Below are 576,716 nucleotides of genomic sequence, written 5' to 3'. Positions count from 1 at the left end.
ACCAGTTTCATTGGTCCAGGACTGAAACATCTCGACAGGATACCTTCCAGGAGTCTGTAGAGGGAGAGCCCTGGCATTGTGGGGCATGTGAATGCAGGAGCCTCGAGCCTCAGGGAGTGCAAAGCACAAGTCAGCCAGCATCCCCGGTGCTCCAGTGTGTAGGAACATGGGAATTAGGAGCAGTGTAGGCAATTCAGTTCTTCAAACCTGCTCCGCCACTCAATCAGATCATGGCTCATTTCTTCCTGGTCTCAAATCCACCACCCTGCCTGTTGCCCCATATCACTTTAACCTGTTTTTTTCATCGGAAATATATCCATCGCCTTCTTGAAACCATTTAATGACTCAAATTCCGCTCGAGGCAGGAGCCAATCGAGGGCTCCCATGGTCCACAGCACCCTTAGTGGCCCCTATCAAGATAACTCTGCAGGTTAATGGTTACCCATTAGACATGGAACTTGTCACGGGAGCTGTGGTTTCAGTTAACGGAAAGCAAACCTCCAACAAGAAAAAGACGGGGGAGGTTGTGCAGCAGTTAGATCAGTGGGACACCAACGCAAGGTTAGTAAGGTACACCAGTGAACCACAATGACCCCATTAGTTAACGGGCAACAGTTGGCTCGACCCCTGTTGATCACAGTAAAGGGAAATGGCCCCAACCTACTAGGCCTTGAGTGGTGAAAGCGCCTTCACCTGGACTGGCAGCAAATATTCCAAATAGGATCCGGGGGCCTATACGAAGTGCCGGAAAATAGTCCAAGGTTTTCTAGCCTGGACTGGAAAAAATAAAGGGGGACATGACGAAACTCCAGGTAGGCCCAGATGCACAACCTAAGTACCTTTTAGAGCCATGGTCCCTTAAGCCAGTCATTTTTTAAATGGGGGTCGCGTCCCGTGGGTGGGTTGCAGGCGGGTGTCGGGAGGTTTGCAGAGCCATCCATCGCAGCGTTCCCGATCACGGGAATTCATGCGCAATGGCCGCAGAAGCCCGCTTTTAAAAATGCCGGCTACACGGGTTTAAAAATGACGTCCGGGACCGGCTTTCAGAAAGCGGACACGCTGTGTATGCGTGCACGCTCATCAGTACGTGTGCCTGGAGGCCAGAGAGAAACACTGCCTCCCCCTGATATCTGTGCGCTGACCCAGGAGATTCTTCTTTCAATTCAATTCAGTCTTCCTGCCTGAAGCGACGGCAGAGAGCAGTCACGTGCCCCGAACGCTGACGTCACATGCTCTGGGCGCGATTGCGATTCCTCCACTTTGTCAGCAGCAAACAAGAAATAGGACGGTAAAGTTTAAAATGGATCATTTTGTAATAAGGAAGAGAGGGCCAGAGACACAAACAGGCCAGGATCTCACAACTAAAACTGATGGAGAGAGTGGCCCAGGAGAATCCACAGCAGGACAAAAGCAGTGGTGGTGTGAACTCCAGGACCCCTGATGAACAACACATGCAGAAATGACACATTGAATGACAAAGCAAGTGAGATCATGAGGACCAAGCAGGCTCACCTGTCACAGGAAAGATAAGCGAAATTGGTGGGTCCCAAAGGTCGGCCGGCATGGGTCCCGAAGGCTGGCCAGTTGGTAAAAATGGGTCCCCGGAAAAAAAAGTTTGAAAAACATTACCTTAAGCCGCGTTAGCGAAAGCTGAGGCTGAACTAAGCCAACTCAAAGGGCTGGGGATCATTAAACCTGTGCGTTTCGCCGACTGGGTGGTGGCGGTGGTCCGGTGCTCATACCAGAAAAGATGGTCAGACTGTGTGGGGTCTCAAGTTGACGGTCAATAGGGCCTCCGACTGGATCAATACCCGATGCCCTGCACCGAGGATCTATACGCAAAGCTGGCCGATGGACACTCATTTATGAAGCTCGATATGAGCCATGCCAACTTGCAGTTAGAATTGGACGCTGTCTCACGTAAATATGTCACCATAAACATCCATAGAGGCCTATAAAAGTACACCAGACAGCCTTTTGGAGTGTCGCCGGCCTGTGCAATTTTCCAGAGAGTAATGGAGAGTAATTCGCCTGTGGATAGAAAAATGGGTGTTCCATGCGAGGGAAGTACCTGGCCACCGAGTGGACAGTGAAGGGTTACACCCAGTCATGGCAAAATTACAGGCTAAATTACATGGAAAAATTCAACAAGCTCCTACGCCCGAAAACACCACAGAGCATCAGTATTTCTTGGGATTGGTGAACTAGACCAGGTCTAGTACCAAATTACCTCCGCTAAACCTCCTCTGAAAAAAGAACCTGGAATGGGGGTGGAAAAAGCAACAGGAAGAAGCATTCACACAAGTGGAAAAACAGTTGACTTCCTCATGATTGTTAACACATTACGATCCCGCCAATCAACGAGCCGTAATGTGTGACGTATCACAAAACAACATTGGCACCGTTTTATCGCACTGCATGGAAGATGAAAGAGAGAGACCAATCGCTTTCACCTCCCAGACACTGATCGTGGCAGAGCACAATTATTTGCAAATTGAGGAAGAGGGTCTGGTCTTCACAGTGAAGAAATTCTATCAGTATGTCTACAATCGACGGTTGATGATCATCAAGGACCACAAGCCACTGCTGGGTTTTTCAAAGAAGACCTAGCGATTCCGCCCATTGCCTCTACCAGGAGACAGTGTTGGGCCCTCCTGCTGGCTGTATATGAGTACTCGCTTGAGCATTATCCAGATACCAGATCGCGAACGTGGATTCATTAAGCTAACTTTGCCGATGCGCCTTCCTTCTGCTCCTGGGACTGACAAGGTAGTGGCCATGCTCAGATTTATGGACTCATGACTGTTACAGTGGCCCAAATCCGAGTGGACACAAACTAACCCAGTCCTTTCGCAGATTCGACACATAGTCGTGTACGGAACAAAGAACAAAGAACAAAGAAAAGTACAGCACAGGAACAGGCCCGTCGGCCCTCCAAGCCCGTGCCGACCATGCTGCCCGTCTAAACTAAAATCTTCTACACTTCCGGGGTCCGTATCCCTCTATTCCCATCCTATTCATGTATTTGTCAAGATGCCCCTTAAACGTCACTATCGTCCCTGCTTCCACCACCTCCTCAGGCAGCGAGTTCCAGGCACCCACTACCCCCTGTGTAAAACACTTGCCTCGCAAATCTCCTCTAAACCTTGCCCCTCGCACCTTAAACCTATGCCCCCTAGTAATTGACCCCTCTACCCTGGGAAAAAGTCACTGACTATCCACTCTGTCTATGCCCCTCATAATTTTGGAGACCTCTATCAGGGCGCCCCTCAAACTTCTTTGTTCCAGTGAGAACAAACCAAGTTATTCAACCTCTCCTCATAGCTAATGCCCTCCAAACCAGGCAACATCCTGGTAAATCTCTTCTGCACCCTCTCTAAAGCCTCCACATCCTTCTGGCAGTGTGGCAACCAGAATTGAACACTATACTCCAAGTGTGGCCTAACTAAAGTTCTATACATCTGCAACATGACTTGCCAATTTTTATACTCAATGCCCCGGCCAATGAAGGCAAGGATGCCGTATGCCTTCTTGACTACCTTCTCCACCTGTGTTGCCCCTTTCGGTGACCTGTGGACCTGTACACCAAGATCTCTCTGACTGTCAATACTCTTGAGGGTTCTACCATTCACTGCATATTCCCTACCTGCATTAGACCTTCCAAAATGCATCACCTCACATTTGTCCGAATTAAACTCCATCTGCCACCTCGCTGTCTATGTCTCTAAACAATCTGAATCCTGCTGTATCCTCTAACAGTCCTCATCGCTATCCGCAATTCCACCAACCTTTGTGTCGTCCGCAAACTTACCAATCAGACCAGTTACATTTTCCTCCAAATCATTTATATATACTATGAACAGCAAAGGTCCCAGTACTGATCCCTGCGGAACACCACTAGTCACAGCCCTTCAATTAGAAAAGCACTCTTCTATTGCTACTCTCTGCCTTCTATGACCTAGACAGTTCTGTATCCATCTTGCCAGCTCACCTCTTGTGGGAGGCTATATTAGGGGTATCGCGGTACCTAGGTGGGATGTACCTTATACTGTAGTATGAGTGGTAGAACCTGCCTGCTGGTTCCGCCCAGCAGGCGGAGCATAAGAGTCTGTGTTTCACCCACAGCAGTCATTCTGTACCGGAGCTGCAGGGGTAACTACTTGTTCATTAAAGCCTTCAATTCGACTACAATCTTGCTTCAGTAGTGATTGATCGTGCATCACCTCTGATCCCGTGTGACTTCACCTTTTGTACCAGTCTGCCATGAGGGACCTTGTCAAAGGCCTTACTGAAGTCCATACAGACAACATCCACTGCCTTACTTGCATCAATCATCTCTGTGACCTCCTCGAAAAACTCTATCAAGTTAGTGAGACACGACCTCCCCTGCACAAAACCATGCTGCCTCTCGTTAATACGACCCCTTGCTTCTAAATGGGAGAAGATCCTGTCTCGAAGAATTCTCTCCAGTAATTTCCCTACCACTGACGTAAGGTTCACCGGCCTGTAGTTCCCTGGATTATCCTTGCTACCGTTCTTAAACAAAGGAACAACATTGGCTATTCTCCAGTCCTCCGGGACATCACCTGAAGACAGTGAGGATCCAAAGATTTCTGTCAAGGCCTCAGCAATTTCGTCTCTTGCCTCCTTCAGTATTCTGGGGTAGATCCCATCAGGCCCTGGTGACTTATCCACCTTAATATTTTTCAAGACGCACAACATCTCGTCTTTTTGGATCTCAATGTGACCCAGGCTATCTACACATCCTTCTCCAGACTCAACATCCACCAATTCCTTCTCTTTGGTGAATACTGATGCAAAGTATTCGTTTAGTTCCTCACCCATTTCATCTGGCTCCACACATAGATTCCCTTGCCTGTCCTTCAGTGGGCCAACCCTTTCCCTGGCTACCCTCTTTCTTTTTATGTACGTGTAAAAAGCCTTGGGATGTTCCTTAACCCTATTTGCCAATGACTTTTTGTGACCCCTTTTTGCTCTCCTGACTCCTTGCTTGTTCCTTCCTACTTTCCTTATATTCCACACAGGTTTCGTCTGTTCCCAGCCTTCTAGCCCTGACAAATGCCTCCTTTTCCTTTTTGACGAGGCCTACAATATCCCTCATTATCCAAAGATTTCAAAATTTGCCATATTTATCCTTCTTCCTCACAGGAACATGCCAGTCCTGAATTCCTTTCAACTGACATTTGAAAGCCTCACACATGTCAAATGTTGATTTACCCTCAAACATCCGCCCCCAATCTATGTTATCAGTTGCCGTCTGATATTGTTATAATTAGCCTTCCCCCAATTTAGCACATTCACCCAAGGACCACTCTTATCCTTGTCCACCAGCACTTTAAAACTTACTGAATTGTGGTCACGGTTCCTGAAATGTTCCCCTACTGAAACTTCTACCACCTGGCCGGGCCCATTCCCCAATACCAGGTCCAGTCCAGCCCCTTCCCTAGTTGGACTACCTACATATTATTTTAAGAAGCCCTCCTGGATGTTCCTTACAAACTCTGCCCCGCCCAAGCCCCTAGCACTAAGTGAGCCCAGTCAATATTGGGGAAGTTAAAGTCTCCCATCACAACAATCCTTTTGCTTTTACTCCTTTCCAAATCTGTCTACCTTGTCATGATATGCAGACATGCAGATAATGATATACAGACAGGCACAGACAGGCAGCTAGTGAACACAGAGAACAGGACATGACCAATGAGCAGGCAGGACACTCAGGCGTGGTATCTCACTTTAAAAGGCATGAGGCACTCACACTCTGCCTCTTTTCACTGATGAACATCTACAGAGTGAGTCAGGTGTATTTACAGTATCACACCTCCAGCACGTGGCTAAGAACTAGTCTGGTTCAGTCAGACAGAATAACCACACTTAGGTTAGCAGAGAGTCGAATTCACAGAGAACTGTGCTAACCGTGCTACTGGTTCAATAAATCAGATTGAACTAACTTCAAAGTCTGGAGTATCTTTTGGTTAAAGCTGCATCCAGTTGCAGCCTGTGTTATCCCAGAGTACATAACACAGCATACCGATCCGCTCGTCTATCTCCTGCTGGCTGTTGGGTGGCCTGTAGTAAGCCCCCAACATTGTGACTGCACCCTTCTTATTCCTGATCTCTACCCATCTAGTCTCGCTGCCCTCTGAGGTGTCCTCCCGCAGTACAGCTGTGATATTCTCCCTAACCAGTAGCGCAACTCCTCCGCCCCTTTTACCTCCCCCTCTATCCCACCTGAAACATCTAAATCCTGGAATGTTTAGCTGCCAATCCTGTCCTTCTTTCAGCCAGACCTCTGTAATGGTAACAACATCATAGTTCCAAGTACTATTTCCAAGCTCTAAGTTCATCTGCCTTACCTATTATACTTTTTGCATTAAAACATATGAACTTCAGGCCACCAGTCCCGCTGTTTTCAGCAACATCTCCCTGTCTGTTCTGCCTCAGAGCCATACTGGCCCTATTTCCTAGTTCTCTCCCAATTTTTTCACCTTCTGACCTATTGCTCCGGTACCCACCCCCCTGCCATACTAGCTTAAACCCTCCCGTGTGACACTAGCAAACCTCGCGACCAGGATATTTATGCCTCTCCAGTTTAGATGCAACCTGTCCTTCTTATACAGGTCACACCTGCCCCGGAAGAGCTCCCAGTGGTCCAGATAACGGAAACCCTCCCTCCTACACCAGCTGTTTAGCCACCTGTTTAGCTGCTCTATCTTCCTATTTCTAGCCTCACTGGCACGTGGCACAGGGAGTAATCCCGAGATTACAATCCTTGAGGTCCTGTCTTTTAACTTTCTTCCTACCTCCCTGAACTCCTGCTGCAGGACCTCATTCCCCTTCCTGCCTATGTCGTTAGTACCAATATGTACAACGACCTCTGCCTGTTTGCCCTCCCCCTTCAGGATGCCCGCTACCCGTTCTGAGACATCCTGGACCTTGGCACCAGGGAGGCAACATAGCATCCTGGAGTCTCTTTCACATCCACAGAAGCGCCTATCTGTGCCCCTGACTATAGAGTCCCCGATGACTATTGCGCTTCTGCGCTTTGACCCTCCCTGCTGAACATCAGAGCCAGCCGTGGTGCCACTGCTCTGGCTGCTGCTGCTTGCCCCTGATAGGCTATTCCCCCAACAGTATCCAAAGGGGTATACCTGTTCGAGAGGGGGACAACCACAGGGGATTCCTGCACTGACTGCCTGCCCCTTTTGGTGATCACCCATTTCTCTGCCTGCACCTTGGGTGTGACCACATTTATATAACTGCTATCTATGACGCTTTCCACCACCTGTACGCTCCTAAGTGCATCCAACTGCTGCTCCAACCGAACCATGCGGTCTGTGAGGAGCTCGAGTTGGGTGCACTTTCTGCAGATGAAGCCATCCGGGATGCTGGAAGCTGCCGGACCTGCCACATCTCACAGTCAGAGCACTGCACCCCTCTCATTGATATTGCGTTAATTAATTATTAAATTAAATTTCAAATATTTTTTTTTAAAGTTACTTTCAACTATATAGAACATAGAACAGTACAGCACAGAACAGGCCCTTCGGCCCTCGATGTTGTGCCGAGCCATGATCACCCTACTCAAACCCACGTATCCACCCTATACCCGTAACCCAACAACCCCCCACCCCTTAACCTTACTTTTTAGGACACTACGGGCAATTTAGCATGGCCAATCCACCTAACCCGCACATCTTTGGACTGTGGGAGGAAACCGGAGCACCCGGTGGAAACCCACGCACACACGGGGAGGACGTGCAGACTCCGCACAGACAGTGACCCAGCCGGGAATCGAACCTGGGACTCTGGAGCTGTGAAGCATTTATGCTAACCACCATGCTACCGTGCTGCCCCTATGTTTCCTAGCACTAGATTTTTACTATAAATGTAAAAGCTAAATACAGTACTCTCCGATCTCTGGCTTATGGCTTAGATACCCCTCTAAATTATGATTAAGTAATTAATTCATTCTGTTTAATTAGTTTAACAGTGTTTAATTTTTAAATTTAGCGCAGGTTCCCTATCAGGTCACAGCTTTCCTGTAACGTCACTTTCCAGTCCCCCCCCCCCCCCCCCCCCCCCCCCCGTCCCCTGATCACTCAGAATAGCAGAATATTTATCACTTACCTGCTCCCAAGCTGCTCCCCGGCTCTCTCTCTCTCGCTCCCGAAAATGTAGGCCGCTGGAACCTGGGGGTAAGATTTTATATCACCTACCTTCCCAGTATGCTCCCTGGCTTTCTCTCTGCTTCGGAATGCACTCTGGATCTCTCCCTGCTGATTACCAATTACAAAGCCAAACGGAGGAAACAGAACAAAAAGGGAAACAGCACCTCCTCCCACTCCACGGCGAATTACCACACTGCCCAAATGACCAAGTTCCAATTCCCATTCTGGCTGTATCTCATTCACTCACTCACTCAGGCTGTGTCTCCTTCACCTGCGCAAAGCATAGATCAGCATTGAAGACTGCCCAACGAGGTACAGGCATTCTCAACAAAAATGTCCCAGTTTAGCGTAAAAGACAGCAACATTTTGTGAGGGACATGTGTCATTGACCTGGGTAAGGGCCAAGACCTGATCTTGAGGGACTTGCATAACTGGCACCCCAGTGTGTCCAAAATGAAAATGCTTGCCTGCAGCTATGTTTTGAGGCTGAGCCTGGATGCAGATGTCGAAAGGGTAGTCCAGCAGTGTGGCGTTTGTGAGGAGCACAGAGATTTCTGCCAACCACTGCCTCTTCACTCGTGGGAATAGCTGGGGCGACCGTGGGCGCGGTTACATGCTGACTTTGCTGGTCCCTTTCAAGGTTTACTCCTGATAGATGCCCACTCTAAGTGGTTGGAAGTCTATAGAATGGCACTGACCACCTCGAAGGCCACCATTGAGAAACTGCGCCTGTTTTTCAGTATGCACGATATCCCAGAGGCTTTGGTGACCGACAATGGAATGACCTTCACCAGTGAGGAATTCACGGGATTCATGAAGGAGAATGGGGTACGGCAGGCTCACGTCATGAAGAAACACATTAATCGCATAAGGTCCAGGAGACCAATCTTACGAAACGTTCCTCAGGAGAGGACAATTACAGTCAAATCAAATTTATTGCCAGTAGAAGTTAGTGCATCACCCAAGCGGTCAAGACTCCGAAATGAGAGATTGTAGATACGGATTACAACATGGAGACCCTGGTGTCGGAAGTCTCCGAAAGGGAGCAAGCAGTGCAGCAGCCTCAGACAGTATCTCCACCAGAGCATTCCAAATGGAAGTGGTGTCCACCGTCCAGATATATGCCACCTAATCCATACCTGTAAGTGCAGGACGCACAGCTACGGGTGAAGAGAGTCCGGCGCCCTCCTACTCTGCCATCATCGGAAGAGTCTTCGGATTTTGGGTTGGGAGGGATGTTATAACCCGCACGAGACAAGCGGGGCTGGAGCAATCAGTCTAAGGGGGTGGGAATCCGAGGACATACGTGATTGAATTCTATATGAAGTCGGTCAGGTGCAGAACCGACAGAGCTGGAATTTGATGTACATTGTAAATATAATTGCTTCACAATAAACATAGTTTTCTTTCACCTACTCGATTTAGACTCATCTGTGGCCTACTAAAATGCTGACAGTCACTTTAACTCCTTCAGCTGTGAGCAGCCTCGAGCTTCACAGCTGAAGGCTATTGCTAATGAGGAATTGGCCTTGTTAGTTGTGAGAGCACTTAACAGCTGCAGGTTGTGTTTGCTGCTTGTTCCTTTGAGTGGCTGCAGATGTCTGGAGGCTGCTGCTGTTTCCTTCCTTTTCTGTAGCTGGACAGAAGGACATTTTTTTCTAAGATCCCTGGGTCCTGGAACACAGGGCTCAGGGGGACATGTGAGTACAGAAAGCAATCCGGTTTGAAGCAAGAAACACTGCAGGATCTTGTGCGTGACATTTTTCCAAATGGGCCACCTGCTAACGCAGTTGAAGAAACGCTTATGCAGATTGCTGATGCTTTTGTTGCTGGTGTGCTGAGTGCTGCATGTAACTGGCACTTCACCGCCAGTTAAACATGCTGGACGTCAAGGATGGTCAACTACACCTTGAGCACCAGTGGAATATGAGGATGCCAGGATTTGGTTCCGGTAAGATTGGGCTGTGTGGGAGAGCCTGCACAGCTGCGGCTCCTGGACGGAGAATGGCACTGATACGTGGAACAAGTCACACATTGATGGGCAGGTCATTTCTACGACAAAGTTCTGGACATGATAACACATTCTCAGGCTTATCCTCTGTTTCTATTGAGGAACCTAAGAGGGGTGATAACGTGTGAAAATTAGCTGATATAGTTTTTTATTAGTACCAGTATGGAATGCCGATGTTTCTTTCAAGTTAAATTCGCGCCACACAAGTGCCAGGCAATGACCATCTCCTACAAGAGGGGATCTAACTATTGCCCCTTGACGTTCACTTGCTTTAGCATCGCTGAATCCCTCACGATAAACATCCTGGGAGTTCCTATTGATCAGAAACTGAACTGGGATAGCCATATTAATACTGTGGCTACAAGGGCAGGTCAAAAGCTAGGAATCCTACAGCGAGTAACTCACCTCCTGACCCTCCCCAAAGCTTGTCCACCATCTACAAGGCACAAGTCAGGAGTGCAATGGAATACCCTCCACGTGCCGGCTGAGTGCAGCTCCAACAACACTCAAGAAGCTCGCCACCAGCCTGCTTGATTGGTCCTCCTTTCACAAACATTCAAACCCTCCACCATCGCCAGTGGCAGCCGTGTGTACCATCTACAAGATGCACTGCAGGAACTCACCAAGGCTCCTTAGACAGCACCTTCCAAAACCACGACCACTACCATCTAGAAGGACCAGAGCAGCAGATACCTGGGAACCCTACCACTTGGGGGTTCCCCTCCAAGTCACTCACCACCGTGACTTGGAAATATATCGCCGTTCCTTTGCTGTCGCTGGGACAAAATCCTGGAACTCCCTCCCTGACAGCACAGCAGGTGTGCCTACACCTCAAGGACTGCAGCGGTTCAAGAAAGCAACTCACCACCACCTTCCGAAGGGAAGGGCAATTAGGGATGGGCATTAGATGCTGGCCAACCAGTAAAGCCCACATCCCATAAATGAATTTTAAAAAAGGATTTGGTCCCAGTGAGATTGGGCTGTGTGGGAGAGCCTGCACAGTTGCGGCTCCTGCATGGAGAATGACACTTATACGTGGAACAAGTCAAACATTGATGGACAGATAATTTCTACCACAAGGTTCTGGACATAATAAAACTTTCTCTGGCTTATTGTCCATTTCTGTTGAGTGTATTTGTTTTTTTTAATGAAAATTAGTTGATATAGCTTTGTATTGGCACCAATATGAAACAGTGATGTTTCCTTGTTGTTTAATAGTTACTGTGATATGTGGAATGTTATGTAGTTGATTTTCAAATCTTCGTTAATGTGGACTGTTTTTGCCAATAAAGTATTCTCAAGTGGCTTTTCATGGACACATGTGCCATGTCTCAGATGATTATTGCATCACATTTCAATCAAACTTTGAAGCCTGAACAGTTTGCCTGAACTTGAGAGAGGCAGCATCCAGCAGTCAAACACTCAAGAGCTAGGCCCCAGTACTGGGGACATCCTCGCGACCGAAAGGTGACTATGTGGATCAGGGGAGGGCACCTGAGCACGGTCTCCCTCATGTTTCCAGCAGGGCTCGGGGGTCTAGAGGATCCTTCTGTGGCCGGGGTGAGTGTGCAGAACAAAGTTCTCCAGCACAACCGGCTCACTGGATTACACTCTGAGAGAAGGTGGGACACGTAAGGGTGGCGGAGGTTTGGAGGATTTGAGGGTCCCCGGGTGGAAGCCCTAACTGATTGTCGGTCTATCTCCTACTATCCTTAAAGATACCCAAACGAATGGTGGTGTCGGTCCTGCTGTGGATGCCCTCACGGTGCTGGTGGCAGCCCAGGCGGCCAGAGAAGGATGCAACATCAGGCTGGAGGAGACACCACGTGTACAAGGGGCTGTCGCACACCCTGAAGAACCGGCCACACATCAGGCCGAGGAGGAACCCAGAGGGGAACACCAGCGATGGACCGAATTGTGAGGTATCGTTGGTCTTTTGGGGAGATAACGTACAGCAGGTGCCACAGGAGGCTCGTTCTCAACAAATAGACAGTGCAGCAGCACCTGTGCCATGTCCTCACGAACTTGGCACCCCGAGGAGGAGGAGGAGGAGGACACCTGCTCCCAGTAACCTTTATGCAACTGGTTAATTTCAGGAATTGAGTCGGGCTTTGTGTGGCATTTCACAAGCTACAGCCCACAAATGCATTGTGAGGTCACGGATGTCCTGTTTTCCCAGGCATCAGACTATATTAACTTTGAGCTGGACTGAACCCACCAAGATGCCCGGGCAGTAGGATTCTCTGCCATTGCTGGGATGCCCCAGCTCCCAGGGGTGATTGATGGCATTAATGTTGCCTTCCACACACTGGGGCATCAGGGAGTGCCCTACATTAACAGGAAGGCGTTGCACTCCCTCAATGTTCAATTTATGTGTGACCAGAACTTCTGGATCATGTACATGTGTGCACGCTTCCCAGGGAGCGAGCATTGTAGCTACATCCTGGGACACCCGGAGATCCTTCAAGCACCACCCCAGGATGAAGGGTTGGCACTTGGGGAATAAGGGGTATCCTCTGAGTTCCTGGCTGATGATGCTGAGGTGGAGACCCAATATAATGAGGTCCATGTTGCCACCCATGCTGTCATTGAGTGGTGCATTGTGATGCACTATCAATTACCACAATGACGAGAGTAGTGGAATAATCGAGGCTTTATTGGGCAAAGATGTTGTGCCTCCTGTAGCTGGAACCAGAATGGCTGCAGCATCAGCGAGCGCACACATTTATACGCCGCCTACTGGGCGGAGCCAGCAGGCAGAGATTTACCCATGTACCTCTACTATATGGGCCTTACCGTAATACATGTAATACTACTAGTAGTGATTACCACACATTGGACTGTTCAAAATGCAGTTCAGAAGCCTGGACCGCTCTGGGGGTGCAGTGCAGTACAGCCCCCAGAAGGTCTCCTGCTTTGTGTGGTCTGCTGTGCCCTCCACAACCTGGCACAGCAGTGGGGCGACATGCTGGAGGTGTGGGATGAGGGCCATGTCTGAGGAGAAGGAACTGGACCAGGAGTGAATGGTGGACGACCCCGGGGAGGAGCTACAGGAGGAGCCGGCGGGGGGAGGACAGGTGGTGGCAAGGGTCTGGCATGCCCAGAGGTCCAGAAAGGCCCGTATCCTGGCCCACTTCTCAAAGGACCAGACTCTGTCTGTCGGTTCACCCCCTCCCCTCATTTCCCTCCTTCCCCCGATTGCCCTCCTTCCTTCCACCCATTGCCCAACACTGCCACCCTCCCACACACACCTGCCCTCCAATTACCCTGTTCCACCCTCCCAGGGCCTGTGTACCATCACCCCAGGGTGTTGCGTTTGTGTCGGCATTAACAGCGGGTAAATGTACAAGGCATCACTCGCTGTGAGGTGAGCTCTGGCATTCCTCAGTTTATGCCAAAGTCTGACTCCTGTCTTTCTGCTGACAACGCGCTCACACCTGTCCTCTGAAAGGGGTCTGCATCACAGGCATTTCATCTAGGGGTTTGGGAGAAGCAGAGGGAAACAGGGGGTGGGAATGCAGGCATGCCCGCTGTGACGATTAATGTGACAGAGGCTTCACATAATGAACATTTGACATTTCCATTCCCCCTGGCGACAGATAGTGAAACCCCCTGCCCCCGTGCCCAATCAGTGATCCACAATTTTCTTGATCATGCGTGGTCTATTGCTATGCCCAGGATGCACATTAGAGGTGGAAGCAGCCTGCTGCTTTCTGCACCATGTGACCTTTTATTCCCTTGGCAGACATTCTCTGGAGGGCCTGGAGCCGGAGGGTCCCGCCGACTTACTGGAGTCACTGGCATTGCCATGCCACCCTGTTCTGCCTGTTGCACTTGAGATGCGCTGGTGTCAGGAGGGGGAATTCCAAAGACATGGAGACTGCCATCATCTCCTTTGTGGCAGGCCCCAGGTTGGCCTCCAGCACTTCCTCCTCCCTGATTGTGCCCACAGGGCCCTAGGGTTCTCCATGGGATGAAGGGGCAGCTGGAGTGAGCGCCAGAAGCCTCTGCATCACCTGGTTCTACCAGTCCTTGTGCCTCCTCGTCATCTGCACCATGGTGTTTGATGCCCTCAGCGATGCTCCTCAGTGACTGAGCCATGCTCTGCAGAGACCCAGCGATGTCCTGCATCTGGGATACACCCCTCAATGACTGGGACATGATGTTGAGGCCCTCAGCCATGGCCGTTACTGAGTCATGCCCATGCCTTGCGTACCACCACTCAAGACGCTGACCTCGTGCTCCAGGCTTTCCACTGCGGTCACCATCCTAGCCGTGTTGGCCTTGGTGCCAAGCATTTTCGGCATCATCTCCTGCACCTGCAGCCTTTGGGACTCTGTCAATCGGCTATGCACTCGCTGGAATGTCGCTGGCATCCCCTCTTGAATCTCACGGCCATGACCAATATCTGCATCAGCTCTGGGATAACCTTGACCAGGGGCTCAGCATCTGACCAGGACTCAGCAGAGTCCTAGGATCCAGCAGACCTCCGACTGCCGACTCCCTTGAATGTTCCTCCCCCATCAGTAACTGTGTGGTGCTCACCAGATTGTACCCCAGAAGCCTGTCCACTAATGTCACCCAACGAGGTGCAAGTCTTGGCACTGGTGGAAGGTGCGGATGACAGCTGCGATGCCTCGCCGGTGGTCTCCTTGTGGCTCTCCTCTGAGGTGTTCTCTTGGGTGGCGTGGGGGAGGGTGAGTCGAGGTGCCTTCGTCCCATCAGATGGAGATCCTGCGAGAGAATGGACATGTGGCCAGTGAGAGGAAGGATCATTTTGTCTGACATGAACAAACTCACTTGAGACAGGTGATCTGGGTGAAGAGGAACTGGATCCTCAGCTGTGGCACATGCCAACCTCGCTGTCGGTGACTGCTCTCTCCCCGGTCAACACCACAATCACCAGGGCCCATTCCTCATCGGGGGTGCGGGCTCAAATCTCTGGTACTCCTTGCCCCACCTTGGCCCTTTCCCGCTTATTATGGGCTATTTCCTGTTACGGGTACAAAGAGAGAGTTTTGTGAGCCGCATGCTTGAAGGATCACAGGGGTCTATAGTAGATGGCATGTGTGGGCACAGCAATTGGACATGAATGGGTTGTGCTGGTGGGTGCCAGGTGGTGCTGCAGAGCAAGTACCGGATCGGATGTGGGGAGGTTGCGGGGTGTCCGCCAATGATTTACTTACCCTTGCAGCTCCATCATTGGACGGTGGTCCTCCTGGTCAGGCTACGAAAACTGACAACCGCTGCTACTGCCTCCCAGTTGGCATCGCTGACCCTGCTGCTAGTTCCCCGACCCCCTCGGGCGACAGGAATGCCCATCATTCATCTACAACGTCAAGAAGCCTGGCCAGGTTGGCATCGCCAAAGCGAGAGGCAGGTCTGTGTGCTGCCATGCTTGTGTGTTGGCTGGGAGTGAGTGATGAGGGAGCGCTTAAAAGCAGCTCCCTCTTGGTAGTGATGAGAAACTGAGGCGCGAGCCTGGTGAATCCGATGGTGAAACAGCCAGTAATAGCGAGTAGCTCACAGCAGTATATTTTCGGCATTAAGTGCCGTTAAATATGGACCGCATCTTGCGTACTCGGCCATCCAGAAACACCCCACCAATCGCACCCAAAATGGCACTTAGAAATTTTCCAGTTAAATCGGGCTCTTTACTACAGTAAGTTATCACTTCACACTGTAGTTGTGAAATAACTCTGAGCAAATCATGTGTTCCCATAGGAATCAATGTTAAAGTCTGAGGTATGTTCCTTCAGACATTTCTTGCCTGGAAAAACTGTACTGTACTCTACATGTGCAGCATGCTGTGCATTCCTAGCTGAAGCAACTTGCAAAATAAAATAATTTACTAAAGATAAAAAAAGGAAGAGAAAGCATTGCAAGGCATTGGGGAAAGAGCAGAGGATTGGGACTAATTGGATAGCTATTTCAAAGAGCTAGCACAGGCTTGGTAGGCTGAACAGCTTCTTTCTGTGCTGTATGTGATTATTCTGTGATTAGAAGCTGAGAACTGTCCTCTTGAGTCTGGACCTGTGACCAATACCCTAATCTCCACAGAAAATCTCTGTCATACTTTCCTCTGTCAGTTCAGGAACCTTGACCACCTACTGATTTCTTCTGCAGCTCTTCACGCCTTTCCTTACAAGTGCACTTTATAAAAAAACACTACTAACCTTTCAAGCATGGAATACTGCATCACATTTTTGCTTCATTTTGTTCTGCACATTGCACTTTGTCACCCCAATGATTTTCTTCCCATGCATTCCTCACCCCTTGAAGAAACCATTTAATGTGTCACAGATAAGGGCAGCACGGTAGCATTGTGGATAGCACAATTGCTTCACAGCTCCAGGGTCTCAGGTTCAATTCCGGCTTGGGTCACTGTCTGTGCGGAGTCTGCACATCCTCCCAGTGTGTGCGTGGGTTTCCTCCGGGTGCTCCGGTTTCCTCCCACATTCCAAAGATGTGCAGGTTAGGTGGATTGGCCATGATAAATTGCCCTTAGTGTCCAAAATTGCCCTTAGTGTTGGGTGGGGTTATGGGGATAGGGTGGAGGTTTTGACCTTGGATAGGGTGCTCTTTCCAAGAGCCGGTGCAAACTCGATGGGCCGAATGGCCTCCTTCTGCACTGTAAATTCTATCTATGATAAGATGGCTACCTCAGTCACTTTCAGATGGGTTTCTTGTACGCTTTGCTTGAATTTCCACAGATTCACATCAATGGGATAATTTCTGTTCATTCAGTGTGCTGAGCAGCGATGGCGACGCAGAATTCCAAAGCCTTTGTGCAACTCCAACTTACTGCATATTGAAGGCACTATATAAATGCAGTTGGTTGTTGTATAAAACTGGGGTAGGCCACATCTCCAGTGTTGCTAGTCATTCCCCACATTAACAATGTGCTCAAACTCTCTGGTGGTACTGTTCCACCCTTTCTTGGTAGAGGGATAGAAGAGCCACAATAATGGCAGGGGTAGGCTGCTAGGTGGTCACGGTAAAATCCTTATTAACAATAAGGATTTTTTATTATACAATTCTTTAACTGCCAGACAAAGCTCCCTGTGATTTTCATTCCTAATTAACCCACCCTTCCACAAGCAGCTATCATTGTTCTCTGAAATGCACTGCTCCATACAGGCTCTTGAACTCATTTGTGTAGTGTGAATATGGCAGAATCCAGTGCTGAACCAAAAATAACTTCAGGAGTAAATAATTCACACTTTGAGCTGCTAATTTGCAAAATAGATTTCCAGTTATCTTTGCAAATGCTCAGTGAATGCAGGTTTGATTGAAGTAAAGACAGACAGTTAAACGGAGAGCAGAGGGACATGGCTTGGTTTCCAAAGAGAAAGGAGAAGCCAAGAAACTGAGTGAGTCATGGGAAAGGAGGATGCTGAATGATCTTTTCTCTTTCTTGATCCTCGGAAGATATTCCCTCCGTGGATTGAGTTGCCATAGTGCACTCTTATCGCAATTCTATTAAAAAAATCTTCCTCCTGATAGCCTTCAGGGAAAATGCTTCTGCATCCAGATAAAATATAATAACAATCACTTATCTTTTCATGCATGTTTACTTTTAATAGTCAGATCTTTCACTTCAACATCCATCTCCTGAGGAATACATGCTAATTTACATTTTATCTTCCGACACATATAATACGCTTTCCAAGCATCAATGGATCATGGTATTGTCCTCAACTCAATATTTCCTTTATGATTAGAATGTGCACTAGTCTGCTACTATGTGTTTTTTATCAAGGTAACTGATTCCAATTGCTTGCCTATTAGTGAGCAGTTAGTTAAGCAGCTGCAGTTCAGTCGTAAAGGATTGAACTTCTCAATGTTTCCTTTTACATTTACAGTCTAATATTTATATAATGCATTAATAATATTGTAAAGACAATTTGCAAAATACTGTTGAGCATCGATTCAGCCAATATTGAAACAATCAACTATGTGTGCATTTTGACAGATTGAAAACATGGAGCCGGACATCAATATTTGTAAAAAAAAAAAATTGCAACATGATTCCAGAAACATATTAAAATGAGGAACATACCCATTTGCTTTGGCTTATTTCAAAACGTAACTTAATCTTCGGAAGTCCCTCGGAGTTGAGGATGACTTACATCCACATTTAAAATTAATTCTCAGGTGACTGAGGAGCCCAAATGCATGACCTGCAGCCTCTGTCACAGGTGGAGCAGACAGACAGTGGTTGGAGGAGTGGGTGGGGGGAGTTCCCGGGTTGCCATGCGCTCTTTCGCTGCCGAAACCCGGCTTCACCTTGCTCTTGGGCGATGAAATTCAAGGTGTTCAAACCCTTTACAGATGCTTCTCCTCCACTTCAGGGAGTCTTGGGCCAGAGATTCCCAGGTGCGGGTGGGGATGTCGCACTCTTTCAAGGAGACTTTCAGGATGTCTTTGCCCTCCTGTGGCATGTTTGCAGTGACAAAGCTGGACATAGAACTCCTGTTTCGGGAGTCTCGTGTCAGGCATGTGAACGATGAGGTCTGCCCAGCAGAGCTGATGGAGTGTGGTTAATGCTTCTTGCTGGGGAAAGCTGACAATGCATAACAATTTGTCATGCAAGGAGTGTTTTAGTTAGCTTGATTGGCATCAAGCAACACGATTCTTCTAAAATGTCCACATTAGCACCAGCAACATTAATATGGTGCATTTACATAGCATCTTTAACAAGCATGTGGAAACACATTGGCAAGTGCACAGGTTTTGTGCGATCCATAAACGAAGCATAAGTATCAACAATTGTCAATGAATAATTCTAACATATTACAGTTTCTAATACATTAATTCTACCATGTTGATATTATATAAATTACCTGAGCCCACATTCATTGAAAGATGCACAGTATGTACCTTATGTATCCATTAATGTTGCTTTGTTCAATTAACTGGTTGCCCGTGAAGCAGGTGTCCTGTGAAGATGCTATGAAATAATTTACCATTGGAAAATCCATACATTGGTAGACTTTAGTATGATCTTGATTGAAAATGGAGCAATCCTTGGAGGTAAGGAATTTGAAGAAACCGTTGGATGTCATCAACTTTCTTTTCCTCTTGGCTGTAAGACAGAATAATGTTTAAAACATTTTGCTTCTCCTTTCCTCCCCTACGGGCATTAGATCATGCCAGGCTACAATTGCACAGATGTCAGATGCCCAATGGCATCTTGCCAAAGTGGCCATTTTTTTCATACTCTAATCTTTACACAACTGTGGGACTTGTCTTGAACAGGCACAAACATTTTCTGGCAAACTCACAAGACAGAAATCAGGAGCCACTCATGCACCTTTCTAGTGCAAGGTACTGAGACCCCAACTTATGGTTTTCCCATCTCCTTTCAGCTGAGACCAACTAGCATGAGAACAGACCAGGGATCAAACACAAAACCTTCCGGAAGAGTGAGTTTATTAACTGAGCCGTTGTTAAAAAAAAGTCCAAGAATATTTTCTTTGAACAAATAGAACCACAAAATATCAGTTACATAATCTGAGAACACAAAATGAAGGTGCATTGAAATAGATGACAGAGTTGTGGAATGGATTTGAAAGTGACACTGTCAGCTCAGTAATTTATCCTGTAGGGAGGTGTTTGAATTGGAATAGCCAAAAATTGAGATACCAAGGTACTGGCAAACCAAATTGCGACAAAATCTACTGAATTCAAAGTCATTAGTGGCATTCAGTCCAGCAGTGTCCCTGATAGCTGAGAGGACAAGTGATAATTTTCTGTCATTATTGTTGATCAAAGTGTTGGAACAGATGAATGAGGAGTTATTTCATTCAGTTCAAACACCGTACGTGACTGACACACAATATATATTTTTTAAGTAGTTTGATTGACAGCTCTGTTGAAGTCTCATCAGGTCTACACCAGGATTCTCTGAACACCCTTTGAGAGAGAACCCTGTCACCAACACTTACATTTATATTTTTCTGCCTGTACTCAGCTTGTACCTACTCCCCCCCCCCCCCCCCCCCCCCCGCCAATCAGGACTGTAAGCCGTGTGGAACGAACTCTGCAGCAACATGTGGCCCCAAAAGATGTGGGGGGTTTTTTGATGTTCAGTTGTATGTTGAGGCTAGTACAGATGTATCTTTACATTTCCCAACACTTTAAGCTTAACAATGCTTGCAATTACCATAAGCATATTTTTAAAAATCTGTTTATGTTCAAAATATTTGCCTTGTGGTTCATAACTTGAACCACGGTCTGATATTGTACCATTTTTCTGCCTATTGAAGTTGAGGAGAGCAGATGATATAATCCATTATTCTTACAGTATAGTCATGAGATCATTGATTTGTTTGCAGAATGGCCAGTGACCCTTGGGTTAGAAAAGTTTTTAAAAATGCAAAAAACCAGCAAGAACAAATCACAGCCCATAGTCCAACCTTGCCTATACAGCAAGTAAAGCCATGTTACAAAAATATGCTCAGCGTCGTCCATCTTCACTTTCTGCATGCCGTTGTCAAAAACATCCAGACAATTAAGGACAGAGAGGAAGAGGATTGATGCTTTGTGTAAGTTTTGAATTAAGGATAGTGGGTTTCAGCTGAGGGGATATAAAGTTGCCAAAACTGACCTCATGGTAACTAGCCCACATCCAGTAACGTAGCACACATGAATGAGCTTTATTGGCATTGTTTAATTGTTAAAATGGGGTGCCGCCCTGAGTCTCGTGACTTCAAGCAAAACTCTGGTGGCATCTCACCCAGAATTAAATGGGACAATTTGGGAGTTCTGAAACCCGCTCCAGTAGACTTCTTTAAAAAGGAATCAGTTTGTCAATGGTGTTTCTCATTTATTTTTGGTTCAAATGAAATTCTATTTTTCTGCACCTTGCTCCGTGCCTTAGTTGATTATCAAATGAAATGAATGAAAATCGCTTATTGTCACGAGTAGGCTTCAATGAAGTTACTGTGAAAAGCCCTAGTCGCCACATTCCGGTGCCTGTCCGGGGAGGCTGGCACGGGGATTATACAGAATACATCAATGTTTGTTGATTAGATTTCATTAATTTTTGATTGCACTGTTCGCAGAAGTAAGAACAGGATTTCCTTTTGGAATTCCCATAAAATTGCTTGATTGAGAAAAATGGAGGCAAGTTCATGAGGGGACACAATTGCAGGGTAATACCCAAGACATTTTATTTGCTCCTCTTGAACATCCCAAGATAGCCATTAATATATCCTTTCACGTAAAAGCAGTCAGATGAGGCAAGTCAGAAAGTTCCCTTTTTAACATCACAAGATAGGTCAGTATAGAGATGGAAAATTTGCTGGTCTATAGATATTGGAAGCAAGCACAGCTTTTTCCATATCAGTGGAGATTATCACAATGTAACATTTTTCTGAGGGACTAAGACCTAACCCTGTATATTTTAATTGGGAAATTTATAGGGAAATGCTCATTATTAACTTTTAAAAAAAAACATTACTGGACAAAGACCTAACATGGATGAATTCATGTCTGTCTGTATCCTCGAACAGGAGGAGCTTACCTGGCAATACCAGAGAAACGCACACATCATCAGACCACTAACATCTACCAGGAATCTGCACGTCTGCTAATACTAATGTCCCGCTACCTTCCTTTCAATTCTAAAGCGTTGAGACATTCCACAATCTCAGGGATGCAGAAAAGGGATACACATCCCTTGTCAGAGCCAAGGTGGAGAGGTAGGAGTTATGTGATATCAACCTCTAGTTTGTGGAATCGGTAATATTGTCTTTTTGTACTGCAACGTTTCAGTCTGCCATTTTACCATCTAGCGAGCAGCATCACTGCCAAGGAGCTCTGGCCCAGTTTGGCCATCTGGCCCCCACCTGCACTGTTTCTACTGGAAAGCCTGTACCGTCACCTACAAAACTGATCACTGCATGTCTATTTCATTGTGTGAAGTCAACACCACCGGAAAAGTGAATTATCCAGCATTGGTTTTCAACTTACCAATCCCCATGAAAGAATACATCATTGCACATGAAACAATATTTTTTTTCTGTGATCTCTGCACTTTAAATCCTTTGTTCTACCCCTCTTTTTCTGTATGAATGCCAAGGAGGCAACATTGCAATCCTCCTCCCGCATTTTGAGTGTGTACAAAAAAATTAACCCTTTGAGTTCATCCTATCTTGGGTTTACTGTGGGTTAATAGAAATTAGATCACACTAAAAGCTGGGAATTACACCACCACTTATAAAACGGGAAGCAAATCAAAATATCACTCTATTTATAGACGGGTGTGGTGTGAGGTGAAATTAATGCACTTTAACATATGCGACCAAACCCTTCACAACTACTGAAGGTGCCCTATGAAAATGGCAAGCAGCAAAAGCACAGCAGGTCCATCAAGCCTGTCCCACGCTAAGCACTTACCAAATGTACCCCCACCCCAGCAGTCTCCGAGGAGCGGCAAAAGAGCGAGGGAAAATTAAACCATAAGATCAATAAGAGAAAATAACCCTGAAAGATTTCTTTCTGACTCCTTCATTTGGTCAAAATCAATCCAGGAGATCTCAGTGAGCTCACATGACAAATGCTTTTGTTTGCCACATTCACTCTTATTTAAATTTCAAATAATCTAAAAGTTATTGTAAGAGCTGGGCTCAACTTGTGACACCCATTCCATCTCATTCATGTCACCTCTTTCAGTTTTCTGAGCATTCTGCCACACTAGAGAATCTACTGACTGGCAAGTGTGCCGCATAATATTAGAATACAAATGCTTTTCTTAAGGGGGACATTCACCACTTAAAATAAACGTGTTAACACATGTTAAAATGGCAGAGGAACGTCAGACAAATGTGTTTAGTGTTCAACTGCAAATAGCAGCAACACTTATTTCTAGGCTGAGATGTGTGGTTATTTATCAATCCTTGACTTCACTTATAATTTCAAATTAAAGTTACATTCATCCTTTTTGAACTGAAGGCACGGCTCGAGAAAACAGTATAGATTTGTCACACAAAATCAAGTATAAACTTGCAAAGAATAAAAACTACTTTCATGTAAAAAGATTAAGTTCCTATGAGAGATTTTATATCGTGCTCCATAATTCCACAAGTGGGATGTGATTTCATCTGCCTGAAAACAAGTGCCGTAATGAGAAATATAAGTATTGAACATATTACCCTTATGTGAAAAAATGGAAAAAATAAGTTTCAAAAAAGATAAAGGAAAGTGCGAGAGAAGGGAGGAATGGGCCTGGCAATGAACAAGTTCCACCAGAAGACCATATACGTCAGAGTGGTGACATACCAGTAGAAAGAGCATGCAGGTGGGTTAAGGGTTGTTGAGAGGAGAGGAAACCTGTTTGGCTTTAGCAATGAGAAGCTAGGAGGCAACGACAGAATCTTAGAAACCCTCCAGTGCAGAAGGAGACCATTCGACCCAATGAGGCCACATCGATCCTTCGAAAGTCCATCCCAACCTAGGCCCAATACCCCACCCTATTCCTGTAACCCCACCCAACCATTGGACACTAAGGGGCACTTTAATCCACATAATCTGTACATTTTTGGATTGTGGGGGAAAACTGGAGCGGAAAGCCACGCAGACATGGGGAGAACGTACAAAATCCGCACAGTCACCCGAGGTCGGTATCAAAGATGGGTCCCTGGCGCTGTGAGGCAGCAATGCTAACCACTGTGCCACCATGCCCCCAATAATTCTGTTAGATGATGGAGGCCTAACTGATCCATCAAGGCCAATGGTTGAATTTATGAAATAAACGCGCGTTTATCGATGCTTACATCTCATCACTGGTTCATAACTGTTAATTATCGTTGAGGCAGTGTGTTCATCTGCGCTGCTCACATGCTGGTCAGTCTTGAGGAAGTATAGGAGATCAGTAGTTGTCATGTTTATGCCATCGGAACTATATTGTTTGAAAAGTTCACGGGGCTCTCTTCGCTTGGTGAAGACCTTATACATGTAAAGGAAGTCTTCCGCCCCGAACATCCGAAGTTTAACTTTGTCAATTACCTGAGGAAAAGGAAATGATACAGTGAGCTCGCCGTGCACATAAAATAGCAGGGAATCAATGAAATTAGATACATTTGAAAAATGATCCATTTCCAATTGATATATTGCTACTTGTGATGCCAAGAGTAACCAATTAACGAACAACTGTTTCAACGGGTAAAAAAAAAGCTGCACTAATAAGTCACTGTTCACTCTCGTACTAACCTCAAGGTGGACCTCTGAACAAACATTAATTGTTGGAATGTCGAGTTTGTGCAATAGTGCCATCGTTCTCATCAGGTCGATTTTTCCATTCTTAAAATCGTATTCAATTGTACGGAGGAGCCATCTACAGCAATTGGTTAAGTATTTTCCGATTATAATTCAACAGAATTTTCGATTCAGGCAAAATCTCAGTAAATTCAGTTTCAAGATTTTGCAATGAGAGGTATCAATCTTAATCCCCCCCCCCCCCCCCCCCCCCCTTGATACGGTTAGCATGCCTCTTTTAAAAAGTTTTTTAAAAAATATGCTGCATTTATATCGGTCTGCTCAGACTTACGAGAGGTTAGTAAATATTGTACTGAGACTTCGGGCCATGTCTCATGACACTCATAAACTTATTTTATGTTATTCTATGTACCGCAGGCACAAATAAACAGTCTAAAATGTATCCGAAATCTCCTTTAAAAATATATATATATCAAGACGACTGGTAAAGGATATTCGTCTTCCTTCTGTACTTCGCTCATTGACGAGGGATATTGAAACACCTGCATTTTTGGCCGAGTAACACTGTACAAGCTTGAGGTTTAGCTGAGTTCTGCGTATCAACAATTGATATGTCATTCCAGATCATTCACTCCAATCGGCAGGTCATGCCAAGCAGCAAACAGTTCACCGTTTACAAGGGGTGCGTGGGAGGAGGGAGGCTTTAAATCTGCTCGGCAGCATGAGCTCACAGACAGTACACTTGTTACATAGTGACCCAGTGACACAATGGAGAGGAGAGCTGGCAGTGAGATCACGGCTGAAGCACTGGATCAGTTTCAGTCATTGACCTGACGCGGGGCACCGGCTGTAACTTTCAAGTGGCATTTAGCCCTATCGGGGAATAGGACAACATTTGTGTTTTACTCCGCGAATTGCAATGCGCTGGAATGCACAGGGAGGCAGATTCATACATAAAGCAGTAGATTGGTTTAGCTCAGTGAGCTAGACAGCTGGTTTATAATACAGAACAACGCCAGCAGTGTGGGTTCAATTTCTGTACCAGCTTACCCAAATAGGTTCCTGAATAGGGTGACGAGGGGCTTTTTACAGTAACTTCATACTTGTGCCAATAAAAGATTATTATTTATTATTAGCGCAGGAGTAGGTCATATGCTCAAAAGGGGAGGGCAATAGCAGGGCAAGTCCCTCTGGTACAAGCATTAGAGGTAAATTGTCTCCTCTTGAGCTATATCCTTCTGCAACATCTGCCAGACCTCAGAATGCCCCAAAGTGTTTCATTGTCAAAAAAATGTATTTTCCGCTCAGCGTACAGTATAATACTATAGAGCAGATTCAAGTTACATTCGACACAGTTGCTGAGATACCTGTGTGTGTGCCTGTGTCGTATGTTGGAATGAAACAATGTAAGCAGTGTATGTCTGTGTGTGCGTAATGAGTAACCACTTCAGAAAGAAGGGATGGGACGCTCTTTTAGAGGAAAAAAGGTGTTTGTACAGCACATTACCACCTGCTTATGATTCAGCAAAACACTTTATATCTCCGATTATTTGATGCAGTGCATTGAGTTATAGTAACTTTCGCAGCACAGAAAGAGGCCCTTCGGCCATCGTGTCTGTGCCATCCAGCGCCTATCCATTCTAATCCCATTTTCCAGCCTTGTATGCTGTGGTGCTTCAAGTGCTCATCTAAATGCTTCTTAAATATGTGTTCCCGCCTCTACACCTTTCCAGGCAGTGATTCCACATTCCCACTTCTATGGATGAAAAAGTGTTTCCTCAAATCCCCTCTAAATCTCCTGTCCCTTACCGTAATTATATGCCCCCTGGTTATTGACCGTCTAAGGGTAAAAGTCTTTTCCTATCTACTCTATCCATGTCCATCTTAATTTTGTACACCTCAAAGAACAAAGAAAAATTACAGCACAGGAACAGGCCCTTCGGCCCTCCAAGCCTGTGCTGATCCAGATCCTCTATCTAAAACTGTCACCTATTTTCTAAGGATCTGTATCCCTCTGCTCCCTGTCCATTCATGTATCTGTCTAGATACATCTTAAATGACGCTATCGTGCCCGCCTCTACCACCTCCGCTGGCAATGCGTTCCAGGCACCAACCACCCTCTGCATAAAGAACTTTCCACACATATCTCCCTTAAACTTTTCCCCTTTCACCTTGAACTCGTGACCCCTAGTAATTGAGTACCCCACTCTGGGAAAAAGCTTCTTGCTATCCACCCTGTCTATGCCTCTCATGATTTTGTAGACCTCAATGAGGTCCCCCCTCAACCTCCGTCTTTCTAATGAAAATAATCCTAATCTACTCTTCATAGCTAGCACCCTCCATACCAGGCAACATCCTGGTGAACCTCCTCTACACCTTCTCCAAAGCATCCACATCCTTTTGGTAATGTGGCAACCAGAACTGTACGCAGTATTCCAAATATGGCCGAACCAAAGTCTTATACAATTGTAACATGCCCTGCCAACTCTTGTACTCAATACCCCTTCCAATTAAGGAAAGCATGCCTTATGGCTTCTTGACCACTCTATCAACCTGTGCAGCCACCTTCAGGGTACAATGGACCTGAACACCCAGATCTCTCTGTACATCAATTTTCCCCAGGGCTTTTTCATTTACCGTATAGTTTGCTCTTGAATTGGATCTTCCAAAATGCATCACTTCGTATTTGCCCGGATTGAACTCCATCTGCCATTTCGCTGCCCAACTCTCCAATCTATCTATATTTTGCTGTATTCTCTGACAGTCCCCTTCACTATCTGCTACTCCACCAATCTTAGTGTCATCTGCAAACTTGCTAATCAGACCACCTATACCTTCCTCCAGATCATTTATGTATATCACAAACAACAGTGGTCTGAGCACAGATCCCTGAGGAACACCACTGGTCACAGTTCTCCATTTTGAGAAACTCCCTTCCACTACTATTCTCTGTCTCCTGTTGCCCAGCCAGTTCTTTGGCCATCTAGCTAGTACACCCTAGACCCCATGAGACTTCACTTTCTCCATCAGCCTATCATGGGGAACCTTATCAAATGCCATACTGAAGTCCATGCATATGACATCTACAGCTCTTCCCTCATCAATCAACTCTGCGACTTCCTCAAAAAATTCTATTAAGTTGACAAGACATGACCTTCCCTGCATAAAACCATGTTGCCTATCACTGATAAGCCCATTTTCTTCCAAATGGGAATAGACCATATCCCTCAGTATCTTCTCCAGCAGCTTCCCTACCACTTACGTCAGGCTCACCGGTCTATAATTATCTAGATCATCCCTGCTACTCTACTTAAACAAGGGGACAACATTAGCAATTCTCCAGTCCTCCAGTACCTCACCCGTGTTCAAGGATGCTGCAAAGATATCTGTTAAGGCCCCAGCTATTTCCTCTCTCACTTCCCTCAGTAAGCTGGGATAGATCACATCCGGACCTGGGGACTTTTCCACCTTAATGCCTTTTAGAATACCCAACACATCCTCCCTCCTTATGCCGACTTGACCTCGAGTAATGAAGCATCTATCCCTAACCTCAACATCCATCATGTCCCTCTCCTCGGTGAATCCGGATGCAAAGAACTCGTTAAGAATCTCACCCATTTTCTCTGACTCCACGCATAACTTTCCTCCTTTGTCCTTGAATGGGCCAACCCTTTCTCTAGTTACCCTCTTGCTCCTTATATATGAATAAAAGGCTTTGGGATTTTTCTTAACCCTGTTTGCTAAAGATATTTCATGACCCCTTGTAGCCCTCTTGATTCCTCATTTCAGATTAGTCCTACATTACCTATATTATTCCAAAGCTTCTTCTGTCTTCAGTCGCCTAGACCTTATGTATGCTTCCTTTTTCCTCTTAGCTAGTCTCACAATTTCACCTGTCATCCATGGTTCCCTAATCTTGCCATTTTTATCCCTTATTTTAACATTGACATGTCTGTCCTGCACTCTAATCAATATCTCTTTAAAAGCCTCCCACATATCAAATGTGGATTTACCTTCAAACAGCTGCTCCCAATCCACACTCCCCAGCTCCTGCTGAATTTTGGTATCGTTGGCCTTCCCCCAATTTAGCACTCTTCCTTTAGGACCACTCTCATCTTTACAACATAGAACATAGAACAGTACAGCACAGAACAGGCCCTTCGGCCCTCAATGTTGTGCCGAACAATGATCACCCTACTTAAACCCACGTAACCCGTATACCCATAACCCAACAATCCCCCCATTAACCTTACACTACGGGCAATTTAGCATGGCCAATCCACCTAACCCGCACATCTTTGGACTGTGGGAGGAAACCGGAGCACCCGGAGGAAACCCACGCACACACGGGGAGGACGTGCAGACTCCACACAGACAGTGACCCAGCCGGGAATCAAACCTGGGACCCTGGAGCTGTGAAGCATTGATGCTAACCACCATGCTACCGTGAGGCCCCTAAACTTTCATTCCCTGACCATGGACTTTGTCCATGAGTATTCTAAAACTTACGGAATTGTGATCACTATTCCTAAAGTAATCCCCGACTGAAACTTCAACCACCTGGCCGGATTCATTCCCCAACACTAGGTCCAGTATGGCCCCTTCCCGACTACTTAAAGACTGCTCTAGAAAACCCTCCTGGATGCTCCTTACTAATTCTTCTCCATCTAGACCTCTGACACTAAGTGTATCCCAATCAATGTTGGGAAAATTAAAATCTCCTATCACCACCACCCTGTTGCTCCTACATCTTTCCACAATCTATTTCCATATTTGTACCTCTATCTCACGCTCGCTGTTGGGAGGTCTGTAGTACAGCCCCAATAATGTTACCGCACCCTTCCTATTTCTGAACTCTGCCCATATCGCCTCACTGCTCGAGTCCTCCATAGTGCCCTCCTTCAGCACAGCTCTGATATCCTCTCTGACCAGTAATGCAACTCCTCCACCCCTTTTACCTCCCTCTCTATCCCGCCTGAAGCATCAATATCCTGGGATATTTAGTTGCCAATCATGCTCTTCCCTCAACCAAATCTCAGCAATAGCAATGACAGCATAGCCCCAGGTACTAATCCAAATCCTAAGTTCATCTGCCTTACCTACTACACTTCTTCCATTAAAACATATGAACCTCAGACCACTAGTCCCTTTGCGTTCATCATCTGCTCCCTGCCTACTCTTCCCCTTAGTCATGTTGACTTCATGATCTAGTTCCTTACAGGCTTTAGTTACTACCTCCTTACTGTCCACTAACCTCCTCATTTGGTTCCCATCCCCCTGCCACATTAGTTTAAATCCTCCCCAACAGCATTAGCAAAAGCACCCCCAAGGACATTGGTTCCAGTCCAGCCCAGGTGTAGACCATCCAATTTGTAGTCGTCCCACCTCCCCCAGAACTGGTCCCAATGTCGCAAAAATCTGAACTCCTCCCTCCTGCACCATCTCTCAAGCCACGCATTCATCCTGCCTATTCTCTCATTTCTACTCTGACTACCACGTGGCACTGGTAGCAATCCTGAGATTACTACCTCTGAGGTCCGACTTTTTAACTTGGCTCCTAACTCCCTAAATTCTGCTTGTAGGACCTCATTCTGTTTTTTACCTATATCATTGGTGCCTATATGCACCACGACAACTGGCTGTTCACCCTCCCCCTTCAGAATGTTCTGCAGCCGATCTGAGACATCCCTGACCCGTGCACCTGGGAGGCAACATACCATTCAGGAGTCTCATTTGCGACCACAGAACCACCTATCTACTCCCCTTACAATTGAATCCTCTGTGACTATAGCCCTTCCACTCTTTTTCCCGCCCTTCTGTACAGCAGAGCCAGCCACGGTGCCATGAACCTGGCTATTGCTGCCGTTCCCTGGTGAGCCATCTCCCCCAACAGCATCCAAAACGGTATATCTATTTTGGAGGGAGATGCCTTCCTGCTTTTTCTCTGCCTTTTGCTCACCCATTCCCTTTCTCCCTCAGCAATCCTAATCTGTGGTGTGACCAATTCGCTAAACGTGCTATCCACAACTTCCTCAGCATCGTGGATGCTCTAAAGTGAGTCCATCCGCAGCTCCAGAGCCGTCATGCAGTCTAACAAAAGCTGCAGCTGGACACACTTCCCGCGCGTGAAGGAGCCAGGGACGTCAGCCACATCCCTGAGCTCCCACATTGAGCAAGAGGAGCATAACACGGGTCTGAGATCTCCTGCCATTTTTAATCTTAAACTTAACTTAGTCCAACTATAATATCAAATAATAGATAAATGAAAAATGGAAAAAAAAATGTTACCAATCACATGATAAAAAAATAGAAATAGTAAAACTTTACCTTAGGAACACACCTCAGGGGAACAAAAAACTACTTACCAGTCACCATCCAATCACTTACCTGCTAGCTGTGACATCACGGTTCAACTTCTTTCTACTTCTACCTGCCCTCGAGTCTCCCTTTTGATCTTTACTCGGCTGGGATCCTTACAGTGATTCTTTTTTTTGGTTAGAGAAGGAAACTGTCACTTGACAACAGCTCCTCCACAAACCACCTTCGGGATACAGTGACCACAATGCACTGATGCAAATTTTCCCCAAACAGTCAATCAGCGGCTCCGCTCTGCTTCCCTCTGCTGGATGCTTGCCTTCACTTGAACATGGAGGGTGTCTTGCTCAGGTACACCTTCTGGATACAGTGGTGCAATGCACTGATGCAAATTTTCCCTGAAACAGCCAATCAGTGGCTCTGGTCTGCTGCCCTCTGCTCAATCAGGTCCACCCTCAGCCTTCCCTGCTCTAGGGAAAACAACCCCAACCAATCCAGTGTCTCTTGATAGCTAAAACACTCCAACCGAGGAAACATCCTGGTGAATATCCTCTGCACCCTCTACAGTTCAATCACACTAGTCCTATAGTGTGACAAACAGACCTGCACACAGTACTCTAGCTGTGGCCTAACCTGCATTTTATACAGCTCCAGCATACTCTCCCTGCTCTTATACTCTATGCCCCAGCTAATAAAGGTAAGCATCTGTTATGGACCAGGGTTTAGAGAACCCCAAAGTATCATAGAGTTCACCTGACCCACAACTTTTAATAGATTGTGGGATGGGGAGCACATGGCTCACTCTACAGGTGTGGTACAGCCGAAATGGAAAAGGTTTTTTTAAGCAAAACAATGTTTATTCTATGAATTCAAGTTAACCTTTTTGAAACAAACAGTAAACATCTTAGCAACCATTAGTTCAAATACAACCCCCAAAGAATACAACACTAAGTGATCAGTAAGCTGTCCTTTTAACATCCAGAAGACTTTAAAATAAAAACTTTAAACAGAAGCACATTAGGTTTACATTCACTACTGAGAACATTTATAATTCTGAATTCACCAAATGATCAAGAGATAGTCTTTTCATGGCAGAGAGATCAACAGTACACCTGCTCTGTCTGGCTTCAGCTCCAACACTGAAAATTAAACTAAAACACACCCTGCAGCAACAGCCTAAAATGAAAGTAAAAAAGCTGACAGGCAGCCCAGCTCCACCCACACTCTGACATCACTGATAAACACCCATTTCTTAAAGGTACATTTCTTAAACACTATTTCTTAAAGGTACTCTCACATGACACATCCCATATGCCTAATCACCTTATCTAACCTGCCCTGCTACCTTCAGGGAGCTATGGACATGCTGTTGTATAGACAAACACCCAGCCAAATTTGTACACTGAAAGATTCCACAAATCCCAAATGAGATGAATGACCAGTTAATCTGGTTTAGTGTTGCAGGTTGAGGGAGATGTGCTGGTCAGGGGAATTCTGTGCGATTCTTCAAATAACACTATTGTAAATTCAGGTCTGCCGAAGATAGACTCTGGGATCAGTGTTTGCAGAAGTGTCCCAAACACTCCACTTTTACAGTGCTCAACGTAGTACTCTGAAATCTACTTGTATAATAGTGATTCCCTGCTCCTCCACAATCCCTGCTGGCAGTGATCTTTAGAAATCACTGAACTGACACAAGCTTCCCTTTTTACTCTGTAATATCGCTGTTAAAAGCTCGAAAAAGTTATTCCTGGTTAAGTGTAACCAGGCTTTTAATGGATTACTAAATCAATTCAACCTCTTTTGCCCTGGAAAACAAATTTTATAGTTCTTTAATGTCAAATTTTTAATGATTGATAAAAAATTTCCATTGTTTATTTAGTTTAATAAAAATTATGCGTGTTTAAAATTCGAATGTGTATGTCCCAATCTTTATTTCACTAACTGTAAAATTCATAGAATGTAATCCATTGCATTTTATTTCCTGGTTTATTTTCTTTGAGAAATTGCCAGTGTGATTGATGACATCTCAGTAACTGGATACCTGGAGATTCCCTAGGCTTGGCATCAGATTCAAATTAACTTCAGGAAAGGTGAAATTCACACCACAGTAATTGCTAGAACCTGATGGGCAGATTTCTTTTAACCCACCATTGCCCACAAAGTCTGGACTTAAACGATTCATTTCTTTATTGCCTCGAGTTGCAACTATTCACTGTTGTCCTGGATGCCCTCCCACCTTTATCCTCCATAAAATGAAGCTTCATTAAAACTCTGCTGCCCATATCCTTTTCTTAAAAAGTATATTTATTGAAGTTTTACATAATAATAAAATAACAAACAACCAACAAAAATGCCAAAGTGCAAAGACAAAAATTACAAGCAAATATAAAACAAAAATACATAATACATAATTAAACATAAACACTATAACTAAAGCCCCTAACAGCTGACGTTGTCTAGATACTTAAAAAAGGAAATAAATGGTTGTGATCTCAGGTGGAACCTCTCCACTGAAACCCTGATAATGAATTTAATTTCCTCTATATGCAGGAATAACGTTAAATCACCCAACAAGGCAGAAGCACTGGCTGGAATGCGAGATCTCCAATATTCACCTCCGGGCTATCAGTGAGGCAAAGGCGACAACGTATGCCTCCGCCCCAGAGTGAAACGCTGGTGAACCTAAAACCCCAAATCTGCTACCAGCGGGCATGGATTTAAATTCACTCGGACGATCTCCGATATAGCGCTAAAAAGGAAGTTCAGAAGCTGGCGAGTTTGGGGCAGGACCAAACATATGCATATGGTTAGCTGGAGCAAGCAAACAGTGATCACATCTATCCTCCACATTTGGAAAGAACCCAATCTTCCTTGTCTGGGTCAAGTGCATCCTCTGTAACACCTTGAACTGAATTAGGCTCAACCAGGCACATGAGGATGTGGAGTTGACTCTGTAAAGGGATTCCCTCCAAGCCTCACTAGTAAATATAGGGCCCAGATCACCCATTTTGTCCCCACCCTGTTTAGTAGGGATCCCACAAGAGAATATAACCATATAGGTCTGAAATAGACCCCTCAGCAAGGAGGCAGGTGGAGTCAAAGGAAGGGAAGGGAAAACCTGACAAGAGAAGTCACAAAACTAAAAAAAATGAAAAAGAGTTGGATTGGTGAAGTTTGTCAACAGGCTCTCTAAAACTGGAAAATTTCCTCTCTCCAAATAGGTCCCCAAAGGCTCTTTCCTTTGCTTTCCAAGATTTAAATTTTGGGTCGAATCCAGAAGGTAAGAAAACAAGATCTTTTTTGAAAATAGGAGCCAGTGAAGACAGGGAAAGGAGCTTAAAGTGCTGCCAAAACCTTTTCCAAATCCTAAGAGAGAAGCCACCACTGGTTTGAGGAAAATCTAGTGTAGTGTTTTTCAGACTTTGTTTCCCAGGACCGACTTTTGCCAACTGGTTGTCCTTCTGGACCCATGCCGACCGACCTTCAGGACCCAAGCCATGTTTGTGAACCCAGTATATCCTAATTCAAGGCAGTGTTTGAGACACAAAAGTTTTATTGCCCCAGGCAAGGGAGGGAAAATAAGTTATCTAGTTTTCACGTTCTTAGTCACTATCCAAAATTCGCTGATGCACTGGATTTATGTCAATATTGAGTGACAATAGGGTCATATATGCTTGTAATATCCTCCCAGCTATGAAGGTTCACTGTCCAGGGTCACACATGAAGGATAGTTACTCATGAGGGATACTGGAGAGCCGCAAACAATTGTGAACCTGCATTCATCTCACATGGAAAAAAAGTGAAGGAAGAAGACTGATATGAGAAGAACAAAGAACAGATATCAGTGGGAGAGAGCCATATGTGGTTCTTGTAAATAAAAAAGCCATAAATCTGAAGATAGTTATATTGAAACCTTGATTTATAATTAGCTTAAATGCGATTCAATTATTTGATGCAAGTTTATTCAACTCCAAAGTACTCTATTAGAAACAAGTTCACCAACATTGACGAATGCTGACAACACTAAAACTGACCCAGACACTGACAAACTAACTGCTCTGGTTGTCATTAATCAGATAAAATGGACATTGGAAAAAGTTTCCTCAAATATTCATTATTTTTTCAGATATTCAATTGTTGCATTGTGATGTGCTCATGTCTCCCCAACCAGAAGACATGCCATTGTAGTCACTTCGTAGAGACTTTTATCTTCAATAATGTAGATCTTGCTGCAATGGCAGCCGATTCCCTCCCACTGAATGTGACTCCAGGCCATCGCTGATGCACTCACCTCTGGCTCCTCAGCAGCAACCACACACACACCCACACACACACAGAATCCCTGTCCAGGTTTGTGCTCACTCACCAAGGGTTCTAATACACACTGACTTGCAGATCTGCTGAGCTTGACGGTGAATTCTCTGATGGTCTCTACGCTGCAGAATGGTCTCCCGGGGGGGGGGGGGGGGGGGGGGGGGGGGGTGGAGTATAGTTCCCTTGATGTCGTCCACCAAACCACTATTCTGCATCGGGCAGAACCCATGGAGTCCATGTCCAGGGGTATGGAAGTGCAAATGAACTGCGTCTGGTGAACTCTTGGGTCACAGCTTAGTCAGGAGAGGTCGAGGAATCCGCCAAATGTTTCACGGCACATGATTTTCGAAGTGGAGCCGCCGTCGGGAACGGGTTAGTGATGGTGGGTTGTGGGGGAACCACGAGGTTTACAGGCAGTCCATCAATACCTGCTCACTCTAGAGGACTGAATTGACATTTTATTTATTTATTTAAATTTAGAGTACCCAATTCATTTCTTCCAATTAAGGGGCAATTTAGCGTAGCCAATCCACCTAGCCTGCACATCTTTGGGTTGCAGGGGCGAAACCCACGCAGACACGGGGAGAATGTGCAAACTCCACACAGACAGTGACCCAGAGCCGGGATCGAATCTGGGACCTCGGCGCCGTTAGGCAACAGGGCTAACCCACTGCGCCACTGTGCTGCCTGAATTGACATTTTAGGCAGGGTTTTCCCTGCAGGCTTCTAAATGCTGATGTTGGGAAATTCTGCACCAGCGGCTGATGGATTCACAACACAATGACCCTTAGCTCTGTGACTCTTCTGACACCTGCTCGCAAGTCTATTTTGAGAAACCGTGATCTGGTGGGTGAAAAGGGCAATGGTGCAGTAATTATGGCCAGGAGAGTAGAGATAGTACAAAACGAGCCTCCATTTGGTTCCAAATAGAACCAGGGTTACGAATTTTAATAAGTCCTCGGAGGCAGAAGTCCCATCATCAGAATTTCTTTTATTTACAAACCCAACAGCTGAACAACCATGACCATTCAGTCTGCTGACTACACCGGGAGTGCAGAGGATCTGACACTCCCTGTTATATACACAGAAACGGGTTCCCTGATTGGGCCACTAATCAGGGAACTTGTATTCTAATTGGCCAATCTCAAAGGCCTGGTTGTGATCATCATACCCCTCATCCCAAAGTCCGAGGACCCCCGTGGTCCTTGTGACTCACAGGTTTCCTTCTTAATTTTTCGTCCGGATCCGGATCCTCCACTTCGGCCTCTGACGTAGAAGCGGTATAATGGCTAGGTACCCATCTTTTCTGACGGGAGCTCCTGAGGGGCGGTTTGCCCCCTTCCTCCAACGGCAGGGGGACAACCGCAGCATCATTCACCGCGTCCATATCAGAGTCTGTTGTCCTCACCAATAGTGCCAGAGGAGCGTGTCTACTCTGTCGGAGGACTCTCTACAGTCCTCAGTATGCTGGTCTGAGTCAGCTCCGCGGGAGGAAACGAATCTGAGGCCCGCACCTGGTCCAGGTGTTTCTTTATTACATGTTTTCCCACACCTATCTCATACGACACATGTCTTGTCCTGACCTTGACCGTTCCTGCTACCCATGTGGGGCCATTCGCACAAGTTCTGACCCATACATTTTCACCCGCATTGAACTGCCTTTCTCGGCGAGTGTTGCTGTCGCCCCTGAATTGGGCCTTTGGTGTCTTTCTACTCTTCCGTCTAAATTTGGGAATAGTCGGCTCAGACTTGTTCGTAAGAGTCTGCCCATGAGTTGCTCCACCAGTGCAATTCCCGTTATGTCATGTGGGTCTGTCGTATAGTCGAAGAGCCAGCGAGACAGTTTAGTGTCTACTGATGCTGCTGACTGTTAGTTCAAACCGACATTTAGGATCTGGATGGCTCTCTCCGCCAACCAATTTGATGTTGGGTGGTATGGTGCCGTTCCTATGTGCCGAATGCTGTTTGACTTCATGAATTTTGTGAACTCCAGGCTGGTGAAAACCGATCCATTGTCTGAAACTAACACCTCCGGAATACCATGGGCGGGGTTCTCTCAGGCCATCGGGGCTGGCGCAGAGATGGGAGCCACCGCGCATGCGTGCAACCACGCCGGTCGCACTGCGCATGCGCAGACCCACGGCGCCTATTTGACGCCGGCATTGGCAGCTGGTGCAGCGTGGGTCACTCCAGTGCTGTGCTGGCCCCATGAAGGGGCCAGAATCGCTGCTCCTGAGGGCCAGTTGACGCTATCGTAAAATACGACGGCGTTTACAACGGCGTCAACACTTCGCCTCAGGATCAGAGAATCCTGCCCCAGATGTTCCAAACGAGGTGCAAAGTTTTTCAATGGTCGCAGTTGTATTTGCTGAGTTAATTTTGTAGACATCCAGCCATTTGGCATGGTGTCTACTCTTACAAAAAACATTTAACCCATAAACGGTCCTGCAAAAGCGACATGAAGTCGCGACCATGGTCTACCCGGCCATTCCCATGGGTGCACCAAACATAGCTCCTGGCCAGCATCTTCATTTTTGAGACTCCAGGGTACCCATGATGTAGTTCAGCCAGTATGTCTCGACAGCCTTGACTTGGAACTATTACACGTGCTCCCCATAGCAGTATCCCACCTTCCACAGTAATCTGGTCCCTTCCGCTCCAGTAGGGGTGGAATTAGATCATAAGACATAGCAGCAGAATTAGGCCACTCGGCCTATCGAGTCCGCTCTGCCATTCAATCATGGCTGATATTTTCTCAACCCCATTCTTCTGCCTTCCCCATAACCCCTGATCCTCTTATTAAAGACACTGAGTGATTTGGCCTCCACAGCCTTCTGCAGCAAAGAGTTCCACAGATTCACCTCCCCCTGGCTGAAGAAATTCCTCCTCATCTCTGTTTTAAAGGATCATCCCTTTAGTCTGAGATGTTGTCCTCTGGTTCTAGTTTTTCCTACATGCAAACATCCTCTCCACATCCACTCTATCCAGGCCTCGCAGTATCCTGTAAATTTCAATAAGATACCCCCTCATTCTTCTAAACTCCAACGAGTACAGACCCTGAGTCCTCACATGTTCCTCATACAACAAGTTCTTCATTCCAGGAATCATTCTTGTGAACCTCCTCTGCACCTTTTCCAAGGCCAGTACATCCTTCCTTAGATACGAGGCCCAAAACTACTTATAGCCTTATACAGCCTCAGAAGTACATCCCTGGTCTTGTATTCTAGCCCTCTCGACATGAATGCTTACATTGCATTTGCCTTCTTAACTGCCGACTGAACCTGCACATTAACCTTCAGAGAATCGTGAACAAGGGCTCCCAAGCCCCTTTGTGCTTCTGATTTCCTAAGCACTTCCCCATTTAGAAAATAGTCTATGCCTAAATTCCTCCTTCCAACGTGCATAACCTCACACTTTTCTACATTGTATTTAATTTGCCACTTCATTTCCCACTCTCCAACCTGTCCAAATCCTTCTGCAGCCCCTTGCTTCCTCAATACTACCTGTCCCTCTGCAGATCTTTGTATCATCTGCAAACTTAGCAACAGTGCCTTCAGTTCCTTCTTCCAGATCATTAATGTGTATTGTGAAAAGTTGTGGTCCCAGCACAGACCCCTGAGGCACACCACTAGTCACCGGCTGCCATCCTGAAAAAGACCCCTTTATCCCCATTCTCTGCCTTCTGCCAGTCAGCCAATCCTCTATCCATGCCAGGATCTTACCCTTAACACCATGGGCTTTTAACTTATTTAACAGTCTCCTATGCGGCACCTTGTCAAAGGCCTTCTGGAAATCTAAATAAATCAAGTCCACTCGTTCTCCTTTGTCTAACTTGCTTGTTACCTCCTCAAAGAACTCTAACAGATTTGTCAGACATGACCTCCCTTTGTAAAAGCCGTGCTGACTCAGTCCTATTTTACCATGCACTTCCAAGTACTTTGCGATCTCATCTTTAATAACAGACTCTAAAAGTCAGACAAAAAAAATAACAGACTCTAAAATCTTACCAATGACCGAAGTCAGGCCAACCGGCCTATAATTTCCCGTCTTCTGCCTCCCTCCCTTCTTAAACAATAGTGTTACATTAGCCACCTTCCAGTCCTCTGGGACCCTTCCTGCCTCCAGTGATTCCTGAAAGATCATCACCAATGCCTCCACAATTTCCTCAGCTATCTCTTTTAGGACCCGGGGGTGTAGTCCATCCAATCCAGGTGATTTATCCACCTTCAGACCTTTCAGTTTCCCCAGAACCTTCTTTTTTGTAATGATCACTGCACTCACCTTTGCCCCCTGATTCTCCTGGAGCTCTGGCATCCCACTGGTGTCTTCCACCGTGAAGACTGATGCAAAGTAACTATTCAGTTCATCTGCCATTTCTTTGTTTCCTATTATCACTTCTCCAGCCACATTTTCCAGTGGTCCAATGTCTACTTATGCCTCTCTCTTACCTTTAATACATTGAAAAAAAACTCTTCCTATCTTCCTTTATATTCCTAGCTAGCTTGCACTCATACTTCACCTTCTACCCCTTATGCTTTTTTAGTTGTCCTCTGCTCACTTTTAAAGGCTTCCCAATCTTCTGGTTTCCCACTAATCCTCGTCACTTTGTGTGCTTTTTCTTTAGCCTTTATGCTGTTCTTGACATCCCTCGTCAGCCATGGATGCCTTGTCCTCCCCTTAGCGTTTTTCCTCCTCCTTGGGATGAATTTCTGATTTGCCTCCGGAATAACCCCCAAAAACCCCTGCCTAGTCTTCCCTGCTAGGCTCCTTTTCCAATCAACTCTGGCCAGCTACCCCCTCATGTCTATGTAGTTACCCTTATTTAATTGTAATACCGTTACATCTGATTGCAGCTTCTCCCTCTCAAACTGCAGGGTAAATTCGATCATATTGTGGTCACTGCTCCCTCAGAGTTCCTTCACCTTAAGTTCCCTAATCAAGTCTGCCTCATTACACATCACCAAATCCAGAATTGCCTGTTCCCTAGTAGGCCCTGACACAAACTACTCCAAAAAAAAAACATCTCTTAGGCATTCCACAAATTCCTTTTCTTCAGATCCACTACCAACCTGATTTCCCCAGTCTACCTGCATATTGAAGTGCCTATTGAATACAGGAGGGAGATAGAGAACTTAGTGGAGTGGTGTAATGACAACAATCTCTCCCTCAATGCCAGCAAAACGAAAGGGCTGGTCATCGACTTCAGGAAGCAAAGTACTGTACACACCCCTGTCAGCATCAACGGGGCCGAGGTGGAGATGGTTAGCAGTTTCAAATTCCTAGGGGTGCACATCACCAAAAACCTGTCCTGGTCCACTCACGTCAACGCTATCACCAAGAAAGCACAACAGCGCCTATACTTCCTCAGGAAACTAAGGAAATTTGGCAAGTCCACATTAACCCTTACCAACTTTTACAGATGCGCTATAGAAAGCATCCTATCTGGCTGCATCACAGCCTGGTATGGCAACTGCTCGGCTCAGGACCGCAAGGAACTTCAGAGGGTCGTGAATACCGCCCAGTCCATCACACAAACTTGCCTCCCATCCATGGACTCCATCTACACCTCCCGCTGCAGGGGGAAAGCGGGCAGCATAATCAAGGATCACTCCCACCCAGCTTACTCACTTTTCCAACTTCTTCCATCGGGCAGGAGATACAGAAGTCTGAGAACATGCACGAACAGACTCAGAAACAGCTTCTTCCCCACTGTCACCAGGCTCCTAAATGACCCTCTTATTTATTGACTGACCTCATTAACACTACACCCTGTATACTTCATCCGATGCCAGTGCTTATGTCGTTACATTGTATATCTTGTGTTGCCCTATTATGTATTTTCTTGTATTTTCTTGAATTGTGTTTAATTCCCTTTTCTTCCCATGTACTGAATGATCTGTTGAGCTGCTTGCAGAAAAATACTTTTCACTGTACCTCGGTACACGTGACAATAAACAAATCCAATCCAATCCAATCCAATCCCATGATTTTTGTAATATTGCCTTTTTTACATGCCTTTTCTATCTCCTGATTTATTTTCTGCCCCACATCCTGACTACTGCTAGGGGGCCTGTACATAACTCACATCAGGGTCTTTTTACCTTTGCGGTTCCTCATCTCTATCCACAGAGATTCTATGCTTTCTGATCTTATATCGCTCCTTGCTATCGATTTAACTTAATTCCTTACTAACAATGCCCCTTTGCCCATCTGCCTGTCCTTTCGATAGGATATATACCCTTGGATATTTAGATCCCAGCCCTGATCCCCTTGCAGCCACGTCTCTGTGATGCCCACAACATTGCACTGACCAATTTATACTTGGGCGGCAAGATTGCAACCGGAGCACTGAAACCTTAGCGAGAAGCTTAACATCCGAGTTTAAGAACGAGACGGGTCGGTATGAACTACTTTCGGTTTGGTCCTTGCCCCTCTTAAGAAGCAAGGAAATAGAGTCTTGAGTGTTTATCAAAGGCAATGACCCTGAGACAGGGAGTCATTAAACATACCCAATAACAAAGTACCAAGTTGTTCCAAGAATGCCTTGTAAAACACGCCTGGAAAGCTAGCCTTGCCAGATTGCATCAGCCCAATACACTTTAAAACCTCATCAGGGCACAATGGGGAATCCAGCTCACTGCTCTTCCCCATCTCAAACATTGGGATGGGCAGACTATCCCAACGGCAGACATGATCGATTTATCTGCAGGGGACTCTGATTTATACAAGTTGGAGCAATAGCATTAAAAGCTACATTGACCTGGAGGAGCAGAAACGAGGTTGCCAAATTGAGTATCCAAGGGATCACATGGGAGGCCACTTGTCATTTGAATTGGTGAGCCAGAAGACTACTGACCTTCTCCCCATATTCATAAAACATGCCACTGGAGCACTGTACAGCCTTCTTAGTGGACAGTGGATCGAACTGGATCTGTAATCTGTAATTCTTTCCTGCTTGCCAACAGCTCTGGAGTAGGATCAGGTGAGTATTGGTGATCCACCTTCGAGGTGGAATCCATTCGTCTTTGCTGCTCCAATTTCATTCCTCAGCATGTACGCTCCAATAAAAATAATCAGAAATGACAATTGCTGAGTACTCAGCCGCCACCACCAAAGCGAGGAGAGCCCTATCCAAAAAAAAAAATCAATAAGGGAATACGCATGATGGATATGTGGAAAAAAGGAAAAGTCCCTGTTTTTCTGGTGCAAAAAGAACCAGGGTCCCAGCTCCCCACTCCATCTGTGCCATAAAGGAGGACAAAACCCTGGCCATCCTGGATGAGACAAGAGATTTAGGTTTGGAAAGATCCAATTTAGGGTCCAAAACACAGTTCAGGCCACCTCCGAAAATCAGCTGGTGCGAGTCAAGGTTGGGGAGAGAAGCTAAGAGAGAGATGATAAAATTTGTTTCATCTCAGATCACTCAACAAAGGAAAACCAACAGAGGCCGTCAACAGACAAACACTAAAACCACCCCACCCCATCCCAAATATGCAATATTGAAAAAGTGACAAACAATACCGGATCCTAAAGATAACAGTTAACAAAACAAAGCTAAACACTAGCTCTAAGCACATTTTTAAAAACTTTTATAATGAGCTGCAGGAAGCCCTCTCACACCATTCCTGTTAACTAACAAATAGCAGAGATCCCTCATATCTAACCAAAGGCATTAAGTGATGGTCCACAGAGCCATAAAACAGATAAAACAGCGGCCAAATTAAGTTTTCAAACAAAGGAGTCTACATCTCCTGCCGCGGCCGGGATTCTCCCCTACCCAGCGGGGCGGGGGGTCCCGGCGTGATGGAGTGGCGTGAACCTTTAGGGGCCAAGCCCTAACATTGAGGGGCTAGGCCCGCGCCAGAGTGGTTGGCGCTCCGCCGGCTGGCGGGAATGGCCTTTGGCGCCACACCAGCTGGGGCCGAAGGGACTTCGCCGGCCGGCGGAAGTCCGCGCATACGCCGGAGCGTCAGCGGCTGCTGACGTCATCCCCGCGCATGCGCAGGGGAGGGGGTCACTTCCGATTCCACCATGGTGAAGACTATGGTGACGGCGGAAAGAAAAGAGTGCCCCCACGGCACAGGCCCGCCCGCCGATCGGTGGGCCCCGATCGCGGGCCTGACCACCGTGGGGCACCCCCTGGGGCCAGATTGCCCTGCGCCCCCCCCCCCCCCCCAGGACCCCGGATACCGCTCGCACCGCCTGGTCCCGCCGGTAAGGTAGGCGGTTTGATCCATGGCTACGGGACCAGCATGACAGCAGCAGGACTTCGGCCCATCGCGGGCCAGAGAATCGCCAGGGGTGGGCCCGCCGACCGGCGCGATTCCTGCCCCCGCCGAATCTCCGGTGCCGGAGACTTCGGGACACAGTGGGGGCGGGATTGACGCCGGCCCTCGACGATTTCCGTCCCTGGTCTTTTTCCCCAAATATCACTCGAAGGCGAGCTGGATAGATCATCCCGAACTTGACTCCATTCTTGTACAAGACTACTTTCACTCCATTAAAAGTGTCTCTTCTTTTAGCTATATCAGCACTCATATCTTTGTACAGTTTAATGTACAGTTTAATGGAGTGGTCTTCCCACTTGAGATCACAATGTCCCCTTGCCCATCTTTAAAACTGTGAAATCGTATGATCACCGCATGAGGCGAATCTCCACATCGAGGCTTTGGTCGAAGTGAGTGATGGGCCCGATCTAATTTTGGGAAGGATGTAAGCCACCCTGATCCACCATCTTGTAGAACATGGCCGAGAAATATTCAGTAGGGGTGTGGCCCTCAGTCCCCTCTGATAACCGCACAATACAAATGTTCTGCTTCCTGCACCTATTCTCCAGGTCATTCAGTTTGTTTTTTAACGATTTGTTAACTTCAATCACCAAATTAAGATCAGCCTCTAGAGAGATGATCCGATCACTGTGATCCGATAATGGTGCCTCGTTGCTCTTAATTGTAGCTCCATGAGCTTCAACAGCCTTGCTTGTGTTATCAAGAGACAAACAAATAGGGGGGGGTCAATTATTTTTTTTAATCCCCCAACAAGTTTTGCTGCTGTGTATCTAGTTTGCTTGCCAAAATGCTGGTGGGAGCCTCAGCCGTCAGTGGAATGCTCGGCAAATTGGTGCATTGGACATGCTGCATTCTCCCTCAGTGTACCCGAGTAGGATCTGGAATGTGGTGACTCGGCGATTTTCACAGTAACTTTATTGCAGTGTTAATGTAAGCCTACTTGTGACACTAATAAAGATTATTGTTATTGATTATTGTTAAGAGAAGAATCCATCCCCGCCATCTTACCTCCAGATGATTCCTGAGAGACTTCAGAATCAGTTGACTGATTGTGGTTCAAATTCTTCTTGGCTTTGTCTCTCCTGGGCATCTCAGAGAAGGGAAACTCTATTCCACTAAATGACCAGAATTCCTGAGAAGTGAAAGGTCCGCAGTCCCAGAAAAAGGGGCAAAATGATCAGCTTTCCAGCCGGATCCACCTCTTTTGGTGGCACATCGCGCCACCGGACGTCCCTGCTGCCCGTATTCTAACTTGTACCAAGTCCTGCTCACACATCACCCTGCTCACTGATCTACATTGGCTTCCGGTCTGACAATGCTTTAGTTTTTAAATTCTTAACTATGCGCTCAAATCCTTCATGGCCTCACCATTTCCCATCTCTGTAATCTCCTCCAGCCCTGCAACACTCCACAATAGCTGTGCAACTCTATTTCTGGTCCATGAGCGTCCCTCATTTTAATCGCTGCACCATTGGTGGTCAGGCTTTCAGCTGCCAAGGCCTAAACTCTCGACGTTTTCACCTCTCTCTTCTTTGAGGATTCCTTCAAATTTATCTTTTTGACAAAAGGTTTGGTCATAGGTCCTAAGACCGCATTTTGTGGCTTAATTCCGTCGACTAACAGTGAGATCTTTACTAAGTTAAAGGCATTACATAAATGTATTTTGTTGCAGTTGGTCAGTGCAGTAGGACAGGCATTCTGAGTGCCAGAGGAGTAGATCTCCACCTCCGCTGCGCTGGAAGACATAAGAGAAAGAGAAAACAACTGGGAGATGAGTTGGACCTACCACACGTCCTCACCTCAGTGTTTCCCAATGCTTGTTCAACAGCATCATCAGCTAAGGTTTGAGGGCAGCCCATCTTCCTGTCCTTCTAAATTGCTGGAGGTAAAGGACCAGAAAACATGAAAGAAATTGAGGGAGTCCGGTTGATGGAGGAGAAATTAACTTGTATCACTCCTTAAATATAAGAAATCCAGCTAATTTCAATCTAAAGAAATACAATTGCACGAGCAATGCTATATGAAGCATGTGGTGACAATTAACACCCTGGGTGAATGCTCGAAGCATATAAAGAGTTTTACAACATTGTGATAAGCATTTCAGATTGTGCACTAATAAGTCCTGTAATTAAAAGGATATGTGTGTTTAACATTTATACATCATTAGGACTATTGAGGGAGTGATTTTGTGTTGGCAAGAATTTTAATGCCTGTTCCAAGAGCTCAGAAATCCAGATGTAGATTTAAAATTGCTGTAAGTATGTTATGCTTGTGATCTATAAGCACCATGTTAACTAGTTATTGGGGGGATTCTACTTATTCTTAGTCAAGCTGCAAATTCCCAAATAGTTATATTCTCACAATAACCTGCAGCCACTAATCTTCACAGCAGGTATTAATATACACTTGCCAAGAACCATGCAGTGATAATACTGCTGAACTGTTTCTTCATTGCCAGGCAGGCCAAAAGCAAGTCTTGCTTTAAATGACAGTAATAGCTTGAACTCTGTGTAGTCCAGTGTAATGTTCCTTTGTATCATAGCATAGATCATTATAATTCACCACATAAAATGACATATCGTCCATAACCCGCTCCATAACATTCCAGTTCCAGGAATACACTAACTCCTCATACATCCAAAGCTCAAAACTTCACTGACTCATTGCATCATCAATGGACAAGGTTTACGGCATTATCGTGCAACTTGGGTGAATTTGCTGTGGTTTATAAGATTGGCTTTCTCAGTCTATGTCTGCCTAACCTCCTTGCTGCTGATTACCAGCTTTTTCTCAGAAAGCAGCGCTTGCTGAACTCCAAGAGGGCAGCACGGTAACACAGTGGGTCGCACTCTTGCTTCACAGCTCCAGGGTCCCAGGTTCGATTCCTGGCTTGGGTCACTGTCTGTGCGGAGTCTGCACGTTCTCCCCGTGTCTGCGTGGGTTTCCTCCGGGTGATTTGGTTTCCTCCTAAGAGTCCCAAAAGGCGTGCTGTTAGGTAATTTGGACATTCTGAATTCTCCCTCTACGTATCCGAACTAGGGGCTTTTCACAGTAACTTCACTGCAGTGTTAATGTAAGCCTACTGTGACAATAAAGATTATTATATTATAAATTCTATTTTATTCCCATATTCTCTCAGGGTATGGTCCTCTGGTTCTCTTGTTTGCTTTTGGATTTAATATTTTTGTTATTTCCTCCCACTTGCACTGCTGCACTAATCTCCCGGGTTTTCGTTTTAGAAACACGAAAGGTATATAATAAGAAAAATCATACAAAGGCCAGCAAACCAACGGACTTCCCCTGTCCTCCACATGACTTCCACATGCCTTCTGCCTAAGGGAGGACTCCACCTGCTGGGGGTGATCACCCACTCTAAATCCCAATTGGTCCCCAAACCAGGTTTTGACTCCTGTCTACTCCTTTGATGGGCCCGTTTCCCACAGTTGCATTTCCTGCTCAGCCGTAGATTTCCTACCTCTCTCCACCACCCGCATGGACAGCAAGTGCCAGCTCATTCCCACTCACTGTGTGAAAAGTTTTTCCTCACACTCCCCATGCATTTCTTGCCCCAAACCTTAAAACTGTGTCACCAGATCCTTATACTAACAGATATTGGAAAGTATTTATCCTTGACTACCATAACTAAGCCTATCATAATCTAATATTCCTCTATCAAACCTTCCCTTGATCTGCTCTTGCAAATCAGAGGCTTTGAGGAGAAAACAGCACAGGTGAAAGATTCCCATGCTGCCCCACAGGTCACAGTGTCTCATCCCTGTGTAGCAAATGTTGGGTTGCTGTGAGCAGAAGATTGTTTTGTCCTCCTATTGTTTTTTATTATAGCCCTAGCCTTGTGGTCATGAAGATAATTTCTCTGTGGAGTTAAGAACATTATTCACTTCATGACAAGACCGAAATAAAGAAGGAGCAGTGCAATAATAGAGAAATATAAAATGGAACATAGGACCAAGAGTCGGCCACTCAGCCCTCAAGCTTGCTCTGCCATTCAACCAAATCAGTGTTTTTCAAACTTTTCTGCCCGGGATCCATTTTTACCAACTGGCCAACCTTCACGACCCACACCAGCCTGCCAAGTTTTGGGACCCACGCCGGCGACCTTCACAACCCACACCAGCCGACCTTCTTGGCCCACGCTGCCCGAACTTCACATCTGACTTTTTGCTTACCTTTAAAGTGACAGTTGAGCATGCTTGGTCCTCATGATCTCACTTGCTTTGTCATTCAGTGTTACATTCCTGCTAAGGGCTTCAGCTGATGATTGAAGTTCTCGCTGCATCCTTTGAAAAAAATCAAGAGGTTTGGCCTCAAACGCGCCATGCCTTAGTCTTCAAATGCTTTTGAAATTTTGAGGATTTAATCTTTCATTTGCCAGTGCTTCCCTGTACATAACACACATTGGCATTGCATCCTGATTTGCATTGGCACAATTAATAAAGCCTTACCTCAAGAAATCATTTTTTTACTGCTTTGTTTCTGATTTCAGAGCCCTCGAGCTCACACCAGCACTGCTTCATCCTGCCCTGGTGTCTCCTGAGAAGCTCTCTCCAGCAGATTCAGTTGTGAGAACGTGGCCAGTTTGTGTCTCTGGCCATCGCTTCCTTATTGCAAACTAATCCCTCTTCAGTTCTTCACACGGTCCTGTTGCTTGCTTGCTGGCAGCTACAAAATGGAGGAATCTCTCCTCCTGGATTTTGCGGCCAAAGCACGGATCATGTGACATCAGTGTAACATGCCAGATGCGTGACCTGCTCTCTCTCACCACTCCTGGTGCAAAGAAATTTGGTCCTGGGACTGCACGCTGACAGCAGTACGGCAGCACAAGTGGATAGCACTGTGGCTTCACAGCGCCAGGATCCCATGTTCTATTCCCTGCTGGGTCACTGTCTGTGCAGAATCTGCACGTTCTCCCCGTGTCTGCGTGGGTTTCCTCCGGGTGCTGCGGTTTCCTCCCACAGTCCAAAGACGTGCAGGTTAGGTGGATTGGCCATGATAAATTGCCCTTAGTGACCAAAAAGGTTAGGAAGGGTTATTGGGTTATGGGGATAGGGTGGAAGTGAGGGCTTAAGTGGGTTGGTGGAGACTCGATGAGCCAAATGGCCTCCTTCTGCACTATATGTTCTATGTCTATGTCTATTAGGAGGATGCGGTTATGGGATAGTGCATTGATGTCAGGAGGTGGCAGGCTGCCCGTTGGGCACCGGGCCTGTGCGCTGCCAGATCTGCCTGAGGGGGCATGCATGCAGATGGCATTATCTTCTTTTTAAACAGCATATCCAGTATCCCATGAGTTTAATTGTGAGGACTGATAATTATAATACACCATTATTGTGACACGATTGCAGAGGTTTTGAGCATTCACGCAGATTTCAAAAGCTGGTGCTTAAATTCCGCTTGTCCTGCCCCAGAAGAGAACCACACGTAATTTATTTTCTGTGATTGCTGGTGGTGCCTTCTTCTTGGATCTCAGTTTGAAGAACAAACAAATTACTGCACTCCCTGTTTATGTACCTATCACATACTTCCTCTTCCCTGTGATGGTGTAGGCATTGACGTATTTGTGGAAGTCAGTGAACTGGTGCTGACTAGCAGCACCATGACCCATCATTGACATCCCTCACACAACTTTCACTTGGCGGCTCTCCATGTCCTTCCCATGCTTCAGGCTCCATCAGTCCCACCTTCCGAAGTATCGCCCCCGCCTCCTCCTATTGGTCAGCGGAACAATGACGCATCGGATGTGACGTTGGGAAAGCTAATCGCCCATTGGATAATCTGGGAACCTATTGGATGGAGGAAGACAAAATGCTGCGGCTGCTGGCTGTCGTGTGCGGCATTCTCAAGTTAAAAGCCAGTCGTGGCCATTGGGCACTCCTCCCGCGATCAGGGGCACCACAATCGATTGCTCCACGACCCTCCCGATACCTGATCGTGACCCCCCACGGGTCGTGACGCTGGGTTTGAAAAACCCTGAACTAGATAATGGCTGAGCTCCACAACTCCATTTACCTGCCACCGCTCATATCCCCTGGTATTCTTACCCGATGTGGAATAAAATAGTAAGTGCCGCTCAGGGGCAGCAAAGGTTTATTTACAAAAGACTTCACAAAAGTTGTATCAGCAAAGTGGAGATATTATGCTCAGTAATTTCAAAGATTTGTGCTTCACAAGGAGACAGTTTGTCAGAAGAGTGTATTTTCAGTCCAGACTCTGGGGATGAAGTGCCTGAATGACAGAGTACTCTGAACAACCTTGTGATCATTTTCCGAGGCATGTGAATAAATTTTGGGTTATTAAGATGGTTAGTGTGATTTGAGGAACTTTGAGAATAAAATGTAAAATTTTATTTGTCTCCTCAAAAGCCAATTCACAGGGGAAATTTCACAAGAAGGAGAGCATTTGTTTGGGTGTGGGTTGGGAGGGGGGGGAATGCTAAAAAGGCCAAAGTGACACTATTTCGGGAAGCCAGTTCCAACTCGCCAACTTCTACATTTAACTGCAGTGCATTAGGCTGTTTCTGCACATCCCCTTGAGAGGCCTGTGAACTTAGGTTAAATACTCACTGAAAGCAATATTTACAATGAATTTGCAGTTCAATGTGTGACCCATTGGTTTACCAAGATTCCGGAACTCACCCGTGAAGCAACACAGGAACAGCAACAGTTCCGGGGTCAATTAATCTCAGGTCAACATACTACCTCCTTTCAGTGCTGACAGCTGTTTTCTTACCTGCTGATGGGAAAGGAATTGCTTACCGTATTTTACCTGAGGGCTGATTTTTCTCTACTTTGGAGGTTTCCTTTACACTTTGGAGGGTTGAGCTATCAATTTAGGATTGGTGTCGCTTATACTGCTTTCGAACGGAGCTTAGATGAGGACCAAGATGAAGAACAACAACACCAGTTTCATGTTTGCAGTCCCTCAGCTGCACAGGAGAGCGGGGGCTAGTAGAGAGCGATGCGATTTGCAAGAAGCCATACCCGCTACAGAGAGTTGGTTGACAGGACTGAGTTTCCTCCACCTGGCCAAACAATAGTGTCGCAGGAGGCTCAAGGTGTCGAGTGAGGTGGTAACAGATTCCTGCAGCCTGCTGGAAGGAGACCTGCAGCCAGTTGAGTTTGGTATCCAACCATTACCAGTGGCTGTCAAAGCCATCACCACTCACCCCTTTTGCCTCTGCCTGAAATGTTTACAGGATTTCTCAGTTGGGCGACACACAGATGACACCTCTCAGAAACACAAGGAATGTTGCCCACAATCAATAGCAAACCATCACCAGATTTGTCATGACAAACCATCCACCCTGAAGAAAATGCTTAGCGACTTCCAGAGCCATTCTGCTATATCACCACAAACCTGGTGTCTCTTTTCAATTTATTCTGTAACTCAAATTTCACCTTCTTACTTTCCAAAGATCCCGGGCAAAGCCGCAATTTATGTTATGGGCTACCGCACAGTCAATTCCAGCCCCACAGACCCCAGCGTCCCAACGCAAGAGAATTAACCAATAATTTTAATAAAACCCCCAAAACCATTGGCAAACCCTCTATACCATTATCCATCAGTCTTAATCTTGAAAATTCCAGTTGACCTAGCATATAGTCTTGTGGGGAAAGAGAATTACAGATTTCTCCTACAAGTTATGTGAAAAAAGCTTCCTGATTTCATGCTTAAATGACAGAGCTCTAACTTTAAAATTATGGCCTCCATGCTGTTAATTCCCTTGCCAGGGGAACTAGATTCTCCAGGCCTGATTTTCATGACCTAGCACAAGGTCAACGTGTGTTAGATGGGCTTTAAAAATGATGAGCAGGCTTTTGGCAATTTTTATTGGCACAGGATAACAGAGAAGTGTGGGGAGGTGAAAGAGTGGGATGGAAACCTGCATGCTGCTGTCCCAATTTTGCGAGCACCTTTGTGGAAGTGGGAATTTCAGATGCTGCAGTTTTGATGGAACAGGGCAGGTTTTGGTAGGGGACGTGAATCACACCAGCACAGAGGTGTTTTGGAAGCAAGAACCAATGAAAGGTAAGTGTAAAATGCACTGCTGACTTCACGTGTCATTATGAAATACTGTAGCGTGAATTGTATCTGTTTTTACAACAGTGAGTGATTATACATCTTTGATTTGAAAGGGAAGTAACTGTGAAATAATATGGTTGCCATGTTGTTACTTCGATGACTGACAAGCTGTCAAGAGAAAGAACAGCATTGTGAAAGTGGAAAAGTCTTCAGATGCATTAGACTGTACATAGAGTACATTATCCACTGGATAAAATGCTGTTCTATTTTATGCAACTGGGGTTAGCCCAGTTTGAAATCCAGATCTGATTGTGTTAGTCCCTCTTATTTTCATGTAAATGATCGGGGATGTTTGACAGGGGTACAAGGGAATAAGGCAGGGTATAAGAGGGTGACACACAGCATGGGGTGAGGGAATCATAGGGGTTGAGAGGGTCATTGCAGATGAGGGCTAAAATGGGGGTAAGGCGTGAGGTGGGGTAAGGGTTACGGTGGCCTCACATTGATCTCCAGAACTCAACGAATGTCTCAACAAATGGTGGCAAACCTTTTAATCTGACCACCTCGGTGACGGCTTGCATCTGTCTTTGTTTCCTGAATCCAGGCCGTCCCCATCTGCCCATGGTGAAAATAACGGTAGCAGGTACTGTTGGGTCGGAGGCAGGAGAGCATTTCAAAAGCTGAAAGCTGGCCCTCTGCATCTAGTCTACTGAATTCCATCAGCATTTTAAAAGCTCACAATTTATAGCTACATTTTGCTTGTTCCATTTGTTATCCTACATCAAAATATTATAAACAATTTCACATGCTTACAACCCGCAAATCGTAACCTTTCTCTGCTCACCAACCTCACTCTTATCTTGTTACTGTATCTAGGATACAACACTCTTGACGAAATATTCTGCTATGATGTTGAAATTAATGGGGAATATTAAACAATGAGGGGGCCAAATCATGGCAAACACCATTCAATACTATACAATCTTGGAAATGTACCCAAAAAAGGTAAATTTCAGGACTGTGATGCTGTTCTGATAGCTGCATTCAGTTTGTTACCTTTGGTACAAAATTTCTTTGAAAGCTTCCCTCAACAGTATAAGTAAAACATCTGACTTTTGACTTGGTCAAGTGGTTCAGTCAATGAAACGCAAGATGCATATTCTTAAAAATAAATTGATTTGGAGTAACAAATTGCAGAAATAATTTGATATTTTCCTGGTCAGTATTATTTTACTATCACAAGAAAACTTTCACGTGATGGCCCCTATATTCTGGGAAGGGGGCCAGGGGGCAACTTCTTGGGTGGAGCTGTTTTGCACCTAGGGAATGTGATAGGAATAGTTTCTTTCTGATCCTGATTAATTTAATGGCGTGTCTGATTAACATTTTTTATCCCTGTTTCCCAACTACGGCCATAAGACAACTGAAGCAATCAGCACGAGGCAGCCATTAGTGAAGGGAAGGGAGGAACAGGTATGAAAAGCCAGTGGGGCGTGGAGATCAGAATCTGGAGAAGGAGTAGGTCAGAGACCGAGGGAGAGATTCTCCATCCAGCGACGCTGGAATTGCGAAGCACAATTGGGCAGAGAATCGCACGTGAGTCAAAAATCGTGGCTGGCATCAGGCGCCTGATGGGATGCCATGCTCCTACGCCTCAACAGTGGCATCTATGCATTCTACTCTGCACTGAGTGCTGAATTTGGGTGCATTTGAGTGCTATAGTGAGAGTTTGGTGACTGAGGGATATTAAGGGTTTATTTTTTATTTTATCTAAAGTCTAGTCTTTCTTTTATTTAGTTAATTAACTTAAAAGTTGCTGTTTGGTTGAGAAGAAGGTGAATTTTCAATCAGCTTTAAACAAATGTTCTACTTGTAACTACTTGCAGCTGGAGCTTGTTAATTAGTGAATTGGATTAGGCCAGTTTTCAGAGGCTAGAGTCACAGTATAAATCTGAACTAGTTACAGTGCAGACTTTATTTGCACTGAGTGCTGAATGTGGGTGCATTTGAGTGCTCTAGTGAGAGTTTGGTGACTGAGGGAGTACTGAATTTGGGTGCATTTCAGTGCTCTAGTGAGAGTTTGGTGACTGAGGGAGTGCTGAATTTGGGTGCATTTGAGTGCTATAGTGAGAGTTTGGTGACTGAGGGAGTTAGGTGAGTAGGGAGTAAGGTGCTCCTTTTCATTTCATTTCCTACATTTCCTCAAAGAGCGTGAAGGGAGCCGGGAGTTTACCAAGAGTACAGCTGACTGGGAGCAGAGTTGGAGGGTGGAGTTCCAGTTGGTCCACAGTGCAGCTGCATTCTGTAAGGTAAGAGGGGATGGAGGCTAGGGCAGTTTCATGCTCCTCCTGTAGGATGTGGGTGATGAGGGATACCACCGGTGTCCCTGCTGACTACACCTGCGGGAAGTGTACCCAGCTCCTCAGAGACCGTGTTAGGGAACTGGAGCTGGAGCAACTTTAGATCATCCAGGAGGCAGAGGGGGTAATAGAGAAAAGTTACAGGGAGGTAGCCACACCCAAGGTACAGGACAAGTGTAGCTGGGTTACAGTCAGGGGAACAAAAACAAACGGGCAGACAGTGCACGGATCGCTCGTGGCCGTTCCCCTTCAAAACAAGTATACTGTTTTGGATGCTATTGGGGGATGACCTACCGGGGGAAGGCCCTAGTGGCCAGGTTTATGGCACTGAGTCTGGCTCTGGGGCTCAGAAAGGAAGGGGGAGAATAGAAAAGCAATAGTGATAGGAGACTCAATGGTTAGCGGAATAGATAGGAGATTCTGTGGTCACGAGGGAACTCCCGGAAGGTATGTTGCCTCCTGGGTGCCAGGGCCAGGGATGTCTCGGATCGTGTCTTCAGGATCCTTAAGGGGAAGGGTGAGCAGCCAGAAGTCATGGAGCACATTGGTACAATGATGTACGTAGGAAAAGGGGTGTGGATGTAATAAACGTGTTTAGGGCGTTATGCTGGAAGTTAAAAGCCTGGACAGACAGTGTTGTTGTCAGTGCCATGTGATAGTGAGGCTAGGAATAGGGAGAGAGTGCAGTTGAACACATGGCTGCAGGAATGGTGTAGGAGGGAGGGCTTCAGGTATTTGGATAATTTGAGTACATTCTGGGGAAGGTGGGACATGTGCAAGCAGGACGGGTTGCATCCGAACCAGAGGGGCACCAATATCCTGGGAGGGAGGTTTTCTAGTACTCTTCGGGAGGATTTAAACTAATTTGGCTGGGGAATGGGAACCGGACTTGTAGTCCAGCAACTAGGATGTCAAATCTTGTAGTGAGATAGTGGGGAAGGTAACAATGACAAAGGAGAGTACTTGCAGGCAAGGAGATGGGTTGAAGTGTGTATACTTTAATGCAAGAAGCATCAAGAATAAGGTGGGTGAACTTAAGGCATGGATCGGTACTTGGGACTATGATGTAGTGGCCATCACGGAAACTTGGATAGAAGAGGGGCAGAAATGGTTGTTGGAGGTTCCTGGTTGTACATGTTTCAATAAGATTTGGGAGGGTGGTAAAAGAGGTGGGGGGGTTGCATTATCAATTAGAGATAGTATAACAGCTGCAGAAAGGCAGTTCGAGAAGGATCTGCCTACTGAGGTAGTATGGGTTGAAGTCAGAAATAGGAAAGGAGCAGTCACCTTGTTGGGAATTTCCTATAGCCCCCCCAATAGCAGCAGAGATGTGGAGGAACAGATGGGAAACAGATTTTGGAAAGGTGCAGAAGTCACAGGGTAGTAGTCTTGGGTGACTTCAACTTCCCAAATATTGAGTGGAAACTCTTTAGATCAAATAGTTTGGATGGGGTGGTGTTTGTGCAGTGTGTCCAGGAAGCTTTTCTATGTAGATTGTATGTAGATTGTCCGACCAGAGGGGAGGCCATATTGGATTTGGTACTTGGTAATGAACCAGGGCAAGTGACAGATTTGTTAGTGGGGGAGCATTTTGGAGATAGTGACCACAATTCTGTGACTTTCACTTTAGTAATGGAGAGGGATAGGTGCGTGCAACAGGGCAAGGTTTACAATTGGGGGAAGGGTAAATATGATGCTATCAGACAAGAACTGAAGTGCATAATTTGGGAACATAGGCTGTCAGGGAAGGACACAATTGAAATGTGGAACTTGTTCAAGGAACAGATACTACGTGTCCTTGATATGTATGTCCCTGCCAGGCAGGGAAGAGATGGTCGAGTGAGGGAACCATGGTTGACAAGGGAGGTTGAATGTCTTGTTAAGAGGAAGAAGGATACTTATGTAAGGCTGAAGAAACAAGGTTCAGACAGGGCTCTTGAGGGATACAAGATAGCCAGGAGGGAACTGAAGAAAGGGATTAGGGGAGCTAAGAGAGGGCATGAAAAATCTTTGGCGGGTAGAATCAAGGAAAACCCCAAGGCCTTTTACACATATGTGAGAAATATGAGAATGACTAGAGCGAGGGTGTGTCCGATCAAGGACAGTCACGGGAGATTGTGTATTGAGTCAGAAGAGATAGGAGAGGTCTTGAACGAGTACTTTTCTTCAGTATTTACGAATGAGAGGGGGCATATTGTTGGAGAGTACAGCATGAAAAAGACTGGTAAGCTTGAGGAGATACTTGTTAGGAAGGAAGATGTGTTGGGGATATGAAAAACTTGAGGATAGACAAGTCCTCCTGGCCTGACGGTATATATATCCAAGGATTCTATGGGAAGCAAGAGTTGAAATTGCAGAGCCATTGGCAATGATCTTTTCGTCCTCACTGTCAACAGGGGTGGTACCAGGGGATTGGAGAGTGGCGAATGTCGTGCCACTGTTCAAAAAAGGGGAATAGGGATAACCCTGGGAATTACAGGCCAGTTAGTCTTACTTCGGTGGTAGGCAAAATAATGGAAAGGGTACTGAGGGATAGGATTTCTGAGCATCTGGAAAGACACTGCTTGATTAGGGATAGTCAGCATGGATTTGTGAGGGCTAGGTCTTGCCTCACAAGTCTTATTGAATTCTTTGAGGAGGTGACCAAGCACGTGGATGAAGGTAAAGCAGTGGATGTGGTGTACATGGATTTTAGTACGGCATTTGATAAGGTTCCCCATGGTAGGCTTATGCAGAAAGTAAGGAGGCATGGGATAGTGGGAAATTTGGCCAGTTGGATAACGAACAGGCTAACCGATAGAAGTCAGAGAGTGGTGGTGGATGGCAAATATTCAGCCTGGAGCCCAGTTATCAGTGGCGTACCGCAGGGATCAGTTCTGGGTCTTCTGCTGTTTGTGATTTTCATTAATGACTTGGATGAGGGAGTTGAAGGGTGGGTCAGTAAATTTGCAGACGATACGAAGATTGGTGTAGTTGTGGATAGTGAGGAGGGCTGTTGTCGGCTGCAAAGAGACAAAGATAGGATGCAGAGCTGGGCTGAGAAGTGGCAGATGGAGCTTAACCCTGAAAAGTGTGAGGTTGTCCATTTTGGAAGGACAGATATGAATAAGGAATACAGGGTTAATGGTAGGGTTCTTGGCAATGTGGAGGAGCAGAGAGTTCTTGGGGTCTATGTTCATAGATCTTTGAAAGTTGCCACTCAAATGGATAGAGCTCTGAAGAAGGCCTATGGTGTGCTAGCGTTCATTAGCAGAGGGATTGAATTTAAGAGACGTGAGGTGGTGATGCAGCTGTACAAAACCTTGGTATGGCCACATTTGGAGTACTGTGTGCAGTTCTGGTTGCCTCATTTTAGGAAGGATGTGGAAGCTTTGAAAAAGGTGCAAAGGAGATTTACCAGGATGTTGCCTGGAATGGAGAGTAGGTCATACGAGGAAAGGTTGAGGGTGCTAGGCCTTTTCTCATTAGAACGGAGAAGGATGAGGGGCGACTTGATAGAGGTTTATAAGATGATCAGGGGAATAGATAGAGTAGACAGTCAGAGACATTTTTCCACGGGTGGAACAAACCATTACAAAGGGACATAAATTTAAGGTGGAAGATATAAGGGGGATGTCAGAGGTAGGTTCTTTACCCAGAGAGTAGTGGGGCCATGGAATCCACTGCCTGTGGAAGTAGTTGAGTTGGAAACATTAGGGACCTTCAAACGGCTATTGGATAGGTACATGGATTACGTTAGAATGATGGGGTGTAGATTAATTTGTTCTTAATCTAGGACAAAAGTTCGGAACAACATCGTGGGCCGAAGGGCCTGTTCTGTGCTGTATTTTTCTATGTTCTATGTACAGTAAACACCATTCGCATATTATTAACAGGCCCTCGGGGCTGGGGAGGTGTCCAGGCATGGACTTGCATTGCTGTGACCGGCAAGGCAGCTATCTTGCCATGGACTCCACTAACCGCAGTGACACCGGCTGCATGGATGCACCCAAACCGCCCCCCCACCCCCAGACCTCTCCCTCCATCCCACCTCCACCCCACAAATGCCCCCCAACCCCTCCATCCACCCCACCAACAACACCCCATCCACCGGACGCCACACACTGGCAGGGCATCATGCAGCCCAGCCAAGAGGAACATCCATGGTAGCCCCTATGGAAGGGGACCACAGTGTACCACTGGCAAGGGGAGCACCAGCCAGCAGTACCCCTGCCAGCAGGGATGGGTGCTGAAGCAAGAAGCCCACTCCCGGTGTTGGGCACCAACGAAACCATGGGAGCAGTGCAGAGGAAAGAGTGCGGGCGGGGGGGGGGGGGGGGGGGGGGGGGGGGGGGGGATGGCTGTGAGTAGGTGTGGGGATGGGAGAAGGGGGGGGGTGAGGAGAGGGACAAGTGGGCGTAGGGGCTGCAATGCAGACCAGGGCCACTGTGTAGCCTGTCGGACCACGTTGGGTATAGGGTTATGCACCATGGTAACATGTCTGCCTTTCCCGCTCTGGGCGGTGCACTGAGGCTGTACGAGTGGATTCTGTCCTGGAGGACCTGGAGCCAGCTGTTGAGGATGCCTACAAACAAATTCAGAGACCCACTACAACAACGGCCATGCCACGACAAGGGGCATGATTGAGGGGTGCATCAGCGTCATGAAAATGCGGTTCAGTTGCCTGGACCACTCTGCGGGGCCGTCCAGTACAGCGCTAGGACAGCCTCCTACATCATGCTACTCTGCTGCATCCTCCACATGAAATGAAATGAAAAATGAAAATCGCTTATTGTCACGAGTAGGCTTCAATTAAGTTACTGTGAAAAGCCCCTAGTCGCCACATTCCGGCGCCTGTCCGGGGAGGCTGGTACGGGAATCAGACCATGGTGCTGGCCTGCTTGGTCTGCTTTAAAGCCAGCGATTTAGCCCAGTGAGCTAAACCAGCCCCTGGCTGGTCATCACGCCGGTAAACATCATCACGCAGCAGAGGGGCGACATGCTGGAGGAGGAGAATGAATGCTCGGCCTCGGCCAACAAGGCGGATGCAGAGGGTGGGAGGAAAGGCAGGATGGGCAATGCCTGGGACCAGGCAGGCACAAGAGGCCGCACAACAAGTACGCCAGGGCCAGCACGCACGTGACACTCGAATCACCTCCAGGTACGCTGACTAAGGAACCTGGTCTGGGTGGCAACACAAACATCCCATCCCACCCCCATAATCACCCTACCCCCAGGCGGCCACCCCCTCCCATCACCTACACCACCACCCCCTCCCCCCCTCCCACTCTCCCACCTGAAACCTGCTCAGTAATTCCTACCTATCTCACTACGGGGTGTGAGCTTGGGTTGGCGGTAACAGCGGATCTGGTCGGGGTGGAGAGGGATGGGGGTGGGGGGGGGGGGGGGAGGTTGAGGTGGTGAGCAGTGGATGAATTGGGGGCCCTGGCCGTGCCAACCTCCAAAGATCTTCCATCTCCCCTGCACCGCCCCCCCAGCTCCCCCTCCGCAGCCAGCCCAGCCCAACCCTCCCACCCTTCTAACAGAGCACCGAGGCAGATTGAAACGTTTGTGCACAGGTGTTTATTGTGAACAGGTAAACATTTTTGTACAAGTCTGTGCCTACCCCGAACGCTATCCTATGTGCTCCACCCGTGCCAACTTTATAAAAAAAAATTTTATTCTCCTCCTTTTTCACATTTTCTCCTAAATTTACACCCAGCAACAACAAACAATAATCAGTAACAAATATATCAATCCCCATATTAATAACAACGATCCCATCCTCCCACCAAACCCCAAACATTAGCCCGCATGTTACATAAACAAATGACAAAAAGGAATCATGAATCACCCATTGTCACCATCAACACACATCGCCCCCCCTCCCCCAACCCTCCCATCCACCCTTCCCCAACTCATGTTCGATGTTATCCAGTTCTTGAAAGTGCATAATGAATAATGCCGATGAATTGTAGATCCCCTCTATCCTTCCCCTCAGTTCAAAGTTAACCTTCTCAAGAGTCAAGAATTCCAACAGGTCCCCCCGCCACGCCAGGGCACAGGGTGGAGTGGCTGCTCTCCATCCCATCAGGATCCGCCTTCGGGCGATCAACGAGGCGAAGGCTACGATATCTGCCTCCACACCCGTTTCCAAACATGGCTGGTCCGACACCTCGCATATGGCCACCCGGGGGCTGTGCCCAGTTTACGTGCACCACTTTAGAACCACTCCTTAAAAGAATCGGCTCATCCTCGCCCTCTTGAGGTATGCCACCTTCAGCTGTATCAGCCCCAACGTCGCGCACAAGGTGGAGGCATTACACCCGTCCCAACTTAACTAGTGTCTAACTTTCTGGCCTTACGGCCCTTATGCTATGCGTAGGTTGATTCCCAGGTGGTACGTCAGGGGTGGAGGTGGCCTGCTGTGATGCCTGCCCTGTGACCTGGGTCCCCTTTGACGGCCATCCTCTGGAGCAAGTGGGCCTGGATGGGCCTTGTAGTCTCGGTTGCCACCTCCCTCTGGAACTGTGCCAGGTCAGTCAGCACCCGGGCAATGAAATGAATGAAAAATGAAAATCGCTTATTGTCACAAGTAGGCTTCAATTAAGTTACTGTGAAAAGCCCCTAGTCACCACATTCCGGCGCCTCCAGTTGCCGAGGGGTATACGGGTGTGTGGGTCAGGGTTAGGCACTGGGACACGGTGCTGTCTACTCACCCTGTCCACTCTGTGGTTGTGCAGCTTCTTCCCGCACGCATATTTATACACAAGCTCCCTGTGGGCAAAGCTAGCCGGCAGGGGCTTACCGGAGGAACTTGTATTACAAGTACAGCCATACATCCCCCTACTGCAAGTGGGGTGGGGTCCACAGCTCTCATGACTTCTGCCATCTGCACCCAGGCCCACAGCACTGGGTGGCAGCCTCCTTTACACTCCGGGCACAGGGTGGCCTGCCTCTCCTCCACAGCATCCAGTGGTGTTTCCAGCTCCGCATTCACAAACTGGGATGCTGCTCTTCATGCTGCCGTCTTGTTTGGCTGGGATGAGTGTGTGTGGGGAGTGGAGTGTTGATAAGCAGCTACAGCTGGTCAGCCTCTTGAGTGGCAATCCCGACCCCGGCGAATCAGAGACTGTTTGTCATTGGAATCGCTCAAGTTTTACGTGGTGCTGATGCTAGCCCATTAATGGATCATGAATGTTTCCAGGTCCAGTTCCACTTTAGTGGCCACTGAAGTCCACTGATTCAGTCCTGGCATCAACATTTAGTCTCTTAGTATATTAATTGCCTATTAAATAATGTTTGATCTACATTGATTCCAGTTTCTTTATTACAGTAAAAATCTTAAAATGCTGAAATACTGCACTTTGGATACTTCTGTCTGTCACTGGGAAAACAAATCTCTTTTTATAAGTTATTGGTTTCTCTGGGGATCATAACTCACAGAGTACAAAAGTTATTTACCAGATGCACATACTGACCTCAATTCTACATTTCAGAATGATTCGATTATTGCACTTGTGATGATAACCACTGTAGGTATGCATACTTGCAGTAGGGGGATGTATGGCTGTACCTGTAATACAGGTTCCTCCGGTAAGCCCCTGCCGGCTAGTTCCGCCCACAGGGAGCTTGTGTATAAATATGCGTGTGAGTCACTCAGACTCTAGTCTTCAGTTGCAGCCGGAGAAATAGCACCACACAGCAATAAAGCCTCGATTGAACTTGTCTCTCATCTTTGACTGTAATTGTTAGCGCCACAATTTATTGCTGTGTGATTTTCCGTACACCATGGACATCAGAATCAAGCCTGACCATCTGCAGCTGGATCCGCAGTCGCCTCACGCCAGGAAAGACTTTGTTCACTGGCTTGCAGTTTTCGAGGCGGACCCTCCCCCGACGGAGGCTCAGAAAAAGCAACTCCTGTACTCGAGACTTAGCTCCAGTGTCTTTCCGCTAATTTGAGATGCGTCTGACTACACCAGAGCTATGGAACGGCTCAAGGAGAACTGTGCACAGTCGACGAACACTCTGTTTGCGAGGCATCAACTCTCTACTCGCGTCCAGCAGCCGGGTGAGTCGATTGAGGACTTCTGGAGGGCCCTTAAACATCTGGTACGAGACTGCGACTGCCGGGCCCTCACAGCCACGGAACACTCTGACTTACTCATGCGCGATGCCTTTGTTACAGGCATTGCATCGGACCCCATCCGGCAACGACTGCTGGAAGGGGCCGCCCTCGACCTCGCGGCCACAAAGACTCTGGCGCTTTCCATGACGGCCGCCTCCCGTAGTGCGCGATCTTACTCCGCTTGCCGCTCGGCCCACCCGTCCTACCCCTCGTGGACCCCGCAAATGGCCCACCCGTCCCACCCCTCGTGGACCCCGCAAACGGGCCCCCAGGCTCACCCGTCCTACCCCTCGTGGACCCCGCAAATGGCCCACCCGTCCCACCCCTCGTGGACCCCGCAAACGGGCCCCCAGGCTCACCCGTCCTACCCCTCGTGGACCCCGCAACCGGCCCCCCCAGCAGCCGCCCCCACGCACTACGCCTGCGCTGCTCGCCGCACCGCGCTCCCTGGGGGTCCCCGCTGTTACTTCTGCGGTCAGCAGAAGCACCTCCGCCAACGCTGTCCGGCCGCACTGCGAGATGCAAAGCTTGTGGCAAGAAAGGCCACTTTGCAGCGGTGTGTCAGTCCCGGATGGTTGCCGCTATCACGTCCCCGTTCCCCTCGCCTCAGCCGATCGCACAATGGGCCCTGCCGTCCGCTTCCCCCGACCCCATCAGTGGGCGCCGCCATCTTTCGCCGCCCCCGTCGCGTGCGCTCCATGGGCGCCGCCAGTTTGTCCCGACCCCACAACATGCGCTCCATGGGCGGCGCCATTTTGTCTGCCGCCATCTTCTCCCACACAGGTACTCCGGACGCCACCATTTTGTCCTCCCCGGGACGGGGCCACGGGACACGGGTCGCTACCGCTCCTCGTCGGACTCATCTGACTCGACTGCTGATCGCCCGCTACTCGCCTCCGTTACACTCGACCAGTCGCGTCCTCGCAACCTGGCCACGTGACCTGCTGCCTCATCGACTCCGGGAGTACCGAGAGCTTCGTCCACCCAGACACGGTAAGGCGTTATTCCCTTGCGGTCCATCCCGCCAATCGGCAGATCCCTCTCACCTCCGGTTCCCACTCTGTCCCGATCCGGGGTTTCTGCCTGGTTAAACTTACTGTACAGGGCGTGGAATTCGACCGTTTCCATCTGTACATTCTCCTCAACCTCTGCGCGTCACTCTTACTAGTCCTGGATTTCCAGTGCAATCTCCAGAGCCTCACCCTCAAATTCGGCGGACCCCTACCTCCCCTCACCGTTTGCGGCCTCACGACCCTCAAGGTCGAGCCTCCCTCCTTCTTTGCCAATCTGACCGCAGATTGCAAGCCCTTCGCCACCAGGAGCAGACACCCAGGACAAGGCCTTTATCAGGTCCGAAGTCCAGCGGCTGCTTCGGGAGGGTATCATCGAGGCCAGCAACAGCCCTTGGAGAGCCCAGGTGGTAGTGGTTAAGACCGGGGAGAAGCACAGGATGGTCGTGGACTACAGCCAGACCATCAACCGGTACACGCAGCTCGACGCGTACCCCCCTCTCCCGCATTTCTGATATGGTCAATCAGATTGCACAGTACCGGGTCTTCTCTACTATTGACCTGAAATCCGCCTGCCACCAGCTCCCCATCTGTAAACCGGACCTACACTGCCTTCGAGGCAGACGGTCGTCTGTACCAATTTCTTAGATCCCCTTCGGCGTCACGAATGGAGTCTCAGTATTTCAACGAGAAATGGACTGAATGGTTGACAGGTACGGACTGTAGGCCACCTTCCCGTACCTCGACAATGTCACCATCTGCGGCCATGACCAGCAGGACCATGACGCCAACCTTTCTAAATTCCTCCACACCGCATCTCTCCTTAATCTCACGTACAACAAGGAGAAGTGCGTGTTCCGCACAGACTGCTTAGCCATCCTCGGCTACGTAGTCCAAAACAGACTACTGGGGCCTGACCCCGACCGCATGCGCCCCCTCATGGAGCTTCCACAACCCCACTGCCACAAGGCCCTCAAACGCTGCCTTGGGTTCTTTTCTTATTACGCCCAGTGCATCCCACAATACGCGGACAAGGCCCGCCCTCTTATCCAGTCCACACATTTTCCCCTCTCGGCCGCGGCACAACAGGCCTTCGCCCGCATTCGATCTGACATAGCCAAAGCCGGGATGCACGCAATCGACGAGAAACTGCCTTTCCAAGTAGAAAGCGACACTTCAGATGTTGCACTTGCCGCCACGCTGAATCAGGCAGGCAGACGCGTGGCATTCTTTTCACGCACCCTCCACGCCTCCGAAATTCGGCATTCCTCTGTTGAAAAGGAGGCCCAGGCAATTATTGAAGCGGTGCGGCACTGGAGGCATTACCTAGCCGGCAGGAGATTCACTCTCCTCACTGACCAACGGTCGGTAGCCTTCATGTTCAACAACACGCAGTGGGGCAAGATCAAGAATGACAAAACCTTGCGGTGGAGAATCGAGCTCTCCACCTTTAATTGCAAGATCTTGTATCGCCCCGGCAAACTCAACGAGCCCCCAGACGCCCTCTCCCGAGGTGCATGTGCCAGCGCACAAGTGAACCAGCTCCATGCCTTGCACGAGAGCCTTTGCCATCCGGGGGCCACTCGCTTGTACCATCTAATCAAAGCCCGCAATCTGCCCTACTCCGTTGAGGAAGTACGGACAGTCACCAGAGACTGCCAGTTCTGTGCCGAGTGCAAGCCGGACTTCTACCGGCCAGATCGCGCGCGCCTGGTGAAAGCGTTTCGCCCCTTTGAACTCCTCAGCGTGGACTTCAAAGGGCCCCTTCCCTCCACCGACCGTAACACCTACATCCTTAGTGTGGTCGATGAATTTTCTAGGTTCCCCTTCGCCATCCCATGCCCGGATATGACGTCTGCCACCGTCATCAAGGCCCTGGATTCCATTTTCGCCCTGTTCAGTTTCCCCGACTACATCCACAGTGACAGGGGATCCTCGTTCATGAGTGATGAGCTGCGTCATTTCCTCCTCAGCAGGGGTATCGCCTCCAGCAGGACGACCAGCTACAACCCCCGGGGAAACGGGCAGGTCGAGAGGGAGAACGGGACGGTATGGAGGGCCGTCCAGCTGGCCCTACGGTCCAGGAACCTCCCAGCCGCTCGCTGGCAGCAGGTCCTCCCTGACGCGCTCCATTCCATTCGGTCACTACTGTGCACCGCAACTAACAGTACACCCCATGAACGTGTTTTTGCCTTCCCTAGGAAGTCTACATCCGATGTGTCGCTCCCGACGTGGCTCACGACTCCGGGCCCAGTCCTTCTCCGTAGGCATGTCCGGCACCACAAGGCGGAACCCCTGGTGGACAAAGTACGCCTTCTCCACGCCAACCCTCAGTATGCCTACGTGGAGTTCCCCGACGGCCGCCACGACACAGTCTCGCTCCGGGACCTGGCTCCCTCAGGTGCCGATCCCATGCCCACGCCCCTTTTTCCCACCGCGCCACCCTCCTTTTCCCCGGAGCCCCCCTATTCGTCCCCACCAGGTCCATCCCTCGTCCCCCTGCCCACACTGGAGGACAAGGAAGATTTTGGCTTGCTCTCGGGGTCATCCCACCAGCAGCCAGCACCAACACCGGCAGCACCTGCACGGACGTCGCCACCACAGCTACGCCGATCAAAGCGGAACATTCGACCGCCGGTTCGGCTCAATCTGTAACCTGCTGACCGGATGGACTCTTGGTTTTCTTTGTTTGGACCCTTTTGTAAATATTTCATCCTTTGTATCATAGTTATACGTCACCCCCGCCGGACTCATTTTTTACAGGGGGTGAATGTGGTGATAACCACTGTAGATATGCATACTTGCAGTCGGGGGATGTACGGCTGTACCTGTAATACAGGTTCCTCCGGTAAGCCCCTGCCGGCTAGCTCTGCTCACAGGGAGCTTGTATATAAATATGCGTGTGAGTCACTCAGACTCTAGTCTTCAGTTGCAGCCGGAGGAATAGCATCACACAGCAATAAAGCCTCGATTGAACTTGTCTCTCGTCTTTGACTGAAATTGTTAGCGCCACAGCACTGCAACGGGAAACCAGTTCCTCACATTCTGTTCACTTACATCAACTGAGGCTGCAACTGACTCAAAATGTTAGTATTTTCACAAAGGACTATGCCATCAGGTAGAAATCCACTTTCAGCATGACTGACCATGTGAGCTGTAGAGTTGCCTGGGAAAGTTGACAATCAAGGCATTTGTAAACTAAACTTGGGTAATTCTTGACGTTAAAAAAATATAATCTGTTTTGAGTAGCACTGCAAGTGGAGATTGTAATGCTGAATGCCAGTACTGCTTATTAAAGAAAATTTACCTATTTTTCAGTATAGAGGCAGCATAGTAAAACCTCCCACATCCGACCTTTTTATTGTTATTTAGATACAAGAATCAGTGGGGGAAAGCTTCTGCACATTAACCCATTCCTCAGGGAAATGTTAAAGAAACCCATTAAAGTGCAAAGCGCACTGCAAGACGCCAAAAGAATACTAATTGGGCCAAACTAACATGTAATATTTAGATAACTTGAAAAAGATGACATGAAAATAAGTTTAATATTAATCTCAAAATCCATTGAAATTATGTTGATGCATGCTATTTAATGTTATCCATGGTTTTGGTCTTATTCTCTGCATGTATCATGTTTTTCTTACAAGCTGGGATGAGGTGAAAAATGCTCTCCTATATGTTATAAGCTTCATAAAACCAATTAACTGCTAACTTACTGCCCAGATCGTGGTTATCTTAAAACAAGGCAGCAACTAGCCTGCAACATAAAGAAGTAAATTGTGTTTACAAATAAACTACTGAAATCAAAATCATTAGCTGGATTCTCTGCCGCATCGGAAACCCAGCTACCAGAGCTGGGTAGCGGAGAATCGAGTGTCGGGCAGAAAATGGGATCAGTGCCCGTTCTGCTCTGGTCCACGGCTGATGTCGCGATCAAGATGCATGCCCCTTGCCAGCGGGAGGATGCAAATGGAACATTTAGACCCATTTGCATCCTATCAATGGGCCGGGAACCATTTCCTCCAGGCCTGCTTGATTCTCTGGTCTCGGGGCCGGGAATCACTTGGACGAGAATTGGTTCACGTCTTGACAAATGTGGCCCTGACGCAATGGGTCTCGTGGTGGGCCAAGTGGGTAACTCTTCAAGGGAAGTGTCCATTGGAGGCCACCCTTCTCCTCTACAATGCGTGAGCATAATTCAGGTGCGATTCAGCTCAGCGGGAGAACTCTGGGCGGGATTCTCCGTTTCTGAGACTAAGTGCCAACGCCGATGTGGAAACAGTGGTGTTTTACGACAGAAAAAATGGCGCAACAGCTGCATCGATTCAGTTACTCTAAATGGGCTGGCACCATCGCCACATGGAACACAATCAATTCCATGCAAAACGGTGCCGGATTCGCCAGGTCCGTGATTGGCACACGAGGCTCACATGGCACAGCTGCACTTAAACGATCCATCCCCCCACACATACCATCCCAGCCAACAAGATGGCTGGAATGAGAGCAGTGCGACTGTTCGGGGACACTGAACATGACACCCTCGTGGAGTAGAGGCAGATGACCCTGTACCCTGTCCCGGAAGGAAGGCCGCCGGGCACCGCCATTCACCATGCCTGGGCACCGGTGGCAGAGGCGGTCAGTGCCGTGGGCAATGTTGCCCGGACTGGCATCCAGTGCAGGAAGAATCTCCACGACCTCCTCAGGACGGCCAGGGTGAGTTGGCAGCACTGTGCCCCTGGCACTTACCCCGCCCTCCCATACACCTGCAGCCTGACCCCTCCCACCCGGGGGATGGCCAAACCCCCACCCTGCCACACATGCCAGCGTCCATGCCAGTTGCCATGGCCGGGTGACCTGGTTAGAGATATTTGGAAGAGTAGGGTACCGTTTTTGAGTGGCAGGGTATCTTTTTGGACATGGTCCCTGGACACCTTTGGAAAAGGTCAAGTGCTCTTTTGGATTGTAAAAAGTAACCAGGAATGTGCATAAAAAAGTGAATAAACTTATAGGAATTGTCAAGCTCATTGGAACTGTCAAATTGAATTGTTAAATCAATTTGTTAAAGGGAACTGTCAAGTAATTTAAGTATCCTGTCCTTTACATATTTGAAAAAATATTGACTACAGTTTAAAATAAACATTGTTTGCTATTTCACTCTGTCTGTTGACAAGCCTGAAGACTAGCACTATATTGGATTAGTGCTGCATGACTGATTTCACAACCTGTCATTATTACAGTTGGGTAATGCCAGTTCACAGTATGATTGACAGCTATTAAAGTCTTTGAAGTCGGTCTATGAATACAAATGCTTTTCTTTTAAGGACTAACGAATTGAAGGTAGTTAAATGTAGTTCATGGGTTTTTATCGGAAAGTATTATTTTAGTTTGTGAAAATAATTTATGATAATTTTTAGCATTAGATACAAAACATACAATAACACAGAGTAACAATTAAACAGTAAGAACCCCCTCTCCCACCTTCTCCTGCAACAGTCTAACTTAGTTACTGGCTCTTTCGGCCCCACGCCCAACAGCTAACAGCGACCAGCTCTTTAAAGCACATTATAAACAATCGCCATCTACATTAAATCCCTTCCATTAACCCGCTCATGGTAAACTTAACCCTCTCGAGATGCAAAAATTCCATCAAGTCACCCAGCCATGCCAAGGCATTGACGGTGTAGTAGAACTCCAGCCCAAGAGGATCGCCTCCTTGGCCCCCATGAGGCAAAGGCCAGGAGGTCTACCCACAGACCCGTCCGGAACTCCTGCAGAACTGAAACTCCAAAGATCGCCACTAATGGGCAACATTCCAGCCTAATGTTTAGCATTGCCAACGTAGTCTGAAAAAAGGACCTCCAAAAGCCCACTAGCTTTGAGCATGCCCGGAACATGTGCACAAGTTGCGCTGGGCTCCCCGAATACCTAACACATCTATCATAATAATATAATAATCTTTATTAGTGTCATAGGCTTACATTAACACTGCAACAAAGTATTGTGAAAAGCCCCAAGTCGCCACACTCCGACGCTGTTTGAGGACCTCAGGGCCATGGCTAGTGGCTTTATTGGTAATGCAAATAACAGTGGGGACATCTGAGATCCCTGCCTGGTGCCTCCGTATAGAGGAAAGGGGTCAAAAGTCACTTTGTTCGTGCAAACACTGGCAAATGGGGCCACATACAACAGCCGCACCGACGCTACAAAGCCCGGACCAAACCCAAATGTTTCTAATACAGCGAATAGATAGTCCCACTCCACCCAGTCGAATGCTTTCACTGCATCAAGCATGATCGCCTGAACCAGACCCTCCCCCAGAGTAAGCTTCACGTTCAGCCATCTCACATTTGCCGTCAACCTCCGCCCCTTGACAAAACACGTTTTGTCTTTCCCACCACCACCGGAAGACGGGATTGAATTCATCAATTTACACCTAAGAATTTACTTAATCTCAGCATGGGTCCTGACATCTGCTCATGGCGATGGGTGCAGCTCATGGGTTGGTGGGAATCAGCACTATGTTGTCACTAAGTTGACATAATGGAGTATGTATATGGGGTCGTAGGGAATGTGTAGAGGGGACAAAGTTAGAATGGAGGGTATAGAGAGAGTTGAGTGCAGGCATGAGGTGGCATGGGTTGGCATTGATGGGGGAAGGGGAGTATATGGGAAGGGTGAAGGAGTGTGAGGGGTGAATGATCTTCTTTTGGTTTCATTCATTTTCAGAGCTGGGATAAAGTGCTAATGCACCAAAGCGGGCTTTTCCACACAGCCAGCCTCTATATCCAGCAGCCCTTGAGATGCCTCCACACTCTTTCTGGGGTTTCCCACCATGACTTACATTTCACTCTGCCCTCGGAAAGAAAAATCAGAGGTTCTGGGGCACTTTTTCCCAGGTCAGGTTGTGGAGCCGGGAATTGTCCTGACTATGCACTCCCAGCTCAGAATCAAGAATTCGAGTCGAATAATGTAAAAGTGGAATTTTCCATTAACTTGCTGATTGTGTAGGGAGTGCTGTCTGGATCAAGAGTGAACCATCTGAGGGCGGTACGGTGGCGCAGTGGTTAGCACTGCTACCTCATGGCGCCGAGGACCCGGGTTCGATCCCAGCCCGGATTGGCCGTGCTAAATTGCCTCTTAATTGGAAAAAAAATGAATCGGGTACTTCAACTTTTAAAAAGAAAAGAAGAGTGAACCGTCTGGGGAAGTGTAGGGTCACTGACAGCAACGTTTGGATTTCAGATTTATTCTGTGTATGTGCAGAGTCCATCAATGGAGTAATGACAGTGAACCCTGACAGTTTCACCACCATTACAGCCACAAAATCCAGGCTGATGTTTTGTGCCATGTGCCTGACTTCACAAAGAAATGCAAATTCATTTCACATGGAACTTTCACAGCAACAGAAAGTGAAAACTTTCATGTTGTCAGTCTGGGCTAGATTTGAGTACAAGTCCCACAGATGAAATACAGTGTCCAAATCTACCACGCTATCCATCCTTCATGGCAGTGATATTTACAGCAAACATGACAGCACAAAACTATTGAAATTTCTGGAATATAACTTTTTTTACTGTCACACCAATGGATGTACCTTAAGAAATGCAATATCTCTATTAAATCCTACGTTCAAATTCTCTCACATTTGGCTTAAGTATTAAAGTGCCATTTTGTTTTCAATGTTTTGTGTTTCAATGCACGGTAGCACAGTGGGTAGCATTGTTTCTTCACAGCTCCAGGGTCCCAGGTTCAATTCCCGGCTTGGGTCACTGTCTGTGTAGAGTATGCATGTTCTCCCTGTGTCTGCGTGGGTTTCCTCCGGCTGCTCCGGTTTCCTCCCACCAGTTCCAAAAGACATGCTGTTAGGTAATTTGGACTTTCTGAATTCTCCATCTGTGTACCCGAACAGGTACTGGAATGTGGCGACTAGGGGCTTTTCACAGTAACTTCATTGCATTATTAATGGAAGCCTACTTGAGACACTAATAAAGATTATTATTATTATGAAAAAAAGATTTACATTCATATAGTGTCTTTCATAACCTCAAAACATCTGCAAGCACTCTGGGGAGGCGGTGGCTCAGTGGTATTGTCACTGGACTAGTAATCCAGTGACAGGGTAATGATCTGGGCATCAGGATTCGAATCCCACCATGGCAGATGGTGGAATTCAAGCTCAATAAAAACATATTATGGAATAATATGAAAACATTCTAATGATAACCATGAACCCATTGTCAATTGCTGGTTTACTCATGTCCCTTTAGGGAAGGAAATCTGTTGTCCTTGCCTAGTCTGGCCTACATGTGACTCCTGTTCCACAGCAATGTGGTTGGCTCTTAAATTTCCTCTGAAATGGCCTTGCCAGCCTCTCAGTTATATTCTACCACTACGAAAACACAAAAAAGGAATGAAACCAGACAGACCACCCAGCATCGACCAAGGCATAGGCAATGGCAACAGTAAACCCAGTCCTGTTAACCCTGCAAAGTCCTCCTTACTAACATCTGGGGCTTCTGACAAAGTTGGGTGAGCTGTCTCACAGACGAATCAAGCAGTCAGACTCACAGAATCATACCTTACAGAAAATGTCTCAGACACCACTATCACCATTCCTGGGTATGTCCTGTCTCATCAGCAGGACAGACCCAGCAAATGTGGCAGCACAGTGGTATACAGTTGGGAGGGAGTTCACTGGGAGTTCTCAACATTGACTCTAAACCCCATGAAGTCTCATGGCTCCAGGTTAAACATGGGATAGGAAACCTCCTGCTGATTATCATGTACTATGCACCATCAGCTGATAAATCAGTACTCCTCCATGTTGAACACCCCTTGGAGGAAGCACTGAAGGTGGCAAGGGCACAGAATATGCTTTGGGTGGAAGACTTCATTGTCCATCACCAAGAGTGTATCAGTAATACTACCACAGACCGAGCTGGCCGGGTCCTAAAGGACATAGCTGCTAGACTGGATTTGCAGCAAGTGGTGAGGGAACAAACAAGAGGGAAAAACATACTTGATCTCATCCTCACCAATCTGCCTGCCACAGTTGCATCTTTCCATGACAGTATCGGCAGAAGTGACCACCGCACAGTCCTTGCGGAGACAAAGTCCCGTTTTCACATTGAGGATACTCTCCATCGTGTTGCGTAGCACTCCTACTGTGTTGAATGGGATAGACTTTGAACAGATCTAGCAACTCAAGGCGGGGCATTCATGAGGTGCTGAGGCCATCACCAGCAACAAAATTGTATTAAGCCACAATCTGCAACCTCATCGCCCAGTATATCCCTCACACTACCATTATCAGCAAGCCAAGGGATCAACTCTGGTTCAATGAAGAGTGCAGAAGAGCATTGCAGGAGCAACACCAGGCATATCTACAAATGAGGTGTCAACCTGGTGAAGCTACAACACAGGACTACTTGTGTGCCAAACAGCAAAAGGAACAAGTAATATACAGAGCTCAGTGACTGCACAATGAATCCAACGGATCTAAGCTCTGCAGTCCTGCAGCATCCAGGCATGAATGGTGGTGGACAATTAAACAACACACTGGAGGAGGAGCTCCACAAATATTCCCATCCTCAATGATGGGGATCTGTGCAAAAGACAAAGCTGCTGTATTCGCAACAATCAAAGCATGTCCACAAGTTAGGAGTGTAATGAAATACTTCCCACTTGCCTGGCTGAGTGCGGCTCCAACAACACTTAAGAAGATCGACACCATCTAGGACAAAGCAGCCACTTGATTGCTCCCTCTTCTACAAACATCCAATCCCTCCACTACCAATGGACATTGGCAGCCGTGTGTACCTTCTACAAGATGCACTGCAGTAACTCACCAAAGTTCCCTGGACAGCACCTTCCAAACCCATGACCACTACCATCTAAAAGGACCAGAGAAGCAGATACCTGGGAACCCACCACCTGGAGGTTCCCCTCCAAGTCCCTCACCACCCTGACTTGGAAATATATCGCCGTTCCTTCACTGTCACTGGGTCAAAATCCTGGAACTCTCTCCTTAACAGCACTGTGGGTTTACCTTTTCTTAATAGTTTTTTTTAATTCTCCTTTTTCACATTTTCATCAAATTTACACCCACCAACAAATAATCAACAATAACAAATACAATGGCAATCCCCTGGTCAACAATCTCCTTATCCCACCCAACCCCAAACAGCCTCCAACATTTAAATACAAAACATAAAAGAAAAAGAATAAGGAATCCACCATGAACCCATACATAATTATCAATAATCTATCCATTCCAAACCCCCCCAACACCTCCCTCCCCAATGTTTGATGTTATCCAATTCCTGAAAATGCATGATGAGCAACGCCCACAAGTTGGAGAACACTTCCATCCTTCCCCACCACCTCCTCCTCCATTCCCCCTGTCAGTACCTCTTCCAATAGTGTGCGGCCAGCACCATCAGAAAGCTCTCTACCTCCTTCCTAGTAAAATCTCGGACTTACATATATCTAAACATCTCCCCCTGGCCTGTAGCCACCGACGTTGGCCATTCCCTAAATACAAAATGGAGGAACGCAAAGCTTGCAGGGTAAAATGGACAATGTTTGCAGCACAAGCAGGCTGCACCAAGCCAATGTGTATTCTGTCTGCTGAGAGAGCAGACAGCACCGAAACGAACATTCCGCATACTAATGAGTCAATCTCCGGGATAGTTAACATAGTAATGGAACGATCCCAGGGACAATGGACACAAATAGAGAAGTGATTGCAACAGCGTATGAGAAACCAGACACCCCGGCACCAGCGGGGTCCGAAAACAAAGCACCTGAAAACCCGCCCAGTAGCCAAGGAACAGCCTCAGTATTGGGGGGATTCAAACATATCGATTGGGAAGAGACCCAATCAATTCCCAGCAGGAAAAGGGTCCGCCCAAAAGGGCGCGAAGCCCCGGGACCTATAAAAGACAGGTCCCACACTTAGTTCATTCTTCTTAACCAGCCCTCCTCTCTGGACCAGCATTTCGACAAGCTTTGCCAAGAAGACCTTGAACGAGAGAGAGAGGAGAGGTTTGGGACAGCAGCCGCCAGCAAGTAAGTCTCACAATGATCGCTACCAGAGATAGACACTCCTGACCCCTTTTAACCCGTACCAACCTGAAGTCTGCAGACCAGAGCAGAGCAAGCGGCCTTGTCCCCTGATCCGGCAGTTCCCTTGAGATAAGTATTGGTTTATTTAGCGGTAGGAATAGTTTAATCCTCTTAGCGTGTGCATGGGTAGTATTATAATTGTATTATAATAAACTCAGTTGTTTGAACTTACTAATTGGTGTATGGTTTTATTGCTTTGAACTTGACCTTGAAGCTTGTGGCGGTATCTTAACGATACCTGGCGACTCCAGAGCTAAGTAACGAAACAGAGCCAAATTGAGTGTTAAGCACACTCACCCAGAACGAGCAACGGCCCCAACCCATATTTCTCCACCAGCTCCTTCAGCATCGCAAAACGCCCCCCTCCCCTCCCCGCCCCCCTGCCAGAAGCAAATCCTTTAATACCCTAACTCCCCTCTCCTCCCACTTCCTAAAACTCCCATCCCACTTCCCTGGCTCAAACCTATAGTTCTTCTGAATTGGCATTTCTCTTGACCCCGCCCACAACCTAAAGTGCTGGCACAACTGCTTCCAGATTTTCAATGTCGCCATGACCACCGGACTCTCCGAATACTTCCCCGGGGCCAATGGGAGCGGTGCTGTTGCCAACACTCTCAACCTGGACTCCCTGCACAGACTCTCCACCATTCTAACCCAGTGGGAGCCCCCCTCTCACCCAGCTCAACTGTGGGTTTACCTAAATCTCAGGGACTGCAGCAGTTCAAAAGGCAGCACACCACCACCTTCTGAAGGGCAACCAGAGATGGGCAATAACTGCTGGTCTAACCAGTGATGCCCACATCCAGTAAATTGATTTTTTAAAAAATGAAGTACTGCTTGAAGTGAAGCTACTGTTGTAAAGCAAGAAATATTGGCATCAATCTGCACGTAGCAAGTTCCCAGAGATGGCAATGTTAATGTAAATACTGTACTGGAGAGAACTCCCCTCCTCTTCTTTGAAATAGTGTCAATGGATCTTTTACATTCACCTTAGAGGACACACTTTGCTTATTTTTCTGTTGAGAATGGAACTGGTGGCTGGAGTATGGACTGACAGGAACGTCTGGTCAGCCTTTATTTATTTGTTGGCAACATTTTTCTTGATTCACAGAGCTGGAAATCCAAACCCATTCTACAACAGGATAGCAGGGTAAAGGTGAAGGGGCAGAGTGAAGCAAAGGATAATCGGCCTTGCCAAAAATGGAGCTCTGACTCCAAACAGATGACACATGTTTGGTTGGTGGGAAGTTTTAAGATGACAATAATTTTCTAAAAAATCTGGTCTGTTGTTAGAAGTTAAGCGGTATTTACATGAAGTAAGTTAACAAATTAAATTAATTTAATAAAATAAAGTAAACTTCTTCCAGCCTCAGACAGGGAAAAGCAAGCTCGACTGGGAGAACAGCTGATTAGTTAGTAAGTTAACTGGTCCAATCGAGTTGTTGCAGTTTCAGTTCCAAGGGTATCGGCATCTGGGTGCAGCTTTACAAACAGACTGTAGACTGCAAAGAGGGTGAGCACATACAAGTTAGGCGAGTGGTGAGGAGGAGTTGTTCTTTTTTTCCTACTTATTTCTTACCTTGGTCCAGCAAAATGAGTTGGTGAATACTGGCAAGCCAATTGGAAATCAAGAAATGCATAACTCTTTATTGTTGGTGGTACTTGCATTTAATAAGCACAGTAAATTGTGATATTTAGAATTGTAGGAAGCTTGCGCAATATGGAGGGGTAGCCCTGTTAATTAACAATGGTGTTAGCACAATCGAGAGGGATGAGCTAAGGTCAGGAAACCATGTGTAGAACTGGTTTGAGTAGAGGTGAGAAATGGTGAAGGAAAGAAGACACTTGTGTGGGTGGTGTCCTGACATTTTTGAGACAGTTTCTTAGAACAGCATGTCTTGGAGTCATACAGGCAGCAGGCTATATTAGACCTGGTATTGTGCAACATGATAGGATTAAATAATAACTTCATAGTGAAGGTACCCCTAGGTAACATAGAACATAGAACAGTACAGCACAGAACAGGCCCTTCGGCCCTCGATGTTGTGCCGAGCAATGATCACCCTACTCAAACCCACGTATCCACCCTATACCCGTAACCCACCAACCCCCCCCCCCCCCCCCCCCCTTAACCTTACTTTTAGGACACTACGGGCAATTTAGCATGGCCAATCCACCTAACCCGCACATCTTTGGACTGTGGGAGGAAACCGGAGCACCCGGAGGAAACCCACGCACACACGGGGAGAACGTGCAGACTCCACACAGACAGTGACCCAGCCGGGAATCGAACTTGGGACCCTGGAGCTGTGAAGCATTTATGCTAACCACCATGCTACCGTGCTGCCCCCAGGGATCATAATATGATTGAATTGTATATTCAGTTTGAGGGAGAGAAGAGTGGCTCTAAGACTAATATTTTAAACCTAATCAAGGCAATTATTAGGTGAGTAAAGCAGAGCGAGATAAAGTGAACTGGAAAATTAGGTTAAAGGATGGGTCAATAGTGATGCAGTGGCAGACATTTAAGGTGATGTTTCAGAATATAAAGAACAGATACATTCCAACGCAAAATTAAAAAAAACAAAGGAAGAATGCACCATCCGTGGTCAACTAAAAAAGTTAAAGATAGTATCAAATGTAAAGAAAAAGCATATAATTGAGCAAAGATGTGTGACAAGTCAGAAGATTGGACAGAATATCAAAAACAATAAAGAATGACTAAAAGATAAATAAGGGGTGAAAAATTGGAGTCCGAGAGAAAGGTAGATAGAAATATAAAGACCAATAGTAAGCATTTCCATAGATATTTTAAAAAGAAAAGTGCTGATAATGTGAGCAACACTTGAAATGAGAAATAACCCTGGGGAATTGATCATGGAAAATATTGAGAGGCAGATGAATTAACAGGTTTTATTTTTTAATCAACCGTCACTTTGGAGGATAAAGGTAACATCCTAGAAATAGCTGTAAATTAGGACATGGAAGGGAGAAAGGAACTCAGGGAAGTGGTACTGAACAAGTTATTGGAACTGTGGGTCCTGATGGACTTCATTCTAGGAAGAAGATGCTAGTGAGATAATTGATGCTCTAATTTTAATTTTCCAGAATTCCCTAGATTTAGGAAGGTTACATTGGATTGAATATAACTCCTTTAATAGAAGGGAGGGAAACAGAGATCACAAAACAACAGGCTAGTTAGTTTAACATTCTGTCATTGGGAAAAGGTGAGAACCTGTTAAAGATGTTACAGCAGGCCACTTAGATAAATTCAAGGTAATCAGGCAGAGTTGGTTTGTTTTGTGTACTGGAAATCATGGTTAACCAATTTATTAGAGTTCTTTGAGGAAGTAACCTGTGCTGTGGATAAAGGGATACTCGCAAGGGTCCTGGCCAAAAGGCTGGAGGGCTGTGTACCGGAGGTGGTCGGCGAGGACCAAACGGGCTTTGTCAAGGGTAGGCAGCTCACAGTGAGCATCAGGCGGCTGCTGAATGTAATAATGACCCCCCTCCCCGGGAAGAGAACACCAGAGGTGATCGTCTCCCTGGACGCAGAAAAGGCCTTCGACAGAGTCGAATGGAACTACCTCCTCGAGGTACTGGAACGATTTGGGCTAGGAGCGGGGTTCACCACCTGGATGAAGCTCCTGTACAACGCTCCCAAAGCGAGCGCTCGAACTGACACCACTAGCTCTGAATACTTCCAGTTACAGAGAGGAAAAAGACAGGGCTGCCCCTGTCCCCACTCTTGTTTTCGTTAGCGATCGAACCCCTGGCGATAGCCCTGCGGAATGCAAAAAGCTGGAAGGGAATCCAGAGAGGAGACAGAGAGCACAGAGTTTCACTCTATGCAGATGACCTGCTCCTCTATGTCGCCAAGCCACAGGAGGGACTGAAGGCAATACTGCAGACCCTGAAAGAGTTTGGAACCTTTTCGGGATTTAAACTTAACCTGGGCATAAGTGAGGCAAACCCAGTGAACCCAAAGGGGGAGGAGCAGAGTTGGAGGGACTCCCGTTTAAAATGGCCCAGAATAGATTCCGTTACCTGGGGATCCAGATAGCTAGAGACTAGACACAGATCCACAAGTGGAACCTGACCAGCCTGGTGGAGAAAGTAAAAAGGGACCTACAAAGGTGGGGCTCACTCCCACTCTCCCTGGCGGGGAGAGTGCAGACGATCAAGATGAATGTACTGCCAAGGTTCCTCTTCCTGTTTAGATCCATGCTGATCTTCATCCTGGATGAAGGATAGGAGCTGGTTTAGCTCACTTGGCTAAATCGCTGGCTTTTAAAGCAGACCAAGCAGGCCAGCAGCACGGTTCGATTCCCGTACCGACAGGCGCCGGAATTGGCGACTAGGGGCTTTTCACAGTAACTTCATTGAAGCCTACTCGTGACAATAAGCGATTTTCATTTCATTTTTCATATCCTCAGGGCCTTTTTCCAGAATATAGACGTTTGTGTGTGGGGCGGGTAAGAATCCGAGAATTCCCAAACCAACACTGCAAAGAAGGAAAATCAAAGGGGGCTTGGCTTTACCAAACCTACAATATTACCACTGGGCAGCAACGGCAGAGTGAGAGGTTGGATACATGAACCCGGCACCAATTGGGTACAAATGGAGGAAGCATCCTGTAAAGGAACGACCCTCCGGGCCCTGGCTACAGCAGTCCCATCCCCCTCAACAAGATACATAACGAGCCCAGTGGTAGTGGCCAGGGTGAGAACGTGGGCCCAGCTGAAATAACACTTCGGGCTAACTAAAATTTCCCCGTGGCCCCCTTCAATTTCAGATTCCCCCAGCCATGCTAGATACCACCTTCGAAGATGGAGGCGGAATGGGGGCATACTGACGGTCGTGGACTTTTACATAGGGCACAGATTGGCGAGACCAGATGAACTGATGAGGAAGTGGAAACTAGCAAAAGGACAGGAAATGAGACACTTCCAAATAAAACACTTCCTCCGCAAAGAGACAGTAGGGTACCCCGGGGCCCCAGAAAACACACTACTAGAGGACCTGATAGGCACAAGCAGCAAGAAGGGGGGGCTATGTGGGGAAACTATACGGACAGTTACTGGACAGAGCTCAAACACCACTGGACGAGACCAGTCAAAAATAGCAGGACGAACTGGGACAGAGGTAGGATGGGGACTCCAGACCAAAGCATTGAGCAGAACTAACTCCACCTCCTCCTGCACAAGGCTCAGCCTAATGCAGCTCAAGGTGGTGCACAGAGTGCCTCTGACCAGAACCCGAATGAGCAGGTTCTTCCCGGAGGTGGAGCGGTGCCAGAGGGGCCCGGCCAACCACACCCACGTGTTCTGTCCCTGTCCCAAACTTGCTGGGTTCTGGACAGCCTTCTCCGAGGCAATGTCCAGGGTTGTGGGTGTGAGGGTGAAGCCATGCCTAATTGTGGCAATCTTGCGTATCAGATCATCCAGAACTACACATGGGGAAGGGGGCTAACGCCATTGCTTTCACTTCCCTCATCGCACGCCGGAGAATCCTGCTCGGTTGGCGATCAGCAGCACCACCCACAGCAGCAGACTGGCTCGCTGACCTCTCGGAATTTCTCCACCTAGAGAAGATTAAGTACGCCATCCGAGGGTCAGAGGAAGGTTTCCTAGATACTTGGGGGCAGTTTGTCAACCTATTCCAAAACCTGTTCCAGGCCAGCAACAAGGAGTAAGTTAAGAATAAAGGAACCAAAGGACTGTGCAACCCGGGGGGGGGGGGGGGGGGGGGGGGGGGGTTTAGATTACAGACTGTATTAGATTACAGTCTCGCCACTCTCTGGGTGAAGAAATTTCTCCGCATCTCAGTGCTAAATGATTTACCTCAGACTGTGATTCCTGGTTGTGGACTTCCCCTGCCATCTGGAACATCCTTCCTGCATACAGTATTGGTTTCCTTATTTAAGGAAGGGTGAAAATGTGTCGGAAGCAGTTTAATGAAGGTTAATTAGACTAATTCCTAGAATGGGCAGGTTGTCTTATGAGGAAAGGTTGACGAACTAAACTTGTATCCGCTGGAGTTTATTAAAATGAAATGAAAATCGCTTATTGTCACAAATAGGCTTCAAATGAGGTTACTGTGAAAAGCCCCTAGTCGCCACATTCCGGCACGTGTTCGGGGAGGCTGGTACGGGAAGAGATTGAAATATCTAAAGATCCTGAAGAGTCTTGACAGACTGAATTTGGAAATAATGTTTCCTCTTGTGTGACAATCTCGCACCATGGGTCATTGTTTAGAAATAGGGTCGCCCATTTAAGGCAGAGATAGAACATACAGTGCTGAAGGAGGCCATTTGGCCCATCGAGTTTGCACCAACCCACTGAAGTCCTCACTTCCACCCTATCCCCCGAACCCAATAACCCCTCCTAACCTTTTTGGACACTAAAGGCAATTTAGCATGGCCATCCACCTAACCTGCATGTCTTTAGACTGCAGGAGGAAACCAGAGCACCCGGAGGAAACCCACGCAGACACGGGAAGAACGTGCAGACTCCGCAAAGACAGTGGCCCAGCGGGGAATCGAACCTGGGACCCTGGTGCAGTGAAGCCACAGTACTAACCACTATGCTATCGTGCTGCCCCTTATGATGAGGTGAATGTATTTCTCTGAGAGGGTTGTGAGTTTTTCTCATGAAGCAATGGAAGCAGAGTCTTTAAATGTTTTTAAGGCTGAGGTAGATAGATTCATGATAAGCAGGGGAGTAAAAAGTTATTGGGAGTAGGCAGGAATTTAGAATTGAAGTTACAATCAGATCAGCCATAATCTTATTGAATGGCAGACAAGGGACAAAGTGACCTACTCCTGTCCCCAATTCATATGTATCAGCCCGGCAGAGGTGATGAGTAAAGGCTTTCTTTTCAATATTTGACTATTAGATTACCCATAGTGTTGCTTAGGACGAGTCGATACTGTACTGTATCATAATGACAGGGACAAAGATATCTTTATGTTATGCCTTTCCCATTCTCAAAATATCCCAAAACAGAGTCAGTTAAATGATTTGCCCCATAGTGGATGTTGCAATATAATGTGATGTTGCAGCCAATCTGAACCCACCAAGGCCTTACAAACAACGAGATAATTAACCTGATAATCTATTTTCAAAGTGTTAGCAGAGGACTAAATATAGACCAAGACACCAGGAGAATTCCTCTGCTGTTCTTCAAATAGTGTCATGATGTTTTTCTGTCCACCTGAGCAGGCAGATGGAAACTCAGTTCAACATCTTATTCAAAAGATGATACCTCCATTTAGCAATACTCCCTCAACACTGCGCTGAAATGTTAACCTGGATTATGTGCTCAAGTATATAATAATGTTGAAATGATTTGGTAAATCTTGCCTGGTTTTGCTCATTGAGTGCATAATTTAGGCTGGTATTCTAGTGAGTTTTATGTGGAAGTTATGGCTGCGGATGCGTTAGTCTGTCTGAATGGTTCAGGTAGAATCATCGATCTGACGACACCACTGGGAGAACATCTGAAGTCCACCATGAATGTCAGATGCAATTCCTACTTTCAGCAATCTTACGAAAACAAGGCTCACTGGTCTCTCAAGCTGTCTGTGGATGTTATTAGTTCAAAAAGGCAGCTGCCTGCTAAACAACCATATCTGGACTTCAAAAAGTTAATTATAGGTGTAGTGTTTTGAGATACCTCAGCACGATACTGTAATGCATTGTATAAGTACAGCTCTTGCTTTTTATATTTGTTTTACTGCTTCTTTTCCACATTGTAGATTTTTGGAACTTCTGTCTTTTGAAGTTTATTTTAATTGCCTGTGTGTGCTTTTGTACACCTTTGGGGTCATGGTATTTGGAACTGTGGAGATAACTTTAATCTAGCCCATCTGGTAGGAAATCGATAGGAAAGGTTCAACCCTCCCTCTGTACTGGCCTGAAATGTCATTCTAGGTTACGTGCTCAAACAAATATTAATATGCTACTGAAAATCTATCATGGCGCTGTTCGCAGACAAACAAATTATAGAAATGAAGAGTAACATTTGGCTGGATGTAAAAACAGATTCAACCTAAATCCATTATTGCTACCTGGTGGGTTAAATTAAACTTAGCTCTTGACTCATTCTTCATTCTGTTTATATCTCATTTGCTCTGCCTCCCCTCCATATGGCTCTTAGATTGTCTCTTTAATGATGTACTATTTTTAAGTCACAAGATATTTAGAGCAGAGAAAGACCATTTCGTCCATCTGAGTTAATCCATCTGGAGATATCCTAATCTCCCCACTGCAGCATTAATTAGTTCCGAAATGAAGAACTTTTTTTTCCCCATCTACTCATGTGTTGATCTCTCTTTGGCAAGTCCTTGCTGATGAGAATAGTAAGATGTTCTTTTTTTAGTTTGAACTCTGGCCACCTATATTATTCTCATAAGTCAATTTACTTTGAAATTTATCTTTTCCATACAGTTCGGCTCACTATATAATGTATCACTGCAAAATCAAGTGCAGATACTTTCTTTCAAGGCTTAAAGGCACACACTTCTACAATATTTTATCAGCCTTATGGCAGCTGTGATTATCTCTCTTGCATCTCAGAGACTGTATTTGTCAGTTGTCTCAACCAGTTACTAATTATTGTTGTTTGGTCTTAAGCTGCCAGAGGTGTGACATCGTGATGTTCGAGATCTTTGAAAGAATTTATGCAGTCGACAGATAAGGAATGAAAATTATATTAATTATATAATGGGGTGGCACGGTGGCGCAATGGTTGGCACTGCTACTTCACGGTGCCGAGGACCCAGGTTCGATCCCAGCCACGGGTCGCTATCCGTGTAGGGTTTGCACATTCTCGCCATGTCTGTGTGGGTCTCACCCCCACAACCCAAAGGGCAGCACGGTAGCATGGTGGTTATTATAAATGCTTCACAGCTCCAGGGTCCCAGGTTCGATTCCCGGCTGGGTCACTGTCTGTGCGGAGTCTGCACGTCCTCCCCGTGTGTGCGTGGGTTTACTCCGGGTGCTCCGGTTTCCTCCCACAGTCCAAAGATGTGCGGGTTAGGTGGATTGGCCAAGCTAAATTGCCCGTAGTGTCCTAAAAAAGTAAGGTTAAAGGGGGGCGTTGTTGGGTTACGGGTACAGGGTGGATACGTGGGTTTGAGTAGGGTGATCATTGCTCGGCACAACATCGAGGGCCGAAGGGCCTGTTCTGTGCTGTACTGTTCTATCTATGTTCTATGTACACGGCAGGTGGATTGACCATGCTAAATTGTCCCTTCATTGGAAAAATTAAAATATATATATAATGGAGTACTAAACATATGGCTACTGACTATTTACTGACTATTGATAGGCAAATTCTGGAGGAGGCCGGGCAAATGAGAAGGGTAAAGTGGTGATGAGAAGGGTTGTGCTTTACAATTTAACACTGTACCATATTTTATTTTATGACCTTCTTTAAATCTTTATCTACTGTAATGTTGAACTTGTAAGTCTTAAAAACTGCTAAAATAATTGGCTTGATATAGTTGTTTTTGTTCATAAGACTAAACCAAATATATTCACAGCCACCTTTGCATTGTGAGAATAGTTGTGGGACTGGATCCTCCGTTTGGGAGACTAAGTCCCCATGCCAGCATGAAAACGGTGGTGTTTACGGCAGGAAAACTGGTGCAAAATGGCCACCGATTCCCTGCTCCGGGGTGGGCTAACAGCCAGGCAGTGTAGAGCTCGCAGCTCTAGCTGCCGATACAGCCCGGAGCATTGCCAGGTCTGTGGTTGTGCACGCACACGGTGGCGACCTGCAGCGGCCACGCCGTGCTTCATGGCAGACGCAACCCGCGGATGTGGACCTCAAAAATAGTCCCACCTTTGGCTGGCTCACGTGCCCAGGACCGCCCCCACTGTGCTACCAGCCCCGATTAAAGCCCCCCTGCCCGTGGATGGGCCCTCCCCTGACTTTGGTGGCGCTGGACTGAGTCCGCAGCCGCCACGCTGCGTTCCCGACGGATGAGACTACATGTGTCCCATGCTATCGGGAACTCGGTCGATCGGGGACGGAGCATCGCGGGGCGGTCCTCAGGCAATGGCCTGAGGCTGTGAACACAGAGTGCGGTGTACTCCTGGAGTACGCTGCTTTTCAGGGGACGGAGCGTCGCGAAAGCTGTGCCGCCCCTGATTCTGTCATCATCGGGGATTCTCCGGCGTCGGGGATCGGAGAATCCAGCCCGTGGTATATGCTGGGGGGGGGGGGGCTTGCACGCATGGGGCACATTTTCGTATTTCTCTCACTCAATGAACTGATGAGAACATTTCGGAGTGATAGAACGCTATTCTCCCAAAACATTTCAAAGTTCATTTGTGTTGGGATTTTCAGGGAATTTCCCACCGGCTCTGCTGACGAGTTCTCCATCGCTATTCGATGCCAGGAGTTTCTCACTGGTTTAGCCCACACTTTTTTGTACTGGGAAGCTGAACTCAGAGATTGGGCTGCCATTTTGAAAGGTGCCCCATCTCTAAGTGCGTTTGTGGGTCCCCCACCCGCCCCACCCATGGGCAATGTCATCTCCCCACAAATGGACACTATCCACACCCCACAATGAGGGGGTCCCTGTGCCCCCCCCCCCCCCAACCCCAGGGCCACACAGCAATCCTCCCTTCCAGGAACCCCACCCTTCAAACCCCCCTGCTTTCATGGGCATGGCACCCCTCAGGCTCTGACCCTTGGCAGTACCACCATGGCACCGAGGCACCCTTGTACTGGCACCCTGGCACCCAGGCAGTGTTCCATCCAGCTTGGATGTGCCACCTAGACAGCTTGGCAGTGTCAGGGTGGCAGTGCCAAGGTGCCAGCTGTGCAGTGCCAAGGTGCCCACGTTCCAGGAGGAGAGCTAGGGGGCCAGTCTGCACTGACCCTGACCACCCAGGGTCCTCCGGTTGGCTGGGAGAGCCCCGGGTGCCTGTCCACCCGATCCACATTCTTATGGACCATCATTGATCGGCGTACGGCTGCAGCCTTGCTGGAAGGCTGCAGAATTGAGGGAGGCCGGTGTACCCGGGTAGGGAGGCCTTAACAAAGTTTATCACCTACATCTGTGAGCGTCGTTTGGTCTCACCCCTTTCGGGCGGAGTTCTGAATTCGACGCCTCATAGGACTTGGGTGAATCCCTATGTCTAGGTGTGTCCCCAAGTTGCACATCAGAGATAGAAGCAGCCAACTGCTTACCTCATCCCATGGTCTTCGATGGCCCAGGCAGGCAATTTCTGGGGGCTCTGGGGCCAGAGGGCCCTGGCTTACTTGTCGGCGGCACATGCACACCGGTGCTGCTCTGTTCCGGGTGCTGTCTGCGAGATGCGGCCTCATCAGAGGGGTAGAACTTGGGGGAGTTGGTGGCCACCGCCGTCACGCCATTGGACAGGTCCAGGTTGGCATTCAGCGCCCCTCCCCCTGGCCAGTGCCCATAGGGCCCTGGGTTCACCTTAGGATGGAGGGGTAGTAGGTTCGACCTTCAGCTGTCCCAGATCATCTAGCTCTGCCAACCCTGGCAGTTCTCCATAGTCTGCTGCATTGTGTCGATGCCCTCGACGATGCTTCTCAGTGATTGAGCCAAACTTTGCAGCACCTTGGCAATGCCCACCTGCAACTAGGACAAGCTTCACAGCACGTAGGCCATTCCCGTCTGAGAGCAGGACATGTCTCGCAGCAGCACATCAAGTTCAGCCGATATTAGGTGACATCCCCCATCGAGTCGGACATTCTGCCTCGACCCTCAGCCACGGCCATCATCAACAGCGTCACACCTTGGACACTTCCACTAATGGTGCCCATGTCATGTACAGGCTGTCCACTCTAGTCGCCACTCTAGCAGTGTTGGCCTCCATGCCATGCATTGCTGGGGACATCTCCTGTGCCTGTAGCCTCTGGGACCCCTCCAATCGGCTATGGATCTGCTGCAGTGTCGCTGACATCTCCCTCGTTGAATGTCCTGGGTGCACCCTATCGTCTCCATCAGCTCCGGGAAAACCTCTTCCACAGGCTCAGTATCAGACTTGGAGCCAGCTGGATCCAGGGATCCAGCAGACCTCTGATTGCTGTCTCGCCTGGGGGTTCCTGCCTCCACCTGATGTACATCAGCAGCGATGTGGTGCTCACCAAATTGTGTCCCAGAAGCCTGACCAACTAACATTTCCCACCGAGGTGTGTGTATCTGCGCTGGTGGAGGGTGGGGATGACAGCTGTGATGCCTCGACCGTGTCTTCCTCGAAGTTCCCCTCCGAGGTATTCTCCTGGGAGGCAAGAGAAGGTGTCACCCAGGATGGTCTGAGTCCGTCGCATGGAGGACCTGCGGGAGAATGGACATGTGGTTAGTGGGAAGGATGGGTCCGTCAGTAAGGCAATGACAACTCACGTTTGACAAGTCCATTGGCTGGGGCCCGATGGTTCCTCACCTCTGCGGTGTCCACCATCCTCCGCATTAGCGACCGCCATGTCCGCAGCCATCCTAGTCAACTCCAGGGCCCATTCCCTGAAGGAGGTGAGGATTCTGATGCCCGGCACCCCACCCCCAGTCTGGGCCCTTTCCCAACAGTTGTGGGAGAACTTCTTCTGAGGAGACATTGTGGCGGCGAGCTGAGTGGGGTTGGTTGTGCAAGTGCGATTTACGTTGGGGAGGAGATGCTGCTGAGCACGGTTCCTGCAAATCAGCTGGCGAGCCTTCATTTGTGGTGTGAAGCCCATGAGGCCTCGTTAAGTGGACCAATTAACATTGAATAGCGTTGCCAGCCTCGTTGTGCTGATTGACGGGAAGCTCGCAGCAGTCCCGCTTAGAAATCTTTCCGGAGAATCGGAGCCAATATCTCATTGAACGATCTTTTTTTTCTCCTATCACCACTGCCACCCACAAATAGATGAGGTAAGGCACAATTTTACAATATCTAGGAACTCTAGTTCCAGGTTTTGTGGATTTTGGGATCTAGTGGTCTTTTTGTAAACATGACAGTTTTGTAAGTTTCTTGGAGATTCATCTCAGTGCAAAACTAGGTCAAAGTTCCAAGTGTGATGAATGTAGAAATTTCAGATATACTGCATTGTAATTATTTGGTGCAGTAAGGGTTAAAGGACTGGGTTAATGTGTATATGAATGTTGCAGTAGCGTTTTTAAAAATCCTGGTTTGAAAGGTTTTAGGAGCCAAAGGTGCAATTAAGGCATCGTAAAAGCTTGGGCGAATGGAGTTTTGTTTGGATTAAAGAGGCTCCCTGTGGAGTTAATTAGATACATTGGACTGGATTTTCTACCTCGAAACACTGGAAACGTGAATTGTGATTGGGTGGAGAATCAGGTGTCTGGCAAAAATTGAGGTTCAGGGCCAGCGCTGATTCAGGTGCCGGTCCCTCCCAGGCAGCGAAAACAAGGTTTGCGCCCCGCACGTGGCGGGGAGGGGGGCATGCAAAATCAGCATTTGCATACATTTAAATGTGATTAGCAGCTTAAACACTTCATGTTCAGCACTGCCATGATTCTCTGTCCCTCTCAGAGGTCCCATGGGCACAAATTACTACAAATAACTACAAATATTTACAAAAAGGCCTGGGCGCCATGGCGGCGGAGCAGGGAGGGGGGGGGGGGAGCACAGGAGGCTAAAAAAACACTGAGAAACTGTTGTAAAAATGCTAGTGGCTCCAGCCCTGTCAGCCAATCCCCAGGAAACCCAACAAAAACTAACAGCTTCTCTGCCAAATGCCTGCCCAATACTACGGCCCTTTGGTGCTGCTCACAGGCTCCTGGCTGCTCACATTGCTGATTGCTGCCTTATGAATGCTTAGAAGGCTCTGACCTTCTGGGAGCCCATCCAGGCCACCCCACTGGACCCCCATTCCCCGGCAATACATTAGGGGGATGGGTATCCCAAGCACAGTCAGGGGCCCACCAGGTGTTGGCGCTTCTCAGGAGCACTGCCCCACTGCAAAGGAAGCTGATCAGCAGAGCTCACCCCATCCACTGTGCTCTTTGGAGTCCTTGCTTGTCTCTGTTCTTCTCAGGGCCGAGGACACACTAGTGAGCCACACCCCTCTAGATCGGCAGCTGTCTCCTCCCGGTGAGGCCGGCAGTGCTGACCACTTCCCAGATGATGTTCAGGAGGGCGTTTTTTTTTCTTCGTTTTTTAAAATAAATTTAGATTACCCAATTATTTTTTCCAATCAAGGGCCAATTTAGCGCGGCCAATCCACCTACTCTGCACATTTTTGGGTGGGGGCGAAACCCACACAGACACGGGGAGAATGTGCAAACTCCACACGGACAGAGCCGGGATCGAACCTGGGACCTCAGCACCGTGAGGCAGCTGTGCTAACCACTAGGCCACCGTGCTGCCCCAGGAAGGCGGTTTTGAGTGTGCGGTCCACCCTGGGGAACTCCTCACTGGCATGGAGCTGTGTGTCCACCTGAGACCCCGGACCTCGGGAGGGGGGGGGGGGGGGGGGGGGGGGGCAGGTCTGCTGTGAACCATTTTGGTGGTTGCAGTGAGAGTGTGGTAATTGGAGCACTTAAAAACAGCTTCAGCTCCTAAGCTCTTCTGACCCTAGCAGTTAGACACCCGCTAGGCCGGGAATTGTTCTGAATTCACACCAGCAGAGAATGCTGGCTCATTTGCATTTTGTGACTCTCTTACCGAATAACGACTTCAATGCGAATGCGATCCACATGCAATTCAGTCTCAGCATCAACACTTAGTTTCCCAAATGGAGATTCCTGCCCATTGTGTTTCAGCTTGGTAAGGTGACATAATTAATGGGAGGAGCTAGAGGACAGGCATTTTGCAGAGAAGCAGTTAGTTTTTGTTCTGAAGATAGAAGTCAAATTATGAAGGCAGTTTCTGAAGACGTCAGCTAGAGATCCTGCGTTGTTCTGATAGGGTCAAGCCTCTTTCTTTAAAGCAGTGCCAAAATACCTCTCTTCCATAGAGTATCCAGCCATCTTTGTAGAGCAAGTATTCCTGAATGCCATCTGCATTTGGAAGTGGATTGAGAGCTGAGATGGTTTTGTTGTTTTAGTGGGAATAAAGATAGCAGTTAAGGGTTATTGTATTGATTAGCATTGTTTAAGGGGTAATTATAAGATATTTTTGTCAATTGGTGTTAAAAGTATTTTAATACTGTGTTCGTAACAAATTTTGTTTTAATATACCATATCCCTATTTTGTGTGAAATCACTCCTGGAGTGAGGTATCCTTTCCTCACAGTCTTACAAAATTAAAATAAACTATTGGGGTTTCTGTCCCGGATCCTATCCACTGTTGGGGTCTGGTCCGGGATCAATAATACTAGTATTAGTATTATTCAGTAATACTAGTTGAAAGTATCAAATACAAAGATGACGATAATGATGATCAACAGTTTGAAGTGCTCTGAAAATGTCATATTGGACTCAAAACGTGAACTCTGTTTCTCTCTTCACAGATGCTTCCAGACCTGCTGATTCTTCCCCACAGCCCAGCACTTTCTGTTGATACTTATCTCCAGCATCTCCACTAGTTTGTTTATATGTTTAATGGTCTATTGGGCATATAGTTGGTATCTGAGTGTCAATTTGATGTAATAATAGCTGTTGCGATTCTCAAAATTTTCTTTTCAGTCTATCATGTCATTTAAGGAACATTTTGAAAATTCAGTGAAGGACTTAAAAGTGTGACTAAAGAACCTATCACCAGCGACACATTTGGCGTTCCCTAGCTGGTGTTTCAATTTGGTGAATTTGGTGCGGGGAAAATTAAAGTGAGTTGAGCATGGAGCCCCATCACAGCAATAAAATAAAGGCACCAAGGAATCTGAGTTTAAGTATTGAACGGGTGAAGCAAAAAGGTACATATCAATATGGGAAATTGTTAAATCTGTAAAAATATTTCTGAATCATTGCAACTTCCACCCAAAATAATTATGTTTCAAGAATGTGGGCAAATATCTGTGAATGATAAGTATCGAGGTTCTGGACCAGATGCAAGGATGCAAGGTAGGGAGGTTACTAAAACACATTGCGATGAATGCTCCTTAGCAAGTCGCAACTTAACCACTATTTGTAACTTTGCAACCACTGCCTTCTGCAATCTGTTGCTTTTTGTCTCCCTCCCCACCAACGCCCACACAGACAACAATGATGATACCATAAGGATCAAGAGTAGGCCATTCAAACCCTTAAGCCTGTTCATGAACCATTCAATTAGATCATGGCTGATCTGTATCTTATCTCCATTTGACCACCTTGGTTCCAAATTGACTTGGCATCAACAGGTGCCAATCTCTGTAGTTAACAGCATTGTGGGCCTGCATGGTAGTGGCTCGTGTTTTCTCCTATTGCATAATTCTGATTGCATCTGACATTTTTCAACCTCTGCCCCCAGCCACCACATCAAAATCCCACAACAGCCAGAGGAGCACCTGACAGCCAACTTCATCCTGAGAGGCTGTCAGGTGAATTGGATATTCTAAGTCCTCTCTCTGTGTCCCCGAACAAGCGCCGGAAGGTGGCGACTAGGGGCTTTTCACAGTAACTTCATTGCAGTGTCAATGTAAGCCTACTTGTAACAATAAAGATTATTATTATCCTGAAAGTTAACAGGTCAGATGGAAATACAGCCATGCTGCTGATGTCACAATTGAGGCAGTGACATCACAAGGTGGGCTACTCCTATCTCTTAGTCTAAAAATTATTTAGAAACCACCAGTTCAAATGAATCATTAACATGGGATTAAATGATTTGTGTCTGGGGCAGCACAGTGGCTAGCACTGCTGCCTCATGGCGCCGAGGTCCCAGGTTCGATCCTGGCTCTGGTCACTGCCTGTGTGGAGTTTGCACATTCTCTCCGTGCCTGCGTGGGTTTCACTCCCACAACCCAAAGATGTGCAGGGTAGGTGGGTTGGCCATGCTAAATGGTCCCTTAATTGGAAAAAATGAATCGGGTACTCTAAATTTATTTTTAAAAAACAACAAAAAAAAAAATCTGCGTCTGAGCTATGACATTTCATAATTCCTGAAAAGCACTAATACAATCCCATTTCAAGGAAAGCACATCAGAAAATTCATGCCGTTGTTTTTTGCTTTTAGTTTATTGTGCCAAGTGTGCAACCTCACCTACTTCCAGAATCTGTCCCTGTGCTGCCCTTTCCTCCTGCCCTGACAGCAGGCCACTCATGTCCAGTGACTCATGCATGTGCAGATGATCCCACTTCTATGCTGACATCTAAAAAGTACATGCAGTGCTGGTTAGTGTGATAGTTTTATGAATTACTTAATTTTTGTGACAGGCTAAACTCTGCTCCTGAAAGTTTGGCTAAACTCTTAAAGAAATAAAATAGATTGATAGAAACCATTTAGTCAAGCTTGGATATTTCTTGAATGAGGGAATGTATTTAACTCTGCAGCAAGCTGGGTGATATTCCCCAATCATAGATGCTCTAAAACTATGGCCTTATCCAGTCCTCTCCCTCTTAACTTGGCAATTGCATTAACTGGCTGTTAATTTCTTCTTGTATCTTCTCTCTTGTGCTTTGAACATGAGGTTAGTTCAAAGCAAAATCTTCCATTTTATGACTTTGTAACGGATGGATCTACCTTATTTGTACAGCCTATCAAGTTTGTTCTCTGCTATATTGTCCCCAGCGAAGTGAGTATTTCTTTGTTTTGTTGCCTCATCAGCATGATTTTAAGCTGATTGCTAAATATTTGCTGCTCATTTGCATGATGCCTGCAACATTTTTTTTACACCAAATATGTGTAGGTTACTAAGATAAAAGCAAGTTACTGCGGATGCTGGAATCTGTAACAAAAACAGAAAATGCTGGAAAATCTCAGCAAGTCTGACGGCATCTGTGGAGAGAAAACACAGCTAACATGTTTAGTCAGGATGGCTCTTCCAGCTGAGATTTCTGTATTTGTAGGTCTTAGTTTGCCAAAGCAGGAGGGCAAGTCATTATTTTGTAGCAGGGTAGAAATTTGGTTGGAGCACCACTTAGGTTGTGCAAATCTTGGAACTAATGCAAATCAAGCCCACAGTAAGCACTACTCATAATGTCGACTGAGTTAATTTACCATGTAGGAGATCAATATTTATTTGCTGCATCTTTCATAACTGATCCCTGAGCACTTTAATCAGTAGTGACATTAGGTTGGCTTTGATTAAATGCACATTACCTCCATCAATTTGACTTGAACAAACAATTAGGCCATGTTTTATGGTATTTTTCTACCTCTGTATGATCTATTTTTCTTCTTCAAAAGTAAGCATTAACGTGAAAGCATTTATAAGACAGTACAAGATTAAAAAATCATGTTTGTAGATGTTATTTTTCACAAGTTGAAAAAGATGGTTATATCTAATGATTATTGCAATGAATTATTGAAATTCAGTGAATGTAACTCCGTGGCAGATTCAATTGACAAGTATTTCAGAGAAACTTAATAATATGTCAACCAAAGGGCAAACGGGCATTTAGTTATTCTAATAGCAAATTTTAGAATTCAAAATATTCTGCAGAAAAGTACTAAATTGACTATACAGTATGCAAATGGTTATGTTAGTTGTTTAGTTGGTTTAAACAGATATTTGTTACTGTTTTCAATCTTGGTGCTGCCCTAAATTATGAGATTTGCAAAGTAATTATCATTACTTTGATTTTCGATAAAAATGCTCAAGCCTGATTCTTGGCATAATTAAGTAGCATGCCGAAGTGATTATAGTAAATTATTTTTCACTGCTCTTTGCAATGTTAGGTGTTCGGCTTTTATTTCTCTTCCATTGCAATGTTTAGAGGTAGCCCATACACAATGGTTAAAATCAAACTACCAAGAATGAATCAGAATAGAATCATAAAATGGTTACAGTGCAGAAAGAGATCACTTGGCCTGTTGTGCCCATGGCAGCACTCTGCAAGAGCAATTTAGCTTGTCCGACTTCCCCGAACTTTCCCTGTAGCCCTGAAAACCTTTTTTGTCCCTTCAAAGGAAGGTTTTATGAGAAAAAAAATCAGAAACAAGTCGGAAACCTATCTAAATGAATGACAACTTGATTGAAAGTAGTCTCTTCAACACACTGAGCATGCCAAGATAATTTAGATGCACAATGACAGAAGGATTGGAGAGGTGACTAAAGATGAGGTCAGAAATACATTTATTCAATAGTAACCATTCAGAATATTTGCTGATATACCATTTTACATTTATAAATGCAAATATATGGCTTCTATTTCTGTGTTTGTGTGCAAGGAATGGTCCTTCAGCATATGTGTAATGTTATTTGTCACACTTGGCTCATCTAAGATCTAACAATGAAATAAATTAACAACATAGTTTAAATGTGACTCTCAGTACTTTTGATGCTTTAGCTCACATTACAGTCTTGTCAGTGCTAGATCTCTGCCATTTATGCTGGAAATACATGAATTGGTCGTTCATTTCATTTGCTATTTGTAAATTGCCTGTTAACATTCTTGTTTTATATTATACCAGGATGTTGCTACTCAGTATATTTTAACTCTGATATTGCATTTCTCAGTGAAAATCCTGCATTGATCTTTACGGCATTTGTTCATTTGCAGAAACCTCTATTTAGTGTTGAGGTAAGCATTCGACCAATATTAATAAAAGACTTTCAATTATATTGAGCTTTGCCAGTTCTTCATAGCATTTCACAAGCAATGAATTATTTTTGATATGCAGCTACTATTGTTAGGTAGGCAAATGCAGCAACCAATTTTATGCAGAGCAAGGCATACCACCCAGCGAGGATGGCAGGTCAAGAGCCTCAAAGGGGATGGGGGGTGGGTGGGGGTTGGTGGGGCGTGGTGGGGGTTGGCGGGGCGTGGGTAGTAGTGGTGGCACCATGAAGTGAGTAAAAAAACCTGCAATGTACCTTTTTTTGGTGACAGTTTCCAGTAATACTATTAAGGACCTCCAAACTTCCCAACCAGCTGCTATCACCAATTATTGGTAGCCCCATGTCACGCACTGCATTCGTTTGGTGGACTACCAAGTGCCTAAATTAAGAAACTGATGGTGGCATGTTGGGAACATGCTGTGGTCAAGCATAGCCTAATTTTTCAAAGGGATCCAAAGGTGTTAAGCCCCTGATTTGCAAATGCAATGGACCTAATGGCAGTTTTAGGCATACATGCTGAACGCCTACTTGAGCAGCCTCAACCAATATATTGGAAATTGCACATCTACTGTAAAATTAGATGACACTGGATGCCATATTCAACCAGAAGGTGCAGTTTTAGCTCTATAAAACGGGGCCAGCATAATCCAATTTCTAGATCCTCAAATGTATTGCCTTTATGGGTGCAATTGAAAGTGGGGTTGGGTAGCCTCAATTAAATTCCTGCAGCACTCACATACCCTCAAATGAGGCTGAATTAGCTATGGACAACAAAATGTGCGGTAGTACATTTATTGGTCAGATGATGTTGTCCTGTTCGTATACATTTGAGAATGGAATTTGCAGGATGGCTTTGTGTGGGCAGATACTCCTTAGAAATAATTTTTGGATTTTCAAAATATGTTCATATGAAGTAATGCAGTGAAATACATGTATTGTTATGTCCTGTGGCGACATCTTTCATTAACAAGATAGTAGAGTGATTTTTGATTACTTGTTCCAATTACATTTATTGAATTCAGTCCTCAATGGTTCGCTGTGATTTTCCCTCTCTGTCCCTCCTGCCCAAATCTATAATAAAACTCAGTTTCTATCTGTCTGCTTTAATTGGTTGGTTTAAGGGTCATATCTGTTGGCGAGTTCATTTGACGGTGGTGCCTGGTGCACGTGGAGGTGCATGGGGTGAGGCGAGGAATGCAGTGCGTGACATGGGGCTACCAATAATTGGTGATAGCAGCTGGTTGGGAAGTTTGGTGGAGAACAAAAGCAGTGAAAGTAAGGGGAGTCCCAACAACCGTTACCCTGGCTGTTAATATTTTTTCTGTGAGGGATGGGGTGGCAAGAGTGAGGTGAGGATGGCACAGAAAGGATGGAAAGGCATTTGGTGGGGATGGCATAGGAGGTAGAATGGGAAGGGTTGATGAGATGATACAATTGGTTAGGTGTGACAAAAAGGCAGGGACTAGATATTAATGATAAAAAGTTTTAGAAAAGTTATCAGTTTAATTAAGAGAACACATCAGCATTGGTTCTACAGAACTCCAATAACAGTCTGTACATTTTTAACATTTCTACACAGCCTAACGCTGATGGACACACTTTGACTCAAGGAAGGAACAGTTCTAATGTTGCTATGAAACTTGAATCCTAAACAAAGACTTTTCTCATGAAATGAGATTGACAGTTATCGGTAGCTTTTTTTTATCATTATGCTGAAATTATAACAGGCAGATTTCAAGGAAATAGACTGTTTATTCCTCACATAATATTGAGCACAAGATGTAACAGTTCTGAAGTACACTTTCATATTCTATGACTATAAACAAGTTACAAGGCCAGACTCTTGCCAAGAATTTTTTTTTTTATTCCTACGTTTTATTTTACACAATAACAGTCAAGCAATGTGCTTTATTTCAAGAAGGATAGAACTGAAAAGGAGAGAAGCTATGTTAAACCTGCATCTGGTTGTCATATTATAAAAAGGATTTAGAGGCACTGGAGAGGGTGCAGAGAAGATTTATAAAGATGATACCAGAAATGAGTGGGGATACATGCCAGGAAAGGATTGGAAGGCTGGATCTCTTTCCTTGAGAAAGGAAAGGTTACCGAATAGAGATCTTTAAAATTATGAAAGGTTTTGATACTAGAGAGAGAATATTTCTTCTTTGGGGAAGAACATAACTAGAAGCCATCAATGCAGGATAGTCACCTAGAAATCTGATAGGAATTCAGAAGATACATCTTCGAAAGAGTAGTAAGAACGTAAAACTTATTACAAGATGCGGTTGATAGGAAAAATATGGCTGCATTTAAGGAGAACTAAAACAAGCATATGAGTGAGGATCCGAGGGTTACGATGATGGTTGGTTTAGATGAGGAAAGGTTTGGAGGGAGCTCAAGTGGAGTATAAAGGATGGCATGGGCAGGTTGGGCTGAATGGACTGTTTGTGCTGGATACTTGTAATCCTATATAGTTATATGTCATGCTCCTGTTGAAGTCTTTGTCAATAATAGAAATTCTGTACTTAAAAAAGTACTGTTTCAATAAAGGGAATGATTTGGCTGAAAATGCTAGTAATACAATTCGATTGCTAGTTTTTCATGGCTGTACTCCTTGCACTCTCAACAATGTATTGGGAGCTCCTAGCTCTGGAATGATGTAGTTACATGGATGTTTCTGCCTAAGTCCACCTCTCTATTTCAGGTATTATACATTTTGCCATGTTGATTAGTGCATTGGATCATGTCACTCTACTGTAAGTGTTTACTTGCTCATTCCCTGGGCTTGTTTATGTATGAAGCATTGGGTACACTGAGGGATGTCTTCAGTCAAATGTGTAATTTAGCAGTACATTATCCTTGGCTGTTTCTTATCAGGATGGGCGCGGAGAATCCCTTTCCTTCTCTCCCTTACCTGGTGTGTCAAAGGTGTTCTGTGACACCTATTAAGAGGCACTGCAACATTTGCCTGCAGGTTTCCCCATATCTGATAGGGTTAGCATCAAACAGCTAGATTTTTCAGCTGATATTGTATCACAGTATCAGCTGAAAGGGTGGGAAAGGGGAAAACTTGTTACAATTATGTAAATTAGTCCGTGTCATTTAATATTCTGAATATTTAAAATTCAAGATCACTAAATCAGAAAAAAAAACAGCAAATGCTTGGAAAATCTCAATTGAAAGGCGTGGCGTGCTTGAGCAGCAGAGTATGATGGACATGTCCACACTGTGTACATTGTAGACAAGCACAAATGTTTACTTTACCAAACATGCTTGTTTTATCCATAAAAACAGAACCAGCCACAATTCCCTCCATTTTACACTGTATCATGCGTCTGTGTAGGCATATATTTACATAATTTTATAATTTACATTGATTATATACATGATGTGAAGGGTTTTGCTTTCAATCTCTTTTGTGTACTTACTTCATTGGTCCCTACAATTTGTTGTAGAAAAAAGCTACTGCAACAGCAACCTATTTGATGGCAACGTGCCTTGGGTGTGTTTAAGCTGCAGATTTTCTTCGTGGCTGCGGAGTTGAAAACGGGCTAGTATCTCCCTAGTTCTGAACAGCTCTGTAGTACACTGGGCTTATGATTTTAGAAACTTGCATTCATCTCATTGCAACTGTGTTCACAATGGACAAAAGCTACCCACTGTGAGAGTGGCACAATCTTTCAAAGTTGGGCAGAGCATTTGGCACTTGCTGGTCATTTTGCTGCAGGGATCCTACTCGTGGGTGCAGTGTAGGTATACACTATCTTTGTGCCCTCCAAAGTGGATAGGAATTACCAATTTGAGAGAGTCCCAAAATATAGTTGAGTTCACAGTGGGATGATTACCAACCTGAAATGCTGGCCTATATTGTGATCCTTCCTAAAGCTGGGTATTAATCAGTTGCCCTTGGGAGTTGCCTTGCCTAATGCTAGATACCCTGTGGGTTGGTGTAATCTGTAAGGACTGTCACCCACCCCTAAAGCTGGGTATCTGTGGGCTGGAGGTACATGTAGGGAGTGCCACTTCCGCAATGGTAGCATCCCTGCTGCTGAAGCTTTAGATTTGAGTTCTACCCCAGGACTTGATGGCCAAGTAAGGTGCATTAATAACGTGGCTGAACAGTTTGATAATCAATCTGCAAATCCTTCCAAACCGCAATGGTAGCATCCCTGCTGCTGAAGCTTTAGATCTGAGTTCTACCCCAGGACTTGATGGCCAAGTAAGGTGCATTAATAACGTGGCTGAACAGTTTGATAATCAATCTGCAAATCCTTCCAAACACAGCGACGGCTAGTGGTAAGAGCAGGGGAGACTCTTGGATAGCCGGGTTTGATGTGGAGTTGGGCCCCTCAAGCAATAAGCCCCTGACGACAGACCGGCAACCTGTCCTGGAATTACTAGTTATGGAAACAGACAAAAGTCTGACTTAGTACACCACTAGGTGTGAGGCAAGAATTGGAAATTGGAGTGCCCTTCCCTAAAGTTGGGTTTTCTGGAATTAGGCAGTGCCCCTCCCTAAAACTGGGTGTCTGTGGGCTGGAGATACCTGTAGGCAGAGCCCCTCCATAAAGCGGAGTGTCTGTGGGCTAGAGTGACTTGTAGGGTTTGGCCCTTCCTAAAGCTGGGTGTCTGTGGGCCGGAGTTACCTGTGGGGTTTGGCCCTCGCTAAAGCTGGGTGTCTGTGGGCCGGAGTTACCTGTGGGGTTTGGCCCTCACTAAAGCTGGGTGTCTGTGGGCCGGAGTTACCTGTGGGGTTTGGCCCTCGCTAAAGCTGGGTGTCTGTGGGCCGGAGTTACCTGTGGGGTTTGGCCCTCGCTAAAGCTGGGTGTCTGTGGGCCAGAGTTACCCATGTGGTTTGGCCCTCGCTAAAGCTGGATGTCCGTGGGCCAGAGTTACTTGTAGGCAGAGCCCCTCCCTAATACTGGGTATTTGTGGGTAGGCAGAGCCCCTCCCTAAAGCTGGGTGTCTATGGGCCGGAGTTACCTGTAGGTAGAGCCCCCCCTCCCCTAAAGTTAGATGTCTGTGGGCTGGGGTTACCTGTTGGCAGAGCCCCCCTAAAGCTGGGAGTCTGTGGGCTGGAGTTACCTGTAAGCAGTGCTCATCCCACAAACTGGGTGTCTCTAGGCTGGAATTACCTGTGGGGAGTGCCCTCCCTAAAGTTGGGTGTCTGTGGGCCTGAGATAACTGTCCAGAATGCTCCTCCCTAAAGCAGAGTGTCTGAGGGCTGGAGTTACTTGTGGGGTTTGGCCCTCCCTAAAGCTGGGTGTCTGTGGGCTGGACTTACCTGTGGGGAGTGCCCCTCCCTAAAGCAGAGTGTCTGCAGATTGGAGTTACCTGTGGGCTGGAGTTACCTGTCGGGAGTGCCCCTCCCTAAAGCAGAGTGTCTGCAGATTGGAGTTACCTGTGGGCTGGAGTTACCTGTCGGGAGTGCCCCCCCCCCCCCCCTTAAAGCGGAGTGTCTGCAAGCTGGAGTTATCTGTGGGGAGTGCCCTTCCCTGAAGCGGAGTATGTGCAGGCTGGAGTTACCTGTGGGCTGGAGTTACCTGTGGGGAGTGCCCCTCCCTAAAGCTGGGTGTCTGCAGGCTGGAGTTATCTGTGGGGAGTGCCCTTCCCTGAAGCGGAGTGTCTGCAGGCTGGAGCTACCTGTGGGCTGGAGTTACCTGTCGGGAGTGCCCCCTCTAAAGCGGAGTGTCTGCAGGCTGGAGTTACCTGTGGGCTGGAGTTACCTGTGGGGAGTGCCCCTCCCTAAAGCTGGGTGTCTGCAGGCTGGAGTTATCTGTGGGGAGTGCCCTTCCCTGAAGCGGAGTGTCTGCAGGCTGGAGCTACCTGTGGGCTGGAGTTACCTGTCGGGAGTGCCCCCTCTAAAGCGGAGTGTCTGCAGGCTGGAGTTACCTGTGGGCTGGAGTTACCTGTGGGGAGTGCCCCTCCCTAAAGCTGGGTGTCTGCAGGCTGGAGTTACCTGTGGGGAGTGCCCTTCCCTAAAACGAAGTGTCTGCAGGCTGGAGTTACCTGTAGAGGGTCCTTCCATAAAACGGAGTGTCTGCAGGCTGGAGTTACCTCTGGAGGGTCCTTCCCTAAAATGGAGTGTCTGCAGGCTGGAGTTACCTGTGGGGTATGCCCTTCCCTGAAGCGGAGTGCCTGTGGGCTGGAATTACCTGTGGGCTGGAGTTACCTGTGGGGATTGGGGATTGCCCCTCCCTAAAGATGGGTGTCTGTGGGCTGGAGTTACCTAGAATGTCCCGGGGTGCTCAGTCTTTCGGTTACCGCGGCAACGCGCTGGGACAATGATTGGTCGGCAGACGCCTGCGCGTGCACGCCCCGAAGCCCCTGCCCCCTCGCGCGCGGCCGTTGCTACCTGTGCGGCGGCGGATTGTGAGGGGAGGCGCGCGCGCGTTGGCGGTTGGCACAAATGCGCGTATCCGCTAGTTCAGGGTGCGCGCCGGGCGGCGTCGGGAGCGCGCGGGAATCTCCTCCCCCGCCCCCCCTGCTTTCAGACATGGCGGATTACAGGTCCGAGGGGCTCCGACTGCCCGGCTCCTGGTCGCACGGGGTCACCCGGGACGGACGGGTCTTTTTCATCGAGTAAGTGCCGGGGAGCAGGAGCTGTGGCGGACACTGAACGCCAGCTGTTTAATTTATAATTTCACCCACCGTGTGTTTTCTGTCCACAGTGAAGAAGCGCAGAGAACAACCTGGCTACATCCAGCGACCGGCGAGGCCGTCATCAGCGGACATCGCAAAACGGCAGGTGGGGATGAGGGCTTCCGAGTGGGGGGTCTGAGGGGAGGGGGGCCTGAGGGGAGGGGGATCGGAGGGGAGGGGGGTCTGAGGGGAGGGGAATCGGAGTGGGGGTCTGAGGGGAGGTGGATCGGAGTGGGGGTCTGAGGGGAGGGGGATCGGAGTGGGGGTCTGAGGGGAGGGGGATCGGAGTGGGGGTCTGAGGGGAGGGGGATCGGAGTGGGGGTCTGAGGGGAGGGGGATCGGAGTGGAGGTCTGAGGGGAGGGGGATCGGAGTGGGGGTCTGAGGGGAGGGGGATCGGAGTGGGGGTCTGAGGGGAGGGGGATCGGAGTGGGGGTCTGAGGGGAGGGGGATCGGAGTGGGGGTCTGAGGGGAGGGGGATCGGAGTGGGGGTCTGAGGGGAGGGGGATCGGAGTGGGGGTCTGAGGGGAGGGGGATCGGAGTGGGGGTCTGAGGGGAGGGGGATCGGAGTGGGGGTCTGAGGGGAGGGGGATCGGAGTGGGGATCTGAGGGGAGGGGGATCAGAGTGGGGAGGGGGGCTTCTGAGGGGAGAGGAACGGAGTGGGGATCTGGGCGGTGGACTTGGGATGAGAGGGTGATCGGAGAGGGAGTGGAGGGGTCTCTGAGAGGTTGGAGGGTTCTGAGGAAGGAGGGGAGGGGAGGGGAGTGCCGAGCCGCGCATTCCCAGCCGGTCCGAGAAGACCCAGGACCCTCCCCTCCCATGAATGGGGGGTTATAGAGCCTCGGGTCACTTATCCCCCCGCCCCCCGTCAGTGCCCGCTGGGATTTATTTGTAAATGTAAATTGGAAGGTATTATTTAGTGGGGAGGATGTTGGTGTCACCATTCGGAGCGGGTTGTATTTCCCCAGAGCCCCAAAATCCGGGCTGTAAAATGTTGATTTCAATCCCGGTGTTTAATCCTGTGGATTGTAGAATTTTCTCCTCTCAAACTCGCCCACACTGATACTCAATCTCACTGCTCCGGGGCTGCAAATTTCAGGTCAATTCGTCGCGGGAACGATCCAAAGGAGAGGGCGGAGAGAGTCAGGGAATGTTCAGGGTCTGATCCTTTTAATCCCGCGCCTGTTTCTCCCCCCCCGATAGATCTCCCAACCGGCTGGGAAGAAGGATACACCTTCGAAGGGGCGAGATACTACATTAAGTGAGTACAGGAAGGAGGGAATAGGTTCATGATATGAACATGATAGGTTCATGAAAATTGGTTCATGATATGTGACTGGCCTCCTGCAATCTCTGATAGTTCAGTCCTGTTGTGCGTGTGAGTTAGACTGTTTTCCAACTGGATACAAGTTTTCCTGTCTGTGTTTGTGTATTTAAAAAAAAAAATGATAAACCCTGGTTGAAGTTGCTCAACGTGGATTGCACGTTTGTGAGAGGTGGGCGTGCCGCAGCAGTGTGATTTCAACATAGCAACGTTTTCATTCAAAACTGACGCTTAAACGTCAGTCGAAATTTAAAAATCCACCAGCTCGTTTACTCTGAAAGATTTCTGTAGTTTACGGTGACGTGTGGGATTCGGTCATTCTAATAACAGTGCACAACGAACCAACTCCTGCTCACCATCACCCCCCTTACTTTTTTTATTTAAATGGAATAAACTAGTTAGAATTTGTGTTCACTGATTTTTTTAAAGCAGGTGACGAATGCTGGTGTCAGCCTTATCAGACATCAACCTGTAATTTAACAAATAAAAACAGTGACTATTAACTCTGTACTTAGAATCAAGTCGTGACAATTTATTTCTCGTCCTTGCATTGTCAAGTAAATTCAAAAAAATGTTTGAGCTTTTTTTTTGATGTTTTAAGATTGAATTTGAGCTTAATAGGAATCTCTTGTTTATTTCTGCTTCACAACCATGGTTGTGGCAGTGGCACATGCGCATTGTGGCACATTGGACTTTCGATAGGTGTGTTTAGTAGGTAATCAAATACTCTGCATTTAAGCTGTTGTAAACTGTGAAATATGCATTGGAAGCATTCTGCTAATAATTCTGCAGCTGGATCTTAATAAAGCTGCTTTCATCATTCGCTTATTATTTATGCAGCAAAATTCCCAGGGGAAAGAAATGCGGCTGTATTGATTTTCCGCCTCTGTGTTTGGTGATGTAGGTTATTCATGTTGAAACCTCAATGAAAGTTTGTACGGTGCACTTAAAATTTTCAGTTGAAAGACCAGTGGGCAATCAAATTATATTCTTAACTATGATTTGCTGTCTGCCTGAGATTATATGGTGTTCATCTTAATGGTTTAAACTCATTTTATTTCTGAATTCTGTCTATCAATTATTCCTATTATTATGCTACATTCCTATGTGACTCGGAAAGTTGGACAATAAATCAAGATATGTGGAAGAAAATAGAGATCTTTGAAATGTGGATGCTGAGAAGCAGTATATAAATTCCACACACAGACAAATGAAGAGGCATTTAAAATTGCAAAAACAAAGAGATCCAGAGAATAAAATGTCAGCATTTCAACCATTTGATCAGAGCTGAAAAGCTACAGAGATCTCTTCTAGAGCAGTGTCTTTCAAATTATTTTTACCAACCAGCTGAACTTTGCGACCCAGGCTGGCCAACCTTTGCAACACACCATTTTCCCTTACCTTTAGTGTGACAGGTGAGCATGATTGGTCTTCACAATCTCACTTGCTTTGTCATTCAATATTACATTTCTGCAAAAGACTTCAGCTAATGATTTAAATTTTCGCTGCATCCTTTGAAAAAAATTAAGAGATTTGTCCATGAACTCGCCATGCTTAGTGTTCAAATGCTTTTGAAGTTTTGAGGGTTTTAAACTTCATTTTGCCAGTATTTCCCTGCTGATTTGCATTGGCACAATTAATTGGAATTGGAATAGTTTACTGTCACATGTACTGATGTACAGTGAAAAGTTTTTTTCTGCATGCTTAAACAGATCATTTAGTACACAAAAAGATAATACGTAATGGGGCAACACAAGGTACACAATGTAAATACGTATACACTGGCATCGGGTGAAGCATGTAGTATTAATCAGATCAGTCCATAAGAGGGTCATTTAGGAGTCTGGTAACAAAGCATTACCTCAAGAAATCAACTTTAACCTGCTTTGTTCCCAAAGCACCAGAGGTCCTGGAGCTGTATACAGAGCTAATACTAGCATTGCTTTATCTTGCCGTGAACTTTCCTGAAAAGCTCTCTCCAGCAAAGTCATAAAATCATAGAATCCCTACAGTTCAGAAGGAGGCCATTTGGCCCATTGAGTCTGCACTGATCCTTTGAAAGAGTACCACCCCCAGCCCACTTCCTATAACCCTTTAACCTAACCTGCAAATAATAATAATAATCACTTATTGTCACAAGTAGGCTTCAAGGACGTTACTGTGAAAAGCCACATTCCGCCGCCTGTTCGGGGAAGCTGGTACGGGCATTGAACCCACACTGCTGCTTTTTTCTGCATTACAAGCCAGCTATTTAGCCCAGTGTGCTAAACCAGCCCCAACATCTATGGACTGTGGGAGGAAACTGGAGCACCCGGAGGAGACCCATGGGGAGAATGTGCAAACTCCATACAGACAGTCACCCAAGGCCAGAATTGAACCTGGGTCCCTGGCGCTGTGAGGCAGCAGTGCGAACCACTGTGCGCCCCCAGATCCTGGCCTGTTTGTGTCTCTGGTCCTCTCTTCCTTTTAACAAAACAATCCACCTTCAGTATTTCACAGTCCTGTTATCTTGCTTGCTCGCAGCTAGACAATGGAGGAATCTTTCCTCCATGATTTTGCGGTAAAAGCACAGATTTGCAGAGTGCATAGCGTCAGTGCTGGGCGTGTAACCTGCTCTCTGCCGCCTCTTCTGGCCGGAAGACTGAATCGTTTAATTTAAAAACCGGTTGCAGCTGGCATTCACCATTTAAAACAGGAGTTCTCAACCTTTTTTAACCCATGGACCCCTTTTCCTCTTAATTTTTTTTTGTGGACCCCCATAGCCATTCCACAGAAAAAAAAGCTTCTTATATGCGTGGTAAACTAATCCTAAAGTCCATCTACCTTACCGTGAGGGTTGGAAACGGATTAGCAGTATTTTCGTACGTTGCTAAACTTATTCTAATATGAAAAGTAATGAAAGAAACTTTTTACTGACTAAATTGAATTAAATTACTCTAAAAGTAACCAATTCATATCAAATATACACAGTTTCTAGTGATTACTGTGTTAAATCATTCATTAAACTTGTCAAGGAGAAACGTGGCATAAGCGTCAGGTCAACCGTGGGTATTTAATAAGCTGCTTCTGTCATTAAAGGTCCTCCGGGCTGTTCCTAGGGGACAATAGCCCGGGCAATCTTCAACAACAACTGTCATTAAAGCACAATAAACCCATTTGTCATCAACCGGTATGGATTTTTTTTCTCAGAATACAGTACCACAAAAATAAACACAGCAAATGCACCTTTTTGGTTCTGAGCCCCTTCAGCCCTCAAGGTAAATTAGATAGATTATAATCTCTCTTTGACCTTTGTCAGTGCGAGAGAGAGAGAGAGAGAGAGAAAGGTGAATATTCATCATGAAAACAAACATTTTTTTCTTCTACTTGATTCTCAGTAATAACAATTGTTCTGAAGTAGAATTGCTCTGTGGACCACTAAAATATCACCGTGGACCCCCAATTCGGTATTTTTTTTGTGTGGACCCCCAGTAATGTTACATGGACCCCCAGGGTCCATGTGGACCCCGGTTGAGAACCACTGATTTAAAAGCTGGTTGTAGCTGGCATCGACATAGACATAGAACATACAGTGCAGAAGGAGGCCATTCTATACTGACCCACTTAAGCCCGGAAACCGGAGCACCCAGAGGAAACCCACGCAGACACTGGGAGGACGTGCAGACTCCGCACAGACAGTGACCCAGCGGGGAATCGAACCTGGGACCCTGGTGCTGTGAAGCCACAGTGCTAACCACTGTGTTACCGTGCTGCCCCACGGTATTATCCATTTAAAAGCTGGTTGCAGCTGGTGTTCTCCATTTAAAAGCTGGTCACGGTCGCTGGTGCTTCTCAGCGATCGGGAATGCCTCACCTGATCACTCTGAGACCCATCTGTGACCCGCAGTTTTCAAAATCCTGTTTGAGGGGACAAAGTGGAGGGCAGCAGGAAGTGGGGTTGACCTAGGCATAGCTGAATGACATACATCACAGAAGGATGTACTTCTGAGGCTGTATAAGGCTCTGGTCAGACTCCACTTGGAGTATTGTAAGCAGTTTTGGACCCCGTATAAAAGGATGGGTGTGCTGGATTTGGAAAGGGTCCAGAGGAAGTGCACAAGAATGATCCCTTGAACAAAGAACTTGTCATATGAGGAGCGGTTGAGGACTTTGGGTCTTGACTCATTGGGAGTTTAGAAGGATGAGGGGAGGATCATAATGAAACTTTCAGGATGTTGAGAGGCCGACATAGAGTGGCTGTGGAGAGGATGTTTCCAGTTGTAGGAAAAACTATAACCCGAGAGCACAGCCTCAGACTGAAGGGACGATCCTTTAAAATTAAGATGAGGAAGAATTTCTTCAGCCAGAGGGTGGTGAATCTGTGGAACTATTTGCCGCACAAGGCTATGGAGGCCCAATCACTGAGTGTCTATAAGACAGAGATAGATAGGTTCTTGATAAATAAGGGGAACAGGGGTTATGGGGAGAAGGCAGGAGAATGGGGATGAGAAACATATCAGCCATGATTGATTGGCAGAGCAGACCTGATGGGCCTAATGGCTTAATTCTGCTCTTACGTCCTATGGTTGCGATAAGGTACAGTGCATGTGTGAGTGTGTGCAAGACTGACTATCACAACAGTAGATCTTCTAGGGCAGTGCATCTCAAACTATCTGATGTGGCATACCGGCAGTTTTTTTTTTCAATGTGCCAGGGACCGGTGAGCGAAACAAGCCAATCCAGGATTACTGTCTCTTTCTTTTCTGGAAACACTCCAAGTACCGGCAGACGATGGTTCGCGTACCGGCACCGGTACGCGTACCACACTTTGAGAAGCACTCTTCTAGGGTATTCCCACCCGAGTTGGCAATATTTAAATATGTCTATTTAGAATACAAAGTTCCGAATTGAAGAACAAATTTAAAGTTTTTGCTGAGGTTGTGAAATGCGCAAAGCTAAGGAAGAAAGTACACACCTTGTACAGTCTGATTTCTTTGGAGTCAGTGGCTGCGTCTCTTTAATTGTGGGACACTGTCATTTCCCTGTTAGTAAAGCAGCACATATTTATGTTAGTGATTTGTAAATAGTAAAACCCATTGATGATAAACAATATTCTGAATAAAGCCATGTTTGAAGGCAAAAATATTTGTGCTTTATGACATTCTCACCTTGTAGACATTCCTGAAGTTTAATTTCCAGTACATTGATATTATTATTATTGTAATATTATTATAATTCTATGCTATATAATTCTTATTATTTTATACTATATAAATAGTGTTTAGGTTGCATATATAGCAAAATGGATTTAGGTGCAAAATTAAAATGCTGCTTTTCCAGTGCTGAAAAATTACAGTTTAATTATGGTATAAATAGTTTACCTATTTCCTAAAAGAGATAGAGTTTCAATTTATGAAATGAATAGAAGGTAACTTTGAGAGGATGAAATGCAAATATATTCATCAGGAAATAGATGATTTGTTAATGCTTTATTTTAACTTGTGGAACTGCTCATCAGGTCAGGATAGCCATTGTAAAGCAAATGCTGCATTTACAGGATGTTCAGAATTGGGGATTCACACTTATTAATATTCTCAGAATGACTGTGTGTCAAAAGGAATACTAACTTAATTTAAGTGGAGTAATAAAGGATGAAATGGATGAGACGAGAGAAATGAAAACCTAAGAAGGCTTAAGCTAAGATTGTAAGCTAGTATTTCATCCTGACTGGGTATTCAGAAGAGGAAGATTGCAGATACGAAAGCAATGGAGAATGCAAGGAATAACATTGCTCTGTGATGAAGCTATGCAGAAGATGTAGGTTGGTCAGGTGGGAGAAATGTGGAAAGATTCTGGTGAACAAATGTATGGGTGGTTGGGACCAAATAAACTGTGTTGAGTAAAGACTTCCAGTAACTACATTAAAAAAACTTGCTGATGTGTCGAATAAACTTAAATGCTTCATTATATAGGATTCAGACCTGTGGAAAAAATTCTAAAAGTCTGAAATAGCAGTGGTCTTGATTGATTAATACATTGTGCATGGATATTCCTTTCAATGGCATTAACATTTCACAGCAGAATTTGGTTACTTTAATTTTTTAAATATTTATGGTTGCAGCATACTGTGTCATCGACTTGATGACATATAGGATTTAAGGTATATTAAAAATAGTAAATACCCATAGTATGAAACAGGCCATCATTTCTTGGTTATTGATTGCCAAATAATGCGTTATCACCTTTGATATCTTATTGAATTGAATTTTTCGCAAAGAATTGCGGTATGACTTCCAAATGGTACTAAATCGTCTTTGATATCTAATTGAATGAATTTTACACAAAGAATTATGGTCCGATTATCAGTGCTCGCTGTTGTGGAGTAAATCAGACATTAACTTCCAGGGTATATATATGTGTAGTTAAATACAGAAATCCAGAAGTTGTAGCCTGAATCACTGCTGCTGCGTAGATATTTCACTAATATACCTAGCATTAAAATCAATGTAAGGACATGGAGTTGTGATACTTGGCCTCATGTTTCCCACTAAACACCAGAAAAAGCTAAGGCTGCTACATTCATGTGTAAGTGTTATCAGTCTCAATTGCTGCCAAACAGCCTCCAGTTAATTTCAAAGTGTGGAATCTTATTCGTTCAAAATTTAATTAGTGTTGGAGATTTAAACATTTTTTTCTATGTCTCTTTTTATCTTTCTTAATTCCATCTTTCCCACTATTTTACACAGGATTTAAACATAAATTATAATTTCTGGTTTGCACCTCCTGGCTTAGACTCGATCTGCAGAATTCTCCAAAGCCCCTTCCTGTATGCTTGATGAGGGGGTGCATATGGCTGGAGGCCCAGAAATCGGTTTCATGTCGCCGTGAATTTACAGCGGGTTCTTCCCCCCCCATGGCGGGCCGCAAAACCTATCAGAGGCCAGATGCAGACGAAGGCCCAATCCTGCCCCCCCCCCCCCCCCCCACCCACCCACACACACACACACACACACACACACACACACACCAGATTCTCCACGATATCGGTGGGAAAACATGCCTGTGTAAAACATGCTTGGGACAACATGGCATGCAGATGGTGGGACTCTGAACAATGTCTGGGGCTGCCTCCGAGGTTTGTGATAGAGGTGGCCCCCATCCTGGAAGGTCGGGGGTGCATCTGCAGGTCGACCTTCCAGTTTAGGTGTTCTGGAGAGAGTTCATCTGCCAGTCTCAAGATGTTCTTGGTGATTCATCTTCATTCTCAGGAGGCCCATCTTCTTTCTTAAATAATGGGTCGTCAGTGACATTGGATGCCAATATGGCACCCGGACGTAGCGGTGGACTATATAGCATCCTGGCCTGCCCCACCACTGCCTATGGTGTAAAACACCTGGATGCATAATTAATGAGGTCAGATTTGGTGTATTTTCTCACTAGCCTCCACAGCCGGAAACACTCCCTATTTCCGTCTCTGCCACGGCACCTAGTCTCAAAATGGGAAAATTCTGCCCTGTGTCTCGTTGAGGATTGTTCTGTGTGATTTAAGAGCATTATGCCGTATTGTCCTGATCATTGATGCCACAGATTCCCTGTAGAGGGCAGCATACTGGACAAGATGCCAGATTAAAGCAAGCCTTTCCTCCAAAGTCTGCAAAAATTGTGGGCAGTTGTCACTGAGGTGAGTGATGAACACTGCTCCTTCACTGTTAAATGCAAAATTGAGGCCATTGTGATGTGGAATTTGAGAAACCGGTTAATTTCTGTTTCACTGGATTCTTAAAATGTATTGTTGAACATTATTTGGAAATGTTAAATTGCGTATAGGCACAGTGGTTAGCACTGCTGCCTCACAGCGCCAGGGACCCAGGTTCGATTCCAACCACAGGAAACTGTCAGTGTGGAGTTTGCATTTTCTCCCCGTGTCTGCGTGGGTTTCATCCGGGTGTCTGGTTTCCTCCCACAGTCCAAAGATGTGCAGGTTAGGTGGATTGGTCATGTTAAATTGCAGGAATGGGATGGGAGATTGGGCCTAGGTAGTGTGGTCGTTCAAAGTGACAGTGCAGACTCAATGGGCCGAATGGCCTCCTTCACTGTAGGGATTCTTATAAAAAGATCAATATCAAATTGCTGTTTTTGGGAGTTTGTTATGCAAGTATTGGCTGCTGCACTTACATTCTAACAGGGACTACACTTCAAAAGTATTTCATTGACCATTGAGAGTTTTGAGGCACACGGTGGTTGTGAAGGTGCCATATAAATGTAAGTCTTTCTTTATGTTTGGTTGTATGAAATAGAATAATTTTGGATTTAAATAAAGAAGTCTTAAAAAAAAAGGTGGGCTAAGCAAATATGACATTTATTAAAAGATGACATATCTATTTGCCAAAATCTGCCTTATGCGAAAGAAGTAGTTTGTCTAAATGATACTAACTGCAGAATTTCACATTAAAATACTGCAAATTATCTCTAAACTTGATCATGAATCTTTTAATGCAAGTATTGTGGTGTAAAGCATGAACTTATATTCACGGTAGCATAGTTCACTGAAGCACTGTTGCTTCAAAGTGCCAGGGTCCCAGATTCGGTTCCCGGCTTGGGTCACTGTTGTGCAGAGTCTACATGTTCTTCCCATGTCTGCATGGATTTCCTGTAAAAAATGTAAAAGAAAAGGATAGTCAATCCATGCACATCGATGTTCCTCAAACAGCTAAATAAATAGCTTTTTTTTGATAACTACATTTGGATTTTCACAGTCACCTGTAAATTGTCTCTCATTTTGAAGCAAGGGCATCACAACATATAATGGCCTAGAATTTGTGGGACGTTCGATTGTGAATGGTCAGCATTTGCTATCATTACTCCTCTAAATTGGGCAGCAACTTCAGGATTTAGACAAACACAGATTAACGTAGAAATCCTGAAGTTGCAGTCTTCCATCCATGATTTGCTGTGTGATGTCCTCCAGCTCCTTTGTGCCAGCAATCAGTGAAATCCATTTTCTGCTTTCATATTGCTGTTACATACCAAAAAAGTAACTAAGTTTTTAATGGTGATTTGAATAATAACTACTGAATAACTGATCTGGCCTTAAAAGTAATTTTATATTTGTGGAATGTTGTTAAATGTCTCCATTATGATTGATTATTACTCCTTGCAAACTACAATTTTAAAATAAAATTTGTTCATGATATTTCAGCCACCTTAACCTCATGCGTGTCCCGATCTTTATTTCACTATGTGACATTTAAAAAGAAGTGATTTGATTATTAGTGCTTTCATTTCCTTTGTTGGCTGCCTGTGAGAATTCCTTAATGTGATGACATCACTGCAGCACAACGCTGAGAATCCCAATTAAACAGGGCTACAATCGCCACAGATATCGCTAGGTCTCTGCAAGGTTTTGTTTTGAAGGTCAATGGCATGTGCTCTTGTTTTGCTGTTGACTACAAAATCCAGGCCATTCATTCCGTGTAGCATCACATATATCAATGAGTTAGTGTTGAGCAGCTTGTGGCTGTACTGGTCATCAGATTAAAATACAGCAATGTAATTCTAGATTTTAGATTACCATAATGAACTGCTCCATATCATGGCTGAGGGTGTTTATCAAACCCCTCAATTAGACAGCCTTGTAATAATTTCCATGTATCTATTCTCCATGTACTAGGAAACAGAATCAACTCTTGGATTTTTGGGCAGTGTCTGTTTCCCGCAAACGTTATTAAATCTGAGTGCCATTTACAGCAAACTACATGTAAAAAAATATTCTGTATCGCGTGCAGTTCAGTGGTATTAAAGCTATTTGATGGATCATAATTGACTTACTCCATAACAGTTCATCCTTGCCACATCGCTGAGCCTGCTGGGCTGTCTGTTTTGCACAAGATCAAATTTGTTACAGCATAATTACTTACTAATGCTTTAGCCTTGGCTTCGTATTCATCTCAGGAGCACAGACATTAAATAGCTGCACATTAACTCTTTGTATCGGTTTAAAAATATGTAATAGACTGCTCATCAGGATTCTATTTAAGCATTCTGCCTGTTGACCAGTCCCCAACGGACTTTTGGGCCCTTTTAAGGACCCAGAGGATGCAGGGGACAGCGATTAAAGAGGTGCAGCAGAAGGCCTCTGATAACGAGGATGAGATCCTGGGCCTGGCGATGAAAGTGGAGGCGCACGAGGCGCTCCATAAAAAGTGGCAGGAGAAATTCGAGGATCTGGAGAACAGGTTGAAGAATTTGTGGATTCTGGGTCTCCCTGAGGGTGTGGAGGGGTCGGATGCTGGGGCGTATGTAGCTACGATGCTGAGTACGCTGATGGGAGCGGGAGCCTTCCCGAGGCCCTTAGAGCTGGATGGGGTGCACAGAGTCCTGGCGAGGAGACTGAGGGCGAATGAGCCGCCGAGAGCTGTGGTGGTGAGGTTTCACTGTTTCACTGACAGGGAGTGCGTCTTGAGATGGGCGAAGAAGGAGCGGAGCAGCAGGTGGGAGAATGCTGAAATTCACATCTACCAGGACTGGAGTGCAGAGCTGGCCATGGCGCTGAGGGAATCCAGAAACTGGAGGGGTTTGGTCCGGGTTGGGAGAAGCACCGTGTCTCATTATATGCGGATAACCTGCTTCTGTATATCGCAGGTCCGATGGAGGGGATGGGGGAGGTTATGCAGAGCCTTAGGGAGTTTGGAGACTTCTCGGGATATAAGCTTAATGTTGGGAAGAGCGAGCTCTTTGCGGTGCATGCGAGGGGCCAGGAAAAGAGGTTGGAGGAGCTGCCGCTCAAGATGGTGGAGAGGAGTTTTCGGTATTTGGCTATTCAGGTGGCCAAGAGTTGGGGGGGTCTTGCATAAGCTCAATCTGGCGCGGTTGGTGGACCAGATGGAGGAGGACTTTAGGAGATGGGACATGTTACCGCTCTCCCTAGCGGGTATGGTGCAGTCTGTCAAGATGACGGTCCTCCCTAGGTTCTTGTTCGTGTTTCAGTGCCTGCCCATCCTCATCCCTAAGGCCTTTTTCAAGCGAGTGAGCAAGAGTATTATGGGATTTGTGTGGGCCAATAAGACCCCGAAGGTTAAGAGACTGTTCTTGGAGCGCAGTCGGCGGGGGTGTGGGTTGGCGCTGCCGAATCTGTGCAGCTACTACTGGGCAGCAAACGTGTCGATGATTCGGAAATGAATGATGGAGGGAGAGGGGGCGGCATGAAAAAGACTAGAGGCGGCGTCTTGTGTAGGTACTAGCCTGGGGGCACTAGTGACGGCACCGTTGCCGCTTCCGCCGACGCGGTATACCACGAGCCCGGTGGTGACGGCGACGCTGGGGATTTGGGGGCAATGGAGGCGGCATAGGGGGGAGACGGGGGCCTCAGTCTGGTCCCTGATACGAAACAACCATAGGTTTGCTCTGGGCAGGATAGATGGTGGGTTCCGAAGCTGGCACCGGGCGGGAATTAGAAGGTTGGGGGATTTATTCATTGACGGGACTTTTGCCAGTTTAAGGGCACTGGAGGAGAAATTTGGGTTACCCCCAGGAAATGCCTTCAGCTACATGCAGGTTCGGGCGTTTGTCAGGAAGCAAGTAGGAGAATTCCCGTTGCTGCCGGCCCGAAGAATACAGGACAGGGTGATCTCGGGCATGTGGGTCGGAGAGGGTAAGATCTCGGCGATATACCAGGAGCTGCAGGAGATGGAGGAAGCCTCGGTGGAGGAGCTGAAGGGAAAGTGGGAAGAGGAGCTGGATGAGGGCCTATGGGCTGACGCCCTGGGCAGGGTCAATTCCTCCTCATCTTGTGCCAGGCTCAGCCTGATCCAGTTTAAAGTGGTACAGAGGGCGCATATGACAGGGGCGAAGATGAGTACGTTTTTTGGGGTGGAGGACAGATGTGTGAGGTGTTCGGGGAGCCCAGCTAATGATGCCCATACGTTCTGGGCGTGTCCAGCACTTGCAGAGTTCTGGAAGGGCTTTGCAAAGGTTATGTCTAAGGTCTTGGATACTCGGGTAAAACCGAGCTGGGGGATCGTGATATTTGGGGTATCGGAAGATCCGGGAGAGCAGGAGTCGAAAGAGGCCGGAGTTCTGGCCTTTCCTTCTTAGTAGCCCGGAGAAGGCTCTTGCTATTGTGGAGGGACGTGAAGCCCCCAAGTGTGGAGGCTTGGGTGAATGACATGGTGGGGTTTCTCAGGTTGGAGAAGATAAAGTTCACCTTGCATGGGTCCTTACAGGGGTTCGTCAGGCGGTGGCAACCGTTCCTTGACTTTCTTGTGGAACGTTAGGTGGAGGTCAACAGCAGCAGCAACAATTTTTTAAAATTTTCTTTGTAAGGGGCGCTTGCCCTATTTTGTTTTGAGTTGGGTGTTGTTAAAATGTTTATTGTTTAGTGGGTTAAGTTCTGTTTGGTTGGCATGTTGCCCTTTTTTCTTTGTATTATTTTCCCTTCTGGAGTGTTTTGTAAAATTATTGAAAAACTTTGAATTTAAAAAAAAAAACTGAATCCACCAACAAATTGTGTAGTATCATCAAATTGTTAATCATTGCTTTAAAACAACAGGTCAAGTTGAATAGAAAGAAACCCAAATTTGTTTGCCGCTGCTAATTGAGTATAAACTGAAACTTTGTGTCTCAAGGAAATAATTGAACATTATGTAGGTGAAATCTAATTGGAGTGTTGATTGAATGGGATCTCGTAACGTCTCGATCTATGGAAGGGACCCAAATATGCATATTCAATTGTGCAGTAAGACAGGCTTGAAAATGCGCTCGCTGAAGTTATCCAAGACGTGGGATCTAACCCCCACACCGGGGAGACGATGAGCGAGCGCTGGTTACCATTGGTTTCCTCTACTGTGGACCAGGCATACTGGCACTTGTGGGGATCTCCCAGATGATTAGGGCTCCTGGGTGGTCAGGCTCTGACAGGGTGGTACCCTGATACCAGCCTGGCACCCTGACAGTGCCACTTGGCAATGGGCAATGCGCCTGGGTGGTATTTTGCTTGTGCTGGGGATCTGGCCTGGGGGGTGCCCTGCTCTTCTGAGGTGGGGTGCGGAGGGCACGTGACCCCCTTTTAGCTGAGTTGGGGGGAAGAGGGGTCCGGATGCTGTGGTGGGGGATCTAGAGATCAGGGCGCCAATTAAAAATGGTTTGGCGATCCCTTTAGTGCAGGAAATGGGACTGTGTGGCCACAGCGGGGCCGTCCTCACTTTGCGCAAGTGAAGGAGACACAGCCGGAGTGAGACACATCCAGAGTGGGAATTTGGTGCAGTGAGGTAATTCGGTGCAGAGTGGGAGAAGGTGCGTTTTCCCTACTGTTTTGTTCTGGTAAGGTGATACGGAACAGGCTAGGTCATAGAAGGCAGAGAATAACAATGGAAGGGTGCTTTTCTAAATGGAGGGCTGTGACTAGTGGTGTTCTGGAGGGATCAGTGCTGGGACCTTTGCTGTTCGTAGTATATATAAATGATTTGGAGGAAAATGTAACTAGTCTGATTAGTAAGTTTGCAGACGACACAAAGGTTGGTGGAATTGCAGATAGCGATGATGACTGCCAGAGGATACAGCAGGATTTAGATCATTTGGAAACTTGGGCGGAGAGATGGCAGATGGAGTTTAATCCGGACAAATGTGAGGTAATGCATTTTGGAAGGTCTAATGCAGGTAGGGAATATACAGTGAATGGTAGAACCCTCAAGAGTATTGACAGTCAGCGAGATCTAGGTGTACAGGTCCACAGGTCACTGAAAGGGGCAACACAGGTGGAGAAGGTCGTCAAGAAGGCATACGGCATGCTTGCCTTCAATGGCCGGGGCATTGAATATAAGAATTGGCAAGTCATGTTGCAGCTGTATAGAACCTTAGTTAGGCCACACTTGGAGTATAGTGTTCAATTCTGGCCGCCATACTACCAGAAGGATATGGAGGCTGTAAGGAGGGCTAACCCCAGGTTAAAGAGATGTGAATTGTCTCAAGCCAGGACAGTTGGTAGGATTTTGCAAGCCCAGGCCAGATGGTGGGGGGTGAATGCAATGCAACATGACTCCAAGGTCATTGTTGGGGCCATACTCATGTGTGCGGAACTTGGCTATCAGTTTCTGCTCGGCGATTCTGCGTTGTCACGCGTCCTGAAGGCCGCCTTGGAGAACGCTTACCCGGAGATCAGAGGCTGAATGCCCTCACTGCTGTGGTGTTCCCCATCGCGCAATGTCCGTTCATCCGTTGTTGCAGGGTCTCGCCAATGTACCACGCTTCAGGACATCCTTCGGGACTGTCCTGGCTTCAGACAATTCACACCTCTGGGATTACCCCTCTCTCTGGCTCTGTAAAGAATTATTTACCTGCAAATACTCGCATTCAAAGTATCGTCTTGCATCTTTGACTTTGTCTATATAAATGTTTCTGGAACCTACCTCTTCATTCACCTGTGGAAGAAGCAGTGCTCCGAAAGCCAGTGATTTGAAACAAACCTGTTGGACTTTAAACTGGTGTTGTTAGACTTCTTAATGTGGTTTAATGGCAAACTGCGGTCAGCTGCTTCAAAAGCCATTCTTTGCACTTGAACACAGAGAAATGAGTGTTAGTCGGCTATTCGTCCGTGAAAGGTGTCATTCTAATACCCCACTCCTGTTTCCACTTAAAGCATTCAGCCTAGCTTTCAGCAGTCACCCTTCCTGATCACTGATTTTTATTTACCCTTTTTTCCTTCCCTCTGTTTTATCAGCACCCTGACCATGGTGGTCATCGGTACATTGGAAATTACGGTGAAAGGAGCAAGAACTGGTCTTGTGGCCAAATGTCTCATGGACAAATTGAGCTCAGGAAGACAACAAGGAGAAATAGAAAAACTAGAGAAAGGTGGAGATTTAAGGCTATTGTAGGGGAGAAGCCTGGGAGGAGACTTGGCTTGCTGTGCAAGCAAGAGGAATCTTAGTGACATAAAAGTTTGAGTTCCTTGTTCTTGATGGCATTGAGGGTGGAGGGCAGGTTGAATGAGATGGTTTGAGTAGAGAAAAGGAGCCAGCATTACCTTTATTCTGCAGGATGATCCTGAAGGTTTGGCAGAGGGGAATGGAGCTCATTAATGCTTGCCGGAGATCTGCACATGAGGCAAAGAGTGGCTAAACCAGTTTTACACCACTTAGACTGAAGTTGCCGCACTAAATTTGAGTGATTGACAGTGGGGCCATACCGGATGATTGACTGGTGTTGGCCAAAGTAAGGGATTTATTGGGGATAAGGGCATCAAAGGTAGACCTGAGGGATAAGTTAAACATATTGTGTGTTGTTCTGGCAAATAGAGGACTGAGTGAAATGGTAAGTGGATGAGATTTAGTGCAGTTGGAAGTGACTTGGTGACTCTTCTCCAAGAATGCACTCTGAGGAAGTAGATAGGAAAATGTGATGGTGAGGAAGTGTTTGGCGATGGTACTCTTTACCATGGAAGTAGAGATGGCATGGAGGTGGTTGTGAATATAGATGTGGAATTTATATGGTGGGAGGGGTTTGAGCAGGTCTTGTGTGCAATTAATTTAGTATAAATAGTGAAAAAGTTACTTAGATGAACATTGAAATAACTGGGGATGACCCTTTGTCAGTGCAGAGACTGAGGGAGAAAATCAGAAGATACCTTGGGTGAAACTCAGTTGGAAGCAGAAGACAATGGTGAATTTAGAATGGTGGTGAATGGAATGACACAGATGAGGTGCTCAAAGAAAGGAATTGCAACCAAGAAGCTGTTTGATTATTTGGGTAAATATTTGACAATAGTCTTAAAAACTGACGTCCTTTTCTCCAACAGCAATATATTTTGATTGAAAATGAAAAATAAGGTGTCATCCTGAGATTAGGAGTGGAAAATCGTGGGTTGGATTCTCCAAAAATGGAAGTATGTCCCCACGCCGGCGTAAAAACGCTAGCGTTTCACTCTTGACTTTCCTTAAAAAAGTCAAGAGCAATTCACTTGCCTTCAGGGGGATAGCTGGGCCCCAGAATGCTTCTCGCAGCTCTGGCTGCGGATAACGGGCACTCGCACTTCTGGTCGGGAGTCCGCGCATGGGCACGGCAGCAGCCTGCAGCGGCCGCGCCGTTAGCCATTGCGGATGCGGACCGCGAACCGACATCGACAATGTCGGGCGATGGCGCGCGCCACGGATCCGAGCTGCCTGATTGTTGCCCTGGCCGCCCATTTGGGACCCCCCCGCCCCGGTGCTCAATCCCCCCCCCCCCACCAGGGTGGCCGCGGACTGAGTCTGCAGTCACCACCCGAGGTTTCCGACCGCAATACGTGGTTAGAATGCAGTTTTGCCGGGAGAATCGCTGGGGGAGGGCTTCTCAGCCGCGCTGCGTAATTCGCACGCGAGCGATTCTCTGGGGAGAATTCTCAGCCCCCGCGCCAAACGTGATTTCAGCGCGGGACTGCAGAGAATCCCGTCCCATATATTTAAGTATTTTGTATTCATTGCCAGTTATATGTAAGGGTGCATGCCTTTGATATGCACAGTTGCATATTATTTACTAGCTTTTGTGATCTTTCGTTCCCAATGGGAATTTTCATGTGACCGGAATGGGCTGTTTCTTTTGCACTAACTGGAAAAAACTGAAATCAACCAGAGTGGCAATTTTCGTAGCAACACATTGGATGGTGTGATAATTAAGGAAACTTATCAACTTGCTAGAAAGGCATGTTGAAGCTCTCAAGTACTGGATATCAAAACAAATTAAGACTTATTGAAATGATGGTCAGTCAAAGTAAATGCATAATATGTGATTTATGCTTTATGAATGGAATGGTTTTGGGCAACGTCTGGAGTATAGTCAATTAATCAGATAAAGTGTGCATCAGGCAACTGACGTATTCAAAATTTGTAATTCATAGCACAGCTGTCTGATGGATTATAATTTCATTGACTATATCTGGTCAAGGTACATCACACAATATTGATAATGGAATTTAAGGATGTCACTGTAGTATTTAATGCTGATCAAAAAGGTGACGAGGCAAAGGTGACCTTGTTTTCAGAGCATTTAATAATAATAATTGCTTATTGTCAAGTGGACTTCAACGAAGTTACTGTGAAAAGTCTGCTCCTGTTTGGGGAGGCTGGTACGGGAATTGAACCTGCACTGCTGGCCTTGTTCTGCATTATAGGCCAGCTGTTTAGCCCACTGTGCTAAACCAGCCCCATGAACATTGTCTAATTTTGAAGCTAGTACAAAAGTGGGCGGAGTTCTTTCTGAAGTGCAAAATCCATGATAAATTGAAAAAACAATCAGTTTGGAAATCCTTCCATCTAAGAAAATGATGTACACTCAACAAAGAAATCCATTGCAGAACTGGGGCCTTCATTTGGCACACCTTTGCTGACGGCTGAAAAGGCCAAGCCTTGAGAGGCAGGTTCTGCCACAAGTGTCACACATGAAACGACAAAGTATTATTGTGGTTTTGGTCATATCCTGGTCGGACAAAATCGCAAATGTGGCAGTCCCCTCAAGGGCAGAGCTCCTGGGTTTGTTAGCTTCCATTAAATAGAGAGGACTTTGTTGGCAATGGCATGTCTCCAGGATGGAAGACAAGTTACTTCAATATCTTTAATCCTACATGTTTAACTGCTGGAATAATGTTTCAGCTGCACCCATCCAGGCAAGTGCAGAATATTCCACCACACTCCTGACCTGTGCTTTGTATACGGTGGCATCACATTGAGAAATGCATTGCAGAATACCCAGATTGTGAGAGAGGAAGATGATTTCTATTAATGAGTTAATGACTTTGAAACGAGAACATTGCAATGTATGTCAAACATTGCAGTTTACATGCAACCACTCTCGGGACACTTGATTTTTCCATTTCAGAAGAGAAGAAAATGTTTCACTTTCTGTATTAACGCCTTTTCACTTTTTTTCGAGTATGTGTATATATATTGAACTTCACCTACACCTTGACAATTCAGGATCTACAAGAAAGGCATAGTTTAATTATGATTTGTTGTCAAAGACTGGCCTGTTGTATCCTGGTCATATTGCATGTTTTGAGATTGCACTGACTGTGTTGATGTTGCATTGAATAGTGAATTTTCCTGGCAACTCTTGATACTTGATATAAGTATCGGTATGGGTAGGAGGAGGATCTCAGTACTTATGTGTTATCCTAAGCACCAAGCATGATTTATACTGTATCCTGCACTGTTACAGTGTTTCCACTGAAAGCGTTTTTTGCCCTGCCAGCTGCTTCTAGTTGGAAGAAAATAGGAAAGTGTACAGAAGGAAAACAGGTTTTCATTTGAAGAAAACTATGTTTTTCTGTAACTTTAAAGCAGAAAGAAAAACCTGAAATATGGCAACTTTGCTAGCATGGGAGAAATGGCAACTGCCTCTAAATGTGCAATACGTTGGTTTCATCTGAGATAGCTTAATTGTGTTTGCTGTCTGAATTTAGTTGTAGAATGTACAGCAGAGGGCCTTGTAGAGATTTCGCTCCCTGATGCAGAAAAGACAATCAACAAAATATATATTCCAAAAATAAATCTTTTGACATGGAGTTTGCTCACATATTCATTATGAACTTTTGACCTATAGTTTGAATCCTCAGTATTCAACCAGGAATTTATCCCTTAGCAAGCTGCTGTTTATCGCTATTAGATGCTTTCAGGCAAGTTTGTATTATTCAGACTTTTCCAATCTAAATTTCCAGTCAAAGGCACAACTTAAATTCTGTAGATGATGATGGCCATTTTTATATCTTTGACCCTTGTATCCATTGCTTACAGATGGTTCAAAATTAGGATCTTCTATCTTAATAGCTTTTCCCCTGGTTCCTTACTGGAAGAGTAAGTTTTTCAAAACATTCTAACACGTTTCTAGATTCCCCATATGAACAGACAAAAGGAAGTGAAGCAAAAGGGCTGATAAAATCTATCCATCAAATACTCCATTCAATAATGATTGAGACACAATTCATATATGGCCAATTCAGGGGGGAAATAATGGGATTTGTCTCCAATTTTCCCTAAGGCAATCGAGCAAAGATATGAGATGACCATGTTCTCTCTCTCTCCTCTGTCTTTACTGCCCTCTCATCCTCTCCAAATCCCTCCTTCGTTGAAAACTCCCCAACCCATATTTACAGCCATCCCCTCAACCTTGCCATCTCAAACGGTCTTGCTGGTTCTATCATTATCAGTTACAGATAATGTAATCTCAGATCACTCCTTTGCATCACACAACTCTCACATCCCCTTTCCATGTTCCAACACTTCCTGCCTTCTGTATTCATCTTTGGGGGGAAAAACTATCCCCAGTTCATTTATAAGTGAATTTTGAAAATTCCAACTATCTAGCCTTCGCCCCTCCATTCATTACACCATTTCTGCAGCTACTGATTTACTCAACTGCACCCTTGCCTCCATCTTTAGTATCTGTCCCAATAAAATCATTACTCTCACTCCCTTGGCTGTTCTTCAGTACACACCTCATCTCTGCTCCCTTAAACGTAAAGGATGCTGACTTGAAAGGAAATGATGGAAAACTGACTTAGACATTGACTGCCAAATCTTGTTGGATCTGTTGGGTTCTGCACTCATCTGCAAGAACAGCTCATTCCACGACAATCCTAAAAATGTAAAGGTAACCTGGCTACTTTGCTCTTGTTGCAAATCACCTAAAACCCTAACCCTTACCTCCAAGTGTGAGGAGTTAATGGACTTCTTTATCACTGAGAGTGAGACATTCTAATCATCTACCCCTGCCATGTGATTTGCCATCTGTATGTGATTTTCATATTTCGCTGTTGAGAGTACTTGTTCAGTTTTGCCGGAAGTGCTGTGGCAGCCGGAGCTACATGAAGCATTCAGGCGCCATGCTGGCCCCCTGTGGGTTGCAGAATTGCTGGGCCAAGAGACCTGTTGATGCTGCCGTGAAACACTCCAGTGTTTACGCCGGCATCAACACTTTGTTGTGATCTTGGACAATGCCGGCCCACAGTTCTCAGAACTAGCTAATTTCATCAAGGATGAGAAATATTTTGGGTTTGTTGCTGGGTTGAGGAAGGTGCAAACCGGTAGAATTCACAATAGCTTGCAAATGTGTGCACTTGGGGACTTGATCACATCTGTTTGTGGTTCCTCCACAAGTCAAGTATAGTCTCTGGTTTTAGTACAGGGCATGACAATTGATGAGGCCGCCTTATCAGAATATATCGAGAGTTCTGGCGAGATGATGGGCAGTTTTTAAAAAATGATGACTCTGCAGCCCCCCCCCCCCAACCCCCACATTTTCTTTCTCTCTTTTTGTTAGATATTTAATAAAGAGTGGAGTATTTTTTGGCTGTTTTCCTTTTGAGCCACAGCCTGTACTGCTGTGCAATATTTGTTTTGAGATTTGCATTCCATTTCTTGATATGTCCTACTATTGACCCTCAGCATGATTTAATATGGGTGTGCCAGGTTTTAGAATATTTGAGGAGCCAAAGGTATTTAACTTTGGAGTTGACCCGATTGTAGAAGGAGGTATGCATCAGCTTTGAGAAGTCATGTTGGGTGCTTTGGTTTAACTCTAAGTAGAGTAACCTCTGTGATAGTTAACCTGATTTAAGTAGAGCACCAGTTTTACATGTTGGTGGTGCAGTGGTACCATTGTTGCCTTGCAATCCAGGGACCTAGTTCAAATCTGGCCTTTGGTGACTCTCGGTGTGGAGTTTGTACATTCTCCACAAGTCTGCGTGGGTTTCCTCTGGGTGCCCAGGTTTTCACCCACAGTCCAAAGATGTACAGGTTAGGTGGATTGACCATGCCAAAATTGTCCTTTTGTGTCTAAAGTTGTCCAGGTTAGATGGGGTTTAGGGGGTAGGGCGGATAGGGCAGGGAGTGGGTAAAGGAAGGGTTCTCCTTCAGAGGGTCGGTGCAGACTTGATAGGCCAAATGGCCTCCTTCTACACTCTAGGGGTTCTAGCCTATGGATGTCTTATCTCCCATTAGCAATTGATTTGAGGTTGGCTCAGCTCATTTCATTCAGGACCCTTACTGCCAGAAAGGATTTGGGGATAAGCTTGAGCCCAAACCTTGAGCCAAAAGGGCAGTGCTGCTGACCCACTACACTACCCAGTCTCCCATATAATAATTCTCAAAGGGATTGTGTATCATGGATATCACTGTTTTCATATAGTTTGCATTGCCTGTAAACTGGGTATACATTTTTATCCAATATTTGTGAGCAAATAAAATCTTTTCAGAATTGTCTTTTCAGTAATTCAACAGTTAAAGTATTTGGAATTTGCCTGGACGTTTGAGTCAGAGTTGTTGAATTAAGAGAAACCCTACAGCCAAAAGTATGTTTTACTGCAGGAGAATTGGGAAAACAAAATTACTGTTTCTTGATCCTAAAGAGGGTTATTTAATGATTGGAAATTGACTTGGTGAATTTTGCATTTTTAAATTAAATATAAATTCATCAACCACGAAATAGGTTGTGTTGGATGAAAGCGTCTTGGATTGAATCTGCTGACTCGTATGCAAATAATGTCCCAGTGAACTTTTGAACTGGAAGGAACCATGGATTTATAATCTGCTGGCAATTTGCACTTTACAGTATTGAAATTAATTTTGAACTGGATGCTCAGAGCATTTTATTTCATTTTGCAGCTGAGTATATTTTGTCTCAGTAGCCAGACCAAGTTACCCGTTTCATTTTCTTCTTTTCCTTAAAACACATACAAGACCATCCAGGGCGAAAGCTATCTTGACATACAGAATGGTGCAAAAATTCAGCCAGCCAGGTACCATAAGACCTGCTGAGAATTCCCAGTCTTAATGTTTCCAGCATCTGCAGTATTTTGACTTGGTAGGCAGTTCATATGTTACTGCTCAAATCGGCAATTATTTAGGCAGGCATTTTTCATTGCCACCATGGTTAAAATTTGAACTATCTACTCTTCAAAAGGAAGCTCCTTTTAGCTCTTAATATTGCTTTAAAGCATTATGTTGATCAGGCTGGAACATCAATGAAAACTATCACAAAAGGAATCTCAGTAACTTTGCTCTCTGCTGTTTATGGAAAATTCTGGGGCATCCCATGGAAGGACAAAACCATGAATGCGGCAGCCCTCTCAAATCAAATCTCCCAAGTATGTTGGTACACGTCAAAAAGAAAGGTGGATTTGCTGGCTTGGGTACATTTGCAAGATACAAGATGGTTGCAGACCTAAGAATTTTCTGTGTGACTGGGTAGCTGAGCCAAACCAGTAGTAAGATGCCCAAAGCTCTGCTCCAAGGATGTTTGCAAGCATGACATGCAGGCAGTTCACTATGTTGTGCCATTCTTATTTAGACTACTTCAGACGGTAGCATCTTGGCACTGTTTAATTTGTCCCGGGAATGCAGTACTTTAATCTGTATTGATGATGCACTTGTTCTTAGCTGGATGGTAATTTCTGGTATTTGGATCTCCTTGCAGACGAGTGGATACAGATTGCTATGATTAGTCAACAATTCCATTATTGTTACATTTTGTGATTACCAGCATGGTACAAAGCAAACTAGATGGACCTCTGTCTTTACTCATCTAGCGATTCCTATGTTCTTGTGTTCCTATGGTTGTATAATCTGTCGTTTAGAAATTATACTGATGACGAGGAAAGCATACTTGAGAATAACAGAAGGATTGACTATTATGCCTGTTTATAGTCTGTTCTGAATTATTCGCTTTGTGGATGTGAATTAGTCTGCTACCTAAACTCTCAGAGCAGCTTGATTATTTTTCTCTCTGTAATGAGTCTAATCTGATTTTGCTTTCTGCTCCTACACTTAAGTTGTGTTGATTGAAAAGTCACAAGCAAATCCTTGAGTAGAAATATTGATTTTTACCCTACTTTTTATATCTTGAACCAATTGAATCAAAAACGAGGTTCTTTTGCTGTGATGCTACGACTTTTGGAGAAAGCATTTCATTTTGCAAAGTAAGATAAGGAGGTATCAAACATTCTTGTAAGGTGGGATTTATTATGCTATCCAGGCATAACAGTTGGAAGGCACAGTATTGTTGGCACTTAAATTTTGATAGACCTGTACTCCAAATCTGCACCTTTACATGATTATATCCTACTCTATATACTTTAAAAGCATAAGAAATAGGAGCAGGAATCAGACATTTGGCCCTAACAATTAGCTTTGTCATTCAATAAGGTCATGCTAGATCTACCACAACTCCACCATCCCCCATTATGCTCATATCACAAAATTATTGGGCGCGATTTAACAAAAAAAAGGTCCCATTTTGGGTGTGTTCAGTGGGGTTGTTCCAGGTGCTTGTAGCACTGGAACGACCCCGCTACCAAATTGGACTGTTTTTTTCCATGCCTCGGCGAGGAACGGCCCGTCGAGGCCTTGCACTGTTGCATTTCCTGCACTGAGGAGCTCCACCCACCAGTGCAGGAAGAGATCTGAATGGCGTCCCAATCAATTGACCCCCCACCGGTTGGGGAGTCCTTGAGTTGCACCTTATATGGACAGAGCCCTGAGCCTGAGCCCCAATGCGGGCAAAATGCTACCTGGGCACCTTGGCACAATCAGCCTTGCACCCTGACAGTGCCACCTGGGCATTCTGGCACTGCCAGGGTGACAGGCTGGCAGTGCCACAGTATCCAGATGGCATCAGCAGTGCCAGGGTACCATCCCGACCACCCAGTAGTCTCCAATCGCCTGGGAGACCCTCCAAGTGCCATTCCGCCTGGTTCCCGTTTGTGGAGCCAAGTGCTGAACAGGCCGATAAGTCCTGGGAGCTGGTTAAGTCTGACTTTGGCATTATTAAGTGAGCAGTTAAGCTCATTTAACTATGCAAGTCTGGATCCTGCCCATTGTGGATGGGATCCAGATTGCTACATCTCGCAAGATCTCGTTAAATCTCACCGTGTGCAATGACTGTTGGAAATTCCGGAAGAGGCCTCTTCCCGATTCCGGCGGGAAGCGGCTGGTTAATTGCGACCTTATCACAGAATTGTTACAATGCAGAAGAAGGTAATTCAGCTCATCGTGTCTGTACTAGCTCTTCGAGTGAGCAATTTGCTTTGTGCCATTCTCCTGCCTTCTTATAAACCTGCACATTCTTCATTTTTAGGTAAAAGTCTATTTCCCTTTTGAATGCTTTGTTTGAACCTACCTTCATTACACTCTCAGGCAGTGCATTCCAACCTTTCACCGCTCGCTGTGAGAAAAAACCTTTTTCCCATTCCTTTTACTTCTTTTGCCAATTATTTTAAATCTGTGCCTCTCAATCTTGATCCCTCCCTGAGTTGGAACATTTTCCCTCTCTACTGCACCCCTCATTATTTTGAATATCACCACATCAAAACTCCTCTTTGCCTTCTTTTTCTCCAAGGAAAACAGTCCCAGTATCTCTAATTTACTTAAATAACTGAAGTTCCTCATCCCTGGAACCATTCACATGAATCTTTCCTGCAATCCCTCGGTTCCAAAATGTTATTGATCTCTGTCTTGAATGAACATCAAGAGCTTTTTCTAATAAATAATTCCTAAGATTCACAATCCTTTGAGTGAAGAAATTTCCCATCTTGAACCTGATTGCTTATTTGGAAACCAGTCCTGGTTCACTGTCCGTGTCGAGTTTGCACATTTTCCCCGTGTCTGTGTGGGACCCACAACCTAAAGATGTGCAGGGTAGGTGGATTGGCCACGCTAAATAATTGGGTACTCTAAATTTTTTTAAAAAGAAGTGATGCTCAGTAAAGTGCTTGATTAATATCATAAAGGTTGACCTAAATAATGTGATGATGAGAAATTGTAGGAATATTTCACACTTAGAAATAAACTGAATTAGAACTGTCTCCAGTGTGGTTTAAGAGTTACTATTTTGCTAATGTTTGGAGAGAGTGTAAAATGAACTTAAGAGCACAAAGGAACAGTCTGGATGAAAGAAGTAACAAGAATATCCTTTGATATCCAAAGATGGATAGTGATATTGGGATGTTGGTAAATAGTACGTCCTGAATGAAAGGCACCATGGTTGGGTCATTCTTCATTCTATGTTCAAACACTAGAAAATTGTGGGAGCAAGTACATGTTGATTTCTTTGAAGTAGATGAGAAAGAGTAATTTAGTAGGTGGATAAATGTTGAGTATACGCCCTATACCACAAGTGCCCAAACTATTACGATTTTGAGAAGTTGATTTGCGATTTAAGAGTTGCAAGGGGTTTCAGTCCACAGTTTGTCAGATGAGTTTGAAATATTTCAGTATGAATGAAATCATATCATCCAGAATCAAAGAAAGAAAACTACAGATTGTGAAGAGGTCTTTGCAGAAGTGTTTGCCTGGTGACAAGCTAGGCAATAATTTCCATGATTCTCTTTGACACAGGCTAGACATTTTTCTGCTCTCAAGAAAATAAGGCCACAGTCCACAACAGGTTGCTTACCTTATGTAAACATAGTCCTAGGCCATGGTATAGTTTTCTAAAGCCTTCGATCAATAGCAAAGTAAGAGAAAAACAAAACAAAGTGAAGAAGAGTCGTGATACTCAAAGCACGAAAGTCAGTGTTCAGTGCTCATCAGTAGGTCATGGTGAAAACCATTGAGTGATGAGGAGAAGTATGTGATTGGAGCTTTTGTTAACAGACTAGGAGCATTCACACATCTAGTTAAGATTAGAGAGTGACTCTGTCAGTGTCACACAGATTATTTGCTTGAAAGAAGAAATCTGAAGGCGAGAATCCACTTGGAGAGGAAGGTTAGCTCGGGGATGGTCAGCCTGGTTTTGTCAAAGGGAGGTCATGCCTAACAAATTTCATAGCATTTTTTGAGGAGGTGACCAGGAGTGTAGATGAGGGTGGTGCAGTTAATGTAGTTTACATGGATTTCAGCAAAGTCTTTGACAAGGCCCCATGTGGGAGACTTATAATGAAAGCAAATGCACATGAAATACAGGGAAATTTGATCAGGTGGATTCAAAATTGGCTTAGTTGTAGGAAATAGAGGGTGATGACAGATGGCTTCTTAAGTGACTGGAAGTCAGTGTACAGTGGCGCACCACAGGGATCTGCGCTGGGTCACCTATTATTTGTTATTTATATAAACAACATAGATGACTATGTTGGGGGAAGGATCAGTACGTTTGCGGATGACACAAAGATTGGCCAGATGGTTAACAGTGAGGTTGAGTCTTGGATTACAGGAAGATATAGACGGGATGGTCAAATGGGCAAATAAGTGGCAGATAGAATTTAGCCCTGAAAAGTGTGAGGTTATACACTTTGGAAGGAGTAATGTGACAAGGATGTATTCAATGAATGGCATGGGAAGTTTTGAGGAGCAAAACATGTTTGTCCATAGATCTCTGAAGTCGGGAGGGCAGGTTAATAGGGTGGTGAAAAGCTTACTTGGGTCACTTGCCTTTATCAATCGAAGCATAGATAATAAAAGAAGGGAGGTCATGCTGGAATTGTATAGAACTTTGGCCTGGCTACAGCTGGAGTACTGTGTGCAGTTATGGTCACCACATAATAGGAAGGATGTAATTGCACTGGAGGGGGTGCAGAGACGATTCACGAGGATATTGCCTGGGATGGAACACAAGTTGTGACGAGAGGTTGGATAGGCTTAGGTTGTTTTCGCTGGAGCAGAATAGACTGAGGGGGTGATGTGTATCGAAGTATACAAGATTATGAGGGACATGGACAGGGTGGATAGGGAGTAGCTCCCCTCGGTTGAGGGATTAGTTACGAGGGGACACAAGTTCAAGGTGAGGGGCATGAAGTTTAGCGAAGTTTTGAGGAAAGATCTTTTTACCCAGAGGGTGGTGACAGTTTGGAATGCATTATCTGGGCGGGTAATAGAAGCGGGTTGCCTCACATCCTTTAAAAGGTACCTGGATGAGCACTTGACACATCATAACAGTCAAGGCTATTGGCCAAGTGCTGGCAAATGGGATTAGGTAGGGATTTCAGCCGTTTGTCATGTCTTTGTGCAGATTCAATGCCGGTGTTTATGTAGTTACAGTGTGTATACCTTGTGTTGCCTATTATACATTTTATTTTTTATTTTATTTTCATGTACTTAATGATCTGTTGAGCTGCTCGCAGAAAAATACTTTTCACTGTACTTCGGTACACGTGACAATAAACCAATCCAATCTAATGGGCCGAAGGGCCTGTTCCGCAGTGCATTTTTTCTGTGACAAAATGAGAGTAGAGGAAACCTTCTAGAATCCAAATTCATCCGACAGAAACTTAAGGTTTTCCAGTATCACAAAACAAAGTGAATCCGGATCTTTGATGATATTTCTGGGAAAGACATTACTGTTAGGAAAAATATTCCTTCTGACATATAAATGACTCTGGAATTATCATCCATATATATGTTTTAACTATGATTACAGTAACAAATTTGCAACCCAATTTCAGGATTTAAAAAAATTCCTTCTTGGCATGTAAGTGGCGCTGGCTAGGGTTTGTTTCCCATCCCTAATTGCTCATGAGAAGGTGGTATAGAGCCACCTTCTTGAACTACTGCAGTCCATGTAGGTACAGCATAATCCTGTTTGTGAAGGAATTCCAGGATGTTGGCTTAGTCGTTTATAGTCTGTGTTACCTCGTTGGCGTTAATCAAGTCCTGCCAAGCCTTGGGCGTTTCACGCATGTGCGGGTTCTGTTTATGAATTGTGGTTCATTGTTATTTATTCCAGGATTTGGTCATGATTAGTTCTTTAATGGTTGAGATAAAACAGCCTTACTGTTCAAAATATATATGTTCTCGTGTAACAATCCTTGCTCCCGCAAGGAAATCTGGCTTTGTTGATATTCTGGTTGATAATTGATCTAACTGAATAACAACAGGAAATAAAATAACTTTGGATAATAAAAAATTGGTCCAGGTTGTAATAAGACCAGATATAAGGGACTGAATTCTCCGCATTCTCCATTGCGCTGGCAGCCTGGGAATTTCCCGATGGCATGGGGTTGCCTACACTGGGAAACCCCATTAGCCAGCTGGAGAATCCCAGGGGCTTCTAGTGCGGCGGGACGGAGAATCCTGCCCAAGGTTTTTTAAATTTCAAGATTGGGGCCACACGATCGCTCCTTTCGTGATCATTGGTGTTTCAATGATACATAGATTGGACCCCCTTCACATAGTACTATCAAAAACACCTACCTACTCACTAATCATAGAATCATAGCATTTACAGTGCAGAAGGAGGCCATTCGGCCCATCGAGTCTGCACTGGTCCTTACAAAGAGCACCCTACTCAAGCCCATGAATGTATCCTATCCCCATAACCCAGTATCCCCACTTAACCTTTTTGGACATAAAGGGCAATTTAGCATGGCCAATCCACCTAACCCGCACATCTTTGGACTGTGGGAGGAAACCAGAGCACCCGGAGGAAACGCACGCAGACACGGGGAGAACGTGTAGACTCCGCACAGACAGTGACCCAATCGAACATGGGACCCTGGAGCTATGAAGCAACTGTGCTCACCACTATGCTACCGTGCTGCTCACAATACTTGCAATACTTTAAAAAAAAAGTTTTATTAAGGCATTTGTAATTTTATAATAATAACAGTAACAACAACAGTAAACAATGCAAATCCAAATATAAACAGATTGCATAAATCATCTCCATCCCTAACAAGTCCCTCCTACCTATACAGAAAATAGCCTAACTTCCCCCCCCCCCCCCCCCGTCTTAAATTTTTTGCCTCTGCTGACTTCTTCCCTGAAGAAGTTAACAAACGGCTGCCATCTCCGGACGAACACTAGCATTGACCCTCTAAGGGCGAACCTGATTTTCTCAAGACTGAGAAACCCAGACGTGTAGCTAACCCAGGTCTCCGATTTTGGGGGTTCGAGTCCGTCCACACGAGCAATATCCGTCTCTGTGCTAGCAGGAAGGCAAAGGCCAAGATGTCAGCCTCTCTCGCCCCTGGACTCCCGGATCTTCCGAGACTCCAAAAATTGCCACCCCTGGACTTGGCACCACCTGTGTTTTTAGTACCGTGGACATGACATCTGCAAAACCCTGCCAGAATCCCCTAAGCTTCGGCCATGTCCAAAACATATGGACATGATTTTCTGCCCCCCCCCCCCCCCCCCCCCCCCCCCCCTCCGCCGACACCTCGCACACCTGTCCTCTACCCCAAAAAATTTGCTCACCTGGGCCACCGTCATGTGTGCCCGGCTAATACAATACCTTTTACAGTGGGTATTGTAAGTCTGTACACAAATGTAGAAACAGACAAAAGTATGCTGGCTTTCCAAATCATTTTCATTAAGTTTCTTCAGGCTGCCATCTGTGTCTGTGTTTTCAGGATTCAGGGACCAGGCTTCCATACATCTGAATTTGAGGGTCCGGATCCAGATTTTGGGTTGTCCAAAATTGTATATCTGGGATTTGGAAGTCTGAGTCTGGTTCATTAGGTACAGATCAGCATCCAGGTTTGGTTGGTTCTGATTTTGGGGTAAGGTTTGAGTTTTGGTGTACCTGGGTCCAGGTTTTGCGGGGTGGAGGTATTGACCAGTATTGCAAGTATTGTGGGCAGCATGGTAGCATAGTGGTTAGCACAGTTGCTTCACAGCTCCAGGGTCCCAGATTCGATTGGGTCACTGTCTGTGTGGAGTCTACACGTTCTCCCCGTGTCTGCGTGGGTTTCCTCCGGGTGCTCTGGTTTCCTCCCACAGTCCAAAGATGTGTGGGTTAGGTGGATTGGCCATGCTGGGTCCTGTTTTGAGCAGCTTGTGTCTGGGCTTCAGAGGTCAGGATTTAGTTGTTTTGAGTCCGGGTTTGATGAATTTGAATCTTTTTGTTGATGGAGAGGGGGGCAGTTCTGTGTTTAGGATATATCAGGTCCATGTTTTAGGTGGTCCATGTCCATGTTTAGGTATTCCAAGACAGGATTTTGTAACTTCATTGCAGTGTTAATGTAAGCCTACTTATGACAATAACGATTATTGCTATTATAGGTCTGGGTTTTCTGTGCTCATATTCTGCATTTTTAGGAGTTTGGTTTTTGTGGTTCCAGGTGTTAGTCAGAGTCCAGGTCAGGACTGAGCTGTGCCCGGGTCCTTGTTTTGTCAGCTTGAAATCTAGATTTTCCGGGGTTTGGCCTGTGTTTTAGTATTGTCTGTGTTTTAGAGACGTCTTGAGTTCGGTTATCCAAAATTGGACTTCAAGAGATGGGCGTCTGGATTTAGAGTGTCCAGCTATGGGTTTTGGGGAACTGCATTTCAAGGTTGAGTTCAGGTATTTCTGGGCAGAAGCCATTTTCTTACCTCCCTTCAAAATGGCCTCCTCCCAAAGTGATTGGTGATGGCAGCAGCAGGATCAGCTAGAATAACTGCCCTTGCTTGTCCAGTCACAGGATCCCTCCCTCTTGCCCTTTATTGTTCCTCCAATTATAAATTCTGTCTTTGGAGGAGCACCTAGGGTAAGAGGGAGGGAAAGAATCTGTGATTGCAGGAACTAGAGCAATGACCATAGGATAGACAGAAACTGTGAATAGCGGAATAGCTGTTCACAGATTCTGTCTCTCCCGCGTACCATCATGTTTTTTTGCCTTTGTCATTAATTTTTGGCTGACTTTTTGAGGGCTTTCGAAGGCAAATCCTCCTGCTGGCCCATGTATTTGAAACCCTGGTCAAATCGGTAAATTTTATGAAATTTCACAATTTTACATTTATTTCAAAAATTTGTTTTATTTTTAATCTTCATTCCATATGTATGTCCAAATTACTTATTATATGATGCATGAAAATATAACATTTAGTGAAGGGCTTTTGTGTTTTTTTTACTTGTTTTCTACCTATGAACATTATTTGCCCGATAAAATCACTGTTGCTGCATGCTTGGAGATTTCCATCACTTGGAAAGGAGAAGTCTATGCCACAGAGATTGCTATCTCTTTATGTGAAGCTTTCTTTGAGTTCAGTGGTGAGTGCAATTGCTTTGTTGCTGACTGCAACACCCCGCCCAGTATTGGGAAGAGGAAAGCCATCCTCACTATTTTCTCTAACCATCCATCCCTCTCCTTAATCACTGTTTGAGGCTGAAGCAGACCATTCACAATCTAACACCCTAGTTACCCCTGAGAGGAGCTTTCAACCAAGTTTCTACTTCATGACTAAGGCCACCTGCTTCCACCTTCATAATATCAGTTGTCTACCATCCTGCCCCAGCTCCTCTTACTGTGTTGTTACCTCAAAAAACAACCGTTCTGTGCACCTTTGGCCAGTCTCCCATCTTCCCTTTCGATAACCTTGAGCACATCCAAGCTCTGTTTCCCATGTCAAACCGCTCACCAAGTCCCATTGACCCATCGCCCCATGTTTGTTGACCGACATTGGCTCCTGGTCTGGTAGTGCCACTACATTTTAAGTTTGTAAATTTGCTTATTTGTATATTGGCCTCTCCTCTCTGTGATCTCCTGAACCCCTAGAACCCTCCAGGTCTCTACATTCAGCTCTGGCCTCTTGAGCATATTTGATTTTAGCCACTCTTCTGGTTACCATGTCTTCAGCTGTCTGGATCTTAGGCTTTTGAATTTTGTCCTGAAGCGCCTCAGTCTCTTTCTCCTTTAACATGCCCCTGTGATTTAACATGATTTCACAAAGTCATCTTTGACCAAGCTTTTGATCACCTGCCCTGTTGATTCCACTTTTGCAGTTGTAATGTTAGCAAAACTGTTACGGTTTATTATTCAGAAACTTACAACAACTGTTGGCATCTGCGCATGTACAGTTCAATATGGAAATCCAGAAGTTGCTGTCAGCGGTTCCACGCTTGGCAGAGTGCGCAGTTGAAGTTACTGCAGATGGAAACATTTAAAAATTGCTGATTTGTCGTGAGGTTCCAATTTTTATGTTATAATGCTCCTTGTAAAAACTGTTGAGAAAGTTATCCTTGCTTGAGTGAGATGTGATGGTTTTTAAACAGCATAATAAATCATAATTGTTGCCGAATAAGTGCTCTGACCTTGAAAAGCTAACATAATGTTTCTAGACTGTCAAATTTTTTCATAATGATAAAATCCACACATTTTAAACATTTTAAAATATTTGTTTGACATTCCAGTGTCCACCATAATCCATGTGTATGTCCCAATCTTTATTTGACTCTCTAAAATTCAGGAATATCAATGCAAGTGTGAAAATAGGTATTCTTCTCAAATTTAATGACATTGCATTACAGTCCCTTAAATGCATGAAATGCTTAAACTATTTTCTGTTGTTGCTTTCCTTGGCTTAATAGCTTATTTACTCACTGATTCATAAAGCCTGAACCCTCTTTCTGTGATATGAATTTGAGATAGCAGTGTCACATGTTGCAATACACATGTCAAATGTGTTTAAAGCAACATGCCTGTGCTAATCCTATTGGCTGAACCAAATATGATGGTTGTACAGAATTCCATTGCAGTCACTTTCCTTGATAGCTTTCTTGATGTAACCAGCATTTTATTCTGCATCTCCTTTTCTAGTTCTTCCATTTGAAATAAGATGTTGACATGTGGTGCCATCTCATGTCTGGATGCCTTAGTTGTGTAATCAGCAAATCTAAATATTAGCTGTTGGCAAACTAACACTTTAGTCAATTAGCACAGGTACAGCACAGTAAGTGAAACATGCTTTACTTGAATGGGTATCCATCAAATTCTCTCCACAGCTGTTTCTGGATCATAGCCATATTTATCTCAAAAACAAGAGCTGCTAATTAATTGGTGCCCGATAGCCTCCACACTGTTTCTTGTCTTTTAACATAATTGGCACAGTAATCTTAAAATACAGATAAGCAAAGGGCCTGAAATATTTATTTGCATCTTTGGCCACTAATTGTTTTATTTAACCTCACTGGCATGCAGTTAGTCCAAAAGCAGAGGAAGTAACCCTAATCTCATTATCTCATGTTAGCCGTGGGAAAATTTAAGCAGTCTTGCATATCGTGGTGTGCCAGTGTCATATCCAAATTGTAGGGACTTATGAAAATGATGGGTCCCAGAAAGTCCAGCTAAACTATCAAACCTATCTCATTGCTGTGGTGCAACCTCCCCTCCCCCAACACCAGGGCCAGTCATAGGGAGAAGCAACAGGGGAAAAAAAAGAGGTAAAACATCTACATGTTTTCACTTTGAACCTCAAAAGCAATCACAAATTCAAGCAAACCCCAGTGACTGGGAAACTCAACATCCAGTACCACACCCACTTTGCTAAATGTGGTTCAGTTGGCAGCATGGTGGCACAGTGCGTTAGCCCTGCAGCCTCATGGCGTCGAGGTCCCAGGTTCGATCCCGGCTCTGGGTCACTGTCCGTGCGGAGTTTGCACATTCTCCCTGTGTTTGCGTGGATTTCACCCCCACAACCCAAAGATGTGCAGGCAAGGTGGATTGGCCATGCTAAATTGCTCCTTAATCGGAAAAAATGAATTGGGTACTCTAAATTTATATTAAAGTGTGGTACAGTTAAATACTCATCCTGTTCCTTTTAAGCATTTCCAAGGAAGCTGCACTCAGTACATCAGCTGGTACTTTGTGCCAAAGGCCAATAACCTTCTCTGAAGGAAAAACACATGGGGCACAATTCACCGTGACCAAGTGTCATTTTGGATGAATTTGATGGGGCGTTTCCCGCCAACTTTCTGGGTGAGATCCAGACCAGTATTCACCCACACTTGGTCATTTTTTGGGGGCTTGGGGAGTTTCTCACCGGTCAATCCCACACTAAGAACTTTTTTCTGCAGTGGGGATCTAAACTCATTGTCCGGACTGACTCCTCCGAGATCACGGCACCACTTTGAAAGGGTGCCCCGATCTCAAGGTGGGTTTGAGGGTTCCGCCCTCCCCTCCCCACCCATGTACAGTGTCCCCCCCCGTGAACCCTTGACCCCTGAGGGACAACTACCCCCGCCCCCATCAACAAAGGTCAGCATGAACACCTACCTCACCACCACCCAGGCAGGAGGGTGACCTTGACCCACACCCATCCATTCTTTTGGGGGCTGCGGGGCCTTCTCCTCCCCCCCCCCCCCCCCCCCCCCCCCCCGCCCCACCAAAGTGAGCATACCCCTGGCCCCCTCTCATGGGCATGGCTCCCTCATGCTCTGCCCGTTGACAGTGCCAACCTGGCACCCAGACACTGCCCTGGCAGTACTGACATGGCACTGCCAGGATGCCAAGCTAGCACTGCCATGGACCTGGGTGCCTAGAGGCACTGCCTTGCTTTAACCCTGACCACTCGGGGGGGTCTCAAATAGCCTCCAAGAGCCCCGGAGAGGCTATCATGCCTGGTCTCCGGTTGTGACCAGCACTGATCGCCGTCCGGGTGTGACCTTGCCAGTGCGGCCGGTGACTCCTGTAAGCTGGGAGAATGCAGCCTCAAATCGGCCGTGCATATTTAGATGAGCCTAATGACTCCAATAATTACCCTGGCTAACGCCTTCAATAGTCGCAGATCATAGTTTTTGGACTGGCGCAAATGCATTTTGGGTTTCTGATGGAAAAATTGTACGCAACCCCCCCACCCCCACAAGATGTCTACTCTATGCTTGTTTAATTTATATGCTTATTCCCTGGTCTCCTCCAAATATACACATCTATATGGTAAACCGCCCCAGTGCTCTTGGCCTATTGTGACAACTAAGTGCCGTTAAACGAGGCATCTATCTTGTGTTTCTCATCCAATACATTTTCAGGGCTTCTTGTGCACCATATTTTCTTACTAAAGGTTTTACAAATACTATATCAGTATCATATAAGCATTGATGGCAAATGTGATCATCCACATCACAGTGAGCATTGGAAAAAGCAACATGCTTTACACCAGCCTCTATGGACACATCAGCAAAGGGGACTGGTTGCTAGTAACGCGGACATTGTCAATTCCTTCACCTTGCTGCTGATCCCACAGGAGTCCGATTTCCTAAGCAACCTATCATGGCTGTTACAACTTGGTGAGGAGGAATAAGCTGGCATGAAAATTTCCAACATGTTAACTTTGATACAAAATGTATTGATAAAAACATAAAACAAAATTTATTCTCAAATCATAATTATAAAAGTCGCCATAGTCCCCGAGGACCAAAGGCTGCTCTCTCTTTTTTGAGAGAGAGCTGACTGGAGGTGATTTAACCTGAAGGTCACCACATCTCAGATGATGGGCAAGGTTTGAGAAGGCAAGGCCTTCATGGATAACCTCAGCCTCCACAAGAATTGAACCTACGCTGTTGGCATCCTCCGCATAATGAACTGGCCGTCCAGCCAATGAAGCTAACCGGCCCCTGAATAAGGAGCTGACCAAGCAATGTTCCTGAGTCCTGAAAAAGATTCCAAGAATCTCAACAGATGGAACAGCAAGTTTTAATTTTAAACTAAAACAGGAAGGCATTTGAACATATTGGCTGATCTTAAGGACTACCAGAGAAAGATTTGCAAATATGTCGCTTTCTTAGAAATAGGTAAATTTATTTGTAGAAAGAAAATAACAACTTGCCTTTCGATAGTGCTTCTCCGAGTACTAAAGGAAGTGGTTTTGAGTACAGGAGTAGGTATGTGTTGTTGCAATACAGGGCCTTGGTGAGGGCACATCTAGAATATCGGGGGCGACGCTCCGATATTGAGGCCGTGTGTTCGCGCAGGCGTTCACGCCGTCGCGTTTCACGACGGTGTGAACAGGGCCCGGGCACGAACTATTCTGGCCCCCACAGGGGGCCAGCATGGCACTGGAGCGGTTCATGCCACTCCAGCCTCCTCGCCGCACGAACCCACGCATGTGCAGTTGGGCCAGCTCAATCCTGCACATGCGCGGGGAACTTCTTGCGTGTGCCAGTCCCAATCCAACATGGGGTCAGTGTTCAGGGGCCGGCTGTGGAGGAAAGTAGGCCCGGAGGGGGGGGGGGAGAGGCTGGCCCGCCGATTGGCGGGCCCCGATCACAGGCCAGACTCCTTCGGAAGCACCCCCGGTGAAGAAGCCCCCCCCCCCCCCCCCCCCCCCCCCCCCCCACTGGCCTTTGCGACGAGTTTGCTGGTCGCCGTTTGCGGCGATTCTCCGTGCGGCCCGGCACGATTCTCGCGGCGCTGTTTTCGGGGGCCGGGAGAATTGCGTGCGGGGTTCGGGGCGGCGTGGCTCGATTCGCATGGCGCCCCAGCGATTCTCCCACCCGGCGTTGGGAGAGGGGGGGGGGGGGGGGGGGGGGGGGGGAGAATGCCGCCCATTGTGTGTAGTTTTGGTCTCCTTTTCTGAGGAATTATGTTCTTGCTCTCGAGGGTATGCAGCGAATGTTTACCAGGCTGCTTCTTGGAGATGGCGGGACTGATGTATGAGGTGAGATTGACGAGGTTAGGATTGTTTTTGCTGGAGTTCAGGTGAATGGGGGGGGGGGGGGGGGGGGGGTCTCAAAGAGACTTATAAAATTCTATCAGGACTGGATAAGATGAATGCAGGGAGGATGTTCCCTATGGTGGTTGTGTCCAGAACCAGGGGTCACAGTCTAAGGATTCGGGGTAGACCATTTAGGACAGAGATTAGGAGAAATTTCTTCACCAAGAGAGTGATGAGTCTGTGGAATTCATTACCGCAGGAAGTAGTTGATGCTAAAACATTGAATATATTCAATAGGTGGCTAGATATGGCACAAGGCGAATGGGAGGAAGGGTTATGGGGAGAAAGCAGGATTAGGCTATTGACGATCAGCCATGATCGTGACGAATGGCGGAGCAGGCTTGAAGGTCCGAATGGCCTCCTCCTCCTCCTATATTCTATGTTTCTATGTTTCATGACTACCAGACATTGCAAAACGCTTTACAGCTAATTAAGTACTTTCTTTGAAGCATAGTCAAAGCAGCAATATAATAATCAGATTATCTGATTGGGGGATAAATATTGGTCAGACACCAAGGATAACCCGCCTGCCCTTGCAGGGTCTCGTGACAAATGAAACCTTGGTTCAGTTTTTTCAGAAAATGAAGCAGAAATATAATTGTAACAGAAGGCTGTGGCTTCGTATTGCCGATTCTGACTGGATATATTCAGGGAGATGTCATCACCTGACCTACGTAAACTGCTGCTCCCCAGATTCCTGCCATTGGTCATCTAATATGTCAATCATCTTAGAGCCCCATCATCCCACAACTTCTCTCTGTTAACCAGGTTTGACTTTTGAAAATCCCGTCTGACATATAACCAGGGTCAGGTTAATGGGCCTCAAATTTAGAATTTATTGTCCTTTGAGAATATTGGAATAACATGAGCCTCCCTCCAGCCCATGTGAGCAAACCGAGACTCTGATGTGTTGGGTAAGCTGGGTCTGCGAGGACTGCGTTTACTGCAGTGGTGAGAGAGACAGGCTTCCAACACTTGAGGAAATGCAACTCGATTTTATTGAACTCTTAACTATCATATATGCTTTAACTGTGGGTTGACACTATGCTGACTTGACTGGAGACCTGAGGCTAACCTGACCAGACAATCTTACTGCCACATGGTGTTTGTTCTAGTTGCTGCTCACGAGCTCTGACTGTCTCAGAGGCTGGATCGCGAGAGAGTGGGAAAACTGTTGCCCTCTGGCTTTATAGTGGTCGTGTCCTGTCTGGTGATTGGCTGCTGTGTTCTGTGTGTTCACTGGTCATCCTGTGTGTCAATCACTGCCTGTCTGTGCACCATGATAAACCTGGATGTATATTATGACAGACTCTAGACCAGCCATTTTCAAACTCAGAGTCACGACCCACGGATGGGTTGCAGGCAGATGCCAGGAGGATCGCAGGGTGTTCCAATCGCAGGAAGAAGTGCCAAATGGCCACGACCGGGTTTCCGAATGCTGGCAGTCCTGCGTATGTGTGCCCCCTCAGCAGTGCGCAGGCCCGGAGCCCTGCGAGACAGACCACATCCTCCTGACGTCAGCGCGCTCACCCAGGATTCTTCTCTCCATAAATGGTGGCAGAGATCAGGTCACATTGATGTCACGATCTCTGGGCGTGAGAGAGATTCCTCCACTTTGCAGCTGCCAGCAGTGCTGAGTGTGAGCTCCAGAGCCTCTAGTGAAGAACTCATTACAAAGAAGCTGAAATCAGGAACAAAGCAGTATAAAGATGATTTCTTGAGGTGTGGGTTTATTAATTGCACCAATGCAAATCAGAATGCAAAGTTCATGTATGTTATATGCATAGAAATATTGGCAAATGAAAGATTAAAACCCTCAAAATTTCAAAGACATTTGAAGGCGAAGCATGGCAAGTTCAAGGACAAACCTGTTGATTTTTTTTCAAAGGAGGCAGTGAGAACTTAAATTAGCTGAAGTCCTGAGCAGAAATGTAACATTGAATGACAAAACAAGTGAGATGGTGAGGACCAAGCAGCCTCATCTGTCACACTAAAGGTAAACAAAAATGATGGATCAGGAAGGTCAGCCGGCGTGGGTTCCGAAGGTCGGCCGAGGTGGGTCCAAAGAATGGCCGGTTGGTAAAAATGGGTCCTGGGCAAAAATGTATGCAATATACTGCTCTAGACTAGTTAGTTAGCAGACATTTTATTTATTGGGTTTGTAACCCATTGACAAAACTTTCTACTCCCACCTCCTGAACATGCTGAACTTGTTTAGCACTTTGATGTTCTTATTGCTTAGCATCCATATGGTCACATGAGTTGTGTGGGGGTAGAGAGAGCTTGTTGAGGGGGATAGTTATTGAAAGATGTTGTATTATGTGATTGTCTAATGCCATTGCAATGTAAAGGTGCTCGGCAGAGTAAGGGTTCGTATTGACTGGAGAATAACACCCGCCCATGTTTGGCTGTAGGTCAGTGTTTTCAAACTTTTTTGCCTGGGCCCCATTTTTACCAACCAGCCAACCTTTACAACCCATGCCGGCTGACTTTCGTGAACTACACCAACCGATCTTCGCGACCCACCATTTTAATGCGACAGATGAGTCTGTTTGGCCCTCAGGAACTCACTTTAATCAGGTTCACTTAGGGAGAGGGCTATGCGCATATCAGGTGCAGAGTTCAGCCGGTTCCTTTGTGCAGCCTTCATCTTTGAGGACGGAAAATCCAACCTCGTAAACGTACGTCGTTGTGAAGGACAAAAGCGACATAATGCTTGTTTTACTCAGCACTAAATACTTCTTGGAGACACTACTGTAGAATGCCGACAGCCTCACTGACTTGTGGTGCTGTCACAGGTGAGGCGCAGAAGTTTAGTTTCTTCATTTGGAGTCAGCTGCAAGTTCATAATTGACTCTTTCAAACTCTCAGGGATTTTTCACCCACCGCTTCTCTCTCAAAATCTGAAACTTCTCTGGAAGGTAGTGACAAAAAGTGTTGATCAACGCACCCAGATGCAACTGAATTAGGCTTGCCAGTCTATTCGCAGTTCCCTTACTAACACTGTTTTCTTTGGTGTGTCGGAGCAGTGTGGGGAACATGTAGTAGTTTTGGCTTTGTATTTGCACTTGCCAAACTTGTAATGACTTTTGTTCACAAACAATCATCATCCTACCCTTGCCGTTTGAGGTTCAGCTCATTTTGAATTGAAAAGATGTCTACAAGTTAAGGCATACTTAGCATCGAAGTTTCACCAGTGAACAAATCAGCCAGAGGGGATGATTTCTCAAGGAGGAGAGCATGGATTTGATACCTCAGTTCGTAAACTCTGATTAGCACCGGACCCCCTTGACAGCCAATGTACTTCTGTGTGGAACAATAAATGTGTGTGCTCGTGGGCAGCACGGTGGCGCAGTGGGTTAGCCCTGTTGCCTCACGGCGCCGAGGTCCCAGGTTCGATCCCGGCTCTGGGTCACTGTCTGTGTGGAATTTGCACATTCTCCCCGTGTCTGCGTGTGTTTCCTCCAGGTGCTCCAGTTTCCTCCCAAAGTCCAAAGATGTGCAGATTAGGTGGATTTGCCATGCTAAAATTGCCCTTCGTGTCCAAAAAAGGTTAGGTGGGGGTTACTGGGTTGCGGGGATAGGGTGGAGGTGTGGGCTTGGGTAGAGTTCTCTTTCCAAGGGCTGGTGCAGACTTGATGGGCCGAATGGCCTCCTTCTGCACTGTAAATTCTATGATCTATGATTCACCTGCAATGAACCCAGTTGAATTTGCAGTTTCCAACCACGTCCTATTCAATGCTACATAAATCTCTGTACCAGTCGTGTTTGTTGGTAATGTCAAGCAGCACGGCAAATTCTCAACAAATTCATTTTGCCATACATACCTAATATAAACTAGCAAGGTTGCACTATCTGAAATGTTTGTACTTTCATCCAGTTGTACTGAGAACTCCTGTGCTGATTTTAAACTAGAAATAAGCAGGGCGTCTAAATTTTCAGCAATAATACAAATTCAGAGAGCCACTGTGTAATTACTTTCACTTTTTCAGCTAACCTCACATCTACAAACTATGTCTATTGCTGCAGGGAGAATTCATCTCTGCTACAGTGTGGGGCATTTTCTCTTTAGCTACACGGTAAGCACCATGTAAGAGGCTAATTGTACTTTATCACTCAATGTAACATTTCTGCTGAGGACTTCAGCTGCCGATTTAAGTTCTCGCTGCATCCTTTGAAAAAAATCAGGAGGTTTGTCTTCAAATGCCTTTAAAGTTTTGAGGGTTTTAAACTTTCATTTGTCAGTACTTCCCTGCATATAGCACACATGGGCTTTGCAGCGTGATTTGCATTGGCTCAATTAATCAATCCATACTTTAAAAATTCATCTTTAATTTGCTTTGTTCCTGATTTCAGCTTCTTCTTAATGGGTTGCTCACCAGAGGCACTGGAGCTCACACCAGTACTGGTTTGTCCTGCCGTAGACTCTCCTGAACACCTCTCTCCAGCAGATTTAGTTGTGAGATCCTGGCCCGTCTGTGACTCTGACCCTCTCTTCCTTGTTACAAAATGATCCATTTTCAATTCTTCAGTGCAGGCAGCTACAAAACGTAGGAATCTCTGCTCCGTGATTTCGCACCTAGAAGACATGATATCTAAGTATGGGGTGCGTGACCTCTCTACTGCGGCTTCTGGTAGGACGTCTCTGTGTTTGTTTAAAAAACTGGTCCTGGGACAGCGCACTGATGTCAAGAGGAGGCTGGCTGCACCACTCTGCTCCCGGCGTGCACACTTTCTGGTCCGGCTGAGGGGGCACGCAGGCGTGGGATGGCCAGCATTCTTAGCAGTCGGTTGGGCTGGCATTTTTAAAGGCCAGTTGCGGCCATTGGACGTTCCTCCCGTCATCGGGAATGCCGCGACTGATTCCTCCGACATCCGCCTGCAACTCATTTGTAGGTCATGACCCTGAGTTCGAAAAACCCTGCTGTAGGTAACAGACTGATAAAACACTTGAGAAAGAGCCTGCATGGAGACAGTAGCACCATGGCACTAGCTGGAACCTGAACATAATTAAAGATTAATAATAAATGGTTCATGTCTAAACATATAGGTCTCAAGATCTCATCATTGAGACACCAAAAGAACCCATAATGCAACAAATGGGTTTGGGGAATCAAATTGTCTAAAGAGATTTGTCGAGTCACCTTGTTGAGGTGAGGGAAGAATGGAATGCACAAAAGATAGAGGAGGAAGCACCTTTGGTTCTGCGAGGTGCAGGAAGAGTGGTTTTATTTTGGCTTTATAAACATCGGTATTAGAAAAGAATAACTTGCAGTTTGCTTTATTGGCATCTATTTTCAGTGATTGGTGAAGGCCGCCTTGTCTGACGTAATGTGACAAGATATATCTGCCTCTGCAGAGTGAGAAGAAAACGTTGCTCTCTATTTGGTCATGCTGTGAATTACAATTTGAAATCTGGATGAAGAAGTCATTTCCTTTTTGTGCCTACTGGGACATGAAATGAAGCAATTTATTTTCTGTTTAGTTAAAAACCTAAATGACTTCCACCTCCTAGACTGAATTTAAATGTAACTTTTACTTAATAATTTTGGTAATTAAACGTTTCAAGTTAGTGGACCTTTTCTAATCACATTCACTGACTGCCATCTGCTTTTAAAATCTGATGTACAGTCATGCACATCTAAATCCAAGATCACAAAAAAAAACAATTTTTAACTTAAGCATTCTTGACTCCAGAAACTAAACCTAGTTTTGGAGATGCCATGTTCTTCCGGACGACCTACGGGAGAGATTTGAGCTGCGGAGAGCTATTGACTTTAGGTACGTGCAGGTGCGGGATTTGGCGCAAAAGGAGTGGCCGACGCTCGCCCAGTTACCAGAGTACACGTTGGTGGAGCAACTGTTGCTCCCTGATGATTTGGGGGAGGGTAGGATTAGGGACATGTATAGGTGGTTGGGGGAGCAGGACAAGACACAGGTGGTGAGGATGAAGCGTAAGTGGGAGGAGGAGTTGGGGAAGGAAATAAGGTGAGGGCTCTGGGTGAACTCAACCTCCTCCTGTGTGAGGATGAGCTTGATTCAGTTCAAGATGATGCACAGGGTGCAGATGACATGGGTGAGGATGAGTGGGTTCTTCCATGGGTGACTGATGGGTGTGACAAGTGTAGGCAGGGCCAGCGAATCATGCTCACATGTCCAGGTGTTGCAAGAAGCTGGAGGGCTTTTGCGAGATGGAGTTTGGGAGGTTATCCATGATATCGGGGGCTGAGGACAGGCCGGACCCAATGGTGGCGGTCTTTGGGGTTTCAGAGGAGCCAGAGCTGCTTGAGGGAGGGGTTTGTTGTAGTGGCCTTCACCTCTCTGATTGCCCGGCGGAGAATCTCATTGAATTGAAGGTTGGATATGCCGCTGAGGGACTTGTACGACTTTCTCTGGCTGGAGAAGATTAGGTTTGAGTTGAGGGGGGTCAGAAGAGGGTTTTGAGGTGCTGTGGGGGCTGTTAATGACTTATTTGAGGAGCTAGCCTTTGTGGGGGGTTTAATAGGGGAAAAACTACAAACTGTTGACTACGTTTTGATGGACAGTGTATTTTGTTGGTGTTATGTATGTTTGGAATAAAGTGGGCTGGATTCTCCGCACTCGGACGCTGAAATCGTGGCTGGCGCGGGGGCAGAAAATCCATTTCCCACACGGAATCGGCACCGGCGCTAGTTCCCCGATTCTACGGGCTCCGAAAAGCTGCATACTCTGGGGGTACGCCATGCAGCCTGGGACCTATCTGGGGCCATTGCCGGAGGCCTGCTCCGCCATTTGCCGCCCCCGACTGGTCGAAGTCCCAACGGTGTGGAACTAATGTGGTCCAGCCAGTCGGGATACTCGAGTGGCGGCTGCGGACTCAGTCTGTGGCTGCCCTGGTTGGGGACAGGCTGATCTGAGGGCAGGGGGTCCTGATAGGTGGCCGGGAATGTTTGTGCAGGAGGACTGGGTTGGCCGCCCTGGTTGGCGACGGGCTGACCAGAGGGCAGGGGGTCCTTATAGGTGGTCGGAGAATATTTGTGCGGGAGGACAGGGTTGGGCGTGCGGCCGATAGGGGGATTTATTTTTCGGGTCCAGCTCCGCAGTCCGAGTCCGCCATGGAGCACGGCGCGGCCAACCTTTGCGTAGATCCAGCAGCTTTTGCTGCAGATACGGGTCCCCGCATTTCCGGATCGGAGGCCATGCGCATACGCGGTCTCCGATCCGGAGGTGCGGGGACCCGTATCTGCAGCAAAAGCTGTTGTATCTACGCCAGGTCCCTGCTAGCCCCCTGCAGGGCTAGAATTTTGTGGTCCTTTCATGCCAGTTTTTTTGCCGATAAACTCCACCGTTTTAACGCTGGCGTGGGGACATAGTCCCAATAATGGAGAACCCAGACCAATATTTTTTTTTTTAAATACCACTTTGTTAGTAAGTATGCACATGTAAAAATATTCTATTTTGAGAGTGAGTGGAGTGATGTCCTATGTGCTGTGAACCCCTAGGCTCGTGGCAGCCCATCAAAAAATATGTTTTGCTGCTTTTCATATTATACACCAGGAGGATAGTCATCAGTCTGACTAGTAGAGCAGTTTGAATTAGATTGCACTTGTTGTTTTCACATGTATTCTGCAGTTAAACCAGCCAGGTTTCTGAAATGTAAATGATGCAGCATTGTAGGGCTTTAGTGCTCAAAAAATTGAGGTAATCAGAAACATTGAATAAAACCACTTTAAAATTAAGAGGAGTGAACTGCAGTTTACATTTTTGAAAGTTCTTGGACTTTCCAAGCTCTTGGAGGTTTGACTTTTAAACTTCCTGCATGGAAAATTGCTTTCCTGCTCGTTTTATCACTGATTTGGTGAATTGCCAAAGCTCATTGTCGATTTCTGCACATATATTTGGCAGTCTGGTTCTGAAAATTAGTGGGCGGGATTCTCTGGTCTGTGAGCCTCGTTTTCCGGCGTGGCATGCCCCCGCCAGTCGTGGGATTCTCTGTTCCTACAGCCAACCGGAGGATCCCGCCGATGGAGAATTCTGCTGAGTGTCTTTCACTTAGTAAATTGTTCCAGTAGGTTCTTGTGGTGTGTGGAGGGAAGCTGTAATGATGAAGACTGCTTTCCTGAAGAGTATCTTTCACCTCATTCATCAATAAAATCTGCTTCTCCAGCTCCAATTGTACCCACTCGTCAGTTCAGGCCTTTGAGAGCACAGGTGGTGGGTTAAAGCAGTGTTTTTCAAACTTTTTTTCTGGGGACCAATTTTTACCAACCGGCCAACCTTCGGGACCCAACCCGTCCGACCTTCGTGACCCACGCCGGCCAACCTTCGAGACCCACCATTTTCTCTTAACTTGTTTGCTGGTGACAAAATGGAGGATTCGCAATCGCACCCAAAGCACGTGATGTTAATATTCGGGGAGGCGTGATCAGCTCTCTGCCTCCCTTCAGGCATGAAGATTACATAGAAGTTTTTTTTAAATCTTCAGCGTCTCCGATTGCGCAAATTCGCCAGCAACAGCAACAGCAGCTGGCTTTTTTTTTCACATGTTCGGGGAGGTGGGGGGGGGTTTATTTGATCAAGTTTAACAGGAAAAAAAATGCAGAAACTGAAAATGTTTTCATCTTCGAGCAATTGGAGGTTCACCACATTTCACCGAAACATTACAATTAAATATGTAAAAAAATAAAAGACACTTAAAAATCAATTAATTGATAAAGCTTCCAAATACGACCTGCAGGTACTTTGTTTTGGAATGTTTAAAATAATCAAGATTAAAAAAGTTGACTTCTCTTGGTTGAAGTTACAGCTGCGGTGAAATCATCGTTGGATCACTCACCATTCGTGGAGTAAGAGACTTCCACTTCATCAGCATCAAAGTTCAGAAAACAAGCAATCGTATCATTCTACCCAAACGTTTTGCAGCCGGCTTTTAAAAATGCCGGCTGCGAACGGCCTTCAAAAAGCCTGCGTCCAGATTTTACAAAATGCGGCTGCACTGCGCATGTGTGTTCGCTCATTGGTGCACCGATGATCGGGCACGCATGCGCAGTGCGGCCGCATTTTAAAAATATGTTCGTGGCCATTCTGAAGGCCGCTTGCAGTCGGCATTATTAAAAGATGGCTGCTGCGGCAGTTGAGTGTGGATTTGCGCGATCGGGAGCGCCGCGACGGACGGCTTCGCGACCCTCCCCACACCGTCCGCGACCCACCGTGGGTCGTGTACCCCGACTTTGACAATGCCTGGGTTAAATAATCACCATTAGCTTATCGTTAGACTAAATAAACTGGAGAAATGATGCAAATTCAAAATTGTGAATACGAGGCAGTATGTGGTCTGCTAATCATGGTTGCATTTGTGTTCTGAGAAAAATAATTCCTGCTATGTCTTGAAATCTCATTAACTTTTCAACATGTCCCTTCAATTTTGATCTGCTTTAAAATTTGAAACAGAAACTTTATTTTTAATAAGCACAGACAAATATATATTTATATAGAAAATGACTTTATTTATTGAGTGGGTGGAATAAGCTGGGTAAATAAAGTCGCTTCCAAGATGGCCAAACATTTGCATAGCTGCACCCTATAATTCCAAAGCCATTGGAACGGAGTCAAGCTCTCCAGCTAGCCCAGCAGAGACACACAACTTTAATTAGTGTGAATGATCCATTTCTTGAACCATTCATAAAATATGCAGATATGACCTACGTATTCCTCTGGGTTTGGAAGAAACCATTAGACTCGGTCACTCTGGACAAGACACCTTGGCTGAGAAAGGAACACCTCCAGCTATAATCTAAACATTTCTAAACAAAGAACCAGGAGCCTACTTTCTTTGTATGGGTGACTGGTCAGTTTGTGAGATATTGTGATGAACCAACTGACGCTTTGATGTTTTAAGAAACTGATTTCCTTCAGCCCAGTCAGAAGTCTGAGTGTAAGATCAGACAGATTCTGAGAGGGCAATCTCTCTCCAGACATCCTGTAATTTTGTTCCTTGCCTATTGTTGGCCAGCCACGTACTGCAAGTGGCGTCTTCAAAAATGAACCCAGCAGCTGCTGACTCGAGGGGAAAAAATATAGAAATCATCCACCAATATCACCTTGACACGATAGCCGGGATTCCCCGTTCTGTAGCCTCTGTAGCTTCTGTCAGTGGAGAATTGGGCCTGGTCTCCGCTGGCGCTGTGAGGGGCCACAGGTGCGAGTCTCACTGCATAACCATGCAATTATACGCATGGTGGAGAGCTCTGCTGGATTCCGTTGAAATCCCGGACTCGGGCTGCCATTTTGAGCGGGCAGCCCGATCTCAAGGTCCAATGGCAGGCCCCTCCTTCCCCACAATGCTGATCATGCCTCCACTCCATGTCATCCTGCCAAAGGACCACAAACTCCTACCCTTGCAGGGGGCTAGCAAGGATCCAGCTAGTAGATCCACCTGCTTTTGCTGCAGATACGGGCCCCCGCACTTACGGGTCGGAGGCTGCGCATGCCGCCCCGTGCTCCATGGTGGACTCCCGATCGGCCGCGTGCCCGACCCTGTCCACCCGCACAAACATTCTCCGACCGCCTATGAGGCCCCCACTGCCCTCCGCAGCCGCCATGCAAGTATCCCGACCAGCTGATCACATTAGTTCCACGTTGTCGGGACTTCGGCCGGTCGAGGGCAGAGAATGGTGGAGCGGACCTATGGCAATGGCCCCAGGTAGGTCCCAGGTGGCGCGGCATACTCCCTGAGTACGCCGCTTTTCAGGGCCCGCAGAATCGGGGAACCGGCGCCGATCCCGATTCCGTGCAGGAAAATGGATTCTCCGTGCTGGCCGCGATTTTGGCGTCAGGGTGCAGAGAATCCAGCCCCAGTTCTTAGAGTGTGGAATTCAAAATGAGACAATTTCAGTAATTAAAAAAAAAATATATTTTATTCCGAACAATCCAAAAAATTCGCAAACATATAAAAAAAAGCACTCAAATATATTAAAAATTATTTGTAACTATTGTAACCCTGGGACACCAGCCCCCTTAATCCCCTCCCTCCCTCAACCCCCCCCTCCTCCAAGCACCCCCCCCCCCCCCCCCCCCCCCCCCCCCCAAAATTGCTGGCAACAAGCAGATCCTTAAAGGCAGCGATGAACAGCCTCCACCTTGAGTAAATCCCTTCTTCCGACCCCCTAAGGTCATATTTGATTTATTCTAGTTGCAGAAATTCTGGAACATCCCCAAACCATGCCGAGGCCCTAGATGGCACCGCTGACCTTCTCTCAAGCAGCCTGCGTCGCCGGGCAATCGGTGAGGTGAAGGCCAAAACATTGGCACTCTTTCCCTCCCGACGTTCGGCAAATTGGACACCCCAAAAATCACCACCAATGGGCTTGTCTCCAACCTCACCTGCACGATCAGCGACCTGGTCTCAAAAACCGACGGCCAGAACTCGACCAATTTTTGGCAGGTCCAGAACATTTGCGAGTGATTTGCCGATCCCCTTAAACAACTCTTGCACCCAACCTCCACCTCGGGAAGAACGTACTCATGTGTGCTCTAGTCATATGCACCCTATGGACAACTTTAAATTGTATCAGGTTCAGCCTGGCACAAGAGGAAGTAGAGTTTACCCTAGATAAAGAAATTCATGTGGATGCTGGAATCGGAAGCAAAAATAGAAAATACTGGGCAAGCTCAGCAGGTCTGACAGCATCTGTGGAAAGAGAAAGGAGCTAATGTTTGAGTCTGGATGACTCTCTTGTCAAGGTAGAGTTTACCCTATACACTATCTCACTCCAGCCCCCCCCCCCCCCCCCACCCAATTCTCCTTCCCACTTCCCCTTTATCTCTTTTAGCGGAGCCTTCCCCATCTCCAGCCTTCCTCATCTCCAGCAACCATCCATTTTTATCCACGATCCTCCCTTTCCCCAGCTCATTACAAGATAACATCCTGTCCATCAATGTGTGACTCGGCAATTGGGGGAACAAAGAGAGCACTTTGCGAGCTAAGTGACAACTTCAGTCATGAACATATCACTCACCAACACCATACACTTACCTCTGATCTGTTTATCATATTATATGTAATTTTTTTATTTGAAGTACTTATTTAATATTACATATTGTTATAAACCACATAGTTAACATTATGCAATACCCACCTATGTGTGCACAAAGTATTATGTTGTTCCAAGGTAAACAAAGATGATTCTTATAGACACTTACCATTGAAGAAGGCTTATAATGGGCCAAATTAGAGAAGGAAAGGAGAGGAATAAAATCCTAAAATTTCATTACTCCGCTTTCGTTTAATTACTATATGAATATTTTTTTTCAACTGTAACTCCTAACTACAGCATTTTCCTTTTGTGTATTAGCACAAGTATTGTACCATATTTTCCAGTTATACATATTTATACATGATGTAACAGATGTTTCACAGTATCTCTGTGAATCATTTCATCTTGCTTTCTTATATTGGTGATGCAAATGTCATACCTTAACTACATAATACAAGAGTTTGCAATTATATTTTACAGAAGTGAATGTCCTTAGATGTATCACAGGAGCACAGTGTAACAACTATGCATCAAGCTGAAGAAAATATTAGATGGGCTGATCAAGGATATGGATTTTGAGGAGAATCTTGAAGGAGGAGACGAAGTTGGGAAGAGTTTTAGGTTGAGAATTCCAGAGATTAAGTCTTGTGTGGCTGAAGGCATGGCGACAAGTGGTGGAGTGAAGGGAGTTGAGGAAAGCAGAGTTATCAGGGTTGTTAAGTGATGACCATGATTTCTTAGATTGCTTGAGACTCCTATAATTGCCAGCTCAGTACCATAAGAGGTGTTCATCATGGTAATAAATATTAAATGCAACTCATTGTACCTATAAAAATCTGAAAACCGCAACTGCCTCTTCCTACTTTATCCATTACTAAATAATATTTGTACTTTGTCTCAAATCTCAGCTTACTTTAATCTCAATTCATTGTTTTATCATTCCTTCTATCTTACTGAAACTCATCTTAAATCTGTTCTCCTGATCCAATTATTGATTCAAAGTAAAATATGTAGAAGTTCTACAGGCAATTTTTCAGTTTTTATCAGGTTTAGAATGAATACCTTTTCTCGTAAGCAAACAATATAGACTATCTTTCTGAAAGCTAGTTAAATTTTATGTGCCCCAGAGACCTCTTATTATGCTTATTGAAAATTATAATCTTGCACGTGCGTTTGCCTATTTTTTCAGAATGAACGTGTATTTATGTAGTACCTTTTATGGTTGGCAGGATAACTTTAATGTCCTTCATAACCAAGGAATTTATTTCTAAAATGTAATCACGTTTGTACAAGTAAACAGAGACCATTTGCTTGCAGCAATGAGGATGAATGCTCAATTAAAAATAGACTGAAGAGTTCTGTAGTAAATTGTTTTTTCCACAAAGATTGCAAGAATAAACAAAATGTTTTTTCTCTCCATTCCGTTCCTCAACACACCACTTACCCCAACCTGGAGTGAAATGTGCATGTCATGCCACTGAGTGAGAGAGAAAAATAAAGATGGACGAATTCTCGCAAGCCCTCACCGACTTATTCAATAGTGGACAGAACATGGCAGGAGGCCTAAGAGTCCATTTCACAGTGGCATGAATTAACAGTGGGATCTTCCGCTGGTGCCCGCCATGGTGGGTCGGAAAACCCGCAAGAGGCTGGCATTAACCTTATTTGCATCCCATTAACGGAATGCAAATTAAGGCCCTATCTCCAATGTCAATTTCTTTGCAGTGCCAGTGGAAAAATATGCTAGCGTAGAACACGTTCGGAACAAAGTGACATGCAAATTACGGGACATGCTTGAACAATGCCTGACGCTGTATCCAGAGTTCACGATGCAGGCTACCCACATCCCTGGACCCCAGAACTTCACAAGCAGTGGGTTGGGTGTGCATCTGCAGATGGCCCTTCCAGATTAGGTGTCCTGGAAGGGATTCATTTTCCAGTCTCAGAATGCTGCCAGACATTGATCTTCATTTTCAGGAGGTCCACCTTCTTTCTTTAATAGTGAGTCAGTGATATGGGGCGTCTTTTTAATATGGCACTTGGACATGACAGCGGACCATACATCATATAGACCAGCCTGCCCACCGAATGTAGTGTGAAAAACCTGGGTGCATAATTAATATGGCCATGGCAGGAAAATTGGGAGTGTTTTCCCATCGGCCGCCATAAGACCATAAGACATAGGAGCAGAAATAGACCACTCGGGCCATCAAGTCTGCACCGCCTTTCAATCATGGCTGATATTTTTCTCATCCCCATTCTCTTGCCTTCTCCCCATAACCCCTGATCCCTTTATTAATCAAGAACCTATCTATCTCTGCCTTGAAGACACTCAGTGATTTGGCCTCCACAGCCTTCTGTGGCAAAGAGTTCCACAGATTCACCACCCTCTGGCTGAAGAAATTCCTCCTCATCTTTGTTTTAAAGAATCGTCCCTTTAGTCTGAGATTGTGTCCTCTGCTCCTAGTTTTTCCCTATAAGTGGAAACATATTCTCCACATCCACTCTATCCAGGCCTCGCAGTATCCTGTAAGTTTTAATAAGATCCCCCCTCATCCTTCTAAACTGCAACGAGTACAGACCCGGAGTACTCAACCGTTCTTCATACGACAAGCTCTTAATTCCAGGGATCATTCTTGTGAACCTCCTCTGGACCATTTCCAAGGCCAACACATTCTTCCTTAGATACGGGGCCCAAAACTGCTCAGAATACTCCAAATGGGGTCTGACCAGAGCCTTAAAAAGCCTCAGAAGTACATCCCTGGTCTTGTATTCTAGCCCTCTCGACGTGAATGCTAACATTGCATTTGCCTTCCTAACTGCCGACTGAACCTGCACTTTAACCTTAAAAGAATCATGAACAAGGACTCCCAAGTCTCTTTGAGACTTCTGATTTCCGAAGCCCCTCCCCATTTAGAAAATGTCTCCATTTCTCCTTCCAAAGTGCATAACCTCAGACTTTTCCACATTGTATTCCATCTGCCACTTCTTTGCCCACTCTCTTGCCTGTCCAAGTCCTTCTGCAGCCCGCCTGCTTCCTCAATACTACCTGTCCCTCTACAGGTCTTTGTATCATCTGCAAACTTAGCAATAGTGCCTTCAGTTCCTACTTCCAGATCATTAATGTATACGTATTGTGAAAGGTTGTGGTTCCAGCACCGACCCCTGAGGCACACCGCTAGTCACCGGCTGTCATCCTGAAAAAGACCCCTTTATCTCCACTCTCTGCCTTCTGCCAGTCAGCCAATCCTCTATCCATGCCATGATCTTACACAACACCATGGGCCCTTAACTTATTTAATAGTCTCCGATGCGGCACCTTGTTAAAGGCTTTCTGGAATCTAAATAAATCAAGTCCACTGGTTCTCCTTTGTTTAACTTCCTTGTTACTTCCTCAAAGAACTCGAACATATCTGTTAGACATGACCTCCCCTTAACGAAGCCACGCTGACTCAGTCCTATTTTATCATGTACTTCGAAGTACTCCACGGTCTCATCTTTAATAATGGACTCTAAAATCTGACCAATGACCGAAGTCAGGCTAACCGGTCTATAATTTCCCGTCTTCTGCCTCCCACCCTTCTTAAATAGCGGTGTGACATTAGCCATTTTCCAGTCCATGGGACTTTTCCTGCCTCCAGTGATTCCTGAAAGATCACCACCAATGCCTCCACAATCTCCTCAGTTATCTCTTTTAGGACCCTGGGGTGTAGTCCATCTGCTTCAGGTGTCTTATCCGCCTTCAGACCTTTCAGTTTCCCCATAACCTTCTCCTTCGTGATGGTCACTACACTCACTCTGCCCCCTGATTCTCCTAGAGCTCTGGCATTCCACTGGTGTCTTCCACCATGAAGACTGATGGAAAGCAACTATTCAGTTCCTCCGCCATTTCTTTGTTTCCTATTATTACTTCTCCATTTTTATGTGTAGTTTTGCCTCTCTCGTACCTTTTATATATTGAAAAAATCTATTCATGTCTTCCTTTATATTACTAGCTAGCTTGCACTCATACTTCACCTTCTCCCCCTTATTGCTTTTTTAGTTGTCCTCTGCTCGCTATTAAAGGCTTCTCAATCCTCTGGTTTCCCACTAATCCTCGCCACTTTGTATACTTTTTCTTTAACCTTTATGCTGTCCTTGACATCCCTCGTCAGCCATGGATGCCTTGTCCTCCCCATGTGCGTCCCCATGCCCAACTTCATGTGCGACCTGTTGCAGCCAGCATTCTATCCTCTCCCCTACCCCTCTACTGCTTCTCCGTCTGTACCTCTTACCCTTGTGCTCCCCATTCCTTTCCTTGTCCCCCTCCTTCCTTGGCTTTTCCCCTATCTCTACACCCCCCCCCCCCCCATACCCTTTGTTTCCCCTGAAATTCTGTTTTTCCCCTCTCCCCTGCCAGGTGCTCCTTCCCTCCCAGGAAGCTCAGCAACGTCTCCTTCCTCACTGAACCTCCGTACACCAGCTTATATGCTTGTGTGGCAGCTCCGCTAACAGCTCGCAGTCAGATTTCCCGATTTAACCCCATCTACCTCCTTTACCCCCCCCCCCCCCCCCCCCCCCTCTGGATCCCTGCATGTGGTTGCCCCTGCCCCTCTCAGCTCCTCATTCTGGCCTTTGCCCTTTATTGTTGCTTATCCAGTTTATTTTTCTGGACAAATGTGTTGGCCTCCTCCGGGACATCAAAGTAAAGTTCTTTGTCCTAGTACATGATGCACAGTTTGGCAGGGTAGAGCATGCCAAATCGCATTTATCTTTAGTAGAGCGTGGATTTGGCCCCATTGAATTCCGCCCGACGATTGGCCAGGTCTGCACCGAATGTCCTGGTACAAGCGGATGGAATATCCTTCCCACTTTGCAAACCCTGTGCTCTTCATACCCCTCAAGGTCCGCTCTTTATCCTGGTACCTGTGGAGCTTCACAATTATCACCTTCGGAGGTTCCGCAGCGCTGGGCCGCTGCTGAAGCAACCTTTGTGTGCGTTCTACCTTCGGGGGCTTGGCAAAGCCCTCCTTGCCAACCGGCTTCCAGAACATCTCTAAGATGTATTCTGTGGGGTTTCTCTGTTCCCTCTGGCAGCCCCACAGTCCTCAGGTTTTGTCGATGTGACCGGTTTTCTTGGTCATCGACCTTGTCCTTTAAACCCTTTTGTGGCTTGTCCAGCCTCGCCACCTCGAGTGTTGCAATCCAGTCTCCTTGGTCCGTGGGGGTTTTTTGGAGGTCCTGTGTTGTCAACATGTTGGCCACAAGCCTCCGTTCTGTTTTGTCCATTGCCTCCCTCATGGGGCTATTGCGACCTCCACTGGCGCCTTGACAGCTGCCAAGAGGTCTTTTTCCAACTCCTCCCGATGTCTCTGGAGTTCGGAGGTGATAAAGCACTTCATTTGTTCTACCAGTGCACCGGTCTGTGCTGGGAAATCTGCAGGATTGACTCTCACCCGTTTGTGCCTCGATGTGTGCTTCCCTGTCCTGAGGCTGAGGACATCTTTTACTCATCTCTGCTGGCGTTTTGGCTGGGTGGCAGGTTCTTTCCCATCCTGGATGACAGTGAGTTCGATGGGGTTGATTTGGGGAATTTTCTTTGGTTTTGATGTCCTTTTATAGGGGTTAAAAAGCCTTAGACAATGAGAGCCACCTTTCGTGTGAGTGTTCAGCTCATGACCTCCACCGGAAGTCCACCAGTGAAAAAAGTCAATCATTGCACATCAACATTCTGCCTTGCATTTTTACTTGGTAAATCTTTGTGTTTCCAAACGTTTTCATAAATTGATATTATAGTATTCATTTATTGCTATATATTTTTTACTTGATGTGCATAGGGGCTAGTTTAGCACAGTGGGCTAAACAGCTGGCTTGTAATGCAGAACAATGCCAGCAGCGCGGGTTCAATTCCCGCACTGGCCTCCCGGATAGGCACTGGAATGTGGCGATGAGGGTTTTTTCACAGTAACTTCATTGAAGCTGCAATTTGACAATAAGCAATTTTTATTATTGTTACAAATTTCTGGGTTATTTTGGTGAAAATAGGTATCAGATCTTGGTTCAGCAACCAATCCTATTTATGACATGTTCTGATGGGAAATTGGTTCCACTTTATGACATTTTGACTTGAGACGTGGTTTTTAGGAACCAATTGTGTCATAAGTTCGACGACTGCCTGTAACTCACTTCATGGTGTTCAAAGGGTGTGAAGATGATTATGTCAAGACAAGTCTTTCACCTTGCCCTCTTGAAATGTTTCTCGTTAATTTAATCCTCTAGAATGGTGATTTTATTTCTCTTTTTAATGTGTTGCTTCTTCATTAATGTCTATATTGATGGATGTTGTGTGACATCAGCAATTAATTTTCAATGGGATTGGAATAGGCAGAAAATTTTGAATGAGCATGTTACTTTTATAATTGTGATGCAATGCCCTACCTAATTTAATTGTGGTTATGGCTGGAAACAACAGTCTAAAGTGGAACGATTTGGAAACTGTGCAAGTCCTTGAAGAGAACTAACTGTGCTTTAATGGAAGTAATATAAAACAACATCAAAATTTGTTGTATGGAAGGAACCCCTCCACATATATTGATGATACTAAGGATGTCAGTCGTAAGATCCTGTAGCTGGCAGTATTGATATGCCAGTAAATCGTTAATGCAAATTAATACCATGCTGATGACTACTTGAGCCCTAGTTTGCAAACCTGTTTGTTCCAGTACCATCTCCATCACTATCCCAAATTAAATCTTTGACCCATAATGTTGGTTTGTACCGTTGTATTTTCACTATTACCGTTTCCTGTGTAAATACCACATGATAAACTTTTTTTAACGTTATAATGACCTTCAATCGTGATGCGATAAATAAACAGGAAATGGTATTTGAGATTTTTAACTTCATTACCAAGCTGTAATCTGGTAGAGTGGATGAGTCGCCTGATTTTTATCCTGCTGAGATCAAATTAGGTAGACAAACCTTTAATGTTATGGAAGAGGTACTTTATTGCAGCAGAACCTTTCGCCTACTGAAGATGCATATACAGTCTGTTCCCAGAACTGGTCAGATGCCTTCAGACAAGTTTCTGCATTACGATTAATTTTTATTTTGCCTGGTTAGCTGTTGATCATCTTTTTAGGCCCATAATTCCCACTTTTGCAAATGCTTTCCTGCCTATGTTCCTTTCAATATTTTCAGTATAAATACAGTGACATTTCTGGCATGGGTGGAATACAAAATAGTCAAGTAAATAGGGAAAAAACAATTCAAGTAAAATGTGAGAGGTGCAAAGAAGAGAAATACAATTGGAAATGCAGGTACAGTGTCTCAAAACTAGAAACCTTTTGGATCAAGGCCATTCCAGATTTCCGATCTTGCCAGATTTTGGGTCAAGTGGTAACAGTTGGGTTAAGCCAGGTGGGAAGGGGTCAAGGGTTCATGGGGGCACGGGAATTGACTGGTGCACACGCGGCTAGCTAGTCCGGTACCAGACCATGCAGTGTCTGGCTGAATTGTCCAGATATGTTTTGTTATAATTTTAATTAATTTAAAATTAATGTCCCGTTTTCGACAACTTGGTATTTGGACAGCTAGACATGAGACACCACTGTATTGCCAAAATTACAATGTAAAGACATGCATTCTGCCTCCCACTCAATTTTCTTTGTTTCCTTATCTATGTTGGTACCTAAACTCAAAGGAGAACATTTTCATTTAAAAACTAAATTAATTTGAATTCCATTAGCAAAGCCTTGGAAATGGAACCAGCTTAAATTGTGGTCTGTGTTGTATCTGTGTTTGTTTACAAAAATAGCAGTGGGCTAACTAACCAAATGGCAAATAATGCAAGTTAATATGTTTGTGGACTGTTTAATTATCTTTTCCATAACGCACTTGTAGTGCAGCTTTTTGCACAAAAAGGAGCAAATTTGTTGTTACAGAATATGTATTGTATAAATAGCAGTTCAAAAAATATCTGAATTCAGAGACAGTCTTAAGATTAACGGACTCCAGACCATCCGACTTTGTATATTGCCTCCCCCATCTCTTTTATATGTAGAACTCGCAAGACTTAAATGTAGTGAGACTAATATGTATATTATCATGAGATAATTGTGTGTTATATTGTTTTTGAAGAAGGACAACAGCTGTACTGAGAAAATCCTCTATCTCCTGCCTGGTATCTGATTATGTCTCTGTGAATTGAAATGTGCTATAAAAAGTCCATCTTGTGTTATATGTCTGCAATGCATTCCAAAACTGTCACGTTGAGGGGCTGGGGAATTGTTTAACCATGTTATAAACTACAAGATGCCTATCGACATGCTCTGGATAGCAGAAAAAAAATGTTCATGTTCTTGTGTCTGTGTTTGCAAGTAGATTTGCTGTGGTGGAGAGGAATAGTAGCCACCTCCCCCACCCCCAGTTGAGCTGTGAGATCATATTGAGAATTGTTTTAATGGCATCCAGAAATATAAATTCAGTAGAAAGATTTGAAGAAATCATATAGAAAAGGTCAGTCAATCAAAAGCAAAATACTGCAGATTATGAGAATTTGAAATGAAAATTATTAAGAACTCCGCTGATGTTACCTGCGAGAGCGTCTCAAAACTCCGAAGGATAACTTGAAACACTGGTTCTTAGTGGTGTACTTTTGTTTGGAATAATCTGAGGAACCAGTCCAGTCATTGTGTAAACAATTAATAAAGAATAATTATTAAAGTATAAAAAAAAGACAAAAGACTAATATCCATGATGACATGCAAGTATATTAATAACTAAACACACCGTTTTATCTGAAGTTGCATCTTGTTCCCAAAATATATCTACATTCCCTGAACGCAGTTGGGACACTACTTTTCCCAAACTGCATCCAATTTTAGTAACTCCATAGGTTAAATCCAATTAAAAGTCATGAACAATACAGCTCAGGAGAACAAGTCTGGGAAAACGTTTCTTCCTGGTTCAACAAAGGCACAAAACTGCATCTTTTAGGGGAGAGTTTCTGAAATCTTCTACGGTTTGTAAGTGTTAACTAGCACAGGCTTCAGTGGCTTGGATCACAGATGAAACTGCCTGACTGGCTGTAGGATGGAAACTAGCCTGCCTCTTCAATCTAGTTTGTCAATCTCTTTGATATTCCCCTCTGTGGATTCTGTATCTGAATGATTTCCCGGGACGCTGCCTGCCGCCTCAACTGGCACGTCAGCGGCCTGCTGGCCAGCTCCCCATACTCATAGACTGCCCCCTCACCCGTCTCAACTGTCACACCGTCTTCTCTGTGGAAACCAGGTCAAGCTGTGCCTGTAGCAGTTTCCTGTTTGTCAAAAGCTCTTGGGTAGGGTCCTCCAAATACTTTCCATCCACCTCCAATATCTCATCCACCAACTGCTGGCGTTCCTCCCTCGCTTCCTCACCCACCTACGCCTTGCATGCAATCGTCTCCCCTCTCACCACCGCCTTCAACGTGGTAGACGCGAAAAAGTAGACGAGGATCAAGCGTTGAATTTGGTTCATATGATTTATTAAAGATTGTAAAACGGCTGGGAGAGCAGGTCTGCCTTAACCTCCACGTAAAAAGTCAGACCGAACTCATCTCGGCTTATGGACGCAAGAACGCAAATTTTATATATATATATATATATATATATATATTTTTTTTTTTTTTTTAAACAATCTTATCACTCTTTGCTCCTCCCTAAATATTCTGTAGCCTAGCCCTTCCCCAAAAAGGAATATTTATTCAAGACCTTCAAGATCTCCATGGTGATGCTATTATCCTTAATATCCGAGGAGCCTCCTGTAATAGGTCATGCTTCTAGATATTTGCTTGTCGGAGACTCCTTCATCCTATAAGGGAAGAATTTATGACTTCCAATTCCTTTCCTCAAATGATGGCTAATGCCGCTTGAATTCTTATGAAACAAAGAGTCAGCCTCTCTCTTACCACCTATCTGGCCATGAGGCCCCAACTAACTTTTACTGTGAACCTAAAAGCGCCCCTGAACCATTTTGCTTTCAATACAAAGGATAATATGGTCACCACTCCTAATTCACAGAATATTTTATAATGCTTGGTGTATTAGATTCTAATATGAATTATAATTAAGGTTATACAAGGTGTGTCCTTACTATAAGTGTGTGTCCATGATTACCATTTATAAAGATTATACAGAGTGAATTCATAACATAAATGTATGGTATTATTCTCTGTATATAATGTGACCTTCTACACCACTCCTTACAAATGTTTTACTTCATACATAATGTTGGATAATAACAATAAGCCAAAAACTTGTGTCATTACAAGTTAACCATACTCTGTTACAAAGTCCAATGCAGAGTTGAAAGTAATTACTTCTTTGTAACACTGACAAGGTAGATCATTATGTTACATCTATGATTCTAGTTCAGGTCTCTGATATCACAGTCCTCTATTAATTGCTGTTTCTGCTGCTAGCAAAAGCAGAACAGTCCAGTTGCCTTGATGGATTAACACTATTGTGATAATTCATTAGTCAGGTCTCAGGCCTTAAATCAATGGGTATCATAAACCGTATTTTGGTTTAATGAAGGACTCAGCTAGGCCATACAGATAACACATATCCTGCAAATGCTAAAAGTTCTGTTATCTCAAGAAGAGGCCCCTGTCCATTGCCTCGGTTATCTCCACTGGCCAACTGGACAGATGTTGCTGAGGCAAAAGTTACTGAAGTTTCTGTCAGAAAGCCAGAAATTATTTCTGAAGGTAAATAGAACAATTACTGTTAATTAGGTTATGTCTGGTTGGGGCAGCACGTTGGTGCAGTGTTGTCTCATGGCACTGAGGACCTGGGTTTGATCCTGCCCCCGGTCACTGTCCATGACACATTTTCCCCGCGTTTGCGTGGGTCTCATCTCCACAACCCAAAGATGTGCAGGGTAGATGGATTGGCCACATGCGCCCCTTAATTGGGAAAAAAAAATAATTGGGTACGCTAAATTTATAATTGAAAAAAAGGCTATGTCTGGTTTGCATGTTTTGTCCAAAATGAAGTTGAGCTGAATTAACAGACAATCTGTTCTGTTCTGGCCAGCACAAAATGGAGGAAAACCCAAATTCAGAATCCTTCAAGGGCTTCCCACGACCCCGAGGGTGAAATCTCCCCATTCCTGAACTCTACATAATCATCCAACACCTTGGTCATCTTTATACAAAACCACTGGCCTGCTAACAGCCCCACATCCAACCTCCTTGCCAGCCATTGGGCCTGACCCCCTCTCCAAAATCGCATCCACCAGGTGCGGAGCATGGTCGGAAATTACAATTGCAGAGTACTCCACTTTTCTTACCTCCCTGACAGCAGAGCCCTCCGTGTTATAAAAAAAAAAGACCTTATGGACCAGTGAGAAGAAGGAAAAGTCCCCCCCCCCCGGTGTAAGAATCGTCATGGGTCTGTTTACCCCCCCCCCCCCCCCCCCGCATGACTGTCATAAACGTTACCAACACCTAAGTCTTTTGTCTTTTGTTTATCAGAACTACCATTACCCCCACGCCCTACTATCAAAGCCCAAATGGAACACCTGACTTACCCACCCTTTATGAAGCCTTACCTGGTCCTTCACTCGCAAGTGGGTCTCCTGCAACAGCACCACATCGACTTTCAAACTCTTCAAGTGCATGTAAATCCTCGCCCGTTTTACTGGGCCCTCTAACTGTCGGACATTCCATGTCACCAACCGGATCAGCGGGCTCTCTTCCTTCTCTCTCTCTCTCTCTCTCTCTCTCTCTCCTCTCTCTCTCTCTCTCTCTCTTTTTCTCTCCCTCCCCCCCAACCCCCCCCCCCCCCCCCCCCCCACTCACACATACACTCTCTCTCAGCCATTATCCTTTTGGAGATGTTCCCAACTCCCACCCTCCAATGTCCATGTCCGGGGCCCATACAAGATGGCACCTTACCCCATCCGATGGGTGACCCAGCCACTCCTCACCCTCCCCCGCCCAGTCAAGCCAGCAAACTAATCCATCCACCTTCCTCTTCCTAGAAACCCCCCTACCACTTCTGTCATGTTCTGTAGGCTGGCCGATATGAATGATGCATTACAGAACATCTCGTTTAAATACTTTTTTTGAAACAACTCCGTGCTAAAGTTAACTGGAATAAATAAAAAAACAAACTACGAACACTAATTATTATAGAGCTACTGCAAAATACATCTAATCACCAGCTCGACTTACTCCCAACTGCCTCGAGGCACAGAGCTGCATGGTAGACTTACCCTGCCACCTGCTGGTCGGAGGTAGTGACAGTATTATATACAGAATTGCTTTATGCACACCATCACAACTTCCTCTTGAAACTACCTCATTCCCCACTCTACCCATCCCCCTACTGTTCACACCTCATAGGCTCACCGAAACCTGCCTGAACAGGTTCAGCAGGCCACAACCCCTCCACCCCACTCTGCTCCCATTCGCTAGCTAGTGTGGGTGCCCTTCCACCAGAACCTCCTTCTCCCACTCAAACAAAGGAATCAAAACCTCTCCGCCCCATCCAACAACCCTGCTGCCTGAAAAAAAAACCCCATCAAAGGACCGGCCCCTGAACTCTTACCCCCTCCCCAGCTACCAGCTACCCTCCAAGAAAATAAGGGCCTTAAAACAGCTAGGCAAACAAAAAGATACAAATTTATCAAAACGTTAATCTCCCACCAGCCCTAACCCACCACCAATACCAATGGCTCTCGTCTGCCATGTTCAACCAGTCCTTCTGCTTGAACCAACGCCTTTCCTCAACCGTCTCAAAATAATGGTCTCTCCCATTGTGCGGATAGACTTTGCCGGATAGACCACCCCGAAGCGCACTCCACTCTTACACAGTGCCTTTGCTAGTCTTGTTACTTGTTTGTTATTTTATTTTCATCTCAAATTCACTGTTAATCTTGTTAACGTCCCACATTCTTGACAGAACAGAAAATGCTGGAAATGTTAAGCAGGTCAGGCAGTACCTGTGGAGCGAGAAATACAAATAAATGTTTTGCGTCATTGATCTGAAAGGTTAACTCTTCCCCTCTCCGGGGGCAGCATGGTGGTACAGTGGTTAGCCTTGCTGCCTACGGCGCTGAGGACCTGGGTTCGAATCCTGGCCCTGGGTCACTGTCCGTGTGGAGTTTGCACATTCTCCCTGTGTCTGTGTGGGTTTCACCCCCACAACGCAAAGATGTGCATGACAGGTGGATTGGTCATGCTAAATTGCCCCTTAATTGGAAAAGATAATTGGGTACTCTAAATTTATTTTTAAAAACTCTTCCCCTCTCCATAGATGCTATTGCCTCGCTGACATTTTCTGCCACTATATTTGATGAAATAAGGTATTCAGTAAATAGTGATTATCTGGTTTAGGTGTAACATCAAGTCAGTAGGCTGTAACCTGTTCCATGTTAACAGATTCTCTGATCCGTTATTCCCCATGGGTGGTCCAGTTCTAATGTTAAGAATTTGGGAAAATAAAGATTAAAAAATGAAGTAAAGTAGGGAGCTGATTAGAGGTGGACACCTAGGAAAATTATGAGATGTTAATTCACTTACCAGTGGAAAATAAGTATTTTACATATGTGATTAGAGAGAACAATGGAGCTATAGAGGTAGTAACTTCAAAGTGGAGAGATAAGGAAATGTACCCACCAAATGCAAACCCCACAGGGTGAAAAACATCAAATGGAAAGAAACAGTATAACTAGAGAGAGAGAGAGACTCAACAGCTAATGTTAAATCTGCATCACGTTGCAGATATAGTCTCCTGAAGGAGGTAGCCATTTTCCGCCTTCACTGAACCTGAAGACTATTTCCCAGTCGTGGCCACCGTAACCTGATTGTGATAATTCTTTGCTGGATTTAGCTCATAAAGTTACTTAAATTTGGATGTTGTTTGGGAAAAGGGGTGTCTCAGAATTCAGGTAAACATAGGTAGTTGGGGACCAAGGGATGGTTTCATGTAAAGTTCTGTGTATCATCATCGTCATCATCAGTATACTTAAGTGTCATTGCGTATTATAGTCTTTATCGTGTGTGTTTTTTCTTTTAAGTTAATAAATATTAATTAACAGTTAAACAACGGCTAGACTGTTCCTCACCGGGTTCTACACCGTTCCTCACATTGTACCGGAGAAACACATCAACCTCTACGAACTGGCGTTCCAAGTTACCCTTCTGGGTTCGGTGATGCTCTTGCATCTAACATCAGTGTGGTTCGTAACACTAAGAATAGGATGTCTGAGATTAAGAATAGGATGCCTACGATTAGAGAGACCTGGGTTTCTATCTTTGCACAATCTTGCCTCTGATCAGAAAGTTCATGGCCCATTTGGGAGATATGGACACAATTCAGTGGAGTACACAAAGAACATTACAGCACAGGAACAGGCCCTCCGGCTCACCATGACTGCTCCGATCCAGATTCCTTATTTAGAGCTAACGATCTGTTGCCCAAATGATCTGTATCCCTCCATTCCCCGCCCGTTCTTGTGTCTATCAAGATACATCTTAAACGCTTTCGTGCCTGTCTCCACCCCTCCACTGGCAACACGTTCCAGGCACCCACCACACTCTGCGTAGAAAAACTTTCCCCACACATCTCCTCTAAACTTGCCCCCTCTCACCTTGAACCTGTGCCCCCTTGTAATTGAGTCTTCCACCCTGGGAACAAAGCATCTGACTATTCACCCTGCCTATACCTTTCGTAATTTTGTAGACCTCAATCGGGTCTCCCCATAGCCTCCGTCTTTCCAACGAAAACGAGTAATGTGGGACTGTTGTGAAGTTTGGAACCGCCATCTTTCAGATGGGATATTAAACTGCGTGTCCTCTTGGATAGATATAAAAGATACCATAACATGATTTGAATAAAAGCAGGGTAATTTTTGGAGTGTCTTAAGTAGCATTTATATTTGACCACCAATAGAACAAATCTAAAAACAGAAAATGCTGAAATGCTCAGCAGGTCAAGTTAAATGACAGATGACTGAATGGAGAGGGTAGGTGCGCTTGGTGGTGGCATCAAATGGGGTGTGGCAGAAATGGCAGAGGATGACCTGTTAAATATCTCATGCACTGCTGCTCTCACTTCTTGTGTTCTTTCTGAACAATGAAAGTCTTCCTCTTGTACTTACCTTCAACCCCTTTACCCTTCATATTTAATGGATCATCTGTGGTTTACTTTCAATTTAGTAGTGTGTTTGCTGTTCATCATGCAGCCACCTTTCCATTGGAGAGACTGTCATAATATCCACTCATGTATATCATGAGATGCAGACAGGCAGTGATTGACACACAGGATAACCAATGAACACACACGACACAGAACAACCAATCACCAGATAGGACACCACCACTATAAAGCCCATGGGGCATTAAGGCTCTCCCTCTCTCATGGCCAGGGAGATAGTCGCAGTGCAAAGGCCAATGAACATCATCACCATGTGATAGAGAGCTAGTCTGGTCAAGCCAGTAGGAGGTTATCAGTTAGGTTAATAGAGTGTCAATCCACAGCAGATTATGTACAGCAATCAACAGGTTCAATAAAAAAGTGTTGGACCATCTCCTGTGTCGGAAGCCTGTTTCTCGTTTTACTGCATCCAGTTGTAGTCGATGTTAGACCAACACAGATAACACATCAGAGACCACCTGCAGATTTGGTGACTGCATTGTGGAACATCTTCACTCAGTCTGCAAGCCTGACCCTAAGCGTCTGGTTGTCTGTCATTTTAATTCCTTACCGTGCTCCAATCTGACGAATTTGCATCAGATAGTGCTCCAGTGGTGCACATTGCTCGATTAGGCACTTTACATCATTCTGGCCTCAACACTCAGCTTTGGGTTTTCTCTTTTTTTTCTTGCTTTCAGAAGGCAACTGTTCATAATTCTGTCATTCAGAAAACTTCTGGACAAATTTTGGACGGGATTCTCCATTGGCCGACGCCGAAATCAGAAATAGCGATTGGAAGAAGAGCTTCCGACGCCAAAATTGCTGCAGGCGCCGGTTTGACACCAAATCGTGATTCTCTGTCACCTCAAACGGCATCAATGTGATGCACGCTGCGCGTACTTTAAACACTGTTTACATATCATTAGTGGGCCCACCCACGATTCTCTGCCTGCGATGGCCCAAGTTCCCGACGACGCGGTCCATGCGTGCTCTCAAAATTCGTGAACTGGCATGGTGGCTGCTGAGAGAGAGAGAGGGAATACGGACAATGTCCAACACCACCATACTTCGCCGACAGTCATGCTGCTGGCTGGGAGGCTTCTGCCAGGGCCGGGGGGAGTTGTGGGGGATTACCAGGAGGTGGGCTGCTGGGTCGGGGTGGATGGGCACGCAACACCATTACCGCAGCCGGCAAGGCAGCCATGCCGCTGACAGCCCGCTTTAAACCTGGTGCCACGGGTCGTATAGGTGACCTCCCCGGGGCACCCCCCTGGCCCCAGCCGATCTATCAGCTGTATGGGCACGCTATGACGCAATCAGTGCCATCTTTTTGGCTTCGATAAGTGTGTGTGGGAGAGTCTGTGGCTGCAACTTGTCAGCCTCCCGAGTGTCAATCACGGTCCCGGCCAATCCCACACTGTTTTTCATGGGAATCGACTGTGTTCCAAAGTGACACCGGTGCAGGCCCCTCAACGGTATCGGAATCAGTTCAGGTGTGGCATCAATTTTCCTGTCGTAAAAGTCCACAGATTCTCCGTTCGCGTCAGCACTTAGTCTCAGAAATGGAGAATTCTGCCCCCTTTCTTTCTTCAATTGTACAATTTCCACTCTTTGACCACTCAACATCAACATTTTTGTCATTTAATCTCTCCTGTCTTCCACCCTATCACAGACTTTCTCTCTTGATCCTTATCACTGACGCTTTAATTTTCTTAAAATTGACTTAATCTCTGACCCTTTTCCAGTTCTGATGAAAGGTCATTAACCTGAAATGTTAACTCTTTCTTTCTACACAGATGCTGCCTGACCTCTGAGAATTTCCAGCATTTTCTGTTCTGGTAGGAAGAATAAGGAGAAACAATATAACATAAATGGTGCAATTGTAAAGAGAATGCAGAGACAGAGAGACCTTGTCGTTTTTATTATACACAAATCGGCACGGTGGCACAGTGGTTAGTACGCCTGCCTCACAGCTTCATGGTCGTGGGTTCAATTCGAGCCTCGGGTGACTGTGTGGAGTTTGCACTTTCTTGTATCTGTGTGGGTTTCCTCCGGGTACTCTAATTTACTACCACAGTCCAAAGATGTGCAGGTTAGGCGGATTGGCCATGCTAAATTGCCCTTAGTGTCCAAAAAAGTTAGGCTGGGTTACGGGGATAGGGTGGAGGTGTGGGGCTTAAATAGGGTGGTCTTTCCAATGGCTGGTGCAGACACGATGGGCCAAATGGCCTCCTTCTGCACTGTAAATTCTATGATTCTATGAAATCATTGAATGTGGTAGGGCAGATTGAGAACGTGATTAAAATGGCACATGGTGTTCTGGGTTTTATAAATAGAGGCATGAGAGAAAAAAAGCAAGGGCGTTATGATGAACCTTTTAAAAATATTTTGGCCTCAAATGGAATATTGTGCCCAATTCTGGCCATTATACTTTACAGAAGATATTTTAAGGTTTTGGAGAGGGCGTAGAAAAGGATGGTTCCAGGAGTGAGGGGTTTCTTTTTCTTTGTATGAATTTTATTATAAACATGTATCAAAACAAGTTACAGTGAACAAGCACCCCGTGAAACATGCTTCCCAATAATCAACTATACAGTCTGTACAGACTTTTCCTCTTTTTCACGCCCCCTCCCCCGCAACGAACAGCCCCTCAAACACGGTCACAAACATCACCCACCTTTCCTCAAACCCCCCGAAGAGCCCCTTACCTCATACTTTATCTTCTCTAATCGCAGGAAATCGTACAGGTCACCCAACCAAGCCGCTACCCCCCCGGTGGCGATGCCGACCGCCACTCCAGCAAAATTCTCCGCGGTGCAATCAGAGAGGTGAAGGCCAAGCCCGAGTCATATGCAGGGAGTGAGGGGTTTCAGTTTTATGGATAGATTGAGAAGCTGGGTTTGTTCTTCTCAAAGAAGGTTGAGAGGTGGTTTGTTCAAAGTGTTCAAAATCATTATGGATCCAAACAGTAGATAGAGAGCAACTGTTCCCAAAGTGGAAGGCTGAGAGCTGGGGAACATTGATTTAAGATGAATAATAATAATAAATAAAATAAATCGCCTTTATTGTCACAAGTAGACTTGCATTAACACTGCAATAAAGTTACTGTGAAAAGCTCCTAGTCACCACATTTCGGCACCTATTCGGGTGTACAGAGGGAGAATTCCGAATTCTCAGCCGGTATGGGAATTGAACCCGCGCTGCTGGCCTTGTTCTGCATCACAAACCAGCTGCCTAGCCCACTGAGCAAAACCAGCCCCTGGAAAGTGAACTAAAGGCAATATGAGCAAAGCTCATTTTAATGGAACAAGTGGTTAGAATCTGGAATGCACTGACAGAGTGCATTCAATTGTGGCTTTCAAAAGGTAATGGACTAAGCCCCGGAGAAAAGGCTTCCGAGGCTACGAGGAATAGACATGCGAGTTGGGACAAGATGAGTCACCCTTGCAGAGTCACAAAGACACAATGGACCAAGTAGCCTTCTGTTTTATAACCGTTCTATGATTCTAAGTACAAGCAAATTACTGTGGATGCTCGAATCTGAAATGAAAGAGTAAATGCTGGAAAATCTCAGCAGGTCTGGCAGCATCTGTCGGGAGCGAAAAGATCTAACGTTTCGAGTCCGATGACTCTTTGTCAAAGCTTTGTCATCAGACTCTAAACGTTAGCTCTTTTCTTTCCCTACCGATGCTGCCAGATGTGCTGAGATTTTCCAGCATTTTCTCCTTCGTCTGTGATTCTAAGTTCTTGATTACATGATGGTGTAAGTACTAGCAATAAATATTGCCATGACTTCAGAGATGCATTTGATATTCTTCAAATTACTAAGCTTGTAATTGTTGAATTTGATCGAAGGGGCAGCACTGCTTGCATTTATCCTGACTCTCATGCGTGCTTAGATTCATAGATTCATAGAATCATAGAATTTACAGTGCAGAAGGAGGCCATTCGGCCATTCGGCCATTGAGTCTGCACCGGCTCTTGGAAAGAGCACCCTACTTAAGCCCACAACTCCACCGTATCCCAGTAACCCCACCTAACCTTTTTGGACACTAAGGGCAATTTATCATGGCCAATCCACCTAACCTGCACATCTTTCGACTGTGGGAGGAAACAGGAGAATCCGGATGAAACCCACGCAGACACGGGGAGAACGTGCAGACTCCGCACAGACAGTGACCCAAGCCGTGGATCGAACCTCGGACCCTGGAGCTGTGAAGCAACTGTGCTAGCCACTGTGCTACCGTGCTGCCCACAGAATGGTGTGATGTCCTACCGACATGTGTGATGAAATGCTGCAATTAAAAAAAAAAGTTGTAATGAACCTTTTCCTTTAAAAGTTTTTAATTTTGTAGGTTGCATCTCTTTCTGCATGTGACATTAATCAAGCGAAATTCTGTGGCCTTTCACTGTAGAACTTTTGAACCAACACAGATGTATGATTGTAGTTTTCCACCCTGATGCTAGAAGACTTGAGCATAGGCCCAACCTAAGTAGCCAGCCCTCATATGACAACCCTTCCATCCCAGCAAGTAGCCTAGTGAGCCTTCTGTGAATTGCCTCTTATGCAAGTGTTTCCCAGCCTAAATAAGGAGACCAAAGCCGCACACAATATCATACCTGTGGTCTCGCCAATGCCCTGCATTGTTGTAGCAAGACTTCCCTACGTTTTACTCCATCCCCCTTGTAATAATGGCCAACATTCCATTTGCTTTCCTGATTACTTGCTGTACCTGCATGCTGACTTCTTGCGATTCATGTACGGCGACACCCAGTGTTCTGTGTCCTGCATTATTCTGTAGTCCCTCTTACAAACCCCACTATTTCTTGATTTATACTCAGTCCTATAATGATACTACTGTTAGGGAGCCTATAAAGTACTCCCACAAATGACTTCCTTCCTTTGCTATTACTTAGTTCCACCCAAACTGAAACTACAGCATGATTTCTTACTCTTTTCTCATCTTTTATCTTTTAAGGAAAAAAAAATCAATTTAAGGGGCAATTTAGTGTAGCCAATCCACCTATTCTGCATAGCTGCCAGGCAGACACAGGGAGAATATGCAAACTCCACACAGACAGTGACCCGAGGCCGGGATCGGACCCAGAACCTCGGCACTGTGAAGCAGCAGTGCTAACCACTGCGTCGCCGTGCTGCCTCGATCCCATCCTTTATTAACAGAGCAACTCCAACTAACTTTCCTTTCTTCCTATCTTTCCAATAAGGAATATTCAGGCCCCACCCATGTGAACCTTGTTGGCATATCTGTCATGGCTATCCTAACATATTCATTTTATTTCAGTTTTTGCTATCAGTTTGTCCATTGTGTTTTTAATACTGCAAGCATTCAAATACAGATCTTTTAATTTTGTCTTTCTATCACTTTTCTCTACTCTGACCATATTTGTCATTGCCTTCTTATGTGTGTATGCTGTGCCTTCCTATTACACTCTGGTTATAATTATCTGTATCGCTAACCTTCCTTATATTGCATTTCCCTTTCTCTTTAACTTTTCAAGTCTCCCCTCATGTGAAACCTTCACTCTTTGGTTTAAGGTCTTTTCTGTAGCTCTAGTTATGGGATTTCCAGTGTGGCTGAGATGAAGGCTCCCTTTTTTTCCTAGAACTAATGCCAATGTCCCATGAGTTGAAGCCCACTTCTCCCCCACAAATCTTTGAGCTATGCAAACAACTCTTTGATATAATTTACCCTATGCCAACTTGCTTGTGGCTCAGGTATAATCCAGAGAGTATTACCTTTTGTGGTTCCACGTTTTAATTTTGTTCCTAGCTGCTCGTAATTCCTTTGCACAACCTCTCTACTTACCTACCAAAGTGGTTGGTACCTGAAAACTGGACTTTTCCCCACTCCAAGTTCTTCTCCAACCTCCACTAGAAGGTTCAGTACGACTACTAAATTTCTTTAACTTCCTCCAGTTTGAAAGGTCCCCTGCACCAGGGTGCTGTAGTCAGTTTCTCACCCTCCCTGTAGTCCCTGCTCTTGTCCACACAAGCTACAGGAACATCCAACCTGTTGGACAAGTGCAGGGGCTGAGGCTCCTTCATTGCTATCTTCTAAACCCCCATTCCTGCCTCGCTTACAAGCCACACTCAATTGTTCCTGACCACAGACCAAAGTTGAAGTAAGGAGCTTAGTGTTGAAGTCACTTTTCCCCCTTCCACATGCATCCAATGTCCAAAGCTCGGACTCCAGTTCATCAACTTTGAACTGAAGTTCCTTGAGTTGCAGACGCTTAATGCAAATGTTGTTGCCATGGATTACACTGGTGCGACAGTGGCAACACATCACCTGCACTGCATTTTCATTCTGTTTATTCAACTAATTAGGCTTCAAGTTTAAAAATATTGCACAAAAAATATTTGTAGTTGTAGTTTGACTTATATTTATGTCTTCCCTGTACCAAATAAACCTATTGCTCTGTTCTCTCACTCGCTGCTGGTCACATTCTGTTTTCTCACTCGCTGCTGCTGGTCTTTTATCTCCCTGCTGTTCTCACTCTGTTCTCACTTTTGCTGCTGCTTCCACTACTGTTTTGCCTCTTTCTTGCAATACGGCTGCCACTCTTGTACCGTTGTGCTGGTCTTGTTCTGTTCCCATTCTGTTTGAATGCATTCGCTTGCTTTCTGCCCTGCGTGAAAGTTAATATGTGAATCCCAGTCACTTAGTTGTAATCTCTCAAAATTATCTGGAGAAAATTTGTTTCACGTGCAATTTGAGTCTTGCCTAGAAGCAAGAAGTTTGCACTGTAAATTTATATAAATTAGTAAGTTACATCATGATAATGTGTGACCAATTGTAAGAAGACACTTACTAGGTGCTATCTTTTTCATATACTAGAGAATTTCCAATGGACATTCAACCAAGAGTTGAAGGATTGTGCTGTTTTATAATTTATGGCTTGCTTTAAAGCATATCATAAGGGTTACAGGTGATTGAATAAGTTAAATGGCTAGATTTATGTGCTGTAAAGCTTTTTCTGCTTACAAATCCATTTATGGTCTTGCTCTAGCTTTGTTACCATTTTTATGCTGGTCAACTGATTCAGAGGTTGGTGCATATCATCTTCTGCATCATTGGTCTCCCAGCCTTCGGCTATCTCTGTCCTATTCTGGAATGCCCTCCCTAAAACTCTCTGTGTCACTGCCTGTCTGCCTTTAGAATTATTTTAAAATTTGTGTCTCTGATTAGACCTCCATTTCACAACCATTTCAAAATGCGTTAGTAGTTATTTTCCTGTACAATGTTGTTAGATACTTTTATGTTTCCTTTTCCTACATTACGACAGTGACTACGCTTCAGAAGTATTTTGTTGCTGTAAGGTACTTTGAAGCATCTGGTGGTCATGAAAAGTGCCAAATAAATGCAAGTCTTTCTTCCTAAGAATATGACAGAACCAAGGGACTAATGGGAATGTGGCCATGATTTTCCAGCCTGCTCACTTAATATCACGAGAAGTGCAAATCACATTTTATGTCAGCGTAAATGTCATGTGCTGAAAACTTCAGAACTACATTTAATCACCGTTGGCAACCCTACTGGAATTTTAAAAAATTTCACTCATGGCATGTGGGTGTCGCTGGTTAGACCAGCATTTATTGCTCATTCTTAGTTGCCCTTCAGAAGGTGGTGGTAAGTTGCCTTCTTGAACCGCTACAGTCCTTGAGGTATACACTCACTATGCTGTTAGAGTGGGAGTTCCAGGATGTAGTCCCAGCAACAGTGAAGGAGCGGTGATAGATTTCCAAGTCAGGGTGGTGAGTGACTTGGGAATGGTGGCATTATCCTTTGAGGAGAGATTGTGAAGACTGGGCCTAGATTCTCTTGAATTTAGAAGAATGAAAGGTGACCTCATTGAAGCATACAAAATTCTTGTAAGAAGGATGTTTTCTCTGACTGGTGATGGGGTGTAGAACCAGGGGACACAGTCTCAGAATAAGGATTGAGCCATTTGGGAATTGGAATTTATAGAAGGTGGTGAGTCTTTGGAATTCTCTATCCCACAGGGAAGGGGAGGCTCAGCCACTGAGTATATTCCAGAAAGATTAGGATTTCTAGATATTAAAGAGAACAAGAGATATGGGGACAGTGTGGGAAAATGGTGTTGAGGTACTAGATTAATCATGATCTAGTTGAATGGTGAAGCAGAATTGAAGGGCTGAATGCCTACTCCGGTGTCCTATGCTCCTATGTCAAGCATGCTACAAAATCTAAGTTATTGTACTTCACTTTTAGATATTAATAACTTAATCTCTTTTGATCAAGAATCTGTTGTGGGGGGGGGGGCGAGGGGTTGATGCTCGTTTTGCTTGCTGTTCCTTTCAAACTGCCCCACTTAGGTTCTTTCACCACCTGTGTATTTTATTTGATCCCAAGGCATTTTAGTTATTGGCTTGCTATGGATTGTATACCATCCCAGACTATGTGACCATGAATTCCAATTGCAGGAATAGCTTTGGGATCCAAAGACAAAGGGCGCGATTCAATGGCCTTGCTGCGCCTGAAACGCAGCTCGCGGCAGCGTAGCAGTTGAAAGCTGGAAGACCCCGCTCCTGGGATCTACTTGGCTCTTAATGCCTCGCGAGATTCAACACAATCTCACGAGATGTTGTGATGTGAATCCGCCCATAATGGCAGGATCACCTTTTAGCAAATGTGCATATTAGAGGGAGGCAGTAAGCCTCATTCTAATGTGCAGATTCCCGAGGTACCTGAGGCTTTGGGATTCAACCCTTTGGGCAGCACGGTAGCACAATGAAAATCGCATATTGTCACAAGTAGGCTTCAAATGAAGTTCTGTGAAAAGTAACTGTGGTTAGCACTGTGGCTTCACAGCACCAGAGTCCCAGGTTTGATTCCCCGCTGGTTCACTGACTGTGCTGAGTCTGCATGTTCTCCCTGTGCCTGCGTGGGTTTCCTCCAGGTGCTCCGGTTTCCTCCCACAGTCCAAAGACGTGCAGGCTAGGTAGATTGGCCATGCTAAATTGCCCTTAGTGTCCAAAAAGGGTAGGAGGGGTTATTGGGTTACAGGGATAAGTTGGAAGTGAGGGCTTAAATGGGTTGATGCAGACTCGATGGGCCGCATGGCCTCCTTCTGCACCGTAGGTTCTATGTTCAGAGACCTCGGGTGAGCACCATTTAGCAATGGTCCCCACACGTGAACCAGACGGAGGGCCTCCAATGGGATCGGAGGCTCCCAACTGCATGCCCTTTGGGTAGGGTGGAGCCCTGGCACTGCTGGTGCCACCTGGGCACCCTGGCAGTGCCAGCCTGGCACCCTATCAGGGCCACCTGGGTGCCATCTTTCACTGCCAAGGTGCCTAGGTGTCATGGCAGCTGGCATGGGCAGCTAGGGTGCCAGGTTGGCACTGCTCAGGTGCCAAGCTGGCATTTTCTGCGTAAGCACAATCGGGCTGAGGTTGCCCAGCATGGGTGTCGGGGAAGGGCGGGACCCTCCATATTATGTTCGGGCTGAAGGCGGGAGGTCGGGGTTCATTTTGGGGGCCTCGAAGTTCGTTCCGATCTCTCTCTACACTGGGGATTCCAGCGAGTAGAGCTGCCCGCTGTACAAAAAGGGGTTATGTGTGACCTCAGCCGCACGTTCCCCGTTCAGGTCCCTTATTCAACACAAGTCACGAGTGCCGGGAAGCAGTGACTAAATGCGCTCGCAAGAAGACTTTGTTCCCTTTTGGGAGAATCGCGTCCAAAAGAAATGATTCTGAATCCTTCTGTGAGGACATGTACATTTGTAACTTCTTGCTAATCGTTCATCTACAATAACAGTATCACCAGATGGTGGCAGCATTTGTTTAGCAATAGATAGTAGTTTAAATTTGAATCATTCTGGTGCTTTTGTGGTGCTAAAAATGGTTCTATTGAATTTTCTAATGTGTGACTCTTCAATTCAGTTGAAATAGCTGCTTCTCTAATTAGGAAAAATTAAGTAATTTTAGTTAAAATGTCTAAAGTGAATTTCTATCAAGGTTATATTAACTGAACAGGTTGCAAGATCAGGGTGCTTATCAGCTGAGGACTGGCAGTTTTGCTTCTCTTCCGTTATGTTTAAAATGCATTAGCCCCAGTATGATGAGTCCCATATGAATTCTAATTTCAGTGATGGCTCACGCTGTTTAGTGCCAGCTAGCACCCAAATTCAGTTTTCAGTTGCACTGCTACCTTGTGCCGAAATTGGTCAGTTAGAGATGTGATTTCGCTTTGACAGATTTGTGTCTCAAATCCTCAGGGTCTTGGATGTAAAAACATGTAACTTAGGGTGTTTAAATCTGTACATTGGAGATTCAGCAGTGCATTGAAATCCATCTTAACTATTTGAGAAAATGATTAATATTAAATTGGCCGAGTATTGAAAGCAAGAGGCATTTTTTTTCAAAAAAGTTGTAGCACATGAAGAAAGATTTTTAATTTAAGCAGTGTACAAAATCACACAGAAAAGCAGATGGTTATCATGTTAGCTGTGGCAGCAGGAACTGCATCTCCCATCAGGGGGAGATTGAACATTTCCTTCCTTAAATTGGTTTGAGAACATTGAGAGAGAACAACTAGAATTAAACTGTCAATTTATCGTATGTTCTCCTTGTAGAAATCCATTATTGACGAGCCATTGCCTCGAGGTGTGGATCAATGTTTTAAAAAAAAATTTGAATCCAAGCAGAAGTTTGATTGGTGGAAAGACAGCTCGACCACATCTGCTCCACCTTTGCCTTTCCCCTTCTGATGGTGCCACTCACCTGGAATCTTCATGACTGCTTGCTACATTACAACTTCATGCCAGTGCAAGTTCACAGAGGCTGTGAACGCTCTAAGCAAAAACAATGCCTCACTACAATAACAACTTTAAAAATTTTTGGAAACTTCATAACAAACCTGAGCTAATGAGTAGATAACCTTTAGTCAGAGGTTAATTAAGATAAGCATGTGATTTCCAAAACAATGTATTTTGTTGCTAAAGCAATTTATTGTTAAAACAATTGTAAATCATGCATAAACCTAAGATGATGTTTAATTCTGAAGTCAATAGTGATGGTGTATATTAAATGATTATTTGCTTTGCCAATATTTGTGCCTGTAGTTTTGTTAGGAAAAAGAACCAATTAAGTTAAATGTAGAATTAAAGCTTGTGGTGATTTTAAGGGAGGCATTTCCCCGAATTCAGCAGGAAATCACTTCCCACATTTTGCTCTGACACTGTACAGATTGTATTGGCACTTCTGGTATAAGAAACAGCAGTGGCAGAAAAATGGGGAAGAAAAACAGATAATCTAACTTGGCTGAAGTTTTGAAAGTGTGTCCTTAAATTCAGGCTTGGGACTAGAAAGTGTAATTGACATTATTAGAACATAGAACATAGAACAGTACAGCACAGAACAGGCCCTTCGGCCCTCAATGTTGTGCCGAGCCATGATCACCCCACTCAAACCCACGTATCCACCCTATACCCGTAACCCAACAACCTCCCCCTTAACCTTACTTTTATTAGGACACTACGGGCAATTTAGCATGGCCAATCCACCTAACCCGCACATCTTTGGACTGTGGGAGGAAACCGGAGCACCCGGAGGAAACCCACGCACACAGGGGGAGGACGTGCAGACTCCACACAGACAGTGACCCAGCCGAGAATCGAACCTGGGACCCTGGAGCTGTGAAGCATTTATGCTAACCACCATGCTACCCTGCTGCCCCCAAGATTGGATAATTAAGGGATTAATTTGGACTGCAGGTTTATTTATGTTATGGTAACTACATTTTCTGTACGTATTAATGTATATTAGACTAACATTTACAACACATTTCCTGTAATTGTAACATTTATGTTCTGTAGCTCTCATTTTTGTCATTGCTCTTTTCATTTCACTGTACTTTTACCCATCTGAATTCTACCTCAAATTATTCTCACCAACAACTTGCACTTGTGCACTTGCAAAAGCATTGGAAAATTGCACTTTATAGAAGGTATTCAGACAGAACTCGATGCCAAACCAAATAATGAGGTATTAGGAGAGATGACAGATACCTTGGTCAAAGAGGTGGCTTCGAAGGAAGAGAATTACAGAATGTGAGGCTTAGATAGATAGCAGAGCCATGACCCTCCGCCAGGTCGGAGAATTGCCCGGGGGGGGGGGGGGGGTGGGGGGGGGGGGGGGGCATGAATCCAGCCCTGCCGCTCTGACACCGGCTGCCAAATTCTCTGGCACCGTTTTTCGGGCGGGGATCATGCCGCGCTGGTCAGGGGCCGTTGGCAGCGGCCCACCCGGCAATTCTCCAGGCCCCGATGGGCCGAACGGCCACGTGTTCCTGGCCGGTCCCACCGGCGTGAAATGGACATGGTCCATCCCAGCGGGACCTGGCTTGTAGACTGTGTAGCGGGGGGAGTTCCCCCCCAGGCACCCCCCCCCTCTTTCCCCTCTCCCCCCCCCCCCCCCCCCCCCCCCCCCCCCACGGTGGCCTGGCTCGCGATCAGGGCCCACCGATTTGCGGGCGGACCTCTGCCGTGGGGGACTCTTTTCCTCCACGCCGACCTCTGTGAGGGTCTGCCATGGCCGGCGCAGAGAAGAAACCCCCTGCGCATGCGTAGGAAACACACCGGCGGTTCTGCGCATGCGCCAGAACACGCTGGCTGTCCTGCACATGCACCAACTTGCGCCGGCACCGACCCCTCCAGCGCCGGCCTAGCCCCTGGAAGTGGGGAGGATTCTGCAACTTCCGGGCGGCCCGAAGCCAGAGTGGTTCATGCCGCTCTTACCGCTACAGGCCGCCCGCCAATTCCGGGAGAATCCCGGCCATGGTCTCCAGTGGTAGCGTGAAAGTGCACAAGAGGCTGGAGTTGGAAAAGCAGAGAATTTAGTAATGGATCCAAGGCTGGAGGAGGTTAGAGTTGGGAAAGAATTAGGGCCAGGAAGGGACTATGGAAATTTTTTTTCACTTATCACTGATTCGTAATTTCTCATGTGACTGTGATTCTCACACTTTGTCAACCACAATTGAACACATTTCTTTCTTTCACAGTAAGTATTTCCTCTGGTTCAGTGCACAAATATTTAGATCAAAATTTATTCTGTGCTTGTTCTTCGTTGCCTGATAATACAAGTCTACTTTCTCTGCCAGATCATCTTTTATTCATGTTCCTATGACCCATAATCAGTTCCTCTTGCTACCAACAAAAAAATAGCCAAAGTAAATTAATGAACCAATAAATGTTAAATTTATAATTACCTGTAACTAAATTTCTACACATTTAAATATATTCTGCTGATCTATTCTGTGGGTAACTTCATGGTGCACACACACGCAACAGTTTTATATCCTGCTATCTTCTGATCTGCACTATAATGGTATTATTATTTCGCTAATGTGGCTTAAACACAGTTTCATTTCCTGCTATCTACAATTCTGAAGTGTTATGACATCCTTCCACAGCTCTGAGAAGGTGAGATAGGGAGACTAGGGAAACATGCAAAATCATGGATCGGGCGAGTGGAAAAATTTTAAGGGACATTTTGTCCAGTGGGCTAAGGAAAGCAGGGGAAAGTGGCAGAAATAGCTGAATAGATGGCCTCAGTTTTTGTCCCAAAAACGATGTGAACACCTTAGGCTTGTTATTGAGGATGGAGGAGGCAGAGGAGATGGATTTAAGATGACTGCTTGTATTGGAGAAGAGATGCAATGGGGGTATCTTTGCATTCTAGGATGATACTTGAACTGTATGAAATCATGGGAGAAGAGAACAGAACCTGGTAGTGATTTGTGGCCCAACTATATTTGATGATGGTTAAGTCAGTTGTCCACTATAGATGTTCAAGTCTGCAACCTTTGGACTTAGAATGGAGATGAGGGCCATACAATGGGAAATGTCAAGAGTAATTGAGAATAATACTTCTAATGGGGATAAGGGAAAAGATTATAATGAACAGATCAGTAAGTGTGTAACATTATAATGAATAGAGGGCCAAAGGCAAGACAGCTGGTAATTTGAATGTGCCATTGTAAGTGATGTAAGAGTTTATTCTTCAGGGGTGGACACCGATGTGAAGTTGGGATGGAAATGGGGAATGTAGGTGGAGATGATGGAAGGAAATGATCAGCAATTGCTTTATCTGTGTTTAAGTTGATTGGAGCAACAAGGCCAAATGAGATTACGGATGAAGGATGGTCATGAATATAGATGGAGAAGTTTTTGTGGAGGAAGCCATTTAGGAAGGTTGAGCGGGCAGTGAATGCAGGCAAGAGAACATGATGAGTTTAGATAGAAGAAATGAGTGGAAAGCAGTGAAGAGAAACATGGCATCGTAATTGGGTTGGCAGTACAGAATGAGAAGCGTGAGGAATGGAACAAGGTGAGATGTTCAAAGGAGAAGTTGCGAGATGGGTAGGGGGCAGCTCAAGGTAGGATTTTGTGATGGAGGCTAAACTGACACTATTGCAATTTGGATAGTACAAATGTAGAGAGAGTTCCCGTACCAGCCTCCCCGGACAGGCGACGGAATGTGGGGACTAGGGGCTTTTCACAGTAACTTCATTGAAGCCTACTCGTGACAATAAGCGATTTTCATTTCATTTAATTAAGAGGGAAGATGTCATCACCCCTCAGGCAGGTCATAATATTGATGCAATCATCTGTAATAGGTTCATGGGTGGCAGGGCCTGTTCACAAGTGAATGTTTGTTCTGGGGGGTGATGCAGCGAGGGATAGTGATAGATGATCCAGTGGCAGAGTTTTCAGCATCAGTGTTATGAGTGGTGAGTGGAAGCGGAAGGAGGTTGGCAAGGTTAGCAACGAGCAGATGTGCTGGGTGGGAAGGTTAATGAGAATGTAGAGTGGAACCATTTGGAGTTGTTGCTTATATGGAGGCAGAGAGCAGTATCTCCGTGCCCTTTTGGAGGATGTCTGGAGAGCCACAGGGTGAATTCAGTCTGGGATGGCAGAGTAGGAAAATTTGAATGCCAAAGGTTGTGGATTTAAAAATACTGTGTGCTTGAAAGGGGAGAAGTAAAGGAAAGTAAGACATCAGGGGAGAGGTGGGACTAATAGGAATAAAGAGAAAATTATTTTTTAAAAGGGAACTAAACATGACGGTATCATCTGAGGCAATAGACGATACAGACAGGAAACCTCGAACTACATCGGCATGGTTTCATGCGTCACGGACAGAATTTGTTTTTTTGACAGCCCATGTTTTGAATGTAAAGAGAGTGTCTTTCTTACTCTGTGGTGTGCCCAATTTAATAATTTCCAGCAGTAGGCTTATGTGTTTTCTTGTAAAAAGGCGACTCGTTATCACAACATGATGGGCGCAATTTTATGGGCGCATTGCGCTTAAGCGAGAGCACGAAGAGGCCGCTAAATAGTGGGAGAGGCTAAAAATGAAAACCGTGCCCGGTGCCGATCAGTTTGCGATCGAACCGGCCCGCTCCCCTTGGCGAAATCTGGTTCTAGCCTTAGTGTGGTGAGAAAGCAAGAATCACCACTTAAGCCCAATCTCCATGCGATTAACGGGAGCTAATGGCCTCCCGTGATCTAACGGCCTCCAGCCAGAGGTCACACGAGCACCGATTAGTATTCCTTTTTTTAAATGTGGAACTGGCACAGGAGCTGCTGCGGGGATCTGGGGAGGTTAGTAGCCATCTCTGCTCACAGGCAAAATGCCTGGGGGCATTGGTGTTGCTGCCCCGTTGCTCGGAGGGGCTGGGGGAGCAACTGGGGGTCCAGTCTCGGTTGGGGCGGGCCTGCACAGGGGCATGGAGCAGGGTAGCTGGCACTCAAGGTCTCGGCTTGGGGGTGGTGGGGGGGGGGGGGGGGGGGGGGGGGTTCTAATCACCCATGGGTCTGTTATGCCAATCCCTGGAACTTGTGTATCGTTCCGGGGGAAGGACTGGCCCCTGTCTGTCTACCCCATCAACTACCCATAACTTCCACTGACCGCAGAGGCCTCTAGACGGCAACTGAAGGCTACAGCTAATTGGGATATGTGAGCACCTCATATTTCTAAAGCTTCCGCCTCGCATCCCAATCAGATGGTGATAGAACATAGAACATTACAGCGCAGTACGGGCCCTTCGGCCCTCGATGTTGCGCCGACCTGTGAAACCATCTGAAGCCTATCTGATCTACACTATTCCATTTTCATCCATTTGTCTATCCAGTGACCACTTAAATGCCCTTAAATTTGGCGAGTCTACTACTGTTGCAGGCAGGGCGTTCCACACCCCTACTACTCGGAGTAAAGAAACTGCCTCTGACATCTGTCCTATATCTACTACCCCTCAATTTAAAGCTATGTCCCCTTGTGTTGGTCATCACCATCCGAGGAAAGAGACTCTCACTGTCCACCCTATCTAACCCTCTGACTATCTTGTATGTCTCTATTAAGTCACCTCTCAGCCTTCTCCTCTCTACCGAAAACAACCTCAAGTCCCTGAGCCTTTCCTCGTAAGACCTTCCCTCCATACCAGGCAACATCCTAGTAAATCTCCTCTGAGCCCTTTCCAAAGCTTCCACATCCTATAATGTGGTGACCAGAACTGCACGCAGTACTCCATAACTGCACCAGAGTTATGTACAGCTGCAGCATGACCTAGTGGCTCTGAAACTCAATCCCCCTACTGATAAAGGCTAGCACACCATATGCCTTCTTAACAGCCCTATTAATCTGGGTGGCAACTTTCAGGGATTTATGAACCTGGATGCCGAGATCACTCTGTTCATCTACACTACCAAGAATCTTGCCATTACCAGTACTCTGCATTCCTGTTACTCCTTCCAAAGTCAACCACCTCACACTTTTCTGCATTAAACTCCATCTGCCACCTCTCAGCCCAGCTCTGCAGCTTATCTATGTCCCTCTGTATCCTATAACATCCTTCAGCACTATCCACAACTCCACCGACTTTCGTGTCATCTGCAAATGTACTAACCCATCCTTCTACACCCTCTTCCAGGTCATTTATAAAAATGACAAACAGTATTGGCCCCAAAACAGATCCTTGTGGTACACTACTAGTAACTGAACTCCAGGATGAACATTTGCCATCAACCACCACCCTCTGTCTTCTTTCAGCTAGCCAATTACTGATCCAAACCGCTAAATCACCTTCAATCCCATACTTCCTTATTTTCTGCAATAGCCTACCGTGTGGAACCTTATCTTAGCCTTACTGAAATCCATATACACCACATCAACTGCTTTACCCTCATCCACCTGTTTGGTCACCTTCTCAAAAAACTCAATAAGCTTTGTGAGGCATGACCTACCCTTCACAAAACCGTGTTGACTATCGCTAATCAACTTGTTCTTTTCAAGGTGATTATAAACCCTATCTCTTATAACCTTTTCCAACATTTTACCCACAACCGAAGTAAGGCTCACAGGTCTATAATTACCAGGGTTGTCTCTACTCCCCTTCTTGAACAAGGGGACAACATTTGCTATCCTCCAGTCTTCCGGCACTATTCCTGTCGACAAAGACGACATAAAGATCAAGGACAAAGGCTCTGCAATCTCCTCCCAAGCTTCCTAGAGAATCCTAGGATATATCCCATCTAGCCCAGGGGACTTATCTATTTTTACACTTTCCAAAATTGCTAACACCTCCTCCTTGTGAACCTCAATTCCATCTAGCCTGGTCGACTGAACCTGAGTACAGTAGTCCCCCTTTATAACGCGGGTGTTGGGGTCCAAGACCCCCACCCACGTTGTAACCGAGCCGCGGATATCCACGATGGGGGTTTTAAATTTATTTAAAAATCTATGCTAGCGCTTCCCATTGAGAGTCTACGGGGGGCGGGGGGAGAGGTCAGACCCCCGTAGACTCACAATGGGAAGCGCTAGCATAGATTTTTAAATAAATTTAAAACCCCCATCGTGGATCCAATTAAAATTTCAGCGGCCGGCTCACTTTGATCCGGAGAAGGAAGCTGCTCTCACTGAAATCAGCCGGCCACTGAAATTGACACTGCCCGCTGCTCTCTCCCTCCAATCCAACTTTTTAATGTTCTGATTGGAGAGAGAGAGCAGCCGGCAGTGTCAATTTCTTTTTTTTTCCTCCGGCTTGCCCCCTCTCCCCCCACATCCTCCAACTAGACCCCCCTCCCCCCACACCCTCCGACTCGCCCCCTCTCCCCCCCCAACACCCTCCGGCTCGCCCCCTCTCCCCCCCCCCCAACACCCTCCGGCTCGCCCCCTCTCCCCCCACACCCTCCGGTTCGCCCCCACATCCTCCAACTAGACCCCTCTCCCCCCCACACCCTCCGGCTCGCCCCCTCTCCCCCAACACCCACTGGGCTCTGTCTCCTCCTCTCCCCCAACACCCACTGGGCTCTGTCTCCTCCTCTCCCCTCCCCCCCCCACCCCACCCACCTCACACCCTGCGGCTCGCCCCCTCCCCCCCCCTCTCCTCCCCCGTCCCCCAACACCCGCAGGGCCCTCCTCTCTCCCCCAACACCCGCAGGGGGGGTCTCCCCCACACCCGCAGGGGGGTCTCCCCCACACCCGCAGGGGGGTCTCCCCCACACCCGCAGGGGGGTCTCCCCCACACCCGCAGGGGGGTCCCCCCCACACCCGCAGGGGGGGTCCCCCCCACACCCGCAGGGTGGGTCCCCCCAACACCCGCCCCCCCTCCTCTCCCCCCCCAACACCCGCCCCCCTCCTCTCCCCCCCCAACACCCGCCCCCCTCCTCCCCCCCCAACACCAACACCCGCCCCCCCCTCTCCCCCCCAACACCAACACCCCCCCCCCCCTCCTCTCCCCCCCAACACCAACACCCCGCCCCCCCTCCTCTCCCCCCCTCCTCTCCCCCCCCCCCTCTCCCCCCCTCTCCCCCCTCTCCCCCCCCTCTCCCCCCCTCTCCCCCCCTCTCCCCCCTCTCTCCCCCCCCCTCTCCCCCCCCTCTCTCTCCCCCCCTCTCTCCCCCTCTCTCCCCCCCTCTCTCCCCCCCTCTCTCCCCCCCTCTCCCCCCCCTCTCTCCCCCCCTCTCTCCCCCCCCCTCTCCCCCCTCTCTCTCCCCCCCTCTCTCCCCCCCTCTCTCCCCCCCCTCTCTCCCCCCTCTCTCCCCCCCCTCCCCCCCCTCTCTCCCCCCCATCACCAACACCCGCCCCCCCCTCCTCTCCCCCCCCAACACCCGCCCCCCCTCCTCTCCCCCCCAACACCCGCCCCCCCTCCTCTCCCCCCCAACACCCCGCCCCCCCTCCTCTCCCCCCCAACACCCGCCCCCCCTCCTCTCCCCCCCAACACCCGCCCCCCCTCCTCTCCCCCCCCCAACCCCCCGCCCCCCCTCCTCTCCCCCCCAACACCCGCCCCCCCTCCTCTCCCCCCCAACACCCGCCCCCCCTCCTCTCCCCCCCCCAACACCCGCCCCCCCTCCTCTCCCCCCCCCAACACCCGCCCCCCCCTCGGCAGTGTCAATTTCAGCGGCCGGCTGATTGTTTCAGTGAGAGAGCAGCTTCCCTCTCTGGATCAAAGTGAGCTGGCCGCTGAAATTGACACTGCCCGCTGCTCTCTCCCTCCAATCCAACTTTTAAGTTTTAATGTTTCTGATTGGAGGGAGAGAGCAGCGGGCAGTGTCAATTTCAGCGGCCGGCTCACTTTGATCCAGAGAGGGAAGCTGCTCTCTCACTGAAACAATCAGCTGGCCGCTGAAATTGACACTGCCGGCTGCTCTCTCCCTCCAATCAGAAACATTAAAACTTAAAAGTTGGATTGGAGGGAGAGAGCAGCGGGCAGTGTCAATTTCAGCGGCCGGCTGATTATTTCAGTGAGAGCAGCTTCCCTCTCCGGAGCCGGCCGCTGAAATTGACACAACTGACAGTTGGGGTCCATCAGCCCCCCCGCGGTATATCGCGAACCGCGGTATTGCGGAGCGCGGTATAACGGGGGACTACTGTATTCTTCTCGACAACATTGTCTTTCTCCAGTGTAAACACTGACGAAAAATTTCCATTTAACGCTTCCCCTATCTCCTCTGATTCCACACACAACTTTCCACTACTATCCTTGATTGGCCCTAATCTTACTCTAGTCATTCTTTTGTTCCTGATATACCTATAGAAAGCCTTAGGGTTTTCTTTGATCCTATCCGCCAACGACTTTTCGTGTCCTCTCCTCGCTCTTCTTAACTCTCCCTTTAGGTCCTTCCTGGCTAACTTGTAACTCTCAAGTGCCCTAACTGAGCCTTCATGTCTCATCATAACATAAGCCTTCTTCTTCCTCTTGACAAGTGCTTCAACTTCCTTAGTAAACCACGGTTCCCTTGCTCGACAACTTCCTCCCTGCCTGACCGGTACATACTTATCAAGGGCACGCAGTAGCTGTTCCTTGAAAAAGCTCCACATTTCGATTGTACCCATCCCCTGCAGTTTCCTTCCCCATCCTATACATCCTAAATCTTGCCGAATAGCATCATAATTGCCTTTCCCCCAGCTATAATTCTTGCCTTGCGGGATATACCCATCCCTGCCCATTGCTAAAGTAAACATAACATGAATTGTGATCACTATCACCAAAGTGCTCACCTACATCTAAATCTAACACCTGGCCGGGTTCATTACCCAGTACCAAATCCAATGTGGCCTCGCCTTGTTGGCCTGTCTACATACTGTGTCAGAAAACCCTCCTGCACACACTGCACAAAAACTGACCCATCTATAGTACTCGAACTATAGTATTTCCAGTCAATATTTGGAAAGTTAAAGTCCCCCATAACAACTACCCTGTTACCCTCGCTCCTGTCGTGAATCATCTTTGTAATCCTTTCCTCTACATCTCTGGAACTATTCGGAGGTCTATAGACAACTCCCAACATGGTGACCTCTCCTCTCCCTGACCTCGGCCCATACTACCTCAGTAGACGAGTCCTCAAACGTCCTTTCTTCCGCCGTAATACTTTCCTTGATTAACAATGCCACACCCCCCCCCCTCTTTTACCATCTTCTCTGTTCTTACAGAAACATCTCAATCCTGGAACGTGCAACAACCATTCCTGTCCCTGCTCTACCCATGTCTCCAAAATCGCCACAACATCGAGATCCCAGGTACCAACCCATGCTGCAAGCTCACCCACCTTATTCCGGATGCTCCTGGCGTTGAAGTAGACACACTTCAAACCAGCGTCTTGCTTGCCAGTGCCCACTTTTGAACTTTTAACCCTATCCCTGATGCCTGGATACTGTGCCTGAACACTGCAGGAAGCAACACCATGGGCATAGTTTCCAACATTTGAACACCCAGGAGCTGGACCCCTGCACCGGGGACATTTGGTTACTAGGGGTGGGATTGTGCGTCGGGGAGTAGACCTGCGCCCAGTCCAGGTAATGTTACACTCGGGTATCTGGGATACAAGATGTGGGGACCAGTGAGCAAGGGCATCCTCTGCAGCTGGGGGTGCGTGGGCAACCATTAACGCTTGGAGGGTTCCGTAGTGGAAGATATCACTGGTTGTCACTGTCATATCCTCTCCCAATTCCTTACAGATATTGAATGGTGTGGATTGAATGGTATAACTTGCCCTAGAGGTGCTGCTGGCAGGCCAGGTGGCCAGACGCCGGAGAAGGTAGAGGCAGCAGCATTGCCAGAGACCCGAGGCGGCGGCCCATGTGTTTTGCCCCCCCCACACCCCGAGTACCCGGCTGCCCACAGGCCAGGGAGGGACCCAGAGGGGGAGGCTGGCGATGGAGCAAAATGTACAGGCGTCACTGGTCTTTCGAACAGATAATGGACATGTTTGCCGCCAGAGGCGCCGCCTCAGCAAGTGCAGTATCTGTATTATGTCCTTGTAGACTTAGAGCCACGTGGAGAAGAAGGATACCCGCTCCTGGTGGCCGTCAATATTATCGCAGCCCTGAACTTCTATGCCTCGGGATCATTCCAGGCTCGATTGGGGACTTGTGTGACATCTCACAAGCTACAGCCCACAAGTGACAACTATATAAACTATGATTTGAACCAAGCTCAACAAGCTGCCCGGGCAGCAGGATTCTCCGCCATCGACGGGATGCCCCAGATCCATGGACCCTGGCATGCATGTTGCTTTGCACTCATCGGGTGGTCTGGGAGTGCCCTACATCAACCGGAAGGGGTTCCACTCCCTGAATGTCCACTCGTGTGACCGGCAGATGAAGATCATGCACGTGTGTGCATGCTTCCCAGGGAGTTTGCATGACAGCTACAGTTGGTCTTTCCTGGCCTCTTCGAGGATCATCCCAGGATGGCAGGTAGGATTTTGGGGGAGAACCTAGCGAATGATATCAGTGCGAAGGCCGGTGACCGATGCGGAGACCTGACACAATGAGGCCACCCGGGCTGTTATTGAGTGGTGCATTGGACTCCTCAACATGCGGTTCCGACGCTTCAACCACTCTGGTGGTTCTGTCCAGTACAACCTCCCAGAGGGTCGGCCACTTTGTCATGGTCTGCTTTGCCCTCCAAAACCTGTCACAGCAGCGGGAGATGCTGGTGGAGGTGGAAGGGGAGAAACATGTGGCCACCTCCGAGGAGGAGGACGAGGAGGGCCAGACCAGGAGGAGCTGGAGGACGAGCCCGGAGAGGACCCACAAGACCAGCTGGAGTATGTAGGGTAGGTGGAAGAGGTGAGGGACCGACAAGCCTGGAGGGCCAGGGAGGCCCTCCTTGCTCCCTTCACATAGGTTGTGACCTCGCCCATTCTTCCCCCTCTCCCCACCCCGCCATTCTCGCCCCAATCTCTCTGCCTCTCCCCAACCCCCTCGGCCCACCATTTCCCATCCTTCCAGGGTCTGTGGCACATCAATCCAGGGTGATGGGACTGTGTCAACACTTTCAGCGGGTCACTGTCAAGGGCAGGGCAGTGATAATAACCAGCAGAAAGATGAGCACCAGTGCTCCTCAATCTATGCCATAGTTTGACCCCCGGTGCGTGCTCACTTACACACCACCTGCACGTGGTGTGCCTGGGTCGGGGGGAGGGGCGTGTGGTTATCCTTGACCTGCCTATCCTTCTGTGCTCTACCTCTGCATCTAGATGTATCCCCTGGATGCACATCAGAGGTGGAGGCAGCCAGCTGCTTCCCACGTCCTGTGGCCTTCACTGCCCCTGGCGGGCATCCTCTGGGGACGGAGAGCCTTGGTGCATTTGCCGGCGTCACGTGTACCGTTGTACTGCACAGTAGTGGGTGTCGCCTTGTCAGAGGGGTGCAACTTGGGGGAGCTGGTGATCGCTGTCACATCCAGTGCCCCCTCCTCTGTGTCAGTGACCATAGGGCCCTGGAGTTCACCTGGGGACAGAGGAGCAGCTGGTTCAAATAACAATAATCTTTATTATTGTCACAAGTAGGCTTACATTGACACTGCAATGAAGTTACTATGAAAATCCCCTAGTCGCCACATTCCGGTGTGTGTTTGGGTACACAGAGGGAGAATTCAGAATGTCCAATTCACACAACAAGCATGTCTTTCGGGACTTGTGGGAGGAAACCGGATCACTCGGAGGAAACCCACGCAGACACGGGGAGAACGTGCAGACTCTGCACTGACAGTGACTCCAAGCGGGAATCGAACCTGGGATCCTGGAGATGTGATGTAACAGTGCTAGCCACTGTGCTGCCCATGAGTCCCAGCTGCCCCAGCAAAATATGGCTCTGTCAGCCATCGCAGCTCCCCAATGTTTGCAGCATGGTGTCAATGTTCTCTGCTGTTCCCATCTGTGACTGGGACACGTCCCGCAGCGCCTCATCAGGGTCCACCTAGTACAGGGTCACGTCCCCCAGCGAGTTGGAAATTCTAGCAAGGCCCTCAGCCATGGCTGTCACCGACTGCGCTACACCTTGGATATCTCCATTCATGCTGCTGGCATTGTGCAGCAGCACTCCATTGCAGTCACCACCCTAGCAGTGTTGGCCTCGGTGCCACGCATTGTTGGTGCCATCTCATGCACCCGTGGCCACTGGGACTCATTGAATCGGCTATGGACCTTATACCCCCTCTGAATCTCACGGCCGCATAGTCTGCATGAGCTTCTGGTGAATCTGGTCCAGAGGCTCATTATCTGATTGGAACCCAGCTGGGTTCTGGGATCCAGCAGACCTCGCCCTAACCCTAACTCTAACCCTAATTTGCTGTCTCACCTGGGCATTCCTCCATCTGATGTGCAGCTGCAGCTGCATGGTGTTCACCACTATGTGCCCCAGAAGCCTGACCACGACTATTGCCCACCAAGGGTATGTCTCTGCACTGGTGGAGGGTGGGAATGACAGCTATGTCGTGTCTATTGTTGGATCCTCACAGCTCTCCTCTGAGGTGTTCTCACAAAGGGGGTTGAGGAGGGGCAGTGGGGGCACCCCGGATGGGCTGGAGCCATCAGCGGGAGAATGGAAATTGAAAATTCACGTTTGACAGGCCATCTGAGTGGCGGAGAGTGGATCCTGACCTCCGCATCGTGCGCTGTTCTGCACATGGGTGACCGATCTGTCCTCTGCCACTACCCCATAACCTCCATGGCCCGTTTCTCATAGGGCTGGAGACTCTGATGCCTGGCACCCTGCCGCCCTTCTGGGCCCTCCCATCGGTTGCGAGCCATCTTCTGTGGGTGCACATAGGGGTCATCATTAGCCGCACGTGTGGTTACTTGTGGGGCAGGGGGGGCTTGGGATGAGGAGGGAATAGGGAGGGGAAGGGTTTGTTGGGGGGTGCAGCGGGGGTCCAGTGCAAACTTGCCCGAGGGCCCGGTGGAAGTCATTGGCCTTCTTGCGGCACTGGGAGGCGGTCCTGTTGGTCACGCTCTCCGAGCTGACAGTCGCTGCCACTTCCTACCAGGCGGCGGTGGTTGCCCTCTGGATGACTCTCCTGGACCTGCGGTTGAACATGGCATCCAATCTGGCCTCTACCTCATTCAACAGTCGTCTCAGGTCAGCATCACCAAAGTGTGGGGCCGGTCTCAGTGGTGGCATGGCTGAAAGTGGAGTGGGGTTGGCTGTGCAGGAGCAGTTTAAGTACTGCTGTCACTTGTTAATGGGGACTGGTGAGTGACTCAGCCAGCGAACCATGATTTGCGCTATGGTTCTTGTGCGGCCTCGTTAAGTGGGTCAATTAACGTTTCATAGCAGTGGCAGTCTCGCTGGGCTGAGCATTGGGGAACTTGTAGCATTTCTCACTTGCAACCACACTTAGAAACCATTAATTCGCGCCCGATGCCTCACGTGTTCGACTTGCACACATTATATCATACACGCGTTGATTAGGGAAACAGGTGAATGTGAAGTAGTACAATTTACGATTGCATCAGTCTCTTTTCTGGCAAGTCTGTAGTTTCTTAGATTAGTTGATGCTTTAATTCAAGTGAAGATCTTGCAAAGCACAGGATTGTCAGTGAGCTGTGGGGCTTCCTGTAGTTGAATTTCCAAGGAGGTTGTTTCTCAAGTGTCTCATCATGTGATCCCCATGAGTTCATTGTCCTGTTCTAAATAAGATGGATCATTATGTCCTTTCTATTTCATTTGTGGTGGCTCTCACGCCTTGAGAATTTGTTGTAGCTCATGTGTTGTATCTGAGTTACCCATTCAATTTGAAATTATCCATTTGAATTAATTTCAGGGAAGGCATCGAGTCCACATCAGTCTGGAAGGATTATTTTGTTTCTACTGCAGGCAGGAGAGTTTTTCAATCCACAAAAGGAGGTGATCTTTGGGTGGCCATCTTTTTGCAGTCTTTTTTGTGTTTGGTTTTAAAAAATAAAAATTAGTTTGAAGTCTAGACTATATTGGAACATGACATGTGCATGATTGAGATAGATATGTCCTAATAGTAAATGGGGAATAGAGAGACGACAAAATGAGGGAGTACAGAGTTAAAGTCCGTGGTTCTGCAGTGGAATGAAGTTAACACAGATAAGGTGGAGTAAACAATCAGCAGTTGTCCAGCTGCAGAGGTTGGGTGAGTCCAGAAGCTATTTGAAGGAGGAAACCAGGAACCAGGCGGGATGCAGGAAAGGTCACTGGCCAGAAATCAGCAGCTGTTCCTATTATTGAGTGAAGCAAATCCAAAAGCTTCAAGGCAACTGAGATCAGCAACCAATATATTTCTCACCTTTTCAAAGGCTTCTCCGACCCAGGGCTGAGTCAGGCTTTTGCTGCTCACTGCCTCCAGATTAGGATATATGTAGTCTACTAATCCAGAATGAGCAGTCAGCATAAGCAAGCAGCCAGTGATGCCAAAGGATAGATTTCTTGGTTATCATTGCTCGTTACTTTTAATGATGCAAGTTGATCAAAGAACCTCAATAACAAAGCACCACTCCAGTTGCCGTTCTCGCAGCTGTCATTGCTGCTCCTGAACCCTGACCAACCGATTCGAATACCAGAGGAGCTGAATTGAGGTCAGTTGTGCAGAAAAACCTCTTTAATAATGTCTAAAAGGAGACTTGAGTGAGCGCTGCCACCATGTGGTTGAAGTTCTGCAATCTCTCGCAGGCAAGTTGCTTATTCTCAATTTAATAAATAGGGGCAAAAGTGCATGTCAGAAGCAATGATTTCTTGAAACATTGGTAATGGTGAGCCACTGATACAAAAGAGAGAAAGGTACAATTTCAGTGATCGTATTTGAGAAATATTTATAAGAAGATTCTCCAAGCAATGAAGCTCTTTATTGGTCCGTGGGAAATAGATGTTCAAATCAGTTTGTCTATAGACATATTTTTGTATTTTAATTAGTCTAAGGGTAAAAAAATTATTTTCTGTTTTACATTGTGTAAAAAGCAAATCTTATTTGACTGCTTTTGTAATAATGTATTTTTTGGGACACGGGAATGTGGTCCCACAGAAATTATCTAGCAATGCACAGTGATTACACTAAACAGCAAAGACTCTGCTCCAGGAATAATGACACAAGATAAAGTCGTATTACAGTTTTATAATTCCATTTGCTGTTGCATTAATTGTTTTTTTAAAGGTTAGTGCATGAAAGCAAGATTTGCAAATGCAAGTGACCATGATGAACTGTGTTAAATACAATTCTTCGCGTACTAGCTTTATATGAAAATATTTAGGATGTCATTTTGTTTAAAGTCTGGTGTGCCATTATCACGGCGACAGCTTTCATTTTGACTACTGTCATTTAATTTGTTTAAAAAGAAGCTTGCCAAATGTTCAAGAGGTAGTTAGTTTTTTAAAACAAATTCCTTTGTACTTCATTTACATTCTCAAACCCTCAAGATGCATTCCATTGGTGTTGTTTGATTATATTGCTAGGTGGTTTTTGAAGCCTCAAAAACAAATGTTAGGTGCACAGGCTTACACGTACACAGATTTAAATTCTCAGATAACTGATTTGCTCAGTCCACTAAATACCTCAATGAGAAAAATTCAGAGATCCACGCCAAAATAAAGTCAGTTCCTGATGAGAAGTGGTTTTTAATTTTAGTTGCTATTAGCGTGAACTGAACTTACCTTGTTTAAATTACCATTTTGTTGTTGATTTTGCTAGCTTACTGGTCTAAGTGTGCTGGAAATGTTTTTATAAATCAAACTCATTTTAACAAACTTATTACATGGGCGGCACGGTAGGGCAGTGGTTAGCACTGCTGTTTCACAGCCTTCGTTGACTGTTGTGTATGGACTCTTCCCATTAATTCCCTTATTTCCCATTTATTTTAGTTTGTCATTATCATTTTTTGATCCATAGATATTTAATGGATATATGTCTTTAAGTTGAGCAGAGGAAGTGAGGAATTCCAAAGTTGTAAAATAGTACACTGTCCTATGAAGATTTAGATTTTGAACAGAGGAACTCCGACTTTCTGGCACAAGGCAGATCTGAGGGATTCAGTTCGATTGGTTGACTGGTGATCAGTGGATTGGCCAAAGACTGTATTCTGCCTGGCACAGACAGTGATTGGCTTCATTCAGGTGGGACATTTTCAGAGAACCCAGGAAACATAGAAAATAGGAACTGGGGAGACCATTCGGCCCTTCGAGCCTGCTCCGCCATTCATTATGATCATGGCTGATCATCCAACTCAAAAGCCTAATTCCACTTTCCCTCCATGTCCTTTGATCACCTTCGTCCTCAGTGCTATCTCTAACTGCTTCTTGAAAACATATTTTGGCCTCAACTACTTCCTGTGGTAACAAATTCCACAGGCTCATCACTCTCTTGGTGAAGAAATTTCTCCTCATTTCTGTCCTGAATGGTCTACCCCATATCCTCAGACTGTGACCCCTGGTTCTGGACACACCCATCATTGGAAACATCCTGTCTAGTCCTGTTAAAATTTTACAGGTGTCAATGAGATCGCCCCTCATTCTTCTAAACTTCAGAGAATACAATCCGAACTGATTTAATCTCTCCTCATACGTCAGTCTCACCATCCCAGGAATCAGTCTGGTAAACTTTTGCTGCACTCCTTGTAGAGCAAGAATATCCTTCCTCAGATAAGGAGAACAAAACTGCACACAATATTCCTTGTGTGGCCTCACCAAGGCCCATATATTTACAGCAAGACATTCCTGCTCCTCTACTCAAACCTTCTCACATTGAAGGCCAGCATACCATTTGTCTTCTTTACCACCTGTTGTACCTGCATGCTTACCTTCAGTGACTGGTGTACAAAGACACCCACGTCTCTTTGCACATTCCCCTCTCCTAATTTATGGCCATTCAGATAATAGTCTGCCTTCTCGCTTTTGCTGCCAAAGTGGATAACCTCACATTTATCCAAATTATACTGCATCTGCCATCCATTTGCCCACTCACTCCACTTGTCCAAATCACCCTGAAAGATCTCTGTATCATCCTCGCAGCTCACCTTCCCACCCAACTTGGTGTCATCTGCAAATCTGACGATATTACATTTTGTTCCCTCATCTAAATAATAATATATATTGTGAATAGCTGGGTCCTAGCACTGATCCCTGCCTGCCAATTTGAAAAAGACCTATTAATATTTACTTTGTATTTCTGTCTGCCAGCCAGTTTTCTATCCAGCTCAATACCCTACCCATAATCCCATGCACTTTAATTTTTACACGCTAATCTCTTATGTGGGACTTTGTCAAAAGCATTCTGAAAGCCCAAATATCACATCCTCAAAGAATTCCAGTAGATATGCCAAGTATGCTTTCCCCATCAGAAATCCATGCTGACTATGTCCGATCCTGTTACTGTTTTCTAAGTGCTCTGCTATAAAATCTTCGATAATGGATTCTAGAATTTTCCCCACTACCGACGTCAGGCTTACTGATCTTTGGTTCCTTGTTTTCCCTCTACCTCCCTTTTTAAATAGTGGAATTATATTAGCTCTCTCCAATCTGCAGAAACTGTTTCAGAGTCTATTGAATCCTGAAAGATGACCACCAATGCATCCATTATTCCTTGATGGTAGCCATGATGTGGCGATGCCAGCGTTGGACTGGGGTGAGCACAGTAAGAAGTCTTACAACACCAGGTTAAAGTCCAACATGCTAGTGTTTGAAACAAACATGTTGGACTTTAACCTGGTGTTGTAAGACTTCTTATTATTTCTAGAGTCACTTCCTTAAGTACTCTGGTATGTAGATAATCAGGTCCTGGGGATATATCAACCTTCAATCCTGTAAATTTGCCCAACATCATTTCTCTACTGATATTGATCTCCTTCAGTTCTCCCCCCCCCCCCCCCCCCCCTCACTAAACCCTGCATGCCCCAACATTTCTGGCATTTGTGTCCTCATTTGTGAAGAGAGAACCAAAGTTTGTATTTAGTTGCTCATTCGTTTATTTGTCCCCTGTTTTACATTCCCCTGTTTCTGACTGAATCGCATCCCTCCTGGACGCTGAGAGAAGAAGCTGTGAGTTGCTCTCTCTCTCTCTCTCTTTCTCCAAGATGATTTTTTCCCTACTGTTTCTGAATCTGCAGAAAAGTCTCGAGATCCTGATGAATCCACAGTAAAAACCATTACAGACCGAAAGCAAGAACCTCCAACTGAAGGCCAAGACTAAAAGATGTACTGGAAGATGTCCACCTGAAACTTTTATCTTTTTAACTTTTGATATTAGCACCCCTCTTTCCCCTCTGTATTTGTTTTGTTTGAGAGTGGGGCGAGTTAAAGCGGGGGTTAGGAATTAGATAATAGTTAACCAGTTGCATTTGCTGCCTATTTAATTGTAGTTATTGTTATTATTAAAATTAATTGTGTTTAAATTTACAGACCTGGTGTTTGTAGTTGTTGAGCTGCGAAAGACCAAAGACTTTGGGTGTTTTCTAAGAATTAATTGTTAATTTCAATTGTGTTATGACTCCGGGTCAAGTGGGGCTGGAATTGACCGTGCACTAGCCCAAGGTGTCGTAATAGTTTGCATGTTCTCCCCGTGTCTGTGTGGGTTTCTTCCTGGTGCTTCGGTTTCCTCCCACAGTCCAAAGATGTGCAGGGTCGGTGGGCTTACGGGGATAGGGCAGGGGAGTGTGCCTAAGTCGGGTGCTCTTTTGGAGGATCGGTGCAGACCCAATGGGCTGAATGGCCTCTTTCTGCACTGTAGGGATTCCATGATTGTGTTGCATAAACTGAGATGGTATATTTAAATTTGTACGGTTTGAAGCTTAAATTGAGACACAGCATGATTTTAAAAATATTTTGAAGTTGTAAGATTGATGAATGATTGCCATAAGAACAAGATGTTTCTTTGAAAGCATATGCATATGTTGACCTTTTCATGAATGGAGTTAGATAGTGAAAGGATGGAATTATGGAAGAGTCAAGGAAGAAGCAATAACATTTTTGAATAAGAAGATTTCAACAATACCTGGGATGGGAAGTGTGTTTTTTGAAAAAAGTATAGAAATTGTAGATAAGATAGAAATGCAACTTGGGCAGCAACACAGAATTGATAACATCGCACTGACCTCTCTTTCAATGCCTCACCAGATATTAAATTCCATTGACGTCAGTATACAACAAATGACCAATGCAATCATGCCCTCTTACCAATAAATATTTATATTCTTTTAAGTCTTCTGATTAAGGTTGCTCCTTTGCATATTTTGGATTGTGTGATCTTTTGATTATTGAACATTGTCTGGGATAATTAGTACTGTTGTATGAACCAAATTATGCTGTCAAGTCGAATGATTTGGCCTCAGTTCAGATAAAAAGAATGACTTATTGAAAGGGATTACTCATTATGAGTTTCACTTCTGCCAATGTGGATGACAAAGTCAAAGTTAGAATCCACGACCATTAACTGACTTTAATCAAGGACTCCACACCAGACCCAGATGTTGGCCGAGTAATTTATTGTGCTATGATTTAGCTTTTGGTGGAATCTGAGCTATATAGAAAACGCTTACCCCTTTTATGAAGAATATTTTACTGTAAATGTAACCCAAATCCTGACTTGACAGCACTGAAAAAAATCATCATCTTCCAACCCACTACATCAAAGCTCTGCAGCAAATCAATAGCCATGGAGGAAATGGGCACTTGTGCTCTCAGCTGGGAGAAAAATCATTCAGCCAAAACTTTCAGCTTAAATAAAGCTCAATCAAACGGTACAATTAGGAACATTTTGATGCACAAAAGAACCCAATGAGATCCATCTGATCTGTTTCACTGTCTAGGCATGTATAATATATATAACCTCTTGAATACCATTATTAAATTTACAATTTAGACTAAATCTAATTAATTTTGAAACGTGGCAAATGTTTTTGATATTTGCCAACGGTGCTGTCCATCTGCAATGTTGGTGATGGTAAAATGGGAATATTTAATTGATTCTTTAATGAAATGTGAATTGTTATCAGTGGAGAAAGAGAAAACACGAACTCAATAATGGATCAGTCAGAATCTGTAAAACAATAGGCAGGTTATGACATTTGATGTGGACCCTCATCAATAATTGAAGTTAAATGCATGGTTAAATTGCAAAGATTGGGATGTCAGACAACTAGCATCAAGTGATGGGAAATGAATTTCTAGGTGTCCACTTCTATACCTGATAAATGCTATGAATTGCGGAGATATAGAATTTACAGTGCAGAAAGAGACCATAAGAGAACCTATCCCATAACCCAGTAACCACACCTAACTTTTTTGGGCACTAAGAGCAATTTAGCGTGGCCAATGCACCTAACCTGCACATCTTTGGACTGCGGGAGGAAACCAGAGCATCGGAGGAAACACACGCAGGCACGGGGAGAAAGTGCAGACTCCACACAGACAGTGACCCAAGCCGGGAATCGAAACTGGGACCCTGGAGCTGTGAAGCAATTGAGCTAACCACTGTGCTACCGTGTCCCCCCATATATACCTGCACATCAGAGTCCAGATCCACGCAATGTAGTTCATTGCTAACTGTTGTCTGAAAAAGCTTGGCAGCAACTCATCTGTATTAACTTGTGACAAGAAATAACAATTGAACGGACCACCTGGCATTGACCTAAGCAAAGGATGGGACAAAACCCAGTTGACTCTGCAAGGTTATCTTCACTAACATCTGGGAAATTGTGCCAAAATCGGGAAGCTGTCCCTGCTGAATGCAGTCATCCTCAAAATTGATTCGAATCTTGAAATCTCATGGCATCAAGACAAAAGTGAGCAGGGAAATGTCCCGCTAAATTACCACCTCCTGTTCTTCACTAATTTATGAATCAGGACTCTTGCATGTTGAACACCACTTGGAATAAGTGCTGAGGGCAGCAAGAGAACAGAATGTTCTCTGGATAAGGGACTTCAATGTTCTTCACCCAAATGATTCAGTAAGACCACCCCTAACCAAGTTGGAGGAGTTCTGAACAACATAGCTGACAGACACGGTGCGGCATGTGGTGAGGTGACCAACAGGAGGGAAAAGATTATTTGACCTAATTCTCACCAATTGATCTATCACAGATGCAGATATCCAAGACAGTATTAGTAGAAGGGACCACCACTGAGTCCTTGTGGAGATAAAGCTCTATGTTCACCATGAAGACACACTCCATCGTGTTGTGTGGCTTTACCCCATGCTAAATGGGATTGATTCAGAATAGATCTGGCAGTGCAAAGCTGGGCATCCATGTGGTGCTTAGCCTATTGCTATCAGGCCAAGCGACCAACCCCGGTTCAACGAGGTGTGCAGAAGAGCACACCCCTCGAGCAACATCGGGTGTGCCTAAAATTGAGGTTATAATCTGGTGAATCTACAGCACAGGGCTAATTGCATATCATTTGCATACCAGAGCAGAGTGACCCCATAACCAATGGAATAGATTAAAGCTCTGTATGTCCTGCCATGTCTAATTGCAAATGGTGTTGAATAATTAACAATTCCTGGGAGGAGGATACTTAGCAAATATTCCTATCCTCAATATTGATGGAGTTCAGCATGTCAGTGATGAATGATTAATACTTAACCCTTAAAATGGGCACAGATGTAGGACTGGATAAGGTTGCAAACATAGGGAGGAACAATAATGAAAAATGAAATGAAAAATGAAAATCGCTTATTGTCACAAGTAGACTTCAACGAAGTTACTGTGAAAAGCCCCTAGTCGCCACATTCCGGCGCCTGTCCGGGGAGGCTGGTACGGGAATCAAACCGTGCTGCTGGCCTGCTTTACAAGCCAGCAATTTAGCCGAGTGAGCTAATCTGAACTGATTTAAATTTTAGAAATGTAATATTGACAGGTAAAGCAGGGAAATCATCAGCATGTTAAAGCAGACTCCATTCCACTGGATAATGCCAATGAGGGGCAGAATAGTAGGACAGAGCCTTGTGCCACATTGAACATTGGAAGGAAACTTAGATGTACCTGTTGCATTGGGATTATGCAGGCTTGGAACAAGGATACCGTGTTACAAAGGTGGACCATGGAAAGTACCAATGGAGGAAGGTGAAATGGTCAACAATACTAAAAACCACAGAGTGATTGCAAGTATATGGTCACACAAATACCATATTTACTTCTTGATGACAAAGAGAGTCTCAGTACTTTATGCAAGGTGCAAACTGGACTGAACATCAGATAGAGAGAGTGTTGTCATGAATTTGGGTGACAACATGTTTCAGAGCTTTACAGTAAAGGGAAAGTAAAGCAATAGTTGAAGAAAATAGTGCATGTGACTCTTCCCCCAAATTTCAAAGCTATTACAATGAAGAGAAGGCAGTTTTTTTTTTCATGGGAGATGTGCTTCGCTGTCAAAGTAAGCATTTATTGTCCACCTCTAATTGTTCTCGAGAAGGTGATAATGAGCTGCCTTCTTTGCTGCAGTCCATGTGGTACACATACACCTATAGTGCTGTTAGGGAGAGAGTTCCAGGATTTTGAACTAGTGACAGTGAATGTGTGACGGATATTTCCAAGTCGGGATGGTGTGACACTTGGAGGAGAACTTGTAGATGGTGGTATTCCTATGCATCTGATGTTCCTCTTCTAGCTGGTAGAACCTGCTGGTTTTGAAGACATTGCTGAAGGAGCCTTGGCAAGTTGTCGTAGTGCATCTTGTAGATGGTACACACTGCTACCAGGGTGTGAAGGTTGGTGGAGGGAGTGCTAATCAGGTTGGTTGCTTTTTCCTGGATAGTATCAAGCTTCTTCAGTGATATTGGAGATGCATTCATTCAGGTAAGTAGAGAGTGTTCCACTGCTTGTGACTTGTGCCTTGAAGATAGCAAAAGGGCTTTGTGTAATCAGGGGATGACTTTATCCGCAACATTTATATGGCTGGTCCAGTTAGGTTTCTGATCCGGTAACTCCCCAGTATGTTGCTTATCATGAAGTGGCAGTGCCATTAAATGTATTGAGGAGATGACAGCTGTGTTCCTGGAACATTACTTGCCATTTATCAGACTGGATGCTGTCTTGGTCTTGGTGTATGCTGTATGAATCAATTGCCTTAGTATCTCAAGAGTTCAGAGAGGAACTGAACAAATGCAATCGTCAGAATATATCCCCACTTCTAATCATATGATGGAGAAAAGGGCATCAAATAAGCACTCAGAGATGTTTGGGCCTGGGGCACTACCCTAAGGAACTCTTGCAGTAATGTCATGGAGTTGAGATGATCGACCTCCAATAACCACAACTATCTGCCCCTGCCCTCAGTATGACTCTAACCAGTGGAGAGATTTCCCCCCCCCCCCCGATTTTCATTGGCGTTAATTTTACCGCCGTTCTTAAATGCCACACAGTGTAAAATGCTGCGATGCCATCAAGGCAGTCACTCTAATCCACTTCCAGTATTCACCTCTTATGTTTATGTTTAGACAAAAGCTGTAATGAGGTCAAGAGCCAAGTGGCCCTGCAGATCCAAACTGAGCACGGTGAGCAGGTGATTGCTGCGTATGTGCTGCTTAATAACACTGTTGATGACACGTTTGCGTCACTTTGTTGATGTTTAAGATTAGACTAGTAGCACAGTAATTGGCTAATTGGATTGTTCTGTTTTCTGTGAACAGGACATACCTAGGCAATTTTCCACTTTGTTGGTTAGATACCAATGCATAGCTGTACCAAACTGCCTTGGCCAGGCACACGGGTATCTCTGGAGCATGTCTCAGCAGTACAGGAGGGAAACTGTTGGAGCCGAGAGCCTTTGCCTTGCCATTTCTTGATGTCACGTGAAGTAAATCAAATTGTCTGAAGACTGACTTCTGTGATACTAGGGACCTCAAGAGGAAGCTAAGATGCATCATCCATTGGACACTCCTGCCTAAGGACGTTACAGTCCTCATTCTTTGTATTCAGCACATCATGAATTAAGATATTTAGTCGACTGGAATACCCATTTAGATTCATTAATTAAATATTGCACATTACACAACTGACTTGAAGACTAATTTTCATTGTGGACTTAACATTACATTTAGTAAATTCCATTGTAGGTTGAGGTATTTGCAGGTCAGAGACTTTTTGCTCTTCGCCTTTCATAGTGGTCTTTGTTTAATCCAATGAGTAAATTTGCAGTCTTTTCAGGTTGAAGAAGTGTATATAATCTTGCATCTTGAGTGGGTGTGTAGAGTCCCTTTCAAAAGTTGGTTTCAGAAAATGTATTTTCCTTCAACTCAGAAGTTAATTAGTCCAGCAGAATTAAAACAAATAAAACTGTGGAATTCCTGCAAGACTGGATTGATGGTTTCATTCATTTATCTCTCTTGCAATTTTGAATTGACAACTTACCTGCTCGATGTCTAGTGATTTTTTTGAGTCAACAGTTAAAAATTGCTATCTTTATGCAATAGTCCTATTAACAACGTGGGACAACTTTGGGAATTATAAAGGAAGGGTTATTAATCCATATTTAAATTACAGACAATTTTCCCTTTCTTATTGGAGCTGGTTCCCTTTTTTGGACATGTCACTATTTTATTGGTGAAGGAGGGTAGGGTTCTTGAAATGTATTCAGCTATTTTTGAGTTCATTTGGTACTTTAATGTATTTGCCATTCTGTATTGTCAAATAGCTGATAGCCAACTCTGCTGCTGTTTTGGATTAGCTATTTTGCAATATCGAAACAACATTAAGCTAATTAGATTTTGTGATTACAACTAAGGTAAAAGCTGTAGTTAGCTTCCGAAGGACCTTTTCTCATCAGGAATAAAGCATGAAAACAATTATACCCTGTAAGTTTCAATGCCATAAATTTTGAAATCCCTATATTTGTAAATTAAATATCTTTTATATTTTAAAAATTATTTAAAAAGTATAAATATGCTAACTTTTTCTACTTTTCTCACTGTTGCTGCCTCTCCTGCTCACCTACACTCCCACTCACTGCACCCCCACCCACCACCAACCCCACCGCAATTGGGAATGAGGCAACCAGAGGGAGTTATGGAGCGAGTGGAGCTGTAAATGGGAGTGTTGGGAAGGGTAGCAGCAAGCAGGAGAGGAGGGGCAGAGAGTTGGTGAGGGTGTGAGTGGGAGGATTGGGGAGTAGGATGGGCTGCGAGTGAGATGGTAAGTGAGCAGGAGAGGTGGCGAGTGAGATGCCGCTTTCAAATTCTGCCAATAGAATCCCAACGCAAAGTGCACTTATCAACCAACCCCATTAACCTGTGATATTAACGTGGAATGTCTTAAAACGGGGGAATTTAAAATGGAGGCTTATTATAGTTAGTGCATTTGAGTGTAACATGAAATGGGCGTGAACATTCTCTGTTTCAGTTCCCCTGCCCCTAAAGCCATCAATCACTTTTCAAAACCATATTCAGCAGCAGTTAAGGGAAGTAGGTATTTAATAAGTGAAAATCTAATTTTTATATGTTTGTTCTAATTGCACGTCTTGAAAAGTGATCAGGCTGGTTCTGCACAAAAAAGATATGTTGGAAACTGGAAGCATTTACTTGTAATCAAAATAATTGCATAGGTAGTGTATGATGTTGGATGCATTTGCAGAAATGCTTCACTGGAGTTTCAATATACTGGTGACTGGAAACTGCTTTAGTATCGTAGGAATCTCCGGTCATAAAACTGCTTTAAACACTTTTTAGAACCCAGAATAAAATTGTTAATGTTCAGAATTAAATCTTTAGTCAAGCACTTAAATTAGTTTCCCCCCTCATTGTTTCAAATTATATGCAAGTGAATCTTTGGAGCATAGCTCACGGAGGATTTTTGCCTTTGCTGTTTCATTCCATGTAGCATACAATATTGTATGAGGGGGTGGATTTATCATTATTGGCTAAGAGGGACTTTTGCTGGTATCTTCAAATTACAATTCTGTGTGTATTTATACATTGTGTTTCACAGAATAATATTGTAAATAACATAAAACAATGCTGGTGCCTTTTAATTTTTGAGAATAAAACAATGTCAGTTTTTTAAAAGTATAAGAAATTGAAATTAATTTAATTCCGAAGTGTAATATAATTGAATCAACATTTTGAATTGTACAGATTTATGATTAAAGAAAAGATTTAAATATATCTAATTGGTATGCATGAGTTCTGTCATTTTATCCATAGAATAATTTGTGTAATGATTTTTACATGCATAAATAGTAAGAAATATTTATACAATAAAATATTTATGGAATTCCTATTTATGTGGAAATGTGTCATGAGGCAGGAAGCTGAAACATCTGGCTGCAATTTTCTGCCTCAAATTTCTGAAACGATGGTATGAAGTTACTTTAAGACTTGAGAGCTACAACAATGTTATTTGTTGTCATTAAATGTTCACAGCACAGAAGGAGGCTCTAGTGTCCTTTCTGGCTCGCTTAAGACTCAGCTAGTCCTGCTCCCCCACCTTTTCCCCATAGCTGTCACCAAATAGATTCTGTTCTTGAGTTCTCTCGGACATCTATGATCTCTAGCAATGAAATATTCTTCTTAATCAATACTTTCTCCCCTATATTTTCTAAACACTGTATCCAGGAATATTTAGCACCAGCCTGCCCTTTTTCCACCGAGATCTGCGTTACCACCAGAGCATTGTATTTCCACATGACTCCCTGTGTCTGCAGCTCACCAACATTATTTACCACACTCCATGAGCGCGATTCTCCAGGAAGATTTCTAAGTGTGGTAGCGTGTGGGAATATCCGTGAGCTTCCCGGAGCTAAGCCCAGCGAGGTCGTCAATGTTATTCAAGGTTAATTGGTCCACTTAACGAGGCCTCACAGGCGTCACGTCGCATATGAAGACTCACCAGCCCCCCGCTAATAAGGTTGAGCAACAACTCTTCCTCCACCTCCCAATCTCTCCTTCATATCCCCTTCCCACCACAGTGAACCACTCATATAGCTAATGACACCCTCTCTGTGTCTCCTTAAGAAAAGCTCTTCCACAACTGTGGGGAGAGGGCCCAGACTGGCGTGCCGAACATAAGAATCTTCACCATTTTCGGGGAGCGAGCCCTGGAGGTGACTGGGGTGACTGAGGACAGAGCGGTCACCAACGTAGAGGCGGCACCAACCAGGGCAGCACCCTCTCCAGCCTCCCAGGAGACCACCTCAGAGGAGAGCTCCGAGGATACCAACATAATAGTCGCGTCACAGCTCTCATCCCCACCCTCCACCAGTGCAGATCCACACCTCGGTGGGAAATGTTAGTGGTCAGGCTTCTGGGGCACAATCTGGTGAGCACCACACCGCTACTGATGTACATCAGGTGGAGGCAGGAATCCCCAGGTGAGACAGCAATCGAAGGGCTACTGGATCCAGGAACCATCTGTGTCCCAGCCTGATGCTGAGCCTGTGGAACAGGGTTACCCGGAGCTGATGGAGACGTTAGGGAGCACCCGGGACATTCAGAGGGAGATGTCAGCAACACTCTAGTGGGCTCATAGCCGCTTGGAGGAATCCCAGAAGCTACGGGCGTAGGAGTTGTCACCGGCAGTGCGTGGCACCGAGGCCGACACTGCAAGGGTGGCGACCGGAGTGGATAGCCTGGTCCACGACTTTGGCACCATTAGTGAAGGTGGCCACGGTGTTGCACAGATGGTAACAGACATGGCTGAGGATCTCGACAGAATGTCCGCCTCGCTGGGGAATGTCACCCAGTACCAGGCTGACCTTAATGAGGTTCTGCGAGGTATGTCCAGCTCTCAGAAGAGCATGTCTCAGTCACTGAGGAGCATCGCCGAGGGCGCCGATACAATGGTGCGGACCATGGGGAACCACCAGGGCTGGCATAGCCAGATGGTGCAGGAGCAGCTGTTACTCAAACCATCTGTCCCTCCGGCCCTATGGTCACCGAGTGGGAGGAGGGGGTGCTGAGTGCCAACCCGGACCCGTCCCCTGGAGTGGCGACGTTGGTCACCAGCTCCCTTGAGTTCTGCTCCACTAATGAGGCTGCGTCATGCAGTCAGCACATGGGACAGGGTGGCATGGCTGTGCATGTGTCGCCGTCAAGTGAGCCGGGGCCCTCTGGCCTCAGAGCCCCCAGAGGACGCGGCCAGTGGCATCGAAGCCTAAGAGACGTGGTAATCAGCTGGCTGCCTTCACCTCCGATGTGCATCCAGGGGACACACTTAGACTTAGTGGTCGAGATAGGAGGGCAAAGCACATTAATGATCACTGAGGGCACCGGTGGAGGGGAAGGGGAGTAGCTAGGGGGTGAGGGGCTGGGGTGAGGGCAGCACCATCGGGTGGGTGGGGAATTGTCAAATACAATAAACACCTTTGTGCACAACCAGTATGATGCCTCTCTCAATTTCTTCGGCATTGCGGGCTGACCTCCGAACCTTGGCCCATCTCTCCAGGCATCTGCCCCTCCCCTGTCAGGCAGTGGACATGTTTCTGGAGCTGTGTTGCATTCCCTGGGTGTTTGGTTGTTGGCTGCTGCATGTGTGGCGTTGCCTCGCGCAGTATTCAAGCAGTGTCCAGGCATCAAGATGTGATTGGGATGCTAGGCAATGACTCCCACATGCTACATGACACGGGAATCCACTTGGGTTGTGTGAAGTGATCACTTAACCAAATGTTATAATAAATTTAGAGTACCCAGTTAACTTTTTTCCAATTAAGGGGCAATTTAGCATGGCCAATCCACCTACCCTGCACATCTTTGGGTTGTGGAGGCAAAACCCACGCAAACATGGGGAGAATGTGCAAACTCCGCACGTCAGTGACCCAGAGCCAGGATCGAACCTAGGACCTCGGTGCCTTGAGACAGCAGTGCTAACCACTGCTTCACCATGCTGCCCGTGATCACATAACCATGATTGCCAATTCCCTATTAGCAGTAGCCTTCAACCGCACGGCCAGAGGCCTCGGCAGTTGGGGGGTTATGGAGGTCATTGGGGCAGACAGGCAGAGCCAAGTGTTGCCCCCGGGATAAACACGATCTAGGGGTTGTCATGGTGGTTGCCCCCCATCCCCCGGTTGTCCCCCAGCGCACCCTCCCCACCTTCAGATGGCGGCCCACCCCTACGGAGGGCCCCCCCCGCCAAAGGTCTCCCCAGCCGATGGTCCTCCTCCACCCCGCTGAGCACTGGGGTGGCAAGCCCAGCAGCCCGGGGCTCTTTGCCTGTGAGCAGAGATGGCTACTCCCCTCCTTAGCACCCCACATAAGCCTTTCCGCTAGGCTCACATTTTTCAAAAGGAGTACTGTCATGGGAGTGTCCCTTTAAGAAATGTTTTTGTCTTATCACTTGGCTTCAGTGATGCCATTGTGTAGGTGGAGCTGGGTTATGGCTCTGGGAGTTGGTTTGACTTGCACTTTGGTTTGGGGCTGTTTTGGTGGCTGTCTGAGTTTTTTTTTGCTTTCATTTTCATATTTGGTTGCTTGCTGTACTCAAAGAGAAGTATTTTGGCCTGTTTGTCTATCTTCATGTTAAAAGCTGTTTCTAGACTGCTGGATAACTTGAAAAGAAATAATTGCTTTCTGGAAGGAATTCAAACCTGCTGTTTTGGAAAGGAAACAAGAACATCCATACCAGGTCTTGTGTGCTGGGTCACACCTTTGAAAATGGGGTACAGGTTTATGTGATCTTGTTTTAAGTTGGAACGGTTAAAGGGGGGAATTTATTAAGGATTATACATAATTACTGTAGCTGTGTGGGGTATTTATGTTTGGAGTTGATAAAAATGCTTACTGTGGGTGTTTATAAAATGTTAACTAAATTTGTAGAATAAAGCTTGTTTTTGATTAAAAGTGCTCAAGGCCTCTGTTGAATAAGTAAGAAGTCTTACAACACCAGGTTAAAGTCCAACAGGTTTTTTTCGAATCACTACCTTTCGGAGCCCTGCTCCTTCCTCAGATGAATGACACCTGCTGAATAACACCTGAAAGGTAGGCCCTTATGCTCATCGTAACCAAAATCGATAAACAGTTGTAGGTCAGGTGAACTCCATGATATACTTTGGAGTTTTCTCAACCCTGGCCCATAACAGTACAAATCGCCGCTTACGTAACCACTTGCTGGGGAGGCCGCTGAATGATGGGAGGCCGTTGGATATGGGGTGGCTCTCATTAATTGTATGGAAATGGGACTTAAGTGGTAATAACTTTTTTTTGTCACGCTACAACGAGATCCTAATTTTGCCTGTGGGAGCGGGCTGGTTGTATCGCAAACTGTTTGCCGCCTGGCGCAGTTCTCATTTTTGGTCTCTCCTGTTATTCACCAGCCTCATTTTGCTTGAGCGAGAGTGTAACAAGGCTAGTGAATCGCGCCCCATGTATTTGCATGATAAGCAGAAAGCAATAGGCTGTCTTAATTATGGTGCGGGTATGTTGTATGCAGCTGCTAAGGTCCAGTTTAACACCAGGGTTTGAATCGTTCGGTTCAACTCAGATAGTTGCTAGGGAGAAGGATTGTGTCAGTGCAGGGGAGAAAAGTTTTGTTGAGGGAATCAAAGAAGACTTTGGCTTTCTTACTATTTCTCACTATTTATTTGGAGGAAATTTCTGTACACATAGTACTAGATGTTGGACAAGTAGTGGAGGGATCAAGTGAGGTGGAGGAGAGATAGAACTCTGTATCATTAGGATACTTTAAGAAAGTTTATTTATTGGTATGAGGGCATAGGTGGCAAGACCAGATTTTATCCATCCCTAATTGCCTTTGAGAAGTTGGTGGTATAGCTGTAGATCAGGTTGGTTTGTGGCTTGGAAGGGAATTTGCAGGTGATTGTTTTCCCATGTGTCTTCCACCTTTGTCCCTCTATAGGTGGTAGAGATCACGGACTTGGAACATGCTGTTGAAATAACCTTGGCAAGTTGCTGCAGTGGATCTTGTAGATGTTCCCACTGTGCGCTGTGGTGGAAGAAGTAAACCAACTCTGCTTTCGGATGATGTGCCAAGTGACAGCATGTAGATGGGAAATAGGAGCGGGGAGTCAATGATAGATTCTTGGGGAACATGAGAGGTAACATGCAGGAACAGGAAGAGACTCCATTAAAGGTAGTTCTCTGATTGTGACTGGATAGGCAAAAACTAAACCGGGCAAATGCAGCCCCTCCCAGCTGGATGACAGAATTTCACAGTCAGCTGTTCCAAAGACACCTGGAAGGAAAAGGACAGCGGATACATGAGGAACACCACCATCTGCAAGTTCCCCTCAAGTCCCACATCATTCTGATTTGGAAATACATCACCATTCTTTTACTGTCACGGAGTCAAAATCCTGGAACTCCCTCCCTAGCGGCACTATAGGTGTATCTACAGTACATGGACTGTAATGGTTTAAGAAGCTGGCTCACCACCACCGTCTCAAGGCCATTGTGGAGTAGCCAATAAATGTTGGCTAAGCGAGGGATGCCCAAACCCCATGAATCTTTTTTTTAAAAAGAAGGACTATATTTCTGATCATGGGATGTGTAGGTTTGCTTCTGGAAGCTGCCTTTTGCAGTGAGAATGAAGATGATGTACTGGGAGCAAGCCTGAATTGTAATATTTGCATTTATTTTATATTAGGCAACCTAAAATAATATTAGAGCATTACAAAATACTTTCATCTACATGATTAGCAGATATACATGCTGTTAACCGAAGTGGGATTGTTTCTCTTCACCATCCCTCAACAGTTTAAATTGCAATTCTGTAGTTGATAAATCAGAATAAATTTGTTGGCTCAGTTTACATAGTCAAGGAAATTACTTTGATGAAGAGAAGGTATCTCAGCCCATTGAACAGATTGAGTTTTAGTAGGCAATTACGACTAAGCTCTCTGGTCAGTAACAAACATTAGACACAGTTCAGCAGGTTGAGTGTTATTCTGACTTGAAATTGGCTTTATCAATAGATCTGCAGAATAGAAAAATATGTGGTACATGCCTTTTCTTGAAAATTGTTTCCAACTACTGTTGTTTTGCATTTGGCTAGAAAATATTGTAATGTGTTATTGATGGAAGACAGAACAGAATGAATGCAACAACGTGATCCCCTCCCAGGCTGTAAGATCAGGAGAATTTTGGTTCATGGTATCACTTTGATTACTGAAGCATTTTATGAAATTAGTCGCTCCACATTCTGGCTCTTTTGCTGCTGGACTGTTCATCACAGAAGATGGCCAGAATTTAGCCATTAATTAATATGAAAATTTGTGTTTTATTTTTTAAAATGATTTGTTAATTTTCAGCAAGATTCATTTCAGTTTCCCCTTGACAATATCGCATAACTATTACCTGCCATTTTAACACTTATTTTGTTCCCTCCCGAACTCCTTTGATCATACTTATTTTTTGGACTTTCAGAATCTAGAGATATGAATTATGGATCTGATGCAGGATAATTGATTCCATAACAAACTGTCTTTTTGCACAGGAATCATAAGTCCAGTAGATAGATGACTTGGAGTAAATTGAAATACGTATCAATGGATTAAAGATTGAGATGACTTGATCTTTTATTAAAATACATGTTGTGGCTTAAATGTAGCAATGTACAACTTGAGTTCTTGTAACCAAATTGTTTATAGTGAAATTTCATTGGTTCCATAAATGAAACTGGTATGTTGATTTCTCTTGAAATGTGTTTTTGAGCAAACCACATGAAGGTATGTTCAGAATATCTAATTACTGAATCAAAAACTCTTCTATACCGATGAAGCAGCAGTTCACCAAATTCAAGATCAATGTTCCCATATTTAATGGTTTATTGCCCATCCTCTTAATGCAGGTGCACATTGATGGATGCTAATGAGGACCTCAGTTCTTTGACCAAATGACTGTTCTTTGTATGAACCTATGTAGTGTTTTCTTGCTATTCAGTCATAGCTATTTTGCAGCTGAGCTGGTTCTGGCCATATAAATGAATCATACACAGCAGAGCCTTCTATACTGTGATCCAAAGTGGGAACGCTGACCAGGTATTTTCCCCTCCACAACCAAGTGAATTATAATGCTCTTTTCCCCTGTCCAGGCAGAGATGAGCTTACCATTCATCCACTTTCAGCACCCGCCCTCCATTCTTCAGCTCTATGGGACCATTCTTGTTTTGTTCCACCCCTGACTATTCAAATGGTGGTAGAACATCTTGAGCAATCTTCCTGTGTCTGCACCATTATCCCTAGATTCCCCAAAAGTCCATAGGGCACATATAATTTTTAATAGGTCCCACAAAATATATCCTTTATACCTAATGGTAATGCTGTGATTGGAAAAACTCTATGGTGACAATTTTACTAAAAATAGTATTTATCGATAATAGATCAATAGAACTATTAATAGTAAGTTAAAATTCAAAGTTATATCAGTCATCTCAGAACATCAGAGTTCAGGAATCTGACAAGGTTATTATGATCATCAGTAGCATCTTTCAATATTAAAAATGAATATTTGCTTTGTTTCGTCTTACAATTATGAAATGATACGCCGCAGAAGTAATGCATTTGTGCCAGAAAACCTAAATCAAATGTTGCTCTTGCCTGACCATGATTTACTTGTGCTAACTGTAGATAGTTGATGCTTATTACTGGCTAATCTTCAACTTAAAACTGATGAAGCTTTGGAGGAATATCTGGAAAGTAGGACAAATCTCAAACGTGCAATAAAGAGGGCTAAAGGGGTCATGAAATATCTTTGGCTAACAGGGTTAAGGAAAATCCCAAAGCCTTTTATTTGTATATCAGGAGCAAGAGGGTACCTAGAGAAAGGATTGGCCCATTCAAAGACAAAAGAGGGAATTTATGCATGGGGTCAGAGGAAATGGGTGAGATTCTTAATGAGTACTTTGCATCGGTATTCACCAAGGAGAGAGACATGACGGATGTTGAGGTTGGGGATGGATGTTTAAATACTCTAGGTCAAGTTGGCATAAGGAAGGGGGAAGTTTTGGGTATTCTAAAAGGCATTAAGGTGGACAAGTCCTCAGGTCCGGATGGGATCTATCCCAGGTTACTGAGGGAAGCGAGGAATGAAACAGCTGGGGCCTTAACAGATATCTTTGCAGCATCCTTGAGACAGGTGAGGTCCCGGAGGACTGAAGAATTGCTAATGTTGTCCCTTTGTTTAAGCGGGGTAGCAGGGATAATCCAGGGAATCATAGGCCTGTGAGCTTGACGTCAGTGGTAGGCAAACTGTTGGAGAAGATACTGAGGGTAGGATCTATTCACATTTGGAAGAAAATAGACTTATCAGTGATAGACAGCATGGGTTTGTGCAGGGAAGGTCATGTCTTACAAACCTAATAGAATTCTTTGAGGAAGTGACAAAGTTAATTGATGAGGGAAGGGCTGTAGATGTCATATACATGGACTTCAGTAAGGCATTTGATAAAGTTTTCCATAGCAGGTTGATAAAAGTGAAGTTGCATGGGGTTCAGGGTGTACTAGCTAGATGGATAAAGAACTGGCTGGGCAACAGGAGACAGAGAGTAGTGGTGGAAGGGCATGTCTCAAAATGGAGAAGGGTGACTAGTGGTGTTCCACAGGGATCTGTGCTCGGACTACTGTTGTTTGTGATATACATAAATGATCTGGACGAAGGTATAGGTGGTCTGATTATCAAGTTTGCAGATATTAAGATTGGTGGAGTTGCTGATAGCGAGGGGGACTGTCAGAGAATACAGGAAAATATAGACAGATTGGAGAGTTGGGCAGAGAAATGGCAGATGGAGTTCAATCCAGGCAAATGCGAAGTGATGCATTTTGGAAGATCCAATTCAAGAGCGGACTATACGGTCAATGGAAGAGTCCTGGGGAAAATTGATGTACAGAGAGATCTGGGAGTTCAGGTCCATTGTACCCTGAAGGTGGCAACGCAGGTCGATAGAGTGGTCAAGAAGGCATACAGCATGCTTGCCTTCATCGGACAGGGCATTGAGTACAAGAGTCGGCGGGTCATGTTACAGTTGTATAGGACTTTGGTTTGGCCACATTTGGAATACTGCGTGCAGTTCTGGTCGCCACATTATCACAAGGATGTGGATACTTTAGAGAGGGTGCAGAGGAGGTTCACCAGAATGTTGCCTGGCATGAAGGGTGCTAGCTATGAAGAAAGGTTGAGTAGATTAGGATTGTTTTCGTTGGAAAGACGGAGGTTGAGGAGGGAACCTGATTGAGGTCGACAAAAGTATGAGAGGTATAGACAGGGTGGATAGCAACAAGCTTTTTCCAAGAGTGGGGGCGTCAATTACAAGGGGTCACGATTTCAAGGTGAAGGGGGGAAAGTTTAAGGGAGATGTGTGTGGAAAGTTTTTTACGCAGAGGGTGGTGGGTGCCTGGAACGCTTTGCTAGTGGACGTGGTAGAGGCAGGCACGATAGCATCATTTAAGATGCATCTAAACAGATGTATGAATGGGTAGGGAACAGAGGGAAGTAGATCCTTGGAAAATAGGCGACAGGTTTAGATAAAGGATCTGGATCGGCGCAGGCTGGGAGGGCCGAAGGGCCTGTTCCTGTGCTGTAATTTTCTTTGTTCTTTGTTCATTCCGCTGCTCAGCAACCAATGAGGCCTGGTTTCTTCTTTTACTAGGTGCCTTGATTGATATGTCCATGAATGCTATTGTTATTTCATCTCCTTGGGCATGCCTGGATAAATATCTCTAGCCTCGCTTCAAAACAGCTTCCACTGCTCTACAATTAGCACATTCTCTATCTCATTAACATCATCATGGGAAACACATTACTGACTGCATTGTGCTTGTGAAGTATATTAGGAACTTCGGAACTGATTTGAAATAACAAGATTAGCCTAATATTTGAAAGATGTTTAGATTGCGCCACGGTGGCACAGCATTACTGCCTCACAGCGTCAGGGACCCAGTTTAAATTACGGCCTAGGGTGGCTGTCCATGTGGAATTTGCACTTTTTCCCCGTGTCTGCGTGGTTTCCTCCGGGTGCTCCGGTTTCCTCCCACAGTCCAAAGATGTGCATGTTAGGTGGATTGGTCATGCTAAATTGCCACTTAGTGTCCAAAAGGTTAGGTGGAGTTACTTGGTTACGGGGATAAAATGGGGGCCTGACCCATGGCAGTGTCCCCCTTCAGAGGGTTGGTGCAGACCCAATGGGCTGAATAGCCTCCTTTTGCACTGTAGGGTTTCTGTGATATTGTGATCTCTTAATAAGCATATTGATTATAGACACGAGCCTGATCGCCATCCAGTTTAATTTGTCGCTATTGAATTTGTTCTGATGAATTCAAGTATATAAGTTCAGAAGTGTTTGACCATTCTTCCACAAAAAGGACAGGAACATGATTTTATTTTTGTGTTTTGGTCAGAAGCTTGTCTGAAAGGTTTTTCTCCAATAGCTCGATGCTGAGTTAGACATGTCCATAGGCCATGGGCAATCTCATGTCAAGTGGGAATTTGTTTTGTGCCCATTTTTAATCGCAGACATTCACAATGACTTGTCACTTAGAAGACATCGAGGAAATTGGGGTTGACAGCAAAGCTAGGCCTGGACCAGATGTCTTTTCCAAAATCAACATGGTCAGTAAATACAAAGTAATAAAGGTTTCAGCTGGTTGTAGCTGGCTGAAAATTGGGCAGTGAGTAGGGGAGCCTCTACACTGAATAGAAAATTTATGTTCTTCCATAGAAATACCCACTGGGGGGGTGGGGAGAGCTTACACTCTATTCTTGAAATACCGCTGTAAAGTAAGTAGCAGGTGAATTAACATTTATACTGATTTCACAAAATGATTCATTATGATTGATATTTTAAATCGAACCAAATGATGGCTCACCTTGTGACCAAAGACTGCTTTGGCTGTCATGAAAATTTGATCCAGATCGCCTGGAAGTTTCATTCGTGCCCTTCTGGGTTGCCCTATCAGGGTAGACATGCAGGATTGAGTCATTTTGCTACGTTAATATAGCAATAGTTCATCAAATACAGAAACTTTGTTCAAAAAATACATCAAAACTAATGAGGTAAAGTATTCCATGTGCTGATAGATCTAGGCCACTTGCATGAATTATCTGCTCCTGTAGAAAGCTTATTTAACATGCAAGTCATGTTCTTCTTTCCTTGATAGCACTATTGTCAATGGTTACTATACCTCCCGATGCAATTAAAAAATCAAAGCTAAAGAAGTTGAGCTAGTAATGGGGGATTTAAATAGAGAAGATTTCTGTGAAACATTTCTAATTTATGCTGACTAAATACATTAGTTTTTTTCTTTACCAATTCCAGAATTATTTAATACATTATAATTGAATTTGAAGGGGACTTCCGGTGACGGCATATAGGTAGAGGTCGCACATTGGGTGGCTCCTGCTGGAGGATTGGATTGGATTGGATTTGTTTATTGTCATGTGCACCGAGGTACAGTAAAAAGTATTTTTCTGCGAGCAGCTCAACAGATCATTAAGTACACAAAATGAAAAGGAAATAAAAGAAAATACATAATAGGGCAACAGAAGGTACACAATGTAACTACATAAGCACCGGCATCGGATGAAGCATACTGGGGTGTAGTGTTAAAGAGGTCAGTCCATAAGAGGGTCGTTTAAGAGTCTGGTAACAGCGGGGAAGAAGCTGTTTTTGAGTCTGTTTGTGCGTGTTCTCAGACTTCTGTATCTCCTGCCCGATGGAAGAAGTTGGAAGAGTGAGTAAGCCGGGTGGGAGGGGTCTTTGATTATGCTGCCCGCTTTTCCCAGGCAACGGGAAGTGGAGATGGAGTCAATGGATGGGAGGCAGGTTCGTGTGATGGACTGGGCGGTGTTCACGACTCTCTGAAGTTTCTTGCGGTCCTGGGCCGAGCAGTTGCCATACCAGGCTGTGATGCAATCCGATAGGATGCTTTCTATGGTGCATCTGTAAAAGTTGGTAAGGGTTAATGAGGACATGCCGAATTTCCTTAGTTTCCTGAGGAAGTATAGGCACTGTTGTGCTTTCTTGGTGGTATCGTCGACGTGGGTGGACCAGGACAGATTTTTGGAGATGTGCACCCCTAGGAATTTGAAACTGCTAACCATCTCCACCTCGATTCTGTTGATGCTGACAGGAGTTTGCACAGTACTTTGCTTCCTGAAGTCAATGACCAGCTCTTTAGTTTTGCTGGCATTGAGGCAAAGATTGTTGTCGCTACACCACTTTCCTAGGTTCTCTATCTCCTTCCTGTATTCTGACTCATCGTTATTCGAAATCCGGCCCACTATGGTCGTATTGTCAGCAAGCCATGCAGTCGTGTGTGTGTGTAGGGAGTAGAGTAGGGGGCTAAGTACGCAGCCTTGTGGGGCCCAGGTATTGAGGACTATTGTGGAGTAGGTGTTGATGTTTAGTCTTACTGATTGTGGTCTGTGGGTCAGAAAGTCAAGTCCAGTTGCAGAGTGAGGAGTCAAGTCCTAGGTTTTGGAGCTTTGATATGAGTTTGGCTGGGATTATGATATTGAAGGCGGAGCTGTAATCAATAAAGAGGTGCCTGATGTAGGAGTCCTTGTTGTCGAGATAGTTCATAGAATTTACAGTGCAGAAGGGGGCCATTTGGCCCATCGAGTCTGCACCGGCTCTTGGAAAGAACACCCCACCCAAGGTCCACACCTCCACCCTATCCCCGTAACCCAGTAACCCCACCCAACACTAAGGGCAATTTTGGACACTAAGGGCAATTTATCATGGCCAATGCACCTAACCTGCACATCTTTGGATTGGGGGAGGAAACCGGAGCACCCGGAGGAAACCCACGTAAACAGTGGGAGAATGTGCAGACTTCACACAGACAGTGACCCAAGCCGAGAACCGAACCTGGGTCCCTGGAGCTGTGAAGCAATTGTGCCATCCACAATGCTACCGTGCTGCCTAAGGTGCTCTAGGGATGCTCTAGAGATGAGAGTAGGGCCAGGGAAATGGCGTCTGCTGTGGACCCGTTGCAGCGGCATGCGAATTGCAGTGGATCAAGGCGTTCTGGGAGTATGAAGGTGGTGCGCTACATGACCAACCTCTCGAAGCACTTGATTACGACTGAAGTCAAAGCCACCGGACGATAGTCATTGAAGCACATTGCCTGGTTCTTCTTTCTCTTCCAACTTATCACTAGTATGGTGGTGGTCTTCTTGAAGCAGGTGGGGACCTCGGAGTGGCGGAGGGACAGGTTAAAGATGTCCGCGAACACCTCTGCCAGCTTGTCCACACAGGCTCTGGGTGCACGACCAGGGATCCCATCCGGGCCCGTCACCTTCCAAGGGTTCACTTTCAGGAAGGCCACCTTGACTTTGGAAGCTGTGATGGTGGGTATGGATGAATTATGGGCTGATGAGGCTCTCGACAACTGATTGTTGGTTTTCTGCTTGAGCCGAGCATAGAAGGCATGAAGTTCATCGGGGAGGGGTGCGCTGCTACTGGAGATACCGCTCGGCTTCGCTTTGTAGCCCGTTGTGTTGTTTAGTCCTTGCCACATCCGCCGAGAGTCTATCTGTGACTCTAGCTTGGTTTGATATTCTCTCTTGGCATCTCAGATGGCTTTGCGGAGGTCGTACCTGGATTTCTTGTATAGGTCAGGGACATCTGACTTGAACGCCTCAGACCTATCCTTCAGTAGGGAGGCAATCTCACAATTAAGCCATGGTTTCCGGTTGGGGAACGTACGTACTGCTTTCTTTGGCACACAGTCGTCCACACATTTGCGGCTAAAGTCTGTGACGGTGGTAACGTACTCATTTAAGTTGGTCGTTGAGTTCTTAAATATGGACCAGTCCACTGTCTCTAAATAGTCACATAGGTGCTCTTCTGTTTCCTTGGACCAGCTGCACGACCTTCTTAGCTGGATTCTCCCGCTTGAGTTTCTGCATGGATGCCGGGAGAAGGAGCACCGTCTTATGATCTGATTTCCCAAAGTGTGGTCGGGGGATGGAACGGTAGGGCCCTTGATTTTTTAGTAGTAGTGGTCGAGGGTGGTGTCGCCCCTGGTGGGACAAGAGATGTGCTGGTGGAATTTTGGCAGTACACTCTTGAGGTTGGCCTTGCTGAAGTCTCCAGCCACGATGAAGAGGTCCTCCAGGTGTTCTGTTTCGTAGTTGTTTATAACTGTGTACAGTTCGTCCAGCGCCTTCCTCACTTCTGCCTGGGGTGGGATGTAGACCGCTGTGATAATGGCCGAAGTGAACTCACATGCAAGATAGTATGGGCGGCACTTCACGGTCAAGTATTCCAGGTCCGGCGAGCAGTAGGTCCCCAGGGTCTCCACATCCGAGCACCTGGAGGAGTTGATGAGGAGGCAAACACCTCCATTCTTGGCTTTGCCTGATGACACGGTGCGGTCTGCCCAGTGAATTGAGAAGCCTTCAGGTTGGATGGCACAGTCTGCTGAGGCAGAGGTGAGCTATGTCTCTGTGAAACAGAGCACACAGCAGTCTCTTACTTCCCTCTGAGAGGTAAGTCGAGCGTTAAGTTCATCCAGCTTGTTTTTGATTGTTTGCACGTTTGCCAGGAGTATTCTGGGGGGAGGGGTCTTGAAACCGCGTTGCTTCAGTCTCAACTGCAAACTGCCGCGTTTCCCTCACTTCCTCGGTCGGCGGCTGTGGCTAGATGGTCCCGGGATCCGATGGGAGAAGTCTGACCTTGTGGAAGGTAGGTGGTTGTGTCTGGCGGTGTCCAGGGCGCTGGTTATGTTTCCAGGGTCGCGTCTGGCAGGGTCCCGGGCGGTGGTTGAGGTAGAGGGGTTGCTGGGGGGGGGTGGGGGGGCGCGTTTTTGCGATCTGGATGGGTCCCAGCTTTCTTGGGCACGGGAATACCTTGCTGCGCGTTCGGGTCCTTGCGCAGGGTCTCCACCATTTCGGGGCTCCTGGCACGTGCGCAGGGGCTTCCTGAGGCAGTTTGGGCTGGGTCCCGTGGTCTGTTCCCTCCCTGGGCGCTCCTTGTGTCAGATCTTGAAGTAGGCCCAGTCGGGCCACCACCTGGATTTTTCTTTCTTCCATCTCCAGGTCGGTCGGGTTGCTAGGCAGGCCTCTCTGGGTCGGGTCGCTGGGCGGGCCTCTCAGAGTTGAGCTCCAAGGTCCGGGTCGGGTCCAAATCGAGGTCGGGGCTTCACTTCCGTTTTGGGCCCGATCTGCTTCCAGTTCGTGGAGGTCAGGTCGGGTCGGGTCAAGGTCTCCACGGGCCTCGGAGGATGTTGAAGCCTGCAAGAAAAGATAAAAGAGAGAGGTTAGTAATAATGTTAGTCTCAGAATTAAGTTTTAAAAGATTAGAACGATTACAAGTTAAGTAAAAAGTAGAACTGTTAGGGAGAGCTCGCAGAGAGTAGTCTCGCTCCGGCACCATCTTGTGCATGTTAGCCCTGGTTTTGCCAAGGCTTTGGTTTTTGGACTTTAATGCCCGGTTTCGGGGGCAGTTTTTGAATGAGCTGGTCCAGGAAGGTATAAGGAAGGTGGGAGATGTCGAAGGCCCTGCAGAAGGCCACTGGAAAGAAGGGGGCAAGCGAATATCCGCTGTTGAGTGAGCGGGTGAGTCCGGCAGGAAGAAAGATGGCGGAGGCTGGATCGGGGTAGAGCCACTCCCCCTCACAGTGGAAACTCTGACCGAGGTGATGACTGGAGCATTTGTGAGGCAGTTAACCAAGCATATGGGGATGCTGCGGAGGGAGATGATGGCTGCGATGAAGGAGTGGGTGAAGGAGGCGATTACATTGGCGAAGAAGGCAGTATCAAAGACATCGGCCGTGTTACGGGAGCAAGGAGAGAAGTTGAAGGGAGTGGAGGAGGCTCAGTCGCAGCACAGTGACCACTTTATTTCAATGGGTAAGGAGCTGTGGAGAGTGGCAGAGGTTATCAAAGGGCTCAGAGTCTATGTGGAAAACCTGGAAAACAGGTTGAGGTGGCAAAATTTACAGATCATGGGTCTGCCTGAGGGAGTGAAGGGCCCGAGGCTGAGTACTTTACTGGTAGAGCTGTTGGGGAAAGGGAAGAATCTCCTGATACGACATGGCATGACATGGCACATTGGTCACTCATGCCGAAGCTAAAAGCAAATGAGCCTCTAAGGTCAGTTGTAATTTGCTTCGATAAGTTTCACATCTAGGAGAAGATCCTGAATTGGGCAAAGCAAAGGCGTGAGGCGAAGTTGGAATCCATTGGTATTCGAATATACCCAGATTTGATGGTGGAACTGGTGAGAAGGCGGGTGGCTTTCAGACAGGTGAAGACAGCACTGTACAGCAATGGCTTGAGGTTTGGTGTTGTCTACTTGGCAAAGCTGAGGGTGATGTAGAAGTCGAGGGATTTCTACTTTTAGACGGTGGAGTTGGTGGAGGCCATCGTGAAAGCCAAAAGATTGGAACTGAAATGAGAGATGGGACTGGGATTGGGACTTTGAGGGGATGGGGACAGTGCTTTGTCTTTGACTCTTTTTGGTTGTTTATTGTTTTGTATTTGTTGCTGGAATGCCTGGGTTTTGGGTTGTTTTAATGGGGGTGGGTAGTTTACCTTTGTTTACAGTTGGTGACAATTATATTGAACCTGGGGGTTATGGCTGTTTTCTGGGGCGTGGTTTTGCACTGGTTTTGTTTGTGTTTCGGGGACTGGGTTATGTGGGAGGGGATTGGGAGGAAGGGGCCCTGGGCAAGGGCTCTTGCACTAGCAAGCGAAGGTTGGTTAGTAAACCAAACTGGGTGCAAGGAGTGGACCTGTGGTGGTTTTCACACCCGAGGGAATGGGAGTATTTGTTTTTCTCTCCAGTACACATGATGTATTCGAGGATTGACTTTCTCATGTTGAAGAATGCGCTACTGGCAGGGGAGTGTGGTGGGAACAGGGGCCACGCATGATCATTGAAACCTGGTTGAACAGATTTTGATGGGCCTGGGATGTGTGACAGGTGGGTGAGGGGAGAGATACTGGGAGAGGTATTTGCAAGAGGAAATGGATGGGGATTTCTGGGAGGCAAGGGGGAGGGGTTCGACAGTTACAAAAGGATGGGGTGGGTCAGGCCTGAGGGGCAGTGTCCGGTGTTATGATGATGGTGGACAGGCGGGGCGGGGGATTTAGAGACCCCTGGTCAGAATAGTGACATGGAACGTGAGGGGATTATGGGTCTGGTGAAGAGATTGAGGGTTTTTACATATTTGAAGAGCTTGTGATGTTGCAGGAGACCCATTTGAGGGTGAAGGATCAGTTGAGGCTTAGGAAGGGTTGGGTGAGTCAGGTGTTTCACTCGGGGTTCGATAGTAGGGCTTGTGATGGCAGGGGGGGTTAGTAGTATTGGTGGGCAAGAGGGTGAGGTTTCAAATGAAGAAGTGGTGGCGGATCAGGGGGGTTGGTACGTAATAGTGATGGAGGGTGGGTGCTAGAGGGGAGGTTGGTGGCACTGGTGAGCATATATGGCTCCTACTGGGATGATGCGGAGTTTATGAAGAGGGTGCTGGGTGCCATCCCGGATCTGGATACCCATGAGCTGACAGTAGGGGGGAATTGGAATATGGTTTTTAACCAAAGATGGACAGCTCTCAGCCGCGGTGGCCCAGTCGGGGGGGGGGGGGGGGGGGGGATGAATTTCGGGTATTTTGGGGGAGCATGAATTTCGGGTATTTTGCAATGCACTGGGGTGCAAGGAGTGGACCTGTGGTGGTTCTTAGACCCGAGGGAATGGGAGTATTTGTTTTACTCTCCAGTACACATGATGTATTTGAGGATTGACGTTTTCATGTTAGAGAAGGCGCTGCTGGCTGGGGTTAAGCGTTCAGAGTACTCAGCAACCATGATTTTGGACCATGCTCTGCATTGGATGGATGTAGTTTTGGAGAAGGGGATAGCTCATAGGCCGTGGTGGAGAAGATCGGGAAGGTGATTGAGGAATATGTAGGGTTTAATTGTGCGGGAGAGGTTTATGTCTGTGGTTTGGGAGGCTCTGAAGGCAGTAGTGAGGAGGGAAGTGATCTCGATCAAGGCTAAGGTGGATAGGGAGGAGAGGGAGGAACGGCAAAAACTGGGAGAGGAGATTTTGGAGGTGGATGGGAGGAAAGCGGAGGATCCAAACCTGGGTCTCCTGATCAAGAGGAAGGAGTTGCAGGTTCAACCAATTGTCCAAGGGGAAAGCGGTGCGTCAGTTGAAAAGGGTGAAAGGGGCTGTCTATGAGTATGGGGAGAAGGCTGAGCATATGCTGGCTGGCCAGCACCAGAGAGAGAGACAGCGGCGAGGGAAATAGTTCAGGTACGGGATAGGACGGGGAAGCTGCTGGTGGCCCCAGAGAGATTAATAAAGTATTGGAGGAGTTTTGTAGGGACCTGTATTTGTTGGAGCCACCAGAGGAGGAGCAGGGATTGAGGGAGTTCCTTGATGGGTTGGAGTATCCAAGGCTGGGAGAGGAGGATAGAACAGGATTGGAGGGACTGGTTGGAGATCAGGAGGTGAAGGAGGCAATTGGGAGGGTGCAGGCAGGGAAGGCGGCGGGGCCCGATGGGTTCCCAGTTGAATTTTATAAGAAATCTAAGGATAAGCTGCTGATTTTGATGGTGGGAATATTTGAGGATGCGATAGGTAGGGTGTCTTGCCGCAAACGATGGCGCAGGCTTCCATCTCGTTGCTACTAAAGAAGGATAAGGAACCAGTGGAGTGTGGGTTGTATAGGCCCATTGCCCTGCTGGATGTAGATGCCAAGATATTGGCAAAGGTGTTAGCGTCAAAGTTGGAAGGGTGTCTCCTGAAGGCGATTGCGGAGGATCTCCAATTTATATTAAGAAACTGAACGAGAGGACGGCACGATGGCGTAGCGGTTAGCGCTGCTGCCTCACGCTGCTGAGGACCTGAGTTTGATCCCGGCCCTGGGTCACTGTCCATGTGGAGTTTGCACATTCTCCCTGTGTCTTCATTGGTCTCATCCCCACAACCTAAAGATGTGAAGGGTAGGTGGATTGGTCATGCTAAATTGCCCCTTTTCTCCCGTTGACACCTGGTCACTTTGGCACGACCAGGCTGACGGGCATTGCCAGGGTGCCATGCAGGAGGTGCCAAGGTGCCCATGGCAGGAATTGGGCCTAGGGATGCCTTAACCTTAAGAGGTGGGGCGAGGGGGGCTCGAGGACCCTATAAGAGGTAGGTTGGGTACAATAGAGGATGAGGAGAGGGGTGGGGTCCAGAGGCTGCGGTGGGGTGGCTGAGGGGTGTCGAAAGGGCGGAGTGCGTCATTGCAGGAAATTATTGTAAGTGCAGCCTCCCTCACTGAGGCCAAAAAAAGACAACGTGCCATTAAGTAGTGGGGTCGTTCTCCACGCTGCAGGTGCCGAGAAGCACCTTCCTAAGTGTGCCCAAAATTGGACTCTGTTTCTGTCCTGTTAAATTGAGCCCCAGATATTTCTATAGTAATCATAGCTTGAAATTAATGTAAAGTCTGCATCCTTAATTAATTGACATCTTGTGATAAATGTTAATTGTAATCTATTGAAATTCCTCTTTCGACTTTAAAATAAGTAGCACCAAGCCATAGTGATAGTTGGAATGCCCTGTTTCTTAATGCTGTTATAAATGTAGCCTGTGTAAATTGCTGATGCTGAGCTCTTGCTAAAATCTTTGGACAATTTCTTGTTTTGTGAATTATTGAAAATTACCACCGATTCTGTAAGTGTTTTTCTGTCACGTAGAGTGGTTCAACTAAAGGGACTATTAGGAATGACTACATTTTCATTTTTCCGTAAGCACTTAGAGTTGCTTTTGTTGTAGTTGTTGGATGGTGAAAATTGAAAGACCCTTCTTCTACCACTCTCTTGAAAACTTTGTAGTAATTTTTCATGCGTTTGCCTAAACGTGTTGGCAAGATATTTGGCTTTGTTGACCATTACTGCTGAGCCAGGTCCTCTGTGGCCAAGTGCTTCCCTCCAGCAAAGATCACTGGTTACTGATAAAGATTTCTCTGCCCAATTTTCCATACCTTTGCCTAGGAGCCAGCCTTCGATCAGTGTAACTTCTTGGCCTTCAGCATGCAATCTAGATAGAAACTTTAAGGCAGTACAGAAGAAGTGCTGCATTGTTGGAGGTGCGATCTTCTACATGTGACATGAAAGAGTGGCTCCAGCTCATAGAATTCCTACAGTGCATTAAGAGGCCATTCGGCCCATCAAATCTACCACAACCCTATGAAAGAGTGCACTACTCCGGTCCACTGCCAGTCCTTTCTCCATGACCTAACCTGCGCATCCCTGGACTGTGGAAGGAAACGGAGCACCCAGATAAAACCCACACAGACATGAGGAGAAAGTGCAAACTGCTCACAGACAGTGCCCCAAGGCAGGAATTGAACCCTAGTCCCTGGTGCTTTGAAACAACAATGCTAACCATTATACCACTGTGCTGCCCTGATAAAGATCCTATCGCACTCTTGAAAGAAAGGTATGTGACTTTTCCCAGTGTTGGCCAATATTTATTCCTCAATCAGCATCATTAAAATAGATTATGTCGTAATTTATCTAATTGTCATTTGTGGGAATTTGCAGCACTCAAGTTTGTGGCTGCATTTCTCCACATTTCATTAGCAACTACAGTTCAAGAGGCTGTAAGCTGCTTTGAGAATGCTGGTATTCTGAAATATACTATGCAAATACAAGTTTATGCTTGAAACGTGTTGAGGTTAATTGCATTCTTCTTCACAGTGGACCACTTCAGTTTGGCCGGTGGATTGTGCTTGCTATCTTCCTGGTCCGTATGGTTCTGTTATTGGCTGTCTCAATAAGCTGAGCTATTGAGGATGTCAGTACCAAATATTGTTTATACAAATTTAAAATTATTTCTGTACATGTTAATATAGTATTTTTACCCTTAAATTTATTTCAATAAGATTAAAATTTCATTTTGAATGAAACTTGTGTTGTGTATTATATTTTGTTCATTCTGAAGTGATGGAATACCATTGAATTAACTTCTCTGGCATTCTACCCAGGTGTAGCTGGTCCTTATGCAGTAAATATTGACCAAAACTGGACTAACCGGGGATGATACTTTTGATTCGGCAGCTAATTGGATGATTATGTCAAAATTCTCCAATGAATAATAGCCATTGGATGAGGTGACAAAATATGTGACCTGGCATGACAGCAGGTCCATGTCTCCAGAAGGGGAGGAAAAAATTAGAATGGAAAGAAAATGCCAAAAAAGTATTTCCATATTTTATTTCTGCAAAGAAGAATTTCAATCATGTTGGGAGAAAAAAAGAAAAACTGAGACTTGAGCAAAACAAGAGTGATATCAAATATTTTCCACATGTTCATTTTTCGTACTGCCTGAAGAGCCAAAGGTGCTGGTTTCACTTTCGGTGCTCTTATCTCAACTTGAGGCCCGTGACTCTAGAGTTTCCAATTTGAGGTTCTGGTTGCTTAGAGAATGTTTAGGGAAGATTTATAGTATGTATCATATCTCCGAACCAGGCATCATTCAAAATTTACAACCACCTCAAGATCAGTCTATTTTCTAATGAAAGCACATCAAGCATTGGTCCAGACTGTGAAATTGATAACCCTTATGAGTTTCAATTCATTATCTCTCAGATTTGTGTCTCTTATATTGCCCAAGACTGCTATACATTAATTAATTGCTTCAAATAACACACATAACTCTCTTTTTAATTGCCTTTTTTATGCTTGAAATTTTTATCTTCAGTACACAGACATTGTTTGGCGAAGCATCCAACTTCAGTATGAACACTAATACTAGCCATTGGGTGTCAGTATAACATTTATTGCATTGGATGTGGCAGCTGCTCAGTTGTGAGCTAATGTTCTTTCCATGGTACAGATTTCGGTGAGATTGAGCATTGCAACAATTCATAAATGTATTATCGTGGCATAAATTAACATTGTAATACCTATGATTCTAAAATTTTGATTAAGGTGAGTATTAATAGCTAAATCTTCAGAAAGGAAACCAAAGGAAAAAGATTTACTTCATTTTAAACACCCATCGTCAGGACACACAATGGTGAAGCCACCATGAACCCAAAGAGATTCCACAATTCTCTTCCTTCCTTCTCCATTTAGTAGTGTCATTCAGCAACTAGCAGGGTCGTAATTTAGCTCATGCTAGGTGGACTGTGGGTGCAATAAACTCTCAAATAGCAGGAACACACTCCATATTCCACTGTACAATGGTTCCACCAGTTGGAGGTCTGCTATTAGTCTTTACAATCCAATCATGATGGACATTGGTCATAGAAATATTAATGTATTTTGTTATTATCGTGTTTCAGGTAATAATAATCTTTATTGTCACAAATAGGCTTACATTGCAATGAAGTTACTGTGAAAAGCCCCCAGTCGCCACATTCCAACGCTTATTTGGGTACACAGAGGGAGAATTCAGAATGTCCAAATTACCTAACAGCACGTATTTCGGGTCTAGTGGGAGGAAACCGGAGCACCCGGAGGAAACCTATGCAGACACAGGAAGAACCAGCATACTCCGTACAGTCACCCAATCGGGAATCAAACCTGGGACCCTGGCACTGTGAAGCCACAGTGCTAACCATTGTGCTACCATGCTGCCCTACTTTTGTTAGTAAGCATGGGATCAGTTCTTAAAAGATTCCTCATCTGCTAATTGAAGGATATCTGCCTTCATACCGGAATGAACTGACATGGCCAACTGTGCCAATCATCTTGGTGCACTAGTCTGTGTACTTGCTCATAAACTATAAAGTATTAGCCTGTAGCAGAGCGCCTATATTTGCCGTATGACAGACATTGCAGGGTAATCAGTAACTGGTTGATTTAGGTTCATGCTGTAACCCCAAAGCTTACTTTTTTGCACAAGTTCACAACTTAGCCCAGAAATGTTGTCAGTCACCAGAACACCTACTACTGAAACACCAGTAGAATTTCTGAACTATGAAATAAAATTGTTTGGATATGTCCTGTTTTAATATGCAAACTGTCTTTGCTGTCAGTGTGTCAGAGAAAAATGAGACCCAAAAACCAACCCATCTTTTGTTCATGAGTGATCCCAGAGGACTATGTCCCGGCTAATTTTGAGATTTGAGATACTGAAGGAGTTGATGATTGAGACTGATATTCTTGATATCTGCCTTAGGGCGGCATGGTAAAATAGTGGTTAGCACTGCTGCCTCACAACGCCATGGACCCAGGTTCAATTCCGGCCTTCGGTAAATGTGTGGAGTTTGCACTTTCTCCCCGTGTCATAGAACAGTACAGCACAGAACAGGCCCTTCGGCCCTCGATGTTGTGCCGAGCAATGATCACCCTACTCAAACCCACGTATCCGCCCTATACGCGTAACCCAACAACCCCCCCTTAACATTACTTTTTAGGACACTACGGGCAATTTAGCATGGCCAATCCACCTAACCCGCACATCTTTGGACTGTGGGAGGAAACCGGAGCACCCGGAGGAAACCCATGCACACACGGGGAGGACGTGCAGACTCCGCACAGACAGTGACCCAGCCAGGAATCGAACCTGGGACCCTGGAGCTGTGAAGCATTTATGCTAACTACCGTGCTGCCCACGTAGAAAACTACGTGTCTGTGTAGTTTTCTCCAGGTTCTCCTGTATCCTTCCACAATCCACAAATGTGCAGGTTAGGTGGATTGGCCATGCCAAATTGCCCCTTAGTGTCTAAAAAAAGATGTATAGGTTAAACAAGAGGTTATTGGGATAGGGTGGGGGACTAAGCTTGGGTGGAGTTCTCTGTCAGAGAATCGGTGCAGACTTGATGGGCCGAATGGCCTCATTGTGCACTGTAGGGATTCTATGGATTCCATGAATCCCCTACTCAATGGCTTGGAAACCCACCCTGGTTGGGGAAGTGCATCAGGAACACTAAATTCCACTGTTTGAGCTGGTTTAGCACAGTGGGCTAAACAGCTGGCTTGTGTGCAGAACAAGCCAGCAGCGTGGGTTCAATTCCTGTACCAGCCTCCCCGAACAGGCGCCGGAATGTGGCGACTAGGGGCTTTTTACAGAACTTCATTGAAGCATACTTGTGACAATAAGGGATTATTATTATTGTGCAAGATGGTGAGCAAAACAAAATACATCCTCAAGTTAGTCTACCACAGTGCATCTCAAACTATCTGATGTGGCGTACCGGCAGTTTTTTTTTAATGTGCCAGGGACCGGTGAGCGAAACAAGCCAATCCAGGATTACTGTCTCTCTCTTTTCTGGAAACACTCCAAGTACCGGCAGACGATGGCTCGCGTACCAGCACCGGTACGCGTACCACACTTTGAGAAGCACTGGTCTAGCAGACTCTCACATTATTTACAAAATGAGGTGCTGCAATATTTTCAGAAATACTTGAAACAGAAGTCCAAGGTTTGTCCTTTTGTCATTGCGATCAAGCATGTTATTGATAAAGACATCAAATTGGCTCAATGACTCAGCTCAATTTTTTGAGGGTGTTAAATCAGTGAGTCTCTCTTCAATCCTAATACAAACCTTGAAGCTGAGTGTTGGATAAAATTGATTCAGCACAGCTTGACCCATGCCATTTTATGGGAATATTTTTACATCGGTCATATTCTATGTTCTTGAATGTAGCCAAAGCATAGTCTTCTTATGACTTATCTTTCCAACTTTACATAGTCACCTATGGAGTTCTCCAAGAATCTATCCTCCTCTTCCAAACTGCATTTGGTACTTCAGTAAAATCTTCTACAAATACAAAACCAGCCTCTATGTACATGCTAATAACACTCACCTGCTACTGTTTTTTACATTCCCTCCCATCTCTTCCAATTCCTACGCTGCCTTTGTATTGTTGGACTGCTCTTACAGTATTGAATCATGCTGAATCTGAACTTGCTCCAGCTCAGTGTTGGAAAGGCAAATACCACTGGCCTCGAGGTTAGTGGTTCAGTGTCCATTTAGCAGCAACAATGCACAGGTTTCTAGCCTGCCTGGCTACTTCCCAGTACCTGATGGCTTTACATTTGGTATTTTGTCCAAGTACGCTTACCAAGCAGAGAACAACGCTAGTTTATTTTCCTGTCTGTAGTAGCCTCCATGCAGCTGGATGCAAAAGTCAGCTGTGTTTCCATACTTCTTTCGCCTTCATGGCGATATCATAATGTTTGTGATGATGTTCGCTAATGTACATCACAAAGGGGTCCAGTTCGGTGGCCTTTGGCGTTGGCCACTCTAGCCACAAAGTCACCTATGTCCCCAAAATGATGAGCAGGACGCACTCCCTATATTGGGAAAGGACAAATTAAAAGCATCCTTTGTCCATGCCTGAAACATATAATTAGGTCCTTTGTTTGCACTTAGAAAGGGCTTTAATACCTACTTGAGGTTCCTGTTGCAAAATTTGCTCTGAGGCTGATTGCTAGCGGCACTTGGAAATTAGTTTTGCAGAATGCTTGGAACAGAAGGCATTTCAATTACTTCTGAATGTAGAACCAGGAGGTATAAGACTGCTCCTCCTGACTCCACATTAAACCATCCTCCTACTCTTAGCAGCTAGATATTTCAACTTACCTCCATCTCGAACTATGACTCCGATCTCCCATCAGGCTCTGATTCCATGGGCGGCTCTCCTCCATCCCACCACCCGGCGAATTTCTGCATCCCATTTTGGTCTTTGAACTCCTCCTGCAACTTCACTCTTAAGCGCATTTGTCTGAGGCCACTAACCGGGTCTACTCAAACCCTAACATTTGTACAGTGCAAGTATCCAAAAACAAATTATGCTGAATTTCCAGGCCATTATCCTTAAACTGCCCTACTTTGCAACTGATTCAAACTTGCTGCCTGGCACCACACACATGTAGAACCTGGTAGCTGGTGGTTTGTTCAGAACTTCTTTGACCTTTGGACCCCATATTGGCTCTAATTAATAAAAAAATACTTATTTTTATTTGACTGACGTTGTGCGTTCAGCACTTCCAACAGTAAACCCTTACACATTCATGTAAGAGTCTGGATGACTCTTTCAATATCACACATGTCCTTGCTAACCTGTATCGGCTTCTTGTTCTCCAGTGCATTAAGGTTAAAACCTTTGTCTAAATTTTGAAATTGCCCTAATTCTGGCGCTCTTTCATCTCTCCATTTCTCTTACTGTAGCCCCTTATGCTTTCTCACCTCTGGTTACTGACGAATCTTAAGCCACAGCAGTCCTACTCTGTGGGGCTCTCTAAAATCATTTTAAAACTCCTCACCCCCTTTTCAAAGCTTAATCACCTGCCCTAGCCTTCCCTTTTATGAACCTTCTGTGAAGCTCCATGGCACATTTTTTCTTATAAACACATTGTAGAAGTCCACTGTTTTTAGCTTTTTCACAAGGTTTGTTATTGATAGTAAGTGGAAAGGCTCACAACAAATTATGAAGTCAGTGGAATTATTGTTTCCCTGATCCTTCCAGTGCTGTGCCATATCTAATCAAGCCATACCTCCACTAATTGCTTATAAAAGTCACAGCTGTACTTTCTATTTAATGAATTTGGATTATGGAAAAATCTTAATAGGCATTCATTAAAAATACAAAGAAAGGTAGTGCTTTACTTTTAAAGCATTCAATTGACACAGCCAAATGTAAAATCTCATTAGCTTTATTGCTTCAAACATCAATAAAACTTTAAAGACAATTCTGTTTTACTGTCAAATTTATAATCTCACCCATTTTATGCCATTTCACTGCATCTGGGATCTTTGAATTTTGTTGCAATTCATTCCTTTAGTGGTTTAAATGGTGGTTGCAAGCTATTTAACCAGAAGATTAGATGGGTATGATATATCATTTCCACATCCTGAGAGGCATAGAAAATAGTTTGTGTGTGGCCTTTTTCCATATAGAATCTTGGAGGTCTCCAAAATCTTTTCAATTTTGGCCTTGTGTTTCAATTTAGTATTGGTGCCAGAGTGCTTATGCCTAGATCAGAAGTTGTATGTGGAATTTGTTTCCTGCTACAGAGGAAACCAGTCGCCTCTGAACTCTGACAATACATTGATTTATATTCTACAAAGCAATCTTGTGTGATCTTCTCTTTATTTACTTGGAGCCCGATTTACACTGGCTCTTGCAAATACAGCTCATGCTGGTGTTCAAATACATTTTAATGTATGTTCTTCTGATGTCATCACATATCTTATAACTGAGTAAAGTACAGCAAAACAATCAGCATTAAAATAAGATCGGTAATTTTCCAGTGCTCCAAATTATGATTTGGTCTTGAGAGGAAAAAAATCTTCTCGTACTAGGTGTATGATTAGACATGTAAATCACAAATATGCTCCTTGGATATATTTTTCAGGTGCAAATTCTTTAACAATAAAACTCCATGGGTCCATACCCTTCACTACATCCAATACATTCAGTTGAGAGTGCATGTGTAGTGAATCAAATTTAGCTGTACATTGACATAATTGATGAAGGTTTTAAGAGGAGGCTGAATGGGATCGTTGACTTTGCTGAAGATGCTTGTAAACACTTAAGCACACCGCTTCTATTCACGTGCTGTGCTCTAGTTGAGGATATGAGTGTTCATGGAACCTCCTGTGCCCATTATCCAGTGAGGATGTTCACTGATGATTGTACCATTCACTGTTCCTTAGATATTAAAACAGTCCATGCCCATGTGCAACAAGGCCAGGATAACTGAGCCGGGCTGGTTTAGCTCAGTGGGCTAGACAGCTGGTTTCTGATGCAGAACAAGGCCATCAGCGCGGATTCAATTCCCGTACCAGCTTACCCGAACAGGCTTCTCACAGTAACTTCATACTTGTGACAATAAAAGGTTATTATTATTGCATTCAGGTTTAGGCTGATGTGGAGTGTGAATTGCTTGCCACTAACGTGCCAGGCAATGATCATCTCCAACAAGCAGGAATCTAAAAAGCTGTTTTGGTATTAAATGGTACTACCATCGCTGAATCCACTGCCATCAATATACTGGGGGTTTACCATTGGCCAGAAGTTGAACAGGATCAGCCAATAAATAGTGTGGCTGCAAGAGCAGGTGAAAGCCTGGAAATTCTGCGGCGTGCCACTAACCTCCTGACTCTCTGTCATGCCTGCTGCAGGTACATACCTTTATAAATGGACTGCATTTAGTATAGAATTTCTGGACCTGCCTTTTATTTCAAAATGGACACTAACAAGGCAGCTAGGATGGCTGCTAAGCATCAGGTGATTTTTGCAATTTCTACCTCAATCCTCTAGCAAGTTCCTGTTTGAATAACTATGGGTGGCCCTCCCCTTGAATGGACGTAACCAGATGGAACTCCTCTTGTGGGATTTATACCTGCTAACGTTTGAGGTTTGCCCAAAACTCAAAGTCAGTAGACTACCTGACCTCAATTCTCCAAGTTTGAAATTTAGCAACAAAGAGCTACAGGAACCAACTAACCACATTAGGTATGAATAGATATCCTCTATCACCAACTGTATAACAATGGCTTCGCAATACCACACTGTTCTGGGTGTATAGACAATAGTGGTTGATCATGTGACCTAAATTGTCTTCAGATGATGAGTTTTATTATCTCAAGAACCAGGGAGAAAATTTGCAGTCTGGAAAGAACACTCACTGCAGATTAACAGTTGCAGGACCAGGCAGTAACACATACACCATTTTTAAACCTGGAGATTGCTACACCTTAAAGGTTTCCCAGCCTGATTCCTATTCCAAGAAACTTGACCTGGTAAGAAATCTATAAATGACTAAGTTTACACCATGCTGAACATCCATCTCTGAGGATTCCTACAATAATCATTGATATATGATGCCAGCTATTGAAACTACCTAAATTACCCATTTGGAGTGGAAATGCTGCCTTAAACAATTGTCTGTTTTTGGATTGTGTGTATGTGTGTGGTTGTGTACAGGGGGGGCTGTTCTCTCCCAACCCTGTCTGTAACACTTCCCAAAGCCTATTCTTCATTAACAGGCACAAGTCACGAGTGAGATAGAATGCTCCCTTGCCAGGATGTGTTCAGCTCCAACAACACTTAAGCTCGATGCCATCCAAGACAAAGCCACACCCTTGATCGATATCCCATCCACTATCTCAAAATTCACTCTCTCCACCACTGGTGCACAATAAGAGCATTGTATTTCATCTACAACTCTGCAGTACGTCCCTTGGGCTGGAGTGTTTCAACTGTGAAGAGAGGCTGGTTAAGCTGGAGATGTTTCCCTCAGAGCAGAGAAGCATGATGGGTGATGTGATTGAGGTGTACAAAATTATGAGTGACATAAATTGTGTAGATGAGAAGGAACTTTTTCCCTTAGTAGAGGGTCCATAGCCAGGGGGCATAGATTTAAGGTTAGGGGCAGATTTATACGAGATTTGAGGAAAAACCTTTTCACCCAAAGGGTGGTGGGAATCTGGAACTCACTGCCTAAAAGGGTATGATAGATCTGTACTTTGTTAATGTGTTTATGTGTCGCCATACTATATATTAATCAACAGAACTTGAGACTGAGCTTCTTGGATGAAGTAAAATACAGCTTTATTTGTGTCAGTTTTAAAGTCTACTGATCAAGTCACATTTTATGCAAGTACAGAATCTAGAAAGTTTGTTTGTCCAATGCAAATACAGATGGTTGAGTTGAATTCAAAATATAATTCAGTTTGTTGTAATTTGTTCAGATCAAAATGCACAATACAAAAATGAAACAAAAGGAAATAGCTGTTTGCAAAGCAAGGCAAAGAATAGGTTTCAAAGGTTAGGTTAAAGATGAATTCAGAGAGAGAGAGAGAGAGAGAGAGAAGGTTCTCTCCCGGTCTCATAAGAAAATCATAATCTTTAAGGTTCTGTCCCCTTTCTGACTGTGATTGGGTTAAAATAATTATAATTCATCTAATTCGTCCAAAATGTCTGTCCATCCAGTTTTAAGAGATAATGTGGCATGAGAAAATTTCTACATGTTTCCATAATGTGGTGTGATCAAACCACCTGTTTTCCACCATGTTTTCTAGAACTGGGATGTTTGCCCAGGAATGATAACAATGAGTTTACTCTGCAACGTGGATAGTTGGTTTTCAAACTGACTTCCTTATCTGATCTTGTCCCATGCTCTCAGCCTTTTCTGCTGTCATGGCTAAAATATGATTTTTAATAGTATCATGTCACTAAATCATTTCTTCCTTTAAACTTTTATTACCTATAAGAAAAGTAGATTTCTATCAGGGTGGTAGAGGCAGGAACCCTCACAATATTTAAGACGCATTTAGATGAGCATTTGAAATGCCATGGCATACAAAGCTATGGACCAAGCCCTATAAAATTGGATTAGAATAGATAGGTGCTTGATAGCTGGCACAGACACAATGGGCCAAAGGGCCTATTTTTGTGGTATAAAACTGGATTGCCCTCCCTAACAGTGATGTGCACCATGACCACCTTCTCCAGGGCATTTAGCAGTTGACAATAAATGCTGGCTTGCCAGGGGCATTTTGAAGCAAAGAACATATTTTTAAAATGTCTGATTAGCCACTATTGCTGGAATGATTCTGGGGTTAAAAGGGTGAGATTTTGAGGACAGGTTGCATCGAAGAGGCCTGTAACACAAGAAGTGTACAACATGAAAGAATGATCGAGTTGAAATGTTTAAGATAATTAAAGTCATTGATAAGGTAGATAGATGGAGGAATTATAACAAGGGGCATAACCTCCAAAAATGGAGCGAGGCCATTCAGGGATGATGCCAGGAAGCATTTCTCCTACAAAAGATAGTGGAAATCTGAAACACTCTGCCAAAAGGTTTTGATGCTAGGTCAGTTGAAAATTTTAGTACAGATTCATAAAGTATTGTTCCATTAAGCGGAGTCTGCACATTGTCCCTATGTCTGTGTGGGTTTCCTTCGGGTGCTCCAGTTTCCTCCCACAAGTCCCAAAAGACATGCTATTAGGTGAATTGGCTATGCTAAATTGCCGTTAGTGTCCAAAAAAGGTTAGCTGGGGTTACAGGGATAGGGTGGAGGCGTGGGGATAGGATGAAGGTATGGGCTTAGATAGGGTGCTCTTTCCAAGAGTCGGTGCAGGCTCGATGGGCCCAATGGCCTCCTTCTGTACTGTAAATTCTATGATTCTATGATTTAGATATTCAGAATTATGGAACCGAGGTAGAAGTAGACAGAGTAGAGATACAGATTGAATTGATTGGTGAAACAGGTTCGCATAACTCAGTTGTTCACCTATGTGTTTGCCATTCTTATTTGATGTGGCAGGATTATAGTTCGCTAACGCATTCAGCTAAGAATGGTAGTGCAGAAGGTCTTTTCAACGATGTTTCATTTAATCTGTTAGAATTACGTGATTTTGCCACAGTAGCATAATCAAATCTCCAGCTAACCTTAAAGGTTTTCAACTGTGGTTGTTGAAAGTTAAGAGGCTCACATCCACAGAACCTGGAAAAAGTGAAGAATATACTGAATGGCTGAAAGGGCATGGTCCCCAAGGCTAGATTTTTGCAAGTATGCCAAGTACATGCATGCTTGATCCACTCTATATCTGTTGTGATACTGAACTCAACTTTTAGGGTTACCTTTGCTTGCTTGCCATAATTGGTTTACATCGTGACAATAGCAACCTTTTTTCCCTCTTAAATGAACAGTTTTTAATTTCATCCAGTTTGTGTTCCACCTAAAGATTTGTGGCATTGAAGATAAACAGGCCATTGCTGGGTAGTAATGAGTAAAACTGCTCAGAGCAATTGTGGGTTCCCTGTGCATGTACAAATAGAGAATATAGTGACCATAGAACAAGATACATCTTGTGTCAATAGATTTTACAGATTCCATCGTTCCATATGTCTGAGCAGTTTATAAGTTTAAAATAACAATGAAGTGCATTCCTAGGTGGTTTGTGCTAAATGCACAACAGTGAACAACCATGGATAATATTGATTTTGGTAAGTGTATTGCCATTGATAATTTAGTGTGAAAATATTGTCAACAAGATTAATTCCCACACTGTTCCATGTCTAAAGGACATCGGAGCTCAACTGTTTTTTATGTCTTGCAAATTATACCATTATTCACCGATTTAAATTAATGAATATTGCCATTGATTTGTTTTTAAACATAGAGGGCTCTCTTGGCTAGATATATTAGTCTTATTCCAAAATTTAACATAATCTAGATTACCTTTAAACAGCAGGTTGTTTTCTATGGAATACTTTGTCATGCCCAGTATAGACATGAAGATATTGCAAACTTTAAAGCTATATTTTTAAACGTGCACATCGACTGCTGTATAAAATGGCTGTAGCACATCAAATTGGCAGTATGCAGCACCAGACAATCCTGAAACTCGGGCAAATATCTAATTACATTTGAACAATCTTGTTAAATTCACATATTCCTTAGTTGAGGATACACCATCACAGAATGGCCCATGGACAATGAAGATATCAAAACTCAATGGGTGCCAGATGAATATGAAATTAATTTAATCAACTTTTCATTGAATTGTGATGGCTCCTCGCCCCAAACAAAGACTGTGGTTGGCTGAAGCTTTCAGGGTATGAAAAGGCACAGCGCAGAATGTTTACTGGTTTAATACACCACCTTATCTGGTAAAGGGCTTTGGACTAATAACATGTCACATGGGTAAGGCAGCCATGTCTGTTACTTGCTTTTAGAGATTGAAAAACAGAAGCTGTTCAAAGAGACTGTCAGAAACACCATCTAAGCCATCAAACCAAATGCAAGACAATTACACAGCCAATGTAATTTATAGCTATACATTGAGAGTAAGAGAAGGACTGCCCCACCAATCTGTTCCAACTTCAAGTTCACCTGACAGCTGACCACCTGGAAATTGAATTACAAGAGGTCTCATAGCCTAATGAGAACTCTCTTTGTACAATACCTCCACTCCACCTTAAACAAATTCATCCAAGAAACTACAGGCCTGCTGCGGAAGACTCTGAAATCATTCCTAATTGTATTGTTTGTTTTCTTCATCTGTATCTAATCTTTGTGTGTGGTATTATATATGTAAGAAGTCATATTTGAACCTCCAGGGCAAGTGTGTGCTAATAATTAATCTTTAAATTCACAAGAAGCTTGCTGCTGGAAATCACTTGAATTGGGGGAAATCATTTTGAGGGTAAGAAACAAAAAGTAAAACTTCAATCATGCCAACAAAATATGTCAACTGTACCCGTGACAAATATTTCCCATCAAACGTTGATTCGGATTATGACTGTGATATTACATAGACAGCTTCTTCAAATCTTAAGGGAAAGATTGTCCAGGGAAATAAGCCTTGTCTTGTGCCATCCCTTCACAACTTTTGACAAGAGTTTGGTGATTATTTTAAACAATAAGGTAATTTATATTGGTCTAATCTGTTGTCCCAGATGCTGTCATGATGACTTTATTTACAGATGGAATAAATGGCCTTCACCAACACATCTTTGGCAAATGATGGACTTTTAACTTGTTCCTCACTTTTAAACATAAACAAATTTGTATTCCACAAATTGTTCTAAAGAGAAAGACCAGAAGACAGAGGAGCAGAAGTACGCCATTCGGTCCATCAAATCTGTTCCGCCATTCAATGAGATCAATGGCTGATCTGATGTAATGATCCTCAACTCCACTTTCCTGCCTTGATTCCCTTACTGATTAAAAAGCTGTCTATCTTAGCTTCAAACATACTGAACGAACCAGCCTCTACAGCTCTCTGTGGTAAAGAAATCCACAGATTCACTACCCTCTGAGAGAAGAAATTCCCCTGTTTTAAATGGCGACTCCTTATTCTGAGATTGTGCTCTCTGGTCCTAGACTCTCCCACAAGGGGGAACAATCCCTCAGCATCTACTCTGTCAATCCCCCTGAGAATCTGATGTCCGTCACTCTTCTAAACTTTCATTGTCAACACTTGCAATTTTGAAATAAAGGAAATCAGTCAGTAAAAACCCGTGCAGTTCATTAAAATAAAAAAAGCAAAAAAACACACCTCCACCCTTTTAATTATCATGAACTGGGTTCATCAAAACATTAATGTCCAATCATTAATATGTTAATAACATTATTACAGTTAACAACCTGGAAGTGGTCAATAAACATGCTTAAAATAAGCAGCATAACGTAGCACCACAGACTATGGCTAGAATAACTTGCCTTTTGTTTACCTTGAGATAGTTCTGCAATGACAATTGTCATAGCTTTATATTTGTAGAATAAAATCATAGAATGATGCAGCACATAAGGCAACTATTCAGACCATCTTGCCAGGGGCTGACACTGGTATCCAATTTCCCCATTGTCTTGTAAATTGTTTCTCCCAAGTTTTTATTTAATTATGCTTTGAATGTTAACCATTGAATCTGCAACCGTCACCCAAGTAGTGCATTTTAGATCACAGCAACTGACTATATAATTATTTAATTCTTTTGTCAATCACTTTTAATCTGTATGTTATGGCTGCAGACCCTCCTGTCTCTGGAAACAGTTCCACCTTATTTACTCTTACCAGAGCTGTTGGATTTTGAACACCTCTGAATCTACTCTGCTCTAAATAGAACAGTCCCAGCCTCTGTCGTCTCTGCACATAACTGAAGTGTCTTGCCTCTGGAACTATTCTAGAAAATGTCTCAGCACCCTCGATAAGCCCTTAACATCCTTCCTCAAGTTTACCCAATAATTGAACACAGCACTCCAATTGAGGCCCAACCATGAAAAGTTTAACATAAATTATTTTCTTTTATACTCTCTGTCTTAATAAAATCTAACATTCCATATGCTTTTTAAAATTACTTTTCCTGCCACCTTCAACAATTTGTGTACACCCACAGCCCCATCACATCTCACCCTGCACCTCTTAAAATTGTACTATATAATTTATATTTCCTTCCTTCCTCATCCCAAAATGTACTACTATATCTCTGTATTACGTTTCATAGGATATGTGTCTACCCATTTTACCAATATATCTATATCCTTCTGCTAATACAGTGAAATGTTGATGAATCAAACTTGGATGACACAGCTTCAACACAAGTGGAATTTCAGCAACCATTCCTGCTGGTAGAATTACAAAAACTATGAAACAATGGCCGTATTAGCCCAAATTCCAAATAGCAATGGTTCATCTGGGTTAGCTGACGTTTCGTTCATCGCTGGCAAGAAAAATATTACCAAACTCCCTTGTAAAAGAGGTGCTCCCGTGGTGCAAGCAAGCTGTCTTCTTAGGCCTGGCCATGAGACTGCACCAACAAACTGATCGGAGCGGAGTGGTTAGACCTCTAAATTTGCTCAAATATTTTGGAAGCGTCATGCGAAGCATGAGAGTACTGTAAAACATGTGAGAACTTTAAAAGGATTAAACGAGAAAATGTTGGATAAACTCAGCAGATCTGGCAACATCTGTGGAGAGGAACAGAGTTAATGTTTCAAGTGTAAATGACCCTTCTACAGAACTGAAGAAAAGGAAAGAATTATACAATTGGAATGGGGTCGGAGGAGGTGGGACAGAATAGAGGAACTCCCGGAGTAGATCGGGTTAAAGGAAAGATTGACAAATTTGTCATGGACAGAAGACTTAGTGGAGTGTTAATGTGTAACAAATATTGTTGATCAAAGAGAAGGTGAAGTTGATGGAGCAAATGTTGGAAACTGGGTATTCCAAAAGAGTGGGAGATTCTGCCATCACGTTTGTCCACCGTCCTGGAAGACAAGGAGAATATTTTGAAACAGTTCACCAACATTTTCTCCAGCAGAAAGAGGGTGAGAAAGGCTGCCTATCTTGGGAACAAGCAATCTCTCCAAACATAGTTCAAGGTAGCCTGAGCTGAAGTGGACGATGCCGAATGATGTACAACTGAAATGACAGGTGATCACATTGTAGATACAATACGCTCTTCAGCCGAGAAGGCCGATGACCCTGAAGAGTCCAATGAATGCTTGCCCATCACCCCCTGTTTTCCTGGCCAATACCATGAAGGGTGGGATGCTCTGGGATTTTACACTACAGCACGAAAACGCTGAAAATATATTTGACTGCATTAGTTACATGGTGGACTATATCACACCCGTCCAAAACCAGCATGCTGAGCAGGAAACGAGTACAATATATTTGGTGCTAAATCAACCCATTGTAAACTGTGAACAAATGGAATGAAGAATTTAAAAAAATCTTCTACTATATTTTTCTATTTTTTATTCAGATTTTGAATCTGAAAAACAGTGTTCGAATGGCTCAATATCTAGCATTTCAAATACAGAACAGTACAATGTAAACTATGTTTTTAGGAATATTGGGTTACATTGACACAGTCACTTGGCAAATTGGATCTCCTTGGCTGTCATGAAGCTCTGATTAATCCAAATTTGAATGTTACTTCAGTGGGAATTGTTGCCTTTTCTGTGGCTCTGCTGTAACTATGGCAATCAGTGAGGTTGCCCTCCTTTCTTTTGATATCTATATTCTAATGCTTAGACTCACCAGGTATCAAATGATACCACCACAAGGTTCAACCAGCTATCGATCAAAGAGCCAAACACCAGTTAGTTAGTTCATGGTCAAGGGTACTTTATTTACACACACAATTGATCATGCAACATACACTACTAGTTAACTACACCTATTGACACCTACAACCTGTACTTAACTTCAGACACCCGCTTAGGTCAGAGGAACAGTGGCTGCTGTTCGATTCTGGATCTATCGAGTCTGTAGAAGTAACTGCTGCTCAGCTGGGCTCATCCATCTGGTAGCGGGTGTTGAACTTGGACTTGCTTCTGGTGGTGCTGCGATTGGAGATGGTCGTTGCCGGGGTGCCAGGTCGAAAAGAGGACAAATGCATGGTGGACTCTCTTCTTATGCTTGGGAGTTTTTGCGCTCTTTTGAGCAGTCCTTCAGTTTGGACCCCACTAATTGGATGATCCCTGATCACTATGTTCGATATCTAACCAATAAATGGGTGGGTGCCTGGATGGCTAGACGTGTCCCAAGCGGTCATTGACCCTGTTGTTTATGCTTCCCTATAACAGGGAGTGGTGCCAAAATGTCTGGGACTGTACCGTCGCTCAAGTACCAGCCCTTTGTCTTGGTGGAGATGGGCCATCAAATCCTAATCGGTCCATCTAAATGCTAATTGGTCCGAGTTTCGATACCATCGGGACTCCTCACTTGCAAATATACATTTCAGGTTCTGAGCCTGCCTGAATCTTCCTTTGTCCATTTGACCCGCTATGCTTTGCGAGTTTCTTTGTCCCTGGTTGTAGGTGGCCATCCCAGATGGCTACAGATTTGACTCAGAAGGTTTACCGTATCCACATTTTTCATTACATTTCCAAACTTCATGACATCTGCAACTTTGAAATACCGTTTGTATACCAAGTTCAGATCATTAATATATACCAAAGAGAGTAGGTGGTTCTAATATTGACAGCTAGGAAACACCACTGTATACCTCCCTCCCATATTTGGAAAAACAACTGTTTTTCACTACTCTCTGCTTTCTGCCCCATAGCCAGTTTTGTATGGATGCTGCCACTGGCCCTTTAATCCTATGGGCTTTAGTTTTGCTAACAAGTTTATCAATATTGAATGTACAATTCAGAAAGCGGCCATTGAGGCTGTCAAGTCTGCACTGGCAAGACCTGACTCGACGGAAGCACTCTCGATATTCTCTGAGAAATGATATGCAAAACATGTGAATATGGTGAAACGTGTGTGAATTTTTTGGTTTTAAATTTTAACTTTTCTGAGTGACGTGTGTATGTTATGACTGTCATTTTTCTTCTGCTTTTAAGATTAGGTGAAGATGGGGAAGTAAAAGTTATTCGGTTTCTATGGGTTTTCGATGTTTTGATGGGGGTGGCTGGTGGGGGCTTTTTACTTTTTATTACTTTGATTTGCACTATTGGGGGGGTTCTTTGCGGGTATTTTTGTTTTGGGTTGTCTCCTATGGTAATTGGGAGATTGTTCGGTCTCAGTTTGATAAGGGGCGTGGTTTCAATGTGCGGGGCGGAGGGGAGTAGGGAACAATAGGTGGGAGACTTCTTGGTGCTGGAGGTGAGGGTCACCAGGCTAGCTAGGTGAGCGAGTCTATGGAAGCACATTGGGGGGTGTGTGTATGTTCAATATAGGGGCAGGGATTATGTTACAAGGTGGTGTTGCTGAGGGGGGGGGGGAAAGGGGGGGCTTTACTCTGCTGACAAGGGAGGGAATTGGGTTTTGGGACAGAGAGGAGGTCGGGGGTGGGGGCTGCCAGGAGGGGGGCCAATGGAGGCGCGTCACATGGGCTGGGGGTGGGCCCAGGAAAGGGGATGGCTGATTGGCAGAGGGGGGGGTAGGGGGGGGTGGGGGGGGACCCAACCAGGCTGATCACCTAGAACGTTAGAGGGATGAATGGGTCGGTCAAGAGGGCACGTGTGTTCGCGCATCTAAGGGCTTTGAAGGCGGACATGGTGATGTTGCAGGAGACACACCTGAAAGTAGCGAATCAAGTTAGGCTAAGGAAAGGTTAGGTCAGTCAGGTCTTTCATTCGGGGCTGGACACCAAGACCAGAGGGGTGGCGATTTTGACCAACAAGCGGGTGCAATTCCAGATGGGCAGTATAGTCGGATGGGGGGGGGGGGCGGTGGCGGTATCTCATGGTGAGTGGTAAGCTGGAGGGGAGGAAGGTAGTCTTGGTTAACTTGTACGCGCCAAACTAGGACAATGTAGAATTCATAAAGAGGATACTGGGGAAGATACCTGACCTGGAATCGCACAAGGTGGTGATGGGAGGGGATTTTAATACGGTCATCGACCCCGGCCTGGACCGATCATGTTGAAAACGGGGAGGGTGCCAGCAATGGCAAAGTAACTGATAGGGTTCATGGAGCAGATGGGGGGGATCGTCCCAAAGAGGTTTAGGCAGCCGATGGTGAGGGAGTTTTCTTTTTTTTTTAATAAACAATTTTATTGAGGTAGTTTTTGGCTTTGTAAACAGTTACAGACATCAACAGAAAGAAGGCAAAAATGTGCAAAAATCCACGTACTTTCAAAACTTCAATGGTAACATACTGCACAAGCCCGCTACTTTCCCACCGGTACTAAACCGCCATTTTATCCCTCCTACTCTACTCTACACTACCCCCACCCCCTGCTGACGATCACTCTCCCGCAAAGAAGTCAATAAATGGTTGCCACCTCCGGGCGAACCCCTGTACAGATCCCCTCAAGGCGAACTTAATTGTTTCCATACGCAGGAAACTCGACATGTCCGCAAGCCACAACTCAGTCTTCGGGGGGCTTTGAGTCCCTCCACGCCAATAGTATTCGTCGCCGGGCTATCAGGGAAGCAAAGGCCAAAACATCGACCTCTTTCTCCCCCTGGACTCCCGGGTCTTCCGAAACCCCAAAAATTGCCACCCTGGACCCATCGCCACCCTTGTTTTTAGCACCCGGGACATGACGCCCGCAAATCCCTCCAAGTACCCCCTAAGCTTAGGACATGCCCAAAACATGTGAACGTGGTTCGCTGGTCCTCCCGCGCACCTAGCGCATTTGTCCTCTATCCCAAAGAATTTGCTCATCCGAGCCACCGTCATATGGGCCCGCTGAACGACCTTAGATTGAATCAGCCCGAGCCTGGCACATGTTGCGGTCGAATTTACCCTACTCAGGGCCTCTGCCCACAGCCCGTCCTCCATTTCCCCGCCTAGCTCCTCCTCCCATTTAAGTTTCAGTTCCTCCGTCTGGGACCCTTCCTCCCTCATGAGCACCTTATAAATACCCGAGACTCTACCCTCCCCTTCTTCCCCCCTAGAGACTATTCTGTCTTGGATCCCCATTGGCGGGAGGCATGGGAATGATGGGCCCTGTGTTCGAACAAAGTCCCGCAACTGTAGGTACCTAAAATCATTTCCCCTTACCAGCCCAAATTTCTCCTCCAAGCTCCTCAAACTCGCAAAGCTCCCTTCCAGGAACATATCGCCCACCCTTCCCGCCCCCGCCTGCCGCCATACTCGAAACCCCCCATCCATACTCCCGGGGGCAAGCCAATGGTTGTCGCAGATTGGCGCCCAAACCGATGCCCCCGTCTCCCCTACATGCCTCCTCCACTGGCCCCATATCCGCAGGGTCACCACCACTACCGGGCTGGTGGAGTACCTGGCCGGCAGCAGCGGTAGAGGAGCCGTGACCAGGGCTGCCAAGCTGGAGCCCCTGCACAAAGCCGCCTCCACCCGCTCCCAGATAGACCCCGTACCTACCATCCACGTCCTTATCATAGCGATGTTGGCCGCCCAGTAATAATTAATCAGACTCGGCAAAGCCAGCCCTCCCTCGTTGCGGTTCCTCTCCAGCATCGCCGCCTTCACCCACGGGGATTTTCCCGCCCAGACAAAGCTCATGATCATCCTGTTAACACTTTTGAAGAAGGACTGTGGGACAAAGATCGGGAGGCACTGAAAAACAAACAGAAATCTAGGGAGGATTGTCATCTTTACAGTCTGCACCCTCCCTGCCAGTGATAGCGGGAGTGCATCCCATCTCCGAAACTCTCCCTTCACTTGCTCCACCACCCTGGCCAAATTTAACTTGTGCAGCCTGCCCCAGTCTCGTGCCACCTGGATTCCGAAATACCGGAAATTTTCCTCAACCAGCCTAAACGGTAGCCCTCTCAATCTGTTCTCCTGGCCCCTTGCCTGGACCACAAACATTTCACTCTTGGCCGTATTGAATTTGTATCCTGAAAACTGGCCGAACTTCCTCAACATTCCCAGTATACTTCCCATCCCGGCCACTGGGTCCGACACGTACAGGAGCAGGTCGTCTGCGTAAAGAGAGACCCGATGTTTTACCCCGCCCCTCACCATCCCCTTCCATCCCTCTGCGGCTCTCAGCACAATCGCCAGCGGCTCTATGGCCAACGCAAACAGCAGCGGGGAGAGTGGGCAGCCCTGTCTGGTCCCTCGGTTCAGCCTAAAGTACTCCGACACTTCTCTGTTAGTCCTGACGCTGGCCCTCGGGGCCTGATATAATAATTTGATCCAATCCACCAGTCCCTCCCCAAACCCAAACCGTCCGAGCACCTCCCATAGATAGTCCCACTCCACCCGGTTAAAGGCCTTCTCGGTGTCCATCGCTACCACTACCTCCACCTCCCTGCCCGCCGGGGGCATCATTATCACATTAAGTAATCTTCTCAGGTTGGCCGCCAGCTGCCTACCTTTCACGAACCCAGTTTGGTCCTCCACAATCACCTCCGGTACGCAGTCCTCCATTCTAACCGCCAGTACCTTTGCCAGGAGCTTGGCGTCAACATTAATCAGGGAGATTGGCCTATAGGACCTGCACGTCTCTGGGTCTTTACCCTGCTTCAATATCAGTGATATAGTGGCTTGCGACATTGTCGGCGGTAGGGTCCCTCTGTCTCTTGCGTTATTGAAAACCCTCGCCAAGACCGGGCCCACCAGCTCAGAAAACTTCCCATAGAACTCTACTGGATATCTATCCGGCCCCGGGGCTTTCCCCGACTGCATGGCCTTTAGGCCCCCCAATACCTCCTCCACTCTAATCGGGGCCCCCAGCTCATCCACTCGCCCCCCACCTACTGTTGGGAATGTTAACCCGTCCAGAAACCTTTTCATCTCCTCCGGTTCTTCCGGCAGTTCCGAAGTATACAGCTTGCGATACAAGTCCCGGAATACCTTATTCAATCCTGCCGGGCCCTTCACTTTGCGCCCCTCCCCATCCATCACTCTACCTATTTCCCTGGCCGCCTCCCTCCTCCTGAGTTGCTGCGCTAACAGTCTGCTAGCCTTTTCCCCATGGCTCGTACACCACGCCCCTCGCCTTTCTAAGCTGTTCCACGGCCCTACTCGTGGATAGTGCCCCCAGTTCCGCCTGTAGTCTCTGCCTCTCCCTGAGTAAAACCTCCCCCGGGGACTCCGCGTGCTCTTCATCTATCCGACCCATTTCCCTGACCAATCTATCCATCTCTGCCCTGTCTGCCTTGGCTCTGTGGGCCCCAATTGAAATCAGCTCCCCCCGCACTACTGCCTTTAGCGCCTCCCACAGGGTCGCCGCTGAGACCTCCCCCGTGTCATTCACCTGCAGGTAATTTTGCATACACCTCCGAAGTCTCTCACAGATCCCCTCCTCCGACAGCAGTCCCACGTCTAGCCTCCATTGCGGGCGTTGGTAGCTCGCCCCCCCCGATCTGCAGGTCTACCCTGTGCGGGGCATGGTCTGAGATAGTAATTGCCGAATAGTCCGTGTTCTTTACCTCCCCTATACAATCCTTGCTTAGTACGAAGAAATCTATCCTAGAATATACTTTATGGACGTGCGAGTAAAACGAGTAGCCCCTTCCTGTTGGTTGTCTGGCTCTCCAGGGGTCCACTGCCCCCATTTTCTCCATAAACCCTTTCAGCTCCCTTGCCATTGCTGGGAGTCTACCCGTTCTGGGACACGGCCGATCCAAAGCCGGGTCAAGGACCATGTTAAAGTCCCCTCCCATTATTGGCCTGCGAGAGTCCAGGTCCGGGATCTTCCCCAGCACTCTTTTAATGAAGTCCACGTCATCCCAGTTCGGGGAATATATATTCACCAGCACCACTCTTCTCCCCTCCAGTCTGCCCCGTACCATCAGGTATCTGCCCCCCCTGTCTGTGGCTATGCCCACCGCCTCAAATTGCACCCGCTTGTTAATCATGATTGCCACCCCCCTGGACTTCGAGTCCAAGTCCGAGTGGAAGACCTGGCTAATCCAGCCCTTCCTTAGCCTGGTCTGGTCAGACACTTTCAGATGTGTCTCCTGCAACATAATTACGTCTGCCCTCAGAGCCCGCAAGTGCGCGAACACCCGCGCCCTCTTAACCAGCCCATTCAGTCCCCTGACGTTCCAGGTGATCAGCCTGGTCGGGGGGGCACAACCCCCCCCACCCCACCACGCTGGTCAGCCATAGCCTTTCTCGGGCCGGCCCGCTTGCTGGCTGCCTCCACCCTCGACCTCCTTTCCAGTGCCTATTTCAAGTCCCTCCCACGTCAGCAGAACAACCCCCCCCCCCCCCCCAACAACATCCTCCGATACCCCCACCCCTGCCATCCACTGGCTTTGATCTCTCCCCCCACCTGACACCCTTGACTAGCCAATCTGCTAGCCCGGTGACTCAACACTCCGGCGCTTTCCTGTCTCATTCCCATTGTTTCCCCGTCCTCCTCCCCACTCCCCGGCGCCCCATCCCCCTCTCCAACCCACTGGAGCAAACTCACTGGCACAGGAAGGCATGGACATCAACAAAACAAAACAAAACCCCCAAGAAAACCCCCCCCCCCAACCCACGTCCTTGGCCCCCCCTTGCTGACCGGCCCCCCTTTGTTACGTGCCGGCTCCAGTGTCCTCCGCGAGCTGCACAAAAAGTACAAATCCGCCCAAAAAGGTAAAAACACAAAAAAGAGGAAAAAACAAAAACATAAGAGAAAAAACAACCAATAAAAAAAAACCCCAAACCAATGTCCATGAACAAAGGAAAAAGTCCCAAATGTTCCGCTTGGCACCTTTGACCCAGCAAACCTTTGAACAGCAGTCCAGGCCCATTCGGCGTACTTTCCTACGGTAATCCTCGGCCCCTAATTTGCGTCCGTGGGGCCTCTTTTCAGGACCAGCCCCTGATCCCTCGCATAGTCCATCGCTTCTTCAGGCTTGGAGAAGTAGTGGTGTTGACCCTGGTGCGTCACCCATAGGCGAGCCGGGAACACCAGACCATACTTCACGTGCTTCTTGAACAGCACCTCCTTGACATTCTTAAAGGCTGCTCGCCGCCAAGCCACCTCTTGGCTTAGGTCCTGGTAAATGCGGAGGACACTGTTGTTCGACACTGACATGTGCTGCTCCTGGCGCTCTTTGCCCACCGCAGCACCCGCTCCTTGTCCACGAACCTGTGGAACCTAATCACCATCGGGCGGGGCGGGGGGGGGGTCCCCCACCCGGCCGCCCCTACCTCGCCTGCACTCTGTATGACCCCTCCAGTTCCGGCGGTCGCGGAAAGGCTTCGGCCCCCATCAGCTGCATGAATAGGTCTGCTACAAACGCTGCGGCTTCAGCTCCCTCAGCCGCCTCCGGGAGGCCGACCATCCTCGGGTTATTCCTGCGGGCTCTATTCTCCAGCTCCTCCACTCTGTCCAGCAGTCTTCTCTACCGCTCCTTCAGCTCGTCAACTTCTAGTTCTGCAACCATCTGCGCATCTGCCTGCTCCTCCACCGCCTCTCCCAGCTCCTTAACTTTAACATCTTGCGCATCCAGCCTCTGGTTCAGCTGATCCACTGCTTTCTGGATTGGGACGAAGCTGTCCCGCTTCAGCGCTTCAAAACTGGACTTCATTACCTGGAGCATGTTATCCAGCGCCTGCTGGATTGCTGAGTCCGGGGTCCATGTGTCCGCCATCTTAGGTTCCAGGTAAGTTTCTTCAGGTCCTTGTCTCTGTCCCTTTTTCTCTCTTTTCTTCTGCCTCCTGGACTCCCGCTGTTCCATGTGCCGCAGCCCGCTCCTCAGCACTTTCGCTGCCGCCTTCCTTCAGCTCCGTGGTCCCGCTATCGCGGGGAATCAGCCCCTAAACGCCCGCCGGAGTGAGAGCCCGCCGAATGTGCGGCTCACTCGGACATCGCCGCCATCGGAAGTCCGAGTTTTCTATTTATTCGCATGTGCATTAGGTTTACCCCGGATTGATTTTTTCATTTTGAGCAGGAATTTGCTGGCGGGGTATTCGGCCATCACTGTCCCAAATTGGGTGGAACTGCAGGTTAGTGAGGAGAGCTTCCAGTGCCCTCAATGGAGATTGGACGTGGGCTTGTTGGCGGACGAGGCGGTGTGCGAGAGGGTGAGGAAGTGTATGAAGAACTACCTGCAGGTCAACGACATGGGGGAAGTCTCCGCAGCAGTGGTCTGGGAGGCGCTGAAAGCAATGGTGAGAGGGGAGCTGATTTCGATCTGGGCTGTTAGGGACAGGACGGATAAGGCAGAGACGGACTGACTGGTTAAGGAGATCCTACAGATAGATAGGAGGTATGCGGCAACCTCGGGGGTGGAACTGTTAAGGGAACTTCGGAGGCTGCAGGCTGAGTTTGGGGTGTTGTCTGTAGGCAAGGCAGTGGAGCAGCTTAGAAAGGGGAGGGGGGCATTTTATGAACATCGGGAGAAGGCAGCAGAAAGCTGGCACAGCAGATGAGGAAGAGGGAGGCGGCCAGGGGAATAGAAAAGGTGGTTGATGGGGATGGGAATCTGGTAGGGGACGCGGCTGGGCTATACAGGGCGTTCAGGGACTTTTACAGCAGAATCTCGCTCGGAACCCTCCCATAGGGCCCGAGGGGATGAGACGCTTTTTGGACGGGCTGACCTTCCCAAGGGTGGGCAGCGAGCTAGTGGACGGGCTGGGGGCTCCGATCAGGGCCGAAGAAATAGCTGAGGGCTTGAAGGCAATGAAGTCGGGTAAAGCCCTGGGGCTGGACGGGTACCCGGTGGAATTGTACAAGAAATTCTCGGATATTAGGGCCGTTGCGATCAAGGTTTTCAATGAGGCAAGGGATAGAGGAGTGCTGCCCCCGACGATGTCACAGGCCACTTTTTCGTTAATATTGAAGCGGGCCAAGAATCTGGAGCTATGTGGGTCTTATAGGCCGATCTCACTTCTCAATGTGGGTGTCAAGCTGCTGGCCAAAGTTTTGGCCTCCAGGATTGAAGATTGTGTGCTGGATGTGATTATGGAGGATCAAACCGGATTTGCCAAGGGCAGGCAGTTGATGGCCAATATAAGAAGGCTGCTAAATGTGATTATGATGCCCCAGGAGAGTAGGGAGGTTGAGGGAGTGGTGGCCATGGATGTGGAGAAGGCGTTCGACCGGGTGGAGTGGGACTATCTATGGGAGGTGTTGGGACGATTTGGGTTCGGTAGGGGCTTTATCGACTGGGTTAGGCTGTTGTACCAGCCCCTGGAGGCTAGTGTAAGGACGAATAAGACGACCTTGGAATATTTTAGACTGCAATGGGGGACAAGACCGGGATGCCCCATCGCCCCTCTGCTGTTTGCGTTAGCTGTAGAACCTCTGGCAATTGCTCTCAGAGCTTCAAGGGGTTGGAAGGGGCTGGTTAGGGGGGGGTGGAACATAGGGTCTCACTGTACGCGGACGACCTGCTCTTATATGTAGCAGATCCAGGTGTAGGGATGGGTGAGCATCGGACTCGAAACGTTAGCTCTTTTCTCCCCCTACAGATGCTGCCAGACCTGCTGAGATTTTCCAGCATTGTCCCTTTCGTTTCAGATTCCAGCATCCGCAGTAATTTGCTTTAATTTATGGGTGAGATCATGGCGACTTTGGGGGAATTCGGCTGGTTTTGGGATATAAATTGAATATGACAAAGAGCGAGATGTTTGTAGTCCAGGCAAGAGGTCAGGAGGGTCGGCTGGGGGAGCTACCGTTTAGGTTAGTGGGGGACAGTTTTAAGTACCTAGGGGTACAAGTGGCGCGCGACTGGGGCCGGTTACATAAGTTGAACTTGCCCCGGTTGGTCGAGCAGATGAGGGGCGAGTTCCGGAGATGGGATGCGCTACCACTGTCGCTGGCTGGGAGGGTGAAGGCGGTTAAGATTATGGTCCTACCGAGATTTTTATTTCTATTCCAATGCCTCCCAATTTTTATCCCGCGGTCCTTTTTTTAAGAGGATTAACAAAATCATTTTGGGCTTTATCTGGGTGAGTAAGCCCCGCGGGTGAAGAAGGCAATGCTCGAAAGGAATTTAGGGGGAGGGGGGGCTTGTCCTGCCAAACTTCAGTAATTACTACTGGGTGACCAATATTGCTATGATAAGGAAGTGGGTGTTGTGGGGGCGGGGTCGGTTTGGGAGCGGATGGAGGCAGCTTCATGTAAGGGCACCAGCTTGGGGGCATTGATAACGGCACCTCTGCTGTTCCAGCTGGTGAGATATTCCACCAGTCCCGTGTTGGTGGCGGCCTTGAGGATCTGGGGTCAAAGGAGGAGGTACGTTGGAGCAGTGGGAGCATCGGTCTGGTCCCCAATATGTGACAACCACCGGTTTGCCCAAGGGAGCCTGGATGGGGGGTCCCGACTATGGCGAAGGACAGGAATTGAGAGGATTGGGGACATTTCCTGGAAGGGAGCTTCCTTCGCTTGAGGGCGCTGGAGGGGAAGTTTAGGTTGGCAAGAGGGAGCGACTTCAGATATTTACAGGTGCGGGACTTTTGCGCAGGCAGGTATCATCCTTCCCACTCCGGCCACTAAGTGGGGTACAGGATAGGGTAGTGTCTAGGGGATGGTTGGGGGAGGGGAGTTCTTGACATCTACAAAGAACTAATGAGGGGGGAGGAGACGCAGACCGAGGAGCTGAAGCGTGTGGGAGGAGGAGCTTGGGGGAGAGATGGAGGACAGCTTATGGGCGGACGCGTTGAGTAGCGTCAACGCGACCGCTACATACACAATGCTCAGCTTGATCCAATTCAAAGTGGTACATGTGTGTAAAATATGCGGGCAGACCAGCGAACGATGTCCACATGTTCTGGGCGTGTCCAAAACTTGGGGGATATTGGCACGGGTTTGCAGATGTCATGTCCAGAAGTATTGAAAATAAGGGTGGCAGTGAGTCCAGAGGTGGCGATTTTTGGGGTGTCGGAAGATCCGGGAGTCCAGGAGGAGAAAGAGGCAGATGTTCTGGCCTTTGCCTCCCTGGTAGCCCGGAGACGGATATTATTAGCTTGGGGGGACTCAAAGCCCCCGAAGTCGGAGACCTGGTTAACCGACATGGCGAGCTAGCTTTCTCGGCCTGGAGAAGATTCGCCTTGAGAGGGTCAGTGTTAGGGTTCACCCGGAGGTGGCAACCATTTATCGACTTCTTTGCGGAGAATTAATCGGCGGCGGGAGGGGTCGGGGGTTGAGTTGCATAAAATAAGGGGTTAAATAGGCGGGTCTTGGAGGGACAGGTGACGGTGTTTGCACTATGTTTATTGTTCTTTGTACACTGTTTTTATACTGTTGTTGCTTGTAATACCAAATAATACCTGATTAAAATTGTTTGTTAAAAGAAAATAAAAAGGTGTGGAAGATAGTGAAGGAAGCCACCATTACAAAAGTCTTCAATCACGCTGGGTTTGAGCATGTTACAGCTGTTCAGGACGACAAGCACGTGGAGGAGCAGGGTGATGCCAGCAACCTGATGATGAGGCACTTTTCACTTGTCTGAAGGAAGCTTTTGTAAATATTCCAGCAGGGAGAACCCTGGAAACTTAAGTGGACGTAGGCAATTCTATATGATACACGATGGAACTGACATATGATGTCTTTGAAAATATAGCGTGTTCTTTGGCCAAGGAGACCAATGACCCTGAGGGTTCTTAGAATGCCTGCCTGCCCACCTACCTGTTTCCCTGACTAAAGTCACAAAGATCATAGAGATGCTCTTGGATTTCATACTGCAGCATGAAAATACCAAGAAGTTTGACTGCATTGATAAGATGGCAGGTTGTATCACGCACATCTGAAAACAGCACGCTGAGCACATAAAGATTACCGAGTTTTTCTGGTGCTAAATCTCAGTCTTTTTCAAGGCCGGCACATGGTAACCTCTGAACAAATGGAACAAAGATTTTCCTACTCTTTATTTTTGTGTCTTGTTTATTATATGGCATTTGAAGAACAGAATGTCGCAAGTGTTAGAATGGCTCTATGTAGAATGTCAAATACAGTGTAGACTGTGTTTGTAGGCATATTGCGTTGCAGAGAGGTGCATTCATGTGGCAAACAGGACCTCCTCGGCTATCACAAAACTTAAATTTGAATTTGGCTGAGTTTTCTGTAATTTCGACCAGGATTATTATGTCTCAAAGTTTCCTCACCACTGATAGAATGATTACCCTATAATTGCTGGATTATCTTTTATCCTCTTTGTAAACAGGTGCAATGTTTGCAACACTCTAGTCCTCCTGAATGATCCCTATATCCAAGGAGGGATTGGAAATTGAAGCCAAAGCCTCAGCAATCTCTACTCAGAATTTTATGATGCACCCTAACTGGCTGACTTTGACAATTTGAGGACTAACAACCGTTTAAATACACCTCTTTTTAAAAATTCTTTTCCGATATTGCTGCTGACAGATTGGTAGAATCCTCCTCTCTATTAAAGTCTGATCTTCCAGATGGTGGTGCTTCCCCATGCTGCCCTTGTCCTCGATGGTAGCCTAGTGGGTTTGGAAGGTGCTGTCTCAGGAGTCTTGGTCAACTCCTCCAGTGCATCTTGTGGATGGTACACACTGCTACCACTGTTCGTCAGCGATGGAGGAAGTGAATGCTTGTGGTAGGCGCACCAACCAAGTGGGCTGCGTTGCCCTGGATGGTGTCAAGCTTCTTGAATGTTGTGGGAGCTGCATTCATTTAGGCAAATGGAGAGTATTCCATCACACTGACTTGTATCTTTGTAGATGATGGACAGGCTTTGGGGAGTCAGGAGGTGAATTACTCACTACAGGATTTCTAGTCACTGACCTGCTCTCATAGCAACAGTGGCTGGACCAGTTCAGTTCCTGGTCAATGGTAATCCCAAAGTTGTTGATATTGGCAGATTCAGTGATGGCAATGCCATTGAATGTTGAGGGACCATGTGTGCGTTATTCCATCTGTCTGAAATATTAATGATCACAGGATGCAAAGACTTTGTGTCAGATGTGATGGTCGTTAGGATCTGGCATGATTTGCAATTATTTTCTGGGCTTGCATCTCTAAGTTTCTGCTGCTATCACTATTGCAACTCTACTTGATCATGTTAGCAAACCCATATAAAATATTTTATTCTGAGCTTGAGTTTTGCATATCATAACACAGGTTCTTTCAAGAAAAATCACCCTCGAAACGGCTTGTGCAATTGCATGAAATACGCATGTATTACGATTCAGCTGATGTTACTGCTGGATATGTCAGATCACAGAGTGAAACAGCTTGATCGAACCTAACTTTGTTTTGAGAAACTGCAGAGGAAAGTTACTGAACAAATTTACAGGAGTTTGCAGATGAACTTTTAACACCAAAAATAAAATATTTACTTTAAATAAGAAAAATGAACTATGAACTGGACAAGATGTTTGTAAAGACCTCAATACAAAAACACATATGATTCAATTTCTCAATATTCCTTTACCAAGTAATATCTTTACAGACACACAAGCTAGTAATTGACATGCAGACTCCTTCCTTAAGACTGAATACACATGCAAACAGTTTTCCTCCGGAAGATTTTAAAGCATTCATTTGATGTTTGTCACCCGACTCTTATCTCTCCTTGGGACACCCAAAACTGTGCTCTAAACTCACTATTTCTTGAACTGTAGAGAAAACAGCTGAATTCCCTGAGCTCAATTGTGAACTGCCTCCACCGCCATAAAACACGTGGCGTGGGGGAGGCAGGTGGCGAAGGGATCCAGAAAATACCAGTGTCCCAGTAGCCTTGTATTATTTCTTAAACCAGAGAGCTGAAAATCCCTGACTTCACTCTGACACACACTAAACTCTCCTCTGTCTTTCTTTCTGGCTCTTGACACCATGACCTCTGTAAGCACAAGAGAAGCACAGTTTGAACTGACCAAAACCCCCACACATTAATCTAATCATAGGTTTACCCTTATACAAAACCACTTAAATCTATACCTTAGTTCTACCATTTTACTATATAAATCCCTTCAAACTCCCTTTGGTTTCCTGACACTATCCTAGTTAAATTGTGGATTAAATGCCCCATTGTACATGTTAATTATTTCTAGAACTTGGGTTATGCCTGATAACTATTTGTCCAGATACATGTCTGCCACTAATAGCACTGTACTGACTGAAACAGCCCCTTTTCTACTTTTCCCCCACAAAATATCTAAACTTCTTACCCATCTCTTTAATTTAATGGGTTGTAACGTCATTAAAATGTATGTATTATATAAACAATTCCAAAACAATGACCTTTCAGCCTCTGGTCCACCAGACTCCAGGCATCAAGGTTCAGAAACAACCAAAAATGAAACTGAAACCATTTTACTTTTCTTAGCACACAGACATTTGCAAATGAAAAATTATACATTGTTTCTAACACGAGGGAATAGGACAGTCGGTACAGTGCTGTTAGTGGTCGACATTTACCTGGACAAATAGTTATCAGGCATAACCCAAGTGCTAGAGGTCATTAACATGCACTATGGGGCATTTAATCCACAATCTAACTAGGATAGTGTCAGGAAACCAGAGGGAGTTTTAAGGGATTTATATTGTAGAATGTTAGAAATAAGGCATAGATTTAAGTGGTTTTGTATAAGGAAGGGTAAACCTATGGTTAGATTGATGTATGGGGATTTTGGTCAGTTCAAACTGTGCTTCTCTTGTTCTTATAGAGGTGTAAAAGAGTGTTTTTCAAACTTTTTTTTGGCGACCCATTTTTACAAAATAGCCACCTCTCACGACCCACGTCACGTTATGGATTCAATAGACAATAGATTCTCCACAGTTACTTTTTAAAGCATCATGTTGATTGTTGGTAGTTCTAGTATTATTAAGTATAAAAAATTGCAAATGAAAATATATTTTCTATTTTGTTATTTGGAGATCCAATTAACTTGTAATAAAAATCTCTGCACAGATCAGTATGCAGGACTTTTGATCCCAGATTCCTGAGGTGTTTGAAGGGAGAATGAGACAATTGGTGGAAACACACCTGGATTTTGGGCTGATGGGGAAGGACGGAGACTCACCATTGATCGCAAAGTCAGTCTCACTGCGAAAGCGGCTGACCTTAGAAAGTGAGCGGAGAGTGGCTCCCAATTTTATATATACATCAAACCCCAAATGTAAACAGCATAATTTGAAACATAAATTTGTCACATAAATTGAACCAATGCTGACAACATTAATGGAAACAGAAATTTAAGATTCATTGACAATGGTAACAATGGCAGACATTAAACATGCATCCGATTCAGAACGTTAACCCTGAAGTCGGTCTCTTTGTGTGATCATTGACTCTGTGCTTCCTATGATCTGAACTTGAATAAATCTATTTCCCCCCTGACTGGGATGGTTGGAGTTCCCAAACTCTCACCCACCACCCCAGAGCGAGTTCAGAAAGTGGCAAATATAAATCAGCTTTGTGAAAATGGACCAATTGAAAGGTGGGAAGAATCTCACAGGAGATGCAGGAATTTTCTGCTAGAGCTAGATCCTGTATAAGGGAATACTCCAGCTATGAATTACTTACTGCAGTACTTGTGGATAGATATTCTAGTCGACAGTCAGTTGATTTTGGGTGGGTGTGCAGGCCTGGAAAAAGAAGAGCGCGGAGCACTGCTGGGAACTAACGTTGTCCAGAAGGAGTATTAACAGGAATTTTTTTTTTTTTAAAGATAATTGAGTTTTTTCTTTTAAACTCTTCGGTTTCATGTGCAGATGCTGACTAACCTGTCTGATCAGCTGCTGAAGAAACGGGAGTGGAAGCTGGAGGCAGTGTTGGTGGCGGTGACTATAAGAGGGAGGCAGAAAGTTCATGGCATCGGCATCCACCTCAGCCTAATGTTACACACTGCACTGTAACCAGAATTCACCGAAAGAGAAAATGGGGAAAAAGGTCAGGCGATCCCCGGGGATCATTTTTGGACACCTTTTGACGATCCTTTTTACATCACTTTGAAAATCACTGGTGTAAAAAGTATATCAGCTTGGAGAAATAAAAAGTTGTTACTTAGCAACCAGGGCATGTTTAAGTTAGTAAGATATTTTAGGTTGTGTGTTTTAACTGAATCAAAGCAATTGGTTACAGGAAGTTCCAAGAAGTGTGAAGTTGAAGGACACAGGAGATTGGGACTAGAACGGTGCTGTTCAGTAAAGTCACAAAGTTGAAACAAAATTGGATTGTGAGAGGCCAGAAAGCTATCTGCAGTAGTTCTAAGGTTTGTGAGAACTTAATACAGTTTGTGAGACATTATTTGAAATAATGGTGCAAATTGGTGGCTGGATCTCAGAGTCCATGTAAAAACATTTGAAACACCAAATTTGAAATGTGAGGAGGAAAATCTGAAGCTGGATTCCAGTGAAGCGGAAGCTTTGTTTGAAAGTCGAGATGGAAAACCTAGTTTGGATTTTTAATGCAAACAGCTGATGGAAATCATCATTTGAAAAGAAAAGCGTGACTTTGGATTGGAGTTTGGAAACACTCGTGCCAATCGTGTGAGGGGGATTGTAAGATGAAACCACGGAAGATTGGCTTATGTGTCTTGGGTATGGATGTTCAGAATTTACCTGTAACATGCATCATAAATTTCTATGAAGTGATCACGAAGGAAAAGTATATGTGAAGTCAGCGTGCAGCAGAGTTGTTATAACATCAGAGGCGGGATTCTCTGACCCCCTCTTTCCCCCCCCCCCCCCCCCCCCCCCCCCCCTTCACCGGGTTGGAGAATTGCCGGGGGGCGGTGTGAATCCCGCCGCTCCGATGCTGGCTGCCGAATTCTCCGGCACCGGTTTTTGGCCGGGGGTGGGGATTGTGCCGCATTGGTCGTGGACCGTTGGCAGAGGCCCCCCCCTGGCGATTCCCCGATGGGTCGAGCGGCTGCCGGTTTTCGGCCAGTCTGGGCGGCATGAATTACATGAGGTCTATACCGGCGGGACCTGGCTCTGAGGGCGGCCTGCGGAATCCTCAGTTGGGGGGGGGGGGGGGGGGTCGGCGTGGGGTGATCCGGTGATCATGGTGGCCTGGCCCGTGATCGGGTCCCACCAATCTGCGGGCGGTCCTGTGCTGTGGGGGCACTCTTTCCCTCCGCGCCGGCCTGTGTAATGCTCCGCCATGGCCGGCGTGGAGAAGAAATCCCCTGTGCATGCGCAGGAATCACGCCAGCGGTTCTGGCGCCCCTGCGCATGCCCACCGGCGGAGGCCCTTCGCCGCCGGTTGGCACGGTGCCAGTCACTCCAGCGCCAGCCTAGCCCCCGAAGGTGCAGAGGATTCCACACCTTCTGGGCGGCCCGATGCCGGAATGGTTCACGCCACTCTTTGGCGTCAGTATGGCCCTCTCATCGGTTACCAGGGAATCCCGGCCCAGATGTCAGGATGTACAAAATGTAACGGGATACTATTTTTCAGTTGACATCATCATCGGTGCACTAACCCTGCGGAGTGAACATCACACTGCCTCGGATTTATCAGTTGTGGCTTAACTGGCAGCAAGGACTAACGTGTTTGACAAAATCTTTCAGTTTCAACTTCATCTGACCCCAGTTCTGACATCAGACATCTGGCAGCTGAAGATCAATATAAAGTGGTTATTGATGATGTGAATGGTACTGATGCGGTTGGTCAGCTGATTCCTATGAATTACGACTGTGTTCGATACTTCAGTCAATGCATTTGGAAAAGCTTGATTGTCCTTGTGTTTGGTTTCACAATCCTACAGTATGATTGGTAATGAAAATACAAAGTTGTTGATTCCAGATGCCCTGTTTCCTTATCTGCACAGGTATCAGCTCTCACTTTCAGTAACGCTATGCAAAAATTCAAAAGCTAAACACGCAAGGGCAATTCTGGTTAACAGCAGACAACATTAGATTCCCCACTGCAGCAAAATCTGGCCCAGTATTTATGGAGCTCTGGAAAATATTAAATATCAAACCATCACTATTTTGGCCATCAGTCCTTCTGATTCTTGCAAAATGTATTCTATACTAATTTCTCGATACAGTAAGGTTTGTTTAGTTCCATGTACTATATCCTGAGTATGGATTGTTTAGTTCTATATACTCTATCCTGATTATTTGAAATACTTTTACTCAATTTATTCCTTCATGTAGTTGGACTTTGACCTACTAATGCGGTTGTAAAATAAATTAAGTCCCTCTTGAAACTTCTACAATTTTTCTCTCGCTCTTTATCTTTTACTGTTTGTACATTTTAAGCTGTTCTCTGTTGTCATTCATATACATCCTATTTCTATGTTAGTTTTCATTATAATTTTATTAAACCTTGGTCATGCAAGGTTTCTTAAAATGTTATTTTCATCTATTGTACAATAACTTTAAATGCATTCAATTGACTTCTATTAAGCATAGTTTCTCAAGTTGTTCTTTCCAATGCATTTTTTTAAAACTTGGAAATGATTGTACCGCCACTTTGGGTTTGGCTAAAATATATCCATTTAAAACTAAGAACACAGTGATGGCCAGATCCTAGATGCTCACCAATCCCCAGATTACAACCGGTCCTAGTGGATTGTCAAGCATTAAACCTCAATACAGCTTCTACTTTTCTAACTTTACTCTCATGTGAGGCATATTTCTAACCACCATGTTAATTTTTTCTTATTTCTTTCTTTTCCTTTTGTCCCCGAAATGTTAATTCAACATCTGTAAGTTAAGATCCTTCAGTTAGCACATTATAATATTTTAATCTTCTGCCTTCAAATGTTCCCCAACCATATGTTATTTATGTGTTGGAGGCCTATTGCAATCTCAAATGCACCACGTCTATATAATGTTCACCACATCACTCCTCTTCCTAATTCATGGGCGGGATTCTCTGTCCCGCCAGACCTCTTTTCTGGAGCGGCACGCCCCGGCCGGCAGTGGGGTCATTCGTCCCGGCAGCCAGCCAATGGGGTTTCCCATTGTGGCGACCCCCACGCCTTCATGAAATCCGCGGACGTGAGTGTGTTGTCGGCGAAGCGGAGGATCCCGACGACAGAGAATCCCGGCCCATATGTTTGTATATCCCATTACGCTCCTAAATCCACCCTTGTACATTTGCAATGTTGTTCTCTTTATGAGCATATCCCTACAAAACAATTTAGAGCCTCTCACTTCCAGTTCTTAGCTGTCCACTAATGTTTCTCGGATATCATTAAAACTAATTTTTGCTTTTGTCGATGCTTTTTTCATTCCTAATATTTTCTGTTTGTATAATAAAGCACAACAATTAAAGCATTCCTTATTTGATCTTTGTCATTTACGTTCCTACTTAATTTTCTTGTTTATATACTTCCCTTAACTTAGCGATTTTAAGTCCTTTTCTACTGTACAATATATCTTTTTTTCCCCCATTGATGTTGTGCTTTCCTTGAGATAGCCCTTAAAGTGCAGTAATGTTTGCTCAGCTATTGATTATCCTCTCCCTTGCTTAGTTCTTGCTTTCCCCATAAACCCTAATAGTGTTTTCTTGGAGACAAGCTCCTATGTCTTCTTTTACTTCCTTCTAGAGGCAGTCACCCACTTCCTTTTCTCTACTTCGCTATTTCTCTCAATCATGGGGACTTCTATGGTGTAAGCAGAAGTGGAAAGAGTAATGTTTTCATGTGGTCTAGGTATATTTTTTGTGGATGGAAAAAGCACGTATGCAGTGCTCTTTAGAAGATGGCTTTTAGTTTCATGGAATATGGCCAGCTGTTAGTCAAAAACTGTTCAGGACAAGTTTCTTTAACTAGTCCATATTGTCCTTTCAAATGTTAATAAATTGATTTTACAAACTAATCTCAGCAGAATTTGAGTTCTGCTGTAGCTGGGTGTCATTAGCAAATTAGACAAATTAATAGGCAGACAAGAATTTGCCACTTCTCTGCTTGATTGGTAGCAAAGGTTGAAAACTGCCTGATGGTTGATGGAGCTGTTGTTCTTCAAATGAAGGAAGATATATTCTGAATTGCAGTTGTAGGATCATGAATTCCCCATTTTAACTACCTGTTTATACATTAGGGTAACAAAAGGGGGATCCACAGGTTTTTCTCTTCACTTAAAGCATCATGCTGACCAATAACTTATTGAAATAAATTTCTTGAGTAATTATCTATTATGTAAATAAATTGGGATAAGTTTTCACTTGAATTATGCCTTTGTTTGTTGCTTATCTAAATGTGAATGAGGGGTAGCTTATTGGAATTGCCGTTACTCGATAGACTTTGCCAATAGGGGCCAAGAAAAGTTTTCAGGATCATCCCAAAGGTGGTGAATGATACACTGAGGTGGAAGACTTACATTGGTATTGTGGAGTGGGGCAGTCGAGAAAGTTCAGAGATAGGGTGGATAAAAACCCTGGAAGGATTTGTAAGTGGAAATTAATCAGTAATGGAATTGAGGGTTATGGGAGGGTTAAAAAGCAAAAAGTGGAGTTGAGGATTATCAGATCTGCCATGATCTCATTGAATGGCAGAGCAGATTCGAAGGCTGAGTGGCCTACTTCTGCTCCTACATCTTATGGTCTTCTAGATTTAAAAATCTGTCCATTGAATGATGGAGCATCATTGGAGGTCAGTGAGGAAATAATAATGGATACAATGTGGATCATAGAGCTGTAAAATATGCAGAAGAGTAGTGTTGGAAAAGTCATATCATGGGAAATATGGTTTAGCAATTATATTTAATTAGAACAATTTCAGGGTGGAATATTTTGTCAATAATCTCCAATTTATCTCATTACTTTCCTTTTCTTGAATATGCAAGAATTTTACAAATAACAGCATGATTTTAATTGTCAACAATTTTTTTTAAAAATCTGGTATTTTGACAATGTATCTGGCTTTGGGAAGGCAGTACATTCAGTGGTATCAGGACAAAACCATTGCCAATGGCCAGAACTCCCATCTCATAACAAGTTAAAAGAACATCATTATACTGTGAACTTCAAGTCTATAATTATGATAACCTGTATTTGTATACTTTCCATCTATGAAGGATGTGCTAATGTATAATTAAAATTTGTATGCTATTTGTACTTGTACTTTCAAATGTTCAACTGCAAAGATTAGACAAGCCTGTTGTTAAGACTGAGTGGTTTTAATGAAGACTTTTGACTTCCACGTGGATTGGGGTCAACATATCATGGCAGAATTTCTTCAGTGTGATCGGTGTGATTAGGAATTTTCTGCAAAGATACACCATAGAGAACGAACAAGAATGCAGCCATATTATATTTAAGAGTGAGGAATGAGCCGATTTAGTTACCGACCTCATGGTACATGAACAATTACCTAATGGTGACCGTAATATGATTGAGTTCAATGTTATATTTGAAAAGGAGAACCTAAATCAGGCACTAATATTCTAGAGACAGTGACTGTTCACGACAAACGAGGCAAATCTGTTAATGTGTAGTGGGTTAATGGGTAAAACAAGTAAAATCAGCGGGAGATATTAAAAAACACTAAACATGATGTAGAACCAATTTATACCCTAAGTGGCAGAAGCTTTCCTAGCCCCCCCCCCCCCCCGCAAAAAAAAAAATGAATGACAGTTGAGGTAAGAGACAGCAGAAAACTGAAAGAAAAAGCACACCAAAATGCAAAAAAACCCACATATATCCTGCCAAATGGGAGAATTATGAAGGGCAGAAAGAGTGGCAAAACAAATGGGAATAGCTATGAAAAATTAGGAATATCAATTGACAGTTTTTTTTCTGCAGAAGAGGGTGGTCAAGAGAAACGTAGGCCCTTTAAAAATTGAGATTGATATAGCAGTGTCAATAAACATAAGGTCATGAGGTTGTTAACTTGATTTGCATCAGTATTTACAATAGAAGAGAAGTTGTGCACTCTAGTACAGAAAATAGCAAAAAAGTGGAATTTTGGCTTTTATATTATAGATCATAGAATTTACAGTGCAGAAGGAGGCCATTCGGCCCATCGAGTCCGCACCGGCTCTTGGAAAGAGCACCCTACCCAAGGTCAACACCTCCACCCTATCCCCATAACCCATTAACCCCACCCAACACTAAGGGTATTTTTGGACACTAAGGGCAATTTATAATGGCCAATCCACCTAACCTGCACATCTTTGGACTGTGGGAGGAAACCGGAGGAAACCCACGCAGACACGGGGGGGATGTGCAGACTCCGCACAGACAGTGACCCAAGCTGGAATCGAACCTGCGACCCTGGAGCTGTGAAGCAATTGCACTATCCACAATGCTACCGTGCTGCCCTATATCTGGTGGAATATACAAAGCCCTGGTTCAGATACTCCCGGAGAAAGTGCTAGACCCCACACCTTAGGTTTATTTTTGAATTAAAATTCAAAATTAACCATCTACTTACTATTGTAAGATTGAAACCTGGGATTCCAGAGCATTGCTCGAGTGTTATAACCTGCAGGCGTCTTATGGGGTGGGAATTATTAACTACCCTGTGGACCTTGCAGAATACGAGCTCTCCTGATAAGGGGGTGGGGAACCTCTAATGATGTCTGGCTATGCATAAATAGAGTCGGTCAATAAGGCACCAATTAAGAAAGACCCAGGAGGGAGCAACAAGAACTATGTAAAATAGTAGTTGTAAAATAAAGTAAATTTTCATTTCCACCAAGCTCAATGAGGACTCTTCATGGCTTTATAAAATCTAGATTTATGATTTACAAGTTCAGTAACATATACCACTAGGCCTCAGTTCATTGTTTGCTAAAACCCTCATCCATGCCTTTGTTACTCCTAGATTTGACTATCTCAGTGTACTCTTGGTTAGCTTCTCATTTTCTGTCCTCTATGACCGTGACATCACACACACCTTTGCTGCCATGCAGCAAGTCCCATTTCACCAAGTCCTATTCGCCTTTAATTCCGTGCTCACTGTTTACATTCCGATTAAGTAATGCCTTGATTTTGGGGGACTTCCGGTGTGCAGCATGGAGTGAGTGAGCACACAGAGACAGCTCCTGCCCAAGGTTACAGAAAAGAGCTCTTTTTTGGGCGGCATGGGTTGGAATTTCGATGAAAAGGCGTAGGCGAAGGTTCGAGGAGTACTTTCCCCCAGGAATAGTATGTTTCTTGGTTATCAGACCCTCAGAAACAGTGCAAGATTGGGCGGAAGCAGCAGCAAACAAAAGCCTCTGCAAGCAAACAAGCGGGGGAAGGGCCAGCTTATAGGTCTCAAGCTGACTTGAGGGCCTTTATGAAAGCTGAATTCTAGCAGCAGTCGACGCTGTCCCGACGAATCCCAGTGGGGGAAGGTGTCTAGAGGAGCATTCCCCATAATTTATGGTGCTCACCCGGAGTGGGGCAAAGGAAAAAGCTGCAGCAGCTCCCCAAGAAAAGCAGGGGAAGAAAGACAAAATGGCGGCCAGCGGAACACCCGAGGACTGGTGGAAGTGGGCGCAGGAGCAGCAAGCCTCTCTTCTGCGCTGTTTTGCGGAGCTGAAGGCTGAGTTGCTGGACTCCGGACTCCCTGAATGCAACTACAAACAAGCTGCTTGGGACCCAGGCGGCACAGGAGGTGTCTATCCGGGAGTTGCAGCAGCAGGCCGCTGAGAGGGAGGAGGAGGCCGTGGCCCTCGTGGGAAAGTGGAGTTGCACGAGGCACTTCACAAGAAGTGGCAAGACCGCTTGGAGGAGCTGGACGTTCGCACGAGGCGAAAGAATTTGAGGATCCTGGGCCTGGCGGAGGGGCTGGAGGGGTTGGATCTCCCGTCGTACGTGACCACGATTTTGAGCTCGTTGATGGGAGCAGGGTCCTTTCATTTGGCCCTGGAGCTTGAGGGAGCTCACAGAGTGCTGGCCAGGAGGCCTAAGGCAAATGAACCCCTGCGGGTGGTGCTGGTGCGGTTCCATCGATTCAGTGACCGGGAGTGTGTGCTGCGCTGGGCCAAGAAAGAGAGGAGCAGCAAGTGGGAGAATTCGGTGGTGCGAATCTACCAGGACTGGAGTGCGGAGGTGGCAAAGCGGCGGGCCGGGTTCAACCGGACGAAGGCGGTGCTGCATGGCAAGCAGGTCAGATTTGGAATGCTGCAGCCTGCGCGTCTGTGGGTGACATATAAGGACCGGCACCACTACTTTGAGTCCCCGGAGGAGGCGTGGGCCTTTGTACAGGCGGAGAAGCTGGACTCGAACTAGGGTCTGGGGACACACTATGGCCGTTGCTGTTTTCGCTGTTGCTGTTCTTCAATTTTGACAGGTGTTATTTTTATGCTAGTTTTCTTTTTGCTCTGTTTCCGGGTGGGTTTGTCTGTTGGGTATGGGTGTGGGGTATGTGGGGAACATTGGGGGTATGTGCTTTATATGTTCTCTTCTGTACGGGGCTGGGGGTTGGGGTGAAACTGGATTTTGAGGAGCTGCGTCAGAAGGGTGGGGTGTGGCAGTATGAAAGCGCGGGCTTTCCTCTGGATGTCCGCGCTGCGGGGCAGGGGGGGCGGAGCTGGAGGTGGGGGCGTGGCCTTCACTGGTTTTCTTTCCCCCGCTGAAGCGGTGCCAAGGAGGTGTGGCAAGAGGGGGATGACCCCATGCCGGGAGGAGATGGGTTTTGGCGGGAGCTGCCGGGTCAGCAGAAGTCAGCTGACTCACGGAAGTACCATGGAGAGTGCGTCGCGGCTAGGAGGGGTCCTAGGTGGGGGGGTGGGGGGGGGGGATACCGGGTTGCTGCTGGAATGGCCAGGAAGGAGCTGGTGTGGGCCGGGGGGGTAGAGGAGAGGCGTTATCGCCATGGGGAACGGGTCAGGCGGGGCGAGCTGGCCTGGGGCGAGCAGTCGATAAGCTATGGCTAGCCGGCGGGTGAGAGGGGCAGGTTGCCCTCTGATCCGGCTGATTACCTGGAACGTGAGGGGGCTGAATGGGCCGGTTAAGAGAACTAGGGTATTTTCTCATCTGAAGGGGCTGAAACGGACGTGGCTATGCTCCAGGAGACCCACTTGAAGGTGGCGGACCAGGTTCGTCTGAGGAAGGGGTGGGTGGGGCAGGTTTTTCACTCAGGATTGGACGCGAAGAACCGGGGGGGTGGCGATTCTGGTGGGGAAGAGGGTGGCGTTCGAGGCGGCTGAGGTGGTGTCGGACAAGGAGGGCAGATATATTATGGAGAAGGGTAGGCTGCAGGGAGAGAAGGTGGTGTTGGTTAATGTATATGCCCCGAATTAGGATGATGCCGGCTTCATGAGGCGCTTGTTGGGCCACATTCCGGACCTGGAGGCGGGGGGCCTGATCACGGGGGGAGACTTTAACACAGTGCTGGATCCCCCACTGGACCGGTCCAGTTCAAGGACGGGTAGGAGACCGGCGGCAGCCAAAGTGCTGAGGGGGTTTATGAACCAGATGGGAGGGGTGGATCCCTGGAGGTTTGGGAGGCCGAGAGCGCGGGAGTATTTCTTTTTCTCCCATGTCCATAGGGTCTATTCCTGAATAGATTTTTTCGTCCTGAGCAGGGAATTGATCCCGAAGGTGCAGGATGCAGAGTATTCGGCGATAGCGATTTCAGACCATGCTCCGCACTGGGTTGATCTGGAGATGGGGGAGGCGCGGGACCAGCGCCCGCTCTGGCGCCTGGATGTGGGGATGCTGGCTGATGAGGAGGTGTGTAGGAGGGTCCGGGGAAGTATTGAGGGGCATCTGGATACCAACGACACGGGGGAGGTCCGGGTGGGGATGGTCTGGGAGGCTCTGAAAGCAGTGATCCGGGGGGAGCTGATCTCCATCCGGGCCCATAGGGAAAGGAGGGAGAGGAAGGAGAGGGAGAGACTGGTGAGGGAGCTCCTGGATGTGGACAGGAGATACGCGGAGGCACCGGAGGAGGGGTTGCTGGGGGAACGGCGTAGTTTGCAGGCCAAATTTGACTTGTTGACCACCAGAAAGGCGGAGACACAGTGGAGGAGGTCGCAGGGCGCGGTATATGAGTATGGGGAGAAGGCGAGCAGGATGTTGGCACATCAGCTCCGCAGGCGGGATGCGGCTAGGGAAATTGGTGGAGTTGGAGTGACGGATAGGGGTGGGAATGTAGTGCAGGAGGGGACAGAAGTAAATGGGGTCTTTAGGGACTTCTACGAGGAACTGTACCGGTCAGAACCTCCGATGGGGAGAGGGGGGATGGAGAGCTTCATGAACAGGCTATGTTTCCCAAGGGTTCAAGAGGAGCTGGTAGAGGGGCTGGGGGCGCCGATAGAGTTGGAGGAGCTAGTCAGGGGGATTGGAAAAATGCAGTCAGGTAAGGCGCCGGGGCCGGACGGGTTCCCGGTGGAATTTTATAAAAAGTATGCGGATCTGGTGGGCCCCCTGTTGGTGCGAGCCTTCAATGAGGCATGGGAGGGGGGGGCTTTGCCCCCGACGATGTCGCGGGCACTGATCTCTCTGATCCTGAAGCAGGATAAGGACCCCTTGCAGTGTGGATCATACAGGCCTATCTCGATGGCAAGTGTAGTTACCAATGGAAGGAGATCGGAGTACTTTAGGCTCTACCGTGGGACCAGGCAGGGGTGCCCCCTGTCCCCCTTGCTCTTTGCACTGGCGATTGAACCTTTGGCTATGGCGTTGAGGGAGTCAGGGAGATGGAGGGGTCTGGTGCGGGGTGGGGAGGAACATCGTGTATCGCTGTATGCGGCCGACCTGCTGTTGTATGTGGCGGATCCAGAGGGGGGAATGCCGGGGGTGATGGAGCTGTTAGCGGAATTTGGGGGCTTCTCGGGCTATAAGTTAAATTTAGGCAAGAGTGAGGTATTTGTAGTACACCCGGGTGATCAGGAGGAGGGAATTGGGAGACTCCCATTTAAGAGGGCAGTGAAGAGTTTCAGATACCTGGGGGTGTAGGTGGCCAGGAGTTGGGGGACTCTCCATAAGCTTAATTTTACCAGGCTGGTGGAGCAGATGGAAGAGGAATTTAAAAGGTGGGACATGGTGCCGCTATCGTTGGCGGGTAGAGTGCAGTCCGTCAAAATGACGGTTCTCCTGAGGTTCTTGTTCCTTTTTCAGTGTTTGCCCATCTTTATCCCTAGGGCCTTTTTTAGAAGGGTGACTAGCAGCATCATGAGCTTTGTTTGGGCGCATGGGACCCCGAGGGTGAAGAGGGTCTTCTTGGAGCGGGGTAGAGATGGGGGGGGGGCTGGCGTTACCCAATCTCTCGGGGTATTATTGGGCGGCCAATGTGTCGATGGTGGGTAATGGAGGGGGAAGGGGCAGCATGGAAACGGATAGAGAGGGCGTCCTGTGGGGGCCCTGGTAACAGCGCCGTGGCCGCTCCCTCCTACGAGGTATACCACGAGTCCGGTGGTGGCGGCTACCCTCAAGATTTGGGGGCAGTGGAGGTGACATATGGGAGAAGTGGGGGGCTCGATGGAGGCTCCGTTAAGGGGGAACCATAGGTTCGTCCCGGGGAACATTGATGGGGGATTTCAGGGTTGGCACAGAGCGGGCATCAGACAGCTGAGGGACCTGTTTATTGATGGGAGGTTTGCGAGTCTGGGGGAGTTGGAGGAGAAATTTGGGCTCCCCCGGGGAACATGTTCAGGTATCTGCAGGTAAAGGCATTTGCTAGGCGGCAGGTGGAGGGATTCCCTTCGCTTCCCGCGAGGGGGATGAGCGACAGGGTGCTTTCGGGGGTCTGGGTCGGAGAGGGGAAGATATCTGATATCTACAAGGTTATGCAGGAGGCGGAGGAGGCGTCAGTAGAGGAGCTGAAAGCTAAGTGGGAGGGGGAACTGGGGGAACAGATCGAAGACGGGACATGGGCTGATGCTCTGGAGAGGGTTAATTCTTCCTCCTCGTGTGCGCGGCTTAGCCTCATCCAATTCAAGGTGCTGCATAGGGCCCACATGACTGGGACGAGGATGAGTAGGTTCTTTGGGGGTGAAGACAGGTGTGTCAGGTGCTCGGGGAGTCCAGCGAACCATGCCCATATGTTCTGGGCATGCCCGGCACTGGAGGAGTTCTGGAAGGGGACGGCGAGGACGGTGTCGAGGGTGGTGGGATCCAGGGTCAAGCCAGGATGGGGACTCGCGATTTTTGGGGTTGGGGTGGAGCCGGGAGTGCAGGAGGCGAAAGAGGCCGGTGTGCTGGCCTTTGCGTCCCTAGTAGCCCGGCGAAGGATCTTGCTACAATGGAAGGATGCGAGGCCCCCAAGCGTGGAGACCTGGATCAATGACATGGCGGGTTTCATTAAGCTAGAGAAGGTCAAATTCGCCCTGAGAGGGTCGGTACAAGGGTTCTTTAGGCGGTGGCAACCTTTTCTCGACTTTCTGGCTCAACGATAGGGTACAGGGACAGTAGCAGCAGCAACCCGGGGGGGGAGGGAAAAGGGAAGGGGGAGGGAAAAGGGAAGGGGGAGGGAAAAGGGGGGGGGGGGCGGACAATGACTATGTTTGTTTATTTAATTTTAATATATTTTAAGTTCTTTTGTTCATTGGGGTTGGGGGGGGGTGGGGGGATATGATGCATGCGTCGATACGGTCTGGGGGTGTTACAGTTATTATGGGTTATTTTGTTGCATTTCATTGTTTGTCGTTATGTTTCATATTTTCTGTAAAAAATTCCAATAAAAATTATATAAAAAAAAAAAGTAATGCCTTGATTTTAAACTTCTGAACCTTGTTTTCAAGTCCCTCCGTGGTCAAATATCAACAGCATTAGACAGATTAGACTGCTTGGATTTATGGAAGGGAAATTATGTTTGACAAACAGATTTTTTTAAGATGTCACTAGAAGAATAGATAAGGAAAATCCTGTGGATGTGGTGCATTTAGATTTTCAGAAAGCTTTTGATAAAGTCCAGCATAAGAGGTTGGTGTGCAAAATTTAATCACATGGGATTTGAAATAATATATTGGCATGGATTGAGACTTGGCAAGCAGGCTAGAAGCAGGGAGCGGGAATGAATGGGTCTTTTTTGGAGTGGCAGGCAGTGACTTGTGGGGTACTGCAGAGATCAGTACTTGGGCCCTATTTACAATATATGTCAATAATTTGAATGAGTGAGCCAAATGTGATATTTTCACGTTGGCAACACAAAACAAAGTAGGAATGTGAGTGGTGAGGAGGATGTAAAGAGGCTTCAAGACGATTTAGACAGGTTGAGTGCGTGAATAAATACACGGCCGATGAGTATAACGTGAATAAGTGTGAAATTATCCGCTTTGATCGGAAGAACAGAATAGCAGCTAATTATTTAAATGGTGATAGATTGGGAAATGTTGATATCCAAAGGGACCTGCATGTACTTGAACACCAGTCACTGCAAGCAAGCAAGTAGGTTCAGTAAACAATTAAGAAAGCAAGTGGTATGGTGCCTTCATTATAACAGGATTTGCGTACAGGAACAAGGGTGTCTTACTGTCCAGGATGTTGGTGAGACCACACCTGGAATGTTTGATGAATCTTTCGTCCCCCTTGGGATATACTTACCACACAGGGACTGCAGTGAAGGTTAATCTGACTGATTCTTGGCCTGGCATATGGGAGATTGGGTCATGTCGGTCTTCATTCACTGGAATTTTAAAAAATGAGAGGAGATTTCATTGAAGCATATAAAATTCTGACAGGGTTGGACAGACTGGATGCAGGAATGATGCGTTTGGGTAATGTGCGATTTAATGGCCTCATCGCACCAGACTTGGTAATGTGATGAGGCCGTCGAGCCTCTTGAGAGGCTTCTCGCGAGATTTGCGATGCTCAAAACGCCTTGAGAGATTTAACTAAATCTCTCGAGACGTCACGATCTGGATCTCATCTTCACTGACCAAGATCCAGATATACACCGTATTCTCCCGGGATCTAGAAGCTAACGGCCTCACCTGGGAGATCACGCCATGGCGCCGCTTAGTACTCATAGTACTCACCCACACAAACGTGGACCTGGTGTAACAGCACCTGGGGGGAACTCCCAAGCCATCAGAGACACTTGGGCGGCCGGGCTCTGGGTACCGTCGCACTCCTGCTGACATCTTGACACTTGGTGCTGGGTGGCACTGCCAAGGTGCCAGGTTGCCCATGCTAGTGCTTGGCCCGGGGTGCCTTGTCTTTAAGATGTTGTGGGTGGTCCAGTCTGGAGGCCGTAGTAGGGTGGTTGAGGGCGTTTGAAAGAACCTGCACTGAGTTCAGGAAATTATGTAAGTGCGGCATCGGCGGGGTGTTTCTTGCCGAGGCCCAAAAAAACAGTGCCGTTAAATAGCAGCAGTGAGAAATGCCCTGCCAGCCACGCCCAAAATGACACTTCAAAATGTTTCCATTAAACCGCGCCCGATGTTTCCCCTGCCTCGCGGGGGGGGGGGGGGGGGGGGGGGGGGGTGGGGGCGGCAGAATCTGTAACATGGGGTCACTGTCTCGGGATATGGGGTGGGCTATTTAAGACTTGAGGGCAAGAGATGTTGCATCACGCAGAGGATGGTGAAATGGTGAACCGGTGGAATTCTCTACCACAGAAATCTATGGAGGCCAAGTCACTGAATGTATTTTACCGGGAAATAGATTTTGAGACGCTTTGAAGTCTCGGGTTATGGGGAGAGCGTGGGAGTATGGTGTTGAGATAGAGGATCAGCCATGATCATATTGAGTGGTGGTGCAGGCTAGAGGGGTCGAATGGACTACTCCGATTTTTGACCCTCCTAAGAACTTTGTAGCCTCCTCCGAGATATGTGCTCTTCTAAACCTTAACCCCTTACACATATCCATTTTTAATCACTCTCCCATTGGTGACTATGCCTTGGGTTCCTCCTGTATCCTAGTGGCATAGGTAACTGAACTGGTAAAACACAAACCTACAGCAATGCTCTGGGCATCTAGGCTCAAATCCCACAACAGTAGGTGGTTGATAGTCCTGTGACAGGCCTGGGTGAATTGAAAAGAAATTTAGTTTCTGAGACCTTAAACTCTGAAATTCCATTTCTAAAACTTCTCTTTATTTCCACCTCTTTAACCTCTTTCGTGGTGCTTCTTTAAAGCAGAGCTCTTTGATCAAGCTTTTGGTAATCTTCCATAATGCTATGGGTACAGTGGAATCGTGGTTATGTTCCTGGACAAAGACAGAAGTTCAAATCCTATCATGGAAGCTGGAATTTAAAATTTTAATTAAATAAATCTGGAATTAAAAAGCTAGTCATCAATAACGGTGAAAATTACACTGATGAATTGTCATCTCTCTGTGGTAATACTACAAAGGTTAAATGGCCAGGAATGATTGCACAAACTAGGATTGCATTCCCTGGAATTTCGAAGATTAACGGGTGATTTGATCATAGTTTCCTAGCTATTTAGAGTACTTGCTCGGGTAGACGAGAACCATTTTTGCTGGTTAGTGAGTGTTTTCGCTGGACTAGGGGCATCGCCTAAAAATTAGAGCTGGGTCTTTCAGAGCAAAGTTAGAAAATTCCTCGAGAGGAGAAGTTCAGAACTTGCTCCTGCAAATTGCAAAAGTTAATTTTTAATTTTAAATCTTCGATCATTGTTGATTTTTGTTAACCAAAGGGATAAGAGACAAGGGCAGATTAATAAAGTTTGTTTGATATGGATGAGATATTAACTTATTGAATGGGGCAACAGGCTTGATGGCTCAACTACTCCTACATTCTTATTCCTCATATGGATACAGATTAAGTTATAATTATTTTACCTGTAGGATATAAACTCTTATTTGCTGTTAAGATGAACCATTATTCAACCATATCCACGTTTTTGGAAGCTGTCAATGTAAACTTGGCTCATTATATTTAGACCCATCGAAGCACTGTCACCCAGTTTGTAACCTGCGTGCAGAAAACATGCTCTGATCCAACTCTACTTCTCTGCTTCCCAAATTCTTGTACAAGATACTGGATTATAAATAATATATAATCCAAGTTAGCACTTAAAGTGTGACATTAAATTGAGATTCAATTATATCTGCAATATTGATATCGTTATCTCCTATCCCCTCAGCATTCTTCACCCAAAGGTTGCGTTTAGATTTGACTCCTTGCATATCATACCATGGGAGACTGGCTAGTAATACTGAAGTCTGATCTGTGCTCATACTCCATGTAACTGTACTTAGTTCTTGTAGTACTTTGTTGTGATGCTTTTTTTCTGTCACTGCTATCTTCCAGATTCAGCATTCATTTCATCTTTTAAATGTTGTTTGCACAATTTTAGTGGACTTATGTCAGATGAGGGGCGGGATTCTCCGGCCGTGTCCGCCCGGTGACTGGAAAATCCCGCCCGAGGTCAATGGGCTTCTCCACTCGCCCATGGCGTTCTTGCGGTGGGCAGAGCGGAAGAATCCAGCCCGAGATCTATAAACATTATCAATATAGGCAGCAATCTTTCAGCCTGTGGAGTGATCAATGAGATAAGAGGTGGATGTCATTGTGTGTGTTGAAACTGATCTCGTACTTCAAATAATGCCATCAAGAGTATCTTAAAGTAGGTCGGCACGGTGGCGCCTCACGGTACTAGGACCCGGGCTCGATGCTGGCCCCGGATCACTGTCCCATGTGGAGTTTGCATATTCTCCCCGTGTTTGTGTGGGTTTCACCCCACAATCCAAAGATGTACAGAGTAGATGGATTAGCTATGCTAAATTACCCCTTAATTAAAAAAAAGTATTTTATAGTGAAAAGAAGAATAGATCACTTAGCTGCACCAAAGATGACATGTAAGCAGAGGAGGGAAAGGTAATAACATACCTGTTTTGAGTCAAGTGAGTCAACCAGGAGGTGGAATGTAGAGGAGAAAGGTTGGGGGGGCGGGGGGGGAATGAAATGAGTTATTGACTATTTTTAAAGTAACAGATTTTGAGATGTGTTTGGGACGTAAGATGACAGTCATTCAAACGTCATCTGTAACTTTAGTAAGTGCACTCTTGGTATTGTGAAAAGGCAGAAGAAGCCACTCAAGTAAAGAGGGTGAGAGAAAGATTGCAATGTAGTTGCAAGGACAACACATTTATGGAGGCACGGTAGAGATTTCAAATGTGTTCAACTCTCCTCAAGCTCCACAGATAGTTGAGTGCGAAGATGGAATGTTTATTTGGAATCTGGTACCAAGACAAAGTGAAAGGTAATATTAGCACATAATCTAATTGGAATTTGGTTCGGACATGGTGTTCTCCAAGTTAAATCAGTATGAATATAATTTAACACTGGCTTTGTAGAAGTCGGTCCCTTTTTTTAGATTGGTGTAACACTGATCATGATCATTCAACCCAAGGCTTCCCGAATGGCTGCCGGAATGTGGCGACTAGAGGCTTTTCACAGTAACTTCACTGCAGTGTTAATGTAAGCCTACTTGTAACAATAAAGATTATTATTTGTTTCTTTCTTTCTTGATTGATTAATTGAGCCCAAGTAGCTCTATTATTGACTGATTGATATGAGGGAGCCTCAAAGGTCCCCAGCACAGGCAATCAGATACCAACAATGTGTCAGCAAGTTCTCAGTTGGACACATTCTTACTGTCCCCCCCGAAGCTCTCTGGGGAGGGGGGGAGGGGGGGGGGGCGGTGGCGGCGGTGTTCTGCGACAGCTGACGTTCACATCCCACGTTTGGCAACCATCGCCTCTGTGCTGGACGTCCTCCATGACCCATGCCGGCCGACCTCCGCGACCCATGCCGGCCGACCTCCGCGACCCATGCCGGCCGACTTCCGCGACCCATGCCGGCCGACTTCCGCGACCCATGCCGGCCGACTTCCGCGACCCACGCCGGCCAACATCGGCGACCCACGCCGGTTGACCTCCGCCACACACTATTACTATTTTCCCTTACCTTTAATGCAACAAGTGAGCCTGTTTGGTCCTCACGATCACATTTGCTTTGTCATTCATTGCTACATTTGTGCGAAGGACTTCAGCTGATGATTGAAGTTCTCGCTGCATCCTTTGAAAAAAATCAAAAGGTTTGTCCTCAAACTTGTCATGCTTTTTTAAATTCATTTATCAGAGTTACAAAGCCAAAGCTCCAGAGTGGATGGGGCAAACCCCTAATCCAGGCTCCTTGCCTGCTCCCAAAACCAATTCAAATTGAATCCAATTCAAGGTCCCCACAAAAGAGACATATCAAATCCAGGAATTACACCTGACCACACACTCAGTCTTAGCCAAAAGACTGTGAAGCGATGAAATTGCTAAGATTAATCTTCAAGTTCCTTTGAAATTTTGAGGATTTTAAACTTTAACTTGCCAGTTCTTCCATACGCATGGGATTTCCATCCTGATTTGCATTGGCACAATTAAAAGCCATACCTCCAGAAATCAACTTTATACTGCTTTGTTCCCGATTTCAGTTTCTTCTTAATGGGTTGTTGACTAGAGGCCGTGGAGCTCCTTATACAGCTCACACCACCACTGCTTTGTCCTGCCATGGACTCTCCTGACCAGCTCACACTAGCACTGCTTTGTACTGCTGTGGATACTCCTGCAGATTCAGTTGTGAAATCCTAGCCTGTTTGTTTCTGGCCCTCCCTTCCTTATTACAAAACTATCCATCTTTAGTTCTTCATAGTACTGTTGCTTGCTTGCTGACAGCTACCAAATGAAGGAATCTCTCCTCCGTGATTTTGCATCCAAAGCACAGGCATACTGACCTGCTCTCTGCTGCCCCTTCTGGCAGGAAGACTCCAACGTTGGTGTTTAAAGGTAGGTAGCGGCCGGCATTCTCAACTTAAAAGCCGGTTGCAGTCGTTGGGCACTTCTCTCCTGACTGCGAAGGCTGCGACTGATCACTCCACCACCCTCCCGACCCACACAGTTTGGAAAAACCCTGTCTTAAGGCTACACCCGCACAGTTGAATGCAGAAGATCTCATGGTACTGTTCATAGAAAAGCAGGGAATTTTTCCATTGTCCTCACCAGCAAATACCCAACACCAGGAAAGTACATTAATAGATAGTGCGTAAAATTTTCTGTTTGTGGGACCCTGAGGTGCACAAATTAGTTGCACTGATCTACACACATGACTGTATTTCAAAAATAACATATTGGCTGGGAAGCATTTTGGGATAGCCTCAATATGATCTGCCATTGAATAAATGTTGTTTTCTTTTATTTCTTTTCTACCTTTTAGTCAATTACTTGCGCTTGATTTTGGCCAACCTGCAAAAATAGCTACTCACTGACTGCTCCATTCATTAAAATTTAGGAAAAATGTTCTTGGAATATAAATCAGAACATAGCAAACAAAATTGTATTCTAGTCTGTGATTGGTACAAATACCTTGTAGAAGTGATTTTTAAGCTACAAAACATAACAGACCACTTTATTCATTTCTGCAGTGAATTATTTTCCTTGTGTTTATTATTCAACATATTCTCAAAATTCTGCTAATGAAGAAGCTTTTAAACTTTTATCATTTTTATTATTGAAATGCATACCTGGGTGCTGTCCTGTACAATTTTGGCTTGCACAGAGAATAAAACTATGTACGATAATAAATAGTATGGTCTGTAGACACACATTTTTGTGTTTGATCCATGGGGGGGTGTCATGGTGGGTAATGCAGAACAGGAAGCTCCAGTGGGGTAATATTCCACTGAAAGATTGATTACCTATGTTCAAGAACAGAGAGCAGCTGAATTAAAATGTAGTAAACCGCTTTCCATCCTGACTTTAATGCAATAAAATGGCTGATCAGAGCCACCAATGCTAAATAGTTTTTGCTGAGAAGGGAATGCAAATGTTTATAAAATTAACTCAAGATTTCACAATGTTGCAGAATTATTCATGGTTGTACTGTAAGTTCTGCCACTACAACTGAAAAGGTTTGTAGATATTATTGTATTGAGATCTGTTATAATTTACACAGATCAGTGCTTTTGTTTTAAACAATCTATTACCTGCTAACTTGTGTTTTCTGTAGCCAAGTTACATTTTTGCACGGTATCAGAAAGTAAAACGGAGAGCTGTTCCACATAATGTGTTGCTGAAGTGACATCATGTGTGGTGTCGTGTTTCAATTCCTGCAAGTGGCTTGGCAGCTGTGGTGCTTTATTTCTCAGTCTTTGGGCAGCAGAGTGCTCGCTGGGGAACCTCTTCAAAGAAACAGGATCCATTTCAGAACTTAGCAAATGCTGTAGCTTGACTGATGTCTGGAGCTCAGCAAAAGGGTTGAATTACCTTGAAGACTGAAGTCTGACTTTGTGCCGTGATTCTGCTTCTTGCTCATTATTTTAGTTGTTGGAACTGAGCAGCATACCGTAACGATTAATTACTGTAAGTATGATCACTTGTAGAGTCATAAGGACGTAACTTCATCATTGCATGAGGTATCTGTGTGGTAAAATCCAATGCTCTGTTAATGTTTGCTCAACATTTCTTATTACAGTTGTGGTTTTGATATGGGGTTTAAGTTTAACACAGACTTTCATCGGTAAATTTAAAGCACTAAAACTAGTGTGTGTTAAACTACAGGTATAAGAAAAGTATGTTCTGTTTATAAGTTTATAAATGGAAGAAGAGGCTTGCTGGCTTTTGTGCAGCCCGAAATGAGTGCTGAGCTTTTGGTATTTGTTTTCAGAGGAACCTACATTTTACATTCAACATTGTTTGGTTCTGATTGCCACTGACAGTAGGTTTTTTTGCTTGTGTGTTTAAATGTTGATGGCTCGGTACTACGTGGACTGGCGTCTGTCTTATGGCTGTTGATGTGGAGCAACGACTATAATTTTACATACATGTGGTTAAGCCAAATAATTGGGTTGGAGTAGTAGAGTGCACTGTGATACTTCCTTCATATTTGTGAATCAGGCATTGAGATTAATTTGTTCTATGATCTGTTCTGGATGACGGCAATTACACGCTGAAGTGATTTTAACTTTCCATTTGTGCGTCAGACATCTGCATCTGCCATGGTTTGTGAAGATGCAGATTAGGGTTGGCCAGGAGCTTCATTGAAGATCGAAGAATTTAAGCATGTACAGCGTTGAGCACAAAGTAAAATTGTCTGCCAAATTCTTAGATAATGTATTGCACAATCCTGGCAAATTACATTTGTGTCCCAAGATACAGGGGTGGAAGAATTTTGAATTAACCAGGAATTACAATTTTTTTTTAAAATTGCAAACTGTAGGCCTGATATCTGTGTAGCCACCGGTGATAATTTACTCCTCGGTTCCTTTTACAACATGTTGGGTGGTTCAGCCATATTGGGTCACCTTGGTATGATTTTTAGTTGCCCCATACTAAAGGAGGCTTTCTATTAAAATGTCATTCATGTGTGCAGTGTTTTGCAGTATCTGAAAACAAAACAAAATGGATGACTAACTCAATATTGCGATTCATTTAAATATCTGTTCTCTTCAAAGAAAAATACTACTGTTTACTGTAATGTTTAGAAATATGTGACAACTCCTTCAAAGCTGTAAAATGTTCTAAATGTGTGGAATGGGAAATAACTCGAAGCTCAGAAGACATAAATTCCATGTTTTTCAGCTTCCATTCCATCATTCTTTACAACAGAATATATTCTGCTTGTTTTTAACAAAAAAATCAGTTCATCCAAGAGAAACCTATTAGTTTTGTAACCTTGTGACCATCCTGATAAACACTGCCCACTTGCCACAGTGCTGAATTTTCTGTTGGGCATTATGTTTGTTACTGCTGAAGATGAGTTGATAAGCATGCAGCATGTTATAAAATGCTCCCGCAAACCCTATGGGTTTTTCAGTTTGAGATGTATAATTTAACAGAAAACAATTATTTGATTGCATATTCTTTTAACTGAAGTAGACGCAGAAACAAACCGAGCTGGTTTCTGAAGTTTTTGTCTTATGCCACCAACTTACTCATCATTACATTGTCCTTATTGCTGCATGCATAAGTTAGCAACGTTTGAGCCGCTTTTCAATAGCAAATTAGTTTTAACCATTTTGGCAACAGCATCTATAAGGCCTTCTTTCCCTAATAGCTCAACAACCACAGCAGCTTGCATTTATGATTAGCCCCTTTAATGTAATAAAATGCCCCAGGGTGCTTCGCAGAAGTGCTTTAAAGCAAGGTCTGACACTGAGCCACTTGGAATATTATGGCAGATGGTCAAAGCGATGACTTTTCACAAACATCTTGAAGGAGGAAAGAGAGGGAATAAGGTTTAGGGAGGGAATACCAGAGTTTAGAGCCTGGACAGCTGAAGGCACAGTCACTAATGTAGAGCAATTAAAATCAGAATGCTAAGGAGATAAGTGTTATAGGAGCACAGGTATTTTGGAGGTTCGGGGGGCTGGGTGAGATTGCAGAAATGGGGAGGAATAAGGCCATGGAGTGATTTGAAAAGAAACATGAAATTAAAGTGTTTCTTTGGGAGCCAGTGTAGATCAGCAAACGCAGTGTTGATGAACGGATGGGCCTTGGTGCAGGTAAGGATAGGGACAGCAGCGTTTCCATTACAGGGAGTTCTCACTTAAAGTTGTGGTTCCATTCCTGAAAATCACAACTTTAAGTGAATCATAGTTCCCATAGCAATCAATGTTAAACCCAGAGTTGGATTCCTTTGGACATTTCTTGCCAGGAAAAGTCAATGCACAAATTGAGAGGCTATAAAATACATGTGCAGTACATGGTTCTATCTGAAATAACTTACAAAATAAAATGCATGAGAAATGCAACATACAATATTGTGCACCTTCATAACAGTCCTTTTAAATTGACCGGGCTCCATCTAGTGGCAGAGGTTAGTCAATCTTAGAGGACCATTTCTCTCCTGGACCATTACTAATAGCAGAAAGGTTTTGGTTCCATTGCTGCAGTCGGGAAGAAGGTAAAAGTGTTTTATAGTTCGTAGCGACTTTAAGAAGTTTAGAAAAATCTTGCAAATTTGGTGCAAGCTTGATGGTATCCTTGCGACAGGCTAGTTTGTGGACTCAGCAATGAATCTATTCAGAGGAAGCTGCTTACTGTAAGTGAATTAACTCTAAAAGCTGCTGTGGAAGTTGCCACATCTGTGGAGCTAGTAACAAAGAAGCTTCATAGATAGGGGCTGGAGTAAAGATCCACAAAATGGATACATCAAGGAACAAGGTTACAAGGGTGCAACCATGTCAACGATGGACACTCAGCGGGGGAATGTTGTAGTAAAACGAATACATGCAAGAACTGTAGCAAGAAGGGCCACATTGCCGAAACATGTTGGGCTCAGGAAACTTCTCCTAGACCAAGAAGGTGTAAGAAAAGCAAGATAGCTAAACAGACTAGTCATGTCTATCAATTAGTGGATGAAGCTCAGGATCACTCAAAAGTCAACATAACTGAACTCCTGCAGGAGCTGAAGCTAGGTGTCTTGCGAATGCAGGACGAGTAACAATGTTTTAGGGCATATCCAAAACTTGAAGGTCATGAAATTAAAATCAAAGTGGATACGGGCACGGCAGTATCGTCAATATCTGAGGCAATTTATCATCAAAAGCTGAAGCATCTGCCTTTAAAACTATCAAATGTAATCCTAAGGACGTACACTGAAGAGGTCATGCCATTAAAAGGGCGTATTATGGTGAAAGTAGAAACAAATAGGCAGATGGCAAAGGTTCCTCTTCCATGTTATCCATGGAAATTTTCCTCTTCAATTTGACAGAGCGTAGTTGGGAAAGATTGGACTTAACTGGGAAGTTGTCAATCAACTAGTGGATTCAAGAACAACTTGCAACAATTTCTGATGAAGAACGAGAAGGTGTTCGTAAATTCACTCGGCTCCATGCTAGAGTTGAGGAACACCTAAAAATTAAGCCAGGCAGCACAGCCAAATGTCTCAAAGCTGGGACCATGCCATATGTCATCAGGCCAAAGTTTGAAGAACTAGAAAAACCCGTACGAACAGGAGTCATTGAACCTTTTCCTACAAGAGATTGGAAAACACCAGAACAACTGTATTAATACCCGATGGCTCAGTGAAAATTTGTGGAGATTTAAAACAACTATTAACCCAGTATTATGCGGAGATCATTATCCACTGCCACTGATTGAAAACGTGTTTGCTGGACCTTCTACAGGGCAGAAATTCAGTAAAATTGATCCATCACGGGCATATCTGCAGGTGAATGTGGCTGCCAATTTACAGCCACTACTCACCATTGTGACACCTAAAGGTCTGTTTCATTACAGAAGACTTCCTTTTGTAATAACATCTGTGCTTTCTCTTTTTCAAAAAGCCATGGGTCATATTCAAAGTGGCTGAATGGAGTGCAGTGTTAGTTAGATGACATACTTATTACCTGTTCAAATGAACAGGAATACTTGGAGAATTTGGAAGCTATCCTGAAGCGTTTACAGAGCTGCAAGAGTTAAGAAGAAAAAGTGTGACTTTTTCAAGTTATCCATAAATTACTTGGGTTATATTATCGACAAAGATGGCTCACCTAAGAAGCCAAAGAAAATGTCAGGAATCTTAGAAGCACCCTGTTCTCAAAATGTGACTTAATTAAGGTTGTTTTAGGATTGATCAATTATTACTTTGAGGACTGCTTGAAGGGGAATGGGTACCTGCTGTGATCCAAGCAAAGGTCCAATATCATACCTCATACAGATGGATAATGAAAGAGGTTGGCAACGTCATACCAATCAGCTATTTCACAAAGTGAGCTCGCAGAAACATCTCAAAAGGTTCTTCCCATGGAAATCTAGATAGAAATACTTCAGAACAGAGACCAGAGACAGTGATGAGCTTAGATTCTGTTGCTGAGGAGTTTTCAGTACCTGTAGTGATAGATATAAGAATAACTACCCAAGAAGTACCATCTACAGAAAGGAATGAAGACCTGTTCATGGTCTCGAGTAGCCAAGTTGCAGAACACTGAATTCTACCAAAAAGGAATAGACAAAAAGGAAAGAAATATAACAGGAACTGTCCCCTGCTCATCTTATTGACACTTATACCCTTTGTTACTCTCTTTCCCCATCCTCTGCATGATTGTTGGCACTGCTCAACTATTTTAACCATCCTTCCTATAATCCCTGGGACTCTTCCAAAAACCTGTTTTCTTGCCCTTTATCCTTTCCTGCTTTTAAAAGCTCACAAAAGACTTCTTCAGTTCAATTATTCTTTTTGCCTCTTAGTCTATTGTCATTTCCAGCATATTAATTTTCATTTATCAGATCAAATAAGGATGTCATTCCTGACAAAGGCACAAAAAATAAATTATTTTTTGAACAGGGCAAAGGCCTGTGAATGTGGTATATCTAGACTTACAGATGTTTGGCAAGGTGCCACATAAAAGACTGATCCAGAAGGTGAGATTGCAAGGGATTGGGGGTTAGAGTATTAGATTGGATTGAGGATTGGATTAAGGATTGGCTGACTGACAAAAAGCAGAGGGTTGGGATAAATGGGTCCCTCTCTGGCTGGTGAACTGTAACTAGTGGGGTGCCATAGGGGTCAGTCCTTGGATCTCACTGTTTACAATCTATATAAATGATCTGCAAGTAGGGACAGAGTGTAACATAGAAAAATGTGTGAATGATACTAAAATAGGTGGGAAAGCAGGCAGTGAAGAGAAGATAAAGAGTTTGCAGGTGGATATCGATAGGCTAGGAGAATGGGCCAAAAGTTGGTAGATGGAGTTTAATGTGGATAAGTGTGAGGTTATCCATTTTGGCCAGAAAAATGGCCGGCAAATTATTATCTAAATGAAAGCAGATTCAAAATGTGTCTGGGCAGAGGGATCTGGGTGTCTTTGTTCATGGACATGTTCATGGTTGTGGGGGCCAAATCCACGCAGACACGGGGAGAATGTGCAAACCCCACAGGGACAGTGACCCAGAGCCGAGATCGAACCTGGGACCTCGGCACCATGAGGCAGCATTGCTAACCACTGCACCACCGTGCTGCCCTTTAGAAATGTTGTTGCAATTGTATAGGATGTTGGTGAGACCACATCTCGAGTATTGTGTCCAGTTTTGGCCTCCTTATTTGAGGAAGGATGTGGTGGTATTGGAGGCTGATCAGAGGAGGTTCATCAGATTGATTCTGGAGATGAAAGGGTTGACATATGAGGAGAGATTAAACAGTTTGGACTTATACTCGCTGGAGTTTAGAAGATTACTCCAGCTGGAGTTTAGAAGATTGAGAGGGGATCTGGTCGAGGTATATAAAATAAAAGGGATTGATAAAGGAAACTTAGACCAAAAGTTCCCCTTTGTAAGGCAATCTAGAACTAGAGGCCACATATATAGGTTGAGAGGCAGTACATTTAAAACTGAGATGAGGAGGAACTACTTCTCCAGAGGTGGTGAATTTGTGGAACTCGCTGTCCATAGTGCGATGGAGTCTGAATCATTAAATGGTTTCAAGAAGGAGATAGATACATTTCTGATTTTTAAAAAAAGGTTAAAGGGATATGGGGAACAGTTGGGGAGGTGGATTTAAGACCAGTAAGAGATCAGCCTTGATCTGATTGAATGGCGGAGCAGGCTCAAGGGGCTGAATTGCCTACTTCTGCTCCTAATTTCTACGTTCCATTGCAAGAATTATACAGGATTAATGTTTTTTGGAATAATTTATGTGAGATGTAATTGACTCTAGCTTTCTGCTCCCTTTGTTTATTCCTGAATTCTTTCTCTTTCCCAGAAAGCAATGACTGATACTGGAGTGGAGTTCCAGTTGCAGTAGCAGTCCACCAGTACCACCTTCAAATGGTTATTTTGTACATGGTACCTGATGCTGATTATTGCCAAACAGTTTTGGTGGTGCTGAAAGGAAGAGTGATATACCCAATCCTAATAATGTCTGACAGCCATGTTATTCAATCAGAATCACCAGTAATCCAGTGCATGCCAGGAGGATGATTCTTCCCTGTTACCCCATCCTGCACCAGTTGTCCAGGCTGTAATAGGTTAACTCATCTGAAGCTAAAGATTTGGACTTCATGGTCTATATGTCTATGCACTAGAAGTTAGTTTCCTGTATATATAGAACAGTACAGCACAGAACAGGCCCTTCGGCCCTCGATGTTGTGCCGAGCAATGATCACCCTACTTAAACCCACGTAACCCGTAACCCAACAATCCCCCCATTAACCTTACACTACGGGCAATTTAGCATGGCCAATCCACCTAACCCGCACATCTTTGGACTGTGGGAGGAAACCGGAGCACCCGGAGGAAACCCACGCACACACGGGGAGGACGTGCAGACTCCACACAGACAGTGACCCAGCCGGGAATCGAACCTGGGACCCTGGAGCTGTGAAGCATTGATGCTAACCACCATGCTACCGTGAGGCCCCTTTTTTGGGACTCATTGATAATCTGGAGTGTCCTCACTCTTATATTGAAGAAAGGAAGGATGACTGGTAGTTTACAGTTAAAGCTGTGGTTAACATTGTGCATATTAGTCATCTGTTTTCTTTTCCAGTGAAATTATATTTGTCTTATGTGGACTCTGTTATGACCCCTCAGGGGCCAAGCACTATGTTGTATCTGGTTCCCTCTCCTACACCATGTAATATGAGTTTCCCCAGTAATTGAGGGGGCAGAGCCTCCCCTCTGATTGGGAGGAACTTCACAGTATATAAACCCTGGCCTGTGTGCAGGTCGGGAAGGGTGTCCCTTCGGGGTGAGGAGTTGTAGTACTTGTGGTTGTTGTGTATAGTGTAAATTCGTTCTTATCCAGCCTATCATGCGTTCCTTGAAGTCTCTTCCTTCGACTACTACAGACTACTTTAGTTCTTAAATCACCAGAACGACATTGGCATCTAGAAGCTTTCCTTTGCTTTTGCTATGCTATTTGTGACGCATTAACTACTCACACCAAAATTAATTCTTAATTTCCAGCCTCTACTTTGGATTCGACTAAATTGTATTGTAAGGTCCAATTGTTCAGTCTGAGGAAGAGATTTTGAAAAAATTTTATTTTCTGAAAAGCAGAACCGAGAATGAAGTAAGAAAATAATGGGAGGAACACATTTTGCAATAAACAAATGGTAAGAACCGTGTCTTTGTAATTTAATTCAAACTTCACGTATTGTATTTGTATGTATTTTAAAAACCTGTTCCAATTTTAGAACCACGTACTCACAAGTTCATATATTGTACTATTGATGTTGTGTTTCTGTTCATATAATACAGTTTCAACCACGTTGTGTGGGTACAATTCATTTAGACTGTGCATTCTGCTGTAAAGTACTCCATGTGATCTCCAGATATTGTTCTTGCAGAGTACTTGCTCAGTAGGATCAAAGATTGCAATTCCCATTGTTGTACCTGGGTAGCACAGTGGCCTAGTGGTTAGCACAGCTGCCTCACGGCGTTGGGGTCCCAGGTTCGATCCTGGCTCTGGGTCACTGTCCGTGTGGCGTTTGCACGTTCTCCCTGTGTATGCGTGGGTTTTGCCCCCACATCCCAAAAATGTGCAGAGTATGTGGATTGGCCACACTAAATTGCCACTCCATTGGAAAAAATAATTGGGTAATCTAAATTTTTTTTTTAAAATCATTGTTGTACCAATATGACCAGCAGCCAAGTATTAGAGATGAAAATTCCTTTGTTAACTCCTGTTACATGTTAAATATTTAATTGGCACATTATGTTGATTGAAATAAATTGGCAACTTGATAAAGACTGGTAAATAGTGTAATGAGTAGGTGACGATAGTAGTGTGGTTTGAATATATTCTGACACTGACTCCCACATGATTTTGACACTGACTCATATGCAATGTACTTTGCTCCCACACACAAAGCTGTTCTATCAGGCTTTTCAAAATCTCTGACAATAAGTGCATGGTAAAGAAATGTTTTTAGTAAATGTTAGTGAACATTTTTTGAAGCAGGCCCTGATTTCAGAGTACTCTTTGGGATATGCAGATTCTTTGAAAATTTACGACTTATTTGCAGTTGGTTTCAAGAAAGATTGTGGAAGGAACCTTTTCCATTTGCTGATTAGGAAGCTGACTTGACTTCACACGGCTACATACTTTGGGTGCTAAAGCGTAACGAGGCTGGTGAATAGCAGTTTGCGATGCAACCGGCCCACTCCCGTAGGCAAAATCGGGATCTCCTTGTTAATAAACCAAATATCACCACTTAAGCCCCATTTCTTACAATTAATAAGAGCCATCCCATATGCAACAGCCTCCCATCATTCATTGGCCTCCCCAGCAATTGGTCACGTTGGCGCGATTAATACTCGTCTTGAAAAACATGAAACTGGCAGAAGGACTTCTGTGGGGAGCCGAGGAGGTGAGTAGCCATCTTTGCTCACAGTCAAAGAGTCCGGGGGCGCTGGACATGACACCCCAGTGCTTGGTGGGGGGGGGGGGGGGGGGGTGAAGACCCTCGACTGGGGGACCCTCCATAGGGGTGGGTCGCCATGGGAGCTTGGAGGGGCACTGGGGTGGGGCAACCGTGCGTGCCACCGCCATCACAACCCCAGCATCATTGTACCTGTTTTTGGGGCAACCTTTGTCCCACCGACTACCTATAACCCCCACCGACTGCCGAGGCCTCTGATCATATGGCTGATTGCTTTCGCCAATAGGGAATTGGCAATCATGGTTAAGTGAGCACTTCACACAACCCAAGTGGATCCCTGTTGGTGGGTGGGCCATGTAGCATGTGGAAGTCATTGCCTAGCATCCTAATCACACCTTGATGCATGGACACTGTGCTTGTACACTGTGGGAGGCAACACCACACACACAGCAGCCAACATCCGAACACCCGGGGGATGGGACACAGCTCTGGGAACATGTCCATGGCCAGAGGGTGGGTGAATGCCAGAGGGAGGGGGATGCCTGGAGAGATGGGCCAAGGTTCGGAGGTCAGCTCGCATTGCGGAAGAAAATGACAGAGGCGTCATACTAGTTGTGCACAAAGGTGTTTATTGTGTTGACAAATCCCCATCCTCCCGATGGTGCGACCCCCCTCCCTCACCGCCAGCACCTTCATCCCCCTACCTACCCCACCCCCTCCCCTGGTGCCCTCCGTGATCCTCAATGCTTTGCTCTCCTAGCTCTCTCATTACATCTATGTGTGTCCCCAGGATGCACATCTGAGGTGGGGAAGCCAGTTGCCTACCATGTCCCGTGGCCTTTGATGCCCCTGGCGGGCATCCTCTGGGAACGCGGAGGGCCCCGGCTCACTTGTCGGCAGCACATGCACTGCTGTGCCGCCCTGTCCTGTGTGCTGGCTGTGGGACATGGCCTCATCAGAGGGCTGAAACGCAGGGGAGCTGGTGGTCACCGTCACCACTCCATGGGGCGGGTGCGGGATGGCACCCAGCAAACCCTCCTGCTCGGTGCCCATAGGATTCTGGGGTTTGTCTTGGGATGGAGGGGAAGCTGGTTTGAGCCTCCACTGCCCCTGCATCATCTGGTACTGCCAGCCCTGGCAGTTCCCCATGGTCTGTACCATTATGTCGATGCTCCTCAGTGATTGGGCCATGTACTGCAGCGCCTCGGCAATGCTCACCTGTGACTGGGACAAGCTCCGCATGCCTCAACCATTCCTATCTGAGAGCTGGACATGTCCCACAGAACCTCATCAAGGTCAGCCTGGTACTGGGTGACATCCCTAGTGAGTCGGACATTCTGCCTACACCCTCAGCCATGGCCGTTGCCGACTGCTCAACACCTTGGACACCTTCCCTCATGGTGCCGACATCATGAACCAGGTTCTCCACTGCGATTGCCACCCTAGCAGTGTTGGCCTCGGTGCCACGCATTGCTGGTGACATCTCCTGCGCCAGTAGCCTGTGGGATTCCACCAAGCGGCTATGGATCTGCTGGAGTGACACTGACATCTCCTCAATGACCCAGTCGCACCCTAACTTCTTCACCAGCTCTGGGATGGTCTCTTCCACAGGCTCAGCATCAGGCGGGGACCCATCTGAGTCCTGGGATCCAGCAGACCTCTGACTCTGATCTCGCTTGGGGGTTCCTGCCTCCACCTGATGTATATCAGCAGCAGTGTGGTGCACACCAGATTGTGCCCCAGAAGCCGAACAACTAACATGTCCCACTGAGGTACGTGTATCTGCGCTGGTGGAGGGTGGGGATTACAGCTGTGATGCGGTGAGAACAGTGGCATTCTAGGAGCTCTCCTCCGAGGTGGTCTCATGGGAGACTGGAGAGGACGCCGGCCGGGATGGGCCGGCTGGAAGACCTGTGGGAGAATGGACATGTGGTCAGTGGGTGGGATGGGTCAGTCCGTAAGGTAATAGCAACTCACATTTGACAGTTCTGCGGTGTCCGCCAGCCTCCGCGTTGGTGACCGCACTGTCCTCTGCCACACCGGTCATCTCCAGGACATGCTCCTCGAAGGTAGTGAGGATCCTGATGTCTGGAACACCACCGCCCTGGGCCCCCTCCTAGTGATTGTGGGAGAGCTTTTCCTGAGGAGACACAGAGAGGGCATCATTAGCCACATGTGTGGAACATAGTGGCGTGGGTGTGCGGTGTGAAGCAAGGGCTGGGGGATCTGAAAGGGGGAGGGGTGGAGGAATGGTTGGGTGAATTGAAGGGGGAGAGGAGATGGACTATCCCGTGGGGACAGAAAGGTCCGAGGGGGGAGCAGTGGTGTCTACTTACTCATGCTACCCGGTATAGGTCATTGACCTTCTTCCTGCATTGGAGCCCACTCCTCATGGTCACACTCCCTGAGCTCACTGCTGCCGCCACTTCGTCCCTGGTGGCAATGGCTTCTCTATGACTGACCCTCCTGGACCCTTGTGTGAACAGGACATCCCTCCTGGCCTCCACAGCGTTGAGCAGCTTCCCAGGCCAGCGTCCCCGAATCTTGGGGCTGATCTCTTACAAGTAAAATATATCGTACAGGGCAGTCCTTTTGTAGACAAACCTAACAAAGAATAAAAAATCTACGCTGAACTGTTACTTAGATTACCATATGGTGAGTCAGAAAGTGGGCTAAGCAAAGCAGGATATTGGTCTAAAGAAGGGCAATGATTATACGCCCACGGTCAGCTGTCACATTGGATATCTGTCATGGATGATCCTTGCAATATGAGTCAAAAGGAAACAAAGTTGGTTTAGCATATCTGCACCAACATCTGACTAAAGCTTAAAGTACTGCACAATATGTATTATCACTCACTGTCATTGCTATTCATGATTATTGTGTAAAACGCAAGTCACCAAAGTGTGATGTGAGGCAATTGCTCAATGCTGTGTTCTCATTCTTGGCATCTGTCTCTCTGGAAACGGGCTGTGCCCAAAGTGTATGTCACTTCTGGATTTTACATCATTTTGTGGCTCTAAAGGCCAATTCGCAAGTGGCAGTCCCTTCTGCAACTAGCACAGATGAAATATGAAGGCCCATGGTCAACTGCTGTTTTTTTCCCTTCTGGCGGGGTCTCTTTCCCAGCATTTGGTCATTTATTTTGCCCCCTGCTATCTTCCACCGCCTTTCTGACTGCTTGTCTCTGGAACTCCGGTCAGCAGCATGGACTTCCCGTACATCAACTCCAATACCAGTCAACTGGGGTCTCACTTATTTATGTCCTTGTAACGCAGACGTGGGTTACCTGTTGGCCTTGTGCCAATAGCAAAATCACCATAAGCCTGTCTTTGGGAATATGACATTCATCCATTTGGTGCAGATGACGCAATCGCAATCAGCTAAGTTGCCGCCGACTCATAAGAACATATGAACTAGGAGCAGGAGTAGGCCATCTGGCCCCTCGAGCCTGCTCCGCCATTCAATGAGATCATGGCTGATCTTTTGTGGACTCAGCTCCACTTTCCGGCCCGAACACCATAACCCTTAATCCCTTTTTTCTTCAAAAAACTATCTATCTTTACCTTAAAAACATTTAATGAAGGAGCTTCAACTGCTTCACTGGGCAAGGAATTCCATAGATTCACAACCGTTTGGGTGAAGAAGTTCCTCCTAAACTCAGTCCTAAATCTACTTCCCCTTATGTTGAGGCTATGCCCCCTAGTTCTGCTTTTACCCGCCAGTGGAAACAACCTGCCCGCATCTATCCTATCTATTCCCTTCATACTCGAGAGCAAACATACTGGCAATCCTTATATGGTGTACTGCCAGATTTGCTATTCTGTCCGTACCAATATTCCTCTGAGGCCGCAGAGGTGGAAGATGTTCAGCTGTGTTTTCTTGGTTTGCAGAAGGTGGCCCCATGCTTCTCTTCTCTACTCTAAAGGAGGGTTCTGCAGACATTGTACATGCAGACCTTTCTATTTTTGATTAGTTTACTGTTGATCCACACTCATTACTCTCAACTTTGGCACACAGCTGCAGCCTTGACAATCCTGGTTGTTAGGAAAATAAAGGTCATTTTAAAGGATTTCTATTATTAAACATTAGAAATAAGGTATATTCCTGTTCTGGCCTCCCCCAACAAGCGCCGGAATGTGGCTACTAGGGGCTTTTCACAGTAACTTCATTGAAGCTTACTTGTGACAATAAGAGATTTATTATTATTATATTATTCAATGGGTTTATTTTAATGTTTCCATGTGTGGGAGGGTAAAACCTATAGTTAGATTCATGCTGGACAAAGGTTTTGTATGTGTGTGGGTTGGTTGAGTTCCAAATGTGTTTCTATTGCGCTTAAAGTCGTTTACGGTGTGAAGAGTAAATAGAAGTAGGTAGGTGCTTAGCAACAGGAGGCTACTTTCCAGAGGGAAGGGCTTTCCTTTGTTGTTAGTTTTAACAGGAAGCCAGAGCAGTTGGGACAGGACACTGGGGAGTGAACAGCTCTCAAGTCTGCCAGGACAGAATGAGAGAGAGTTAGAAAGTAGCGAGCTGCCTCAGGAACAAGATGCAATCCAGATAACCAGGGAATTGGGACAGAAAAAATGTTTAAGACACCTGAAGTTAAGAGAACAGAGACCAAGGTATTGGTAAAAAAGAATTCAAGGAAGAGTAAGTGAAGTGTTCTGAGTTAAACAGACAATTGCAGTAACGAGATTTAAAGTGGAACGGCAGACTTCAGAGATATATGAAACTCACTGTGGAGTCTTTCATCGCTTTCTGTGTGGAGGCTGGGACCCTTCGTGGTGGACCCATCATCCTGATGCTGATTGTCAGTCCAAACGTTTTGCAGGTCTGTCCAAACCAATCTGCAAGTGAACATCAGTATGGGATGCTCGTGCAGTGTCATCTGCAAATTGTGGATGTGGATTTACTCATTTTGGTCTTGGACAAGAGCCGTGGCAAATTGAACAGCTTGCTGCCAGCTCTGGCATGGAAGTAGACAGCCTTGTTTGAATTGCCAAAAGTGTGATAGCAGCATCGCGAAAAATATAACAGAGAGTTGCCGCCAGGATGCAGCCCTGCTTTACCCCACTGCTGATCTTGAAAGTCTCCAATAATTTTCCATTGTGACTGCTGAAACTGTGCATGTTCCCATGGAAAGAAGAAATGATGCCCAGGATTCCAGGCGGGCAGTCTTGTTTACTGCAGCAGCTGATAAAATCGAAGGCTTGTTGAGGTTTATGAAGGCCATTTGGAGTGGTGTGTGCTGTTCACGGCACGTTTGTAACTGACTAAGTGAGAAAATCATGTAAACTATCAATCTGCCAGCTCTGATGCTGCTCTAAATACATGATGCCAGGGCCTTCAATCTGGTCATAGCAACGTGAGAAAAAGCCTCCCCTACGATGCTTAACAGGGCAATTCCTTGGTAATTGTTGTAGTTGTGGTGATATGCATCACTGTAAATACACAAGGGGTTAATGTAAATACATGTAGACTAGCTAGACACTAGAGGGAGCACCAGAGACATGACACACAGACATTCAACCAATAGGCCAGTAAAATAGGACACGACCAATTGGCATTCACAATATACACAGAGGTGACACTACCACAGGTGGACATTACACCAACCCATATATAAGGACACAGCACACATGATCTCCCTCTTTCCAGTGGAGACACTTAGTGAGTAGACAGGGTTGATTTGAAACACATCACACCCACCACCTGGATTGTAGCAGACTGGTTTGTCAGTCTGAGTAGCTATAGCAGGATTGACAGGACAGTCGAATCCAAGTTGGAGAATTGTTAACAGTTTAATAAATGTGATCAAGCTATCTCCAGGTCTGAACCTTCCTTTGTCAGAGTGCACATCAAGGAAGCAGCTTATGTTACGCCAAGTGCATGAGAAAACATGGTACCAGTGAATGAACTGTTTAAATCTATATAGTTACAACTCAGCAGACAGTGATAACCAGCGACGGCACCAAGGCAAGATGATGTTCGAGATTCCGGTTCCACAGCAGCTCAGGCACCACGGCAATCTCAGTGAAAACTGTCGTGCATTCAGGCAGAGATTTGAGATCTACCTGGTAGCGTCCGACCTAGATGGCATGGCGGATGCAGAGAAAATAAAGCTTCTACTTACCATCGCAGGTCCAGAAGCAGCTGATATCTTCCAGACCTTCAAATACTCAAAGGGGCAAAACGAGAGCGACTTTCAGGTAGTCCTGAACAAATTCCAAGAATTCTGCGAGAAACATACAAGAAGAAAAGGTAAAAGAGGTGCCAAAACTCACCACGAACTAGGCTTGTAGCAACAAACGTCAGTTTTGATTTGTAGCCATCTTGGAAAAGGAACCGCACATGTGCAATTGTAAAAAAGGCCCCAAGTAAAGGAAGAGCAATCTGCGCATGTGCAATCCATTCCTACGCTCTATGTCACAAGCGTCATGACATCAGAGGCCCCGGACCACGCCCACTTAAAGGGGAAATGTCCCAAAACATGGAAAAAAAGTTTTAAAGCCGTAAAACCCGATTTTTTCACCTGGAACGACAGCAAAATGCCTGAAATTCAACCAGTAACTGGAAGTAACCTCCGCAGAACCCTGCAACCTGCAGTAAACACCGCCCTAGAAGATGATATGGTCTTGGAAGACAACGACTCAGACGAAGATTTCATCTTGGCAGGTGGCTACCACAGTATCGAATCCGAACCGCAACTAGAGATGTTGTACATTGAAAACCCCGACGACGAGTTCTTCGGATTGGGGAATCCTCAGTCCAGCATATATGACATCCCGACTCATGAGTGCAGGATTATGCTGCGGCCTGACGCCAAGAGACAGAGAGCGGTACAAGCCCACAGAGAGCGGCCTGCTGCCACACAGAGAGTGGTCCACACACCACGAAGGGTCCCAGCCTCCACACAGAAAGCGATGAAAGACTCCACAGTGAGGCCAATGCACAATTCCACACAGGGAATGCTGCAAGACTCCACAGAGGGAGTGACACAAGCCTCCACAGCAAGCTCGTGGACAGACTCCACGATGGAAGGACCGCAAGACTCCAGAGCGCAGTGCTTGCATGAACAAGACCATGAGGGTCTAGCAACCTCCTCTGAGCAACCAGCAGCAGGCGATGCAGGTCTGCCACGCTCAAGTGAACAACAGGAAGACTGACAGTCTGCGACGCTCAAGTATACAGCAAGCAGTCTATGTCAGTCTACCATGCTCAAGTGAACAACAAGAAGACACTGAGGCTCTACCCACTGTATGTGCGACAAGTGACATCAGCATCCCACTTCCCATACAAGGTGTGCAACCTTGTGACAGACCTTAGCTAGTGTGTACAGAGACAAGCACAGTGAGACCACTGGTGACTGCGGTGACACCACGTTACTTCAAACCTCAGTCGCTCGAGCCTCTACACAAGCAAATGAATTCCTGAACGTTTTGACTCCGGACAGGGAGCATCAAGAAACCTCCGCTGACTCAAGTGAACCTGCAGTGACTCCGGACGGGGAACGGCAAGAAACCAAAGCTAATTCAGGTGAACCAGAAAGGGCTCCAGACGGGAAACATTGACGAGCCAAAACTGACGCAGGTGAAACAGACCAGACTCCAGACGGGGAGCATCCACAAGCCAAAGCTGATTCAAGTAAGCCGGACATGACTCCAGACGGGGAGCGCCGCGAACTCAGTGACAGCACGCTCAAGGAAACAGCAGATGCCACCAAGGACGCTGACACGAGTAACTGTGTGAAGGACTCATATTATCCACAGAGTGTGGTCCTTGAGCGCAACAAACACGACAACAAAACCAACCAACACAACAACATCAAAGACAATAACAAGAAGCGTACCAGCAAGCACGACAAAAACAACAACAATGGAACAATGACTGGTATGACATGGTACAACTCTGCCCATGAGGGACACTGCTACTGCTCAGCTCAGTACAATGACATACCATGGCAGGACGATGCATATTACCAATTCACGTTTGCTGCACTACCAACAGGCAACCCAGCTTTCAGGACAGATGCAATCAAGAATTGCTACCATAAGAATCGAAAAAAAAAAGAAACCGACTTCAAATCAGTCAATGAAGTGATTTGAACAATTGAACATCTCCTGATGACCAAACACCAGGACGCTGACGGCGTTCACAAAGGAATGACAACGTCACCATTGACACTTCTATACCAGACCATATAAATTCATGAACTTTGGACTCATAACTTTTATTTTGTATTGCTTTATCCTCAAAGTCATCGCAACTATTATTTGGTCTTGTATACTATTGTATAGTCATCACAGTCATCATAACTTGTACATAGCATCACTTATCTACCTAGTTTGTTCAATTTTCTTTAACCATGTACAGAGAATATGTAACATGACAAAAGGGGGGGATGTGGTGATATGCATCACTGTAAATACACAAGGGGTTAATGTAAATACACGTAGACTAGCTAGACACTGGAGGGAGCACCAGAGACATGACGCACAGACATTCAACCAATAGACCAGTAAGATAGGACATGACTAATGGGCATTCACGATACACACAGAGGTGACACTACCACAGGGGGGGATTACACCAACCCATATATAAGGACACAGCACACATGGGGCGGTATTCTCCCCCACCACGCCGGGTGGGAGAATTGCCGGGGTGCCGCGTGAATCGCTGCCCCGATCCCCGCACGCGATTCCCCCACCCCCAGAAACCAGCGCCGCTCGGAGAATCGCTGCAAATGGCGAGCGGTGATTCTCTGGCCCGGATGAGCCAAGCCGACCGCTCCGACACGACAGGTTCCTGCCGGCGCTGTCCACCCCTGGTCGCTGCCGGCGGGAACTGTGCTGGAACGCTGGGGGGGGGGGGGAAGAGGGGGCTCCTTCGTCGGGGGGGCCTCCAATGGGGTCTGGCCTGCGATCGGGGACAACCAATCAGTGGGCCGGCCTCCCCCCACCCCCTCCCGGGGCCTACCTCCTTCTGCAGCTGGCCCCAAAACATTGGCGCCATGTTGGTGAGGGGCCGGTGCGCGTAAGAAGTTCCCCACGCATGCGCAAGATGGCGTGGCCCAACTGCGCATGCGCGGTTTGGCACGGCACCATTTGGCGCCGCATAGGGATGCTGGAGTGGCGTGAACCAGCCGGGTGCCAGAATAGGTTGTGCCCGGGACCTGTTCTCGCCGTCGTGAAATGCGACGCCGTTCATGATGGCGCGGGCACTTAGTCCCAGGAGCGGAGAATGCCACCCATGATCTTCCTCTTTCCAGTGGAGACACTTAGTAAGTAGTCAGGATTGATTTGAAACACATCACACCCACCACCTGGATTGTAGCAGACTGGTTCGTCAGTCTGAGTAGCTATAGCAGGATTAACAGGAGAGTCGAATCCAAGTAGGAGAATCGTTAACAGTTTAATAAATGTGTAAACGGTATCTGCCAGTCTGAACCCTCCTTTGACAGAGTGCACATCAAGGAAGCAGCTTATGCTACGTCAAGAGCATAACAAAACAGTAGTCACGTGATCACTTTGTTTTTGTATGAGGTTTGAATCACGCATGTCTTGAGACATAGTTCATGGAGATGCTGCTGAAATGCCATATTTTCACATTTTATGATTTGAGTTGGAATGCCAAAATTTACTGGAACTTTACCATGAGCAAGACAGTCATTGACCTTGTTGAGTTGCACGATGGTGTGCTCTCTGTCCAGTCCTCCATGACAGGAAAGTCTAGATTGGCGCTGAGAGCTTCCTGAGTGACAACATTCCCCATTGGTTAGTGTTTTAGGGAGTGTCCCACCCACCTTTCTATTTGCTTGCTTGGTTCAATGATCCTCCTATTCTTTGTCTTCAAGGCTGATTTGGTTGCTGCTGCGCCTATTGCTTTCTTGATTCCTTGATACATTCCTCAATCATCTCTTGATTCAACAGCAAACTATCCTGTTGAAGAGTTTCAAGCAATATTGATTTGGCGCAGGGTGAGCAATCTATTCAGACTTGATTCTGGCAGCTCTGAGCGCATCTAGATTTTGTTTGCTGGGGACCAGTTTGCAGTTCATGCAAAATCTTCTCTTGATTGCTGAACTGGCTCCATTTCAGTCCAATAAACTTCAAGCCAGTCTATGTTCCTCTAATCTCTTTGTGTGCATTGTATGCAGAGTTATGGATGGTGTTGTGCAAATGATCCCACTTTGACACTGCATTATGACCTTGGGTGTTGTTTTTGAAAGAGCCTGATCAAGGAAGTTGAGGAACTCCTGGGTCCCTTTTCCGGGTCAGTGGTATGACAAATGTTGATCCATGAATGATCTTTCTTTAAAGTGGTATAGTTTCCTTGGATAAATCCTGACCGTGCGAATTTGCCCAGGTATGTCCGTACACAAGAAACAGGACAAATCCAACCCGGCCAATTACCTCCCCATCAGTCTACTCTCCATCAGCAAAGTGATCGAAGGAGCCATCAAAAGTCCTTTTAAGCGGCACTTGCTCAACAATAACTCGCTCACTGATGCTCTGTTTAGGTTCCTCAAGGGCCACTCAGTTCCTGACCTGATTACAGTCTTGGTTCAGACATGGTTAAAAGAGCTGAGTTCCAGAAGTGAGGTGAGAGTGACTGTCCTTGACATCAAGACACCATTTGACCGAGTATGGCATCAAGGAACCCAAGAAAAACTGGAGTCAATGGAAATCGGGCAAAACCCTCCACTGGTTGGAGTCATACCTAGTACAAAGGAAGATGGTTGTGGTGGTTGGAGGTCAGTCATCTCAGGAGATCACTGCAGGAGTTCCTGAGGGTAGTGTCCTAGGCCCAACCATCTTCAGCTGCTTCATCAATGACCGTCCTTCCATTTTGAAGTCGGTTCACTGATGATTTCAGCACCATCTTTGACTCTGCAAATACTGAAGCAGTCTTTGCCCAAATGCAGTTAGACCTGGACAATATCCAAGCTTGGGCAAAGAAGTGGCAAATAATATTCACATCGCACGAATGCCTAGCAATGACCATTGCCAACAAGAGAGAATCTAACCACCACCACTTAACATCCAAACATTGTTGAATCCCCTACCATTGACAATCTGGGAGTTACCATTGACTAGAAACTGAATGAGAGTAACCATGTAAATACCATGGCTGCAAAAGTAGGTCAGAGGATAGGAATTCTGCTGTGAGTAACTCACCACCTGATGCTCCCAAGCTTGTCCACCATCTGCATGGCACAAATCAGGAGTGTGAGGGAATACTCTCCACTTGCCTGGATGAGTGTACCTCCAACAACATTCAAGAAGTTCGACACCGTTCAGGACAAAGCAGCTCGCTTAAATGATACCCCTTCCATAAACATTCACTGCCTCCATCACCGATTATCAGTGGCAGCAATATGTACCATTTACAAGATTTGGTGTGATGGTGTGATGGTGGGATAGAAACATCACAAGGATCTAGTCAGATAATCTGATCGACGCAATTATTGAAGGGTGCCTACCATCGAATCAGAGTCTTGTCTAGCTCTGCTGGATACCTTGAATAATTGCCACAGGCACGAATGAATAGAACTTGCAATACAAAATGGGGAAAACGTGTCCTTTGTTGTTAATCTGAATCCTATGATGCAATACTCTGAAAAATACATCTGTTAATTTAAATCTAGATCTAATCAGGTTCACTGTTCCTTCAGGAATTGAAAATCCATTTGTGTTTGGGCTATCGGCTCATGTTTGAAAGTTATTTGCAATTTGCCCTCCATATTTCCCAATTTATTTAGTTTGTCACTTGTAAACAAACCCACCTTTTTGATCCTTTTTAAAAAGAATTGTTACGATCCCAGCTGAACAAGTCATAACTTAGGGTAGAACTGGGACTGACAGATTGTAACTTTTATTTTTTGTTTAGGAACATGGAAAGTGGCTACTGAACACAGTTTGCTGATAAACTTTTGACAAAAGAATAAAATATTTATTAAACGAGGAAAAATTAGCTATATTACACTACTCCTTCACCCGCACGTATACCTTTACAAATATATACAGATTTGCAAGGATAACACAAGTTAGAAAATTGATCTTATGCTCTCATGTTCACAGTAACTACACAGTCTAGCAAATCATTAGGTGACCTGTGGTTAGATGCACCACTCTGAAACCAAGCCAACTGGTCTCTCAGAAATTCTGTCCTTTAACTTGGATTCCTAACCTGCATTGCTCAGAGAGCTCACCTTGAATATCCTACCAAACTATACTTTCACTTGGACATCTTCAATAAGGACCCCCCCCCCCCCCCCCCCCCCCCCCCCCCAAGGTTTCAGCTCCTGATGTTCACATCACATGTATTTAAGCTTCACCTTTCGCACACACTGTCAGATATTCAGCTTTACCAACAGAATACCACTGTTTCACAGGCCCATAATACGGATTACGGACCTTTGGATGCCTCCTTTGATCTGTGGCTTCACACAGGCCTGTTTGCTTTAAGTCTACTTCCTGCAGTTTCCTCACTTCAAACTTGGAGTCTTCCTCTGCTCTGCACTCTTGACTTAATTGATCATGATCTATTTCAGATTCCTGTTTTTGTTTGCGGACAGCTGTCGTCTTGGGAACGCCTTGTTCAGGACGTTGTTTTTTGGAACCGTCATCTTCAGTTTGGGATTTGCCGTTCGTCGATTTTCACACCTTGCCTGTTCTGGCACCCGTTTCCAACTGAACCAAAACTACTTACCTGTTTTCCTATCTTTCTCGGCCTTTCTCTCTGGAGCCCTCTTGCTTGGCAACAGCACAGCTTTTTAAAAAGTGTACCTCGTGTTTGTTCTAACTCCTTCAAGAAACCTTGGGTGAAATTCTCCCAACAGGAGACTACGTGCCGACCCCAGACTGAACACCGGAGTGTTTCACTCCGGCGTCGGAGGCCGCTCCTTGCCCCCTATTCTCCCACCCCCAGGGGGCTAGGAGCGGCGCCGCGTCAATTACGCGTGCCGGGCCTTGGCGCTGCGTCAAAGTGACGGCACGTAAATGATGCGGCCGGCAGCGCTTAAATGACATCACCCGCACATGCGGGGTTGCCGTCCTCCCTGCGGGTGCTGCGCAAGACATGGAGGATTGATCTTGCGGGGCGACGGGGGAAAAGAGTGCGTCCTTTAGAGATGCCGGACCGCCAATCGGTGGGCATTGATCGCCGGCCAGACCCCTACTGAGCACCCCCCTGGATTCCTCCCCCCCCCCTCCCACAGGCCGCACACGCAGCGTTCACGCGCTGTTCACGCCGGCAGCGACCAGGTGTGGTTGGCGCCGGCGTGAACCCGCTGTATTGCGCGCGCCAGACCTTGGCGCTGCGTCACAGTGACGGCGCGTAAATGACGTGGCCGGCGGCGCTTAAATGACGTCACCCGCGCATGCGCAGGTTGGCCGGCGCCAACCCGCACATGCGCGGTTGCCGTCCTCCCCGCGGGCATGGAGGATTGATCTTGCGCGGCGACGGGGGAAAAGAGTGCGTCCTTTAGAGACGCCGGACCGCCAATCGGTGGGCACTGATCGCGGGCCAGACCCCTACTGAGGCATCCCCCGTGGTGCTCGATTTCTCCCCCCCCCCACAGGCCGCACACGCAGCGTTCGCGCGCTGTTCACGCCGGCAGCGACCAGGTGTGGTTGGCGCCGGCGTGAACCCGTCGGATTGGGCAGGCCGCTCGGCCCATGCGGGCCGGAGAATCGCCGCTCGCCTGTTAGAAATGGCAAGCGGCGATTCTCCGAGCGGCATGCCGTTTTGGGGGGGGGAGTGGTAGCATCACGTGCGGGTGCCAGGGCGGCATGGCGGGAATCGCCCAGCACTCCCGCGATTCTCCCACCCGGCGTGGGGGTCGGAGAATCACGCCCCTTATTAAAAATTCAGGCACATAAAATGCACTAGACCTGCCTTCTCCACCGTTAAAATAAAACTAGACCCAGGTTTCATTGTTATAAGTCACGCAACATGAAAGATATATCTTGTTCCTAACACCCATGAATACAAATGCAATGGAAAACTATCACTAGTTCTTAACAAAATGTAAAAATTTATTTTCTTAAATGGGAAACTCTAATGTTACTATGAGTTTTTGCTTTCAGTTGGTAGATTATGGTAGACTAGCTACATTAAATTTTCCATTCTGGATATTGGTATTCCTGCATTATTCTGTGTTAATATGCTGCTGAAGACTGTGGAAGATATGGAATGTTGAAAAATATACCTAGTATATTGACTTCTGTTATCATGCACATTCCAGCATCCTGCTTGTTCATTTCCAGAGATATAGTTTTTGGCTTAAAAATCTATCTTCAGGGCCAACAGATGAACGAGGCTACTACTTCCCCAAAAGCTACTTGAAATCCCACTTCCCTGGACACAATTACTTCCATCCCCCGTCACAGTTACTTCCCTCCCCTTCCAATGTCTTAATTAAAACAAGGATTTACTCATAATCCAAAAGAATTCTATATAATGGATCTTCCGAATTAAAAAGTATCGTCTTCATTAGTTCTTGACTCTCTAACTGAGTAAAGTTTTGCTTCTTTTGTCATTGAACTTCTCACGACACTTGCGATTTGAAATCTTACCACAACCTGTCACTGAATGTTTCATGACTGATTTCACAGGCTTTTAGATTGCTTTGAAGTAACAAGGCAAGTTTTATTCTGTGAGAGGTAGTATGTTACAGTTTTAATGTTTCAACAAAGGGACCCAAATCACTAAAGTAACATAGCAGAAGGAATTTGATTTGCTGCTCAGTTTTTTTTTTGTTTTCAAAAGGCATACTATACAATGTAACAAAGGCTTTTCAAAGTTTGTGTGCAAAATCATTTGCCCGTTTGCTGGCTAGGTGCACAGTGTTTGAGGCAGTGCACATACCCAGACAATTGCGAGCTAGGAATATTCAAAATTCAAGCTTAAGATTTTTGTCTGTTCTAAGTTTAGTTTCTCCAGGAAGAATTTGTGACATACATGGTCTGTGTCTTTTTTTGAGAATTTACACATAAAGCTTTTTGTATAATTGCTACTTCAAAAAGGTTTTTTATTTGTTCATGGGATGTAGGCGTCGCTGGTTGGGCCGGCATTTATTAGCCATCCCTGGTCAATTACAACGCTGTGGATCTGGAGTCACCTGTAGACCAGACAAGTAAGGATGACAGATTTTCTTCCCTAAAGGAGATTTGTGAAGCAGATGGGTTTTTACGACAATCAAATGGTTTCATGGTCTTCTTTAGACTTTTAATTCCAGATTTTTTTTATTACCATCTGCCATAGCAGGATTCCAATCCCAGAGAATGACTCTGGGTCTCTGGACTATTATTCCAGCGATAATACCACTACGCCACTGCCTCCCCTGTGGTGCAGTAGATCTGAAAGCTATCCTGAATCTGGCAGGACTGCAACCTGAACTGTTTTTTTTTAAATTAAAATGTGCAAGTATTACAATAATTACATAAAATGTTTTTGCATTGCGTATTTGAAACCTCAATTCTTTGTTGCAGAATCTGTTAATTAGGACAAAATACAGCAGATGTTTTGCTTTCAGCTCTCGTAGTTCACTTTTCATTATTTAGGAGGCATTGAAAATGAGTTACAACATTGTTCCAATCCTTTCTAACATTCATGGCCATGCAAACTATTGTGTAGTCTTATTAGATCCCTTGTAATGACGCTTGCAGTTAGTTTAGAGCTTGAATGCACTCTCTGGTGATTACTGCATTGGATAGGACTCTGTAAATTGAAATTTAAATGATTCCTAGTATATAAAACTAATTTTCAGAAAATTCGCCCTCCAAGCCACCATGAATTCCATCAAGTGTGTAAAACTGAAAGTTCCAAATCGAACATTTAGGGTGGAATTGCTTCACAGCTCGAGCGTCCCAGGCTCGATTCCCGGCTGGGTCACTGTCTGTGCGGAGTCTGCACTTCCTCTCCGTGTCTGCGTGGGTTTCCTCCAGCTGCTCCGGTTTCCTCCCACAGTCCAAAGATGTACGGATTAGGTGGATTGGCCATGCTAAATTGCCCTTAGCGTCCAAAGTAAAGGTTAAGTGGGGGTTACTGGGATCAGGTAGATAGGTGAGCTTGAGTAAGGTGCTCTTTGTAAGGGATAGTGCAGGCTCGATGGGCCTAATGGCCTCCTTCTGCACTGTAAATTCTATTCTCCAGCCCTTCCCACCGGAGGAATCTTCCAGACCCGCCAAATTTGCCCTGCGCCACGGATTCCCCAACAGCAGCACAGGCGAGAAATGTCAATCGCCATTGACTTGGGCTGGATGAGAAAATCCTGGCGATGGCGAGCTGTCTCCGCTATGGGAAAACCTCTGTGGGAGGTTGAACAATTCCGCCCTTAAATTCAGACTAAATTGGAAATGTGTTTCATCCATTTCCTCTGTTATAATCTAGGACACAGTTACTAATTAATGTCAGAGTATAGTCAGTTGTTGGGGCCTGCAGGACTAGATCAGTTGGGAATTTCTTTTCAATTAATTTTCAAAAAATGTGGTCTTGCCTGTGGGTCTGCAGGAGGCAGGCAGATGTGGGAAGAGCCACTATTCTTTCAACAAATGAATTGACAATACAGTGGGCTACATGGTAAGCTATGACAATGATTCGAGACTGAGACGTTGCTTGTTTGTCAGGCATCAATTTAGTTGCTAGAAAAGGTCACCATACCTTAGATAAATCACATTACACTTGAAAACTGATGGATATTTTAGTAGTGCAAGAAGAATAACGCTTTATCAAAAAAATTGAATGGGATGATGGTATAGGTTTAGAATGCAGTTCTTTCACTACTGGCTCCTTGAATTAAATTCAATTCACCATGTATTCCTACTTCACTATCACCACTTAAATCCTTAAATATGCATCGGCCATCTCCAGACACAATTTCTCCAATGTCCTTATTACCAGATCCCCTTCATAAATTCCAGCTCATCCAGAATTTTTGTTTTCACCGGCACTGCACTAAGTCCTTCTTTATCACCCGAATCCTTGCTGACCAACTACCTTCCTGTCCTTCACGATATGAAGTTCAGAGTCTTTCCCCTCAAGCAAATGTTGACCCATGGCCCTGCTTTTTTTCTATCTCCTCTCTCAATGCTAACTTCCATTGCATAGCTTCTTCTCTTCAAACTCTGTTCATTCCTCCATCAGCCTCCGTATTATCTCATACCTTGGAATTCTCCCATAACCCTCCACCTTGCCGCAGTCCTTTCTTTTCCACGTTCAGGAACTGCTTTAAAACTGACTAATATTTTATTGAGTCCCAACTGAGAACCACCTTGGGATGTTTTTGATTGTTATATACTGCTGCATAAACACAATTGTTACTTTTAATCTCTTCCTTTTATTCTGACTTTATGGGCAGTCCATGATTTTGATAATCTTAGCCAGTTTCCCAAAGTATGACTCCACAGCAAAAAATGCTCTAAATTTGGTATTGCTGCTAAGGAAGTAGTTGGTTTGAGAAGTGGAAGAATTTATATGGGATGTCTTTCTGGGATCAGGACATTGTGTCAGAGCAGAGTAAAATATTTTTTCTCTGCAGCTAGCTATACTAAAAATACCTATGATATTGATCATAGGTATGAAGCCAGAAATGAAGATTCTCAGCCACAAGAGGTCCAAAATTTTTAAGATAAAGTCTCGAAATAAGTGTTCTGTGGCCTGGAAGTCACATAAGCAAACCTTCTGGAGAATTCAGAGTTTGTAGCCTACTCTACAACTAGTTAATTAAAGCTTCTAACAGTTCCCTATCCACCCTAGCACTTCCAACTTTGGGAGCTGTAGCAAATGGATGGGGGGGGGCCCTGACAGTTTGAATTCACTACCCCTTCTCGTTTTGACTGGTATCTCCAATATTATCTGTCCTTATAGTAGCCACCTTGCCCTGTGGCAGGTGTGATCTCAGTTTATTTTCTACTCATTGTGTTTGCTGGTTCATTGCCATCCTTTTCCAGTGACGGAACAATACTGAATTCCACGAATATGCTTTTTAAAAATTAAAAATTGGCCTGGGCCAGCATTTAGAAATGCTTGTGAGTTTGTGGGCAGAAGGAGGAAATGCAGAATCCTGTGGCCTGGTTCTGACGATTATTTACTGGATGTTCATATTTCTTCTTGAAATGTTAGTGGTCCCTAACCAGGTCATAACTAACAAATGGAATTTAATACAGAGAAGTGTGAGGTGATTTTGGGACTTAATAGTACAGCTCTGAAGAGTTTGCAGGGATAGAGGGACCTGGGGGTTTGTGTGGCAGGATATATGAAGAGAGGTTATTAAAGCATATGGGATTTTAGGCTGCACAAATAGAGGGATTGGGTACAAAATCAAGAATTTTTGTTGAATTAGGTCATGACTTGAGCATTGTGTTCAATTCTTGTGATCAGATTATAGGAAGGCTGTGAGGTTCTTTGATAGGGTGCACTCCAGATTAATTAGAATGGTTCCGGGGTGGGATATTTTAGTTACAAGGTTAGGTTGGAAACACTAGGGCTATTCTCCTTGGGACAAAGGAGATTGAGGGGAATATGATCGAGCTTTGGATAACGTTGACAATGAACATCTGTTCCCATTAGCTTTTTTAAAATTAATTTACGGTAACTGAGGGTCACTGACTTCTTGAACTGTTACAGTCTCTGAGGTGTAGGTACACCCACGGTGCTGTTAGAGAGGGAATTCCAGGATTTTGATCCAGCAACAGTGAAGGACCAACAGTATATTTCCAAGTCAGAGTGGTGAGTGACTTGGAGGGGAACCTCCAGGTCTCCAGGAGGTATTGTTCCCAGGTATCTGCTGCTGTTGTCTTTCTAGATGGTAGTGGTCGTGGATTTGGAAGGTGCTGCCTAAGTATCCTTGGTGAGTTCCTGCAGTGCATCTTGTAGATGGCACACACGGTTGCCAATAATCGTTGGTGGTGGAGGGATTGAATGTTTGTGGAAGGGATAGCAATCAAGTGGGCTGCTTTGTCCTGGATGGTCTTCAGCTCCTTGAGTGTTGTTGGAGCTCCAATAATCCAGGTAAATGGAGGCTATTCCTTCACACTCCTGACCTGTATCTTGTAGATGGTGGACAACAGGCTTTGGGGAGTCATGAGGTGAGTGACTCACTGCAGGATTCCTAGTCTTTGACCTCTGATAGCCACAGTATTTGTGTGGTGTATGATAGTGCAAGGACTGGGGGACTGAAATCTAAGGTTTTGGGCAAGCGATGCAGGGAGAATATGAGCAAGAATCTTTTAATGCAGCAATTGGTAATGTGCTGTAACCCATTGTGAACAGTGATGATGGAAGCAGAGACAATCAATGATTCCAAAAGAACATTGAACAGGCACTCAAAGGAAATAAACTTGCTGGGCTGCAGGAATCAAACGGGGAAGTGGTACTTACTAGATTATTCCACGGGCGTGGACATATCTCTTATGGGCTGAATGACAGCCTCCTGTGACATAAATTACTCTAAGAATCAGAATAAGTGATCATTCTGGGGGTATGTCCCTATACATCTCACTTTGCCAATTCTTCACCTCTGTGCTTTGCTCTTCCCTGTGTCTCCATGTCTGAACATATTTATTTCCAAATGTGTTAATGGCTCCTTTCTCTGTGCAGCTATTTCTTTGAGAGTGTGAAAATCTCTTCTGTGCCTAGACCTCTCTCTCTGTTTTGAGACTTGACTACTTTGCTGGAGCAGGAAAAGCAACAAGGAGATTTTTTTTACTGTAAAGGATTTTTATCAGGTTAATAAGGAAATACCATTTCTTGTGCTTCGAGTCAGTAATGAGGGATCATCAACGTAATATCATTATTGAGCAATTACATAAAGAAGCTGGAAAAAAATCTTTATACAGAATTATTGGAGCTTGCAATGCCTGGTCATGGTGGTGAATATCATTCCAGTGGTGTTCCTATGTATTTTCCTTGTATTCTCTTCACCTTTTTGTGTTCTTGCTCTCTTACCTTTTTCCCTTCCCTTCCATTGTCCTTCATCTTTGTTCTTTTGCCTATCCTCATTTTTTCTTATTTTTTTTCTTGCCTCACTGCCTCTCCCCTCTTTCTCTTTCACCACCACTTTCCTTGCTTCCTCTCTCCAGTGTTGCCCACTTTCTCCGTCACCTTTTCTTCTTCCCAGCTCTTTCACCGCCACCCATCCTGTAATGGGCCATTTATCATCATATGTTCACTCCCCAGTGAGTCTAGCTGACTGCTCTGTGCCTGTGCTTAATTGTTTAACTCATCTGAAGCTATAGTTGTATTCCTCAGTGCAACTATAAATAAACCAGCTTTAAGAAAATTGGATTTATCCACTAAAACCAATGTTAAAGCTATAGGATCTCTCTCAGCAGAAAAAAATTGAAATATTATACCTCTAAGTTGAAATCTTCACATTGCTAAATTCCTAAGTTGGTAAATGAAATAACTATTAAAATAGAATGAATTTCAAAACTCAAAGGAATATGCTAACTTGCCACTCGTTGCCTCTCCTGCTTAGCACCAGTCTTGCTCTTTGAGCCTTCTGTTCGCTGAACCTCCCACTCCTGACCCTCCCAGTCACCTTCCTTTCACTGGCCCTGCGGTTCATGGCCTCTGCAGCTTCCTGACCATCCCTCTCATTGCCGACTATACTGTTGAATCTCCCAGTTGCTGCGGACCTTCCGGTTTGTGGTCCCTGTCCTCGATGATCCTCTCGCAACCTCGAGGGGCAGAGCTAATTTGCAGTAAGTCATGAGCTGGAGAGAAAGCAAGAGGGAGAGTCAGGGATCATTAGAGGTCATGAACTGGGTCATGTGACCCTATGTCAGACCTGTTGCAAACCAACTTTAAAATGAAACTCCCAACTCTAATGGGCCCCATTAGCAGGACAACATTAAAGTGGAACAATTTAAAACAGGCAATTTCCTGTGTATATTTGTTGAATGCCTGCATTAAAAGCAGTACAACGGCTTTAAAAAAGCTGGGAGAAAAGAAAATAGAAACAGGTATTCTGAAATAGTTAAACTAGCAAAGGCAATCAGCTGGCTGGACAGATGGCATCAGGGAGCATGCCAAAGTGCTCAGCGTGATGAAAAACAGGAGGTCATTGCTTCAGCTGCTGCTGTCTTTAGTCTCTGTCACTGCTCCAATTTGGATCTCTGTCTTCCCTACTCTGCAGGCTGTTGCTAACTTTTAACACTGATTTTGGCTGTTTTAATTCTATAGAGTTTTGGTTGTGATGGAGAAAGGGGTGCGGTGATTGGAATGGCGGGGGTTGTGCGATGGTGGTGGGTGGGATGGTGTTGGTGGGGGAAAGAAAGGATACTTGGATGTTCTGCAAAAATTTCTAATCCCCAATGTCCACGACCGTGAAACAGAATGGGTGCAGCCACGAGTCATTGGCAGTCAATCAATTATGCTGAGAGTTGCTTGGATTTGTTCAAAAACTATCCAGGCAACTAGTGTTACCAAATAGATTTTCCGAACTGGAGAGCCTAAAGTGTATTTTGAACTGTAAGAACAACAGTGAAAAACTTCACAGGCTGGTGGAATGGATGGACACCTGGTAAATGTCATTTAATGAAGAAATGAAATGAAAATTAAATGAAAATTGCTTTTTGCCACAAGTAGGCTTCAAATGAAGTTACTGTGAAAATCCCCTAGTCGCCACGAGCGGAATTCTCCGCCAGGCCGGACGCCGTCCTGAAACCCGGAGAGGTTCACGACGGTGTCGGAGGCCGCTCCTAGCCCCCTATTCTCACCCCGCCGGGGGGCTAGGAGGGCTGTGCCGTGAATCTCGGCCGCCGGGCCTTGTCGCTGACTTCAAGGCCCGGCACGCCGAGAATGACGCGGCCGATGCGCCTAATGACGTCAGCCGCGCATGCACGGGTTGGCCGGCTCCAACCCGCGCATGCGCGGTTGCCGTCTTCCCCTCCGCTGCCCCGCAAGACGTGGCGGCTTGATCTTGCGGGGCGGCGGAGGGGAAAGAGTGCGTCCCATTGAGACGCCAGCCCGACGATCGGTGGGCACTGATCGGGCCAGTCCCCTCCCAAGCACGATCGTGGTGCTCATTCCCTTCTCCGCCCCCCCCACAAGCCACAAAACAGCTGTCGGCGCCATGTTCAGGCCGGCAGCGACCAGGTGTGGTTGCCGCCGGCGTGAACCGGCCGGGAACGGCAGGCCACTCGGCCCATCCGGGTCGGAGAATCGCGGGCCGCCGTGAAAAATGGCAGCTCGCGATTCTCCGAGCGGCATGTCGCAAAACGCGACACGCCATTTTGTTGGGGGGGGGGGGTGGGAGAATCGCGGGGGGTGCCAGTGCGGCCCTCCCGCGATTCTCCCACCCAGCGTGGGAGCGGAGAATCACGCTCCACATTCCGGTGCCTGTTCGTGCATGCTGGTACGGGAATTGAACCATGCTGCTGGCCTGCCTTGGTCTGCTTTAAAAGCCAGCTCTTTAGCCCTGTGCTAAACCAGCCCCTGCCACAAGAGAAGTATAAAGTAATATATTTAAGAAGGAAGGACGTGGAGAGGGAAAATGAAATAAAGAGTGCAATTCTAAAGGGATGCAGGTTCAATGAGTCCTGGGGATAGTCTTAAGTGTGCAAATTGTTGAAGGTGGCAGGGCAAATTAAGAAAGTGGCTATAAAGGCATAGTGTATAAATGCAAGGAGGTTCTGATTAAACCTTTCAAACACTAGTTCAGCCTCAACTGGAGTATTTTGTCCAATTCTGAGTACTACACTTAAGGATTTAGAGGCTTTCAAAAGGGTGAAGGAAATATGTCAAAGAACAAAGAAACGTACAGCACAGGAACAGGCCCTTCGGCCCTCCAAGCCTGTGCCAACCATGCTGCCCGTCTAAACTAAAACCTTCTGCACTTCTGGGGTCTGTATCCCTCTATTCCCATCCTATTCATGTATCTGTCAAGATGCCTCTTAAATGTCACTATCTTCCCTGCTTCCAACACCACCTCCGGCAGCGATTTCCAGGCACCCACTACCCTCTGTGTAAAAAAAACTTGCCTCGTACATCTCCTCTAAACCTTGCCACTCGCACCTTAAACCTATGCCCTAGTAATTGGCCCCTCTATCCTGGGAAAAAGGCTCTGACTATCCACTCTGTCTATGCCCCTCATAATTTTGTAGACCTCTATCAGGTCACCCTTCAACCTCTGTCGTTCCAGTGAGAACAAACCGAGTTTATTTAACCTCTCCTCATAGCTAATGCCCTCCATACCAGGCAACATCCTGGTAAATCTCTTCTGCATCCTCTCCAAAGCCTCATATAATGGTTCAGGGGATGAGGGACTTCAGGGTAAATTGGAGAGGCTCAGGCTATTCTCCTTAGAGTGTAGAAAGTCGAGCGCAGATTTGATAGCAGTATTCAAAATCATGAGCAATCCGGATAGAGTAGAGCAGAACTGTTCCCATTAGCAGAAGGATCGAGAACCATAGGATACCGATTTAAGGCAAATGACAAAAGAACCAGCGGTGATTCGCAGAAAAGCTTTTATGTAGAAAGTGTTTAGGAACTGGAATGAACTGGGAGTGTGATGGAGACTGATATAATTGTGACTTTAAAAAGGAAATTGGATAATTAACTGAAGAGGGTAAATTTGAAGGGTTATAAGGAAAGGGCCAAGGACGTAGTGGGTGGGGGGAGGTTAGTGAAATAAGCTAGCTGAGTTGCTTTTTCAGAGAGTATCATGGGCACAATGGACCAAAGGCCTCCTCTTGTTCTCTGACTAATGTAATTTTAAGGAGGGTGTCAATGGATTTAATTAGTGGGAACTCGTCGGGTTCATTAATACGATCAGAGGTCTGTGTGGCTGTTTCGGAGGAGAGGGCAGGCATCCAGTATGAAGTTTCAAACCAGCAGTTAAAGATCATAGAAACTGTGTGTTGGACTTGTGCTTGTCCAACCCAATGTTTGTAAACATTGACCACATCAAAGAGAGGTAAGTGCAGTAAAATCACACGCATGAGTGATTGAAATGCACTTAGTGCTTGGAATGCATTTATTTCACTTTGATGTGGTATGGGGGGTGGAAGTCCTTTAGGCAGGGGGCCCTCTGGGGGTCCCACTATACAGGGGGTCTCTGTGGTGGGGAAGACCGGGGAATCACGGAGGGCCGGAGCAGAGGGTGCTAGGCCCGCAAAATGGATTGCATTTATTTACTTGCTCTCACTGACATGCGTCCTGGACCTTGTTCCCACCGCCAGTGGGGACTTGGAGCATCATAATCGGGTCAGCCCCCGGCATCGAGCCCGATTGTGCCCTGACACCCAATTCCCCGCCCCATCAGGGAACGTGACCTGGGCATCCCGGCACGGAGAATCCACATGTAATGTTTAAGCTTTGTTAAATTTGTACATGGTAATTGGAAACAGCTATAATGTAATGCTAAACATTGTAATGCAAGGCCGAAAATGTGAAATTATTAATGTGGAAATTGTCAAATCTTGTGTTAGCTGGCTTCCTATAATGGATGAAGATCCGTTTGATTAAAATAAAATAAGACAATTTTTTAAAAAATGCTTTGTCAACTGCCCAACTTTTAAAGATCAGAGAAAATAATACGTTAGGTCATGAAAAAAATGAGTGCACCTCTGGAGTGCTGATTGGATAAAGGTGAAGCTGGATTGTGGGTGTGGTGAGTTTGGGTGTCATGGGGGGCACTGATACAATTTAACTTGAATATGCTTATTTTGTGTTAACTGGAATCCCAGGCTTTTGTAGGTCACCCTACTGCAAAATTGAGTTGAAGGATCATTTGTTAAAAGAAGAGTCCTTCTGTTTTCATTTTCAGTGCTCTGATGAGCATGTTGCCTAAAGCCGACAATGAAACTGAAGCCTGTTTCCACTAGTCTGTTAGCTGACCCCAATTCTGATCTTGCTGCGGCAGAATAAAAAATGGAATTGAAGTTTGGCATTGATGCCTTCCCTGTGCTATATGGAATTCAAGCACACGAACTGCACAAAGGTTATAAAACAGGGATCTTGTATGCCACAGGAATCAAATCTTTATAAACATTAATTGAAAAGCTTAACTCATGGAAACAAAATATTAAGAATGGACATTCACAACTAGAATTCCAGATCCGCCAGTATACCTTGCAAGCTTAATTTCTGATCTCTAATTAGCCGGGTAGCAGAGTTCAGTTGGTGGAGCTCCTATTGATAATTTCCTGTGACAATGTGATCCAGGTTACCTTGTCTCTCAGACACAAAGGAAATCTCCCAATCAGAAACCGGGTCACTAAGTTCCCACTCACCTCCCCTGCTCTATCTATATATTTTATATACCAATATTAATAACTGGAAAATTTATTGATCATCACCCAATTGACTGTGCTTCATGTTTTGTGGAACACCATCTCTCCCTTTTCTCATATAAGACATATTACGATCTCGGACCAGACACCACCAGTTGCTAGGATACCGGGCAGACACCCAAATATTTTATTTAATTTGTAAGACTTGTGAGGAAAGGATACTTCGCTCCAGGAGTGATTCCACGCACAACTAGGAATATGGTATATTACAATAAACTTTATTACTAACACAGGATTAAAATAATTTAACAACATACAAGAAAATATGTTACTATTACCCATTAAATAATGATGTGGTGATGCTGGCGTTGGACTGGGGTGAGCACAGTAAGAAGTCTTACAACACCAGGTTAAAGTCCAACAGGTTTGTTTCGAATCACTAGCTTTCGAAGCTCAGCTCCTTCCTCAGGTGAATGAAGAGGCGAGTTCCAGAAACGTGTATATAGACAAAGTCAATGATGCAAGACAATTTTTTGAATGCGAGTCTTTGACCATTAAATAATGGTAAACAATGACAAGGAAACATTAGCTTCTGACTGCTCTATTTTATCTCCACTCAAGCAAAACCCGTCTCGGGTGAAAATCCACTTTTAAATACAGTTAGCCAACTCAGGAATACTTGCTGTAACGGAGATTTTTGGGTGAACCGCTTTAAGAGAGAAAGAGATCCCTCAGGAACCAGCTTGCAGACTCTAGCCTGTGTCAAGCTACTGTTTAGCCTGCAAACCTTTTCAGAAGCTGCTGCTCTGTTGACAGGCAACATATTTTCAACTAAACTGCTTTGAGAGAAACTACTAGTGTGTTCACAGACAAATCCTTTACTGAACTGAAATTCAACACTTGACTGCTTCAGTCCCTGACTCCGCCCATTAACTACATTTTCTTAGTAAAGCTGAACACAATGTTTCTAATTAGCTACTCCCCAGGGACCTTCATATAAACAAAATTCCATTAGCCCAGCTTTTACGATGTTTTATCCCTTGTAGCCAAAGTGCCTGCTTGTCTTGTAAACTAGGATTTTAAAAAAACATTACTGTAGCAATCATACACACTAACCCAGGCTTTTAATCCGTTTTGCATAAAACATATCTGAAATTCTTACATTCATCACAGACAGTAGGCTGATGGTAAAGCTTAATCTATACACCAGCACAGTGTTAGTCACAGCACCAAACATTGCTTTTGAAAACTTTTCAAACTGTTTCCCAATTTTCTTCCTTTTTCTGCCTCCTCATCTGAAACAATTGATTCCGAATGGTTTATTTATCATAGGTGCTGGCAGCCTTCCAGTTCTACATGCAACAGCTATTTTGTAATGTCAATTGGCTAGATCATGGGCGGGATTCTCCGCCGGTGTGATTCTCCGTTTTGCCAGCACTCGGGGGTTTCCTGACGGCGTGGGGCTATCCCACAATGGGAAACCCCATTGACCGGCCGGCGAAATGGAGAATCCAGCCCCGCCAACAGTATTACCGTGGCAGACTTGAATCCAATCAAATGTACAATAAACATCCATCCACAACACCCAATATGGGTAATGTACAACAATCGTCCATCCACACACAATACCCAGTGAGGATTACTGAATAGCAATCAGGAGAAGATACCCAGCTCAACTCCGTTTTCTTGCCCAGACATCCATTTAATTTCAGCATATGAACAGACACCCCAATTGTGGTCAAATGAGAACTACCTCATGTATAAATCACTGGGTGTGGTTTGCACACAAAACTATTTATTAGTAAGAAAGATAAAACAGAAATACCATGGGAATGCTACCACTACCCAGTTTCCTTCTAAATCACATATCATCCTGACTTGGATATGAATCAACACTTCTTTATTGTTGCTGGGTTAAAATCTTGGAATTTCCTTTCTATTGTCATTGTGGCAGCACCTCACCAAAGTGGTTAAAATGGAAAGCCCACCACTTGGACTTGCCTGCAGCCTCAACATCCTATGGACTTCTTTTTTTAAACCCTAGTAGAATTTATTGATTAGTGATCTCTCATTTAACAAAGCCAGATGGTGGAGCTTTCGACTTTCAGAATGCATGTGATTGCCTCACACATGTAATAAGCACAGCAACTACATTTCTTTCCTGTACAATGGAGAGCACTATGTATGCTCTTTGAATAACAACAAACAGACACATGTCAAACTTCTCAGAAAGATTTATTAGAATTCTATCAGAAGTACGATTGCATACTGAATCACAGTCATAAGTGGTGCTTTTCTTTGCAGAATGCTGAGAATTGGGTGGCATGGTGGCACAGTGGTTAGCACTGCTGCCTCACAGTGCCAAGGACTTGGGTTCACTTCCGGCTTGGGTGACTCTCTGTGGAGTTTTCATATTCTCCCAATGTCTGTGTGAGTTTCCTCCGGGTGCTCTGATTTTCCCCCCACAGTCCAAAGATGTGCAGGTTCGGTGGATTGGCCATGATAAATGGGCAGGGTAGTGGATTGAAGTAGGGTGCTCTTTCGGATGCTCGGTGCAGACTCAATGGGCCGAATGGCCTCCTTCTGCACTCTACGGATTCTGTGGAATCTATGTTTAAAGTAAGGTAGCCAATTTGGAGAAAACGTTGATGACCAATGTGACCTGTATGGCAAAGTAATGTGCAAGTGAACACAGTGTTGTTTTGTACTTGACAAAGGTTATGTCAGTTCATGGCAATTGATTTAACTGCATTTGTTTTGAAATATATTGACATTTCAGAGTAGTTGGTGTATGAGGCGTACACTATCAGACATTTAATTTGTTATTTCAAGCTTTACTTTACAGAAGGCTGAAGACACTGAAAATTAACATTTTTATGTCTTCCATTTATTGGCTATAAAGTGGACCTGTTATCTGAAAATTATAATCTGAGCCGCTGTTCGTTCACTATAATGCATTACTGTTAATTTTAATTAAAGACATAGTGTATTCATTTTTGAGGATGTGCAATGCAGGAGACCTTTTGTCATTGTACCATTTTTGCTGTACTGATGTAATACATTCACTCATGATTCACCCAATAATTTTGCAATTGTTCAACTAAATCTTCACAGTGGCAGCTGTGATTTTTATAATATCTGCACTCATAGAATAGTTTACCCATTGGTTCTATGGATAGCACTGAGTCTTCATACTGGGGAAAGATAAATTGTTTGACTCATCCATGATACCAATATAGCATTACTGAAATTGCAGAAGGAGAGATTTAGATGTTGCTGGATTGGATTCTAATCTATGTTTGTGTGTGGTTTTATGATTCAGTGATGCAGAGGTCATCTTGTTCAGTTGATGTATGTCACATTGTGCAGCAGTATATTATCTTTAGAGCATATGTCTTTGGGTTATTACAATTTTTCTGGAGACGGTTTGTTTCTGTAGTATGCTTCATTAACGAGATTGGCGCATTTTTTAATGTATATAAAACCAAATTAAAAGCAAACGTGTGCCACAAATCATTAGTGTTCAAACAACAGGTTGGCCTGAGTTTCACATCCTGTGGTGAACTAACGGCACTCGGCACTGACCTCGAAGAAAGCTGTCCACAGAGATCTAGCAATCCCTGTGGCCTAGTCTTACCCTTTCCCAATGTTTCTTTAAATTGCGAACCAAGTCATTTAAGCATCTAACAACATTGATGTTGTAAAGCAAGGTAAGCAATCACAGTGAAAGTATTCTCACAAATTGCAAACCTGGAAGTAAAATGTACTGACTTCAGTTCAATTAAATTTTACGAAGAGCAAAATAAATGGGGCCTACACATGGAATTAAAGTAGAAGTTGAAACATATATTTTAAGTTCAAGTTTATTATATTTTTTAAGTTCATAGAAGAATCATAGGATCCCTCAGTGCAGAAGGAGACCATTCGGCCCATTGAATCTGCCCCAACCCTGTGGAAAAAGCATCCCACCCAATCTTTGGATACTAAGAAGCAAGTTAGAATGGCCAGTCCACCTAACCTACACGTTTTTGGACTGCGGGAGGAAACCAGAGCAACCGGAGGAAAACCACATAGATACTGGGAGAAAGTACAATCTCGACACAGTCAGTCACCCAGGGTCGGGATTGAACCCTGGTCCCAAGCACTCTGATGCAGCAGTGCTTGCCATAGTGCCACCCCAAGTTCATGTGGTAGTTTTTATTCTGATGGAAAAATTAGATATTCCACAAATATAAATGTAGCTTTTCATGTCCCAAAAGGTTTGTCAATAGTAATTATGAACTTAGTACACTTTTAGAAAATCTAGTTACACGTCATTTGACATGTTGAAACTTCTTTAAAGGTTCATGCAGCAAGACTAACTACGTAAAAGGACAAAATACAGTCAATTCACTAATTTCTAATTGGTAGCTATCTGGTGTAATTCAGCAGCACACCCTATGGAGATGTGCAGGAGCACTTAAAGCAGCTTCTGGATTTCCATGTTGAATTGTGCACGTGCCAATTCCAAAAACTGTTGGTGTTTCAGGTGGGTAATCATTTAAATAGTTTTAATAACTCAAGTAATCCATGGTGCACTGAGTTTTCAATGTAAATTACACTAGAATCCATAGAAGTTAAATTAGGGTGGCACAGTGGTTAGCACTGTTGCTTCAGAGCGCCAGGGACCCGAGTTCGATTCCCAGCTTGGATCCCTGTCTGTGCGACGTCTGCACTTTCTCCCTGTGTCTGCATGATTAGGTGAATTGGACATTCTGCATTCTCCCTCAATGTACCCGAACAGGTGCCGGAATGTGGCGACCAGGGGATTTTCACAGTAACTTCATTGCAGTGTTAATGTAAGCCTACTTGTGACGCAAATAAAGATTATTATTATAATCCTAGTGAAACTCAAGCTATAAGAACTCGATTGGTGAAAATAGTACAAAGCCCAGAGACTTTTAAATGGTAATTGGACTTAATATAATGCTTCACCGACACTTTATGTACTTTCATATCTTCCCCTAAAAGTAGGGATTTTAAAAAGCAGAAAATGACAGACTTGCCATTCATTTTGTCACCTATTAAGCTTAATTTCGTAAGAACACTTATTGTTTCAGCCCACCCTTAACATCAGTAATGTGCCGAAGATTGATTTTCTGCTCACCACTAGTCCGAACAATAAAATGTGTCATTGTCTGCATCATTAGACTTCAAAATGGTCTAAGTATCAGATGATGCACTTCCTTCCCAATTGCCTTCTATTTTAAAAGTACTTATGCCTATTTGTGGTTCATTGGTACTTTCATTAGCACATCAACTTGAGTGATGAGAGAAGAAAGATCAGAGTCATCAGACCAGAAGAGACCAACTAAAACTACATCTGCAGAGGTTTTGAATAATAGGCAATGTTTCAAGTAAAGGGCAAATACATTCAAACAAGGGCAGCCAAGACCTTAGATGATGGAGAATATGATTAAATAAAATAAAAATGATGCAGGCCAGATGAGTTCTTAAGCAAGAGCGAGGCATAAAAGAAGTTAAGAGGGAAAGTGAAGAGGAAAATATGACTGGCAAAAAGAGAATATGAGAAAAGAATGAATATGAGAAAGAAGCAGTATGCAACTTTTCTCACCAAGTTTTTAACCACTTTGGAGGTGGGTCCCGCAATGTCATGCTGGCCCAGCAACCTCGGGCACGATTCTCCACCGGCGTGATTCTCCGTTTTGCCGTCGCCCAGGGGTTTCCCGACAGCGTGGGGCTGCCCCATAATTGGAAACCCCATTGACCTGCCAACGTGCTGGAGAATCCCACCGGCGGGTCGGGGCAGAAATGTGGCGTGGCGGAGAATCCAGCCCCACAGCTTTCAAGAGATCGGGGTGCCATTTTAAAGCACACTTTGACCTATGAAAACATTTTTAAAAAAGGATCTTCCAACAGACACAGGACTCCACTCCCATGGACAGCCCCTCTTTTCCCCAAAACCACCCCCACACAACTCTGAACCTCCCCAACAGAACCCCCTCCCCCACCAGCACTAAAATCACACTGGTGGGAGAGGGGGGAATCCTAATGCGGTGGGTTACTAGAGCAGGGAAACCCCGTAATGATACTAAAATGTACCATTATATCATTGGGATGGGTAGGGACAATCCAGCAAGGAAATCCTGCCAGCATGAAAGCCGTTTTGTGACTCTCACTGGATTTTCCGGCCCCACCGACATTCCCAACTGCCGAAAACAGGGGTGGAAAATCCCGGTCATTAACTTTATTTCTCTTTTCACCAGATGTTGTCAGACCTGCTAAGTTTTTCCAGCATGTTCTGTTTTTATTTCAGATTTTCAGCATCTGTAATATTTTGCTTTTTTTTATTGCTAAATGAATAGTGCTCATTTCTGTTTAAGTTTATTCCATACGTGAAATCTTATGGCATGATTCTATTGATTAAAAACTAAATGTTCGGACTTCTCTTTAAATGTTAACGGTTCCTAACAGGATGATGGCATACAGTTCTCAATATGTACAAGGTAGTGTTCAAGAATAGAGTAGGTTGGTGTATTATTTAATTTTCCTGTCTAGCCTTTGCTTAGTGACTTTTTTTGTGAGGTTATTAATATGGAAGTTTTCTATGGAGGCAATTTTTGTTAGCGGTTTCTTCACACCCGCACTTTCTTTTCCTTTTGGGAACAGTGAGGTAAGAGATGGAAGGATTCCCACGCTGATTATCAGCCCTTTGAACCATGTTGTGAACGCTCCTTCTGTAGCCAACAAGTCAGGCATTGAACTTGAATCCAGAGCCTTGTGTCCAGAGATAGGGGTGCTACCCAATGTGCCATGAGACCTTTGTGAAATAATAACAAACATCTTCCCAACTCCACCAGTACTTTGGAACACTGACCTACTGTGCTGAGCAGTGTTTTGGTTCAGCAATATAATTCATGCATTTTTTAGATATTTTATGTCTGAGTAGTGTGCTAAGTTTGGTGAAATTTTGCTTCAATGAAATGGGATGTTTTATTTTATTAAAAATGTTCTATAAATAAAAGTTGTTAAATAGTTGAAAGAACCAGTATTCATTACTCAGTCCTATATCTCAACAGGTTTTTAAAAAACATTTTGTGGCTTTGCTTCTCGAGATTATTAATAGAGGCGACCACATAACAGCCTTTTCTTTTTGTTTTGTTCATTCTCATTGGTCTGATTTACAGCATGAATAAGGCTTTATTTACAACATATTGGGTGAGGTTGTCTGTGAGAATGTACTTGTGACTTTAGTGTGATTAATATGAGGGCTAAGAATCTGAAGAGTACTTTTGACCTGAAAGATGTTCTGTTAATGCAGTGGTCCTGAATTTTGCTGGTGATGCTCAAGTTCAGATTTGGTGAAACCCCCTGGTACAGTATATGAACATCACAATTTTAAATTCTTCAATATGTTAATTTTAAAATTGGCACCGACTACTCGGTACGTGAATCTAATGCAGAGTCAGATACTGCACCATTTTTAAAATATTGAAAAACTTACATTTTGAGGCAGGACAGTTAATAATGATTTTTTTTCTAATGCAGTTCTGTTAAAATATGATGGTACTGTAGCTGGAAATTTAATAGTCATGCTAATTTAATCAAATAATCATTGTAAATTAAGAAAAATATACATTCTACAATTTACAGGGATTGAACTATGAAGGATCTTGTTTCTACAGCTGCGACCCATGGAGCTGTTTGGTCAAAACATGACATTTATTAACGTGGTTTATTTTATTTGATGGAGATCTCTAACTTCAAAGATGTTTGAATTGATAAATGGAGCATATTGAAATTGATAATTTGATCCCTGCAGCTTGCTGAAGATTTGTTTAGCAATCCAGAGACCTCTTTTTGAAACTGATTATGATTTATTTTCTTATTTATTCTGCTGATGAGGAAATATTAGATCCTTTTAAAAGCTGTCTTTGCTGGGGATCAGGGGAAAAGAGTCTTTGCTTTGCTTAAATGGCATAGTCGTAGTTGATGCCTTAGCCTTCAACCATGTAAGGGAGTCTTGTGTACGTTCTCAAAAAATTATGTTCAGCAACAAAATGAATTTGTTGATAGAGTTAATCAATGTGCAACCCTTCAAATGAAAATAAACTGGATGACGAATGCCATCCCAGTTAAAAGGTCAATGTGCTTGAAAACATGTATAATTCGGTGATTTTCTATTGTACCACAAAACAAAGTGTAATCACTTTTTTAATAGTTGATTGAGCCTCATTGTATTTTGGGAAGGGGATGTGCTGTAAAGGAATTTATGGAGGTTTCAACCAAATTTCATAATCCATGTTCTTGCTATGAACTACGTTTCTGAAAAAAATGTGTGTGTGGGAATTGTCTTCGAAACTATTCTTCACTTTAATGATTATGTGAAACCAAGAGGAGAAAAATGTGTTGTTAATTTCTGGGAAGTGACTCATCTTGGAAGAACGTTGAAAATAAAAACGGTTAATGCTAGCAGCATTCTTTAATTAGATTGTAAAAATTGACAGACGGAAATATTGTAAAATGTGCAAATTCTATGAATGTAAAATGTTTGCTCTCAGCAATTTAGCTTGCAAAAATGATCAGCTGTAGTTCTGTCAACAGAGAATACAGTAGCCAAGAATTTGGGTCTTGGATTTCAGTTTGAATTCACTTAAAGCAGTGAACATAGCCATGTTATTTAGCATTATTGAGCTCAAAATAATGTTCAGTTTGGTGCTGTAATCTGGGTTAAATGCATATGTGAACAAATACACTGTGTTTAGATTGTTCCAAGGTTAACTCTGTTTCTCCCTCTATAAATTCTGTGGACCTGTTGAGTTTTTCTAGCACTTTCTGCTTTGATTTGTGCTTTGTTGACTCACATTAATTTCCTTGCAGAAAATACTCATATGTGAGTTGCATGATCTGCATACCATTTTTTTTTTCAGGGCACAGTGGGGTGGTATTTTACTGTGGGCAAAAAGAGCAGTGGAAGAAAGTAACTTTCATTGCCTTTCACAACCTCGGGAAGTTAAAGTGCTTTGCAGCAAATTAAGTACTTTTGAAGTGTATTCACATGGTGTAGTGTAGGAAACGTAATGTAACGCAGCACAGACATTTCCCTCAAACAGCACTGACCAGACAATGTTTTAGCTGCATGGAGTAGATTGTACTCTGGAGCTGGCGTGAAAAGTCTCCACGGCCTCCACTGCCAGCTTTTTTGGTACTTAGTTGAAAACAATTATCAGAAGGTGGGTCACACAATGTTGAGCTGTATTTTGTTTATTTGAATGAGCCTGCCCCACCACCAACCATGGCATTCAGGCGCCCCAATCTTTAAAAAGAATATATCGCCCCCGTGAACTCAGAAATCCCCTCCCCCAGTGGAAATGGCGAACCCCCCTCCACAGACACAGGGAACCCACATGCACAAGGATCCTCCACCCAGGACCTCCATAACAAAGCAGCCCCACCCTGGCACTGACCCTGTGTTGGGGGTTCTGCTAGGCTACTGTCTGGGCAAGACATTCCCCCTCCCCACACCCCCCCCCCCCCCTCCCCCACATGAGCTGTACTTAACTGTGCACTTCTGGTGAGTTCCCTTTGCCACATTCCCGTCTGTCAAGACCTGTTGTAAACCCCGCCAGGATTGTCTAATGTGGGGGGGGGATAATAGAGTGGGGAAGCCCATCAGATGTCAGTGTATTGTAAATGGGGTTCCCATCATGAAAAATATGTATATAGAGAGAAGCACAGGAATTCATGGCAATTCAATTTTAAACTAATGATTAAAAGCCAGATTTTTACAATATATTTGTTTTAGTCTTCCAGATCCATTTGCACTATTTCCTGTTCAAGATTTCAGATAGGGAAATAGCTGCTCCTGTTCATAGTCCTGTGTCACCACTGCTGTGCAATAATCCATGCAAGAGCAACCTGGAGACTTGATATTGTCCCCAGTCACCATGATACTGTGTGCTGTCACTCTCTGTATCGTATATTTGAACAAAAAATTTTTGCTGTATCTTGTTTATTTGGGATTTTAAATGAATGAATATTTAATGATCATACAAAATTGTACTTTTTTCACTCAAGAATTTTTTTGCTATGTGCTGTTTTGTACACTTAACACTTCGTTATAGGAAGGATATTTAATCCATGGAAAAGGTGCAACTTAAATGACAAAGAATTATATTGTGGGTCAGAGAATATAGTTATTGTGAGAAACTTGTGAATATGGTGCTTTTCCCTGTTCAAGGGGAGGACTCATGGAAATTTCAAAATACAGGTTTGAAAGGGTAAACAGTGGAAATTTATTTCCACCTGGCAGGAGTCGGTACCAAATAGTGTACATATTAAAATTATAGAATACCTACAGTACAGAAGAGGGTCCTTTGGCCCATGTAGTCTGCACCGAGCCTCTAAAGGAGCGCCCAATCCCTGTAACCCCAAAACTCCCCCTAACCTGCATATTTTTGAACACTAAGGGGTAATTTAGCATGGCCAATCCACCTAACCTGCACATCTGTGGGCTGTGGGAAGAGACCGGAGCATCCGGAGGAAACCCACACAGATACTGGGAGAAAATGCAAACTCCGCTCAGTCACCTAACGCCGGAATTGAACCCGGGTTGCTGGCGCTGTGAGGCAGCAATGCTAACCACTGTGCTACCGTGCCGTACCTTAGGACGAGAAACATAGAAGATTTTTTAATGCAATTCTTAGAATATGTAACCATTACCACAAATATTTACTAAAGCCAATTCATTCCAAGTAGATGTAATTTATCTACATTTCCAAATTGATAAATGATTTTCAATGCAAATAAGTGTATGGTATTCCATTTTCATGAGGAAAATATTCCTTGGAAAATAAGAATTTGGAAAGGCTATGAGTCCTGACAATATTACAGCATTGTTACTGAAAACTTGTGCTCCAGAACATGCCATGCCCCTAGCTAAGCTGTTCCAGTACAACTGTGACAGCATAGATTTCATAGAATTTACAGTGCAGAAGGAGGCCATTCGGCCCATCATGTCTGCACCGGCCCTTACAAAGAGCACCCCACTCAAGCCCACTTCTCTGCCCTATCCCAGTAACCCCCACTTAACCTCTTTGGACACTAAGGGCAATTTAACATGGCCAATCCACCTAACCCTCACATCTTTGGACTGTGGGAGGAAACCGGAGCATTGGGAGGAAACTCACGCACACACGGGGAGGATGTGCAGACTCCGCACAGACAGTGACCCAAGCCGGGAATCGAACCTGGGACCCTGGAGCTGTGAAGCAACTGTGCTAACCACTATGCTACCGTGCTGCCTGGCCTCTCCCCGGCAATGTGGAAAATGCTCACTCAGCTAAATCGCTGGCTTTTACAGCAGACCAAGCAGGCCAGCAGCACGGTTTGATTCCTGTACCAGCCTCCCCGGACAGGCGCCGGAATGTGGCGACTAGGGGCTTTTCACAGTAACTTCATTGAAGCCTACTCGTGACAATAAGCAATTTTCATTTCATTTTTTCATTTCATATACACAAAGCAGGACAAATCAAACCTGGTCAATTACCGACCCATCATTCCAGTCTCGATCATCAGTGATGGAAAGAGGTTATCAACAGCGCCATCAAGCAGCACAAGAAGTTTGCGTTCCGCCAGGGTGACTCAGCTACTGACCTCATTGCAGCCTTGGTTGAAACATTGACAAAAACGTTGAACTCTAGAAATGAAGTGAGAGTCAATGGGGATGGACAGTGAGATTGGCCTAGCCACCGCCATCCATACACCATGAATGATTTTTTTAAGATCTAAATTGGTTAGATGATGAAAGGGACCTGCAAGTACAAATATTTTTTCTCTTTATCTTTCATGGGATGTGGGCATCGCTGGAAAAGCCAGCATTTGTTGCCCATCCCTAATTGCCCTTCAACTGAGTGGCAGTTAAGAGTCAACCACAGTGCAGCAGGCCTGGAGTCACATGTAGGCCAGACCAGGTAAGAGCAGCAGATCACCTTCGCTAAAGAACAGGGAGGAAACTGGAGCACCCGGAGGAAACCCACGCAGACACGGGGAGAACGTGCAGACTCCGCACAAACAGTAACCTGGCGGGGAATCGAACCTGGGACCCTGGCGCTGTGAAGCCACAGTGCTATCCACTTGTACTACTGTGCTGTTATTAGAGGGCGTATTTGACTCAGCGACAGTGAAGGAACGGTCATATGGTTCCAAGTCAGGATGGTGAGTGAATTGGATGGGAACTTGCAGTTGGTGGCGGCGCATGTGTCTGCTGCTCTTGTTCTTCTAGATGGTGGTGATCCTGAGTTCTGGAATTGCTGTCTAAGGAGTCCTGATTAGTCCCTACAGTGCCACTTGTGGATGTTACACACAGCTGTCATTGTTCGTTGATGATAGAAGGAGTGAACATTTGTGGAAGAGGTGCCAATCAAGCAGTCTGCATTGTCCTGAATTGAAAAGTAGAAAACGCATGGTAAACCTGTTTCATTGAACATACTTGGGGTACAGCTCTGTGTCCTATTTTCCTTTATGAAAAAGATATAGAGGCAATGGAGAAAGTACAAAAAGAGATTTATGAGGAGGATAATAATGGAATTGTGAGGTTGTGCCTATTCGGAATGGAGTAATGACTTACGACTTTTTAAATTTTAAATCTATTTTATTAAACTGATGCTGATTTAGCATTAGCTGAATGAATAGAGAACCTTATAAATGAAGACTTGTAATCTGGCACATGATTGTTTCCACTGGTTAGTGAGAGGGTGATGAAATCACATTTAAAATACAGTATTTGCAAAAAGAATTGGGGAGAGGTTATAAAATAACCTGAGGGAGTTAAACTCTTGAAGGAAAATATTAATGGGTACTGAGAAGGAGGAAAATAGGACCAGATAGCTCCACTGTGAAGTTTGCAGTAGTGTAGGCATGATAGTCTGTGATGTGCCGACACTGCCAGCTGATATTAATCTTTTGCAGACATCAAGAAGTTGCTAATTTGAAATGGAAGTCTCATGATTTTTAAACAACCGTGTTGTTGAATAGCCTGAATATAGATGAGGCAGATTTCATACCCCAGGCATGTTACAGAACGCTTCCTCAGGCAGTTGTGTAAAATGGAAGAGAGTTCAAGTGTAGGAATGGAAGTGTAGTCTTCGAAGAAACATGTACCCATTTATTGAGCTGTGCTATTGGTCTTATTGCAGATGGAGATGGTAGAGGAAGAAAAGGGACAGGGTGGCAGATTCTCCACTTAAAACCTGAATGCTACTGATTAAAAGTATGGTTGTTTAGAGCAATGGCTCCAACTGATGCTAATTAATACTCTGATTCATTCCTGTAAAAACATCAAGTAATTGAGCCTACACTCTGAAATTAGAAAAGTATATACTATATTTGGTTGAAATGTGATTGTAGATCAGTCATAATTTACAGTATTCCTTACCAATCAGTAGGAAGCCATTCTTTGATGATTTGTTTTACTGTCTGGAAATTTATTTAGGAGATAAATCTATGGAGAGAATAGTGGAGTTGCCAATTCAGTTGCAGACTCTTCTTTAGAAATACTCTTTAACAAGTGAGTTGCGCCTGAAACGTAGCTTATCTGCTCTCATGAATAATCAAGTGTTTTCTGCATTTTCTGGGGGTTCTTTTGGTTTCCAGCATCTGTAAATTATTGCATTTTGTTATTTGATAGATAGACATCCCTCACACAGCACACTCCATCATCTGATAATTTACTTGATAGGGGATCTCATGATGAAGGCAGTTGAGAACATTGTCAAGTCTGTATGAGCCCGTATGTTCCACTTCCTAGCATGATACAAATTCATTTGGGTTGTGTGCAGTATATGACCTCTCCACAACCTCTCCTTTAAATCTAGAGTAAATTTAAAGTGTCTATGCTTACTATTTAAAGATTAAAGACAATTCCACAAGGTAGGTTATCGACCAATGCATCTATTGTAAATGGGTCCATTAGTACATGATGCAGAATGAAACAAGGGAGTTATCTCATTTAATAATTGAGAAATGATAATTAAGGTATTGGCAAAGCAAATTGACAACATTTTTCTTTCTTTTTTTCTGCAGTCATAATGAGTGGAAGGTAACTTGCAAACATCCAGTGACAGGACATACATCACAGGAAAACTGTATATTTGTCATGAACGACGAGTAAGTCTTAGAACTTTTTCATTGCATGCTTTGTAAAAAGATGTACGTACGTAAGTAGCAGCAATCTATTAAACAATATTTTAAATGCTTAATTTGTGGACTTGGACTCCGAAATAACTGTGCTAAACCTAAATAAGGGGCAACTGTGCTAAACTTAAATAAGGGTAATTAAAAAGGAATGAAGACAGAGTTGGCTGAAGTGGACTGGGAAAGGAGTTTAACAGAAAAGACGGTCGATCAGCAATGGCAGACGTTTATGAAAATAATTCATGACTTAGAACAATGATATATCCCAGTGAAGAAGGATTCTAGGAAAGGGATAAATCAACCATAGTTAGCCAAGGAAGTTGAGGATAGTATTAAACTGAAAGAAAAAACATTCGAACATTCAGTGTGCTAAGGATTAGTGATAAGACTGAGGATTTGAAAGTTTTAAAACCAACAAAAGATGACAAGAAATATAATAATGAGGGATAAGATAAACTATGAGGGTAAATTAGCAAGTAGTATAAAAACAGACAGTAAGCGCTTCTTTAAATAAAAAGGAAGAGAGAGGCCAAGATGGACATAGGTTCCTGAGAGAATGAGACTGGGGAAATAATAAGGGGGGACCAGAAATTAGCAGAGGAGTTAAATAAATGCTTTGCATCGGTCTTCACGGTAGAAGACACCAATTGTGTTTCAAAAATACTAAACAATTGAGGGGCAAAGTGGGGGAGGAAATTAATACAGTAATTACCACTTGAGAAAAAGTACTAAGGAAACTAATGGAACTAAAGCTTGATAAGTCCTGATGGGTTGCATCCTAGGATGTTAAAGGAAGTAGTTACAGAGATAGTGGATGCACTGGTAGTAACCTTCCAAAAAACTTTAAATTCTAGAAAAGTCCCAGAGGATTGAAAAACTGCAAATGTAACACTTATTCAAAAAGAAAGGGGAAAAAAATGGGTAAAAACAGCCCAGTTGGCTGACATCTATCATTGGGAAATGTTGGAATTAATTATTAAAAATATGATAGCAGAGCATTTAGAAGTGCATAATATAATCAAGCAGAGTTGGCATGGCTTCATGAAGGGGGAATCATGCTCAACAAACCTACTGGAATTCTATGTAGATGGTAACAAGCAGGATAGATAAAGAGGAAGTAGATTTGGAGTAGATTTCCAAAAAGCGTTTGATAAAATACCGCAAAAAAGACTACTCAATGTGATGAGAGCCCACGATGAAGGGGGTTAGCATGGATAGAGGATTGTAGTTGACACAAAAATTTCCCTCCACCCTGAGAAATAATGCCTGCCAATTCACTCAGTCCATGCCCCTCATAATCTTATAGACCTCTATCAGGTCACCCCTCAACCTCCGTCTTTCCAATGAAAACAGTCAGAGTCTATTCAGCCTTTCCACCTAGCTAACACCCTCTAGACCAGGCAACACCCTGGTAGCCTCTGCACCCTTCTGGTAGTGTGGCGACCAGAATTGTGCACAATATTCCAAGTGCGGCTGTACCAAGGTTCTATACGACTGTAGCATGACTTGCCAGTTTTTATACTCGATGTCTCGTCCAATGAAGGCGAGCATTCCGTATGCTTTTTAGACTACCTTGTCCGCTTGTGTACCTTCAAAGATCTGTGGACCTGCACGCCCAGATCTCTCTGACTTTCCATATTCCTCAGAGTTTTACCATTTACGGTATATTTCCTCTCTATGTTAAACCTTCCAAAATGCATTACCTCACATTTTTCCGGATTAAACTCCATTTGCCATTTCTCTGCCCAAGTCTCCACCCTATCTAAGTCCTGTTGTATCTTCTGACAGTCCTCAACACTATCTGCCACTCCACCAACCTTGGAGTCATCCGCGAACTGACTAATCAGACCGGCTACATTTTTCTTCAAATTGTTTATGTATGCCACAAACAACATAGGCCTAAGCACCGATCCCTGTGGAACACCACTAGTCACAATCTTCCATTCAGAAAAGCACCCTTCAACTGCTACCCTTTGCCTTCTGTGACCGACAATTGGCCAATTCTGTATCCATCTTATCAACTCAACTTCACCTTTTGTACCAGTCTGCCATGAGGCACATTGTCAAAGGCTTTACTGAGGTCTATGTAAACAACACCCATCACCCTCCCCATATCAATCATCTTTGTCACCTTCTTAAAAATCTAGATCAAATTAGTGAGGCATGACCTCCCCTTCACAAAACCATGCTGTCTATTGCTTAATCATCTATTTGTTTCCAAATGGGTATAAATCCTGTCCCTGCGAATTCTCTCCAATAATTTACCTGCTACCGACAGGATGCTCACTGACCGATAGTTTCCAGGATTATCCCTGCTACCTTTCTTGAACAGCGGTACAACATTAGCTATTCTCCACTCCTCTGGGATCTCACCTGTAGCCAATGAGGATACAAAGCTGTCAGTCAAGGTCCCAACAATTTCCTCCCTTGCTTCCCTCAATATTCTGGGATAAATCCCATCTGGCCCAGGAGACTTATCTACCTTAATATCTTTTAAAAGACCCAACACCACCTCCTTTTCGATCAAGGGTTATGGGGATAAGCTGCAAACATGGAGTTGAGTATTATCTTTTTAGATCAGTCATGATCTCATTGAATGGCAGCGCAGTCTTACTGGACTGCATGGCCTACTTCTGTTCCTTCGTCTTACGATCTATTCAAGATGCTTGCCTAATTAATTCAATACAGATGTTTTTAACATTTGAGTTCTGTGGTTTTGTTCCTAAAGTGGGTTTTTAAGTGAATACTTTTTTTTCTGGGAAGACATCACAAAAATGCTGCACTGTAATTGAAATTTCTGCAGAATATTCAAAGCATTTAATTACATGGCCATAACTATATCCAAATGTTCACTGATTTTGAGTGTGCCAAGTTCTCTGACCTTAATTCATTTGATATTTCTGCTTAAACTTTGTGAAACTAGGACACACTGTATCCAAGAACTTGACAAAGGGTGCATTACCAACAACAGATTTGTATCTGTGATGAGCCATGGTAAATGGTTATTGCTGGAGGCCTGTCTTTTCCTGGGAAATAGGAAATGCCATCCAGAACTGGCGTTTCCTCCGTCTGGCCAAGCTGGCTTCCAACATGTATTTTTCTTTTCTTTTCTTTAATAAATTTAGAGTACCCAATTCATTTTTTCCAATTAATGGGCAATTTAGCGTGTTCAATCCACCTATCTTGCACACCTTTGGGTTGTGGGGGCTAAACCCATGCAAACACGGGGAGAATGTGCAAACTCCACATGGACAGTGACCCATAGCCGGGATCGAACCTGGGACCTCGGCGCCGTGAGACTGCAGTGCTCCCACTGCACCACCGTGCTGTCCTCCCAACATGTATTTCAATACTGTCTTAAGAGCTGATTGCTGAAGGCCCATAATAATGACTGTAAGCTTCCAGTTTCTGCCTGTGCAAAATATAGATCCGGGTTTCCCAAATGCTCTTAAACAAGACTACATTAAGAGATATAGTGTCGATAAAGGTCAGTGGAAGTGGCCCTTGGAAGTTGCAGGTCTCCATCTCAAACACTGCAACATGGGATCTAAAATCTATAAACTTAGATTTCTTGTTTCCATATTAATGACTGAAATATGGAAATTTACTATTTTTCTATGTATATATGTGACATTCCATTGACATTGTAAGCTCCCATTGTTGAATGTGTGCTTTTCACTGAAGGAAAATCATTAAAATGCTATGAATGAGTTATCATCATCTGGATTTGAGAAGTATGGAAGAGGAATCACCAAGGGGCACAATTCCCATAAGAAATTCAAACCATGTCAGTATTATAAAGCCTCCTTTTGAACTGTATGCTTAGCTTAGATTTTTTCATCATCAGTCTTGATCATTGCAAATGGACATCAGAAAAATGTGTTTGATATTCAATTTAAATTAGTATAATTATGCATTGAAAGGACCCTAGAAGAGCTTCATAACATGTAGAAATTAAAGGCACTCCCTAGTCTAACACTAAGCCATTAAAACTAGATACATCAACTTGATTCTGAATCTGTGTTGAGTTAATTTATCATAACCACAATAGGAATTGTGTTGCTACAATTGCCCTCATTCACCTTAGATAATTATCATCTATAGCAACTGTCATGTTGTAAGCGGAGACAGTGTTCCAACCCAGTTATCAAATTGCTTGTATTTCAGGAGAAAAATAAATTTTCCCACTGGGATTGGGGATTCAATATCAATCAATATGATTGTCTCCAGTTTTGCATCACTAACATCTGCTCAGTTAAAAGGGTGGGCCGGGAATTCGATCGACCAGTCATTCAGTGAGTGTTCATGTGCATAAATGTGAGATAAGCATGTTTTTCAATGTGATGATGGTCTTCAACATTATAATTTCACATGTTTTATGAAATGTTTTCCCCTAGAGAAGTTATAACTAGCAAGCTGCTAAATTGTAATATGAAAAACATAATTTTCTTAGAACCATTGAACCCCTACAGTGCAGAAGGAGGCCATTCGGCCCATCGAGTCTACACCGACCCACTGAATGAGCACCCGACCAAGGCCCATGCCTCCACCCTATCCCGGCCTTCCCATAACCCCACCTAACCTTTTGGTGGGCAATTTAGCATGACCAATCCACCGAACCTGTGCATCTTTGGACTGTAGGATGAAACCGGAATACCTGGAGGAAACACAGGCAGACAGGGGGAAAATGTAGAAACTCCATTAAGACCGTCATCCGAGGTTGGAATTGATCCCTGGCGCTGAGGCGACAGTGCTAACCACGGTGTCACCGTGCTGCCCACGCCTTTGAAGAAACTTTGCTCATGTGTTGTCTTCATAAAAGATCTTTTCTTAAAGATGGTTTGCAGCTGCTTCTGTGAAATGTCGATGCATCAATCTCTCCATAACCCACTCTGAAAATGAATGGTATACCTTTGATAATTGTGCATCCCCTTTGGTAGTGCACCCCCCTTTGGTAATCGTGTGCCTCTCCCGTTTTATTGATTGTGCATCCCCCCTCCCTTCGGTAACTGTGCACTTTTTTCCCCCACTCCGGTGATTGTATGTCCTCCCCTTCAGTAACCATGTGTGCCCCTATCGATAATCGTGTGCCCCCCCCTTCGGCAATTGCATGTCCCCTCGCTTCAGTAATTGTGTGTCTCTCCCCCTTCGGTAATTGCGTACCCCCCCACACTTCAGTAATTGTGCATTCCCCTTTGGTAATTTCTTCTCTGTTCAATAATTCCTAATCCCACGCTGCTGCAAACTAAAGTTTATTGTACTTCAGGAATTTCTCTTGAAATAAAATTGTAATCAAATAGCTCCATTTTAAGATATGCTCTTTCCAACTGAATTTTCAGTTGGAACTTGTTTAATGCATGCATCAGTTATTTCTGAGCTGTCTGCTTTGTCATGGAAGGAAGGGGAGCTATTTTCCATCTTTCTTTAGTATTTTCGGTTGGCATAAATGAGGATTGGGCTCTTATGACAGCTTTCAGTTAAATAACCTCTCAACACTCAGTCTTGCTACACACAGGCAGCACGGTGGCGCAGTGGGATAGCCCTGCTGCCTCACGTCGCCGAGGTCCCAGGTTCGATCCCAGCTCTGGGTCACTGTCCATGTGGAGTTTGCACATTCCCCCCATGTTTGCCTGGGTTTCGCCCCCACAACCCAAAGATGTGCAGAGTAGGTGCATTGGCCACGCTAAATTACCCCTTAACTGGAAAAACAGTTGGGTACTCTAAATTTTTTTTAAAAAGTATTCTCATCAGCAAACTCAAAAAAAAAAGTCTTGCTACACACATGAAGAATGATTATGGACAAGATACTGAGGAGTAAAGCTGTTGCCACTTCAAAATTAAAACATTTTAAAAGGATTATTCTGCAAAATTCTATTTTTGAAAGTCATTCATTGGTCAAAACTTTGGTAACAATCATTCTTATTAACTGGTGAAAGCTATTTTTCTCATTTGATATTTCTAACTATCAACCAATTGACATTTACTTTGTTTGGGTCAGTTCTGGGACTCAATCTTAGCTGTTGGTTGATGACAGCTTCCGGTTTTGAAATGTACATTGACTACCAGTAACCTACACCCATACTTCCTACTTCAACTATTAAAATGTACCTTTTACATCTAATGTTTATTTTGGAGCTTCATGTCAAATCCTCAAAGGGCTTTGAAACTGGAACTCTTCAAAATAATATGAAATGACAAAATATAAATGAGAGTGGGTAAATTCAATGCTAAATCCGAGGCAGGAAGCAAAAAACAAACTGGATTGAGAGAGGGAGAAAAAAGTGACGCAAACGCAATTTAAAAAATCAATTTTTGTTTTGACATTTTAGAAAATCTCCACCAACAATAACTACTTGAAGGAATGAAACTCCATACTTATTAATTGTTTATTTTCAGTTGTAGAGTGGGGGCTTGTCAGTAATAAACAGTTACCATGTTATAAATGATGCTTGCATTTATAATGAGAAGACTTGGCTTTGCTATTTTGACGCCACAATGTGGGCTTTTTTGAAAAAGAAATGCAATATTAGACAGCTAGCTGATGTGAGTTTACACACTGGGTTTTTCTTTTGAGTGTGAGGCCACAATCCAATAGCCACGCTGCGCCTGAAAAGCAGCTCGCCGCAGCACAGTGTCGCCGATAAAAGCTGGGAGTCCTCACTCCCGGGATCTACCCGGCTCACAATGCCTTGCGAGATCCAACGCGACCTCGTAAGACATTGACATGTTAAATCCCACCCATTGTGGGCAGGATCACTTTTTGGCAAATCTGCATATTAGAGCGAGACAGTTAGTCTCACTCTCATGTGCAGATTCCTGAGATACCTGCAGTTTTGGGATTCATTCCCATCTCCTCAGAGACCTCGGGCAACTGTGGTCACCTAGGAGATTGGAGGCCCCAGCTGTATGGACCCTCCCTTAGTGTGTTTGGCTGGGGGTGACGGGAGGGGTCTAGCGTCCCAATTTTTTGCTACACTGAGGAGTTCCGGCAAGCGGAGCAGTGTACAAAACGGCCCTGTAATGTTGCCTCGGCCCCGCGTTCCCCACTGAGGCCCCTTATACAATGCTATGTGTTTCTCTGCGCTGCGAGCGCCGGGAAACACGCAGCTGAACGTGCTCACTGGGGGATTTTGTTCCCATTTAGTTGAATCAAGCCCCAACGCTTGTATCTGGCCCAGATCAAAGGGATGGAAATCTCATCTTGTGTTTTTGCTGCAAGGCTCCTGTGCGAATTGCGTTACAGTGATAGTTTCCATCAGTCTTCTGCATGGGGATTCAAAATGTCTGTAAGTGAACAATCTGACTCGCAGAAACGACAGGGCTTCTCTCAAATTTTGTCAGAAGCATGCTGTGGGAACAAAGTCAAAGTGGTATTAGTATGCAACTAGTAAGTAAGTTTTGCTGTCAAAATAACAGTCAGGCTTTGGACACTTATTGTTATCTACAGAGAAATGGTAGATATTAATTACCAATATTCAAAAATTGCTATCCAAATTGTATTGTTCCACCATTAACTCTGTGAAAATGGCATTTTGCTATTCACCTCACTATTGACATGCATTGAATTACATGAAATTGCTCTATTTGCACTGTAGATTCTAATTAAACCTGCCAAATATTTAGGATGCATAATTACAATAAGTGCAGATAACCTTTTAACGATGTAATTAACAGGAAGATTATTTGTCATCCCCTCTGCCACTGAAAATTAACTACGAAAAGTCTGGACCTAATTGTTCAAGTGTTTAAAAAATATCGAATTTAAAATTTAAAGAAACAATTCTTTCATTTCTATCTCCTTTACCCTTTCACTCAATACGGTTTTCTTGCCCTCTCTAGTTCTCTTTCTCTATACCTTTTTTGATTTTGAGTTCACTTACCTCCTCAGTCCATCTACAGTTCAATCTGCATATTGATTGGGCTAATAAAACTGGTAGCAATGTGATGGAGGAAAAACTCGGGATGATTTTCTCGACCAATATGTTGAAGAACCAACTAGAGAGCAGGCCATCCTAGACTGGGTATTGTTCAATGAGAGAGGATTAATTAGCAAAGTTATGGTGCAAGGTTATTTAGGAAAGAGTGACCATAATATGGTAGAATTCTTCATTAAGATGGAGCGTGACACAGTTAAGTCTGAGACTAGGGTCCTGATCTTAAAGAAAGCTAACTTTGATGGAATAAGACATGCATTGGCTAGGATAAGTTGGCAAAGGATTGGAAATGGCAGATATTTAAAGAACACTTGGATGAACTTCAACAATTGTACATCCCTGTCTGGCGCAAGAGTAAGACAGGGAAGATGGTTCAACAATGGCTAATAGGGAAATCAGGGGCAGTGTTAAAGCCAAAGAGGAGGCATATAAATTGACCAGAAAAAGCAGCAACCCTGATGACTGGGAGAAATTAAAAATTCAGCAGAGGAAGACAAAGGGTTTAATTCAGAAAGGTAAAATAGAATATGACAGTAAGCTTGCAGAAAACATAAAAACTGACTGCAAAAGCTTCTATAGATATGTGAAGAGAAACAAACTGGTGAAGACAAATGTAGGTCCCTTACAGTTAGAATCAGGTGAATTCTTAATGGTCAACAAAGAAGTGGCAGGCCAGTTGAACAAATACTTTGGATCTGTTTTCACTAAGGAGGACACAAATAACCTTCCGGAAATACGAGGAAAGAAGAGTCCAGCATGAAGAAGCAACTGAAGGAAATCCTTATTAGTCAGGAAATTGTTTTGGGGTAATTGATTAGTCCACAGGGCCTGATGCTCTGCATCTCAGAGTACTTAAGAAAGTTGCCCTAAAAATAGTGGATGCATTGGTGATCATTTTCCTCATTCTATAGACTCTGTAAGAGTTCCAATGGATTGGATGGTACCTAATGTAACCCAGCCTTTTAAAAAAAGAGGGAGAGAGAAAACTGGTTAGCCTAACATCAGTGGTGGGGAAAATGCTGGAGTCAATTATTAAGGATGAAATAAGTGAGCATTTGGAAAGCAGGGACTGGACCGTCTCAAATCCGCAATGATTCACTAAAGGGAAATCATGCTTGACAAATCTTCCGGAATTTTTTGAGGGCCAGTAGAATGGACAAGGGTTAATCAGTGGATGTTGTGCATCTGTACTGTCAAAAGGCTTTTGACAAGGTCCCACACAAGAGATTATTGAGCAAAATTTAAGCTCATGGTATTAGTGGTAATGTATTGATGTAAATAGAGAACTGATTGGCAAACAGGAAGCAGAAAGTGCGATTAAATGGGTCCTTTTCAGAGTGGCAGGCATTGATTAGTGGGGTACCACTGGGTTCAGTGCTGGACCCCAGCTGTTCACAATATACAATAATGATTTGGATGTAGGAATTGCATGCAATATCTCCAAATTTGCAGACGACACTAACCTGGGTGGCAGTGTGTGCTGTGAGGAGGATGGAAAGAGGCTGCAGGGTGACTTAGACAGGCTGGCTGAGTGGGCAAATACTTGGCAAATGCAATATATTGTGGATAAATATGAGGTTATCCACTTTAGTGGAAAAAATAGGAAGGCAGATTATTATTTGAATTGTGGCAGTTTAGGAAAAGGGGACGTGCAACGAGACCTGGATGAAATGGTGGAACATTCGCTGAAGGTTGGCATGCAGGTACAGTAAGCGGTGAGAAAAGCTAATGGCATGCTCCCCTTCATAGCATGAGGATTTTAGTATTGGAATAGAGATGTCTTGCTGCAGTTATACAAGGCCTTCGTGAGGCCACACCTTGGGTATTGTGTGCAGTTTTGCTCTCCTACTTTGAACAAGGACATTCTTGCTATTGAGGGTGTCCAGTGAAGTTTCGCCAGACTAATTCCCGGATGGCAGGACTGATAAATGAAGAAAGACTTAATCGACTGGGCTTGTGGTCACTGGAGTTTAGGAGAATGAGCGGGGATCCCATCGAAACATATAAAATCCTGATGGGAATGGACAGGCTAGATGTGGGAAGGACGTCCAGAACTAGGGGTCACAGCCTAAGAATAAGGGGTAAACCATTCAGGATTAAGATGAGGAAGAACTTCTCTCGGAGTTGTGAACGTATGGAATTCTCCACCACAAAAATCTGTTGGGGCCAGTTTGTTGCCTATATTAAAGAGGGAGCTGGACGTGGCCCTTATGGCTAAAGGGATCAAGGAGTAGGGAGAAAAAGCTGGAGTGGGATACTGAATTTGCATGATCAGCCATGATCATACTGAATGGTGGTGCAGGCTCAAAGACTTGAATGGCCTATTCCTGCACCTATTTTCTATGTTTCTATGTGCATTTCCTGCTCCTTAAGCCTCTTTAATTGCCCTGATCATTCAGGTCTGGGAAGCTCTTTTTCTCTCTGCAATGTTAGTAGTTCATACTTTTTTGAGCTGAAGATGCAAATCCAACTACCAGCAGATGCCTGTAGATTCTGTGCTGCAGGAAAATCTGGCCTATTTATACTGCACGGCACTGTTTAGCTGTATGAAGTTGATACTGGGGGGACCAAAATAGTCATGTATTCCATTTCATGTTTTGATGCTAACATCGTTCATCATAAGCACAAGAATTCATGTTTTAAATAAGAACTGGTTCTTTGCAGAAATTACGAATATGGCTTAAATTATATCATAGTAATTATGAGCTGGTAACTACAGCTACCACTAACCATTTAACTTAGGTTCTGTGAGGTGGAGCAATGGAATGTGCCAGAATACTGAAATTCCATGCTAACTGTACACGTTGCATGTATGTTGCCGACACTTTTTATTTCAAGCGAGACTGAACAGGATAACAACCATGGTGGGTGAATATCAGGGTAGAGGTTTTGTTTTATTTTGGAAAGCACCCCGAAGGATATTTTGTCTATGATTGTTATACATTCATTAACCAGTTTGGTGATGAGTTCATGGTCAGTTGAGGTCTGCTGATTGTCCAATCTTGCTGGCCATTGCATATCCAAAAGGTAAAATTGGAGTTAATTTTTGTTATTGAATAGCTCCAGTTAGCCACTGCGGAAGCTATTGCCTGGCTTGGTGATTACTGCATACGCTTTTCAAAAAATCGAATAGCAAATGCGGAAAGCTTGGTTTCAATTGTTTTGAGTGATTTGCAATCACATAACAGTGCATGTTGATTATAGTGAAAGCGTTTTATGAAGAATTTTTTATTGATGTAAGCTGTTTGCTCATATATGAGTTCATCACTGCCTCAATTCTAAAATACACTGGAGGAAGGCACTTTATTTCCATTTATTTTGTACCACATAAGAGGTGTATGTGTCTTGGTCCTTGTTCTTGGAAATTGTAGCAATTTAAGGTTGAGAATTGAAGAATATTTACCCTGTACGGCTAATTGCATTCATATTTTGAATTATTCAGCTTCTTCCTGTTGTGTTTGCAAGCTGGTTGAGATGGAGGGTGGAAGGGTGAAGAATGTTGGATTTTTTTTATGATTCTCAATGAATTCTATATTTTACATTACTATCACATTCATACTGGTGTTTGGAAATCTTATGAATACTAAAATGACACTTAAAGCTATTGTATGTTGTTCCTGATGTGATGCGCCAATGCATCTGTCTCTAACTAAGCAGTTTGGAAGTCAAATGTTGAGAAGGATGCACAAATAGAAAAAATAAATTAGCCAGTTTCTTCTATAAATGTGAAAGTTACCTTAAAATGGCAATTTTAAAAATTGTTAGTGTGTGCACATATTGTGCACTGTATTTGGGATGAATGTAGTTAGCTATTTCACAAGCTTAGTGTTTTCCTTATTCCTGTGTCTCGATAGTAACTGTTAAAGGTTTATAAGATATCTCCATGTGACTATGGGTTGTGCTTCTGGAGAATACAATCTTTATCACCATCTCCTATTATTTAACCTAATTATGGAGATCAGATTAAAAGAGCGCAGTATTCTCTATACATTGTAGAATGCATATCAATGAGAAGCTGTAGAAGCACTCTTTTGTCTTGAAAATAATTGAAGTTGCATCAAAGCTTCAATTGTTCCTCAGAAGATATGAAGAAAAATGAGGTTGAATATATTCTTTTTCTTATTTTCAGGGTGTTCTCAAACCCAGAACAAACATGTACCTGAAACCACAAGTGTGGAAATCAAGTCAAGAATGTCCAGTAGATTTTTTTGTTAACAAAATACTGAAAACGTGGACACTACTATTCAATGCTGAATGTGAGGTCCGTGTTTGAAAGTTCCCTGGTGGGGAGTGGGGGCGGGGGTCTTGCGATCTGACAGATAATGGTTGTGGAATGCTACGTAAATATGCTTGATGAATGTAATTCAATCCGGCTGTTGTAGGGTGCACAGTTTAATAGGTCAGTGGTGATTGTAAGCTTCTACGGTGAACACATCTGGTAATTAGTCACATTTTATTCTCCCAAGCTCTGAAAACACAGCAGAAAAAGCATCGAGTTTGGAAATATTGTACTGGGCTAATCAAAAACAGGACTAGATGTTGTCCAGTACAATGATTTTTGTAGCGATTGTAGTTAGTAAAGAATTAACCAGCTTTTAAAAATAACTTGATTCAGTGTAGTTATTCCTCTTTGTCCCTGCTGTGCCCCACTGATTGTGCTTGTTTGTCTAACATTGTGGGTTATGGTCTTAAACAATTGAGAGAGAAAAAGTTGGAACATTTTTATTATTAATGCAAACCAAATCCACCCTGCTTATTCCTTTGGGGCAAGATGCAAGTGGTGCTGTTATAAGGCCCCACATTGAACTCAGTGATAAATGACCCTGATGATGTAAGGGAAAATTCTTGCTCATATGAGATGTTAATCTGAAGTCTTCTGCCTGTAAATATGGGTGTTAAAATATTCCATGTAATTATTCTAGGAAGACATACTGTCCTGCCAAGATTCTTCTCTTAGCCAGAGACAGATTATTGCTTGGGATGCACAATAAAAACTGTATTTAAATTAGGTGAAAAAAATTTTCAGCATTTCTGAGACATTTCAGCAGTGTTGTAAGACAGTAAATCTGGTTCATTGGTCCTTCTGCCTAATTTCATGTCTCACTTTTTCTATCCCCCACTTTCCGTCAGCTTATCTGCAAATTATCCTCTTTCTTTCTCACCCTTTTCCATCCACTCTCCCTCTTAGACCTTAAGACATGGGAGCAGAATTAGGCCACTCGGCCCATTGAGTCTGCTCCGCCATTCAATCATGGCTGATGTTTTTCTCATTCCCAATCTCCTGCCTTCTCCCATAACCCCTGATCCCCTTATTAATCAAGAACCTATCTATCTCTGTCTTAAAGACACTCAGTGATTTGGCCTCCACAGTCTTCTGTGGGAAAGAGTTACACAGATTCACCACCCTCTGGCGGAAGGAATTCCTCCTCATCTCAGTTTTAAAGGATCGTCCCTTTAGTCTGAGATTGTGCCCTGTGGTTCTAGTTTTTCATACTACTGGAAACATCCTCTCTACATCCGCTCTATCCAGGCCTCACAGTGTACTGTAAGTTTCAATAAGATCCCTTCTCATCCTTCTAAACTCCAACAAGTACAGACCCAGAGTCCTCAAACGTTCCTCATATGACAAGCTTTTCATTCCAGGGATCATTCTTGTGAACCTCCTCAGGTCACTTTCCAAGGCCAGCACATCCTCCCTTAGATATGGGACCAAAACTGCTCACAATACTCCAAATGGAGCCTGACCAGAGTCCTATACAACCTCAGAAATGCATGCCTGGTCTTGTATTCTAGCCCACTTGACATGAATGCTAACATTGCATTTGTCTTCCACATTGCCGACAGAACCTCACGTTAACCTGAAGAGAATGTTGACCAAGGACTCCCAAGTGCCTTTGTGCTTGTGATTTCCAAAGCATTTCTTCATTTAGAAAATAGTCTATGCCTTGCATTCCTCCTTCCAAAGTGCATAACCTCATACTTTTCCACATTGTATTCCATCTGCCTTGCCCTCTTCCTTCCCCTCTCTTTTTCTGCAGTCCTCCCATTAACAACAACTTGTATTTATTTAATGTCACCAACAGAATAAAATCTCCCAGAAGCTTTACAGGTGCATTATCAAACAACATTTGACACTGAACCACATAAATAGGCACAAGGATAAATGACCAAAAGCTTGGTCAAAAAGCGGTGTTACGACGTGCCTTAGAAGTAGAGACAGGAGAAATTATTATGGCGCTGAGGAATAAGCAGGCACATTGAAAAAGTATTTTCTGTCTGTTTCCATAGTCAAAGATACAATTTTCATACCGAAAATAGACGGTAATCTAACGGCTCAAAAGAGCAGGCAAATTAAAGAAATTAATATCAGTAGAGTAAAACGTATTGGAGAAACTTAATGGTGTAAAATCCAACAAATCCCCAGGACTGTAAAAGAGATAGCTGCAAAATTTGTGGATGTGCTAGATATGGGGCGGGATTCTCCCCTACCCGGCGGGGCAGGGGGTCCCGGCGTATTGGAGTGGCATCTCCACTAAATGGGATCGACTTCGAACAGATCTGGCAACTCAAGATTGGGCATCCATGAGGCGTTGTTGGCCACCAGCAGAAACAAAATTGTATTCAACCACAATCTGCAACCTCATGGCCTGGCATATCCCCCACTCCATCATTACCACCAAGCCAGGGGATCAACATGGTTCATTGAAGTGTGCAGGAGAGCATGAGAGGAACAACATCTGGCATACCGAAAAAATGATGAAGCTGCAACACAGGACTACTTGTGCCAAACAGCATAAGCAGCAAGTAATAGACAGAGCAAAGGGGCAATCGGAGATCCCCGGTGCCTTCGAGGGACAACCTAGGATAACTGGTTGGCTCTTAGTGGATAAGGGGTACCCGCTAAGATCCTGGCTGATGACGACAATGTGGTGACGGATGTAGAGACCTGGTATAACGAGGTCTATGTGGCCTAATTCTGCTACCATGTCTTACGGTCTTATGGTCCATCAGATCTAAGCTCTGTAGTCCTGCCACATCCAGCCGGGAATGGTAGTAAACAATTAAATAACTCATTGGAGGAGGCTCCACAAATATCCCCATCCTCAATGGTAGAGGAGCCCAGCATATATGTGCAAAAGACGAGGCTGAGGCATTTGGAACAATCTTCAGCCAAAATGCCCAGTGGATGATCCATCTCGGTCTCCTCCAGGGATCCCCAGCATCACAGATGTCAGTCTTCAGCCAATACAATTCACTTCATGTGATATAAAGAAATGGCACTTGATACTGCAAAGGCTATGCGTCCTGTTAAACTTGCGACAATAGTATTGAAGACTTGTGCACCAGAACTTGCCGCACTCCTAGCCAAACTGTTCCGGTACAGCTACAACACTCCATTGTCAGCAAAATGATGGAAGGAGTCATTAACAGTGCTATTAAGCGGCACTTTTGCAACAATAACCTGTTCACAGACACTTAGTTTCGGTTCCGCCAGGATCACTCAGCTCCTGACCTCATTACAGCCTTGGTTTAAACATGGACAAAAAAGCAGAATGCCAGAGGTGAGGGGAGAGTGTCTGCCCCTGGCATCAAAGCAGCATATGACCAAGTATAGAATAGAAGCCCTAACTAAACCAGAGTCAATGGAAAGTGAGTAAAAATCTCTGCTGATTGGAGTCATTCCTGGCACAAAGGAAGATGGTTGGAGGTCAATTATCTCAGCTCCAGGATATCACTGCAGTAGTTCCTCAGGGTAGTGTCCTGGGTCCAACCATCTTCAGCTGCTTCATTAATGACCTCCCTTCCATCATAAGGTCAGAAGTGGGGATGTTTGCAGATGACTGCAAAATGTTCAGCACTATTCGCGACTCCTCAGACAATGAAGCAGTCCATGTCCAAATGCAGCAAGACCTGGATAATATCCAGGCTTGGGCTGACAAGTGGTAATTTACATTCATGCCACACAAGTGCCAGGCAATGACTATCTCCTACAAGGGAAGATGTAACCACCACCCCTTGACATTCAATGGCATGACCATCACTGAATCCCCCACAATCAACATCATGGGGGTTACCATTGATCAGAAACTGAACTGGACTGCCATTTTAATAATACTGTGGTTACCAGGGCAGGTCAGAGGCTAGGAATTCTATGGCAAGTAACTCACCTCCTGACCTCCCAAAAAAGACACTCCACCATCTGCAAGGCACAAGTCAGGAGTGTAATGGAATACTCTACTGGCATGGATGAGTACAGCTCCAACAACACTCAAGAAGCTCTATTCCATCCAGGACTTAATCAACCCACTTGATTGCTCCTCCTTCCATAAACATTCAAACCCTCCACCACCTACGAGCATTGACAGCTGTGTGTACCATCTACAAGATGCACTGCAATAACTCACCAAGGATCCTTAAACAGTGCCTTCCAAACCCACAACCATAACTATATAGAGGTACAAGAGCAGCAGATACCTGGGAACACACCTCTTGGGGGTTCCCCACCAAGTCACTCACCACCTGACATGGAAATATATCGCCATTCCTTTATTGTCGCTGGGGCAATATCCTGGAACTCCCTCCCTAAAAGCACAGAAGGTGTACCTACATCTCCAGGACTGCAGCGGCTCAAGAAGGCAACTCACCACCACCTTCTGATGCACAACAAGGGATGGGCAATAAATGTGGCCTAACCAGTTACGCCCACATCCCGTAGATGAATTTTGAAAATATTGAAGCACTCCTTAAAAGGGAGCTAATTAAAGTCAGCAAGAACAGATATTATGGGTGAACAGGACTTGGTGGAAGTTAGAATATGTGCAGCAGTTTTAGATAACATCAGAATTACAGAGGACAGAATGTGGCAAGTCTGGTTTGAATTGAATTAGTCAAGTTGAGATATAAGAACGGTAATGGATAAGAATTTTAGCAGCAAATAAGCTGAGGCAGAGCAGTCAGGTAATGTTATAGAGATGGAAATAAATGCATAATTAGAAGCACATCTTGGAGCCAAATATGACATCAAAGTTGTCGAATTAGAATTGCTCGAGTGCAGAAACAAGCCATTTGGCCCATCGGGTCTGCATCAATACTCTAAAAGAGCAAGCAACATAGGCCTAATCTCCCGCCTTATCCCCGTAGCCCTATAACCCCACTATCTGCAAACCTTTGGACACTAAGGGGAAATTTAGCATGGCCGATCCACCTAACCTGCACATTTTTGGACTGTGGGAGGAAACTGGTTGACCTGGAGGAAACCCACGCAAACAGTGGGGCGAATGTACAAACTCCACAAAGACAGTCACCCACAGCCGGAATTGAACCAGGGGTCTCTGGTGCTGTGAGGCAGCAGTGCTAACCACTGTGTCACCATACCGTCCACAAAATACTGGAACAGTATTGTCAATAGTCTGTTAGGTTGTTGTCAAGGAGGTGGATGAAGTCAGTGACCAGGAGATGGTGTTTAGAGCGAGCATTAAGGATAGTGGGTGGAATCTTATGATCTGCTGAAGGTTATAGTTGAAGGAAAGCCCACAGCTCTTGGGGCTAAATCTGTGGAGGGGAAACTAGTCCACAAGAATGACTATGCCTCAGGTTGCTGCCATTGGATCCATGCTGCTCAAAAATGTTGCCAAAATATGAAAGACCAGCTGCTGCCTGTCTCCTGCCTCATTGGTGGATCGTTGTGATTCTGGGGGAATCCTGGTGATATTTGAACATTGGTCTTCAGTGAGATCTTAATTGACTCTAATTGACGACTGCAGCGGCTGGACAGGCTGTTTCTTAAGAGCTTGGCTGCCTGACAACATTGCCACAGTCTGGGCAGGGGGCAGGGGGGTGTTCCGGGGGTGGAGAGGGGGATTACAGGAGGCACTATCCATGTTTTATGGCGTGACTGCCGCAGGTCGCTACCATGCGCATGTGTGGCCATGCACCCGGTAATTTTCCGACCAATCTGCAGGCAAAGCCGGGGATTTCACGTGGTGCAGCTGCTAGCCTCCCAACCGGGCGGAGCCTCAGATAATCGAGCCTGAGGTGTTGTACTTTACCTTGGTCACAGTCACATCGAATGCCATTTGTAACTTTGGTGAGCAATTTCAATCCTGTGGCAGGGGTGAAAACCTCATTAGAAAGACTCAAGCATGGAATACACTCCCCAGCGCTCTTTCCCCCATGTTCTTCACCCCTCCGACCAAGGTAGGAATTATCACTTCCAAGTGAGAGCGAGCAATATAATTTCATATCCCAATAGAGATTTGAGGCAGGTATCAGATCAGAGTAATGTGGTTCACTTTTTACTGGACAGGTAGAATTCTGAATGATCTTTCTTCAGAACATATCAGCTTTAACTTAACATCTGCCCATTCCCAGAATCTATCTTTACTCTGTTGCTTGCTTCTTGGGGTTTATCATACCTCTGAACTTGTAACTGATAGCAAACGTTCAAATTTACTTTTTGGCAATTTGCAAATCATGATATATGGGGAAATGGTAGGCTCAAACACCAATCAAATGTTGCATACCATTTGGTACATTTTCTAGTCCAAGAAATGTAGATTTACTCCCACCATCTGGCTATCAAGGACTTGTTGAATAATGCCACCACTATGCTTTTAATATTGTGGGCATTAAGCTTTGCAACAAAACTTTGGATGTTTTTGAAAATGTAAATATGATACTTGATTGTATTTCCTTTCATTTTACCTGATCGATTGAAATACTTGAGAACTAGTCAAGCGTTTCATATTTATAAATCCCTGTTAATTATTCGTGATTATCCCATTATTCTTTAGATGCCTCATCTGCCGAGATCAGCAAGACCAAAATAGAATCTATTTGAATAGAGATAAAAGATAGTAAAGGACAGTCATATTAATGGTATAATACAGACTACTTAGTGGAAGGGAGGTGGAGGAAAACGATAAATGAGAGAACTGAGTAAATAAAAGTAGAAAAATATTCTGAGGGATTTTAACTCCCTGATATTAAATTGGGCAGAAGAGATAAAGGGGCTAAGGCAATGGAGTCCCTACAAAATGTTCAGAACTTCTTTATAACCCAATATGCATTAACCCAATATCCATGGCACCCAAACAGGGAAGATTCGCTATTGGATCTAATAATGGGGAATGATTGGAGAGAAGCTGTTTTTGAGATGCAAAGTATTGACTTCTGGGTGGGAAGGGGTGGGGGGGGAATAAAATGGGCAACAATATTGGCAAATAAGAATGGGAAATGTTTAAAACTGATCAACCGAGTGCAGGAAAAATATATTCTGCTAAAAAGAAGGAACAAACGAAACACTAGCGGGACTCCATGGAAGAAAATGACATAAGGGAATAATTAAGAACACATACATTAAGTACATGGACAGCAGAAGAAAATATGAAGAGATTAGGAGAGGTTAAAGAAACAATCAGGAAAACAAAGACGAATGATGACATTAAATTATCAAGGAACATAAAATGAAGTAAAATATTTTACAGACATCTGTTCGGGCTGTACGAGAACCCCAACAATTTGCAATCTGTAAGACTGTGAGGGAATAGTTATCTTTATTGATCATAGAATTTACAGTGCAGAAGGAGGCCAATCAGCCCATCGAGTCTGCACCGGCTCTTGGAAAGAGCACCCTTATGTAAAACAAACTTTAATTTAAATCAGAATTAACCATATTAACAACAAATATATAACTTTACAATTAACAGTTAAAACAGTTTGTAAATAAAAGGAAATAAAATTTTAACTCACTATCTATACCTGCCACTGTAGATTCCAATTAAGCAACCCGATACAGTTCAAATACCATCTATTAATAAAGTTAACATTCAGGGTTACTTGCTTCTCTGTCCAGAGCTTTGGAGAGAGGCTCTTTCGGGAACAACCTGAAAATCCTTCTGTCTTGTCAAACTGCAAAACTACAGACAGACCTGGCTTCTCCCGTTAATTACATTATCTGTATCCCAAACATAAGGTATTATCCAGTCTCGTCCCATTAAGATGTCCCATGATCTGCTGATCTGGGACTAAACACAAATCCTCATAAATTAACTACTAGGAACCTCCTAAACATAAACAATATTCCATTAGTCATCTATATGAAAATATGTAAATGGTTAAGATCAGTGATTATCTCATATTTATGACCTCTTAATCACAGCTTTAGCAGACATACTGCCTGTATGTATTTGAACCCACATTTCTTTAATAACATTACTGCAAAATATAATGTATACTAATTTTGTACATTCATCACACATATCAAAAAAAGGATGTAGTGATGGGAATAGGATTCTTAAAGGATGAGCAAGCTAATACTCAGGTAACGATTGAGAGAAGGCAGGTATATTAACTAATTATTTTGCTTTGAAATTGACAGTTGAGACCCCGGCCCACGTGGATTGCATCAATGTATTTTAAAATAATCTAGAGAAGAGATAGCAGAACAAACTATACATTTTAATAATTTGTTTGAGGGTGTAATGTCAGAGGCCTTACAGATAACTAATGCAATTCTTATATTTAAAAATGCTGACAGAATGTGTCCAGTAAATTATAGACCAGATAGTTTAACATCAGTGGTAGGAAAATGATGGTATATTTACTAAAGGAGAGATGGCAGGAACATCTAGAAATAAGAAAGATAATAATGAACAATTCTGCACTGTAAATTCTGTGATGAGCAATGAGCATGGATTTCCAAAGAGAAAATCTTGCTTGACTAACTTTATTTTTGTTTTTGAGGCAGTAGCAGAGAGCAGGCAATGGTAATGCAGGAGATGTAATTTACCTGGATTATCAAAAGTTTCATAAAGGTGCCCTATAAAAGTCAGAAAATAAAAATGAGTCAGGGGACGAGTGGCAAAATGGATTGCGAGCTGGCTTCAGGACAAACCAGAGAGTGGGAGTAAAGGGCAGTTACTCAGTGCCAGAAGTGCCAACGCATGAAGATAATGCTGGGACAACTGCTGGTCACCGTTTACATAATGATTTGAAATTTGGAACTAAAAACTAATAGCTAACTTCACAGATTGCATCAAATGGTGGTGTTTTGAAAAGGGGGTGGTGGAGAAGAGAGAAAAAAGTCGATACTGAGAAGGACTGTAATAAATTACTGGAGGGCATTAATAAACTTTCAGAAAGGACAAATAATTGGCAAATTAAGTTCAATATTCAATATGATTCTGGAAGGCTAGTGATGGGAGATGAGGAAATGGCTGGAGAACTTAATAAGTACTTTGCGTCTGTCTTCACAGTGGAAGACGTTAGTAATATCCCAAAAATTATAAAGGGTCAGGGGGCTGAGTTGAGTATGGTTGCCATTACAAAAGAGATGGTGCTAAAAAAGCTAAAAGGTCTTAAAATTGACAAATCTCCTGGCCCCGATGGGCTACATCCTAGAGTTCTGAGGGAGGTGGCTGAAGAAATAGCGGAAGCGTTGGTTGAGATCTTTCAAAAATCACTGGAGTCAGGGAAAGTCCCGGACGATTGGAAGATCGCTGTTGTAACCCCCTTGTTCAAGAAAGGATCAAGACAAAAGATGGAAAATTATAGGCCAATTAGCCTAACCTCGGTTGTTGGTAAAATTCTAGAATCGATCGTTAAGGATGAGATTTCTAATTTCTTGGAAGAGCAGGGTCGGATTAGAACAAGTCAACATGGATTTAGTAAGGGGAGGTCGTGCCTGACGAACCTGTTAGAATTCTTTGAGGAGGTGACAAGTAGGTTAGACCAGGGAAACCCAGTGGATGTGGTCTATCTGCATTTCCAAAAGGCCTTTGATAAGGTGCCACACAGGAGGCTGCTGAGTAAGGTGAGGGCCCATGGTGTTCGAGGTGAGCTACTGGCATGGGTTGAGGATTGGCTGTCTGACAGAAGGCAGAGAGTTGGGATAAAAGGTTATTTTTCGGAATGGCAGCCGGTGACCAGCGGTGTCCCACAGGGTTCAGTGTTGGGGCCGCAGCTGTTCACCATATATATTAATGATCTGGATGAAGGGACTGGGGGCATTCTAGCGAAGTTTGCTGATGATACGAAGTTAGGTGGTCAGGCAGGTAGTGCTGAGGAAGTGGGGAGGCTGCAGAAGGATCTAGACAGTTTGGGAGAGTGGTGCAGGAAATGGCTGATGCATTTCAACGTGAGAAAATGTGAGGTCTTGCACTTTGGAAAAAAGAATCCAAGCATAGACTACTTTCTAAACGGTGAGAAAATTCATAATGCCAAAGTACAAAGGGATCTGGGAGTGCTAGTCGAGGATTCCCTAAAGGTAAACATGCAGGTTGAATCCGTGATTAAGAAAGCGAATGCTATGTTGTCATTTATCTCAAGAGGGTTGGAATATAAAAGCAGCGATGTGCTACTGAGCCTTTATAAGGCTCTGGTTAGACCCCATTTGGAGTACTGTGTCCAGTTTTGGGCCCCACATCTCAGGAAGGACATACTGGCACTGGAGCGTGTCCAGCGGAGATTCACACGGATGATCCCTGGAATGGCGGGTCTAGCATATGAGGAACGGCTGGCGTTCCTGGGATTGTATTCATTGGAGTTCAGAAGGTTAAGGGGAGATCTAATAGAAACTTACAAGATAATACATGGCTTAGAAAGGATGGACGCAAAGAAACTGTTTCCGTTAGGCGAGGAGTCGAGGACCCGTGGGCACAGCCTTAGAATTAGAGGGGGTAAATTCAAAACAGAAATGCGGAGACATTTCTTCAGCCAGAGAGTGGTGGGCCTGTGGAATTCATTGCCGCAGAGTGCAGTGGAGGCCGGGACGCTAAATGGCTTCAAGGCAGAGATAGATAAATTCTTGATGTCGCGAGGAATTAAGGGCTATGGGGAGAATGCTGGGAGGTGGAGTTGAAATGCCCATCAGCCATGATTGAATGGCGGAGTGGACTCGATGGGCCGAATGGCCTTACTTCCACTCCTATGTCTTATGGTCTTATGGTCTAATATAAATAAATGTGAGGGAGCACTTGTTGGTAGGAAAAATAATTTAATTTTTGCTTGAAAGTTTGATGTCCAGGTGGGATAGAGCAGTGTTTTTCAAACCTTTTTTTCAGACTCACTTCTGCCAACTGGCCAACCTTCAGGACCCACACCGGTTAATCTTCGCAACTCACGCCACTTTCACTTACCTTTAACGCGAAAGGGAACCTGTTTGGTCCTCACTCCAACCAGGTTTACAGGAGGAGTGGGCAATACGCATATTAGGTGCAAACTTCAGCAATTCCTTGTGCTGTCTTCGTCTTTGTGAGAACGGAAAATCCAACCTTGAATATGTAAGTCATCATAAAGGGAAATAGCAACAAAATGTTGTTTTATGCAGCACTGGATACTCTTTGGAGATGCTACTCCAGAATCCTGAAGGCCTCATGGAATTAAGGCATGTTTTACTGTGCTGCCGCAGGTCAGGTACAGCAGCTTAGTCTTTTCATTTGGAGTCAGCTATAAGTTGATAACTGACTCTCGAGTCTCAACCTCAAAAGGAATTTTTCACACATCACTTCTCTTTTGAAATCTGAAACCTCTCTCATTCACCAGTACGTCCTTACACATGGGTTTCGCATCCTTATGCATTGGAACAATTGACAAAACCATACCTCCAGAAATCATCTTTATACTGCCTTGTCCTGAGTTAAGTTTATTCTTTGTAGACTGTTCATCAGAGGCCCCGGTACAGAGCTAACACTAGCACTGCTCTATTCTGCCATTGACTTTCCTGTGTAGCGCTCTCCAGATACAGAAGTGAGATCCTGGCCAATAGTTACACTGCCTATTTGTGTCTCTGACCACCTTTTCCTTGTAAGAAAACATCCATCTCCACAGTTCCCCTACCCTGCTTGCGAGCAGCTAGAAAATGGAAGAAGCTGTCCTCCATGCATCGTCACAAAATGCATGTGTATATAGGGCTTGACATCAAGTGTATGTGTAGTGACCTGCTCATTGCTGCCACTTATTGTTGGAAGAATGCACATAACCTTATTTCAATCCCATTTTAAAGCTGGTAGTGACTGCCATTCTCAATTTAAATGTTGGTAGCAATCATTGTGTGCTTCACCGCGATCGGGGCCACTGCGGGTCACAACCTGCACTTTGAAAAACCTAGTGATAGAGGAACAAAGTGATCTTGGAGTACAGATATATCACTACAAGTCATGTTCAAGTTAGTCAGACCATATAAAAGCCAAGGCTTTATTACTAGAAGGATAAAATTGAAAGTCATAAGTTGTGTTAAAGCTGGATTAAACTCAGTTAGACCCCATTTACAGCACTGTATTATTCTGATCCACATTATAAAAAGGCCTTGGAGACACTGAAGATGGTGCAAAGAAGATTCATAAAGACTATACCAGAAATGCGCTGGGATACACATCAGGAAAGATTTATAGACTTTTCTTTGTAAAAAGAAGGCTGAAGATTGACCTAATAGAGGTCTTTAAAATTATGAAAGGTTTTGATAAAGTGGTTAGAGAGAAGATTACCTCTTACGGGGAAACGCAGAAATGGAATCTATATGAGCGTCACAAGAAATCCAATATGGAATTCAAAAGAGGTCTGTTCCTGTGTTGTACATTTTATGTAATCCTATGTAATCCTTTCCTATGGTTTCTGGCACTTTTTCTTACTAACGAGGCAAGTCTGGCTGATCTTTAATAGCCAGGCTTATCCCTTTGGCCTTTTTGTACAGAAATATAACTGTTCAGTGCTTTGTATTTTATCTGCCAATTTTAAAATTTTCGATTGCTGACATTTGTATCGAAAACACTTACCAGCTCTTAAACAATTTTTGCAACTTCTGGTATGCTTGACTACCAAAATGAATCACCTCATTCTTCTCTGCAGTGAACTTGATTTATCACCTATCTACCCATTCCATCAACTTGTCTATGGCCTGATGAAGTTCGACATTGTCCTCCTCACAGTTTACAATGCTTCCAAGTTTTGTATCAGTTGGAAACTTTAAACTTGTACCCTGCACACCAAGATCTAGATCATTAGTATGTATCAGGAAAAGCCACAGTCCCAATACAGACCTCTGGGGAGCTCGACTACGAATCTTCCTCCAGCCTTAAAAAGAACCATTAACTTACTGATTGCTATTAGTCAGCCACTTCTGTGTCCATGCTCCTACTGTCACTTTTAATCCATGAGCGAACCGTTCTCACAAATCTGCGGTGTGGCACTGTATTGAGTACATTTTGGAAGTTCATGTACACCACGTCAACAGCATTACCCTCCACAACCTCTTCCAAAAAAACTCCAGTAAGTTAGTAAAACACTATTTTTCCTTAAGAAATCCATGCTGGCTCTTAATCAACCCACACTTTTCAATGTGATTGTTAATTAACTCACAAATAATGGTTTCTCGACACTTTCCCACCACTGAAGTTAAAGTGACTCTTCTGTAATTGCTGGGCTTGTCCTTGTACCCCTTGCTGAACAAGGGTTTGCAATTTTCCAGTTGAGTCCAGAGAGGACTGAAAAATTATGGCCAGTGTCACTGCAATTTCCACTCACTTCCTTCAATATTGTTGGAGGCATCTCATTCGATGCTGTACCTTGTGAACTTTAAGTACAGTTTTCCTGTACCCCTCCGTATCATATTTAGATCCTAGTGATATAATTTCCTCTGTCACCATATCTTAGTAAAGACAGATGCATTTAATACTTCAGTAATGCCCTGCCTCTATGTGTAAATTTCTTTTTAGGTATGTAATCAGCCCGACTCCTCCTCTCTACCACCCTTTTACTATTTATGTGCCTGTGAAAGGCTTTGGAATTACCCTTCATGTTGACCGCCAGGCTTTTCTCAATCCTCCGCTTATATGCTTTTTCACAGCCCTTCTGAACCTTCTGTATTTTTTTTATATTTACAGCACAGACGGTGGCCATTCGGCCTAAGGTGAACACGCCTGCTTCCAAGAAAGCTACCCAACTGGTCCCATTCTCCAACCCTATCTCCATAGCCCTCTGAATTAATCACTTTCAAATTTTATTCTTTTTTTTTAAACGTCCTCTGGAATCCGCCTACTCCACTCCCAGGCAGTGCATTCCAAATCCCAACAACTATTTGGTTAAAGAAGTTTCTTCTCATCTCATTCCTACCTCTCTTGCTGACCATCTTGAAATTGTGACCCCTAATAATTGACATACCAACGAGTGGAAACAGAATATCCTTCTTTACCTTGTCAAAATTTTTCATAATTTTGAACACCTCAATAAGGTCATCTCGTAATTTTCTTGCTCCAAGAAGAACAAACACAATTTCTCCACTCTTTCCTTGTATCCAAAATTCCTCATTCCTGGTATCATTCTAGTAAATTTCTATTTTGCTCGCTCTAGGGCTTTAACATCCTTCCTTAAATAAAGCACCTAGAACTGAACACAATGTACTCTAAATGTGGTCTGACCAATAATTTGTAGAGGTGTAACATCACGCCCTTGCTTTTATACTCTATGCCTCTATTTATAAATCCAGGATCCAATAGGTCGTCTTAACAACTGTTTCAACTTGCCTGGCCACCTTCAGAGAATTATGCACTTGAACCCTAAGGTCCTTCTTCTCCTGTACGCCTTTCAACGTTGTGCCGTTGAGCCTATATTATCTCCCCATGTTTCTTCTACCAAAATGCATTACCTCACGCTTCGTTGCATTGAAGTACATCTGCAAGGTGTCAGCCCATTTGACCAACTTGTCAGTGTCCCTCTGAGGTTGCTCAGCGTCATCCTCACAATTCACTATTCTTGCAAGATAGAATCAGCTGCATAGTTAGAGATTTTGCCCTTAACATCCACTTCTAAATCATTTATATAAATCAGAAAAAGCATGGGTCCCAACACTGAGCCCTGGGGAATACCACTTTCAACTTGCCTCCATTCTGAGAAATACCCATCTTTCCCTACCTACTCTTTCGTATCTCTCAACCTGCCATGTGGCACCGTATCAAATGCTTTCTGAAAGTCCAAATATACAACATCCACGGCACTACCTTCATCCACTGCCTTTGTCACCTTGTCAAAGAACTCATTTAAATTTGTCAGACGTGACTTGCCATTGACGATGCCATGTTGACTGTCCAATATTAACTTATTTTTCTCTAAGTGTATATTTATCTTTTCCCATATTATGGGCACCATAAGTTTACCCACTATTGATGTCAAGCTGATATGGCTGTAGTTTCCTGGGTTATCTGGTGCCCCTTTCTTAAGCAGCGGCACATTTGCAATCCTCCAGTCACCCGAGACTAATCCTGTGTTCAGAGAGGCCTGGAAAATTTCTGTCAACAGTTCTGCAATGTGCTTCCTTGTGTTGCTCATTTTACTGGAGTGTGATTAACACGCCTCCGTTTAAAGGCCGTGTGCTTAACACTACTATGGCTCTGTATGTGTAATTATGCTCGGAGTCGCCAGGTGCCGTATTGAGACACCGTCACAAGTATATCAAGGTCAGGTTCAAAGTAATAAATCGATACACCGATTAGTAAGTCCAAACGATTGGTGTTTATTATAACAAATATAATAAATACACATGCATACACTAAAGAGACTAACTTACTTCTAATGCTAAACAACTAAATACTTATCTAGACAGGAACGGGCAAGGTCAGGGAGCAAGGCCTTTGTCCCGTTCTTGGTCTGTGACCTTCTGATTGGCAAAGTTGTCAAGGGCTAGCAAGGTCTGGATCACGTAGCAATCGTTGTGTTGGCACTTACAGTTCGATGGCTGATGCTCAACGGCCGGTGATGAAACTGGAGTCAGGATGCGATGTAACAGGTCTGGGCCGGAGTCTGGAAGCAACAGCAGATCTGGGCCGGAGCAAAACAGACCGAACCATGTGCGGGATCTATTCATATAGGTCCCAGGAGGTCCAGACCCCCTTGGGGTGGCTCCCTCATCGATTGGGTCTTTCCCAATCGATATCTTTCGAACTCCCCAATCCTAGGGTCGTTCCTCGATGGGTGGGGCGGTCCCTACGGCTCTTTGTGTTTGGTTGCTTTGGCGCCATTCTGTCTGGGCGTCTATTGAAAAGTATCCATCGATACTTAAATGTTTCTATTGTCCGGGGTCTGGATCTGGATCACCTCATTACTATGTAGATCTGTTTCCCATTTGCACCTTTGGCTGAAACTCTGCACCTGGCTAGAAACTGGTTTCTGTACGTGCAAAATGCAAAACAGTCTTCTGCAAGCTGTGTGTCCTCACTATGACTGTTTTTCCCTGCAGTCTTAGCAGTTCTCCATTTTGTAGCCCAGTGTCCATCTTAGATGGCTACACTTGCCTCTCTCAGAAATCTAGGATTCATCCCATTCGGGCCTGGTGACTTCTCGACCTGGAGTGCTGCCAGCCTTTTTAGCACCTTTTCTTTATTTATCACTATATTGTTCAGTTGCTCAACACCAAATTTTTTACTTGTCACACTCTTCTAATTTGGTAAAGACAGAATCAAAGTACTCATTTAGTATCATTGCCATACCCTCCACTTCAGTGAGCAGTTTACATTGCTTGTCCCTTATAGCCACATTTTATCCTTCATTAATCTTTTACCATTCACATGTTTGAAGAAAATTTTGCTATTTGTTTTAGCACTGCATGCCATCCTTTCAGCATGCTTAGTCTTAGCCTTTCTTATTCCAGCCTTAGCTCTCTCCTGCATTTGAGATACTCACTCTTCCTGATTTCTATTGCAATTATTATTCCAGCATAAGCCTCTTTTGTGCTCCTTATTTCATCATCAGTATCTTTAGTAATTCGGGATACTCTAACTTTGGACACCCCATAATTATTTATCATGGGTAGATACCTAGCTTGCACCCTATTCATCTCTGCTTTGAAAGTCTCCCCGTTTCCATCACTGTTTTGATCACCAAAATGTGTTTCTAATCAGCCTGCTCCAGTTCAACTTTTAAACCCTTTTACAGTACAGATTTTAATCAGTGACTTGATTTTATCCTTTTCCAACTTAATATTGAATCGTATTATATTATGATCGCTATTTCCCAACTGCTCCCCCACTTGCCCTCCTGATTTCCGAGGATCAGATCCAGCACAGCTTGCTTCCTGGTAGGACTGGAAATGTACTGTTCCAGAAAGTTTTCCTGCAAACACTGCAGGAATTTCTTCCCTTTCATGCCCCCAAATTCTACCATTTCCCCAGTCTACCTTAGAGTAATTGAAATTCCCAACTACCATAATCCTACTTGCCCTGCAGGTTTCCAGAATCTGCCTATAAATGCTCTCTTCCACTTCCTCCCCACTATTTGGAGGTCTATAATAAATACCAAACAAGATCACTGCTCCCTTCCTGTCACCTTCAACCATATAGATTCTAATTCAGGAACTGAATCTCATTCAAGGGCTATGATGCTATCTTTGATCAAGACTGCAATACCTCCTCCCTTTGAACCCACCCTCTTTCTACTAAAAGCCTTATATCCCCGGATGGTAAGTATTCAGTCTTCTTCTGGCTTCAGCCACGTTTATGTCAATGCTACTACATCATATGACCCGAGAGCAATTTCTGCTTCCAGTTCCCAAATTTTGTTCCCTATACTCCCTGCATATACAATTTAACCCTGCCCTCATCTCTTTCTTGCCCTTTGGTAGGCGACCATTTCTTTGTTCACTGTCAACACTCAAGCCTTCCCTTGCTTCCTTTTCCCTGTTCCCCATCTTCTCTTTTGTCCTCACTGGTACTTATAAGACTAGGCTCATTAGTCAATCTACCCACCTGCCCACGTTCAAATCCACCCACACGACACTATTTACTGTCTCAACCAGAAGAATTTTTCCATTTCAGCCCATCTCTTCCAAACAGCTTTCTCTTTTTCCAAAACCGATCTCAATGTTCAAAAAATCTAAACCCTTCCCTTCTGCACCATCCCTCAAGCCACACATTTATTTCTCTGCTCAGTCTGTGTCTAAATGGTGAAACTCGTGACACAGGTAGTATTTCTGAGATAACTATCTTGGAAGTCCTGCATTTCAACCTCCTCCCTAACTCCTGAAACTGGTCCTGCAAGAGCTTGAAACTGTCCATCCCTATGTTATTGGTTCTTACATGAACCACAACCTTGGTTGTTCATCCTCCCTTTCCAGAACTTTGTCCAGCCGATCCATTACGTCCCGAACCCTTGCACCCGGGAGGCAACAGACCACGGGACTCACAATCTCGGCTGCAAACTAGATCCTCGAACTATTTCGTTACCCACTACTATCACCTTTCTAATTTGCCTACCAGCCTTCCTCTCTTTTCCCAGAATAGCCTGGGGCACCATAGTTCTTTGACATTGGGTCTTCTGCAATCCCCTTTCTATTTGTGATGAGTTAGCCGACTTCTCCCAAAATACTCCTCCGTCATTTCTCACTACCAGCCTCTATTGGTTTAACCTGGTTTTCAATTGTATTTTCTACCTGACACCTGCCACAAGCACACTTTTTCTTCCTTACCTTAATTTCTATCTCCCTTTTCATCTAGAGAGCCCTGAATTTGTTTGCCCTACTTTTCCCTTTTGAGGAAATGATTGTGCCGAACCCATTTATTTTTTTGAAGGTAGCCCATTGTTCAGCTACCGTTTTTCCCACCAAAACTTTCTACCATCATCCTGAAACCGATGATACAATGACCACTGTTTCCTAAATGTTCCTTCGTTGACATGTAATCGACCTAGTCCATTTAATTTCCAAAATCCAAGTCCAGCAGAGCCTGCTTTCTTATTGAACTGGATACACACTGCTACACAAAATTCTCATAAACACAATCTAAGAATGCTTGCCCTTTTCTGATCTTTACCTCTAGCCGTTTCAATATTTGGGTAATTTAAGACTACCATTATAACTACCTATAATGTTTGCACTTCTGTGTAATTTCCCTGCAGATTTATCTACTTCCTTCCCACTGTTTGTTGGTGCATGCCAAGCAATATATTTGCATCTTTTTTGTTCCTTAACTGTAAACAAATTGATTCTGTGCTTGAACCCTCCTTCTCCAACACTACAATGCACTCCTTATATCCCTTGAATATGGGGCGGCACGGTAGCACAGTGTTTAGCACTGTTGTTTCACAGCGCCAGGGACCCGGGTTCTGCACGTTCTCCCCATGTCTGCGTGGGTTTCCTCATGTTGCTCCGGCTTCCTCCCACAAGTCCAGAAAGACGTGATTGTTAGGTGAATTGGACATTCCGATTTCTCCCGCAGTGTACCCGAACAGGTGCCTTAGTGTGGCGACTAGGTGTAACTTCATGTCAGCCACCTTGTGGCACTTATAAAGATTATTATAAAAAATATGGAATCTCCTATAATTATCAATCCAGTTATCTGATTAACTAGCTGTTTAGAATCATAGAATTTACAGTGCAGAAGGAGGCCATTCGGCCAATCGAGTCTGCACCGGCTCTTGGAAAGAGCACCCTACCCAAGGTCCACCCTATCCCCATAACCCAATAACCCCACCCACCACTAAGGGCAATTTTGGACACTAAGGGCAATTTATCATGGTCAATCCACCTAACCTGCACATCTTTGTGACTGTGGGAGGAAACCGGAGCACCCGGAGGAAACCCACGCACACACGGGGAGGATGTGCAGACTCCGCACAGACAGTGACCCAAGCCGGAATCGAACCTGGGACCCTGGAGCTGTGAAGCGATTGTGCTATCCACAATGCTACCGTGCTGCCCCAAAGTGTGCATAGAGAGTGCATAACCTCTGTTTTAAAATTGGAATGGAACTCAACATCCCCAAAACCAACTAAACATCACCAATACCAAAAGCAACTTTTAGTTAATTGCTAAATTCAAGAACAGACTAAACATTAGTTAGAAATTAACCTTTAAATTAAATTAACCCTTAAAAGTCCCTCACTCCGTAAACTCCAACTTCAACAGTCTAATGCAGTCCAAAGCAGCATTTCAGTGCAGACAAAACAGCACATTAAAAATAGGAGTTCAAGCTATGCGAAGAGAATAAAGACATTGTTGTGATGTGAAATGTCCAAATTCACTGAGTACCCCCTCCCCCAGCCCCCGGACCAATGAAGAAGTTATAAACAAGATTCCACTTTTTGCCATTTTTACTTTAATGTGAGGCAGAATGAATGTAAATTATCAGGCAAATCACATTTGGAATGAACTATAAATTGCACATGGAATAGTAGATGCAACAGTGATTATCTCCTGATTTTCTGGGAAATTCATGTAGCCTGGCGACCCTTGATATGGAAGCATCTTTAAATAATAGACCCACCCCACCACGCTTCTCTTGTTTCCTATCCTTCCGAAATGTCAAACATCTTTGAATTTTCAGGCCCCAGCCCTGGTCAGCCTGCAACCATGGGCGGGATTCTTCCCTACCCGGTGGGGCGGGGGGTCCCGGCGTAGCGGAATGGCACCAACCACTCCGGCGTCGGGCCTCCCCAAAGGTGCGGAATTCTCCGCACCTTTGGGGGCCAAGCCCTCACATCGAGGGGCTAGACCCGCGCCGGAGCGGTTGGCACCACGCCGACTGGCACCAAAACCGGCACAACGGCCTTTGACGCCCGCCGGCCGGTGTCGGGGCTGGCCGATAGGCCTTCGCCGGTTCGCGTATGCGCCATTGCGTCAGCTGCCGCTGACGTCACCACTGGTGCATGCGCGCTGGGGGATTCTCTTCCGCCTCCGCCATGGTGGAGGCCGTGGCGGCGGCGGCGGAAGAAAAAGAGTGCCCCCACGGCACTGGCCCGCTCGTCGATTGGTGGGCCCCGATCGCGGGCCTGGCCACCGTGGGGGCACCCCCGGGGTCCGATCGCCCCGCGGCCCCCCGGGGGCCCGCTCACGCCTCCGATCCCGCCGCAACCAGAGGTGGTTCAAACCATGGCGGCGGGAGTGGCCTCCCAGCGGCGGGACTTCGGCCCATCGCAGGCCGGAGAATCGGCGCAGGGGGCTCGGCGCAGCGTGATTCCCGCCCCCGCCAATTCTCGGGTGGCGGAGAATTTCTGCCACGGCGGGGGCGGGGGCGGGATTTTCGGCGGCCCCAGGCGATTCTCCGACCCTGCAGGGGGTCGGAGAATTTCGCCCCAGGTCTCTGAAATATCTGTCAGGTCATACACATTTATTAATTTATTTCTGTGCTATCAGTTCATCCCTGACCTTTATCTGCTAGTGTACTCTTAATTTTGATTCCCTGTCACTTTCTTTCACACTCTGTCATTACCTGTATCGTTACTGTGCTCTATTGTCTTGTCCGTTCTCTGTGATGTATCAAATCTCCCCTTACGTGATCCCTCCCCACTCTACAGCCCTAGTTATATGATTTGTCAGAACATTGGTCCCAGCGTGGTGCTGGTGAAGACCTTCCCATTGGTACAGCTCCCTCTTTCCCCAGTACTGGTGCCAGTGCTCCATGAATCAAAACCCATCTCTCCAACACCAATTTTTGAGTCATGCATTCAGCACCTTGATTTTATTTACCCTATGCCAATTTACCAGTTGCTCAGATAATAATCCAGATATTATTGCAGTTATGGTACTGCTTTTTTATTTAGCCCCTAACCGCTGATTATTCCGAGAACCTTTCTCATGGTCCTGTCTATGTTGTTGGTATCCAAAGGTACCATGGCAACTGGACCCTTCTCTTCCCACTGCTCATCACCAGCCCCATTCAGCGTGTAAATTATGGCAGGAGGGTAGGGGAAAAGGGAAGAAAGCAATACAGAGGAATAGGTAAATTGGTGGCAGTTCCATTTTTACCAGACGTCTTCCAACTTTATTGGCCATTATATTTTTTATTTCCCTTTCCATTGGACGGGAATAGCGGAAGCATGTTTCAGGTGGGTGGATACATTCAATGAATGGCACAAGTGATATGATATACACATTAATTTTCTGCAATTTCACAGGCAGAAGGGATTGGTAATGGGATAAACAAAAAAACAGAAGATGGGTCAGGAGGAGCTGTAAATGGAAGCAGCAGAATCATTACCAACAGCTGCTCTCCGAACAAATGAAACCATGAGTAACGATTGTAAATTGTTGAACTCGGTGTTCAATTCGGAATGTTGCAAATTGCTTCAAGGGAAAATGAGGTGCTGTTTTTCGAGTTTGCATTGAGCTTCATTAAAGCACTTTCAGAGGCCAAGGGTCAGAATGAGAGTGAAGCGGAGAATTAAAATGACAGGCAATTGGAAGCTCAGGGTCATGCTTGCAGAATGAATGGAGGCATTCGACAAAGCACTCAACCGATGTATGTTTGGCCTCCCCAGTATGTTTGAGAAAAGGGAAACCTTTCGCCTTGTATCATTGTCCATTTTGCTGCTTAATCCTTCCTGCTCAATGAAGATCTTCCCTTTTGTTCATCCCTTACTATCTCCTGCTTCTTTTCTGCCTCTTTACTTGCTTAAAACTTGTTGAATCTCTTCCTGACCTGATGAAAAGTCATGAACCTGAAATATTAACTTTGTTCCTTTCTCCACATATGCTGCCTGACCTGTAGAGTATTTACAACATTTTCTATTTTTATTCCGCACTCGACACAACTCATTTGCAATCTACAGAATAATTAGATAATTCAAGTGAATTCTCAATTCTCTGAGTCTATTGTCTTTGTTTCAAGACAATTCGCCAAAGCAAAACATTCCCGCAGTTACTTTTTTTCAACTTCCAAATTGTTGTTTCGCTCTCTCCTCTCCCCCCCCCCCCTTGATTTAGCTGCCAGTTCATATTTCAAATGCCAATTTATTTACATAACTACCAGATATGAGGGTCACGATTTATTAGTTTATCTACTTTCAGCACAAAGGGCACCAGCTTTTAAAGAAAATCTCCATTGTTTGTGAGTATCTCTCTTTCTCTGTCTCATTTCTTTCCAAATAATTTCAGCATCTATATGCACCTGTCCCACTATCATATTGCCATACAGCAATGTAACTGCTGACTCTCCGTGAAAACTGCCATTGGAGATCAGGTTTTGTTTCTCTTAATTGGATTTTTGTTGGGTAGATGTGGCGTAAAAATTCAGAGATAATGGAAAAATGTTGTTCCATAAAAAAATTATGCACATTATGCACTGATTTTTTGAATTGCAAGGCTACATTTATTCTACGTTGTCTTGAAATGAATCTGTTATCAATTCCTCCTCACAAGGATACTGTTGCAATACCTATTTGATCATTCTAGCAATAGATATTTCCAAACAATCATGCTGTCTGATATGAATGACTCCAGGATTTTCTGTCTTATTTCAGATTTCTGGTGTTTTAGAGGCCGTTGGGAGTGAGTGCAGAAGTGTACAAATGTTTACAAAATTGAATTAAGCATACCACCGTTATTTTGAGGACTGCTATTCACTTGACCCTCAGATCAATGATAGACCTATTTGTGTGCTGCACAGACAGAACTTGTTAACACAAATGCAAGTCAAAATACGGCACAGGAAACCGCAGTGCCTCCAATTACTTCCTTGGCAATTGAAGCCCAAACCAAACAGGATTATCTTCCTCATGTGGTTGAATCCCACCTAGTGTCATTTCAGATAATCACTATTAAGTGAGAATAGTACATCTATTGGTGTTGGTTCCCTGACAGCAACACTTCAGCGAAGAGGGGTTCCAGCTATTTTGTCTTGAATTGGAGGCCATCCATCACTTAGCTTTCTCAGAGTTGCTACAGCATTTGGCCCTGCAACCTTTCCACTATCAGTTATAGAGTGCCACATGTTTCCCGATTCATGAAGGGAACCTGAAAAATTAAACACTTCATTTATCAATTAACTCCCACTGTAGATTTGAATAATTTATTTTTTATTCATTTACGTGAAGTGGGCATCGCTGGTTAGGCCAGCATTTATTGCCCATCCTTAGTTCCCCTTCAGAAGATGGTGGTAAGTTGCCTCCTTGAAACGCTGAACTACTTGAGGTGTAGGTACAGACACTACGCTGTTAGGGAGGGAGTTCCAGAATGTTGCCCAGCGACAGTGAAGGAACGGCGATATATTTCTAAGTCGCGGTGGTGAATGACTTGGATGAGAACCTCCAGGTGGTGGGGTTCCCAGGTATCTGCTGTTCTTGTAGTGGTTGTGATGGTAGTGGTTGTGGTTTTGGAAGGTGCTGGTATTGAACAATGGTATGGTATGGGTGACTCGGGCAACCTTCAGCTTATTACTCTAGAAATTAGGTTTACCAAAATCCGGCAAGTAGAGTTAGTAAGCAAAATGCTTGGATAGCAAATTTATTTTTAAAAATTTGGCTCTCTGGAATATTTTCTGATCCTTCTTGATGGTGCCAGATGACTGGAGAGATGCAAGTGTTACCCCCTGTTTAGAAAGAGGAAATGGAATAAGTGCAGTAACTGCACTTGTGCTTTCTGCAACCTTTTACACTAGTTTAAGATTTAATATGTTTGAATCAGACTGATGTCCTCGGGTTGAAATTGGGGTGTTCTACTGCACTTGTTCAGGAATACTCGTCAAATTGCATTCATTTTCTTTGGCACACCAGCACTAGTAAGTATGTTTTAAAAGTTTTTTCACATAAACTATTTAATTTACTGAGACATAAATTACTGTACATGAATGAAACTATTAAATGGTTGCGTATAGTTCAGTTAAGTCACTTTCAGCGATTTTTAAATTGTAATGCTTATAGGTGGAAGACTGCATGCCCATATTAAAAAAGCACATTTTTGGTAAATACTTTATAGTTAAACATAGAACATAGAACGATACAGCGCAGTACAGGCCACTCCACAAGATTGCCACATTTAATCGAATCAAGGGCTATTTTTTAGTTTTTAAAAAAATGATAGCACTATTACACTGCCTGATTGTCATGATCTTGGACAGTTTTATATGTGTGATTATATTTTCAAACAAATTTTAGTGGCAACTTGAAGTGTTCCTGATCTAGCATAATTTCAAGTGCATTTCCTGAGTGTGCTGTGACGATTGGAGGATTTTAGAAATATTGGCTTCTAAATATTGGGACAAGAGTTAATCCAAGTGCTAACAGTGAAATAAGATATATCCGTCATTGTAGTACCAAGGTCCTGCTATTCAGAAAAGTCAAATGTTTCTTGTATGCTAAAAATGAAGGCTACTGAAACAAAGCAACCATTCAGTACTTGAAGTAACTGTGTACTTACATTGGTTCCAACCTGCGAAGTTCTGGATTTTCTAATCAGAATAATTATACAGGAAGAGAAAGTTCGATGAAGATTGTGTCTCAGCATAATAAAAGCAGCTGATTAAGTTGGCACCCCTGATGGTAGGGATTTTTGAAGAGGCGATAGGGAAGGGAGTGCTGCCGCAAACCTTGGGGCAGGCATCGATTTCACTGTTGCTTAAAAAGGATAAGGATCCGACGGAGAGTGGATCGTATAGGCCCATTTCACTTGTTAATGTTGACGCAAAGGTATTGGCAAAGGTACTGGCAGGGGCCGGTTTAGCTCACAAGGCTAAATCGCTGGCTTTTAAAGCAGACCAAGCAGGCCAGCAGCACGGTTCGATTCCCGTACCAGCCTTCCCGGACAGGCGCCGGAATGTGGCGACTAGGGGCTTTTCACAGTAACTTCATTGAAGCCTACTCGTGACAATAAGCGATTTTCATTTAATTTCATTTTCAGGTAGGCTGGAGGGGTGCCTCCCGATGATGATAGGTGAGGATCAGACAGGGTTTGTGAAAGGGAGGCAGCTGTTTTCGAATATTAGGAGGGTCTTGAACGTTGTTATGGCACCGGCGGAAGGGAAGGAAACAGAGGTGGTGGTGGCGCTGGATGCCGAGAAGGCGTTTGATCGGTGGAATGGGGGTACCTGATGGCAGTGCTGGAACGGTTTGGGATTGGACCAAGATTTGTGAACTGGGTAAAGTTATTGTATAAGGACCCGAAGGCGAGTGTCCGCACGAACAATATCAGTTCGAGATACTTCTCTCTCCACCGTGGGACGAGGCAGGGATGCCCCATGCTGTTTGCGCTTGCGATTGTATTGCCGCGATTTCTGTTTATTTTTCAGTGCCTACCGATTTTCCTGCCAAAGTCTTTTTTCAGGGAGATTGAGGGGAGGATTACCTCGTTTATATGGGGAGGGAAGGTGGCCAGAGTGAGAAAGGTGCTGCTACAGAGGGGAAGGCAGGCAGGGGGTTTGGGTCTCCCGAACCTGATGGACTACTACTGGGCGGCGAATGTGGAGAAGGTGTGGAGCTGGGTCAGAGGGGTTGATTCCCAGTGGGTCAGAATGGAGGAGAGTTCGTGCAGGGGGTCGGGGCTGAAGGCACTAGCAACTGCCCCGCTCCCGATAGCTCCAGGGAAATACTCAGGGAGTCTGGTAGTAATAGCTTCATTGAAAATCTGGAGGCAGTTTCGCCAACACTTCAGGTTGGGGGTAGGGTCGAGGGAAATGCCGATCCGGGAGAACCACAGATTTGAGATAGGGAGGTGGGACGGAAGCTTTCGGAAATGGGAAGAGAAGGGGATTAAGACTCTAAAAGATTTGTTTCCTCGGGGTCGATTTGCAGGATTGAGGGAGCTGGAAGCGAAGTATGGGCTGGAGCAGGGAGAAGTGTTTAGGTATATATGCAGGTTCGGGACTTTGCCAGGAAGGAGATACAGAGCTTCCCGGAGGAACCGGCCTCCACGTTGTTGGAGGAGGTGCTGGCGGCAAGTGGACTGGAGAAGGGGACAGTGTCAGCGGTATACGGAGCTGTGTTGGAAAAGGATAAGGCACCACTGGAGGGGATCAAAGCGAAGTTGGAGGAAGAATTGGGAGAGGTTATAGAGGAGGGGGTTTGGTGTGAGGTACTCCAGAGAGTGAATGCCTCCACTTCGTGTGCGTGGTTGGGGCTGATACAGCTGAAGGTGGTGTACAGGGCAAACCTCACGAGGGCAAGGATGAGCCGATTCTTTGAAGGAGTAGAAGATGTGTGTGAACGTTGCGGGGGGCCCCCACTAATCACGTTCATATGTTTTGGTCCTGTCCAAAGCTGGGGAAGTACTGGAAGGAGGTGTTTAGGGTAATTTCTAAGGTGGTGCATGTGAAGCTGGACCCGGGTCCCCGGGAGGCCATATTTGGGGTGTCGGATCAGCCAGGGTTGGAAACGGGTGCGGAGGCAGATATCATAGCCTTCGCCTCGTTGATCGCCCGAAGGCGGATCCTGCTGGGATGGAGAGCGGCCTCTCCACCCTGTGCCCTGGCGTGGCGAGGGGACCTGTTGGAATTCTTGACCCTTGAGAAGGTTAAGTTTGAACTGAGAGGAACCTCGGAGGGGTTCTACAAGTCATGGGCACTATTTATTATGCACTTTCAAGAACTGGATAACATCGAACATTAGTTGGGGGGGGGGGAAGGGTGGGTGGGGTGCGGGGGGAGGGGGGCTGTGTATGTTGAAGATGGCTATGGGTAATCCCTGATTCCTTTTTTTCCCTTTGTCATTTGTTTATGTTAACATGCGGGTTGATGTCTGGGCATGGTGGGAGGATGGGATCATTGTTATGGGGTTGTTACCTGGCGGCAAGTGGACTGGAGAAGGGGACAGTGTCAGCGGTATACGGAGCTGTGTTGGAAAAGGATAAGGCACCACTGGAGGGGATCAAAGCGAAGTGGGAGGAAGAATTGGGAGAGGTTATAGAGGAGGGGGTCTGGTGTGAGGTGCTCCGTTATGGGGTTTGAGATATTTGTTGTTGGTTATTGATGTTGTTGGGTGTAAATTCGGGAGAAAAATTGTGAAAAAGGAAGAGAATAAAAATATTAAAAAAATAAATAAAAGCAGCTGATTATAAGGTTAATTGGATTAAACTTTGTATTTGTTCCAGCAATCTTCCATTAATTGTCACTCGCTTACGAAAGCTTGATTTGGGTGACTAGAATTTATATATTTTTAAATATGGTCATGGGATGTGAGCATCAATGGCAATGCCAGCATCTGTTGCCTAACCTGAACTGACCTTGAGAAAGTGAAAGTGAGCAGCCTTCTTCAACCATGCCAAATCTTGAGATGGAGCTACACCCACAGTGCTGTTGTGACGGGAGTTCCAGATTTTTGAGCCAGCTACAGTGGAAACACGCTGGTATAGTTCTGAGCCAGGATTTGTGTGGCTTGGAGAAGAACTTGCAAGTGATGGTGTTCTTATTCTTCTTCCCTCCATGTCCTTCTAGATGGTAGAGGTCATAGTTTTTTTAAAATGTTGTCTAAAGGCTTGATGAGTTGCTGCAGTGCAACTTGTAAAAGGTACATGTTGGTCCGAGAGCGTGCAGGTGATGGAGGGAGTGAATGTTTAAGATGGTGGATGGTGTGGCCAATCAAGCAGTCTATGTTATCCTGCATGGTGCCTAGCTTCTTGACTGTTGTTGGAGCTGCACTTATCCAGACAAATGGATAGTCTTCCATCACACTCCTGGCCTGTGCCTTGTAACTGGTGGCATGCTTCGGGGATTTGAGAGGTGAGTTACTGATGCAGAATCCCCAGCTTCTGATCTCTTGTCTCTACAATATTCAAATGGCTGCTTTAGTTAAGTTTCTGGTCATTGGTAACTTCTTGGAAGATGATAGCGTGGGATTCAGCAATGGTAATGCTATTGAATGTAATGGGGAGTTGTTTAGATACTCTCTTGTTGAGATGGTACATGTGTGTCACAAATATTACCTGCCGCATATCAGCCCAAGCCTGATTGTTGTATTAGTCCTTCTGCATGGGGGCACAGACTGTGTGAGTAGCTGAGGTGTTGAAAATGGTACTCGTCAGAGAACATCCCCATATCTGATTTTACAATGGAGGGAAAGACATTGACAAAGAAGCTGAAGATGGTTGGGCCTCGAACACTACCCTGAGGAACTTTTGCAGCAATAACCCAGGGTTGAGATGATTGGTTACCAACAGTCACAAACATCTTCCTTTGTGCCAAGTATGAGTGCAACCAATTTTCCCCCTCATTCCTACTGACTTCAATTTTACTAGGGCTCTTTGTTGCCATATGTGATCAAAAGATGCTTTGATGTCAAGGCAGTCACTCTTGCCTCACCTCTTGAATTCATCTCTTTTGTCAATATTTGGACCAAGACTGTAATGAAGTTTGGGGATGAGTGGCCATCGTGGAACCCAAACTAAACATTGTTGAGTATGTGGTGCTTGACAGCACCTTCCATCACTTAGCTGATGATTGAGAGTAGACTTCTGGGCCAATAATTGGTCAGATTGGATTTTTCCTGCTTTTTCTGGCCAGGACATAGCTGAGCAATTTTCCACAATGTCCAGCAGATGCCTAGGTTGTAGCTGTACTGGAACGGCTTGGCCAAGAGCATGACTAATTCTGGAGAAAAGTCTTCATTACTACAGTGGTATCTTGTCAGGGCATATTGTCTTTGCTGTATCCAGTGCCTTCAGCAGTTTCTTTATTTCACATGGTGTGAATTGAATTGATTAGAGGCTGGCATCTGTGATGCAGGGGTCCTCGGGAAGAAGCCAAGGCGGATCATCCATTGAACACTTTTAGCTGAAGATAGTTCTAATATTTTAGCCTTGTTTTTGCACTGACATGTTGGGCTCCACCTCACTGAGGATGGAAATTTTTATTTTTTAATTATCCACCACCATTCACCACTAGATGTGCATGCTTTGATCTGATCTGTTGGTTGTGTGATCAGTTACTTGTGTCTATATTATGCTGCTTCCACTGTCTAGCATCTACATAGTCCTGTGTTGTAGCTTCGCCAGGTTTTCACCTCATTTGTAGGATATCTGATGCTGTTCCTGGCATATGAACATATGAATTAGGAGCAGGTGTAGGCCGCTCATCCCTGCTATCGTACTCTACCATTCAATAAGATTATGGCTGATCTGATTGTAACTTCACATTCCTGCCTAACCCTAATAACCTTTCATCTCTTTGCATACCAAGAATATATCCACCTCTGCCTTAAAAATATTCAAGGATTCTGCTTCCACCACTTTTTGAGGAAGAGAGTTCCAAAGACTATTGATCTCTGAGAGAGAAAAAATTCTCCTCATCTATCTTAAATGGGCAACTCCTTATTTTTAAACATTGACCCCTAGTTCTAGATTCTCCCACAAGAGGAAACATCCTCTCCATATCTACCCTGTCAAGACCCCCTCAGGATCTTGTATGTTTCAATCAAGTCGCCACTTACTTTTCTAAACTCCATTGGGTACAAGCCTAGCCTGTCCAACCTTTCCTCATAAGACAACCTACTTATCCCTGGTATTAATCTAGTAAACCTTCTCTGAAATGCTTCCAGCACTATTACACCCTTCCTTAAATAAGGGAACTAATATTGTACACCGTACTGCTTCGGTGAAGAGGGATCTGGGTGTCCTCATGCATGTATCTCAGAAAACTAGTACGCAGCTACAGCAGATAATAAGGAATGCAAATGAAATGCAGGCCTTTATAGCTAAATGATTGGCAAAGAAAGCAGGAAAGAGTTGCTGCAATTGTACAAGGCATTGATGAGACTACACCTGAAGTACTGTGTACGGTTTTGATCCCCATATCCCCGTAGTTGCATTGGAGGCAGTTCAGAGGACGTTTACTAGATTGATTCCAGATATGAAGTTTCTCTGATGAAGAGAGATTGAGCAGTTTAGGCCTATACTCTCGTGTTTAGTAGAATGAGAGGACATCTAATTGAACTGTATAAGATGATAAAGGTATTGACAAAGTAGATGTAGAGTGGATGCTTCCTCTTGTGGGGCAATCTAGAACAAGTGTTTATAGTTTTAGGTTAAGGGTTGGCAGAATTAAAACAGCTGAGAAGAAATTACTTCTCTCAAAGTGTCGTGAATCTGTGGAATTCAACAACCCAAAGTGTGGTGGATGCTGGGACTTTGAGTAAATTCAAGGAGGAGATAGACAGATTTTTAATTAGTGATGGGTTGAAGGGTTATGGAGAACGGGCAGGAATATAGAGTTGAGGCCAAGAGGAGATCAGCCATGACCTTATTGAATGGTGGTGTGGGCTCGAGAGACTGAATAAAGAATTGCCTAATCCTGCTCCCGACTTCTTACGTACTTCAAATGTGGTCTAACAAATGCTCTGTATAACAGGCACAACCTCCCCTACTTCTGCAATAAGTTCCCCTCATGTTAAACAATAACATTGTATTAGCCTTCCTAATTACTAGCTGTACCTGCATAGTAACCTTTTTCAATTCATGCACTATGACTCCCAGACCTCTGTACCTCAGAGCTCTGCAACCTCTCACCATTTTGATAATGTGCTTCTTTCTCATTCTTCCTGCCAAAATGGACAATTTCACAATTTTTATATCGTACACAATTTGCCAGATCTTTGCCCATTCATTTAACCTATCTTTCCATTTGTAGCCTCCTTTATATCCTGTTCACAACTTACTTTTCTACCTATCTTTGATCATCACATTTAGCAAGCATACCTTTGGTCCCTTCATAGAATCATAGAATTTACAGTGCAGAAGGAGGCATCCAGCCCATCGGGCCTGCACTTGTCCTTGGAAAGAGCACCGTACGCCTTCACCCTATAGCCGTAACCCCGTCTAACCTTTTGGAAAAAAGGGGCAATTTAGCATGGCCAATCCACCTAACCTGCACATCTTTGGACTGTGGGAGGAAACCGGAGAACCCAGAGGAAACCCATGCAGACACGAGGAGAAACTGAAAACTCCACACAGACAATCACCCGAGGCCAGAATTGAACCTGGGACCCTGAAGCTATGAAGTAGCAGTGCTAGCACCATGCCACCCCTTCATCCAAGTCATTTTTATAAATTGTAAAACGTTGAGGCCTCATCATTGATATTCCTCTCTATTGTGCTGATACCATCATTAATTAACAGAGCTACCCCTCCACATGTTCCTAGCTTCCTGCCCTTCCAAAATGTTGTATAACCTCCAATATTCAGGTCCCAATCTCGCAGCCATGTTTCTGTAACGGTTATCAGATTGAATTTATTTCAGTTCATCTTTTTTTTGTTTTGAATGCTATTGGCATTCAGGTGTGCATTCAGATATTGGGCGGAATTCTCCGCTCCCGCTCGTGAAGGCCGTCGTGAACTCGGCCGAGTTTCACGACGGCCTCGGAGGCTGCTCCTCGCACCCTATTCAACCCCCCCACCACCCCAGGGGGCTAGGAGCGGTGCTCCGTAAATCTCGGCCGCCGGGCCTTGACGCAAGATTCAAGGCGACGCGGCGGCGGCGCGTAAGTGACGTCAGCCGTGCATGCGCAGGTTGGCCGGCTCCAACCCGCGCATGCGCGGCTGACGTCACGACGGCTGCCGGCTCCAACCCGCGCATTCGTGGTTGCCATCTTCCCCTCCGCTGCCCCGCAAGACGTGGCGGCTTGATCTTGAGGGGCGGCGGAGGGGACCTTGGAGACGCCGGCCCGACGATCGGTGGGCACCGATCGCGGGCCAGTCCCCTCCCGAGCACGGCCGTGATGCTCACTCCCCTCTCCACCCCCCACAAGCCACAAATGGAGATTTGGCACCATGCTCATGTTGGCAGCGACCAGGTGTGGTTGCCGCCGTCGTGAACCGTTTGGGAACGTCAGGTCGCTCGGCCCATCCTGGCCGGAGAATCGCCGGTCGCCGTGAAAAACGCGAGCAGCAATTCATCCGAGCAGGGAATGGGAGAATCACGGGGGGTGCCAAGTCGGCGTGTCGTGAGTCGCCCGGCCCTCCTGCGATTCTCACACCCGGCGTGGGGAGCAGAGAATCGCCTTTAGTTTTGTCCTTTTATTATTGTTGTAACATCTGACCTTATCTGCTAATATACTCTTTACTGTACACAGTACGGTCTGTCCCCCTCTTGTCACAGCCTGTTTATCCTTGCCATTATTAAAACATTTCTCTCTTGCTTTTTCTCTGCTCTTTGATTTACTCTTTGAAAACATCTTTTCAAATTTGATCCCCCGCTCCATTATTTAGTTTAAAACCCTTTCTACTTTCCTAGACCTGCAGCTCGCTAGAACACTGGTCCTAGCACAGTTCAGGTGTAAACCACTCCAACAGTACAGCCCTTACTTTCCCCAGTACTGATGCTGGTATCCCACAAGCTGGAAGCAATTTCTCCCACACCAGTCTTTGAAGCACCCATGTATTGTTTGTCAATTTGAACGTGGCTTGATTCTTACCTTTAAGGTTCTGCTTTTTAATTTGGTGCCTAGCACCTTGTAATCAGGGGCTGTTTAGCTCACTGGGCTAAATCTCTGGCTTTGAAAGCAAGCCAGCAGCACGGTTCGATTCCCGTAACAGCCTCCCCGAACAGGCGCCGGAATGTGGCGACTAGGGGCTTTTCACAGTAACTTCATTTGAAGCGTACTCATGACAATAAGCAATTTTCATTTTCATTTCATTCATCTCTACAGAGAACCTCGTTCCTGGTCTCGCCTATGTCATTGGTTCCAACATGGATCATGATCACTGGAGCCTCCCCCTCTCATTGCAAGTTTGCCTCCAGCTTTGAGCAGATAACCTAGACTGTGGCACCGGGCAGGCAACACAGTCACCTGGACTCACATTCTCAACTGCAGAGAACAGAATCTATCCCCCTGACTATGCTGCTTCCTATCAATACAACGCTCCACTGCACTGTTCATTGATCCTTCATTTTGATGGTAATGGTAGAGTGAGGGAGGGATAAACCGGGCCATGAGATTATAGATTGTAGTTGAATACAATTCTGCTTTTGCTGATGGCTCACAGCACCTCGCATGAAATGATGGAATCTCTAGCTGATTGTCTCTTGTGGCTGAGATAACTCAAATTATGTAATAAATACACTCGCTGCAAATCATTTCAAAAGAAAGTCATGATTTTCGTATTCATTTAGCTTCAGCTTGCCATAATATTTTTATAATTGTTTTTTCAAGTACATCATCATCTTGTTTTACTTTGACCGTTGATTTTTCCTTCCACTTAATTAAGGTACGTGCAATTTTCACTACACTGGCGTAAAGTGACTGTTTCAGTACATCATTAAATATTATAATTTAGTTCTCCGTATCTGTTACTGCTCCAGCCCCTCCCCCATGTTTTCATGAATTCTTCTTCAATTTGCAGAATGAAACCCTCTAATTGTGAATCTTTTATGATTCATAGTGTAGAAGGAGGCCATTCGGCCCAATGAGTCTACACCGACCCTCCGAAAGAGCACCCTACCAAGCCCACTACCCCACCTTATCCCTGTAACCACACATATCCGTTGGACACTAAGGGGAAATTTAGCATGCCCAATCCACCAAACCTGCACATCTTTGGACTATGGGAGAAAACCGGAACAACCGGAGGCACGCAGAAACGGGGAGAACGTACAAACTCCACACAGTCACCCAAAGTCAGAATTGAACCGTGGTTCCTGGCGCTGGAGGCAGCATTGCTAACTAATGTGCCACCATGCCGCCCCATTGCTGATATTGTTAACCATTCGTAAAATGTGTGCTGATAGTGAGGTTCCACAATTACTCCCCACTGTACTCCGGTCTCTCTGTTCAGGTGTTAAATTCCACGACAACTCAATTTACTAATTTGGGAAACCTTGAAGTTAGTTGAAACACCTGTATTAATTGTGGCTGGTTATCTGGAGTCTTTCACTTCCTCTGAATTTGTTTATGAAGTCAACTCTCCCATGCAAGGTCACAAGAGCTAGTTTGGTGCAATTAACACAACTAAGATTCTGAACTACGAACTTGCATTTGGACGAGAGAACAAAGTTTTATGTTTTGAACTGGCATGCTGGATTAACATGATAGTGAACGGAGGAGTTAAAATTATAGTGGTAGGAAATAAATTATCTTAAGTGTTTCAGAGATCAATTAATATTTATGTTTTTGTTTAAGGTTTTATTACTCAGGTTGATAAAACTCAGTGGTTGGCAATGTGTGTATCAACAGTAAAAATTTTCACTGGGCTCCTCATCTTTACCAGTGTGATGAATGTAGGATTTTAATAAGTATTTGGTGAAGTAAGGGTTAAAAACCTGGATTAGAATGTGTTTGACTGCTGCAGTCATATTTTTGAATAAATTTTGGGTTGAAAGCTAACAGCTTTTAGGAACTTGAGATGTAATTAACTATCATAAAAGTCTGGGCTAATACAATTTTGATTGCATTAAGGGCATTTCCTGGGGAGTTGATTAGATTTCAGCTTGGTGAGATGATATCATTGCTTTTTTTTAATAAATGTTTTTATTGGGTTTTTGAAAGATGATATCATTGCTGAGTGGAGCTAAGGCATCGGGCATTTTGAGAAAGCATTTTCTGTTGAGTTCTGATCTGGCTGAAGCTGAGACCAAGTAAGGCAGTTTGTTCTCACTATAGGTTAATTAAAAGAGATTAACCATTTAAAGCAGTGCAGACATGTCGGAGGACAAGGGGGAGCTGAAACAAGCCAGTTGAAAACAGCTTTTGAAGACATCCAGTTTCCGTAGGAGTTTGGACCAGAATCAGATCTGTTCTCTCGAGCAGTGTTAAGAGATTGCTTTCACAAAGAATAACTCTGTAAAACAAATATTAATGAAATGAAATGAAAATCTGTGCCATTGGTATTTAAGATGGATTGAGAGCTGAGATTGTTTATTGTTTTGATGTTTAAGTCGGAATAAATATAGCAATTAAGGGTATTGTATTCACTGAATCGAGTAGTATTTTATAAGGGGTAATTGTAAGCTATTTTGGGGTGTGATGTTAATACTGTGTTAGTAATAAAGTTTGTTTTAATATACAAAATCCCTATTTCTTCATGAAATCACTCCTGGAATGAAACATCCTTTCCTCGCAGTCTTACAGAATGAAAATAACATATTGGGCTTTCGGTCCAGTATCCTAGCCGCTGTTGGGATCTGGTCTGGGATTATAATAGTAAGGTGTCCCAAAGCATTCAAAGGGCAGAAGAAAATATCATCCAACTAGATGGAAGAGAGCAAAGAATTTGGGAGCAGGAGCTGAAATTACAGTTGAAAAGCAGAGTTTTTATTAGAGGAAGTTTTTGAAAATAGGAGGGTGAGTCAGAAAGTGTTACTTCAGTACTCTCTACACACTACAAACAACAGTTGTGCAGAATTGATCCTTTATTAACCCTCGAGTGTTGCACCTATATCTACTGCAAGGAAATCTTTGGGGGAAGATAAAATATTTTTTGTTCATTTCACATTAACTTACCTAAAGTGGAGTTTACTAATCAGTTACAAAGTAATTCAGTAAACATTGACTGAAAGAATTATGCCTTATGTGTTGCAAAAAGTAGTTTTGAGTTGGCCTTGAACTCCTAGGATACCAGATTAATTGGGTGGCACAGTGGTTAGCAGTGCTGCCTCACAGCGCCTGAGACCTGGGATTGATTCAGACCTTGGGTGACTGCATGGAGTTTGCAGGTTCTCCCCGTGTTTGTGTGGGTCTCCTCCAGGAGCTCTGCTTTCCTCTCACAATCCAAAAACGTGCAAGTTACGTGCCATGCTAAATTACCCGTTAGTGTCAAAAGACTAGGTGAGGTCATGGGGTTGCGGTGATAAGCCTGGGTGGGGTGATCTTTCAGAGGGTTGTTGCAGATTTGATGGTCTGAATGACGTTCTTCTGCATTGTAGGGGTTCTTTTATTTTATGAGATGATGAATTGCAGAGGAATTCATCATCTTGTATAAAATACACAAAAGATAAATTCTTCTATTTTTCATGGAATGTAAGTTACCTTTTCTAAAACTGCAGCAAAAATCCAGCAAACCTTTTGGAACCATTCCAAGCTCCAAAAAGCATCATTTTTTTGTTGTTGAATAAAGTAGACCTTCTTTATATGAACCAACATGTGAACTATGTGAAACTAACTGAATGTTAGTGGAATTGTAGTAGGTATTAAAATTCAATCTACCAGACTATTACTTCCCTTAAAGGAACATTTACATCTGCACATCACTGAGAATCTGTTGACCCTGTTGAAAGTTGACCCTGTTGAAATAGTTGTTTAAAATAGAGCATAATAATATGTAGGGGTAAAGAGCTATATTTTTTATTACATAAATGTTATTTTAATTTTTTTTGTTAGGTAGAGATCTGTAGAAACTCTACAGGCAGCTGGGTGAAATCATATTTGCTGCACATTTTTTTCACATCTATTAGAGTCTGAGTGCTTATTGGAATACAGTATGTGTTCTAGTAAGGCAGCTAGAAAATAGGACGTGGCTGAAGAAACAGCAAGGGAATGTTTTCTATTTATAGCTGTGCTGGCATATTGTTGGCTGCGTGCTTTCACTGTACCCCATTTACTAGTTTCAGGACTGCTGCAGCAATGGCATCACAAGAAAAAAAAGACCGACCAGTGAGCATGGTGAGTGAAGTTTCAACCTACACGATGGCATCCGAAATGGCACTGCTCCCAATGAGTCCTGCAGGCAGGGTGAGTATTGATTGTTTTCAAGGTAATTATAGGAAAATTGTGTCCATTTGTCTCTCATTTTTAACTTGATGTGCAAGAAGCAGACAATAATTATTCAAAATGCACCCTTATGTTCATTATTATTTATCTAGCATCAAGCGGGAAATTACAATGTTTTCGAAACCTGTTCTGAATTTTATTTTCAATTTACAATGAAAATGTAAGCTCTTTAAAGCAAAGAGCTCTGTAAACCTTTTTGTCCAGCTTCAAAAAGCTGAATTATTACACATCTTTTAATCTAAAGAGTTTAATATTTTAATTCAGCTGCTGTAATTCAGCTCATGTAATGCTTCGACAGATGAACCAAGTGTCTTCTGTGAAAATGAGTTGTAAATCATTTTAAAGAGATGGATAATTGATAAAAATTTATTGTCGAATGTCTGTTGGAATGGATTTATTTATGCTGTAAAATAATATTTATAATTGCCTTAGTCTTTCGATAATTAAAATATAATTACTCTGTTGAATTGAGAGCTTTAAGCTAGCTGTAACCAATGAACAGAGTTTCTAAAAACCATGTAACTAAACATAAGCAGAACATGAATCACAAACGATAGAATAGATTCAACACAAAATCACGGTGCTATTGAGTTATGATTATCTGTAATGCACTGCCTGAAAGGATGGTGGGAACAAATTGAGTAGCTATTTTCAAAAGGGAATTGAATGAATACTTGAAAGGGAAAAATATGCAGAGTCTAAAAATTAACATGCAGGGGAATGGGATTAATTGAACAACTCTTTAAAATAAGCCTGTACAGGTTTGATGGACTCAATAGTTCCCTTCTGTGCTGCATCATTTTATGTTTCTATAATAATTAAAATTATCAGTTCTGAAAGCACCAGAATATTATATTATTTGCTAACTCTGCTCACAGCAATAAACCTGAATAAAATTTGAAAATGTGAAGTGTATAGGTTAGGCTGAATGCACCCGAGGGAGTTTGCAGTAATCAAGTTAAAATGGTAACCCTATAATCTTTCAACGTATAAGGATTAACTTGAGATATACGGATGACATAAAATGAGACCAATTTCCGATGAGCATAGTGGCTTCCTCGTTAAGTGAATTCCTCATCTACGCAGTGCTGTTGAGAGATAATGAGTTCAATCAGATTTTCATACCGAAAGTAAATCGGAACTCGTTTGGCCAGTTTTCTACACCTTCCTCCAAGCACCGTTTTAGACAGAGATATGGGACCAGCTGATCCAAGTACTCCATCAGTTTGCTAATTATTTTGCTGCATGGGATTATACAATTTGTATATGTTTGGAAAATATTGCAAAATTTTTAAATCAGTTTGGAATATTTTTTAATTTTCCTATGCTGCTTCAAAACTTATTTTGTAACATTAAGCCCAAAATGGTTCCTCAGTGAGTAATAATATAATCCTAAAGCAAATGAACGGAATCATGGTGGTACACACTGAAAGAATCTTCCTTATCTTTGCCAGAAAAGCAAACTGGTTTGAAACTGGGATATTGAATAGAAAGGATACAGTAGCAATTTGACCTCTGCAATTTCATTTTGTTTTCTGTTGTACATTTTCCTTCTGTATCATTTAAGGATAACTCATTTTTCTTATATCTGTGGTAAAGTCCAAAAAAAAACTCAAGTCATTTGAAATTTGGGGAGTTTTGTTGTGAGTGTTGTAGTAATTGTGTTGCCACACATTTGTTATAGTTGATGCATGTGCATTACTGAAGGGAAATATAATAACATCTTATGGTGGTAGTGACAGCTGTAGTTTTAGCTGAATAGTCGATTTGTAATTTTAATGTAATACTTTCAGTCTGACTTTTTTTTGGAAAGGACCTACTTAAGCAGGTACCACTATTCAGTTGGATAATGGTTCACCTGTGCTGCAACTTAACATGCTCAACTTTTGCTCCATGTTATTTGGTATCAATATCTAATCAAAATCTATCACTGTCGGGCTTGAAAGTTTAAATTGATTCAGCATCCCCAGCCTTTGGAGCAGCAAGCTCCTCCCTCTATCCTTTGTTTGAAAAAATCTCTCCTGATTTCATTTCTAAAAGGCCAAGCTCTAATTTTAATTGAGAAGTCTTACAACGCCAGGTTAAAGTCCAACGGGTTTGTTTCGAATCACTAGCTTTGGAGCGCAGCTCCTTCCTCAGCTCCTTTCTGCGCTCTGAAATCGGACTTTAACCTGGTGTTTGTAAGACTTCTTACTGTGCCCACCCCAGTCCAACGCCGGCATCTCCACATCATGGCAAACATCTAATTTTAAGGTTAAGACATGGTTCTTGATTTTTGTGCCAAAGCAAATAGCTTTTCTATCCCTAACCTATGGAATTCCTTAATTATTTTATATTTGATTAGCTCTAAATTCAAGAAAATACAAGCTAATTTTCCTCATATTTTAATCATTCTGGTCAATCCATGCTGGGTTGCATTTCTATCAGCCTTTTTGATTATTTTCCATACCTGCAAATGAGCCTTTAGTGATTTGTGTGCTTATGAAAGATAATTCCCTTTGCTCAACAATTACTAGTCTCCACCAGGAAGAAAATATTCTGATTGTCTTTCTCAGATTCAAAGTGGATGACCTCATCCTGCCCGCATTTAACTCCTACCACAGTTTTATTCAGTCATTTAGACTTTTTTCTGCCCCTTTGTAATTTCTTCCTCAGATCTGCATAATTTACTGTACTTCCTGATTTAGTATCATCTACAAACTTTGATAGATAACCATTTATTCTATTCATCAATATAGAATCAAAGAATGGTTACAGCACAGAAGGAGGTCATTCATCCAATCACATCTGTGCTGGCTTTCTGCAAGAGCAACCTTTTTGTTCCACATTCCCATCTTTTCCCTGCATACCTACAAATTATTTATCTTTAGATAATTGTCCATACCCTTCTGAAAACTGCTGAAAACATGCTGAAAATGGGGCAGCATGGTAGCATAGTGGTTAGCATCAATGCTTCACAGCTCCAGGGTCCCAGGTTCGGTTCCCGGCTGGGTCACTGTCTGTGTGGAGTCTGCACGTCCTCCCCGTGTGTGCGTGGGTTTCCTCCGGGTGCTCCGGTTTCCTCCCACAGTCCAAAGATGTGCGGGTTAGGTGGATTGGCCATGCTAAATTGCCAGTAGTGTCCTAAAAAGTAAGGTTAAGGGGGAGTTGTTGGGTTACGGGTATAGGGTGGATACGTGAGTTTGAGTAGGGTGATCATTGCTCGGCACAACATCGAGGGCCGAAGGGCCTGTTCTGTGCTGTACTGTTCTAAAACTCTGAACGAATCTTCTTCCACCACATTCCCAGGCACTGGATTCCAGCTCATAACCATTCATTGCTTAAAAATGTTTTTCTTCATGTCACATTGGTTCCTTTGCCAGTCAGTTTAAAGTAAACTAGCAGGGAACATAAAAACTGACTGTAAAAGTTTCTATCGGTATGTAAAGAGAAAAGGATTAATAAAAACTAAAATGGGCCCCTTATAGTCAGAAATGAGGGGAATTCATAACCGGGAATAAAGAAATGGCTGAGGAACTAAATTCATACTTTTCTTCTGTCTTCGCAAAGGGAGACATGAATAATGTATCGGGTGTTCTGAGAAATACAAGTTTTAGTGAGGAACTGAAGGAAATCAGTACTCGTAAAGAAATGGTTTGGGGGAATGGTTTTGGAGAAATGAATTGGATTGAAGGCAGAGTCATCTCCAGGGCCTGATAATCTTCATCCCAGAATACTTAAGTAAGTGGCCCAGGAAATAGTAGATCCATTGGTGGTCGTTTTCCAAAATTCTTTGGAATATGGAATGGTTCCACCAGATTGGAGGGTAGCTAATGTAACCCCACTATTCAAAAAGAAAGGTAGAGAGAAAACGGAGCTATAGACCAGTGAGCCTAATGTCAGTACTAGGGAAGTTGCTGGAGTCAATTATCAAGGATTTCATAGCACAGCATTTGGAAAACAGTGGTGTAATCAGACAAAATCAGCATAGATTTACAAAACGAAAATCGTGCTTGACGAATTTACTAGAATTCTTTGAAGGTGTAACCAGTAGAATTGACCAGGTAGAACTGCTGGATGTGGTTTACTTAGACTTTCAGAAAGCTTTCAACAAGGTCTCACATAGCAGATTAATATGTAAAGTTAAGTGCATGGGATTGCGGGTAGTGTCTTGAGATGGATAAAAACCTGGTTAGCACACAGGAAGTAAAAAGTTGGAATCAATGGGTCTTTTTCTGATTGGCAGGCAGTCACTAGTGAGGTACTACACGGATCTATCTGTGCTAGGATACCAAGTATTCACATTATATATGAATGATTTAGACAAGAGAACTAAATATATTATCTCCAAATTTGCAGGTGATACAATGTTGGGTGGGAGGGTGAGCTGTGAGGAGGATTTAGAGTTGCTTCAGCGGGATTTGGACAGGCTGAGTCAATGGGCACATACATGGCAGATGCCGTATAATGTGGATAAATGTGAGGTTATCCACTTCGGTAGCAAAGATAGGAACGCTGATTATTATTTGAATGGGTGTAAATTGAGGGAGGTGTCCTCGTGTATCAATCGCTGAAGTAAGCGTGCTGGTACAGTAGGCAGTAAATTTAGCCAATGGTATGTCGGCCTTCATAGTGAGAGGGTTTAAGTATAGGAATAGAACTGTTTTACTGCAATTCTATAGGGCGTTGGTGAGGTCACACCTGGCGTATTGGATGCAGTTTTTATGTCCTTATCTGAGGAAGGATGTTCTTTCTATGGAGGGAATGCAGTGAAGGTTTGCCAGCTGATTCATAGGATGGCGGGACTGTCATATGAGGAGAGACCAAGTCGGGTAGGATTATATTAATTGGAGTTTAGAAGAGTGAGGGGATCTCATAGAAACGTATAAAATTTGAACAGGATTAGACTGGGTAGATTCAGAAAGAATGTTTCCGATGGTGGGGGAGTCCAGAACTAGGGGTCATAGTTTGAGGGTAAGGGGTAAACCTTTTAGGACTGAGGTGAGGAGAAATATTTTTTCACCCAGGGATGTATCTGTGGAATTCACTGCCACAGAAAGTAAGTTGAGGCCAAAAATTTGTGTAATTTCAAGAAGGAATTAGATATAGTTCTTGGGGCTAAAGGGATTCGGGGGTATAGGGGAAGGCACGATCAGGGTATTGAACTTGATCAGTCTTGATCATAAATGACGGAGCAGGCTCGAATTGCCGAATGGCCTCCTCCTGCTTCTGTTTTCTGCGTTTCTAAATCGGTGTCCTCTGGTTCTCGAGAAAGCACTTTCCCCCGATCTAATCTGTCCAAACGTTTTATCATTTCAAATACATTTATCAAATCTGCTCTCATCCTTCTCAAAGAAGAACAACCCAGTTTCTCTGATCTATTCTGAAACCATCCTGGTATTTTTTCTCTGTACCCTTTTTTTAACACCTACATATCTTTCCTAAAATAGGACACTGTACTCCAGTTAAGACCAAATTATTGTTTGATAAAGTTCAACATGCCACTTTGTTTTTATGTCTTTGTATTAATAAAACCCAGCACTCCGTATGTCTCATGAACCACTTTCACCTATTCTGCCACATTCCACAATTTGTGCGCTTATACTCCAGCACCCTCTGCTCCTCCTTTAGAATTGTATATTTTGTTTCATTTTACCTCTTCTCATTCATCCACCCAAATTATATCATAACACTTCACTGCATTAATTTTGAACATACAAGTTTTATTATCCACAAATTTTGAAATGTGTGTTCTGTACAGCACTGCCAGGGTGCCCGGGTGCATTGCCAGGTTGGCAAGGGCACTGCCAAGTTAGCAGGGGCACTGCCAGGGATCGGTCCAGGGCGGCCTTATCAGGTGGCAGAGGGATGAGGGGGGTGTTTCTGGGAACCTCACTGAGGTTTGGGGGTGAGTAGGAGAGGGTGGGTCAAAAATGGGGAGGTGGCAGGGATGGAGATCAGGGCCATCAGACAAAATGGTGCCCCAATCTGCGAGGAGTCCTTCCTGTTGGGCTCGTCAACAGAAATTACTCTGAAGTGCAGCCTCAGCGGAGAGAAACCCAAAGGCCCAAAATAACGGCAATGTGCCGTTGATGAGCAGGGTTTTCTCAGCGCTGCAGCATGTCGTTCCTTGAGTAACAACCACAAGAATAAAAATTACCCTCATTAAGGTATGTAGTTTACCAGAGTTGGCATAAAACAAGCATTATTGTGTCCTTTCAAAGACAGAAAGTACATGGTTTGAATGACATGGGGCGATGGTTGGATCCACTCTTGTTGGAGATGGTCATTGCCTGGAACTTGTGTGGCATGAATGTTACTTGCCACTTGCCAGCCCAAGCCTCGATATTGTCCAGGTCCTGTTGCATTCGGACATGCACTGCTTCATTATCTGAGGAGTCGCGAATGGTGCTGAACATTATGCAGTCATCCGCAAACATCCCCACTCTGAATTTATGATGTAAGACAGGTCATTAATGAAGCAGCTGAAGACAGTTAGGCCTGGGACTCTACCCTGAGGGACTCCTGCAGTGAGGTCCTGGAGCTGAGATGATTGACCTTCTACCACCACAACCATCTTCCTTTGTGCCAGGTATGACTCAAACCAGCAGAGAGTTCCCCCTGATTTCCAATGACTCCAGTTTAGCTTCAGTTCCTTGATGCCATACTCGATCAAACGCTGCCTTAATGTCATGGGTAGTAACTTTCACCTCGCCTCTCACATTCACCTCACCTCTCGCATTTTGTGCATGTTTGAACCAAGGCTGTAATGAGGTCAGGAGCTGAGTGATGCTTGTGGAACCCAAACTGAGCGTTTGTGAGGTTACTGCCAAGTAGGTGCTACTTGATAGCACTGTTGATGACTCCTTCCATTACTTTGCTGATGATGGAGTAGACTGATAGGTCGGTAATTCGTTGGGTTGGATTTGTCCGGTTTCTTGTGTACAGGACACACCTCGGCAATTTTCCACATTGCTGGGTAGATGCCAGTGTTGTAACTGTACTGGAACAGCTTGGCTAGTGGTGCAGCAAGTTCTGAAGCACAAGTCTTCAGTATTATCGCCGGAATATTATCAGGACCCATAGCCTTTGCAGTATCCAGTGCCTTCACCCACTTGCTGATATCACGTGGAGTGAATCTTATTGGCTGAAGACTGACATCCTGATGTCAGTGATGCTGGGGACCTCCGGAGGAGACCAAGATGGATCATCCTCTGCGCACATATAGTTGAAGAGGGCTGCGAATCCCTCAGCCTTATCTTATGCACATATGTGCTGAATTCGTCCTTCATTGGGGATGGGGATATTTGTGGCACCTCCTCCTCCAGTGAGTTTTTTAATAGTCCACCACCATTCACAGCTGGATGTGGCAGGGCTGCAGAACTTAGATCTGATGCGTTGGTTGTGGAATCACTTAGCTCTGTCTATTACTTGCTGCTTATGCTGTTTGGCACACAAGTAGTCCTGCGTTGGAGCTTCGCCAGGTTGACACCTCATTTTTCGGTATGCCTGATGTTGCTCCTGGCATGCTCTCCTGCACTCTTCTTTCAATCAGGGCTGATTGTAATGGTAGAGTGGGGATATGCAGGATCATGAGGTTGCATATTGTGGTTGAATACCATTTTGCTGCTGCTGATGGCCCACAGCGCCTCATGGATGCCCAGTCTTGAGTTGCTGGATCTGTTCAAAGTCTATCCCATTCAGCATGTTAGTAGTGCCACACAACACGATGGAGGGTATCCTCAATGTGAAGATGGGACATTGTCTCCACAAGGACTATGCGGTGTTCACTTCTACCGATACTGTCATGGATAGATGCACCTGCAGCAGGCAGGTTGGCGAGGATGAGGTCAAGTATGTTTTTCCCTCTTGTTGGTTCCCTCACCACCTGCTGCAGTCCAAGTATAGCAGCTATAATGCAGCTTGGTCTGTGGTTGTACTACCAAGCCACTCTTGAAGCATTTAAGTCCCCCACCTAGTCGTTTTCTGCACTCTTGCAACCCTCAGTGCTTCCTCCAAGTGGTGTTCAACATGGAAGAGTACTGATTCATCAGCTGATGGTGACAGGTATGTGGTAATCAGCAGGAAATTTCCTTGTCCATGTAAAAATAATAATAATCTTCGTTATTGTCACAAGGAGGCTTACATTAACACTGCAATTAAGTTACTGTGAAAAATCTCCTAGTCACCACACTCTGAGCCTGTACTGGTACACAGAGGGAGAACTCAGAATGTCTAATTCACCTAACAAACACGTCTTTCGGGACTTGTGGGAGGAAACTGGAAAACCCGGAGGAAACCCACGCAGACACGGGGAGAACGTGTAGACTCCGCACAGTGACCCAAGCCGGTAATCAAACCTGGATCTCTGGCACTTTGAAGCAACGGTGCTAACCACTGTCTACCATGTCACCCACATGTTTAACCTGAAGCCATGAGACTTAATGGGGTCCAGAGTTGATGTTGAGGACTCCCAGGCAATTCCCTCCTGACTGTATACACAGTGCCACCACTTCTGCTTGGTCTGTCCTGCTGGTGAGATAGGACATACCCAGGAATGGTGATAATGCTGTCGGGGATATTGCCTGTAAGGTATGATTCTGTGACTTTGTCAGGCTGTTGCTTAACTAGTCTGAGACAGCTCTCCCAACTTTGGCACCAGCCCCCAGATGTTAGTAAGGAAGACTTTGCAGGGTCTACAGGGCTGGGTCTCCCATTGTTATTTCCGGTGCCTCGTTCAATGCCGGATAGTCCGTTCGGTTTAATTTCTTTTTTGTATTTTTGTAGTCTGTCCGGTTTCATTTCTTTTTTGTGTTTTTGTAGTGGTTGAGTGGCTTGCTGGGCCATTTAAGAGTCAACCACATTGCTGTCGTTCTGGAGCCACATGTAGGCCAGACCAGTTAAAGATGGCAGATTTCCTTCCCTAAAGGACATTAGAGAACCAGATGGGTTTTTCTAATAATCGACAATGGTTTCACAGTTATCTTTGGTCTTTCAAGTCTAGATATTTTATTGAGTTTAAACCCCACTACCTGCCGTGGTGGGATCCAAACCCAGGTCCCCAGATCAATATCCCGGTCGAGTCCAGTGACAATATCACTGTGCCACTGCCTCCCTCTCTTTCTTGCCCTTTGGGAGGCGACCATTCCTTTGTTCACTGTCAACACTCAAGCCTTCCCTCACTCCATTTTCCCTTTTCTCCATATTCTCTCTTTTCCCTCGCTGGTACTTCTAAAACTAGGCCCATTAGTCAACCCACCCCTGCCTTAAAAGTTTAAATTTACCCCCGCGATACTCTTTACTGTCTCAGCCCAGAGATTGGTTCCATTTCGACTCAGGTGAAGCTCATCTCTTTCAAACAGCTTTCTCCTTTCCCAAAACTGATCCCAATGTCCCAAAAATCTAAACCCGTCCCTTGTTATTTTGTCTGTGAGCAATCTGTGGTTCACATGCAGCTCTTTCAGTCTTATTCAATTCTGTTTGTACAGTCTCACTGCAAACTCCCTCACTTTTTTATGTTGAGCAATGTTGGCCTTTGCTTTAGTTTATCCTATTTTTATTCATAGATCATAGTTTGTACACTTGGCAATCTGGTTTCTCCATATTTGAATTGTTATAATGTTTTTTGTGGCACTATTAAATGTCACCCAAAGAACGGAGTACTAATAAATGGAGGTTTATAGAAAAAAGGCTTGAGAAGTTATAGTTTAGAAAGGAATGACCCATGTCAGGTCTTCAAGGTTATGAAGGATTAATGAGATAAATAGTGATAGATTGTTTTGACATGAGCAAGATGATGACAAAAGGGCCTACATTTAAAATGATTATGAAGACATTAAGGGAATTTTTTAAAAAACTTGAACTAGAAGCTGGTTAGAATTTGGAAATGCCAACCAGAAGCCATAGTTGAGGCCTGGTTCAGAAAGTTTTATTAAAAGTGAATTAGATAGTTGCTTGAAAAAGAGGAAGAGCAAAAAGTGTAAAGAATAAGCAGGGAAGTAGAATTAGACCACATTTCTTCAAATGTGTTAATAAGGTCAGCCACCCACCTTTTTATGTTGGCCGGGTCCAGATTGTTCTAATTTTGCATCAGTATTCTTCTAATTAACTATAATTTGATTTTACACAGCAGTCACACCATAATCTTTTATCCTATAATTATTTATGCTTAGTGTAATTAGTATAAATATACATGAGTTAATGGCCCAGATTTTAGCGAATGAGCAGCGTACATTGGTTATCATACTTGCAGCTCTCGCTGATTTTTCTTAATGAACTTTTGAGTGATAACCTATTGTCGTCAAGCGTCTGAAATTAGATCGGTGAAAAGGACAAGCAGCAGTGTGATTCTTTAACCAGTCAGATTGAAACATTCTTATTGAGGCATGCAAAGTTCAGGGCTTCCAAGTTTGACTATTTAATTCAAATGTAAAATCATTTACAGAAAGCGGAATAGGGAGGAAAGAAAAGATGGCGACAAAAAAGTTAAAATTAATTTTAATTTTTAAAAACATTTCCAACAATAATTAAAATCCTGTTAAATGAGAAACCACACTCTAAATGTTAATTGCCAAAGAAATTGCTTCGTATTATCACATCATTAGAAATTCATTTATACTTGAGTAGACTAGTCCAAGCTTTTTCTGAAGTCTTTCATGGGTAAGTACCATAACTTCATGCCCTTCATTTTTGATCCGGATTTTGCAGTAGAATTGTTGGTGACAGATACCAAGGCATGAATTGGACAGCAACCTCCGGTGAAGATAATATGCACTTAAACTTGGGAAACAGGATGTTTCTGTCCAATTTTCTCTGCCAAATCTCAACAAGATACCAGTGTAATAAAAATAGTGGGAGAGTGGTAAAACCATACAGCAATTTAATTAATCTAATGTTTAATCCTCTCTGATTACCAGTAGTTCACCATGTGTTACATCCAAGAATTTCAAATTCAAAATTCTACTTCTAATCTCAGCCCTGCAAACTAATCTCAATTACATTGTACAAAGTGCTCATGTTTAAGAAGTTAATTTTGTTTTACTAGAACCTACAAAAACCAAGGGTCATAATAGGAATAGGACCGATTAGGGACTAGAAAAGGAATTTAGACATGGAGTCTGGGGCATGGCTGAGGTATTAAATAAATACTTTGTATCTGCATTTACCAAGAAGGTAGGTGTTACCCAGCAATGGAGGCAGATTACAAAATTCTGTTTTTAGAAGGATTCAAAATTGTGTTGAATAGGCTGTTGAGGCACCGGGATTGAACAAGATGTATAAAAGAATATTGAGGAAAATTAGAATGGAAATTGCAGGGGCACTGGCCATAACGTTCCAGTCTTTTCTCGACTATGGAGCTGCCATAGGATTGGAGAATCACAAATGTTACGCCTTTGTGAAAAAGAGGGTTGTAAGGCTAGCCCCAGCAATTATAGACAAGTCAGTTTAACATCAGTGGTGGGCAAGCTTCCAGAAACAATTATTCGGGATAGAATTAGTAGTCACATGGAAAAGTGTGGGTTGATTAGGAAGATCCAGCATGGATTTCTGAATTAGAATCGTGTTTAACTATTGCTGGAGGTTTTTGAGGATTTCACAGAAATGGTTGATGAGATATTTCTATTGATGTGGTGTACATGGATTTTCAAAAGGTATTCGTTGCAGTGCCACAAAACAGTCTTGTGAAAAAAGTTATAGCTCATGGGATAAAAGTGACAGGAGAAATGTGGGTACAAAATTAGCTGAATAATAGAAAGCAGGGAGTAATGGTGGGAAGGTAAATGATAAGGATGATACAAGGAGTCTACAGAGGGATATGGACAGGTTAGGTGAATGGGCAAAAACTTGGCAGATGGTATATTATGTAGGAAAATGTGAAGTTATGCACTTCGGTCGGAAGAATAAAGGAGCTGAATATTATTTAAATGGAGAAAGGCTGCAGAAGCTGCAGCAAAGGGATTTGGAAGTCTTTGTGCACAAATCAGAAAAAAGCTAGCATGCAAGTTCAGCAGGTAATTGAGAAGGCAAATGGAATGTTGGCCTTTATTTCAAAGGGAATGGAGTATAAAAATAGGGAAGTCCTGCTAAAACTATACAAGGCATTAGTTAGACCACACCTAGACTACTGTGAATAGTTTTTGTCCTATTATCTAAAGACCGATATATTAGCATTGGAGGCAGCACAAAGACGGTTCACTAGGTTGATCCCGAGTATGGAGTGATTTTCTTATGAGGGGAAATTGAGTACGTTGGTCTGTTGTTGCACGTTTTACTATGGGTGTAATACGCGTTTATTGGAGTGTATTAACACGCCTCCGTTTAAAGGCCGTGTGCTTAACACTGCTAGGCTCTATGTATGTATTTTCAGCTCGGGAGTCGCCAGTTGCCGTATCTAGACAACTCACAGATATTCCAAGGTCAGGTTCAAAGTAATAAAACGATACACCGATTAGTAAGTTCCAAACGATCAATATTTATTATACAAATATAATAAATACGCATGCACACGCTAAGGGACTAAGCTATAACTAAACTAAGCGATCAGAATACTTAACTAAACAGGAACAGGCAAGGTCAGGGAGCAAGGCCTTCGTTCCGATCTTGGTCTGTAACCTTCAGAGAGCGTGCTGGTCGCTGGGGGTCTAGTGGGCCTGGTTCGCGTAGCGAGCGTCGTATGGTCACTTACGGTTCGGCGGCTGGTGCTCAACGGCTGGAGTCAGGATACAAGTTGAAGTTCTGGGTCGAGGTCAAAGCCAGAGCAACAGTAGAGCCGGAGCAAGTAAACAGCAGACAGGACCATGTGTGGGGTCTATCTTTTATAGGACCCCAATGTCCATGCCTCTTTTGGGGCGGGCTTTACCTTCAGGTATCGATTGGACCGAATTCTAATCGATATCTTTTGAATTTCCCCCAATGTGAGGGTTTCTTCTTGATGGAGGGGGCGGTTTCTATAGTGGATACTTCTGGTGCCGCTCTGTCTGGACATCCACTTAAAGTATCTATTCAAACCTGAATGTTGCCATTGTGTGTGCCCAGATCTGGATTGCCTCATTAATATGCAAAGCGTTTTGCTATTAACACCTTTGGTTTGAGATCTTCCACCTGGCCAGAAACTAGTTTTGCTGCTTGCAAAATGCTAATTAGTCTTTGCACACTGCTGTCTTGGCTAAACTGCTTTTTCCCTGCAGTCTTAGCAATTCTCCATCTTGTTAGCCCAGTGTCCATTTTAGGTGGCTACATTCCCTCCTTGTGATCCTCACAATCAAAAATATTGTGAAGGATCACCTATGCACGTTGCTTCGAGTGCTTCTGGGTGCCTTGTTTGTGTTCCCTGACCTCGGCAAGCTCCTGAGCGTCTACTCTGTCCTTGACTATGGGAAGAAAATTTTTTTACCTGACATCTCTACTTGGCGCTATGTCAAAGGGGACATGCATTACCAAAAACCGGGAACCTCTACCTATCACAACTATCCTTATCTTACCTTAAACATTTCATTACAGACTAAACCTCATCCATTCATACCACATCACATAACATTTCCTGACTCGGCAGTCGAGTTCAGGACAATATAATACATGGGTATATTTTATTTTTATTCACAGTGCTTTATTCATCATGGGGCAAAGGGGATTGATGAAACCGAAAAATAGGGGATCGAACTCCATAGACGGTTGAGGGGCAGGAACGGGAGGCTCTCCTCTTCCACTTCCTCAACCTGAGGGTCTGTACGAGTATGCAGAGGATTGCAATCACTATCAGTGATTCAATCACATATGACATGGAGTACCATGTCATAAATTTTGTGCACCAGGTCTGAACCTCACTGATCAGAGCTGAGCACGGGGGAGTTGCTGTGAGTGAAACATTTACGGCGGGGGTTGTGGGGGAAACGTGTCTTGCTTTGACATAAACAAATACAACATTTAAGAGCAATAAGTAGGCTTCCATCATCTTTTCTTCGTTCTTTTTCTCTTCCTCCTGTACGGCTGATCCTTGCTGTGATCCCTGTTTCGTCCTTCAAAAGCTATGGGATCAAGCACAGTATCTGTCAATACAGCTTAATATCCGTACTTGTTAGTGTATCTGTCTTTCAATTCCAATTGACCCATTAAAAATGACTGGCCAAGTCACACCCTGTGACTCCCCTCATTTTTTTTTTTCCAAAAGCGAATTTAATGAACACAATACACCTAACCTTTTCTCCTGCGAGCCGTCTCGCAGGCTTTGCTCATTTACCATCCGAATGTTCCTGGATGTAAATTTACATCCAGGAACATTCGGATGGTAAATGGCGGCCTAAGGGCTGCCTAACGAAAAATGAAAACAAATTGGAAACAAAAGGTCGAATGGGTTGCGTATGGGCCGCTACGGGTACGATTTGAATGGGATCCCGGGTAGGGTGTGCTGTGCCATACCCGAGCTTGGCTGACCAAAGTGGGTTCTCAGACATGGCGGGTCCTCAGTGCCGTTTGTCCACTGCCTGAGTAACCTGGATTAAACGGGCAAGAATGTGTTTACCGTGGGTTTGCAGCCTCTATTCGCCGAATAGAGGGGCACCTAAAAACAATGGAGGAGCCAAGATGCTCCTTCATCTGAAAACAGGGAACAAGTCGTGAACCGTGTCGGTTCACCAGAGGATACAACTGAAGTTCTCAGAGGTATCTGCGGACAAGCTAACGTGCGTGCGAGGTGGTCACAATCTTTTCAGCTGAAAAGATCTGCAATCAATCCCTTAACATATTAACAAGAAAAACAAACATAAACTGACAACAAAAACATACGTGCAGGTTCCATCAGAAAGGAGATCGCTTCCCTCAAGCGGTTCCTATTTTACATCATCTGGACACCTCACTTTTCCTCTGTCTCTGTGAACAGGGTCACAAAGGGGTTGCCGTATCGGGATTCAGACACCGTGTCGTCCTGCTCTCCCGGATCCCACACCCTTGTGTGGATCAGGCATGATATCTTTGAATTGTGTGACTGGGGGTCACGTTCGTCATTGCGGACAAGTCGGTACGAATTGTCCCTGTGCCAGAGTGTTGGGTCCAAAAGTGAATGGGTATTGTCGGGGTAGTCGGGGTCGGGTGGTGGGTCTGGGTTTTTAATGTAAGTGACTTCCATGGGGTCACTGTAGTCGGGGTCATTGTCGCTGCAATGTGGGCCATTTTATTGAATGGCAGAGCAGGCTCAATAGGCCAAGTAACCTATTTCTGCTCCTACTTCTTATGGTCTTACGGTTGATGGATATTTTCCAGGCTGGAGGTACATTTGCAGTGGTGTTCCTTGGGGTTGGTATTAGGGCACTTGCTTTTCCTAATAAATATTAATTATCTAGATCTTGGTGTGCCGGGGACAATTTCAAAGTTTGTGGATAGCACAAAACTGTGAAGAGGATAGTGTAGGACTTCAAAAGGACCTAGACAAGTTGGTGGAGTGGACAGATGGATGGCAGATGAAGCTCAATGCAGAGAAGCGTGGGGTGATATATTTTGGTAGGAGGAACATGGAGAGACAATATAAAATATCGGGTAAATCTTTTAAGGGGGTGAAGGAGCAGAGGGACCTGGGTCTATATGTGCCTAGATGGTTGAAGGTTGCAGGACACGTGAGGAGAGCAGTTAATAAAGCATATAATATTCTGTGCTTTATTAATAGAATGCAAGAACAAGGAAATTAAGCTGAGCTTATACAAGACACTAATTAGACCTGTACTGTTCTGGGTGTCACATGATAAGAAAGAGGTGAACGTATTTGAGAGAGCAGAAGAGGTTTACAAGAATGTTTGCAGGGATAAGAAACTTCAGTTATGAGGATAGATTGGAGAGGTTGGGACTGTTCTCCTTGGACAGAAGAAGGCTAAGAGGAGATTTGATAGAGATGTTCAAAATCATGAAGGAGCTTGACAAAGTAGATTGGGAAAACTGTTCCTGCATAAAAGGATCAAGAACAAGAAGGCACAGAATTAAAATGACTTTGTATGGGTCCTTCCTGGTTATTTCCTTTGTTCCCATTTATTTTATTCAATTTAATTATTCTTGGTCCCTAGGCCCATAATCAAAATGTGCCTGCTTGCCCTGGACAGTGTGTTCCTAGGTTTTGTATTTTGGAGAGGAAAAACCAAAGTCATCAGCACCGAATTAATCTTAAAAACCGGTTTTGCAGGAAGTCAGTTTCATTGGCTAACTGACAACCAGTGGATTTATCGGGGACAGTGTCTGTCTGACAAGTCAGTGATTGGTTGCTGCTTGATGCTTTCTGAAAGAGTTTGGCAGAAGTGTTTAAACCTTAGAAGGAGAAAGAACTGCTTTATTGTTCTAAAGCCAGTCAATGCCTGGCACATCCTTGCTGTAAACTTGAAATTATCCTGAGTCTACAGAAAAAATAGATAACCTGGCCAGAAGCCTCAAGATTCTCGAAGAAAGAGGAGCTGTTTTTTCTCCCCCTCTCTACCGCCGATAGCTTGCTGTCTTTGTGAGTCTATACTGAAGCTCATTACAAGCTGAAGGAAAGCAAAGTACCCAAACTGAAGGTCTAACCTTCAGAAAGACATTAACTAGAAGTCATCCTAGTGCATCAAAGATCCTTTCTTCTTTTATTTTGTTCATATTTTCTTTACCTCTCAATCACCCTTTCCCCTCTGTTGTTTGTATGTATGTAGAGTGGGGGTTGTTAGAAGTGTGGGGTGGATTGGGAAAGGGTTATTACATAGTGAGTTATATTTTCCATCAGCTTAATTATAATATTGTAGATAATAAAAGGTTACTTGTGTTAAAGTTACAAACCTGGTGACTGCATTTTATTGGGCTCAGCCAAGGTCCTCAGGTATTTTAAAATGGCACTTAATTTCACTTCTGTTGCAACTCTGGGTCAAGTGGAATTAGAATTGACTGCACACCAGCCCAAGGTGTGGTGACAATATGCAAAATAAACAAGTGTAATGTGGAAAAAAAGAACTTCTCCACACACCAAGTCGTTCGAATCTGGAATGTACTGCCTGGATTTGTGGTGGAGGAAGATTAAATCAGGGCGTTCAAGAGGGCATTAGATGATTACATGAATAGAAACAATGTACAGGGGTATGGGAAAAAGCATAGGGAATCGCACTAAGTCATTTGGAGAATGCATGAACAATGGGCCAAATGGCGGCCTCCTGCGGATTAATAATTCTGTGATCCTGCCCTGCGCAGTTAATATAGTTAACTATAAAGCTGTTATCCTTTCTATGTGGTACTGCATTCAGTTGATTTGTTTCAATTTTAACATTCCTACATAGTCTATTTTTCATGTTAAAACTTTCCCTTAATAAATTCCTGCAACTGCTCATTCCCCCTGCTTTTGTGTGAGATTAAAACTGGCAAAGATTAAAAGAGAATCACTCTTGCCAGGTGTACAGTAACTGTAGGTGACGCAGTAGTTCGCTCCAGGACTTGTGTAGTGTCATTTATGCTGACCTAATTTATGGCTCTAACCCATTTCTACCCCCCAGACAAAGAATTGGATGCATGTCAAAAGACTGGAAAATAACCAATGTATAACATTTATTTTCAAAAATGAAGACACAGTTATTTGAGATAAATCTAGGTCATTTAGTTAAACACCTGTGACAGGGATTTAGATACTTTGCAGATGAAATTATCAAACATCTAGCTATAAATAAAATAATTAGAAAAGGCCAACATGGATTTCCAGTTTGAAAATTACGCGAACAAACCTTGTGGCAGATATCATAGATAGGGAATATGCAGTGGATGTGGTGTATGTGGATTTCTAGACATCTTTTGACAATGTGCAACACAGAAGATTATTGGAGGTGGTTAAGGGATGTGGAATTACAGCAAGGAAAGAAAATTTGATTATTGGTTAGAAATGAGTAAACAGTACAGGGAATTCAAGGATGTTTCAAGGTAGTGGAGGCTGGAAACCATACCAGCCTTTAAAAAAGAACTTGAATGAGCACTTGAAAAACCATCACGTTCAAAGATATAGGACAATAATATTAATACTCTTTATTGTCACAAGTAGGCTTACATTAACACTGCTATGAAGTTACTGTGAAAAGCCTCTAGTCGCCACATCCCGGCGCCTGTTCAGGTACACTGAGGGAGAATTCAGAATGTCCAACTTACCTAATAGCACATCTTTCGGGACTTGTGGGAAGAAAGCGGAGCACCCGGAGAAAACTCACGCAGACACGGGGAGAACGTGCAGACTCCGCACAGACAATGAAGCAGGGAATCAAGCCCGGGTCCCTGGCCCTGTGAAGCAACAGTGTTACCCACTATGCTGCCGTGCTGCCCCAATTGCTGGTAAGTGGGATTAGCATGTGATTAGGGGCAATTATTGTTGGTGCAGACTTGATAAGATGAAGGGCCTTTTCTGCGCTGTATGACTCTGACTATGGTGAAGGATGGTGGTGATGAAGATGGAGAAAACGTTGGGGGCAATGACGCATCCCTGCTTGACTCCAGTCTTGACCTTGAAGGTTTCTGTCTTATTTCCGTCAGGGCCGACTGTAGCCGACATCTTGTCTTGGAGGAGTTAGAGGATGTTGATGACTTTCTCTGGACAGCTGGCCTTTCACAGGGTCTTCCATAGCACTTCCCGATTGACTGAGTCAAAAGCCTTAGTCAGATCGATGAAGGTCATGTAGACTGGTTGATGCTGCTCCTGACATTTCTCTTAAAGTTGCCGAGCAGTGAAAATCATGTCTGCTGTTCCATGATTTGCTCGGATGCTACACTACTTTCGGGAAAGATTTCTTCAGAGACTGAGAAAAAGTGGCTCCCAAGGATTTGGATGATTATCTTCCCCGCAATGGAGAGGAGGGAGATTCCTTGGCCGTTCCCATGAACCGCTTTGTCTCCTTTCTTGAAGATTGATGATGGCTCAGGAACAGCTGATGGAGGTGACGGGTGATCTCTTCTCCTCCAAGTTTGAAAATCATTGCTAGGATCCCATCCACTCCTGCAGCTTTACGTTCATCATGTGTTTAATGGTGACTTCGACTTTGGCCACGCTTCGTCGGAGTCCAAATCATCTTTGATGCATAGTTGGGGGATTTCCTCAAACCCATCCTCATCTATGGTGTATCACTGCTCAGGAGATCTTTGAAGTATTCTCTCCATCGAAGGCCAATGTTTTCTCTGTCCTTCATGGGTTCCTTCCTTACATTGCATCGGTTTGAGGCCTAGGCTATTGTGTCCATATCTTGCCTTGGTGGCAATGAAGAACCCTGGATGTCATGCTTGTCAACAAGGAGTTGCATCTCCTTAGCTTTTTCAGTCCACCATTGTTTCTTGATTTCCCTCATTCTTCTTTATACCGCCGCCTTGGCTAATTGATGAGCTCTCCTCTTTGCCTTGCTGGTTATGTTGTTTTGCAAGGCTCGGAGAGCTTTCCTCTTCTAGTCAATGAGTTCTTAGATGATGTGGTCATTCACATCGAACCAGTCTTGGTATTTCCTGGTCTTGTAGCCGATTGTTTCTTCACAGCTTGAGATGATGATTGTCTTCTGCTTTTTCCAGTTTTCCTCCACTCCGTTAGAATGGACACTGAGATTTTGAAAAAGACATTGTTGGAAGTTCACTCGCATGCTTGGCTCTTGAAGACATTCAACATTGATCTTTTTTCTAATTGATCTTCATCTTCCGCTGCTTCTGGTGGAGTTTGATGGACATAGAGGAGTGGATGAGCTAGTGGTCTATCCAGTAGTCATCTGCACTGGGCATCACTTTGGTGATAAGGGCATCCTTTTGGTGTCTGGATCAGATTATATGGTGGCATGGGGCAAAGTGGTTAGTACTGCTGCCAAACAGCTCCAGGGACCCAGGTTCAATTCCTGCGTTGGGTGACTGCATGTGGAATTTTCACATTCTCCCCGTGGCTGCATGGGTGCTCTGGTTTCCTCTCACAGTCCAAAGATGCGCAGGTTAGGTAGATTTGCCATGATAAAGTGTCCAAAGGTTAGGTGGTGTTACTGACTTATGGAGATAGTGTGGGAGATTGGGCCTAGATAGGGTACTCTTTTGGAGGACAGGTGCAGACTCAATGGATCGAATAGCCTCCTTCTAAATAGGGGGGACACTGTGGCACAGTGGTTAGCATTGCTGCGTCGCAGCACCACGGACCCAGGTTTAATTCCTGCCTTGGGTGACTGTCTGTGTGGAGGTTGCACATTCTCCCCGTGTTGTGTGGGTTTCCTCCGGTTTCCTCCCACAGTCTAAAGATGTTCAGCTCATGTGGTTTGACCATGATAAAACAATTGCCCCTTAGTGTCCAGGGACGTGTAGGTTAGGTTGAGTTGCGGGGATGAGACGGAGGGAGTGGCCTGAGGTAGGGTGCCCTCTCAGAGGGTCGCTACAAATCGAATGGGCCAAATGGCCGCCTCCTGCATTGTAAGGATTCTATGATGTCGAAGTTGATATGCCCATGCTTTGATCGTGGATGTCTCCAGGTAGTCTCAAACTTGTCTTTTTGGTGGAACAGTGTGTTAATGATGACAAGTTGATGTTCTACACATTTTGCAATCATGAGAGCTCCCTTGGGATTGCAATTCCCAACTCCTTCCTTTCTGATGGTTCCTTTCCAGATTTGGGAGTCCTTTCCAATCCTGGCGTTGAAGTCCCCAAGGAGGATGATCTTATCTTCCTTAGGAATGTTGGAGAGTATGGTGTCCAGGGTGTAGTACAAACCTTCTTTGGACTCATCATTGGCATCAAGGGTTGGGGCATAGGCACTCAACAAGCATTGCCGGCTGGATCTTGGCACGTTGTACATGGAGGGTGATGAGGTGCTCATTGATGCCGACGGGGAGCCTCGAGAGTTGGTTGATGAGTTTGTTCCTGATGGCGAAACCAATTCCATGCTTCTGGGCTGATTCTCAGGTTTTCCTTTCCAGAAGAAGGTTTAACTACCGCCATCTTCCCTCTGCTGCCCTTTGCCTGCTCTTCAGGTCTCTTGCAAAGCAGCCATGTCAATATTGAAGTGCCTGAATTCACAGGCAACAAGGGAAGATCTGTGTTCCAGTTGATTATTTTGCTCATTCTCCATGAGAGTTTCTACATTACAGGTTCCGAACTTCAGTTTAAGTTTGATTTTCTGACCCCAAGTAGTTGAGCCTGCTGAATGCGGTTGGGGAGGGAACAGGCCATTTACAGGGCACTTTTTCGTACAAAAAGAATTGGAACAGTCCAGTAGATAGGATTACATTGGATATATAACACAAAATCAGGCTCTTTAGCCTGCATTTATGCTCCATTGAACCTCCTGCTGCCTTTCTTCATCTGAATCAATCATCGTAACCCTCTATTCCCCTCTGTGTAGGTGCAGGAAAACTTCTCTTCCGCTTGACATCAACATGAGGTGGACCAGATACAGATTTAAATCTTCCATTGTGAACTCAAATCCTTAATTTGTGGCAAATCCCTGCTGTCAATTGATTGTATCTGATGTAAAAATCAATTGTCCTGGTACTCCTGGGGCGGGATTCTCCGGGAATCGGCGGGGCGGGCAGAAACGGCGCAGTGGAGTGGCGGGAACCACTCCGGTGTCGGGCCGCCCCAAAGGTGCGGAATTCTCCACACCTTCAGGGGCTAGGCCGGTGCCGGAGTGGTTTGTGCCCTGCCGGCCGGCATGGAAGGCCTTTGGCGCATTGCCAGCCGGGGCCGAAGGGACTCCGCCAGCCGGCGCAGGTCCATGCATGCGCGGGAGCGTCAGCGGCTGCTGACATCATCCCCGCGCATGCGCGGGGGGGTTCACTTCGCGGAGGCTTACACGGCCGACGCGGAGGAATAGAGTGCTCCCACAGCAGAGGCCCACCCACGAATCGGTGGGCCTCGATCGCGAGCCAGGCCACCGTGGGGGCACCCCCGGGGCCAGATCGCCCCGCGCCTCCCCCAGGACCCCGGAGCCCGCCAAGTCCCGCCGGTAAGGGACCTACTCCAATCTACGCCGGCGGGCCCTGCATAGAACGGGTGGGACTTCGGCCCATTGCGGGCCAGAGAATCGCCGGTCGGGCCACTGTGAGCGGCTGCCGACCGGTGCAGCATAGTTCCCGTCCCCGCTAAATCTACCGGAGAATTCGGCAGCCAGCGGGGGCGGGATTTACGCGCCCCCCAGCGATTCTTCGATTCGGTGGGGGGTCGGGGAATCCTGCCCCTGACCTTTGGATTTCCTCAAGTGTCAATCAGATTCGTTTCACTTTTGCTATTGCATATCTGTTGAGATCTTTCTCTCACACACGTATGTATGCTCTTCAGTTGCTTTTTGTAGCTGCATTAAACAAACCTACACTGCAGTTGAATGCTGTGAAAATAATGGAATCCATTTGATCTCCATGTCGCTGTTAGCATTTGGAGGTTTACAAAGGGGCAGCACAGTGGTTAGCACAGTTGCTTCACAGCTGCGGGGACCCAGGTTCGATTCCAGCTTGGCTCGCTGTCTGTACGGAGTCTGCACATTCTCCCCGTATCTGTGTGGGTTTCCTCCGGGTTGCTCATCGCAACTTCGGAATCCTCGACGAAAATAGAGTATCTATGGACCAAATTCAAAATCCAAGACATCACCACTCGTAATCTGAATATAAACTGGAAGTTGTTTAAACAACAATTTCAACTCTTATCTGGAAGCTAATGATTTAAACGCTGCGCCTTATGCAAGATTAATTGTTTTGCTTCTGTCCCTAGCAGGACAGCAAGCAATTGAAATATATAATTTGTTTTATTTTGCTGCTGCTGAAGATAAGTCGAAGTTTGAATAAATTATCGCGAAATTCGATGACCATTGCAAACTAATGAAATTTTAGAAAGATTCAGGTTTCATTAAAGTGTTCAAAAAGTTGGTGAACTGGTGACTAACTTAATTACAGATCTCAGACTCTTAGCTCAAACATGTAACTATACGAATCTTCACGATTCTCTTGGAACAGATCAAATTGTTCATGGAATTACTGAATATTCTGTGCGAGAAACTTTACTTCGGCAAAACGATTTAATGTTGAAAATTGCGATAGAAAAGTGTAACTCCAGTGAACAGACCAAAAGTCAGTATTTAGAATTTTATCCCAAGGAAAAAGGTGCGAAAGTATTCCTCGAGGGAGAAAAAATAAAAAGGGAGTTACAGGTAGCACAGAGGACTGTACGGAACAGCAGCTACCCAGCGTACGCAATTTCAAGCTCGGGGCATGCGCACTATGCACAGAAATGCGAGGCGTCGCAAAAGAGGTCTGCGTATGTGCAAACATCACAAATATGCGCGAACATCACAAATACATCACGACGCCAATGTGATGATGTGTCATAGGTGTGGTCATGCACACTAAAAGGCACAATGCCCTGCTTTTGGAAAACGCTGTGTGAGATGTTCCAAGCTTAAGCATTATGTTTCTCAGTGTCAATCATCTGCAAGTTATCCTCCTCCTGCACATAAAAAGAATGTGAGAGCTGTTGACAAAGTTAAACAAATCAACACTCAACAAGATTTCACACAAGATGATGATATTTTCTCGTTGTCAAATACTGTCTCCATTGAATTGGTTGAGGCATCTACGCTGACTAATCTGCAAGCAAACAAAAAGAATCTTCAAGCAACAAAAAAAGCTCGACATGAAAATGAAAAGGATCTTCAAGCACCAAAAGATGAAGAAGTCAACGTCGTCAGCAACGAATGGATGACTACTGTCCATATTAATAATGTTCCAATCTCATTCAAATTAGACACTGTCACTTGAGCGAATCTTCTTAATTCCAAAGATTTGTCTACGATTAAAAGTCACTGTGACATAATTCCTCCAGAGTGCTCTTTAAAAGATTATAATGGTAATCCAATTTTCCCATATGGATCGTGTTATTTGAGTTCCACCAATCAGGATATTCACAAACAAATCAGATTCGAGATAGTGGATGACAATCGTTCTTCACTATTGGGTGCTCAAACGTGTAAGGATTTGCAGTTCATTCAAACAATTTTCCTCAATACTTGTGAATCAGCTACACTTAAAGAAGACATTCAACAACTTTTACATGAATACCCTAATGTATTTCAAGGCATGGTACTCTACCATATAAGTACAAGATACTTTTGAAAAAAGATGCCAAGCCTGTGACACGCTCACCAAGACGTGTATCTGCTCCTCTCAGAGACAGATTGAAAGCTGAACTAACAGGATTGCATTCACAAGGAATAATATCAAAGGTAACAGAACCGACTGACTGGGTTAGCTCCCTAGTCTGTGTCAAAAAACCAACAGGTGACATTAGAATCTGTATGGATCCAAAAGATCTCAATCGTAATATTAGAAGAGAACACTACCCAATACCAAAGAGAGAGGAAGCCACATCAGAAATGGCCAATGCCAGAATTTAAATCGTCTTCGAGAAGTGTTCAAAAGAATATACAGCTACAGTTTAAAGCTGAACCAAGCTAAATGTATGTTTGCTGCCTCTTCTTTGAAATTCTTAGGTGATATTACAGCCAATGGTATCAAGCCGGACGAAGACAAAGTGCAAACCATCAAATCAATGCAAATACCGCAAGACAAGAAAGCAGTCTTACGCTTTCTAGGATTTGTTAACTTTCTAGGGAAATTCATCAAGAATCTTTCCAGTAGAACAACCATATTACGGCAGCTGATCAGAAAGAATACTGAATTCAATTGGACTCAGAGTCATACTAAAGAATGGACAGATCTGAAACAACAATTGATCCAAGCTCTCAGCTTATCCTTCTTTGATCCAACCAATCCCACCAAAATTTCAACTGATGCTAGTAAAAATAGCATAGGTGCAGTTCTACTGCAACAAAACCATTTAAATGTATGGGTTCCCATAGCCTTCACATCCAGATCCATGACTGTGACTGAGTGTAAGTACGCCCAGATTGAAAAGGAGTGTCTAGGACTTGTGACTAGAATTTCCATGTTCCACGAATATGTTTATGGCTTACCCAGGTTTACAGTAGAGACAGACCATCATCCACTTGTACACATCATTGAAAATAATTTAAATGAAATGGCACCACGACTGCAAAGGTTAATGATGAAATTGCAAAGATACGATTTCAATTTGATATATACTCCAGGCAAAGATTTAATAATAGCTGACACTCTATCCAGATCCATCAACACTGATATTCTTCATGAGGAATCAATCAATGACATTGATTGTGACCTGCAACTTTTCAGAGAGTTACTTCCAACCTCTGATTCAAAGCTTCAACAAATTTGAGAAGAAACACCAAAAGATGCTGCCTTGATCAAAGTTATACATTATCCACAACATGGATGGCCCAATGGTCATTGTCCACAATACCAGAGCATGCAGTCTGAACTGACTATCTTGGATAGTATTTTGCTAAGACAGGATCGAATTGTCTTCCAGACAGCATGAAGTCAGAAATGCTTACTAGGCTTCATAAAGGTCATCTAGACATGGAGAAATGTAAACACCGAGCCAGACAATCAAGATATTGGCCAGGTGTAAACAAAGATATATCTGACATGATATCATCATGTTCAACGTGTCAAGTACATCAGAATCAACAATGCAAGAAACCATTACAACAGCATGGTATCCTTACGTCACCATGGGTGAAAGTGAGTATCGATCTCTTTCATTCGTTGGATAAGGATTATGTTTTAGTTGTTGACTATTTTTCTAATTTTCCTGAACAACATTTTACTGTGAAGAAACTTCAGCAACAGAGACTGAAACAAAAACAGTAGTTTGATCTACTTGCAAAAGATTTGTCAGTTATAACAGAAAATGATATTGTTCGATTCAGACTTCCTGAAGGAGGTTGGTCTGACATTGCTCATATCATTAGGCAATTCTCTCCCCAGATTTTATCCGATTAAAACTTCAGATGGCAGCATCTATAGAAGAAATTGTCGTGATCTACTTCAAGTCAAAGATCAAACACAGATTTTTCCTCATCTTGACTTAGATCACACAATTTCGAAACAAGTTGAACATCAACTAAATTCCAATCTGACAAGCAACAAGAACATTAAAACTTCTTCATCGCCTATGAAATTAAGAAGATCGACAAGGGGAAGACGAAGACCAAATCGACTGAATTTGTGTGAACTTTTACATAATTCTAGTGATTGCTGTACTCTGTAACCACTGTATTTCACATGTAAAATGTTCTTTTAATATTTGCAAGAAAATATTTTCTAAAAAAGGGGGGAATGTAGTGATCCCTGCATATCAATATACAATATCAATACATGTAATGCAAGTTCAGGCAATTGAACACTAGAGGTCTCACTATCAGAACCTACATTAATAGTTTTCCCGCCCTTTCTAGGAGAGTGTGTATCAGGAGTGAAGAGAGAACAGACAGTAAAGCTAGAGATTGAAGTTATTTGTTATCAAAGCATTGTATTGTATAATTTAGTTAGTTACCTCGACAATTGTTTCTTTATTTTACTCGTTGAGTATTAAGTAAAAAGAACTCACAATATTTATTTATATTACTCAAAAAATTAGTTTATATTTACAAGAAGACTACTGCTCGTTCTCCCCGTGTCTGCGTGGGTTTCCTCCGGGTGCTCTGGTTTCTTCCCACAGTCCGAAAACGTGCAGATTAGGTGGATTGGCCATGATAACTTGTCCTTAGTGGCCAAAAGGTTAGAAGAGGTTATTGGGTTCGGGGATAGGGTGGAAGTGAGGGCTTAAGTGGGTCGGTGCATACCCGATGGGCCGAATGGCCTCCTTTTGCACTGTATGTTCTATGCTCATTTCAACAACTTGGCTGGTTCAGAAGAGTAATATATATATTACGTACGGTAATATAAAAGAGCTGACTTTGGAAACCTCAGAAATGAAAATAAATTTGTTCTGCACGGTGGCAAATTAGGACAAGATCACTTCTGCAACTTTTTTAATAGTGATTGTCCTTTGAAATACTGCAAAATAGTTACAAGGTGATCGCTATTTTAAAACTGTTTGGCTTGCAAGATAGTCAACTAACCTTGAAATCAACTCCTGGAGAAGAAATTTGTCATCATAAAAAAGAAAATTGGGATGTGAAAACAAATCCACCTTTTTGATAGGCCTCATTTTTGCTGAAGTTTGGTATCAGATCACTGCTCACTGGCCCCCCAGTAATAATCAAAAATTTTATTACAATGGTCTTTAACTGTCAACTCCCCTTGATCAAGGATCTAGTTTAATAGAAAAGCTGTTATTGTCAGATGTGGTTTGATCGTTTAAATAATTCAGTGTGTATTTTTGAAATAACTGGATTATAAATATATTGCTTTTCTTGGAAGTGTCAATGTGCTTGACAGGAAGCCAAATTGTACACTGAAACGCAAAGTTAATTATGGCTATTCAGCGACATCAAAATAAACTCATAGTTGGTCATTTTGATGTAATATAAAAGTTTGAACTGATATAGTTTGAGAAATCCAAACTGTACCTTGTTCTGAAGATGCAGCATAATCCGATATTTGATTTTGCTGTATTTTCAGCTGTGAGGAAGTTTTAAATTGAACATCTGTATTATTTACTCTTCGAATTAATCATGTAGCAATAGGCTCTGTAATTTCAAGAGCTGTTGATGTTTAATTTTTGGCATTTTATTCAAAACAATAAGTCAATGCTAGTATGACAGTATATTGAGTCATCCAAAGTCGTGAACTGTTTTGTACCTTGAAAATATTAACTTTTTGCAAGTTAATTTGTGAAGGATCTATAAATATATTGATACAATAATATATGAATATTTATTCAAACTACTGGCGGAAGTTATGAATATGTAACTTCTATGTCAATAGGATGTGTCGTTAAGGGACAATGATTTTTTTATCTTTAAAAAAACCTTCCAACACCATCTGCTCCTATTAGGTTTGACCATAGCTTTTTGGTGAACCGATATTGTAGTTTTGTTTTGTTTTGGTTTGCTGCTATAGTGCTTTCCAGTTATATTTAAAATGTTATTTCTTCCCAATGAATTAGTATAGATTGGAACTGTCCAGTAAAACTGCAATGTAACCCTTTTCACTAGAGGACAATGCGAAATGGATCTTTTTTATTGGCAGTGGAGAGGGTATCATTTCAGTATAAAACTGCTGTTGCACCTAGTTGTCACCTTGCAGCTGATACTTCATGAATTTCTGTTCTGTTGACAAATATAATGCTGACTGCGCACAATAACTACTCCAAATTGTACTGCACATAATTAAGGCCTATGTACAGCATAGCCTACATTACTTTAATTTACATAAAGTTGTGCTGAAGTGGTCACTATTATTTGATTGATGTGTTGCACAGTACATTGCTGTTAATTTGAGCAGTGAGACTCACGCCAATGGACAAATACAAATTGAGTGAATCCATAAAATATGTTATATTGTTAAAGTGCTGTGCTGGCTTCTCAGTACAACGGGACCAGCAAAGTGCTATTCCAATGTATGACCTGCGCTATTGTTACATATCAATGCAAGTATAAGCTGAAATGATAAGGGAGCATTAGTTTGAATAATTTTAGAAACATGAAAGTGATGTGAAAGTCCTGATATATTGAAGGCATTGATGCAGGTGTGGATTATTAACTTGGATTCATGATTTCACCTGACTCTGAAGGGAAGAGAAGATCAAGGAATTACCAGTATAAAGGTACAAATATTACGGTGCAGGGTCGATGGGTCTATAGCAGCCTCATTATCCTAGACCTTGGGTTATATCGTGCTGATACTAATTGAGGTACAAGTGTCAAACAATGTGGCAAATCATGCAGTGATAAATATTAATGGCTCAGTGGCATTCCTCTGGAATTCAAACCATCACTCAATATATTTTAATATAGTGTTTGTATAAGGTTCTCTGTGCTTGGGGGTTTAAAATTGATGGGCAGCATGTAGCTAATTGCTCCAACATTTCAGCATTGGTTCTTTGAAAATGACTGAATTGATGAACTAAGTGAAAGATTCTGTGACTAGAACTCTCATTCCTGGTGCAGAGACCACTCGCTCCATAACCTAGTCGCTGACGAGCGGCAGAGGAAAGCCATAGCCAAATTGCCGGCTGTTACTTTCGGACAACTGCAAGTTGGGTGACAACTGAAGTCCAGTGCTGCCACAGTCGTTGGGGGGGGGGGGGGGGGGGGGGGGGCGGCCGGCATTGCCAGGGCTGGGGGCACTGGTGGGGAGTGGTCGAGGGGTGGTGAGCCTAGCCAAAGGGGTCACTATTTGGCAGGCTGGGTCAGCGCATGGCTGGTGCCATGTTGCACAGCGCTGCCGCTGCAGGCCGCCGCCATGCGTATGCACAGCCACGGACCCAGCAATTCTCCAGCCGTATCTGCAGCTAGAGTCGGGTGCTCTACGCTGCGTGCCTGCTAGCACCCTCACCAAGGATTGGAGGATTGGTTGCCATTTTGCGCCATTTTTTTCGGTCGTGAAACGCCACCGTTCCCACTCTAGTGTCAGCAATTAGTCTCAGAATCGGAGGGTCCAGACCATGAAGTGTGTAGATGATTGAATTTCAATATATGCTTTCAAATTCAGAACCTTCACTAATTTGAAGGGGTGGCAAGTAAATATATTGTTGAATGGAACCATTTTTGGTTCATTCATATTGTTCTCCCATCTAGTGCCTTGACAGTTTTGACTGGATCAGCAGGGAGATGAGCAAAGCTGAAGTAGATTGTTTCCTTTAAGTCGATGTAAAAGTTGAAGTTGAACTAAGCTGTACAGGTGTCCTCCAACTCAAAAATGTCTTGAGGTAACAAGCATCAATTTGGTTGTGGCCTTACTGTATCACTTGTTTAAAGAACTAATCTAGGGGAAAAGCTTAGAATTGTCTCTGTACCAGAAGTGAGAGTTCTAATCGCAGTCTTTTCCTTGTAACTTGACTATTGTAATAATGCTCACGAATAAGACACACAATGGTGTGAAGTCTGCGGGAAATCTCACCATATAGATGCTGAGCTCAATATTTGGGACCTCAACCTCTCTCTATTTACGATACAGTACCCTTAACTCTAGGCAGTTACATCTTACCCAGTACCATCGCTACTTTCTTTGGTTTACATTGGCTTGCAGAACTCATCATTCCAGAGACTTGGGCAAGAGATCTCCGGTCATCGGTGTTCGCTTTTCACCGCTAGCAGCGCAACAAGCCTGTGGGTTTGAATGGCATGGGGTGGTTTCAATGGGTAATCCCTTTGACAAGCGCAGGAAGGATAGAATCCCGCAGCCAGCGAATGGTGCATCGCCGAGTAATACACGGCTGGGGGACCAGAGAATTCCACTCTTGATGTCTCCAACTTTGAGATCCATGCCCTTTACTCATAACCTGCCCATCCAACTATAACTAGGGTAAAAACAACTAAGACAGATATCAAAATTACATAAACGATAAGTAGCTACCTTTTACGACTCTACAAAGAGCCCTTGAAGACATGAGCTGATTTTGGACAATGTTCTGAATACTGTTTCAGCAGTCTCCTGTAGATTCTGTCCAGGAATAACAAAATGGAGTACTCGGTGCTAGAATGAACCCAAGCATAATCTAACTTAACATAGCTTCTCTAAGAAGTCTGTGACAGAGTGGGAGGAGAACCTGATGTGGAAAAAGAGACTAAGCAAAGTTTGGATATGTGTTGAGAGCTTCAGTTAGGATATGAAAATGAAAAGGAATAGTTTGCAGTATTTCTAAATGGCTATACAATTTGAATGAAATTTTGTCAAATAATTTCCTGAAACCTTTTACAAATATGTGATATATATTTAAAAATAGCTGCCCTTGGACTCCTTTTCCGACATTCTAAAATCTGGAAGGACGCAAAAACCAGATCCTGCCCTGGAAACTACAGTCCCCATTAGACATTGCTCTTAGTCATACATTAGTCGTGATTCGCTGGTCCCTTGCTCTTTGAGTCCGGGTTTAACAACAGAAGCAGTAAAATTTGGCTACATGTACACTTACTTCCTCATATCTCAAATTTTCTTATTTGTTTTCTGTTAAACTGTAGAATTTATTTGGCGCACTTAAAATTATTTTTTAACTGATTCTGTATTTGTTCTCTCAATCCCTATTCAGTCATCAAGACCTTCAAAGAAAATTCACAATTTTGGCAAACGGTCAAACTCTATTAAGAGGAATACAAATGCACCAGTGATAAAGCGTGGCTGGCTTTATAAACAGGTAAGCTCCACTGTTTGAATTATATGGCATTTTTCTGGTGTTGGGGGGAATCTATTTTTATACATCACATAAAACAAATAAATTTATTTCTCAATATACATTGGGGTATTTCAAGTACTGAAATAATAGTCAAACATCAAAAATATTCATGTATACTGAGACAGAATAATTTAAGCTATCCAGTTACCCACACTCTTTCCCCTCCCCCTACCCCAACAATATATTTTAGCCATGATATTTCAGATTTGTAATTTGATAAAGTAAACTGGAAAACAGTTGTTTGCTCAAATGACAATTGAGCAGACAGAAACATTTTTCTCGAGGGCAGTGATGTTGAATAGACAAATCTGCTCTCAATAACCCAGGGAAAGATGAAATCCAAGAAAACAGATGACAAACAAGTCCACATTATCTTTCTACTAATTTCTGGAATTAAGCACAGCTCCCAAAGTACTGCCGTCCACTGTTAATCTTCCATTAAATATAATTGTATCAAAATTATAGAATTTCAGACTTGCATAACCTATAGCAGCGTTATATTATCCTTGCCAGTTCTTTTAACATTGTCAGCCTATTCACTTTTTAAACCAGCTGTTCCTCATTAAAATCTATGAGACCTAATTTTCTCATAGATCAATTCTGTGCAATCTGGACGGGGAGCTGTTTTGAGCCTGATTTAACATTAGGCCGATGAAAGTCTCACTCATCGTAATTTTCCTTTCACTGTCAGAAGACATGCCTCATTGGAATCGAGGAATACTGGGGCTACAGAAAAACATAAACCATTTAACCTCATACACACTATACTGTTTTTTCTAAATTCTCATCAATCTCTACTGAGTTTACAAAAGCAGTCTTAATTTATTAATTGCCAACTTAAGTGCTGCAGATCAAACTCTGACAAGCCTCTGCTTAAAGTAATTATATTTTACCTTTCCAAATTTATTTTTCTGAATTGAGGCCATGTGGTTTTGTAGCCTTTGTGGCGAGACCAAACCTATTATTAGGTATCTATTTGTTTAATCTACTCCGATTCTTGAATATTCCTCTAATATCTTTCTTGAGCCTTCTCTTTTCCAGTATACATATTTCCACTTTCTGTATCCTCAAAGCCAAGATGTCCTGCCTTTAGTAGGCAACTAAAATTGTGCACAATCTCCAGGTGTGGCTGAATTAACCTTTTGTATAAGCTCTGTACTGCTTCTTCAGATGTGAACACTTTCCCTCTGATTTTACAGCCCCTAACCAAACAGCTCCAACACTAGCATCTCCCCGGCAATGTGGAAAGTTACCTAGATATGTCCTGTCTACAAAAAGCAGCACAAATCCAACCCAACCATTTACTGCCCCATCATCAGCAAAGCAATGGAAGGTGTCGTCAACAGTGCTATCAGCAGCACATACTCAGCCGTATCCTGCTCACTGATGCTCAGTGTGGGTTTCGCCAGGGTCGCTGAGCTCCTGACCTCATTACAGCCTTGATCCAAACATGTGCAAAAGAGCTGAATTCGAAGTGAGGTGAGAGTGACTGCACTGCCCTTGACATCAAGGGGCTTGAGAAAACTGAAGTCAGTGGGAATCAAGGGGAAAACCAACCACTGTTTGAAGCCATACCTAGCACAAAGGAAGATAGTTGTCATTGTTGGAGGTTAATCATCTCAGTCCTGTGACATTGATGGGGAATTTCACATGGTAGAGTCCTCAGCTTAAAATCTTCAGCTGTTTCAGAAATTACCTTTTCTTCTTCATAAGATCAGAAGTGAGGATGTTCGCAGATGATTGTACAGTGTTCAGCACCCTTCGTGACTCTTCAGATACTGAAGTTGTCCGTGTCCATATGCAACAATACCTGGACAATGTTTGTTCATGGGCTGATAAGTGGCAAGTAACATTTGCGCCATTCAAGTGCTAGGCAATGACTATCTCGAAGAATAGAGAATGTAATCCTCTTCCTTTGACACTGAATGATGTCCTTAAGCCCCACTATCAACATCTTGGGGTTGCCATTTACCTGAATTGAACTGAACTAACCATTTAAATACTGTGGCTACAAGAGCAGGTCAGAGGTGGGAATTTGATGGTGAGGAATTCATTTCCTGACTCCCCAGAGGTTGCTGACACCTACAAGGCATGAGTCAGGAGTGTGATGGAATACTTTCCACTTGCCTGGATAAGTGCAGCTCCAAAAACACTTGAGAAGCTTCACACAGCGCAATCACCAGTACCACACCCCACGCATCACCTTCAACTCTCCCTCCTTCCACCAATGATGCACAGTGGCAGCAGTGTGTACCATCCGCAAGAAGCACTGCAGCAACTCATCAAGGCCCCTTCGACAGAACTTTCCAAATCTATGTCCTTTACTACCTATAAGGACAAGATGTGGAGATGCCGGCATTGGACTGGGGTGAGCACAGTAAGAAGTCTTACAACACCAGGTTAAAGTCCAAACCTGTTGGACTTTAACCTGGTGTTGTAAGGACAAGGGCAGCAGATGTATGAGGAATGCAAGATGCATGAGTTCTCCTCCAAGCCACACACCATTCATCTTGGAACAATATTACTGTTTGTTGTCAAAGCCCTGGAACACCCTTATAGCTCTGTTGGTGTTCCGACACCACATGGACTGCATCAGTTCAAAAATGCAGCTCACCACCTTTTCATGAAAGTTAGGGATGGGCAATAAATGCTGGTCTAGCCGATGATGCCTATGAACGAATAAAGCAAAATCTTATTTGATGTTTTTACTGCAACTGTACAAAACTGTTGCAGTAACCTATCCATCATTATTTCCAGTTTGCACTTCTGTAAACTATTACTATAAAGCTTTTAATCTTGAACTATCAATAATTTTGAGCCGTAACTTTCCGGGAAAGGTTAGGAGTGAAACATACATTATCAATGTCATCCCTGTTAATTGTATCATGTACAAATTTGAGATTGAGATTGTTTTTCCACAAAATGAGTCATTGCTGCTCTTGAAAGCTGCTTAACGGTCTCCATTAGCAAATATATAAATAGCAAAGCCATTGAAGTTACCTGATACGATATTTTGAATTGTTTTGCAGGACAGTACAGGTATGAAACTCTGGAAGAAGCGCTGGTTTGTGCTTGCCGATCTGTGCCTGTTCTATTATAGAGGTAAGATGTCTGTGTAGTAAACAAAACTGCAGAGGTGCAGATCATTTTTAGAAATTACAGGATTGAATTTTAAAAACCATTTTATATAAAGCTGGATAATTTGACTTGAAAACTAAATCAGAAAATCTGCAACTTTATTCAATATGGATTTTGTAAAGTTTACTCTTTATGGTTGAGGCTTGCATGAATTAACCTTTTTTGGGTATTTATGCATGTACAATATTTGTTAGAGGTCTATCTATATTACAAACACTATTCAAGCAAGGCACCAAGCCCATGTGTCTTGGGGGGTGGAGTGGTTGTGAGGACAGCCGGGACATGTGTTATTATTCGGTTGTCAACATGGTCTACTGTTAGTTAAGATGTTTAACAAAAATCTAAATGTAATCAATTTCTCAAGAAGCTAATTTCCATAGTAAATTCTAGTCTCTTGGCTCCTGATAATACTGTGCTAAACATGATTTATAGCATTTAATCAATCTTTGCAAAGGTAGTCATCTAAACAATTACTTTCATTTCACTCCTACTTGTTATACAATGATCACCGGCAATAACTGTTTGGTTGAGAAAAGGATTTTTGAACAATGAACTGCTAATACATCTTTTGACTTCCTAATCCCTCTTTATTTTCAATTAGTTAAGGCTGACATTTCATTCTCCTGCAACCTCGCTTATTTGAAATGCCAGCTTGACTTAATGATCGAGCCAAAGTTAAAAGATTCTGAGTTCAATCTCAACTATAGATTTGATCTTTATTCTAAGCCTGTTATTTCAACCCATAACTGAGGAAGTATTGCACTAACATGATCATATTTTGGATGAGATGTTAAATTGATGTCCCCTCTGCCTGTTTTGGTGGGCATAAAAGATCCACTGATATTATTCAAAGTAAAGTTCAAGAGCTCGCTTGGTGTCCGAGCCAACATTTAGAATAACTGGTCATTAATTGAGGTTACTGTTTATGGGATCTTGCTGTATGTGAATTTGATCGGTTTGCTCATGAATAATGTTACACTTCAAAAGTAACTCATTGGCTTTGAAACGTGATTAGAATGTTCTCAGTACCTGAAAGGCATTGCATATTATTCAAGCAATTAGGAGAGCAAATCTACGTTAGGTTTTGTTACACATATGTTGTAGCATGAGAGTAAAGAAGACTTACTACAATTACACAGGGCAATGGCGAGGCCACACCTGGGGTACTGTGTGCAGTAAAAATCTGCAAAACCGGCAAACCCCTAGGTGTACGAACATGAGCGTCATCTCCCAAGCCAATATCAGCAGTATCGAGGCATTGGTCATGCTCGACCAGCTGCGATGAGTGGGCCACATTGCCCACATGTCTGACAGAAAACTCCTGAAACAAGTGCTCTACTCCGCAATGGCAAGCGATCACAAGGAGGGCAGAGGAAACACTACAAGGACACTCTCAAAGCCTTCCTAAATAAATGCAACATCCCATTGTCTGAGGGGGGTGGGGAAAGGCTGCGGGGACCATGGTGGGGGATGAGTCTGTAGCACCCATGGGGGAGGCAAGGCAGCAGGGACCATGGGGGAGGAAAAGCTGCGGGGCCCATGGTGGAGGGGGGGGCGGGGTTGGTGGGTGTGGAGAGAGGCTGTGGAGGCCCAGCACTCGGATGCTGCAAAGCCCAAGGCATGTGTGTGTTTGTGTGTGTCTGTCTCTGTATGGTGATGAGGGGGGATTGGGGGGGCGGTGGGGAGGCTGGCTGGCTGATATGTGAGAGAGAGAGAGATATGTATATATCAGTGTGTAAGTGTGTCTGGTTCATTCCCAGTCTCGGAATTCTTACTCATGCCCACATACAAACAGATATTCACATCCACTCACACAAAGGTGAGGATTAATGAGTGGGAATCACTTGCCTCAGAATGCACAAACTGGAGAAAAACCATCTGCGAGGGCACCAATCACCTTGAGCCTCATAGCCTGGAGCACGAGGAGGCCAAGCGTAAACAGTGGAAGGAGAGCGCAGAATTCAGAGCGTCCCACCGACACACCTCATCAAACACCACATGCCAAACCTGTGGCAGAGTCCGCGGATCCAGCATTAGAATAATAAACCACCGCAGAACCCACTTCCCCAGAATGGAAGCAAGTCATCCTGAGAGACTGCCCAAGAAGAAGACTGTGCAGGTTTAGGCTTACCCAGGGAAGGACATGTGTGCGATAGCAGAAGTGCAATAAAGTGCAATGGGCTGGCTCTTAAGATGAGGGGATTGTTCTACAAGGAGTGATTGAGCAGACTGAGCCTACATTCCCTGGAGCTCAGAGGAATGAGAGGTGACTCAATTGAAAACACATAAAATGCTTAGGGGGCTTGACAGGGTAGATGCTGAGAAAATATTTCCTCTGGCTTGGTAATCTAGTACATCACAGGGTCACAGCCTCAGAATAAGGAATTGCCTATTTAGGACTGAGATGAAGAGAAATTTCCTCGACTCAAAGTATTGTGAATTTTAGGAATTCTCTACTGCAGGGAGCTGTGGATGCTCAGGGCGAGATTCTCCGCAAATGCGGAGAATCGTAAAGGCTGCCGTGGGACAGGCCGTGACTCACGGCAGCCTTCACGCCCACTTCCGGGGCCGATTCTCACCCCCGGGCGGGACTAGGAGCGCAGCCCCGTGCGTCACGGCGGCACGGTCTTGACGACGGTCGGCAAGGCCGCACGTCAAGCGTCACGCTGACTGACATCGGCCGCGCATGCGCAGTTGGCGCCTTTTCCCTCAGCCGCCCCGCAAGACCTGGCGGCTTGATCTTGCGGGTCGGCGGAGGGAAAAGAGTGCGTCCGTTACGGACGCATGGCCCCCTTGGCACGGCCGTGGTACTGCCGTGCCAATCGGGCCCCCAGATGCCCCAAACGGGCATCTGCCGCCCGTTTCACGACGGCAGCGAGCAGGTGTGTTTGCTGCCGTGTTGAAACGAGCGTGAAGGCCTGGCCGCTCGGCCCATCGGCCTCGGAGAATCGCCGCTCGCCGTAAAAAACGGCGAGCGGCGATTCATGGAATGGGGCGGGCGTGTGGGGGGGGGGGGAGAATAGCGTCAGGGCGTGAAAAATGTCAGGAGGCCCTCCCGCTATTCTCCCACCCGGCGTGGGGGGGGGGCGGAGAATCGCGCCCTCAGTCTTTGGGTATATTCAGAAGTTAGATTGATAGATTTTCAGATGGTAGAAGAATTAAGTGATGTGGGAATAGTGAGGGAAGGTGGAGTGTTGGAGTTGAGGTACAGTGGAACATGCTCAAGGGTGAACTAGTTGGACGGCACGTGACGCAATAGTTAGCATTGGGACTGCGGCCCTGGGTCACTGTCCATGTGGAGTTTGCACATTCTCCCCGTGTCTGTATGGTTTCACCCCCACAACTCAACAGGTTAGGTGGATTGGCCATGCTAAATTGCCCCTTAATTGGAAACAAAATTGGGTACTCTAGATTTATTCTTTAAAAAGGGTGAAATAGTCTACTCTTCCATTTTGTTATGTTCTTAAGTACATTATTGAAATGTTAGGATAGTACTGGTTTAAAAATATGGTATACTGCAGAAATTGGGCAACCAAAACCAAATAATATCTCCAACTCTCAAAAGAATTTACAGGGTATTAGCAAAATGGGTGACACAGAACAATTTTCTAGCTTTTAAATATTGATGGTAAGATGCCTACAGTGATGAAACAAATGACTTGGGAGGAAACTGCACGCTAACGAGAAGTTAGATTTTGAAACTCACTAAAACCTACAGTAAAGAAGAAGACCATGCAATCCATCCTGTCTAGGCTGGTTATTTGAAAGAACTCTCAAATTAGTCTTGCTCCCTGCTCTACAATTGTACTCTCCTTATATATGTAATTCCCTACAGAATTTGCTACCACCAGCCTTTCAAGCAGTGCATTCCAGATCATCATAACAGTGCAAAAAAGCTCTTGTATGGTTCTATAAAATTAAGTTTTCTTGCTGCCACTTGAAATATAACCCAGTTAATTGCACTCCAGAGAGTTGCATGAAATCATGTATCTAGGATGACTTTTTAAAAAGGCCATAAGTATTTGCAAAACTGGTAGCATTCATTATTAATGTTTAAACCATAAGTCTTGACACTGATATTGATTCAAAGGAATGTAACATTTGGTATTTTGGTAAACGGATGCATAAACCAAAAGGATAGACCACTCATTGAAAAATTCAGAACCACTTGACATGCAGTGGCATTACCATCGCTGAATCCCCCACTATCAAGATCCTGGGAGTTATCATTAACCAAAAATTGAATTGGACAAGCCATATAAATACTCTGGCTACCAGAACAGGTCAGAGGATAGGAATCTTGCAGTGAGTAACTCACCTCCTGACTCCCCAAAGCCTGTCCAACATCTGCATGGTTCAAGTCAGGAGTGTAATGGAGGCATGGGCTTAAGTAGAGTGCTCTTTCCAAGGGCCGATGCAGATTCAATGGGCCGAATGGCCTCAATCTGTACTGTAGATTCTATGTGAATTAATTTTTTTAAAACTATTGTTTGTGTTTGAAGGTTTGTCAGTCAGTTAAAGGAAAAGGAAAAAGAGTGCAAACGACTTGTACTAATATTCAGGTATTTTAATTACAAGATAATGCAGGGTTTACAACCTCTTTGGTAAACTGAACTTGTGAGTCCAGAAGTATCCTTTGAAATCTTTAAATTGTACGTCTTGACAAAATGTTTTTTGTTGACCCTGAAATGGTGCTCTGGATTCCAAGTCAACCCTAAGAGATGAGCTGAAAGTTATACTCATGATGGCTGTAAGCGAGCGATGAGGCAGGGCAATCTTGATTCATTTCTGAACGGCTGGAGAGCCCAAACAAAATAACTTTACATAAATTGGCTAGTTCCGTTCACAAATAGATGATGTGGGAAGAATTGCATTGGTGCTGTAGGGGTTCTCTTGGAGGCAGTAGACATACTATTCTTAGACATAAGTGCTAAATCGCTTTTACATATATGCTAATATTCCTTCACACTACATTCAATTAATCTCCTGGGAGTTTTGGTGATGATTCTGGGTGCCACAGTGAGAAGATGGCATTGCTAATTTTGGTTGCCACTGCTAGTTTGAAAGTTAGCTTTTTAACAACCTATTTCATATTTGGAGGACTCTCCTAAAACATTTCACAGTTTTATTTTGCAGCATTAATTAATTTGTAGTAAAAAGGTTTATATAATTCATTAAATAAACAGGTTACTAAGAATCACCATGTTCAGAGTTTCCACTGAAAAAATGTGCTATGTAGTATAATTTTACTGAATTGTAATTTAGTGCCTTTCAGCTTAATTGAGTCATTGCTTCAGTGTCCACTTCTGGTGATAAGTTCCTCAAAACATTTTTCAAGAGCATTGTTAATTTAGTGGGTTGTTAACACTGCATGGCTGGGATATATTTCATTATTATGGGACAATAAAGAAGCATATTCTTTTTCTGTAGGAAGCATCTACCCAGAATTTTTGATTTATAAAAGAACAAGTTATTTTCTGACATGTTTTTATCTCTGGTCACCTTTTTTTCTTATTTGTTCATGGGATCTGACCATCGCTGACAAGGCCAGCATTTATTGCTCCCTTTGGTTCAGCTGCCTTCACATCCATTCAGGTTTTGATTGTCCTAATCCTTGAGAACATTCTACAACAGAACTAGCAGCAGGTTTATATCTATATATTTGATCGAAATGAGCATTCATCACTTAATCTGCAAATTGGTTTGATTGTATATTTTTAAGTTTTTCTCCAGATCTTTGATTACAGCTTATGAGCCTATCCTTTCATGGCTACTACAGGAATTGACGGGAGACTTATAAATATTATAACGGACATCAGTGCTTCTAAACAAGTTATCCTAAACTCATAGGAGCAAGAGTAGGCCATTTGGACCACTGAGCCTATAAGATCATGGTTGATCTGGTGTGGCCTTAACTCCACTTTGCTGCCGCTCCCCATAATCCTTGACTCGCTTGTTAATCAAAAATCTGTCTTAACTCAGCCTTAATTATACATAATCTTCTGCCAAAACTATTCCAATTATTATCTACTTTGCTCTCATTACTATACTATTACTGTTGATGGCAGTTAATTATTTTCCTATAAAGCCAGGTTTCCTGGGATTCTGTTCTCTGTGAGTAGGTTCCTGAACGTTTTCTGGACCCATTGGTATGTAGAAGATGCTATGAGGATTCTCGGAAAACTAGAAAAGTTCATACTTGGATTCGATGAAATCCTTGTTTCACAAAGAGCTCATATTATAGGTAGATATGATATCCTGGCATAAAAATTACCCACTCCATCTGGAATCCCTTCAATCAGGATTTTGTCTTTGTCACATCACCTAAACGGTCATAAAATGTATTCTCTCTGAATGTTGCATATCACCCTTGTTTTTAAATCTATCCTGGACTTCATGTCTCCCCAATTCAACAACTGCCCTCCAAACTCACTGTTTCAGATCCCTGAAGATAGTAAGGTGGATAAGAAGACAGATTTAATGGGCACAATTGAATGGAAATAAAACAGAGTCTCGTGTTAGTCACATTTAGCCAGGTGGTTCTCGGCACTGGTAGCGTCGAGAACAACCCTGCTAGTAACTGGGACTGTGCTTCATTTCTTTGCCATGGCGAGGAACGCCTCACCGAGGCTGCACTTAGTCCCATTTCCTACATTAACGAGCTCCGTTCACCAGTGTAGGAGATAAATTATGCCCCGATCTCTGAATCCCCCCACACCATGGCTTCTGGATCCTGCCAACACCCCAAATTACCAATGAGGGGTCCACGAGCACTCCACACCCCACCTCATAAGGGCAGGGCATCCCCAGGCCTGGCCCAATCCCAAGCGTGGGCAAGATGCCATGCAGGCACCTTAACACTATCAGCCTAGCTACCTGGCAGTGCCACCTGGGCATCCTGACATTTTGCCAAGGTGGCACCTGGATGGCACTGCCAGGGTGCCTGAGTGGTGGTGCCAAACTGGCAGTGCCACGGTACCTGAGTGGCATCAGCTGGCCTACATTGGTGGAGACCAGTGCTGAACAGCACTCACTCAGGGTCTTCAAGGCGAGGGTGGACTGAAGGATAGCCAATGTGGTACCATTATTCAAGAAGGGAGGAAGGGATAAACCAGAAAACTACAGGCCAGTCACTCTAACCTGTGGTGGGGAAACTATTCAAACAATTCTGAGAGACAAAATTAACATGTATTTGGAGAGGCAAGGATTAATCAGGAACAGTCAGCATGGTAAAGGGAGGTCATGTCTGACAAATTTGATTGAATTTTTCAAAGAGGTGAACAGGTGTGTAGATAAGGAAAATGCATTTGATGTAGTCTGCTTGGACTTCAGCAAGGCTTTTGATAAAGTCCCAGATGGGAAACTGATAGCAAAGTTAAGAGCCCATGGATCCAAGGAACCTTGACATTTCGGATCCAAATTGGCTGAGTGGCAGGAAACAGAAGGTGATGGTCGAGGGGTGTTTTTCTGACTGGAAGCCGGTGTCCAGTGGTGTCCCACAGCGATAAGTGAATGTAGGAGGGTTGATCAGTAAGTTTGTGGATGATGCAAAAATTTGTGGCGTGATAAATAGTGAAGAGGATAGCCTTTGATTACAGGAGGATATAGATGGGCTGATCAGTGGCAAATGGAATTCAATCCGGATAAGTGAAATGATGCGATGCACTTCAGCAGGACAAATGAGGCAAGGGAATGTACGATAAATGGCAGGCCCCTGGGGATCAAAGGAATCTTGGTGCGCATGTGTACCGGTCCCTTAAGGTAACAGAGCAGTGGATATAGTGGTTAAGAATGCCTCTAGTAGACTTGCCTTTATTAGCCGAGGCATAGAGTTTAAGAGCAGATGGGTTATGTTGGAACTGTATAAAACATTTGTTAGGCCACAGCTGGAATATTGTGTGCAGTTCTGAAATCTACATGAAATGAAAATTTGAAGTGAAAATCGCTTATTGTCACAAGTAGGCTTCAAATGAAGTTACTGTGAAAAGCCCCTAGTCGCCACATTCCGGCGCCTGTTCGGGGAGGCTGGTACGGGAATTGAACCTGCACTGCTGGCCTTGTTCTTCTTTACAAGCCAGCTATTTAGCCCCGCAGGAGGGATGTGATAGCACTTGAAAGGGTGCAGGGGAGATTTGCCAGGATATTGCCTGTGGTGCAGGAAAGTTTTAGTTATGAAGTGAGATTGGATAGACTTGGATTGCTTTCCTTGAAACAGAGGAGACAGGTGGGACATCATTGAGATGTATAAAATTATGAGGGGCATAGAGGGAGGAGACAGGAAGAAACTGTTTCCCTTGATGGAGGGATCAATGACCGGGGGCATAGATTTAAGGTAAGCAGCAGGAGGTTTAGAGGAGATGTGAAGAAAAAGCCTTTTTACGCAGAGGGTGCTGGGAGTTTGGAACTCGCTGCCTGAAAGGGTGGTGCAGGCAAAGACCCTCAAAACATTTAAGAAGTATTTAGATATACACTTGTGATCCCAGGGAGTACAAGGCTATATGCTAAGTACTGAAAAATGGGAATAGAATAAGTTAGGTGGTTGTTTTTGACTGGCGCAGAAGGGCCTTTTCTGTACTGTATGACTCTATAACTCCAACATGAAAACATTCAAGTGAACCTTACTGCACACTTGAATATGCAAATCCGGATCCCACGCATTGTGAGTTGGATCCAGATCACGATGCCTCGCGAGATCTTGCGAGGCTTAACAAGGCCATTAAATCTCATAAAAGGCCCGAGTCGGTTGCAACGAGGCCAGTAATTGTGGGCTTTGTTAGAATTGCACAAAACAAATACAATTAAAGTACCTGCAGGGCTGTGCTTTAAAATGGAATTAGACTGGAGAATTCATTTTTAGCCAACGTAGACATGACTGGTTGAATGACCTCCCCTGTGCCATACATTTTCTGACTTTTAATTTTCTACATACTAGATCTTTCATGTAACTGGTTTGCACATTATCATTGATCTAGAAATTGAATTTGTCTTTTAAACTGTCGCATTGAGGCAAGTAAAATTATGATCACACAGCTTTTATTTGGACATCTACCTGTCAAGTGTCAGCACAATATGCGTCTTGTAATTGAACATATCTTGAGTATATTAGCCTTCTGTATATTTTACTAGTTTGCAACATACAGCTTAGCTTCTTGGTTCATGTGTTGTGTGAAAAGTGTCCAAGCTGTTTCTCTGATGAATTTTTGTTTACAGATTTCACATCCTTTAATTCTGCATTGGACACAATTTATTTGCATGTTCCAACTATTGGTTGTAAATTATAAATGCTTGTTGCTATTGCCAGTTTCTTCAAGATTATTTTGAGACAGCCTGCAGTACATTTTTAATGCCCATACTGAATGCTAGAATTGTCCATCAGTATTGACCACCAGCTTGATCAGAAACAATATTTATAGGAATCATACACTGGAAATGTCTTCTAAACGTTGGGCCTCTGTGCATCCCAAATAATGGTGAATATGTCAAACTTTACATACTGCTTTAGTTCAATGCGTTAATATGTGCCATCTCACTTGTTGGTACCAAAAAAATTTGATTTTACTGAAAAATTATACAAATTACATTTTTCTAAGTTAAAATTTTAACCATGCAAGTAAACTGTAAGAATGAAATTAATAAACCAATGCAGCAAGTCTTGAAAAAAACACATGCAGTGAACAAGGTATGAAACTAGATTTGGATGTGGCAATATAAACATTTTGTTTACAGGAACATGGGAACAGGAGTGTGGTGCGTTTAGCCCAAAAACCTGTACCATCATTCAGTTTGATCATTACGGACTATATATTTCAATTCCATTCACTCCCTTTATTCCCTATCCCCGGATGCCTTCCCTAAGATGTATAGATCTGTGTCTTGAAGATTGCATAAAAGCCATCATTTTGGAGGAGAGAATTCCACATTTGCACTAACTTTTATGTGGAAATATGTGCTTCCTGTTTAATACCTAAATGACTTAACTCCAATTTTGTGTTTGTATCCATTTGTTCCAGTTCTCCCCACCAGAAGAAATGCCTTGTACCCTGCTTATACTTAATCAAACCCTGTTCATCATTGTAAACACCTCAATTTCAGACACTCCACAACTTTCTAAACTTGAGGGAATGCAACACAAGTTTACACAACCTGTCTTCAATTATTTGACCCTTGAAGCCCCAGTATTTCAGAATCAGCACTGAAGTCCCTTCTGGGATAGTTTACCTTTGATGTGATTTAGGTGCCCATAGCTGAATGGAGTGTTTTGGATTGAATTTGACCACAACTGGACTGTACATTCATATACCAACCCCTTTGAGATAAAGGCAAGGATTTAAGTTAATCTCTTTGATTACTTTTTGTACCAATACGATCAATTTATATAGATTTGTGTATACCGACACCTAAACCCTTCAACAGCTTTTAGTCTATTGCTATTAAGAAAATATTCAATTTTTGTCTTTCTTGAATTCAAAATGCAGGCATCATGCCCTGGAATTTCCTCCCTAAATTCTCCTACTTCTCCATCTCCTTTCCTCACTTTAAGAAGCTCTTTGCAACCTTTCCAGCCTTTCACAATTCAATGACTTTCCAACTCTCTGTGACTTTACTGAACAGTAATTTGTTCTGGGTTCCTAGTTTCTCTGTTCCATCAACTCCAGGCTTCTTGGAAACTTCACTTTGTTTCTCTAATTTCCTTAACTAGCTGGACTTTAGATTTTCGTCATCTGTTCTCTTAACTATTACTCTGTAGTATGGCTTTTCTTCTAGCAAGGCTGAGGAAGATAATCAGAATTTAGCCTTCTAAAACCAACTGCTTCGAGCAGAGCTGTGAGAGTTACCTTCTGTCTCACAGCCTATCTTCAACTGCAATCAAATTAACTAAACTAAAGCTTAAAAATGTCTCTCCCATACAAGGTCCTATTTTCTAAGAAACCACTGCTGGTTTATTTACTCTCCATGCTTCTCAAAGCACAATAGAATCCCAGTTCAGTTGGAATTGAAACCAACTCCCAAACATACATATACCTTCGTCCAGCATAAATCTAACTATAGGTTTTACCCTTCTAGGCGCAAAAACATTAAATTAAAACCACTTAAAATTATACCTTATTTCTGTTTACCAGTACAAATATAAATCCCTTAAAACTACCTTTATTTTCCTAAAAATATAAATACAACCTGTTGTAATGGCTAAGAAATAAAGAGGCTTTGATTTTACTTCTTTCCTGGCAGATGAAAAGGAGGAAGGCATTCTGGGAAGTATTCTTCTACCTAGCTTTAAGGTAGCTCCAATTAGCCCTGAAGATCATATAAATCGGAAATATGCATTCAAGGTCAGTGTTTGCATTACCCACGTGATTCTTTCTTTGTTAATTGTGTTCTAAAAGCTTAACGTCAGAGAATCCAATAAAACAAATGCATTGGACATTTTTTCAGTCACAAGTATTCAACTCATTTTCTTTAAATCTATTTTAGTTCTTTCTCAGCAAGTATGAGTTTTTGACTGATTTACAATCCATTTTGAAAAACTGGGATGGTTTATAGTGAGGAAACGGCTGTATTTTAACTTGTTCTAATGTATCAATCTAATTAACAAATAGTGATTTGGAATCCAAAATGCTCAACCTGTTAATTTTTCTTGTATTTTAAATTACACCCAAACCAGGATCAGAGAACACCTGAGCCTTGAGACAAGGGAGGACCTAGATTTAACACTTCATCCGACCATTTCTACGCTCATTCTAAAAAAGTGTTTAAATTATCTCTGCTTGAATTGGCGGAAATGTAATACCGTAGTACTTTTTTTTTTTTTAAATAATTTTTATTGAAAGAGTTTTTCCATACAAACATTTACCCCTACTAATTTTTAAATTATTTACAACACAATCCCTCTAGGCAAATGTCCCTCCCACGCCCGCCCTCTCGCGCGCACCAGTCCTCCCCCCCCCAGGCAACCTTAACAAACAAGGCAGCCTACAGTTTCAGACATGAGCAGCGAGCAGACTTGCCCGCGTTACAGTCGTGCATGTCCCCCCACGACCCTTGCTGCCCCCCCCTCCCCTCCCCCCCCCCTCCCCCCCCCCTCCCTCCCCCCCCCCCCCTCCCTCCCCCCCCCCCCCCCCCCCCCCCCCCCCCCCCCCCCCGGGTTGCTGCTGCCACGACCCCGAACGTCTATCTCTGATCTAAAAAGTCAAGGAAAGGTTGCCACCGCCTGGAGAATCCCTGTACCGACCCTCTCAGGGCAAATTTGATCCTTTCTAGCTGAATATAGCTAGCCATATCGTTAATCCAAGTTTCAACGCTTGGAGGCCTCGCGTCCTTCCATTGAATTAATATCCTTCGTCGAGCCACTAGGGACGCAAAGGCCAGTATTCCGGCCTCCCTAGCCTCCTGTACCCCCGGTTCTACCCCGACCCCAAAGATCGCAAGCCCCCATCCTGGTTTGACCCTGGACCCCACCACCTTCGACACCGTCCTTGCCACCCCCTTCCAGAACCCTTCCAGCACCGGACATGCCCAGAACATATGCACATGGTTCGCTGGGCTTCCCAGACATCTGACACACCTGTCCTCACCCCCAAAGAACCGGCTCATCCTTGTCCCCGTCATGTGAGCTCTATGCAGCACCTTAAATTGAATGAGGCTCAGTCTCGCACACGAGGAGGAAGAGTTGACCTTCTCCAGTGCATCCGCCCACGTCCCGTCTTCTATCTGCTCTCCCAGCTCCCCTTCCCACTTGGCTTTCAGCTCCTCCCCTGATGCTGCTTCCGCCTCCTGCATTATCTTGTAGATGTCTGATATCTTCCCCCCTCCGACCCAGACCCCCGAGAGCACCCTATCACTCGCCCCCTTACTGGGGAGCAGGGGAAACCCCTCCACCTGCCGCCTAGCAAATGCCTTCACTTGTAAATATCTGAACATGTTTCCCGGGGGGAGCTCAAACTTCTCCTCCAGCCCTCCCAGGCTCGCAAACCTCCCCTCTATAAACAGGTCCTTCAGCTGCCGTATGCCCACCCTGTACCAGCTCTGAAATCCCCCGTCGATGTTCCCCGGGATGAATCTATGGTTCCCTCTTATTGGCGCCGCCAACAGACCTCCCATTTCCCCCCTATGTCGCCTCCACTGCCCCCATATCTTGAGGGTGGCCGCCACCACCGGGCTCGTGGTGTACCTCGTGGGGGGGAGCGGCCATGGTGCCGTTACTAGGGCCCCCAGGCTTGTGTTGCCACAGGACGCCCTCTCCATTCGTTTCCAAGCTGCCCCCTCCCCTTCCATCATCCACTTGCGCACCATTGACACATTTGCCGCCCAGTAGTACCCCGAAAGATTGGGCAGTGCCAGCCCTCCACTGTCCCTACTCCGCTCCAAAAAGACCCTCCTCACCCTTGGGGTGCCATGCGCCCACACGTAGCTCATGATGCTACTCGTCACCTTTTTGAAGAAGGCCCTAGGGAGGAAGATGGGCAAGCACTGAAATAAAAACAAGAACCTTGGGAGGACCGTCATTTTGATTGACTGCACCCTCCCCGCCAGCGACAACGGTACCATGTCCCACCTCTTAAATTCCTCCTCCATCTGTTCCACCAGCCTGGAAAAGTTCAACTTGTGGAGGGTCCCCCAGTTCCTTGCCACCTGCACCCCTAAGTACCTAAAGCTCTTTCCTGCTCGCTTGAAGGGGAGTCTCCCAATACCCTCTCCCTGGTCCCCCGGGTGTATCACAAAAACCTCGCTTTTGCCCAAATTTAGTTTGTACCCCGAAAAGTCCCCAAACTCTGCTAATAGTTCCATTATCTCCGGCATTCCCCCTTCTGGGTCTGCCACGTACAGCAGTAGATCATCCGCATACAGCGATACTCGATGTTGCTCCCCTCCCCTAGTCAGTCCTCTCCACCCCCCTGAACCCCTCAGTGCCATCGGCAACGGTTCAATCGCCAGTGCGAAAAGTAGGGGGGATAGGGGACATCCCTGCCTGGTCCCTCGGTGGAGCCCGAAATACTCCGACCTCCTCCCGTTTGTCACTACACTCGCCGTCGGGGCCGAGTAGAGCAACTTCACCCACTTAATAAACCCTTCCCCAAACCCAAACCGTTCCAACGTCTCCCACAGGTACTCCCACTCCACCCTATCGAATGCCTTCTCCGCGTCCAGCGCTACCACTATCTCAGCCTCCCCCTCCACTGCCGGCATCATAATTACATTCAGCAATCTCCGCACGTTCGTGTTGAGCTGCCGCCCCTTCACGAACCCCGTCTGGTCCTCATGGATTACCCCTGGCACACAATCCTCTATTCTAGCTGCCAGGATCTTTGCCAGCAACTTGGCATCCACGTTCAGAAGCGAGATAGGCCTGTAGGACCCGCACTGCACGGGGTCTTTATCCCGCTTCAATATCAGGGAGATCAGAGCCTGCGACATTGTCGGGGGCAGAACCCCCCCCTCTCGCGCCTCATTAAAGGCTCGTACCAGTACCGGTCCCACCAAGTCCACATTTTTCTTATAGAATTCCACCGGGAACCCATCTGGCCCCGGCGCCTTCCCCGCTTGCATCTGACCTATTCCCTTGACTAGCTCCTCTAGCCCTATTGGCGCCCCCAGCCCTTCTACCAGCCCCTCCTGGACCCTTGGGAACCTCAATTTGTTTAGGAAGTCCTCCATTCCCCCTCTCCTCGTCGGCGGCTCAGACCGATACAACTCCTTGTAAAAATCCCTGAAGACCCCGTTCACTTCTTGCCCCTTCTGCACTACCTTCCCGCCCCTCTCCTTCACTCCCCCAATCTCCCTAGCCGCATCTCGTTTGCGAAGCTGGTGTGCCAGCATCCTGCTCGCCTTTTCCCCATACTCATAGACCGCGCCCTGTGCCCTTCTCCACTGCGTCTCTGCCTTCCTGGTGGTCAGCAGGTCGAACTTGACCTGCAGGCTGCGCCGTTCTCCCAGCAGCCCCTCCTCTGGTGCCTCCGCATATCTCCTATCCACTTCCAATAGCTCCCCCACCAGCCTCTCCCTCTCCTGCCTCTCCTTTCTTTCTCTGTGCGCCCTTATGGAGATCAGCTCTCCCCTGATCACTGCCTTCAGGGCCTCCCAGACCATCCCCACCTGCACCTGACCCGTGTCATTCAAGTCCAGATAGCTCTCAATGCTCTTCCGGACCCTTTTACACACCTCGTCGTCCGCTAACAGCCCCACATCCAGCCGCCACAGCGGGCGCTGGTCCCGCGCCTCCCCCATTTCCACATCCACCCAATGCGGTGCATGATCAGAGATTGCAATGGCCGAGTACTCAGCTTCCCGTACCCTCGGGATCAGCCCCCTGCTCAACACGAAGAAATCGATTCTGGAGTACACTCTATGGACGTGGGAGAAAAAGGAATACTCCCTCGCCCTCGGCCTACCAAACCTCCATGGGTCTACTCCTCCCATCTGCTCCATGTACCCCCTCAGCACTTCTGCCGCTGCCGGCCTCCTATTGGTCCTTGAGCTCGATCTGTCTAGCCCGGGGTCCAGCACTGTGTTAAAGTCCCCCCCCATGATCAAGCCCCCTGCCTCCAGTCCCGGAATGAGGCCCAATAGGCGCCTCATAAAACCCGCGTCATCCCAGTTCGGGGCATATACGTTGACCATCACCACTTTCTCCCCCTGCAGCTTACCCTTCACCATCACATACCTACCCTCCTTATCCGCCACCACCTCCTCCGCCACGAACGACACCCTCTTTCCCACCAGAATCGCCACCCCCCGGTTCTTTGCGTCCAATCCAGAGTGGAACACCTGTCCCACCCACCCCCTTCTCAGGCGAACCTGGTCCACTACCTTCAAATGGGTCTCCTGTAACATTGCTACATCAGCCTTCAGTCCCTTCAGGTGTGAGAATACCCTTGATCTCTTGACCGGCCCATTCAACCCCCTCACGTTCCAAGTGATCAGCCGGGTCGCGGGACAACCCGCCCCCTTCCCCTGCCAATTAGCCATGTCCTGTTCCCTGCTCGCCCCGGGTCGACCCTCCCCTTCTGACCCGCTCCCCATGGCGATGTCCCCCTCCCCCCACCTCTCCAGTCCTCCACTTCCCGTTTCTGGTCTTTTCAGCAGCAACCCGGTGTCCCTCCCTAACCCCCCTTCCCCCCCCCCCCCCAGGCTAGGACCCCTCCTAGCCGCGATGTACCCTCCATCGTACTCCCGTAAGTCAGCTGGTTCACGCTGACCCGGCTGCTCCTGCCACACTCCGACTCCCCCCGGCTCGGGGGGGGGGGGCCTCCCCCCCCTTGCCACTCCTCCCTGGCCCCGCTCCAGCGCGGGAAAGGTCGCCATTGCTAGCCACGCCCCGCACTCCTCCCCTCCCCCCTCCTCTGCCCCGCGCGCGTGAAAACAGAGGAAAGCCCGCGCTTTCGCCCTGCCACACCCCACCCCGCCATCTTCAGTTCCACCCCCGTCCCCGTCCATGCCTGTAAAAGAACCCCCCCTAGGAGCCCATATCCCCGATCTGCTCTCCCCCCCGTCCCACCCCCCCAACTTAACATTATAAATAACAGATAAATAACAAATAACAATGTACTTAACAGTCGCCCTCTACCAAACAGCATAAATAACCATAAATAACCATGAATAACCACAATAACAATAACTAAGGGAAGTTGGCAAAGGGGGAAAAAACATCAGAAGAAAAACCACAGCAAGAGTTCAAAATCCAAACAAAGAATTCAGCTGAAAGTACCCGAGCGGCTACGGCCGCCAAGTATCCCCTGGGTCTAATTCGAGTCCAGTTTCTCTTCCTGTACAAAGGCCCACGCCTCCTCTGGGGACTCAAAATAGTGGTGTTGGTTCCTGTAGGTGACCCACAAGCGCGCTGGCTGCAGCATTCCGAACCTGATCCGTTTTGCATGTAGCACCGCCTTCGTCCGGTTGTACCGGGCCCGCCGCTTTGCCACCTCCGCACTCCAGTCCTGGTAGACCCTCACCGTCGAATTCTCCCACTTGCTGCTCCTTTCCCTCTTGGCCCACTCCAGCACTCTCTCACGGTCGCTGAGTCGCTGGAACCGCACCAGCACCGCCCTCGGGGGCTCATTTGCTCTTGGCCTCCTAGCCATGACCCTGTAGGCCTCTTCCAGCTCCAGGGGCGAAGGGACGGCCCCTGCCCCCATCAGGGAGCTCAGCATTTCTGCTACATATCCCGGGAGGTCTGACCCCTCCAGGCCTTCTGCCAGGCCCAAGATCCTCAGGTTCTTCCGCCTCATTCGGGTATCCAGCTCCTCAAAACGGCTCTGCCATTTCAGGTGGAGTGCCTCGTGCACCTCTACCTTTCCCACGAGGACCGTGGCCTCCTCCTCCCTCACAGTCATCTCCTGTTGCAGCTCCCGAATCGACGCCTCTTGGGTCGCCTGGGCTCCCATCAGCCTGGTGGTCGTCGCAGTCATTGACTCCAAGAGCTCCATTTTCAGCTCCGTAAAGAAGCGCAGGAGAGCGGCCTGCTGCTCCTCCGCCCATTTCCTCCATTCCTCGGGTGCGCCACCGGCCGCCATTTTGGTCTTCTTCCCCCGCTTTTTTTTGGGAGCTGCTGTTGCTTTCTTTACCACCCCACTCCGGGTACCGACCATAAAGTTGGTCTGGTTCTCTTCAGGGAGCCTTCCCCCACCGGGATTTGTCCTTACAGCGCCGTTGGGGCCCTCCAATCGGCCCGAAAACACCTTTGTAGCAGGAGCAGCCAAACGTGCGACTTAGCTGGTCATAGCCGCAACCGGAAGTCCTCAATACCGTAGTACTTTTGACAGCAAGATGAATTGTGTTCAATGAGTTCGGTTCTTTTGCAATCCTGTTTAATCATGAATATGGGCTATAACTGCATTAATATATGTATCTTTATTTGTTTCCACTCTGCTTTTGAGCCACTGATGAACACTTTGGATGTTTCACAGCTGTTGTGAATTCACTTGAAACAGCCAAGTAAGTATTTCATTGTTTATTGTGAAGTACCTCGGTTTTACTACTGGCTTAAAGTTATTGTTGTTATAAGTATATGGACAGCTGTACTTCAGTTTATGTTCTGTGAGAGGCTTTACTCAACTGATCTTACGTTGTCTGCATGAGGCAGACTCATGGCATGATCACATGGACTACGGAAACCTTGAGGTGTCAATCAGACTGGCTACATTACAAAACTCAGACATTCTCATTTTCATATTGAGCTCAAGATACAAACATTCCCTTTTTCCTAGTGAAAAGACATATTTGCATGAATTATGTTAATCACGATGCACCCACGGTTCTTGTGCATGAATAAGTGTTTGGTCTACATAGAACATAGAACAGCACAGAACAGGCCCTTCGGCCCTCGATGTTGTGCCGAGCAATGATCACCCTACTCAAACCCACGTATCCACCCTATAACCGTAACCCAACAACCCCCCCTCCCCCTTAACCTTACTTTTTAGGACACTACGGGCAATTTAGCATGGCCAATCCACCTAACCCGCACATCTTTGGACTGTGGGAGGAAACCGGAGCACCCGGAGGAAACCCACGCACACACGGGGAGGACGTGCAGACTCCGCACAGACAGTGACCCAGCCGGGAACCGAACCTGGGACCCTGGAGCTGTGAAGCATTTATGCTAACCACCATGCTACCGTGCTGCCCAGACTAGTCAATCTTTGCACATAAGTGTGCAATGTAACCTTGATTACCTTAAGAACCTTAGTTAGGCCTCCTTTGGAATATTATAATAATAATCGCTTATTGTCACAAGTAGGCTTCAATGAAGTTACTGTGAAAAGCCCCTAGTCGCCACATTCCGCCGCTTGTTCGGGGAGGCCGGTTTGGGAATATTGTGTACAATTCTGATCCCCACACTACCAGAAGGATGTGGATGCTTTGGAGAGGGGACAGAAGCTATTTACTAGAATGTTGCCTGGTATGGAGGGCATTAGCTATGAGGAGAGGTTAGATAAACTCGGTCCGTTCTCACTGGAATGACAGAGATTGGGAGGAGACCTGATAGTGGTCTGCAAGATTACGAGTGGCATGGACAGAGTGGATAATCAGATGCTCTTTCCTAGAGTAGGAGAGCCAAGTACGAGGGGACATAAGATTAAAGTGCGTGGGGAAAAGGTTAGAATAGATATGCGAGGCACGTTTTTGATACAGAGGGGGGTAAATATATGGAACGCGCTGCCTGGGGAGGTGTTAAGAGCAGGCACGATAGTGGCATTTAAGGGGCATTTGAGAAATATATCAATAGGGTGGAAACGGAAGGACACTGACTCCATAAGTGCAGAAGATTTTATGTTGAGGTAGGTACCATGGTCAGCGCAGGCTTGGAGAGGCGAAGGGCCTGTTCTTTGTTCATGTGCAATAAAGTCCCGTTTTGGGCTCAGGCCGTCTGCCTTTTTTTTGGCCTCGGTCGGAAATGCCCCGCCGAAGCCACAATTAGCTCATTTCCTGCACATGACAAACTCAACCATTTTCAAATGCTGCCCCCAATTTTCAACCCCCCCCCCTTGGAATCCCCACCACAGCCTCTGGACCCCACTCACCGCAAGCGTGCCGATCTCTCAAGGGCAGGGCACACCCAGACCCAATCCCTGGCATGGGCAACCTGGCACTGCCAGTCTGGCACCCCAACAGTGTCCCTGCTAGCCTTGTAGTCCCATCTGGGCACCTTGATAGTGCCAAGGAGCCTGGGTGCCAGTGGGAGTGCCAGGATGCCACCCTGCCCAGAGCTCGACCATTAAGGGGCCTCCATAGCCTGCAAAAGACCCTCCCCCACGCACCAAGTGCCGTTACGCCTGGTCCACATTTGTGTGAACCAGTGCTAAATGGTGCCATGGTGAGGTCCCTAAGACACGGGCGTTAGTTCCCGGGCCTGGGGAGAATCAGGCGCAGGCATATTCAAATGAGCCTAATGGCTCACTTAAATATGTTAAACTGGAGCCCTTGTTGGATCTCGCGAGGCATTCCGAGAATCACAAATCTTGCAAGAGGCCTCGTGAGATTTATCATCTGATGAGACCATCAATTCACGCGACACGTGGTTAGAAGTGAACAGTGGTTTTAATCGTCTTACAACAGAGCCTGTCTGTGACAAGATGAACGCCAGATGAACTGGCAGGCAGGCTCTCAGCATCAACCTTTATACTTCCGGTTAGGGGGAGGAGCCGTGGGTGGAGCCCAGTACAAACTCCCGTACACTCCTAGTGCATCTCCCCCTAGTGGCAGAGCAGTGCAACTGCTCGTGTGCCGAGCTTACAGACACATAGTACAACATGTGTAATACAGTGTGAATTATGCTACTGTGATTCACCACATCATCCTCATCATGTCACCAAGTCGGGCATAATGAAGCCATTAAATCAGTCTTTAAATCTTGCAAGTCTCTTAATGGAACCCATGTGCATTGACTTCTCCTCAAAGATGTTCTTTGTCCGGAGGAGTGGTGTTCCCATGGCCCTTGTTGTCATGGTGAATGCTGTTGTTCCATTGCAGTTGTCGGGAATCGTGAACTTCTGGGATTGATGGTAGTTATGTATTCAGTACAGTAGGTGAGATCCCTCTCCCCTACCGCCGATTGCTATGAAGGAGCAGTTTTTCTAGTTAAGTGCATTTGCCTGTTTTCAACTCGCGCTTTCAGTGCCAACTGTGGAATTGTGGGCCATTCTTCGTTCCTCCTGGAACCTTTGTGTTGTCCCTGGAATTTGTTTGGTCAGATCTTTTCAGTTTTTTTGTGCAGATTTTGAACCTTTGTGTTCCTGGGTTCTCAGTGCCTTCTCTGCTTCTTTTGCAGGATTCAAAAAATGTTTTTTTTTCACTCTCAGACATCACGTTGCAAGTATAAGGACAGCTGTACTTCTTCAGTGTGTGCTGTGTGAGAGACTTTATTCAATTGATTTCAAGATGTCTGCCTCCAGAGGCAGACTCATGGCATGGTCACATGATTACGGAAAGTCTGAGGTGTCAGACAAGTTACATTTGAGAACCCAATTAGTTGTGTGTGAAATATGCTGATTGACACATGTCTCAACCAGTAAAAAAAAATGATAACTATCTGTTTGGAAAAAATAATTAAAAAGCAATGAAAACACTAAGAAGCAATCAGTATTGCAGTTTGGCTCTCTCCCAACTGTACTTGTGTTCACAGCAAATTACAGTTTCATAAACTGTCTATTGCCTCCTATGATCACAAATGTACACCTAATTGTGCTGCGAAGATAACTATCATGCAAAGGATTAATAATTAGCCATTTTACTGAGGCGATTCAGACTTGGATTTGCAATACCTTCATACCATATAAATTATTTTCTGAAAAGCAACATGTTATCAGACCATTATTGTTCAGGTTAAAGATCTAAATCAAATTATGATTGTGATTGTTGGAGGTCAATCATCTCAGTCCCGAGACATCAATGCAGGAGTTCCTCAGGGTAGTGTCCTCAACCCAACCATCTTCAGCTGCTTCATCAGTGACCTTCTTTCTAACATGAGGTCAGATGTGGGGATGTTCACTGATGATTGTTCAGCACCATTTTTTTTTTTTTTTAATTTAGATTAGCCAATTATTTTTTCCAATTAAGGGGCAATTTAGCGTGGCCAATCCACCTACTCTGCACATTTTTGGGTTGTGGGGGCGAAACCCACGCAGACACGGGGAGAACGTGCAAACTCCACATGGACAGTGACCCAGAGCCGGGATCGAACCTGGGACCTAAGCGCCGTGAGGCGGTTGTGCTAACCACTAGGCCACCGTGCTGCCCTTGTTCAGCACCATTTGAGATGCCTCAGACACTGAAGAGGTCCACGTGCAAATGCAGCAAGACCTGGACAATATCCAGGCTTGGACTGACAAGTGGCAAGTAGCATTCGCACCCACAAATGCCAGGCAATACCATCTCAATAACAGAGAATTAAACCATTGTCCCATAACATTACCATCACTGAATTCCGCACTATCGACATCCTGGGGGTTAACATTGGCTACAAACTGAACTGGACTAGCCATATAAATACCGTGGCTCCAAGAGCAGGTCAGAGGCTAGGTATCATAGAACATAGAACGATACAGCGCAGTACAGGCCCTTCGGCCCTCGATGTTGCACCGACATGGAAAAAAAACTAAAGGCCATCTAACCTACACTATGCCCTTATCATCCATATGCTTATCCAATAAACTTTTAAATGCCCTCAATGTTGGCGAGTTTACTACTGTTGCAGGTAGGGCATTCCACGGCCTCACCACTCTTTGCGTAAAAAACCCACCTCTGACCTCTGTCCTATATCTATTACCCCTCAATTTAAGGCTATGTCCCCTTGTGCTAGCCACCTCCATCCGCGGGAGAAGGCTCTCGCTGTCCACCCTATCTAACCCTCTGATCATTTTGTATGCCTCTATTAAGTCACCTCTTAACCTTCTTCTCTCTAACGAAAACAACCGCAAGTCCATCAGCCTTTCCTCATAAGATTTTCCCTCCATACCAGGCAACATCCTGGTAAATCTCCTCTGCACCAGTTCCAAAGCTTCCACGTCCTTCCTATAATGAGGCGACCAGAACTGTACGCAAAACTCCAAATGCGGCCGTACTAGAGTTTTGTACAACTGCAACATGACCTCATGGCTCCGGAACTCAATCCCTCTACCAATAAAGACCAATACACCATAGGCCTTCTTCACAACCCTATCAACCTGGGTGGCAACTTTCAGGGATCTATGTACATGGACACCGAGATCCCTCTGCTCATCCACACTACCAAGAATTTTACCATTAGCCAAATATTCCGCATTCCTGTTATTCTTTCCAAAGTGAATCACCTCACACTTCTCCACATTAAACTCCATTTGCCACCTCTCAGCCCAGCTCTGCAGCTTATCTATGTCCCTCTGTAACCTGCAACATCCTTCCGCACTGTCTACAACTCCACCGACTTTAGTGTCGTCTACAAATTTACTCACCCATCCTTCTGCGCCCTCCTCTAGGTCATTTATAAAAATGACAAACAGCAACAGCCCCAGAACAGATCCTTGTGGTACGCCACTCGTAACTGAACTCCATTCTGAACATTTCCCATCAACTACCACTCTCTGTCTTCTTTCAACTAGCCAATGTCTGATCCACATCTCTAAATCACTCTCAATCCCCAGCCTCCGTATTTTCTGCAATAGCCGACCGTGGGGAACCTTATCAAACGCTTTACTGAAATCCATATACACCACATCAACTGCTCTACACTCGTCTACCTGTTCAGTCACCTTCTCAAAGAACTCGATAAGGTTTGTGAGGCATGACCTACCCTTCACAAAACCATGCTGACTATCCCTAATCATATTATTCCTATCTAGATGATTATAAATCGTATCTTTTATAATCCTCTCCAAGACTTTACCCACCACAGACGTTTGGCTCACCGGCCTATAGTTACCGGGGTTATCTCTACTCCCCTTCTTGAACAAAGGGACCACATTTGCTATCCTCCAGTCCTCTAGCACTATTCCTGTAGCCAATGATGACCTAAAAATCAAAGCCAAAGGCTCAGCAATCTCTTCCCTGGCTTCCCAGAGAATCCTAGGATAAATCCCATCCGGCCCCGGGGACTTATCTATTTTCACCTTGTCCAAAATTGCCAACACTTCTTCCCTACGCACCTCAATGCCATCTATTCTAATAGCCTGGGTCTCAGCATTCTCCTCCACAATATTATCTTTTTCCTGAGTGAATACTGACGAAAAGTATTCATTTAGTATCTCGCTTATCTCCTCAGCCTCCACACACAACTTCCCACCACTGTCCTTGACTGGCCCTACTCTTACCCTAGTCATTCTTTTATTCCTGACATACCTATAGAAAGCTTTTGGGTTTTCCTTGATCCTACCTGCCAAAGACTTCTCATGTCCCCTCCTTGCTCGTCTTAGCTCTCTCTTTAGATCCTTCCTCGCTTCCTTGTAACTATCAAGCGCCCCAACTGAAACTTCACGCCTCATCTTCACATAGGCCTCCTTCTTCCTCTTAACAGGAGATTCCACTTCTTTCGTAAACCACGGTTCCCTCGCTCGACCCCTTCCTCCCTGCCTGACTGGTACGTACTTATCAAGAACATGCAATAGCAATTCCTTGAACAAGCTCCACATATCCAGTGTGCCCAACCCTTGCAGCCTCAATGCCATCATGAGGAAGTAACTCCTGCAGCAAGTAACTCGCCTCCTGATTCCCCAAAGCCTGTTCACCAACTAAAAGGCACAAGTTAGGAGTGTGATGGAATACTCTCCACCACTTGCTGGATGTGTGCAGCTCCAACAACAGTCAAGGAGCTTGACACCATCCAGGAAAAAGCAGCCCACTTGATTGGCACCCCAGCCACAAACATTTACTTCCTCCACCACCGACGCACAGTAGCAGCAGTATGTACCATTTACAGGATGCACTGCAGGAACTCACCAAGATCCCTTGGACAGCACCTTAGAAGGACAAGGACAGCAGATATATAGAAACACCACCACCTGGACGTTCCCCTCGAAGTCACTCACCATCCTGACTTGGAAATATATTATGGTTCCTTCACTGTCACTGGGTCAAAATCCTGGAACTCCCTAATAGCACAGTGGGTGTACCTGCACCACATGGACTGCAGTGGTTCAAGAAGACAGCTCGCCACCAATATCTCAATTATCTTGATTTTACATGACCTTACCTACCCAATGTTGCTGCCATTCTACATCTGCCTGCACAAATATTCAAGTGATGTGCCCAGCAGCATTTCAAAGGGGCTAGAAGTCAGAATGCATGTTTACCAACTAATGCTCTGTTTTTAAGTATTGGAAACTAAGCAGTAAGATACAGCAATATTAGGCCTCTGGTTTTGGACAACCGCATCAGAGGTCACAATATACTTCATTTGTGTTGTAAATTTATACATTGAAATAACCTTGCCAGCAGAGGCTCCCGATTGTTAGCAATTAAGAACAGGGGCAACCAAAGTAAGACATAAAACTTGATACATTGTTAGTAATAGATGGATAAAGAGTGAGATCGGATCAGGCACAAAGTTAGAAACCACAGAAGTATATGCAATTGTTATGCAGTAGAACATGGAACGCAAACTGAGAGGGGAACACATGAAGAATTAGGGAGAATTTCTTTGAAACCTAATCAATTGAAGGTGATTTTAATATTGCTTTAAATTACCATTTTCACTGAGTGCTTGACCTAATGTAAAAAATTATGGTAATTATGCTAGAATATTTTTGGTAAAATTGGAAATTTAGCAGCTCTACTTAACATTAAGACGCTGGATTTATTTCCATTTCAAGTAATAGTGATTTTGGATTAACTATACGTTGATTTTCTTCTTTTTTTTTTACAGGAATCGCTTAACTTAGTAATCACTGTCATTTCTGATCAGGCTGCTCATCCAAATATGCGGACTTATTATTTCTACACTGAAACAGTCAAAGAAATGGAGTCCTGGATGAAGATTATGATAGAAGCTGCTCTTGTTCAAACAGAACCTGTGAAAAGGTACATTCGATATCCCCCCCTCCCCATCACCCTCCACCATCCCTGCGCCTCCTACCCCCAATTAAAATCAGAAAATAAGAATCCAGTTAGTGGAGAAAACTACATCTCCAAAACCATATATAACAGGAACTGCTGAAGGTGACTCGAATTTGAATTGAATTATGAAATGTATATTATGCCAATGTTCAAATTCAAAATGATTGTTAAAATCATCTTCAAGGGCAAAATCAGTGAACTCTTAATGTTATCAAGGATTAGGGAAGGAGGGGTAGGGAGAAGAGGAAATAATACAGAGATAGTTCCGTTTTGTGTCTATTATCCCGTTATATTGGGATGACATTGGTGAAAATTCAGATTCCCTTAACCACCCAACCGAAGGAGTCATAAGCGACAATTATGTGATCCTACACTTGCAGGTCAACAATACATTACTCTTGATAGAAATTTTCCATTGCATTCCCTGTGAGCAAGGGTGCACCAGATCACAAAATTATCAAAAACTGTGTAATGTACCTGGGAATACATTCTTGCTGGTTGTCAGCAGAGTGTTTGCGGGGACTTTGAGGAGATGATCATCTTGTTTATATGAGCAGCACCGTTAATAAACCTCTCATTGTGTTTTAGAAGAATCCAGTGTGTGGACACAATTTTTCTCTGTGTGGCAACAAATAAATATAACCTGCTGCAATTTAAAATCGACAAACTTCACTGAAATAATTTCTAACATTGAAATTTCACAATTTAAGCAACCATAACCTTTTACAAATCAGTTCCACCCATTAATTCAAGAATCAGTTCCTAACATTTCTCACAACATTTTGAGTTGTGTTAGAAGTTAGTAAGAATTCTAACATGATTTTAATGTCTTCTTGAAGAAATCCGGAGAGATGAATGAAAGCATAGATAAAAAAAGGTAATTTTAAGTCCTAAGATTCCCAAATGTAAAGTATAGCGGCCTGTAATTTGAGTTGTAATGCCAGCAAAACTGATGGTGACCTTTGTCATCATTGTGCAAAACTGACACAACTTCTGACCTCCGCACATCCGCAGTTAAGCTTGAAAGTCCAAAGTTCCTGGCCGGGATTCTCCGAAATCCCGGCCAAGTGTTGAAGCCGGCTTAAACATCGGGAGTAGTGTACGCCAGCAATTCACCACTGTTCAGGCAGCTAGCATGGTGCCAGAGAGCTGTGCGCTGCTCCAGCGCCAAAAGGTGGCCCTGCAAGGCTGGCTCGGGTCCGCGCATGCGCGCGATGGCCGTCTCCGTGCCGGCGCATGCATGTGGTTGCCGTCTCCATGTCGGGGCTTTACAGTGGGCCGCATTGAAGGAGGTAGGCCCCCTCCAGATCGTGGCCGCCCGCCGATCGGATGCCCCCGATCGCTAGCTTGGACCCCATGGATCCCCCCCAGTTCACCACCAGGACGTCCACAGAGGCCGCAGGACCGAGCTCTCGCCGGGTGGTACGCGCCTCTGACGATTCTCCAATCCAGCGCGGGCTCGGAGAATCCCGCCCCCTATCACTGATACACTCCTGCTCCACAAGATGTACAATTGCATTATTCACAGATGCAGTCAATATAGAATCAGTGCATTGACATTAAACCTCAATGCTTTACGCACTATTCTTATTGTAGAAAACATTGAAAACGTTAAACCACATTTGTCGGCGCAGGCTTGGAGGGCGGAAGGGACTGTTCCTGTGCTGTACTTTTCTTTGTTTGTTCTTTGACTGAGGTGTAATTAAGTCATAATTGCTGTTGAGCAACCTCTCTGGCTCTGAAACACTAATTTTACAATTAGTCATTTAATAGTACAGAACTTCAGTATTTCTGAAAGAAAATACATGTCGAAGCTTTTCATCTTGCTTTCATCAGGACACTTTGCAAGAATAACAGTGGGGGGAAAACAATAATTTATACTGAGTGGGAAGAGAAAAAAAATGAAATGAAAATTAAAATTGCTTATTGTCACGAGTAGGCTTCAATGAAGTTACTGTGAAAAGCCCCTAGTCACCACATTCCAGCGCCTGTCTGGGAGGCTGGTACGGGAATTGAACCGTGCTGCTGGCCTGCTTGGTCTGCTTTAAAAGCCAGCGATTTAGCTGAGTGAGCTAAACCAGCCCCAGTGAGCTGGTTGGTTAGCAAATGGACTTGATTGATAGATGCTTTGACATTGAGAATGCAGTTAATGGTGACTGACAGATAACTGCCAAGTTTTCTTTGAAATTTAAACCCGGTAGCTTGACACTGATTGGGGAATCAATCAGCAAATGGCTGTCACTTGCTTTATTTGGCTGAAATAGGCTTAATATGTATACGTGTTTTTCTGTCTGCAAAGAACAGGGCAATGTGTATTAATGTATGTAAGTTCCAGTACACGCGAATATGTCACATTGCGGGCCCAGCTATCCTAAATTGGTTGTCAGCATAACACCAGTCAGCATTCTCCTCTCATACAGTATAAATCATTGTTTTCACCTTGTACTGATATTCTCATGAACTGTCCTGGTGAGTACAAGACCAACATTTTGACCTGTCTTTTTTTTCAGCAATACTCAATTTTGCAATTATTAATCCCCTCAAAAAAAAAACTGAAAATTCCAAAATGTTGAAAATCATTTTATTTCTAAAGTTTGGTCTTTCAATTTTATCTTAAGCCCATCTGTATGTTCCAACTTTTATATTGGATGTCTTCTGTGAAATGATTTAGAAGTGAATTATATTCCATGTTTCTCACTTCCTGGCTTGTTGGCTTTCTGAATTCATGTCGATCTGATTGGCTAGCCATCCTCCTTGACAAAGTCACTGTGTTGGATGCCACATGCCTCCTACAGATTACACCAGATTCAATATCAAATTGAAATAGGGGAAATTGACATTGCTAACCAGCATGATTTCAAATTTGGTATCAAAATGCTCAACTAAAATTAGCACTGGATGCGGCAGCACACTAGCGTACTGGTTTTGCGCTGCTGCCTCATGGTACCGAGGTCCCAGGTTCGATCCTGGCTCTGGGTCACTGTCTGTATGGAGTTTGCAAATTCTCCCTGTGTTGCGTGAGTTTCTTCCCCACAAACCAAAAGATACGCAGGCTGGGTGGATTGTCCACATTAAATTGCCCCTTAATTGCGAAAAAATAAAAATTGGGTACTCTAATTTTTGTTTAAATTAGCACTGGATTATTTAAGTAAGCTGTTATAAAAATGAGACTATGATTTGAAATTGAGATGAGTCCAACATCTAATGTCGATATTTTGACTTTAGATTTTTCAAGATATGTGCTTCTGCTCTCAATTCCTATGTTCCTATGTTAAGTTTCTCCAATTTTTTTTACTGCTGATAATTTCCTTCATTTCCTCACTTTAGCCTGTAGGTTACCGTCTTTTTCTGGCCTGAAATTGGTGACTTCTACTGTGGAGACCAAAGTAAATATTTGGTCAATACCTCTGCCATTTCTATATTCCCCTGCCTCTACTTCGAACTTTAGCTACTCTATTCTTTTTTATATACATATTACATTTCTTACAATCTATTTCTAGCTAGTTTGTCTTGTATATTGTTTTGCCCTTTTTTCAATTTTTTTGGTGGCCTTTTGCTTGTTTCTTAAACACTCCCAATAATTAGACTTGCTATTCCTTTTTGCATCACTATAAGGCTCTTTTTTAATCTAATTTTATCCCTAACTTCCTAAGTGAGGCTTTTAAATTGTTTCTTTAAATGTTTCAAACTGTTCATTTACATCCATTCCTGACAGTCTATTTACCCAGTTAACCTTAGCCAGTTCGTCCATCTCACCTATGTTAAGATTTGTTTAGGTTTAGGATACTTGTTTGCAATTGGAATTTAGAGCACCCAATTCTTTTTTTCCAATTAAAGGGCAATATGGCATGGCCAATCCACCTGCTCTGCACATCTTTGGGTTATGGGGGTGAGACTCGCACAGACACGGGGAGAATGTGCAAACTCCACACGAACAGTGACCCGGGCTGGGATTGAACCCGGTTCCTCGGCGCTGAGGAATGTGGAATTCAGTGCTATTATGGTCACTATTTCCCCTGAGATATTTTTTAACATTAATAATAATCCTGTTTCATTACACAATATTAAACCTAAGATAGCTTTATCCCTAGTCATATTGTTCGACGGAACTGCCACAAAATATTCTGCAAACAAATCTTTTAAACCACTCTTGCCAATTTGATTATCCCCGCATATATGAAGATTTAAGTCCCCCTATAATTATTACATTTACTTTGTTACAGTCTCCAATAACTTATTGTTTATTGCTATTAGGGGGCCTATAAACTACTCTCACCAGTGATTTCTGAGTCTTGCTATTCCTATTTTCCACCCATACTGATTCTACTTCATGATCATTTGAGGCCAGATCTTTTCTGTCATTCTGTCTTTCTATCATCCTTTATTATTAGGGCTATCCCTCCTCCTTTGCTATTCTGCCTTTCCAAAATATTGCGTACATTGGAATATCTGTTGCCAACCTTGGAACCATGGGCGGGATTTTCTCAGCCCAGATCCGGGCCAGAGAATCCCCGCGACCGGCCGACTCGCACCAGGCCACCCCAACATCGCCACGCGATTCGGTGCCATTGCACTGGCGTGGTTGGCACGGCGCCGGTCGGGGGCCGCTCTATGCGGCCAGCCCGCCGATTCTCGGCCCGGGATGGGCCGAGCAGCCGTCGTGAAAATGCCGAGACCCGCCGGCGGCGTCCACACCTGCTCTCAGCCGGCGGGAACTCGGCATGGAATGATTGGGGGTGGGGGGGGGGGGATGTGGGGGGAGCGGGGTCTGACCTCGGGGGGAGGCCTCTGATGTGGCCTGGCTCATGATCAAGGCCCACCAATCGGCAGGCCGGCCTTTCGGGCTGGGGGCCTCATTTCCTCCGCGATGGCCCCTGTAGCCATGCGCCATGTTGCGTTGGGGCCGGCGCGTTGAAGGCAGGCACTGCCCATGTGTGCGTTGGCACCAGTGCCACTGCGTCTGCGCAGATCCCGCGGCGCCCAGTTCGCGCCGGGATCAGCAGCGTGAACTGCTCCGTGCTGTGCTGGCCCCTTTTGCGGACCAGTATTAGTCGTCGGGACGGCCCGTTCACGCCATCATAAAACGCGAACGTTGTTTACGGTGACGTAGACACTGCGCAGCATTAGAGAATCCCGCCCCATGTCTCTGCAACGGCGATTAGATTTAAATGAATTACCTTGATTTGGCCACTAGTTAATCTGTCTTATTACAAATGCATTCTTTACTTCTATTCTCTGCCATGACATTATTTGTTGATGTTCAATTTTTGTTTAACTCTCTGACCCTTCTTGTCCCACTCTGCTTGTCTTTACCCACATTGCTATACTATTCTGATACCTCGACTTTTCTCTTTGGATCTCTGAACCTCCTTTCACCCAAACCCTCAGCCACCCACACCCCGGTTAATTTAAAGCCCTGTCTGTGGTGATATGCATCACTGTAGATACACAAGGGGTTAATGTAAGTACACGTAAACTACCTAGACACTAGAGGGAGCACCAGAGACATGACACACAGACACTCAACCAAAGCGACTATGACAGTCTACCCACATTGTTTAAGCCACCAGAAGAAGACTCTGACAGTCTACCCAGCCCAAGTGAACAACAATATAAGATGTGCAATGTGACAGACCTCAGCTAGTGCGTACAGAGGCACTCGGCGATCACAGTGAGACCTCTGGTGACTCCGGTGACACCACGTTACTTCAAACCTCATTCGCCCGAGCCTCTCCACAAGCAAATGCATTCCTGAATGTTCTGACTCCTGACGTGGAGCATCAAGAAACCTCAGCTGACTCAAGTGAACCTGAACTGACTCCGGACGGGGAGCATCAAGAAATCTCAGCTGACTCCAGTGAACCTGCTATGACTCCAGACGGGGAGCATCGACAAATCAAAACTGACTCAGGTGAAATAGACCAGACTCCTGATGGGGAGCAACCAAACGCCAAAGCTGATTCACGTAAGCCGGACATGACTCCAGATGGGGAGCGCCGCAAACTCAGTGACGGCACGCTCAAGAAAACAGCAGATATCACAAAGCACGCTGACACGAGTAACTGTGTGAAGGACTCGTATTATCCACAGTGTGGTCCTTGAGCGCAGCGAACACAACAACAGAACCATCCAACACAACATCACAACCTATGAAAACCATATCAAAGACAACGACACGACGCGTAGCAAAGGCAACATCGTCGACAGCAAGCATGACAAAGACTACACCAATGGAACTTCGACTGGTACGACATGGTACAACTCTGCCCATGAGGGACACTGTTACTGCTCAGCTCAGTACAATGATATACCATGACAGGACGATGCATCTTCCCAATTCACGTGTGCTGCACTACCAACAGGCAACCTGGCATTCAGGACAGATGCCATCCAACATCGCTATCACCAGCATCGGAAGAAAAAAAGACTCCAAATCAGACAACAAAGTGATTTGACCACTTCTTGGTTCCTTATGCACAGGGACACTGATGGCGTTCACAAGGACATGCCACCATCAAAATCACCAACTCACCAACCCAACAAGAAAGACATTCGACCATGATAATTGATGGGTTTTGGACTCGTACATATGAGTTGGACTTATTGTTTAATGATGACTGTTATCATAACTTGTACAGAGCATCGCTTATCTACCTGTTTTTTGTTCAATTTTCTTTAACAGTGTACAGAAAATATGTAACACGAAAAAGGGGGGATGTGGTGATATGCATCACTGTAGATACACAAGGGGTTAATGTAAGTACACATAGACTAGCTAGACACTAGAGGGAGCACCAGAGACATGACACACAGACACTCAACCAATAGGTCAGTTAGATAGGACACGACCAATGGGCATTCACGATACACACAGAGGTGACACTACCACAGGGGGGCATTACACCAACCCATATATAAAGGACACAGCACACATGACCTTCCTCTTTCCAGTGGAGACACTCAGTGAGTACAGACACAGGGTTGATTCGACATCACACCCACCACGTGGATTGTAGCAGACTGGTTCGTCAGTCTGAGTAGCTATAGAAGGATTAACAGTAGTGGCGAATCCGAGTAGGAGAATTGTAAATAGTTTAATAAACGTGTTGAAGTTACCTCCATGTCTGAACCTTCCTTTGTCAGAGTGAACATCAAGGAAGCAGCTTATGCTACTCCAAGAGCATAACAAGACACTGTCCACAGCCCTGACCATACAAATGGCCAGGTCACCCACCGGTCCTAGACTAGTTCAGTTGGAGCTGATGTCAACTCTTCCCTGTGTACTGATACCAGTACTCCGTGAATTGAAACCTTTTAAAAGCCAGATTAACTTTAGATCAACTCCCACCACCTAGTCTGCAAAGTCTTTCCAAAAAAGCAAATAAAAATGTCATTTAGTCGGTCCACTAATGAAGCTTTTAAGAAGTGATCTGATATAAGTAGCAATTGGTGGCATTGGCTGTATAGACTTCACATTATAGAATGGGAGGACAGTTCACATTTGAAATTTTCCCATGTAGCAAAGTCATCATCTCTGAATTAAATAGTTATCCTTTTAACTTCTATGACTGCACAAATTACTATTCAAGCATTGGGGCAGGGCAGTCAGTGGGATTTTGCTTTTCAATTTTTTTTTCTCCTCAGCAAAGCCTTAATAATTCTGGTCTTTTTCCATTCAATTCTGTACATGTCCTGTGACTGTCACACCTAACACACATAGATTTTGGTTTCTGCAGAGCACAAGTCACTAGGATGGCAAAAGTGTCAATCGGAGTCTTCCTTTGCATGAGCATCAGCCAACCTTGAAGGCAATCTCTCCTATTATATTCCTACCTGTTAAACAAAGACAGTATACATGTGTACTTAGTGCAGTGGAAAACCGATGAGTACCATTGATGGTATCCTTTTGTTAAAGTACAAAAATGTATATGACTATAGTTCCATTTCTGCCACCTGCTGCCCTCCAGACTTACAGAATTATTAGCTTTTTGCATGCATGCATTTCAGGGGCGGGAGAAGGGTGTGGAGAAGAAGGAGTTGCTTTAATTACAAGGATACGAGGTTCCTTTTTCTATCACCATAGTCCTAATATTTCTCTCCATATATTGATTTAATGCCCTGTGGAAATAATGCAGCTGAAATTTATTCCCTACCTACCTCAAGACTGGTTTAAATTTTTTTGTGTTGTAAGCTAATGTGCTTTTGGTGTCACTGGTGTATGAATCAGTTTCACTGTAATGCATGTGAGTGGGAAAAGAGGTGTGCTATTGAGGTCAAGAAGGTGCATGCTTCAAGACAGTAAAAGTCAAAAGTCTCACTCATTACAGATAAAAGATTGCTGAACAATGTTACATGATATCGAGAACCAACATGGTCTAACTCTCTCTCTCTCACACCCACAGGACTGAAAAGCTAACATCTGAAATTGTACCGCCCAAAGAGGTTAACCATGTTGCAAACCACAAAATGTTAGTGAAGCCTGAACTTCAGAATAACCAAAAAAATATAGAACCCACTCTGGATCGTCAACAGTTAGACAATATGAACATCACTCGTGCTGACAAATATGGTTTTGAGACAGAAGGACTGGACCAGCACAAGCCTTTGACTAAAGTCAATAGTATAAAACTGCAGCCTGCAAAATCAGAGTGTGGAAATGTTACGTCAGGCACCAACACCCTTCAGTCTCAAGAGTGCAAATCTCTGCATGAAAATGACTCCCGTGAGCAAAGCCCAGTTGGTTCCGTTGATGTTCCTATCGAAAATGTGGACACTGGAAGAGAGCGGTTGGTTAGTCTGAATGACAGTGGAAGGGGCATTCAAAGGACTAATTCAATGATGCAGTTGGAGCAGTGGGTGAGAACACACAAAGGAAAGGGCCAAGAGGAAGAGCCTCGGAGGTATGAAGGTTTTTTTAAACACTTGCTTGTAAAAATCATTCTATGATTGAAAAAATAGAATTGCTTTGTTTTTAATTGTTTGCTTAGCAGAGATGGCAGGCATTCTGCTTAAAGGTTTATTCAATCTTTATCCACAGTCCATGTGACTGTCACACCTGAACAGCAAAGACTGCATCGTGGAAAATGATCATTTCTGATCTGGTCTTTTCAGATCTACTGTCACTAATTTAACTGTCCTTAAATTTGAGTGTGGGTGGAGAAGCATTCAGGTGGTACAACACTGCAGTGTGATGTAATGTTATCACTGGAGGCTACAAGGAAACTTGCTGTTAGCTGTCATGTTGCAACTTTTAACAACTCATGCAGGAATGGCAATCCTAATGGGTTTTTGCTGTTTCTACTAAATGATTTGGGTTGGCAGGTCTTCCACATTTAACTTTTCATTTTCATCTGGTTTCACTGCATATTGAATTCTGCTTATTTTGCATGTCACACTCAAGTAAAATTGAAGTATTATGAATAATTATTTAAGACAGGGGTTCCCAAACTGGGTTCTGCAGCAGGCCAGGCTGATAGATACAATTTAAGTTTTGTACTGTTTCACAAATTATCCAATCAGAAGGGAGAGAGAGCATGGGCTACATGGGTGAGGGGAGTTGGGGGGAAGAGCAGGGCCTGAAAGAGGGATGTAGGGGGAGGAGGGGGGGAGCGAGACCTGTGGGAGGGAGGGAGAAGAGCGGGAACCTATGGCGGGAGAGAGCAGGCCCATGGGGGAGGGTCGTAGGGCCTGTTGGAGGGAGGGAGAGCAGGGCCTGCGAAGGGATGGTGGTGGGGGGGAGGAAAGCAAGGCCTGTGGGGTGGGCGGTGGAGGGAGGAGAGCGGGGCCTGCAAGCAATAAGCATGTTGGGGAAAGGGGCTGAAGAATGTGGAACGAGCAGGCTGTGTGTGTGTCAGAGATGAGAGTATGTGTGAGGTTTTTTTAATATAAAATGAATACCCAATTCTTTTTTTCCAATTAATGCAATGAGTGTGTGTGTGGTGGGAGTGTGTGTGTGTGTGGTGGGAGTGTGTGTGTGTGTGTGTGGTGGGAGTGTGTGTGTGTGTGTGGTGGGAGTGTGTGTGTGTGTGTGGTGGGAGAGTGTGTGTGTGTGGTGGGAGAGTGTGTGTGTGGTGGGAGAGTGTGTGTGAGAGAGAGAGAGGAGTGTGTGAGAGAGAGAGAGAGGAGTGTGTGTGAGAGAGAGAGAGAGGAGTGTTTGTGAGAGAGGTGTGTGAGAGAGAAAGAGAGAGAGGAGTATGTGAGAGAGAGAGAGAGGAGTGTGTGAGAGAGAGAGAGGTGTGTGTGTGTGAGAGAGAGGAGTGTGTGTGAGAGAGAGGAGAGTGTGTGAGAGAGGAGTGTGTGAGAGAGAGAGAGGTGTGTGTGAGAGAGAGAGAGGTGTGTGAGAGAGAGAGAGAGGTGTGTGAGAGAGAGAGAGGAGTGTGTGTGAGAGAGAGGTGTGTGTGTGTGAGAGAGAGGTGTGTGTGTGAGAGAGAGGAGAGGAGTGAGAGAGAGAGAGGAGTGTGTGTGTGAGAGAGTGCCAGAGAGAGGAGTGTGCGTGTGAGAGAGAGAGGAGTGTGTGAGAGAGAGAGAGAGGAGTGAGAGAGAGAGAGGAGAGTGTGAGAGAGAGGAGTGTGTGCGAGAGAGAGGAGTGTGTGTGTGTGAGAGAGAGGAGTGTGTGTGTGTGAGAGAGAGGAGTGTGTGTGTGAGAGAGAGAGGAGTGTGTGTGTGAGAGAGAGGAGTGTGTGTGTGAGAGAGAGGAGTGTGTGTGTGAAAGAGAGAGGATCTCCTCAAATTTATGGAGGACAGCATGTAAGAGTGAGCGTGGATTAGAATAGTTAAATCTGAATGTAACAAAGATATGAATGAGGGTTTCATCAGCAGATAAACTGAGGCAGGGACAGTCTGGTGATTTTACAGAGGTGGAAATAGGCGGTCTGCATGATGGCGCTGGTTTGTGGCAGGCAGCTCACCTTGGTGTCAGAGTTTTTAAATTCTTTCATGGAATGTCGGTTTGCTGGCTGGGCCAGCAATTATTGCCCACCCCTAATGTCCCTTGAGAAGTTGGTGGTGAACTGCCTTCTTAAACCACTGCCAGTTTGATACAAATATGTTTCTTGCTGGGCCATTTCAGAGGGCATTTTTTAATTTATTCTTTCATGGAATGTGGGTGCCAATAAAAAGATCAGAATTGGCTGCCCCTCCCTAATTGCCGTTGATCTGAGTGCCTTGCAAGGTGTGGTAGTATGACTAGGGGTATTACGGTACCTTAGAAGTGAGCTGCTGTTGGTGCAGAGGACTCGCTGCCCATTGGCCCGAGTAAGTCATGTGCCTCTCAGCCGATTGGCTGAGAGGTAGGTAGCTCCGCCTACAAGGCGGGATATAAGAACCCGTGTTCCTCGGCAATCGGCCATTCTTCTGTACGTCTGCTGCCGGGCACACATCTTGTGCATTAAAGCCTTTTGTTTGGATCACACCTTCGCCTCGTGTCCAATTGATGGTGCATCAATTTAATGCACAAGTTTTGAAAGATGGAGCTTCGCATCAAGCCAGAGTGCCTTCGACTCAGCCCACACGCAGCAAATGCAACAGCTGCATTTAAACACTGGCTGGCGTGTTTCAATAGTTACTTGAGCACAGCCGAAAACTGCCCGACGAGGGAACAAAAACTGCTCATCCTCCACTCGTGCGTGGGCACCGCCGTGTAGACGCTCATAGAGGACACAACAGACTATGACGCAGCTATGGACTTGCTAAAGGGACATTTCATCCGGCCGGTGAACCAGGTCTACGCACGAGACTTGCTGGCAACGAGACAGCAATTCCCTGGTGAGTCTTTGGACGAATTCTACCAGACCCTCCTTGTTCTGGGGAGAAACTGCGCCTGCCCACAAGTTTCTGCGGCCGAGCAGACCAAAACTTTAATTAGAGACGCTTTAGTTGCGGGTATTCAATCTTCCCAGATCCGCCAGAGACTCTTGGAGAAAGAAACTTTAAGCCTCACTGAGGCACGGGCCCTCGCCTCCTCTCTCGATGTCGCTAACCGCAACGCCCGCGCGTACGCTCCCGACCGTGCGGCGGCCCCCTGGGCAGCATGGAACACGACCACCCTCACCCCCGCAGACTCGGACCCCCCTCAGGCCTGCGCCATGGGGGGCCTCGATAAACCCACAGGGCCCCGCTGCTACTTCTGTAAAGGCTGCGGCAAAAAGGGCCACTTTGCGGCTGTTTGCCAGTCCAAAGCGGTCGCTGCAGTTCTGATCAGCATCCGCGGGTCCCCCCCCCCCCCCCCCCCCCGCGCTCTTCACGCGCCCCGCGCGGACCTCTCTGCCCCCACCGCCACAAGTGATCACCGGGCGCCGCCATTTTGAGGCCCCGACTCCATGTGCGATCCCCGGGAGCTGCCATTTTGTTCACCCCCCACCACGTGCGGCTGGCGGGCATCGCCATCTTGGATCGGCGCCGAGGACCCCGCAAGTGACCACTCGCTGCCGGATGACGACTCGGAGTTCCTGCCACGACTCGCCTCAGTAACGTTGGATCAGTCACGGCCCCGCATGCTTTCCACAGCGACCACGAAGATCTTCCTCAACGGTCACGGGACGAGCTGCCTGTTGGACTCCGGGAGCACGGAAAGTTTTGTCCACCCCGCCACGGTAAGACGCTGCGCACTTCCCATTTACCCGGTAAAACAAAGAATCGATCTGATCTGGCCTCCGGTTCGCACTTGGTCCAGATCACAGGGTGCTGCATAGCGGACCTCACGGTCCAGGGGAGGAAGTTTAAAAATTATACGCTCTTCGTCCTTCCCCACCTCTGCGCAGCAGCACTCCTGGGGTTAGATTTCCAGTGCAACCTCCAGAGCTGAACATTCAAATTCGGCGGCCCTATGCCCCCCCCATCTTTGTTTGCAAACCTCACCCCGGATTGCAAACCCGTCGCCACCAGGAGCAGACGGTACAGTGCCCAGGACCAGACTTTCATCAGGTCCGAAGTCCAAAGGCTTCTGAAGGATGTGGTCATCGAGGCTAGCAACAGCCCCTGGCAAGCACAAGTGCTGGTGGTTAAGACCGGGGAGAAAAATCGGATGGTCATAGACTACAGTCAGACCATCAACAGGTTTACGCAGCTGGACGCGTATCCTCTCCCACGTATCTCCGACCTGGTCAACAGGATCGCGCAGTACAAGGTTTTTTCCACGGTGGACCTTAAGTCCGCCTACCACCAGCTCCCCACCCGCACGAGTGACCGAAAGTACACTGCGTTCGAAGCGGATGGGCGACTCTACCACTTTTTTAGGGTTCCTTTCGGTGTCACGAATGGGGTCTCGGTCTTCCAGAGGGAGATGGATGGAATGGTTGACCAACACGGTTTACGGGCAACTTTCCCGTATCTCGACAATGTCATCATCTGCGGCCACGACCAGCAGGACCACGACGCCAACCTCCGCAAATTCCTCCGTACCGCAAAACTCCTTAACCTGACCTACAATAAGGATAAGTGCATGCTTGGTACCGACCGTCTAGCCATCCTCGGCTACGTAGTGCGTAACGGGGTGATAGGCCCAGACCCCGAACGCGTGCGCCCCCTAATGGAGCTCCCTCTCCCCCACTCCCTCAAAGCCCTCAAGCGCTGTTTGGACTTATTTTCATATTACACCCAGTGGGTCCCCAATTACGCCGACAAAGCCCGCCCACTCATCCAGTCCACCAAGTTTCCCCTGTCGATGGAGGCCCGCCAGGCCTTTAGCCGCATCAATGCAGACATTGCAAAGGCCACGATGCGCGCTATCGGCGAGTCCCTCCCCTTCCAGGTCGAGAGCGACGCGACTAATGTTGCTTTGGCGGCCACCATCATCCAAGCGGGAAGACCTGTGGCCTTCTTCTCCCGTACCCTCCACACTTCCGAAATCCGCCATTCCTCGGTCGAGAAGGAGGCACAGGCCATAGTCGAAGCTGTGCGACATTGGAGGCACTATCTGGCCGTCAGGAGGTTTACCCTCCTCACAGACCAACGGTCAGTAGCTTTCATATTTGATAATGCACAGAAGGACAAGATAAAGAACGATAAAATCTTGCGGTGGAGGATGGAGTTGTCCACGTACAACTACGACATCTTGAATCGTCCTGGGAAGCTAAACGAGCCTCCCAATGCCCTGTCCCGCGGCACCTGTGCCAACGCACAAGTGGATCGCCTCTGAACCCTCCACGCGAACCTCTGCCACCCGGGGGTCACCCGCTTTTTCCATTTCATAAAGACCCGCAACCTGCCCTACTCCATCGAGGAGGTCAGGACAGTAACCAGGGAATGCCACATCTGCGCGGAGTGCAATCCACACTTCTACCGCCCTGAACGAGCGCACCTGATAAAGGCTTCCCACCCCTTTGAACGTCTCAGCATGGACTTCAAAGGTCCCCTCCCCTCCAACAACCGCAACACGTACTTCCTCAACGTGATTGACGAGTACTCCCGTTTCCCTTTCGCCATCCCCTGCCCCGACATGACCACAGCCACCATTATCAAAGCCCTGCATACCATCTTCTCCCTGTTCGGTTACCCCGCATACATTCATAGCGATCGGGGGTCCTCATTTATGAGCGAGAGCTGCGTCAATTCCTGCTGGACAGGGGCATCGCCTCCAGCAGGATGACCAGTTACAACCCCCGGGGTAACGGACAGGTCGAGAGGGAGAACGGTACGGTCTGGAAGACCGTCCTGCTGGCCCTACGGTCCAGACATCTCCCACTGGCAAGAGGTCCTCCCAGATGCCCTCCACTCAATCCGGTCACTTCTGTGTACCGCCACTAACCAAACGCCTCACGAACGTCTTCTTGTTTTTCCCAGGAAGTCTTCCTCAGGGACCCCGCTCCCGACCTGGCTGGCTGCCCCCGGGCCCATTCTGCTCCGGAAACACATGCGGGTGCACACGTCGGACCCGTTGGTCGAAAGAGTCCAGCTACTCCACGCGAATCCGCAATATGCGTATGTGGAGTATCCCGACGGCCGACAGGACACGGTCTCCCTTCGGGACCTGGCCCCCGCCGGACCCCCCAGCACCCCCCGACACCCACTGCCCCCAGCAACGACGCACCCACAGCTCAGTGGACAGGGACCCCCTCCCCCGGACTGGCCCCTGCTAGCTCCGACCAGGGGTACGGACACAGAAACAAGATCATCGCTCCTGGAGTCACGGACGACCACCGCTCTGACGTCGCCGGCACCGCTACGCAGGTCGAGCAGGACATCGAAGGTGCCCACTCAACTGATTGAATCGATGTGACCTACGGGTGAACTTCTGCCTGCGGATGGACTCTTGTGATTTTCGTTGTTCTCTACCTATTCACCCATTTTTTTCCACCCCCCCCCCCTGATTATGCACACTGTACATAGTTGTTTTTTTCCTCTTGCACATTAGTTACGGGTCAGTGGGCAGCCATCGATGCAACGGTACGGCCTCAACATCTCTAGTCATACTACCAGTCTCACGTACTCACGGGACACCACCCCCCCTCATGCCCGTGATTTTCTCCGCCCCCCCGCTTCCTTTTCAACAAGGGGTGAATGTGGTAGTATGACTAGGGGTACCTTAGAAGTGAGCTGCTATTGGTGCAGAGGACTCGCTGCCCATTGGCCCGGGTAAGTCATGTGCCTCTCAGCCGATTGGCTGAGAGGTAGGTAGCTCCGCCTACAAGGCGGGATATAAGAACCCGTGTTCCCCGGCTGTCGGCCATTCTTCTGCACGTCTGCTGCCGGGCACACATCTTGTGCATTAAAGCCTTTTGTTTGGATCACATCTTCGCCTCGTGTCCAATTTATGGTGCATCACAAGGCCAGTTCAGAGGGCTGTTAAAAGTCAACCATGTTGCTGAAATCAGAGTAAGGATGGCAGATTTCCTTTTCTACAGGACATTAGAAATACCGTACTAAGGTTGTGAGCTATGTAGTTTAGTTTTATGCAAGCACCAACGAGAGGGTTGAAGTTGGTAACTCGGACTCAGAGTTCAGATAGAGGACCGAAGCCACTGGCTTTAATCTTCCCTATGTTTAGAGGAAATTTGTTCTCATTAATGATGGTGATAAATTAGTGGAGGAGTCAAGAAAGATGGTGGTGAACTAGAGCTGAGGGCCATTGGTGTACATGCAAAATCTAACCCTGTGCTTTTGGACAATGTCACTGAGTGATGACAGATAGTTGAAATCTCGGAGTGGACCTAGGATAGAACCTCAGGGAACACCAGAAGTGACGGTACAGAAGCAGAAAGAAAAGCAATAGCACATGAATGAAAATCGCTTATTGTCACGAGTAGGCTTCAATGAAGTTACTGTGAAAAGCCCCTAGTCGCCACATTCCGGCGCCTGTCCGGGGAGGCTGGTATGGGAATTGAACCGTGCTGCTGGCCTGCTTAATCTGCTTTAAAAGCCAGTGATTTAGCCAAGTGAGCTAAACCAGTACATGGTACTCTGGCTATGTTTAGAGAAGAATGGAACCTGACAAATGCAGTTCCTTCCAGCTGGATGGTGGCGGACGAAGGTGGTGCAGTCTACCATGTCAGAAGGCTCCCGGAAGGTTAAAAGAGATGAGGATGGATCGTTTACCTTTGTCACAGTCACTACGTGAAGTCATCTTACCACCCTTTTTAGTTCTGTTTCCGTATCTGATTTGGATTCTGTGACAACACCCTGGGTTAGTGCACAGTCTATTCCAGCCCCACTTGACCTGGAGTCACAAAACAATTGAAATTAACAATTAATTCTTAGAAAATACTCAAAGTCTTTGGTCTCTGGCTGTCTAATAACTACAGTCACCAGGTTTGTAAATTTAAACACAATCATTTTTTATTAATAAGAACTATAATTAAATATGCAGCAAATACAACTGGTTAACTAATATCTAATTCCTAATCCCTCCTCTTTAACCCGCCCCAATCCTCTACACACACAAGACAGACAAACACAGAGGGAAAAGAGGGGTGTAAAGGAAAAATAATATGGGCTCCAGAAAGTCTGAAGTTCTGCTGTTCAAAATCTAAATCTTCTGTACCTTTTGAGTTCTTCACTTTGTCTGCTCGACTTAAAGGCATATGTCCATTAATTATCCATTGATCAAAATCATGACGACAAAGTAAATTAAATAAGGGAATCAACAGGAAGGGCCCTTACATTGCTCACCCACTCTGATGCACCCTCATTCTCAGTTCTTCTTTGGCGAAGATGATAAACTGACCCATTGTTCACCAAGTTCCCAGATGCCTTCTCTGCAACCTTATTAGCTTTCAATTTTATGACAACTTTATGGGCAGAAAATATTACAATTCACGTATGCTTTAACAAGTCTTAACTAATGAGGCCCACTCCAGCAAAATCTGACCCAAAAACTGGTTAAAATGCAAAAACTTTGTATTTATATCCTGTCTCAGTGAGTAATGTTTGTCATTTGAAACTGAATCCTACAGTCCATATTCACTTGGCCCGAGCTGAATAAGCTGATCTTACTGCAGCACATTTCTTTCTGCTTATTACTCTTAGATAGTGCATGTGCCAATGTAGGTTAAAGGCTCAGCTGTGATACCTTAGTTTGAAAAGCCTGTCAGTACCCACTCTCTGGGCTCACATATGCAAACTGTCAGTTGAATAAGATGCTGGAGGCAGCTGATGTTGAAGCATCTGTATCCTCTCAAAGGTCACTGCCAGCAGGACAAAAAGACAACTGGAGGAAAAATGAAATTTATGACCAACACTTTTATTAGCTAGAATTACTGTCACGGGAGTACAGTAGCACCGTTGTCGTATTACTGGCCTAGTAATGTAGAGGTCGGGCCTAATGAACCAGAGGCATGGCTTTAAATCCCACCACAACAACTGGGAAATTTAAATTCAGTTAATTAAATAAATCTGATTAAAATTCTTCCCATTGGGAAAAGGATTGAGAACCAGAGGGCACTGATGTAAGATGAATGGCAAAAGAACCAACATTGACATGAGGAAAATCATCTTTGCAGCTAGAAGTTAGGATCTGGATTACACTATCTGAGAGTGTGAAGGCGACTGATTTTATTGTGGCTTTCAAAGGGCATTGAATAAGCACCTGAAGCAAAAAAAATTTGTAGGGTTGTGAGTCAAGGGTTGGGGCATGGGGTTGACCTATTTGCTCTTGCAGAGAATTAACACTGATATAAAGGACCATGTGGCCTCCTCCACCATTCTCATCTGTCATCGGTAATGGTGGCCACAGAACCAGTGGATTGTCATCAAAACTAATCTGGTTTGCTGTTTTTAGAGAAGGAAATCTGTCAAGCTTACTCAATCTGGTCTGTAGGTAATTCCAGCATTATAATAAACTCTTAACTGCCATCAGAAATGGCCTAGCAAACTACTCAGTTATGCTGAAGGATATAGAGGAACAAGGTTTCAAGGCAATTACAGAGAGGTGCAAATGTTAAAATGAGGTACTTTGATTATCCAAGTATCGGCTCGGATACTCGTAGTGTAAAGGCCTTGAAGGGCAAGAGTTCCCAGAGAGCATTCAGGAAAGATTTCTAACTACTATGTTTCTAGTCCCACAAGAAAGGAGGTAAACTAGACTTGATTCTTGGGAATAAGCTGGGCCAAGTAGATCAAGGGTCAATAGAAGAATATATGGGGGACAGTAATAATTATATCATAGTTTGGGCTGACGAGGAAAAAGTCAAAATAACCTAAAGTAAGAATAATTAATCGGGGGAAAGCCAACTTTAATGGGGTTGGAATGGATCCTAGCCAAATAAGTTGGAGTCAAAGGTTGGTGGGAAAAACAGTGACTGAACAATGGGATACCTTCAAATAAGAGGTATTTGGTCACAGTCAAGGTATGTTTCCTCAAGGAAAAGAAAAGATAATCAAAGTCAGAGCTCCCTGGATGACAACAGAGATAGAAATTAAAACAAAGAAGAAAAAGTGTGCTTATGACAGATGTGCGGTACCATTGAGAACCAGACTGAATATGGAATGTTCAGAGGGGAAGTAGAAAAGCAAATAAGAGAAGCAAAGAGGGAGTATGAAAAGAGACTGGCAGCCAACATTAAAAAGGCACCCCAAAGTCTGCTATAGATATAAAAACTGTAAAAAGGTGGTAGAGTGCGAAATAGGCTATTTAGGAGACAAAATAGAGATTTACGCAGTGAGGCAGAGAGCATGGCTGCAGTATTAAATGCATGCTCTGCATCTGTCTTTGCCAGGGAAGATGCTGCCTGGCCATGGAGAAGGAGGAGGTACTTTAGACACTTGAATGGCTTAAAATTGATGATGAGATGGTATTGGACAGGTTTCCTGTACTTAAAGTTATAAGGCACCAGAACCGGCTGAAATTTATCCAAGGGTACTGAGAGAAATGAGAGGGGAAATTCCAGAGGCAATAGCCTTAATTTTTCTATCTTCCTTAGACTTGGGTGGTGTCAGTGGTCTGGAGAAATGCAACGTTACTGTTGAAAAAGGAGCGAAAGATAAGTCAGTTTAACAATGGTGTGGCAAAACCTTCAGAAACAATAACTCAGGACCAAATTAATTGTCACATGGACATAAAGAAAGTCAGCATAGATTTCTTTTTTTTTTAAATAATTTTTATTGAAATTTTTTACAGCAAATATAACAACAAACAAAAGCAACAATAAAACACCATAATAACTGTAACACCCCCAAGACCGTATCAACGCATGTATCACCCCCCCCCCCAAAAACCCAGTAAACAACAAGAGAACTTAAAAATACATTAAATTAAAATTAAATAAGCAAACATAGTCAACGCCCCCCCCCCCTTCCCCCCCCCCCCCCCCCCCCCCCAGGTTGCTGCTGCTACTGACCCAGTACCCTATCGCTGAGCCAGAAAGTCGAGGAAAGGTTGCCACCGCCTAAAGAACCCTTGTACCGACCCTCTCAGGGCAAATTTGACCTTCTCCAGCTTGATAAATCCCACCATGTCATTGATCCAGGTCTCCACGCTTGGGGGTTTCACATCCTTCCACTGTAACAAGATCCTCCGCCGGGCTACTAGGGACGCAAAGGCCAGCACACCGGCCTCTTTCGCCTCCTGCACTCCTGGCTCCACCCCAACCCTGAAAATAGCGAGTCCCCAGCCTGGCTTGACCTTGGATCCTACCACCCTCGACACCGTCCTCGCCACCCCCTTCCAGAACTCCACTGCCGGGCATGCCCAGAACATATGGGCATGGTTCGCTGGACTCCCTAACACCTGACACACCTGTCTTCACCCCCAAAGAACCTACTCATCCTAGACCCGGACATGTGGGCCCGATGCAGCACCTTGAATTGGATGAGGCTAAGCCGCGCACATGAGGAGGAAGAGTTAACCCTCTCCAGGGCATCAGCCCATGTCCCATCTTCGATCTGTTCCCCTAGTTCCCCCTCCCATTTAGCCTTTAGCTCCTCTACTGACGCCTCCTCCACCTCCTGCATTACCTTGTAGATATCAGATATCTTCCCATCCCCGACCCAGACCCCCGAAAGCACCCTGTCACTCACCCCCCTCGCGGGAAGCAAAGGGAATCCCTCCACCTGCCGCCTAGCAAACGCCTTTACCTGCAGATACCTGAACATGTTCCCCGAGGGGAGCCCAAACTTCTCCTCCAACTCCCCCAGGCTCGCAAACCTCCCATCAATGAACAGGTCCCTCAGCTGTCTGATGCCCTCTCTGTGCCAACCCTGGAACCCCCCATCAATATTCCTAGGGACGAACCGATGGTTCCCCCTTAACGGAGCCTCCATCGAGCCCCCCACTTCCCCCCTATGTCGCCTCCACTTCCCCCAAATCTTGAGGGTAGCCGCCACCACCGGACTCGTGGTATACCTCGTAGGAGGGAGTGGCCACGGCGCCGTTACCAGGGCCCCCAAGCTTGTGCCTCCACAGGACGCTATCTCCAAACGTTTCCATGCTGCCCCCTCTCCCTCCATCACCCACTTGCGCACCATCGACACATTGGCCGCCCAATAATACCCCGAGAGATTGAGTAACGCCAGCCCCCCACCATCTCTACCCCGCTCCAAGAAGACCCTCTTCACCCTCGGGGTCCCATGCGCCCAAACAAAGCTCATGATGCTGCTAGTCACCCTCCTAAAAAAAGGCCAGAGGGATAAAGATGGGCAAACACTGAAAAAGGAACAAGAACCTCGGGAGAACCGTCATTTTGACGGACTGCAGTCTACCCGCCAGCGATAACGGCACCATGTCCCACCTTTTGAATTCCTCCTCCATCTGCTCCACAAGCCTGGTAAAATTAAGCTTATGGAGAGTCCCCCAACTCCTGGCTACCTGCACCCCCAGGTATCTGAAACTCTTCACTGCCCTCTTAAACAGGAGCCTCCCAATTCCCTCCTCCTGATCACCCGGGTGTACTACAAATAAATCACTCTTGCCCAGATTCAACTTATAGCCCGAGAAGCTCCCAAACTCAGCCAACAGCTCCATCACCCCCGGCATTCCCCCCTCTGGGTCCGCCACATACAACAGCAGGTCGTCCGCATACATCGATACCCTATGTTCTTCCCCACCCCGCACCAGGCCCCTCCACCTCCCCGACTCCCTCAGCGCCAAAGCCAAAGATTCTATCGCCAGTGCAAAGAGCAAGGGGGACAGGGGGCACCCCTGCCTGGTCCCACGGTAGAGCCTGAAGTACTCTGAACTCCATCCATTGGTAACTACACTCGCCATCGGGGCCTCGTAGAGCAACCTCACCCATTTGATGAACCCCTCCCCGAATCCGAACCGCTCCAGCACCTCCCACAGGTACCCCCACTCAACTCTATCAAACGCCTTCTCTGCATCCAGCGCCACCACTATCTCCGCCTCCCCCTCCACCACCGGCATCATAATAACATTTAACAATCTCCGCACATTCATGTTAAGCTGTCTTCCCTTGACAAATCCTGTCTGATCCTCGTGTATCACCCCTGGCACACAGTCCTCTATCCTGGTGGCCAGGATCTTCGCCAGCAACTTAGCATCAACATTGAGGAGCGAGATTGGCCTGTATGATCCACACTGCAAGGGGTCCTTATCCCGCTTCAGGGTCAGAGAGATCAGCGCACGTGACATCGTCGGGGGCAAACCCCCCCTCCCATGCCTCATTGAAGGCTCGCACCAACAGGGGGCCCACCAGATCCGCATACTTTTTATAAAATTCCACCGGGAACCCATCCGGCCCCGGCGCCTTACCTGACTGCATTTGACCAATCCCCCTGACTAGCTCCTCCAACTCTATCGGCGCCCCCAGCTCCTCCTGCACCTTTTGGAAACGTAGCCTGTTCATGAAGCTCTCATCCACCACCCCCCACCCCCCGCCCCCACCGGTGGCTCCGACCGGTATAGTTCCTCGGAAAAGTCCCTAAAGACCCCGTTCACCTCTGCCCCCTTCTGCACCACATTCCCACCCTTATCCGTCACTCCACCAATTTCCCTAGCCGCATCTCGCCTGCGGAGCTGATGCGCCAACATCCTGCTCGCCTTCTCCCCATAATCATATACCGCGCCTTGCGCCCTCCTCCACTGTGTCTCCGCATTTCTGGTGGTCAACAAGTCGAACTTGGCCTGCAAACTACGCCGTTCCTCCAGCAACCCCTCCTCCGGGGCCTCCGCGTCCAGGAGCTCCTATCCACGTCCAGGAGCTCCCCCACCAGTCTCTCCCTCTCCCTCCTTTCCCTATGGACCCGGATGGAAATCAGCTCCCCCCGGATCACTGATTTCAGAGCCTCCCAGACCATCCCCACCCGGACCTCCCCCGTGACGTTGGTCTCAAGATACCCCTCAATACTTCCCCGGACCCTCCTACACACCTCCTTATCAGCCAGCATCCCCACATCCAGGCGCCACAATGGGCGCTGGTCCCGCGCCTCCCCCATCTCCAGATCGACCCAGTGCGGAGCATGGTCTAAAAAATTCTATTCAGGAGTAAACCCTATGTACATGGGAGAAAAAGGAATACTCCCGCACCCTCGGCCTCCCAAACCTCCAGGGATCCACCCCTCCCACCTGGTCCATAAACCCCCTCAGCACCTTGGCCGCCGCCGGCCTCCTACCTGTCCTTGAACTGAACCGGTCCAGTGGGGGATCTAGCACCGTGTTAAAGTCTCCCCCCATGATCAGGCCCCCTGCCTCCAGGTCCGGAATGCGGCCCAACATGCGCTTCATAAAGCCAGCATCATCCCAATTCGGGACATACACATTAACCAGCACCACCTTCTCTCCCTGCTGCCTACCCTTCACCATAATAGATCTGCCCTCCTTGTCCGCCACCACCTCAGACGCCTCGAACGCCACCCTCTTCCCCACCAGAATCGCCACCACCCCCCCCCCGTTTCTTCGCGTCTAATCCTGAGTGGAAAACCGACCCCACCCACCCCTTCCTCAGACGAAGCTGGTCCGCCACCTTCAAGTGGGTCTCCTGGAGCATAGCCACGTCCACCTTCAGCCCCTTCAAATGAGAAAATACCCTAGCCCTCTTAACCGGCCCATTCAGCCCCTCACGTTCCAGGTGATTAGCCGGATCAGAGGGCACCCCGCCCCCCTCCCCCGCCGACTAGCAATAGCTCATCGACTGCTCGCCCCAGGCCAATACACCCTGCCCGACCCGTCCCCATGACGATACCGCCTCCCCTCTACCCCCCCTGGCCCACACCAGATCTCTCCTGGCCCTTCCAGCAGCAACCCGGTATACCCCCCCCGCCCCGGGCTAGGACCCCTCCTAGCCGAGACGCACCTTCCATGGTACTTCCGTGAGTCAGCTGACTTCTGCTGACCCCGGCAACTCCCGCCAAAACCCGGCCCCTCCCGACATGGGGTCATCCCCCCTCCTGCCACACCTCCTTGGCACCGCTTCAGCGCGGGAATAAACCAGTAGAGGCCACGCCCCCACTGCCAGCTCCACCCCCCCCCGCCCCGCAGCGCGGGAAACCAGAGGAAAGCCCGCGCTTTCACACTGCCCCACCCAACCCTTCTGACGCAGCTCCCCAAATTCCAGCTCCACCCCATCCCCCAGCCCCGTACAGAAGAGAAAATAAAAAACAAACCCACCAACATTCCCCACATAACCCAAAACCATACCCAACAGACCCACCCGGAAACAGAGCAAAAACCAGCATAGAAAACACATGTCAAAATTACAAAAACAGCAAAAACAACAACAGCCGAAGTGCACCGGACGCCGCAGCCCCCAGACCCTAGTTCGAGTCCAGCTTCTCCGCCTGTACAAAGGCCCATGCCTCCTCCGGGGACTCGAAGTAGTGGTGCCGGTCCTTATATGTCACCCACAGACGAGCAGGCTGCAGCATTCCAAATATGACCTGCTTGGCATGCAGCACCGCCTTCGTCCGGTTAAACCCGGCCCGCCGCTTAGCCACCTCCGCACTCCAGTCCTGCACTACCGAATTCTCCCACTTGCCGCTCCTCTCTTTCTTGGCCCAGCGCAGCACACACTCCTGGTCAATGAATCGATGGAACCGCACCAGCACCGCCCGCAGAGGTTCATTCGCCTTGGGCCTCCTGGCCAGCACTCTGTGGGCTCCCTCAAGCTCCAGGGGCAAATGGAAGGACCTCGCTCCCATCAACGAGCTCAGCATCGTGGTCACATAAGACGGAAGATCCGACCCCTCCAGCCCCTCCGCCAGGCCCAGGATCCTCAAATTCTTTCGCCTCGTGCGAAAGTCCAGCTCCTCAAAGTGGTCTTGCCACTTTTTGTGAAGTGCCTCGTGCAACTCCACCTTCCCCACGAGGACCACGGCCTCCTCCTCCCACTCAGCGGCCTGCCGCTGCAACTCCTGAATGGCCACCCCCTGGGCTGTCTGGGTCTCAAGCAGTTTGTTGGTAGTCGCATTCAGGGAGTCCAGCAACTCAGCCTTCAGCTCCGCAAAGCAGCGCAGAAGAGCAGCTTGCTGCTCCTGCGCCAACTTCCACCAGTCCTCGGGTGCCCGCCGGCCGCCATTTTGTCCTCCTTCCCCCGCTTTTCCTGGGGAGTTGCTGCAGCCTTTTCCTTTGCCCCACTCCGTGTACGCACCATAAATTTCGGGGAATGTTCCTCCAAACACCTTCCCCCACCGGGAATCGTCTCAACAGCGCCGTTTGGGGCCCTAAAATAGGCCCGAAAGTCCTTTAATAGCGGGAGCTGCCGAACGTGCGGCTTAGCTCCGCATCACCGCAACCGGAAGTGTCTCAGCATAGATTTCTTAAGGGAAAATCGTGTTAGATAACTGGCTGAAGTATTTTAAAGTTGTAACAGAGAAGGTTGATGAAGGCAAAGCTGTTGATGTGGCGTAGAATCATAGAATTCCTGCAGTGCAGAAGGTGCATTTGGCTCATCAAGTCCGCACCAGCCCTCCGAAAGGCTGGCTGTACATGGACTTCCAAAAAGCATTTGATACAGTGCCACACAAAAGACTTGTGAGCAAAGTTTATAAATAAAAGGAACAGTAGCAATATGGATATGAAATTGGCTGAGTGACTGGAAACAAGAGCAGATAATAGTAGATAAGAGAAGCTAATGGATGTTTTTCAGGGTGGAGGAAGGTTTGTAGTGGAGTTCCCCAGGGGTTAATGTTGGAACCGTTGCTTTTCCTGATGTATATTAATGACCTTAGTGGGGCAGCACGGTGGCACAGTGGGTAGCACTGTTGCCTCACAGCTCCAGGGATCCCGGTTTAATCCTGGCCTTTGATGACTGTCTGTGTGGAGTTTGCACTTGTTGGTTACTACTGCACAGAGATTCTAAAGTTCTGCAGAACCTTTAAAACCTGCTTGAAACCGTCCCCTGTGGTGGGTGATCTCTCTTTTGTCAATCAACTGATCAGGGCTCAATCAGCGTGATCAATCAGGGACTGCCACATCAATTTTGGGGTGGGCACTCAGTGGCCAAGCCTGAAAGTGTTGGATGCATGTAGGCTTTCCAAATAAAGGATTTAGGTGCTGCTGTGTCTAGTAAACAAGTGTGAATGACAGGACAGTTCTATTGTTCCTGGGATGGCTCAAAGTTGGCCATGTGCTTATGTTATCCGCATCAACCTGTGACATCTTTTGAAGTCTGCAAAACCTTTTGCTGCAACTTTGTTTGATCTGTACTGTAGCCTGCTTGTCCATAAAACCTGACCACTTTTCCCAGCATTCATTGCTGGACACCAATTTAGGTGGCCGCAAATCATTATGTGGCTTACTTCTGATTGTGTTGTGGGATGTTTTCCAGCCAGTTTTGCTTGACTTGTTCTACAAAGTGCACTTTCCAGTGTTCATGCCGTTGAGGAGAATCTTGCTATCATTCTTACATTTGCCCATGTGTTGAAAGTCTGTGGACCTCTTTAGTTGTCTTGATGGAGGCATGCTTGTTATGCATGCCAGCAAGGAATTCAAATTTCCCCGGCATTTATTCTTCAATCGAGGCTTCAGTTTTGAATATCTGGTGAGCAAGCTTCCTTTCTGTAGAGTTTGGATTCAGTTGCCAGGTTTGGAATGTTGCTGTCAGTGTACAAACAATGTGTATGACTATTTTTGATTGGTCTCATCAAACCAACCTTGGTATCTTTCAGTGGTGTGTCTGAGGATTTATTGGCATATTGTTTGAACTGCATGAGCCAAATAAATTCTGTGGCTACAAAAGCAGGTCAATGACTGGGTATTCTGAGGTTAAAGATTCATCTTCTGACTTGCCCCTCTCCCCCTCTGAGATTTTATCACTATCTGTAACCACAATTTGAGAGTGTCATGAAATATCTCCACTCGTCTGGACAAATACAACTCTCCAACAGCACGCAAAAAACTTGAAACCATCTGAGACAAACAGCCCACTTGATTAGCATCCTATCCATCACCTTAAACATGGACTCCCTCCTCCACTGGTACACCCTGGCTGCAGTGTGTGCTATCTCTAAGATGCCTTCTGGAACAGTGGTTCCCAACCTTTGATCTGTCCAGGCACACCATTTGTATAAAACTCTTGAGCCACACCTCCGATATTCCCCAACTGAGCTGCCTTTTATCTCTAAAACCCCAAAAGTACATCAACGCACCATTTAATGCAATTCTCATGAGATCAAGAAGTTTTCAATTGATGGATTAGCACCATTTGCAGGTGGAAATAATATTATTATTCAAAATGTACACAATTTAGAAATGTTTTCCAATAAGGATTTCAATTGTATCGGTTTTTTAAGTCTACATTTCTCAATGTGAAGGTTCATAAATGAAGGAAATGGTGTGAGCAGCATCTTACTGATAACAGTAATGTAACACCTGGGTCTGCCTCTGTGAACAGTGTGTCTTAATCTGGGGAGGATTTTATAACCCAGATTTGTACAATGCCAGTTCGTCTGAGCATGACCAGAATTTACATGTCTCCCTGCTTTTGAGGTCCGACATCTAACAGTAGGCCCTCCCACCAAGTACAAAGGGAAACCCTCTGGTGTTTGGAAACAGTCACAATTTGGAATTAGTTGATCTGGGTCAGAGATTGGAAACTCTCCGAATTGAACAGTGCCCTCTCATTACTTGGACATGCTTTGGGGCAATCTAGTCCTGTGGCCTGTTCCAGAATCCATCCCACCGAAAGCCTGTATTGTTAAGTGGGCAAAACTTCCATCAGAGAAATGTTCAAGGACAAATGTGGAACTCTGAGGAATTAAAACTATTCTTCATGCATGGATACAAAATGTTCTTGTCTGTTTAATTTAAGTAAACGAACCCTTTAATATTCTTGCCAAATCATTTGAGGAAAAAATGAACTTAATCCAATGCAACTCTGATAAAAACAAGATCAGCCAATTCTGCAGATACTCATCAGCACGAGCATCATCTGTGGATAGTGAAACGGTGGGGTAAATGTTTCAGGGTGCTAATTTTTAATCAGAACTGGACGTTATTGGACATTGAAAGTGCTAAACGAATTATTGAACCAGAGAGAAGTGGGATGGGGAAGAACAATTAATGGGAACTACCCCGTCGGAAAGATAATTTAGAAATCTTGCCAAAATAAGAATGCTCCAATTGTCCAGGCATATTACAGATGTAACAGAATGTAAATGTGGGTAATCCCTGGGTGTGTTGAGAAGCCCTTGAGCCGTGCATAGAGAGGGAAATCACCAAGCCAAACACCCAAACCACCTCAGTTTCGCTCCCAGTGGCTCTGGTTTAGCCATTTATCATTTGCCGAACATTCCCATGAGTAATTCATGGTTACATCTTAAAAGCTGTAAAACACCAATAGGCAGGAAACAACTTGACTAATCAAAAAATCCATTGTTGTTTCTCATTGCATGTAAAAGTGGAATAGTGTATATGAAGCTCAGGAAGCCCACGTTTGGGAAGCTGCAACCTACCTGATGAACAGCAGCTGTCGGTGGTCTGGTCATTTCCTGCCACCAGGTCCAACTGATAAATTCAGAAGGATACATTTGGAATTTGTGTCCAGTTCCTGCCATTTACCATCACTGTAGGAACTCCTTTCCCTTTCACAGTCCTGGGCTGAGAAAGAAAACTATTTCACCAAACTTGTTTCTAATTTGCGTTCCTGCTTTGCTTTCAAATGGACCCAACGCTACTGTTTTACTTTCTGTAAATTAGAAACAAGTTTGGTAAAATTCTACAGTGCAGGACTAAATTAAGAAAGGGATCCAACTTTCCAGGGAAAAGTGTTGCACGCTTTACTTGAGTGTATTACGCGTTTATTGGAGTGTATTAACACGCCTCCGTTTAAAGGCCGTGTGCTTAACACTGCTACAGCTCTGTGTGTGTAATTTCAGCTCGGAGTCGCCAGGTGCCGTATATAGACACCTCACAAGTATTTCAAGGTCAGGTTCAAAGTAATAAAACTATACACCGATTAGTAAGTTCCAACGATCAATATTTATTATACAAATATAATAAATACGCATGCACACGCTAAAGACTAATACCTATTTCTACTATTAAACGACTAAATACTTATCTAAGTGGGAACCAGCAAGGTCAGGGGACAAGGCCTTTGTTCCTTTCTGGGCTGCACCTTCTGTTCGTTACTAGTTGATTAATGTATAGGCAATGCTGGGTTCACGTAGCGAGCGTCGTTTTGGCACTTACTGAACGATGGCTGGTGCTCAACGGCTGGTGATGGAAGACAGGATCAACGGCTGGAGTCGGAGTCAGGATACAACAGCAGATCTGGGCCGGAGTCAAAACAGCAGTCCAAGCCGGAGCACAAAACAGCAGAGCCGGAGCAAAACAGACAGAACCATGTGCGGGGTCTATCTTTGTAGGGCCCCCAATGTCCGTGCCTTTTCGGGGCGGGCCTTTACCTGCCATGTATCGATTGGATCATTTCCCAATCGATGTCTTACAAATCCCCCAATCTGAGGGTCTCTTCTCGATGGGTGGGGCGGTCTCGAGGGTCTTTTGTGATGGATACTTCTGGTGCCGTTTCGTCTGGGCGTCCACTCAAAGTATCCATTCAAAACCAAATGTTGCTATTGTGTGTGCCCAGATCTGGATTGCCTCATTACTATGCAAAGCGTTTTGCTATTTTCACCTTTGGTTGAGATCTTCCACCTGGCCATAAACCAGTTTTGCTACGTGCAGAATGCTAATTAGCCTTTGCAGACTGCTTGTCCTGGCTAAACTGTTTTCTCCCTGCAGTCTTAGCAGTTCTCCATTTTGTTAGCCCAGTGTCCATCTTAGGTGGCTACAAGAGAATAAAAATATATGAATGGAGAAACCTGGGCAGGGTTAGAAGAACCGAATTCTGCACATAATCCAAGAAAGTGCAGGAAAGTAATAACCCAGTCGTGGTCCCGTAACGTCATCTTTTTAGTGTCGGGATGTGTAAATGTTCGTACCCGAAGTTCACACATTTGTGTTTTGCAGAAGAAGCACTGCACGGGTATCAGACCAGAAACTTCCAATAGTTTTCTTTCTCAACCCAGCGTTGGTGAAAAGGAAAGGAATTCACACTGTGATGGTAAATGGCAGGAACTGAACGCAAATTCCAAATGTGTCCTCCTGAATTTATTAGCAGGACTTGGTGGAGGGAAATGGCCCAGGCCACTGACTGCAGCTGTTCGTCAGGTCAGTCGGAACTGCCCAAACATGGGCTTCCTGAGCTCCGTTAATGAGGATGTCACATCAGAGGCTGGACTGAGTGGAACCAGCCCGCAGCAGGGTTCGGCTCACTTGCATGGTTCTTGCGGCACATCGATTGCAAACCACTTCTCTAGAAATTCACCAAGCCCTCTTCAATGACATCTTCAAAATTGGAGATCTCCACAGCCTTGAAGACAAGGGCAGTAGGTGCTTGGGAAGATTACCACCTTTATGTCGCACACCATCCTGACTTGGAAGTATACTGTCATTCCTTCATTATTGAGTCAAAATCTTTGAACTCCCTACCTTGCAAAATTGTGGGAGTACCTTAACCATATGGATTGCAGAGCGTCAACAAGGCAGCTAACCATCACCTTTTCATGGGCAATGAGAGATGGGCAATAAGAGTTGGTATTGCCAGTAATGTTCCATACCATTAATGAATGGGGGGAAAAGTAGTGATATGCTGGCTGAAATTAATATTGTGGAGCATGTGTGAAATAAATATATCATCTTGTATTCTATTTCTAGGATTAAATAGAGATTGTTTTGTGACGCAGATAATGTCAGAATTTTTAATCCTTTATGTGAAAATGATCACGTCTGAACCATTTAAGGTGCCAATACAGACAGCTTATTAAAAACACTTCTGATGTATTCGTACAGTCCACTTAATGTTTTCTTTCCACAAAATTGATGTCACGACACCCTAGTATGCGGTCAATTCCAATCCCATCTGGACATCTTTGGGTTGTGGGGACGAAACCCATGCAGACATGGGGAGAATGTGCAAACTACACACGGACAGTGACCCAGTGCCGGGATCGAACCCGGGACCTTGGTGCTGTGAGGCAGAAGTGCTAACCACTGTACCACCATGCTTCCCAATTCCAATCCCACTTGACCTCCATACCACAGGGAAACAAGATTTGATTTAAAATACCTGAGGGTCTTTGGTTGATCCCAACAAACTGCAGTCACCAGGTTTGTAACTTTAACATAAGTAATCTTTTATTATGTGCAATATTATAAAATGGACAGAAAATGTAACTGACTGTCTTAATACCCCTTTCTCAACCGCTACACTCACTCTGTCGCTCTCTCTCTCTATTATTTATATATATATATATATATATATATATACGCACACAAACTACAGCCGGGAAAGGGTGACGGAAAGGCACAATATTAAGAAAATAAAAGGATTAGGATCTATTATGTACTGGGATGACTTCTAGTTAGTATCTTTCTGGAGTTCAGCTTTCCTTTGTAATGCTTCCTCCTTCTAGGCTTGAGATGGTTTTCTCTGGCAAGGTTGTCTATCTTCTCTGCAGACTCAGCATCATTCCAAGTTCACAGCAAAGGATGTGTCGGTTATTCGTTGCTTTCAGAATAATAAAGCAGTTCTTTAACTTCAGCAAGCAGGAGAAAGCACCTTTTCACTTCCAAGGTCTAAACACTTCTGCCCAGTTCTCTCAGAAAGCATCACTGACTTTTGTCAGGCCAGTGTCCCTGGCAATCCACCGATTGACAGCCAACCAATCAATCCCTCCAAACCTGGTTCCTAAGATCCACTTGATGCAAAAGAATCTGGCTAAAATCAAAACCTGGGAGCACAGTGTCCTGACTCACAGGCTGCATCAACTTTCAGGCTTAAAGGCACATTCCAATTATGGGTCCACAGGCCAAAAAAATAAAACAACATAAAAGAAATGGGAACAATGGAAATAAACAGAAAGGAGTCTTACATACCACCCCTTTAGAAGGGTGAAATATCATTGCAAGGACATTTCATCACGAGGTATGAGACACAAACCGCACATCCATTCATCCTTCTTTTCCCACTGCATAAGTTCCCCCAATTTTTATGTAAGCCACTTATCAACACAAAAATATCAACACTTAAACTTGTGACAGTACATCAATAACAATGTCCCTGACCAGCCCACTGGCTGTCAACCAATCAATTGATCCGACGCCCTCCAAACCTGGTTCCTAAGATCCACTTGGTGCTAAAGAGTCTTGCTTTCCAGGAATAATCACAATTTTTACATTGAAAGATTACAACAATAAACTTCCAAAAGAACAATTTTGTCTTCCGAGTTTTAAATTTTTTCACAAATGCAAGTGGATTATGGTCAGTATAGTCTAGGCTTTGCTTATTATCATTCCAGACATAAACTTCAACATGATGAAGAGCTAGCAGCAGTGCTAAGGTTTCCTTCTCAATGGTGGAGTACTTTCTTTAGCACAGACTTAGTTTCTTTGCAAAGTATCCCACTGGCCTCTTCCTGACTTGTCATCCTGTAACAATGAAAATAGGCTTTATATGAATTATAATTATGACATCTCAATGGCATTCCATTTGAATTTAAGACCATAAGATATAGGAGCAGAATTAGGCCTTTAGGCCCATCGAGTCTGCTCTACCATTCGATCATGGCTGATATGTTCCTCATCTCCATTCTCCTGCCTTCTCCCCAAAGCCCCTGATCCCCTTATTTATCAAGAAGCCCATCTGAATCTGTCACATGTTTCCTACAGTATAAACAGTAATCTACACTTTGGAAGTACTTAATTATCTGGAGAATATTTGAGGACATTACAAGGTCATGAAAGGCACCACATGAATGCAAATCCTTTAATTATAACCTCTCAATAGTAATGATGCTGCAGGGCATTCACTGGCTGTAGGGTGCCATTATAATGCAAAATATTGGCCAGACAATTCCCAACAGAAATGTGGACTTTGGATTTAAGCCAAAAAAGAATCTCCCTGTGTTTGCAGAGTTAAGATTCTAATTTAGCATTTATATGCCTAGATTTTTTATTGGTCTATACTGTGAACTAAAACCTAGATTGTAGAAATCCACAATATTATTAAATCAATTTCACTGGCAAAGCGGTTTTTCGTACACTTTACTGGTGTTGGTTGAATTTTGTTTACAAGCATCCACCTATGTAGTTATACATGATGGGTTGTTGCTGCCTCTCTTGGTGTGCATGCGAAAAGCAGCAAGTGTGCCAGGTAACCTGTGCTGAATATTCAAACCTGTTGCAACACTGCATTATATTTACTGACTGCAATATGCTGTTCGTACTCAGAAATCTAAAAATAGGCATTGGTCCATGTACATTTATTATTAATTATGTGCACATTTATTATTAATTTCTATTGTAGTTGACATTTGCAAGGTTTAAATCCTCAATACTTAATTCAGCTTTGTGGCAAATGATGTCGTCTGTTGGCTAACTTCCAGATGTTTCCAAACAAACAAGACAACTATAGAACAGAAAATACATTTAATTAGTATTTGTGCATGATAGTGTCTGCATGTTGCCTGCTCAGTCCAAGTACAAAAATAGCCAATAATGGAGCATTTCTTCCTTTAGGCAGTTCATGCAACATTGTTTGTCGATTGCATTTTGTTCCATTACTGTGATCTGCCATGCATTAGAAAATTACAATGTGTCTGTTCCTTGGGCTGACTTGTACCTCATTGTTAAGCTGTCACCTAAAGGGAAAAATTGTAATTTGTTCACTCTTTGCGCTGAAGTATGTTGGTGTCACTGCCACTTGTCCCACTATACAATGCAGATTTGGGAAGAAGATTGTGGTGTGGAATGCATCTTAAAGTAAGACCAAGCAGCAGATGGAGACTTGTGTCTGAGATTGAATCTAATCAAAAGTCCCTTGTACATTGCAGTCTGGTTCATGAGAGAGTGATAACTAACCTCCATGGGATTTCGGCTTATGTTCTAATCTGCCCCAAGTCTGTAAAAATATTGGGGCGGATTGGGTGCAAGCGATGTTTGGATTGGATTGGATTTGTTTATTGTCACGTGTACCGAGGTACAGTGACAAGTATTTTTCTGCGAGCAGCTCAACAGATCATTAAGTATTTGGGAGGAAAAGGGAATAAAAGAAAATACATAGTAGGGCAACACAAGATATACAATGTAACTACATAAGCACTGGCATCGGATGAAGCACACAGGGTGTAGTGTTAATGAGGTCAGCCCATAAGAGGGTCATTTAGGAGTCTGGTGAAGCTGTTTTTGAGTCTGTTCGTGCGTGTTCTCAGACTTCTGTATCTCCTGCCCGATGGAAGAAGTTGGACGAATGTGTAAGCCGGGTGGGAGGGATCTTTGATTATGCTGCCCGCTTTCCCCAGGCAGCGGGAGGTGTAGATGGAGTCAATGGATGGGAGGCAGGTTCGTGTGATGGACTGGGAGGTGTTCACGACTCTCTGAAGTTTCTTGCGGTCCTGGGCCGAGCAGTTGCCATACCAGGCTGTGATGCAACCCGACAGGATGCTTTCCATGGTGCATCTGTAAAAGTTGGTAAGGGTTAATGTGGACATGCCGAACTTCGTCAGTTTCCTGAAGAAGTATAGGCGCTGTTGTGCTTTCTTGGTGGTAGCGTCGACGTGGGTGGACCAGGGCAGATTTTTGATGAGGTGCACTCCTAGGAATTTGAAACTGCTAACCATCTCCACCTCGGCCCCATTGATGCTGACAGGGGTGTGTACAGTACTTTGCTTCCTGAAGTCAATAACCAGCTCTTTAGTTTTGCTGGCATTGAGGGAGAGATTGTTGCCGCTACACGACTCCACTAGGTTCTCTATCTCCCTCCTGTATTCTGACTCATCCTTATTCGAGATGCGGCCCACTATGGTCGTATCGTCAGCAAACTTGTAGATGGACTTGGAACCAAGTTTTGCCACGCAGTCGTGTGTGTACAGGGAGTAGAGTAGGGGGCTAAGTACGCAGCCTTGCGGGGCCCCGGTATTGAGGACTATTGTCGAGGAGGTGCTGTTGTTCATCCTTACTGATTGTGGTCTGTTAGTCAGAAAATCGAGGATCCAGTTGTAGAGTGGAGAGCCAAGTCCTAGGTTTTGGAGCTTTGATATGAGCTTGGCTGGGATTATGGTGTTGGAGGCGGAGCTGTAGTCAATAAATAGGAGTCTGATGTAGGAGTCTTTGTTTTCGAGATGCTCTAGGGATGAGTGTAGGGCCAGGGAAATGGCGTCTGATGTGGACCGGTTGCAACGGTATGCGAATTGCAGTGGATCAAGGCGTTCTGGGAGTATGGAGGTGATGCACTTCATGATCAACCTCTCGAAGCACTTCATTATGACTGAAGTCAGGGCCACCGGACGGTAGTCATTGAGGCACGTTGCCTGGTTCTTCTTTGGTACCGGTATGATGGTGGTCTTCTTGAAGCAGGTGGGGACCTCGGAGTGGAGTAGGGACAGGTTAAAGATGGCTGCGAATACCTCTACCAGCTGGTCCACGCAGGCTCTTGAGTGCACGACCAGAGATCCCGTCCGGGCCCGTCGCCTTCCGAGGGTTCACTTTCAGGAAGGCCGATCTGACTTCGGAAGCTGTGATAGTGGGTATGGGTGAATTATGGGCTGCTGGGGCACTCAACAGCGGATTGTTGGTTACCTGCTCGAACCGAGCATAGAATGCATTGAGTTCATCGGGGACGATGCGCTGCTGCCAGAGATACTGCTCGGCTTCGCTTTGTAGCCCGTCTTTACACATGTGCTGTGCCCAGAAGTTGGAAGCATACTGGTCTTATAAACTATTTTTAGCAGAGTTCATTCCATGAAATTGTTTGTCTATTTCACCACGGGAAGAGTAATGGTGACGTGCATTTTTGAAACAGCAGTGCAGTAATAAAAATGGATTTCCAGTTCCATTAACCGTACAGGGGATGGATCATTTATCTTTAGCTGTGCCATAAATTTAGCAAGAAGAGACCCTCATATCTCCAATCAGCTGCATTTCATAACAGTAAAGCTAATCCTTAAGTCAGGATGATGTTTTTTCAACATTTCCCAAGATAGAAAATAAATTACATCTAAGCCAAACAAACAGTAGCCCAGTTCATACCTTGACTTAACTCTCCTTTCACATATCATTAACTTTCTGTTCTAGCATGTTTCCTGTGGCACATGCTCCCAATGTGATTTGAAATGTTGTTGGTATTGCCTTCAATGGCAAACATTTTCTGTGTGTTGAACTACAGCAGCTGTTCTGGCTGTGATGTCTTGAGTGCATCTAAGTTGAATTGTATTACTTCTCTACATTGCATAATACTCTTCAGTAAGAAGTAAAATGTTTCGGAATGAGTTATGGATGCACTGAAGATGTATTTTGTTGTGGGTCGTAACACAGTAAGAGTAAAATGGTTGTTTATGATCTGACCTGACACATTTCTGTGGAACAGATTTGTTCTTTGGCTGGTAGATTGTGCTAATCTACCAGGTATTAAAATACAAACTGAAAATGCTAAAAGCTCTCAGCAGGTCAGGCACACAGAGGATCAAATTCATTATGTATTTCAGCAGAACTGGTATTGGTTTAATTTTGTGCTAAGTTTTTTTTCCCTCTTCCCATTCTCTTTCCCCAAAGTATTATCTATGATGAATCAGGGCAGCACGGTGGCCTAGTGGTTAGCACAACCGCCTCACTGCGCTGAGGTCCCAGGTTCGATCCCGGCTCTGGGTCACTGTCCGTGTGGAGTTTGCACATTCTCCCCGTGTCTGCGTGGGTTTCGCCCCCACAACCCAAAAATGTGCAGAGTAGGTGGATTGGCCACGCTAAATTGCCCCTTAATGGAAAAAATAATTGGGTAATCTAAATTTTAGAAAAAAAAAAAAATCTATGATGAATCCTCAACTTCCTATTTAACTTTTTACTGTGACACACAATTGCTGCTGCATTAACTTAGCAGTGGTTAGCACTGCTGCTTCACAGCACCAGGGACCCAGGTTGGATAGTGGTCTTGGATGACTGTCTGTGTGGAGTTTATCTGTTCTCCTAGTGTTTGTGTGGGTTTCCTCCGGGTGCTCCAGTTTCCTCCCACAGTCCAAAGATGTGCAGGTTAGGTGGATTGGCCTTGCTAAAATAGTCCCTTAAGAATCCAAAGATGTGCAGGTTAGGTGAGATTACAGGAATAGGGCGGGGAGTAGGCCTAGGTAGGGTCCTCTTTCAGGAGGTTGGTGCAAACTCAATGGGCCAAATAGCTTCTTTCTGCACTGTAGGGATTCTATGGACTCTAGATTCTATGGATTCTCTTTCACAATCAATTAATGTAAAATGTTTTAAGTAATGTTCTGTTAATTTCCAGCATCACCTGTTATCAAACATTACCAAGAAATCTGCCGAGCTATCGAGCCCAGGTCGTACCATGTTACAGAACAATGCCACGTCATAGTACCACAAGACCTGACAGCATTTGTTCTGTATCACCGTCGGCATATGATAGGGTGCTTCGACCACCTTCATCAGAAGAAAAACGGAAGTCGATGCGGGATGATACCATGTGGCAACTATATGAATGGCAACAACGTCAAGTTTACCATAAGCACGGGACACTGAGTAGGCATGGTACTTTAAGTACTCCTGTCACCATGATGAATATTGTCGATCAATCACGCTCTATACCTCCATCACCTTCCCATGGTTCGCTGGCCCCATACCAAGTATACTCTCCCCTGAGATCTTACAACATTGAATCGAGATCAGAAGTATTTTCACCTATTTTAAGAGGAGACATGACTATTGATTCCATGAAATCCCGGCGACACCGGGCATCTGTTAACAAAGTAAGCAATTTTCTTTGGTTTTGCCGATCAATCTGAGTCACCATTCTTAAAATCTAAATTCAGTACTGCTAATTATGAGGCTTAAATTTTGTGTTTTATTGAATGCAGTGATATGCTTTTGTGCTAGGACAATTTTGTTACATAATTCTGTTGTCTTTTGTGACAAGTGGAAATTCTGTTTATGAAAATCTAAACTAATCTAGCTGCTAGCTTTTTGGGGGGAGTGAGGACATCTTTGTGGGGGGAGATAACTTCACAGTAACTTCATTAAAAAAGGTGAGGGAGGGAATGCTTTATAATTCACTAGACACACATTGTTCTACTGAAATATATTGCTACAATAGAAGATGACCTATTCCTCTATTAGTTAATAGAGGATAATAGAAGATTCCTCTATTTTATAAAATATACTTCCCCAGCTATCACAGACCTGCTTTTTTGCTAGGTTCTTAAGAATCTTCATCCAAAGTATTGAAGGGAGAATTTCTTGTCCCACTCTAATGTACAGTCTCGAATTTATTTATGGAATAACTCTGGAACGGTGTTGGGGATTGGTCTTCTACTGGTTCTACTGTGGATGGTAAATTACAAAAGGATCTAAATGGAAAAACAGAAAGGATAAGAAAAACATTACTGATGGAGATTTGTGTTTATTTATTTTCTCAGTTTGTCTGTCAACCAGACAGAAGGTCAATGCCTGCCAGCCTACCTGTCCAGACCATTACACCTGAGAGCTTACAGGGAAAAACGGTGAGTCATATAAAAGTTTCATTATGGTAAGCTTCGTTAAAATTTGTTAATCTGAGGAAAATCTTCATAAAGTTGACCACTCAGACATTTCTTCTGTTTTTGATTTTTTTGAAGCAATTTTGATTCTATGGTTAAATTGGTACACCATTGTAGAGTACCTAATAAAGGAAGAGAAAACCTCAGTGATATAGGTGATTTGTTTAAAGGTGCAATTTTGGTTGTGACCAAGCAGTAAAACTGCCACAGTTTGTTATAGCCATACTCTAGGTCTGTATCCGTGCCACACTTCACAGCTTTAAGTCTTTTATCTAAAATCTTGTGTCGATAACAGGGCACCAACACTTTGGGTCGGGGTCGCAGAGATAGATTTGAAGGTCACGGGCTCCCCCTCCACCAAGGCAGCAGTTCGACTGGCAAGACAGCCCTGGACCCACTGGTCGATTGTCTCCAAATAGCAAAGGGGTGGTCCGTGAGCCCAAAGCGCCCTTTAGCCTTGGGACGCATTTCCAGTGGTGAATGCTGAGTGGAGTCGGGATGTTTGTGCGTTGATTGGTGCAGACAGAGGCAGGTAAATGGAACTCAGTCACTAACTGAGTGCAAAAAAAACAGGAGGCCATGAGGCTGAGCCAGGAAGATGAGCAGCCGATTCAAACTTTGCTATGTTTCTGCTCCTGTCTGCCTGATGTATAGCAAAGGTTGATCAGAATATAAAATGCATTATCGTGAAAGCTATTAAAATTTAAGAAGAATTTAGATGAAGACCTGATAGACATTGAAGGAAATAAGAAAAGAGTGGGCAGGCAGTGGGGTGGGGTGCGGGATTGCATGCTACTTCCGTCTTCCACCCCCATGTTTAATGGTTTTGCTATATATTTTGCATATCTCAGTATTCTGCCACCCCTGTTATCAGAGGCCCTGCTTTTGCTTTTTCCATTCCTGTGTTCAAAGTCATTTCTATATATTTATATATTTTAAATAACTTAATTGATACCAACTGCTACTTCTAAAGAGATCAGGAATAAAATCAGGGCATCAGACTGCTACACCCCTCAATTTTGAAATTATATCTCTACAGATGTTTTAGTTTCCCACAGTCCCAGCTGACTGCTCTGGGGGATGATGTGAGGTTGGGGGGATGATGTGATGATGTAGAATTGAATTTAGGGTAATTAGATCCAATGTAGCACCAACACAGAATATTCATGGTGTTGTTCTGCCTCTCCAGCAATCACTGACCAGTGAACACTCTTGATTTTGACTTGTGAAGATGAAACCAACTAAATTAACCATCTTAAGGAATTGAGTAAAATCAGCGTAAAGGTGGCTAAAGTGAAGGGGACAACTTGCACTGATAAACTTGAGGCAATTTAATGATCATTATCTTAACTGCTTTTGATCAGGGGCTAGTTTAGCACAGGGCTAAATCGCTGGATTTTAAAGCAGACCAAGGCAGGCCAGCAGCATGGTTCAATTCCCGTACCAGCCTCCCCAAACAGGCGCCGGAATGTGGCGACTAGGGGCTTTTCACAGTACCTTCATTTGAAGCCTACTTGTGACAATAAGCGATTTTCATTTCATTTAATTTCAATTGCATGAGTTATCTAATATGTCCATAACTCCAATGTAGCAGAAACAAAAAAAATAGAAAACGTATTCACAATGAAAACAGAGAAATGTAGGAAACAGTGCTATCGTTATCTTTTCATATGAATAAATTGCACACTAGACTATTCTGGGAGATGAGATGTTAAAACATTTGTGGCAGTTTGCACATGCTGTCATGTTTGTTGCTTAAGACCCCGGGGCTTGTGCTCTAGGCTGGTGACTCTGGGCATGGGGAGTGGTATAGTAGGAGTCGGTGGTAGTGAAAAGAGAGCTGATCACTCTGGATAAGAGACGAGCTGATTTCTTGGTGTTTGTGTGTGGGTGGAAGGGGTGGGGGAGGTACTAATTACAATGTATATTTGGGGATGTGGAGTGGAGAGGGGGGTGTTTGCTGAAACCTACATGAGTATATAACATCCTAACATTTTTACAAGTACTTTAAAAGCACAGATTTTCAAATTTATATGATATTATTTAATTATCTGTAATACGCAAGCATTAACAATTATATGCTGCTGTATTACTGTTTTGTTTTTGCTAACATACGTTAACTTTCAATTGTTAAAATGGGGTCACATGAGAAGCACTGACCCACAATGTATGTTTGTTACTGATTAACCATATGACACCATGAAGGAAGTGGATCAGACGGGTCAGCTGCTTGGATAGTGATGCACGATCAATTGCACAAAAGATTGGTACAACTGTGGCTTTATTACAGTCAGATTCGTGGCCTCCTACTGCAGCTGGCGAAATGGCACATCAGAGGAGGACACGCATATTTATGGGCGGAGCTAGCCGGCAGGGGCTACCGGCAAACCTGTAGTGCAGGTCCTACCTTACATCCCCTAATACAGGTGCACACACTGGTTCACCACATTCATCCCCTGTTAAAAAAGAGTCCGGCGGGGGTGGCGTGGAACTATATACAATGTTGCAAATAATTTACAGTGGGGGGGGGAAAAATGTCCATTTTGACGGTCCGGTGCTCGTCAGAGGTTCAGTCGATCTAATGCTTGGACGGTTCGCCGAAATCTTCATCTTCCTTTTGCGTGGGCAGGGGAAGGAGGGATGGACCTGGTAGGGTTAATGTTGGGAGCGCTGGGGGAGGGGAGGGGAGGGTGGCGCGTGGGTGGGGGAGTGTGTTGGAGTGGAACCTGACGGAGCCAGGTCCCTGAGGGAGACCGTATTTGGCGACCGTCGGGGAACTCCACGTAGGCATACTGGGGGTTGGCGTGGAGCAAGTGTGCCCTGTCCACCAAGGGGTCCGCCTTGTGGAGTCGGACGTGCCTGCGGAGCTGCGAGCCAAGTCGGGGGGGACACCCCAGATGTGGACTTCCTAGGGAAGGTAAAGACACATTCATGGGGTGTGTTATTTGTGGCGGTGCACAGTAGTGACCGGATGGAGTGTAGTGCATCAGGGAGGACCTCCAGCCAGCGAGAGGCTGGGAGGTTCCTGGACCGCAGGGCCAGCTGGACGGCCCTCCAAACCGTCCCGTTCTCCCTCTCTACCTGCCCATTTCCCCGGGGCTTGTAGCTGGTCGTTCTGCTGGAGGTGATACGCCTGCTGAGCAGGAACTGACGCAGCTCATCGCTCATGAATGAGGATCCCCTGTCACTGTGGATGTAGGCGGGGAAACCGAACAGAGCGAAGATTGTGTTGAGGGCCTTGATGACAGTGGCAGACGTCATATCGGGGCTTGGGATGGCGAAGGGGAATCTGGAGAACTCATCGACCACACTGAGGATATATGTTGCGGTCGGTGGAGGGGAAGGGCCTCAGCGTGGATTTCAATGGGGCGGGAGGCTTTCACAAGGCGAGCGCGGTCTGGCCGGTAGAAGTGCGGCTTGCACTCCACACAGACCTGGCAGTCTCTGGTGACTGTCCGTTCTTCCTCGACGGAGTAGGGCAGATTGCGAGCTTTGACGAGGTGGTACAGCCGTGTGACCCCCGGGGTGACAAAGGCTGCCGTGTAGGGCCCGGAGTCGGTCTTCTTGTGCGCTGGCACATGTACCTCGGGAAAGGGCGTCTGGGGGCTCATTGAGTTTGCCGGGGCGATACAAAATCTCGTAATTATAGGTGGAGAGCTCAATTCTCCACCGCAAGATTTTATCATTTTTGATCTTGCCCCGCTGCGTGTTGTTGAATATTAAGGCTACCGACCGTTGGTCAGTGAGGAGAGTGAATCTCCTGCCGGCCAGGTAATGCCTCCAATGCCGCACAGCTTCATCGATAGCTTGGGCCTCTTTTACGACGGATGAGTGCCGAATTTCAGAGGAGTGAAGGGTGCGGGAAAAGAATGCCACGGGTCTGCCTGCCTGGTTTAGAGTGGCGGCGAGGGCGACATCTGAAGCGTCGCTTTCTACTTGAAAGGGGAGTGTCTTGTCTACTGCATGCATCCCGGCCGTGGCTATGTCTGCTCTGATCAGGCGAAGGGAAATTGAGTGGACTGTATGAGTGGGGGGGCCTTGTCCGCATAATTTGGGACCCACTAGGCGTAGTAGGAGAAGAACCCTTGGCAGCGTTTGAGGGCCTTGGGGCAGTGGGGGAGGGGAAGCTCCATGAGGGGGCACATGCGGTCGGAATCGGGCCCCAGAAGTCCGTTTTGGACTACATAGCCGAGGATGGCTAGGCGGGTCGTGCGGAACACACACTTCTCCTTGTTGTATGTAAGGTTGAGGAGAGTGGTGGTGCGGAGGAATTTAGCAAGGTTGGCGTCGTCGTCCTGCTGGTCATGGCCACAGATGGTGATATTATCTAAGTACGGAAACGTGGCCCGCAAACCGTACCGGTCGACCATTCGGTCCATCTCCCTTTGGAAGACCGAGACCCCGCCAGTGACGCCAAAGGGAACCCTAAGGAAGTGATAGAGCCGACCGTCCGCCTCGAAGGCAGTGTAAGGACGGTCCAATTTATGAATGGGGAGCTGGTGGTAGGCGGATTTCAGGTCAATCGTCGAGAAGACCCGGTACTGCGCAATCTGGTTGACCATCTCAGATATGTGTGGGAGAGGGTATGCGTCGAGCTGCGTGTACCGATTGATGGTCTGGCTGTAGTCCACGACCATTCTGTGTTTCTCCCCTCTTTTTACTACTACCACTTGAGCTCTCCAGTGGCTACTGCTGGCCTCGATGATACCCTCCCGAAGCAGCCGCTGGACTTCGGACCTAATGAAGGTCTTGTCCTGGGTGCTGTACCGTCTGCTCCTGGTGGCGATGGGTTTGCAATCCGCAGTTAGATTGGCAAAGACAGAGGGGGGGTCAACCTTGAGGGTCGCAAGGCCGCAAACGGTGAGTGGAACTAAGGGCCCGCCGAATTTGAGGGTGAGGCTCTGGAGATTGCACTGGAAATCCAAACCCAGCAATAGTGCAGCGCAGAGGTTCGGGAGGACGTAGAGGTGGAAACTGCTGAATTCTACGCCCTGGACAGTGAGAGTGACCGTGCAGAAACCTCGGATCAGGACAGAGTGGGGTCCGGAGGCCAGGGAGATCCGTTGATTGGCGGGGTGGACTGCGAGGGAGCAGCGCCTTACCGTATCTGGGTGTATGAAGCTTTCGGTGCTCCCAGAGTCCAGCAGCCAAGAAGTCGCGTGGCCATTGATTTTCACCGTCATCGAAGCGGTGGCCAGGTTGTGAGGATGAGACTGGTCCAGTGTCATCGAGGCGAGCTGCGGGTGGTCGTCCGAGGTTTCAGATGGAGAGCGTCGGCGACCCAGATCTGGCGTTCCAGCCTCGTTGGGGAGACAAGATGGCGGCGTCTGGAGGTCCTGTTGGGAACAAAATGGCGGCGCCCATGGAGCGCACGTGTGGGGCAAGGTGGCGGTGCCCATGGGCCGCACGTGGACTGAGGGGGGGACGATGGCGGCACCCACTGGCCGCACCTGGCCCTGGGAGGAGAGGATGGCGGCGCCCACTGGCCACACATGGGCCTGGGAGGAGAAGATGGTGGCGCCCACTGGCCGCACGTGGACCTGGGAGGGGAAGATGGCGGCGCCCACTGGCCGCACGTGGCCCCGGGAGGGGAGGGTGGCGGAGCCCATTGTGCATTCGGCCGGAGGAAGTGGGCACTTTTAGGGACGGTAGCGGCAACTGCGCGGGCCTGGCACATAGCTGCAGAGTAGCCCTTTTTACCGCAGCACTTGCAAGTGGCGGCGCAGGCCAGGCAGCGTTTGCGGGGGTGCTTCTGCTGACCGCAGAAGTAGCAGTGGGAACCCCCGGGGTGTGCAGATTAGCGGGCGGCGCAGACGTATTGACTAGGCAGGGCCCCAGCCGGGGGGTTCGTTGGTGGGGTCCAGGAGTTGTAGGATGGATGGGCCACGCGGCGAGCGGGTTAGGCCTGGGCATTACGAGATGCGACCGTCATGGAGAGCGCTAAAGTTTTTGTCTCCGTTAGGTCGAGCGTGGCCCCTTCCAACAGTCGTTGTCGGATGAGGTCCGACGCAATCCCCGTTACGAACGTGTGTCGCATGAGGAGATTGGAATGTTCGGTGGCCGTAACGGCCTGACAGTCACAGTCCCGTATGAGTAGGATTAGAGTCCGGCAGAAGTCTTCGTCAGACTCACCAGGGAGTTGAGAGCGAGTGGCGAGTACGTGCCTGGCGAAGAGCGAGTTTGCTTTCTGTGCGTAATTCTAATTTAGGAGTGCCATCGCTTCCGCGTAATTCGGGGCGTCTTGGATCAACGGGAACACGTCGGAGCTCAACCTGGAGTATAAGACCTGAATCTTCTGTCTGTCGGCGAAGGGTCCGCAGCATTGATGTAGGCCTCAAAACAAGCTAGCCAGTGATTAAAGTCCTGTCTGGCGTCGGGCAAGTGCGAATCCAGCTGCAGGCGATCTGGTTTGATTCTGATATCCATTTCTTAGAAAATCTGACTGTAATAAATTGATGCACGATCAATTGCACAAAAAACTCAGATTGGTACAACTGTGGCTTTATTGTAGTCAGATGCGTGGCCTCCTACTGCAGCTGGCGAAATGGCAGATCAGAGGAGGACACGCATATTTATATGGCTCCTTGTGGGCGGAGCTAGCCGGCAGGGTCTACCGGCGAACCGGTATTGCAGGTCCTACCTTACATCCCCTAATATAGGTGCACACAGTGGTTCACCACAGATAGTTACTGTTCTTTATGTTTTAACCATATAGCAAGCCATTTTAGCCATCTGTATGGCATCTGTTCCTCACAACCCTTCCATTTTTGCACACCCATACTCTGTTCCTTCTCAATCTGCTGAAAATTGAAGCTTTAGTGTGCATCATTCATTTGATATGTGCTCGTTCCTGCCAGTGAGATATGGCAGCTAAATGTCTATTGGATACTTAGCAATGTAATTTTTAAGCTTGTGATTCATAATTGTAAATCCATTGAGTTGTGCAATAATTTATATTTAAGTGATTCATCTGTTGGGTGCTTGTCTATATAATTAAACTTAAAACATTTGTCTGTAGTCTCCCCACAGATCTGATTTGTGCATTGTATTATCAGCCATAGCATTCCAGTCAACTTTCAATCGACAGCCGAGCATTCACATACCTGCCCCCTTTGAGCTCATAACAATGGTTCTGCAATATTTACTCTCCAGTATAGGCACTGACTTACAACTTTTCAGCAAAGGCAACAAGTAACTGTAACGGCAATTTTCTCCCTGAGAAAGTAATAATAGAGATTTGTATCCCTGCGTTTGCCATAGACGTTTATAGACTGCTGAAATTAAGAGTTGCCGAGAAGAAAGTGAACATGCTTGATTAAACAATGAGTGCAAGGAGCTCATGGACTTCTTTGACTTTAAGATTGAGATGATTCTTTCAACTGCCTCTGCGACCTTCACATAGCCCACTGGCTACTCTTTCTCCAAGATTCCTCCCCTCAGTCCTAGCTTTCAACTCACACCTTTCTCTTGTTTGTCTATCTCCCATCATGTCTCCTCCAAGCTCATTTTGTCCATGGCCCAGCAGTGGCTTTGTTGGTAACACTAGTTACAAGGTTCTGGGTTCAAGTCCCACTCTCGGACTTGAGTACAAAAGTCATGGCTGACGTTCCAGTGCAGCGTTGAGAGAAAGTTGCACTGTTAGAGATGTTGTCTTTCAGATGAGGCGTTAAACTGAGGTCCCACCTGCCCTTATAAGCACCCATGGCAGTATTTCAAGGAAGAGCAAGAGCATTCACCTCGATGTGCTGGCCAATATTTATCCCTCAATCAACATCAGATAAATAGATTTGACCATTATCACATTGCTGTTTGTGGACACTTGATGTGCACAAATTGGCTGCTGTGATTCCTGCACTGCAACAATGAATTCACAGCAAAAGTATTTCATTGACGATAAAGTGTTTTGAGACGTCCAGTGGTCCTGAAAAGCACGACTTGAATTGAAGTCTTTATTTGAGACCGAGGTGGATCCTACAGGTCTTCTCTACTGGACACCCACCAGCCCATGTGTTCCCATCCCAGGACCAGGGCCCTTTGAGAAGGCAGAGGTGCATCAAATGACAATTTTAGCCTCCAGCCTCAGGATGGGTATGCTTCAAAAGTAGCTTCCTTCCCCTCTTATCGCTGAGTCCTCTCCCCATTTCAGGAGCCAGAACTTTCCGACTTCTCTGGAACAGGTCACTGCCCCTCTGAACCCCTGCCCCCTGTGCAGCCATGGTGTCTGATGCCACCCCCCTGTACAGCACCCCCCCTCCAAAAGCATGAGCCCTGTGGCAGGATCTTCCCCCCCCCCCCCCCCCCCCCGCCCCCCCCCCCCCCCTCAGTTCCCCCAAAAGTGGCTGGCTTGTAAGGCCTACTGACTGGTGGGGAGAGGGGAAATTGCTTTGGGAAATCCCACTGGTGCAAATCCTTTTTTTAGGCTCTCATGATATTTTGTGCCCCTGTCGCCATTTACGCCATGATAAATGGGGGTGCAAAAACCCAGCCCTGATTGTAATCACGCCCCCATTAGAAGACATACCTTCAGTTGCTGAAGATCTAAACTCGGAATTCCCTCCCGAAACCTCTTCACCTGTTTCCATTTCTTTTCTCTTTAAGGATAGCCCTGAAAACCTAACCTCATTGAGAAAACAGCTCCCTTTGTAACCTGGTGTCAAATAATAATTCTGCGAAACACTTTGGGATGTTCTGCTATAAATGAGCTATAGAAATGCAAGTTGTTGTTGAAGTAGAAGAAAGAGATTTTGAAAAAGGAATAAAAAAATAATGCAGACAAAATTTTACCAACATTTACGGAGGAGAGAAATTACAGTTTTTATTTTTAACCATGAGCATTGTGGTAGGAGTACTTACAGTGTTTGAAAATGTACCTGATATTGGTCCATGTCATGCTATCGCATGTAATCAGCAGTATTACATTTACAGCATTGTCAACTTGTGAGGCAGCTGCTGGATTAAGTGTGTCTATAACCTTATGTGTCTCTTAATAAGCCTCTAATATTACTTCGAACTGCAGACTAATTCTATCTCCTCCTGTGATCGTGTGACAGTATTGTTCAGCAGTCCAGCTGCAGATCCCTGCGCGAACAGGGCGCTGCGAGATCCGTGTATGCGCAGTTGCGCCGGCGCCAACGCCGACACCGATGGCACTGCAGAGAATCGCGTCGCGGCGTAGTGGCCATTTCGCGGGGATTCTCTGACCCGGCGCGGGTCTCTCAATCTAATTGCAACTCTTAATTTAACCATCATTTGAATAGCTTTCATATTATTGAGATAATGGTACATATTGCAAAAGTAGAATTAATAAATGCTTGTCATGTAGTTTCTCAGGTCAGATGGCATCCATAAACTACTCAAGCTATTATCTTAATCTTTTCGCTCAACTGCAACATTTTTTTGTTTACTTCCGGGCATCCATAACTGTCAATGTGCCGTTCCTTACAATGCTGTCTTCTTTGAGTCCCATGGTAACACTTTAACCAGGGACCTATATATTACACATACTATTATCATTTTGTTCCTTACTGAAAACCTATTTATAAAAAAGATATTGCTTTTTTTCAATAAGCTAACTTTAGATTTTGTTTTCATGCACTTACTCCTGAAAGTTGTTACTCTCCTATATTGATCACGACTCCAGATTGATATCTGACTACTGCTTTATTAGAAAATATGTTTCCAATTTCCCTGCAACCTATCTCCCAAAGTTACAAAAGAAATTCAATGAGTAGTAGCTTGGATGAGGAGTTCTTCGTATACTTTTGAGCATTCTCGTCAACCAACCAGAGAGTTGGTTATATTAGATTTGGCATTGTGTAATGTGATGAGATTCATTAATGACCTCAGAGTAATGGCACCCCCAGGTAGCAGCGACCAATATGATTGAATTTTACATCCAGTTTGAAAGGGAGAAACGTGGGTCTAAATCTAGCATTTTAAACTTAAGTAAGGACAACAACAAGTCTTGAAAGCTGAGCTGGCTGAAGTCAACTAAAATATGAGGTTAGATGATAGGTCAATAGAGAAGCACTGGCAGACATTTCGGGGGATAGTTCAGAATATTCCTACTTCAAAGAAAAATTCTAAGGGGAGGATCAACCGTTCATGGTCAGTTAAAACAGTTAAGGAATGCATCTAAGAAAAAAGCATATCACTGAGTGGCAGGATAGATGATTGGTCAGAATATAAAGAACGCCAAAGAATGACTGAATGATAAATCGAAAAAGAAACTAGAGTATGAGAGGAAGCTGTCATAAAAATGGATAGAAAGAGATTCTACCGGCCTTTAAATAGGTAAAAAGGATAGGAGCAAGTAAAGTGAGTATTGATCCCCGAGAGAGTGACAGTGGTGTATTAATAATAATCTTTATTCATATCACAATAATCGGTTTACATTAACACTGCAATCGAGTTACTGTGAAAATCATCTAGGCTCCACACTACTGCGTCTATTCGGGTACATGAAGGGAGAATTCAGAATGTCCAATTCACCTATCAAGCATGTCTTTCGGGACTTGTGGAGGAAACCGGAGTACCCTTAGGAAACCCACACAGACATGGGGAGAACGTGCAGACTCCGTACAGACAGTTGCCCAAGCCGCGAATCTAACCCGGCCCCCTGGAGCTGTGAAGCAACAGTGCTTACCATTGTGCTACCATGCCGCCAACATGTAGGGGGCGATTCTCCAAAATGGAGCCCAAGTGTTTGCGCAGTCGTGAACGCCGTTGAATTTCATGACGGCGCGAAACGGGCACGGGGATGACCGATTCTGGCCCCCGGGGGCACCAAATGGGCGCCGCGCCAACCTGCGCATGCACGGGGGACTTCTTCAGCGCGCCGGACCCGACACAACATGGCGTCTGTGTTCAGGGGCCGGCCGCGCAAGAAAGTAGGCCCGGGGGGGGAGAGGCCGGCCCGCCAATCGGTGGGCCCCGATCGCGGGCCAGACCCCATCGGAGATCGGAGGCACCCCCCGGGGACAGAGGCCCCCCCCCCCCCACAGGCCGCCCCTCGACCGTTAACACAGAGTTCCCGCCGGCAGCGACCAGGGGTGAACAGCGCCGGCGGGACTTCTGTCATATCCGCTCGGCCCATACGGGCCGCGGCCGGCGCAAATGGCCGCGATTCTCCGTACCTCAGAGAATCGCGCACCGGCGTCGTGGCAAGGTTGCACCGATTCTCCGGCCCGGCGCGGGGCTTGGAGAATCGCCCCCAGAGCTAATGGTAGATATAAGGAAATGGCAGTTGAAATTAACAAATGTTTTGCTTGTGTTCACTATTGTGGGTGCAAAAAAAATTCCAATAATAGCTGTAACCAGGGATGGAAGGGAGTGAGGAATTTGGTGAAATTACAATCATTAGAGAAGCAGTACTGAGCAAAGTGATGGAGGAAAAGAGATTGCAGACAGAGAGATCAGTTGAGTGAGTGGGCAAAAACCTGACAGAGTATAATGTGGGAAAATTTAAACGCTTTGGCAGAAAGAATTAAAAAATCAGAATCTTACTTAAACAGAGAAAGACTGCAGAATTTTGAGATGCAGAGGGACCTAGGTGTTCTCCATGCGTGAGTCACAAACGTTAGTATGCAGGTACCATATGTAATCGAGGAAAATGGAATGCTATCCTTTATTATGGGAGGAATTGAATATAAAAGTAAGGGTGTTATACAGGGCATTGATGGGACCTCATCCCGAATACTATGTGCCTTTTTATTTAAGGAAGGATGCAAATGTATTGGAGACAGTTCAGAGGAGGTTTACTGGATTGATACCTGGAATGAGCGGGTTGCCTTAAGAGGAAAGGTTAGACAGACTGATCTTGTTTCCACTGGAATTTAGAAGAGTGAGGAGTAACTCGATTGACGTGGATAAGATTCTGAATGGTCTTGACAAGGTAGATAGGTAAGGATTTTCCTCTTGTAGGTGAGTTCAGAACTAGGGGATACTGTTTAAAGTTCGGCTTCACCCCTACTGGACAGAGATGAGGAGACTTTTTTTTCCCGCAGATGGTTGTGCAGTTTTGGAACACTGCCTTGGAAGGCAGTGGAAACAGGATCACTGAATATTTTTAAGACAGAAATTGTCGTTTTTTATATCTTTTGCAGTAATGTTATTTAAACCTCGGTTAAGATGCATGCCGACAGTATGACTGCAGGAGCTGCGATTAAGCTTTCATAAAAGTGAAATAATAATTGATTTGCATGTTAAGTGTTCTGCTAATAGATCTTGAGAACCATTTACTACTTTACAAATAGTTAGCTAATGGAATATTGTTTATGTTTGAACGGCCCTTGGATGTAGATAATTCACATGGGGTATTGTGTATGGTCCCGGCTAAACAAGTCAAGGGACACCTTGGAATAAGAGACAAAAATATGCCTTATGCTTTGTGTACAGATGATGTAGTCAATGGGAGGAGCCAAGTCTATGAAAAGGCAGTTGGTCCTAGAACTCTCACCGGTAGAAGCGCGTTTCAGTTTTGATGCTGAAAGGTTCCCTCTCCAAAGATTCTGCATGAAGAAAAACAAGTAGAAATCTAGTTGTTAACTTCATTTGTGGTGGTATTTGAAAGATATTGGTTTGCTTAATTGAAATATAGTGGCATATTTAGGAAATAAGTTTAGGTTTTCTCTTTTACTTAAGAACTGTTGTAACTGTTAACTGTAAAGCTGTTTATTTATTGCTAATGTGGCTAATTCTGTGATTAAGTTAAAGTGTGTTTTTACATAAAAGATACCTCTTCATCAGTGTTATCACTCATGTGGTGCAATAACATTTCCTCACGAATTACAAATTACAAATAGTTGGGTTCTCACTTGAATCCTAACAGAAGCAGTTAGGCAAAGTTAATCGGAGGTAAATGAATGCACAACCCGCACCACAACGCTGACCTTTTGAATGATGGAGCACGTTCGAGGGATCGAATGGTCTACTTGTGCTCCTATTTCAGTTGTCTGTATGTCTGTATTTATACTATGCCTTTACTGTTTGAAACCATCTCAAGGCATTTAGTGCCTGAAGCGTGATGTGTTTTTGTGCAAACTGGAGTAGTTGATCCTAGAGCTCAGGAGAAATTGAAACAAAATGCTGGAAATACTCGGGTCAGGCAGTACCTGTGAAGAGATGATAAACAGAATTAATATTTCAGGTCTGTGACCTTTCATCAGAACCTGAACAGACCTGAAGCATTAATTAATTTTCCTTTCTCTCCACAGATGCTGACTGACCTGAGTATTTTCCAGCATTTTCCGCTTTTATTTCAGACATTCAGCATCTGCAAAATTGTGCTTTGACTATGTTTCCTACCGCTGCCATGCAGGCTCTGTACTTGTGCAGTTCAAGGGTGTTGCCCTTTGATGTCATTTAGAGCGACAGTAGGCAGCTGCCAGGACCAAAGATGGCACTGCCCAAATCATCATAACTGGGCAGTGACGTCCTTTTAATGTGTACTCAGAGCAGAATTCCAAAACCCTAGATTTGTTTTGATCCAAAATGAATGTGAAAAATGATGGTGGACATTTTGTGCAGCTCACTCCTCCCACATGAAGGCAATCAAAGAGTCGTCTGGGCACAGCCTCAGACAACTTCCACACACTTTAGCACTTCCGTTACAAATTGGTTTTTGGTGAATAAATATTCATAAAGTTCAGTTCAAACTTTTTCTCCAATTTATAATGTTGCAGCTATAGTGTTCCCGCATTTTCTGAATCTCCTGCTTTGGAATCTCATCCCCTTAATCTGGCCTGTCACTGGGAAGAAGCCCGGAAGAAAAACTGAATTCTGGTGGTATCTCTGATCTTTGTCAAAGTACAATGATCTTTTATTCACTGATGAAAGCAATGATTACTTGCATGAAAAAATACCCAAGTTACATACCAGAGTGGAGCTACCTTGCATCAAATCTGATCTCATAGCTAGCCTGTTTCTTACAATGCCTGCCCTGCAATGTGATTCATTGGGCAGAAGATAAGCAACTTTAAGGCAAATGCGTGTGTGACCTCATGTTCCAAAATGTTCAGAATCAAGACAAAGCTGCATGCATTCAACTACTGACGTGAAACCAGGTCTTTTTACAATTGTCATACAAAGTAATAGAAGCATGCACAGTATCTTGTTAAAAATGAGGTACATAGGGCAGCACGGTGGCGCAGTGGTTAGCACTGCTGTCTCACGGCACCGAGGTCCCAGGTTCGATACTGGCTCCGGTCACTGTCCGTGTGGAGTTTGCATAGGTTTGGCCCCCACAACCCAAAGATATGCAGGGTCGGTGGGTTGGCCACACTAAATTGCCTCTTAATTGGAAAAAATGAATTGGGTACTCTAAAAAAATTTTTGAACACAGTAATGCCATAATGCACCATACTAGCATTCCAATTGTGGTTTTAGGTGAATTGGACATTCTGAATTCTCCCTCTGTGTACCCGAACAGGTGCCGGAATGTGGCAAATAGAGGTTTTTCACAGTAACTTCATTGCAGTGTTAATGTAAACCTACTTGTGACAATAAAGATTATTATTATTATTTAAATGGTCAGCATCGATGGGCTGCAAATGTCTACATTTTAGTTGAGTATCTTTCTAAAGCCATATTCTACATGCAGCCAACTGGTGACAAGAACAAGGTCAGTAGGGTTCAGAACAAATCATTCAAGAGTAACCTGAAGTGAAGACTTAGTAAAAGTGGCATTCATCCAGAAACTTGGGAGAATTGTGATTGTGCAGTGTGGAATCTAAAGCATGCGCCACACAGTTTAAAGCACTCCCATAATGGAAGGAGAACACCATCCCAGAAAGTAATTAGCAAATGAACTCAGTTAACACACACTAGCATCTCCATAGGGTGCCTTACTGAAACCCCCACAGACTAACATCAATGGAAAATCATTGAACTGCAAAAATGTCTCCTGTTACGCAATATCGCTGTTGACAAACTCCAAAATGTCATGCCTCATTGAGATATAACTTCTTAATGCTATTCTAACTCGTAACTTTTGTTGCTTAACGTCTCTGGCCCTTTAAAACTTTGTTTTTATTTTTTTCCAATCTGATCACTTCAAATTTATATTTTTTAAGAGCTAAATATGTATCAGGTTGTAAGCATATGTCCCAAACACTTATTTTGTTCCCTGTAAAGGTTATAAAAGGTGAAGGATAACCAGTATAATTTTCACCCTGCTTTGCTGTGTGTGAGAATACTTCAATGTAATTGGCTGCTTATCATGTTGATGACATCATTGTTACTGGATACCTGGAGATCCCCTGGACTTTGTGCCAGACAAAAACTGCATTTGGGAAAAGAAAAGTCTGAATCATTGAGATTGCTCGATCTTTGTGATCAACTTTAATCACTGCGCGGTGGGCACCATTGCTTTGCTGCTGACCGCAAATTCAAGGCCATTTTATGATTATTGGTTCTCTCTCGCTTTCTCTAACAAGTATTTTAATATTGTTTCAGTTTGAAAAACTCATTTGTTTCTTTTGAATACTAGATTATTTTACCCCAATAAGATGAGATAAACGATGGTTAGGAAATTAAATAATGATTTTGTTGTTATCAGTGCGAGAAAATTTCCTTTGTACATTTAACTTTCAATAAGTGATGCAAAAGAGATGACCCAGTTTGAATCATGTTAGGATAACCTGGATTTTGATAGATTTGTATCATGTTGGCTAACCTCAATAGTAACAAAAGTACAGACTGACATTGCATATGCAAAATAATGTGTGTAATTACTTCTGTTGCATTAGATGGCAAACGAGTATCAGTTTTCTGGTTGTAGCCCATTGGGAAAATTCATTTCAGAAATAACTGGGACAAGACCTGTGTTTTAAACTGCTGAAATGAACTTTTCACCTGCCACAAGCTCTACCTTGTGAAGGTTAATTAAAAGAAATACAATCCAGAAAAACCTGGACTTTGGCATAAAGCTGCGATGGAAATAGAGATTTAAGCATATTGACATGAAAGTAAGTGACTAGAAAAAATACAGAAATGCTCCAGGCCGTTTTTTAAAGTTTGATTTGGAGTGCTTTTTTTTTTAACAAGAACTACATCATAAAATTTATCAATAAAGGGTCACTTAATGAGCTTGTGAAGATCTTCATATGACTGGTACTTAATTTTGGTTCTGCAGACACAGAGGACAGAACAAACTCCTCCTAATGGAGAGTGTGCCTAATTCTCAGCCTGAATGATTTCCTGTACACAATAGATGGGAAATTGTTCAGGCTGCGAACCTTTGGACTTAGATTCTGGGCGGGATCAGTGGGGCGGGCTGTACCGGCACCAAAGAGTGGCATGAGCCACTCCGGCGTCGGGCCGCCAGGAAGGTGCGGAATCCTCCGCACTTCTGGGGGCTAGGCTGGCGCTGGAGTGGTTGGCGCCGCACCAACTGGCGCTGAAGTGCCTCCGCGAGTTGGCACATGCGCAGGATCGCTTGCGTGTTCCAGCACATGCGCAGAACCGCTGCCATGTTTCCTGAGCATGCGCAGTGGGTTTCTTCTCCGCGCCTACCATCGCAGAGACCGGTGCGGAGGGAAAGCGTGCCCCCATGGCACAGGCCCGTCCGCCGATCAGTCGGCTCCGATCGCGCTCAGGCCACCTTGGGGGGGGGGGGGATCCCCGGGGTCCGGATCCCCCCCGCCACCCTCTGAGGATTGCAAGCCGCCATTCAAGTCAGGTCCCGTATGGACCTTGTCTAATCCACGGCGGCAGGGCTGGCTGAAAACGGGCGGCCGCTCGGCCCATCGGAGCCCGGAGAATCGCACCTGACCGGCGCGGCCCGATCCCCACCCCCGCCCAAAAACATGCACTGGTGAATTCGGCATCGGAGCAGCGGGGCGGTCGGAGAACCCCACCCTCTGAGTTCCCATCACATAAAATTCTGCAATGCGAATGCAGAATATGTTGATGAGGGAAATCTTTCTGTTTTTACCCTTAGAACCAGAGAAAGATTACCATGCTGAAAGAGGCCATTCAGCCCATCGTACCTGCACCAACCAAAAATTAGAAAAAAAGAAACTAGCCACTCATTTTAATTCCACTTTCCAGCTCCTGATCCGTAGCCTTGCAGGTTACAGCACTTCAGGTACAGATCCAGGCATCTTTTAAATGAGTTGGTATTTCTGCCTCAACCTCCAATTCAGGCAGTGAATTCCAGGTGCCCACCATCCTCTGGTGAAAACATTTTTCTTCTACCAATCAGCCTAAATCTATGACCCCTTTTGATAGGCCCCTCAGCTAGGGAAATTAAGTCTTTCCTGTCTACCCTATCTAGGCCCCTCTTAATTTTTAACACCTCAAATCGGTCACCCCTAAGCCTTCTCAATTCGAAGGATAACAACTGTAGCCTCTGCAATCTTTCCTCATAGCTGCAATTTTCAAGTCCTGACAACATTCTTGTAAATCTCCTTAACTCGATAATAGCACTCTTATCTCCAAGTGACAGAAAGCCCCACTCCAAAGACGTGAGCGCATTATCTGGCTTGACATTTCAGTGCTGTACAGAGTGATTGCTGGACTGTCACAGATGCTGAATTTCAACTGAGATGAAAATACACGGTCTTTTTTGTTCTCCTCGTGTAGCACTATTTGAAGTAGGGCAGGGAAGTTATCTGCATGTCCTGGCTGTTATTTATCCCTCAACTAATATGACTAGAAGACATTATCTGATTTATTCTTTCTCCCTGCTGTTCATGGGACTTTAGTCTGTGCACATATGTCATCACATTTCGGTATCTCCCAACAGTGACTACGTTTTTTAAAAATACTTCATTAGCTGTAAAGAGCTTTGGATTGTCCCAAGGTCATGACAGGTGACACAAATGCAAGTTTGTTACTTTGTTCTTTCAACTAAAAAAATGTTTTAAAGTATTTATAACTGGGCAAGTAGTTTTTCAGCCCTGAGCTTTAAAAAGAGGTGATTATTTATTTGTATGCTTCTATTTTTCCTAAAATTACCAGTCTAACCTCTGGCTGTCGAGATATAGAATATATACCAGTGTTAGCTGATTGATATCAGGAAGAAATCCTCCACCTGATTTTTATTTGAATGTGACCTCTGATGAGAAATGACAAATTCTAATCCAGATTGTTTGTATTGAAGTTAAGTTCTTCATGATGTGGGTTGCGGAATATGGAAGGCATTCTGAAGAAAATGAATGAATTTTCAATCCGTATCCTTTGCCGACCATCTGAGTAAGAGTGGCATCTTTGACCCCATTCACTCGATCACTTGGGAAGGGATGCAGCTACTTCAAATATAGTTGCAAAAATATAAAAGAACTTTCAACTATGCAAGCTGCATTTCAGTAAAAATGTAACTGGATATATTGCAGTCAAGTCTCAAAAGAAACTCCCCTGGAGGAATTATGCTTCACCAGTTTTTGATGGACTGCATGTAACATGCTCTGGCATGTGTCCAGAGAAGTTAGGCGCCTCCATGTGTTTTGAAAGAGCTTATTGATTGTGTATAAAGCTTGAATCTTTTCTAGTATGCACCTGCACAAGGGTTAAAAAAAAAACAATTAATTGTGAATTGTAACCAGATATCTCTCACTGTCCACACAACTACCTGCCAAAATAATGAGACGTTGTGACAATTTAATCTGTAATGCTCTTCATCCTGACAGTGGTGCCTGGTGTTACTATTTGACAGTACTTATAGATTTAGTTCAGCTTCTATTTTCAGAGATCCGTGTACTTTGAGATAATCCGGTTGTTTGGTTAACAAATTAATGTGTTTTCCCCCTCTTTTGGCTCCCCAAACTGCATATCTGCAGCCAGAGGAGCTGACACTGCTGCTAATCAAGCTGAGGCGGCAGCAAGCAGAACTGAACAGCATCCGGGAGCACACAGCAGCACAGCTCGTGCAGCTGAATCTCAGTGACGCAAATCCCAAGGTCAGCTGTAAAATGATCTGTTGTACTCCATCAAACTTATGGTTTGTTCATCCATTACTGATTTGTGTAGTCGTTGTGCTCATCAAGTTTTTATTTTAACTTGAAGTGTTCACATATAGTTATCCTTTTATGCAACTCTTGGGTGTGATTGCATTTTTAATCTTTTTGCAGAATCTGAAAATGGCAAACTGCTCCATCCTGTATTGATTTCATCAGTCTTTATAAAATTTAACAGGTTGCTTTCCCTGAAATTGTTTTTCTGCACTAACCAGTGAGATTATAAGTAATGATTTCCATGCGTATCTGGTTGTGAAGTTAACCATGTTCTTTTCTTTTTTTTAAAAAAGTTGTACCTGGGTACTTGTGTATTTGTATTTTAGAAGGGAGAACAAAACCAAAATGTTGAACTTACTGATTTTGTGCCTGAATGTGTGTGCACTTAAATGTCTTGTTCTATGAACTGCATCTGGGAGGGAAATGTATTATTTTGTACCAAATGACCAACTGTGTAATGCTGCTTGTGCTCATTTCATCTGACAGAATACTAATCATTCTTAAGTAGTCCATCAACTTTAAAAAAGTCGATCATACAGCATAATGAATCCATTTAGCCCATCATGCCTGTGCCTTTGACAGAGCTACCAATTAGTTCCGATCTCCTGCCTTTTCTCAATAACCTTGCAATTTTTTTCTATTTAATTTTCCTCTTAATGAAGACTGATGAATGTACTTTTCAAACAAGTGCTTAAACTTACCTTTTCACTTATAACTGAGCTGCTGACAGAGAAGCAAACCTTGTTTCAGTGAAAGTTTGAAAGTTTCCTTAAATTCTGGTATTTTCTTTACAACTGACTATTTTCTGCTGTTGTTTCTCTTCTTTCTTATTTTACATTCTTTGTTCTTCTTTATTGCTGCCTGTTAGAATGATATCCTCGTTCATCACCTTCAAAGAAATCTCGTGTATTTGGATTATCAGGTGGGAGTACTAGAAATTCATTTTTCATCATCTTTAGTTTCCCAGTGCATGGCTTACTTTTGTGTGCCACCAAGAATACCTCAACTGGCCTGGTGGCAAATATCCTCCATTTCAAATGACAAGAATTTTAAAACTACTGACCTGCTGTTGTTTCCAATCTAGATTTAAGATGCTTTGTTACTTGGTATCTCTTCTCAATGCCCCCATTCCCCGTAAATTGAACCAAATAACAGTATTTTAGAACTAAATGGTGACCTGCTCAACAGGAATGACTTCACAGAATTAATGAACGTTCATTGAATAGAGACCCACTAAGAACTTTCTCTGGAAGTTCAGCCAACTTAATGATTTTAACTGCCTATTTGAGTTTAATGTAGCTGTTTTTTGTGGCGGGGGGAGAAATGAGTGAAAGGAACCTGAGAAGTTGCTTCGCTGATTGATGATTAATAACCACTTAATGGGGGGAATTTGCCCAGGCAATGGAGGTGGGTTTGGTGGCTGATAGGTGTTCAGAGAAAAGCTGCTGACCAGGTATTCTGACCTCTTCCCATCTCCTTCCATCTTTCCCAAAGACAGGTTGGGGATCTTGTCAGTACCCAACTCAGCAGTGTGGAAAGACAATTAAAATATTTTGAAAGAAGTTTTTGTGTCTATTTGTGGCTATTTGCCAATAGCAGACGGGTCCCATGCAGCATCTGAAACATTGTAGCATAAAGGAGGCGAGTGTACAAAAGGATGCCAATGAGGCCTAGCTGACATGCATGCAGTCCTATAAAGTGGCAAGCCTGCAGCAGAGGCTTGTGATGACTGGAGTAGGTCTTTGAAGCTGATAATAATGATAGAGGTCTTGGCAGAGATTGCTTGTAGTTCCTGCAGGAAGCTTTCACAACTCATTGGCTACAGACCTTTCCCATCTCCCAACCATTTTGTTCAGAAGTAGCTCCTTCAAGTCACCATAGAACAAATCTCTGTGCAGCCACTGTGAAGGCTGTCATTGGCCTTTTGAAACCTGCGCACACAAGTGCGATCCCGACTCGCCATCCTGCATGTCATCTCTAATTGAACGGTGATCCTAGGGGCCGCTTCTAATTTGATGCTTTTCAGAAAGTTCAACCAGAAGTCCTGTTACTCGTGTCCTGGTTGACCCAGAAATCACTCATCATTCATGGTAAAACGAAGGTGACAAGATTCTGCCAAATGTCTTGAATTAATTTTGGTTTGTTATTTTGATCTTTTCAAATAACTTCATATTAAACTGTAACATTATTTTGACAGCGTACATTGTATTTAATCTTTAAATGTTAACTGTGCAACTTTGATTCAATGCAAAGACTTAATATACAATATGTTAAAAAAATTTGTGAATATACATGTTGGTGTGTTACAGTCCTTCATTATACCCTGAGGTTATACTTTCATTGGCTGCCTGTGAGCAGATATTTTGTGAGAAGCTTTGTCTAGTTGCAAAAACAACATGTCTCATCATAGAGAAGGTGATTTTGTAAAATCTCCAGCAAGGACTGGGATACATCAGTATGTATACATGCATCTTTTGTTAGCACTTAGGATTTTGTGGTGATCCTTTCTCTCTGGAAAAAAAATGGTCTTTGTTTATAAACTTCTGGCTGTTGTGGGAGGTAAGAGATGATATTATTGAATCAGTTATAGCTCCATAAAATAAATCTTTGGTTTTGAGTGCTCAGAGATTTTTTTTAAAAACAGAAAATTAGGAAATTCCATATTTTACCTCTTACTGCAGGAAAAAGAAGTATTTTGCCTGCGTTTCAAGCATTTTACCGTAGTATTATGGCAAAAATATTATAATTTCTTACAAAAAAACCACAAGCCTGTTGAGTTGTTACAAATTTGCTAAAGATGAACCCAATTGATTCATTCCTACTAAAGTGTGCCCACAGAATTTTATAATCAGATTTGTCAACTGATTTTCAATTTCATCATATCTAATTCCCCTGGAGTAATCTTTTCAGTTTGGTGTATAATGCTTGCAAAAGGCTTTGGTATCTACTCTAAAAAGCAGGAGCTATAATCACTGTTTCATCTTTTAAATCCAGCCATGCTGTAAACTGATGTTTACTGTATGCTCCTCCTGATTTGAAATAGATGAAAGAAAATGAACCTTTAATCGCCTCGGTTCACACTATGATTGAGAACTCGGCACCAAGGCCACAAGTATACAAGCAAGTAAGGTCTTGGATATTGGTTGCTTTGCTTAATCACAGAGCCCTGTGTATGGCAGCTTTCAGTTTATTACACTTAAATCATACCCTAGAGTTCTTATTTACTTCAATGACATTCATCCGTGCATTTGAACCATGCTGGAATAGTGTTAGCATGGCTTATTTTACCATCCACAAGATATGTTATGCTTTACTGCAATTTCTACTGAAGATACTCCCATATGTTTTAGATCTGGTTTTGGAATTATATGGACAAGGCTGACAAGCTCCAGACTGAATCTAGTCTCATCTGGAACAGGAAATGAAATAAAACATGAGAAAAATAATCCACTGATTTGTTACAGTAACAAATAAAACCAAAATGAATGGGTTCATAACATAAATAAATATGGGTCAGTCTTGAACCTGAGGTAGCTAAGGCTTGACTGGAATTCTGTTGCCAAATATTTCTAATTCATTTTATTTTGAGTTTAAAAAGAAAATCAAGTCACTTTTCAAATAAACAAAAGCATAATTATTTTGTAAAACTTTACTGAAGTATAAATATAGCACTGCTGCTTATTCATACACTGACCTCCACTCATATGCCCTAAATGTGCCTCCACAAAGTAATCTGAAGTTGATCGTAAACATGTTCCCCTATTGTGTCTTTCTTCAACATTGCTCAGTGTTTCTGCATGGCAGTTGTGATGGCATGCTTAAATGTATATCGTGTATGAAAGCAGAAGCAGCAGAAATTATGTAGTTTGTGTTCATATTGTCTTCAATTTGTATGTGCTTTAAGAGCAGCTCCAAGGTATGTTTGGTGATGCTATGGACATTTGTTATGAAAATGTCAAAATTTCATGTGCTACCTATTGGAAATTGTAAATGATTATAACTTGTTTAGAACTGAGAGACTGCTGTCCTGTTTCATGCCTTTCTCACATGGATTAAGTATTGCAAATTAATAAACCACAATCTGATTTATGGCTATATTTTAAGTAAGCATATTCATCCTTAAAAGCCATATGTGCAAACAGAAAAAAATAAAAACTGGGATAGTGAGATAGATGCCTCAGCTTTCTTTGGTAAAAAACGATTGATTTGGGTTGGCTAGATTGCAATTCTTTGATATTAAACTGGAAGCAATCTAGCTACTTTTGTAATTGAACAAGCCTTCTATAAAATGGATTTATTTTTAATGCAGCTAAAGGAATGAAAAGGAACAGCATTTCATGTTAACTTTAACTTAGATGTTAAAAATGGATATAAGTCATATTTGCCTGAATAATATTTGAATAAAACAACTGATTTAAGGCAACAGACAGTTATGTAAGATATAAGCTGTGGCGAGACCATTTGCGCTAATATTCTGTGTTCCCTAGGTAATTGTTCATTTGAGGTGGTGAAATTGACCTGTGCCAGTTAAATTAAATGCGCTTATAGCAAGTTGGCTGGCTTTTCGACAGAACCATAGCCCATTAAAAGCAAAATAGTTTGGTATAAGATATGCTACCAGTGTGTTTTGTGCTACTAGCACAGAATAGTTTTATCTGCAGTTTATATTGTCTGTTTCATTTCACTCTTTTAATAGTAACTTGCAAACGTGAAGTGTACTTTAATACGCTGCATTTAGAATCTGAATTTCCTGATTACGGTTGCCGCACAAAAAGATTTTTCTAATACTAGTATTAAAATGATGCAACTTGGAAATGTCCAGACTTTTATCTTTTCTGTAAAGTTATCTTTTACAAATATGGAATAGGTGCTACAGATTTGTGCCAATTTTTCAACTGAATTTAACATTGCTATCAATTCATAGGCATATTAAAAGTTTTCAGCTTTATTGCTGGTTGTTGTACAGCAGTGAGATTTAACTCATTGCTATGATATTATTAACTATAAGGCCATGCTGAGTGCATTATGGGACTGGGACTTCCGTTGGTGGCCATGGAATGAGCGGTTATATATTTGGTGACTTCTGCTTAAGGTGCTATTTTTTGGTCTTTAACACACCTGTAGGGCGAAGTATTTGACCGCAAGAGGTGCCTGTGGAAGGTTTTACATTATGGGACTGGGACCTTTGCGCTGTTTGCTTTATAGACCCAACGAATAAATCATAATCGATCATTTTTCTGTTGACCAGCTCGCATTAAATTTGACCATGGTGTTTGCGATATTATTGTCATATTAAGTTTGTCAAACTCAAAGATTTACCTCCTCACTTGGGATGTGGTGGTAAAAGGTAGATTGTTTGTCGTTAACAAAGTGGTTCATAAATATTAGACCACAGACGTTTGTCTATAAAAATGTTATGCCTGTTATGGTTTTTGAAATAAAATCAAAGTGCTGGAAATAGTCAGGTCTAGCAACATCTGTAGAAAGAAAAACAGAGTTAGTGCTTCAAATCTTCTGAAGAATGTTAACTCTGTTTCTCTCTCCACAGATGCTACCTGACCTGCTGAGTATTTCTAACACCGTCTACTTTTATTTCCGATTTCCAGCATCTGTATTTTGCTTTTAGTTTATGATTTTTGAGTGTTGGTCTCCAATCTGTTACTACACAGATTAGCGGCTCTATTCAAATTTCAGGCAAAGGAATATCATACAAGTGCATTTTGCATGGATGTATTATTTTTCAAAGAACCTAATTACAACATGTTTTATCTATTTTGAGTATAATGTGTAATTGCTCAATTTTTCAGAATGCGTTATAAAGGTTGAGCATCCCTTATCTGAAATTCAAAAAGCTCTGAAATCAGCTCTTTTTGTCAAGCGCCAATATGATGTCACGAGTGTGAAATCCCACAAGGCTCTGGAAAGGTTCCTGGGCGATGCACAGGTCCCAACGCACCTCAGACAGTTACAGCCTTAGATGGGGCTGTTTTGGCACTCAAATTAGCCGGACCTTAGTGCATTAAATTATATTAATCACTGTGATTATCACATTGAAAATGTTTTTTGGTAAGTACAAAACAAATTTCGCCCCCTCGAACGTTATATTCCGAAATCCAAAAAATTCCAAAATATGATACACGGCCCTTAGCATTTCGGATAAGCAATCTCAACCTGTATAACCTTTTGCTAAGGATTCCTTTATCTCTCAAAAACATGTTTTCTGTGGACTAAATATCACCTTATTTTTCTTATCAAAGATAACCTGAACTTTCATATTTCAGGGCAAAAAATAAACTGACTTTGTTAACTCCAAAGTTAATTCTCCAATCCCATGATACCAGTGGGAGCTTTATTTGAACTGAGCATAGATTGTACTCGCCCTATCTTCAAAACGTATGCTCCCTTCAAGTTAGGCTAGCTGCTGGGAGCACCAGATTGCTGGTCTTCCCTTCTTCAGTCAATTCATTGAGATTTAACACTATCACTTTTTCTTATTCATGTTCTTGTAGCTGGCTCAGCAGGATGATTACAGAGAAACTTTATACAGCCACAGACGTGGAAATCTGGACATTGATGTAGGTGGAAATATTTTACAATTTATTTTTAGCTAGCTCAATTAATGATTATGCTATGTTAATGGGCCATGGTAAATTTTTGTAATGCGTTCTTTGCAGATTCCTAACTTAAATTTCTGTGGCTTAAATAATTACTCCAATTTTGTATAAACTATTGCTATAAGCTATTACTTAGCCTGTAGATAGATGGCAATATTTTTGTTAACATATACCTTCTTAATAGAAGTCATACAATACCAAATTGCTTACAGATACTGAGAATGCTTTGGGTGCAAACTAACAGAAAAGTTTCTATGTGTCATTTGTGGCGGGTTTTGCAGGGAGTTTCACATCTCTATCTAATCGCACTTAGAGCACAATCTAATGGCCATGTTGCGCTGAAGCAAAAGCACGACGAGTTTGTTAAATTACGGGAGAGGCCAAAATCGAGAACTGGGCCAGGCGCCAATCTGATTGCAATCTAATTGGCATGCTCCCGTTGGCGATATCAGGATCCCGCCGTAGCGTAGCGAGAAACCAGTAATCATCACTTAAGCCCAATCTCCATTCAATTAATGAGAGCGATCCCCTATCTGCCGTCCGTCTGTCCGTCCCCGTCCCCCGTGATCTAATGATCTTCACAGCAAGTGGTCATGCGGGCACTCATTAGTACTCCTTTTTAAAAACGTGAAGCTGGCCAGGGGCTGCTGCAGGAAAACAGGGAGGTGAATAGCCATCTGTGCTTGCAGGCAAAGAGTTCGGGGGCACAAGGGTTGCTGGAGCTCAGAGGGGGGTGGGAGAGCCACCGGGGGCCAGCCTCGGTCGGGGTGGCCCATGGCCCAGTGGGGTGGGGAGGGATCCGGAGCAGGGTGGCCTCAGAATCATTCCAGGGCTCAAGTGTGAACTTATGTGGCATCTCACAAACTACAGCACACACGTGCATCCATGAACTCATGGATGCCCCGTTTGCCATTGACCAAGATGTGGAGATGCCGGCATTGGACTTGGGTGAGCACAGTAAGAAGTCTTACAACACCAGGTTAAAGTCCAACAGGTTTGTTTCAAATCACTGGCTTTCAGAGCACTGCTCCTTCCTCAGGTGAATGAAGAGGTTGGTTCCAGAAACATATATGTTGACAAAGTCAAAGATGCAAGACAATACTTTGAATGCGAGTCTTTGCAGGTAATTAAGTCTACAGGTCCAGAAGGAGCAACTGGAGAGAGGGATAATAACAGGTTAAAGAGGTGTGAATTACCTCAAGCCAGGACAGTTGGTAGGATTTCGAAAGCCCAGGCCAGATGGTGGGGGGTGAATATAATGCGAATGAATCCGAGGACCCGGTTGAGGCCGTACTCGTGTGCGGAACTTGCCAATAAATTTCTGCTCAGCGATTCTGAGTTGTCGCGCGTCCTGAAGGCCACCTTGGAGAACGCTTACCCGAAGACCAGAGGCTGAATGCCCTTGACTGCTGAAGTGTTCCCTGACTGGAAGGGAACATTCCTGCCTGGCGATTGTCTCGCGATGTCCGTTCATCCGTTGTCGCGGCGTCTGCATAGTCTCGCCATGCAAGGAATACCAGTATGGAGGCCTGTGACCAATGCGGTGACCTGGTACAATGAAGCCCATGTATCCACCCGGGCGGTGCACGGATTCCTCAAATTGTGGTTCCAATGCTTTGACCCCTCTGTGGTGCACTGCAGTACACCCCTCGGAGGGTAGCCTGCTTTGTGGTGGTCTGCTGTGCCCTCCACAAACTGGCACAGCAGTGGGGTGACATGCTGGAGATTGGGGGGGGGGGGTTCCCGGGGGAAACATGTATTCATCTCCGAGGAGGAGGACAAGGAGGAACTGGCCCAGGAGGGGCTGGAGGACGAACCCGGGGAGCACCTGAAGGACGGAGGATGGAGGACAGGCAGTGAGGGTCTGGCAAGCCCAGAGGGCAAGGGAGGCCCTTATCCTCACCTGCTTAACATAGATAGGATGTGGCCTCATCTGTCATTCCCCCTCTCCTCCTCCACCCCCATTTCCCACCTTCTTGTCTGTGTCACATCACTCCAGGGTGATGGGACTATGTCGGCACTGTCAGGTTGTCCCTGTCAAGGACAGGGCCTGATGATAAGCTAGAGCTGTACACTCCTCATTCAATGCCATAGTCTGACCTCTGCCTCTCTGCTGAGTGCTAGCTAACACCCTTCACCTGCACGTGGTGGGTGGTGTGAATTGTACAGGGAGGAGGTTGGCAGGAGGCATCCAAGACCTCAATGTCCGGGGAGTTGGCGCATGAGATTGGTGCTCGGCCAGAGCTGCAAAAGAAAATGCAAGAGGTGCAAGAGAGGTGAACGATTTTTAATTATATGTCCGGAAGCCGTACCGGTCGACCCACCAACTGCCCCAATTCCCCAACAGCGCCGGCCCACTCTTTCCACCCCTCCCAGACCCTCTCTCCAACTGCCCCCCCCCCCCCCCCCCCCCCAACTCTTTTTATTACTTTATCAGAGTTACAAAGCTAGAGCTCAAGAATGTGGACAGGGGCAAACCGCTATTCCAGCTCCTTGCCTTTTCCAAAAACCAATTCAAAAAGAATCCAATTGATCGTCCCCACAAGAGAGACATACCAGAACCAGGCATTTCACCTGATCTCACACTCATCTTAGCCAAAAGACCGAGAAACTATTCCACCCCCCTCATAATGCACCCAACCCCACTTTACCTCCTCCCCACCATGCCCTCTCAGTGATCCTCAACCTGCTCTAATACTACATTTAGGTGTGTCCCCAGGATGCATGTCAGAGGTGGAGGAAGCCTGCTGCCTACTGCATCCCTGGCCTTCGATGCCCCTGGCAGACATCCTCTGGGGCCAGAGGGCACCGGCGACTTGCCGGCGGCACATGCCCCATCGTGCCATCCTTTTCCGGGTGCTGACTCCGAGACGTGCCGTTGTCAGTGGGATGGGTCTCGGGGGAGCGGGTGCCCACTCATAGGGTGGCTCCGGGTTGGCACCCAGTGCCCCCTCCTCCCGATCGGTGCAGCATAAGCAAGGATCCCTCCCACCCGGCTTACTCACTTTTCCAACTTCTTCCATCGGGCAGGAGATATAGAAGTCTGAGAACACGCACGAACAGACTCAAAAACAGCTTCTTCCCCGCTGTCACCAGACTCCTAAATGATCCTCTTATTGACTGACCTCATTAACACTACACCCTGTATGCTTCAACCGATGCCAATGCTTATGTAGTTACATTCAAGGGCAGCACGGTAGCATGGTGGTTAGCATAAATGCTTCACAGCTCCAGGGTCCCAGGTTCGATTCCCGGCTGGGTCACTGTCTGTGCGGAGTCTGCACGTCCTCCCCGTGTGTGCGTGGGTTTCCTCCGGGTGCTCCGGTTTCCTCCCACAGACCAAAGATGTGCAGGTTAGGTGGATTGGCCATGCTAAATTGCCCGTAGTGTCCTAAAAAGTAAGGTTAAGGGGGGGGTTGTTGGGTTACGGGTATAGGGTGGATACGTGGGTTTGAGTAGGGTGATCATGGCTCGGCACAACATCGAGGGCCGAAGGGCCTGTTCTGTGCTGTACTGTTCTATGTTCTATTGTATATCTTGTGTTGCCCTGTCATGTATTCTCATGTATTTTCTTGAATTTTGTTTAATTCCCTGTTCTTCCATGTACTGAATGATCTGTTGAGCTGCTTGCAGAAAAATACTTTTCACTGTACCTCGGTACACGTGACAATAAACAAATCCAATCCAATCCATAGGGCCCTGGGGTTCACCTCCGCCAGGCCTGGCGGCTCCCAATGTCTGCAGCACAGTGTCAGCACCCTCAGTGACTGGGACATGTCTGGAGCACTGGGAATGCCTACCTGCGACTGGGACACATTCCCCAGCGACTGGGGCATGCTCTGCCACTATGTTTCCCCTGATACTGGGACATGTTCTGCAGTGCCTTGGCTCTGCCTGCATGGGACTCGGAGACCTGTCCTAGTGACCAGGACGTGCTCTGGAGAGCCTCAGTAGTGCCTATCTGAGACTGGGACATGCCCCGCAACGCCTCATTAAGGCCCGCTTGGTACTGGGTCATGTCTCCCAGTGACTGGGACATGTCCCCGACTGAGCCATGACTTGGACACCTCCACTCATGCTGCTGACTTTGTGTGCTAGGCTCTCCACTGCGACCGCCACCCCAGCAGTGTTGGCCTTGGTGCCATGTATTGCCAGCATCATTTTCTGTGCCGGTAGCCTCTGGGACTCCTCCAATCAGCTATGGACCTGCTGGAGTGGCGCTAACATCCCCCTCTGAATCTCACCCCATCGCCTGCATCAGCTTCCGGTAAACCTGTTCCAGAGCCTCAGCATCTGACCGGGACGCGGATTTGGCCGACCTCCAACTGCTGTCTCACCTGGGAATTCCTGCCTCCACCTGACATCCATCTGCAACTGTGCGGTGCTCACTAGAATGTGCCCCAGAAGCTTGTCCACTCCCACCAAGGAGTGTGCCTCTGCTCTGTTGGAGGGTGGGGATGTCAGCTGTGCCACGATTATTATGGTGGCATCTTTGGAGCCCTCCTCCGAGGTGTTCTCTTGGGAGGCAGGGGTGGGGCAACCTGGATGGGCTGGCACCATCAGCTGCAGGTTCTGCAAGAGAATGGACATGTGGTCAGTGGAAGGCATGGGTCAGTCTGTATGGCATTAACAACTCCTGTTTGGCAGGCCATATGGGTGAGGGCCGGTGGATCCTCATCTCTTGTGCCGTGCGCTGACCTCTACGGTGGTCACTGCCATCCACGTGACCATTCCTCACAAGGAGTAAGGAATCTGATGTCCGCCCCCTGCCGGCCGTCTGGGCCCTGCAGGACATAGAGAGGGAATCGTTAGCCGCATGCATGGTTACTCGCAGGGGGGAAATGAGACTTGGGGATATGGTTGCGAGCTTGCAGAGGTGCGCCATATGGTGGTGGGGGAGAGTATGTGTGAGGGCGGGGATCCGGTGCAAACTCATCGAGTGGCCTAGCGGAGGTCATTGACCTTGCAGCACTGGGTACCAATCCTACTGGTCACACTCCCCAAGCTGACTACTGCAGCCACTTCCTCCGACGCGGTGGTGGCTGCCCTATGGCTGAGCCTCCGTGACCCTCGGGGGAAGAGGGTATCCCATCTGGCCTCCACCACGTCCAACACTCTGACCAGGTCGGCATTGCCGAATCTTTAGGCTGGTCGCTTTGGCGACATGGCTGTGAGCTGAGTGGGATTGGCTGTGCAGGATCAGATTAGGTGCTGCTCTTCCTTGTTGGCAGGGTGGTGGCGAGTGCGCTGCTGGTGAATCACAGGGACCAAGATTTGCATGAAGAAGCCAATGGAACTTCGTTAAGTGCACTAATTAAGGTTTAATAGCTGTGATGGCCAGGCGTAAGTAACCTTGCGGCAGTTCCCGCTTGCACTTAGAAACTTTGAGGTTAAATCGCGCCCTCAGAATTATTTTCATCACTGGGGAGCTGAACTCACTGACCAGACCGGCTGCTCAGAGATTGGGCCGCCATTTTGAAAGGGTGCGCCGATATCTGGATGAGCTTATAGGTCTCCCACACCCCTCCACCCATGGGCAATGTCACCTCCCCACACATATGGGCATTACCCCTCCCACACGCCACTCCATGTTTGATACCCCGCTGAGGGCCCCCCCCCATTTCAGGTCTTCTCACCACCCCCGTCCATTTCCAGGACCCAGCCATCACACCCTCCAACTTTCCAGAGGCCCCTTCATAACCCGCCCTGCACCCCCCCCCCCCCCTCACCTTTCATAACCACCCCCCTTTACCCACCTTTCTTGGGCACAGTCCTCCTCTGGCCCTGACCCTTGGCAGTGCCACCCAGGCAGCCTGGCACTGGCACCCTGGCAGTGCTCCTGCTGGCTTTGCTGTGCCACCTGGGCATCTTGCTGGTGCCAGGGTGCCTGCGTTCCAGGGGAGGCCTAGGGAGCCCACCCTGCACTGTACCTGACCACCCAGGGGCCTTTGATGGCCTGGGATACACTCCGGGTGCATTTCTGGCTGGTCCATGTTTGTATGGACCAGTACTGAACAGGGCCCGGCTGGGGCCTCCATGGGGAACCCGTTAGATTCTGGGAGGCTGGTTGGTCCCGCGTGAGGTACGCCTTAGTAGGTTTAAAACCAACTTAGGAGCGTATACCTTGGTCATGCCCATTTTCGGCAGGGTCCTGACTGTGCTGCCTTGCAATGCCGGGTAGATCTGGCTGCTGGGAAGCCCGCGGGAGGCTTCTCCCGCCATCAGCTGGCAATGTTGCGCTCCCGGTCGGACGTGATGCGACCGGTAGATCGGGCCCTTTATTTCTGTTCATGTTTATTTGATGGTTGTCCATTAATCAACTGAGAACAGCAGTTTTCAAAATTGAAGCATAAACTGCAAAGGAAATTTCATTTTTTCCTATTTCTATCCATTCCTTTCTCTTTCCCTCCAACTCTCGTGCAGACCACTGAAGTCTGGCTGAGATCAATTCCTTCTACTATCTTTGGGATATTAGTGTCATGCCATATTCTCTTTGTGGGGTCACTAAGGATGAGACAACAACCACCAGTATTATTTATGGAATACATAGATATTGGGCTGCCAAGAAAATTGTATTGCTACAGCTGAATAGTACTGCAATATTAAAAACCTAGTCACCTATCAACTATTGTTACCATCTGGCTGGGTGGCAACTTCGAAAAGAATTCTAGTTCTCATTCTCTTTATTCATTCTAAATGCAGACATACAGCAGAAAAGAACATTCTTTCCTTTATTGAAAAAGACTAGGATCAACAGGAAGAAGGCAGTAAGAGAAGAGGTGTTGAACTATAAATGATGCAAATTGGTTTCAGTGGAGTATATGCACAAGACAGTAAAGACGACTTGTCTCAAGACTCCATGTGGGCAGCATACATTAATAAGATGGAATTAAAAGAGCCCAAAACCAGTAGATCTGCAGGGATAGATGGTACTTATTGCAGCGTGTTGACAAAGACTAGAGACATCAGTGAGGCACTGAGTCATTATAACAGTGATGGTGTCAATGATTATGAAATGCAGGAATAATTATTTGGCATTAGTATTTGCAATTTCTGAAAAGGTCAGCGTGCCAAAAATTCCAAGGAAGCTATTGTTGAATTATGGACAGGAACTTAACAAAATTAACATCGTCAAAATAACAATGATGGAGAAATTAATGGCACAGCAGAGTGGCAAATCCCCAGGAGCAAATAATTTCCATCCCCGGGTTTTAAAGGAAGTCAGTGAGAGCTTTGTAGATGCCCTAACTGCAACATTTCAAAATGTTCTTAATGCAGAAAGTGTTCCGGTAATCTACTGAATCTGACAGTTTTGGATTTACTCTTAGCTAATGGGTCTCCTAAGCCCTGGAAACCCCAACCCACAGCCAATAAATCCAAATGGCTGCTAAAATCTGAGGCATGCATTTTCATTGACCTATCGACATTTCGGTCCCACCTCTTGAGGGCAAGTTGCTCACCCACGCCACTTTAGCCAGAAGTACATGCATTAGTGGCAAATTGGTCAAAATGTTTACCAGCTGGGGCAGCATGGTGGCACAGTGGTTCGCTTTGCTGCCTACGGCGCTGAGGACCCGGGTTCGAATCCCGGCCCTGGGTCACTGTCCGTGTGGAGTTTGAACGTTCTCCCCGTGCCTGCGTGGGTTTCACCCCCACAACCCAAAGATGTGCATGTTAGGTGGATTGGCCACTCTAAATTGCCCCTTAATTGGATAAAAATAATTGGGTATGCTAAATTTATATTAAAAAATATGAAAAAAAAATGTTTACCAGCTAAATCATAAATACTTTTTAAAAAACTTTTTCTTCTTCAACTGATTTGTTAATTAGATTATTTTTGGCATAGTGTAGTTCAGTAAACCAAAGGAGAGGGTTTGTGAACTTGGTTTTGATTTGCTTCACTTAGCTTAAAATGTGAGATTACTACTTTCCTAAGTAAACCAAGATGATTTGCTTTGTTGGAGAGTTGTTCTGGAAATGTATTAGAAATAAGTGCTTAAGGTGACATTTTTCTTGATGTATGTGCTCAGCATCTGCTGCACCTAAAAAAAGTCATAATGTTTCTCTGGAAGAATGTGTTCCCTTCATTTTGGCCATCTTTATAATTTACTCTTTAGGGTAAACTGAGCCAGCTATGCGAGCAGGATAAAGTAGTTCATGAGCAAGAGGAGAAACTGCAGCAGCTGCACAAGGAGAAAGTGAGAAATCATGATCAAATTACTTCAGTTTCAACAGAATCTATATATCCAGTGAATATATTGCATTCAATGAATATTATGTACGGCTTTGTTTTTTGTAGCATACACTTGAACAAGCTTTACTAGCTGCAAGTCAGGAGATTGAAATGAACGCAGAAAACCTTATTGCCGTGCAAAGTGTAGCATTACAGAGAGATGTCTTACAAAATGGATTGCTCAGCACTTGCCGGGAAGTATCGAGAGCCACTGCAGTAAGTTTGCAACCATTGTGCCCTTAATTATTGCTATTGTGTTTCGAAGGCCAATTGCTTATTCAATATTCTTTTGCATGCTAAACCCCCACATAAACTGTTGGTGAGCATTTTTGTATGGAATACGGTAAATACTTGACAATTTTTTTTTCTGATTTTATATAAAATTTGCACACAATGCGGCTCCACCGAGCTGTTTACTGCAAGCTTAAGATGATGATGATACAAATCCTCATCTTGTGATATCATTGACAGTAAGGCACCAAACATGACATTCTATTGCCAAAGGAAGTGGGGGGGTGGGATGTGGCGGGGGAGACAGAGGGTGGGCTGAGGGAGATAAACTGATGAAGCTGCCACAGTCAGCTCTTGCACCCCACCTGGTGGCTCATCTAAGTGCCAGTAAGCTGTGGCTTGGTGCAGGTTCTGTTCCCAATTACAGCATGTGGCGTTGACTCTAAGAATGGAAGTTATTGTACCTTTTTAAAGCACTTTTTTTTTTTAAATCTGTGATTGAAACGATGTTGTCTTGTGATTTAGGAACTAGAAAATACTTGGAAAGAGTATGACAAATTAGAGTATGATGTAACTCTGGCAAGAAATCATTTACAAGATCAACTGGACAGATGTGATGAAGTTCAGGTACTGGCTGCATTTGAACAGATGGACCAATGTCTGGGCATGTTCATATTAACAACAAAATAATACTTTCCCACCAATTATATACTCAATGTGATAGAATGATAGGCGCTTAATGTTTTCCATAATCTCCTTATATTTTATCCATTTTCACAGACCTCTATTATTCCTTTTGTGGGTGGGCTCAGAACTAGTGGGCACTGTTTTTAAATCCCTTATAGACAGAGATGAGAATTTTCTTCTGAGGGTTGTGACTACCCTCCTGTATGCTTCACCCGATGCCGGTGGCTATGTATTTACATTGTGTACCTTGTGTTGCCCTACTATGTATTTTCTTTTCATGTAGTAAATGATCTGTTTGAGCTGTACGCAGAAAAATACTTTTCACTGTACTTCAGTACACGTGACAATAAACAAATCCAATCCAATAGTGGAACTATCTGCCATTGGGGGGGGGGGTCACTGAATATTTTTGAGGCAGAGGTAGATAGATTCTTGTTAGGCAAGGGAATCAAAGGTTATGGAAAGCAGATGGGAATGTGAAGCTCGAATCACAGACAGATCAGTCATGATCTTGTTGAATGGCGGCGCCAGCTCAAGATGCCGAATGGCCTACCAATGTTCTAATTTTGAATGTTCGTATTTGCTTGCATATGATGCATCCAACCAGACACTACTGTCCGACACATGATTGGAAGACAAATATAAGATTGTTTGTTTCCCCTTTAATGTGATGCTTGCCAGTACTTGTTGTCAGAACAAACTTTATTTTTATCTCAAGGTGGAATTAATTGGTCAACAACGCCCTCAGATTCAAAAGGAGCTCTGGAGAATTGACGATGTTATGGAAGGGCTCACCAAAAGCAAACAGCAAAGAAGGACTTCTGGGAACTTTGGTAAAAAAAAGATAACTTTCTTTTCGGACAGAACTTCCAAAGTTTTTTATCCAAAAATATACTGTATTCATAAAATTTGCAACAATACTTTTCAAATCTTTGACATGAAAATTACAGAAAGTGTCATAAAATTCAACTAGTCTCCATACAGAATGTTCAACCCTTAAGTGCCTCTATACAAGGGTCATTCTTCTGCTATTTTCAATATGCATTCCAGGTTAGGCATACAGCCTGAGGGCAAAACATTTCAAAATGACAAATTACAAAAAATGCAATTGAATCCAATTTTCTTTTATACAATGCGTTCCTCTCTGCAGTACCACACTGCAGTTTCAATACTTTTATATTCATGTTCAGTGTTCGACATTCAGCCTGAGGGGTTTACCAATTTTCCAACCCCTTGGTGCACTGTGGCTGAAAGGCTGACGACAGAGCCCTTTCCTCATTGTACTAATGCAGCAACCTTGGTGCACTAATGCAGTACTTGGGGCAGCACGGTAGCATGGTGGTTAGCATAAATGCTTCACAGCTCCAGGGTCCCAGGTTCAATTCCCGGCTGGGTCACTGTCTGTGTGGAGTCTGCACGCCCTCCCCGTGTGTGCGTGAGTTTTCTCCGGGTGCTCCGGTTTCCTCCCACAGTCCAAAGATGTGCGGGTTAGGTGGATTGGCCATGCTAAATTGCCCGTAGTGTCCTAATAGTAAGGTTAAGGGGGGGGAGTTATTGGGTTGCGGGTATGGGGTGGATGCGTGGTTTGAGTGGGGTGATCATTGCTCAGCACAACATCGAGGGCCGAAGGGCCTGTTCTGTGCTGTACTGTTCTATGTAACCGCCCCAAGCTTTAGTGCAGTGATTCCCAAACTTTTATCTGTCACGACACATCATTTATACTATAAAAGTCTTGAGGCACACCTCCAATATTCTCCAACTGAGCTGCCCTACTGATCTGTCTACAGACATATCTTTAACTGAACTGCAGAAAGAACACTGCTTGATTTCGTTCACAGCTCCATCTAACTCACAACTGAACTCCTTTTCCTGAAAAATGGCTGATACCATAGCGCCACCCAGTAGCGCATCATCATACCAAGCTGAAATCTAATTAACTCAACAGGAATCCCCTTTAATCCAAACAAAACTCCATTAGCCCAAGCTTTATACGATGGCTTAATCACACTCCTGGCTCCCAAAACCTTTGTCTTTCAAACTAGTATTCTTTTCAAACATGACTGCAGCAGTCAAATACCAACCCAGGCTTTTAACCCTTACTGCACCAAACACCCATAATACATCTGAAATTCCTACATTCATCACAAGGCACAGGGCAGAAAAAGGTGACCAATGGTCTCTTGTCCTCCACAGCCACCTCGAGGGCAAAGTGCAGAAGTAGTGAGACTCCAGGCATGTAGGAAGGATCTGACCGAAAGGGCCTGTCTCACCATCAGCCAATCTACATCTTGGTGCTTGTTAGAAAGTTCTGACAATGAGGCATTCAGCCAAATTACTTTGACAGTCTGCTCAGGGGACCGCCCAACAGGATTTACCATCTTTTCTTTCAAGGATGTTACATGCAGACCATTGCCTGACAGACTTGTGGTCAAAGGTGTTTATCTGCAGAACTTCAAATAATAGAATAGGAGCTATAATGGTTTTTTATAATAATAATAATCTTTATTGTCATAAGTAGGCTTACATTAACTCTGCAATGAAGTTACTGTGAAAAGCCCCTAGCGCGCCACATTCCAACGCCCGTTCGGGTATGCAGAGGAAGAATTCAGAATGTCCAATTCACCTAACACCTCTTTCTGGACCTGTGGGAGGAAATCGTAGCATCTGGAGGAAATCCACGCAGACAAGGGGAGAACACGCAGACTCCACACAGACAGTGGCCCAAGCTGGGAATCGAACCTGGGACCCTGGCGCTGTGAAGCAACAGTGCTAACCACTGTGCTACTGTACCGCCCACTGGTTTCCAGTGGAAGTTAAGAGTGAGGTGTCATTGTATTTTCTCTCCCAAAACCACATACTCCATGCCACAGCGAATGTTTGTTTCAAATCTATCTATAAAAACTGCAGCAAGCTTGTTCGTTACATTATGAAGTATTAAACTGAAGCATTTGAGTTTGCGTCAAACTGCTAAACTGAAATTAATATTTTCTCGGTTAACAGTTCCTTTCCAGCTCTCTTGATGACATAGGTGAGAATGATCAGCTTAATTATCAAGCTGTCTTCATGATACATAGAAACAGTTTACCATGTGCAATCTGGAGAAATGTCTCCCTGCCTCCCATTCCAAACAAAAAAGTCAGCATTCTAAAACAAGTATTTCAGCACAAAAACAAGCCATTTACCCAATATATCCATTCCAGTGTTCATACTCAATACCCTCCTCCCACTCTTATTCATCTAACCTTATCATCGCATTGTTTTATTTCTTTCTCCCTCGTGGTTATCTAGCTTCCCCTTGAATGTACCCTTGTTGTTGGCCACAACTACTCAGTGAGGTAGCAAGTTCCACTTTCCAGTCATACGTAGGGTAAAGAAGTTCCTCCTGCTATTCCTAATAGATTTATTTGTGGCCCCTAGTTCTCGACACCTTTTCCCCATGTCCATCAAACCCTTCCATAATCTTGCAGATCTTAAACAAGTTACCCTTGGCTATCTCTTTCAAAGCCTCAGACAGTTCAGACTTTAGTGATAACTTATCAGTTCTGATATAATTCTAGTAAATTTTGTAGATTCTCCAGTGACTCTACTTAATGAATGAAATGAAATGAAAGTCGCTTATTGTCACAAGGAGGCTTCAAATCAAGTTACTGTGAAAAACCCCTTGTCGCCACATTCCGGCGCCTATTCGGGGAGGCTGGTACGGGAATTGATCCATTAGTTAACCGTTAGTTTACCGGGAATTGAACCGTTAGTTAAAATATGTATTGCTGTGTATGTGCAAGTTTTGTTTTTGTTTTTATAAATTGCAGATCCAAAATATTCGAATACTTCAAAGGTTGTCCAACAAATTTTCAATAGAAGTTTAACATATCTGTTTTTCAATTCTGCCCCTTTAGAAAGGGACCCTTAGGCTTTGTTTACTTTTTCTGTAGCCTTATTAATCTGTGCCATTACTTTTAGTGATTTGTGTATCCATCCCCCAGATTCCCCTGTTCCTCTGCCTATTTGTAATAAGTCTTACAACACCAGTTTGAAGTCCAACAGGTTTGTTTCAAATCACTAGTTTACGGAACACTGCTCCTTCCTCAGGTGAATGAAGAGGTAGGTTCCAGAAACATATATATTGACAAAGTCAAAGATGCAAGACAATGCTTTGAATGCGAGTATTTGCAGGTAATTAAGTTTTTACAGATCCAGAGATAGGAGTCACCCCAGGTTAAAGAGGTGTGAATTATCTCAAGCCAGGACAGTTGCTAGGATTTCGCAAGCCCAGGCCAGATAGTGGTGTTGAATGTAATGCGACATGAATCCAAGGTCCGGTTAAGGATGTACTCATGTGTGCGGAACTTGGCTATAAGTTTCTGCTTGACGATTTTGCATTGTCGCTCATCCTGAAGGCCGCCTTGGAGAATGCTTACCCGCAGATCAGAGGCTGAATGCCCTCGACTGCTGAAGTGTTCCCCGACTGGAAGGGAACATTCCTGCCTGGCAATTGTCGCGCGATGTCCGTTCATCCGTTGTCACAGCATCTGCATGGTCTCGCCAATGTACCACGCTTCGGGACATCCTTTCCTGCAGCGTATGAGGTAGACAAGGTTGGCCAAGTCGCACGAGTATGTACCGCATACCTGGTGGATGGTGTTCTCATGTGTAATGGTGGTACCCATGTCGATGATCTGGCATGTCTTGTAGAGATTGCCATGGCAGGGTTGTGTGGTGTTATGGTCGCTGTTCTGAAGGCTGGGTAGTTTGCTGCAAACAATGGTTTGTTTGAGGTTGCGCGGTTGTTTGAAGGCAAGTAGTGGGGGTGTGGGGATGACCTTGGCAAGATGTTCATCTTCATCGATGACGTGTTGAAGGCTGCAAAGAAGATGTCGTAGTTCCTCCACTCCGAGGAAGTACTGGACGACAAAGGGTACTCTGTCGGTCGTGTCCCGTATTTGTCTTCTGAGGAGGTCAGTGTGGTTTTTTGCTGTGGTGGGTTGGAACTGTCGATCGATGAGTCGAACGCCATATCCTTTTTTGTACGAGGGCATCTTTCAGCGTCTGTAGATGTCTTATGCTCCTCCTCATCTGAGCAGATCCTGTGTGTATGGAGGGCTTGTCCATAGGGGATGACTTCTTTAATGTGTTTAGGGTGGAAGCTGGAGAAGAGGAGCATCGTGAGGTTATCTGTGGGCTTGCGGTAAAGCAACATGGGTATCAAAGAACAAAGAAGAGTAAAGAAAAGTACAGCACAGGAACAGGCCGTTCGGCCCTCCAAGCCTGTGCCGACCATGCTGCCCGTCGAAACTAAAATCTTCTACACTTTCGGGGTCTGTATCCCTCTATTCCCATCCTATTTGTGTATTTGTCAAGATGCCATTTAAACATCACTATCGTCCCTGCTTCCACCACCTCCTTCGGCAGCGAGTTCCAGGCACCCACTACCCTCCGTGTAAAACACTTGCCTCGTACATCTCCTCTAAACCTTGCCCCTCGCACCTTAAACCTATGCCCCCTAATAATTGATCCCTCTACCCTGGGAAAAAGCCTCTGACTATCCACTCTGTCTATGCCCCTCATAATTTTGTAGACCTCTATCAGGTCACCCCTCAACCTCCGTCGTTCCTGTGAGAACAAACTGAATTTATTCAACCTCTCCTCATAGCTAATGCCCTCCATACCAGGCAACATCCTAGTAAATCTCTTCTGCACCGTCTCTAAAGCCTCCACATCCTTCTGGTAGTGTGGCGACCAGAATTGAACACTATACTCCAAGTGTGGCCTAACTAAGGTTCTATACAGGTGCAACATGACTTGCCAATTTTTATACTCAATGCCCCGTCCAATGAAGGCAAGCATGCCGTATGCCTTCTTGACGACCTTCTCCACCTGTGTTGCCCATTTCAGTGACCTGTGGACCTGTACACCTAGATCTCGCTGACTGTCAATACTCTTGAGGGTTCTACCATTCACTGTATATTCCCTATCTGTATTAGACCTTCCAAAATACATTACCTCACATTTGTCTGGATTAAACTCCATCTGCCACCTCTCCGCCCAAGTCTCCAAATGATCTAAATCTTGCTGTATCCTCTGACAGTCCTCATCGCTATCCACAATTCCACCAACCTTTGTGTCGTCTGCAAACTTACTAATCAGACCAGTTACATTTTTCTCCAAATCATTTATATATACTACCAACATTACACGTGAGAACACCACCCACCAGGTACGCGGTACATACTCGAGCGACTCGGCCAACGTTGTCTAGCTCATACGCTGCAGGAAATGATGTCTCGAAGCGTGGTACATTGGCGAGACCATGCAGACACTGCGACAACGCATGAATGGACATCGTGCGACAATCGCCAGGCTAGAATGTTCTCTTCCAGTCGGGGAACACTTCAGCAGTCAAGAGCATTCAGCCTCTGATCTCCAAGTAAGCGTTCTCCAAGGCGGCCTTCAGGACGCGCGACAGTGCAAAATTGCCGAGCGCAAGAGTCCGGCCTCAACCGGGACCTTGGATTCATGTCGCATTACATTCACCCCCACCATCTGGCCTGGGCTTGCGAAATCCTACCAACTGTCCTGGCTTGAGACAATTCACACCTCTTTAACATGGGATTACCCCTATCTCTGGATCTGTAAAGACCTGCAAATGCTCGCATTCAAAGCGTGGTCTTGCATCTTTGACTTTGTCTATATATATATATATATATATATGTTTCTGGAACATATCTCTTCATTCACCTGAGGAAGGAGCAGTGCTCTGAAAGCTAGTGCTTTGAAAGAAACCTGTTGGACTTTAACCTGATGTTGTAAGACTTCTTCCTGTGCTCACCCCAGTCCAACGCCGGCATCTCCACATCATGTCTGCCAATTTGGACACTTTGTAAGGAATTTGGACACTCACTTTGTAAGGAATTTGGAATAAAAGGCCTTTTTATTCTTTCTATCAAACTGTCCTGCTTCAGACTTATCTCTGTTCTAGTGAATTTGTCACAAGTCTGCTTATTCTTGAAGTTCATTAGTTACATCCTCCTCATGTTAGTTATACCCTCCTCATGTTAGTTACGTCCTCCAGTTTGGCATCATTCAGACATTAAAATTGTGTATCTGATTCCCAAGTCCAAATTGTTCATGGAAATTGTGAACAACATTGATCCCAGCACAAAACCACCCCATCCTTTGCCAATCAAAGTAACTATCTTGAATCCCCTTTGTATTCTGCTTTGTAGCCAACTTCTGCTTTGTAGCCAACTTGCTATCTATTTTACTACTTGTTCTCTGATTTCATATGATCGGACCTAGTCATAAGTCTACTATTAGCATAGAATTTTTGAAAATAAATTTGGAAATTTACTCACTATATATTTGGTCCATTTTGGTTGGCACCCACGAGTATACTTTTTGTCCCCCAATTTCAACCAACAACTTCCTATCAACTCTGCTGTGGCAGAGTTGTGGCACGTATATTGCAGCTCTCTCCCCCTATCCCAGCCAACTGCTTCTAACTTTAATTTGGCTGATTTAATGTATTTTTCTGTTATATCCTGCTCTGCATTGCCTGCAGTTTGAAATCAGCTGCAGCTGAATTAAAGCTGGGCGATGCTTTTGTTTCTGGGAGTGGAGCAGAGCAGCAGTTGGTGGGAGAGCATTAGTATGGTGCTGCTGCTGGGTCCACTGTCATTAGAAAAAATGCTTCACAACAAAGAAATCCTGAGGCAACAAATGATTTGCATGTTAGAGAGAACCCCTGCTACTTTTAGGGCAGTGGCATACATTTCCAACCTAGTACTCAAGTTTGTGTTTCCTTTAAAGGACCCTATTTGAAGCAAAATAGATTTCTGCAGCACTCTCACAAACTGAATAATTATATAAAGCAGCTCCTATAGTTATATATAGGCTATGTGGTCCATCAAAGCCCACTCATAATTCACTTATTGTTATATTTAACTGCAATTTTGATGCTTTTAATTCTGCTACCTTGCTTGGCAGGTGTTTCAAATGTTTCTTGCCCCACCATCCTCCTCCCTTCAGTGAAGAAGCTTTTTGCACATATGTCTGTCCATTCACTTACATTAGTTCTCATTGAATTCTGCTGGCCCTCCTGACTTTTTTTGAAGCAATCGTGCAGGCTAATTTTATCTCTGCAATTTAATACTTATCATTATTTCTGTTAACTAAAGCCTCTTTGAACCCGGCTCACATTGACAATCATTCCTGTCGGTATGCTGCATGGAAAATAATGGGGAAAATAAATAATACTTGCTCTTCTCTATCCTTTATATATAATTATATATAATAATAATATAGAGGTCAGGAGGCACTCTTTGGTCATTATTATTTAAATCACTTTTTGAAAACAACATTTTCCAGAATAGCAGTGCACCATGTAAAATACAAAAATAGGATGAGTTTCTGCTGGGATTTGATTCAAACTTCCTTGCTACAAAGCATCTTATTTTAGCTTTTGCTTCTGTTCTTAGGTGCTGCTGGGTCACAGTCTGGATCTGTTTCTACGTTAAGGTGTAGGCAGGAGGTAAGCAACCGTTCTCAGTCATTGTCATGCAAATTCCTTTTGTGGGAAGAAAAATGTTAGGTTATCTTTTTGAATATAATCTGTAGCTGAATACAGTTTTAGACAGTCTCAAGTTCATTTCTGATATTTCAGTATCTAGGTTAGAAACAAATCTTCATTTAGTAATTGTTTTACTTGGCAGGGAGACTTTACTTTTTAGTACTGTATTTTGAAGATGGAAAAACATAAATAGAAAAAATAGTCATCACTCATCCATCTTTTTGTAGTTGGTACACTTTATTTCTGATTATTCAAAGTCATTTTGACACAAAATATTGAATTATTTAGAAATTCAAATTAACCAACATAACCAAAATGTCAGTGCCAAAAAGTTATCTAGTAATTATCTAGCCATTTGAATTAGACGACTTTGAATTGAGGAATAGATTGTAATACATTATTTTCTTTCATATGTTTTTGGAATTAAAATGATTGAGCATGATCATGAGTTGATTTGCACAATAAACTTTGGAAGAATATTTGGCATATCTCAAACTGTGTAGTGCATTTATTATATGGACTCTTTAGGAAGATGAAACAGCCCCTCCTCGCCCTCCTCTTCCCCAGTCATATGACTTGACAGAGAGGGCTCCCACAGTTCCCCCTCATCCCAGTGAAAGCATCCTTTGGCCTAGTTCTGCCAGAAACCTGGTGCATCAACCAGACGAAATGAAGATCCACCTTGAACCAGAAGATCCAAAGAATGGAGCAGATTCTGTAAGTGGCTGCTTATTGCCACTGTTTGACTGTTATACCTGCTCCAACCACCTTTCCCTTACTCATTGTTTTATGTCATGTAATTATTTCCCTTCCTCGTTTTTTAATTTGGTGGTTTTATTTTTATTATTGTCATTGATCCATTTTTATCAATATCGTTCATGAAAATATCACTGCAAATGAGCTGTCTTGCATAATTGTAGCCTAATAGATCAGTTTTTTAAAAGAACCTAAAATGGAATTCTACCCGCAAACTTTGGTTATATTTTTTGTCTTGGGGCGTATCATCCGGCAACTGTTTGATAGTTTCACTCCCAAGTGGCCTGTCCCAGTATCAGCAGTTGTTAAGATAAATTTACTGAATCTTTTTTCATTTTCAAACAAACAGAAAAATGGAAATGTTGGCTGAAGGTTTCTGAATTGGCGCTAACCTGAACAAAGTTATGGATTTTAGTGTTTTTAAAAAGTAATGAATTTGCTTCATCAAGGGTGTAAGGTATTTTTGCTATAGTTTAAATGGTATACTCATTGGCTTTCAATTACTCCACAGCAGGACAGCTCATTTAATGAGTCTAACTTTAACATGCTACTTTAAAAATGTATTCCATCAGTGGGATAAGTACTAAAACGGCTGTTATACTACAATTAGTAATGTCGAACTGGCTCTTACTCACCAGTATTTCTGGAATGTACTGTGCAGCTGCTGTGCAGTTTAAATTGTAGACTATACATCACTTTAAGTTCAGTAACATGTAAGTTGTGCAGATGCCTGGTTAAATGTGCAGAATGCAGCATCCCTGTAATGTTCCATGTTATTAGAGACAGCAGCATGCTATGCGTGAAAATAAAGTCCTGGGAGATCCAATGAGCCAATTATTAAAAATCTGACTTTACACCAATCCTGTGAGCCTACTAAAGGAGTGGTTCATGCATCTCTGGGCATAAGTGCTCTTGAAAGTCAGTATAAAGCTTTACCCTAGAGTTTTTAAAGACTCAACCAGAGTTAGATTGCCATTCAGTGTTGGTGCACATGGGAAACTAATTTGCAGTGACACCAAAAGGGTAATATAACAGCATGCCAAGCATTCACTCTGCTCACAGGCCAAGCGACTTCATTCGCTTTCAAACTCGTTTTATTATTGATATGAGACTTTTACTACCTTTCAAATGTTCCTTAATTTAAAAAATATAGATATTTCTATCAATGTTCACAGCCAATTAAAACATTTGCAGCAATCCTAAATTCAGAATAAGTGGATGCATGCCCTTCAAATTATGCTTTTTTACTTAAGATCAGATAAAAGCAGCATGAAAGAATTGATGGTTCTGATTATACCTGTTGGTGCACATTTTGTATGAATGGGAAGTTATTCAAATTTTTTGATTCTTATATCAAACATTGCTACCTAAGTGAAAGGAAATGTATGCAATTTTCCGTTTTTCTATTATTGGACGAATAATCAAGATTTTTTTCAAAAACTCCCGATTAAAAGAGCATAATAATCTACTAAACACAAAATACTTTACTACAGGGTCCTGATTATCGACTATACAAGAGTGAACCAGAACTGACAACTGTCACAGAGGTTGATGAATCAAATGTGGATGAGAAATCAGAAGTGGTACCTGACAAAGAAGGTGTCACATATAAAGGTAGCTGTTGTATGTTTAGAATGGGATTCATGTGTCCAGATCGCTCTTCATGTGATTACATCTCCTTGATCATATTCAAATTGAGTGTAGTCAGTCGAAAACTAACATGTTTGAAGATGGCTTACTATGTTCCTTATGAACAGATAATTCAGATTTGAACCAGTTAAATGTTAATATTGTTAGGACCTATATCAAATGTAGAAAAGCTTTCACACAGCTGGTTTTCTTGACAATTTCACTGTAATCTTCTTCTATTGTTGAATCCAAACAGATGTCAAGACAATAGGCTGAAGTAGGAGCAAGAGTAAGCCATTTAAATTTTTGAGCCTGTTCCTTCATTCAGTGAGATCAGGGCTGATCTGTGACCTAAATCCATATAATCCATCTTTGTCCAATATCCTTTAATACCTTTGGAAAGCAAAAGTCTCAGATTATACATATCATATTTAACATTTGCAATTGACCTTGCATCAAATGCTGTTGCAGGAGATGGTTCCAAACATTTACTATCCTTTGTGTGTAGAATTGTTTCCTAATTTCACTCCTGAATGATCCGGCTCTAATTTTTAAATTATGCCTCCTAGTTCTTGACTCGCCAACCAACAAGTTTTCTCTATCTACCTTACCTGTTCCCTTTAATATCTTACAAACTTTGATCAAGTTACGCCTTTTTATTCCTAGTATCAGGGAACACAACTCTAGTTTGTGTAGCTTGGTGGTAAATTAACCCCTGGAGTCCATGTATGATTCAGGAAAACCTGTGTTGCATTCCCACCAAGGCCACTATATCCCGTCTAAGATGTAGTGGCCAATACTGCTCACAGTACTCCAGGCGTGGTCTAGTGAGGACTTTATATACCGAAGTATGACTTTTAAGCCCTGTTGTATTCTATTCCTCCAAATATAAAGGGCAGCATCCCATTCACTTTATTAATTATTTTCTACACTAGTTCATGACATTTTAATTATCTGCGTACTTGGACTCCATGTCTCCACTGTTTCTAACTTTTCACCTTTTATAAAGCACCCTATTCTATTTTTAGGCGCCACTTATCCAGAGTTTTGCTCATTCAAATAATCTGTTAACATTTATTTGTAATTTCATGTTTCGATCTATAGTGCCACACATATTTGTTTCATTGATAAATTTGGATTTGTAACTTCTATCCCATCATCAAAGTAATTAAAGAATACAGTGGAATAATTGGGGCCCCAACACATCTTTGTCGACCACCAATAATCACATTCAACCAATTAGGGTACCTGACCATATTCCAACTCTGTCTCCCGCCATCCTGGCATTTTCCTAACCAAGTCAATAATTTGCTTTTAGTTCCTTGGATGTCAACTCTAGTTTACAGTCTTTTATGAAGGACTTTATCAAATGCTTTCTGAAGTCCATAGAAATAGCATCCATAGACATTCCCCTGTCTTGTGATGATTGCGTTTGGAATTTTTCCTGGTATGATCATGTCACCTGTGGATGGAAGAGTGAACCTGCATATGGAGTTCCTTCAGAAGCAGCTTAAAATGCCCCAGTGTCAGGAAAGGAAACAGAACTGATGCCTAATGATCAGCTGTCCTCTTCTCCTGACTAATGAGGGTTGTATGTTAGAAATGTGGAGAAATAGGAGAACTGTGTTACTAAATCCTCACAGGTCGGATCACTTACTTAAAGTCAGAAAGAAAAATGCAATTCCTGACAAGAAACCAGTATGGGATTAGCCTTTGTATCACTAGTAAGGATAATCCAATGGACAAGAAGGAACAAATCCAAGTGTAAAAATCAGGCTTCTGATTTATTTAAGTTGAATTTCCAACACATTTACTAGCTAATAATGAATCAAAAATAACACCTTTTGTGTTTTTCTTGCCATACCATTCTCTTCCTGTAACCAAATTAAGCAGATGAGACAAAACTATGCCATTTGAATCTGTGAGATACCAAGGAGACAGCTCTCTGCTGATTCAAACCAAGGTCCCTTCTGTCCTGAGACATACCACCTCTGAATTGATAAAAAGGTGTCTGCATGCCTCTGCACTGTGTAATAATAAATAAGATAAACTTCCAATGTGCCTGAACATTTCAGCCTTCATTATTATTTTTTGAAATTCACCGTGGTTAGTTTTATTTTATATTCATTCATTTGATGTGAGTATTGCGGGCAAGGCCAGCATTTATTGCCCATCCCTCTTTGCCCTCGAGAAGGTTAAGGTAAGTTGCTGCCTTAAAACACTGCAGTCCAAGTAGTGTAGGTACACCCACAGTGCTGGTAGGAAGGAAATTGCCGTTTTTTTGGAACTAGTGACAGTAAAGGAATGGCAATAGAGTTCCAAGTTCGAATGATGTGCAAACTGGAGGGAGACGTGCAGGTAGTAGTGTTCTTATATCTTTGGGCCGAAGGTGGTAGAGTTCATGAGTTTGCAAGAGGCTGCCAAAGGAGTCCTGTCAAGTTACTGCTGTGGATCTTGTACCATCTTGTGAATGATACACACTATTGCTGTGTTGGGCGAGTGATGGAGGGAATGAATGTTTAGGTGGTGGGTGGATGAAACGCCCAATCAAGCAGGTTGCTTTGCTCTGAATGGTGTAGAGCTTCTTGAACGTAGGAGCTGCCCCCATCCAGACAAGTGGAGAATATTCCAGCACATTCAAGATTTGTGTCGTGTTGATGGTGAACAGACTTTGGGAGTCAGGAGATGAATTACTTGCCTCAGAATTTACAACTACTGACCAGCTTTTGAAACCACAGTATTTATGGCTAGTCATATTCTGTTCATTGGTCACCCCCAGGATGTTGATTATAAGGGTTTTAGCCATGGTAATGTCATTGAACATCTAGGGGAGATGGTGAGATTCACTCTTCCAGTGCCTGCCATTTGTTTGGAATGGATATTACTTGCCACTTTCAGCCCAAGCCTGAATATTATCCAAACCTTGATGCCCGTGGGCACGAACTGCTTCAGGATCTCAAGGAGTTGCAAAATATACTGAACATTCTACAATTATCAGTGAAAATCTCCACTTCTGACCTTACGACAGAGGGAAGATCATTGATAAGGCAACTGAAGATGTTTAGACCTAGGACACTACTCTGAGGAACTCCTGGCATGGTGTCCTGGACTGAGGTGATCGGTTTTCGCAACCACAGAGATATGCCTTTATGCTAGGTATGACTCCAACCAGTTCAGAGTTTTCCCCCTGATTCTTCAGTTTTGCTTGGACTCCTTGATGCCAACCTTGATCCGATGATGTCTTGCTGTCAAGGGAAGTCACCCTCACTTCACCCCTGGAATTCAGCTCTTTTGTCCAGGATTGGTCCCAGACTATAATGAGGATTGGAGCCAGGTGGCCCTGGTAGAAGATACTGAGCATAAATTATTGCTGAGTAAGTGCCATAAGATAGCACTGACACCTTCCATCACTTTTCTAATGATTGAGGGTCGACTGAATGAGAGATAACTTGGTTGTTTGGATTTGTTGTACATTTTGTGGACAGGACATAGCTGGACAATTTTTGCATTGTTCAATAGATGTTTTTTTATTCATTCATGGGATGTGGGCATTGCTGGCTGTTCCAGCATTTATTACCAGGGTCACCTGTGGACCAGACAAGGTATGGATGGCAGATTTCCTTCCCTTAAAATACATTAGTGAACCAGGTGGGTTTTTACCTGTACAACAATTGACAATGGTTTCATGGTCATCATTAATTTTAATTGAATTCAGATTTCATCATCTGCCCATCTGCCGTGGTGGGATTTGAACCCCGGTCCCCAGAACATTACCCTAGGTCTCTGGATGACTAATCCAGTGAGAGTACTACTCCGCCATCGCCTCCCCAATAAATAAACGCTAATGTTGCAGCTGTAATGAAACAACGTTGCACAGACCATAGCTAGTTCTGGATCATATGTCTTCAGAATTTGATGAGAGCTTTTCCCTTTGCTGCATCTGTTGACTTCAACTATTCCTTAACAACTCGTGGAATGAATCAAATTGATTGAAAACTGGCATCTGTGATGCTGGATAATCCAATTAGAACTTGTGGCTGAAGATGCTTGCAAATTCTTCAGCCTCGTCTTTTATACTGGGCTCCCTTATGTTTGAGGTTGAAAATGTTTGTGACGCCTCCTCCTCCAGTTGGTTGTTTATCTGTTTGTCACCATTCATGATTGGATGTGGAAGGTCTGTAGAACATGGATCCAACCCATTGGTTATAGGGATCGCTCTGCTCTGTAGAATGCTGCTTCTTTTGATTAAGGTGCATGTAGCATCATTAGCTTCTCAGTTTTAGGTATGCCTAGTGCTGCTCCCATAGGTCAATGTAATGTATCTGGTATGTGGGTGAAGCGAGATATCATGCTTCGTGCTTCTAGTTTGCTTCCTATTTTCAGCAAAATAGCTCCATTGTCTTGTGGACACCTCAGTAGAGCTGAAGGCTAATGGAGTAACATCTGACAAAACATCTGGAATGGAGCCAAAAGGTGGACTGATGTCCAATATGTTATAACACTTTTCAAGAAATTTTTGCAACCATACTAAATGTAGTGCTGTACATTCATTTGAACCAGACCTTGGAGGTCAAGAAGGGTACCCTGACATTTGGGCAGCCAGGATTTCCATACATTTTCTGCAGCTTGTGTGATGGAGAGGAATTTAGCATTTTGCAAAACTGCAAACATGGGAGACAGCAGTTACAAGTGATAAGTACAACACATTTAGTATAATGAACAGGTGCTATGGGACTTTTTTTTACAGTGGAAGGAATCATCACATTCAGCTGGTCAACATGAGGCAGGTAGCCCCCAACTAATAAGGTGCTGTCCTTTAAAACTAAATATTGAAGAATCAAGCGGAGGAAGGTGATATAAACTAAAGGGACAAGGCAAGTGAGCAAGATAGCAATAAGGGAATTGATAATCTGACTGTGGCAGGAAGGGACAGGGTGTACATACTCAAGAGTGCACCCACCAGTTGATAAGGTTAGAAGGTTGCAAAAATAATAACACCGAATTAAAGGCACTCATTGTGAATGCTGTGTGCATTCAGAAACGGTAGATGATTTGGCAGCACAAATGGAAACACATAGAAGCTATGATCCGATTGCTGCATGGTAGCACAGTGGTTAGCACTGTTGCTTCAGAGCGTCAGAGTCCTGGGTTCGATTCCCGCTTGGGTCACTGTCTGTGCGGAGTCTGCACATTCTCCCCGTGTCTGCATGGGTTTCCTCCGGGTGCTCCGCTTTCCTCCCACAAGTCCCAAAAGACGTGCTTGTTAGACAAATTGGACATTCTGAATTCTCCCTCAGTGTACCAAAAAAGCACTAGTGTGGCGACAAGGGGCTTTTCACAGTAACTTCATTGCAGTGTTAATGTAAGACTACTTATGACAATAAGAAAGTATTATTATCAAGATGTGGCTGCAGTGACCAAAGCTGGGAACAGAATGATAGGCAGAAGGAAAAGGAGGTGGGGGTAGTTGTCAATAAAGGATGAGATCAGCACATTAATGAGAAGGGATCTTAGATGTAGGATCAGTTTGGGTGGAACTAAGCAGCAAGGAGAAAATATTAGTGGGTGTTATTATTAGGTCACCAATCAGAAATTAAAGGTGCATGTGACATGGGCAATACAATAATCATGAGGGGGAATTTTAATCCAGATATAAACTGGCTAAACCTATTTTGCACTAATGCTGTGGGGAATAATTCCTGGTACATATAAAGGATGGTTTGTTTGAACAATATGTTGAGGAACCAGCAGGAGAATGGATTATTTTAGATCTAGTCTTATGTAATGAGAAATGGCTTATTAATAATCTTAGTGTAAAGGAGCCTCCAGAAAAGAATGACCACAAAATGATAGAAGGTTACCTTATTTGAAAGTGATGTAGTTCAATCCTAAACTAGTGAATTTAATCCATGCTTGTCCAACCTCTGGTCCACGGGCTGAATATGGTCCCTCAGGTATTTCAGTCCGGCCTGCCACATCTTTGAGCTTGACCATTGAAGATTTCATGGTCAGAATTTTGAAAAATGCTGCGTGCCTGCTCATCCAATGACAGCTGTTTTTTTTCCATACATTAGCTGCTCAACAAGTCCCACTTAATGGCCACTTCTCACCCAGCTTGAAGCTGGCGGGCAGATGTTATCTCAAGGAGGAATCACATCAATAAAGATAGTTGGATCTTGGGCGGGAGGTGGGTGTGGGTGCACCTCCATCAGAAGCCTCTGGAACAGCCCTCCCTTAAAACCTAATGACCTCCAGACCTCCCTCATTGCCTCTCCCCAGCCTATCTCCCAAGATCCAATCACATCCATCGCAGATTGCCCAGGTGTTCCCTATCCTCTTGCCCTGGGTACCTACCACTTACTTTGTATTCCAGTTCCAGGACTTTGTGCTGAGCAGCTCTAGCAGTACCCCTTCCAGCCACTGTAGCGCTGTGCTTGGAGGGACTGTCAAACTGGCTGGCAGCTCTCCCAGGTGGGACTTTCTGCTGAGTGAGGGGCAGAAGTCCCACCTGCTGTCAATCAACGCTCATTGGCACGTAAAATGGCATTCAGGCTATTGGAGTCAACGCAATGTGGAAATTTAGGTCTATGTTTTTCATGCACTCCTGTACAGCAATGAGACCTGGACAACATTTGTTAGGCAGGAAAAAAAGCCGAACAGCTTCCATCTTCACTGTCTCAAATATATCCTCAGTATGTCTTGGTGAGACAAGGTCCCCAACTCAGAGGTCCTCGAGGTAACACAATAAGAACTAAAAAGCAAATCATGATTTCTTCAACTCCAACTTTATTGTGTTCAACAATCACTTCTCAACAACTCCACAGTGCCACCTATCCCTTTTGCAATCAATCAAACAATAAGTGTGTGGTTTTTAAACAATTAAAAGACCAATTCTAACTTAAGCACTGGGGAACATTAACTCATTCCTAACACTGGAGCTTGCTAATTCTGATAGCATACAATCATTATTAAGCCAACAATATCTGCGCCTGCTTGGTCATATTCAAGGGTGGTTGATGGCCATATGTCCAAAGAGCCCCTTTACAGTGTGCAGGCCACAAAGTCACGACTTGCTAGACATCCTCACCGCTGCTACAAGGTCACCTGCTTGCCAGATATGAAGATGGAAGACATTGACACACAGTGGGTAACAATTACTAATGGCCAAGATTTCTAGAGGCTGACTATTTGGAGAGGCATCAGAAGAAGCGAGGAGAAATGGAAAGCTGAGGTGGCTGAGAAGAGGGCCCACAGACAACAAAAAGGCAAACAAATCCTGCATAGCTCACTGAATTCACCTTCAGCAAGTGCGGAAGAGACTGCCAGAATAGGACTTCCATCACACCTGGTGATGTTTAGCAGAGATTTCCACCAATGCACAAACTATTGCCTCACTGTCATAGTGGCTATCATAGGGCCCTGCTCCTGGCATGCTGTCCTGCATTTATATTGAACCAGGGTTGGTTCCCTTGAGTTGAGGGTAATAGTAGAGTGAGGGATATGCCAGGCCAAGAAGTTGTAGATTATTGTTAAATATAATTCTGCTGTTGTTGATGCCCCATCTCATAGATGCCCAGTTTTGACTGCTAGATCTATTCTGAATCTAACCCATTTTACAGTGGTAATTCCACACAGTACAATGGAGGGTGTCTTGAGTGTAAAGACAGGACTTTATCTCCACAGGACTGTGCAGTGATCACTCCAACCAATGCTTTCATGAATCTGTGATTGGAAACTTGATGGAGTTGGTCCTCTCAACACCTACTGCAAGCCAAGTCTTGCAAATAAGTCTTTCAGAACTCAGATGGGTCAGTAGTGGTATTATTGAGCCACTCTTGGTGATGGATATTGAAGTCCCCACCCAGACATGCTAGTCCAGTATCTTTTCTTCAAAGTTCTGCCTAATGTGTCCCACTTCCAAAACAGTCCAGCAACACTCGAGGATAAATTTTCTCAGTTTCAACTTAGCTCAATAGGTTGCATTGTCATCTTTAAATCAGCTGGTTATGGATTCAAATCCAATTTCAAGACTCGATTACAGTCTGGCTTCAATGTATTGCTGAGAGAGTGCTGCAATGTCAGAGGTTCTGTCAGTGGATGAAATGTTTAACTGGCAGCATGTTTGCCTGCCCAGGTTGACTTTTAAAAATCCCTTGATTATTAAAGCTTTATGTAGAACCAATAGAGTTTTTGCGATGGTACATCTTAATTTCACAAGACAGAAAAATGCCCGAGAAGTCCACCATTCTGAGCACTTCACCCAAAATTTAATTAGAGCAAGTTCAGATTCATAAAATACACCACAGACCATTTGTTGAATTTCTTGTACATTTTCTAGGAAATTGATAACTCGACCCAATAAAGGTTTATAAAATATCTGATTATCTCATTGCACTCAGAAAGCCTGTGCAATGAAGAGGCTCAACATTAAAATGCTGTGTTTTATCTATGATTCAATGAGCAAGTTTCCAGTTGCAATAGTGTTTGTGAAATAAAAGTACATCTTCTAACTCATAACGTTTTTAAAAATAAGACACAAGCAAATACATGAAATGTCCTATTTTAAGCTGTTGCTTTTTTTAATTTGTTGGTTTCAGGTTGCTGGTGTAATTTTGCAGCATGATGAATGTAAACTTATTATTACGTACATTTTATATTCAGTATGTTGCATGAGATGGACAGACGAGGTTTTTTTGAAAGCTGTTTATTTAACAGAACTTTCACACATTTGCAGGTTTGTCTTTTCCAGTTGGTATAGTCCCTCCTAGAAGCAAATCCCCAATGCCTGAATCTTCTACAATTGCATCTTACGTTACATTAAGAAAGCATAGAAAGATGGATGGAGCTGCACCTCACGTGGTATGTATAAGGAGACTACTGTATCAATAATGTAAACTGAAGTATAGCACCCTTAAAATTTAGTGCAACTTGCAGATACTTTTTTTAAATTTACAAATGGAATCTATAATTCTTTGAGGGAAAGTAACATTTTTAAAGTTCTTCAACTTGTACTGAGAACCATATGGCTTTTGTAATTTTTATCGTTCACAATTCTTTTTTTTAATAAATTTAGAGCACCCAATTAAGTTTTTCTAATTAAGGGGCAATTTAGCATAGATAATCCACCTACCCTGCACATCTTTGGGTTGTGGGGGCGAAACCCACGCAAACATGGGGAGCATGTGCAAACTCCACAAAGACTCAGAGCCAGGATCGAATCTGGAACCTCGCCGCCATGAGGCAGCAGTGCTAACCCACCGTGCTGCCATGCTGCCCTCTCATTCACAATTCTGAAAAGTTTTTATGCATGCTCCAATGTTAACTGGAATGGGGAAACTAAATTCTTCTGTTATAGCTCATCCCCTGTCTGACTTTCATTTTCTCAATCTTCAAAGTAAAAACTCTTGTTTCGTCCCTAATTTAAAGCTTTGAGACTTCTTATGAAGAGTGTTGTACGAACTGTTAGTCACTGACAATTTCTGTGCACTTAATAAATCTGGTGAGTATGAATAAACAACATATGCTCTGGTAGCTCAAAACCTACACGATTGGTGTCCTGCAGCACAGCTAAAAGGCTGGGCTAGGAGCAAGGCATGCTGATTTTCAGAACATAATGAAAATGGGTGAAAAGTAGAAGCCACTGAAAGTAAGGATTTACTTATTTCTTTCCCATCAATCAAACCGCCAATTTGTTAAATGTGATTAAATGCTATTATTACAGGAAAGACCCAGGAGTGCAGTTGAGCAGCTTTTCCTGGCAGAAGGTCCACGACCTCGAATGAGTGTTGAGGAGCAGCTTGAAAGGATAAAACGTCATCAGCAAGCTTCTCTAAAAGATAAAAGGAAAGGATTGAGTTTGATAACTCTGCAAGATCAGTCACCAGCAAAGAGCCTTTCAAGGGAAAAGAACCAGACAAAGCCAATTCATTCCGGAGACAAGTATTCGGTATGTTCAATAATTGCATTTGAGCAGATTATTTTGGGAGGGGTGTGTGTGTGGATCAGGGGCAAAGAATATACTGGAAATGTCACCCTTTCGCTTTTTTATGAAAGCACAAATAAATAGCAGAATATTTTATCCAGTTTATAAGAGAAAATATATTTTTTTAATTTAAAATTTTGTACATGAGAAAGATCCTTACACTCATCTGCAAGTTACTGACAAATCAATTGAATCACTCCACTGTTCAATATATCAGTTCTGGTCAGAATCTGAAAAGTAGATCAGGATGTTTCGCCCAAGCATGTTTCTCTCACATGCGCATCATGTGATTTTATGCAGATTCTGATTTTATGCAGATGCACGCGTAGATTTAACTTGATCAATTGGTGACCACCTTCTTTGAGGATGAAATGGGGAGTCATGTAAATGTATCTCATTGGAGCCAAAGTGTTCTGGGGTGAGAAGCATTATGATGACAATTGCGGAGTGAGTTAAACCTTTGTAATAAAGTCAGTCAATTAATCCAAGAACCAGGCAATTCACAGTCATGTATTGTTGGTGACTGATTGACCAGTAAATTTGACTTAGTAGTGGTACTTGAAGGGGTAGACTTGACACAGGCAGCTGCAATTCCTCCCATTTGTCTCCAGGTGCATGCCAGTATCCTGGTGGGAAGATTGGTCATGGCTGGACAAGTTTTACCTTTTATCTGTGCTCTGTGTAGGTAAAGCACATGGTATGAACTGTTTAGACTTGTAGACAGTGGCGGACTGGCCAGGGTGTCAGCTTGCCCGATGGCAAGTGGGCCCCTGATGAAATGGGCCCCCTATAATGATAATTAAATGATAGCATTGTAGTTGTGGGTGGTCCCCCTTTGTCTCCTGGCAACCAATATTTTTAGACCCTGTCCGCCACTGCTTGTAGACATATACACATATGGGAATTTCTAAACTTTGTCAGTGCTAATCAGTGCCTAAGCTCTCTGGAAATCGGTAAACAGTGTTTGAAGAACATAACATCCACCTCGAGTTTTACAGTAGGTTGTTTGGGAGACTCTTGACTGACTCAAAAGAAAAGTGACTTGGCTTTGTTGAGTCTGAATGAGCAATGCAAAATTTTAGGACATTGAAAAGGTCATTAGAATTTTAGGATATTGAAACGGCCATTATAAACTTTGGTGTTTGACAGTAATTTTAAATTGGTTTTGGATGTCCATTTGAATGTGCCAGTGGGTGTGTTATTTAATACCTGAATTTGTCACATTGCCAGTGCCCTTAATGACTCGGACATTACGTCGTTGAGCCATTCTTAATTTTGGGAATTAATTCAGATCCAGTTTCTTACCTGTAAATCGTGACTTTTGGCCATGGACATTTTGTTTTGATTAACATCAAATCTTCAGGCATGATTAGTAGGGTTAGGTCTGTCATTGTATAACGCTGGCATAAACTCATGGGGATAATTCTGACACTGTATAATATTGAGGTGCATGATGAACAAACATTCCACATATTTGTCACGTTCCTTACTCATTTCCAAAGAGACTGAATGATCTTAACTTGGAATGACCCCTTTACAATGTGTTTTTTCTGAAGTATGGTGAGTGAAAGTAGAGTTTGGTGACCGGAGAATCAGCGCCATTGCTGCCGGCGGGGCGCCGGTCAAGCGGCCTCTCCGGCGATTCTCCGCGCAGGATGGGCCGAGTGACCGCCGAGATAGCCCGAGTCCCGCCGGTGCCATTCACATGTGGTCTTCCCCGGCGGGACCTCGCCGTCCACCCTGCGGCCTGGTGGGGGGGAAGGGGGGAACTGACCCCGGGAGGGGCCTTCACTGTGGCCTGGCCCGCGATCGGGGCCTACCGATTGGCAGGCCGAGCTCTCCTAGAGGGGCCTCTTTTACTCCCCGCCAGCCCCTGTAGCTCTCCGCCATGTTGCGTCAGGGCCGGTGCGGAGAAGGAAGCTACCGCGCATGCGTGAGTTCACGCTGGTCGCAGCGCGCACGCACAAATTCGTGCCGGCTGCAGCTTGCATGCGCAGACCCATGGCGCCCGTTTGACGCCGGTATCAGCTGCTGAAGCTGCGTGAGTTACTCCAGTGCTGTGTTGGCCCCCTGTAGGGCTCAGGATCACTGCTTCTGGGGGCCTGTTGATGCCGCCGTAAAACTCAACAGCGTTTACAACAGCATTAACACTTAGCCTCAGGATCAAAGAATCCCGCCCAAGGCTCCTTCTAATTAAAAACTTTACAGATACTTCTGAAGTAAGGATTAGTAACTCTGAATTTTGGTAATTCATCCAAAGCAAAACACTTGGAAGACTGTCTCTCAGAATTTGTCACACTGCAAGGTGATCTTTTAATCTCTGCAACTGGAATTTTGTGACTGGAACAATTGACAAGTTTCATTTTGGCAAGTAAGGGCTAGTCTGTAAAGGATGAAAGAGAACTGATCACTGGAATTCATGTCTGGCCAGAGTGTAAGGAACCTCTTTTAAATCCTTGTCAGATCCTGGTTTCCCTTTTTAATTCCTGTCTTGCTGGCTGCTTTTAAACTATAGACTTTTCTCCCCCACCCCACTGCAAGCTGCTATTCGAACTGATCCAAGGGTATTCCCTGCCATTCAGTGTGCTGTGTGGAAGGGTCCAGTGATGTCATTTTGATGGACTTGGCCAACAGCCAAATGGCTCTTCTGGAATTCCAGGTCTGTTCGATTCTCAATTGTTAGTGATGGAGACTTTCAGAAGCTTGTGCTTTCAGCCTCTGCGTAGACCTAGAAGGCAACACACAACAAGACTGGAGTCTCTCTATCACCTCTAGGCCTAGTGATTTTAAAAATGCTTCCGACCAGCCTGTGAAAGTTCCTCTGAAAACTAAAGCAGATCTCTCTCAACTGGGGACTGGTGACTAAATATCTTCCTCTTTCTGAACAACATGGAAGCTGTTGGCAAGTAGTCATTTCTCTTCTAATTAGGTAACTGCGAGGCCAGAGCTCTGAATTCTCTCTCACCTGTTGGATTCTTCCTGAGGGTTCAGGATAAAAAGAGGGGCTGTTTGCAAACCCATTTATAACCCTCATGTTGAGAACTATAAATTTAGTTCAGTGAGGCTGATCGTCCATCTGGTGGACGCAAGTTAGAATTGCACCGACCTGAAGGGAATCGTCAGTGTGAAAGCCCATGTAAGTGGAAGTGAGGGTGACTCCAGAGGAAGCCTTACAGCCTGAGAGTTCTAACTAAACGATCGAAACCAACCGATGGTTTGCAACATCTCGCATTGGGGGAAGGTCATCACGTACAAAGACCACAACCTCAGCAACGAAGAAATGCATCTTTCCTTCACAATTTAACAATTTAATCCCTGCTAGTTGAACCATTCCCCCTTCTCTCTCCCCCTCTCCCCCAACTGTGTGTCTGCCTTGTGTGTGTCTGGGTAGAGAGTGGGATGGGGTTAGGGGAATAATTAGGTTAGCAAACCATAGTTCTATGTCTTTTGCCATTACATGTTTATCTCTTCTCTTGTTGGAAATAAATAGTTCTTCTGCATTTTACTTACAAATCTGGTGCCTGTAAGTAATTGGTGCAGTCGAGGATCAAATCTGAATATTTTCTTACTTTTTAATATCAGCTTTTCTTGTATGAAAAATTAAATATTTGGGGGGCGATTCTCCGCCGCCCACGCCGGGTGGGAGAATAGCGGGAGGGCCTCCCGACATTTTTCACGCCCTCCCGCTATTCTCCTCCCCACGCCCGACCCAAAAACGGCGAGCGGCGATTCTCCGAGGCCGAGCGGCCGGGCCTTCACGCCCGTTTCAACACGGCAGCAAACACACCTTCTCGCTGCCGTCGTGAAACGGGCGCCAGATGCCCGTTGGGCCATCTGGGGGCCCGATTGGCACGGCTGTGCCAAGGGGGCCGTGCGGACGCACTCTTTTCCCTCCGCCGCCCCGCAAGATCAAGCCGCCACGTCTTCCGGGGCGGCTGAGGGAAAAGACGCCAACTGCGCATGCGCGGTGGACGTCATTGGTCGCGTCAGCCAGCGTGACGCTTGACGGCCGTGACGCACGGGGCCGTGCTCCTAGCCCCGCCCGGGGGGGGCAGAATCGGCCCCGGAAGTGGGCGTGAAGGCTGCCATGGGTCACGGCCTGTCCCACGGCAGCCTTTACGATTCTCCGCATTTGCAGAGAATCTCGCCATTGGTGTAGCTGAAATTGTTAAATAAAATTTCAACATCCAAATCACTGGATAACACTTGCGCTGAAATATTTTTTCAATAATTTACTTTGAGATGAAAACAGAAGTGCTTAAAGTCCTTGGACAAGATTTTGTTCCCATGACTGGAGTTCCTCTCAACGGTTGGAGAACAGTCGGAAGCCCCGCATCGCGGGCGCGATTCTCCGCTCCCCATGCCGGTTGGGAGAATCGCGGCAGGGTTGGGCGAATCACGACGCGCCGCCCTGGCACCCCCCACGATTCTTCCACCCCCTGCTCGGAGAATCGCCGCTCGCCGTTTTTCACGGCGACCAGCGATTCTCCAGTCCGGATGGGCCGAGTGGCCTGACGTTCCCGACCTGTTCACGCCGGCGGCAACCACACCTGGTCGCTGCCAGCGTGAACATGGCGCCAAAGGCTTGTTTGTGGCTTGTGGGGGACGGAGAGGGGAGTGAGCACCACGGCCGTGCTCGGGAGGGGACTGGCCCGCGATCGGTGCCCACCAATCGTCGGGCCGCCGAGGCCAAGGCCGCCCCGCAAGATCAAGCCGTCACGTCTTGCGGGGCAGCGGAGGGGAAGCCGGCCAACCTCCGCATGCGCGGCTGACGTCATTAGGCGCGCCAGCTGCGTCATTCTCGGCGGGCTGAGATTTGCGACACGCCGCTCCTAGCCCCCTGGGGGGGTGAATAGGGTGCGAGGAGCGGCCTCCGACTCCGGCGTGAAACTCGGCCGAATTCACGACGGCCTTCCCGATGCCGCACGGGAGCGGAGAATCGTGCCCCGCTTCTTTGAGATCGGCCCAGTGTTATTTAAGAACTGGCCAACAATGTGCCCTCCACTAGATTTAGCTCCCCAAAAGCTCCCAGCCATAAGACCACAAGACATAGGGGCAGAATTAGGCCATTCGGTCCATCGAGTCTGCTCTGCCATTCGCTCATTGCTGATATGTTTCTCATCCCCATTCTCTTGCCTTCTCCTCCAAACCCCTGATCCTCTTATTAATCAAGAACCTATCCATCTCTGTCATAAAGACACTTGGTGACTTGGCCTCCACAGCCTTCTGTGGCAAAGAATTCCACAGATTCATCACCCTCTGGCTGAAGCAATTCCTCCTCATCTCTGTTTTAAAGGATCATCCAGCCAGTCAGAAGCCATTCTTGGTGGCGCCACTGGGAATGGAGGTGCTACCAGTAATGCTCCAAGAGGAGGTGTGAATGGCAGAATCATGAATAGTTGCCATCCAAAAGCTAGCAAAACAAAGAAAAAACCAAATTTGCAAAGAAAAAGAAAGCAAAATGGAGCAGAGGTCACAATCTAAAATTGTTGAACTCAGTGTTGAGACCAGAGGGCTGGAAAGTGCTCAGCTGAAAGATTAGGTTCTGTTTCACAAGCTGCTGTTGAGCTTAATTGGAAGAGTGCAGGAAGCCGAGGACAGAAAGGCTACAGTAGGAGTAAGGTGGTGTTTTAATATGACAAATTACCAGAAAGTCAGAGTTCACACTTGTGTGGACAGAAGTGTTTCTCAAAGTGGTCACTGTCACCTGACCTGCATTTGGTCTCACCAGTGTAGAAGAGACCACATTGTACAAAACTAATACAGGATAATTACATTGAAAAATGTACAAGTAGATTGCTGTTTTACCTGGAAGTAGTGGTTGAGACATTGGATGGTGAGAAGGAAAGAGGGAAAAGGGCAGGTGTTGGATATCCTGTCCTTGAGTGAAAAGTTGTCAAGAGAAGGGGAGGGGGTGTTGGGTGTGTCTGAGAAGTGGACCACGGTATCAGAGAGCAAACGGTTCCATGGACTAGTATAGTGAGACAGAGAAGTCAAGGAAGGGAAAAATATCTGAGACAGATCAGTTGAAGGCAAGAGAAGAATGGAAATTGGAAGCTAAGTTGATAACACCTTCCAGTTAAGGATGCGGGCAGGAGATAGCAATGATATAGTCATCAATGTATCATAAAGAGGGATGAGGTTGGGGGACCCGAGCAAAACTAGAACATAAAATGTTTCACATATCCCACAAAAAGGTAGGCATAGCTGGGGCCCATGTGGTATTAATATCAACATATTTTATTTAGAGGGCGTATTGGAATTGAATGCGAGAACAAGTTTAGTTTGACAGAGGAAGCTCGTCAAGTATGGGGATGGGTTGTGTTGCTCGTTCTGGGTGAGTGTGCTTAACACTCAATTGACTCTGTTTTATTCCTTAGCTCTAGAGTCGCCAGGTATCTTTATGATACCGCCACGAGGTTCAAGTTCAGATCAATGACTCAATACACCAGTTAGTAAGTTCAAACAAGACACGTTTATTATTACACAGTTATTTACTACTCATGCATATAATACTAAGACTAAACTATTCCTACCACTACTAGGCCAATACTTATCTGGAATAAGGGAACTGCCGGATCAGGGAACAATGGCCTCTTGCTCTGTCCTGGATCCGCAGGCTTCCAGTTTGTGTGGACTAAAGGGGCCAGGAGTGTCTATTCTCGTAGCGGGCGTTGTATGACACTTACTTGTCGGTGTAACAATTGGCCAGGCCTCTCCTTCTCACGTTCAAGTTCCTAGAGAGCTGCTGCAAAGATGTTCTGCTGGGAGGGCCGGCTAAGAGAGAGAGGCCGGCTAAGAGATCGAACTCGTCTTGGGACCTTACTTTTATAGGTCCCAGGGGCTTCGCGCCCTTTTGGGCGGACCCCTAACTCACTGGCAATCGATTGGGTCTCATCCCAATCGCTCAATTAGTATGCAAACTTGCTAGTTTCTATGCTGTCTGGTTTCTTCACAGACAGAATCCACAGAAAGGTTCTGCAACCTGCTTGCCTTTCTGACATTGTCCAATTTTCCCTGCATGCGTTTCAATTCTCCATTTTATGTCGGGAAGTGGCCAGCTTCGGTGGCTACAGTTGAGTTCAAGAAAGATGCAAAATGTTCTCATACTCTCCTGGTGGAAGATGGTTGTATAGAAGGATTGAACGTCCATGGTGAAAAAGAGACTGTTAGGGCCTGGAAGCTGGAAACTTTTGAAGTGATCGAGGGCATTAGAAGAGTCAAGTATGTATGTTGGAAAGAGTTTGGGCATGGGAAGAAGAGACACAATAGGAAGAAATCAGTTCATTTGGACAGGAACAGGCTGAAATGATTGGTCTACCAGGGAAGTCCTGTTTGTGGGACTTGGTCAAAGCAGGAACAGCTTAAAGTAGGGATGGCAAAATGCTATTTAATCCAAAAATCCTGTTCCCTCCATGGATCTCATTCAACAAATGTGGAGATGCACTCACTAAGTAACAGTACTAAGCCAAATGCTATCTGAAAGAAAATGTTTAACAAATTGCTGCCTTTGGTGATGGCGACTATATATTTCTCTTGAGATAATTCCTTCCCTGGAACATCCCTTCATCAATTTATCCCTAGGTTAGCCACAGTCAAATGTAACCTGATACCACTGGCCTCTTTATAGTAATCCAAATATGGTTACTTCAATTACTGAAATATTTTGGATTTTCACAATTTACAACTGTTGGACACAATTGGGAGCAAGCCAAAAAAATACTCCAATTGCACATAGTTACAAAGAACAAGTAACACTCATCATAAAATGCCTTTTGGGACTGCACAAACATCTCCTTGAACCCAATTTGAAATGTTGGATCTCTCAAATCAGCTGCAGAAATAGTTTGATTTGTATTGTTGCATTCCAGATATTGTTTATGTTAGCTGTCAGTCTGTAAAAGGTCTGAGAAGAACATGTTGACAGTTTTATAATGACTGTAGTGTAATTCACATCAATTAGTGCACATAATATTGAACAGCTCTGTGGGTTTTTACTTATTGCATATGTGAAGCAAGATAAGACCATAAAACATAGGAGCAGAATTAGGCCACTCGGCCCATCGAGTCTGCTCCGCCATTCAATCATGGCTGATATTTTCTCATCCTCATTCTTCTGCCTTCTCCCCATAACCCCTGATCCCCTTAAGATCTTAAGCAACAGTTAAATTTAGTGTAAACGTCCCAATTGTGATTTCTTCAGATTTGTTTTCTGGAATCCAGGTATGAAATCTCTCTATCTCCTTCCTTTCCCTTTCCTTTTTTACGGATCATCTGCCTCCTACAAGATAGATTTATGCATATTCTGCTGTCACGCTTATTTTGATAAGCTGCTGGGAAGCTTTACAGACAAGGTAGCAAAGTAGCTTTCCAATCAGCATCAACTTTCTCCCTCTGCAAGTAATGTTTTTAACTTTCTTTCACTTAAGCTATTATATATAATCACAATAGTTGTATTCTCTCTTTCACTTGTTCTTGATATCCTCCTGCTGAGACTTGATAGATCATCCAAGCAGCTTTAGCTGCATCGTGGAACACTGTCACATCATAACATGGCCAACCGCCTCCACTAAAGTATGCGCATGTAAAAGTAGAAATTGGTTTTGGTCTTATGCTTGTGATTAAATTTCACTTAACAGTTAGTTTATTAATATAGGGACGATTCATTGGGTGTTTTATGATAAATAATTCTTATTTTATGTTTACTTTGGAAGCTAAATTTCACAAGTTCATGTATAAGCTTAGTTTTATTAAAAGTACATAATTTAGGGTATGATTTTGAAAGGATAGTAAGTTTTTTAATCATTATTGGGATGTGGCAGTTATATCCCTCAAGTTTTGATGGGAAGTGATGATTGACCTCCTCACAGTTTTATATAATTGCATGCTTGCTCAGCCACATCAGAAGGTTGTTAAGAATTTGTTGCATTGACTTAGGACTTGGAATAGGCCTGACCAGATTGGGGCAGTGGCTTTCCTTCTGTAAAGGACTTAGTGAGCCAGTTGGGCTTTTGCAGAAATTTGACAACTTCATGGTCATTTTTAAAGCTTTTTATTTCTCGGTTTTTTTAAGCTGAATTCAGATTCTCAAACTGCTATGATGGAATTCACTGTATTACTTTCAGGCCATTGGATTCTTTGTTTTTTAATGTTCACACCATTCTAAAAGTTGTTGCTTATTTCAGCTTCATAGAAGCAAAACTGCTGAAAGTAATATCAAAGAGTTGGAAGCTGCTCTTCGAAATGATAATTGTGGTCAACATCGAGAGACTGCAGCAGAGGAAATTGCTCGTTTAAAAGAAGAGAATGTTGAACCGAATCAGGAAAAGTTGGGAAGCAGAAAAGATGTGAGTACAGATCATTTTGTAATTCATATTTGGCCCTGTCATCGTCACTTTTGCATCCTCTGCAAACTGTGACCTAAGTTCAAGTATATCTCAAGTTGTGTACTTTTGGACATGCCATTGTTGGAAGGGTAGAAAAACATCTTGGATTAATTAGAATGTTAATAGAATTGAAAGTATATAGTTATGAAGAGGAACTTGAGACGTTTGTGTCTTTTTCCACTGGAGTGAAGATATTTAAGGGGTGACCTTGTGAAGGCCTACATACGATTGAAGGTTATGAAGGGGGAAACTAGTGACAAATTGTTTTGCCTGATAGACAAATTGATAGAGTGCAATTGCATGATAATCACATTCCGCATCTTAAAATTAAACTCATGTAAATAAATGTTCATGAGGCCTGTGGCTTTATTCCAGGCCACTCTTGATCCTGAGCGTTCACTCTACAAGGTGCTCATTTCCTTTCATTTTCTCTATTGCCTAACCTGTATTCTGACACAGCTAAGGAATGGAACTCGGGAACTCAGCCCCTGAACATTTAAAAGCACAAAAACTCTCCACCATTTCACATTGCCACTGTATAATTCATGGGCCTTTGACAAATAGTAAACCTTTAACACATTTGTGCCATCCTTAAAGCTACCACCTTACTTTTGCAATTCCACAGCTCTCAGACCAAGTGCTCATGTCTGAAAAGTGCAATGAAGCGGAGTCTAAAATTCTGAGCCCTGAAAAATCTGTGGATGAACAGATGGATCTTGATGGAATAAAATTCAAAAGCAGGTATGTACTTGCTTGTTAGGTATAAAATGAGACAAAATAAAATATATTTTTATCTATTTAATGTGAGTATTTCTTACTGAATTACATGAATATATGCAGCTGTCAAACTCTGTGGCAGTTCTCCATGCAGTGAATTTAGTTTTAGCTGCTCTGTGATGCTCAGTGAGGTTTACCACCTGCCACAATGTGGGCTGCAGGCCAATCTACCTTCAATTGAATGAGGCTTGAGAACAGATTGTCTGCATGCCCTTTCGACTGGAGTGCAGTGCTCCATGGTGGGAGAATAAAGATGAGGAAAGATTAGCAGGGTGATACATATGTATATTTTTCTTTTATCCAAAGTTGTCAAAATATTCAACAGAGAACTTAACTTCAACATTTATTTCAATATTACTAGTGCATTTTGTTCCACCTTCACACATTAGTTTAACTGACTTTGGTCAAAATTGAGAATTCTAAACCACAGCAATAGAGAACGTTAGTTAAGAAGTCATTGAAAACTCAGTAACTACACTTCATAAGTACGAAATTGGACAGTGTGTTTTGGAACATCTTGAGGTCATGAAAGATGCTTTATAAAAGCAAGTCCTTTCCTTTAAAATTGAGATTAGTACACATTTAATTGGACTAGGGACTTTACAAGCAGTTGATTTGTAATCATATAGCCCCTTCTCTAAATAAATTACACTAATCTTTACAGGTGCTGGTGGCAAGGGCAAGTTAATACGCTTATTAAAAAAATGTATTCTGGGCTTTATAAATAGAAGCATAGACTACAAGAGCAAGGATGTTACGTTAAAATTTGTAAAATACTTGTTGAGCCTCAGCTGTGGTATTATGCCCAGATCTAGACATTAGGAGGAATGTTGAGGCCTTAAACAGGTGCTAAGAGATTAAATAGAATTATACTAGGAAGAAAGGACTTCAGTTATGTGGATAAACTAGACAAGCTGGGATTGTTGTTCTTATAGCAAAGATTATGGGAAGATTTAAGCGAGGTGTTCCAAACTGCAAAGGTTTTTAATCAAACAAATATGGAGGAATTGTATCAACTAGCATGTGGATTAATGGCCAGCATGCACAGATTTAAGATAGCTGTCAAAATAATCAGAGGGCAATTGAGAATTTTGTTTACACAACGTGATATCTTCTTCTGGAATTCACTGCCTGAAAGCTGATTTATTAATCACTTCCAAAAAGAAATTAAATATAGATACTGCCTCACAGTACCAGTGACCCAGGTTCAATTCCAGTCTTTGGTGACTGTGTGGAGTTTGCATGTTCTCTCTGTGTCTGCATGGGTTTTTTCCGGGTGCTCCGGTTTTCTCCCACTGTCCAAAGATGTGCAGATTAGGTGGATTGTCATGCTAAATTGCCGCTTAGTGTCCCCAGATGTGAAGGTTAGGAGTTACGAGGAGTGGGCCTAGGTGAGGTGCTCTTTCAGAGGATTGATGAAGATATGATGGGCCGAATGGCCTTTTTCTGCAATGTAGAGATTCTGTGACATATTTTAAAAGGAGACCATTGTAAGGTTATGGAGGTAGAGCAAGGGAATAGGACTCAAAAGGCCAATTCAAAAATAATGGGCTGAATGGTCTTTTCTGGAGTACATGATTCTTTGGGGTTGATTTGTGTGTCAAGATCAATTGTAATGTACTCAGATAAACTTTCCATATTAATAAAATCACTATCTGTCTCCTGGAAAGCCCACAAGACATCAAAAAATATAATTTATGGCCACTTATGACTGATGAGTTATTCATGTATAAGTTATTCCATTAATAAGGGCCTGTGTTGCAGAGTTTTAAAAGCACAATGCTGCCCAATTTAAAATTAATGGAATTTGCAACGAGCAGTGGATCAAGATGTTGTCTCATTGATTAATTAGCACGTCTATGCAGATATGTGCTGAACTTTATATCCCAATGTTACTCTTTTCTGAATGTTTCTTGACAATGTATTTTATTCTTGCCGTCCAGTATTATGAACATGTTCGTTGTTGAATACTTTTTATAAAGTATTCTTGACTTTCAATTTAATGCTTTTGTTATAAAATAAAAATGAGTTTCGCTTTAGTTCAAGGACTTATCGTGAATTTACTGAAATGCTGCAATGCTGTGTTTCACAACTGACGAATTGATTTGTCAGTCATTCACACTTTCAGTATCTAAATGCAATTTTTCAAGTTGGCAAAAAATAATTTTTATCAATTTCTTTGAACTGCAATTATGTTTTCTCCTAACTAGATCTTCTTTTCTATAGTGTGCAAACTGTGGCCCCCATTGTTAACCACAAAACCAATATCAGGGCTGATGAGGAAAATGCTCAGGAAGGAATGAAAATGATTAATATCTCCAATGAACTAGCTGCAGATGCACCAAGAAGAAGCAAGCTTGTAGCAGGCAGGTTAAACTTGCGTTTTGAGTCAATAAAAGTATTATACTAGATCAATGTACAGTGATAGAAAAAGTTTAAGTTTTATTCTTAATTCTTGGCAGTGTGGTTCTGTAGGGTTTGTGATTTTATTGTACTGAAGGCACTTATGAAAGATAATAAACAGGAAGTAACAACTTAAGTCTTTTGCTTAACAACTATAGTTTAATTTATCTTTCTCCTCATATTAGATTATTTTATTGAGTTCAGTTCTTACAAGTTCAGACTGCAAATAGACTTTCATACTTAACACTTTTACTGCATTAGGACACCAGGTCTCTGATTCTAGTTGCTTTGTGGTTTTAGCACATATGACAATCTGAATGACCTAAATATATGTAGATCTGCAGTGCTATCGTGCAAGAAATGCCACAAAAAGACCCAATGAATTATACTCCAGTTCATTTCTCTAGTTTGTGCAATCTGTTCAACGGTTAGAATGGGTTAAAGTCTATTGGGCAGGATTTTGCATCCAGTGACGGCAGAATCGTGACATGCAATCGGGCGGAGAAAGGCGCCTCAGCCGTAAATCGTGGCTGGCATCGAACACAATGCCATGCCCCAATGCCTCGACAGTGACGTCATTGTACTCTACTCCACATATACAATAAACGCGGTTGGCGTATCACTAACGGACCCGACCCAGTATTCTCCGGTGCATCCGAGATACTCCACCTTTGCCAGGACGAATTACCGATGGCGAGGTATCGTTCCGGGGGGGAAGTAGTGGGGGGGCGACCAGGGAATGGGCCGCGGGCCAGGGTGTCCAGGTGTGGACCGCCATTGGCGCAGCCTGCAAGGCAGCCATCTTGCTGAGCACCTCACTGACTGCCCCTGGTTGCTCAAAGTGACACCCACCACTCTTACCCCCCAACCCCCCCCCCCCCCCCCCCCCACACACAAACACAACTGGGTGCCACCCAACAACGTTTTTCATTGGAATCGCTTGAGTTCCACATGGTGCTGGTGCTAGCCCATGAACGGATCATGAATTGCTCCGGGACTGGCACCAATGTAGTTATCATAGAAGTCTACAAATTCAGCCTCTGCATCAACACCTAGTTTCTGAAACTGAAAATCCCACTGATTATCTTTCCATTCTGACAGCATTATGAGATGTGCTCAGGATGAGAAATGGCCATCAGATCCATAAACTCTCACCTCTCTTCTTACTGGGCAATACCCATGACCTCATCCTTTCTCTTTGTGCATCATGAAACATTCTGCTCTGACTCTTCAGTGGTGATCTGGCAAATACATTTGTTCCTTTTTTTTAATAAATTTAAAAGGGCTGCAAAAAGCCAGTCACTGCCACTGTCATATTCAGACTGATGTTGCAGAGATGATTACCCTCTGTCAAATACCATTAAGGTCAGATACAGCACGGGACTGTCGCATTCAACTGAACCCCAGATTATGCAAGTACCTTTTCCAGTCTGCTCACTAACCTATTCATTTATTTTTCCTGAAACTTTTTTTATTTTATTCCTGGTGTTTATTCTTTTCTTCAGTTTTGGTTTCATACTTACTGCATATTCTTTTCCCTCTATCCTTTCCACATGTTGGGCGCGATTCTAACACCATGTCGTAATGGCGGTGAATCACGGGAGGGGCCCAAATCTGGCTTCATGCCAGGTGCGAAACCTCGTGCGAGTCACACGACTTGCAGCGCCTGGACAAATCTGGATTACGCCTTCGTGACTCATTGAAATATGCATGGCCACCTTCACGCTGCATTCACCCGGCACCACCAAAGCCTCAACCGAGGGTTGATTAGTACTGGTCTCCCCAAGCGGAGACCAGTCGTGATGACCACTCCGGGGTCTCGGAGTCTATTGGGGCCCCCAGGGGATCAGGGGAAGGGCAGTACCCTGGGGCTCCCCTGGGCCCCCTGGCAGTGTCAACCTGGTACTGTCAGGGCACCAAGCTGGCAATGCCAGGTGCCCAGTTGGCACTGCCAGGGTCTCGCCAGTGAGTTCAACTCCCTACTGCTGAAAAATTTTCTAGGTATGGGCTAGACCAGGTAGAAACTCCCCAAGGCCCCAAAAAACGATTAATTGTGGGTGAATACTAGTATGGATCACATCCAAAAAGCTGTCCCTGCCAAACCTGCCCAAAATGGCACTTTAGAAATCTTCGGGGTGAATCCCGCCAGTATCTTTGTTTATTATCCCCTCAAATTTGTTGAATGGAGGGCAGCACGGTGGCGCAGTGGTTAGCACTGCTGTCTTGCGGTGCCAAGGTCTCAGGTTCGATCCCGTCTCTGGGTTACTGTCCGTGTGGAGTTTGCACATTCTCCCCGTGTTTGCGTGAGTTTCGCCCCCACAACCCAAAGATGTGCAGGATAGGTGGATTGGCCACGCTAAATTGCCTCTTAATTGGCAATCTAGGAAACTACACCATCTCATACACTAATCCCAGCTACCCACCTTGTTTGAGTTGACTTGTTCTCCACTTCCAGAAAATTGTTCAGCAAACCTTTTTGAAAACTGTATCGAGTCCAGATGTAGTACAAGTTTTCTGGAGATAGGCTCGCTCCATGAAAATAAATATTTTCTCGTATTTAACCTAACACAGTTTTTTAATTTAAAGAATTTCTATTAAAATCCACTTCCCTTTTTTAGTGAAAATAGCCCAAGAGCCTCAAGTCTCTTTCCAGAACTACAATTTCTCATCCCGGGTGGTCGTCAGGTGAATCCATGCTGGGTGACACTCTGCTGATTTATTGCCCTCTCTACAATAATTGGGTGCCTAAAGCTGCATGCAGTGCTCGAACCATGACCTAACTATTGCCTTATACTAGAGGTTTTTAGTCTTGTACTTCTGTCCCTATTTGAGAAAGGCAAAACTGCTATTGACCTATTCAATTCTACATGCCCTAGCACCTTAAAGAGTTGGATATTTGCACTCGCGGTGTCTCCTCTGCTCTTCCACACTCCCAAACGTCTTTATATTGGGTTTATATTCAAATTTCTTGTTTTCCTTTTAAAATGTACTTCAACTATTGCATATTATTCTGTATCCAAATGAAATACCACCAATAGAGCTTCATGTACTATTTCTGTTCTCCCAGACAGTCTCTCTCTCTCTCTTTAGTTTTCACCTCTTTGTCCACAAGTTAAAACACCATTAATCAACACCTCTGCCACTCAAAGCAGACTACAAAAATTCTGATTTGCCCATCGGGGCACAGTGCAATGGAAGTGCTTCTATACTCTGGCATTCTTGAAATCATATTGGTGATATAGATATTGTCCACTTATCGTTACAGTGCTTATATAAAAATTCTGTGTCCTGAAATTGGTTACTGTCCTTTTCCACTGTACCAATATTGATTGGAGCTGATAATTAGTCTAATTACATATGTGGGTGACAATGCATTTTAACTTTAATTTGGTTCATTACATAAACAGCGATGTTCAATTGAAATACAGCTTAAAATATTTTATTTTCAGTCCAACTGGTTTAATAGCATTTGGAAATATTGTATTAAATTTCCTCATTTCTTTTAAGAAAAATGTCCTTGCTCTTTCAGAAGAGTGCTGATCCCCGCTCTGGCAAGTGGCGGTCTCAACAGTATGTTGTTGTGGCCCTTTTCACAATTCATTCCCATCCCTAGGTCTTAGAAAGACATGCTTACGTTTATTGCAGAACCAAAAAGCATCTGAGATGTACAGCTAGTGTTTCAAGTGATAGTTCTTTTTTTTAATTTTAAACTACCCAATTATTTTTTTTTCCAATTAAGGGGCAATTTAGCATGGCCAATCCACCTAACCTGCACATAAGAACTTAAGAACTAGGAGCAGGAGTAGGCCATATGGCCCCTCGAGCCTGCTCCGCCATTCAATTAGATCATGGCTGATTTTTTGTGAACTCAGCTCCACTTTCCGGCCTGAACACCACAACCCTTAATCCCTTTATTCCTCAAAAAACTGTCTATCTTTATCTTAAAAAACATTTAATGAAGGAGCCCCAACTGCTTCACTGGGCAAGGAATTCCATAGATTCACAACCCTTTGGGTGAAGAAGTTCCTCCTAAACTCAGTCCTAAATCTACTTCCCCTTATTTTGAGACTATGCCCCCCTAGTTCTGCTTTCACCCGCCAGTGGAAACAACCTGCCCGCATCTAAACTATCTATTCCCTTCATAATTTTATATGTTTCTATAAGATCCCCCCCTCATCTTTCTAAATTCCAACAAGTACAGTCCCAGTCTACTCAACCTCTTCTCGTAATCCAATCCCTTGAGCTCTGGGATTAACCTAGTGAATCTCCTCTGCACACCCTCCAGCGCCAGTACGTCCTTTCTCAAGTAAGGAGACCAAAACTGAACACAATACTCCAGGTGTGGCCTCACTAACACCTTATACAATTGCAGCATAACCTCCCTAGTCAAACTCCATCCCTCTAGCAATGAAGGACAAAATTCCATTTGCTTTCTTAATCACCTGTTGCACCTGTAAACCAACTTTTTGCGACTCATGCACGAGCACACCCAGGTCTCTCTGCACAGCAGCATGTTTTAAAATTTTATCATTTAAATAATAATCCCTTTTGCTGTTATTCCTGCCAAAATGGATAACCTCATGTTTGTGGGTGTGGTCTTTGGGTTGTGGGGGTGAAACCCAATCAGACATGGGGAGGATGTGCAAACTCCACACGGACAGTGACCCAGGGCTGGGATTCGAACCCAGGTCCTCAGCTCCGCAGTCCCAGTGCTAACCACTGTGCCACATGCCGCCCCAAGTGATTGTTCTTATAAAGTCACTTAGTAACGTGGTATGAGAATGGGGGTGAAATTACAGAAGGGAGGGATATTGTGCGTTTTGTAAAGCAATCATTAATAATCATGTACAAATATGGCATCCACTATCCTGGTTGTTGGTTGATTACTTACATCGTGCCTTTGAACATCTGGCTTTACACAAATAAAATGCAAGGTTCATCAGGCAGCAACTCTTGAGAATTTTAATTGTGTGGGACCTTGCTGTGCACTAATTGGCTGCTACATTTCCCGGTAATATTAACAGTGACTACACGTCAAAAATATGTGATTAGCTTTGAAGCTTTTGAGAAATCCTGAAGTCGTATAAATTTTGTTTTTTCTTTAACTTGCTGATTGAATTCAGAGATCTTCTAATTAGGCTACTCAATCATCATTGTTATAACAAAGCTATTCCCTCATTTCTGGTCTTCTGTAGGGCAGCACGGTGGCACAGTGGTTAGCATTGCTGCCTACGGCGCTGAGGACCTGGGTTCAAATCCTGACCCTGGATCACTGTCCGTGTGGAGTTTGCACATTCTCCCCGTGTCTGCGTGGGTTTCAAGGGCAGCACGGTGGCACAGTGGTTAGCATTGCTGCCTACGGCGCTGAGGACCCGGGTTCAAATCCTGATCCTGGATCACTGTCCGTGTCTGCGTGGGTTTCACCCCCACAACCCAAAGATGTGCAGGGTAGGTAGATTGGCCACGCTAAATTGCCCCTTAATTGGAAAAAATAATTGGGTACTCTAAATTTATAATTCTGGTCTTCTGTAAGCTCTGTGTGTCAATTCCAAACTGAGAAGGTAAACAGAGCTTATAGAAACCATAAATGAAAGAAATTTAGTTCACTGATTAAGACTCATCATTGCTCTGCAACAGAATAATTAGCATGAATAAATAAGCCTGACCAACTCATTCAGCAGAACCATCTTTAAGTGTTATCACCTTTTCAGGAATTGGGCAGATGTAGGGATTATTCTGTGTGTTATTACTGTGTGATGAATTCACTAATGCTGCTTTGCTTTGTGAGTTTTATAAGCTGCCCTTCCATCCCAGATTAAACTTTTGCATTTCTGAAATGTCACCATCTTGCCTCATTCACTTACACTGGGTCTCTATTTTGTTTCTTAAGCCATCCACTGTTGGTAGTTGCCAATTCAGCATGTTATGTTATCTGGTTCTCTGACAAGAGAAGTTAAGCAATTAGGAGAGCTATTTTACCCCCCTTGACATGAATGATAAGGTTTTTTTTTAAACAGATGGTACTGGTTACTGTAATTCAATCTTTTCACTTGTACTATGAATGCAAGGATAACCTTTTCTACCACTAGAATTCCCTTCTTGAAGAGGGAAGCATTGGTGAAATGACAAAAGCAGCTAGAAAATGGATAAGATTTATGGGATGGGAAGAAGGCTGCCAGTGACAAGGAGCAAGACATGGAATGAGAACCAGCTGTAAGTGGGGAGCAGAAAAAGATTCCCCATTGAGCTGTTGTTACATTCTTCCCTTCCCATCTTTTTCCAAAAAGTTTATTTGTATTACAGTTTGGCCAATAACGTGTTGTTCCATTGTGGCACAATTTGCTCAGTTTTAGTGCGATATGTCATTTTTCTTCTGACATTAAGAGACTTAATTTCCATTTGATCTGTGATGCATCCATTATTGATGTATTTGGCACTGAATGCTGGGCAAAATTTTCATTCAAAACATAATCTTTATTAGTGTAACTGGTAGGTTAACATTAATACTGCAGTGAAGTTACTATTTATGAACTTTAGAAAATTGGTTTTCTCAAACTAAGATACTTTTCCTGTCCCGTTGATTGTTAATAATCACACAAATTTGTATTCTCATACAAACAAGGAGCAGGAGTAAGCCAGTCTGCTCCACCATTTATTAAGAGAATGGCTGATCTGATAGTCCCTCAAATCTGCATCCCACCTTCCTGAATTACTTATCACCCATCCCTTTGCTTGCAAAAAGTCTATCCACCTCTGCCTTAAATATATTCAAAGAAACTGCTTCCACAACCTTTTTTAGGACGAGAGTTCCAAAGACTCTCAAACCCAGATAAAAGATTTTACCTCATCTCCATCTTAAATAGGAGACCCCTTATGTAAAGCCTCAGGCAAGCGACCACTCAGAAGCGATGACTGTAATAAAAGTTAGATTTATTTCCTTATATATTTACACTTCCTACTCCCAGAAGGGTCTCCCGTGCCTGGCCCACACTTGGACCTCGGTATTTATGTCCCAGCAGTCTCTGGGCAGATTGTACTCAGATGAGACCACATGGACTCTGAGGTTACAGATCCCTCGGCCTCCTGTAGGGTTATAACACCTGGGGCTGGATTCTCTGCCCCCCCACGCCACATTTCTGTTTCACCCCGCCGACGGGATGCTCCGTTACTCCGGCTGGTCACTGGGGTTTCCCATTGTGGGACAGCCCCACGCTGTCGGGAAACCCATGGGCTGCCGGCAAAACGGAGCATCCAGCCGGCCGAGAATCCAGCCCCTTGTTTTTAACAATGACGCTGAGTTCTAGATTCTCCCATCTTGTCAAGACCCTTCAGGATCTTATACATTTTAATCAAGTCGCCTCAGTTAGTTAATATGGCTGTATCTAATTATTTACTATTTTAAATTTGTGCCTTGTACCTAATTCAACTTCTTTCATTTCACCCCCCATGGAGATGAAGACAGTTGATTCAAAAATAAATGTGACAGCACTCAAGTAGTACATTTTTATCTACCACTGAAACACATTTGTATTCATACTACATTTTAGAAAGTCAATCTTTAGCTTTCCATTATGCTCATAATTGTCCACCTTTCTATGAATTTATGATTGTTCAGTAATTTTTGCCACTTAAGCTGCAAGTAATTTGCACAGGGAAATTTGAGGTTACTTCTGTTTCTCTGTCCAACTACAGTAAAATTAAAAATTGAAATACAACCTGGCGATCTTAATTTATTTCATCATAGCCTTATATATTCTTCAAGTGCAACTGGCAAATTAAGCATTTTCAAGTCTTGTGACTAAATATAACTTTTAAAAAATAATGCACAGACCAATATTGTTTATTTGACATTTAGATTGCAATGTCGGAAAAATGTAACATTAGCCAGGTGAAGTATTTCTTGCCCTTTTAATTGTGGTCTTAAGTGGCTGTTAGTGTTTTATTTTTAAATTGTGTGCTTATTTTCTCTTGCATTCACTGTTCTTTGCAGAAAAAAGTCTGTCTTCTCCACCTCAGTCCCCAACATCCCCATCACACCCACAGCTCACTGAAGGATCTCACTTTATGTGTGTCTGATGTAAAAAAAACGTAAGCTTAATTAATTTCACTAATTTTTGTCAACTTACTATTTATTTTCAATCAATGTGTGAACAATTTTTTTCTCATCTTGTTTTCATCGATTTGTTTACTACTATAATCCAGTCTGCTAAATTCTTAGTGCAAGTTCTCATTGGGCATTTTGTTCTTTAGTCCCTCCTGCCAAGTGGTAGCTCATAGAATCATAGAATTTACAGTACAGAAGGAGGCCATTCAGCCCATCGAGTCTGCACCAACTCTTGGAAAGAGCACCCTACTTAACCCCGCACCTCCACCCTATCCCCATAACCCAAAAACCCCAGCTCTTCTTTTTGGGCACTAAGGGCAATTTATCATGGCCAATCCACCTAACCTACACATCTTTGGACTGCGAGAGGAAACAGGAGCACCCGGAGGAAACCCATGCAGACACGGGGAGAACATGCAGACTCCGCACAGTCAGTGACCCAAGCCGGGAATCGAACCTGAGACCCTGGAGCTGCGAAGCAACTGTGCTAACCACTGTGCTACCGTGCTGCCCACACGGTAGTTGATGTATATCTAGAAAATTGACGAACTCACTCGCGTCAATCACACTCAATTATTTGTCCAATTGGCACTTTAACTACTGTGAAGGATAGAATCTTCTTTATTTCTACTCCATAGCAATTTGCTTGTCTATTGTCTATTCTAGGGGCTGGTTTAGCACAGGGCTAAATCGCTGGCTTTGAAAGCAGACCAAGGCAATTCCCGTACCAGTCTCCCCGAACAGGCGCCGGAATGTGGCGACTAAGGGCTTTACAAAGTAACTTCATTTGAAGCCTACTTGTGACAATAAGCGATTTTCATTTCATTTCATTTCATTTATTGGCCTCAATAGAAATGTATTTTGACAATAGCTTAGAAAAAAACGATTAAGCATTTTTTTTTGCTATTTATTTTTCAAAAGTACTCCACCATGTGAGTTTTCCTTCTGACAATGACACATACTAGAGGAGTGCATTATAAACTGCTCGTAGTATTCAGGTTAAGCAGCACCTGTGGTTAGAGAAACAAAGGGTGTAATTTAATGGCCTCACCACGCCCGACTTGGTGAAGCAACGAGGCTGCCAAATCTCTCAAATCCTGATTAACATATTTAAGTGAGCCATTAGGCTCATTCAAATATGTCTGCGTCTGATTCTCTCAAGGTCTGGAAACTAATGGGCCTCTGGTTTACTAGTCCACTATTGTTACCAATACGCCATCACTTCCCCAATACTGAAATGAAAGGGGTAAATTGCTGTTTCACTGGGAAAGTGTGTTTGGGATCCAAGACAGTAGAAAGGGAGGCAATGACAGAGCAGATGTTGCATTTTCTGTACTAGCATGGGAAGTGAAGTGTTTGCTGGGGTGATAGATGTCATAGTGAATCATGTGAACATGCCTTTAGAGTTGCTGAGAGGGATGGGGGAAAATATGCTCGGTGATGACATCACTCTGAAGTTGGTGGAAATGTCAGCGGATGATCTGTTGAAAGTGGAGGATGGCGAGGTGCAAGGGCAAGGGAATCCTATCATGGTTCTAGGGAGGGAGGGAAGGGGTGAGAACATAAATTGGGGAAATGGGGAAAATATTGTTGAGAGCTGTGAGAGCCACAGTGGAGTAGAACCCCTGATTGAGGAAACAGGAAGACATATTGGAAGCACTTGTATAGACGGTGGCATCATCAGAACAGAGGTAATGGAAACACTTCAAGAATGGAAGAGTCCACATCAAGCAGGGTGAGAGGAAGTGTAATCAAGGTAGCTGTTGGGTAACAACGTTGGGAGTTACTGAAACGATTTAAGTTGGGGGCCAAAAGATAGGAAACTGTATCAGTATAATCATAGAAAATGAGGTTAGTAGTAGAACTGATATCAAAATTTCCTACATATACCACAGAGAGATAGGCATGGCCATGACTCATATAGGTTCCCAAAGTGACACCTTTTCTTTGGAGGAAGTGAGTGATGTCAAAAGAGAACTGTTCATTGTGAGAAAACGTTCAGCTAGGTGGAGGGGGTGATTGTGGATGGGGACAGGCTGGGCCTCCATTTGAGGAAGACAGAGGGCTTTCAGGCTGTTCTGATTGGGATGGTGATACAGAGCGATTGGCCGTTCATGGTGAAAAGATGATGGTTAGGACCAGGAAATTTAACGTGACGGAGCGTGTCAGAAAAATCATGAATATAAATCTGAAAATTCTAGACAAGGGGACTAATAAGTTTCATGGAGTAAGAATAGGCTGGAAATAATGGGCTACCAGGACAGCCCTGTTTGTGGACCTTTGGAAGGGAGTTGAAGGGGGCACTGAATTAGAAGTTGAATTAGCGGTTTGGATCAGTAATTGGCTAGCTGAAAGAAGACAGAGGGTGGTGGTTGATGGCAAATGTTCATCCTGGAGTTCAGTTACTAGTGGTGTACCGCAAGGATCTGTTTTGGGGCCACTGCTGTTTGTCATTTTTATAAATGACCTGGAAGAGGGTGTAGAAGGATGGGTTAGTAAATTTGCAGATGACACGAAGGTCGGTGGAGTTGCGGATAGTGCTGAAGGATGTTATAGGATACAGAGGGACATAGATAAGCTGCAGAGCTGGGCTGAGAGGTGGCAGATGGAGTTTAATGCGGAAAAGTGTGAGGTGGTTCACTTTGGAAGGAGTAAAGAGGAATGCAGAGTACTGGGCTAATGGCAAGATTCTTGGTAGTGTAGATGAACAGAGAGATCTCGGCATCCAGGTACATAAATCCCTGAAAGTTGCCACCCAGGTTAATAGGGCTGTTAAGAAGGCATATGGTGTGCTAGCCTTTATAAGCAGGGGGATTGAGTTTCGGAACCACAAGGTCATGCTGCAGCTGTACATAACTCTGGTGCGGCCGCACCTGGAGTACTGCGTGCAGTTCCGGTCACCACATTATAGGAAGGATGTGTAAGTTTTGGAAAGGGTTCAGAGGAGATTTACTAGGATGTTGCCTGGTATGGAGGGAAGGTCTTACGAGGAAAGGCTCAGGGAATTGAGGTTGTTTTCGTTAGAGAGGAGAAGGCTGAGAGGTGACTTAATAGAAACATATAAGATAGTCAGAGGGTTAGATAGGGTGGACAGTGAGAGTCTTTTTCCTCGGATGGTGATGACCAACACGAGGAGACATAGCTTTAAATTGAGGGGTGATAGATATAGGACAGATATCAGAGGCAGTTTCTTTACTCAGAGAGTAGTAGGGGTGTGGAATGCCTTGCCTGCAACAGTAGTAGACTCGCCAACTTTAAGGGCATTTAAGTGGTCACTGGATGGACATATGGATGAAAATGGAATAGTGTAGGTCAGATAGGCTTCAGATGGTTTCACAGGTCGGCGCAACATCGAGGGCCGAAGGGCCCGTACTGCGCTGTAGTGTTCTATGTTCTAAGTCTGTTTTGGAGAGGAGCCGGGACGAGAATGACAGAGAAGATGAGGTCAGTAACAGTCACAAAAACAATAGCTTTGTGTGGAGTCATGGTCCGGGAGATATAGGAGGAGGTGTTGGTTCAGCCTCGTCAAGGTCAAGGTCGGTTCAGCGAAAAACAAAGCAACCCTTGTCAACAGATTAATGACACTGTTACGGGTGAACCTGAAAGACCATAGTACTACAAGTTCAGAGGAAGGCAGGTTGGTGAGTGTTTTTTTTTTATTTACTCATGCGGTGTGGACATCACTAGCAAGGTCACAAATTATTGCCCATTCATAAATGCACTTGAGAAAGTGATGAGCTGCCTTTTTGAACAATTCATGTGACCTACAGTGCTGTAAGGGAGGGTGCTCCAGGATTTTGACACAGCAACAGCGAAGGAATGGTGATATAATTCCAAGTCAGGATGTTGTGCCACTTGAAGGGGAACTTGCAGTTATTTGGTGGTGTTTCCATGCGTCTACTGCCCTCCTTCTCCAAGGTGGTAGAAGTCACAGGTTTGGAAGGTTCTGTCGAAGGAGCCTTGGTGAGTTACTGCAGTGAATATTGTAGATGGTACACACTAATGCCACTGCGCAGAGAGTGAATGTTTAACGAGATGGATAGCAGGCCATTCAATCAGACTGTTTGTCCTGGATGGTGTTGAACTTCTTGTGTATTGGTAGAGCTCCACACATCTAGGTAAGTGGAGAGTATTCTATCACAGTCCTGACTTGTACATTGTAGATGGCGGACAGGTTTCAGGGGAGTTCAGGAGGTGAGTTATTTGCCACACAATTCCTTTCTTCAGATACTTACAGCTTTTAGTATTCGAGTGGCTCATCCAGTTTATTTGTTAATGGTAACCACCCAGGACTTCCGGTGGCGCCGATGTTCGAGTGAGCCGCACATTCGGCGGGCTCTCACTCCGGCGGGGCTTTAGGGCTGATTCCCCACGGAGCGGCGAAAAGGCTGGAGAGCGGGCTGCAATCGATGGAACCGTGGGAGTCCAGGAAGTAGAGGAAGAGAGAGAGAAAGAGACAGAGGCAAGGAGCAGAGGAAGCTGACCTGGAACTTAAGATGGCGGACACACGGACCTTTCTTGCTCCAGGAGAAGAAAAACAGTTTTGGAGTCGCTGAAGCAGGACAACTTGGACCCACTTCAGATGCTCAAGAGGTAAAAGTTAAGGAGCTGGGAGAAGGAAGGCGGCAGCGAAAGTGCTGAGGAGCGGGCTGCGGCACATGGAACAGCGGGAGTCCAGAAGGAAGGAGAAAAAGGGACAGAGGCAAGGACCTGAAGAAAATTACCTGGGATCTAAGATGGCGGATACACGGACCCTGGACTCAGCAATCCAGCAGGCGCTGGATAACATGCTCCAGGTAATGAAGTCCAGTTTTGAAGCGCTGAAGCGGGACAGCTTGGACCCAATCCAGAAAGCGGTGGATCAGCTGAACCAGAGGCTGGATGCGCAAGATGTTAAAGTTAAGCAGCTGGGAGAGGCGGTGGAGGAGCAGGTGGATGCGCAGACGGTTGCAGCTCTAGAAGTTGACGGGCTGAAAGAGCGGCAGAGAAGACTGCTGGACAGAGTGGAGGAGCTGGAGAATAGAGCCCGCAGGAACAACCTGAGGATGGTCGGCCTCCCGGAGGGGGCTGAGGGAGCTGATGCCGCAGCGTTTGTAACAGACCTATTGACGCAGCTGATGGGGGCCGAAGCCTCTCCGCGACCGCTGGAGCTGGAGGGGGCACACAGGGTGCAGGCAAGGCAGGGGCGGCCGGGCGGACCCCCCGCCCGATGGTGATTAGGTTCCACAGGTTCGTGGACAAGGAGCAGGTGCTGCGGTGGGCAAAGAGCGCCAGGAGCAGCACGTGGAACAACAGTGTTCTCCGCATTTACCAGGACCTAAGCCAGGAGGTGGCTCGGCGGCGAGCAGCCTTTAAGAATGTCAAGGAGGTGCTGTTCAAGAAGCACGTGAAGTTTGGTCTGCTGCTCCTTGCTCGCCTATGGATCACGCACCAGGGTCAACACCACTACTTCTCCGAGCCAAAAGAAGCGATGGATTTTGTCGAGGGATCAGGAGCTGGTCCCGAAAAGAGGACCCACGGACGCGAATTAGGGCCCGAGGATTACCGTGGGAAGGTACGCCGAATGGGCCTGGACTGCTGTTCAACGGTTTGCTGGGCCAAAGGTGCCAAGCGGAACATTTGGGACTCTTTCCTTTGTTCATGGACATTGGTTTGAGGGGTTTTCTTTTTTTTTTCTCTTTTTTCTCATTGTTTTATTTTTTGTTTTTTCCTCTTTTTTCTGTTTTTTCCTTTTTGGGCGGATTTGTACTTTTTGTGCAGCTCGCGGAGGACACTAGAGCCGGCTTGCTCCAGTGGGTTGGAGAGGGGGATGGGGCGCCGGGGAGTGGGGAGGAGGACGGGGAAACAATGGGAATGAGACAGGAATGCGCCGGAGTGTTGAGTCACCGGGCTAGCAGATTGGCTAGTCAAGGGAGTCGGGCGGGGGGGGGGGGGGGGGATCACAGCCAGTGGATGGCAGGGGTGGGGGTATCGGGGATGTGGTTAGGGGGGGGGGGGGGGTTCTGCTGACGTGGGAGGGACTTGAAATAGGCACTGGAAAGTAGGTCGAGGTTGGAGGCAGCCAACGGGCTGACCGGCGTGGTGGGGGGTGGGTTGTGCCCCCCGACCAGGCTGATCACCTGGAACGTCAAGGGACTGAATGGGCCGGTTAATTGGGCACGGGTGTTCGCGCACTTGCGGGCTCTGAGGGCAGACGTAATTATGTTGCAGGAGACACATCTGAAAGTGTCTGACCAGACCAGGCTAAGGAAGGGCTGGATTAGCCAGGTCTACCACTCAGACTTGGACTCGAAGTCCAGGGGGGTGGCAATCATGATCAACAAGCGGGTGCAATTTGAGGCAGAGGGCATTGCCGCAGACAGGGGGGGCAGATACCTGATGGTACGGGGCAGACTGGAGGGGAGAAGAGTTGTGCTGGTGAATATATATGCCCCGAACTGGGATGACATGGACTTCATTAAAAGAGTGCTGGGGAAGATCCCGGACCTGGACTCTCGCAGGCTAATAATAGGGGGGGACTTTAACATAGTCCTTGACCCGGCTTTGGATCGGTCGTGTCCCAGAACGGGTAGACTCCCAGCAATGGCAAGGTAGCTGAAAGGGTTTATGGAGCAAATGGGGGCAGTGGACCCCTGGAGAGATAGACAGTCGACAGGAAGGGGCTACTTGTTTTACTCGCACGTCCATAAAGTATATTCTAGGATAGATTTCTTCGTACTAAGCAGGGATTGTATAGGGGAGGTAAAGAACACGGAATACTCAGCAATTACTATCTCAGACCATGCCCCGCACAGGGTAGACCTGCAGATCGGGGGAGCGAGCTACCAACGCCCGCAATGGATGCTAGACGTGGGACTGTTGTCGGAGGAGGGGATCTGCGAGAGGCTTCGGAGGTGTATGCAAAATTACTTCCAGGTGAATGACACGGGGGAGGTCTCAGCGGCGACCCTGTGGGAGGCGCTAAAGGCAGTAGTGCGGGGGGCGCTGATTTCAATTGGGGCCCACAGAGCCAAGGCAGACAGGGCAGAGATGGATAGATTGGTCAGGGAAATGGGTTGGATAGATGAAGAGCATGCGGAGTCCCCGGGGGAGGTTTTACTCAGGGAGAGGCAGAGACCACAGGCGGAACTGGGGGCACTATCCACGAGTAGGGCTGTGGAACAGCTTAGGAGCGCGAGAGGAGCGGTGTACAAGCATGGGGAAAAGGCTAGCAGACTGTTAGCGCAGCAACTCAGGAGGAGGGAGGCGGCCAGGGAAATAGGTAGAGTGAGGGATGGGGAGGGGCGCAAAGTGGAGGACCCGGCAGGATTGAATAAGGTATTCCGGGACTTCTATCGCAAGCTGTATACTTCAGAGCCGCCAGAAGAACCGGAGGAGATGAAAAGGTTTCTGGACGGGTTAACCTTCCCAACAGCAGGTGGGAGGCGAGTGGATGAGCTGGGGGCCCCGATTAGAGTGGAGGAGGTATTGGGGGGCCTAAAGGCCATGCAGTCGGGGAAAGCCCCGGGGCCGGATGGATACCCAGTAGAGTTCTATAGGAAGTTTTCTGAGCTGGTGGGCCCGGTCTTGGCGAGGGTTTTCAATGAGGCAAGGGATAGAGGGACCCTGCCGCCGACAATGTCGCAAGCCACTATATCACTGATATTGAAGCGGGGTAAAGACCCGGAGGCGTGCGGGTCCTACAGGCCAATCTCCCTGATTAATGTTGAAGCCAAGCTCCTGGCAAAGGTAATGGCGGTTAGAATGGAGGACTGCGTACCGGAGGTGATTGGGGAGGACCAAACTGGGTTCGTGAAAGGTAGGCAGCTGGCGGCCAACCTGAGAAGATTACTCAATGTGATAATGATGCCCCCGGCGGGTAGGGAGGTGGCGGTAGTGGTGGCAATGGACGCCAAGAAGGCCTTTGACCGGGTGGAGTTGGACTATCTATGGGAGGTGCTTGGACGGTTTGCGTTCGGGGAGGGATTGGTGGATTGGATCAAATTATTATATCAGCTCCCGAGGGCCAGTGTCAGGACTAACAGAGAAGTGTCGGAGTACTTTAGGTTGTACCGAGGGACCAGACAGGACTGCCCGCTCTCCCCGCTGCTGTTTGCGCTGGCCATAGAGCCGCTGGCGATTGCGCTGAGAGCCGCAGAGGGATGGAAGGGGATGGTGAGGGGCGGGGTAGAACATAGGGTCTCTCTTTACGCAGACGACCTGCTCCTGTACGTGTCGGACCCAGTGGCTGGGATGGGAAGTATACTGGGAATGCTGAGGCAGTTCGGCCAGTTCTCAGGATACAAATTAAATACGGCCAAGAGTGAAATGTTTGTGGTACAGGCAAGGGGCCAGGAGAACAGATTGAGAGGGCTACCGTTTAGGCTAGTTGAGGAAAATTTCCGGTATTTGGGAATCCAGGTGGCACGAGACTGGGGCAGGCTGCACAAGTTAAATTTGGCCAGGGTGGTGGAGCAAATGAAGGGAGAGTTTCGGAGATGGGATGCACTCCCGCTGTCGCTGGCAGGGAGGGTGCAGACTGTAAAGATGACAATCCTCCCTAGATTTCTGTTTATTTTTCAGTGCCTCCCGATCTTTGTCCCACAGTCCTTCTTCAAAAGAGTTAACAGGATGATCATGAGCTTTGTCTGTGCGGGAAAATCCCCGCGGGTGAAGAAGGCGATGTTGGAGAGGAACCGCAGCGAGAGAGGGCTGGCTTTGCCGAGTCTGATTAATTATTACTGGGCGGCCAACATCGCTATGATAAGGAAGTGGATGGTGGGTACGGGGTCTATCTGGGAGCGGGTGGAGGCGGCTTCATGCAGGGGCTCCAGCTTGGCAGCCCTGGTCACGGCTCCTCTACCGCTGCCGCCGGCCAAGTACACCACCAGCCCGGTAATGGTGGCGACCCTGCGGATATGGAGCCAGTGGAGGAGGCATGTAGGGGAGACGGGGGCGCCGGTTTGGGCGCCAATCTGTGACAACCATCGGTTTGCTCCCGGGAGTATGGATGGGGGCGGGGGTGGGAAGGGTGGGTGATATATTCCTGGAAGGGAGCTTTGCGAGTTTGAGGAGCTTGGAGGAGAAATTTGGGCTGGTAAGGGGAAATTATTTTAGGTACCTACAGTTGCAGGACTTTGTTCGTAGACAGGTCCCATCTTTCCCACGCCTCCCGCCAATGGGGATCCTAGACAGAATAGTCTCTAGGGGGGAAGAAGGAGAGGGTAGAGTCTCTGGTATTATAAGGTGCTCATGAGGGAGGAAGGGTCCCAGACAGAGGAACTGAAACTTAAATGGGAGGAGGAACTAGGCGGGGAAATGGAGGATGGGCTGTGGGCAGAGGCCCTGAATAGGGTAAATTCGACCGCGACATGTGCTAGGCTCGGGCTGATTCAATTTAAGGTCGTTCACCGGGCCCATATGACTGTGGCTCGGATGAGCAAATTCTTTGGGATAGAGGACAAATGCGCTAGGTGCGCGGGAGGACCAGCGAACCACGTTCACATGTTTTGGGCATGCCCAAAGCTGAGGGGGTACTGGGAGGGATTTGCGGGGATCATGTCCCGGGTGCTAAAAACAAGGGTGGTGATGAGTCCAGGGGTGGCAATTTTTGGGGTTTCGGAAGACCCGGAAGTCCAGGGGGAGAAAGAGGCCGATGTTTTGGCCTTTGCTTCCCGGATAGCCCGGCGACGAATACTATTGGCGTGGAGGGACTCAAAGCCCCCGAAGACTGAGTTGTGGCTTGCAGACATGTCGAGTTTCCTGGGTATGGAAAAAATTAAGTTCGCCTTGAGGGGATCTGTACAGGGGTTCGCCCGGAGGTGGCAACCATTTATTGACTTCTTTGTGGGAGAGTGAGCGTCAGCAGGGGGTGGCGGGGAGGGGGGGGGTAGAGTAGAGTAGAGTAGGAGGGAAAAAATGGCGGGTAGTACCGGTGGGAGAGGAGCGGGCTTGTGCAGTATGTTACGATTGAAGTATTGAAAGTACATGGATGTTTGCACATTTTTGCCTTTTTTTTTGCTTTCTTTCTGTTGATGTCTGTAACTGTTTACAAAGCCAAGAACTACCTCAATAAAATTGTTTATTTAAAAAAAAATGGTAACCATCCAGCATGGTAGAGGATTCAGCATTGATAATACCATTGGACGTTATGGAGAGATGGTTAGAATCGCTTCTTGTTGGAGATGGTCATTTCCTGGAGTAGAAGAATAGAGGCAGCTGATACCACACTGGCAGTGAGGTGGGGTTCAGATGGAAAACAAACTTGAGAAAGATGAGAAAGGGTCTTCTGTACTGGAGGTAGAGTCCTGGTCAAAAAAGTAGACACAGAGGTAATGAAAGAACTCACTACTGTGCTAAACTCGAAATTCATTGAGGTGGAGGCATAAGTGAATGAAGCTGAGGACTAATTGTTTGGGGTCAGAGAGAGAGGGGTAGCTAAAGGGATAGTGAAAGCACAAAACAGGGCAAGGTTAGAAGGAGGGAATGGGATTGGAGGAAAATGAAGAGGAAGAAGGATCCCAGAGGGACATTGGTATCCAAGAGTTGTTGAAGCTTGCAGTCCTTGACAGTTGAAAAGCAGAAAAACAGTTTTTTATCTAAGCCAGATGAGACTAAAGGGGTTTTTTTGCATTCTGACGTCCTTCTTGTGGGAAATTCTCAAAGTGAAGGACCTCTGTCCCAGGGAATTAAATATCTTTAAGAAATCCTCTGTCATGTAGCCGGATGGAGTAAAGCTGCGCTTACCATGCTAGAATATGGTAATCGTACCCTTTTCTGTGTTTTCACAATCCATTGACCTCCCTCTCTCTGACCCCAAACAATCAGTCCTTGGCTTCATTCCTTTGTACCTAAGCTTAAATCTCCAAAGTGCACGTTCTGTTCACAGCAGTGTGATTAGCTCCACCTTTATAGCCTGTCTAAAATTAAACCGTGCTATATTGTGGGCAGTTTTTCATTGTGGATTTGTGCCTCCTGAGAGCTGAGTTCTTGCTGCCAAACTAATTTCATGTAATATCCCCTGCAGCTATCACAGAAGGAAAATCACCCTCCTGACATTCTCAGTTAGAATCAAGTTCAGGATAGAGGGGCAATGTTCTCACTCATTTGGCATTCCACCTCCCCATATATCCTTCTTCATTCTCTATAATGTTATTTCAAAGAGCACTATGTGATGAAGGCAATGATGATCAAATTAAGCAGAAGAGAATATCAATTTGCACCTTTGAGTACAAGAATCCAATTAAAATCTGTTTTAAATGTTGCTTCAGTGCTTATCTGGAATCAATGTTGGAGACCCCCTGTCACTATTGAAAGGAGTAAATCATAACCTTTATTTTGTTTTGAAAAGCTTAGAGAAATGTGAAATCAAAGTGATTTCAGCCCAGACAACAGATTTTAATTATAGTTTGATTCTCATTTTGCGTTCGGCTGAAAATGATAATTGCATACCTTTGTGATGAACTTTTGGCATATATGGAACTAAACTTTTCACTGAACAAGTTTTTAAAAATTTCTTTTCGACAATACAGCTCAGGCTGTAGTCACAGGTAAATCATACACATCTACACAAGGCTGAGGCTGGAAGGACTTTGGCTGCATTCCGAAGTACTATGGAACTGCGGTCAAACGTCGGCTTCTGTATGTGGAAGTGGAGTGCACCGAGCACAAGAAGTCAAGCAAGTGCTGGCAGCGACACTTGATTCACTATTAAACACTCCTTATAGGAAATATCTTTTTGTTGGATATAATGCCGATATACTACTTACTTCAGGGGCACTGATTGCTCCATGGCAGTTTTTTAACTTGCTCTTTTTAAATTGCCAATATGTGGAGACCACAGTACAATAGCACACATGGTGATAGGGTCTCAATTCAGTTAATATGTCTAGAATTTAATTTTCATTTTGAATTTCATAATATGTATGATTTGATGCCTGACTTTCAGTTTACTAGTACTGTGGCCATAACCTTCCACAAAATGTTCACTGATGTTTGATGTATCCAATAAAAAATGGTTTCAATTTTATTTCCTTCCTACTTGCAATGATTGCAGTGCCATTGTACTGGTGCAGGTTAATGCTGTTCCTTAGGAATACCATCTGCTGTAACTATATATACTTAATGTTGTAATGTCTGCAGTTACTGCCAAACTGCTGTCGGCAAATGTAAAAATGTCACACTTTTCATCATTGCCCTAATGTTCTCTGCCTTTAGTGAACTTTTCATACAAGCTTTATGGAGCAATTTGCTCCAACTTCAGTATAGCTCAAATGCAAAGCAATATGTAGAGGGCTTAATATTCAGTCTACCATCGTATGTAAAAAATGTGTAATTATGTTCATTGTGTACATAGCATACAATGAGCAGAGGCTATAATTATAAAAAGCTACTTAAAAGTGTTAATATGCAATGTTCATATCATATTCTGTTTTATATCATGTTATAATAAATGGTCATGTTAAATTTGGTGATGGTATTTTAATATGCATTTATTGCTGATACATGCCAATAAGAAATATTACCTGCAAAAATATTTACTTGCATTGTAATGTTAAGCTACCAAACTTGATTTTTGACTATTCACAAATATTGAAAGTTTTTTCATTAAATCTTAAATCCTAAGTAATGTTGACTTCTCTCATTTTTAATTGCCTGTATTATTTTCATTGGAACAAAGCACATTTTTAAAGTTTCAATATACATTTCAACTCAAAGGTCCATTATTTATACATATTCAGTAAAGATTAGAGATTGTTTTTCTCCATGTATCTGTGTCAGTTGCTTTGAAGCCATTTTAGCTAACTTTATGAAGTTAGTGTTTGCAATTACTGTAACAGATAGCTTATTTATATATATATATATATATATATAGGTTGCCATTTCATATAATAAATATGTAATTGACAGAGGTGTTAATACCATGCCATCCAGGATAGTCTTTGCAGATAGTTACATTGACCCTAGGGATTGACAGTCAATGTCTATTCTCTTCTGCCAGCCCATAACTCTTACCACACTGTAGTACAGAAACAACGAAAGGATCATAGCAGACATCCTGATAAGCAAGTACACGTAGCCTGAGTCGTTTGTTGAAACAAACCATTTAATAGTAATTTTCTCTATTTTAAATTGGGTTGGAAGTACTTGGTTAACGATAAATCTCAACAGTCCTTTGTCAAGTACAAAATTAGCAATAATAGGGAGTAATCTGCAAAACAAGTGAACATGGCAATTCCAGTGAGACTAAATCTATCTTAAACTAATGAACTATGAGTTTTCTCCCTCTCTGGGAAAGACTTGAGCAACCCTCAACGTATTTTCTCTTTGGCATGGATTGACAGCGCAAATCGCTTTAATAATTTGACACAAATTAGTAATTCCACTAAAGAGCTATTGGAAGCTCAGTGTGGAAAATGGGTCAGTTTGTTCCAGGAAGATTTTTTTTTCTGCTTCGGCTCTCTGATTTCTAATTTGAATACTTTGTGCCTAAAGTAAAACAAACAGTTCTACTTCTCCTTCACTGTTATCCTGTACTCTTGTGAGCAGAAAAATATCCAGAAATTTGTCTGAAATTTAAAATAAGTTACTGAGAATTAAAGCCTGAGCAGGATCAATCCGAGTAATAGAAGCATTTTGACCATAACGAAAAAATTAGCAAAGCAGGTAGTGCGTGTTCTCACAGACTATATGAATCTGTTCACTGGCAGACCCATTAATCTCTGATGGAAATCTCTTCACAATTTCTCCCTGATTTCCAAAAGTAACTGAGTAAAGTTCAGAAGATCTGCCCATCCTCCTAACTCTACTGTTCCACTACTGGTTAGTTGTTTTTCCACTGATGAATCTTCATATTTTAAGACTTTTACTGGAACACCAGACTAAGTGCACTATTAACTAAACGCCAATTTTGTAGGCAACTTAAAATTTAAATTACAGAACACAAATTTCCCTTTTTCTTTTAGCAACAAAAAAAACCACACACTTCACTGGTTTACTTTTCACTGTCCTTTAAATTGACTTTTGGTTCGCCCAGATTTACCCGATTGCATGCCCTCTATACCCTTGACAATCTCTTCCAATTCAATCGGGGGCCCCAGCCCCTCCACCAGGTTCTCTTCCACCTTTGGAAACTTCAAAAATTGCCTCATCCCTTCCGCTCCCCTCGGGGGCTCCAAGTCGTATAGTTTACTATAGAACTCCTTAAAGACTCCGTTCACCCCTCCTGGATACAAGACCGTGTTACCATCCTTATTCTTTACTCCCCCGATTTCCATGGCCACCTCCCTCTTTCGCAGTTGGTGTGCCAGCATTCTACTCGCTTTCTCCCCGTACTCATAGACTGTGCTACTGCTTTCCCTGTGGTCAGCAGTTCAAACTCCACCGCTCCCTTAGTAGCCCCGCCTCGGGGGGCCTCCGCGTATCTCCTGTCCATTCGGAGTATCTCCTCCACCAGTCTCTCCCTCTCCACTCTTTCTCTCTTTTCCCTATGGGATCAAATTGAGATGAGTTCCCCTCTGACAACTGCCATCAGAGCCTCCCAGACGATTGCCGCTGCCACCTCACCCGTATCGTTTGTTTCCAGGTAATCCTGGATGTTTCTGCTAATCTGCCCGCAAACCTCTTTGTCCGCCAGCAGCCTCACATCCAGTCTCCAGAGTGGGCGCTGCCCTCCTCACTAAGCCGCAGGTCCACCCAGTGCAGGGCATGGTCCGAGACTGTGATCGCTGAGTATTCTGTCCCCGCCACCTTTGGGATTAACGCCCTGCTCAAGACAAAGAAGTCGATGCTGGAATAAACCTGATGAATGTGGGAGAAAAGAGAGAACTGCTTCGCTCTCGGCCGCGCGAACCTCCAGGGATGCACACACACACACACACACACCCCAATCTGCTCCATAAACCCTTCAGTTCCTTAGCCACTGCCGGTCGCTTCCCTGTCCTGGACCGGTCCAGCTCGGGGTCAATGACTGTGATAAAGTCTCCCCCCATGATCAGGTTGTGTGACTCTCAAGTCCGGGATTTTGCCTAGCATGCATCTCACAAATTCCACATCATCCCAATTTGGAGTGTAGACATTCACAAACACCACCCGGACCCCTCCCACTTTTCACTCACCATTATATACCTGCCCCCTTATCTACCACAATTCTCCCAGCCTTGAATGCCACACCCTTATGGATCGGAATTGCTACCCCACTGGTCTTCGAATCCAGCCCTGAATGGAACACCTGGCCTACCCATTCCTTTCTCAACTTTGTGTGATCTGCGAGCTTTAAATGTGTCTCCTAAAGCATTGCTACATCTGCCTTTAACCCCTTTAGAAGCGCAAACACACACGCTCTTTTGACCGGACCATTCAAACCCCTCACATTCCACGTGATCAGCCTGGACGGGGGGGGCTAACCCTCCCTACCGCTGACTAGCCATTGCCCTTTTTTGGCCAACCTCGAGCCCACGCCCTTCGCTTCCTCGAGTGCCCCCACAGGGAGTAACCGCCCCCGACCCTCAATTGGTACCCCAAAATTGATACCGCCTCTATCAGCAAAGCAACATCCCCCCTCCCCTCCCCCAACAGTCCCACGACCCAAAACACCCTGCCAAGCACCAGCTGAGCACTTGCTCACCCCCCACTATGCTCCTGAGAGTCAGATGACCCATGCAGACCCTGGCAGCTCCCACCCCTGGCGCCGATCAGACTGTCGCCTCATTGTCCGGACCCCTCTCCCCACATGAATAAACCAATTTGAGTACCTCTCCAGCCCCAGTGAGTAAATAGTAATACGAAGCAAAAAATAAACAGAAGACACTATCATTGCCCCGTGAGGAGACACTTGTTGAACCAAGGCTCCAAATTCCCGAAAAAATTGCACTAAGTACAGGCCCCCCCTCCGCATCTCAACTTTGCCGAAAACACTGCAACCTCCAGCCACCACCACAGCCCTTACACGAGCCCAACATTGTATACAATCTTATATTAGAAATGGTACCTTGTTACCCAGCCCCACTGCCGCGTTCCGCATTAGTGGGCAGTACATAGTGGTTAGCACAAATGTTTCACAGCTCCAGGGTCCCAGGTTCGATTCCTGGCTTGGGTCACTGTCTGTGTGGAGTTTGCACGTTCTCCCCGTGTGTGCGCGGGTTTCCTCCGGGTGCTCCGGTTTCCTCCCACAGTCCAAAGATGTGCAGGTTAGGTGGATTGGCCATGCTAAATTGCCCTTAGTGTTAGGTGGGGTTACTGGGTTATGGGGATAGGGTGGAGTTATGGGCTTGGGTAGGGTGCTCTTTCCAAGAGCTGGTGCAGACTCGATGGGCTGAATGGCCTCCTTCTGCACTAAATTCTATGAAATTTATGAATTCCACCAAACCTTAACTGTCCTTTAATTCAAGTCCAGCTTTTCTTGTTTGACGAATGACCAGGCCTCGTCCGGCGTCTCAAAATAGTGATGCCGTTCCTTGTACGTGACCCATAGCCTCGCTGGGTGTAGCATCCCAAATTTCACCCCCTTGCTGAAGAGGGTCGCCTGCACCTGGTTGAATCCAGCACGCCTCTTGGCCAACTCCGCACCCAGGTCCTGGTAGATGCATATCAAGCTGTTCTCCCACCTACTGCTCCGTTCTTTTTTTGCCCACCGCAAGACAAGTTCTTTGTCCGAGAAGTGATGAAATCTCACCACCATGGCCCTTGGCAGTTCATTCGCCTTGGGCTTCCTGCGAGGGCTCTGTGGGCCCCATCCAGCTCCAGGGGTCGAGAGAATACCCCCGTCCCTATCAGCGTCTCCAGCATCTTGGACACAAATGCTCCCGCATCCGACCCCTCCACACCTTCGGGGAGGCCCACAATTCTCGAGTTCTGTCTCCTGGACCTGTTTTCTAGGTCCTCCAGCCTCTCCTGCCACTTCTTGTGGAGGTCATCCTGCGCCTTCTCATTAAGGGCCAATACGACCAACTCGTCCTCATGGTCGGAAAGCTTTTTCTCCATCTCCTTAATCGCTTTCCCTTGTGTCGCCTGAGTTGGGATCATTTGGTCTATTGATGCCTTCATTGGGGCCAGCATGTCCTTTTTAAGATCAGCAAAGCAGCCCCTAAGTAACTTCTGTTGCTCTTGTGCCCACTGCGCCCATGCACCCTGGTCTATACCAGACGCCATGCCATGCCTCGGCGCCCGCTCCGCACGCTTCTGTCTGCTGGGACTTAAACGCTTCACCCGGCCACTCCTGGTCCAGCTATCCAAACAACAGAGAGGGAATCCTTTTGGCAGTGTTCGCTTCACCAATCTGCCCCAAAAAGTTTATGGAAACTCCTGAAAAAGGACCCGGAGTATGCTCCAGACAGGAGCTGCCGAATGTGCGACCTACTCCTCCACGTCCACCACCGGAAGTCTCATCATCGCTTCTTCAATGGCCTTTGCGAGATCTTTTCACAGTTGTTCCCTCCGCTGCTGGAATTCAGCTTTAATAAAGGCCCTCAAGTTAGCTTGAAGCCTTTAAGCTTGCCCTTCCCCCGCCTGCATGCTGGAAGAGGCTTTGCTGCAGCTCCAGCCAAATCTTTCACTGTTTCTCCCGGGTCTGGTAACCATGGGGGAAAAGTACTTCTCCAACATTCACCTACATCTTTTCATCAAAGTTCCACTCCGTATTGATTAAAAAAGAGCTATTTTCTGTAACCTTGGGCAGGAGCTGCCTTGTGTGTGACCACTTACTCCATGGTCCACACCGGAAGTGTGTCAGGTTGATTTCATATCAGTTGCCCATTCCCACACAAGTCACATTGGGGGCACTCCAACTCCAAAGAGAACCATGTTTTGCTTGGTGATTCCCTCCTCCCAAAGTTAAGCAGTCACTAGTTGGAGAGCAGAAGCCTGGAATTTCTCATGTGGCGTGGAATAGGCAGTATAACTGTACTTCACCACATTGCATTGGGCCTTTGGTAGGAATGTTTTTGGAATTACTTTTATCCATTGATGCAGACTTTAATACTGAATTTGGATTGGGTATCTTCAATGTTAAACAACTGTAGTGTAATTGTAAAGTATGTGGAAATGGATAATGAAGCTTGTAGTACCCTATTTATGATGCCCTTAATAAAGCTGTACCTTTTCAGTACAATGTGTCTTCCTCCCACACACTTGTACCATTCTACAGTTTGGGTTCTAACTCCAATTTCTTGTGGGGTTCATTATTCGCAAAACCTATGCTGCAGAATTCCTCTCTCAAATAGAACTGAGAAATGGTCTGTGGGAGATATCGTTATGCAGTTTTGGAAAGGAAAAATATTATGTGTCATACGCGATGGTAGAAAAATCCTGGATCAACTCAGCCCCAGAGCTTTTCTCCTGCAGTTTTCTCGTGGTCTGTTTTAGGGATAATGGAACATAAATTGCCTCAAAACAATAAGGAAGATCACATAAAAAGATGAGCAAAAGAAACAAAACGCTGGGAATACTCAGCAGGTCTGGCAGCATCAGTTGTGAGAAAACAGTTGGACTGTTTCAGATCATTAATGACCTTTCATCAGGACTGGAATATGTTAGATATACAAAAGAGTTTTAAACAAGTATAGAGAAAGAGGGAGGCAAAGGAAGATTAAAAGGGGGAAGGTCTGTGAATGGCAGGAGCTATTAAATGACAAAAACGGAATGCTGGTGCAAGGCAAAAAGACACGATCATAGATAATCATAGAATTTACAGTGCAGTAGGAGGCCATTCGGCCCATCGAGTCTGCACCAGCTCTTGGAAAGAGCACCCTACCCAAGGTCAACACCTCCACCCTATCCCAATAACCCAGTAACCCCACCCAACACTAAGGGCAATTTTGGACACTAAGGGCAATTTATCATGGCCAATCCACCTAACCTGCACACCTTTGGACTGTGAGAGGAAACCGGAGCACCCGGAGGAAACCCACGCACACACTGGGAGGATGTGCAGACTCCGCACAGACAGTGACCCAAGCCGAAATCGAACCTGGAACCCTGGAGCTGTGAAGCCATTGTGCTATCCACAATGCTACCGTGGACAAGTAACGAGACAAAAGATGCAACAGTCGATTCATTGGCAACAGCTGCTGTCTAAATAAATAGAGGAAATGGTTATAATCTGATGAACACTACTGCCTTCTAGACTCAACATTAAGTATTTAAATTGAAGTGCTATTTCCCAAGCTTACATTGAGTTTCATTAGAACAATCTAGAATGCCAAGATTAGAATGATGATACAGAGAATAAAGTGGGAAACATTTTTTAAATGTATTTAACTACAAACATGTATCAAAACAGGTTACAGTGAATAAACATCCCGAGAAACATACTTCCCAACAATCAACTATACAGTCTGTACAGATTCTTCTCCATTTTCACCTCCTCCCCCCCGACAAACAGCTCCTCAAACACAGACACAAACATCCCCATCTTTCCTCAAAACCCCCCTGAAGATCCCCTTAACTCATACTTTATTTTCTTTAACCACAGGAAGTCGTACAGGTCACCCAACCAAGCCGCTACCCCCGGTGGCGATGCTGACCACCACTCTAGCAAAATTCTCGGCGGTGCAATCAGAGAGGCGAAGGCCATGACATCGCCCTTCCTCCTCTCCATGAGCTCCGGCTTCTTTGAAACCCCAAATATCACCACCAAAGGGTCCGGGTCCACTCCCTCCTCCACTATCCTGGCTAAGACCGTGAACACTCGCCTAGAATCTTCCTAATTTTTCGCAACCCCAAAACATGTGTGCGTGCTTCACTGGCCCCCGCCCATACCTCTCACACTTATCTGCTACCCCCTAAGAAAATCCACTCATTCTCGCCCGAGTCATATGCACCCTGTGCACCACCTTAAACTGTATCAGGCTCATCCTTGCACAAGAGGAGCTCCCCTTTACCCTACGTAGTGCCTCACTCTATACTCCCCAATTTATCTCCCCTCCCAACTCCGCTTCCCATTTCTCCTTGATCTCCCCCACCGGCTCGCCTCTCTGCACCCCCAGCCACTTGTATATATCCCCAATTCTTCCCTCCCCTTGCACATCCGGAAGTAGCAGTCGCTCCAGCAGGGTGTATTCCGGCAACCAAGGGAACCCCGTCCAGACCTTTCGCGCAAAGTCCCTAACCTGCAGATACCTGAACTTGCTCCCCCCTCGGCAATACTATCCTCTCCTTTAGCTCCTCCAGACTGGTGAACCCTTCCTCCAGATACAGATCCCTCACCTTGACCAGCTCCACTCCCTCCACCTCCTGTATACACTATCCATCACCCTTCCCAGCTCAAACCCATGATTTGCGCACTGCGGTGTTAGCACCGACATCCCTTCCATCCTAAAATGTCTCCTCAACTGATTTAATGGCCGGGATTCTCCGATCCCACGCCGCCCGGGGGCCGTTGAAAGCTGCCCCCCTGGCGATTCTCCGCACTCGATGGGCCGGCATCGTTTACAACAGGTCCTACCCGGCGGGTCCTCGGAGTTCTAGCTGCGAGGGCCATCCTGGTGAGGGGGCAGGGGATCCTACTCCGGGGGAGGGGCTCCATGGTGGCCAGACCCGTGATCGGGGCCTACCGATCAGTGGGCGGGCTAATTCCGGGGGAGGGCCTATGTTCCTTCGTGTTGGGCCCCTATAGGGCTGCGCCATATTGTCCGGTGCGGGTCCGGGAATCCACGCGCATGCGCGGATCCGCGCCGGCTGTGGCACGCATGTGCGAACCCGCGCCGGCCGTGGCTTGCATGCATGGACCCGCACCAGCCGTGGCACACATGTGCGAACCCACGCCGGCCATGGCACGCCGGCTTTCAGTGCCGGAGCAGGGCACAGCACTCTGGCGCCGTACTAGCCCCGTAGGAATGGGTGAATACCTGGGCCTGGAGGCCCATTGACACCGGCATCGCTCGCACTGGCCGGGATTTCAGAGAATCCCAGCCTACATCTTCACTGTGGAGTGCACCACCGGGCTCCCTGAATACCTACTCAGTGCCATCACCATAGCCTTCAAACTAGACCCCTTACAAGATTCCTCCTCCATCCTAACCCACTCTACACCTTCTCCTTTCGACCACCGTCGCACCTTGTCCACATTCACCGCCCAATAATAATGAAGCAAGTTTGGCAACTGCTGTAAGTGGGAAACATTTTTGGCGGTGCTAATTTCATTATCCTGAATTGTATTTGAAGTAATGTCTTCAATTCAATTGAAAAGATTAGATTGTTGCAAGGTGGGATAAGACTGAATGTTCCAATGTGCAAGAAAGGTAATCACCATTCATAATTTAATAGCACAGTATTGAGTATCATTTGCAACTCCTCAGATACTGAAGCTGTCCATACCCATATGCATTGAGACCTGGACAACATTCAGGCTTGAAGTGATAAGTAAGAAGTAACATTTGCGCCACACAAGTACCAGGTTGTGACTTATTTCCTACACGACAGAATCTAACCATTTTCCCATGACATTCGGCAGCATTGCCATCACTGAATCGCATTGACCAGAAATTTGATTTGACCAGCCATGAAAACACTGTGGCTACAAGTGCAGGGCAGAGCTTTTTCTTTACTCATTCATGGGATGTGGGTGTCATATTGATTGCTTTTGCAGGCTATTTCCGAGGGCATTTTAAGAATCAACCACATTCCTGTGGGTCTGGAGTCACATGTAGGCCAGACCAAGTATGGATGGCAGATTTCCTTCTCTCAAGGGTATCCCCTGTCTATCATCTACAAGGTGCAAGTCCGGACTGTAATGGAATATTTTCCACTCACCTAGATGAGCGCAACTCCTACAACACTCAATCTCAAGACCATCAAGAACAAAGCAGCCCTCTTGATCTGCTCTCCATCCACCATCTTAAATGCTCACTCCTCGCACCACCAGCGCACAGTTGCAGCGGTGTGTACCATCTCCCAAGATTCACTGCAGCAACTCGCATCTTCCATTCTTGTGACTTCTACCATCCAGAAGATCAAGGGCAGCAGATGTCTGGGAACACCAGCACCTCCAAGTTCCCCTCAAAGACGCGCACAATTCTAACCTGGAAATATGTCGCCATTCCATCACTGTCGCTGGGTGAAAACAATCTCGAACTCCCTAACAGCATCATGGGTGTACCTACAGCAGTTCAAAAAGATGATTCACCACCAGCTTCTAAAGGGCAATTAGGGATGGGCAACAAATACTGGCTATGCTAGTGATTCCCGCATCTTGTGAGTGAACTTTAAAAGTCACAAATTGACAAATCAAGGAACAGGCAAAATATGGCATGAGTGCCATCACCGTGCTCTGATGCATGTCAAGAGAATGCATTGATCTTTTATGTCTGGATGATTATAGAGCTGAAATGTTACTTCATTGTTGATTGGCTCAGTGAAGTGATGAGCTTCTGTTTCTCATCAGTTGGAGGGTGTAGTCTTGACACATCGATGCCAGCCGAGCAGTTGCCATTGGATGGTTTTGTCTGTGTTGGAGTTTATCTCCATATGAAATGAAATGAAAATCGCTCATTGTTACAAGTAGGCTTCAATGAAGTTACTGTGAAAAGCCCCTAGTCGCCATATTCCGGCGCCTGTCCGGGGAGGCTGATACGGGAATCGAACCGTGCTGCTGGCCTGCTTTAAAAGCCAGCGATTTAGCCCAGTGAGCTAAATCAGTTGCCACCTTCAGACAGAGTGGGGAGAGCATAATGTCATGATGCTGTTTCTTCCAACTTCAGTAGCACGCAGTGTGCATTTCATTATTGCCTGCCTCTGCAGTGCATCGTGCAATACTCAGGTCCCAGCCAATATTTGATAAATGCTCTTACTCTGATAGCTTTTATTATTTTATTCAGAATAATGTCATGCACAGTTTGTCTTTTGTTTAAATTTTTACGAAGAAGACCAGGGAATGGAAATTTAAGTTGCGCAAAGCAAATACATGAAGGAGAAATGATTTGTTGATGGGTTAAATTCAATTGAATTTCTAAAGGAACCGTCGTAATTCAGTAGAAGCCTCTTTTCACAAGACTTTCTTGTACCTCCTTTGTTCTAATCCATGTATCTGTATCCTCACAGCTGACATCTCGAAATATATTTCTCAACAATCTCACCCATTTCCACCACCCGTAGATTGCAAGACATCTAAATTGTCAAGTCCTGTTTCCTCACCTTTGTTACCTTTATCCCAGCCAGGTTGCTGTGGTTTCTCAGATCCCTGTAAATTAAGATTTGATCCACCTTATTAAACCTTTCCATACATTGCCACTTCCTTCATTCACCATTTCCTCCAACCTTATTTCATTGTGCACCTCCTCCAACATAGACCTACTCATGAGAGTGGATCAAGAGAGCACGAGACAGTTCACAAGGACTGGATGAATTTGAAAAGAGCGAGTGATGGGGTGGAACTGCAAGGTTCTGATGATTTTTTTAAATAATCTTTATTAATGTCACAAGTAGGCTTACATTAACACTGCAGTGAAGTTACTGGGAAAATCCCCTAGCCGCCACACTCTGGCACCTGTTTGGGTACACCGAAGGAGAATTCAGAATTACCGAACAGCACGCCTTTCGGGACTTGGAGGAAACCGGAGCACCCGGAGGAAACACACGCAAATACGGGGAGAATGTGCAGACTCCGCACAGACAGTGACCCAAGCCGGGAATGGAACCTGGGATCCTGGATAACAACTGTGCTACCTTGTCAGATTTAAGATCGGGATGATTTTGAGACTTTGGTGTTTGGTTTAGTTAGGTGGAAAAGGTCGGAGGTGAGGTAGCTACATGCATGGTTTTTATCATTGAGGTGAAGAACTCCTCAAACTTAGATTTGGAAATAAGGGTGGAAGAAGCAGGAGTAAGGAGCAACGTGGTACCTGAGGCTGACAAAGGAGGTTTTTGTGAGGAATCAGCATGACATCTAACTGGTGGCAGACAGTGAGCACTACAAATGAGAGAGGTATAGAACTAGGTTAGGGGCAGCAAGGTAGCACAGTGGTTAGCACAGTTGCTTCACAGCTCCAGGGTCCCAAGTTCGATTCCCGACTTGGGTCACTGCCTGTGCGGAGTCTGCACGTTCTTCCCGTGTCTGCGTGGGTTTCCTCCGGGTGCTCCGGTTTCCTCCCACAGTCCAAGGATGTGCAGGTTAGGTGGATTGGCCATGCTAAATTGCCCTTAGTGTCCAAAAAGGTTAGGTGGGGTTACTGGGTACGGGGATAGGATGTCGGTGTGGGCTTAAGTAGGGTGCTCTTTCCAAGGGCCGGTGCAAACTCAATGGGCTGAATGGCCTCCTTCTGCACTGTAAATTCTATAATATCTATAGGTCAAAATGGTGCAATATACTATGTAAAACTTGAGTGAAGCGTTATAAATTGATAAGTAAATTACTCCAAAAATCATTTGACTTCTCAACAACAGAGCTAAAATAAAGTTGGAACATGAGCTGCATTGACTTCAATCAAATCGTTATTTTTGCCAATATGTTTGAGAGCCTAATGTTACTTACCAAGGCTGTTTTTATATTTGCACTGCTGCTGCCAAAGGGTTGAGGCTTTTCAAACTCTCTTTCATGGAGGATGTCAGCAGATGGCACAGATTTTCATTTCATTGCTCTGGGCTGCTTTGTAACTGGGTCACAGAGATGAAAGCATGTTGGGTCATTTGTTAATGCTTTTGATAATTTAACTTCAGAGGAATCATTGAAATGCATCAACATTGTACATCTTATTTCCTTTCTGTTGTATTCTGCAACTCATTCACCCAATATCTGTACTGGCGTGGAAATCACTGATTTTGGATGCTTCTTTTCATGTGCTAGTTTTTAATTTTAAATTACCATCAGCGCCAAACAGATCCTCTCCGGCTCGCACCAAAATCCCAGTCAATATCTAATGTGTCGTTGGTATTACAAATATAATGAAATGTGCTGTCATAACATGAAATGAAAAAATGAAAATCACTTATTGTCACGAGTCGGCTTCAATGAAGTTACTGTGAAAAGCCCCTAGTCACCACATTCCGGCGCCTGTCCGGGGAGGCTGGTACATGATACCAAAGTAACATTACACTCGGAATGGAGGAAGAATAATTTGAATGAGTTATAATCAGAACATTTTGAAATGAAGACGAGCTCCTATACTACCTGTTTTCATCCAAATATGTCATTTGTTTTGCTTCTATCAAACTAATTCAGGCCATTTATATTTTGGTTCATAGTTGATTGGTTCTACCAGTGCTGCTGGCCATTTAGCACCACTTTAGTATTCCGATCATCTGGCCTTAATTTGAAGTGGAGTTTAATTAACAAGAGTGAAGCAAATACTGTCCAATTTATGGGTCAAGCAGAATTGCTGATGTTTGGATTTTTCAGTTCATTTTCTGTCTTTGTTCTCCCCTCAGGATGTCTCGTTCACTGAGAGAATGTTTCAGAAATTCGAGTTGCATCGCAGAAATTATAATGGAGAAACTGTGCCAGGGATGTTAAAAGAAGTATTTTCTATCTGTCTTCACATAAGGAAATACCAAGTACATAAAGGAAATAGTGGAGAAACAATGATCTAATTAGACTGAGAACTCAGAATAATTAATATCGGTAATGAATAAGATACTGGAGAAGTTAATGGGATTAAAAGTTGACAAATCACCTGAACTTGATGGCCTCTGTTGTAAAGGTTCTAAAAGAGGCGGCTACAAAGATGGCAGCTGCATTGGTTTTGATCTCCCAGAGTTTCCTAAATTTTATAATGGTCCCCATGGGTTGAAAGCCAATGTAACTCCGCTGTTCGAGAAAGGAGGGAGCGTGAAAATAGGAAATTTATAGGTTTGTTAGCCTGACAGCAAGAGTAGAGGAAATGCTAGGATTTAGCAGGAATGTGGTAACAAGACACTTGACAAATCACAATATGATCAGTCGTATAAAGGGGAAATTGAGTTTGGCTAATCTTTTTTTAGGGTGTAACTGACAGTGTAGATAAGGCAGGAACAAGCGGATCTAGTACATTTGTACTGTTCAGAAGGCGTTTGAAAAGGTCGGGGGGGGAATGGATTGAGGGTTGGTTCAGCCAGTCAGTTCTGATTGGTCAGGATGTTGCCATGGCAAACATACAAGGGAATGATTGACCGCCATACTTTTTTTATAAATGTTTTTTTATTGGGTTTTTGAACAAAGTATATTTAGCATTATGTACACATAATAATATATATATATATATATATATATATATATAAGAGAAGAGCACACACAAACATACCAAAACAAAAAAAGGAACAATAAAAAATAAATAAAAAATTAAATAAAGTAACCGGTAGGGTATTATGCACCAACTCAACAGCAGCAACTCTGTACAATTGGCAAAATTATTTACAACACATAAGTAGGCAACCGTTTGTGGGGGGTGGGGGGGAGCGTTGGAGACTGGGGAGGTAAATACATTTGGGTGCCGGAGAAACAATTACAGTGGGCAATATTCAAATGGGTCTGGTGTTGGTGTTGTCACTTGCTTCTCCCTGACGGATTTCGCTGCTGTTGTCCTCTCGCGCTCACCTCCGCTTCAGCCGTTCCTCCCGTCTTGTGCCTGTATTCTCCTTGTTCTCAGTTCCTGTAGATGCCAAGTTTGTTACTGTTTCCCATGCCCTCATTCCGGCTTTCATTTCCCTGCCTCCCCCCCCCCCACCTCCCTGGTTCTCCTCTGTTGTTCCCTGTCTCTTCCCTCTTCCCCCACTCCCCCCGCTTCTGCGCCCTCCCCTCCTTCTGTGGTTTGCCTTTCTTTCCTCTTAGGTGTAGCTGACCGCCCAACCCTCTCCCAGTCCATTTCTTCCCCTCATGCTTTGGCTACTTTTCCCTGATTCTTGGCTACCTGGCTATTCTTCTGCTTGTTCGTTGGCCACAAACAGGTCCCGGAACACTTGGCTGAATGGCTCCCACGTTCTGTGAAAGCCGTCATCTGATCCTCAGATGACGAATTTGATTTTCTCCATTTGGAGAGATTCCGAGAGGTCGGACAGCCAGTTAGCAGCTCTGGGTGGTGCTGCTGACCGCCAGCCAAACAGGATTCTATGGCGGGCGATCAGGGAGGCAAAGGCAAGGGCGTCCGCCCTCCTCCCCAGGAATAGATCTGGCTGGTCTGAAACCCCGAAGACCGCCACTATCGGGCATGGCTACCCTCATCCCCACCACTCTGGACATTGCCTCGAAGAAGGCTGTCCAATACCTCGCAAGTCTGGGGCAAGACCAGAATTGTCCGCCATACTTTACGTTACTCAAAAATGGTGTAATGTCTGGACATATTAGGTGGGTTTCTCTGTTTCACCGCACCAGTTTTCTAGTGTGCTGTGCTCCTACCAGCAGCGCGATTCTCCGTCCCACCAGCTAGCCAATGGGGTTTCCCATTGTGGGCGGCCCCGCGCCTCACCCACCTGGACAGGCCAGACGCCAAGTCTTTTGCCGCAGTGGTGACCCTGATCGGTAACTCCCCAATCGTGGGGCAGCACGGTGGCCTAGTGGTTAGCACAGCTGCCTCACAGCGCTGAGGTCCCAGGTTCGATCCCGACTCTGGGTCACTGTCCATGTGGAGTTTGCACATTCTTCCCGTGTCTGCGTGGGTTTCGCCCCCACAACCTAAAAATGTGCAGAGTAGGTGGATTGGCCACGCTAAATTGCCCCTTAATTGGAAAAAATAATTGGGTAATCTAAATTTATTTTAAAAAGAAGAAAAAAAAACTCCCCAATCATGGGTGCGCTGCCAACATAACAGAGAATCCCGACAGCGGAGAATCCAGCCCATTCTAAGTGTCTGCAGAAGACAGGTTCCTGCATTTAGACTTGCCATTCAGCACCCTTTTTCTCATGCTGTATAATTTGGGGTTCTTGCGTCTGTCCTGATGAATGCAAGATGAAAAGCTTTGACGTGTTGTCTCTTTTCAGCAATACTCAAGTCCTGTACTACCAAGCAACTGTATGTATAAAATTCTTAGAAGGTTTGATAGAGTAGATGCTGAAAGACTGCTTTCCCCTTAGCTGAAGAGTCCAGAACTGAATTCATACTGTAAGTACAGGAGACCAAATCATGTAGTAGAAGGGTGAGGAGCAATAGAACTGATTATTGCTCTTTTTATTGTTTCTATTTGAATGGTTGCAGTTAGGTGCCAATAGCATGTAAATAATGACACCACAAATCCTGCAGAATGATCATTTAGATGCAAATCTTTGGACGTGATTTTCCTACCGCGTTGCGCCCACTGCTGATCCGGGCAGACCAGGTGAATCGTGGTAGAGGCCCGAACAGAGATTCCCACCAAATGTGATCCATTTTGCAGTTTACCCGGCCTGTTCACGATGGCGAATTCTGGATGGCTAGAAAAATGGCGAGAAGATTATTGAGCCTGATTTGCATTCATTTCAATCTCATTAGCGAGATTGAAGTCGAATGCAGCAGCCTCCTGGGAGTCACCGACTTGCCAGCAAAATGTCACCTGAACGTTGTTTAGTATTCCTCGACAAAAACAGGAAGCTGGTGCAATGGCTACCGAGGGGAAGTGAGGAGGTAAGTAACCCTTTCCATTTACCGTCAAGCAGCTCAAGGCACTGGAGGTGCTGCCCCAGTGCTCAGGGGAGGAGGTGGGGGGCCCTTCAGGGGGCTTCGGGTTGTACGGTGGGGCTGGAGGGGTCAAGGTTGGCGTCACCCCAAGGCTGGGGATGAGGGCTTTGACATCTTTAAGTATTATGGCTGTTACGACCACCTTGGGGGCCGAGGACTATGTTCAATATGATTCACCCTTTGACCTCAGAGTATGAACTCCCCGGGTACTGGGGCGGGGATTCCCCTTAACAAGGGGGAACCTCCCAGTATATAAACCCCAACCTGGGTGCAGG

At 45.1% G+C, this 576,716-nt stretch overlaps 2 protein-coding genes across 15 annotated transcripts in view; one reads left to right on the top strand and one right to left on the bottom strand.

Moving 5' to 3' along the window:
- The window catches only part of LOC119973297 (1-phosphatidylinositol 4,5-bisphosphate phosphodiesterase zeta-1-like), an 88,548-nt gene extending 63,432 nt beyond the window's left edge, over nt 1-25,116 (bottom strand). The window contains exons 1-4 of the mRNA XM_038811106.1: nt 24,919-25,116; nt 24,418-24,541; nt 23,982-24,213; nt 19,084-19,288 (exon numbers count right to left, since the gene is read on the bottom strand). Coding sequence (XP_038667034.1) covers nt 19,084-19,288; nt 23,982-24,213; nt 24,418-24,541; nt 24,919-24,971 — 614 coding nt within the window. The 5' untranslated portion in view covers nt 24,972-25,116. The remainder of the gene's footprint in view (nt 1-19,083; nt 19,289-23,981; nt 24,214-24,417; nt 24,542-24,918) is intronic.
- A 74,929-nt stretch (nt 25,117-100,045) lies between these two features.
- plekha5 (pleckstrin homology domain containing, family A member 5) lies at nt 100,046-560,516 on the top strand. 14 transcript variants are annotated; one of them, XM_038811091.1, is made up of 30 exons: nt 100,046-100,198; nt 100,288-100,364; nt 101,461-101,518; nt 323,924-324,007; nt 373,182-373,308; nt 404,371-404,475; nt 407,544-407,616; nt 418,882-418,982; nt 433,022-433,137; nt 441,576-442,073; nt 470,325-470,802; nt 471,469-471,552; nt 490,368-490,487; nt 491,410-491,463; nt 493,585-493,665; nt 497,051-497,116; nt 505,273-505,353; nt 505,455-505,604; nt 506,145-506,246; nt 507,025-507,139; nt 514,781-514,833; nt 515,401-515,589; nt 517,122-517,242; nt 526,007-526,116; nt 526,979-527,203; nt 536,425-536,586; nt 537,251-537,366; nt 539,629-539,768; nt 547,796-547,893; nt 559,420-560,516. In XM_038811091.1, the coding sequence occupies exons 1-29, from the start codon at nt 100,113-100,115 to the stop codon at nt 547,879-547,881; spliced, it is 3,858 nt and encodes a 1,285-aa protein (XP_038667019.1). In that variant the 5' UTR covers nt 100,046-100,112; the 3' UTR covers nt 547,882-547,893; nt 559,420-560,516. The 14 variants fall into 14 exon arrangements, with proteins under 14 accessions (XP_038667019.1, XP_038667018.1, XP_038667022.1 ...); XM_038811090.1 differs by having other exon boundaries at nt 525,992-526,116; XM_038811094.1 differs by lacking the exon at nt 490,368-490,487 and having other exon boundaries at nt 525,992-526,116.
- Nucleotides 560,517-576,716: the final 16,200 nt, after the last annotated feature.

The sequence above is a fragment of the Scyliorhinus canicula genome, chromosome 11 (assembly GCF_902713615.1).
Source record: "Scyliorhinus canicula chromosome 11, sScyCan1.1, whole genome shotgun sequence".
Taxonomy (NCBI): domain Eukaryota; kingdom Metazoa; phylum Chordata; class Chondrichthyes; order Carcharhiniformes; family Scyliorhinidae; genus Scyliorhinus; species Scyliorhinus canicula.
This window is presented reverse-complemented; position numbering and strand designations above follow the sequence as displayed.

What these genes read in the sequence shown, in the direction of transcription:
- plekha5 (XM_038811090.1), top strand. Translation starts at nt 100,113, where the DNA reads ATGGCGGATTACAGGTCCGAGGGGCTCCGACTGCCCGGCTCCTGGTCG. An exon ending in ATATTTGTCATGAACGACGA is followed by an intron (nt 324,008 to 373,181) that starts GTAAGTCTTAGA and finishes CCCATTTACTAG; the next exon opens with TTTCAGGACTGCTGCAGCAA. An exon ending in AAGGACTTCTGGGAACTTTG is followed by an intron (nt 507,140 to 514,780) that starts GTAAAAAAAAGA and finishes TTCTGTTCTTAG; the next exon opens with GTGCTGCTGGGTCACAGTCT.